Source organism: Lepidochelys olivacea (genome assembly GCF_965140295.1).
Source record: "Lepidochelys olivacea isolate rLepOli2 genome assembly, chromosome: 1".
In the NCBI taxonomy this organism is placed as follows: Eukaryota; Metazoa; Chordata; order Testudines; family Cheloniidae; genus Lepidochelys; species Lepidochelys olivacea.
In genome coordinates, this window is record NC_140411.1 from 251,328,768 (window position 1) to 251,872,807 (window position 544,040).

A 544,040-nucleotide genomic window follows, 5' to 3' on the forward strand; every position below is an offset into this window, starting at 1 on the left:
GGAAAATTCCTACTCTCCCTCCTCCTCCCCCCCAAAAAAATCTTCTATTCCCTCTAGGCATTTCACAATCTGTTTCTCTGACAAAAGTTCCAGGGATTTTTAAGTCCATTCTTCCCATTTAAATCCAGTTTTTGCAGTGTAAATATTTAGAGGGTGCATTTAAAACAAACATACTTTGTTGCTTTCAGAATTATTCTTTTTAAAGAACCACATCAGGTAAGTGTTTACTTATGGAGACTGACAGCTTATGACCCTCCTCCTGTTTTCATTTTAACAGATCCATCTCTTTCCCCCAGTTATTGCTGGGGAAATGCCAGTCCTCAAAATCATTTATTATCAGCACATTGACATATGCTGTAGGTAAAGCCTTTATTTTCTAAGCATCTTTCATCCAGTGGTTCCTCAGTACTTCACAAAGAAAGGCAAATAACCATATGCCTATTATACCAATGGGGAAACTGAGGTACAGAAAGGTTAAGTGACAGCAAATTCTATTGCAAAGGTGGAACCAAAAACTAGGACCCCGGTCGTCCAATAACCTCCACATGGGTCTGCCCACACAGAGCTCTTTGCAAGATCAGGGCCTAGGACCAGATCTTCACAAGCGCTCAACAGTTCCCATTTAGGCACCTAAATGAAGTGGCCAGAATTTTATAAGTGCTAAGAACCCAACGACTTCATTTAGGTGCCTAACTGGGAGTTGAATTCTTTTGACTATCTGGTCCTTAGTCTTCTGACTAGCAGTCTCCTACTCTAGGCCCTGGACACAATTTCCCCTTAATTACAGATTGTCATCATCCTCATTTCCTAAATCATGGTTCCCGTCTTCTTAATCCCATAATTCTCTTGTTATAATTGGAGGTCACTTGTCTGTCTAGCTCACTAATATTTATTACGTAAACTTGTTTCTGCATCCTGCTTCCTGACTAGAACACCAGCTAGTGGGGTGCATTTCAGGGCTGCTGAAGCAAACGTAGCTTCTGGAGAGTAGCAGAGGACAGAGGGAAGGGAAAAGAGTAGGGGTTAAGTGGGGATGGGTTCTTTTTCTGGCTCTGCATCTGCCTTGCTGTGTGACCTCAGGTAAGTCACCTCAGTCTGTGCCTCAGTTTTCACAGCTGTAAAAAGGGGATAATAGTCAGTGCTGTGTGAATGTGGAAATGATGTTTTCCCTTTTTTCATTTTGAGCTATATTGTGGCCCTTGATTTCCGCATGAATTTTAATTTTGCCAAAGCCAAAATGACACATGAACTTGAAAACTCAGGAGAATTTTGCTCAATTTTTTTTCAAAATTATGAAGTGGATTTCATTTTGACTGGATGTAGCAGAGCAGCCATCTTCAGGGCTTTCCCTTTGTGTGTCACTAGCTAGGTATGGAGAGTTTCAGCTATGCAGACGTGGATATTAAATGCATACACAGGCATTTAAAACCTCTTGCTTCAAGGCTTAAATCAATTTCTGACTATTGAGGTATAGGACAAGACCATCCTGGGATACAGATTATCCCACATCTGTAAAAGTCCCCCACCACATGTAGGCCACCCCTGTAGTAACATTGATCTCCTTCCCCACCTCACACAGAACCCCCTCTGGAAGTGTCTCTGTGGTTTCCAGGGGCAAGACGGGCTAGAGCACAACACTCTTTTCTGCATTGTTCCCCTGCTCTCCCCTTAGGAGACAGCAGAGCTCACACCTGTTTTACCTCCCTCTGGGTTCCTTCCAAACTGGGTACACCACAGAGGGACCTAGCCACTGTGGCTTCAGTCGCCCCTGCGGGATGGTTCCAGGCTCTGTATGGAAAAGTTTGCCCTTCCCTGCGGATGCCTGAGATTCATGGGCTTGGGAAGGGGTCCTGCCACTCATATTTGCAGGCCCTGAACCCTACCCACCAGAGAGGACCCTCCTAGTGTATTTCTCCTCTTTAGCCCCTTCCCAGAGGTCTTCCACAGGAGGCAGAAATCTAGTGTGTGTTAGGAAAGCACATCTGAATTTGTTGTATTACGTATTTTCATTTGTTGATTGCTTTGAATTTATCCTAAGCACCCCTGTGCTCTGGATACTTTTACAAATGGATAATACAAATAAAATATAGTATATACATAGACCCTCATGAACTGCCCAGACAATAGCATCATCAGTTTTGTCCAGCATGACTCACAGGCAATAGCAGGAGATACTTAGTCTGGGAGATGGTCTTGTTAGGGCACTGGACTGTGACTCAGAAGATCTGTTTCTGTTTCTGGCTCTACCATGCAAATTCTGGGTGACCTTGGGCAAATCACTCCATCTCTCTCTATGCCTCAAGTTTCCCAATATTGGGGATAATCATATTTATGTGACTTATCTATTTCAACTGTAAGCCCTTAGGAACAGGGACTGTCTCTTCCTCTGCCTTTGCACTGCTTGGAGCCTCTGAGTACTACAATTGTACAAATAATAATAGGTTCCTAGTCTAAAGTATGGATACAATGTGTTTTTCTGCCCAGAAATGGCAAAAAAGCTACTGTAACATGTCTGTTGTTTTGGTGGGATAATCATTTTTAAACATGGTTGTAGGGTTTCATTCACATACATGGGGTCAGAACATGGTACATGGCGTGAGGCAAAGCCTGGTCACGTCAATGGAAAGATTCTCACTGACTTTAATGGCCCTTGGATGAGGCTAATAGCACAAACATAGCAGTAAAATAAGAGCAGGATGCAGCCGTTTGTGTTGTAGCTGGGCGGCAGACAACACCACTTTGCGTTCTGGGCTCACTTCCTGGTGGGGCCAGGTGGTGACCACGAATAGGCCCCTGGTAAGGTGTATGGAGGAGTGGTCAGCAATAATCTGTTCCTACTGGGGTATGATCTCAGCTGTCTGGAGCCATCTGAGAAACACCGCCAAAGCTCATCTCAGGGTGTGCACCGGGTTGAGTGACGCTCCCTGGCAGGAGGACAACTGTGAGTGCCAACCTGTGACAAAGGAGAAGTAGGGCTAGCAACTGTGGAAGCTCACTGCTGGCTGGGATATGTGTTGTTTCAGGTACAACAGAGATCTGTCTGTTACCATCACTGGCTCCTTGGCCATGAAGAGAGGACCATAGTCAAGTGGGAGAGGCTTGTCACAAAGTGCAGAAGGGCCATGTCAGACAAGGAGAGTGTTTATGCCCTCTAAGGGCTGTCCAGAGTGAGGATATGGGACCTGCTAGCTAGAGGAGTTATGGGAGAAGCCTGTGTTTTTGGAGCTGGAGGAACAGGGTGCTAGTCCTGGCTCCACATGTGCGTGTGTAATTTACCTAGTTCAGTAACTGAGTATTGTCTGCAGACATGGATAACTAGAGGGCCTCTGAGCAGCGGCTCAGGGGAGTGTTGCTCAAGTGGACACGGGGCCCTCTTCTACCCCTTTCAAACATTAATGCTGCTGTGGTGTGGGCTGCTCTTCCTTTGCCCCTCATTCAGGCTGTGGCACTGCAACCATGGGGTCTACATTAGCTGTAACCACTCAAGAAAGAGATCTTGGAGTCATTGTGGCTAGTTCTCTGAAAACATCCATTCAGTGTGCAGTGGCAGCCAAAAAAGCAAACAGAATGCTGGGAATCATTAAGAAAGGGATAGATAATAAGACAGAAAATATCATATTGCCTCTATATAAATCCATGGTACACCCACATCTTGAATACTGTGTGCAGATGTGGTCGCCCCATCTCAAAAAAGATATACTGGAATTGGAAAAGGTTCAGAAAAGGGCAACAAAAAATATTAGGGGTAAGGAACGGCTGCCGTACAAGTAGAGATTAATAAGACTGGGACTTTGCAGCTTGGAAAAGAGATGACTAAGGGGGGATATGATAGAGGTCTATAAATTCATGACTGGTGTAGAGAAAGAAAATAAGGAAGTGTTATTTACTTCTTCTCATAACACAAAAACTAAGAGCCACCAAATGAAATGAATAGGCAGCAGGTTTAAAACATACAAAAGGAAGTATTTTTTCACACAACGTAGAGTCAACCTGTGGAACTCCTTGCCAGAGGATGTTGTGAAGGCCAGGACTATAACAGGGTTCAAAAAAGAACTAGATAAATTCATGGAGGATAGGTCCATCAATGGCTATTAGCCAGGATGGGCGGGGATGGTGTCCCTAGCCTCTGTTTACCAGAAACTGGGAATGGGTGAGAGGGAATGGATCACTTGATGATTATATGTTCTGTCCGTTCCCTCTGGGGCACTTGGCACTGGCCACTGTCAGAAGACAGGATACTGGGCTAGGTGGACATTTGGTCTGACCCAGTATGGCCATTCTTACGTTCATTAATGGGTCTGACTTTCTCTGCTCACCACCAGGGCAAAGTTCATTCAGGGCATTTTCTTATTTCCTTTGGAAAGTTGCAGTTTTTAAAAAGCATTCCATTGTTGGAATGGAAACAATGTAAAATAATAATATGAGACAGGTGCTTTAAGCAAAAGGATCTGATTCTCATTTAGGATACGTCTACACTGAAAAAAAGGTGAGTTCTTAACTCACATTTCCTAACTGAAGTTCAAATAGCAGTGAAGTGGCAACTCAGGTTAGTGTAACCCACACACCTCCTGGGTGTGGTGTTCTGTCCCATCTAGTGGCACTGAGACCACTTAGAGAGAGAGAGAAAGAGATCAAATGAGTCTGCTCTACAGCATTAGCTAACAGCCAGTTGGCTTTCAGCTCATGTGGGAGAGGCTCATACACTGAGGTCCTAGATTCAATCCTGCCCCCTGACAACTAGGGAATGTCTGTGTTACATTAGCTACTCCAGCAGCCAAGGGTTGAATTCAACCTGCGAAACCAAGTTAATGGCTGAGTTGCTGTGTCTTCACTGCTGTATGAGCTGACCCTGGTTAAGTACACACCTTCTTTTGCAGTATAGCTATATCCTTGGACTAAGAACCTTTTACACGGCTCTGTCTGTGCAAAGTGAACTGAAAGCAGTGTAAAGGGATCTAAGAGTAAATGGGATTTGGGCCCCAAATATTTAGCATTAAACAAAGCAGAATCATTTTGTAAATGATGAGGCAAGGTTTTCCTGTGAAATACATACAGATGTTTTCTTTCTAACTGAAAACCAGTAAGGGAATGGACAATTTAATTACAAATAATATTAAGTAAGTGCTGAGGGAATCTACTTTACTTGCGATGTACAGTCACATATTTTTTAAAAGTGAATCAAATGCAGTTTTAAATGTTTTCCCTCCCAATGCTATCAGCTTACAGAAGAGCTATGGCCACCTGGAATGTACTGAGGGTAATTTTTCCATGTGTAGAAAGATGTCTACTCTTCAGGTGGATGGTGAGTGCCAACATGCCCAGCTGTTGCACATCAATACCTTGCACTTACGGTCTGCTGAGCATTACCAAACAACTGGCATGCTGAAAAAGTAGAGCACAGGCTTAAGTCCTTGCAGGATTGGGAGCCCATCTTTTAAAAGGGGAACAAAAAGGACCTGGGGAATTATAGACCAGTCAGCCTAACTTCAATACCTGTAAAGATACTGGAACAAATTTGTAAACAATCAATTTGTAAGCACCTAGTGGATAACAGGGTTATAAGGAATAGCCAGCATGGGTTTGTCAAGAACAACTCATGCCAAACCAACCTAATTTCCTTCTTTCAGCCCTGGTCTACACTAGGAGTTGAGGTCGAATTTAGCAGCGTTAAATCGATTTAACCCTGCACCCGTCCACAGGACGAAGCCCTTTTTTTTTACTTAAAGGGCTCTTAAAATTGATTTCCTTACTCCATCCCCGACAAGGGGATTAGTGCTGAAATCGGCCTTGCTGGGTCGAATCTGGGGTACTGTGGATGCAATTAGACGGTATTGGCCTCTGGGAACTATCCCACAATGCTCCATTGTGACCATTCTGGACAGCACTCTCAACTCAGATGCACTGGCCAGGTAGACAGGAAAAGGCCTGCGAACTTTTGAATGTCAATTTCCTGTTTGGCCAGTGTGGCAAGCTGCAGGTGAGTGCAGAGCTCATCAGCAGAGGTGACCATGATGGAGTCCCAGAATCGCAAAAGAGCTCCAGCATGGACCGAACGGGAGGTACGGGATCTGATCGCTGTATGGGGAGAGGAATCCGTGCTATCAGAACTCCGTTCCAGTTTTCGAAATGCCAAAACATTTGTCAAAATCTCCCAGGGCATGAAGGACAGAGGCCATAACAGGGACCCGAAGCAGTGCCACGTGAAACTTAAGGAGCTGAGGCAAGCCTACTAGAAAACCAGAGAGGCAAACGGCCGCTCCAGGTCAGAGCCCCAAACATGCCGCTTCTATGATGAGCTGCATGCCATTTTAGGGGGTTCAGCCACCACTACCCCAGCCGTGTTGTTTGACTCCTTCAATGGAGATGGAGGCAACACAGAAGCAGGTTTTGGGGATGAGGAAGATGATGATGATGAAGTTGTAGATAGCTCACAGCAAACAAGCGGAGAAACCGGTTTTCCCGATGCCAGGAACTGTTTCTCACCCTGGACCTGGAGCCAGTACCCCCCGAACCCACCCAAGGCTGCCTCCCGGACCTGCCAGGTGGAGAAGGGACCTCTGATGAGTGTACCTTTTAAAATACTATACATGGTTTAAAAGCAAGCATGTTTAATGATTAATTTGTCCTGGCATTTGTGGCTCTCTTGGATGTACTCCCAAAGCCTTTGCAAAAGGTTTCTGGGGAGGGCAGCCTTATTCCATCCACCATGGAGGAAGGGGGGAGGGGCTAGCCATGTGGTGGAGGGGAGGCAAAATGCGACCTTGGAACAAAAGCACATGTGCTATGTATGTAATGTTAAGAGCAAGGTTTACTGTGAAAGAGTACCCATTGTTCTATAAAATGTGTCTTTTTAAATACCACTGTCCCTTTTTTTCTCTTCACCAGCTGCATGTATTTCAAGGATCACAGGATCTTCTCCTTCCCAGAGGCTAGTGAAGATTAGAAGGCGAAAAAAAAAAGCACTCATGATGAAATGTTCTCTGAGCTCATGCTGTCCTCTCACACTGACAGAGCACAGATGAATGCATGGAGGCAGACAATGTCAGAGTGCAGGAAAGCACAAAATGACCGGGAGGAGAGGTGGCAGGCTGAGGTAAGTAAGTGGTGGGCTGAAGAGAGGGCTGAAGCTGAAAGGTGGCGGCAGCGTGATGAGAGGAGGCAGGATTCAATGGTGAGGCTGCTGGAGGATCAAACTAATACGCTCCAGCGTATGGTTGAGCTGCAGGAAAGGCAGCTGGAGCACAGACCGCCGTTACAGCTCCTGTGTAACCAACCGCCCTCCTCCCCAAGTTCCATAGCCTCCACACCCAGATGCCCAAGAACGTGGTGGGGGGGCCTCCAGCCACCCAGCCACTCCACCCCAGAGGACTGCCCAAGCAACAGAAGGCTGGCATTCAATAAGTTTTAAAGTTTTAAACTTTTAAAGTGCTGTGTGGCCTTGTCCTTCCCTCCTCCACCACCCCTCCTGGTGCTTCTTTCCTCCACCACCCCTCCCGGGCTACCTTGGCAGTTATCCCCCTATTTGTGTGATGAATTAATAAAGAATGCATGAATGTGAAGCAACAATGACTTTATTGCCTCTGCAAGTGGTGATCGAAGGGAGGAGGGGAGGCTGGTTAGCTTACAGGAAAGTAGAGTGACCCAAGGGGCGGGGGGTTTCATTAAGGAGAAACAAACAGAACTTTCACACTGTAGCCTGGCCAGTCATGAAACTGGTTTTCAAAGCTTCTCTGATGCGCACCGCGCCCTCCTGTGCTCTTCTAACCACCCTGGTGTCTGGCTGCGCGTAACCAGCAGACAGGTGATTTGCCTCAACCTCCCATCCCGCCATAAACGTCTCTCCCTTACTCTCACAGATTTTGTGGCGCGCACAGCAAACAGTAATAACAGTGGGAATATTGGTTTTGCTGAGGTCTAACTGAGTCAGTAAACTGCGCCAGCGTGCTTTTAAATGTCCAAAAGCACATTCTACCACCATTCTGCACCTGCTCAGCCTATAGTTGAACAGCTCCTGACTGCTGTCCAGGCTGCCTGTGTATGGCTTCATGAGCCATGGAATTAAGGGGTAGGCTGGGTCCCCAAGGATAACTACAGGCATTTCAACATCCCCAATGGTTATTTTCTGGTCTGGGAATAAAGTCCCTTCCTGCAGCTTTTGAAACAGACCAGAGTTCCTGAAGATGCAAGCGTCATGTACCTTTCTTGGCCATCCCATGTTGATGTTGGTGAAACTTCCCTTGTGATCCACCAGAGCTTGCAGCACGATTGAAAAGTATCCCTTGCAGTTTATGTACTCGCCGCCTTGGTGCTCCGGTGCCAAGATAGGGATATGGGTTCCGTCTATCGCCCCACCACAGTTAGGGAATCCCATTGCAGCAAAGCCATCCACTATGACCTGCACATTTCCCAGGGTCACTACCCTTGATATCAGCAGATCTTTGATTGCGTTGGCTACTGCATCACAGCAGCCCCCACAGTAGATTTGCCCACTCCAAATTGATTCCTGACTGACCGGTAGCTGTCTGGTGTTGCAAGCTTCCACAGGGCTATTGCCACTCGCTTCTCAACTGTGAGGGTTGCTCTCATCTTGGTATTCATGAGCTTCAGGGCAGGGGAAAGCAAGTCACAAAGTTCCATGAAAGTGCCCTTATGCATGTGAAAGTTTCGCAGCCACTGGGAATCGTCCCAGACCTGGAACACTATGCGGTCCCACCAGTCTGTGCTTGTTTCTCGGGCCCAGAATTGGCATTCCATTGCATGAACCTGCCCCATTAGCACCATGATGCCTGCATTGCCAGGGACCATGCTTTGAGAGAAGTCTGTGTCCATGTCCTCATCACTCTCGTCACCGCGCTGACGTCACCTACTCGCCCGGTTTCGCTTTGCCAGGTTCTGGTGCTGCATATACTGCTGGATAATGCATGTGGTGTTTAATGTGCTCCTAATTGCCAAAGTGATCTGAGCGGGCTCCATGCTTGCCGTGGTATGGCGTCTGCACAGAAAAAAGGTGTGGAACGATTGTCTGCCGTTCCTCTGACGGAGGGAGGGGTGACTGACGACATGGCTTACAGGGTTGGCTTACAGGGAATTAAAATCAACAAAGGGGGTGGCTTTACATCAAAGAGAAACAAAAACAACTGTTACACAGAATGGCCCCCTCAAGGATTGAGCTCAAAACCCTGGGTTTAGCAGGCCAATGCTCAACCCACTAAGCTATCCCTCCCTCTGGTATTTCAGGCAGGACTTCATGGACGGAGGGAGGGAGGGGGGAGCAAATGAATACAAAACAAATCTGGTCTATTTCTTGTTTTGATCCACTCATCTATCTTTTACATCTTTGGCTGGCAGCAGATGGTGCAGAAGGACTGCAAGCCATCCATATCTCCTGGCTGCTCGGCAGAAGATGGTGCAATAGGACTGCCAGCCATCCACATCTCCTGCCTGCTGACCATAAGATGGTACAATAGGACTGCCTGCAGGACTAAAGAGAATGACCTGGTCAGGTCACTCCTAATGTAGTCTCTGCACCCATGTCTGCCCAGGCGCTCCTGACTGACTTTACCGAGGCAGCCAGGAGCACCTCGGACATGATGAGGATGGTTTTCAGGCCTATTGTACTATCTGCTGCCACAAGGCAATAGGTTGCTGCTGCTGTGTAGCAATGCAGTACCGCGTCTGCCAACATCCAGGAGACATACGGTGACAGTGAGCTGAGCGGGCTGCATGCTTGCCATGGTATGGCGTCTACACAGGTAACTCAGGAAAAAAGGTGCGAAACAATTGTCTGCTGTTGCTTTCACAGAGGGAGGGAGGGACTGATGACATGTACCCAGAACCACCCGCGACAATGTTTTTTGCCCCATCAGGCATTGGGATCTCAACCCAGAATTTCAATGGGCAGTGGAGACTGTGGGAACTGTGGTATAGCTACTCACAGTGCAACACTCCGGAAGTCAATGCTTGCCTCGGTACTGTGGAAGCACTCCGTCGAGTTAATGCACTTAATGCACTTAGAGCATTTTGTGTGGGGACACACACACTTGAATATATAAAACCGATTTCTAAAAAAACCGACTTCTATAAATTCGACCTAATTTCGTAGTGAAGACATACCCTTAGAGGATTACTGGCTTAAGGAATAGGGGGGAAACTGTAGACATGATATATCTTGATTTTAGTGAGGCTTTTGACACAGTCCCACATGACATTTTCATAAGCAAACTTGGGAAATGGGGTCTAGATGAAATACTGTAAGGTATGTGCACAGCTGATTGAAAGGTCATGCTCACAGTAGTTACCAGTGGGAGGGCATATCTAGTGAGATCACAGAGGGGTCAGTCCTGGCTCCAGTACCATTCAATATTTTCATTAATGACTCGGATAATGGACTGGAGATTATGCTTACATAACATCAGAACAGCCATACTGGGTCAGACCAATGGTCCATCTAACCCAGTATGCTGTCTTCCAACAATGACCAAAACCAGGTGCTTCAGAGGGAATGAACAGAACAGGCCATCATCGAGTGATCCATCCCCCACCATCCACTCCCAGTTTCTGGTAAACAGAGGCTAGGGATGCTCAGAGCATGGGGTTGCATACCTGACCATCCTGGGTAATAGCCATTGATGGACTTATCCTACAAGAACTTATCTAATTCTTTTTTGAACCCTGTTATAGTTTTAGCCTTCACAACATCCCCTGGCAATGAATTCCACAAGTTGACTGTGCATTGTGTGAAGAAGTACTTCTTTTTGTTTGTTTTAAACATGCTTCTTATTCATTTCATTTGGTGACCCCTAGTTCTTGTGTTACGTGAAGGAATAAATAATTTCCTTATTCACTTTCTCCACACCAGTCAAGATTTTATAACCCTCTATCATATCCCCTCTTAGTTGTCTTTTTTCCAAGCTGAAAAGTCCCAGTCTTTTTAATCTCTCCTCATACGGAAGCTGTTCCATACCCCTAATCATTTTTGTTGCCCTTCTCTGTATCTTTGCCAATTCTAATATATCTTTTTTGAAATGGGGTGACCAGATCTGCACGCAGTATTCAAGTTGTGGGTGTACCACAGATATATAGAGAGGCATTATGATATTTTCTGTCTTATTATCTATCACTCTCCTAATAATTCCCAACATTCTGTTAGTTTTTTTGACAGCCGCTGCACACTGAGTGGATGTTTTCAGAGAACTATCCACAATGACTCCAAGATCTCTTTCTTGAGTGGTAACAGCTAATTTAGATTCCATCATTTTGCATGTATAATTGGCATTATATTTTCCAATGTGCATTACTTTGCATTTATCAACATTGAATTTCATCTGCCATTTTGTTGTCCAGTCAGCCAGTTTTGTGAGATCCCTTTGTAACTCTTCACAGTCTGCTTTGGACTTAACAGTCAAGTAATTTTGTATGATCTGCAAATTTTGCACTCACTGTTTACCCTTTTTTCCAGATCATTGATGAATACATTGAACAGTACCAATCCCACTACAGACCACAGGGGGACATCACTATTTACCTCTCTCCATTCTGAAAACTGACCATTTATTCCGACCCTTTGTTTCCTATCTTTTAACCAGTTACTGATCCATGAGAGGACCTTCCCTCTTATCCCAAGACTGCTTACTTTGTTTAAGAGCCTTTGGTGAGAGACCTTGTCAAAGGCTTTCTGAAAGTCTAAGTACACTATATCCACTGGATCACCCTTGTCCACATGTTTGTTGACCCTCCCTAGAAGTATTTTACTAGATTGTTGAGACATGATTTCCCTTTACAAAAGCCATATGTTGACTCTTCCCCAGTAAATTCATCTATGTGCCTGATAGTTCTGTTCTTTATTATAGTTTCAACCAATTTGCCTGGTACTGAAGTTAGGCTTACTGGCCTGTAATTGGCAGGATTGCTTCTGGAGCCTTTTTTTAAAAAAAATTGGCATCACATTAGCTATCATACAGTCATCTGCTACAGAAGCTGATTTAAATAATAGGTTACATATTACAGTTAGTAGTTCTGCAATTTAATATTGGAGTTCCTTCAGAATTCTTGGAGTGACTTATTATTGTTTAATTTATCAGTTAGTTCCAAAACCTCCTCTACTGACACCTCAATCTTGGACAGTTGCTCAGATTTGTCACCTAAAAAGAATGGTTCAGGTGTGGGAATCTCCCTCACATCCTGAAATGAAGACGGATGCAAAGAATTCATTTAGCTTCTCAGTGATCTTATCTTCCTTGAGCACCTCGATCATCCAGTGGCCCCACTGATTGTTTAGTGGGCTTCCTGCTTCTGATGTACTTAACAAAATTTGCTTTTAGTTTTTGAGTCTTTGGCTAGTTGTTCTTCAAATTCTTTTTTGGCCTGCCTAATTATGCTTTTACACTTGACTTGTAAGAGTTTATGCTCCTTTATATTTTCCTCAGTAGAATTTGATTTCCAACTTTTAAAGGATGCCTTTTTGCCTCTAACCGTTTCATTTACTTTGTTGTTAAACCAGGGAGGCACTTTTTTGGTCCTCTAACTATGTTTTTTAATTTGGGGTATACATTTAATTTGAGCCTCTATTATGGTGTTTTTTAAAAGTTTCCGTGCAGTTTGCCGGCATTTCACTGATTATAAAATCTGCAGATGACATCAAGCTGGAAGGTGTTGCAAACACTTTGAAGGACAGGATTAGAATTCAAAATGATCTTAACAAATTGGAGAATTGGTCTGAAATCAATAAAGATAAGTCCAAAGTACTTCATTTGTGAAAAATTCAAAGGCATGAATACAAAATGGGGAATAACTGGCTAGGTGGTAGTACTGCTGAAAAGGATTTAGGGTCATAGTGGATCATAAATTGAATATGAGTCAACAATGTGATGCAGTTGCGAAAAAGGCGGATATCATTCTGGGAGTGTATTAACTGGAGTGTCATAGGTAAGACACAGGATGTAGTTGTTCTGCTCTACTTGACACTGGTGAGGCCTCATTTGGAGCATCATGTCCAATTCTGGGTGCCACATTCTAGGAAAGATGTGGAAAAAATTGGAGAAAGTCCACAGGAGAGCAACAAAAATGATGAAAAGTTTAGAAACCCTTAAAACCCTCAGCACAATTATCCCAGGAATCAGGTAGTGTAAATAATTATTACTATTATAATTGTCAAAATTATCATCACTCTGAACTTCATTAATATCTCTGCATTGAAGAAAATTTGATGCAAACTGCTCCCTTTACGGATAAGAAGTGGATTTCTAATGTTTTCAAGTTGTGAGGCAGCACATATGTGACTCACAGGTCTAGCAATACAGGATTGATTAGGCTTAATTGACATTAATACGACTGATTCTCCATCACATTACACTCACTACCCCAGCATAAATCTGGAGTAAGGCAGTGAAGAATCAGGCTTATTGTTTGTAAAATGCTTTGAAATCCATGCAAGTGCAAAGTATTATCACCCAAGGGAAGCCAGGGATCAGATCAATTCATACATGTGCACAGCCATATATGATCAGATTTCTCAACCTCACTTTCCTACTAGCAGTATCACTGAAATAAATAGCCTAAAACTGATGTGGTCCCTCTATTTGAGGCTTAAACACAATTTCCTATCTTCTAGTTTATGCAGTCAATTCAAGCATTATTTTCTTTCTTTCTTTCTTTCTTTCTTTCTTTCTTTCTTTCTTTCTTTCTTTCTTTCTTTCTTTCTCAATGAAACTTTGAAATAAGAAAATTGGTTATCAGTTAATGAAATTCTAGCTGTGGTCAAATCTTTCAAACATCCAGGGCCCTGATTTAATTGGAAGTAATTATAGTCTTTTCTGAAGTATAATTATAGGGTATTTTTTTCCCTGACGTTTACAGTGTGGAAATTAAAAACAAAATGAAGTCAGAATCACAAGATTTTAATCTGTCTTCTAACAATAATGTGAGCTAGTGTCAGAGGTTTGTCCTTGGTTGGGGGAGGGGGAATTCAGAAAATTCTCTGGGTAAAGGTGGCTAATAGCACCCAGTTGTGTGGTTTTTGTACCCAAACAGAGAGATTCCTGAGGGATTTCTATTTCTCAAAACTTAATGAAAACCTCCCATCTATGTAACAGGGGGGAAAGGTAAGGCAGTTCTTAGCTCATGAGAACGATGGCTTTATTATGTCAAAATGTAACTCCATAGTTAAGCTTACATTAAGATTTACACTTAAAGCAGGACACACACACACAAAAAATATCCCTGTGTTAAGGATTGAATTCAGTCTCCATACTCAGAAAAACTCTCTGGAGGACAACTGAATGTTCTATGCAATTTTTTGGAGAACAATATTTTACTAACCTTTGCAGAGGAAACATTTCAAAATGCTTCCTTTTGAAATTTCAACCTGTTTTTCCTTTACAATTCTTTGGGTTCCTCTAGCTGAACTGCTACACTGCACACATTCATAAACTCCACACTACACACATTCTGGTAATCGGAATAAGACCAACCAGTACAAATTGCCGCCATCCTTGACTATAAATGAGTTTTGCAATGGTACAGCTACAGTGGTTGTTGGATTCTGACTGCAGAATCCCAGGGGCCAGAACTTCAGCTGGGAAAAATTGTCATAGCTCCATTGAAGGCAATAGCTCTATGACTTCAATGGAGCTGTGACAATTTACATAGAATCATAAAAGATCAGGGTTGGAAGAGACCTCAGGAGGTCATCTAGTCCAACCCCCGGCTCAAAGCAGGACCAACACCAACTAAATCATCCCAGCCAGGGCTTTGTCATGCTGGGCCTTAAAAACCTCTAAGGATGGAGATTCTACCACCTCCCTAGGTAACACATTCCAGTGCTTCACCACCCTCCTAGTGAAATACTGTTTCCTAATACCCAACCTAGACCTCCCCCACTGCAACTTGAGACCATTGCTCCTTGTTCTGTCATCTGCCACCACTGAGAACAGCTGAGCTCCATCCTCTTTGGAACCCCCTTCAGGTAGTTGAAGGCTGCTATCAAATCCTACATCACCCTTCTCTTCTGCAGATTAAATAAGCCCAGTTCCCTCAGCCTCTCCTCATTAGTCATATGCCCCAGCCCCCTAAACATTTTCATTGCCCTCCTCTGGACTCTCTCCAATTTGTCCACATCCTTTCTGTAGTGGTGGGCCCAAAACTGGATGCAATACTCTAGGTGTGGCCTCATCAGTGCCGAATAGAGGGGAATAATCACTTCCCTCAATCTGCTGGCAATGCTCCTACTAATGCAGCCCAATATGCCCGTAGTCTTCTTGGCAACAAGGGGATACTGTTGACTCATATCCAGCTTCTTGTCCACTGTAATCCCCAGGTCCTTTTCTGCAGAACTGCTGCTTAGCCAGTTGGTCCCCAGTAGTTCCCTGGATTGTCCTTCTTCCCTTTTTTAAAGATGGGCACTATATTTGCCTTTTCCAAATCATCCAGGACCTCACCCGATGGCCATGAGTTTTCAAAGATAATGTCCAATGGCTCTGCAATCACATCAGCCAACTCCCTCAGCACTCTCGGATGCATTAGATCTGGACCCAGGGATACATAGCAGAGAGGATCTAGCCCCAGGTACAGACAAGGCTTGGGCTCTTTCATAAGTATATCCACCCAAAAGTACAATTTGACCCAGCATTTTTAATCAATATCTTCTCCAACAATTCCTGCAGCATATAAGGAAGAAAGGGAAGGTGCTCTCTACCCCCTGCTTTTCTGGAACTGAATTTCTGGATTTAACTTCCATTCCTAAATTCTATCCTTGCGAGTCAATCTAAGTGAAGAAAGGAGACAGATTAATATAGTGCCATTCAGATCAAAAGGGCTACATAATTAAAAATGTGACACACAAAGCAGTCTGTAATTAAAAGCACAATAAGGCAAAATGTAACATACATGTGACTAGGGGAGCAATTGTGCGGCTGGATACACCCTCTTTCTGATGTGGTGTTACAGGAGGTCCAGACCACTTGTAATCATTAATGATTCCATAGGGCTTTTCACAAGGAGTGTTAGCCAAATTTCAGCTGGGCAGCTATGCTCTGGCCCATTAGCCTGCCCCGCACATAATTCTGTTAGAGTCTTCACTTTCCATCTTAAGAGCCCCACTATGCGGTTTCATTGGCACAGAATGGCTACTGTGTTTCATTCCAGTCATGGCTTTCCTTCTGTAATAGCTGAAGGGATCTCTCTCAACATGGCAGCCTGTGAAACAGCCTGGTCAAAGAAAGTGACTTAAAAGGTAATGTTCATTATTTTTGTTATAGTGGAAGCCATGATGAAGACAAAGAGCCTGATACAGGTTGAGGCAAAATGCTGGCTAAAGAAAACTGCAATGATTAGTTATCAAACCTTAGGTACTGGACCTGAGCCACCCAGTTCTTTCCAGGAACAGGACCCACTTCTGCATCCAAATGATGAGGTTACATGAACCTTGTGACTCCTAGATGGTATCACCTAGACCAGTGTTTGTCCAGCTTTTCGGGATGACAGCCCCCTTCTTCAGAGTCAAAAATTAGCATGACTTTTTACTGTAAAAGCAAGAGTAAAACATATCATTTATATATGAATTATAAAAACATATAATTTACTTTTCAAGAGGTTGACAGAGAATACTTGATTTTAAAGGGTCTATCTATCATACTTGGATGGTCTCCATCAACATATTATCACAATTACTAATGTATTTATCCTCACAAATGCTCTGTGAAGCAGGGAAGTGGTATTATTCTGTGGTTATAGAAAGGGAACATAGGCACAGAGACCAAATGACTTGCCCGAGGTTACACAGGAAGTCTATTGCAGAGCAGGAATTGAACCCAGGTCTTCCACAGCCCAGGCTAGCACTGTACCCACTGGAGATAGTGCGGCACTAGCAAGCATAGGAAAGGGAGATTTTTTTTTGTGCTTTAGAGTGTAATAACTTTTTACTGCCTTGCAAACTTCTCTCTGCCCTATTGCTTTTCATGACCCCCTCCGTCATGACCCACCAGTTGAGATACATGGATGTAAGCAGTGTCAAGATGAGCTCCACCCTGACATCTGGTGGTGAGGTGTGGCAAGTTGTGGAAAAGAACTTCAGGGGCCGATCTCATTTGCATAGGCACACCCACCCCACCTTGAATGAGGCCATAGCTGCCCAAATGGTCACTTTGGCTCTCTGTTATTGGGGCAGGAAGAATAAATTGTTATTACCCTGATTATGGGAACTGTGCTTGGAACTGTACTTGGCCTTTTGTTATGATGGAGGGACTCACCATCAACTAAGTAGCACTTGCTAGGCAAGGGTCATGGTTCCAAAACTCTGTGAATTGAGAGAGGCTGGGGATAAGTATTAATACTTGGTGGTATAGGCCCCTGGGTGAGGGCCTTACATGCTAATGGCACTTCCTCTTCTCTCCACTGTGGAATATCAGAGCTAATTTTGATTCTATTAGGAGTCTAGTTACAGGCTGCTAAGCTCACTTTGGGCTAATGGTGCACCAGCACTGAGGCTTCCCTACTACAAGCTGAATTCACTAAAGAGCTTAGCTGACTAACAGCTGAAATCACTGAGCGTTGTGTTAAGTAGTGGGGGATCCTGAAGATATATTGTGGAGCAGTTTGTGGGATGGCTGGAGTGTCCTGGGGACAGGCTGGTGGAGCAGTTCATAGGACGGCGGGAACTGCTTGTGGGACGTGGAGTGGAGCAGTTCGTGGACCGGCTGGTGGAGCAGTTTGTGGGATGGTGGGAGCTGCTTGTGGGCCGCGGAGCGGAGCCGAGCGAAGCAGTTCGTGGGGCGGCTGGTGGAGTGAAGGCCTATGGAGCTGTGGGGCGGTCAGCTTCAGATCATGTAAGGTGCCCCTTACCTCTCTCCCCCTCCGCCCCCAATCTCCACCCAGGTTGGGAGGTAAAGCTCTGCAGATAAACTTTTGAACTCTGGGACAGAGACTTTTGGGTCATTGGACTTTTGGGACTTTGGGTGATTTGGGGATGCTGGACTCAAGAACCAAAGGGAAAGGGGCATGCCCCAATTTGCTTGGGGTGGGTTTTTTTGCTCATAGGTTGTGTTACGAATCCTGTTGGTGGTGTTTCCCCAACATAATGCCACATTGTTTCTCTCTGTTATTAAAAGGCTTTTTGCCACACTCAGACTATGTGCTTGTGAGAGGGGATGTATTGCCTCTTGGAGGCGCCCAGCAGGGGTGGTATATATTTGTCCCAGGTCACTGGCTGGGGGCTCGAGCCGGTTTGCATTGTGTTATTGGAATGAATCCCCTAGATATTGAACCCAGCCCTTGTTGCTGCCAACTCTGACGGGCAGAAGGGTTACATGAGCCTTAATTGATCGGGCACAGGACTAGGAGTTATGGGTTCTATTTCAAACTTGACCACTGACCTGCCATGTGACTTTGCGCAAGTTACTTCCCTTCTGTTTCTTCTCTCACCTTTTCCCTCTCATCTTGGGGCAGAGACTGTGTCTTACTGTGATCATGCAGGGCCAAGTACAATGGAGCCTAGATCTCAGTTACGGCTTCTAGGTACTAATGTCATACAAATAATAATAGCTAACCTGCCACAGGAAGCAGTGCTGGTGTTCCCCAGTAATGTTCCCTGTCCTGCACAGCTTGGCTTCCCAACTTAGTCATAGTCTGCGACCACAACTTTGATCATTGTTCTGGTGGGGCCTTGTCTTGAGTCCCATCAACACCACCCCTCTCTAGAGAGCTCCATAAATATTTATTGCTTCTGATAATAACACTTAAGCATTTCCCTCTGCAAAAGGCTTTACCACTGTTTACTAATTCATCTAATTGAAATAAGAATATATGTAAACTGATTGTCAAAGCAGTTTATTAGAAAAACCCATCACTGTCAGGAGCAACCCAGCTGTGAGTGATGCTGTGTTGTCTTTCATTGCTGGCTGACATTTTAATGATATTTCCCAGTGAGGGACTGAGATTGATCATGCAGAGTAGAAGCCAATGTTGCTGGTGCTGGGATATATAAATGACACCTACCTGGGTTATCTTGGACATGTGTGCCCTCTCCTACCCAGGTTGGGCAAACAGTGTTACTGCCATCACCTGCTTAGCAACTTATCTGGTATCCTGACAGTTCTCCTGCCCAGCTCCTCAGCATCCTGCCTGGCAGATTGCTTCAGAGTCAGGGACCCCAGGACTTCCCTGCCACAGAGCCAGCAGCTTGGCAGACTGGGGTGCTACCAGACCTTTGAGCCTTCCTGCCACGGCACAAGGAGCCTGGAAGCTGTGACTGAGTTGGGAGCCTCGGAGCTAGTGCACCCAGGTGGAATTCATTTCAAAATTTTCAAAACAAAGCTTTTCTATTGTTTTGAGACTTTTTCTTTAAAATGATTTCCCTTCAACAGGAAATTTCCAAATTGCTTCTTTTTATTCCAAAACAAAATTTAATTATTTTTCAAACTTGGAATTTCCTTTGTAAGGAAAATTCCAACTTTTGGCCAGCTCTAAAAATAAATAAAATTTGAATTTTCTTTGTAATTTAACAGTGATTAAATTAACTTTTAAATTAGCCAAACCAACCCTGCCTGCACTTATGCCAGTATGTAATTTTACACAAGCGATTAGTATCGTTGATCTTAAAGGGATTACTCCCATTTGTAAAGTTACTCACATGCACAAATGATGGCAAGATCCAGGCCTTATTTTAAACACTACAATTTTCATTACAATGTCTTTGAAGGTCTCTGGTTTCCCATACATTCAAATATTGAGACCGATTCCTGCTCTAACACAGACTGTTATGTTGGCAGTTTCCTGGTTGAGGATTGTTTTAAAAATATATATATATTTAAGGTACTAAACTTCCTTAAATTGGGTTCCTTTTCTTCATACTTAGATGTAATTATCAGAATATCTGTTCTGTTATGCTACAGTTTTCTATTATGCTTTCTATTATTAATTATTATTATATCCATTATTTGAAAGCCGCTCCAAACACTGACAAGGGTTGCATTGGCACAAGCTACTCAGTTCAGAATTTGGAAGTGGAGTCCTTTAGCGCCACTTGTATTACCTTCTATCAGAATCCATCCTGCTTTGTGAAATGGACTTTTCAAATAAGTGCTGCATTGTTCACAGTAATGAGACTATTGGGAGGGTTGGAGGCAGTGAAAGTTTTAGTGGCTGTTTCCATTTGTTTTAGCTGTATCAGCTGGGCAACTTGTTGCATTTTTTTCTACTTCAAACACAGCTTTGTTTTCAAAGGTGCAGATGCAAAATCTGGACACTCCTGTCAGCTGGATAGGGCTTACATATGTTCATGTCACTGCAAAGCAGGTTAGAATGACTCCAGCTCATGCATTCCGCGCTAATTAAGTCAGTGGAGATCCATAAAGCTTTCAGCAGAGCTAGGACTGCATGTACTGAAGTAACCTTGATGATTTTGGACCCAAGAAGCATGCATTAATGCTGAAATCTCCTACTTTGCTAAGCATGTTTTTTGTATTTTTCACAACAGCCAGGTAAATATAGCTGAAGATCGCACATTCTTCCCACCTTTCTCCATTATTACAGAGGAGATTATTTGTGTTGCACTGAAGCAACTTTCCTGTCTAGTAAGTTTACATGACTTGCTTTGCCAAAGAGCTTGCCAGCTGTCTGGATTGCATTCCCAGTTCCCACATTAAGTCTCTGTTGACCAGGACCCTTTATGTGTAATCACCTCACCCTCCAGCAAATTCTTGGTAACAGGTCTGGCTTCATGAAGTTCCAAGTGCTAATAATTTAGGACCAGATGCTCTCATTTAGTGTGTGGCATGGATGGGAGCACAGGAGCAGAATTCGAGGCAGAAAGGACCTGAAGCTTGTGGAAGGGAAGGACGGCCTGCCTGGCAGACAGCTCCCAACCCAAAAAAGATCCTCCTTGTAAACACACTGTAATTGTACACAACTCTACCATTTGAGGGTATGGATGAAGGGAGTGAAGCTAGGAAGCAGATGCTGCATATTGTATGCCTCCCTATGAACCTGGACGAAATACTGCTGTGAAAGCCAATGGAATTAACACTGCAAATAGCAGCAATCATTTCCGCTATGTGTCTTATGACGAGCTGGGTAACTTTTTTGATGTTTTTTTTTTGTCAACAGTGCATTTTTGAAGGTTCAAAAGTAATTGCCAAATTTGGAAAATAGTTTTGGTTGGCAAAAAAAGTCAAAAGAGTTAAAATGTTTTGTTTTCAACCACTTAGAAACATTTTGTTTTGACTTTCCAATTTGAATCAGCATTTCAATTTTAAATCTGGGCAGTTATTTTTTAAACACACACACACACACAAAATGGCCAAGATCAAAATGAACAATTCAAAAAAAATTGCTTTGCATTGATTGAAATAGTTCATCCAACATAAAATGAATAAAAAATAACCTGAAGGAAATATTTTGGCATTTGACTTGAAACATATTGGTCACTTCAGAACAATTTTTCTTTTCTTGAGTTTTCCAATTTAAAAAATTGTTTTGGTTTGTATCAAACTGAATTTTTTTCTGGATTTTTCAGGTTAGCCCCTTAACGAAAAATATCCGTTATTTGTTTAACTCTCCTCTTATATCCCCTTTGGAGGAAGATGTAGGTATCATGGCCCCCACTAGGGGGTTGATCTACAGAGATTTGTGAGTCTGCTACTGCTTCTAACTAGAGAGTTCATAGTACCTTAGCTCAGTTGGTAGAGACTCGTGCTTTTAGTGCTGAAAGTCCTGGGTTTAAACTTGCTGTTGGTCCCAGTGGGATTGGCAACACAGACACAACAGAGGGAAAGTGGCCATGTGATTCCTGAGTGAGCCAGGCTACCAGGGGAAGGGAAACAACTGAGAAGCATAAATAAAAGGAGTACTTGTGGCACTTTAGAGACTAACAAATTTATTTGAGCATAAGCTTTCATGAGCTACAGCTCACTTCATCAGATGCCGATGAAGTGAGCTGTAACTCATGGAAGCTTATGCTCAAATAAATTTGTTAGTCTGCAAGGTGCCACAAGTCCTCCTTTTCTTTTTGTGGATACAGACTAACACGGCGGCTCCTCTGAAAACTGAGAAGCGTGGATGTGCAAGCTCTCCATGCAGCTTCACTGTGATCCAATGGGTTGGGATCACATTGCCCTTGGATCCTTTAGTTCTGTGCAGCCTTCAGAGGAGAATACAGAAATAACCCCACAGGCTGATCCACGCTTTCAGGAGCACTACTACCCCTCCCTTGGGAGGTATGTGGGAGGGATAATTTGCCTCTCAGTGTTCAGGCAGTGCCTTTTGTTGTATGGTAGAAGGACGGGTCACTCATGTCCAGAGTAATTCTACTCTGACTCTTGGATAAATGTATACATTCCCCTGTGCGGTCTCTCATTTGGAGGGAGACATCTCAGCAGAACTATCAAAAACGGGGCAAAAATCTCAACAATAATGTTCATAAAAATCCCACCTCCTTTTTTTTCCGTAAAAATTTCAAATTATGATTTTTTTTGTTCAGTTCTATACCTCTGTTTGGAGTCCAGGACACGCTTGAGGATTTGATAATGGTTGCCTGGTGGACTATGTGAAAGGGTCTTGGTTTGATTCCAAGGAAACTTCATAATTGGCCCCCTTTTTTCAGCCTCAGGCCAGTGGTCAAAGAGTCCCAGGAGAGAACGAAACACCATTGCATTCCTACAAGGCAGGCCTTTACCTGCAATTAGTCAATAAGCTTGCCTTTTATCAGTCCAATATGGACTGGCAGGGGCAGGTATTTAGGCCCCTAAAGCTAATACAGGACTGCTATATTAGGCCTTATTGCCATTATGAGTTTGTGTCAAGTGCAAAGACTCTGTTTTCCAAATCATATGTTTTCTATCTGCTTGTTATTGTCACCTTCAAACTTGCTTGGCCAGTTCATTATGAGAAACATAATGGTTCCTACAGGCAAACTTGCCTGTTTATAGTATTTATGGAGTGCCAATCACTATCTGTCTACGGTATTTATGGGGTGCCAATTACTAGAGTATCCAGGTGCCAGGTACAATATTAAGATAAGCATAAAAGTTATTCAACATGGACTCTGCTCTTCTCATTCTAGGATTTGGCCCCTTATACTTGGATATTTTTTTTCTTCTCTTCCTCTCTCCCCTTCACCTTCATTTGCCACCCTTTGTCACAGTTGCTAGGCTTTGAGGAAAAGGTGCTGTTTGCACTGTGCTCTCAGAACAGTCAGGCTTGTGATCTCTTTCAGCAGGGCATGCCAGTCTAGGCCCCAGTGCAACAGCTTCTGGGCCCAAAAGCTTCACCATAGGCAGAGTCGGCCTCTGATCCTCAATGACCACAGTTGCCTAATTCGGTTACTCACAGAGAAGTGGTCTTTTAAGGACCACATTCCCAGTGGAAAATAGGAAGTAGTCCGCAGGGATTATCCGAAATAGCTACTTTCCTCCATCTGCAATGATTGCGAGAGGAAGGAGAGTAGTTGTGGCAAATGCAAAACGCACTAAGAGCAGTTGGATCTTATTTCCCAAATGAAAGTGTCTCTACTGGGGAGTAGAAGGGGTTGAAGAGAGACATGGGAAAAATTAAAAAAAAGGAGTACTTGTGGCACCTTGGAGACTAACCAATTTATTTGAGCATAAGCTTTCGTGAGCTACAGCTCACTTCATCGGATGCATACTGTGGAAAGTGTAGAAGATCTTTTTATATACACACAAAGCATGAAAAAATACCTTCTCCCACCCCACTCTCCTGCTGGTAATAGCTTATCTAAAGTGATCACTCTCCTTACAATGTGTATGATAATCAAGGTGGGCCATTTCCAGCACAAATCCAGGGTTTAACAAGAATGTCGGGGGGGGGGGGGACAAGGGGAAATAGGTTATCTTGCATAATACAGACTAACACGGCTGTTACTCTGAAACATGGGGAAAATACTCACCTGGCTGGGTGACTCAAAGGCCAGGGGCTTGTGTTCTCATTTTGCCATGGTTATTATTTTCATTAAACACTGGGAATAGAACTTGGGGAAGGCCCTGAGACCTTTAGGGGTTGGTTTGCTGCAAACTAGGGCTGTCAAGCGATTAAAAAAATTAATTGCGATTAATTGCACGATTAAAAAATTAATCACGATTAATCGCACTGTTAATAATATTTATTTAAATATTTTTGGATGTTTTCTACATTTTCAAATATATTGATTTCAATTACAACACAGAATACAAAGTGTACAGTGCTCACTCTATATGTATTTTTTATTACAAGTATTTGCACTGTAAAACAAAAGAAATAATATTTTTCAATTCACCTACTACAAGTACTGTCATGCAATCTCTTTTTCATGAAAGTTGAACTTACAGATGTAGAATTATGTTAAAAAAAATTATGTCAAAAATAAAACAATTTAAATCTTTAGAGCTTGCAAGTCCACTCAGTCCTACTTCTTGTTCAGCCAATCGCTCAGACAAACATTTGCAGGAGATAATGCTGCCCGCTTTTTGTTTACAATGTCACCTGAAAGTGAGAACAGGTGTTCCCATGGCACCGTTGTAGCCAGCATTGCAAGATATTTATGTGCCAGATGCACTAAAGATTCGTATGTCCCTTCATGCTTCAACCACCATTCCAAGGGACATGCATCCATGCTGATGACAGATTCTGCTCGATAACAATCCAAAGCAGTGCAAACCAATTCATGTTCATTTTCATTATCTTAGTCAGATACCACCAGCAGAAGATTGATTTTCGTTTTTCGTGGTTCAGGTTCTGTAGTTTCCACTTCAGAGTGTTGCTCTTTTAAGACTTCTGAAAGCATGCTCCACATGTTGTCCCTCTCAGATTTTGGAAGGCACTTTTTAAGATTCTTAAACTTTGGGTTGAGTGCTGTAGCTATCTTTAGAAATCTCACATTGGTACCTTCTTTGCGTTTTGTCAAATCTGCTGTGAAAGTGTTCTTAAAACGAACATGTGTTGGGTCATCATCTGAGACTGCTATAACATGAAATATATGGCAGAATGTGGGTAAAACAGAGCAGGGGACATAAAAATCTCCCCCAGGGAGTTCACTCAAGTTAATCACATGAGTTAACTGCAATTAATCCACAGCCCTACTGCAAAATAATTCAATTTTAAAAATATGAAGCGGCAGAGATGCTTTTTGAAACCCAAAAGACTAATGACACAGTCAACATTTAATCTGGCACAAATCCCAGGCCTCCTATGACGTCCCAAATGTGTTCTGGTCTCAGACCATTGCAGGGCTTAACAATTAGAACCAGAGCCTTGCACTGGCCCTGTAAGTGAATAAGGAGCCAGTGGAGGGTGCAGATAAGACAAGTGTGATAAGCTTTTGGAGGCTACTCCCATGAAACAGCAATTTGCCACACGTACAAACTAGATCCTCTGACTGACCTTGACCAACAGTCAGGAAAGAGAGAGAGTTAGAGGAGTCTAACCTTGAGGACAAAATGAAGCTCATGGCAGTAGCTAGGTTCTCCTCTGAAAGAAATGTGTGTAACCTTCTGCAAACTGGAGGTAGAAGAAGGCCTGAGCTGCTATGGTCACCACTTGGCTATTGAGAAGTAGGAGGGAATCCAATCAGAGCCTCAACTGAGAGCTGAGGGGAATATATTATTTTTAATTTAATTTTGAAATTAAAAAAAAAACAGGGAAAATTTAAGACAAAAGGCTTGTGAAAGTTTTCTCCTGTTTTTTTGACTCGTTCTATAATTGGTTGAAACTTTTCAAATTTTGAATTTACAAAAACAAAGGGGGTGGAGAAATGGTAGAAAAACGAAAAAAATGTGGCGGAAAGGAGTCACCAACATATGTGACCTAGTGCTGTCTTTGGAGATGTGGAAGCTAATGATCCTGATTGGCCTGGACATCTCCAGTTGTAATTACAGATAGGTATTGCTTATATGACAGCAGCTGTGTTAGCTATGTATTTTCATACTGTGTCTAAGGAGTGTGCTGTGAATGTCGGCTTATCTCCTTGCTTATCTTTAAAGCTATTTTGTTATCCTCAAATTTTCCAGAAAGGAAAAGCATCAAGTACATTTTATCAGCATTTTCACTAATACTTTGCCTTTATGTAACACCACGCAGCCAAGGATTTCAAAGTACTTTACAAATACTAATGATTTGCCTCACAACACCCTTTTGAACTTGATTCTGTAAGTGGCGTTAGCTCCATTTTACAGATAGAGAAACAGAGGCTCAGAGGAATTAAATGACTTGCCCAGAGCCATACATCAAATGAATGGCAAAGCTGGGAATAGAACCCAGGAGTCCTGGGCTCCCTACCCTTGCACTAACTAATAGGCTGTACTCTTTGTGCTTTTGAAACATTTGGCTTTCTACTCTCAGCCTGTATTTGCTAACTATTTTGGAAGGGCCAATCATTCTCATAAGGTCAAAGAGGAGAAGAATTGCCCGTTGCCAAATAAGAACTTCTGTATAATTGCCCGGGGCAGGTGCATCCCCAGGTGGCTTTTAACTGTTGCTACACGGGGCAGACAGCAAGTAGAGTTAGAGAGACAAGGTGGGTGAGGTAACAGCCTTTAGCGGACCAACTTCTGTGGACGTCCAGCTGCCCCGCGCACAGCCGGCGGAGTTAGTCAGCGCTCAGGGCTCAGCTGGCCCGATGATTCTACTAGTTGATTGCTCAGGGCTGCAGCCGCCAAGCTGCGTGACGCCAGTGGGTTTGCACAGGGGCTGGAATCAGATTACACTGACTCCAAAGGAGCAGGCAGCGGCTTCCAAGGGAAAATACTCGTCCACATAAAGAGAGAAATAATTGCAAATAACTCGTTAAGTGAGGAGCAGCAAGAGGGAAGGAGTGAACAGCACTGAAGGAGAGGAGGAAGGGGAAGGTGTCTGAGCCAAAGCTACGGACAAGAGGAGCTGAACCTTGCATCTGAAAACCAGGGCAAACCTAGAGACATTTTTTTAAAGAAAAGAAAAGTCTGTGAGGGAGAAATACAAAAAAATGTCCCAAAGGAAACGGAGACGTGAGGACAAAAATATAAGCATTGCTTTCTTATATGTGTAGGAAAGCTCTCTTCAGCTGCGGAGCGAAAGTAAACTTTGGAAAACACCCAAGGAAAGTGCTGGGAATTGTTTGTCCTTGTTATTTTTTACTCCAGTCAGTGGGGAGCGTTGGTGAAGAAGTTACTACAAACAAGCTTACTGGATTCAGTATATAGGGCATTCCTCTCTTTTCAAGGCTAGCCTATGGCCAAGAGTATTAAGTTAAATGGGATAAAAGCTCCTAGCTAAACTCCAGGCACCCTGCATGACTGTAAACACATTCTAAACTTAGCTGGATCTGATAGCCACAAAGAGGAAAATCCTCCCCACCCACTGCAATTAAGATTCCCCCTCACCCCAGTTCTACCCCATTCAGGAAAGCCTAGGGAAATGGATAGGCCTGAAAGCCAACAAATGCAGGCTGTGTCAGATCAGAGTCCAGTGGAGGTTTCAGAGTCCCTCCCTGAAAAACCCCTGTAACTGTTTCCTTCCCATTTTATCCAGGAGGCTGGAGGCACAAGTACTGCCCCATAGCAGCTCTCACTGTATTAGGTGAGGAGAGAGGTGGCTTTTCACATAGCCAGGATCAAAACCATTTAGGGCTTTTTAAGTCAAAACCCAAACCGTTAAACTTAGGGTGACCATGCATCCCGTTTTGGCCAGGACAGTCCCTTTTTTAAGCCCTGTCCTCCTCGCCATCCCAACTTTTTTTTTCCCCAAAAGGAGGCATTTGTCCCGGTTGCTCTTGCTGACTTGCTCAGCTGGCAAGAGCAACCGGGACAAATGCCAACTTTTGTCAAAAAAGTGGGATGCAATGCGGAGGGGGTGAATGGAGATGCCAACCCCCCACAGGGGAGAGGCAGGACGGGGGGAGGAGAAGCAGCGTTCCAACATGTGCCCCCGCCTGGGTTCCAGCAACCAGGCTGCAGCTTCCTGAGAGCTCCCCTCCCCCGCAGGATTCCAACAAGGAGGGAACAGCCTCATGTGAGGGGGCCCCAGCAGGGGCCCGGCGACAGGGCAACAGCATGCAGGGGAGCCCCTCGGTCGAGCGGCTGGGGGTGTCCAGTTTTCTCTTTGGAAAATACGGTCACCCTACTTAAACTTCTTCCAGAAGTCAACATAGATCACAGGTGTGATGTGTCAGAAGTGCCACTCAGTAAGCAGGCTGTTGCATTCTGTGCTATAAACCTGGGCCATTTCAGATGCTTCCTGATGAAGTAAAATGCAATAGAGGAAAGGTTTCAGAGTAACAGCTGTGTTAGTCTGTATCCGCAAAAAGAAAAGGAGTGCTTGTGGCATCTTAGAGACTAACAAATTTATTTGAGCATAAGCTTTCATGAGCTACATCCAGTGAAGTGAGCTGTAGCTCATGAAAGCTTATGCTCAAATAAATTTGTTAGTCTCTAAGGTGCCACAAGTCCTCCTTTTCTTTCAATAGAGGAAAGTAGAAGAAAACTCATTTATTCAGATGTATGAGAGAGGGCAACAAAAGGGCTACCAGAGCCGATCATATACGGTACTTGGCATCCAATAATCCATGTTTTCTCAACTCAAACCTTAAATAAGAGAAAACTGGCATGTCAAGGGTCACTGCATGTTAAACACAAACAATCCTTGCTTCCCGTGATTTCATTGTTTTTGGTCACGTGCTTGAGGCTCATTGCTCATGGTGACGTCTAAACTCAATTTAAACCCAGAATTCACTCAGGTCTAAGGTGGGCCTGTATTCCTACAGGTGGACAAACCCCTATCTTCTCCCCATTCTTGGATTGCGCTAGGCATTAGGTAGGGGATAAGTGTCCAGGTGCTCAAATAAATTGGTTAGTCTCTAAGGTGCCACAAGTACTCCTTTTCTTTTTGCAGGTGCTGCAACGTTTCTCAAATACAACCACCGTGGCAGCATGTGGCCACCTGGGGCTTTTCTTGCAGCCTGGGCTGTGATGGGGGGGGGGGTGCAGAGAGGGAAGCAGCAGCCACACTCCCTGCCTATTGCTCGTGGATGCACTACCTTGGTGTTGATTGCTGGGGCTGCCAGCAAGGGTTTGGCCCTGCCCCAGTCTGGAGACACCTGGGGCACAATGCTGGAGGAGCAGGCAGCCAGTGAGTTCCCCACCTTCCCAGAGGCAGTGGGGCTCGGGCTTTGGGCTTTAGCTCTGGGGTGGCAGGGCAGCTGGCTCCGGCTGCGGTGCTTTGGACTCCAGCCCCGGGCTCAGGCTCCAGCCGCGCGGCTTTGGGCTTCTTCTCCCAGCAGTGGGGCTTCAGGCTCTGGCCCCTTGCTGCCTCCCCCAGCCATTCCCCCCCCCCCCGTCACCCCTGATCTTCGCTACCTCCCCCTAACTCCCAGCCAGGGCTTAATTTGTCCCTGGACTCGCAGAGGCTGAGTAAGCCTGCTGTGAAAAGTGATCCTTGTATGTTTGTTAATATTATTTTTCGCAACAGACTGACTAGCTAGCACTAAATAAATTACAATGCTTTGGACATGTAGCTGTGCATAGTTATTTGTTTTTCCTAAAGCTAATGAAGTATTTTAGGTAAAAGCGTGAGCGTGGCCACCAGCACAAGTTGGTGGCCGCGCTCTGAGGTCAAATGCTTTGTCTCGAGAACCCCCGAGAGTGAGACAGCACTGTGCAGATGGTACCCAGAGGCAGACACTTAGGCACTGAGGGAACTCCTACAGTGGCAATTTAGGCACAGAGTGAGGTTAGGTGACAGCTGAGTGGGAGTTTTGTGGATCGCAGTAGTGCCTAAACCCTAGATTTAGGCATCAAAATTCCTTTAAGGAGCTGGGCCCTTGCAGAGCCCTGTTTCAGGCTCCCTACACAAAGAGTCTCTCAGTTTCTTGCTAGCTCTCTTTTGGGCTCAGCCTTCCGTTATTGCCCTGGGCTCCCTGGTTTGCTGCTATGCCAGGTGACCCAGCCTCCTGCCACCAGAGGCATACTTCACCACATCTAGCTCCTCTGTGTACTCCGACAGCTTCCTTCTTTTCAGACCAGCCTTTGCAGGCACATCCCTTTTTCAGGTGTACCAAAGCAATCCCAATTAAGACCAGACACGCCTCTTTCCCTTGTGTTGCAAGGCAGTTCTAATTCAGACCCTTTCAATTTTATTAACCCTTTCCTGACTCCTGTTCCTTCTTACCTAAATGACCCTAGAAGAGAAAGGGGGAGATATAGTCCATGAGGCATAGGGCACTGAATCAGCCTTGTGACAGTGCCCTTAAACCTGCTGGCACAAAGGCACAGATTCGCAAAGGTACTTAGGCGCCTAACTCTCCTTGACTATAGTGGGAGTTAGGTGCCTAAGTACCTTTGTGAATCTAGGTCTGCAGTATTTATCCTCCCCAAGCCCTGAGCTTTATTTATATTATATTCTTGTTAACATCTTGTGCAACATTTTATAACATTTAAAAAACTTTCTCTCTGGACATTGGTTTGCGAGGGGATGGAACAGATGACTACTGACACTGATCCTAATCTAATCTTTCCAATAATCTAATCCTGCCAAGCCTATTTATAGCCTTGAAATGACAATAGAGTTTAAAGTGACACAAGTATCTGCATTTGGGCTCTAGAAATATACATGCTGTTCTACATACATTTTAACACTCCAAGAATGCAGTTTCCTCAAACCGATTGCATGATAACTCCCTTTCAATATGACAGGGGGATAGGCTGTGTGGCTCCGGTACATCCTCCTTGACCAACAATACTTTTTATAATACTGGTAACGTACTGAAGACCAAAAATACATTTCATTTCAATAAAACCCATAAATCTGGAATTTTTTTTCTTGGTGGAATTTAATAACCTTCTGCTGTCTGGAAATAATCAAGAAGAAAAGCTCTCATAGCTATGTAAAAAGTATAAACTGATTCGTGTTTGTTATTTCATTCAGCAATTTGAGAACTTTTTCTATTTTCTTGGGATTAAGGCGATCAACCAATGTTTTTTTTCCCCCTCCAATCTTGTTAAGGAGCTTATTAATGGTTTACATTGAAAATAAAGATAAATGAGAACAAACTGATCTGAAAACAAAGTCATACCTAATGCCACATATTTCTGTATGTGACTGCTAGACTATTTCCACTGTTTGTAACCAATTTTACCAGTGCTTCTGCTTCTCACCAGTTCTGCAGAACGTCAGCTCACACATAGCAGAGCAGTAGTTCAACCAGGAGTCACCAGGTTTTTAAAAAATATATATATTTCAACACAGGGATTTGTTTATAGAACTGAATCCTTTTGTTTTTGCAAAAGGGACTTGGCTATTCACTAAACAATGGCACCAGTGGTAGGTAATTGTATGCGTTTTCCAGAGCAAAGTCCTCAGTTTTCAGCAGAATTTACATTCCAGAAATAAATATTTAAAAGAATTGTAATGGAACTAAAATAAAAAATGTCTCTCTCTCACACACACACTGTCAATTAATGTGGGGTCACTTCAATGCGGACAGTGTCTCTGTTCTAGCCCTTTAATATTTTACTTTATCCCTGAGAAAACTTGGCTTCTTTAGATTTTTAATATCCCATAAAAAGCCAGTAAAATGCTATTGCTTACTGCCTACCTAGCAGATGGGTCAGACAAGTCAGTCAAATGCCAATTTTTTGTTGCAGGGCCTCTCTCTCTCCCACAAAACGAAAAGATGCTGTGTAAGTCGTGTGTCAATTTCTTGCTGCTCTTTTTCAGATATGACATTTAAGATTTTCTATATCTCTGATTTTTCAACAACAAAAGAAAGTGACACCAGTGCAGCAGTCTGAGAACATAAAAGAGCTGCTTAACTAGATTTTGATTTTAAATGTGTTGACCATTATTAAGCAAATGAGACAGTGGTGCACTTTTCCATTTAAAAAGCTTGCATTCACCCCTGTGGCCATAACACAGGGTGATGTCTTAAATAATGATGGGTTTCAGAGTAGCAGCCATCTTAGTCTGTATCCGCAAAAAGAAAAGGAGTACTTGTGACACCTTAGAGACTAACCAATTTATTTGAGCATAAGCTTTCGTGAGCTACATCCGATGAAGTGAGCTGTAAATAATGATGGTGACAGTCACATTTCTGACAAACAAAAGAACTGTTTGCAGGGGGGTTGTTTGTTTTTTTAAGGGAAAAGATGAAAATAATCCCACTCTTTTGGGAAAAACTAATGCACTTTTTCCAAAGGGCAGAATAACATAAGCCAACTTGAAAACAATTGGGAAAGAAGAGGGCATAAATACTGAAGTGACCTGCAAACTTCCCACAGCAAAGGAGGCTGCAACAGTATTTGATTCTGTCAGTCTTCACAATTGCTCCAAGCCAGGCACAAATTAGCACTGTATTTGCACCACATTCTGGTTGACTGTAAACCCCAGCACTGGTTTCCTCTGCGAAAAATGCTACTGCATGCGGGGAACAATGCCTACATAGAGGCCCAGACTCTTACTTATGCCGGGTAGTGCCTTAGTCGGCTGACTGAAAACAGCCAAGCTACTCCACAGGAATAAGGGCAGCAGAATCTCACCCAGAGAAAGGTCACGTTGTAGGTGGATCAGATATATCCAACCTCAAACAGACCACAGGATCTGTTCTCTCCCCACCCTCATTCCCTGTCCATCTAGATGTGCCCTTGGCACTCCCATTGTGGGAATTACACAATGGGTTTGGGACATGCTATCCAGGAGAGGATAGACCCTTAACTTGTGAAGCATACATTATTCATGGGGCTGAGATTTGCAAAAGGCATTCATGTGACTTAGGAACACAATCCCTATTGAAAGTCAATGGGAGTTGGGTTCTTATGTCACGTAAACATTTCTGAACATCCCACCTGTAAGGTTAAAGAACCCCTTCCTCCTAGCTATACACTCAAGGACTGCTGAAGTCTGCTGGGTAATATTATACCAGACTAAGGGCTGCGACAGTTAAAAGTCTTCTATAGATAAGGTTGAGTTTCAACCTCAAACTTAAGTAGGGAGGGTCAAGGCATAAGGAGGGAGGTAGTGGGCTCTCATGAGCACATCAGAGCTGTCTACACTGGCCTTCTATAGAATATGGAGTAAAGTTCTAGACTCAGTCCATAACTTTAAGGCACTCCATGGCTTGGGCACAGCACATTTGAAAGATTGCCTAAAGTTCTAGGATGGGGGCTGTGGCTAACAGCTCTGCTCAGCAGACACAATGCAACTCTCTACCCCCAGGGCAAAGTTCCTCTGTGCAGGAGACAGAACTTCCTTGGGAGGGAGTGCAGATGAAGACTGTGGAACAAATACTGCTTGAAATGAAAGACCATCAAAAACCACAACACCATCTGCTCCAAGAGCAAGTTCAGCCTAGCCTACTCTAACATAAACACATTAAGAAAAACCCCAACCCCAAATCAAAACACTAACTTGCACACATAGGCGGCCAGTGACCTGGCTGTTGGGAGAGGCTAGCCCCTAGCCCCTCCCCTTGTGCCCAAGGCTCCACCCCCCCTTCCTCCACAGGAGCCCGAGCACCCCCACCCCAGCCAGCAGCACAGCTGTAGCGTCCCCAGCTCCAGTGCACCGAGCAGCATAGTCCCAGCACTGGTCACCTTAAGTCCCTGCGGCAGGCAAGCCAGCCAGCCAGCCCCAACCACCCTGGGCCAAGGCAGAGCATAGGGAACTGTAGAAAGGAACCTGGGGGGTGGAGCATGGGCGGAGCCACACCAGGCTGTTTGGGGAGGCACACCCACCACCTGTGCTTGCACATGGGATTCTCCCCCAGGGAGAGGCTTAGCGAGGGAACAAACCACAGGTGACAGATATTAGTCACTTAATGGCCACTGAAAGGCTCTCACATGCTATGGTGATGAGGGTGGTTTAAGAACCTATGTGGAACAGACTAGCAGAGAAGCTAATGTATCAAGGCTTGGGATAGTCAGAATCAGTACTGGACGGAGGGAGCCAGGGTAGTAGCTGTGGGGAGGGTTGAAGGTTTGGGGGTTATTTGTTTTGGGGTTTTTTTTCTCCATCAACTGTTACTATGTCCAAGACACTTAATAGAGAAAGATTGCTTCTTCTTACCTTGCTCCCTCCCCACTGTCATGTGGTTGTCCTGGTTTTTCTTTTTGGAAATCTGGTCAGCCAAGGCTCGGCAGCACTAACTTGCCCAACGGATGTGAAAGCACCCATGTCTGTGAGGATGTTGGCTAAGCACCAATGGTTAAAGCAGATCTAACTAAGGTGAGGGTAAGCTCACCAAGTCTGGTGGCAATATGTCATCATGGGTGGGGACATTGCCTCATCTTGTGTGAAGGGACATGTCATGGTGGGAATGGGGTCAAGGGAAATGAACATAACTGTCTGCAAGTAGACCCATACCCTGCCAAATAAAGGGAGAGTGTGTTTGTGTCTCTATGCAGGCACAGAGTATAGAGTTGTGTAGAGAGAGTCAACCCTTGAGCTCGCATGCATCCTCCCCACCCTGTTCCCATCCACACCCACCATTATTGGGAGGGTACATGTGTTTCCCCTGGATTCTGCTAAAGGAAACAAAGCCTGTAGTAGGTTTCCCCTTTTATCCTGAAGAGAGAGAGTGAGATGAAATGGACTCCACTGCACCCCTTTGCCCCTCTGCCTTCCTAGAAGGGAAGGGAACCCTCTGTGTATAGAACAGCAGAAGTAGATGTAGACAGGAGACTCCCCATCAAGCGCCAGTGCTGCTCCACCTACTGCTAGGAAAGGTTTGAAGCCTCCTCTTGCTATTTCCACTTCTGACTCTCCTGCCTACTGGCTGAGCCTTCCTTCTGCCCCTCAGTAAGAGCCAGGAGAAGGAGCTGAGCTTCCCCAAGGTCAGGGGAGGGAATTATCCCTTTAGGCAGAGGAGGAGGAGCTGTCCTCCCACAAGCCCCCCCGAACTTTAGCCTCTGATAAGGTGGCCGGGTGGAAAAGGATCAAATGTTCATGTATCTACCTTCCAAGGTGCTCTGCTAATTATAGATCTGTTTAGGCTCCCCTCATTCCTGGTGAGTAGAACCTTGGATCAGTGATCCCCTTGAAATCCATAAGGCTGGTTGGGAGAGTAGGGTACTATTAAAGGTGAGGAAGGCTAGCAGAATTAGGTGCTACCTCAGTCAGTGGCGTCTTTTGGGGCCACAGCATGTTTAAGAAAGTCTGAGCACTCACACAAATACTCTCCACCAGGAAGTGGAGCAGTTTGTAAGGTCATTGTTTTGCCTTTATCTTCCATGATTTTTTTTCTGCCTGCCAGGATTTTAAAGGAGCCATCTGAGTGAGCCTTCCCCCTTCAGAAATGGGAAACGAAGTACCAGGGCCTGGCTTTCACAATGTACCCGGTTGAATATCACATTTAATCAGCCTGACTCCCTGCTGTAGGGACCCATACTGTATTTGTTAGTCTCTAAGGTGCCACAAGTACTCCTTTTCTTTTTGCAGATACAGACTAACACGGCTGCTACTCTGAAACCTGTCACACTGTATTGTGCGTGAGAGGTGAGAAGGCACCCATGTGAAAGGCATGATGTGGTTTTAGCTCTGGCATACTTAGCACTAAGTTGTTTCACCTCCAAAGCCTCTACTATGGATCTCCCTTCTCCTTTCTGTGTGCAAGGTGGGGGTCAACTGCCTTCTCAGCGCCATTTTCTCCCCCCCTCCAGTCCTCACCGAAGGCATTTGGGTGTTATGGTGTCTGTGCAAGAGGAAATGATGTAAATGAGATGGTCCAAGGTGCCCTGGAGTCAACTACGGTGTCAGGGGGCTGGGAGGAGAGCACCATGGGTGAGAACCAGTGTGTAGTGACAGGGTCTCCGTGTGGATGGCTCTCACCTCCTATAGACCCCCTACAGCAGTGGAACAATAAGGGAAGAGTTCTGCTAAGGGGAGCCATACACAGATTTCCTCCACCAGAGCCTGTTTCTGCAGGTTTGTCCCTGGCTGTGGGGCGATGACCGAGACTATTTTATTTGGGGAAACAGCAAGAGGAAGAAGAGATCATGAGAATAAGGCCCCCATGTTGCACTGTGAGTAGCCCCACTGACTTCAGTAGGACTGCTTAAAGGGCATAAAAGTTAAGCATGTGTGTAAGTCTTTCTAGGACGAGGGCGTAATGTAATACATAAAAGAGTCAGGCCCAGATCCACAAATTTAGTTCAGCTTCTAACTTGAAGTAAGCGAAAGTTAGGACCGTAAATAGCTTTGTGGATCTGAGCCTAAGTGATAATCCACCATGTCCACAAAACCCCTTCTTACATTTTTTATAAAAGACATTGCTTTGTCCGTCATCAAATGCTACTGAACTGTAGCAACAAAAAACAAAATAAAACATTTATATTTAAAAACAACTTCTCCCATGCTTACAGCAAGTCCAATGATCCAGTCCAACGATCCTGGAGCTCCAGGTGCAAGGAGGAAAAACAGTATTTTCAGTTTAAATTATATTTTAGAGAGAAATGTATCTTGTGCTGATTGAAGAAATCTTTGTAAATTATTAAAATTCTAGTAATTTTCCAAAAGAACACACTCCTGAGTTTTATTAGTTGTACACAGATTGTTGATATATTTTAGCAGAAAAGTCCTAGGTCAAAACTGAGACTTTCTAGCAAATGTAGGGAAATTTACCTTGGAAGTGACATACATCATAATCTTCAATGCCTACTGGTGTAGAAGGGAATTTGTCTGACTGGTTGTACGCTTATTTCATTGTTCACATTTTTTGGCAGGTATGCAAGCAGCCAAACCTGGGAAAAACTTTAGAGCTTTCAGTATACTGTGAACAGAAGCTAAATTTTAGATTAGTCACCAGGTTGTATCATTAAAATGACCTGCCTGTAATTACTAATTATTGTGTGGAGAGTTTTAGCCCTCAATTGTGCATAATGCTAGGAAGCAATGCTTGATGTCTGAAGAGAACAGAATGATCTGCTCTGCATAATCTATCCCCATGTGTTTAAAAAAGCAAGAATTTAGTCCCCAACAGTGCAGCCTCTTCCATGCAGCATTACTAGCTCTTGCAATTTTATCATGAGTCTCATGCTATTTGGTATTTTTGTTGATGGCTGAGCTTCTGAGTCACCTGATCACATAAGAATCTCAGCTTTTATTTTTCAAAGAAAGGAAGTTTTTAGACCCATGGTTGCAGACAAGTAGCTTCAACATGTGATCGTTAAAGGCACAAAAGCCAGAAGGCAAATAATAACAGCCCAGAATTTTTTATGATGATTTTAAAGCTAATCTTGTGATTTTTGGAAATCCTCACTCATGATTTTTGGATGCATGGGGCTGCCACTATTGCACATGCTAATTTTAAACAGCTGAGCAGTAGACCCATTGATTTTTGTGGGAGATTAAAGTTGGACCTGTGTTTCCTTGACTGGGGCCTGATAGCATAATTAAGACACCACTTAACTCATTAATGCATGGGAACATTAAAGATGCAGTTGTCTTTTTAAAATTTTTTGCAATACCTGTTTACATTTAAAGGAAAAAAACCACAAAAAGATGTCAACATTTTCCTGCAATGAATTTAAGGGTGAAATTATTTTGTAGTCTTATAGTTTTTATACATTGGGGGGCTTCAGTTCCAATTCAACACGTTGCAACATGTTTCGATTTCTTCCACAAAGCAAACCATGACACCCCGCTCTCCAGGTGCATTAGAATCAATCCTGAGATGTCACGGCCCCTGGCCCTTTTACTGACCCGGACGAGAGCTGCCTGTAGCGTGGGAACTACAATCCCCACAATCCATTTGTGCAAGGAACAGAGAAAAGGGGAGGAATGTGGTCCCCCGCAGGGGTTCTGGGAATGGTAGTTCTATTGCTGCTTCCCTTAGTCCTCAGCTGAGGGCAGATTTACAAGCACCTGTCCCTTTGCAGGGAAGCTGAACTACATTCTCCACCACTCCCTTCGAGATTGTCACAATGCAGTTGCTTGATAACAAGCCAAACAGGAATTGATGAGAGCTACATGGGAGAGATTTAAAGGTAAGGTCATGCTAGGCTTTGCTGGGGTTGTAGCTCTCTTTGGTGGGTTTTGTATTGTGTTTTCTGGCTAAGAGCCTGTGACATTTCATTCAGTTTGGGCAATCATCTTATTTTGCTGGGGTGGGAAAATTCCTGCAGACGTAGCAGCTAGGTCACCTGTGGACCAGGGGAGTCACCTGCCTTGTGGCTCTGGTTAGGTGTGTAGCATGGTACCTCATATGCCTAGAGGTTGACAGTCATAAAATAAGAATTTGAAGGGAAAAGTCTACTCCCTATTGTGATGGCAAAGCTTGCTGTGGTGTGTCAGGGATCGATCCCATGAACTCTTGCTGAATTTAAGCTTTTGTGTTTGTTTTTTAAAAAAGCCTTTATCGCCCCAACCATAAGAACTAGAAACATCCAAATGTGAACTTGGAGTAGAGTGATGCAGCAGCGTCTGCCTATGTCTATTGATGGTTCCAGTGCTGCCGCGGTCTCTGATAAGTTTGAGCAGTAGCCAAGATAAATTGTCAGGGCTTTTCGATACTGCTGCAGTTCAGAATCCTGTGGGCGGCAGCGAAACTCCCCAGAAACACGTCAGTTTTATGCAGATGCTGCTTGGGAAGGCTGAGCGGTAGCAGCAGAGGCAGTCAATGGAGAGAGGACAAAGGATGGTGCTGGGTGCTCAGTGACTGAGGCATGAACAGTTAGTGAATGTTCCTGAAAATGTTGGCCTTAGTCCTCTGACTAGTTGGTGTCTAGGAAATTTTTCACGCTTTGATCATAGTTAACAGTTTATGCTCAAGGATCACAAATTGCTTTACACAAGGCATAAGTGCAGCACCACTGTAGTGCAGCCACCTTTGGGGTGAAGGACAGCAATCAATGGGCACACAGAACTATGCAGAACAGTGTGGTTAAAAGGGAAGATTTGGCTAGGGTTAGTGGGGCAAATCCCTACTTCTGTGAAAAATAGTATGGGATCATTAATGTCCTTGCAGAGAAGACAGGCTCTGATTATTAGTAAAGGTTATTAGTAAAGAATACACAGATATTTTGACCTTGGTAGACCTAAGAACTATCTATCATCCTTTTAAACTGGGTGATAAAGCAGCTTCATTCTTAATCTCCAGAGAGGTGCCAAATACTGGCGGGGCTTTGACAATGAATTACAATCCAAGAATTGGAGCCTCTAGATCATTGAGGCACATGTGGCTGGGACTTGTATACTTGACACAGTTACCAAAGATGTCTTGTGAGAAAGCAGAAGGCACAAGGGTTCAGGACTGTCACCACTCATGAACTTTGAATTACTGCAACATGAATAAAAGAACCAACACCAGCCTCTCCCTCTGACCCAGCAAAACTCTGACAGACCTAAAATGAGGGACAAATGGCAGAGGTGTCAATAGAAAATGATGTGAGATTAAATTAATTCCCTGTGTGTAAAGTAATCCATGACCCGAAAAGAAGCCACACCAATGCTTAGAATTTGTGAGGTACTTCTCATGTTCAGAGTCCTTTGTACACATCATAGTCTTGACATTTCTGATGTCTTAAATTATTTTCTGTATTAAACAGCAAAGTAGCATAAGGTTGGCGTGGGAAGTAGGTAAGATTGAGTTTTAAGTGCCTCATATACATTAAAGAAATATTGCCAAGGTAAGCAACACTAATAATAAAATACATGGGTAATGTTTGTCTACAAAGTCAGTGTTTTGGGTGTTTCACTGCTTGTACATTGTCAAACACTATGTATGCCAATTCCATCCACCCAATCAATGGCAGTTTTAAGGCTAAACCATTTCAATTCCTGAAGCTCTGCTATGCTCAGCAGGCTACACACCAAAATAAGATAGTGAGGCAGCCAGAGCATTCCTTTGATACTTACTTTGCTGAGTCCCTTTACCCTCATTATTGCACCTTTTTAAGGTGCCAGGAAAAAGCTATTCATGCTTGCAAGGTTTTTGCGTGTGTCACAGTGATTTAAAACAAGCTCTTTTCCCGGAAAAACTGGATAGCTTGAACATGAACAAATTTTCATCTGGGAGTACTAAATTTCACTACATGCCCTTCAGACAAACTTGGAGCCTGGTCCTACGGTCCTTACTCAAGTAAAACTGAAGCCAGTGAGAACCTTACTTGGGTAAGGAGAGCAGGATCTAATTCTCAAGCTTTGTCTATACTTTAAAAAAAAATCACCTGTTGCTGAACTGGAGCAAAACATGGCTTAATTGGGGTGTATAGATCAGGACAAACCATGTTAGCTGTACTTGTGGTTGACTCCTATTATCTACAATGGCTAGGTCTCCTACTGCAGCAGAGAAGGCTTAAATCAGCCGCTACCCAGTCTTCTTTAGGTCCTCTCCCCACCACCTCATTATTAAGCAAATCCTGAACTTTTGAAATGACACAGGTTTTCTGTTACCCAGTGTCTCAAAATACTTGTCTGAAAAGGCAGCTGTATGTTTTTGCCAATGCATGTAAAAATCATAAAACATGTGGATAACTTTATTATGTAAACCGGTATTGGGTTGCTCTTACTACCTAGAGAAATGTCCCACTGTCACAGTTCAATTGATAATATATTAGCTTGCTTGTCTTTCACTTGACAAATGGATTGGAGCCTGTTTGTCATTAACATGCTTTTGCAACTACAGTAATTGGTTAACAAAGCTGTGTTCAGAAGCCTGGGTGGGGGTGGTTAGTAGCTAGAGACCAGGTCTGATATGCAAGAGGATCAATATGTTTGCTGTGACTGGTGAGTTGATTTTATTGTGTATATCTGCTTAAATTTATTTTTTTAATGCAACTTGAATTACATTTTTAAGTGAAGGGCTTGAATTGTATCCAAATAGCTAATTCTTATGATAAAAGAAGAGGATAAAGGATAACTTCTTGCCTTCTGTTGATCATGAAAATACCAGTCCTCTTCCTCAACCCTCCCCACACCCTCCTGTGTGTTTAAAATTAAGCACAAACACATACACTAGTAAATTTCAACCACTGTTTATGTCCTGATTGTAATGTAAGAGACAAGACAAAGGGTTACTCGTTTCTCTCTGAACCCTTTCCTTCCCTCATTTGGAATGGTTGGTTTAAAGACTTTGCTCAGTGTAACCCTCACAGGAAAGAGTAATGTATACATCTGTATGTTGGAAGTGTAGAGAGATGTATTATTCATACCTTGTCAATGTATACACTGGAAAACAAGCTGAATTTATAGTTCTTTTCCCTTTCCGCTAGTGCTGCTATAGTTAACTGTCTCAGTATTTCCATTATAAGCCCATGTTTTCTGAGGTGTATAACTGTCTTTAAAACAAAGAGTTCATTAATCTTATATCCTAACAGAGAACATACAGTGTTGCATTTAGAAAACAGTTGTAACTGCATATGAAGGGGAGTAATCTCAGTGTACAAACATGCTCCAATAAAATTAACTAGCATTTTACATATTAAGGGGACAATGGCATTTTACACTTGAAATGATGCTCCTCTGTCAGAGATCTGAAAGAGCATTACAAAGGTGGGTGGTGGTATTTCCCGCCCCCACTCCCCGCCCCATTTACAGTTGACAGAGCTAAGGCACAAATAGGTGACTAAATACCTTTGGAAATCTGGCCCAGAGATATTAAATAATTAGCCTTGGATCAACCAGGAAACTGGTGGCAGTTAGGAATAGAGCTCAGCGCAAATTATACTTGCAGTCGCTTGCTGTAGCCATTAGACGCATTGCCACTCCCAAGAACTATTCACCATTAATTCAGCTACATCTTAACTGGGGCAGAAGAGCCTAGTGTTTTGTTAGCAATAATTGATGCGGCAGAGCTGAAAGAGACAGGCTTTATTAAACATACCATGAGACTGGTGTTCCATACTCCAGCTCTGCTCTTTCTCTCTATGTGGCTGCAGCCCGTCTGGTTACACCCCTGAGCCTCAGGTCTCTCACTAATATATGCCCCTTCTGAAACCTGTCTTTCTCTGGTTCCACTCCTCTTTTTATATCTGGGAGCTCCTTTGCCGCTAATGTTTCTTTTCCACTTTTCTTTACCTTTGATTATATTCATATGTAAATAAAAGAACATGGGTAAATCCCTGACTCAGGCTGGCCAGAAGATGGTCTCCAGGATGGTTCTAAATACAGAAATCTGTGCAAAGGGTCACCACCAATAAACAGTACTCTTTGAAGCAACTAGGGAAGCTGGTAAGGTGGGATCCACCAAAGGATTTAGGTGTTGCAATGCTGAGCATCACAGTGCCTAACTTTCAGGCACCTAGAAAATCATAGGAGTAATGTTGCATTCCAAAAAGCTGAGTGAAAAACCTCGGCTCCCTGTACAATGAATGGGAAGAGATAGCAGTCTACAAATGTGGTTCACAAAAGCCAGCATGTTAAGTGGCTCACTGTCTAAGCTAGCCAGTGGGAGATGCTGACCAGAGGGGTGTGCCCTAAGCCTTTCCCCTCTGTCTGAGATAGGTGCCTAAGTCTGGGCTACAGGAAGGTGCCTATTTCCGCTAGCAATCCATGAATGGGAACCCACTGCCTGGAGTCAAGTGGCTTATGCACCTAAGGAGTGAGTTAAATGCCTGCCTGGCCCCACACAAAACATCAGGAGGAGCAGGTAGTGGTCCATACCTTTATAACTGTTATCCCAGAGGTTAGAGTACTCACCAGGGATGTAGGAGACCCAGGTTAAATTCCCCACCCTAAGGGGCGGGGGAATTGAACCTGTCTCCCACATCCAAGGTGAATGCTCTAACCTCTGGGCTAAAAGTTATAAGGTGGGCAGCAACAGTATTACCACCACCATGTCCTCCTCCTGGATTCTGACTAGGGCCCAATCTGGTAGGAAGCTTCTAAGCATGCCTACCACGTTGGGTCCTGCATGTGACTAAGGTGGCCGAACGTCTGTCTTCCCTGATTCGTGATTTGCTCTGGGGTGTAGGTGGGAGATAGGCATGTGGGTGCCTGGAGGGAGGCAGTGGTGTGCATGCCCAGAGGCAGAAATAAAGGGTCTATTGAACTTTTATTCTGAATTCTTAGGTGCTGAGTGAGTGTAGGCACCTGCAAGGTTTGGCGGGAGTTTTGTGGATTGTAGTGGAGCCAAAACTGAGACTTAGGTGCCTAAATCTGGGGGGTCCAAGTGCCTAAGTACCTTCATGGATCCCATCCCTAATGGCTACTGCACCAGGAGGAAGGATGACTTCTGTTTGCTGGGAAGCAGGGCTGGGTTAGGACTCTCTGGGCATGTCCACAATGGAACTGGTAGGTGTGATTTCCAGCTCAAGTAGACGTACCTGTGCTCGTTCTGATAGCGCTAGTGCACTAAAAGTGAGAGTCTCCCATAATTACATGAGTCAAGGAGCTGGGGCTTCAGGAAGAACCCACCCAGATATCACAAGACTCACCATAAAAGCCCGAGAGTTGGAAATGCTGCATTTACTACTGTGTAATTTACATTTTCTTCTCTTTTTGGCATGTCCCCCACCCCCTCCCGTCCCTTACTCACGCACGTTGCCTCTGAATTGGGTCTACTTAGAATGAGCGCGAGGGAGCTGAAGGGAGTTCTATTTCGGTGTAGCTGGCACGCCAAGGAGCCAGAAAAATGGACTATAGCAAGAAAAGTATGTCAAATAAGCTAAAGTAGGCCACCCCGACTTTATTTGACATCTTCTGCTCCTCACTGTTTAAGCTATCACACCTGAGACTCCATTACATATTGGTAAGCGGGTTTCCATAGGCCTCAGGGAGTCTTAAGTCCCACCCAGCCAATACTTAATGCTTAACTCTATGTTCATGACATGTATGAGGTTCATCGAGTTAAGCACAGGGATAAGTATGGCAGGACCAGGGCCTAAGTAAGGGCATCCCAAGTTACGGTACTTTTATGCGTTACCTCTGTATGAAGGAACTTATTCCCTATCCCCTTCTTATGGCAACTATATCCATTCTAATACAGAACGTGGTGACTATTCTGTATTGTATATGCATGTGTAAAAGCTTGGGATGTCTACACATTGCACTCATTGTTTTTGAAGTATATACTGTGTGGGAGATTTTCAAAGGCACAACTAGCAGTTAGGTGCCTAATTTCCCTTGATTTCTGAGGGGAGTTAGGTCCCTATCTGCTACTTTGCCTTTGAAAATCTCCCCATATTTTTTTTTATTCACCAGTAGAACTTTTTAATGCAATAAGGAGTGACTTTTGTGGCCTCCTATAGACTCTAACTGGCTATTGTTAACAAGGCTTAAAAAAAGAACAGTAATTGACAGCTTCCTGATTACACTTTACAGTTGAATGTAATCTTTTTGCAATAGTATTTCCTTTAAACATATACATGTGGGATAATAGCATAACAGCATGCCACTGTGGTTTACATGCTTCTTGATCTTTAAAAAGTTCCTGCAGCAATAGTATTAGACCAATGACTTTGTTAGATGCTTTCTCTGTTGCTCTTTTCTCTGCCAATCCACTCACCCATTTTAGCGTGTGCTGGTTGGATGGAAGTTCTAGAGTTGTCATTCCCCCTCTTTGGCTGGTGAATAGCAGCATGTTTGCATTATGTAGCCAATCATACATTCTTTCCCCACTTCACTTATGCTTTACCTCCGGTTGTGGCTGTTGGAATCACTGGGGTTAGATTCTTGGGCCAGTTCTGCTGCCCTTATTCACATTGAATAATAATACTCATGTGAGCAGACCCATATATATCAATGGAACTTCTTGTGTGAGTATGTACTACATGATGTAAGGAAGGGTGACAGAACTGGGCCAAAGAATGGTCCTTGTATTCATCAAAGGCCCCAGACTCCCTGCCCTCCTTTTCATTCTGTGTTTTGCAGAGTTATAGGCTACTGAGGTTTTTTGTTGGTGTGTTTGCAGTTTCCAGGTACTTTGTAACTGCACTTTTATTTCCCAATTATTAATAACTTTCTGGTTGCCCTAGGCCTTGGTGATACAGCCCATTTCCAGGATGTCAGTGTCAGGCTGCATGAGGCCAGTACCTGCAATCTCTTCCTCTTTTCAATGGGCTAATAAGCAATTGTGTTCTTCAGTTCAAGGTCTGATCAATTTTTCCCCCCCCCCACAAGTAGAAACTGCTTGCAGATGACTGCACATTGTGATGCTAACATAAATTTCCTCCTATCAGTGCCCTGTGACAATCTGTTCTAATCCGATTTTCCTCATCTATTCCTCTTGCCCCGCCCCTTTTATTCGCTCCTGTGACTCCTTTAGTTGAGGTACATGGAACTGTTTTTGTTGGGGGCACTGAACTGTATAAGAGTTTAGATTTCTATTGCTGGCAAACTCAAAAAACACAGGTACTTCGTCTGTGGAGTAGCGATCATTATTGGTTAATTCTCTCTGAACCCACTGTCCTACTTTTAAGTAGGCTGTCTGCAGTTGCTCTCTAATGGAGTCCCTTCTGTTTGATACAGGGGAAGATGGTCAGTTTTTTAATTGTAATCTAGAGAGTTAAGGGAGGGATCATGTCACTATAAATATGAGATAGGTCTCTAAGTATTGCTAATCATTTGGGGAAAAAAACAACTAGGGCACTATAGCTCCCTGGTCACTGGCTGCAGAACTGTTGGACAACCAGTAGGAGATGTCTTAAACTCAGGGCCAGCCTTACTCATGTACCTTAAGCCTGGATCCACAAAGGTATTTAGGCACCTAAAACTGGGGTTTAAGCACCTAAGTCCCATTTCTAGTCTCCACTGTGATCCACAAAACCCCCACTCAGCTGCTGTTGAACACTGTAGGGGCCTCAGCTCGCTTGGTGCCTAAGTTTTCAGGATGAAAGTTTCCTAAGTGTCTGTTTCTGCCTCTGGGCATGCACACTTCAGCCTCCCTCTAGCTGCCTGGAAACCTAAGTCCTAGAGTGATCCATGAAGTGGGGGGAAATAAGTGGAAGAGTGCCTGTCAAGCCTGATCCAGTAGGCATGCTCGGGGGGGGTCACCAACCAGCTGAGATCCTATTCAAAATCTGGCCTTAGGAGGAGGTAGTGATGGTACTGCCCATCTTCTAACTTTTAGCTCTGGTTAGACCACTTACCTGGTATGTGGGAGACCCAAATTCAATCCCCTGCTCTGCCTGAGAGGGAGAGGATTTGAATGGAGTCTATCACGCCTCTCAGAAGAGTGCTGTAATCGCTGAGCTGGGGAATAGTTTGTATTCATCCAATCTCTCCTGTTGAAGCTGTTCCATGGTGTATAAATAGTCACTGCAGAAAGGGATCTGGATCCTGGGTCTTCTTCCAGGCTATAGAATCTTTCATTCTCTCTTTCTCTGGCCCGGTGAGTCTTTAAGTATTTATCCAAAGTGGAACAGCTTCAACAGGAAAGAGTGAGTTGAGTACAAAAGAATAGCACAAGCATGTAGGGACAAAATCAGAAAAGCTAAAGTACAAAAATGAGTTACACCGAGCAAGGGACGTAAAAAGGCATAAGAAGAGATTCTGTAAATACACTAGGAGCATGAGAAAGACAAAGGGAAAGTTTAGGTCCACTACTTATTAGCTCTCTGTCCCTGCTAACACATGACATCAAGAAGTGAGGTGTTGAATGCTTATTTTGTTTCCGTCTTTACTAAAAAGGTTAATTGTGAACAGATATTGAACACAATTAATATTAACATCAAGGAAGGAAGGAATGTAAGCCAGAACAGGGAAACACCAGGGTAAAGAATATTTAGATGTATTCCATTTGGCAGGGCCTGATGAAATTAATCCTAGGGTACTTGAGGAGTTAGCTGAAGCAATCTCAGAACTGTTAGTGATTATCTTTGAGAGCTCATGGAGGACGGGTGAGGTCCCAGAGGACTGGAGAAGGGCAAACATAGCACCTACATTTAAAAAGGGGAACAAAGAGGACCCAGATCATTATAGATCAGTTAACCTAACTTCGGTACCTAATAACATACTGGAACAGCATGGGGCACGGGTTACTTGCTGGAGGATTCTCTGCTTCTTGAAGTCTTTAAACCATGATTTGAGGACCTCAATAGCTCAGACATAGGTGAGAGGTTTATCGCAGGAGTGGGTGGATGAGATTCTGTGGCCTGCATTGTGCAGGAGGTTGGACTAGATGATCATAATGGTCCCTTCTGACCTTAATATCTATGACTCTATTAAACAATCAGTTTGTAAGTACTTAGAGGATAATAGGGTTATAAGTAAAAGCCAACATGGATTTGTCAAGAACAAATCATGCCAAACCTGCCTAACTTCCTTCTTTGACAGGGTTATTAGCCTAGGGGACAGAGGAGGAGCAGTAGATGTGATGTGATGTATCTTAATTTTAGTAAGGCTTTTGACGCAGTCCCACATGACATTCTTATAAACAAACTAGGGAAGTGTGATCCTGATGAAATTACTATAAGGTGGATGTTCAACTGACTGAAAAACCATAATCAAAGAGTAGTTATGATTGAAGTCAAACTGGGAGGACATAACTAGTGGGGTCCTGCACAGATTTGTCTTGGATACAGTACTAGTCAATATTTTTTATTATGGACTTGGATAATGGAGTAGAGAGTATGATTATAAAATTTGTGTATGACACCAAGCAGGGAGGGGTTGCAAGCACTTTGGAGGAATGGATTATAATTCAAAATTGTTGAATTTCATGTTGTTGATTTCAAACCAAAGACACACAAAAAGTACAACGCTTAATAAGGAAAAATCCAATGCACAAGGCAAAATGGGGAAATAGCTGGCTAGGTGGTAGTACTGCTGAAAAGGATCTGGGGTTATAGTGGATCACAAATTGAATATGAGTCATCAATGTGATATACTTGCAAAAAAGGCTAATAAAATTCTGGAGTATATTAACCGGGGTGCTGTATGTAAGACACAGGAGGTAACTGTCCTGTTCTACTTGGCACTGGTGAGACCTCAGCTGGAGTTCTGTATCCAATTCTTGTCTCCACACTTTAGGAAAGAGATGTACAAATTGGAGAGAGTTCAGAGGATAGCAACAAAAATTATTAGAAAACTGACCTGTGAGGAAAGGTTAAAAATGGGGCATGTTTAGTCATGAGAAAAGAAGACTGAGGGGGACCTGATAGCCCTTTATATATTTGAAAACTGTTATTCTAAAGAAGACAGTGATCAATTGTCTCCAAGTCCACTGAAGACAGGACAAGAATTAATGGGCTTAATTTGCAGAAAGGGAAATCTTAGGTTAATATTAGGAAAACTTTTCAACAAAAAGGGCAGTTAAGATCTGGAATAGGCTTCCAAGAGAGATTGTGGAGTCCTTGTTGTTGGAGGTTTTTAAGAACAGGTTACACAAACACTTGTCAGGGGTGGTCTAGGTTTATACTTGGTCCTGCCTCAGCGCAGGGGCCTGGACTAGATGACCTCTGTGACAGATATCCAGTCACATCCAATGTCTTTGGGGATGAATGGTTTATAAATGATCTATTTCATGGGGAAGGGTATAGGGTTGCCAACTTTCTACTTGCACAAAACTGAACATCCTTGCCCTTCCCCCGTTCCTTCTCTGAGGCCCTGCCCTCACGCACTTCATCTTCTCCCCCCCTCCCCACATCCCTCGCTCTCCCCACTCTCTCTCGGACTCATTTTCAGTGGGCTAGCTCAGGGGGTTGGGGTGTGGGAGGGGGCTCTGGGCTGGGGCAGGGGGTTGGGGTTGGGGGGAGGTGTGAGGGCTCTGGCTGGCATGCAGACTCTGGGGTGGGGATCAGGGGTTTGGGGTGCAGGAGGGTGCTCCAGGCTGGTATTGAGGGGTTCCGAGGGCAGGAGGGGGATCAGTACTGGGGCAGGGGGGCTGGGACGTGGGAGGGAGTCAGGGGTGCAGGCTTCAGGTGGCACTTACCTCGGGCAGTTCCTGGAAGCTGTGGCATGTCCCCGCTCTGGCTCCTATGTGGAAGTACGGTTAGGTGGCTCTGCGCGCTGCCCCATCCACAGGTGCTGCCCCATCCACAGCTCCCATTGGCCATGGTTCCCGGCCAAAGGGAGCTGTGGAACCGGTGCTTGTAGCAGGGGCAGCGTGCACAGCCCCTGGCTGCCCCTACGCCTAGGAGCCAGAGGGGGTGACATGCCACTGCTTCTGTGAGCCGTGTGGAGCCAGGGAAGTCAGGGAGCCTGCCTTAGCCCTGCTGTGCTACCAACCAGACTTTTAACGGCATAGTCAGCAGTGCTGACCGGAGTCACCAGCGTCCCTTTTTGACCGGGTGTTTCAGTAAAAAAACAGACATCTGGCAAACCTAGAGGGTTACCACAGCTTCCACAGGAAGTAAAAACTGTGGGGGGTGATTAAGGTGAGTCACCGAGACTAAACAATAATGGAGAGGTACCACCCTGCCGGAGTGGTTGGCATATACTAGTTCAAGTTGGGTTTTTGAGAAACTAGGAAAGGGCTTTTAGTATAAAGGGATGCATTTGAACTGATGCAAGGCCTTCTTTCTGATCCAACAAATTGACAGGACCTTCTGTACCAGGTGGGGGATGGGGAGTGCAACCCTTGCAGAAGGGTTGGCCATGTAAAGCCCCATAAGACTGATGGGTGACTCCGGGCATGTTGCTGTGTGTTTAAATTTGTTTATTTTTATTATGTTTGCTTCTGTAGTGCTTTTTCCTTAAGAATAAATGTGCTTCCTTAGAAAAAGCTGTGTGGTAACTTGTAGCTGCTGTTCATAGCCCTCTGAGAGAAAACCAAGCAGAGGTATTGGCCTTTAGGTAGACTGTCTTGCTGGGGATATCACATTGTAAGGCAAGGAGCTGTGCAGCCTTAAACCCTCCAGTCAGAAGAGATTGAGTTCTGGGTCCCTGCCCAGAGACAGGTGACAGCTGACTGGGAACTCCTGCGGTAGACCACAGAGGGAGAATGCAGGTGCTGTTACTGTGAAACTGTGACAACCTCTCGAGGTTCCTTCCAGTCCTACATTTCTATGATTGAGGGAAATTGCTTGAGAATATCCCACAGCTCAGTGGTTAGAATGCTTTCCTGGAAGAAGGAAGAACCTTGTTTAAATCCTCTTTTTCTCCCTCAGAAGGAAATTGAACCTGCGTCTCCAACATCACAGGAGAGTGCTCTAACCACTGGACTAAAAGTGGGTACCCCCAGCTCCTCCTTTTTGACCATTTTATGGGGAGTGGAGCAGGCTCTTAACTCATTCTCACAAGAAACAACTTAGGTACCTAAGACACCTGACTCCAAGAAAGGGGTTACTGGTTGTGGATCACAAGCAGGGATGGCCACCTCCCTGCCGCCTTGACTTAAAGGAGCAATGCTTACTTAGTATACACACTTCTCATTGGCATCTCTCATTGGCCAGCTTAGGTGGCTCCCTGCCTAGCACACTGTTTTTTGTGGATCACATTCTAAGGCATCTTTTTTCCCCTGTCATTGTATAGGGAGCCTAGGTGCTTAACTCAGGCTTTGTATGTCACAGTGTTGTTCCTATCATTTTCTGGGTGCCTAAAACTTAGACACTGTGACGCGTAGGTTCCTTTCTGGATCCTGGCCTTACTCCTTTAGTAACTCAATGTACTCCAGTGAGACTTGTCCCATTAAAAGACACTAGTCAACATGAGCAAGGGTGTTGGGATCTGTGTGTGTGTGTGTGCTTTTTTTTTTTTAAACACAGGTTTTACATGGGTTGCCAGTGTGAGAAAGATAGGTTAGTAAACACAAACAGAGGTAAGGATTCATAGGTTTTCTTTCTGTTCTTTAGATCTGTGTTCCTCAGCTGAAGTACAGACAGGAAAATTCTTACAAATTTATAGGTTTTACTATAGACAGCAGAATAAAGATTGTGAATAATATCATCTCTGTCAAAAATTGACCTCAACATGGGATGTTGCCACAAGAGTTATAAATCAGTTCAGTTAATTCAGGGTCTTATCACAATCTTGTTACAAAGGCAAACTTTTTTATCCTAGTTCTATATTAGTCTGGGCAGGTGATTTTTGGTATCAACATGAAACTATAGATCCTTATGTATCTCTAGTCAAGTTTATGGGACACTGCTTTTGTCAGTTCAACAATCCTAAAGTAGGACTTTAGAAATGTAGGCAACTTACTTAATTATTGAAGAATGTCAACTGAGTTCAAATCTACCTTATCAACTCATACATGCTCAAAACTATCACACATTAAACCAAATATAATATACAGGTAATTATTGTGAGGCTATTCTAATTTCTCTGGAATTTCACCAGTACTGTAAGCTCTTAAATTACTTTAACCAAAGGTTCAAATAGTGGTAAGATCTTTAGCTTGCAAACCAATTCAAAGTTTCTTCCTCTTTCTGTGTAAGACACCGTTCGTTCTCTTGGCCACAAAATCTATACGGCTTCTGGTATGAACTCTCTGAAATAATCATGATTTCTCACAGCTAACTTGTTTGTAGGGAAGCAGTTTCCTCTTTCAAATAGTACTAGGCTTAGTTAATACAGTTAGTTTCTCCAGACTCTGTGCCTTCATTGGAGTTAGTGATTGAGTGGTTCCTGAACACCATGATCAGCTTCAATAATTGAATCCTACAGACAACTATTACAAGAAACCAACGGATCACCACACCTACGTCCACAGATCTAGTAACCACCCCAGACACACCAGGAAATCTGTTACCTACAGCCAGGTCCCAACCTTGTTAAGCTCTTGGTCAGAAGCAAGCTCCTCACAGACCAGGACACATCAACTCAAAGCAGCACCAGACTCTGCCAAAGCAAAAACTGCTAGACGTATCTCCACTGTTGTGATGATCAATTGCCCCTCACAACACACCTATCTTAATCCATGGGGCTTGCACATGCCTATCACAACATGTGCTTATCTCATCCAGTGTATCAAATGCCCCAATAACACTATATGGATTGCTCACACAGAAAAATGATAAAGGACAAAACCACACTCTCGCCTATGGGTGAACACTTTTCTCAAAGTGATCGCTCCATATCTAACCTCTCAGTCCTCATCCTCAAAGGAAACCTGCACAGCATCTTCAAAAGACAAGCCTGAGAACTTAAATTCATAACTCCACTGGATACTTTAAAAAGCCATGGACTTTACAGAGACACTAGTTTTATGGCTCATTCCAACAATTTGTAACACACCATGCTGACTACTAACTCTTCTTTGTCCTACTACTGCAGAGGTGTTATGGCCCACTTCATTTTAAGTAGTGTCCTACAACTTGTGGGAACCTCTTGTGCTTAATTATCTTGTCCCACCATAGATATGACACCCTGATTACCTTGTCCAGATCTGAAGAAGAGCTCTATGAACCTCAAAAGCCTGTCTCTTCCACCAGCAGAAGTTGTCCAATAAATTACCTCACCCACCTTGACTCTCTTAGTGATTCAGTGTAAGTTCTAGACAACTAAGACTAAATCTGTTAGTGAAGGATAAGCACACATTATACACTTTAGTCATTCGAAAGGCCTTAACTCTGATATGTACTTTCTGAGGAGCATTTGGTTTAACGTGAGCAGGTCACCACTTGGGTAAACAATTCATGTATAAAAGTGACTTTTGAAAGTGGCGTGAAAGTGGCTTCTCCAGCTCAGCTTCACAATTGCAGTGACTGGTTTCTCAAGATTGAGTGAATCACCTGAATGAACTTTAAGATGGGAGAGAGCTCTCCCACTGGCATAATAAATCCACCTTCATGAGAGGCGGTATCTATGTCAGTGGGAGAAGCTCTCCCACCAACATAGCGCTGTCCACACTAACACTTAGGTTGGTGTAACTTGTGTCGCTCAGGAAGGTGGCTTATTTTCACCCCAGAGTGATGTAAGTTATACTGAAGTAAGTGGTATGACAGATGTATTTCTATTCTTGTTCTGAATTTTTCAGCCCTCTCTCTAGGTAGAGGCCCTTGTTGAACACTTAGTTCCTGGCAAGCTGGAGTGTAAAACTACCCTGCGCTAGCCTGGGGTGCACTAAATGTCCGTGCATACTCTGCTGCTGGGCACTGAAAGTTCCTTAGTGTGCTTTGATCTACTCCTATTTCAAAGTGTTGTGTGTGTCAGGTATGTGGCAGGCTGATGGAGGGTAGATTTACACCCCAGCGTGCTGCAAACCAAGTGTTTATGTAGAAAAGCCCAGAGTTAACAGGGTGCTTGTTAGCTACAAGACTTCAGTTGTTACGGAGCAGAGAGCGCTCTTGCTGCGCCGGCAATGGCAGTCTCACTCACGCTCTCTCTCTCTTCTGTATATTTCAGCTTCAGGAAGCAACATGTTGAACAACAAAGGGCATTTTTTACATTTTCTGCTGGGTGGCATGGCCTTTCGTGGAAAAGCTCACTGGGCATGGGGGCAGGGCCGTCCTTACCCATATGCAAAGTATGCAGCTGCATAGGGCACCTGAAAATTTGGGGCACCAAATTTCCTGGTATCCTACGCAGCTGCGTGCTGCTCCAGCACCTGCTCTGCCTCTTCCCCGTGGCCCCCACCTCAGCGCCGCCCCAACTCCCCACCCTTCTCCACCCCTTCCCCAAAGCTCCTGCCCCTGGTCGGGCCTGCCCCTGCACTCACCGGGTGGCAGGAAATGGAGCGGCCTGGCCCGGCCCCAACACGCTCCGCTCCACCGGCTTGTGCTGGGGGGTGGTTTCCCCCCACCCCCCAAGCCTGCTTCTGCCCCCTGAAGAGGCCTGGGGCCAGCCCCTCTCCTCCCTGTGGGGGGGGCTGTGTAGGGCACCAAAATGGCTAGGGATGGCCCTGCGTAGTGAGGGTTGTTGGGGGGTGGGGGGCGGTCATGGCAATCAGAAAGTGACCTATGTTTCTGGCAAAGATTTTTTTACATGTTCCACCAGAACACAAATTGTGTTCCTTCCCATCATCCAATGAGAAAACAAGGAGTCCCCTTTATGACTTTTATTAAATTGTCTGCAAAATTCCAGGTTCTTTGTGCAAGATATCTTGTGCCATCCCAGTTTGTGTAAGCCATGTTGGGTCATATGGTGAACGCGTGCTGGCTCAGCTTCAGCCAGCGACCTACCTCTGCAAATTACTTTTCTGTGGGACCCTGTACAGTGTGGTCGTCTGGTTGACTTTGCATAACTCTATGACCTTTCCAACAGTGCTTTTAGCAGTTTGCAGAAATGTCCATTTTGAAGTTAAGAAGAGTTTTGATGTTAAGTCTCTTTACAGCCGTGGATGGTCCTGTCTATATTGCTGTATGATGAACAACTAAACAAAAATTCATTTCCTTGGTCAGTCACCAATGGGAGATAACAATTAATGCAATAATATGAAACACACACTTCTCTGCCAGTACTTGAATAATCCCTGCACCTCAGTGATAAAGTTAGTGGGATGGCTTCAAGTGTGAAACTCTCTGTGCAACTTCCAAGCACACTGTTGATCAAGCTTTATGATCTTAGAACATTTTGGTTGGTTCATCTTAAAGATTTGCACTTCACATTAGCATCTCAATATTCCACTTGACTACATCAGCTTTTTTATATATTAGGTACTTGTTTTGTATTCTACACAAACACCTTTTTGTTAGATTAGTTGTATATATCTTATTGATCACATTTCTATTTAAAATAAACTGCATGGGCTGAACTATTTGCACTGGTTTGTGGTCAGGTTGCATATGCTACAAAATTTCCTTGAACTGAAGGGGTCTATTAAAGAATGCTTTAGATATTTAAAAAGCTTCATTATCTGAGATAACTGTTAGTTGACACCTTTTTAGATTTCCTATATCTAGCAACAAAATTATACCTTCTGAATTTATATAAAATAACATAGATAGTTCTACAGTGTCCATTACAAATGTATAGGCATAAAGCATATAAAATAGAAAGAAGGAATTTACTTCATAACTTAGCAAGAGTTTATGGTTAAACCAAGCTAGTTTAGCTTTTACTCAACCTACATACAGTATCCTGCCTATGAAAAAGAGTATGTGCTGTTTGATATGTTTTAAAAGCTTAGGCCTAAATTAGGCCAGGGATTCTCTGGCCTATGTCTTGAGATCTATAATATTGTTGTTAATTATTTATTCCATATTTTCTGTGTCATCACTACACCAATCTATGGCAAGCATTTTGAAGGTTTTCATCATAGTAGAATATTTATGCTGCATTCCAGTTTAGAAACTAGTTCTGTTGCAACTGTGTTCAAAAACTATTCCTGGTCATGTAGACAACGTTTTAAAATCACTAACTCTTCCTGGAAAACTTTAGACTATTTTTTAGCTGAGGAACAGTTCAATTTCTAGTATTTGTCAAGCAATTTCTGTACTTCCTTGTTTTTTCTTTTCTTTTTCATTTTAAACACATATATGTAAACTGACTCTCTTGCTCTGTAAGATTTCAGCTGCTTCTGCAGTTCAGGGCAAATCCTGCCCTTTCCTCTACTTCAGTTCTGCTGCCGCTGGGTTCCTCTAACTATGCGATTCTGCTGCACGTTGAGAGTGAGAAGGGTCTGGATATGAAGCACTCAAGCATAGGTTTGTTTGGAACGGATCTGAGCTCTGTGGGTTCTCCCTGCTGTGGAGGGGAATGTGGGATGGAAGAAGATGCCTTAGTGATGAGCACAGTATAAATGTCAATGGATTGTGATCCTTGTGGGTCTACTTCCCCTGCCTGTCCCTGAATACAGGAACTGCAACCTGAGTGGAGCCCTATAGTGCCCTGACCTTGCAATAAGCAGCCCCTGAGTAGCTCTGCTCCCTCAGTGCAGAGGATTCCTTCCCCCTTCTACTTCCCCTCAGCCTTCTCAGGCATTTGACTGAGAGGAATGGAACTTGCCCCTCTATGAAGTCACATACTCCTGACTGACATCATAGTACTTTTCATACCAACCAGATGTGGTGTGTCTCAGCAGAGGATTGGGAGTAGAGATGGGGGGAAAAAACGTCTCCTATTAACTCTCCAATAAAGATGATGTTTCTCATGCAAGTGACTCTTGTAATGAAGAGTTGAGGGAAGAGAAATACTGAAAACAGGCCCAATAAATAGAATGTTTCTCAAAGTTTTCCACAAGGCATCAGCTGGATCTTTGAGACAAAGTCTCTTTTGGGAAATTAGGCACTTGACTGTGGTATCACTGTAAATACCTCGTAGCGAATGGGCACGTGAGGCATGTTCCAGGTGAGTGTTGGGATTATTGTTGTATGATTTCCCCTCTATCTGGGTGAAGATGCCAAGTTAAAAACTTTAGCAAGAAACGGGTGCAGAGGTGTAAAAATGCGGTGCCCAACAACAGTCAAACTACTCGTTTATTCACTCTGTTCCAAATGGGATGCTGATTTGAAAATCCATTTTCCTTCATTATGTGTGTGTTTAAGACCTGTACATCCTATCCTTCTCCAGCATGATCCTGGAAAGTTCCATTGAGCTTCTAAAAATAATCAAGCAAGATCTGGGTCCAACTCTGTATTGACTGAACTCAACATGAGTTTTGCTGTTGCCTTCAGTGGGAGAAGCATCAGGCCTACTCTGGGCAACTGTATGCTCTCTTTAACAAAGAAGTCAAAGTCAAAATATCTAATGTCTCACTCTCAAGATTTGTGACTAATCGTCCTCCCTTTTCAAGAAGCTTTTAAGAAATATTCCATATAAACTAAGGTCCAGCGAGATCAGTGCTATTTGGGATCAGTATGTGCCCAGTGATTAATCCTTTATGTCGCCAGTCTTGAATTGTGATGCAACTGTTCTTGGACAACTTGGCAACAGCAAACCAGCAGAGCTGCTATTGACCCAGAGTAGCATCTGGAAGCAATGGCATTATTAATACAATAAGCAAAGTTTTCTGTGAATTACTGTGCTACTCTGTGGAGCTGATGAGCTGGTTAACACCTTTTACTTATTTTGTGAGGCTCCAGCACTGGAAAGGAATGAATGTACTTGTGAAGCACCGAGAACTAAAATAGCAGTGATTCAGTTATAGTCGAGCCAAATCTTCTTAAAATTAAACTCTATTGTGTTAGAGATTTTTACTTTTTTGATACCTATATTATTAACCTCTCTGATAAGAGAGGGAAATGTAATACAGTGATATTGGAGAAGCCTCGCACATTACATCTAAGCTGTTATCTCAGGGGGCTGAATAAGAAGAAACTACTTTTCATCTTATATGTTATGGGGATCCGATGAGCAGAATGTCTAATTCTTAAGGTTACTAGATATTTATAAACCTAGTTCTCTTTGGGAATAGTTTAATTTGCATAACTTTCAAATAGGTTGTGTGCAATATCTATTTTTTTCTTTAAATAACAACAAACTATGTTGGATGGCCCTAGCAACCAGGAATTTCATGGGTGGTGGAGGATGTATCTCACTTGAAAGTCACTTTTAACTATGGCTCAAACCATTTGTGATTTGAAATTCACTAGCATTTGATAGCTTTATATATAAGTAGCTGTGTGCCCATCATAGAGAGGCCCCCTTGTTGGATCATATTAAAGAAGTTCTGTATTAAAATCACAAATGAGTTTGATTCCCCATAGTTTAAATTCCAGGGTATTACTAATTTAGAGGTCTCTTGGTTTTTGGTACTGTTTCTCTCCCTCTATGTGTGAAACTTGCAAGCTGCTAATTGCGTTAGTACATTCTAAGACAGAGTCTGTTCTCAAAGCAATTCACACAGAGAGAGACTCAAAGCAATACTCTGTAACAACAGAAACCACACCCAGAGACTCCCCGCCCTTTTGTTGTATTAACAATTGTGATTAAAATAGAGATAGAGGATGTATGTGGATAATAATGGTCAGGGAGGTGCCAGCCTAAGAATACAGTGTCCATTGGCTGAAGAAGGCGTCAAGTGGAAATAACCAGAGGACCCCCGGAGGGCAGACTGGAATCCACCCAATAGCCTCAACAATGGGAGAACCAAAGAACAAGATAGCACATTCCTGACGGCTCCGTGCTGCCAGAAGTTATCTGTTGATTGATTCAGCAACAGCATGATGAAGCAATTCCCATAGACTGGCATAGGAAGAAATTCCTATAAAAATGGACTCTAGAAAGTGAGAACTTTGGGGTCTGATTCTGCAAACCAACTTCCAGGAGCCTCAGATGTGCATCTGACAAGGCCCTGCTCCCTCCTCCTGTCCAGGCCACCTGGCCAGTGGCTTGGCATGAGCAATTCTAAGGCTGGTAACTATGATAACAACCTTGCAGAACCTGTATGTGTGTGTTTGTATGAATGAATGTGTGAATAAATATGAGATTGAATGGAATGTTATAGCTATAACTAACTGCTTACTATGATTCTTTCTGTATTCACAATAAATGTAGTATTTTGCCTTTTCCCCTTTAATAAGATCCTGCTGGTTTTTATTTTATTGGTATAACACCCTAGTTTCAACTCTGCTTGCTGTCTAATCTGAGATACCAAGGACTGAACTGGCAGGGAAGCAGAATTACCCTTTTGCTTCTTGAGATGGTCGTTCGAGTCGGGGGAGAGTCGTGTTAGAGGGACACTAGAGGATGTTTGCGCTGTTGTTGCACCTCTCCTATGGACAGCCTATTTCCAGGGCTGCCTACTGAGCAACTTTCCCGTGCATCAGCAGTATGTTGCCAGATTGTTCACATTTTAAAGAAACTTTTCTATTTTTATTTCTATTTACAGAGCACAGTGGCTACATTGAGGTGGTTTTTTTTTTTTCAAATCTATTCCACATACACGTGATATATTTCCTCTTTTATCTTTTTTCCCCCTCCTCATGCAAACCTGTGGGCCAACTCTGATGTCTCAAGCAGCAGCTATGTAAATATTTATTAATGCGACAGTCATCAAGGGGGGGAAAAAAAGTTGCTTAATTCCATTACACAGGAAACCCTTAACTTCTGCCTCTCTCTGAGGGTGCCGTCAGTGAGAACAGGAAAAGTTCACAATTAGAGCTGGTTTGACAGACTTTGCTCCCTTGGTTCCTGTTTCACTACAGACTGTCATTCATGTAACTGGCAGGTTTTATCTGTTATTGAGGAGACTTCCCCATCAACCTCAAGGCCAGCATTGTGTAGTGAAGGAAAATGGAGCTTGCAGATCTCTTGAAATTTCCCGTCATGGAAATCAATGGAACAACAGTAACAGTGGCTCTGCTGGTGATCCTCCTAATGTTACTCTGTTGGTAAGTGTATTCAGACTAATATGAGATCTATGTAACACTGAAAGCCAGCCAAAAAATTTGCGCCAGGAGTAGATTCTCCCAGCAGGAATTCAGCACCAGTGTATCCCCTCAATCAAAATGTCTTAGTGTTTCATTTTAAGAGACTGGAGTGGAGGCAGATACTGAGATTAAAATAATAAAATAGACACTTATTAGAAAGTCTTGTCAAATTTGTGAGAATTTTGTCTTTTCTATAGGGGTTTTTTTTATTTTTGTTTTTTAAAATTTCCCTATTAAAGTCTTTAGTATTTGGAGTAATTTCTGTGGAACCCTATCAAATTTCATTTAATACCTCCTGGTTTCATCCCCATTAAGTTTCCATGTGAGAGATGTTGAAGGTGGTCAGATTTTAAAAGGAAAGAAGTATAGCAGGGGTTCTCAAACGGGGGGATCACAAGGTTATTACATGGGGGGGTTGCGAGCTGGCAGCCTTCAAACCCCGCTCCAAACCTAAGCCCCGCTTTGCCTCCAGCATTTATAATGGTGTTAAATATATAAAAAAGTGTTTTTAATTTATTAGGCGGGGTTGCACTCAGAGGCTTGCTATGTGAAAGGGGTCACCAGTACAAAAGTTTGAGAATCACTGAAGTATAGTGTCGCTTGCAGAGTCTTGGACCTTTCTCTCTCTTGATCTTACCCACACCCTTTGTTTGGCTTTTAAACTCAACCCTACCAACACCGTAAACGCTTCTTGAGTTCCCTTGCTTATTTTTTTTTTTATTTCTCACATTGGGTACATAGTAGACTGATAGTAGGGGATGGGGAGGGAGGCTTATAAAGTAGGAAAGAACTGGATTACAGTGGACAGAGAACCTTGCCTATGTGTGCTGATTATCTATTAGGCAAATTAGCAATAGTTTACCTGCCATCTCTGTTTTTACTACAGCTGTGCCTCAAATCCTCCCCACTCACCCCATCAACAGCCATTGTTCTTTGTTTCTGTGTGTCCAAGGAAGAGATTACTGGAAAATGTTAGGAAATCTAAACTAAATGCAGTCTTTAGACCACCTGCAAAGATCAAGATAAAACACAGTAATAACACCGTAGGTGTGTCAATGAGAGATGCTCGCCTGCATGTGCCCTGATTCTTCAGTCTCTTAAGGCCTCATCCATTTCCATTTAAGTCAAGGGGCCGGGGGCCGGGGAACTCCTGCTGACTTCAAAGGGAGTGAGGTTGGACCATAGGTGGTTTGGCAGAATGTATTGAATAGATATGTTGGTGATCCAGTTTGGTTTAAAATAATAATTGACCCAAACCACCTCTGAAAAGTTACAGTCCAACCCATCTGTTTTGTGGTCTGTTTTTTGAGATCCGGATAAATCACACTGGGGATTCTTGCTGCAGCACACCCAATGTCCAGTGTGGATTGTGGTTTAAAAGCCATGATCTGGCCCATAATCATTACTAAAGCAAAACTCCCTTTGACGTCAATGGGGATCTTTGCCTGAGTCAGGAGTCCAGGATCGGGCCCACAGATTAGTTCATGCTGTTTAGACCATAGATCGCTTTCAGCTGCAAGGAGGGGAACCCCCACCCCCTACAATTTCAGGAGCTAGAAAAGGGGCTGGAGAGCCCCATTGCGGTGGGAGGTTGCAGGCAAAGCCACAATTACTGCTTCTTAACAAGCTTCCAAAAGTGCACAGTTCTGAGCAGTGCATGCATCTGCCATCAGGTGTGCATTTCTTAATATAATAAATCCACATGCAGACCCAGTCAGGTGTGTGCTTTTCAGGAGTCCATAACTCTCTGTTAAATCAAAAGCAATCATTTTGTTCAGATTAAGTGAAGACACTAAGGGCTTGAATACACTTCTTGGGGGATTGACAAGCGGCGATTGATGCATCAGTGATTGATTTAGTGGTTCTAGTGAAGACCCGCTAAACGGACCGCAGATCGCTCTCCCGTCGACTCCTGTACTCCACTGGATCGAGAAGAGTAGGAGGAGTCGACGGGAGAGCGTCTCCCATTGACATCATGTAGTGTGGACCCTGTGGTAAGTAGGTCTAAGCTATTTCTATTTGAGTTACGCTATTCACGTAACTCAAATTGCGTAGCTTAGATCGAATTTCCCCCGTAGTGTAGACAAGGCCTATGTCCTGGGCAAAATTAATTGTTGGCATCAGTAGCCACAGAACTCTATTGACTTAATGAAGTCAATAGAATTGTTTCCTGTTTTGTCAGTCATGGCTTTGACCCCCAGCCTGTGCTGAACTTCAGCTTTCAAGCTTCATTTCTTTTGGGCATAGATTTGCTCAAAAGAGTGTAGTTAGAATTGTTTGAAGCAGAAAAAGGATTCACTACCAGTTGCAATTATAACTCTTGCTGCTGATCTGTGGAGATATATTAATACAAGTTGAGATAATTAAAGGATACAGATGCCTAGGGACCATTGTTTCAATGAAAAGACAGTGTGTTTCGCAAACTTCCCGTAGAATGTGTTGGGCAACCTATCTGAGCTGTCCTGTGAGAGTTCACCTTGCGGATATAATCTTTTCACCATCCATTTGTTGTTTATTCCAGTAAAATGTCATGATTCAAGCTGTGTCATTAGTGGCTTGAAATCCGTCTGCAGTCGTAAGAAGAGAAGTGGCTTCTGCTGGTGTTAGAAGCCTATCAACCTTTTCCAACCTAGCTGCTATTTATAAGGAGTTGTTAGGTCTGCTGTGTGTTATAAATACTCCTTCAGGGCTGAAACCTTGCAAGCAGGGAATTATTGAAAATAATACGCATATGGTTGCTAATAGAAATGTGTCCATAATTCTAGAGAGCATTTACTTGCTATATTCATGTAGCATATGCCATTGTGCAGCTCCTTTGTAGTGTCCCTGCACATGGCTCTGATGGCACGAGCAATTAAGTAGTTAAGATGCCATGAATGTTTCCATTCTAACCCCCTATTTTCATTTGCTTGTAACTTTCTGAAATTTTCATTTTTCAGGCCTGGCCTCTGCCTGAAGGTTGCTTTTTATTTGTTTGTTTGTTTAATTTTGAGTGAAAATTGTTCAGCCATTTTGCATGTAAGGAGTAGGAAATTATTGCAATGTATCTCAAACACCTCTTCAGCAGAAATGTATGATTTATGTTATAGTAATGCCTAGAGACCAGCCAAGATCAGGGCCCATTGTGCTAGGCACTATACAAAGAGAGGGTTAGAGTATGTCTGTTCTGGCATAGCAGCGTCACTGAAGTTATGCTGGCATAGCCCCATAATGTAGAAAATTCCCTTCCATTGGAGTAGGCTGTGCCATCCCTGTAAGAACACCACCTCCCCGAGTGACAGCAGCTATGTTGATGGAAGCACTCTCCCATCAGTATAGCTGCATTTACCCTGGCGGTTAGGTCAACGTAACTATGTCAGTCGGGGGGTGGTTTGTTTCATACCACTGATCAACATTTTATACCCCTGACCCCTGTCGACCTAACTTTTAAATGTAGACCAGGCCTAAGAGACAATCCTGGCCTCCAAGAGCTTAAATCTAAATAAACAAGATAAAGAGAAGGTGGGGAGGAGAGGCAGGCAAAGCATAGCTGTCAACTCCGAGGGGCTCAAGCATCCACTGAAAAAAAAAAAGGGGGGTGGTGCCGAGCACTCTCTGGGCCTAATTAATCTTTTGCGGGCCCTGGATCCTGGACCGTGTCCCTGCCCCCCAAGGCCCTTGCCCCCGCTTGGCTCTGCCCCCTGCTTGCATCGGGGGTGGGGGTGGGGGCGGGGGCAGAGAGGCGCACCCACCAGCAAAAACAAAAGTCAGCACCGGTGTGGCAAAGGGATATGAGTAGAATGAATAATGTGATGCTGGCAAATGTCATGTTCATTCTACAACTTTTTAAAAATCCTTTTTGGAGGTTTGTTAGGGGACTAAGTAAACAGGCAGCTGGGGAGGGGAGAAGAGACTGGGGAAAAATTATTAGGAAAGGATGGAGGGCAGGCAGAGTCAGGCAGAAGTGGAGTGACTGTGAGGGAGGTAGGGCCAGGAGGGATTGGAGCAAGCAGCCAGTCAGCACATGGGGGTGACTGTCTAGAATAAAGGATTGATGACCTCACCAGTGCCTGGTGGTCCTTGCTGTAACAGCTGCTGCATGGAAGTAACCCTCAATGAAGGGAACTGCCTTGAGTCTTCTGAAGAAAATTGTTTTAGGTTTCACCGAGTTATGACCCTTTGAAAATCACACTCTACCCATACATGGTACATATCTCTCCCCCCCACCCTTTTTAAACAGAAGAGTCCCAAAATGCACAGGTCCAATGTAAAACCTTTATCTCATTATGAAAGTACTTTGCTTTTTTTTTTTTTTTAAATTAAGTGGATAACATTTATAGTGGCTATCATCTGTTACTATTTTTGTCCTTCATTTAGAAACCTGTCTTTTTAAACTGATTAAATCTTTACAGGTTTACAAAATACAAAAAGGACTAGTTTGGCCACATTTTCAGTGTTTATTCAGCAAGTTGGGTGCTGAATTCTGTTGAAAACCTGGCCAAATGTCACAGAATGCTGCTGGGTGTTGAGCACTCTTGAAAAATCTGTCCTCATCTTCCCCCTCCATTTCTCTGATAACCAAAATGAATACTCTGGTGCATTATTGTCTTTTTTTGTTCTGTGTTTGCACAACATCTAGCACAATAGGGTCCTGATCTAAGACAAAGGCTCAAATAATTAATCCTAGTAATTTATCAGAAAAGTTCCTCCTAAGCAGACTTTCCTCTTCCAACTCCCAATGTGGAAACTAGCAGTCTATTCACTTAACCTTCCTGTGGCTGAGTTTCCTCATCTTCAAAATGGGGATAATAATATCTCAAAGGTTTAATTAGTATCTGTAGAGCTCTTTGATATGCTACAGTGAAAGATGCTATATTATAGCTGTGCAAAGTAGTATTATTCATTTTCATTTTAACTAGATGCTGAGTTGGGTCTCCCATGCTTGGCTGTGGGTGCAAACATTATTTTGTGGCTTTCCTTTTGCTGTCTGTGAAACTGTTGATAAAAGGAAAGCAGGAACTCCTTTTTCTTTGAAAGTTTAATGTACCATAAGCTTTACATTATGAAGACACTGTCACAGCTCTCTGACGCATGTGTTCAAACTAGATTTTCAACTGCTTGTCTAAACAAACCTGATTTTTTTAGAAAATTGGAAGGTGAAGGGGAGGTGTGTTTGTGTGTGTGAGAGAGACAGACACACACGCATTTCTCATTGCACGCTTAGCTTTTACCCATTGTGAAACAGGCACTTATGATGTCCTTGCCTGGTGCTGCAAAGCCAAATCATTCAAAAGGCATCAGTTTTACATTTAAAATGGTTTATTGCTTGCATGATACCTAGAGGCGCTCATCAGAGATCTGGTCTTGGTAATGTCCACACATGTAATAAAAAGACAATCCCTTCCCCAAAGAGCTTACAGTTTGTATAAATTAGAGAAGAATTGGAACTAGAACAGTTCTTTTAAACCCTTTCCGCCCCTGAATTTTAGGAGTTTGGATAAAGTTGAGAGATGGATCAGCAACTAAACCTTGGTCTGTATTTGAATCAGAGTTCACAGCTGAAACCCATCTCTAACTGACCGATTTAGAACACTCAGACTTTGGGACAGCTTGGTTTCAGATATTTCAACCACTTAATGTTGGGAATGTTTAGATCTGGGGTTTTGTGAGGTCCCAGAGAATACAGATAAAAAAAAAAAAAAAGGCTCAAATCCAAGCCCTAGTTTTGCAAAACCAAAACCCAGATGACAAAACTTTCCAAAACTTAAACCAAAATTGTCTGTATCTTCTCACCCATCTCCAATCATGTGTAATCTAAAAGCTGGGTAAAAATGAATTGTATCATAACTTTGATTTTAAAACTGTAGTGCCTTGTGAAAGGTACCAGATCAAGAGGACTAGAAACTGGGGTACAGTACTACAGTATACTTACCCACTGGATGCAGATGTTGTGTGGGCAGTGCCAGCTTCTCCTCACTACATCAGTCCTCGTTAGCTGAAAGGCCTATCTCTGAACTGTTTAGCCCTTAAGATCTGAATGGGCATGGAGATTAACTACTCTGCTGAGACTGCCAGGAATGTTGAATGTGATGGTTTTGAGATGTGCACCCATTTCCACAGGAATTGTATTGAGATTCCCTGTTTCATTTTTTTTGTTACAGCAGTGCTGTATCCCAGAAGGGCGAAAAAAGTCCTCTAGTATACCTTCAGTAATATTGCTGGTGTGTGTGCTGTCTCTTTGTGAGCTAAGGTATTCATACAGTGTTTGTGACCTGTAGTATCTGGGTGCATTATGTTCAGTTTAAAAGTCAAAGTATGAGTTGTCCCTGTTAATGACCTAGTGAAATTACTGTCCTTGATAAGGGAGCTGCCTCATGGATAGCTGACTGGGAGAGGGCGTGGAAACTTTGAAGATGATACACTTCCCAGAGAAAGTTGCTGTAGGAATTGGACAAAGTCAAGAAAATATGATCAACCAAAGGAAAAGAAGAGAGAAAAGAGAAATTAAAATCTTACTTTAATTTTCCGCCTAAAAATAAAAATCTTCATTCCTGGGAGAGAGGAAAAAAATGCTAATGGGAGGAAACTGTTTCTTGTCTGATTTTAAAAGGATGTCTCTGTGTGTGTGTGTGTGATTTTGGTTTGCAGATGGTATGAAATTAGGATCTAGTGACTTGTGCGGTCTGTTTGTCTTTGAATACAACAAACCCTATGCATTACTAAAGGTACTAAAAACCCAGATAAAAATAAATTTTGCTTACTTCTAAATAAATTCATCTTCCATAATGGTATAAAAGGGGAAAATAATTACACTGTTTTAGTGGTGGTTTGCTTCCTCCTTAGTTAATCTTCTTTGGAGGCAATGGTGGTGTACAGCTTCTCTTTCAGATGTTGCTAAAGTTTTGTTTTCGAAATGCATGTTTGTTTCAAGGTAAAGTTCTTGAAAGTATGAGCCAAATGTGACTTTATGTCAACTTAAATAAAAAGTACTAAAATTATTTTCTGAAATTTATCAAATCAGATGTTAGGGCAAGGGGTTGGCTCTGAAACCTTCAAAGCAGTAAGAGTTCTACTGGCCATTCATATCAGTAGGGGTGGGAAAACTAGTTTTGATAAAACAAGAATTTGTGTAAATCAGGCTTTTTATCCAAAGATCAAAAGACTTTTGACTTTTCCCCCTTTCAAGTAATTTCCTCCACCACCACCCCCCCGACATAACCCTGCGCTTCTTTGTTCCTGTTTGAACCACATGTGTTGAAAGCAGCTTCTGCAATATTTGCAGGCTAACTGGTAGCCTTATGAGAGCATGCTTTTTCAAGACTTCCAGCCCAGCTTCACAGATTCAAGACATTCAGTTAAGCATCCAAACTTAGGGCTGCTGGGAAGTGGTTTTCACTAGTAATAGGTGATACAACAGGAAACAGAAGTCTATTTAATATGCCAAGAGGCTAATGTAACATGTTGAGGCCCTCGTGTTTGTGAAGTAGCAGCCTGAGCCCAATTTGCATTCTGGTCCCTCACTAAATTATGTCTCTTATGAAATCTGACCCTCTTTCTCCAGTTCCATTCATGAATGACCAGCTTCACAATGAATGACCTCCGCTTCTAGCCCACTACAGAAGATGTTGAGCACCTTGTGGGATTGGGGCCCCAAAACTCTGATCCTTTCTGCAGTTCTCCATTACTTTTACTAATGGGCTGAGTGACCCATGTTTTATAATTTGGCAGCCTCAGAGAGTGTGGTTACCCCCATACTAGTAATCAGGTTGACAGGTGGTGGCTGGGTGGGAAACCCTTCATTGTATCCTCAGCTGGCCCTGTTGGCTGCTTTTCAGAGAATGGCCCTTAAGCTGGAGAAAATGCTTTGCCTAGTTCAAAAGTTCCACCACGTGAGGTTGCAAGGATCTGACTGAACAGGAAATATGGGCAAATTCCCACTGATGACAGAAAATCTTCCAACTCCTCATTCCTTCCGTCATACAGTCTTACATCAAGCAAATCTGGGGTTTCCACTAAAATGTCAAATATAATATGACATTGGAATTGTGCAATGTGTGATTTCCCCCTCTGAGAAAACCAGTTGGCTCTGGGTGGGCCAGACCAAGCTTTGCCTGAAAAGGAGCAGAGTAAGCTAATGAATTCTGATTTGGAAGAGTGCCAGGACACTAATGACTAAATATCTTTCGTTCTGAAAACAAGGAAGATCTGAATATCTGGTATGAAGTTCCATCACAATATTGATTTGTACTGTTTTCTTTCTGAAAACAAAGGTCTCTTTATTTTTGGGTGAGATGGAAAGGAGTTCCTTGAAATCATTTTTGTAGCTTCAGAGCAAAATACTTTTAGTATCTTCATAGGATAAACTATAAAGGCCCTTTTATTTCTGATAAAACTGTGTGCTCCTTGAGCGCGGTATAACATTGATACCCTTATTTCTCTCCTTAAGGGTGACATTCAGAGGAACAGCACAAAGCCTAGGCCCCATTTTAAGCCCTCAAAATAGGGCTTAAGTAGCACATAGGCCTTGAGTTAATTTGCTGCATAGGAATGAATTGCACCATATTAGTGTCAGGTCAAGGGATCCATACTTGGGTTGTTTATTCCTATGTAAATAAAAAGGACTCTTAAATTATTCTGGCATAAAGTTTGATTTAGAGTAGGGAGATTGGTTCTAATGGTGCACTGAGGTCGTCCTGCAGAATATGTTAGATCTTGAGACTCCACTGGAAAACTTTTAGAACCCAGGTGGGAAATAGCCCTCCAATGCTGTAAAGTTAGTTAAATCAAACAAAAAGTTCACAATTGTTAGATCACCCCTGGCACAAGCTGACAGCGGCTAGGCTGCTGGCCTTCATTTCTGGTGAGTAGGGATGTGACTGCAGAAGCTGCCCACAGCCATTGCTCCACTGTGGGCTTGGATTTGGGCTGGTCTAGCTTTGGAAGGGCCAGATTTTGCAAGAGACAAGTTGACTCAATTCCTTTTTCAGGAAGCTTCTGCTAGTGGGGCTCCAGAGAAGCCAGATTGCACTGGGAGTAGGGAGACCTGGATTCTGTTCCTGTCTCTGCCCCTGGCTTGCTGTGTGGCTTTGGGCAAATGACTTGCCTCTCTTTGCCTGTTTGCCCTCTGTCTGTGTTGTGTATTTGGGATTTTGGGGGCAGGGACTGTCTATGTCTGTGTCTGTATAGTGCCTAACATAAAGAGAGTCTGGGTTGGGGCCTTTACACACTACTGCAGTGCAACTAATAAGCCGTTTTAAAGATGCTGCTTTCCGCTGGCTGACCCCCCATGGGGGGAAGGGGCTCTGGTGGTGGGAAGGAGTGCAGAGCACTCCCTAGCTTGAAGTAATAATAGCAACCAAATGCTTTACAGTTTTGTTCAAGGGCTTTCTGCTCCACCACTCTAAAAATTGTTCTGGTGCCCCTGCCAAAGGGATGATATTGGCAACACCACTGCCTCCCCTACCTCCCCTGGGATAAATACCTCCCTTCCCCTGGTTCAGTTGCCCTGATTCAAGGGGTATAGATTTGCAATTTAAATTATTTGAAATGCTCTGGGCCAAGCTCTCCTCTGGCCTAACTCCGCTGATTTTAAATGGATTTAATCCAGCAGGCAATCGGGCCTTGACTGACCAGACTTTCTGAGAAGTTGAACGGTAAACATAAAAATTCTCCCTGTGCCATGTCCTCGCCTCACATATATTCCATAGTGTTTTAACAAGGGCAACTTTTATTTTCCCCTCCGCTCTCTCAAACTTTTTAAAAATCCACCTATGGACCCTCATAAATAATGTTTCATTATCTTTTGTTTTCTCTGCTGGCTCAACTGTAGTTAGCTAATGCTTTCCACAGGCCTGGGTCCCCCTCTCAGAGAGAAGTGGAAGTAGGTAATTGTGCAGTATTTGATAGACCTGCTTGAAAATTACTGGTGAAAACTTCCTTGGAGGTGCAAAAAAATGGCTATTTGGACAAAACTGAAATGTTAGTGAGAATTTTCATTTTTGTCAAAAATCTTGGGGTATGTTTATTGAAAAAAAATTTTTTTTTAACAACAGAAAACAAATGAAAACCTGAAAAACTTTGAAAATGGAAATGTTTTGCTTTCCTCTAGGTTTTTGACAGAAAACAGAATACATGTTTTGAGGATCTCTAGTGTATGATAACCACAGATGAACAGGCAGCAGAAGGAGTGCAAAGTAATTTTATTTTGTAGGTCATATTTAAAAACAAAAATAAAGTGAAATTCTTTTTAACTTTCCTAGGAACAGAGCAGATTTAAAGAATAGATATTTAGAGTCCAGTTCTCCAGGGCCATGCACTTTCTGTCATCATTTACATCAGAACAGTTTCTGTTCTGATCTGGTAGCATTTTACACCCACTTTCTGTGGATGTAAATGACTATACAGGGTGCAGGACAATGGCGAACCAAGGCATTGGTATTTGCGAGTGGACTGTACCCACATTGGTCATAACTATGGTAACTACCTCCCCGTCCCTGATGTCCCCCCTTTCTCTCAGTTCCCTGGAAAATTCAGGAATGTAAGGGATAGGTTTGGAAATGATCAGTAGGCAGGAAGGGTACAAAGAGGGTTATTGGGGCTAAAAATGTTGGCTTGGTAATGATGGGGTGATTGTTCTTGAATGGGGTGAGGAGGTAGATGGCTGGGGAGGAAGAGCAGTGTGGACATTGATCATTTGGGAAAAAGTCAAAAGGCTGTGGGGGGAGGAGAAACCGAGGGAAGATGCTGATTGAGGATGGAGGAGTGAGTCATGTGGCTGGTTGTGGAGGAAGCACTGGGCAGCTGGGAGTGGCTGCAATCCGATAGAGTCCACACATGTGATGCTTCTTATCCCAAAAGAGCTTTTTGTAAATACTCTCTTGATTGATAGAGATGTAAAAAGATATCGATCTTTACCTAGAGATTTACCGTGTGGAATGTGAGAGAGAAATTGCAATGCAGCCACCTCAGGGAGGGATGGAGAAGCAGCAGCCAGTGGGGGCCAATAGCATGCTGCATGACAGTGGTTGACAGGAAGAACTGTGGCCAAGGATGGTGGTGCCTTCCTCCTGTTCTTGGGGGAAGAACTTCATGTGATCTTTAAAGTTTACAGAGAGCAAACGGGACTTCAGTTTGGCATGAAAGGTTTGTGTCAAGCTGTGACAAATGAGTCCACATTGAGTTTTACACAATATATCTGCATTTATGGTTTTTTATTATGTATCCTAGAAGGGTCAGCTGTGCTTGTGACCTCTATACTTTCATGTTAATGGAAGTGCCAGTGAACTAGAATAATTAGCAATGGAAAGCAGAATGAAAATCGCAGTTTTTAACTCTAAGGCATCTGAGTTAGATACCCAACTCCCATTGAATTTCAAAAGAATTTGTGTGCCTAACTTTCTTAGGTTCCTTTGACAAATCTCAGTCCAAATGCATACACCAAGGGTAACTTGCAACCTCATATCTATCTACAGTCAGAGCACTGTAAAGACACTATTTGTTTTGTTTATTCAGCTGGCCAGAGGCATTCAAAGAAAAGGAAAGTGACAAATTGTCAGGAACTTGCTTATGCTCAAATAAATTTTGTTAGTCTCTAAGGTGCCACAAGTACTCCTTTTCTTTTTGCTTAGGTAAAGGAATCTTTGCTAATCGGATCACAGTATACGTTTTGTATTAGGAAAAATTGAAACTTTTTTTTGTGTACTGGTGGATTTTGAAAAGACCAGTGGGATACAGTTTTTTCTGGATTGTTACACCTTTCTGTGAAAGTCTTGGGGTACTATAACTGAACCAAACATTTTCTCAAGAGGCATGTTGGACCCAGAGCTCTGGCTGAGAGACAGAGGCACAGCTGTGGGAGAGTAAACACTTAGTAATTCAGGAAAAAACATACGGCTATTCTGAAACTAAATGGGGAGGGGGCTAGTTTCAAGTGTTGTTCAGATGTCTCCTTTTCCAGGTATTTAATGTAGATGTTTTCATTATTTCTTCTTTCTCTCCTATTTGTTTCTAATACATAATGCTTTTGCTCAATCTAAATAGAACTGGTGTTGACTGGCATCTGGGGAAATGATTGGCTGATGCTCTCAAATAAAACAGAACTCTTCCCCCTGCAGAGAGGGAGAAGGTGAGATCCTGTATGAGAGTCACAAAGGAGGGAGAAGGCTGTGGTCTTCTCCTGGAGCAGTGCCATAGAGGAATCTCAGGGATATATTGTGTGCACAAGATAGTCAAATAATCCAGTGCACCATAGCACCTACAACCAAAAAGCTGTATGGAGATTTGCATATTTACCATGGAAACATTAAGGTCTAAGTTGATCCTGTTGTTGGGATTCAAACCTGAGGGGCTAGGAGTTTGTGATATTTCAAACCCCATGCTTTGTCCACTAAACTATCTCCTCAGTGTTTAGTGATGGGTTTGTAACCAGAACAGGGTCCCTGACTATTAAGGAAATGGAGAACTCCTTAAGGGGCTTGTTAATAAACTGTTTCCTCTGAAGGACCCTTCTCTATTTAATTTTGACATTTTTAGGGATTCTACACAGCCACCTCTTCCCCCCCCCACCCCCTTTTTGTTCACATTCCTAAGTGAGAGCATCACCAAGCAGTGAGCTCTGTGCCATGGCAGCATTTTATATTTTGAGCAGAGATAAAAATCTTTCCTTCTATAAACAAAACAAATCAAGGGATGGTGCCCCAGAGAACCATTTCTCTGTAGCCATTTTCCTCCAGCTGCTTTCTATTCCATGCAGTTTGCAATGCACCATATGAAATACGCATGTGTCTGCCAGCGTGCATGGAACGCAGGTTTCCTCCAGACAGCAGCCGCTGCGGCTCCATCATAAACACTGATTTTTACAGTGCTGTAATAATAAGATTACTAATAGAGCTGAGATGTTTGGTTATTTAATAGCCTATTGTTTAGCAATGAGAGACAACAAGAGCACTGCAATCACAGGCACTCTGTCTTCACTGTGAATAGTTTGGGTTATACATGGGGATGGGTGAGGGTGGCAAATATTGGGGTGCATTTTAACTGAAGTGGGGACCAAGCTCTCTCACTAAAAGCTAGCTACCCTGTGGGTGGTTGCTGGATATGCTTCCCTTACCCACACTTGCAGGTCTGCCAGTTTCTTCAGTAGGGACTTGATGATTCCACTCAGACCTGGGACTCCAGCAATCTAGAATTCTCTTTATTCACCGCACTGTCGGGTTCGCCTCAGAATGAGGCTCCTTAAGACAAAACCAAGATGGTGACCGCAGCAAGCATAAAGTGATAGTTGTGAGACTGGGTTCAAATCTGCTGAGTTCTCTAAATGTCGCTCCCTCTCACTAGATGCTTCCCCTCTATTAATATACCCTGGCCCTCTGCATTAGTATGAAATCTCAGGGATTTAAGGGGTCTCAAACAGTTAATCTGAAGGTCTCTCAAACTTGGCACTGGCTTTATTAATAGAGGGGGAAAAATCTTGCTACATCAGTCAGTGACCCTAAAAAGCTCCTTATACATTTCTATTTATTTCTGCACTACATTGCTATGAATGGCCAGTTTTATAAAGAGGGAAGAACAGAGCTGGTCAGAGCTTTCTGCTCTAATCTAGACTCACTGGATCCTTAAGGCAAACCCACTGCACAAAGGGCTTGCCATATAATTCCTCGTAACTAGCGTCTGGTGAGTGAAACATCTAGAACTCCTTTAATAGGAACCCCAACTGTAGTGTTCTCAAATTATACCTGCATTTGTCACCATCTTGGTTTTGCCGTGTGTAGCTTAATTCTGAGTCTTCTTGTGTGGCACTGTGTATAAAAACTGCTGCAAGGTACATCAGCTTTGTGATATCAACAGAATTCCAGTAAGGATTAGGATGAAACTCACCAGACTCAGCAAACCTTTAAAGGTCTGTCTATGTTATGTAATTGACCTGTTGCCAATGGCCATTGCCAACAATGGGTCCCTCCCAAATTGTGGCTGAAAACTTGTCTCTTACTGTGTTTGCTAACACCTACATTAAGTGTGTCAAGATCTTAGTGTAGACTAGTCCTGTGCCACTCTTGGAATTCAAATTCCGGTCTATGTAGACTAGAGGAGAGAGATTAGAGTGTCAACACACAAACATTAAGGTCAAGATTTTTCAAAAGAGCTCAGCATGCTGGGGACTGAACTGTCTTAAAAGACGTGGCTTCCGTTACGGGTGTTGAACACATGGAAATCTTGGTTAAGTGTTGTTTAGAATGGTTGGTTTTCTTTGAGATTTTTTGTGTCAGTTGTATAGCTGGTTGGGAGGATGAGAAACTTTAGAGGAAGTTTTCCTGGAAAATGTATCCCTATTTTTCATTGAAAAATTTCAGTTTCAACCTGCTCTAGTCAGGTTTATCAAAAAGATAATAACATTGGGGGAACAAATTCACCTCTGTTGTAATGCCATTAAAAATCACGAGGATTAATTTGGCCCAGTATGTTTAGATCAGTGATAAACAAAACACGAGCTGTTTTATGTCTGAGTGCTTTTGAAATCCCCACCCCCACTCACTCCTCCAGTTTGACACAGACCTTTTCCTGTGAAAAAATGTGCTTAAACATAATATTGGTGTGATAAGAGGTAAATCCATAGAGAAGATGCACCATAAATCTCTCTTTCTCTGAGGTGCTTTGCACCAGTTATGTAAATAAGAGGCCCCTGGTATTTTGGCTGTTTGCAGAATTGATGTGCTTACTCAAAAATCACTCTTGTGTGAGGAGTACTGGCTGTATGTGGCCATCTAGCTGTCCACCCTTTCCCCTTTTTGGATAGATCCTTAAATGGTGTAATTTGGTGTAATTTTGATCCATGGACTTCAGTGGGCCTATGACAGTTTACACCAGCTGAAGATCTGCTCCCAAATGCTTTAGGATCACGATAGTGTTTATTTAGTGCATGGATCAGCATTCATGTCTTACTCCCTGTCAGTACCTGGCCCAAGCCAGGGAAGGTAATGATCCAACCGGCGGAACAAATTCAGTGATGAATCCTGGTCACATGTCACCTGTGGCACGTTGCGCACATGCTAAGAAGAAGTGCACCTGCATTTGTCTTTGCCTGGAAATACAAGGGCTTTTGATTGACTGGAAAGTGTGTTGGCCAATTTGGGAGGAATGACTATGTTAAACTATATTGTTGTTTCAGTGGAATGCAGCTATCTTCATGTCCCATTCCAAGCTGTTCTGTGACATTACTGTATGCTGTTTGACAGTTGCCATGTTCCACTTCAGTGATGAGTGAATTGATTCATATATATCTGATATTTGTAAATTACATTGGCCTCCAGCTATATATGAATGCAAAGTCGTCATCATTGCACAAACATTACAGCTTTTTGCAGGGGTTGGGCAGTTCAGTGTTGTCACGAAAGCTTATGCTCCAATAAATTGGTTAGTCTCTAAGGTGTCACAAGTCCTCCTTTTTCTTTTTGCGAATACAGACTAACATGGCTGCTACTCTGAAACCTGTCTTTCAGAAAGTTAGAATCTTCATCTTTGTGGGCTACGAGCAAATTGTGTTATAAAACACAAGAGATTTGGTAGAAGTTTGTGGAATCCTAATGAACTGACAATGATTTTTTTTTAAAGCCACATTTTTTTCAATTTAAAAAAAATCTGTTAAAAACAACTTGGAACAACATTATGACACACTAGTCCCTTGACACACAAACCTAACTTTGGGTTAAAGATATAAATAACACTGAAAAGACTATATTTAGCGCAAGGACAATGAAGAAGTGAAGGCCAAATAATAAAATGAGGCAGGGAAATTATAGCTCTCCTTGTTCTATTTTGCAATGTGCTGTTTGGCAGCTGTGAAGGTACAATACTTTAGAATTTGTCTAACACAACTATTTCTGATTTGTACTTTAAATAAAGCAAGTAAGCATGAAGTGTGTGTATATATACTTTTTGCTAAAAACACAATGCTGAGACCTGTTGCACCAAATTCAAACAGGAGCCTTAAAATGTTACAGAATTCCTATAGGTTAGATATTAATAGATATTTGGAAGTCCTGATCAGTGCAATTTCCCCACTCTATCACTGAGTGTGCCTCAAACTAGCTCTGGAGAGATCACGCCGGGAGGTGAATGGGTAATTCCATGTACATCATCCTTCAATTTTTGGCATTTCTGCCAAGTGAGCCAAACTAAACCACGACTGACCGTTAAACAGTGGACTGAGATCATCCACTCATTTCAAACAGATAATCAAAACAGTTGTAAAATAGTAACAACTTGATGTCACCATTATCTCAGGTAGAACTGGAGCTAGTCACTTGGACAAGATGTCCTTTAAATTTAAACATTACAAGTGCACAGCTCAGTATTGGCTCATTGCGGTAAATGCAAATAAACTTACAACCTGGGAAAGGCACCCTTCAGTTGGGTGATAATACTTTGATCCTTGATAAATGGAGCTAATGTCCTGATATTCTGCCTGAAATGATAACAGGGACGAGGTAAGAATTGTGCTGCATTCTTTTTTTACCTAACCAAAGCACTTCACTTAATGTCTAACTTCGGGTCACATAAGTACAATTAAAGTCACAAGAACAGCTCTCAAGAGCCCTATGTCAATTTACACCAGCTGGTGATGTGGACTGTAGTCAATGTTCTGAGTGCTCTAAGCCAATTGAAAGGCATGACACATAAGGCTGTTTTGTGTTTATTACACTGAAGTACTGGCTACCATTAATGGAACCTGAAGACCAAAGATCACATCCATCATTGTTACTCCACTGACATTGGGTCAGATTCATTTCCCTGTACATGTTTAGCCTCTCTTTCTCTGAGGAATGTGATCGAAGTTGAAAGGGCCACATTCAGGAAGTTACTTGGTGTCTTGGAATGGTAGCCAAGTATTGCACAGTACCCGATTCTCTTTGTTTTTGTTGTGAATCCCAGACTTTCTTGATGTGAAATGGCATGACAAAGATAATTAGAGGGAAGTTGGGAGGTTTCCTGTTAGCAGCAGGATTTTGGTCGTATTTCCTGCGTGCAGACTTCTTATAACCCTTTGTCTAAACAAAAGCTTCAGGGCTCTTCTCTCTACTCCACAGTATGGCAGAGGTCCAGCGAGGGGGGAGGAGCCCTTCAGTAACAAGCCAGTCTGTGACTATGCAAAGTAGGGGAAAATAAATTAGGATAATCCTGAACCAAAGTCCCAGCTCCCACGTCAGCTTATCACCTCATTCCCTGAATTGAAGACACCTCTAACCTTAACTGAGGCTCATGAACTAGTCCAAAATTTAGATGGGACTTACAAGTAGGGTCCAACTCTAATGCTAGTCAAGGCCCACAAACTGGCCCCAACCTGAAGCTTTAGGGTTGGGCCATTGAACTGATCTGAACATTTATCTAAACACAAGCTCCCAACTTGGCACTAACTTTACATCTGGTTTACAGGTAGAACTAGGTGATTAAACAAATGCTGTCGACAATTTCCTCAATCCAGCAGCCATATATCATTAGGCATCTTGTACTTCATTCTATTTGCTCATTGTAGAAATGCAATTTGTTTCCTATATGAAGCTTTCATTTCATAATGAAGATACTTGTTTTGTAATAAAATTTCATTTTACTACTTAGGCACTCCCTCACACTAGGTTGAGGAAACATATGGAGCAGCAGCTTTCTAACAAACTACCCACAGTCACTCGCTTTCTGATGTCTTCAAAGGCTAAGAGTCTGATGGGGAAGGAGAGAGAAAGGAGCCAGCCACTCTTCTGTAGCATGTTTTTAGCTTGGCAGGTATATTCTTGCTTATATGTTGCTTAAAAAATTTTGCAGTAGGGTAACTATGTTGCTGTAGTTCCACCAGTGCAGACCCCTAATGTAGACATGCTACACCGGTCCAGCTCATCTGCTCTGGGGGCTTGTGAAGTTGTATTTACATCAATGAAAAAAGTCCCATGTAGACAGGGCCTTACCCAGAAATTCAGAGTGGCATACTGGCAAATGATCATCTGACTGCTGTAGCTCGGGCTAACCCCATGTGGTGTAGAGGACAGCCTCCACCCTCGCAGGGCCAAGGACACTTGACTGAAAAGAGGATGTTCCTTGCTGGCTCGTGCATTCCTCTGGCCCTGTTTATTCCCCATTCGTAGTTCAACTTCCTTTGACCGCACACTCTTCAGAGACAAATTTATGAGGCCGCAAGCTGAAGAGTATGATTTTTTTGATGGATTTTTTTTCTTGAGTAGGGTGAAGAACCCCTTGTAGAAAATAGTGCTTAGCATGGCAGTAGATGAGAAGCCATGTTTGAGAGCGTAAGAGTAGTTCTACTTCCAGCCGTTGCAAAGACATGACAAAAAAGCAACCGAGGTGGATGAACTCTTAAAACCGCCTGTTTCTGCTCAGATGCCCTTAGTGAGGATAGTAACAAAGGAATTCAAAAATAAACCCATACCATTTATGCTATGTCAGCAGAATTGTTTCTAAACAAAACATTCCAGAGTCTTCTGTGAGGCATCATCAATTTCTTAAAAATACCTTTAACTCTTTGCCAGCTGCTCTGTGAAGAAGAAATAGAAGCTTTAAAGTTAACTTGCCACCCCGCTAGATGGAGACTATTCTGTGGCAGCACCCGAAGGCTTCAGTCAGAGGCGGGGCCTATTCTGCCAGGAACTGGACAACCACATCAGGAGGAATGGTCCCCTACCATGTTTAATTGTTAAATTATATATACGCTGCCTTGAAATAAGGGGAAGAATTCGCCTTTTTAAAATTGGCTTTGCTGAAAACTATTCAGGTACATTAAAAGTGGGATTATTATCTCTTTTACACTGCTATAAATCCAGAGCAACTCTGCTGAGGTCCATGGGATAGGTCTGAATTTCAACATCAGCCCCTATATATACCAAGGCACATTTGCTTTGCATATTCTAGAGAGAGAAGATCTTTGTGGCAGCTCCAATGGGGTGAATAGTGTCAAGCCAGCTTTGCAGTGCACATACCAAGACACACCACCATTTCAGGTCTTAGTTTTATTTAAACTCCCTGGAAGGAATATCTTACTGCAAAATGTCCCTGCTCTTCCAGGGAATACTACTACAACAGCCAAAGCACTAGAACAGTCTAATTTCAGAGTCTTTTGCCCTCTGTACTGTTTAGCACTGACTGCTAGATGCATTTTTTTTTAAATGGGGTAGAAAACCCCCCCCCTGAGATTCTCATGTGATCACCTGACTCCAGGAGCTGGCGCTTTAAGAAAATACCAAATATTATGATAATATTGTGAGAATTGGCAATGCTGAGAGTACACACTTCTTATATACTCTTGTGATGTAGAATAATAAAACTTTAAGGAGCTTTATTCACATTTTAAAGAAAGGGGCACTTTTTTCAATGAAACATGAAAGGTTTGGTTTTAATTAATAACAGAAATAATATAAGCATAGAGATGCAAATCAGTTGCATTTGTTTTAGGCCAATGTGGGGTTTGCAGCTATATTGTCAGTGACCCGGAAGCTGATGAACAGGTGTCAGGTGCGTGGAAAACAAACCATCTCAGTGTCAGTGTACAGGCTACAAAAGAGCCCTGCTTCCTCTGCACCCATACCTCCCTGCAAACACAGAACTGGAAGATTCATGTTGAGAGGAAAGAAGATTACATCTCTTCACTTGTTTGAAGAGAGCGTGTCTAAATTTCGTTAAGGTTGTCAGCTTCTAAATAACCCTTTGTTGATGCAGGGCGTGCTCCGTTTCAGCAACTCACACGCAACCTCTGAGACAAACCAGGTCAAAGAACATCTCCTGAGTAGAACTGGTTGAATTAGTTATGCATAACAATTATGTTAATTGCTTACATCCCTTGCCTCTGTTCTCCAAAAACAAATCAAGATCTTTATAAATATATTCCTTATTGAAGGAAAAGCTTTTGTCAACAGATTTGGGCCCAGGACTTGTTCGTGAATTGTCTGAAGAAAATTCTCCTTTTTAGTACCTTCTATTCAGAACTTGTTGTTAGAATGCAGGGATGGGAAACCTAAATCACATGGTATCGTTTGTGTTCTCTGATCGTATGACCTAACCATTATAGACAGTAGGGGTACCTAAAGAAATCATTGGACCACTGGTGGGCTTTTAAGAAAGAGGAACACCTTGAGGTGGTGGAGATTGAGCAGGAGATGAGCAGGCCTGGGAAATGTTAGGACTTCTAGAATGTCTACCTCTTCTCTTTCGGTGCCTGATCCAAAGCTCATTACCGTTGACTTCAATAGATTTTTGGATCAGGCTGAGAGATTAAGTGACTTACCCAAAGTCACATATGAAATCCACAGCAGAGCTAGAAACAGAACTATGATCTCCAAAGCCCCAATCCAGTGCATTAACCACAAGAATATTCTACAGCACCAGTATGATATGTTTGAGATACTGCCTGTGTGACCCACCACTCGGTCTGTACATGTAAGGAAGAGGTGTAGCTTAGGTTGCTGCTACTTCATAGAATCGTAGAATATCAGGGTTCGAAGGGACCTCAGGAGGTCATCTAGTCCAGCCCCCTGCTCAAAACAGGACCAATTCCCAACTAAATCATCCCAGCCAGGGCTTTGTCAAGCCTGACCTTAAAGACGTCTAAGGAAGGAGATTCCACCACCACCCTAGGTAACGCATTCCAGTGTTTCACCACCCTCCTAGTGAAACTATACTTGATGTGTATAGTTTAATTTATGTCCTCCTTTTTATTTAATCCTTCCATTTAGTACCCAAGCATTATGCCAGTGGTGTGGCTTCTGTGAAACCCTGTATGTGTGATAACTAAGGCCTTGGCTTCACTTGCGAGTTGGAGCGCATTAAATCAGCCCCAGGCACACTATCTCCTGAGGTGTCCACACTGGCAAGGCACATAGAGCGCCCGGACTCCGCAGGTGGAGCGCCCCTGATAATCCACCTCCGCGAGACGCATAAAGCTTGCTGCGCCCTGGCTGGAGTGCCGTGGTGCCAGTGTGAACTCCCTGGTCTGTTATTTCGCTCTGATCGGCCTCCAGAAGTGTCCCACAATGCCTGTTCCAGCCACTCTGGTCATCATTTGGAACTCTACTGCCCTGCCCTCAGGTGACCAACCGGCAGACCTGCCCTTTAAATTCTCTGGGAATTTTGAAATCCCCCTTCCTGTTTGCTCAGCAAAGCATGTAGTGCTCTCAGTGCATCTTTCCAGGTGACCATGCCTCTACGCGCCAGGGAATCCCAGTATGGAGCAATGGTGAGCTGCTGGACCTCATCAGTGTTTGGGGGGAGGAAGCTGTCCTGTCCCAGCTGCGCTCCAGCCATATGAATTATGATACCTATGGGTAGATATCAAGGGCCATGATAGAAAGGGGCCATGACCGGGATACAGTGCAGTGCAGGGTTAAAGTGAAGGAGCTGCAGAATGCCTACCACAAAGTGTGAGAGGCAAACTGTCGCTCTGGTGCTGCACCCACGACCTGCCATTTCTACAAAGAGCTGGACAAGATACTTGGGGGCGACCCCACCTCCACTCCGAAGAGCACCATGGACACTTCAGAGGCCATAGCAGCCCAGAGTTCAACAAGGCAGGAGGAGGAAAGTGGGAGTGAGGGTGCTAAGGAGGAGGGGGGCCCAGAGCCAGAGGACGGCCCGGCATCCCTAGATGCATGCAGCCAGGAGCGGTTTGCAAACCAGGAGGAAGGTAGCCAGTCACAGCGGATGGTGCTTGTGGAAGAACAAACAGCAGTGGAGGTGCCTGGTAAGCACCCATTTTGGGAAGGGAGTTCTTCGGTGTGGGCTCCTGGGGCAAGGAGGGTTGCAGAAAGAAGGGTTAGGGCTGCGTGCATGCCTAGATGCGGAATAGGGCATTGATGTGCTCTCTCACATCGTGGTAATCGCCTCAGTGATCTCATTGAAGGTCTTATGCAGAAGCTGGGCAATCCGCTTGCGCAGGTTCCTTGGCAGAGCTACTGTGCTCCTTGTCCCAGTCAGGCTAACATGTCCATGCCACTGTGCTGTGAGGGGTGCTGGGACCATTGCTGCACACAGCCAAGCAGCATAAGGGCCACAGCAGAAGCCCCATTGTAGTAGAAGATCCTCTCTTGCTTCCCAGGTCACCCTCAGCAGCGAGATATCTTCAAGGATGAACTCATCCTGTGGAAAATGTGGGGACAGTGTTCAGTATAGGGGCCTCCTGCAGCTGTTGGCTCTCCCCAAGGCACAGAACTCCAGAGGACAGAACGGCCGTGAAACAATCAGTCCCCCTTGCCCCGTGCTTACTCACAATTTCAGGGTTCTTGTGAGTTATGTGCACTCGCTTTGGGACGGGCACTTTCCACTATTGTGCGCACTGTGCTTGCTTCAAGTGCGGCCAAATCATTGCTCTGTCTAGTGTGAACAATGCTGCCTGTGTTAAGTGTTGCATTTTGGCTTTACAGATGCAACCTTGAGATCCCGCCATCCTTGTTATCAATGGCTGAAAGGCTGCAAAGAATCAGGAAGCGTCCATGAAGAAGCAAGGAGGACCTTCTGCATGAAGTCATGCAGCAATCCCTTACTGAAAATCAAAAAGTACAGGAGTGGCGGGAGACAAAAAGGAGGCTCCGCCAGCAGAATACGGATTGCCGGCACCAAAGCACGGAGCGGCTTCTAAGCATTAGGAAGCGCCAAGCGGACTCTATGCAGGCGCTCGTAGCACTCCAGACAGAGCAGATCCACGCCCGCCCCTTCCTCTGCAACCCTTGTCCCAAAACTCTTTCCCTTATGCCCCCATGCCACCACCAACCCACTCTCCCCAACATCCAGTTTCTTATTGCCATCAGCTGCCTCCAACACCTGTAGCTTCACCACCCAGCACTGCATACTACGACCCTTACTCACTGCACTCAACCTCCATCACCATGCATTTTAGTCAGCCTGAAGTGCAGTGCTCATTGCACAGCGCTCCAGACATGAAGGCTGAATATGATAACAGGACATATGCAAATCTGTGATTGTCCTGTTCCCCACCCCCTTCCCTCCTCTCACAGGGCACAGCTGTGTCATGCCATGTGTGTTTCCCTAGCAGTTGTGTTTCTTTTCAATAAATGAATTTTTTGGCTTTGCAAACATTCTTTATTTCATTAAGTAAAAGATAGCGTAGCCCAGGAAAGCAACAGGCACTGCAAGTCAGTACATCATATGTAGCAAACACAGATGCCTACTAGCACTGGAACCACTGCATTTCACTCCCAGGGAGGGCACCAAACATTACTGGTGGCTTTCAGCATCGAATTGCTCCCTCAAGGCATCCCTAATCCTTACAGCCCCATGCTGAGCTCCTCTAATAGCCCTGCTCTCTGGCTGTTCAAATTCAGCCTCCAGGTGTTGAACATCTGTGGTCCATGCCTGAGTGAAGCTTTCACCATTCCCTTCACAAATGTTATGGAGGGTACAGCACACAGCTATAACTGTAGGGATGTGGTCATCAGCCAGGTCCAGCTTCCCATACAGACAGCGCCAGCGGCTCTTTAAACAGCCAAAAGCACACTCAACAGTGATTTTGCACCAATTCAGCCTGTTGTTGAACCGCTCCTTGCTGCTGTCAAGGCTCCTTGTGTATGGTTTCATGAGCCATGGCATTAAGGGGTAAGCGGGGTCTCCAAGGATCACAATTGGCATTTCAACTTCCCCTACGGTGATCTTCTGGTCTGGGGAAGAAAGTCCCAGCTTGCAGCTTCCTGAACAGGCCTGTGTTCCAAAAGATGGATGCATCATGCGCCTTTCCGAACCAGCCTGCGTTAATGTCCATGAAACGCCTACGGTGATCCACAAGTGTCCGGAGAACCATTGATAAATACTCCTTCCGATTTATGTACTCGGAGGCTAGGTGGTTTAGTGCCAGAATTGGAATATGCGTCCCATCTGTCGCCCCTCCACAGTTAGTTAGGGAATTCCACTTGTGCAAAGCCAGCAACAATGTCACGCACATTGCCCAGAGTCACGGTTCTTCTGAACAGGATGCGATTAATGGCCCTGCGAACTTGCATCAACACGATTCCAACGCTTGACTTTCCCACTCCGAACTGGTTAGCAACCGATCGGTAGCTGTCTGGAGTTTCCAGCTTCTAGATTGCTATAGCCACACACTTCTCCACCGGCAGGGCGGCTCTCAATCTCGTGTCCTTGCTTCGCAGCGTGGGGGCAAGCTCAGCACACAGTCCCATGAAAGTGACGTTCCTCATCTGAAAGTTCTGCAGCCACTGCTCGTCATCCCAGACTTGCATGACGATGTGATCCCACCACTCAGTGCTTGTTTCCTAAGCCCAAAAGCAGCGTTCCACTGTGGTGAGCGTGTCCATGAATGCCACAAGCAATCTTGTGTCATAAGCATTATGCCAGTTGACATCATTGTCGGACTCCTCACTGTCACTCTGTAGCTTAAGGAGTAACGTGACTGCAATTTGTGACATGCTGGCGAGACCAATCAGCATATTCCTCACAAGTTTGGGATCCATTTCCACAGACCAAAAGGGAAGACAGAGTGCGCAGTATAAAAACCTTTGAAAGATGGTGCCAAATGCGGATGGAAGCACAGGAATTGCTGGGATGCAAAGCGATGCATCATGGGGCGTTGGGACAGGACCCAGGATGCCATGCGCCCCCTTCCCCCACCCCCTTCCCACAAGCCACAGTGCTAGAATGGGAAGAAGTGCTCTGCGAGATAGCTGCCCATAATGCACCGCTCCCAGTGCCGCTGCAAGTGCCACAAATGTGGACATGCCATTGCACTTGCAGCTGACAGCGTGAACACATGGCAGTACTTTCCCTGCTGCGGTCTCCGAGGGCTGGTTTAACTCACAGCGCTCTACATCTGCAAGTGTAGCCATGCCCGAAGAATGATACGGCTGATGCTGCTAGCAGAGAGCTCTAATTTATGGACCTACATTTATGTATAAAGATGATGTGGTGATAACTCCCAAGCAATGCTGTCCGTTCCTGTAATCAAAGTGTAGCTGTCAATCAGCTGTGATTTGCACTACAGTACCATCACACACCCATTCACAGAGGGGAAAGTGAAAAGAAACTTTCGGGACCAGAACTTACTCCCACCCATCTCTCGAAGGATTGTGAAAGAGAAACTGTAAGTTCTCTCGGCAAACTGGCTGGAGAAATGTAATAAAGGCTGCATTAATCGGATTTCTGTAACTCTAAAAATAAGCCCCTGTATATTTGGAGTCTCCAAAATGTTTTGCGAAAAAGACTCCCATGCAACTGAACATTAAACTTGCTCCTGCCTCTCTGGTGGGCTTACAGTAACCTTTTTAGGGCTATTGAGAAGTGCTGCTGGTATAAAGGTCACTTGCCTTTTCCTTTCTTCTGAAGTCTTGCTGTCATTACGTAAACAATTCTGGCAGGTTCCCAGTATACTCTAGGACTTGGATCACTTCTAAAATATTGACTTGGGAAAGTTTGGCTGCAAAGCAGCATCTGGATTTTAGTGTTAGCCTGAACTTAATAAGGAGGTCTCGTGATTGGCCCAGTGCCACACATTGACTCAGTGATTCAGACACTTTGAAAACAATGTTCTTCCTGGTTCAGAGCTCTGCTCTAAACGTTTGACCATACTGCTACTTACTTGATGGTACATGAGTATCCAACTTTAATCATTAGGTTGACTTTTGTGGCATTTAAATGTATTTGAACACGAGAGTAATAAATATAAAAATAAGCACTCACCCACCTGGCCGATCTTCTATGTTACTTGCGGCCTTGTTGTACTCTCCTGACCTATAACCTGAGAGAGGAGAAGAGGACCACATAGGCTCTGCAAGAGGTCCCTTACAGAGTTGCTGACTCACTGCCTCAGAGCAGGAGGTTTGGACAGGGGATGCTGGAAAGGTGGCTGCGAACATGGTCTGCAATCCTCACAAATTGCTAGGGACCTAGTGGGGAAAGAAAGCCCTCTTGTTGTTTGTTCATGTTTATTATGGGAGTATCTACAGGCCAACCAAGAATGAGGCCCCCATTGCGCCAGGCACTGTACAAATGCAGGCTACACTACAAGGTTAGGTCGACGTAAACCACCTTGAGTTGACCTAGTTGTGCATGTGTCTACACTTAAAATTTGTCTCCCATCAATGTAATTTGTCACCCATCTCTCCATTACGGTGACATAGTAATGCCATGTCCCTGAGCGGCATTGAGCCGCGGTCAATGTACTGAGGTCAACACAGCACAAATGTAGACACTGCGTTACCTATGTCAATCCTAACAGTCCTCCAGCTGTCCCGCAATGCCTGGCATTGACCTCTCTGGTCACAATTGTGAACTCCATTGGCTGGCGGTTATGAAGACTAGAAGCACCTCCTTAAAGCCCACATTTTTTTTTTAAACTGTTTGCAACTGCCCAGCTGACCATGTCAACTACACACTCCAGACTCAAAGAGCTGCACACCATGTTTGGTGGAGACCCCACCAACCACCACTCTGGACGCCACTGTGGATATCTCTGAGGAGTCAGACGGGAACAAGGAGGAGGCGGAGGAGGAGGAGGCTGGGGGACGTGCGACTGGGAGGTTCAGCTGTGCCACGAGCCAGGACCTGATTGAGACTCCACTGCCGTCCTGGCAATCAAGCATGGGAGAGCCCGATGCAAGGGAAGGAATGTTGGGTAAGTGTGTAAATGTAATTCCCATTACAGTGATGGTGCCCACCAACTTAGCAGGATGCAGCCGTACAACAATGAGAGCTACAATTATCTGCTTTTCATTCCCCTGTAGAGGTGTGGGGGGTAGCATAGTTTGTTTGTGTACACAGAGATGTCCAGTGAATCCTCCTGCGAGATCTTGGTGGAGCTTTCATGGGTACTCTGCAATCCTCTCCAGAAAGTTTCTAGGGAGGGGGCAGCCTTATTTCTTCTCCTGCAGTAGGACACTTTCCCACACCAGTCAGTGATAACTTCAGCAGGCACCATTGTAGTAAACAGGCTAGTGACATACTGGCCTGGGCAGCTTTGGGACACCACCAGCAGCTGTGCTGTCTTTGCCTTTGTTACCCTCAGGAGTGAGATACCCGCTAAAGTCCCCATAGCCTGGGGAAAATGGTGCCAGTATTCAGTGCCAGTGCCCTATTCTCATAGTTTCATGCACACAAGCAATTCCCTCCTAATTTTCCTCACCCCTGGCGGGCCATACTCACCATGGCTGGTGCTGTGAGTGGTGCCACGAACAAGCACTCCAAAGCAGAAGTGTCAATAAGCGTGTCTTGTTTAAAACTTTAAGGGAGCAAAGGAAGGAAGTTCTGAATCTTAAGTTTCACTTTCAATTGTGACTATCCTGACAATTCTACCTCTGTGTTTAATAGGCAGCTGCTGCCGTTGCAATGTTGAGGGGTTCCCCCTCCATACCTGTGGAATGCCCGAGCCAGATAAGAAGGTGAAAGAAGAGGACTCGAGATGCCATGTTTAACGAGGTCCTGCAAGCCAGGGCTGTATCACACTGGGAGCAGAGGGCCTGGAGGATGAATATTGCAGACAGCCTGGAGAAGGAAGGAGTGGACAGGAGAGAGGCCCAGGAGTCCCAGAAGGAGAGGGAGATGCAGCAGGACATAATGGGGCTTGAGGATCAACAATCATGAGCTCGCTTCCCTTTTCAGTCCATGGAGAAGTGCATTTCCACCCCTTCAGCGTTCCATGTGGTATCAGGGACTGCATCCCTCCACCTCCACACCAGGGGATGTTAAAGACAACCACAGCTTCATATACACTGGCCTGGGAGAGCCATGGCTAATGTACGTGTAGCTAAAATGGATATGAATGTTACTTTCCCCTTCTTTAAGTGCTGTTCCATAGATTTATTAAGGTCTTAATATATTTGTTTTTAACTTGCACAGAATTTGTTTTGAAGTGTTTTTGTTACTCAATAAAACTCTATTGTTTGGAAAATAATTTTGTTTTTATTAGTGTCCAACATATGCTGCAGAATGACTGGCGGTAATGACAGCTCCCACTTACGTGTTGGACACTGTGACACAACTCGTAGGATCAGTGATAAACACAGTGTAATAATCAGAAATGTACAGCAACCACCACAGAATTAACAGATGGATTGCCAGTGTTACATTCATAGATGTGCACCAAGCACCGCACAATTCCTAACAGGTGCCCCAAACTGCAGGACCGGGTAGAGTACAGGATACCATAACACATTACTGTGACTTGCTGTATAAGTGCTCTTTCAAAGCCCCACTCAGCTGCATAGCTCTGTTTTGATGATCCTTGTGTCTGTCTGCCCAAACTCAGCAGAAAGCTGCTCCACCTTCCCCATGGCTGCACCTTTTCCTCCTTTGCTTCACAGATATTCTTCAGGACACAGCAGGCAGCTCTAACCATTGGGATGTTTTTCTCACTGAGATACAATCTTGTGAGTAACAACGCCAGCGCACCTTCAATCTGGCAAAAGCGCATTTGACTGTCATTCTGCACCTGCTAAGCCAGTAGTTGAACCTTTCCTTCGTGCTGTCGAGATGGCCGGTGTACAGCTTCATGAGCCAGGGGAGTGCGAGGCAGGCTGGGTTGTCCACGATCACGATCGGCATTTCAACATTGCCAACGTCTGGTCAAGAAAGGAAGTCCCTGCTTGTGGCTTTCTGAGCAGTCCGGTATTCGTAAAGATGTGAATGTCATGCACCTTCCCTGACCAGCCATCGCTGATGTTGGTGAAGCATCCCTAGTGATCCACCAGTGTTTCCATAACCATAGAAAAATAGCCTTTTCTGTTGATGTAGTTTGTGGCAAGGTGATCTGGTGACAAATAGAGCTATGCATGCAGTCTATCGCTCCACTGCAGTTCAGGAGCCCTATGGCTGCAAATCCATCCATTATGTCCTGCACATTGCCGAGAGTCACAGTTCTGCATAGCAGGAGACGATTAATGGTCCTGCATACTTGCATGACAATGGCCCTCATGGTGGATTTGCCAGCTCCAAAAAATGATTACCCACTGACCAGTAGCAATCCAGCATCACAAGTTCTCATAGTGAAATTGCCACTCACTTCTCCACTGTAAGTGCAGTTCTCATTTTGATGTCCTTGTGCTGGAGGGCTGGGGTAAACTCAGCAGATAGATCCCAGAATGTGGCCTTGTGCCACTGTTCATCATCCCAAGTCTGGATTTCAATGAGATCCCACCAGTCAATGCTTGTTTCTCAGGACCAGAAACAGCACTCCACCATTTTGCAGCTGCTCCACGAATGTCACCAAGAACCTTGACCTGGTTTTTGCTATGTCCCACAGCAGTCTGCTCTCCAGGAAATCATCATATTCCCCGTGGCTCTGTAGCTACTAGAGGATCATGCATCCTATGCGTGCAACGTTCATAATAATAGTGCAGAGCTGTGCAGGCTCCGTGCTTCTGTCAGAGATGGCGGACTGTGGTGAGTCCCATGCAGGTTCATGGGATTTTCAAAATAGGAATGAAAATTATGGCATAGAGATGGCATTATGGGGTGGCGAAAATTGCATGATAGGGACTTGACCCCACTGTCCCAGTCATCCCTACACAACTCCGTTCTGCCCCATCATGCACTGCCAAAACTTCCTAAAAGACAATGCACTGGACGGTGGCAAGTTGCACACTGGGATACCTACCCAAGGTGCACTGCACTGTGCATCAAAGCAAGCAGTCCTGGTGAGTATGTACAGAGCCGACAAAAGCAAACTATGCACGTACTCAAGCAATATACTAACTGCTGCGGCTTTATGTCAACATAACTTGCGTCAGCAGAAGTTTGAAACATAGACATACCCACAGATTATAGACAGTCCCTGCCCTGCTGAGCTTACTCTTAAAATAGCCCTAGCCACAGTGAAGGGTTGACCAGTCTCCACATCCCTATAACATCACGGTTCCCTCCAGAGCTATGCTATCATCAGCTCTCTTCTGCCAGAGCTTCTACAATATTTCCCTGGGCCGACAGGCAGACACAGGCATGGAGCAGACTGCTCAGAGCAGTATTGTCTCCTGCATGGATACCCATGATGCGGACCCCCATGGGATCATGCAGTAGAGAGCAGCTGCTTCGTGCTGCTAGTTTTAACCAAGTAAGCACAATTGTTGTAAGGATATGACCTGAAATAAGTGGGGAGGGTAATAGTGAGCTATCAGAGTTACATTGCAGAATCTAAGGGCTTGGTCACAGAGTTTTGGTCCAGCTTGACGCAGAGTACATAGGGTGTTAGTTATTGTATCTTCTTGGTTTTTCACTTATACTCCGATGCATCAAAATGTTTTTGAAGGTACAGCGCAATGAGTTTGCCTAGCAGTACAACAGCCCTTGGCCTTTCATTTGAGGATCCCTATGTCCTTTGCAAACAGAGCTGTTCTAATGCACAGAATATAAAATATTCATCGGACACCTTGTGGGATTGGATCTGTAATAGAGTTCTAAGTGTCTCCAGAGAGAGAGAGAGACCCTAAGAAACCTGGAATGCCAACCCTCAGGGGTTGCTCAGCACCTTACAAGCTGATAATGGGCCAAATTCATCCTCGGTTGACTGTCCATAGCTTCCGTGGACATTTGTAGTGTGACTTCATCTAGGAGCCCCAGTCACATGTCAGGGCCCCTCATGCTCGGTGCTGTAAAACACAGAATGCCTTGAAGGACTTAGTCTGATACAATATACCAGAGATTAAATTGGTCCATTGTTGTTTTTTCTTGTTCATGACTGCAACATAGTGATAAAGTACCAGTCCCGACTATTTTAAAAACTACCACCTCCCTGTAAAATTAAAAAAAAAAATCTTTCCAAATAGCCTTTTTTTATGTCATCTGGTATTTAATGAAATGCTGTCCTACAGTTTCTATGTCTAGTATTTTGCGTTATGCATGGATCAAAGTAAGGAATAAGCACCATCACTTTGAGTACTGTTGACTTTTTAGAGAGTGCTGCTAAGGTCCTGAAAGAGAAGTGGGTAGATGGTAGGAATTCCTTCACCACCATCAGCACATGTTCCCTAACTGCGAAAAATAAATTGCCCCTTGCAAGGGCATCTTGCCTCTGCTCACAAACTGGGGTTTTTAGTGTATGCATTTTTCAGCTTAAATATTTTCCAACAGAATTAACTCATTGAAATGCTTTGGATTTTTTTTTCTTCTTTGCTTTTTTTCATTTGTGTTTTGCGGTGGCTTCCCATCACATACCAAAGCAAGATTGCCAAACACAATACAAATTTGTCTTGAGGCGACAGTTGCAAACTAGCTGTTGTACTGCTGATATCAGTAAGGAATCAGCTGAGCATTAGCAAAGTAGTTGTACAGCTTGTATTCAGATTGCATGATTCCTAATGTGGAATGTGACTTTGTCAGGGTTTATGTAATTAATGTGCATGGGTTTGTTTTTTTGGGCAGGAGGGGGAGGAGGTTCTTGTTAATTTTGCATTGCTTTCTGCTGGGTTGCACTCTCAATGCACAATCATCTAGGACAGAGAACCTGAATAAACATTTCAAACTATCAAAATAAAGACAAAGGGCAGTGTCTTGAAGGGAGTGCACATAGCCTCTGTTCTAGATAAAAAGCATTATGTAAAGGCCCTTAAATAGCTAGCTTTTCTCTTTCCTGTAACATTGTATAACTTTTACTTAGGATGTCAATTAACTTTCTGGCATTAACTATTACCTTGAGTTTTTTTAACTCTATTTGGATCTTGTGATGGGTCTAAAGACTGCATGCATGCACTGTATATGGCACTACATTCGTACGGGGGCACATGTAGAGATGGCAATGTCTGCTGCAGCATTGGGCGATGAATAACTGTGGAGAACAATAGTAATACCTTTACTAAATACAGTGCGTTACTAAAAATAGTAGCAGAAACTGTTTTTAAATTCAAAGTGCTTTAAAAATAGTTAACTAATTACTACAACTTCACTGTGAGGTAGGTGAGTCTTATTATCTCATTACGTAGCTGGGGAAATTGAAGCAGAGAGGTGGTGACTTGCTTAAGACCATGGAGAACTGGGCTTAGAATCCACTTACACGGTGATCCCTACCTTTGTGCCCTCTAGGTTGGATTGCTTCATTGCCTGATACGTAGGTGTGACCACTCTGAACTAAATGAAACTTTGTAGACAGAATGGTGCAGTCCGCCCCCTTAGCAGTGCCAGCCTCTGAGAGTACCTCTCCCCCCCCCCGCCCGCGCAGTGTGCTGTTTAGTACACTGTCTTCCCATGGAACACCAGGTTAAATCCAATTTCTCAGTTCTAATGTTCAGTGATGCCTATGGAATTGGCCGAAGATACTGCAGAGACCACCTCTTTCGACATGCTGATCCCTTCCCATGACAGCTGTGTTTCTGAGGAACAATAATGCTGTTAACTGGAATGGTGAAACTTATGAGAGCAGGAGACAGGGCTCTGTCTTCATCGCTGCTTTCCAGGCAAAGTGCACAACAGCCGTGCAGTTGAGGAGCTGAGCAGGAGGGGAAGGGCATTGTCATGTGAGACTCATAGCTGTGTGGGGTGAGAGCTCTGCTCTTTACTAGCTTAGGCTGATGTGTGGAGTTGCTGAATTGTGCCAGAGCAGAGCTCCACTCTGACACAATTTAAGAGACTATACAGCATCTGGGAAGAGAGGCTGACTAATTCTGCAGCCATTAGCACGGCTGCTTAAAAGTGTTATAGACAAGTCTTTGGGTACTGGCTATCTTTCTGAATGACCAGGGCTTAGGTTGGGCATAAGTTCAACACTGGTCATGTATGTGAGGTTTACAATGATACTGGGTACCATGACGTTGTCACTCATGCTTGGGGCAGGACTGATAGGGTTGCACAGCAAAATAACAAAGTCATCTGCGTTGTCTGCTTCAGGCCAGTCCACACATAGTCATGATTGGTTTGCACTGCACAGTAAACAGACAGAGTCCCAATGAATTTAGAATTATTTTTACCATTTTAGGCACTGCCTCTGCCTCTGCTTTTCCTCTGCACTGTCAAGCCATTGATTGAGGTACAAGCCCCTCCTGAATCTATCAAGATGCCCCCTCTAGCTAAAATAAAAACCAAGTACAGCAATAAGAAAAGTCTGTTGTTCAGCCATCTTGAGCCCTAACTGCAGGCTTCTCCTCTCCCCTCTGTTCCCATGGATAATGCGTCTTCCAATGTATTTGATGAAATGTTGGACCAATTCCATTTGACTTGGTACCAGAGCCTCGGCCAGAACTTCTTCAGTCATTGATTCCAACGTTGTTCCCTCCTCAGTGGCCACAGACAGAACGAACCCTAATTTTCTCAGATGACAGTTCAGGGGACAGCCTGTGCACCAACAACTCTAGATGCTTTGTTATTAAGGTCTTGACTGTTTTGAACTCATTCCTGCATTCACTTAAATCAATGGGCTTTTTCCCCATTAACTTTAAATCAGACTGAGATCCTGCCCCCACCCCCTTTGGGTAGTTTGCCCACCGCTGAAGGGACAGGGCTTCAACCCCTTTGTATGGAGGGGCAGGCAGGAGACAGATAATGCTGTTCTAGTTCACCCATTTATGAAGCTTGTGTAATGCCAACAGACTCCAGTCATCAGCAGGCAGGATCAAACCTCTGGAGCTTAGTGCATGAGCCTCTACTGCATGAGCTAAAAGCCACATGCTTGTTAGGTGAGGCTGTAGAGCAGATTCAGTTTCTCTCTCTCTCTCTCTCTCTCTCAGTGCTCTCGGTGCCACTGGATGGGACTGAACACCACAACCAGGAGGTGTGTGGGTTACACCTGCTCTCCATAATGTCTTGGTAGAGCAGTTCCCAACCACTCCTTACTGGAGCACTCCTTTTGGTGGGCTGACAGATGAGTGTCACCCCCACGTACCCTCACAATTATGGCCTAGCACAATTGCCACACTCTTTTTTTGATTCCTTTCATTCATCAGTCTCTCCGTTGCTCTCGTGTGTGTGTGTTCTTTTACAGTGAATTTCTGAGTTTTCCTCTTATTTATTTGTTTATTTTGTCCTACCCCTTGCCTTCTCAAAAGAGGGCTATGTGCTGCCTGGAGCGGGATGGACTCATCAGTCCACAGCCCACCAGGAACAGGTCTTGTATGCTTTTTGTGGCTGGGCTGAGTGCCGCAGTAATAGAGAAGGAAAACTTCAGCTAGAGGGCTTCTTCCTGAGCTGCTCCCGCAGCCAGCCACATTAGGGGCCACTGAGGTAACAAAGCAATGGCTTTCAATGACATGTCTGCTCCTATGCGCCTCTCAAGGGAGCTCATTTAAAGGTATATGGGAGAAAGTGGCTTATATAACATCTCATGCAGCTTTCCCTTGCCCCCTTTCCTGTTCTGTGCTTTGTGTTCTCCCTGGGCTGGTTGGGGCTCTCTTCGTTCCTCCAGTTGCCTCAGTGGCTCCTGATACTGGATTTTTTTTGTTTACATTTGTAGAGTTCAACACCATGTGAACAGATTTTGCTGAAACTTTTCAAAATAAATTAACCACTCCCCTGACAACAAACATAGAAAATTCCAGCCCAAATGGGCTATAAAAAGTTGTGAGCAGCTGGAAAAAGCAGGGTTATAATGATAATGAATGTTGCCGTTTCAACCTTAACTATATTGGTTGCCTTGTTCCTGAGCAGCGTATGTCACAGAACTGTGAGGCCCAATCCTCACCTACTGTCATTTGGTGTAGCTGCTTTGACTTCAGGGGGGCTGTGCTGACTTATGCCAGCTGAAAATCTGGCTTGTGATCCTTATTATCCTGTAACGTGACTATACCGCTGTAATGCAATCTGATTCAGCTTGCTGAGCCAGGTGGCAGAATAAGTGTCTAGGATTATCTTTAGAAAAGCACAAGATCTCAGGGTGCTGCATGACACACTTTCTTTATATACATTTATTTTTTTATTGCTTTTGAGCAGCCTGGGTTGCTCTCTTTTTTTTTTTGAGGGGGGGGGGAGGGCTTTTAAAAAAATTAAGATTCTACTTAGGCATATCAGTAGGATGATTTTTCACCTGTTCCTTTCCCCCTTCTGCCCGCGGTAGATGCACAGAAAAGACATGTGTTGCATCTGATGCAGTGCGATCTTTGCCTGTTCCTGCAGTTTGGGTCTGACTGCACTTTTAGGGTTTAGTTTTGTGCTCTTTATTTTGTACTGATATAGGACATATTGTTTTTTGTCAATCACATCCTGTTCATTTCCCCTACCTGAATTCAGAACCCTCTGTGACCTTACAATCATCTTGACTACAGCCAATTGCGATAGCCCCTTCCTCCGTTTACCCTTCCTCCCCTCACCCAAGATCTGTTTGTCAATAGAGAATTAAGGGACACTGAAGTCCTTGGGATCAGGATCTGGCAAGAACTGAAGAGCCCTTTAAAAGTACCATCCTGTTTACATGCCAATATCTCTTCTGTAATACAGAGTTTGGGAAGAGAACAGTGGAGGGTTTGTTGTTTTTCTAAATGGAATGTTTTCCCAACTTCTCAGCAAGGCATTAGCTGCTCTTTAAGAATGTTTGGAAGCATGAACCAACAAGGTATTACCCAAGCATTATCTCCAGCATTCTTTTTCAAACTACTATTTTTATTTGCACATACTTTTATCTCTAGTGTTTCTTCAGTCTGAGAAGGATCAAGCAGACGCCACGCTGTACAGTGTAGCCCAGACAGACAGATGACACACTGCAGTTTTGACTTGAGAAACTCTGACTGCTGCTAAGCATCAAGGGCCAAACCCTTATCTTGGCACGTAGCCCTAACTGTGTTGTATGCTGAGAGAGATGGGAAAAATTCACTCTCCCAGTGTGTGAGGCTGTTCTAAAATTACCACTGCAGCCACACACTTCTGCTCTACTAATGACTGCAAATACCTATATCTTTGAATGTTATGCCCTCCCCAAAATAGTTTTGGATGCCCTTCACAAAGTGATATCTACTAGCCCTGCTCCTCCTCATCCCCCTTTTCTACCCCTGCCCCCAAACTCATCCTCTGCAAAGGGGCACAGGGAGTGCCCATGGAGCTGTGCTTACCGCTCTCACAGGAGTAAACAAAGGATCCGTGCCTCCTCTTTCTTCCCATTCCCACCGCAATGGAGTCATCCCATTGATTCTGCTGTTGTCAGGGCCTTCTGTGCCCCACAAGTAGGAGGTGGGGGGTGTTTGAGATTGGCCCCAAGAAATTTTGTGTTGATCATGGTGATAATTCTTGAATTCAGGGGACATGGAATGAGAATTTGTAATAGGATTCTAGTGCACTGAGTCTCGTAAACAGAGTGAAACAAATTCTGGGTTGCAGCCCATAACTGCGGGCAAAATGTGGTCCCTTGTGCATTGCCTGGCAAGACTGAAAATGTTGTTGTGTTTTAAACATGAACTCATCCTATTCTCTGGAAAGATCACGCATGCTCTTCCTCACGGGGGAAAGGTATGCGTAAATCAAGCTATGTTATGAAAGAGGTGCTCACTTAAACATATTCCTACTAAAAGAATAAACATAGAAGCTAGACATCTGTGCCCATGACATTTTTGAATAATACCTTGTTAAAAACCTGGTTTAGGAGGGAATCAGTTCAGTGAATGGAAATCCTATTTATTAATAGAAGGAGTTTTTAAAAGGGGTGTCAGAGTCACCTCTCTTCCCCTCCCTACCCCAAAGGGTAGATTAAGTTCCCATGGTGTTTTAATCTAGTCTGCCAACCTGTGACTTCATAATCAATCCAGATTTGGCCATACTGCTTTCAAGGAACTGAACTATTTGCTGTGTTGACGTGTGGCATATGCTTTTGATAAATGGACTTGCTTGGTCAAGATGGGGACCCAGTGTGCTTCAGAGTATATTTTAAAATATTAACAAACCTCCATCAGCCCCAAATCCAACCAATCTATTGTATATGGGCAAAAAATTAGACTTGTTTGATAGTAACTGTGCTGTTTAATCACAAGGCTAAATTCAGGAAAGCCTCTGCTGGAAGGAATGTTTGATCAATGGAAACATCTGGTGATGCAACAAGCATTTAAGAGACATGCCCATAGGATATGCGTTTAAGAGGTCTAACCATTTCCATACACTGAGTGGCTTCTGGCTTATTGGTTCTGAAAACCTGATTAGGATTAAAGCCTTATCACTGGTCATAATTTAAAGCCTTATAGAATAGCTCTGATCTATAGAGTATTAATCCAGTGCAATGTTGTTAACAATGGCTTTGTATGTAAACAATAGTAGTACTTTGGTTGTACAGCACTTTCCATCTGAGGATCTCAACCATTCAGTCAACGAATCCTCAACACCCATGTGAGGAAGGTGGTGTTATCCCTGTTTTACAGATGGGGAAACTTGAGGACAGAGAAGAAAAAGAGAGTGGCCAAAATCACACAAGCCTGTGTCAGAACCCGTCTAGATCCCAGATTTTTTGTCTCCATTTCTGTGCTTTAACCACGATACCTGATTCTTTCTCTCCTCCTTGTTTTCAGACCTGCGGAGGTAGTTATCCTCCTAAGTCTCCCAGCATCTCTTCCTTCTTCCTAAATATTTACCTTTCACTAGTCCCACCCACAAAGATCTAGCCATTCACATGCTTGACTAGGATGGGTGTGGCTGCCTTCAAGAGCCCATTAAGGACGCTGAGCTCACTAGAGAGAGATTCTAAAGAGCACTGGCACTTTGTGCTTTCCAGAAACTGGCCTTGGACTGTAGCCATTGTGTGTTTTGTTCTGAGGTACAAAATGCTCAAGCTGTACTGCAGCAGCAGTATTGCAATGTTTGTGTCTTCAAATCAGGCGGTTTGATGTGCAACAGATTAGTATTATTCTGGTTAAACACTATGATGCTGCCTCCTCGCTACAAGTAGGTGCAGAATTATTGTGTCATGATGGTGCATGAAAGAATCTGTAGTAAACTTGAGGGCCCTTTTAATTGTTCAGCAACCGATGATTGCGGGAGTGGGGCAGACTGCTGTTGCCACATCCTGTCAGTGTTGGAGTGCAGACTCATGAGCTCGCAGCCTTGATTGCCCTAGACTGTGAAGGCCTGAGCTGGAGTCCTTCTAACTTTGATCCCTTGTTTGGTCTCCTAAGTGGACTATGTGGCTCAGAGGTTGGCAATGGGAAGCAGAGCTTCTATCTCTTGTTCACTGGCTCAAATCCAGCTTACGCCAGTTGCGTATGACAGCTCATAGCGTCTGATGGCTTTCTAATCCTGTTCAGGCGGGGAGGTTGACTTGATGATGCAACAGACTGAGGAGATCATAATTTAAAGCCTTATAGAATATAGAATGTGATTTTGTGTAGCCCTTGTACTACCACGAGTCCATTGTGCTGGCTGGCCTGCACCAGAATTTGGTTTGGGATTTTGGGGGGTAAACTGGGTACACAACTGCTTACCTAATGAGACCTGGTGGTTTGTCCAGTTGGGTATGAAAGCAGGTGTTTCCTGGTGACATTTTTGTTGGCTCTATAATATATATAGAATGCAAAGAGACAAGATGGCTCAGGGGATGAGCAATAGGAATGGGTGCGGAGCCTTTCCTCTCTAGATCACTGGTTTGGGTCAGGCACAGGTTGATCACAAGTGAGGGTCATTATCCACTTTGTGGCTGTCTTTTAAGTTGTGAACTGATGTCATCAGGCCAGTTGCTAAAGCACTTTCTTGGGGAAAAGCATCCCCATATTTCACAGGTCAGGGTTCTTTTATATTTCACTACTCCTCTGGGTCACAAGAACGGTCTTGTGTGCATGGTGTCTATGATCACAAATTTCAGAGTAGCAGCCGTGTTAGTCTGTATTTGCAAAAAGAAAAGGAGGACTTGTGGCACCTTAGAGACTAACCAATTTATTAGAGCATAAGCTTTCGTGAGCTGTAGCTCACGAAAGCTTATGCTCTAATAAATTGGTTAGTCTCTAAGGTGCCACAAGTCCTCCTTTTCTTTTATGATCACAAACAGGCTCTGAGCCTTATTCATTGTTGCCCTATGGTTACTGTTCCACCGGGAAACTCTCCTGGTGCAGGGGCCCTTTTTCCAGGTGCAGAGCTCTCTCTGCCGGCTCGGTGCTGGCTCACCAGGAATAGCCACAGAAGGTGTTCTGGAGTGTGTTGGGCTGGAGAAGGAAGAGGTGGATCAAGGGTGTAGCCAGGGTGGCCATGCACCTTGGTGATTCTGCAGTAGTCCCTAGGGGACGCCACAGGTGCTGACTTTTTTGCTTTTGCTGGTGGGTGATTTACCCCACTCCAAGGCCATGCTCCCGCTTGGTCTCTTCTCTTGAGGCCCTGCCTCCACCCTGCCTCTTTCCACCCCTGCTCCTCCCCTGCCCTGAGGCTCTCTCCCTGGCCCGCCGCTTGCTCCTCTCTGCCCCCAAGCGCCTCCCCCACCGTTCGCTCCTTTCTGCCCCTTCCTCCCTTAAGGGCAAGTGATGGGGGAAGGGAACAGAGAGGAGGGAGTGGCAGGGGCCTTGGTGGAAGAGGCGGAGCAGGGGCGGGAAGAGACACCGCACGGGTGGAGCCATGGGGGAAAAGGCTGAGTGGGGGCAGGACCTCAGGGTGCAGCGTGGGTGGGTCCACAGTTCATGGGTGCTGAGCACCCCCCCTTTTTTCTCCATGGGTGCTTGAGCTCCAAAGCACCCTTGGAGTCGGTGCCTATGGGGGCTGCTGATGCAGGGCTAAACCTCGGGACTTCCTTAGCCTGTGCTGGGGACCAAATTGAGTCCTGCAGCCACAAAATAGGAGAAGCACAAAGTAGTCCATGCACAGGAACAAATCTGCTCCTCAGTGCTCTGGGTGCAAAGTTGGTGGGTAGTACAACTGGCAGTTGGGCTTTGAACCCAGCTTCACCTCTCACTTTGCTGGGGCTGCTGGGTGTTCCTCCGCTCCCACCCACACAACGAGAGGACATTTAAAAACAACATGTAATTATTTTAAAGGGGGGAAGGGTAAGTGTTTACCTTCCGGGACTGTCCACTTTCACAAGATCACCTTTTTAAAAAAGAACACTGGAGTTTTGTTTAATGGACTTCCCCTCCCCAAAATATAAGACTCCTTTCCTGCAGCATTAATTACCTCAATGGTTTTATCCATTCCCGCAGCATGAACATCCTCAGTGGTTTTAAAACATATTTGAAATGGCTTAGTTCTGTCTTTATCCTCATCCCTGTCATGACTGTTCTGCTTTGCAATATTCTCTTTGTGCAATTGCTCTTGCATTGCAGCTTCTTGCATTCCATCCGTAGCGTCAAAGCTCGTCCAGCACATTATGTGCTGAAAGGATCCAGAAGCCTTCTGTGCGTTCTCTCCCCAGGTGTGGGTGTATGTGTGTCTTCACAAGTGTTTTTACAAAATGAACTTTATTTTCAGTGATGTTTTATGGTAGTGTTACCGTCAATGACGCTGTTAGCCGCTGCAGGATTCCCGCCCTTTCTAACTGCATCGAAGACTTATACGATAAATTGGAACTCCTGGACAACTGCCATATTTATTACACGTAGGGGCACCTGTGCATTTTATAAAAGGCCTTATTCATTTGGAGGGCTTGTGTCGTGGTCCATACGGAGACTAGGAACACACATGAACAGTATAGGGAGGGAAATAGTGGACGATGCTTGAGAATGATGTCAGGGGATAAAGAACTCAGTGAGTTCCCAATGACCTAACATGGAGACAAGTATTTCCTTGACTGACTGAATACAAGTCAGTGGGGGACAAATTTTAAGAGGTCAAGTGGTTAAACGCCGGGGGCCCCAAAACTGGATCTTCTTGGCTGATCTCAGGTTGTTTTCCAATATGATGCCCCTCTGCCAATGGATTGTAGACACCTCATTAAAATAGTGTTGCTTCATAATCAGTTGGCAATTATCCTATCTACTCTCTCTGGTGTGTTTTCACCACACCCATTAGTGTAGTGTCTAAGTGCTCACGTGCATTTTCAAAGTGTTAGCGTTTGTACTGGGTGCAACTCAATCAGAGACGAACTACTCACAAAAGATAAAATTCACCCCCATGCAGAGGGCCAGCACAAGTCCTACTTAGGGTCCAATTAATCCCTGTTTTGATGGGCTTAAGTAGTAGAAAAGTGAATTTCATCTGTTGAACTTAATTTGAAATTGACTTTCATAAGGGGCTGATTTACGAGGAAGAAATAAGTGTGAAAACAAGTGTAGAAATGGAGAGCTTAGCTTTGAAATGAAACTGTAATCTGCATGATGCTCCAAATTTAGCCTTCCGTATTTATTATCTGTGGAACCCAGAAATGTTCGAGCCGCCTTGCAAAACAAGCAAAAGCATGCTTCCTGGGCCAGATTGTTCACAATCTAAATGCAACATGACCCAGTAATAAAGAGTGATAAGCAGGAAAAAGTTGTGGAGGAGAAAGAAGAGGGTAACATTAATAGGATGATGTGGCAACTCAGTAAAGCATGCTCTTCTCTTGCTACCTCTGATGGTGAATTTTTAGGAGTAATTTGAGTGAGGCAAAGGAGGTGGCTTGGTGATCAGGTTTGGGGAGGTCTTTCACACAGTATGGTAGAAGGCTTGAAGAGATAAAATATGTCAAGACTGTTGTCACTGGCAGAGCAGAGGGGAGGAACATGGGGAAAAAAAAAGCCCAGGTCAGAAAGGTAGGCAGGGTTTGCTTGATTTATGGCCTGGAAAGCAAAGACAAGAAATCGGAACTTGATTTCTTCAAAGCAAGCTTCCATTCTGCAACCAGTGTGTGAAGCCCAGCACTTGCAAGCAGCCTGCTGATCCAAGATCAAACCAGTGTGTGTGTGTGTATGTGAAATCAAGTTTTCCATATGTCACTGAATGAAAAAAATTCGTTTTCAAGCCTCCACTGGGTCCTTAAAACAAAATTAAGCAAACAGGGTAATGAAATCAGTTATGTGCATGAAATTGGCAGTGCACTTTATAAGGTCTGGTTAAAACAGTGGGCCCTATTCTCCACTGCCGTGCACCTTGCATAGTCACTTTCATCTGTACAAAGTGGGATAGAACTGATTTATGCCAGTTCCAGATGTGGCCCAGTATGGCTAACATATTGGAATGGTAGCGTTTTCACTTCCTTCATACAGGTATCAATGACTGCGCAAGGTAGGGTGACCAGATGTCCCGATTTTATAGGGGCAGTTCCGATTTTTGAGTCTTTTTCTTATATAGGCTCCTATTACCGCCCCACCCCCATCCCAATTTTTCACATTTGCTATCTGATCACCCTAGCGCAAGGCAGGGAGGAATTGGCCCCAGGGTCACTAATCACATTGTTGCTTTCTATGGGTCAGATCCTGCCAGCCTTACTTATGTTGTGTAATACTTTACTTCTTGAGTGTTCCCCTTAAAATCCATAATGTACATGGGGAACTACTTGCAGAGGGTCAGATCAAGCACCCAGCGACATCAATGGTAAGACTCCCACTGGCTTCAATGGACTTTTGATTAGACTGAGCCAGAGTAAGGAACTACTTGATGTGAATAAGGATGGCAGAATCAGGCTCTGAAGCTTCTCTTCCCCTCCTCTCGCTGCTCCCCCCCCACCGCCTGGTGGATTTTACTGAGTTAAACCAACAATCTTTTTCCAGCGAGAGAAATGTATAAATCCCAGCTACATGTGTATTGAGTGAAGGACAAAGGCACAGAAGGAACCATATTGTCTAATGTAAACCAGGGCTGCGCTGATAAAATTATGACTCTTTGGGTGAAGCAGTTACAGTCAGATGTGGTTAATCTGAAGAATAGATTTTGCAAGATTTATTTTTATTCTGATTTAAAAGAAAAACCCGTAAGGTTAACAAGTCAATAGTACAGCCATTAACACTTAAATCTTTCCAAAACCCAGGTCCATAGTAGGGGATGAATGAGGTCTGGTTATTGTGTGTTTAGTTACCTCTTCCATGCTTGGGTTAAACTAACCCTGCTTTGTGTGCCAAATCTGGGATTTGAGCAGTTCCAGACTTTTGCAGATATGCAGCTCAAGTGTAGTGAAGAACTGTTTAAACAGGTCTCTGTTTGTAGTGATACTTCTCCCCTCTTTCCCATTTGCACACTTATACTCCTGACACACTGTCCATTTTCACGCTAATCCCACTGTACATTTCACTTATCTTAAAAGGTGTGTACTGGAACTGCTGTCTAACGTCCGTGCCGGGTTCTTTTTAAATTGATCACTGCAGTCTGCAATAACAAACGGAAACCTCTCTGTTATTAGTACAGGTTACAGGAGTGCTGCATCCAATGATTTTTAAAAAGAACTTAATTAGTCACTGTGGAAAAGGATTTTCTGATTTAATTTAAGTTCCTGTGGTAAATCACTTTTAAATTGGAACTCTTTTTTTTTTTTTTGTCTCTACATGAAGATAGGATCTGTAAGGCTTCCTGAGTGTGTCACTTGGGCGTTTGAGCATAATTGTCATAGCGTAGGGTGGCAAATGAATGTACGAAATGTGTGCTTTATGGTCACTTGTTTACCACCATTGCATATTCAGACTGAGCAGTTATATGCTGCAATGCATTCTGTTAGAGGTTTGTGTGTGAACAGTCATGGTAAAAGGGCAGACGCAGTTGTGTGCCTAGTCTGTATGGAAGCTGGGTCCTTGCCCTTCAAGTTACAGTTGCTGAAAACTGAACTCTTCTTTTTTTCCACTGAGTAGGAAGGAACAGCAAAACTGACAGCAGAGTCAGTTTGCTCTTTACAGACTGCTGAGTGTCTCAGTGCTGACCGGTAGGAGAGAAAGGGCAGTTTGTTCCCTCTTCTTTCAAATCCTTGTCCTCTCTTTTAAGATATGCACAGAACAAAACTAAATTTCAGTATACCCTTATTGTCCACCTTATCTTACCTGATTGTATACCTCTCTCCTATTGCCCACCCCTCCCACAATGCCTAGCATGAGGTGGCCAATTCTCCCCTCCCACCACCTGCTTGGGCTCCTAAATCTAATATTTAGGGGCTTAAATATAGTAGCCTGATTTTCAAAGGGGTGAGCACGTTCAGCTCCTGTTGCCAATTGCCCACAAATCCCTTTAGAGTCATGTCTGAAGATGAAGCCATTTATATTCAGGTGCCTAAATATGGATTTAGGAGCCTAGCTCTTGTCATCTGGGTTTGAAAACTGTGGCTGCGGTCAGCAAGGCGAATATATGCTGTCCTTCCCTTTTAGGTGCAAATAAGTTTCCTTTATTAAAAACCCAGTCAGCGAATTGTTGTTGTGATGAGGAATATTGTACCTCTTGGTTTCTGGTTTTAATCATGCCCAGGGGTGGGGTTGGTTCAAGCAAAATTGGACTCCTTTTTAAAATTGTTAGGTATGGTCTCCTGGTTATAAAGTACCAGTTTCAATGTAGAATAACCCTTTCGCCTTTCTTTTACAGCGGAGATAGGTAAATAGCAGGGTCCCCCCAACAATCTGTACTGGGACCTGTGCTGTTCAACATATTCATAAATGATCTGGAAAAGGGAATACACAGGAAGGTGGCAAAGTTTGTACAGAATACTAAATGACCCACAATAGTTCAGCCCAAAGCAGACTGCGAAGAGTTACAAAGGGATCTCACAAAACTGGGCGACTGGGCAACAAAATGGCAGATGAAATTCAGTGTTGATAAATGCAAAGTAAAGCACACTGGAAAAAATAATTCCAACTATTCCAACTAGGAAATTATGGGATTTACCACTCAAGAAAGAGATCTTGGAGTCGTCATGATAGTGCTATGAAAACATCCATGCAATGTGCAGTGATAGTCAAAAAAGCTAACAGAATATTAGGGACCATTAGGAAAGGGATAGATAAGACCGAAAACATCAGAATGCCACTATATAAATCCATGGTACATCCACACCTTGAATACGGAGCACAGTTCTGGTCGCCCCATCTAGAAAAAGATGTATTAATATTGGAAAAGGTACAGAGAAAATGATTAGGAGTATTGAACAGCTTCCATATGAAGGGAGATCAAAAAGATGTGGATTGTTCATCTAGAAAAGAGATGACAAAGGGGGGATATGATAGAGGTCTGTAAAATCATGACTGGTCTGAAGAAAGTGAATAGGAAAGTGTTATTTACCCCTTCACATAATACAAGAACTAGGGGTTATCCAATGAAATTAATAGGCAGCAGGTTTAAAACAAACAAAAGGAAGTACTTCTTCACACAATGCACAGTCACCCTGTGGAACTCATTGCCATGGTATATTGTGAAGGCCAAAAGTATAAGTGGGTTCAAAAAAGAATTAGGAAAGTTCATGGAGGATAGGCCCATCAATGGCTATCAACCAAGATGGTCAAGGATGTATGCCCGTGCTCTGGGTGTGCCTAAATATGTGACTGCCATAAACGGGGCCTGGACGACAGGAAGGTGGTGGATCACTAGATAATTGCCCCGCTCTGTTCATTCTGTCTGAAGCCTCTGGCATTGGCCACTGTCGGCCACTGACCCAGTATGGCTGTTCTTATACTTAGAGAAGGTAGAGAGAGGACTGAGGCATGCTGTCTTGGCAGGGTGAGGAAGCTTGAAGTGCTGATGTCTGTGCTGTACCTAGTCAGTGGGAACCTCAGTCTCCCATGCTCACACTCTTAACTGCTTTCATAGCTTAATTGTTGAATAAAACACACATCACTTTTACTGTTTTAAAGGCATATAACCTATCTTTATCACCAGCTGCAATTTGTTAATGGAACAACAGGAACAGCTGCAGGTTCAGATGAGGGAGCCCTGGATGTTTCATAAGGGCCCCTGGCAATCATCTTCATTCTGTTGGTTGCACTGCTGCATTTACCACATGCAGTTAAGCAAGAGATGGCTCAGCTTCACTTTTGCCAGCGTGCCCACAGCTGTAACTGTAAAACCATTTTTGTCTAATCTCAATAGCGAGTTTTTCAGATAGCCTGATCCCTGACTTATTTCTCCCCTCAGAGAAATAAACACTTCTTAAACTTTCCCTCTCCCACAAATTCTACAGTTTGAAGATCACAGTACAATCTTTCACCACTCTTCTCCATAGGGATGAAAGCTACGATAGTCTGTGCATTCAGGCTGAGCCAGTGGTCAAGGAACAGGATCCAAACCTTGCCCACAAAGAAGGTTTCTGCTCTGTTTGGAAATACAACCCCTTTATGTAGGCCTGTTGCAGAGTCATAAGCCAGACTTCAGGGTCGTAGCCGTGTTAGTCCGTATCAGCAGAAAGAAGGAGGAGGACTTGTGGCACCTTAGAGACTAACAAATTTATACATTTGTTTGTCTCTAAGGAGCCACAAGTACTCCTCGTTCTTTCTTATAAGCCAGACTGTTCTTCTGGTCCTGGTGTGTAGAGTGAGGAGGATAGGAGAGTAATAATTCATTTTAATTCTCAAGACTATCATGTCCAGAGCCTCTTTGGCTCTTCATACCATAGCAATAGCATCACTCGAGGCGATCATTCACTTTGCAGATCTGAAAAACAGAACATGGTCACTTATGAAAAGTGATGTGCTTGTTCTGAGGTTAGAATGGACCCTATGAGATCATGCATCTAGGGAGTTGATTGATTAGTGGAGTTACCAGTTTATGTTGAAGGGCAGACAAGAGAATAGAGGTCCCTTTGAAGGGACATCTCATTACAGGGTAACCATACTTAATTGGGTATATGTTTGGTTGTACCTTCTGTGAAGTAGTATATCCCACACTGTTTTTTTGTGTATCTTGACAGTGGCTATAAACTTTTAAGACATTCTTTACCAGCTATTACCACACAGTAATACTCCCCTGACTAAGCATTCGGAGATACCCCACAGTGCTATCAGAAGTACTACTGTAACTGTTGACTCTTGACTGGTGACTATAGTATTGGCTTGGGATTGTTTACTTTCAGAGTTGCATCTCCACTTCCAATAGTACAATGGTGATTTCTTCATTCAAGGAACAGCTACTCTCACAGATACCTTTTGAGTTATGGATAAGGCTTTTTAATTGCAAGTTCTTTTGTGTCACTCAGTGCTATGAAAAGTGTTTATGAAATAGTGAAATAGTGTAAGGTATTCCAATAAAATCCAAGTAGTGGATCCACACACACCTTGGTGTATTGAATAATCTAAATATATTCGGACTCACTTTTCTGTTGTTACAGGCCCACTACCTAAGATCAGATTCCGTTTTGCTGATGTGCAATGGGAAACCTCTAATAAACCCCTCTTTTTTTTTCATTTACCTTTATCTGCATGACCTGTTGGTACTGGAGTAGAAAGGGCCAGTTCCCTGACTCTTTACAGTTTTGTGTCAGTGGTGCATATCCACTCTTGGTGAAGGAGCGAAAAATAGTCCCTCTCCCACTCATTGTTATATTTTTTATATGCTATGATGTTTCATTCGAAAGCATAACTTATTGGAAGTCCCAAAACAGCATTTTGGAAGCTAACAGGTACCTACAGAAACTAAAGTGGAATCAAAGAACCTTCCAGTCCATTTATTAAAGTGCCTACAGGTCCCATTTCAAGGCAGGGAACCATTTAATCACCTGCTCACACAGACACACCCACTACACTGAGGTAGAGAAATTGGCACAGGGGCCAGCTACTCTGCCCATGCCTTTGCACCAAATAAAAATCCCTACACTGGGAATTCTCAGCTGATGGCCAGATTCTGGCTCCTTTGCACTGATCAGGGACAAAAGGATCTGAGGGGGGGTGGGGGAACTGGACCTTAAAGTCAGAGAATGGGAAGGATCAACACTATCTGAAGTCAGTAGGATTAAAGTATAGAAAATCTTCTGCTCTGCTGCATCAAGCATTAACTCTGTGCATCGCTCAGCAGGATAGCTTCAGAGAGGGCAAGAAAATGGCCCTTTTGAAGGGTGGCAGTGTGAATGTTCAGTTGCTCGGTTTGGCACTAACTCACCTCTGCTGCTAATACACCCCCCAAGGGATAGATACGAGTGAAAGATAAGTGCACAAGATGAATAAAAATGTGGTGTACAGAAACCCTTGTGATAACCGTGCTGCTACCAAAATAAATTACATTGTAAAACAAATATTCATTTTGTTTCATGGGGAATACAGCAGGATTTGGTTGTTGTATTCATGGGGAATACAACAAGGTTGGTTGTTTTTTTTTGGAGGGGGGGGGTGTTTTTGTTAAAACATGGTGCCTTTAAGTTTACGTATTTGAAGAATCTGAAAGTGCTTTACAAGGAGCAAGCTATTGTTAGTGCAGTGACTGGATAGGTAAATGGAGCAGCCATTAGGCACTCAAAAATCACTTGAAAAGTGTGCTAGGGCTGCTGAGGGAATTCAGCGTCTTTCCAGACACTTCACATCACTGCCACCGTTTTGCTTACACTTGAGACATTTTAAAATTAAAACCAGTGCTCTTAATGCTTGGAAGGTGACAGTAGGGGACTCTCTCCCTTACTTTGAGTGAGTCCAGTATGGCAGCCATGAATGCATACAAACTTTTCTGAGTGCAGTTATGCTAGGTCATGTGAGATCTGATGCTGATGGATTAGTTATTTATTATTTGAATTGCAGTAGCACCTAGGGGTCCCACTCAAGGATCTGGGCCCCACTGTGCTAGGTGCTGTACATGCAATACAGAAAGATGGTCCCTGTTCCAAAGAGCTTGCAATTTAAGTGGTGAAACTTTTTGTTCATGCACAGCAAAGAATGTTAGACTGTTTCACTGCGAGAGGGAGGCTGGTGTAGGACAAAGGAGCTATCACGAGACACTTTTATAAATACTACCAGTGGGATCTTTCTCTTGTAGCACAAAATAGCACCCTGGACCCCACATATTCACCACTATGATAGCTACTAGGGGAGAGGCTGTTCTAGATTTGATTTTGACGAACAGGGAGGAACTGGTTGAGAATTTAAAAGTGGAAGGCAGCTTTGATGAAAGTGATCATGAAATGGTAGAGTTAATGATTCTAAGGAATGGTAGTAGGGAGAACAGCAAAAGAAAGACAGTGGATTTCAAGAAGGCAGACTTTAGCAAACTCAGGGAGTTGGTAGGTAAGATCCCACAATTGAAGATAGTTGGCAGTGTTTCAGAGACATTAGTAAGGGCACAAGAGCAAACTATCCCACTGCGTAGGAAAGATAGGAATTATGGCAAGAGACCACCCTGACTTAACCAGGAAACTTCAATGATTGAAAAATCAAAAAGTGGAAAGAAGATCAAATTACAAAGGATGAATATAAAGAAATAACACAGGTATGCAGGGACAAAATTAGAAAGGTCAAGGCACAAAATGAGATCAAACTAGCTAGAGACATAAAGGGTAACAAGAAAACATTCTACAAATACATTAGAAGCAAGAGGAAGGTCAAGGACAGGGTAGGCCCATTACTCAATGAGGGGAGAAAAACAGTAACAGAAAATGTGGAAATGGCAGAAGTGCTTAATGACTTCTTTGTTTCGGTTTTCACCAAGAAGGTTGGTAGTGATTGGATGTCTAACATAGTGGATGCCACTGAAAATGAGGTAGGATCAGAGGCTAAAATAGGGAAAGAACAAGTTAAAAATTACTTAGAAAAGTTAGATATCTTCAAGTCACCAGGGCCTGATGAAATGCATCCTAGAATGCTCAAGGAGTTGACATAGGAGATATCTGAGCCATTAGCGATTATCTTTGAAAAGTCATGGAAGACAGGAAAGAGTCCAGAAGACTGGAAAAGGGCAAATATACTGCCAATCTAAAAAAAGGAAATAAGGACAACCCGGGGAATTACAGACCAGTCAGCTTAACTTCTGTACCCGGAAAGATAACGGAGCAAATAATTAAGCAATCAAGTTGCAAACATCTAGAGGATAATAAGGTGATAAGTAACAGTCAGCATGGATTTGTCGAGAACAAATCATGTCAAACCAACCTGATAGCTTTCTTTGACAGGGTAACAAGCCTTATGGATGGGGGGAAGTGATAGACGTGGTTATATCTTGACTTTAGTAAAGCTTTTGATACTGTCTCACGTGACCTTCTCATAAACAAACTAGGTAAATGCAACCTAGATGGAACTACTATAAGGTGGGTACATAACTGGTTGGAAAACCGTTCCCAGAGAGTAGTTATCTGTGGTTCACAGTCATGCTGGAAGGGCATAACGAGTGGAGTCCCGCAGGGATCAGTTCTGCAGTCCGGTTCTGTTCAATATCTTCATCAGTGGTTTAGATAATGGCATAGAGAGTTCACTTATAAAGTTTGTGGATGATACAAAGCTGGGAGGGGTTGCAAGTGCTTTGGAGGATAGTATTAAAATTCAAAATGATCTGGACAAACTGGAGAAATGATCTGAAGTAAATAGGATGAAATTCAATAAAGACAAATGCAAAGTACTCCATTTAGGAAGGAACAATCAGTTGCACACATACAAAATGGGAAATGCCTGCCTAGGAAGGAGTACTGTGGAAAGGGATCTGGGGGTCATAGAGGACCACAAGCTAAGTATGAGTCAACAGTGTAATGCTGTTACAAAAAAAGCGAACATCATTCTGGGATGTATTAGCAGGAGTGTTGCAAGCAAGACACGAGAAGTAATTCTTCTGCTCTACTCCACGCTGATACAGCCTCAACTGGAGTATTGTGTCCAGTTCTGGGTGCCACATTTCAGAAAGATGTGGACAAATTGGAGAAAGTCCAGAGAAGAGCAACAAAAATGATTAAAGGTCTAGAAAACGTGACCCATGAGGGAAGATTGAAAAAATTGGGTTTGTTTAGTCTGGAAAAGAGAAGACTGAGAGGGGATATGATAACAGTTTTCAAGTACATAAAAGGTTGTTACAATGAAGAGGGAGAAAAATTGTTCTTCTTAACCTCTATGGATAGGACAAGAAGCAATGGGATTAAATTGCAGCAAGGGAAGTTTGGGTTGGACATTAGGAAAAACTTCCTAATTGTCAGGGTGGTTAAGCACTAGAATAAATTGCCTAGGGAAGTTGTGGAATCTCCATCACTGGAGATTTTTAAGAGCAGGTTAGACAAACACCTGTCAGGGATGGTCTCGATAATACTTAGTCCTGCCATGAATGCAGAGGAATGGACTAGATAACCTCTCAAGGCCCCTTCCAGTCCTATGATTTTGTGATGATGATATGTTTGGTACAATGCATGCCTTGTGAGGTATCATTTAAAAAGTCTTGATCTGTTGAACCTTACTATCCTGTTGGATTGTATGTGACACTATGGAGTATTGCTATATGTGCTACTGAAATATGCTGTGAAGTTGGGAGATGCCCCTAGCTGGCCTTTTAGTAGGGACAAATGAGCACCCATCACTGGCTAGACAGGTGTTAATGGCTCATCTACAAGAATCCACTATCCCAGAGACTTCTCAGAGAAGGCATGTTCACCATGGGGGCCTAGCTGCCGGAAGAAAGTATAAATGGGTGGCAGTGACATCACCACTGGGCCTCTTTCCCCTTCACATACACCCTGCCCCCCATCTCCACACCTGGAAGATTATCTGGAAACAAAGACTTAACTAGTGAGATTGGTCCCAGGCCAGAAGAGAGTCCAGTCTGTCTATTGAGGAACTGTGCCTGTAACATCTGTTAGGATGAGAGACTGTTTAACAGACCAAGCAAGATTTGAATCAAAGTTAGAATTTAGACTGCATTTCTATTCTTATTTCTTAAGTAACCAATTTTGATCTCTATGTCTGCTATTTATAATCACTTAAAATCTATCTTTCTGTACTTAATAAATCTGTTTTATATTTTACCTAAAACTGTGGTTTTAGTTGAAGTGCTGGGGAAATCTCAGGTCAGATTACAAAGGCTGGTGCATGTCCACTTTCCTATGAAGAAGTGGTGAACTTATTAATGAGCTTGCATTGCCCAAGGGGTCTTGAGCAGTGTAAGATGGTACATTATGGGGATGCAAGTCTGGGGGTTGGGGTGATTGACTGGTGCCTTTCTTGGTATGATTCATGAGTGACTCAGGGAGCATTCACGTAATACAGCTGGGTGTGGGGCCCACCTGTTGATGGCTGAGTGATCACAGCGCCCAGAGGGGTGTTACTGCCTGTCACTGGCACAGCTTTGTGAGAGACAGGCCAGGCTACAGAATTAAAGGAGGCACAGTGGTCCCGCAGTTCCAGGTTGTACCCCGGGGTCCCCGTCACATATGTACAATACATTAAGTGCAGAACTGCACATCTAATGTGGAGAAAAACTGGTGCCAAAGGGACAGACAGCGATGATTGACTTTCTTGTATAATTAGAGAGCAATGCATTATAAACGACATTCAATAGCCTATCAACAGCGCAAGAAGGAACAAGACAGAGGCAAGAGTGGAGCTGCTTCATTAAAATTAGCTTTTCCTGTCATGTGCAAAACCATTTCACAGAAAAAGGGGACGGTTGCTGTGTATAGTATGGAACATCCAGATGAATGATCTGAAGAGGAAACTGTCATGTGATATGACATAGAATAATGCAAAATAGACTCTGTTACAGGAAAGCTGTTTCCATGTCAGCCTGTACATGGTGACTATCTGTCTCGAACAAGAGTTTCTTTAAAAAGATTTTTTTTAAATTAACGGATGGATTTTTTCTGTGCACTGGAGGAAAGACCATAATGGTCTTCAGCGCAGCTGATAAATGAGATATGTTGGTCCAGTGCTGCAGGCATCCTTTTATAACAGTCAGTCAAGAGAGAGGCTATTAAAGGGACACATCAACTTAAAACTTATGCTTCTGTTTGAACACTTTTAACCTTTTGCAAGTGATGCCTAATATTACCGTAATTTATAGCGATTAAAGGGGGAGGAGGGGAGTCTCTACTTTTCAATAGTTTCCTGTGAAGTCTGACACTTTATACATCTATTCAGTTTCATTGATTCCCATTTGTACTTTTGTATAGTCAGTCATTTTCCCTGTTGTTTTGAGTGAATCTTTCACACAGCAGCAGGAAAGCAAAAACTGGTTTTTGTTTTTGTTTTTAGAAATAGGGAAATTGGATCGTAAAATAGTAAGAAATCTGGCACAGGGATTCAGCAGCACTTGAAAGTATTTTTAACTCATTTTGTCTATATTTCAGGTTAATGCCATCTCCTTAAAGTTTAATTTGTTTGCTGTTATTCTTTGGCCCAATCCTTCACAAATTCTAGTTCCCCCCCCCCCACCTCATGTAGCAGCTGTTCAGCTCTGTTCTCTTTGGCAGTGGTTCTCAAACTTCTTGTCACTAGAGGTCCTTTATTAGTGGTCCACAGAGAGCTGGCTGGTCACATGATGATGGCTCCTCCTCTTTGTTTCTGCTGCTAAATCGCATTAAACGATGATAAGAATACTTTCTTGAACTTCCTTTTCCATTTAAGGAATTGCATAGGGAGAGGAGGCGGTCCATGTTACTGCAAATGGGAGAGGAGATGGCCCATGAAGCAATCTCTGTATCTACAGTGATCCACAGCATGACAAAATTTGAGGATCCCTGTCCAACACTACTGCTCCTCCCTACAGACTTAGCCCTTCTTAGCCAGAGGATACCAGATCAAATCATGAATACTGGGCATAGGAAACAAGGGAGCTGGGTTTAATCTGCATCTTCTCACCAGCTTTGTGTCCATTCCCCTCTCCAGCCACCCACTCTCCCTCCATGGGTACCTATCACTATAGAAGTCCTGTAGGTGGCAGTGCTAAACTGCCCTCCCTACCAGTCTCTTCTAATGTTTTCCCTCATTACCCAGCATGCTTTGCTGTATTCACTATTGGAGCTTAGGACCCCCTGGTTGCAGCCTGCTCCCAGTGTATGTTAACCTGCACAGCAAACCACAGCATCCTGGACTGGAACTTTAATTTTATGTTTGGCAGCTTATCCCTGTGGGCCCCCAAGCCGGCCACCAGATGGTGCTATATTTTTTTTTTGCTACTGCAGATTGCTTCAGAGAACGTTGCTGCATCCGAGAAGAGCTCTGTGTAAGCTCGAAAGCTTGTCTCTTTCACCAGCAGAAGTTGCTGCAATAAAAGATATTCCTTCACCCACCTGGTCTGTCTGGTATCCCGGGACCAACACAGCTACAACAACTCTGCATGCTATACACTGGTGGCAGCTCTTACAGATTCTTTCCTTCTTCCCATGCCATTACTGTTGGTTCAACAGCCCACCAGCGTGTGGCATCACTCTTCCAGGAGGATTAGTGCCTCCATTGCAATCTCTGTGACATAAGGCCGAGCCAGGAGAGTGACTGTTTATGGGAAATAGGTCTCTGTATTTTAATAGTTTGAAAAGAGAAAACTTGGAGTGCAAAGTAAGCCATGGAATGAGGAATTGAGGGGTGGGGGTGGAATGAAGAGGAGTCTCTGAAGCCTCACGGCAGCTTTCAAGCTCTGGGAACCGCAGAGCTCTTCAGTGCTGATTTCAGGCTATGATATGCTGTCTGGTATGTATGGTATTATGGTAGCATTCCTATAATTAAGGGTCTCAGTGTTGCCATCGTCACCCCCTATTATAATAGATTATAACTCAGATATAATAATTTAGCTATGGGCTGAAATTAGACATACAAGTTCTCAGCCTAGGAGACAAAAGTGGTGTTTTTTTTACCCAGAAGTATTTTATTGTAGGTGGGGCTGGTAGCACCACCTATGATTAAGGTTGCACAACACTTCCGATTATAAGACCCCGTTTTTACTTGCCAAATTTTAACCAGTTGGGCTGAAATTTTCCATGCCAGATGTCTGTCTCAGGCTGAGTTAAAAAAAATCCATTAAAATAGTTCAGTTCTCACAACAAAGCTAGGGAAAATATGCTATTTTGCCTATATTAACAAATTCTTGAGATCTTTTCTTGGAAATGACTTTGCGCCCCCATGCTCTGGAGCAGGAACTTGAAGTTTGGCAGGGAGTGGCCTTTGTGTCAGGGATGTGCCTTTTGTGGTCCCCATGGCCAAGTTATAAACCTTGGAAAAAATCATTTCTCACATGCTCAGTAGAGACTTTGATTTTAAACTGCTAAAATCTCTGAAAATTCTGTTTCGCTGGGTGTGCGCTATCTACTTACAGCTTAAGCTGAGCTAGTGTGAGTCTATCTGTCAGGGTCACACATGCACACAACTATGTTAAAAGAACATTATATTAAAGTTGTAAAACCAAGCATGCAAAAGTTAGGCAATTGCAGAATTAAGCTTGCCAGTGCGATCTTAATTTGTCATTGTGCATATGCATTATAATACAGTGTCTAGTTCTGTGATCACATGCCATTTTTTTCACAGGACCCCTGCCTCATTGGGTACACAGGATGGACCTTCCCTGGAGCTGAATCAGGGTTGTGTAATAAAGGAGGCTGTAGTCTGTAGGACCCCTCCTTCATTAGTTGCAGAAGTTGGAAGATGCATAATGAAAGAGAGGGAATTGCAGGAAGAGAAAATGTGGTCTCACAGTTCAGGCAGTTGAGTGCTGCCCTGGGGAATTGGATTCTATCCTTGCCTCTGCCACAGAGTTCCTGTGTGATTCTGGACAAGTCAATTTAAGCAGACTTTTCACAGGTGGCCACTAAATTGTGTGCTCCTCATTTTCGAGGTGCCCAACTTGAGACCCTGGGGTCTGAATTGCAGAAATGATTTCACAGGTGCAACTGCAGTCAATGGGAGTGGTGCTTTGAACATATAAAGTGCTATACAGTGATAAGTACTCTGAAAAATCTAGTCATCTCAAATTGGGGACCTAAAAACAGTAAGCACTTTTGATCTTAATCTGTAAAGAAGGGATAATACCTCAGTTCTCCATCTGTATGTAAAAAAAACAAAAACACCATCCCCTCACCTCACAGACATTTTGTCAAAATATATTAATGAGTGTTTGTGAAGCACTCAGATACTATAGCAATGAGCACCAAAAGCTAAACAAGTAGTTACTTGGAGCCCCATGCCCTGTGCGAGATCTGCAACTCATGGGTCAGCCCTGGGTCTCCTGCTGGCGGTGGGATGAAAGGAAGAAACAACCTCCCTTCTGCACCTGTACCTGTGGCAGGAGGATCAGAAGGGGAGGCAGTTTGGAGCCGTGTAAAACTCTGAGACCATCCTTCCTACATGCGTCATTTTTGTCTGTCCAATGATAACTGGGCTCTTGCCCAAATCTGTTAGTACTGGCCCTGGTGCTAAGTGTACAACCAAGGGTGATGCAAGGAGGCTCGCTGCACTACCCCTTATGGCGCCTATGCAGGGGCCAGCCACCATTGCAGTTCCTGTGCTCTCCTATGTACAGAGACCGCTCCTTGCCCATGCTCCCAAAAATTTGGGAGGGGGGAGCTGGGGCCAGTGGCTCCATTCCCTGCCTGTGCTCCAGCCACCAAAACTAGCAGACCGCAGAGAGGGAACCCTTGCTGAACTTTGAAGGTATGTGAGGCACTTGAGGCAATTTTGCTCCTCCTGGAGCTCCCACTGGTGTGATATGAGACCACCCTGCCTCCCAGCATTAGACCATGGCCTTACTGGCATCATCTGTCCTTAAGTGGCTGTATGCATGGTCGGGGTTGTTGAGGAATTTAGTACAAGAACTTTAACCCTGTTCCTCTGCAGCATTGGAAATCCTTGCTGTCCCCAAGGAATAATAGACCACAGGCCTGGGAATCAAACTCACTTGCTTCATGGCCGTGCGTAGATACAATCACTAGGCCCCTGGGCAGGGCCCACTTCTCCATTTAAACTCGTTGCATCTGCAGCCAGTCCAATCTAGGTTTATTCTTATTGGTATTTAGAAAGGGTTGAGATGTACGTGGAAACACATGTCGTGCATTTGCAAATGGAGTTGCATCACTAGGATATGAATTTGCATAACAATTAGAATGTCTAATTAAGCTGAAACTTCATGTCCTTTTAATTATGCCATTAAGATGTCTAATTACAAAATGAAGACATGTAATTATGGGGCGACAAAACTTTATGAAATGTTATCCTGCTCACTGGAAATCATGTTTTTTAAAAGAAGCCTCAGTTTATACAAATATCAACTTTCCTGACTAAAGCTGGGGTGTTCGAGCCCCGACGGTAACGTGCTCTGCCGTAAGCCCTGCAATAGGCGGGCACAAATGAGTATACAAAAAAGAAAGAAAGAAAAGGAGATTAGTGCATGTGAAAGGTGCCATGTTAACCGTCCTAGAGAGTGAGAGGTAGGGTGGTCTTGTGGTTAAGTTGCTACACTGAGCCTCCAGAGAGCCTGGTGCAGTTCATAGCTCTGACACAGACTTGCTGTATGGCCCTGAGCAAGTCACTTGAACTCTTTGTGCCTTGTTTCCATTGCCTCATCTGCTGAGATGGCTATCAGGGGTTCTAAGGGCACCTGTCTCCTAGGAACTGGACTGAGGCCACCAACTCATTTTGCAAAGATACCAAACAGCCACAAGACGGCAATGGCTTTTGGTTGCTTCAGAACTGGATCACATTTGCCCATTGAGATGACGCTGGTGAAAGGCTCGAAAGCCCATTATTAAAACTGTAGAATGATCACAGGCATGAATTTTAGCATTTGTTTTGAAAAAGTCATAGCCCTGTTGGAAGAGGCTGCACTCTGAGTACCCGGCCTCCGAGAGTAGTGATGAAATATTGTATGGGTCTGCCATACAGGCCTGCAGTCTCCCATGGGGCTTCTCTCTGGAGCATAATGCCTGTTGATTGTCTGTGCAAGTGTTATTGGCTTTCTTTTTTTAATTGGATGCGACTCATCAGTGATATTAAAAAAATTACTATAACAAACCTGCGGTTTTATTATTACCTATCTCTTGAGCCACCAGCTCCCTCATGACAACATGCGTTAAAAGAATTGTTCAGTAGACCAGAACAGTGTGGATTAAAAGATGATTGCTGCCAGATATTGGAGGTATAAATGTATATAAATTTGCCCTTGCCTTCCTTGTATATCATTAAAACACTAGGTATTTCATCTGGAATAGGAACACTATGGTCATGTAAACTTTGTAGCTGGAAAATACTTTTGTCCCTAAAACTGGTAGATTGTGTCTGTGTGTGTGTGTGTGTGTATGTCTGTCTGACTGTCTATCCTATTCTGACATGAAACTATGTTAAAATGGAGTTAAGGTTAAGAGTACATATCCTAATTTAGAATTTAGATACATTAAAGGGATGCTGTAATTATCCCCAAATCAAGTGTTTATAACCCCATATGTTCATAGATAAAAACCATTTGAAAGAAATCCATGCTTATTCAGATATGGAAATATAGAGTTAGGGCACCCAAACAGCCTTCTGAGTCTGCCCTTTCACTGACTCTTAAAAAATTTCCTGTATAATAAAAAACTCACTGAAATCTTGTGCAAAAGGTATATTCAAATACATATTTGGAGGGATTACTGATTATTTTTCCTTACTGTGCTTTATAATTGAAAGTACCTCCTTTATCAGAAACATTAATTCTGTCATGCAGGGGCATGATGTGATAACCATACAGGTTAGATAAAGGTATTTTAGTGTTTGTGGACCCAGATGAGATTTGACTGATTCTTAAAGACACAATACATTTTAAAAAATCTTTTCCACCCCTCACTTTGTCACACTATATGGCAGAGTTTTATGGCCAGATTCGCTGGTACACTTTGGCTGCTTTATCCATTTCTGGAACAATTCAAAGTGGCCAGAGCATACAAGCCAGTTAAACTGAGTTTACAGCTGCTCTGGTTTGTCAGTGCAAAGCAGAACAGTCAGTGTATATCACAGTTTCCACCCCCTTCCTGTCCTCCAAATTCCCTAGCTTCTTGCACCTCTCTACATTACCCTGCATGCACACACCCCTACTTCTCCCTCCTTCACCCTCTACATTCCCTTGTGCACACACACGCATACACCCTAGTTTCCTCTTGTTCCTGGCTTAACCCTTGACTAGATCTGGTAGTTTTTTGAAAATAAATTTAGGATTAAAGGTCACTTTTTGCCATTTTTTATTAAAGTTTATTTGTCATGAAGATCTGCCCTCTTTTAAATGGAACTGTTCTCAATGAGTCTAAAACCACAAGGCCCTCTGTGCTGTGAGGAGGCAGAACACAATCTAACTGGGAAAAATGAGAGACCCGTTCTCAAATGGCCACCAACAGAGGGCAAGTGTGCTTCCGTCCCTTTAAATAATGGGAGAGGGCAACCATTTTGGAAGATAGTTCTTTGTGGAATTCTCTTAGGGTGACCAGATGTCCCGATATTTGGGGCTTTTTCTCATATAGAGGTCTATTACCCCCTACCCCCGTCCTGATTTTTCATACTTGCTATTTGGTCACCCTAAATTCTTTGTTTCAGAAGAACATTGTATCCTTCAGTCTTTGCTGTAGTAGATATCTTCAGTTATGAAAAATAACTATGTATGTAAAATAACCATTAATTCTAAAAACTTATTCAAATGTAGCCTATAAATAAGATTTTAGTGAGATTCAACTATATGGGAAGTCTGAGGAGTCTCTTGGTCTTCTACTGAAGTTATTACATGCCAAAGGAAAAAAAAAGTCTGACACGAGGTGCTAAATTTCATAAATGACCCATTTTAATTCATTTTAATTCCTAAACATATTAAGAGATTTACATGTAAATACTCAGACAGTTCATTCTGTACTCAAGAGTAGGTGCTGTAATTTTGGGGAGCACACAATTTGTTTTTCATATATAACAAAGAGTTTGAATCCCTGTTTTATGTGCAAAAACCCTAACTATGGAATTGCTACTGATACCTTTGTTGGGGTGTATGTGTGTGTGTATTGATATCTCTGTGTGTGTAAAATAAACTGGGGGACATATCATAACACTTACCTGTTTACTAGGGATAAGCCCTATTTCAGCAAAGTATTTTCTGTTTTCCCACCCAGCCTTCCAAAAAAGTCTTTTCTAGTTCCAAGTTTCAGTGAAGTTAAAAAGTGTACCACAATTTTTCTCTCTAAACATCTCTATTTATAGCTCTCAGATGTTGTCAAGTATGCATTGCATCTTTGAAGGAGATCAGACACAGAAAGAATGAGAGAGAAATGTGGGATAATTTCAATGGTACATGAGTCCGTGATGATTTCATATTGACTCTTGAACGGTATCTTCTGATGTAAACTGTTTACACTAAATGATAGAAGATGTATTGTAAGTACTCACTTAGTGGGGGGTTGATGGGGCATTGCCACCTCTGTTGTTTATTAATTTATTATCTCTTAAAGGCCAGAAGAATTATCATACTTATTATTAATCATTATTATTTATTTTCCTCTTTGTCTTTGCTGTGTATGCATCTTTTGTTCTCCCTGTTGTTCTTTTGCACTCTGATCTGTGGAGGGAAACTTGACAAAGCCCTGGCTGGCATGATTTAGTTGGGGATTGGTCCTGCTTTGTGCAGGGGGTTGGACTAGATGACCTCCTGAGGTCCCTTCCAACCCTGAGATTCGATTATTCTATGATGATTCTATGCGCTTGGGCTATCCTGTCTGTGACCACTGCTCTAACCACTAACCCACTCTTCCCTCCCAGAGCCAGCAACAGAACCCAGGGATCCTGATTTCCAATATGTCACTCAAAGAGCTGTGTAAATCACTGGCAAAATGTATCACATTCCCATCCAGTAGCTCAGGGGTTCTCAACCTTTTTCTTTCTGAGGCCCTCTCCCTCCCCCCCGCAACATGCTGTAAAAATTCCATGGCCCACCAGTGCCACAACAACTGTTTTTCTGCATATAAAAACGAGGGCCGGCATTAGGGGGTAGAAAGCAGGGCAACTGCCTAGGGCCCCACAAAGTTAAATTGCTCAGGCTTCACTTGAGCCCTGGGTAGCGGGGTTCAGGGCCCTGGGTTTCAGCCCCGCAAGACGTGGCTTTGGCTTTCTGCCCTGGGCGCCAGAGAATCTAACACTGACTCTGCTTGGGGACCCTGGCCATCTTAATGCCGGGATTTCCTAGCTTTCCAGTGCTTGGCTTTGCAACCTTAATGCTATTTTAATACAGCTTTTTTTTGCCATGTAATTTCCCAGGTTGTTTGAAAACAACAATCACATACAGTGGGTTTTTTCCCCACAAAACTGAGGAAAAGCAGCTAAAATAGCAGAAATACCCCACAATTGTAGGGTGTCGGAATGTGTGCTCAAACATGGCACTATTTTTTTCCCCTGCCTTCTGAGTCATTGTGTGCCAGCGCTCAGCATGGCTATGTTAGTGCTCTGCTTACCATCTCGTTGTAAATCATGTTTTTATGCCTTTTGAAAATCTACTTCAAATGTAACTGGAACAAAGAGCATCAGAAGACGGCTGCATCCCTGAAAAAAAGGCCATTATGTGGAGCTGCCAGAACATTCTGAGGCTGACAATGATGAGATGCTAATGAAGGGGTGAATGGTCTCCACACTTGCAGTATATTTTCTTTCCTGTGCTCTCATGAGAATCAGTGCTAAACTTTGAACACCGTTTGTGCTATTTAGCTCTTTTTTTTTATTAAGTATTAGTTGATCACATCATCTCCTTCATGCAGTGTACTCAGTTTTATTTCATTTTGCAATACATGAAGATCTGTGGTTTTGGTACCATTGAGAGAAAATGCATTGTATTGTCGATTGGATAGCTATGAGTACCAAAATCTGATGCATTGTATGTGTTTTAATGATCATTCTATTTATATTTTCAAATTAAAACATCAACAATAAAATACAAGTAAGTACACTAGTCTATAAAAAATGTTTTTGCCCCTTACTTTATACACTGAGGATATCAAAGTCCCCAAAATGAAAACCACAGTTTAGGCAAATCTAAAAATAAAATAAAAATAATCCGTAAATAAATAAAACATAAATAATCATTTAATAATAACTAATCAGTGAATAAATAAATAATAAATACTAAATAAATAATAAATAAATTAGCCCCCCCATACATAAAACATATAGTAAATGTGGACTTTTATGCCTTCCCCCCTTTTCTTTCTCCACAATTCCCTGTCACATTGAAATTGTGCGCTTGCATGAACCAAAGATAGTTTGTTTCTATTCAGAATTTGTGCTCCCACAGGTTTGTCTTGTCATCTAAAAAATGTTGCTATCTAAAAATGATCAGACATGTACTCTGTTATAATAATTTCTTTTTAAATATCGTCACAGAGGAAAATCAGCAGAAGTTGATCTATTATAAGACATCATTTGGGGATAAAAAAAGTACAAAATACCACTAACTAGATACCTTAGTCTCACTTTGTTTTGCTGGTCACAGGAGATCCAACTCTCTATTCACATTTCTAGTTATGGAATATTTCAGCACCCAGAATTCTTTGAGACTGGGAGAAAAAAAATCCAGATGTGACACAAAAGATGATTTCCTTTGACAAGTCATTTCAGAGTCCAACTATTCTCCCTTTTATCTTTTTTTTTTGTGAAGGGGAAGCACGCACCTTCTGTCCTTTAGTTAGGAGCAGAGCAAAGCATCTATATATCACCTAGGGCTTTTCAAGTGGAATGTGTGAAGGTTGTGTGACTATCAGACTCTTCCACAGAGGCTCCTTAAACTGAGAGCTGGGGTCCAGGGGGTCAGAACTCATTGGAATTAGTGGGAGTTGTTCTATTGACTTCAGTGTGCTTTGTCCCTGTAGTGTTACTATTCAGTTAAAACTTTATTGGGTATCTGGCTAACTACAGTTGTTGTTCATGCTTATCCCTGGCAGACTTCAGTACCTAAAAACACCACTCCTATTTAAAATTGATTTTGGCATAAAGGTTTCAATTGTTGTGTCTGATGATGTGCAGCCACGGCATTTGACTGTAGGTGTACCTGGGAGTTTTTCCGTTGGTTTTTGGTTCTTCCTATTTTATCATGTTTTAAGTTGCTGACTAGTAGCTGGCAAATCAGTTAGCCAGTACATCTGGCACAGTAGCTACGTCTCCCTGAGATACTGACAGTATCTTGTCTCTGGTACTGCTAATTCCAGCTTGAGTTCTTGCACCAATGGTCTAAATGGGTAGTGGGGAAGGGAATTGACCACTCCCTTTTGCTCCCTTCCCCTGTGCCACCAGTCAGAAATGAAATGTGTGTTCTAATCTCACTTATGTTATGGCAGTGTACCTTCATTGACTTCAGGGGTTTCTTCTGATTTACCCTGGTGTATCTGAGAGCAGACTCAGGTGCCCCAAAAGTTTCCAGGCCTAGATATGCTGTGTTGAGGTATCTCTTTTCTCTACCACTTGCTCCTGGGGAATCAGTCCACTAGCTTTTGCAAGTGTGCCTAATAAATGGAGCTACAGAGCAATGCCTCTGTGTTGATTGTGCCATTTGACTGATTGCAGAAAGCATCTCCTCCCACTCTTACTCCAGGAATTCTACTTGATCTAATTCCTCTGGAAAGCCACATCGTGACTACATCCAAAATTAACTTCTTGTCTATTTAACCCCTTTCCTAGGTACTCCACCTCTTCGTTTTCCAGGCTGGAGAAGGTGGGTATCAGGCATCCTGCACCTTTGCCTTTCATCGGAAACCTGCTGTTCTTTCGCCAGGTAAGAAGGCTTTGAGTTGGTATCTATCCAAAAATGTTTTAAAAGAGCAGGGGAGATGGGGAGGAGGGGACAGGAGAGAGTGATCTTGTAGCTACTGATCACTGCTCTTTGAGGATCTTCCTGTGGAAATAACAAGCACAACTCACCTTTGTGACCAGAAGAAACATAGCAAGCAGCTACCTACAAGAGGCACTGATTTAAGGACAAAATGAACCAGACGGAAAGAAAGGGTGTTTCTGAAGCAAATTATTTGAGCTTTTCCAGGAAAGTTCATGACCTTGGTGGAGTAAGCTTGGCTATGTGAATAGAACAGATTATATTAACTAGCTCTGACTGGTTTGTTCTGAGCTGCTTCAGTTTATACAGCCCTCTGTTGCTGATTGTACATGTTTATTTCAAAGCATGTAACTTTGTCTACTCCCAATCAAGTAAATGAAGTTAGATATCATTAACTAATACTGCTCCCTGCCCCCAGCTTTAAGGTCTTTTTTGAGGGAGGGGAGTTTTGTTTAGTTTTGGGTTTTTTTGCTCATGTACAACAACAGAACTGTTTCATTGAGAGAAACTTTTGTTTTATGGTCTGATTTCAATAAAGGCCAAGGACCCAGTCTCTCAATCTGAGTTTACAGTGGAGCACCGTCATTTTTCAGGTATGGAGCGTTAGTCTCTCCCATTCACATTGGTGGCTTTCCATGTTGGTTTTCAAGATTCCAAAGCACTTTGTGAAAGGAATCTGGAATAACTCCAGTGTTCAGGCCATATTCCCCCCCAAAAGGCTTAATGTCCAAGATTGTCTGAGAAATGTTAATGAGTATAGTTCTTTTTGCTGTCAAAGTGGTTACACTCCCAGTATATGATTCATTGTTTGGTAAGGCATTTTGAGGTACCTGGAGTATTAATGTAAATCCAGGTTTCAGAGTAACAGCCGTGTTAGTCTGTATTCGCAAAAAGAAAAGGAGTACTTGTGGCACCTTAGAGACTAACCAATTTATTTGAGCATAAGCTTTCGTGAGCTACAGCTCACTTCATCGGATGCATACCGTGGAAACTGCAGCAGACTTTATATATACACAGAGAATATGAAACAATACCTAAATCCAGATTCAATTCTATGGTGAAACTAATTTAAATAGTCGTTTTCACATGTGCACCCAGTTTCAACCAGGAGATAATTTAAAAGGCTGAATCACCTTAACAAGGACTGGAAGGCAGTAATGAGACACGGAGCTGGTCAGCTTTAGCACTGCGACTTGAAACCAGCCTGGAGACTGAAAGTAACTAATCTTGTGTCTCTTTGATGACAAAGCACAATTGATCCCTGTCCTGGCACTTTTTCAGCAACCGGCTGACAGAGAACTGAGTCACCCTCTTACCCCTAGAGGGAGTTGCTCTTGAACAGGGTTGAGGCACTGGTGAGAGTAATGTGGGGAAGTTTTCGCTGCTGTTACCTGTGCTTGTACTTAGACAACTTTAGTGAAACTGGTTTCTTTTATATGCACTAAATTAACATAAACAATATAATGAAGAGAAAACACATGCTATTTTACAGGGTTTTTTAAAAATAAAACAATGTAAAACTGATGTGCAATTACAGCTTTATATTCATGCATGAGTACTTAGAAATAAGAATTCTGGATGGGATTTAAACAGTGCTTAAGTTCTTAACAGCACAAGTCCCATGGATTTGCAGTCCTAAATCATTTAGGTTCTTTTGAAAATGCCTCTGTTCTATTGTGGGTGGGCATTATTAGTTCTATCGCTGTCAGTAGGAGCTAGGCACATGCTGTATTTAGTCCAGGCTCTTTGTAATTTGTTTTTCTCCCCTGATAGGTTCTTCTGTATTTTCCTGTTCTGTTTCTTTGATTGTTTTCTCAGAAATAGTGCCCATAGCAACACACTGGTAACAGGAAGACCATGTTTGTGCTGCAGGCTGTTTTCTAATGGTAACATTTTCACATACACATGTACTGTACTGAACTCAAAAAAGGACATCTCCTCCTCTCCCAGTAAGAGATAAACAGAGGCAATATGTCATCTTACTGGGAACTAGGCTGGATTTTATGGACCTAGTTGTGAGGGCACAGCAGCAGTTTGGTGGCTGGGTTAGTTTTTAAGGACAGCTCAGATGCAAGAAGTAAAATGCTTGTACATCCCGTCATCATGTATAGAACAGTAAGAACTCTTTGCACTTACATATCAGATGCAATAATGTGATTGTATATAAGCGATCTTGTAAACAGCCTTTCTTCCAAGCCTCTTCGAAAGGCCGAATCCTTCTCCTGTACTCAGCATTGCCAACCCCCAGCATTCAAAAATCATGGCAGGCCTCCCAAAATCATAAATGGTTTAAAAATCATTAGATTTTAAAAATATATATTTTAAGGTTTTTCCATTTGCTTTCTGGGTTTTGACTGTACTCAGGTCACATTTTCAAGCTTTTCTCTGCAGCCATGAAGGCTAGAAACTTTTAAAAATGAACACTGAAATTCTCACATAATCTCATAAATCCAGGAACTGGAGTTTTAAGAAAAACACCAAATACCACAAGACTCACAATAAAATTGTAAGAATTGATAACACTTATGCTTACTTATATAGCTGAATAAAATCTATGGACCTGATTCTTTTCTCACATAAATCATGTAAATCATCAGGTGTAGCTCTAGTAAAGTTAATGGGGTTAATGCCAGTTTTATTTCATCATATAAGTGAGAGGAGTATCGGGCCCTATCTCTCTTTCTCAGATTGCCTTGAAATGAGGGGGAAATATTACTAATGTGAGTAGGATTTTGCCCAGAGTGCTTCTTTTTTATTGTAAACCTACAAATCAAATTTCTGTTACAAAACTCAAACATGTTTTTCTATATCTCTTCTGTTTAAACAAAAACGCTTTATTGAAGAGTAAGTATTGTTTAGTTTGAAAAAGTAAATGTAGTGTTTGTGAAATCTCTGGCTGTTGGCTGGAATGAGGGTCACTGCTATGAAGTGTCGTTTGAGAGCTGGAAGATGGTGAGTGGCGATGGTGGGGGGAGAAATTTGTGGGGAGGTGCAGGGAAATGAATAAAAAGGTAAACAGCAAGTTGTTCCATTACTCGTAAGGTCCCACTTCTCTTTTAAGAACAGGAGAGAGCGACAATCACACCCTGAAATTAAAACATACCCAAGTTAATCGGCTAAAGAAAAGAAGATATGGAATTTTTGCAGTCCTGCAGCTGGGAAATTACCTCAGAGTCCAAGATATTAGATTAAAAATACTTCGATTACATTAGAACCATTTGCAGTGGGTAACATCTGCTGCAGGAGTAAAAGTGATTATGCTGTAAAAACATTGTGTTTAATTTTCCCAGTAATTGAGCAGGAGATTTGCAGCAGACAGAAATGCAATTTCACCAGGAACACTTGAGTGTTTCTCATCCTCCCTGCAACAATCTTGCATTTTTCTTACAAATCTGTGGGAAAACCAATGGGGTTTCCTCCCCTCTTGGAAGCATAACCGGATATACAAAGCGTACACAGAGCACGCAAACAAAACAGGGCATTAGAGCCACAGACTATTTAAAAACTGAACAAAAATCACCTCTTAATTCACAAGCTAATGGTTTTATTATGTGACAAATGCGTTCAAAACCTAACATATATAACACGGCCCTTCCCCCAAGAACCAGAGAGAACACTTGACCTGTTGCTCTTACAGTGTTGAATCCCCTCCCCCTGTACCTCGACCTTTCCTAAGAAAGCAGGTATCAGTTCTGCTGTTTTAAAATGTCATTATCTTGATATTTTAATGGTTCGAGTGATCGGGTACTTTACCTGTGGGCACTATGTACTATTCAACTTGCTGTTGATCTTTGCTGAGCTGAAAAATGTCATGGTCTTGGGGTTTTTTGGTGGGAGGGACTTTTATAACCAGTTGCACCTTCTAGACTGTTGGGTGAGCTGCTTTGGGTCCGTATATTGGCATGTTTATATTTTAGTTTCTCCCATTATTCATTCAAAGCTTCAATCATGCTTGTGACTGGTTGTGTGCTGCCTCCCTGCCTTGCATTTTAATGAACGACATCGCTCTTTTAGCCCCTTTCTTGGCATGGACAAGATGCTCTTTGTTTGCTCTGTTTATTCCTGATTGGGCTACTTGTTGTTCCTGGGCTTCCCCTGAGCAGCCCTCTTCTGCTGAATGGAAAATGGGCACTGTATGGATGCTTTGTCTCCTTCAGTGTTGGATTGGGCTGGGCTGAGCAGTTTAATGGAGTGAAGGGTGTGGGGAGAAACAAGAGATCAAATGTGATTCTTTCCCACTACTTATCTGCCAAAAGCATCCTTTGATATGCAAGTCAAACAAAATGCAGGGCCCTTGCCATAATGAAATTAATTCCTGTCTAATTTTTGAACTAGAAAGCAGCACATCAGTGTTTGGATATAGAAGCTGCAGCATTGACTGTTCAGGAATTTAATGACACAGCACGTAAACCAAAGCAAGGTTTTAGAGAGACAAATGGTGAGGAGAATGGGAGGGAAAAAAGAGGGAGCTCACAACTAATCTATTGGCCTGTGTTAATTGCAGGAGTAATATAGCTTGCACTGACAGTAAAAGCTTGCATATGGTTTTGTGTTGTTTGGTAGAGATAAACAAGAAGAGAGGAATGGAATGGGGAGTGTTTGTTTGCCAGTTGATTGATATTTAAGTGGGAACTGGAAAACAGGGCCTTGGCATAATGAACAGATATCTCATTATCTTTCCCATTTGGTCTTGGACATGTATTGCGGGCTGACACTGTATCCTGTAAAAATGTACTGGGTGGTTTTAATCATCTCTAATGCATTGGGAAAATTCTTCTCACATTAGAGGCCTGTTTATATATTTCTACTGAATGAAACACATGCATGCATTACAAATACAACTCTACCCACTGCACAGAGTGCTGTATTGTACTGGGCTTTGATTCGTGGTATGGATGTGCATATATCTGTGTATGCATTCTCTCTCCTTAGCTTCGTCAATCTCCTTTATTTTGATTTGCACTTGATACTGCCTCCCTTGTACAGGACCCAGTCAATTTGGTTCTGCACATGGTCTAATAGGTTTAATTTTTAAATCTGTTTTTATACAACCCTAGCGCTCCTGAAACTAAGGGGCTGTAAGTTCTAATACAAATATAGGCTAATAGGAATGTAAGAGCCAAGAAGGAGCTCTGTGTGTCTTCCTTACGCAGTGCTCCAGTGCTGATCTGTTGAACTGCTATTACAGTTCTGGGCTTCACTTGAACAGAATTGTGCTCAAATGTGTATTAATGTTGTACTGCGCACAAATGGTTTAGGTTTAGACCCACCTAATTTTCACATGTGACTTTAAATATCAATTTGAACTCTGGTCTCCAAGGGAAGAATGGCTAGTATGTTGATAACCCTTTGTGCAACCTATATGTTTCAGCAGTCTTAGTAAGATAGATCTATTTGAGATAGTAGACTTTATAAAAATAGGTTATTTCACAATTCTCAGTGATGTTAGTCTGGCTTTGACTTTCTAAGAATCAGTATGGTATTAGTAAATTTCCATTTAAGGGAAAGGGAATTAGCAAATGCCCTTGTACATCAGAAAGAATTCAAGGTTTTGTTAAGTTTCTTTATTTTTGACTTAATACAGTGCAGAAAGGTGTGAAATGTAACGTAACATCCATCTCTGGTTACTTTAAAAAGTTATCTCACAGGTTTGGTAATATACTGCTTTTCAACTCTAGATTGTGGTCTGGTTTAAATCCAGATCTAGCTGGTAATGAAAGTTGTTACCACAGCTTGCTTGGTGGCCTAAGTGAAATGAGTTTGGTGGTCTCAGTCTAGTTCCTACTGGATAGATACACACATGACCGAAATAAAAAGAAATGCCCCCACAGCTGGCACAAAGTGGTACCCTGGTTGGCAGTGGAGACTGAATCACCCTCTAAATCCTAGAGGTGGCCTATTCAGGTTGGGATTGAAGCATGTTGATGGGGCATTGTGGGAAAGTTTGCATTGCTGCTGCCTGTGATATATTGATGAATCAAGAAATTGTATTGAATGTTAGATTTTTGAATTATGAGTATTAAGTTTTGGGAGGTGCTTCATGATAGGTTGCAGAGAAATGAAATAAAAATAAAATATTTTGTGTAGATAGAGGACTTTATTGTTCTCAGGCTAGCCATCATCAAATTCTCACACTCACATATACTTTGATATACCTTTCTCATACATGAGAACACTTTAGTATGAGTGTGTGTACATCAATGACAAGAGAATGTATATAAAAAGGGAAATCTTTGGGGCCTGCTCCATTGTATTTAGAGATGCTCCTTTTTGAAGAATACATGTGGAAAACTTGAAGGGAACTTTGTTGATGATTTTAGGTCCAGAATTTGGAGTGGTTTTATTCTTTTTCTTGTAGCACAAAACCTTGAGAGTCCCCTGATTTTAGGAGTTGGTGATAGAATTGCGAGAGCATCAATGAGGCCCAAGTAAAGATGCTGAGCATAGTATTTTGTTACTCACAATCCAATAAGGTGAAGAAATCTGAGGGAAGTGAGCTGAAAGCTTAGGGTGAGCAGACGTCCCGATTTTTAGTTCTTTGTCCCGCGTCCTGACCGATGCACGGTCGGGATGCCATTTGTCCCGATATTGAGGTTTGGCTGTTCCGGCAGCTTTTTTTTTTTTCCCCTTGCTTCGGCAACACTGCTTTTTTTTTTTTTTTGCTTCCCCCATGTCTCCCGATATTTTGTCCATTTCATCTGGTCACCCTATGAAAGCTGCTGGGCCAGGAAAAAAACAGTGTCTCCAATATTCATCATAAAGGCATTCAACAGCTGTCAGCGAGAGGTGATGTTTCATGGGCACCTTTGGAAGTATTTCTGTGTCACTGACTAGTCTCTCTTCGCACTTTCTATTAAATGCAGCTCTTTAACACACTCAAGTAAGATACTGTCCCTAACTGGCAACAAGAGTAAGCAGAGACCATAAATATAGCCACAGGGCACATCTAGTGTGACCGCCTTTTCAAAAGGCAAAAGTGAGACACGTGCAGGAGCCTCGCCCCCTCCATGGCCCCACCCCTGCTGCTCCTCCTCTTCCTCCCCCAAGGCCCCACCCCCCGGCTAGGCCGGAAGCCAAGAGCTGGGCTGTGGTAAGAGCCACCAAGTTGCTTGGGGAACCCCAGACCCTCCACCTGCCCTGGGTGGGGGGGCCAGGAAGATCGAGAGCAGCCCCTGGCCCATGTCCCCACCGAAGTTCCCTGTAAGCTGCGCGGGTGCGCAGCAGCCTATTAAGCGCCGCACAGGTGGTCATGAAACCTGCCTGGCACCTGCCACAGCCGGGGAAGTGGCGCCCCTCCCCCGGCCCCAACTCAGCCCCGGACCTGCCGCAGCTGGGGCGTCCCTCTCCTGACACCAATCCAGCCCTGGCCCGGACCTGCTGTGGCTGGGGCGCCCCTCCCCGGCCCCAACCCAGCCCTGGGCCTCTTGCGGCCGGGGGAGAGGTGCCTATCCCGCGGCCCCAGCCCCGGAGCTGGTGCAACAGGGAGAGGCACCTCTCCCTCCCCTCTCCCGCCCAGGTGCTGCTGCGGGGAGAGAGAGCTGGGGGGAGTCCTCTCTCCATGCCATAGCCCAGGGGCAGACTGCACCCCAAACCCCTCATCCCTGGCTCCACCCCCAAGCCCGCACCCACAGCCGAAGCTCTCACCCCCCACCCCAACCTTCTGCCCCAGCCCTGAGCTCCTCATCCTTGGCCACACCCCAGAGCCCACACCCCTAGTCGGAGCCCTCACACCCCTACTCTCTGCCCCAGCCCTGAGCCCCCTCCCACACGACAAACCCCTCAGCTCCACCCCCACCACACATCACCTCCATATTGGTGCACATAACAAAATTCATTCCACACATGGGTGGGAAAAATTAGAGGGAACATTGGTCCCCGCCCTCTGGGGCATGTCGCCCGGGCAGGTGGAGGGTCTGGGGCTCTCCACAGTGGCCTGGGCTCCGTTACTACTGCCCGGCTCCAGCTTCTGGCCTGGCCATGGGGCAGGACCTTGGGGAGGAGAAGAGGGCGGGGCCTCATGGCAAGGGGGGCCTCAGGCCCACTTCAGCTCCCCCCGCCCCACACACACACACCAGGAAGAGGCTGGCGCTGCCCTGGAGCCTTAGACAGGCGCAGAGCAGTGCCGCAGGGAATTGGGACCAATGCTGTCCTGGAGTCGTTCAGCCCAGGACTGGGACTTGACTTCTGCATTTTGGGACTGTCCCGCCCCATTCAGGATGGGTGATCACCCTAGGAACATCATTTGGGTTCACTTGATTGGTTTTAAGCACCAATGCCTTAGCTCCATCCATCTATCCCCTTTGAGCTTATTAACTTGTACTCAGTTCAGAGACATGCTCATACTGCTGAGGCATGCGTATATTTCTCTGCACTCTGTGGAAGCCTTTCTATGGAAATGCTGAGTGCTGAGGCGCCCTGCGTTTCTGTTAGCAGCGCTCGGTGGCATGCTGGATGAAAACCAGAACCCTCTCTTTTTAAAATAACAGTCTTGCAAGAAGCTAGAAACTGTAAATAAAACATACAAAGCAATAAGCAAATGGGACCAGCTCACATGTGACTATATCATGAGAATGGAAGCTGCTAGAGATTCAAGTTTTGAAGCTGGTTGGGCAGTTTTATTATTACATGCTTTCTTGCTTCTCCAAATAACAGGTTTTCCTCTCTAGGGGAGGAGGAGGACATCTCTGCCATCCCTTCCAGCATCTTAGAAAATCCCCATTGTTTGCCATTTTGCTAACAATTGGCCCAGCCTCTGTCACCCTATCAAATGCTCTGTGTATGTTTATGCTGCAAAAAACAAAAAGGGGACTCTTCTTAATTCATATGAAAATATCAGTGAAGGTGAGACAGCTCACTTTGAATTTGCATTAGCAGCTCGAGTTAAAGTCTACAGGAGAGCCTGGGGTTGAATTCAAACTGCTAACCCGAGTTAAAAGCCAAGTTGCCATATCTTCTGGGTTAAAATAGCAGTGAATACATGGAAACTTGGCTTTTAACTCAGGTTAGCAGCTTGAATTCAACTCCAGGCTCTCCTATAAGCTTTAACTTGAGCTACTAACCCAACTTCAAAGCCGAATTGTCTTATCTTCCCTGCTATTTTACCCCATGTTAGCTAACCTGAGCTAAAAACACACTTGTTTTTTCAGCCTAGAAATAACCCCCGGTCAAAAACGACTGGATGGGGACTCCCTTTGGCGCCAGAGAACAGCTATGTAAAAGTGGTCACAGTTTTGCTGGTGAGCTGTGTAATGCTTTCCTTAGCTGCTCTTATTGGCAAGCTGGTTTTGTGTAACTATAGAAGCTTACCTTATTAAATGCTGTGGGGAGTGGTGCTTCAGGCGATTGCTAATAGGATGTGAAGGACTTCACCTCTACAATGGAAGGAAGAAGCTTGTTAAGTGGTAGCACTGGTGAATGAGAATTGGGACTCTTTTCAGAGTAACAGCCTTGTTAGTCTGTATTCACAAAAAGAAAAGGAGTACTTGTGGCACCTTAGAGACTAACCAATTTATTTGAGCATGAGATTTCGTGAGCTACAGCTCACTTCATCGGATGCATACTGTGGAAACTGCAGAAGACATTATATACACAGAGACCATGAAACAATACCTCCTCCCACCCCACTCTCCTGCTGGTAATAGCTTATCTAAAGTGATCATCAAGTTGGGCCATTTCCAGCACTCTGTACTCCCAGCTTTGCCATTAACTCCCTGTGTGGCTTAGGGCAAGTCACCTATGCTGAGATTTTCAGTTTCCAATAAAACTAATGGGAACTGGGTATCCAAGTCTCCTTGGTGTCTTTGAGAATCATGGGTTTACCTGTTCTGTGCCTTGGTTTACCCATCTGTATAACTGATACAATATATTAATACTTACTTAGGGGAGCGTGATGAGAATTCTCTAATAATAATATGACCTAGCTCTTTGTAGAACTCAAAACACTTTTCTAAGGAGGGATCAGTATCATTATCCCCATGTTACAGATGCAGGAAACTGAGGCTTGGTGAGGTGACTTGATCAAGCTCACCCATTAGGCCAATGGCAGAGCAGGAATAGAACCCAGGTCTCCCATCTTGTGTTTGTAAAACAAATTATCCTCTGATAAAAGATGACATACAATTGAAGAGTATTACATTAGTAATAATAGCAATAAACAATATTTTATCAGTTCCAATCCAGTCTAGATCAGAAGTGGCCAAAAAACATTGCTATTCAACAGCTGTTTGGTGGCTTATGTGAAATGATTATCTCCATCCAATTTCCATTGGAAAGAGGTATGCATCACACAAAGTTTCCATCACAACTGGCTCTCTTGTTAGCAGTTTCATCAAAGAGGCTAAAGATTTCATAGATGTGGAGATTAATCTACCCTGTATTGATGGGTACTGTGGTTGAGATACATTACTGGGACAGTGATATATGGGAGGTTGCCATGAGCTATAACTAAGGCTAAGATTTTGTCATGGTTATTTTTAGTAAAAGTCATGGACTGGTCATGGGCAATAAACAAAAATTCACGGAAGCCATGACCTGTCTGTGACTTTTGCTGCTGTGGCTCCATGGTTTCATCATGGGGGCTGGGAGCTGTGGGGTTCTCTCTTTACCCTCAGCAGCTGGAAGCTGCAGGGGGGTACCCTCTGCCTACGGCGGCTGGGGGCTCCAGAGTGACCATATTTCCCGAAGAGAAAATGGGACATCGACAGCGGGTCGCCTGAGGCGTCCGCCCCCACCCCTTCTGCGAGGCTGTTGCCCATCGCTGGAACCCTGAGGAGGGCCCCCTTAGGAGTCTGTCACCTGTTGCTGGAACCTTGCACGGGGCCCCTTGTCACCTGTCACTGGAACCCTGCCAGGGCCCCACGGTCCGTCAGCTCCAGAGTCCTGCAGCCCCTGGGGCTGAAGCAGAGAATGTCAGGGAGGTCTCTGGAAGTCACAGATCTCCATGACATAAATGTAGCCTTAGTTATAACTTTTCTAAGAATACCTCACATTTACATAGCCTCTTTCATCCCCAAGAATCACAAAGGCTATCCTGTACGCAGGAATTACTTCACGTACCACTGAAATGCAACTATCTTTGGGGTGAAATGCAGCAGTTATTTACAGCAACACTAAACAACAGTTTAAGTCAGCAAGTGAAGTATATCCAAGTGTAATTTTAGGGGGCTGTAGGTAGGCAAAATGTAACCACCCAAATTACACTTTAGCCTGAACTCCAGGGTAACAACTCCTCTGTCTGGTGACTGTAAGGAGTCAGCACCTTCGCCGTGTGTCTCATTTGAAGAATGACACAACGTCATGAATAAAGGACTTCAGAATCCATGGCTCTGAATCCAACACCTTGTACACAGACACTTAAGAAGGGAGAAATAATCTGAATAGAATAATGGCAATCTGTTAAATATATGCTGTCGTCATGTTGGTGAGTTATTGGCCTGGGGAGAATGTGTATTGGCCAAGAAAAGTCTCTTGGATTCTTAACTTAATACAGAACATAAAAGAATCACTGCTATATTAAATAGGTGCATCTCCATTGACATCAATTAAGTTGCATTCATTCCCTCCCACTTTAAAGTTAGAACTTAGTGAGTCCAGACTCTGTTTCCCCGCCTTTATTAGAATGCAAAGAACTCCCCATCCAAATGAATACAACTACTTATAATAATGGCCAGGTATCAGTTATAGTGCTGGTATTATAGATAACCCAGAATGGTTGCTGATAACAGGCATTTTCCATGAGCCAGCACATTTAGCTGAATCTTAACTTTATTAGCAGTTTTAGAGTAACAGCCGTGTTAGTCTGTATTCGCAAAAAGAAAAGGAGTACTTGTGGCACCTTAGAGACTAACCAATTTATTTGAGCATAAGCTTTCGTGAGTTATAGCTCACTTCATCGGATCCGATGAAGCTTATGCTCAAATAAATTGGTTAGTCTCTAAGGTGCCACAAGTACTCCTTTTCTTTTATTAGTAGTGTCTAAATGCATTAGCCATGTGCTCTTCAGCATATGGTAAATACATACCGATTTATTTTCATTAGGGTTTTGTTAGAAGTGCTGCATAGCCCTAACTCCATCAAAAATGTTTACAGCATGAGCCGTTTCTTAAAATAAAAGGCTGGGCTACAATCATCAGCTTGGCCTGGAAAGATTGGAGAGTGAGTGATAATGAGAAGCAGGAAAGTGTAGCCGTGTATAGGTTGGAAGTCTCTCAGCTAGCTGGTCCCGGTTTTGCAGGTCCTTATGCTAAATAACAAGTGGAGGGCTCTGTACAGCTCCCTCTCCAACCATGTACCCTCATATCCTTGACATTCCACCCTCATCTGTAACACACCTCAGATCTTGTTAGCCACCATAGGAACATGAGTTTATGAGGCTGCTTGGCCTCCATGACTCACTCTGTATGAGTCAGGAAGTGAAGACAAAGTGCAGTTTTCCACAAGGGGAGCAGCTGGGTAATGCAGGTGGGGAAATGAATCTTTGACATGGCTCACTGAGTCAGATGGGACAACAGAGGAGGTATTAAGGATAGTATTCTGGGCATGTGACGTGGTGTAGGGCCCTGTGTGGCTGCATAAATTGCATAGGAGTAAAGCTGCCATCGCACCGATGTGGGTGGAAATACATATTCTGGGAGGCCAATATTTTTATTTATACTTTTTGTAGCAAAAGTGAAACTTAACTAGACAAACAGAAGAATAAGGAAGGACTGACTTGTCTGACTTGTATTAAAATAATAATAATAATAAAAATACTTCTTTAAATCCTCAGGCAAAAAACTGCAATTCCAAGTGCTGGTGGGCTTTTGTAGGTGAAGACCTCATTTTAATAGAGCTCATTTGAAATTTTTCAACCAAAAACAGGGTTTAATCAAAAGCAATTATTTTTTTGGGAATTGTCAATTTTTCAATGGAAAATTTCTAAACAAAATCAAAACAAAATTTGTTATTGCAACTGGAATTTTCATTTTGGTTTGGTTTCTGAAAACAATTTTTTTTAAACTTCTGATTTGTTTCTTTTCTTTTTTCATCATCGAAGGCAATAGAATTAATAATATCATCTAGGGATTTTCCCCTCACACGTTTTGCTTTTGGTTTTATTCCATTTTTCCTTTTTCCACTCAGCAACTTTTTGAAACTTCCTCAACTTTGGAAAAGTTACAGGATTGCTAAAGAAAAAACAAACCACTGTAACTTTGTCACTGTGCAACTTTCCAAGATGAAATAGTTTTGAAAAGTTAGAGTGGAAAAAGGAGAAAGGAAACAAAATTAACAATCCTCCTCACCACTGGACATTATTCGTTCTGTTGCACTCAGTGACAAAAAGAGGGTGGGGAAGAGAAACAGAAAAGGGAGGTAAGTGAACATTTGAAATTTTGAAAAAAAAATCCACAAAACACAAAGAAAATTGTTCTAGATTGAATCCTGCAAAATGGGAGTAATTAGATTTTTTTCCCATTAAAATCATCTTTCCCATCTTTTGACTAGCTCTGCTTCTTACACACTGTATCTGGTGGTTCTTAGTCAATTTGTGGAATAGCCAAAGGTGAAAACATTTCTTAGGTAAGATGACGGCAGGATCCTTGTGTACCTGATATTTGGGCTTGATGGCATGGAAGCCTGATGGCAGCAATGAATTGTCTAGGAGGGTTTGTGGGCCTGGGGAAGGGAAGATTAAAGACTCCATTGAAAGAAAGGGGAAAAGGTCTTACGAAAAGATGGGGACTGGGAGGAAGAGTCTATGGGGGGGGGGAAGGGGGGAGGAGAGGGAAGGAAGCAGTCAGAATAAAAGATTAGAGGGGAGTCCCAAAGTTTTGATGGATTCAGGGCACATTTACTATTATCCAATATACGTTGCTTGCAAGGAAAGGAGGAGTGTTTCATTGAATTAAGGCCAGGACAGGTTGTGACCTGCCAAAAGGCCCCTTGGTGCTTGACGAGGCACCTGACTGAACAGGACATAATGGGAAATGACCAACAAGCTGGTGATTCATCTATTAGTGTTCACAAGGTTTACCACTTGAAAAAGGATGAACACACCTGATCAGGTCAGAAAATATACCAGAAGGGTCACCAGGCTATCTTTCAGCTGTTTCCCAGATTTGCAGACGTCCTTAGACTTGATGTGCATTATAGAAAAAGTTCATTGGAAAGGACTCTTCATAACTAAAAAGAGGGAAAAGTTGTTCATGATGGAGTTAACTGTAGCCTATTTCCCAGTAAATGACCTTATATCGGAGACCACCATTTTAATAAAGAGCCTTGCAGAGTTCATGTCAGATAGAATTAGGGAGTATGCAGGAAGAAAAAGAGTACTTGTGGCACCTTAGAGACTAACCAATTTATTTGAGCATGAGCTTTCGTGAGCCACAGCTCACTTCATTGGATGCATACTGTGGAAACTGCAGAAGACATTATATACACAGAGACCATGAAACAATACCTCCTCCCACCCCACTCTCCTGCTGGTAATAGCTTAACTAAAGTGATCATCAAGTTGGGCCATTTCCAGCACAAATCCAGGTTTTCTCACCCTCCGCCCCCCCCCCCCCCAACTCACTCTCCTGCTGGCAATAGCCCATCCAAAGTGACCACTCTCTTTAAAATGTGTATGAAAATCAAGGTGGGCCATTTCCAGCACAAATACAGGTTTTCTCACCCCCCCACCCCCTTTTTAAAAAAAAACACACACACAAAAACTCACTCTCCTGCTGGTAATAACTTATCCAAAGCAACCACTCTCCCTACAATGTGCATGATAATCAAGGTAGACCATTTCCAGCACAAATCCAGGTTTTCTCACCCCCCCACCCACACACACAAACTCACTCTCCTGCTGGTAATAGCTCATCCAAACTGACCACTCTCCTTACAATGTGCATGATAATCAAGGTGGGCCATTTCCAGCATAAATCCAAGTTTAACCAGAACGTCGGGGGGTGGGGGGGTAAGAAAAAAACAAGGGGAAATAGGCTACCTTGCATAATGACTTAGCCACTCCCAGTCTCTATTTAGGCCTAAATTAATAGTATCCAATTTGCAAATGAATTCCAATTCAGCAGTTTCTCGCTGGAGTCTGGATTTGAAGTTTTTTTGTTGTAAGATAGCGACCTTCATGTCTGTGATTGCGTGACCAGAGAGATTGAAGTGTTTTCCGACTGGTTTATGAATGTTATAATTCTTGACATCTGATTTGTGTCCATTTATTCTTTTACATAGAGACTGTCCAGTTTGACCAATGTACATGGCAGAGGGGCATTGCTGGCACATGATGGCATATATCACATTGGTGGATGTGCAGGTGAACGAGCCTCTGATAGTGTGGCTGATGTTATTAGGCCCTTTGATGGTGTCCCCTGAATAGATATGTGGGCACAGTTGGCAACGGGCTTTGTTGCAAGGATAGGTTCCTGGGTTAGTGGTTCTGTTGTGTGGTATGTGGTTGTTGGTGAGTATTTGCTTCAGGTTGGGGGGCTGTCTGTAGGCAAGGACTGGCCTGTCTCAAATGGCCCACCTTGATTTTCATACACATTTTAAAGAGAGTGGTCACTTTGGATGGGCTATTACCAGCAGGAGAGTGAGTTGGGGGGGGGCGGGGGCGGAGGGTGAGAAAACCTGGATTTGTGCTGGAAATGGCCCAACTTGATGATCACTTTAGTTAAGCTATTACCAGCAGGAGAGTGGGGTGGGAGGAGGTATTGTTTCATGGTCTGTGTGTATATAATGTCTTCTGCAGTTTCCACAGTATGCATCCGATGAAGTGAGCTGTGGCTCATGAAAGCTCATGCTCAGATAAATTGGTTAGTCTCTAAGGTGCCACAAGTACTCCTTTTCTTTTTGCGAATACAGACTAAAACGGCTGTTACTCTGAAACCTGGAGTATGCAGGATCTCGTATTTATATTTGTGTTTACATTTTTACTTCCATACTTTTAATGCCCCACAGAGCCATATAGGAGGCCTCAAAATACAATATCTCACTGTCTAATGCTATTTCATTTCCTGAATGGAGAACGTACCGTGAGAAGACCAAACCTTGAATTATAATGGCTCCCTAAGGCAAAAGAAGAATACACTGAGATCTTTGGGTTCCTACACAGCCAGAATACATAGCTCTAGTTAGGATATAGTTAGTTTGGTGCAAGGTTCTTATATAAAGTATGCTTTTTAGACTTCCCCTTTAATTTTCTCTTCACCCTATTTATTTAAATTCCTGTAGCATTAAAGTCCCTTTTCATCCTTTATGCTGGATGTTGGCTCTGTTCTCTGCAGTGCTTTCAGCCCGTACTACCCTGTCTCCATAGCACTGTAACTGTGACTGCAAAGATTATGTTGTGGTTACAGCACAGGGGTGCAAGCTTAGGTTCTATTACTGTCTCTGCTCCAGATTTCCTTGTGGCCATGGGCAAATTGCTAAGTGCCCATCCCATGTGGGTGTGCAGTGGAGTGAGTACACAAAAACCTTTGCAACCACTCTTGTGTGACCCACATAAGGACTACAAACAATTGCAGTCTTTTTGCTCAGGGAACTATAGGGGCTACTCCCAAAGGGAGAGGCGAGAAGGCAAGGCCATGGTTCCTCTCCCCCTTCACAGCAGCCTTCAGAGTGGTCTGGGTATAGTGGCAGGTGTAAGCTGCACTGCCCAGAGAGGTGTAGCAGCCAGTACGCTCCCCCTACATGGTGGGGAGTTCAGGGAGGAGTTCTGTTTCATTGGGGTAGAATTTGACTGGGTTCCTCCAGGGGCAGTGTGCCCCTGGGCTGTCCCTCAGTGGCACAAATGAGTCCCTAGTCTCTCAGGGGACGTCTACACAGCAAAGAAACACCCCTGGCTGGCCTATGCAAGACGACTCGGGCTCGCGGGGCTTGGGCTGCTGGGCTGTTTCACTGCTGTGTAGACTTCCAGGTTCAGGCTGGAGCCTGGGCTCTTGGATGCTGTAGGGTGCACAGTAGTGTCAGCAGAACTACTGTGTGCTGGGGTTTCGAGTTTGACTTCTTAACTCCGTCACTCACCCCTTGGGCCAAAAGGGCTGGATCTGTTATGCAGGCAACATTTTTAATCCTTGATGGATCATTCTTGATGGATCTCCTCCAGCCAATCCAAGGCTCCTGCCTGTATCATGGAAAGAGACAGAACTGACCAGTGGGAGGCCTTTAGGCGGGAGAGGGGTGGAACAAATAATAATTTTTATATAAAGTGCTTTACAAACTGTGAACAAAATATTGGTGCCTAATCCTACGCAGGTAAATCCATATTTAGGCACCTAAGCTTGTGGCCGTCTTTTCAGAGGTACTGAGCACCTGCAGATTCCATTGAAGTTAACGGGTGCTCTTGATTTTCAGCCCCCTTGAAAATCAAGCCACTGATTTAGTCATCTAACTTCAGGCACCCACATTTGAAACTTCTGGCTGAAATACAAACAACATCAACCAAATGCCACCACCTCTGGGATTGGGTGGATGGCAGCCAATCACAGCACAATACCCTGAAAGGGAAAATTCTATGAGCAAGGACCCTAAGGCTCCCCCAAGAGACTTTGCACAGTAAACAGCCTGGAGTCTTCCTGAGGAGGATGAAGGACTGAAACAGCGATACCAGAATTTGAACCTGATGTTTGTTAATACAGTAGCACCTAAAAGCTTAACCAAAATTGGAGCTCTATTGTGCTAGGCATTGCACAAACACACAATATCATAGTTTCTGCCCCCAATATCTTACAATTTAAATAGACAAGACAGACACATGGTTGGAGAAAGGAAGCATTATTTCCATTTTACAGATGGGGAAACTGAGGCACAAAAGATTTAAAGTTCTGATCCTGAGCCTATTGAAATCAATGGCAAAGCTCCCCATTCACTTTAGTGGACACAAGATCGGATAGTAAATGGCATGCTAAAGCTGACAGAAAATCTGTGGCAAAACTGAAAACTGAACCCATAGAGCAGATATTCCAGTTCACTGCTTTAATCACAAGACTTGCTTGCCTTTCACTCTCTCCTGTTGTTGCAGGGAGTGTGCGTATATAGGAAATATGAATAGCCATAGCATCTCCACTGGAATAAACAAACAAAAAAAAATGCAAAGTTCAAATACAAAGCTACTAACCCACCACCTCTCCCTCAATCAGTTTGGTTATTATGTTGCTGTTTGTCTTAAAAGTATCAGAAAAATATGACTAAACAGAGTCAAATCCTTCTCCAAAGAATGATTACAATTTCTCTTGACTTTCAACAAGGAAAATGTACTTTTGCAGCAAATATTTTGACATTTAGTGTCTCGATACAATAATAAACATGAGATGGATTGCAATCTATTGCCTCAAGACTTTGCTGATCATGGACTAAAATTGGTTAATGCATTTGTCTAAATCTTGTTACATTGTGAAATGTGCTAGTAATATTTTTTTGTAAAAAAGTCAATCCAGGAAATATATTGATCATGTTATCTCCATTGCAACAATATTGGGATAATGTTAGCTTAATAATTGTGCTTTGTGGAAATCTCAAAGAATAATTACAACTTTGTGGTCTTTTCACAATGTGTAATGTAATGACATTGCTTCCTTGATTGCAGTCACCAACAGCACCGCATCAGTAGATGCTGTTTTTGTGTGCATGCGTATGCATCTATGAGTAATTTTGCTCAGGGTGAAACAATTTAGCAGACTATTTTGGGATTATTTTTAAATGGTCAAGAGCACAGATTAGCAATTGTTTGTTTTTTCCCCCTTGACTATGCTACTGTAAAAAGAGCAAGCTAAAAATTATTTCTCCTGCTCCTTTCTTTAGAAGGCATGAAGAGATTTTAGCATCTAGCACAAAATAAATGTCCAATTGGTCTGTTATGGAAGTTGAAAACCAAAAAGATAGGAATTTGGGGGGTGAAGATGCTTCAAAACAAATGTTTCAAGGCAGTCTCTTTTTCTGGATCCAACCTATTGTCCTGTAGAACTAACTTCTCTTATTTCAGAGGAGACCTGAGAAATCTGGCTGCATTCTGGATGATCTGATCAACTATGGGATGTTAAGCGATTAATTTACAAATGTATATATATATTTTCTAATTTTAACAACGGTTAGAAAGTTGTTTGTCTGCCCCTCTTCATCTTGTACTTGCTTTTGATGTTACTATAGGCAATAACATAAGGATCAGTCTTCTTTTTTTGATCTTGAACTAAAAGAGGAAATATTAGCCCAATCCTCTGGGCTGTGACTAGTAATGAGGATCATGGGTAAAACGTGGCTGTCCTGCCACCTTTGTGCTCCTCTGGTTTCTAGGATTGCCAGGGACCAATTCATTCCACCAAGGAGAAGTTAAAGGAGCCTCACGGATGCCCTAAATCAGTGGTTCTCAACCATGAGTACTTGTACCCCTAGGGGTACACAGAGGTCTTCCAGGGGGTACATCAACTCATCTAGATATTTGCCTAGTTTTACAACAGGCTACATAAAAAGCACTAGAGAAGTCAGTACAAGACAATGACTTGTTTATGCTACTCTGTGTACTGTGCACTGAAATGTAAGTACAATAATAATATTCCAGTTGATTTATTTTTATAATTATATGGTAAAAATTAGAAAATAAGACATTTGTCAGTAGTAGTGTTCTGTGACACACTTGTATTTTTATGTCTGATTTTGTAAGCGAGTAGTTTTTAAGTAAGGTGAAACGTGGGGGTACACAAGACAAATCAGACTCCTACATGGGGTACAATAGTCTGGAAAGGTTGAGAACCACTGACCTAAATTATATCTCCTAGTAATGGATCACAAGTGCAACAGCCCTCCAGCCATGTCCCCTTCCTCTCCCCCTGACGTAGCCCAAATACAGGGTTGGGGCTTAGAGAGTGGGTGGGGCAGAGCTAGATCTACAGCAACTGGAGAGTCCCTTATGTTGGCAGAATCCGCAACTTCCCAGGTAGGCCAGCTTTATGATTTCTTTGTTCTGCCAGAGCTGGGGTCAGGATCTGAGCCTTTCTCAGCTCAGCTTTGTTGTTCCCCCTTCTCTCTGCTCAACAATGCAAGCTAGGAATGGAAATTTACACCATTAGAGTGGTTTAGGCCCTGTTGTTGTTGGTTATCCAACATTTCTTGGCATGGGATCATATTATTTTGTCTTACTCCCAGATACAGAGTTCCTAATTTGAACTTCCCATGCCTACCACTCTGTAAGAAATGCATACTAAGGGTTTTATACTGCTAATGTTAAAAAAAAATCACAAAGAAAGTGCAGTGCTGCCAACTGGTGCAATTTTATTGAGAGTAATATGATTTTTGGGCCCTGCGGCAGGCAGTCATTTCTTATTCAATTTGTCACATGATCTTGGGGAAGTAAAATCAGAGAGACAGACAGAGTGACCTCCTCCATACAGTGCTCTGTAGTCTAGCGGAAGGTTAGCTAAACTACAAGCCAGAGAGCACGAGTTCCATGCCCAGCTCTTCTACTGACTGCTGTTAATCTTTCTGGTCACAGCCCTTGTGCCAGGGTCTTGTACTGCAGCCTTTGAGGGATGGCTATATCATTCATCTGTTTCACAGATGAGATAACTGAAAACCTGCAAAAGGTCTCTTCTGCCAAAGCTGAGAATAGAACCCATCTCTAAAATAACAGAGCCCAGTCTCATGCCCTCTGCCACGCAGCCTACACACTCACTCTGTCTAGACACTGAGTGTGATAAAGGTTTGAAAGAATAGAATCACATTGTTTTCAGATCAAATTTCCTATTTTTATTCATTTGTTCACCACTCAAGAGTCTCAACTAAGCTTTGCATATTTAGTGTATAAGGGGATATATTATTATAATAATATATATTATTATAAGGGGATAGCACCACCTATTATTGAGGTTGCTCAGGACTTCCCATAATAAGATCCCTTTTTCAGTTGTTTATTATTTTGCCAAACTTAAACTGTTTGGGTAGAAATTGCCCACAGTAGGTGTCTGCCTCAGGCTGACTTTTTTTGGAAACTATGAGCCAAAATGGTCAGCTGTTTCTGAGTATGAGACCAGAGAAAATATGTTGTTTTGCCCATGTTAAAAACTTCTGGTGACCTTTTCTTTGAAATACTCTCGAGCTCTTTCATGCTTTGGAGAAGGGGGGTGGGTCGTGTCAGGGATGTGCCTTTTGCTGTTCCCAGGAAAATCTGTTCAAATTTGTTCAAGTTATAAAAATCATGGTTTGCACATGCTCAGTAAAAACGTCTTCAATTTTAGCAGCTAAAATCTCCAGATTCTCTGGCACACTGAGCATGCTCACGTAGGTCCCTCACAGCTCCTAGTGGTGACCAAAGAGCTCAAGTGCCATCCTCACAGAGCGATTGAGTGTGTTGCATTCCCTCACAGCTTATAGGTATGACTGGACTGTGCATGCACTATTCCTACAGAGTGACTGGACATGCTCCCACCAGCCCATGGCTACAGGATCAGAGCCAGCTTTTCCCTGTAATGGCTGCTGTGGGTTGGGATACGGCCAGACACCAGAATTCAGAGCAGAAAGTCTGTGTCTCCTGTGCTCTCAATGACCGCCCTCCGCCTCCTCTCCCCCCACGCCGGGCACCCAGATAGCGTGGAGGAGGAATTTGTCTCGTTCAAATGTAGAGGAATGTAACACTGCCTGCAGTGACTGAAGAGCATGAGTCTGTACCGCAGGCTAGAATGTCAGTAAGCAGGGCACAAACCCCCAATTAGTTGTGAGTGCTGTACCTAGATTTCACCAACCAATTATCAAGTATAAACTTAATAAGAATTTTCCTTCCCCCACAGGTTAGACAAACACCTGTCCGGGACGGTCTAGATAATACTTAGTCCTGCCTTGAGAGCAGGAGACTGGACTTGATGACCTCTTGAGGTCCGTTCCAGTCCTATGATTCTGTGAAATGGACTGCAGTGCTGCTAGCCGCCATTAAGGGCAACTGGACTCGGCAGAGCCAGCTTGCACTTAGAAGACACTGCTGGGGGGAGGGAGAGGGAGCTAGAGGGTTCCTGGCAGCTGCAGTTCCCAGCGTGCCATGAAGGAAGGAGGTGGTGTGCAGGAAACTCCGTGCAAGCCTGGGACTGAGCATCAGGCTGTTTCTCCCTCCGGATCCCTGGGCTTGGGATGCGGGGGAAGGGGGATGGGTGTCTGGGGAAGGGAGGGCCCCGCAGCTGGGCTCTGGGTATCGGGGTGCGGGTAGCTGGTGCCAGGGAGGCCTGCAGGTATCTGGACCGGGGGTACCTGCGGCTGGGCTCTTGGGGGGGGGAGTGTATTGGTTGGGGGGGACCCTGCAGGTGGGCTCGGGGCGGGGTGTGGGAGGTTGTGAGTGTCTGGCCCCCTGGCTGGGCTCTGGGGCAGGGGAAAGGGAGCAGAGAAACAGGAACTGGGTTGTCATAGGGGTTTATTTAACTCTCTACTCCTGTGGGAATTTTTGTGTGTGTCTGTATTGTTACAGACATACTTGCTGACAGGTATTTTGAAATAAATTACGAAAATAATTGAAACTGGCGTGATTATGTAGTGTTATTTTGACAATTAAATTTGCATAATTTTGAACTTTTTGGTGCAGAAGTTTTAATTTTTTTGGTGCAGAATGCCCCCCGGGGTAATCTTTTGCTTGTGCCTAGAAATCCTTGCCCCCTGGAGTCCAAGCAGCTTAGAGATAATCACTTCCTTCTTGTTAAGGGTTTTATCTTCCTCCTGCCATGTTCTCTGAGCTGCAAACTCAGCTGATGGGAAGAATCCACTTGTATGATTATCTTCATGGGGAAGAGGGCAGAACCGCAAAAATTGTTTGTCCTTTTGTTGGTATGTGGGGAAATTCCAGTTGCAACATCCCACAATAGTTCGTCCGGTATCAAGAGCTGTGCAACTTTTATTTGTCCTCCTTGTGTATGTGCATTATGACGTAGTCTTTAATGACACAATAACATTCCATTTTTTCCACATGACCCCTGCCGCATTCAGTACACAGAATGGACCCTGCTCTGGGATTGAATCAGGGTCACATTAAAAGAACTGTTGTCTGTAGGACCTCACTTCATTTGTTGCAAAAGTTGGAAGGTGTTTAGTGAATGAAGCAGGGGCTTGCTGGAAGAGAGAGGACAGTCTCAATGGAGGTGTGCTTTGAACATATACATTGCTATATAATGCTAAGTAGTCTGAAAAAATTGGTCTTAGGTGTCCAGATTGGGCATCCCAAATTAGTGGAAACTTTTGAGGTTAAATATCTGTGTCTCAGCTCCTCTTTTGTAAAATGGAGATGATACTACCCTGTTATCTCACAGGTGTGTTGTGAAAATAAATTGCTTGTGAAACACTCTGATACAGTGATGAGCACCAAAGAAAAATTCATGAGGAAATTAATAATTCAGATGTCAGAGCAGGGTTTGAATAGCTGCAGTAAATAAAGCCTGGGGCCACACATTGAACAACAAGGGCAAAACACAATATTGAATATCTGCTCATTAAGTGAGCTCCGTCCATCCTGTTCACTGAATGAGGTAGGAGTCCTGTGGAAAAATAGCATGTGATCATGTAATTAAAGACTGTCCCATAATGCATATAGAATCATAGAATCATAGAATATCAGGGTTGGAAGGGACCTCAGGAGGTCATCTAGTCCAACCCCCTGCTCAAAGCAGGACCAATCCCCAATTAAATCATCCCAGCCAGGGCTTTGTCAAGCCTGACCTTAAAAACTTCTAAGGAAGGAGATTCTACCACCTCCCTAGGTAACGCATTCCAGTGTTTCACCACCCTCCTAGTGAAAAAGTTTTTCCTAATATCCAACCTAAACCGCCCCCACTGCAACTTGAGACCATTACTCCTTGTCTTGTCCAAGGTTCCAAAGGCTATCGTTTGAATTCTGGCGTTTCCTAACATAGATGTGTTTGACTTGGCAACTTGGAGAATATTCATTAAATGTAGTTTTTATGTGTAATAATTATATAGCAATAATAACTGGGGATTTTAATGAGCTGTGCTTACCTGCTGCTGTTCCCCCTCTTATAGCCCCATAGGTTATGTGTTTGGAAAGATCAGTGGGTTCAGCGTTTTGTCCTAGGCAGTGGTTGCTTTCTGTAATACATCTGATTTCCTAGTAATCTCATTAATTCGAGGGAGCAGCAGTTCCTCTTGACTACATGCATTGTGCCCAGGCATCATATTCTGTGCAGCATTTGTACTGAACATAGTCTCCAAGCCACCCTCTCATGGGGCAGATGAACTCAGCTGAAAGTGTGCCTCATCCATCAGCCCCTGACAAATGTTGCAGGTACATAGTAGGGTTGCCAATTTTGGTTGAGTATATTCCCAGAGGTTTCATCCCATGGCATAATCTTTAATTAAAAATTAATCTTTCATTCCTGGAGACTCCAAGACAATCCTGGAGGGTTGGCAACCCTAGTACTTTCATCAAAGGTCATGAAGCGCTAAAACTGATTTACAAGGTAGTCCCCTATAGTCTTCTAGAAGTTGGCCCTAACTGGTGATCTAGAAACAAACAAAAATGAGTGATTGATGTATGAGCCAGTTCAATTCTAGACCCAGCTCCTTGCCCCTTAGAAGCTTGTCCCATACCCCTCTCACTAATCATTGTTGCCACTATGTTGTTTCTTGGTGCTTTCCAAACTTCAGTTTGGCTGGTGGCCTGTAATTTCTCCAGTCCTCAGTGTTGTCTTGTACCTCAGTGGCCTTCTTCCCAGTCTCCCTATGCTTTTCCAACTCTTTCTGGCAATTCTTATCAACTCTCTCTTGATCCTGCTCAAATATCAGTGTGGTAATTGGGATACTGTAGCTGTTCCATTAGACCTTTCAGAGTATAATTCAGCATTTTCTTTCTCTAGTCCATAGTTAGTGAGTTAAAATTTTGGCATGAATGTCTTAGTTTATGCATGACTGTGTGTTTTTTATATATATGGATCATATGAACCACCTACGGAGTGGAAAATAGCAGCCTTATTACACTGCCTTGCAGTTCAGAACAGAACATAAAGAGTAACTTATCCCACTGAAACTACAGGGTTGTTTTTTTTTTCATAGCTGAAAAAGTGTACTTAACCAGTCGAAGTTTGACCAGGATGGTGGACCAACACTCTTGTTGCAAAAAGTAATATATCTGTTCTATTCTACACAGGTTCTTATACCTCACTCACGTCACTGTAGTATATGATCAGCTTCCAGTAACTTGTCTCTCAGCCTCTTGCCAGTGGAAGAATTGTGGGTGCAGGGTAGTACTTTGTTTTTTTGGGGGGAGAGTTATTTACTAAGGTCATGTCTACACTACAGAGTTAAGCTGACTTAAGTTTTGTTGATGATCATAAGTCAATTTAATAACATTGGTGGAGCCCTTCCACACAAGGTTCCTTGTTTCAGTTGAGTGCGCCCACAGTTGTTGCTCTTACATTGACAGAGAGAGTGTTTCATTGTGGGTAGCTATCCCACTGTACAACTCACCACCCTCTGCTGCTGAGAGCTCTGGGAACAGATTGCAGTGCGTCATGGGGACGTGCTTGCCATCCCATGATGCAGTTCTTTCCGTCCCATCATTCCATGGGCTTTCTACTTCGTTTCACGCTGTTTTTCAACAGCCCTTATAAACTGTGCACCTGCCATCTCTACCTAGCAGTGTGGATCCTGAACTGCTGACCAGAGTGGCTATGAGCATTGTGAACACAACACAGCTGGTCCTGCAGTATTTCATGAGCTGAGAAACAGAAAGTGAATCAGTGATGCCTGCCCTGCTGTCTGCCATGGAAACAAATAGTTCAAGATTTCTGTTGGCATTCACGGGACACCTTACCACAGTGGAATAACAGTACTCAGCTTGGAAAACAAGCGCTGAGTGGTGGAATTGTATTGTGATGCACGTATGGAATGACAAGCAGTGACTGCAGAATTTACGGACGCGCAAAGCCATCTTTCTGGAACTGTGTGTGGAGCTGCGGTGCAAGGATACCAGAATGAGAGCTGCCCTCACTGTGAAAAAGTGACTGGCGATTGCTGTGTGGAAGCTGGCAACTCTCGACAGCTATTGGTCAGTCACAAATCAGTTTGGAGTTGGAAAGTCCACCTTGGGAGCTGTGGTGTTGCAAGTGTGCAGGGCCATTGATCGCCTCCTGCAACAAAGGACTGTGACTCTTGGTAGTGTATAGGAAAAAATTGATGGCTTTGAGGTGATGGGATTCCCTAACTGCGGTGGGGTGGTAGATGGAACGTATATCGCAATTTTGGTCCCCAACCATCTTTGGTTGGAGTACGTCAACTGAAAGGGCTACTTCTTCATGGTCTTGCAGGTGCTGGTAGATCAACTTGGCCGTTTCACTGACGTCAGTGCAGGTAGTCAGGGAAGGTGTATGATGCACACATCTTTTGGAACACTGGACTCAATGGAAAGCTGCACACTGGGACTTTCTTTCTAGACCAGAAGATTCCAATGGGGGATGTGCAAATGCCCATAGTGATCCTTGGAGACCCCAGATACCCCTTGCTTCTGTGGCTTATGAAACTTTACACCAGGAACCTAGACAGCAGCAGAGAACGCTTCAACAACAGGCTCAGCAGGTGCCGAATGAGCATTGAATGTGCCTTTGGCCAATTAAAAGGTCGCTGGTGCTATCTTTTTGGCCGTTTAGCCTTCAGAGAGGAAAATATTCTGATAGTTATTGCAGCCTGCTGTACTCTGCATAATATTTATGAATCAAATGGGGAAAGGTTTTCCCAGGGGTGAGCCACTGAGATTGATCGGCTGGCTGTTGATTTTGAGCAGCCAGATACAAGGGCAATTAGAGGGGCGCAGCAGGAGGCTATTCAAATCAAAGAGGCTTTGAAGGAACATTTTGACAATGATTCCCAGTAATGTGTCAGTATGTGATGCATTCGGCAAAGCAATGTTTACTTGCTGCCATGAATTACCCCTATAGTGCTTGCTTCTCGAACATTAATTGCAAGGAGCAAATATTCCTATGTACAGCCAATGTGTTTCAATGTTAGCTCTGAGCGATGTATGTATATATGTCACAAATAAAGATTCATTTTATTTCAAAGACTCATGTTTAATAACAGGATAAAACACAAAATTTTGGACAAACAGGGGACATGAAAATAAGGAACAGCCTCGAGGTAAGGGCTCTCACAGCTGGGTGTAATTCCAGTTTTCATTGGAAAACCAGTCCCCAGGCATGGAGTGCATGGGGCACTGTGAGGGACCAGGAACACATGATGAGTACGGTGGGGGATTTTGGGGAGGGCGTGGATCGAAGTTCTGTAGTGGCTGGAAGGGGAGTTGGGTGTGGATTTGCTCTGCTTGCAGGCTAATGAGGACTTCAACATATCTGGAGCTTTTTCATCCGCTCCTGCTCCTATGTCCTCTCCTGGCTATCCAGCTTCAGTCTTTCATTTATTGTCTCCCTCCATGCTCTTGTTTCATTCTGTGCTGCATCTGTTGACTGCAGCATTTTGTGAAACATATCCTCCTTACTCCTCCTGGGTCTGATAGAGGCGCTCCACTGGTGTGGAGGAGTGTGTTCTCAAGGCCACATCTGCAGAAGGCAAAGAAACAATGAACAGAGACAGTATTGTGAGTGTGCTCGCAGCCATGAATCACAAAAGTTACACACACCTCTTTCTCACTGTCCCTTGGCTAGCACACAGGTCACCGCGAGCCCCAATTATGGGGAGTTCACTGCGGAGAGAGGATGGGCAAGGGGGAAAGGGCAAGAAGGGACAAAGGGTGATTTGCAAAGGGGGTTACTATAAGCGGCTAGGGAGCCTATTCTGAATATTGGTATCCTTTTCCACAGGCTAGGGTAACTGAGCCAAATATCTTATTCCTAATGGTAACCCAGAATGCAGGGATACATCTTCTGCATGTGTGGTGGTTTCAGACTGGCTCCATATGCTGCTCACCTGTGTGCCGTTCTGGTCTCTGCAGGGATAATTGCCGTGTGTCACGGCAAAGTTTCCTACAGCGGGGGGAGAAACAAAGCAGCTCTGATAAGGAACCTTCGGCAGAGGTTTGCAGAATACCTACAGGAAAGCTTCCTGGAGATCTCTATGGAGGATTCCAGAGACATCCCCATGGACCTTAACAAACTTTTCCACTGTGGCCCCACTGCATAGATGGACAGATTCTGTTGTTAGTTTCTGTCCCTTATCCCTCCTCTGCCATATAAGGAAATGCATGAGAGCTCAATCTCCTGTCACTGTGCAGTATCAAAGCAAAATGATCACTTACTGGAGCTCCCCTCTCCTGCATCCTGAACGGCAGAGCCGGAGTGCTGGGACTGGCTAGACCTTTCCAGAGTGGAAAAGAAGTTCTGATTCAGCAAGAGGAGCATTTCAGTGTGTACACCTCCACACTTTTGTCACCAAATTTTGTAGTGTAGACCAGGCTTAAGTGTACGCACTATGTGTGTGCAAGAGAAGATGAGGTCAAAGAAGTGCCCTTGCACTTGGAGCGGAAGGTAGTGAGGTTTGTAATGATGTTTAGTTTCTGGGGGAATTTGTTCCACAGTCTTGGACATGGGCTTTTCAGTGACCACAGGTAATAGAGTGGCTTTGATTTTAAGTCTCCCATTTCACCAACACAGCGTTTCCTAGCAAAATGCTGGGGAATTGCTTCAAAAAAGTCCCAGAGACTACCCCCTACTAAATAAATAACACCACTTCCTGCAGTGCTTGAGTTTTCTTTTGAGGCCTCCCATCCAAGCAATGACCAGGCCTGGTACTGGTTCACGTATAGGGTTAGATGAGCCTGTACCCTACCCCAAGTTTTGCATGATAAGAAAAAATGTGAATAGCACCAGGGTCCTAGTTCTCTAACACCACATTCTACAGGCCATTACCCTCTGATCCCACTGAGGGTTACCAAAAGAAACTACACCATTTGCTCAAGAAACTCCCTGAAAAAGCACAGGCACCAATCTGCACAGACACACCCCAAGAATCCCGACCAGGCGTGTTCTATCTGCCACCCAAGATCCATAAACCTGGAAATCCTGCATTTTATCTGTGGGTCTTTGTCTTGTGCTGCTGGCACTTTCTTTGTCCTCCACTCCAGCAGGTGGCTTTCAGCTGAGAGATTTCCTAGGGGAAGGGGGCTGAAGGAGAAAAAGTTGCGTCTGTATAATGGAACAGTTTTTACCAAGTGCTCAGCCTGCAGGTAGCAAACGTGCGGCTGAAGAAGATGATACCGATTGGATTAAAAATCTGCTTTTCGTAATACTTGTCTCCGTTCCAACCTTATCTTGGCTCAAGAAAATATCTTAGAATTGTCAGGTGATCACATACTGAAGACCAAATTTTCAAATCTCACAAATTCTGGATTTCTGTTGAAGGAGAGTATGAGCAACTCCATGATGAAGCTGTGGAAGTGTTGCTTCCATTTGCGTCCCGTGATCTCTGTAAATCTGAGTTTTCAACAAGGATTTCTGTGAAAACTAAACATAGAAATTTAAACTTGGAGAAAGTGCCAGACATAAATCAGTCAGAGATTCAACCAAACACTGTGCAGTTTGAAGTAGGCCCATTATTCTCACTCAAATCATACTTCAGCTATGTCTGAACATGCCAATAAATCCATATTTTCAAATTATAGTTTTAAAAACCCAGATTTGATCAGATAATATCATTAAACAAACTATACAGTTGAATAAAACTGTAAAGCTGTCCTAACTCTAGTGCTCTTGAGTCTAGGGTGCTGAGTTGTTAAAACAAAACAAAACCCCTCCCCAGAAACCCAGTATTTGGTTGTGGGGAGCCACCATGTTTTAAAATATTTGTCAGGGAGTTGCAGTATGAACAAATTTGGGAACCACAGATATAAATAATAAACAGGGAAATTGCAGTTACAACCACACATCAGATAAGAACAAGATCTAAGTTAATGGCAGTTAACTTCCAAACAAATAAAAGTTCACACAGTATAGTCTGCCTGGAGAATTCACCACTGCAGGAAATCAGTGAGCTGGATTTTTTTAAAAGGTCTGGATAATTTTATGACTAATTACATTTGTGGTCATGTATATTAAGATAAGGGTAGTTGAATCTGGTGCTGAACACAGGGGTCAGAAAGAAATCTCCCTCTATGTAAAATAATGCACAGTTGGTTGGATATATGGGTTTTGACTCTGACTTCCTTTTAAGTTTCAGACATAGGACATAGCCATAGGCAGAAAACATCAAACCTGAAGGGCTGTTGATGGTTCAGTCTGGTATAGTGTCCTGTGTTCCTATGAAAGATGGAGGAGAAAGAATGGTCTTGTAAGACACAGAGCTTGGAAACAGAAATTTGTGTCCTGTTCCCAGCTCCGCCATTGACTTTCTGTGTGACATTTGGCAAATTACTTAATCTTGAACCTCAGTTTCCCCATCTGTGAAATAGGATTTACACTTACCTATCTCTGGGGTGTTGTGAGGCTAACCTAATGTTTGTAAAGTGCAACAAGACCTTGAGACAGAAGATAATGTGCATGTCTGAAAGTGGAGGTAGGAGAAAGTGAGGTTATAATTACTAATGCTCTGAATGAATGTCTTAACCTGGTTAATGGGGAGATTCAACTAATACTAGTAAGTGTGATGGGATTTTGTTAATTCCCTCTTGTAGCTCTTGATATTACAGTCTCTGGCTCTTTGGAGCAAAGGCTGATAGTTGTTGCTAACTGTCTTTGTTTTGTAACAGACACATAGAGAGACTAGAATAAGACAGGATTCATTTCTCCTTGTGACTTGAATGAGAATTTGACCCCATGTCTCCTGGGGTGAAAGGCTAGTGCAGTGATAATCTGTTATCTAGCCTTGTGTATGCTGTATTGCAGAGGTGATGGGTTTGAGCTTTTGGGGCAAGGTATTAGCTATTGACTGAATCATCTCATGCCATCTAGTACTTTGGGTGGCATTGGCTTGGACCCTAGAGAAAGATACAAACACAGCTTCTGCACCGGGAAAGGAGTCATGTCTATAAAGCGTTGGTTAAGAGAGAGAGCATCAAAGGGGGAAAATAGTCATTTCAAAATGAAAGGCTTGTAGAAGCAACTCAGGGTTGTGTCTAGCCAGTTCTTTGCAAAGCAAAGGCCATTGTTAATAGATAGTATTATAGCGAATAAAGGTAAAAAATAATTTACAGTTTTCTTGGTATTTAGTTCAGGTAATTTTTTATAATTGTACAATGAGAACACATTGTCCTAATTTTCATATGCAGATTCAATTAGCATTCAGTTAATTAGCCTTTACAAATGAGGATTAACATAATTGCATAACACTAACCTCTCTTAATAACTATAAAGGGTAGGAAGGCTGTTTTTAATAAATTTGGAAGGCTTATATATGTTTTTTAAAATCTGAAATGGCACACACATAAATTAAACCAAATTACACACAAAGGACAGCTATTAGGAATGATGATCAAAGGAAACAAACTATGTACATGGTTTAGAATAGTGCTGGATAGAAATTCACTCTGGTTCTCTTCCTTGCTGTCTGCTGGCCTCCTAGTGTTTCCTCTATGATTATTACTGAGGAGATTGAACCATCCAGGGAGTCATTCCTTAAAAGTGAGCTCTGGCCTTATTATAATTCAAGTGTTGCTAGCTCATGTTTTGAAATATATATGATCATTTGGGTGGTAGGCACACAAAACCCATTGGATTTCAATGGGAATTGGTACCTAGTTGCCTTGGGCTCCTTTTAAAAGTCCCAGCCCTAAATGCTATTAGTTTCTGTTACCTGATGTAAGTGGATAGCTATATGGATTTTTTCTCTTTATTTGATATGGATATTTAAATAGTGATGCTCCAGTTAAGAATATCTTCATGACACAAAATACAACATATGACTGAGGGACCGAACAGCACATGGGTTTAGTAATGGGATATGGAGCCTTTGGTTTCTAGGTTACAGGTTTGAATCCCGACTATCTTGGTAGTGACCTTTGAGTGGCCTAGGTGAAGAGACTTGGTGTCTGTCCAGTCCCTCATGAACAGGTGTTGGCATCAGATAACACCACAACTGATATTCTCAAGCCAACATTTGAATGGGCATGAAACCGCAGAGATGTTCATTTCAGGCCAGAGTTGAGGCATTTTTTTACTGGGCAATGCAAGGAAGCTTGCACTGCTGTTGCTCATGCTTCATGTGTTCTGTGGTGAGGGAAATGCTGTTGCTCATGCTTCATTTGTTCTGTGGTGAGAGGAATGCTGTCTCCAGGTCTGTCAAGGTGATACTTGTCATAAACACGTAATAAAATAAATCTGTTCTCTGTTATTCTTAAATTAGAATGCTGCTCATTCAGTGGTGCTTGAGTGACATATCTCCATTACCATGTGGTCCAATACCACTTGTGTTCCCATTTAAGTACCTTGGGCTACCCTATGTTCTAGAAGAAGTTTTTCCTGTAGAAATTATTTTGTTGACTAAATTCTTGAGCTGTGGGCAACGACAGACCTGTATTGCATCCCAGCGCATGTGCTCTCATTAAAACCATTGTACCCTGCCTCTTGTGATCCCAGCAAGGACCCTAGTTAATTTCACAAGTCATATGATCTGTTGTCAAATTGCAGAGCCCCAACATTTTCCAAAGTGGCCGCAGAATTTTGATGCTTCCATTTTTCTGGTAATCAGCTTGAATCACCTTGAGCCCTATCTTTTAGAAGTGCCGAGTCCTCAGGACTCCACTTGAAGTCTGTGAGAACTGAAGGTGCTCAGCACCTCAGAAGAACAGGTCCATGATGTCCCATGCTTAGCATCCAAAAATTGAGAGATACAAAACTAGTGGCCATTTCTGAAAACATTGGATACAGTGACTCCGGACAGAGATGCCTCTGTCCATTCTCAACTGGAGGGGAAGGTCTCTGCAACACAGGTCTTTTGAGAGTCTGGAGAAGTAACCTGGTGAATGCAGTAGTGTGTGTGTTGGGGGGGGGGGGGAGAGGGAATCCTTCTCTGGGAGAATCCACTTTTAAAAATGGAGACTTGAGTCCACATTGTCTTTTCTGATTTCCCTGATTTATGTGCTGCACAGCCTGAAATCTTAACATGAAATTGCTTAAGGTAGTTTCTAGTGGCCAAATTCTACTCTCCCTGACAGCTGTAATTCTCATTTCCTTCAGCAGGAGTTCTACCTGGGCTGTGTGTGTCTGAGAGCAGAATTTGGCCCTATGCGTTGTTCTGTACACAGATACATTTGATAACTTACAATCAATCAAAGAGAGGAGAGAATGCAAACATCCTGTGAGGAAGCTGGCACAAACTATGTAAAGAAAAAGCTTTCTGGGTTTCAGGCAGTTAAACCACTTCAGCTGCTGTTTCCATGGTGTACCAGTTGCTGCTAAATATGCCTTCCTCAGGAAAGGAATCCTTCAGCTTGCATGCATGTGTTATCTCTTTGATAATGGCCCATCAGCAGGATGGCAGCTAATTGTGAGGGCCAAGTGCAATTTAAAAACCTTTTCCTGAGGTGGTGTTTGTGATCAGTCACATTCTGTAGCCTTTCAGAAAACGAGAAAGGAGAAGTGATTTTTCTAACTTGGAACAGCATAACTGCCCACTTTTTTACAATTAGAGATTGTGACACATTAGTTAAAGTGGTAAATTCAAGGTCAACACTCATGCACTTAGGTATCATTACAAATGGCATAGTCTATGCTACATTTTCCTCCTGATTCCTGAAAAACTATAGGTTTCAGAGTAGCAGCCGTGTTAGTCTGTATTCGCAGAAAGAAAAGGCTTACTTGTGGTACCTTAGAGACTAACAAATTATTTCACTTCCTCCACTCCATCACCACCACCACCCCTGTTGTTCTTAAGCTGTAGCAGTAGATAATGCACTGAGTACGTGACTAGGAGGTAGAGCTCCTAAATTCTAATTTTAGCTCTGCCACTGATACAGTGTGTGGCATTTAGCAAGTCAATTAAAGCTCTCTGCCTCAGTTTCTTTGTAAAACAGCTGCTCAATGGTTTGTAGATCCTCAATCACGGTATATGTGCAGACTATTATTGCAGTTACAATCCGGGGCTACCCTACAATAATACCTCATAGGGCCAAATGCACCTCAACCGGTGCAAAGAAGTTGCAAATGCACCTCCTTTAACCTGCAAGGCTTGCTGCGCTTCAGGCAGGATTCACTTAAGGGGAAGGACAAGGTGGTGTTTCCACCACACCCCTTTGTTGGGAGTTATGCCAGGGGACATAAGCTTTAGTGTTTATTGGAGCCCTGCCAGTGAAGACTGAATCACTACAAGCTGACAGGGTAATAGAACTCTAGACCTTCCTATATCTTCCATTGTTCTATGTAGTATAGTTGTGGCAGTGTTGGTCCCAGGATATTAGACAGACAAGGTGGGTGAGGTAATAGCTTTTATTGGACCAACTTCTGCTGGCTATGAGAGAGACAAACATTCAAGCAACTCTATCCTGAATGGTCTCTTACAATATGTGCTAAGTACTTATGCTAAACAATCTGTTTCACTTTGCATTTTGCTGTAAGGCTGGAAATTCTTTCCCCAGTCCTGTAGAAGAAGTGAGTTGTAGCTCAGGAAAGCTTATGCTCAAATAAATTGGTTAGTCTCTAAGGTGCCACAAGTACTCCTTTTCTTTCTGTGTGGTTTGAAAGCTTGTCTTTCTCACCAACAGAAGTTGGTTCAATAAAAAAGATTACCTCACTCATCTTGTGTCTCAGAAAGATTTTCCTGACATTCAGCCTAAATTGTTCCTTTTAAAATTTCATCTCCTCTCATCATTATGTTTTCTAAAATCTAAAGTCATTATGCTCGCTGATATTTTTACTCTATCTTTCTGTTATATAATTAGAACACAAATAAACACACGATTACGAAACTGGTGGTAACTCAGTTCCATGGAACAAATCACATGTTAAAAACCCTGCGATTAAAAAAATTAAAAGTTCAACGTGGATTTACTTTAAGAATTCAAAAAACCCTATACAACTGCCTATTAAAAAAGAATTGTATTTAATTTTATCTAAAGTAGAAAAAATATTTTTAATTTGCTCTGTTAAATGGGGGAGCCCTTGTCAACTGCCAGATTTTTTGAATTATTTCAGTGCAAAAAGCAACAACAACAAAAGCACAGATACTGCATTACAATGTGTTTCATACATTTATATGGACTATGATTTAATTATTTATATTTCATACTGCTTTAGCCAATATTCCATAGTATGTTGTAAAAGGAGTAAAGTCTTCATCTGCGACCTCAATGCACCATTTTGCTAGTGACTCTTTGCTGAGAATGGAGATAGCCCATGGATTATAGAAATGCAGATTAGCAAGGTCATACTGCAGTTACTTTCCCTATCTAAGTGATAAATACAATACCATATGATTTTCTGAATACTATAGTTTTGTCTTAATCATGTTTATTCACTTTTGGGGAAGCACTTTATACCTCCCCTCCTGCTACTCAAATTGTATTTATGTGGTAGGTAACAATTTAGTATAGTAATAAATTTCCTTATCTAAATGGATACCAGTTTTCTTCAAGTACGAGAGTGAAACACAAAAAGTAAAAATTCAAAATAAGTCTGTTAAAATAAAGCTGTTTATTTTTTCTGTTTATCCCCAGTGACTACTTAGCATTAAACTCGAACCAAGCAGGGTTTTTTTATTTGTGAGATAATGTTTTATTGGTGCGGTTTTTTTTACTTTTTTTCCCTTTATTTCTCTTGTGTGCAATGAGTAAGTCATATTCCTACTCTCTATTAGTTTCTCCATTTTGTGCATTTCGAAGCACAAACATACAAAGATTATGAGTCAGGCCCCAAAATCATAAGATTGGCTTAAAATTTTTTTAAAAAATTTTCTTTGGCCTTGTATTTGCATTTTGAGCCTTTAGAGCTCACATTTTCAAGTGTCTTTCTGCAACCTGGAGAACCAGAAAGTTGTGGTGATGTTGTTTTTTCTTAAATGAAAGCTGAGGTTCTCATATAGTAACATTACTCCAGGAGCTGGGATTTAAGAAAAACACCAGATATCACGAGTGTTGGTAACCCTGCATTCTAGGATCTCAAATGTTCTGGTAATGCCATATATAGTCAATGATAATACTGTGGTAACTCTCTTTCTCTTTACTCAGGGATTTTGGGAAAACCATACAAAACTGATCAAGGAGTATGGACCTGTTTGTGGGTAAGCTAGCAATACTCTTTCTTTACTTTGTTCATTGTTGCTGCTGTTTTCTTGTTGGTTTGCAACTTAGTGACAGTGAACTAATGCCACTTTACTCCTGAATAAAAGCATCCAGATGGAAGTTAACACACTGATGTGCATAGACTTCACGCCTTTAATTGATTTGCCTTCCCTTTCTTGCGTGTCTCCATATAAAAAAGTCCTAACATTGAACATACAGACAATTCTGCTTAGACTTAAGGGCATGGCTACACTTGCAAATGTAGAGCGCTTTGAGTTAAACCAGCCTTCGTAGAGCGCAGCAGGGAAAGCGCTGCAGTCTGTCAACACCGACAGCTGCAAGCGCACTGACGTGTCCACATTTGCAGCACTTGCAGCGGCATTGGGAGCAGTGCATTGTGGGCAGCTATCCCACAGAGCACCTCTTCCCATTCTGGTGCTGATGAGGTCCAGCACCTCACCATTGCTCCATACTGGGGATAGCCTGGCGCGGGGAGGCGTGGTCACTTGGAAAGATTCACTGAGAGCACTCCACGCCTGGCTAAGCAAACAGGAGGGGGATTTTCAAAATTCCCAGAGAATTTAAAGATAGGTCTGATGGTTGGTCACCTGAGGGCAGGGCAGTAGAGTTCAAAGTGATGACCAGAGTGGCTAGAACGGGCATTGTGGGACACTTCTGGAGGCCGATCAGAGTGCATTAACAGACCAGGGGGTCCACACTGCTGCTGCGGTGCTCCAGCGGGGGCGCATCAAACGTTATTCCACTCGCCGAAGTGGATTACCAGGAGCGCTCTAGCTGCGGAGTCAGAGCGCTCTACGTGCCTTGCCAGTGTGGACGCATCGTGAGTTAGAGCGCACTGGGCTGCTTTAATGCGCTCTAACTCACAAGTGTAGCCAAGCCCTCAGTCTTTCTCAGGCCTTTACAGAGCTACCACCTTGGTAAAATAAGGGTGTTGGTAGCCGTTGCACAAAGGAAAATATATCTCTTCTCTCATGTGAACATTGAATTGATGAGGGGAGGAAGTGCCTTTAAAGTTGCTTTGGTTTACATGCCTGTCACCTATGTGATTCTGAGTTTTCACTATGAGACAATGAAACATTCACCAAAATTTAATTTAATTTAAGAAAAAATCACTTTTGCAAAATACTGTGGATTTGAGTTCAAATCTCTCACTCCATATCTGTACAAAAATATCCATTTTAAAAATATCATGAAGTAAAAAGTAAAAATTGCACACCTCTTTCCCCTGTCCTCCAGCTGTAGTTAACCACTTACTAGTGCTGAGGAGGGACTACACCTCAGGAAGAATACACAGGGACTCCCCTAAAGTCAAATATTTCCCGTTTCTTTGAATCCCTCATTGGTAGTACAAGTTTTGCATTGTTATAATAGTGCTGGAACTGCACTTTTACTTCCATTCTTTTCTATCCTAAGTGGAAATAATGACTTCCAGATTCTCTCTATCCTTGGTATTTCCAATGTGCTTATTACTTTGATATATAAATACAGACCAATAATTACAAAGAAAGCATAGACTCAATGGAGACACTGTTTTTATGTCTCCTTACAACAATCTGTAACCCACTAATTCCCTTTTGTCCTCTGACTGCTGAAGTCTCAGTTGCCTACTTCATTTTGAATGGTTTCTTGCAACATGTTTTAACTTCTTATGCTTAACAATCTGTTTCACCTTGTATGTAGCTGTGATGCTCTGATTACCTTTCTGAGACCTGATGAAGAGCTCTGTGGAGATTGAAAACTTGTCTCTCTCACCAGCAGATATTGGTCCAATAAAAGATATTACCTCACCCACCTTATCTCCCTCATATCCTGGAATTAATGTGGCTATAACAACAGTGCAAACAAAGAAAGCATAAATAGTCCTGAAAGGTTTTTTTTCTTCCCTGTTCCACAGAAGTTCAGAGATGCGTGTGAGTGTGTGTAGATTATAAATATGTTTTGGATGTTGTTCCTGCAGCAAAGCTTTATCAAAGAGCAGTGTTTTATAATTAATCTGAAGACAGGCAAGTTGAGGTTCAGACCTAATGGAGTTCTCACTGCTAAAAAAATACTCCACTCCCTATTTCTGACAATCTAAACCAGGGTCTCTGCAGCTGTGTCATCCCACAACTATGTGTGCAGATAGCAGAGGATGAGGTGGTTTGCAAAATCATAGAATCATAAAGTCATAGAAAATTAGGATTGGAAGAGACCTCAGGAGGTCATCTAATCCAACCCCCTGCTCAAGGCAGGACCAACACCAACTAAATCATCCCAGCCAGGGCTTTGTCATGCCGGGCCTTAAAAACTTCTAAGGATGGAGATTCTACCACCTCCTTAGGTAACCCATTCCAGTGCTTCACCACCCTCCTAGTGAAATAGTGTTTCCTAATATCCAACCTAGACCTCCCGCACTGCAACTTGAGACCATTGCTCCTTGTTCTGTCATCTGCCACCGCTGAGAATAGCTGAGCTCCATCCTCTTTGGAACCCCCCTTCAGGTAGTTGACAGCTGCTGTCAAATCCCCCCCACTCTTCTCTTCTGCAGACTAAATAAGCCCAGTTCCCTCAGCCTCTCCTCATAAGCCATGTGCCCCAGCCCTCTGATCATTTCTGTTGCCCTCCGCTGGACTCTGTCCAATTTGTCCACATCCTTTCTGTAGTGAGGGGCCCAAAACTGGAAGCAATACTCCAGATGTGGCCTCACCAGTGCCAAATAGAGGGGAATAATCACTTCCCTCAACCTGCTGGCAATGCTCCTGCTAATGCAGCCCAATATGCTGTTAGCCTTCTTGTAATCCCCAGGTCCTTTTCTGCAGAACTGCTGCTTAGCCAGTCGGTCCCCAGCCTGTAGCAGTGCATGGGATTCTTCCGTCTTAAGTGCAGGACTCTGCATTTATCCTTGTTGAACCTCATCAGATTTCTTTTGGCCCAATCCTCCAATTTGTCTAGGTCACTTTGGACCCTATCCCTACCCTCCAGCATATCTGCCTCTCCCCCCAGCTTAGTGTCATCTGCGAACTTGCTGAGGGTGCAATCCATCCCATCGTCCAGATCATTAATAAAGATGTTGAACAAAACCAACCCCTGGGGAGCTCCGCTTGAGACCGGCTGCCAACTAGACATCGAGCCGTTGATCACTACCCATTGAGCCCGACAGTCTATTCAGCTTTCTATCCACCTTATAGTCCATTCATCCAATCTATACTTTTTTAACTTGCTGGCAAGAATACTGTGGGAGACTGTATCAAAATCTTTGCTAAAGTAAAGATTTATCACATCCACTGCTTTCCCCATATCCACAGGGCCAGTTATCTCATCATAGAAGGCAATCAGGTTGGTCAGGCGTGACTTGCCCTTGATGAATCCGTGTTGACTCTTCCTGATCACCTTCCTCTCCTTCAAGGGCTTCAAAATGGTTTTCTTGAGGACCTACTCCGTGATTTTTCCAGGACTGAGGTGAGGCTGACCGGTTTGTAGTTCCCCAGGTTCTCCTTCTTCCCACTGTATTTGCCTTTTTCCAATTGTCTGGGACCTCCCCCAGTTGCCACGAGTTTTCAAAGATAATGGCCAATGGCTCTGCAATCACATCAGCTAATTCCCTCAGCACCCTCGGATGCATTAGATCTGGACCCATGGACTTGTGCATGTCCAGCTTTTCTAAATAATCCTTAACTTGTTCTTTCACTACTGAGGGCTGCTCACCTCCTCCCCATACTGTGTTGCCCAGGACAGGAGTGCGGGAGCTGACCTTGTCTGTGAAGACTGAGGCCAAAAAAGCATTGAGTACTTCAGCTTTTTCCACATCATCTGTCGCTAGGTTACCTCCCCCATTCATTAAAGGTCCCACACTTTCCCTGACCTTTTTCTTGTTGCTAACATACCTGTAGAAACCCTTCTTGTTACCCTTCACATCCCTTGCTTGCTGCAACTCCACTTGTGTTTTGGCCTTCCTGCTTACACCTCTGCATGCTCGAGCAATATTTTTATACTCCTCCCTAGTCATCTGTCCAAGTTTCTACTTCTTGTGGAAGCTTCCTTTTTGTGTTTAAGCCCACCGAATATTTCACTGTTAAGCCAAGCTGGTCACCTGCCTTATTTGCTATTCTTTCTGCACATCAGGATGGCTTGTTCCTGTGCCTTCAGTAAGGCTTCTTTAAAATACAGCCAGCTCTCTTGGACTCCTTTCCCCCTCATATTAGCCTCCCAGGGGTTCCTACCCATCATTTCCCTAAGGGAGTCAAAGTCCGCTTTTCTGAATTCCATGGTCCGTATTTTGCTACTCTCCTTTCTTCCTTTTGTGAGGATCCTGAACTCAACCATCTCATGGTCACTGCTGCCCAGGTTGCCACCCACTTCTACTTCCCCTACCAATATAAGATAGTCCATAGGGCTTTGTAGACTAGGCCAGGACTTAAAACTCACGCTCTGAATTGAATGGGAGGAGAATGCAATTCGCAGAGCAGTGGTGTAATATTGTGTCAGCCTTGTTGTCTGAGGTATTTGCTGTACCAATTGCATCCTTCTTGTGGCAGTCACATTCAACTCTAGGGAAAGTGTCTTGCAGAGATAAAACCAAGAGGTAACGATATCATGGCTGTCAGTGGCTAGATCCTCGACTGAGAGGAAATGATATAGTGTCCTGGCCGGTGAGAAATAGAAAAAGATGTTCATCACCACTGTGGCACTTTGGATTTGTCTGGGGTAGTAATGGACTGAGCATGACTCTGAGGCTTCATATTATTCCAAAGATCTGTAGTCTTGTGCCCTTAAACAATGGTGATGATAGAGCACTGGCATTAGTTCCTCAGTATGTTTTCCGCATTCTAATTAGTATCACATCTGTTTTTTCTAAGTTGATCTAGAGCTCTCTGGTTTTCACTCCTCTGCTTACCCATTCCTTCAGGCATTGGTGATGGCAGGGCAGTGTCAGTAGAACAATGAACTGGTAGCATATGAGTCACACTGTCTCCGAGTGGTCTCTTGTAGATGTTGGAGGATGAGAGAAAGCACTAAGCCTTGTTAGATTGCACATAAGATGATACATAGGTATATATCCTGTCTCTCTGGGGTCTGGCCGATAGGAATGAGTGGATCCAGCACACTGCTGCGCTGTTTACTCCTGCAAGGTCTTGTAAAGGTATCTTCAGCTCTGTCTCACTAATGGTGCTGAAGGCTGCAGAGACATCTAGCACTAGCAGCACAGAGGTTTCTTTCCTGGATGTGATGGTTCGCGGGATATCCAGGACTGTGAGTCACCTTGTTACCAACTCCTCTTCCCCGCCCCCCCCCCCCCGCAATCTCCAGCATGAAGGAATCTTGCTTGCGCTTAACTGGTGCCAGCTCCCTGACACCACCAACCTATTAGCCACCTAAGCACTCTTCTCTGGGCTATGCCAGCCCTTACTTTGCCTTGCAGGTTAACAATAAGTGTGCCCCAGTCCTGGAGTCCCTTTGAAGCATTCCCCTGTAGTGTTCAGCCCCTTATCCACTGAATACTCACAGAAATACCAGGTCTGCTGTCTCCAAAGGAAGAATGTACACACCTGCTTGAATGACTGAACTCAGGATCAGCACCTTGCCTAGTATCACAGCACTGAGATACATTTACAGTGCAAACCAGAATAAGTTTATTAACAGAGATTCAAGAGTCAAGTGATGATGAGTGAGAATATTGGAAACAAATGGTTACATATCAAACAAAATGATAAAACGCTTTCTAGGTGCTACATTTAACTAATAGGTTAATCTCCTGTCTAAAGAAGTTTATCTTACCTCCATAGTCCTCTGCAGCATTTCAACCAAGGTTGGCTGAGATCCTGTTTTCATGAATGTAAATGCACTGTCCATTTACTTCGTGGATGTAGTATAAGGCAGTGTTTTCTTTGCCTTCTGCTTATAGCCTCAAAATTCATTATCTGTACCCAGAGTCAGTATAACCATCTTTGGTTTGTTTTTCCTGTGTGCAGCTGCCTTGTTGACTTCACATCTCTTCAATAACTTCAAATGTAAATGATATCCATTAGGTTAGCTTACAATGTTTACTTAACATCCCAACAGAGAGACAGGTGAACAAACACTTCTTGTGTGACAGAAGACCTGTTTCTCCATCTAAGAACATATTTTCAGTGTATATATATATAATTTTTTACATAGGATCTGTACATACATTTGACAACAATATTAAGGACCAGTGTGGCCCGGCTTTCACTTAAGATCTCACATGACATTCAATTAAATTCAGCAAAGACAAATGTAAGGTGCAACACTTAGGGAAAAAAACCGAAATACATAAATATAGAATGTGGAAGAACTTCCTAACTGTAAGAACAGTAGGACAGTGGAACAGACCTCCTAGGAAGATTGTGGAAGCTTCTTTGCTGGAGGTTTTTAGCCATCTGTCTTGGATGGTTTAGACACAACAAATCCTGCATCATGGCGGGGGCTTGACTAGATGACCCTTGTGGTCCCTTCTAAACCTATGATTCTATGATTCTTTGGTGAATCAGAATGCACATTCCAGAATCAGGACATTCCTGAGACTCCCTTGCCAGTTGTCATTAAGAGGTTCTTGGGTCACACTGTACAAGGCCAAGAGAAGGTTGTTCAATACCAGGACAGTTTCTGGGTAGTGTCCTAGAGAGAAACCTGATTTGTCAGGGATCCAGGAGATTGGCAGGGAATAAATGCTACTCTTGAAATCTTCCAGGAAAAGGAATCTTTGGGACACTTTTCAGAGTAGCAGCCCTGTTGGTCTGTATCTGCAAAAAGAAAAGGAGGACTTGTGGCACCTTAGAGACTAACAAATTTATTTGAGCATAAGCTTTCGTGAGCTACAGCTCACTTCATCCGATGCAACTGTTACCATGCTTGATGTAAGTGGTCAATTAGTGGTTCTCGGAAAATGTTTGGGCCTCTAGTGGCTGCCTGTGTGTGTGTGTATGTGCACACACGTGTATTATTATGATCTACCCAATGCATGAAACTCCTTCCTCATTCCCACAGCTTCTTCTGTTTGAGTCTTACAGTTCTTGTGAATAAAGGTAACAAACGTTATGTGGCAGGTGTGCATGTATGACCAGAATCAAGGCATTTGACCTGATGGCCTTGGAGGAGATCTGACATTTTGCTCTTTTCAGATTGAAAACAGCTTCCCAATAAGCATGAAGAGCAATGATATGTATTTTCACAGTGGTGAAGTGTGTTTAATACAGATCTTTGGAATGGAAGCCGTTATTCTCCCCTGCCCCCCTCCTAAGGTCACTTGAATTGTCTGAATGATACCATCACAACTGTTTTCTTTCGTATGTGAATTGGTTTCCTTGACAACAGGACGTCAAATCAACTTTTCAGCTTTAATCAAGTCAAAACAATATATCCCTTCCATTCCAAACGACCTCAAGTCGTAGGGAATTGTTTCAAGCAAGGTTTTCTAGGTCACAATACCTTTTTTTTTTTTTTTTTTGCTCCTGTGTGTAGAACCAAAGGAGAGGTGATGTCATTGTTCCTTTACAGAGAGAGACAATGCAAATAACCTCCAGCAGTGAATGTGTGATGTGAAACTCCTGTCTATTTTCATATAGGGAGGGTCCAGAATGGGCACCAAAGGGAAAACAAACTACTCTTGGGTTCAATACACAAGGAGAGATGCAATGTTCTAATTCCATTGAAATGAATGGATTCATGCTGCCCACTTCAGTTTTCAAGAGCTAAGATCACCAAATAAAGTGGCTGTTCATGTGTATATAACTCAGTTTTATCCTGAAATACCACCTACAAAGATGCTTATAATAAATGTGCTGATTTTTCATGCAAAAACGACGACAAACATTCTATTTAGAAATAACATTATTTATGTTGTTGTTCCCCTTCTTCTTACTAGCGAAATAGGATCTTGGTTTCTGTGGGATTTATTGTGTTCTGTAGCTTATTCCTCAGATGAGCCCCCAATTTCTAAGTCTTCTACTTATTTTCCTTGCATCCGATTGTCCCATTTCAATTCAAGGATATGACTTCTGGTGGGAAAGAGGTGGCACGAAACTTCAGCCTTAGTGGATGAAGAGAAGTATGGGGAAAATATTACACAGAATCAGAAATGTGTCTAGAACAGTGGTTTTTCAAACGTATTTTAGCTGAGCCCCCCCCTTTGATTTTACAATTTTTGGTTGTGCCTCACCTCCCCCGCCCCCAACCCAGACAAAAAGAGGTGAGTTGGGATGGAGGTGGTGCTCCTTTTCAGAGTTCCACCCTGGGGGGCTGAGGTCTGAGCTACCTGGCATCGCCCCTTGCCCCCCCTGAATGGTCCTCCTCGCCCACTCCCCTGGGGGGTGCACCCCACAGTTTGAAAACCTCCGGTCTAGTAGAATGTTACCAGGTTTTTAGAGGCTATGACTTAATCCTATTTTACATATACGCTCCATGTGCATTTGATTGGACATTGTGATTGCATTATCATTATTTATATGGCACCATAGGTGCACATTGATGGTGCACAGTAGAAGAGCTGTGTCAAAATAAGTAATAGATTTCCTGTCCTGAAGAACATAGCGTGGAGAATTACAGAAAAATACAGTACAATATTAGAATGACAGGTGGTAGATACAACTGGCATGAGTCACCTACTAGGGCTTGAACCTACAGTAAACTCCATGTGGGCACAAGGGTCCAGTCAGAATGAAGGACTTACCATGAAGGTTCTAAAGCATTTTTGCAGCAGACTGCACTGTAATTCGTGGTTGCAGTGTTCTTTCTTGATATGCCTAGAGCATGGAACTGCTCCCAGTTAGTGTAGGCCCCCAATTCCTTCTCCGTCAATAAAATTCTGAACACCTGCCTGCTCTGTGAAGCCTAGCAACTATATATCCTTCTTTGCTCACACCCTTGTGTGCTATGACATTGTGAGCTCTTTGGGGCAGGGCTTTTGTTCTTTGTTTAGCACATTTTAGTTCGTTTTTAGGCTCCTGCTGAACACTTCTGGCTCTGTATAAAGAATCAAGAGCTTTAGCACCAATGATGTGATGTGCAACACAGTGTTGTTCATAATCCCGTTTTGTTGTTTGTTATAAACTTCTTATGAGCAAGTTATCCATCTTCAGCAAAGCAGCTGCAGCAAACTCTGCTGAGCCTAGGACATAAGCCTTTTGGTGTCAGCACAGTACTACAAAATGAGTTCCCAGGGTATGGAAGAAAGCTAGGGGTATCTGCATGGATACTAGAAGCAACTGGGTCGTATCTTTGATGTGAACGGAGCTACATTTTCTTATAAAACATAATTAGTTTATAATTAGTAACTTATACAAATTTTAATGAAATGTCTGGGAAGTAAAACAACAGGCTGGATGTTCTTAATACATGACATCTGATCTGTCTAAAAAAAGACATCATTCATATCTTGTCATTTAGGGGGCTGGATGGCTCAAAGAATTAGCAGTAGAATATGGAGTCAGTCAGTAAGCTGAAATGTGGCTAACGCTGCATATGATTGTACTTTATACAGCCAGCTAAGAGCTTTTCAGCAGTCTAAGCAGAATGAATTAATGCTTTCTTAGTGGCTGTCCACACCAAACATGCCATTGCAAATGGCACTAGTTGACTTTGTTAGCCATTTTTGTAGATAGACCAAGGATCAAATTGTTGTAGACACTGAACTCTCATTCCAGCTTGTGGTCCCTCTGCATCAGGGATGAGGTATGCTGGTGACTCATTGTGATGAAGGCTTGTGTGGCTACTGCTTATGCTATACCTATTCTGTGGATAAACAGGGGATATACGTTTTCAGGGCTGTCGATCTGGAACTGTGCACAGAAATTATCCTTCCCTACCCCTTCCCCAGAATACCACAATAAAATTTTGGTCCCAGTCAAGTCAATAAGGCCAAGATTTCAACCCAGTGAACAGTTTTAGGCCTCATCATGTAGTTAGTTTACCCGCAGAAATAGTGTATTTATTGTCATTTAATTTTACAAGATTATTTTTATACCTGTTTCTCTGACAATGCCTTATTCTTCCTCACCTGGAAAGGGTAATCCCAAAGTAGGTGTTTCATCATTATTTCTGAAAATCAATGCAAAAAAATCACAATTTTCTGAAATAACCTTATCTTGTGTAATTTTTTTCTCCTTTTCTGCTGGTGGTTTTAATGGACTCCATGTAGGCCTCCTATTATTTTTTAAACAAGTCATTTTCCATATTTCATCTAGAGAAAGACATGCCTGGGCAGGAATGGAGAGGGGGGGAAAATCAGCCTTTCTGTTTTTGATATACAGCCTTCTTAATCTCTGGTTCACATTTTCCCTATTAAGGTTTGTTTTGCTAGTTTCCCTTGGGCTGGATTTCCATGTTTTAAAAAGGATTATATGCTTTTTGGCCTGAATAAAATCTTTTACCATTCTGCCTCTTTTTTGCTTTGTTTTGTTGCTTCCGTCTCGCATTGTGATAAGATCCTTTGACTCTACAAGTATGTACACTGCATGCTCTATGGCAGCACTGCAGTGTAGACACTACAGCGGCAGAAGGGGCTCTTTCATCTCTAGAGTAAATACACCCACCCAAGAGGTAGTAAATCAGGTTGATTGAAGAATTCTTCTGTTGACCTAGCTGCACCTACAGTGTGGGTTGGGTCAACCTAACTACATCGCACAGGGTGTGAAATTTGTCATAACCCTGAGCAATGTAGCTAGGTCGACCTGAGTTGTAGGTGTAGACCAAGCCTATAGTGTTCTTAATCAGTCCTAGACCTACTTCTGTGGATTGCAAAGATCTAACTTTTCCCTTTAAACAGTTGCTAACTTTGGGCCCTATTCAGCAAAGTACTTGAAGACGTGTCTAACCTGAAGCACCTGAGTAATCCCACTAAAGTCAATGGGGCAACTCACATGCTTTGAGTTAGGCATATGCTTTAAGTATCTGGCTGAATCAGGGCCATCAAAGGGACAACTTAACAATTGCTTTTCTGTCTGAAAAATGTGTAACTCCTACAGCTACAAGTAAACACCTAGTGCAACTGAAAGAAATTGATAGGATGAAAAATATATTTCTCTTTTTCCCCCAGTTGACAATACTTTGTGCATAGACAGCTTGACTGTTGCCCTTTGTAGTCTATTAGCCAATTTCTTCTATGGTTAAAAAAATCCTTACAAATATCATCCAAGCAACAGAAAAACATCAATAATTTATCTTTTCTATGTTGAAAACAATATAAACTTTCAGGACATGACTATGTAAAGAAGCTTTATCAGAAACTGGAATTTGTTAAAATCAGTCAGTTAAAAAAATCAATATAACATTATGTCTTTCCATTTTTAAATAACAGTATTCCAGCCTAAAAAGTTTGATGTCACAGAACAATGCTACCTTGTGGTATGATTCCCTACACAGAGCCAGGATATCAAAGTTAATTAGATTCAATCATTGTTACTTTTAATGGCTTAATCAAACTATTCCTGAAACAACTTTTATGAATTGTTCATAGCTGTCAGGTGCAAATGCAAAACTCATCTCCACACAAAAGCAACCTATCCCTCTGCAAAAACCCAGATAGCCTTCTCCTCCATTGCAAAACGTTGTGCTAATTTTCTTGTAAAGGGCTCAAATACCAAAGTGTTTAGAGTGGTATATGAAACCTGGGTTGAAGATATGCTGATCCTTTAAATTTATCAACTGCCTTTTTTGGTCATGACGTGACATGAGTGGCTCCTTTCCTTTCTTTGTGGGAGGTTTTCAGAGGGCAACTTTGTGCAATTGCTCGTATTCCATGAACACTCTCTATGGTGGGGTAGTGGTGATTCTTGGGTTATCCACCAATGTGAGTCACCTTGTTTCCTCCTGCCTCTAGTGAGAGGAAGCCTTGCCCGTGGTGGCTGGATGTTAGCCCCCTAAAGCCTGTTAGCCAAGCTCTCTCCTCCGGGCTAGGCCAGTCCTGTCTTTGCCTTGCAGGTTAGCAATAGGTAAGCTCTAGTTGCAAGTCCCTTTGCAGTGTGCTCTGTGATACCCAGCCCCTGATGCTGGCTACTCACAGATAGGGTGACCAGATAGTAACTGTGGAAAAACAGGACAGGGTGGGGGATAATAGGCGCCTATATAAGAAAAAGTCCCCAAAAATGGGACATCTGGTCACCCTACTCACAGAAATCCCAGCTCTTGTGCCTCTAAAGAAGCAGTGTACCGCAGTTTACTAGTTCTACCTTAAACCACCACTCCCGTACAACAAACAGCACTTGTAATAAAACAAAAGAAGGTTTATTTAAGGAAGACTAGAGATTCAATTAGAAACAAGATAGAGTGATGGAAACAAATGGTTACAGTACAATACAAAATCATAAAATGCAAACTAGGGCCTACACATATTAGTTACCTTTCCTATTTAATAAAGTAGGTTTTCCCCCCAAAGTTCAGTCTGTTCAGTCTGGCTGGTTTGCAGAAACCTTGATCCAAATGTTCATGAAAACACTCCTTCCCCCACTCCACAATATATCGCCTCAGCAAATGATCCAGAGTGCCTTTCCCTCCTCCATGTTATACTGAAACAGTCTTGTTTTTGTTCAAAGACAGGGTGATTCCCCATCTGTTGTAATGTTCCTTTTTACTTCCAAGTGGCTTCAATTGTTTGCAGTTGTCTCCGATGGTTTTTCATTGATAGTATTGGGATGGAGCAAGGCTAGACAACTGAGCCTTGCATCGCATAAGCAGCAAGGGTGACAAGTCCCTCCTGCTTCAATGGGCCATCTCCGAGACATTAGCCCCTGGAGACTAACTTTTACTCTAAGACCTGTGACAGGGTCGGGCCAGATGGCTACAGGAGAGTGATAGAAGGCAGATATATTAGCCCCAGGTTAAGCTGGTCCCTTTTCCCTGGGTAAGGTAACAGGGGCAGTTCCAGAACAATCAGGAATTTGCTGGAACCAATTAAGGCAGACAGGCTAATTAGGACACCTGGAGCCAATTAAGAAGCTTCTAGAATCAATTAAGGCAGGCTAATCAGGGCATCTGGTTTAAAAAGGACCTCACTTCAGTCAGTGAGGGGCGCACAAGGAGCTGAGAGTGAGAGGGCGTGGTGCTGGAGGACTGAATAGTACAAACGCTATCTGCCATCAGGAGGAAGGTCCTGTGGTGAGGATACAGAAGGTATTGGGAGCAGGGCCGGCTCCAGGCACCAGCTTTCCAAGCAGGTGCTTGGGGTGGCAATTAGAATGGGGCAGCAGTCCGCGTCCCATGGCAGCAATTCAGCAGCAGCTCCGCTGCTGTTGTGGTGGCGGCAATTCGGCGGCGACTGCTTGGGATGGCAAAATTGGTAGAGCCGCCCCTGGTTGGGAGGAGGCCGTGGGGAAGTAGCCCAGGGAGTTGTAGCTGTCACACAGGTGTTACACAAAACACTATAGACATCTGTGATCCACAGGGCCCTGGGCTGGAACCCAGAGTAGAGGGTGGGCCCGGGTTCCCCCATCCCCCGAACTCCCAATTGGATACAGGAGGAGTTGACCTGGACTGTGGGTCCCACCAGAGGGGAAGGTCCCTGGCCTGTCCCCCACCCACTAGGTGGATCAGCAGAGACTGAGGGGATTGTTCTCCTTCCTTTTCCCCATGCTGGCCAGTGATGAGGTTAGCTGAGTGAATGGCAGGTTTGAGCCACTAGCAAAAGTGGCCAAACTGAGGGCTGCTGTGAATCTCTGAGGCAAGCAAATCCGCCAATAAGTGCAGGAACCCACCAAGGCAGAGGAGGAACTTTGTCACAGACCTTAAAGCATACTTTCAATATAGCTATGCTTTTCCTTAAATATTACCTGTAGATGAATCTCACAATGATTGAGTCTTGATAAGAGATGAGCTTTCTGTAGATACTTTACAATACATGTTATCCCTTCTGGATAAATATCCTTCCAGACATGTGTTTGGTATAATGAGTTTGTCAGGCCTGACATGAGAGTTGTTTGCAAAGGACAGGGAACCCTTTGCCAAGGGGCCTCTGTGTCAGAGGAGTACAATGGGTTTTTTGTCCTGTCTTCCCTCTTATTCAATATGTATTTCAGAGCTCTGGGAGAGCTACTAAACTGATGACACAAGGCCCAATATTCCACTGCCTTGGATCTGATGCAGTCTTTTGCACCTGTGCAAAGTGAGTATAAAATGCTACCAAATCCAAATGATGGCATTGTGCACTCGCTTTGCAAAGGTGTGAATGGATATGCAAGGTGCAAGATCATGGAGAACAGGGCCTGGGGTCTGTGGTGTCTGCAGAATGCTCTTGATGCCCATCTCTACGTTTCTGTCTTCTGTGGCCTGACTCTTGCTGCAGCATCAGTGACTTAGTATTTGCAGAAGATCGGGGGCTGGCTGACTAGGTCATGGCTGAGGTGTCTGTAATACTGTTAGTTTGAGGGAAGCACCCAGGAGAGTTGGTGAGAATTGTACCAGTGCCCTTGACTGAGGGAGTGAGGCTGCAATTTGCAACATTGGTTAGCAGTTTAGGAACCTAGCTAGATCTGGGATGCTCAGGTAGCAGCTGTGGCCAGGAACACTTTTCTTACCATCTGTACATTGTGAGAGATTCGCTTGGCTATGTGGTTCCATGTCTTTATTGCCACAAGGCTAAACTGCTGAGACTGCTTGTTCAGTGGAGTGTCATGCCTAGAGCACCTATAATGCCAATCAGTGCTCCATGGTCTGCGCTGGCTGCCTGTGCATTATTTCAGATGATGCTTTTGACTTATAAGACCCTCAGTGATTTGGATTCTGGTTACGTGAGAAAATTGCCTCTTCTCATTGGGTCGTACCACTGCAGTTGCAAGCAGCGGGTCCGTTCAAGCTGGAGACTTCAGAGTTTAAATGACAGAGATTCCCAGGAGGGCATTTTCTAAAAGGGGCCCTCAAATCTGCAGTTTGATCCACCAAAGACTGAATCTGTTAATTTTCTTAACAAGCTGTAAGTCCATCTTTTCTCTTTGAGCCTTTGGGGAGGAAGTGCACTGAGGGTTTTTAGATGGTTACAGTGTATGGTGGTGATGATGATTTTAGCAGGCAAGTGCTATATGAGTTGTAAGGCATTTCATTATGTAGATTTGTGTTACTGACATGGTATGTTTTAATTGCTCTTATACTCTAGCACCCAGAGACATTGATGGAAACTTTATTATAAATCCAGGTAAGGCACATACAGTGTGTAATGAATTATATAAATGTACATAGAGTGAATATCATTGATCTCGAACCTTCCCAAATGTGTTTTTTGTTATGAATGGAAAATGTGTTTCCCTTAGCTGTGCACAGCAGCAGTTTTCAAATGAAGTGCTTGAATCATCCCCTTCACTATAGGGATGAGGTAGAGGCACTGCGTCCCCTACCACTTCCCCCTTTTTCCTCTGCGGCTGCAAGATCAGCTCTGCTAGGAGCTGGCTGTGGTTTGAGCTGCTGTTGTCCCATCCCTGCTCCAGCTGCTCACCAGCTCCCCCACTGGCTGCCTGCTGCATCACAGATAGGGAGGTTGCACTATGAGCCTAGGGAAACACCCAGCAAAGGATGCCCCCACAAACAGCCAACCAGGAGAGGGGGGCAGGGGAAGAGGAGAGAATCTGATGGGTCAGATGATCACAATGGTCCCTTCTGGCCTTGGATTCTATAAACCTATGAGAACCCACAACCAGTTACTGCTCCCCCTGATTCTCTACCCCAGCCCCAGTACAGTTTAGCGCATGCTCCAGCCATTCCTCATCTCTGACACATACCTTGTGTCAGTGGCTTTGGCGGGAAAGTACAGGAATTAGCTATGCCAACTTCAAGCATGCGGGGGGTGGGGAGTGCTTGCCTGTGGGTGGTTCTGCTCCCTTAGTGCCACCTGGGTGCCATGAAGGGAACAGAACAGTGCTGAGAATCCACCCCTAATGATTGACTGTGGTCTCTTAACCTTTGGGAGATAACATGTTCCACTCTGAGGGTGAAAAAGCTGGATGCCATTGCTGGATGCATAGTATTTAGGAGAGGAGCTTTCCTTTTGTGCATGTAACACTTTCCCGTTTGTGCCATCGGTCTCAAAAGGTTACACGCTCTTGCGTCGACAATCTTGCGATGGTGCGGGCTGTTCTTCATGTTTCTGTTTCTTACAGTGAAAAAAATTGCTTCCCTAGCATCTGCTCTCACTTTGTGTTTTATCCTCTTCAATTTTTATTCCTGCGCTCAGTTTTTATCCATGTTTTTTAATGCCATCCCAAGGTTTTTATACACTTCAACAAATCGCTTCATTGCTTTTGTATTGTTTTGTCATATATAAGTTAATTTTTTCCTCTACCTTATTAGTCCTGGGATCAATTTTATTCTACTACATTTTATTTAGTAGGAAGGGGGAAAGAACGACTCCTTTTTCTTTGTGGGTTTGAGACCATCTTCAAGATTACCCCATTTCTGCAGCTCACTACCTCTCTTCTCACCCCTCCAAATCAACGGTTCTACATTATGGCAAACCTCCCTCTAAGGGCTGGGTGCAGTTTGGCCTGGGACAAGACAAAAACATTCCAGGCATTGGATCAGATGGTTGGTGCCTGCATGGCTATGTGCACTGCTATTGTAATTCTCTGAGCTTGGCTGGTTTGAGAAGTGAGGAATGAACTGTGAGCTGCCATCACTGAGGCAGGTTGGCCTTTGAATAGGCCACAAGGCATTTAACTATAGTGCTTTAAATTCACATACTACTTTATACCAGTATAACTTCCCTATCTAAACCAGCCCGGAAGATAATGGACCAGATCCTCAGCTGGTGCAAATTGGCGTAGCTCTGTTGAAGTCAAAATATTGGGCCAGATGTTCAGAGTGGGTAATCTAATCTGTGAGCCTCATGGTCTCTCTCATACTCAATCATTACTCCCCAGGAAAAACATTGGTATATGTATATCCATGTAAGCCTTTTGGTAGCCTTCGTGACTCCTCACCCCACCATCATGCCATGTGTGCAGAGCTGTTGAATGTATTTCACAACCTCTTAGCTTCTCCTTTTGATTGAACCACTGTGCACATGATCTGCCTGTGGATTTTTAAGGAGGGTCATTCAGATGATTCATTCCAATCCCCGGACCCAATATCTTCATGCTGCTCCTACCTACTTCCAGTTGTAGAAGATGTGGAACCCAGCTGATTGTGCTGATGTCTCGTGCTACAAACTGTACTGTCAGGTTCAAGCTGTCTGTGTAATTGCAAAGTCCCTATCAGCTGAGGAGATCCCAAGTGAGATCAGCGTGACGGATAATTGCCTGTGTCTGAAAAATGACACCTCCTCCTGCTTTGTTTCCCTGTGCCATTGTAACCCATGCCCAGGCCAGAAAATGAGGTAGCACAGGGAGCAGCGGCACAGGCAAACCCTCCCAAACCCCGTGGGTACAAACTTGGTACAGCTAGCCCATGTTGCTGCTTGTCGCTGTCCTGGTGACACTGCTATTTTTAGCGCACTAGTGTATGTCTGAGGGAGCTGGGGAATATCACTCCTAGCACCTTGCGTAGACATACCCCCAGATATGATTTTTCCCCCATTCAGTTTTTCATCTCCCCTGTTTATGGTAGCATTGCTCCATTCTCCTGGCTAGTGCCTAGCGGTTATCAAAGGGAGACAGGCACTGTGGCTGTGTTTTATCATGCCATTGTCTTTTTTCCCCTGTGAATTTGGAGTGGGTTTTCTTGGTATTACTTTTGCTTTCTGCCTCTTCTAAGCATTTATAACCCTTTTATTTTCTGTCTTTGATCCTTCTTGATAGATCAGTATATTTACTTCAGCGACTCCTTGTTCATCCTCCGGTTGTTGAGTTTTTTGTATAGACACAGTGGGCCAAATGAAATTCTGGTGTCATTCCATTGACTTCAGTGGAGTTCTGTCAGGGAAGAACTTGTCCCAGTACTTTTTTCTCATATATTTAAAAGGAATCTGGAACATTTTCCATAGGTTTTTAAAATCAGTCTTTTTCTCACTGTTTAGAGCAGGGGTGGGCAAACTTGTTGGCCTGAGGGCCACATTGGGGTTCCGAAACCGTATGGAGGGCCAGGTAGGGAAGGCTCTACCTCCACAAACAGCCTGGCCCCTGCCCCCTATCCGCCCCCTCCCACTTCCTGCCCCCTGACTGACTCCCTCAGAACCCCCCCTGGTCCTTGTCCCCTGACTGCCCCCTCCTGGGACCCCTCATCCCTAACCGCCCCCGACCCCACCCCCTACCTAACCCTCCCTGCTCCCTGTACCCTGACTTCTCTGACCCCCTATCCACCCCCCCCCACCCCCTGACAGGCCCCCCGGGACTCCCACACCTATCCAACCCCCCCGTTCCCTGTCCCCTGACCGCCCCACCCTCAGTACCTCTGCCCCATCCAACCGCTCCCTGTTCCCTGACTGCCCCCCGGACCCTCCTGCCCTCTATCCAACCCCCCTGTTCCCCGCCCCCTTAACAGGACTGGCAGCTGCGCCGCCCGGCCAAAGCCAGCCGCACCGCCACACTGCCCGGCAGGAGTTCACAGCCACACCATCCAGAGCGGGGGCGGCACGGTGAGCTGAGGCTGCGGGGGTGGGGGGACAGCAGGGGAGGGGCCAGGGGCTAGCCTCCCTGACCGGGAGCTCAAGGGCCGGGCAGGACGGGCCCGCAGGCCGTAGTTTGCCCACCTCTGGTTTAGAGGAACATCTTGGAAGCTCCAAAAGGCAACTGTTGCCTGATAGAAATGTTCTCCCTGTGACATCCAACGTGTGTGTGTGTGTGTGTGTGTACGTGCGCGCAGGGGAGGGGAGTTCCCTGAGTTCTGGGCTGCTGGAATTTTAGGTGTGTAGTCCTGAGCCATGTTCAAGCTATAGCTCACATAGGAGCTAGATAAGCAGCGACTGGGAAAATTAATGAAGTACGTTTGTCTGGCAACACGGAGCAGGGAGTCTGTCAGCAGGCTTCAGAAAGGAGACTGACCTCCAGAACTCCATTATTCTGACTAACTCAGGTGCCTTAGACATGGACCCCACCGGATGGGCCTGGGCCAAGGAAAAGGGGAAGTAATTTCTCGGCCAAGAGACTCTCAATCATGCTTGAGTGACAAAAATGCAGGCCCAGGATAGCTTTAACATGGCTGGGTCTGCCCAGACACATGCGCTGAGCCAGGATAGGCAGTATTCTAGGGAAGAGAGTTAGCTGCAGGGAGTCAGCTCCAGCAGCTGTAGGAGATGCAGCATCTCTGTTGCCGTCCAAGGGAAGGAAAGAAGGTATATAAAGAACCCAGAGCTCATTGGTCCGGGGGAAGGTGGGTGTCACAGAGCCACTGATGGAGGAGAATGAGTGGACTTCACCACCCTCTGGGACCCAGGGATGCCCAAGGATGAGGGTATATATGTAATATTTATTATAAAATTAGTGATGACCCATGGCTTTGCTGCTCAAGTTATCGTTTTATGGTAAGTATGAGGGAGGGCAGGCAAGTGTGTGTGTGTGTTGTGCTGGGAGATGTTTGTGTTGATTTGTGTGGGTGGCAAATGAAGGGGGTGAGCTAAGGTGAGGGACTTTGTATGTTTGGGGTTATTGCATGTTCTGGTTGTTTTGTGGGTGCTTTTGAAGAACTTGGGCAGTTAGGCCAAGTAATCCACGTGTGCAGTCTCTCTCCTACAACCAATGAAATTGTTGCATGTAGATTAGCTGTAGAGTAAGGGTGGTGATTGGTTGAATTACCTCTGAGATCTAGAACTTTTGGCATAGCATAGCTACATATCTTGCTACTGTATGAGTGTAATTCATAAAGTCAAAATGGCTGAGAACTTAAAAATTAGACAATAACAGGCTGCAATTCCAGTGATGTTTGAACGTAGTGATATTTTAAACAAAAAAAAAGCCCACAAACATGTTTGTAGCTGTTTCCATTGCTTCACACTGACTCAACACATATAATAGGCTTCCAGTGACACACAGACAGGTAACAATCCTGGAATCTTATTCTATAGATTGTAAAGAAAATAGAGCAATGAAGCATTCTCTTACAAATGGTATACAGTGTGATGGGGTGTACCAACCCCACACTGAGCTAACAAGGGTTAATGAGCTGCTGTGGGCCCACTCAATCCCACCCTGCTGTGCCTTCACTGGCTGTCTGGTAATGAAGAGATAGTTAAAAAGGGAGGTAAGGACAGCCCAGTTCCTGGCTGACCAGGGTAGAGAGCAGATCTTCTATCCTTTGCTCCTTGAGGGAAAGGACTAGCCCAGGATCTCTTCAGAGACTGCAGAGTACCAGAGCCCCATCAGAGAAAGGTAGGCCTGTCTCAGGACTGCTGAGTTTGTTTTGGGACCATTTTTCTTTGCTTGTTTATAAAAGGAGTATTGGCCCAGGTTGGGCTGCCTGGGAGGGACCTGAAGGGGGCCTACAAAGATAGTTTCAGGGAACCTCTGCCTTAAATGCGTGTGGAAAGCTGCCTCAAACTCTGTGAACTTCTTGCACCATACTCCAACCTTCCCTGTGGTCTGTCTGAGACCCTAAAGAGCGTGCGGTCACACAAAGAATTACACTGAAGCAGTACATTCTATGAAAAAATAGGTCACTCTCAACAGTGCTCCTTCAAACATTACTTTTCCAAACCTACCTTATGTTTTCTTTTGACAGTACATAAAATTACTAGGGCAACCCCTCAAGTGATCTAAACTGGTGTATGTCTACTGATTTCAGGGAAGCTATTGGTTGAGAATTTGCCCCCCTGTAGTTAGCAACTCCCATATCTACCCAAATCCTTGCAGATTTGGAAGTTTTGGTTTTCAGCACTATTCAGTTCTCTTTTCTAGATTAACACATAGTCTCTCTTATTAAGAAACTAGTGACTCAACTATTTTGTGTTATGCATTGGTAAAACCAGATATTCCTGACAGTCATTGTTTCGTTGTGCCATTGTTAGCTTATCGTTTCTGTTTCTGTCATGCTTTTTGTCAAAGATTTTACCCATTGTTATTAGTGAGGATGTGACCGCTCATATGTAATCTTGCAATCTTTTCATTCTCTTCTATCAGACACACACAGCTGAATTTCAGTTTCCTTTGTCTTCTGTCTGATGCATTGGAGAGACTCTTTCATAGTTGTGTGTTTTTGTTTGTTTTCTTTTATATAGGGCTTTAAAGTGCAGCACAGCACAGATTGGATTGATTCAATACAATTTCCTGGAACCATATACTGCAGCTTTTTATTATTAAAAATATTATTTTTAGCTTTTACAATTTCTCTGAGATAGAAATGTTCTTAATGGTTTTTCTTCTGAGTCTGTGTTGTAGCCCTGCTTTCTTAATGTACCCACATGGTCGAACATTAGCCACTTCTCTAGATAATTTAATCATGTATGCATCTAACATTTTCATTATAAAGAGTTCTGCTGGTGGTTTCATGATGAATGATTATCTAAACTATTAGGATATGACTCTCTTATTTGGCTTGGTGCATGTTTAATAATGCATTAACAAAACTAAATGATTGTTTATGCATATGTGTGTATGTATAATATAAATACATAGGGAAAATATACATTATCATAGCCATTAAGGATTTTTGGAAACTGCATTTTTCCTGTGATTCATTTTGTATCCTGTGGGATCCAGATTGTTCCCAGGAACATGGTACGTGCTTGGTATACTTTTTCTACCTTGAGAGATATATATATTAGAGTTGAGAAAAAAAAAGTGAGCCCTGAGAGTGTTGTGGCATTGAGGACATAGGGGGTGGGAATTGCAGGAATCTAATTAGAAGAACACATCTAAAGGGAATGGATAATCTAAGGCAAAAAAGAAAAAAAGCATCTTTGTTGTTCCTCTTACATCTTGAGAGATCTACATAGGGGACGAAATCCTGATTCCATTGAAGTTAATGGCAAAACTCCCATTCATTTTAGTGTGACCAAGAGTCCACCTCGAAGATATACACTGGGGAATTACTCATGTGAATAGGATAACTCACCTGAGTGATGCTTTACAAACTCAGGCCCTAGATCTGTCTATTATAGGTGGAGCTAGAAGTGTGGCCTATAGTTAAGGTTGTCTGTTATAAGACCCTGCGTTCAGCTGCTTATATCTAAATGTCTTCAGAATAGTAGCCATGATAGAGTCATATTTTTTATTTAACAAAACAGGATATGTGTATTTTCTTTGGTATTGACTTCAGCCCTACATGCTTACTCCACTGAAATAACAAATAACGTGGTTACATCCCATGCATTGTTATGTTTCTAATGATTAAAATAGGCTAATGATGAAAAATAGAAAGAAGTGGTCCAGAAGTGCACAGTGCTACACCAACATAGCATAAGCAAAGGCAAACAAAACTTCTGTGTATAAAATTGATGATGGTGTGAGCTGTACTGTAAATGGTCTCATTGTTTTGAGTTAATATCAATGCATAACAAGAAAGTGGTAGAGTGAAAGGAAGATATGTATGTGTTACTCCCAGATACAGTAAAAGTAAAATGTTGCACTGCCCACCTTTGCTGATAATTTACATGTTTCAGATGAGCTGTCTCCAAAGCAATGGAAGATCTACGCCAAGATTTAAAAAAAACTAGTGATTTTTGAGTACCTCATTTTTGGATGCTTATTTTAAAACGCTTTAAAGGGGGCCCACTTTTCAGAGGGTGGGTGCTCAGAATATTCTGAAAACCATGCCACTTTATGGTATCTCAAGTTAGGCACCCCAAAATTGAGGCGCTCAAAATCACTAGTCACTTTTGGAAGGGTTGGCCATGATTAAGGCTACATTTTAGTAACAAGTATTTTTAGTAAAAGTCATGGGCAGGTCACAGACAGTAAACAAAAATTCATGGCCCATGACCTGTCCATGACTTTTACTATATACCACTAACTAAAACTTGGGCCGGGGATGCTCGAGGGGAGTCGGGGGTGGGCCGGTGGTGCTGGGGGTGTGTGTGGTCCAGGACCCCTGCTGGTGCTGGGGTGCAGCGATGTGCGACCCGGGATCTGTACTGGGGCGGGACGTCAGGAGGCGGGGTGCGACTCAGGACCTGTGCTGGGCAGAGGGGTGGCAGTACGTGGTCCGGGACCCCTGCTGGTGCTGGGGAGGGGGGCGAGTGCACAGCAGCGTGCGACCCTGGGACCCATACTGGGGAGGGGGACGGCGGTGCACAGCCCAGGACCCCTGCTGGTGCTGGCCGGGGGGGGGGGGGGGGGGCACGGGCCAGAGCGTGTGGCTCAGGACCGCTGCTGGTGCTCTGGGGGGGGGGAGGAGCGTTGGTGGGGCTGACAGGTTCCTTACCTGGCTCCAGCTGGCATGTTCCTGAAGCTCCTAGGAGGAGGGGCAGCCAGAGAGGCTCTGTGTGCTTCTCCCGCCACAAGCGCCTGCTTCGCAGCTTCCATTGGCTAGGAACCACAGCCGATGGGAACTGCCGGGCGGGGGGAGTGCCTTCCTCTGGCCCCTCCATCTAGGAGCTGCAAGGGACATGCTGGTGGGAGCCACGGAGCCCCCCGTCCCACCTCCAGGTAAGCGCCGCCTCACACCCCAACCTCTGCCCCAGCCCTGAGCCCCCTCCCACACACCCAAACTACTACTGCTGCTGCTGGCCCAGGGGCTGCCCAACTCGGGCAGCCCCTGAGTCAGTACCAGCCTCAGCAGAAGTCTCGGAGGTCATGGAAAGTCACAGAAGCCATGACCTCCATGACAGGCATGCAGCCTAAGCCATGATATATACAGTGGCACATGTGATTGTGTATAATAGTTCTAGAAATCACATGAGTTACTGATAGCTTTTATTATCCCTTGGTATTTTGTCTTGGTAAAACAATAACAAATGACCAGATGTGCAGTTCTGCACTGTGAGGCAGACGGCCAAAGCTACATGAGCATTTCCTATATAATCTGACATCATGAAGTGTTATTTTATTTTAATGATGGGGATGTAACTATTTATTACGCTCATAGTTTTATTATATTCCACCTGTTTGCATATGTTTGGTATATATTTCCATGACAGAGCATTACCTACTGCTATTTGAATCTTCTGAACTTTGCCCAATAACATTTTCCCTACTTGTTTACAAACATTAGATTTTCCTTTCTGGCAGTTCTAGTAATCCTGTTCTGGCATTTGCAGTCTTCACTTTTGCCCCAGAATAACTTCACACTACTAGACTATCTGCTTTTACGCTCCGACCTTCCCCTCTAGCCTGAATGCATGCCCACACACTGTCACTCTCATGCATTCTGGACCACAGAGAAACGTTCCTAACTCTACTGCTTTTCGTTCTGGCCTATTTGAAGAGAATGCTCTAGAACAGAAAACATGCAGAGCATCTCAGCTTTGTGCACAGCCACCCTTTCTCGCTTTGGCATCCCATTAACAACAATTTTCTTTTTGTTGATGTTACATTGCTTGCTTCCATTTATCCCGTATTAAATGGCTATAGCCCTGTCACTGAAATCTGTCTTGCTTTTTACTTTTTCACTGAAATTGCCTACTTGTCTTTCAAGTCCAGCTGTTCATAGCTTCAGACTAGTAATAATGATACACCTAAGCAGATCCTTTCCCCCCCCACTTCAACAAGGAAGAAAAAGCTGCCTATGTTTATCCTGGATAACATTATTGTGTTATCTCCCCAAGCCATCTTGCACCTTTCTTAACTTCACTGATAACAATAGATAACATTGTCAAATATCAAAAACACTTCTACAGATCCAGACAAATGAACAAAGTCTGAATGGCAGTCAAACAAATTTGAAGAAACCTTGAAATCTACCAGTTGTGGCTTTCTTCCAGTATGTCTTGAGAATAGTTACCTAACATTTTGTTTTTCCACCAGCACATGGAAATGGAATATTTTGGGTTTAGACTATGTGCAAGGAGGTCAGATTTGAATAAGGCCATTCGCACTCTGTCCGTCACAATGTCACAGGAAAGCTGGTTCCTGAGTTGTGTGCTGAAACACACGGGGAAACATCTGCCACGTCATCACATGGAGGTCAGTCAAACATACTGTTTAACAAGTGCAGACAAAACAAACTTCATCCCAACTCAGTGAAAATGTTGCAGTCCACATGTGAATAATAAGACACAGACAAATACAACCAAGCTTGGTGGGAAACATGACGGGAAAATATTTTAGAAATTTTCTTCTGCCAATCTTGCCAGGTTAAAGTACTACAAGCATTTTCGGTTTTACCCAGCAGAAGCAGTGTATTCTGAAGCAAGGGAGGTGAGCTCGTATCTTGTTAGTCATATTGCCATTCATTTTCAGTAATATAATGTAAAGCACAATCCTATGAACAGCTTTCGTTTTGCATTAACGAAATAGAATACTGATACAGCTAATAAACAGTAGTGGTACACGCACACGCGCACACACAGAGATGTAGTAGTGATAATCATTTTAGCCCATTAGACAGTATAAAAATAAACTAAAACACCTTTGGGAAACTGAAGTCCTCCAACTGCAGAACAAGTTCAGTATCAGAACTGCATACTTCCGTATATGATGCTGACCCACCTCTGCAACTGGGAAAGAAATAGTCCAGTCTCCATGCCCATTCACTTCTGAGCCTCTCTCTTGAGACTGACAACTATGGTGTCAGTTTTGTTGGTATTTATAGAACTTCTCTCCACTTGGACTGACACTGCAACTAATTTTGCATAGGCCACCAAATACCCATCATATAATGCAGTCATATGCAGTCATAATACATAACCATACTTTTCTTCTCCATTGCACTTTTCATCCATTAAATAAATTAATCCTCTCAGCTCCCCTGTATGTAGGTAAATGTTGTTAATCTCATTTTACAGATGAGTTAACATAGTCATGGAAGGTCCAGTTCTCCAGTTTGTCCGAGCACATGCTTGAATACAGTGGACATGTGGGGAGCAGCACTAGGAAGCAGGTGTGGCCTTTATTCTGAGCTGCTAAGACCCAGCCCGCTGTAGAGGTGCATCGGAGTATCTCTAATTTAAACCTCTGGCATAAGATCTCTGAAGGGTACCACCATGCCCTCCCCCACAGAATGCTCCCAACAAGCCTCTTTCTCTCCCTACTATTACCCATGGAAATCTTACTGTTAAAGCACAAGAACCCTATACTGGGACCTGACAAGACTGGTGCTACTTTAAGAGGAGTACAAAGAATCATAGAAGATTAGGCTTGGAAGAGACCTCAGGAGGTCATCTAGTCCAACCCCCTGCTCAAAGCAGGACCAAATCATCCCAGCCAGGGCTTTGTCAAGCCGGGCCTTAAAAACCTCTAAGGATGGGGATTCCACAACCTCCCTAGGTAACCCATTCCAGTGCTTCACCACCCTCCTAGTGAAATCGTTTTCCCTATATCCAACCTAGACCTCTTCCACTGCAACTTGAGACCACTGCTCCTTGTTCTGTCATCTGCCACCACTGAGAATAGCTGAGCTCCATCCTCTTTGGAATCCCCCTTCAGGTAGTTGAAGGCTGTTATCAACTCCCCCCTCAGTGCAAGATAACCTCATCCAGTGCAATAAATGCCCCACTAACAATTATGTGGTGAAACCAAACAATCACTATGCTCTCGAATGAACTCACATAGGAAAAATCATAAAAGACAAAAACACCCTATCACCTGTGGTTGCTCAATTTTTTTCCACAAAGTGCTCACTCTATAGCTGATCTCTCAGTCCTCATCCTCAAAGGGAACCTTTCAAAAGACTTTGCTAGACACTAAAAATCATATACTGAACAGAGATACTGGATTTATGGCTTATTAGAACAATGTGTAAGCCACTAACCCCCCATAACCCACTCTATGACTGCAGGGGTTTTAAGGGGCCACTTCACCTTGAATGGTCCCATGTTTTAGCATCAGTAGTTAACACATATTCTATCTGTTCGATCTTGGTATTTAGCTGTAACACTCTTAGTACCTTTCCCAGATCCGAAGAAGACTTGTTATAGCTCAAAAGCTTGTCTCTTTCACCAACAGAAGTTGGTCCAATAAAAGATATTACCTCACTCAGCTTGTCTCGCTAATATCCTGGAACCAAAATGTCTACAACAACAGTGCATACCTCTCACTACGTGAAATTTAACTAGTGAGAAGTGAAATTTGCAGGGTTTTTTTTCGGGGGTGGGAGGAGAACTTAAAACCTCTTTCTGAAAAGAAATGTAGCTCCTCATAAAAAGGAGTTTATGAACAATTTAATCTTATATAGAAGTCATGGTGACCGTGTCTCCTCTTACAACTTCATAGTAGCTTGGATTTCTTCTTGGGGTTGGGAGACCTTTGTGTAACTGGATGACTGGGGAGGGAATACATGGAGGAAAGGGGAAAGAGACAGTCGAAGCTAGTGTGTAGGCCAAGACGTGGGTGCATTGGCAGAGCTGTGTTGGAAGCTTCCTTTCCCTGTGCCTGATGCTAACCAGTGCTCTTGATGCCTCATTCAGTAAGTTCACCTGTTTTTAGTAAGTCTATTTTTTAAGGCTACATCTACACTGCTTACCACTGGCGATGCCATGCAGGGTAGGTGTAGCTACATGCCACAGTGAAAAGTAGGCTGTGTCCAAACTTTGATGTGTAGCTCTACATAGCAGTGAAAGGCTCTGACTCCCCACTGCTGGAGCCTTTCCCTGCTGTGTCCCCCTGCCAGAGCCTTTCCCTGCTGCTGGCACTACACTGCTAAAAATAGCAGTGTAGACAGGGGAGGCTTTGCGTGGGCATGTAGAGACCCATGTAGGGTACATACTCACCGGGTTTAGGTGTGACTTTACTCACCTGAGCAGTGCCTCACCATCTACACAGCTATTGTACATATGCTAGGGGGGAGAACAGTATATGTACTCTACATGCCACTGTAAGGAGTGTGCAGTGTAGAGTACTACTTAGTACTACTATCCTAAGAAGTAATATGCATTTGTGAACTCTCTAATCTAAGGAATCTTGGCTTCTGAGCTGTTTGCCTCGAGTTCAGAACTTTGTTAACAGAAGAGAACAAAGGTTAAAGCCCTAGGCTGGGACTCGGGAGACTTGGGTTCAATTCCTGACTCTACCACAGACTTCCTTTGTGATCTTGGGCAAGTCACTTAGGTGGAGATTTTCAAAGACAAAAATGGTCATTAGGTACCTAAATCCCATTGAAAGTCAATAGAATTGAGGTGCTTTGCTATTTATACTTCTGAAAGTCTCCCCCTTTGTGTGTGCCTGGATTCCCCATGTGCACAATAGATAATACTAACCCTTCCCCCACCCTTTTGTCTGTCTTGTCTATTTAGATTGTAAATTCTTCTGCACAGGGATAGTCTCTTACTATGCTTATGTACTATGCTTACTAGCACATTGGTAAGACCCCACTCTCTTTTGAGGCCTCTTGGTGCTAGTATGCTACAAATGATGAGACAAATCAGCAGGGTCTCTCGCTCTTCCCCTCCTTTCTTTTCCTCTCAGTCCAGAGTAGCAGCCATCTTTGTGAAGATTGCATCTGGGTTGTGCGGCCGTTAGGCACATCACATTCAGTTCCATAGACTGTGGGCTTCTCACAGGAGTTGGATGAGGGCAGGACTCATGGCAAATCAATTTGCTGACCTCTGAAATAATTAAGCCAGCAGTATCGACCTTATTTTTAAATGAACGCACATATTTTTCTTTCCCATATTTCTCAGCTTGTTGTGAATGAGCCTCTCTAAAAATAATAGAGGAGGAATGATCTAGGAATGATCTAAGAAAATACACTTTCCTTCTGTATGCTTGCTACTTCTCCTCCTCTTTCTATTTGTTCTCCTTAGCGTGTTCTTTGTTCTCCCCAAGGGAAGGAGAGACATAGTATTTTCTTGTTTAGTTTGGCTCTCCAGATGATCTTCACCTGGTTTACGAGACCACAGCCTAGAAAACAGAGCCTTGTTGTTTATTGCCCAGCAGCATTATTTTTCTTAATGAGAAATGTAATGCGTCTGAAGTGCATGGGCCTGATAACAGATAGAGAGATCAAAGGCTTCTGAGAGTTGATGGCCCAGCTATAATCAGGGTGATTGGAGTGCAGGTGTTTCCCACACAGATGTGCAGAAAGTGCCTTTTTAGCCATGATACACCATGCACACGTTCCACTCGTCCTGTGAAGTAAGGCAACTTTGAATGGTGGCCATCTTGCTAAAAGAGTGTGTGTTTTCTAATGGCATAGGACCTATTAGTTAATATGAGGCTATAAGGGACACTAGGAGATGGTCCAATAGAACTAGAATGATCACTGTCTGTGTCACTTTGAATGCAGTACTGATGGCACTAGGTGTGATCAGTATTTGTCCTCCAATGTGCCCTAAGACTGAGGTTTTAAGGTCAGTTGGGTGTGCCATGATGTAGTGTGAAAATCCAAATTTGGCTTCTAAAATCAGTACCTGGCAGATGCGGGATCATTGTGAAGTCAGCAGAGAAGAGGTGATGGCATGGCAAGGTGATTCAGAAGGGACCTCCATCTGGTTGATGATCATAATAGTGCTCCAGAAGGATCCATGATCAGCCCTTTCCTGCTGTGGAAAGGTACTGGATTGACAGCCTGGGTAATTGAAATCCTTTATTTATAGAGCAAGTGTAGCACAGAGAAGAGTAGTTAAAAATTTACCCAACCCCATTCCCTTCATCAGCTGTGATCCGTAGGACCCTTCTCTGGTGAGAAGGTCGCTGAGGCTCCATTCCATGCTCATTCAGTCCTTGCTCTCTATTCTGAGACTGCTCTCAAAGGGAAGGCAAATGGGATGGTGGTTTTAATGGTGTGTAGATATCTGTTCGCTAGGAGTTGGACTGATATCACCAACTTGTTACATATAGGCTACTGAACAGGGATTGCCAGTAACTGGCAACTTTTTTGACAGTGCGGGAGAGATGGAGGTGGAGGGTAGGCGCAGCTAGGGTTCTGGAAACCTATGGAGGAGGAGCTCCTCGTTGGCATGGTGCTGTAGTTGGAAGGATTTTGGTCTTGTGCGATTAAAAGGTGAGAGGGAGGGCCAAATTGTTCCCCCAATAAGTAGCATTGATCTAATAGCTAGAATGGGGGACTGGCAATCAGGACACCTGGGCCCTATTCTCCACTCTGATGCTGATTCGCTGAGTGACCTGGAGTATGTACTTTAATCCTTGTGCCTCAGTTTCCCCATCTAAAAACTAGGAATCATTATTCAGCTCTTTGTAAATACTTTGAACCAATAAGGTGCCTCTTATGATAGATGTTATATATTAATGATAGTACTTAGCATTTACATAAAAGTGTATCTTGTGTAAGGGTGGGATAGGGCAGGGATAGCTATTCACTCCTCCACCTTTCCTCCCTTCCCTACTCCCCCCACCGCATTAATACGCCCTCGATGTTGCTTTCCATCTTCTATTCACACCCTTCAACTCACCATCCCTACCTGGGTTGAAAACTGGACCCAACTGCTTCTATGCTTGCTGGGCTTGACTCCACTCTGCTGCCACATCTGCGGCCCTCTCACTGAAGCCTACTTCATTATCACACTAGGGAGACTAGAGGGCAGTCTGTGAGACAGCTTAGGCCCTAGCACTGGAGTAAACAGGGAGGAGTTGCAAGCAAAACTGTAAAAATTCCAAACTGTTTGTGTGCAGATAATTCCTGAGGAGAAAAGAAGAGCTCAGTTTGCTGAATAAATTATTGGTTGTAAACTGGCTAGACTCGACCATCTAGAGTTGAATTTGAACGACAGGCAAAATAATCCGTGTACTACATTAACTGCAATGTGTTTGTTCATTCATTCTTACAGACCAAACTGCAGCAAGAAATGAGAGTCATAAATGAGTTTTTATGCTTGCATGTGTCTGTGGGAGCCTCTTTAGTTATTAAAATGCTCTGGATACAGATTAACTTCTTTTTCTTAATATATCATCGTTTCACTCCCCTTGAGCTGCACACTGTTTGGGGGAGACAGTGAAAGGTTGCCTGGCTTTTCTGTAATTCTTGTAAGTAAGTCTGTGTTCTCTGTTGAACAGCTGTTGGATAACTTCTTACAGTAGTACTCCTCAGAGGGCAGTATAACTCACATCCCTGCGCTTCCTATAGAAACGGTACCATTTCTCCCATGGGAGAAGCACAGTCCTGTCACAAGCTATGGTAAATTAGGATACTTGACCTCCCTACCATGACAAGTAATAGATCTTTGTCTTTAAATTGCTGGCCTAAAAATGTGCGGGTTTTACTTATGTTGGGAGGCTCCCATTTAAACAGAAGAGATTATGAAAAGCTGAATGTGGCAAATAAATAGAAATACCACACAAGAGTAAGGTTAACCTGGAGAAACTTAATAAAAGGGAGTATCCTCAATTAACCGTGAATCCATGAGTTTCTTTTCTCTCAAAGTGTTTTGTAAAATATGACAAGAATATGCATTTTTTACCAATAATAATCCTAAACTAACTATTGCTGTATAATAATATTAGATGAATATAAAGCTATATGGCAGAGGTTAAACGGTTATTTATTTGGAAATAATGGATTATTGTTCAGAAGTTTTTTTAACTTAATAGGGTATTTAAGAACAAATACAGGTAGGGAAATATCCTCTTGGTTTTGAGAACAAAGCCCTGATCCTATAGAGACTTATGCTCATTCTTGATTTTAACTCTCATCCTTAACGTTAAGCATGTGCCTGTGTTTTTGCAGGATCAGGATCCACGTGTGTAAAGCAGGAAAGCTCATGCGATCTTCCTTGACCTTCAGGTCCCCTCATCCCTTTTCTTTTCTTTTCTTTTCTTTTGAAACATAGAGGATGAGAGTTAGCAGATTATTACTGTGACTCTTGGACCTGAGTTTTCCCAAAGTGCTTTCCCATATTCCCACTTTTTTAGTTCCCAGAAAAAGTTAGGAATAACCTTCTAATAAACATACAGATTGGGGAAACAGAAAGGAGACATCAGGGGAACAGTTATGTTTTGGGGTGAAAGAAAGCAATGATACACTGATCCTCCCTTACAACCATTGTTCTTGAAAACCGGTTGAGAGCACAAAGGCAGCTCTGAACTTTGCATAAAAGCAATTTTAGCCTTTTAGTATTTTTAATCCCTGGGTACATCAATGGATTTTTTCCATCCATTCCCTCCTATGCCCCTCCCTTCTTTGTAACTGGATTAATCGTTACAAACAATAAGAGAGAATGTCTGGAAACTTCATTGCCAGATGCTAATGACAGCTGTGATTTCAAATAATGAGTCAGTTGAAGAGTACTGCCCCAGAAACAGGGACTCTATTACAAGCATTTATATCCAGTGCAGATACATTAGGTTCAAATAAACATATTATGATTCAAGTTTGTTATGTGTTAAAGTAAATTTGAGCTTTGTGAAAAATACTAGAATTGCATCTCAGGGGACCTCTCTACTAAACAGTACAGGCAACAGAATCGCCAGCTACCCCTACTACCTTGCCAATGTGCCTAACCTTTTATCTGGAGAAAATCATGTCTAGGAAGGAATGAAAGTTTTCATGGCCATTTGTTCTTTGGTGTGTCTCCAGAGACTTCAGACTAGTGGTGGGCAGAAGTGGAGAAATTCATAGTTTTGTCATGGATAAGAATTCAGACAATTGTTTGTACCTCTGAGGGTTTTATCATCGTGAGATCAGTCTTTCATCATGAGATTTTCAGTACTTCCTAGCTGAAGCGTGGTCTGAAACGCTGTACCAAGTGAGGCCACAAGCATTCTTTGTAAATGCAAATGCCAGGGCTCAGAAGAAAAGTGTGAGTGTTAACAAACATACTTATTCTGTGGTATCTGGTTAGACTGATGCAGATGATGTAGAAACAGGCCTATATTTTTTCTACATCTGAAGCAGATAAAGAATCTCACTTCATTGCCTGAGAAGCCAGAAGGAGCCATTGCATCAGATTCAGGAAACGATAGCTCCCTCCCCAAAGCTATCCAGAGTAAAGAGAAGACAGTGTGGTCTTATTCTTACTTAGAGGCAATACTGTCCTTTTCCCACCCCACCCCACCCTTCCTCTGTCATTTGTTTGTGGTAATGATAAAAACACCTCTGAGGTGGTCTACATCAGCAGTGCCATTGTTATTAGCAGCAGTGGAACTGCACTGTTGCCCAGTCAACAGTGACTGAACATGTTTCTGAACATGTTTAGGGTAGAAATGTTCAATGCAGATACAGCCTAGTGGTGGAAAGGCATTAGATTTAGACTGGACAGAGTTTCTCGTAATTCTTTCTTGTTTGGTTGGGTGCATTTTTTTCTTTTTTTTAATCAGTGTTTTCTTCCCATTCTTTTACAGTCTGTCTTTAGGGATAACATATTGTGTTATGTTATGTTATGCATTGAGTACAGTATATAACAAGCAGCTGTGCGTAAGTAGATGATGGACTGGTTCTTTAATTAGTTCTTAGCAAGTGTTTTAATTGGTGATGACAATGGATAAAATGTTTTTAATTGGTTCCTTTAAATACCAAAGAACTTGACAGCTTAATCTTTTTAAATATTTCAGAGGGGTGGAGAGATACTGAACTGCCAAACAGAATGGAAACCTGATATGAGTTATTTACAAAAAATGTATTTTAGCTAACAGAGGCATCTTAGGGAAGGTGGCTGTTCTCCGGCTGGCTATGGCTGCTAAAATGGTTTTCCACCTCCTTTGTAGATACTACATCGGTCGGCGAATGTACGTGTTGGTGTCCAAACCAGAGATGATAAAACATATCTTAGTGAAGGACTTCAGCAACTTCACCAACAGAATGGTAAGTTTGGTAGAAAGACTCTACCTCATACTGTAAATTCAACACATGGGAGGCCACATCCTGCAGTCCTCAGGCAGGCCAAAGCTCACATAGATTTTGATGGGGTTTTCCTGAAAAAGAAGCTTCAGATCTGGCACTGAGTGTTTCAGGAAAACCAGCTTTAGAGAGAAGGATGGATGAACTGCTGAATAAAACTAAAGGAATGCAAATTTGACCACACATGTTAAAGAGAGAAATAATTGTTTTTTGGGAAAAGCACTGGACTGAGACTCAGGAGAGCTGGTTAAATTCCCACTCTGCCACTGACTTCTTGTGTCCAGTCACTTAATCTCTCTGTGTCTTATAAATGGGAATAATACTATTGTGGCATTCCCCAGGGTGCAACCTGAACTGCTGGACTGCTGTGTCCCTTAGCTCTCCAACCTGGGATGCTTTTTACACTGCTTTGCTTGTGAACAGCAAACCCCTCTAAGCTCTGCTCATTCACAACCACTAGCATGTAAAGTCACTCCCAGATGAATACACGCATGTTATGCCCAGCCATCCATACAGGGTGACACCCGCATATCCCTCAGCCTTGGTTCCAGCCTTGGTTCCCAGAAATGTGGGTCTTATACTGTTCAGGACCCTCCTGGACAGTATAAACTCATAGATAGTCCATCATTCCAACAATGGGCAATGAATCTGCACCAGGCTTGTTGACTTAAGTAGAGATTCCCAAGAGCTTCAACCAAAACACACTGGTTTAGATCAAACAAGTTTATTAACTAGAGAAAGATAGATTTTAAGTGATAGATGCAAATAAGTCAGGACTGGTTACAAAAGAAATTAAAGCATAAACATACAAGCTAACTCCGAAACCCTACCAAGGCTAATCGGCTTAAAAGCAAAAGGTTTGTCTCACCATGAGCTGCAATACATTTCACAGGCTGCGTCCCTTTCCAGCCTCCGACCACTTCACCTCTTTATTCAGTTCTTTGAGAGTCATTGCTCTCATGAGCAGAGAGATGGAAGGAGCAGAAAGGTGGCTACGAACATTTTCCCCCACTTCTTATACCCCAGTTCTTTGTGCCATGAAAATCCTTGCTGGGTCATGGGGCAGGAAGTTTCATTGCATACATGAGCTCCAAACTGTCCTTCAGATGAACTGTAAATTTCTTGTTTCCAACTCTCCCCCACTGGAGAATGTCCAATTAAGCCAGTAATGGCTCTTTAGCACTTTGCTGGCATGCTAGGGTATCTTTGTCTCTGAGATATTGGTTTTTGGGCATTGCCCAGAACTACAATGTGTTTCAGTAACAATCATATAGCAAAATCTCATAATTTTACATGCAGTGTTGTCACACACATTTCAACTGGGTAATAATAATCTGCAGATTACGAGTTTTCAAATGATATCTCACAAGGCATACTTCATACAAAATATATCATATTGTTACAAAAGTGGTGAATGTGGGGTACAGGGTATCATATGAGGTACATGGTGTCACAACCTCCTTTACCACACCCTTTGTCTGTCTGCCTTGTCTATTTAAATTTGAATTCTTTGGGACAAGGGCTGTCACTTAAGATGTGTCTGTTCAGGTCTTAGCACAGTGGGGCTCTGATCGCAGTTGGGCACTACCATAATATCAAACAACAAAGAATAAGGATATGTTTAACAAAGACATCTTTGTATGGAATGTTTAATTATTTGTTTCAGATCCAGTTCTAAATATTTTTTTAAAATATTTTAAAATGCTCTTCTTAAGGATTGTTTAGAACAAATAATAAAAAGGAAGCTACAAAGGGATAGCAAACATTTCTGGTATCCAGTAGACATTTTACAGGAAAATATGGCCACACTTGTTTTTTGGCTTAACCTGTTCCCTTCTTCTTCCTACACATTCACAAGTACTATAAGCCTGAACCAAGTCTGCTCAAGCCTGTTGAAATATGTTACATGATGGGTGGTCATAATTAATGACCCTTCGAACAGCATAAGATAATCTTCAGAAGTTAGAGAGCCGCAAGACATGCACAACCTGCTCTGCAGGGCAGCACCTGCTGGGGTACAGTCTTGTGCCCCAATACCCTCCTGCCGGGCTAAGGCCAGGAGACACCCCTCCGCCCTCCACAGGGCAGAAGCCCCAAGCTTCTCCCCCGCAGTCTGGTAGGTGGAAAATAGGGGGCATGGAGGGCTCCAGAAGCCGCACTTTAACCGTTAAAGAGCCACATGTGGCTCACAAGCCACGGTTTGGCCATGCCTGTGTTAGATATTCAGGAGGACTGTATGTTCTCAAGGGTGAAATTCCATCTCTGATCTACTATCCATCTCAACTCCCCACTGCTCACTCTTCTTCTCTAATCTGCATGTTTTAATCATTGCCCATGTATACTGCTAGGTTCACCTGTGGACACCCTAATATTTTACTCTTCTATATCTCCTGTAACTTATTTTCTGATTTTCCTATCTACTCCGTGTCTGCCTGTAACTCTTGGCTACACTAGAAGCTCCTGCTGCTGAATGTTTCAAAGGCTGAAGTTCTCCTTGTGGGTAAAAAGTTCTCCCCACACTGTATTTTTATCTGAGAAACCCGCTGCTATTTCTCCCACAACAAGTGACCTGTCTCTTCCTGCCTACAACTTCCCTTCCCCATATTAGTTCCAGACAACTGACAATAATTAGATTCTACCCCATTTTCAGTATGCAGCCAGTTCCCCGTTGATGATTACCTGGAAATCAGGAAGGTTTCATACAGATATTAATTGTGTTTCTAATTAATTGTGTTTCGAATGCATCTGATGAAGTGAGCTGTAGCTCATGAAAGCTTATGCTCAAATAAATTTGTTAGTCTCTAAGGTGCCACAAGTACTCCTTCGCTTTTTGCAAATATAGACTAACACGGCTGCTACTCTGAAACCTTTCTAATTAGTCATCCTTGATATTTGAATCGTAAACTTCCCTCCCCTCTCTCAGCTTACTTGTCTGTCTTTCTATCGCCACTTCTCCAACATTGGCAGAATTTGTCTTTAAACTCATCTCTGTAGAAATTCTTATTAATTCTTTAGTTCTCTCCAGTTTGCATTTCCCCTTTTCATGGTCTCTGTAAACATCTGTGGAACTCTCTAAACTTATGGAGGTTCAGAACACTGTAAATTTACTCTCTTAGGAACAGGCGCTGACTTTCCAAAGTGCCGGGGGGGCGCTCAACCCCCAGCTGTGCCCCAGGCCCTGCACCCACTCCACCCCTTCCTCCAAGACGCCACCCTGCCCTGCCTCTTCCTGCCTCCGCTCCACCCCACCCCATCTCTTCCTGCTCCTGTTCCACCCCCTCTCCAAAGTGCGGCACTTCCTCACTCCTCCCCCCACCCTCCCCCAGCTTCCTGCACGTTGCAAAACAGCTATTAGAGGCTGGCAGGAGGTGTGGGGAGGGAGGAATAGGCACTGATAGATGGGGCGCACTGGCGGGCAGGAGGCGCTGAGGGGCCTGTGCGGGAGCTGATATGGGGACTGGTGGTGGTGGTTCAGCACCCACCATTTTTTCCCTGTGGGTGCTCCACCCCCAGAGCAGCCACAGAGTGGGCGCCTATGCTCTTAGGACCATGCTGTTCCCTGTCTGGCTAGGTACACATATAGCTCCCATTGCTATAGTGTCTGAGCAATCTCCTAAGTATTTATGGATTTAGTCTCACAATACCCCAACGTATCACTATTTCCATTCTGCAGATGGGGAATTGAGGCACAGATGAAGTGATTTACTCAAGCTCACACAGGAAGCATATGGCAGAGGAGGGAAAGAACGCAGGTCTCCTAAATTCCAGTATCTTGCCCAAAAGACCATGCTTCCTCTACCCTTTGTCATTATCGCTGGTTTGTTGGATGACTGAATCGAATTGGAAATACTCTTCCTTGGGCTTGCTTCATTTACTTCTGAGCTTTTTATCTACCTGTTCTCCTGCTTGCTCATGCATTTCTAATCTTGGAGGTTTCTATCTCCCACCCTTCACTTTGTCTGCTGTCCACCTTCTTCCATCTATCATTCCTCACAATGTAGGATGGTCAGCCTTCTACTGAGGACATGGCTACACAGGGACATCCAGGAAAATTAATCCAAATTAACTAAAGGAGTGAATTTGAAGCAGATATTTAAACCACATTAAACCTCTGTGTGAATACCCTCATTCACAATGAAAGTGATCTTAATTTTGTTTGGCTTAATTCACTTCCAAAGCATCCATACAGGAATTTAATGCAGTTTAGCTAATCTGTTTCAAATTCAGACCTTTAGTTAATTGGGATTAATTTTCCTGCATGTCCCCATGTAAACAAACACTTTACTCATCCACATCTATCTGAAACTGGTTGTTTCTGTCTTACCTATTTCTTTTCGTGGAATTTCACCCAGAAAGCTTCCTTTCCTCTTTAGCTCACACTTGATTCTCTCAGTGAAGTGTTTTGTGATGCTGTGTATTAAGGATTCTATATAAAAAATAAATAGTATTGAATTGTATGTAAGACAGGTCATTTGAGTTTATTCAAATGTGATTTTGTATGTGTGAATAATGGTTGCAGAGGGACAAAAGCACTTTCCAAGTAATAAAAGCCTTTTTCTCGTTGCCTGCACAGAGGTTATTTTAAAGCTTTTAAGGGAGTGCTTCTGTTTATACTTTAGAAAATTACTGAAAGCAAGGTCCTTCTCTACTTTATTAACAATTTCTACTTGCTAGTGTAGAATTTAAAATGCAAAAATAATATTACTCTGGGTTATTTTCCCCCTAAATGTTATGCTGATGAAATTTAGAGACTAAAGCATTGGCTTTTGAGTAAGCACTATGCACAAAGCTTTGCTAATGCCAGCTCAGTCCTGACATAGAACATTCCTGCTGTTCCAGTCTCTTGAGCTGAGGCTGTGAGTCTTGTAGTGGTTTTCTGATGCACTTGAACGGAAAGTAGGACAAAATCACCAAGCATTTTTTTCACACGTCACCAAAACCAGGAGGCAAGTCCAACACAGGCAAAATCTTAGTACATTAACCCAGCATACCACAGAGGCAGTGGTGGCTATGACATGTTAACAAAACCTCTCTGTAAGACCTTGTCTATAATTGCAGCGGCATGTAGGATAAGTCTAGCAAAACACTGCAGTGAAAGGTAGGCTACGCTCACGCTCACTGCAGCATGTAGCTTTACCCATGCCAGTGAACAGCTCCAGCAGCAGCCGGGTAGCAGCAGTGAAAGGCTCTGGCAGTGGGGAGCTGACAGAGCCTTCCCCTGCTGCCTTCCTCCACCTGAGCCTTTCCCTGCTGCCAGTCTTTCACTGCAGAGGGAAAGGCTCTGGGAGCAGGACATATACGCTGCTTAAAAATAGCAGTGTAGATGCGGCAGCTCCCCACTGCCAGAGCCTTTCCCCACTGCAGGGAGCTTTCAGAACCTTTCCCTGCCTCAGGGAGCTGCCAGAACTAGTGAAAGACTCCAACAGCTCCTTGCTGCCAGAACCTTTCCCTACTGCCTTCCCCCGCCAGAGCCTTTCACTGCCATGTGTAGCTACATGCTGCAGTGAGTGTGGATGCAGCCTGCCTTTCACTGCAGCATATAGTAGCATGTAGCCACATATAACACTGATGCCACTATAAAAAAGGCCAAAGTGTTGTTTAAGATTATGCACATGAAGTCAGTATTTGCTAGGTTGTATTTCCCTCAGTACAGAAGGGCCTCTTGGTGTGGTTCTCCCCTTGGTTTGACACAGCCTGGCTTTGTTATCCTTCCTGGTACAATGCAAAGCTTATTCTTCTTTTCTTTGGTGTTGGCTGGGCTGGAGTTATTCATTGGAATGACAAGGGTGTTTTGAGGACAGATCTCATCATTTTTTAGGGGCACTGGCAATGGATTTAAGTAGTTTAATGTGATATATTTTATTATTATTATTGGTATTATTGAAGCAGTTGGTGCCCCTGTTGTATTAATTTAGATGGACTATATGGGTCAAAGGTGTTAATATAACCCAGTCACTGACCAACATTAAACGGCATTAAACAAGGTCCAGAATGTGGTATACAAGGCCTTAGCCTGTTTAGTACCACAGCAAACACACCATTACATTTTTAACGTTTTATTAAAGATACTGAAAATAAGGAAAAACAATTAAAATGTGAAGTATTAAGTAAGGAGTTCTTTTTAACAACATCCCTTGTTCCCTTTCCCTTTACCTGGAGAGAGTTTTAGAAGGGAAAAAAACCCCTTTGTTTGACAGTTTCTTAGGTGGTATCAAAGATGGCAATAACTGTCCTTTGAGGAAAAGAGAAGTTATTTGAAATGGACTGGAGCTGTTGTTGTTACAGCTGTTTTGTTAAAGTAAGATCCTGTTTCATCTCAGGTGGCATTTGGGATTCAGTTGAAGCTGGTAGATCGAGGTGGTGATGTCATCTCTGGCTATCTCTGGCCTGATTTGGTCAGAACATCTCTCAGGGTTAGGATGACAAAGGCCCAAAGTCTTTGGGCATAGGCTTAGTTCTTGAGCCAAGGCTAGGGTAGAGCCCCTGGAGCTGCATTTCCACCACCCCATCACCCTCGTACTCCACATGAGCTAAAGGCTGGACTAATAGCTGTAGACAAGGCTGCAGTACAGACCCATGCCCTGTGCCCAGGTCAATGGGTAGATTTTATCTTCTGAGTTCACCTACACTTCTGTCACATCAATCCTGATTACTTAGTGTGTATGCAAGCAAAGTGGGTTTCACCCTACATGAACTGAAGGCGAGCAATATTTATTTTGAGTGCTTGAGTTTCCCTTTGATGATATATGCATCTTCAAGGAAATCTCTTTTGAATGTTGTTGAAAGGAGCATTTTAGGTGTCCCCCCTCCCGCCCCCTGCCTTTCCTCTTGCCCTCTTCATGGGTGTTTTTGAATTGCTGATTGGTAATTTTATGCTATATTTGTTGAAGAAGCCTAGAGTGACTGTGGCTTCAAACTGCATTGAAGCTCACTGTCAGCATCCACTTTATAACAGGCAACAGCGTAAACAAACTACACATTATTTTCCTGCAGGGCTGGGGTACTTTTTATTCTTATCCATGTAATCACCAGGCAGGCGGTAATGACCTCATATTTTTCCACATAGACTTGATTACTATGAGTGCTTTGACCTTTTTTTTTTTCTTAATTTTGTACTGTTAATGAATACAGTCTTCCTCCTTGAAATACACAGTCTTTTCCCTACATTTATAGCTACAGCAGGAGAGGAAAAAGTGAGAATTAGTGCATAGAACTTGTGCTAAAAAAGTAAGAAATTGATTTTAATTTAGTTTTTTTTCATGAAACCTCAGTAAGAATTGTAGCTGGGGACTCTGCTGTTGTAAATGACACCTTCTTCTCACAACCATTACAAGTAATCGCTTGGATTGAGTTTTCCTTATAAGAGCACTAACATGGTACTTGAACCTTTATAGCTGCACAGCATTACTGTGTTCTCTGGGAAATGGGGTTATAATGTCTGTTGAATCATTTTAGGCAGGATAATGATGCATAATGCGTTTGGAAATTGTTTTCGGTTTCCACATTGAAACTTTTCTTAGGAATTAATATTTGCAAATCATTAAAGTGTAAGTTTTATAAAGGACGATCAGGTTGTTCGTAGTTAGCTGTTAAAAGAGAGATCCAGAGGTTACCTGGTCTATAATTTGAATGACAAATTGTATCCAAGGTACTGCAGACCAGATCAGTTAGAGAGAATGCAGATTGGTATGCCCTACAGCAAGGGTAAATACTGGATAATCTATGTTTATCTGACTGTTGGAGCAAACATTCTGAAAGGATTAATGCTGTTACCAAATGGTAAAACTAATGATAGGTCCAATCCAGAACCTCAAATCTGAATCCCTACAAATTTGGGGAAGGTTACAATTGAAGTCCATGAATCCAAATCTACTCTTATAGCTTTGGTTCTGAGTTTGAGCTATAACATTTCCATTCAGATGCCTTTCCCTTTCCATTATGGTTGCTGACAATGAAAAAGCAAGAACAATGATCCTCTTCCCTCCAAGAAGTTCATATAACATGGCAATACAAGCAACTTACAGCCTCATCCCACCCACCCAATAGTTTCCCCAATTGCTTCATTTTGTATTTGTTTATTCCCCCCACTCTTCCATGTGTTGAGGGATTTGATTTACTCATTTTGTCTATATAAATTAGATTGTAATATCTTTGTATTGGTCTCATCTTTATTCTTTACTCTGTAAAGCTGCAAGCCCACCCATGGCACTATGTAAATAATATATAATCAATAAACCACAAGGGCCCAATTTTCTGCATCATGTTCAGCTGTGGGCCAAGACTGTAGAAGTCTTACAGGATCAGCTGATCTAGTGGCTTTTTGGCCGTATGGGGACAAAACATCACAGGAGCAGCTTTTGCAAGTTCAGTACTTTCAAACTAGCTCAGGTTGAGTCTCAAGTACCAATTTTGTGCAAGAACCTTGCCTGGTGTAAATCAATATAGTTCCCTTAACTTCCCTAGAGCTACACTGGTTTATGCCAGGTATAATATACCTGTAGCCTTAACCCAAATCCAGGTTTAAGTTCTGCTTCCCTAGCCCATCTCTATCAAGCACAGTTGTTTATGCTTTGAAAAACAAAATAATTAAAATATCTTTGTGGAGGCTTGTGATTTTAAAAATTAAGAAATTAAATGTTGTTGTCTGTAGTTGTGGGGTGGGACTCATTAAGTGCCAGACAAAAAAGAAAGTGTTTCACCACAACAATGAGAGGAATAATTAAATGGATTTGTACCACTCGGTAATATTAACTGGAAAATGAATTTAACTGGCTTCTGACAGTGCTAAATTTCCGGGACATACAGCATATTGAAAGTCTTGGCTGGATTCGATTCAGTTTCATCAACAAACAGGGAGCTCCATAGTACAACATGTAGGACCTGATTCAACACTGTCTGTGTGAGGAAGAGTCATTCTTTACTAAATTAGACTGTTAATCAAGTTGCCAGAAAAAACTATGTAGCACACGCTGCCTAATCTCTAACCCCTTCCCTTTCTGTTTACAAATTTTTCCTTCATTGTGGTTGTACATAATGATTAGGACTTGCACTTCCTGTTGGGTCAGCTTCATCATCCATCACATTCCGAGTTTGTTCTGAGTTTGTTCCCAGGTTGTTATTTTTGCAAAATATAATAACCCTAGTTTATAAATGGATGACTTGTGTACTGTGTGAAAGACTGATGCACACACGCACTAGGGCTTGGAAACACTAGTCACAAATATTTTGAAGATGGCTAATACAGTATTTGGAAAATGATTCAAAGGATTAAATCATTGCAGAACAAAACACTTTTTGTTCAACCAGTGAGAACACCATTTCTGTCACCTACCACCCTTCAGCAGGGTGGATGTTTACATAAACTGTAACAGCCACATTCCTGAGTGTATTCATATAATTAATTTACAGTCCTACACACAGGTTTAGAGGATATTTTTAGACTTATTTATCATAATGTTTTTTGTTAGTTCGGTTCTTGCTTTTCTTTTTCTTTATCCAATTTTCCTTTGTGTTAATTCAGACACAAGGAGCTTGAGTGACTCTCATGAAGTTATGGGTTGCTTTGTGTCTCAAAATTAGCTGGGCAGCCGTGATTTTTAATAGATCTGTGCTACCTATTTTGTAGAAAAACTGAAGATCCAGATTGTTCCCCCAGATTTTTCCCTAGACCATGGCTACCTCACAGCACCATGCCAATTTCACAAAATATGCACATTCTCATCATGATGTCAGTATGTGGTGATGCTGCATCTCAACCTGAGACAACTTCATCACTATTGACAGCACGTGATGGCTTGAAACTGCAGCCATTTGTGATGCAGAGTAACTGTGGGATTATTGTGCTTTGTTGGGGGCAAATTTAAATAAGTAGGAACTCTACTGCATGTAAAGTAGTGATCAGTCTTGCAAAGTGCTGAGTTGTGAGTTGAGATGGGGTGCTCAGTGCCTCCAGAAATTGCTTACCACTTTGCAGGATTGAGTGAAAAAAGCATTTTAGCTTTGAATTTATCAAGATTTACCTTGCGCCCAACTATTTGCTACCCCCACTAGATCATATGTCATCCTAAAATGTTGGGTTTCAAATCTCTTGCTGACCTAACTCCATTGAAATCAGTGGAGTTATGCCAGCAGAGAATTTGGGTCAATTGTGTAATAGCATTCAGAAACCCCCGTCAAATAATCTGGTATTTGAGGAGTTTTGCCTATATCCCTTCAAGGCAGGTGAACTAGGTTTGTCCTGGCTTTGCGTCTCAAGCCTGTAACCAGATGGGGCTGGGGACAGGACCTTTTTTTTTCAGGAACCTCATTGTTGAAACTACTTTCTCTTAGAGTCTGTAACCTGAATCACTTTGTGGCTATTTTCTAGGCAAATTACAAGGCCTTTCTAGTTGGGTCAGTTAATTCTTGACTATTTTTCCACCTCCCTTTTTCAAATAACTTAATTTTTTGGTTACTTTTTTCTTTGCCGATTTTGCTTTGATAAGTTTTTGACAGAGTTTTTTGGGCTGTTAAATTCAGTTTGGTTTAACTGCTTTGAAATTGTACTTCATGCCAAATGTTTGCAATGGGCACTTTAGAAAATAATAAAATAAATATTAAATGTGATATTAATTTAATAATAAAATAACTATTAATTTTTCTCTCAGATTGGATGTCACTTCATGCACTCACAGTAAATAGTTACCTGCTTTTCCCCTCTACTTCAGTTTAGGGTATTTAACTAAAGCTGTCAAATGATTGCTGCTCTTGGCTGTAAAATAGATTGGCCTTTGGCTTGGGATAGCCCTTATAGAAATTCTTGACATATCAGCTGCATCACAACACACCGGATGGTGTCATGGGGGTCAACTGGAGTTCTGTACCCCAGTGAAATGAATGGTTGACTTGCGATTAAGGCACTAGATTGGGACTTAGGATATCTGGGTTCAGTTTTTGGCTCTGCCACCAACTTTCTGTGTACCCTTGGGGAAGTTATTTAGGAAACACTTAGTCGCATTAAAGCATTTAAGCGTGTGCTTAAGTCCATTGCTATTCATGAAAGCACTTAAGTGCACACTTAACATTAAGCATGCCCTTAAATTCTATTGACTTTGATGGAACTTTAACACATGCCTAGTTAAGCATGTGCTTAAGCATCCTCCTTGAATAGGGATGCTTTCCTGAATTGGAGCCTCAGACTTTCTGTGCCTCACCCTCACACATGGAACCTACTACTTTCAACAGTCTGCCACAGGCACAGCTATGGTTTGGCATGATATAAGGCACACCTCTTTGAAGAGGCTTTTAATTGGGTGCTCTTTTATTGTCAAGGCAGATCCTGTGGATATGTTTGCTTAAGATTTTTTAATTTCTTATGAAGGAGGAGGCCAATATTTGTTACAGCACTGGGTGCCATTTACAAATGGCTAAACAAGAACAACTCATTCATCTTCTGTGAAGCAGAACTAATGGGATAGCATCAGTTTCCAGAGCATGAGGAAACTGGTGGATGTGGGATATGATGGAATGCAAGAAGGAGCCCATTTCATTTTTCTAGGTTGTGTGCCTTCTACAGAATGAAAATGGGCAGTGCTCAGAGATCCAGAAGCTGACAAGTTTTAGATTACATGTGTGGTAGCGTCACCAATATGGGACCCTTTTTTCTTTTTTTATGGTTGACTGTAAGGGGACTGGATGATTTATAGGCCTTTATTTTTGAGTCCCCATATCAAAGACAATAGGGTAGACTCTATGGGCCAGACTTTGATGCCTTGACTCATGTTGAGTAGCACCATAAAATGTGAGAGATCTCTTTGAGTTCAGTAGGGCCAGTCATGGAGTAAGTTACTTTTCAACATGAGTAAGGGTATTAGAATCTGGCCCTAAATCTTTTTCTGCTTTATTCAAGTTCTTATACTACTCTCATCAGCTTGGTATCTGGACATCTCTTCCTCTGTAAAGATTATAAAGCTGAAGTAGAAATTAGATAAAGTATAAATTCTTTGCCCTTCACGTACGTGTGTGTGTGTGTGTGTGTGTAAAACCTATATGAAAAAACTAAAGGAAACAAGAATATAAATACAATGAGGTACCAAGAAATCATTAGGGTTTGTTTTTTATTTTAAAAGATAAAGCGCTTTCTTTTAGGCTATTATAACTCAGCTGTCGCTGGGTCAATACCTGATCCTAAGTAAATATGGGAACACCAACTGGATTACATACTGTCCAGCACTAACGATAGTGGCTGACAATTAGTGTAAATCTCCCTCTCAGAGGTTGTACAAGGCAATTTAGGAAAGCTGAATGCAGCTGTACGCAATTACACTACTTTTGAAACTAAACCAACCTGTGAAACTTCTGTTCCTGGAAAATGGTCTAAATTAGTCAATTTAAAAAAATGACAACAATGACAACAGCAAACCCACACCTTCATATTTACCTAATTAATAGTGTATTGTGACACAATGCTGCTTAGATGAGAGGGGAAAAAAGAGAGAGCATAGCACAATAAAGTTCAGAAAGGTGGTTTTACTGCACTGCAGGTGTAGGAAGACACTAATTTGGGCACGCACTCACAAAATGTGAAGGGGAAAGGGAATGGAAGGGAGCGACTCTCTCCTTTCACTGTCTCCCTATTTCTTTCTTCCCTTCATTTATCTTTCAATCTGGGATTAATTTTTGGGCTATTCTTTATCTACAGATTTTTTCCTGGCGTTTCTTTTGATCCTATGGTATTTTATTTTTAAATGGGTAAGAAAAGCAAGATCAGATTTTTATTAGGCCTCCTCCTCCTTTTCCCAGTTTTGCCTCCTGTTGAAAACTTGCCAATCACTTTTCAAGCCCATATTTAGCTTTTCTGCAACACAAGAGATATCATTAAGGCTTTAAACTAGCTAATGATAGAAATGTGCACTGCTTGGAGGCTTCTGCAATATTAACTACATCCAATTATGTTAGGTAAATGTATGAGTATAGTCAAAACAGGATGAAAGCATATCTTTCTATTCAGGCCAAAAGCAGTCTTCTGAGCCAATCTTTCATCAAATTCACATCGGCTGTTTATTTATTATTTCTGTGGCAATTGATTTTTTTTATTCTTATGTTTATAATTCTCTTTCAGCTCTAAAGACAAATCAGGGTTCCAAACAGGAAGGAGCTGTCTCTTCCCAGGTCTCTGTTCCTTATTTCAAGAGAACATTTTATTGCTGAGTAAACATGTGAAATCTTAAGCTGCGATAAGATCATATTTTTTTCTGTTTTAAATTCGGAACTGCTTCCTTATCTGATATATAATCTTATTTTGTCTAGCTGTGTTAGAAGTGGCAGTGCTGTGTGGTGGTAGTGCGATATGTAGCAGTTATGGGTTTTCTGTCATTAGCCTTTGATTTCTATTGCTTTTTGGAAAGAGGTCCACCTTGCCCTGCTTATTTGGGGCCAGGCTTCTCTTTTGTGAATATTGCTTTTAGGGGTTTTGTTTTTATTTATTTTTCTGCTGAGTGATAAAAAATTAAAATGCAAGAGGAGGGAGCTGGATTTTCTCCAACACAGTACCATATACATTTGGAGATTCTTCCACTGCCTCATTTCTTCTCAGGGAAGATTTATAACTCCTCCTTCCCACTAGACTAAATAACTTGCAGTAAAATGCAAAACTTTGTTTCCACACATGACTCCACACAGTTACTGACTTCTGAAAATATTCTTTGTGAATAGCAGTTTGGTTAATTTGTTTATGATTTTTTTCACCCTCTTTTCCACTCATGCCACACCATACACTATGTCATGTCCTTTTACTCTTGCCTTTCTTGGTGCATTCCTCCTAGAAGAGAGGTCTTCTTGACTTGAGCTTGAATTTGCAATAGTTCTTGGTGTGGCAGGTGATACTTTAATTAAGATGGATTCAAAAATCTGACCTGCATTGTGAATATCCTAAGACAGGAAGTGTTTGGATGCAGAGTTTTGTGCAGGCACATTTCTACATTTGAAGTTCTTTCTTAATGATCGAACAGCTACACAGAACCCTGTGAAACCCCCGCCAGAGATGAACGCACTGAACTTCTTTCAGTGATATTTCAAAGTACGGAGAGCTGATCTCTGTGTGCATAGAGTGCAGCCTAGAACCTCACACCCCACAGTTTGTGTAGTTTGGACTGGAAGAATGTTCTAAGTTTTAGGTATGCAGATGAGCACATGGTTTTTGCTGAAGAACTGGTGTGTATGATGCAGCCACAAGAAACTTTTCAAACTGGTGCTTGTGTGACAGTGTGTCAAGTTTATTTCTTTGCCTCTTTCTCCACTGAGAATTGTGTGAAGGTCAACCACACATTCTGAGTGTAGGTTTGATCTACAGTATAGCCTGTAAATAGGAGTCTTGGTTGCCTTATTTTTTAAATTTGCAGAGGTGATGACAGCAAGCTCTTAAGATGCAATTTTTTGAGCAGTTAGTTGCAGTGTATTCAATCAGTGCTTCCCAACCAATGGATATCAGTACTACTCATGCTATCTGTGGATTTCAGACTTTCATGACTGGTACTCCAGACACCTTCTTCACATGTTAATCATAAGTCTCTGTGCCGATCCTCAGGGCACTGCTGCTGGCTAAATTTTCATTTAATTGTTTGTGCTCTAGCCCCAGGAGGTTGGTGCTGCAGTATGGAAAAGAGCAAGAACACATAGTTGAATGAGAGATATCAGACTGGGTCTGTAAACTGGTACAGTTGCCTGAAAACATTTGGAACCACTATATTAGATTCTGCTTAGGACCTATAAGTACAATTACCTGGGGTAGATTGTTCAATGTGTGTTACACGTTCTGTCCATACTGAGATTTACATTCCTATCAAAATCTTTTCTAAAGCTACCCATACCTCTGTGGTCTGCACAGCTTGGCTGGCAACTCTGTAACAACAGGCCAGTAGTCTTTCTTTCAGGAGATTTTACCACTTCTGCTTCCACTTCATGGTTCAGCCAGAACTGGGAACTGAAACAGTACAAGAACGTCAGAAAAAAATAAGTTAAATGAACATTTTTGGAATCTGAAAAGTGGTTCTGTACAACTTTGGACAAAAATTCTAGACACTTTCTGTTCACCTGAACCAGTTAACCCATCCTCACTTAGCAGCACGGATGCTGTACAGTATGGTATAAATGAAATCCTGAAACTGGCACTGCTGCTTCTTGTCTCCACATAAGAATGAGTAATTAGATAATCATGTGACTAACGATTGGCTCAGAGAATGGCTTCTGGCCCAGGTGAAAAATTGTGCCATTGCCATATATTTGTCTGTGTTCATACATTAATTTCATAGAAGTATAGGCTCGATGGAGAGGCGGGCTTAGAGCATTATTCTAGTTCCTGATGGAAATTTGTTACAAAGCAACCATATACGGTGTGACGCCATTTGACATGCAAGTCATTTTGGATCAAGGGACACTAGAGCTGGAACAATAGAGCTGTGCATGAGGATCCAGGACTTGGAATAGGGTTAGGTAGAGCTGCTCGTCAGAACTGAGAAAGGTTGCAGAGAACTTGCTGGTGCTGTGGAATACCCCGAGGTATCAGTCCTGCCCTTTGATGAGCACTAAATTCCTGACACTTTGAAAGAGACTTATTCCATAATCCCCTCAGACATCCTGTGCTGTGCCAGAACTCCTTCTACTCTCTTTAACCTGCCACTTTATATTCCATCATTTGTTCCCTCCTCTGCGGTGTTAAACGAGTGCCCCTTACTTCTGTTTCTGTTGGTCTTTGAGCACTGCTGATCGCTGCTCATTTCCACTTTGATGCATCTGTTTCTGAAAGCTCATTGACAGCTCTGCATTGCTACCGTTCGGGTTTTCAAACATGCGCACACACACACGCAGAAACAGATACACACAGATTGGAAACAGCTGATCCTGGACACAAAAAAAAGGATGTTGATCGATATTAATTATTTACTCCTGCCAATCTATGGCAACAGAAATGACTGCAGCAAGTATTATCCATTCTAAAATAAATATGCTTTCTATAGAACCAGGGTCTGTTTCTCTCCCTCTTCCCCTCATTTGAAAAAGGACTTGGGGCCATAAGCAGTCAAGACAAGAAGTGTCTCACACTGTTGTGGTCTGGTAGATTAATCGTAGATTTAAGATACAGGAGACTATTTTTCTTTCTTTCCCAGGCAATTGCAAAGGCCAGTTTCACCACTTCCTTTTTCCATTTTCAGTATGCGCATTTAGATGAAGCTAAAACTGCACTCTGGCACTTTAGTGCAGCTTTCCTAAAATAATTCTGAATAATTTGACAGTGGCTCAGAAAAATCCCAGTTTAACCAGTAGAAGCTCTTCCTTTACGTTACTCTAGATCTGTCCCCAGAATTGTTTCATCAGAACTCCCCTTCATTGAAAGTAGAGCTGGTAGCAATGCCTATAGTTAAGATTGCTAACACTTTTCATTATAAGACCAGGTTTTCAGTTGCTGGTGTCTTTGCCAAACTTTAAATGTTCAGGCTGAAATTTTGCATGCCAGGTGTCTGTCTCAGGCTGAATTTGTGTGGGAAGTTTCAGCTAAAACAGTTCACCCATTTCCAAGAGAAAGGCTTGGTAAAAATACATTGTTTTGCCCAGGTGAAACAAATTCTAGGGACCTTTCTTTGAATAGCTTCTGGTGCCCCTATACTTTGGAGCAGAGGCTTGAACTTTGATGGCGGGGTCGGGGGGAGGTGTCACTGTGCTATTGGGGATGTGCCTTTTGCCATCGCAATGAAAATTTGCCCAAATTCTAAACCTTTGAAAAATCTTAGTTCATAAATGCCGAGGAGGGAAGAACATGTATAGAGAGAAGGGATGATGGAGGCTGGAGCACTGGAGAACACAGTATTGGCAACCCCAGATGTTCAAAAATCATGAGTCAGTAGGATTATGTAAAAAATGATAGATTTGGTGTTCCTTCTATTTGCCCTCTGCTTTTCGAGCCTTTAGGGTGCTCTGGGGTCACATTTTGAAGCTTTCTCCACAGCCACAAGGGCTAGAAACTTACTTTTTCTTTAAGAATGAAGCCTGAAATCATCACATATCCACTTGACTCCAGGAGCTGGGGCTTTAAAGAAAATAATAATTATCATGAGACTCATGAAAAAATCATGAGAGTTGGCAGCACTGGGAACAGAAAATGGAGGTAACAGGGGCAGGAGCTTGGGATGGGAGAGAATAGGAGCCAAAGAAGAGAAGGCAGGAGCTGGGGACAGGGCAGAGGGCAGGGGCCAGGCAGCGGGGAGTAGGAGCTGGGGAGGTTAAGGTCAGAGGAGGGGAAAGAGCCTGGAGTTGAGAAGGGAGGGAAGGAGCAGAAGGGGACAGGGAGAGGCTGGTGTTGGGGATGAGGCAGAAGCGTCTATGATCATTAGAGCACACTCCTCTCTGGAATGTGGAATTGAATGCACTATTCCTGATTCTCACCATTCTTCTGCTATCTAGCAAATAGCTGTGAAACCCACTGGTGAAGTGTGTATCTCCGTCTCCCTCTAGTCAGAGGTCCACATAGAAGATAACAGCCTCTTACTGCTACCATTTATTCCATTAGCTCAAGTGATAGAGCAGTGTTTCACAAATGGAACATCCCGACCCACCAGTGGGTCGCAGGAAGGTTCTACATGAGTTGCCATGTCCAGGGCCAGATTAACCCATCTGTGGGCCTTAGCCTCAGCAAACATATGTTCCTACCAGCTCTCCATGGCAGGGCCAGACCTGAGTGGTGCTGTGCACCAGACTGCAACACATGGAGCTGGGAGCTGGGAGCTGGGCCCAGCCTCATGAGACAGTCACAGGAGCCACTACTGCGTGGTGAGTGCCGGCTCGCTCTCCAAAACTGCCCTCCCTCTCCCCCAGGCCTCCCCTCTGCATGGGGCTGGAATTAGGATGTTGTGCTGGCGCAGAGGGTACATATTTGTAAATGGTGGATCGTAAAAGAAGACAAAATGCAGGTGGTGGCTCACCTTAGTAAGAAGTTTGGGAATCACTGTAATAGAGGACTGTACGCTGGATCTAAAGGTCCTGACTCTGCTGATGACCCATGTAGGAGATCAGTGTGGTTTCATATGGTGACTATTTTGAAAAGTTATTTTAAAAATCTAAGAAATTACATTTAAAAACGATGTGAAAGGAACGTTAAAGTTGCAAAGTCAAGAAGAAGTCCTATGGGAAAAGTAGCATGTGATCATGTGTTTCAGAGATCTCAAACTCAACTCACCATGCGGGCCATATGAGGACTAGTACATTGGCCTGAGGGCCGCATCACTGAAACCTTTTCATACAAAGATACAAAAGCCCCCACACTGCTCCCGGCCCCACCCCCACTCCAACACTTCCATGAGGTCCCGCCCCTGCTCCGCCTCTTCCCATCCATTGCCCGCCCCCATTCCAACCCCTTCCCCAAAATCCCCACCCCAACTCTGCCCCCTTCCTGCCCCTATTCCAACCCCTACCAAATCCCTGCCCCGGCCCCGCCTCTTTTCCGTCTCCTCCCCTGAGCATGCCGCATCCCCATTCCTCCCCCTCCCTCCTGGAAAGTCCTAAGCACTGCCAAACAGTTGTTTGGTGGCGGGAAGCAATGGGAGGTAGGCGGAGGAGCCAGGACGTGGTGCGCTCGGGGGGGCACATGGGAGAGCAGGGTGGGGTAGCTTGGCTGCCAGTGGAGTCGGTGCCAGTGGCAGGCTGCAGGAAATAACTCCCTGGGCCACGTGTTTGAGACCCCTGATGTATATGCACAAGAGGTCCAAAGGCATTGCCTTAATACAGGCATTTCCTGACTTTTGAGTCATTGACTTTGCAACTTTAATATTCTTTTAACGTAGCATTTATGGGGTCCTGCTTCTTTTATTTTATTTTATTTAGCTGTAATGGGAAGAAATATAGGTGTATGGTGTATTGCTGATACCAAGGATTCAAAAGTCATGAATAAGACCTTCAGACATAGATTTGGTTTTAAAATTGTAAGATTAACAGTAACAATAATAAATCAAAACTGGCCTTTATGTTGCCTCAGTTATGAGCAGGGTGAAACCTTGTTAAGGGTTGAGTTAAAACCCCACTGAGGTGCGAACTCACCCTTCAGTTAACATAACTAAGCATAACTCCGTCTAAAACTAAACATGTGTTTGAACCAGCCCGGGAGCTTTTAGCTGAGTATTGCATTGGGGGAGAGGAGAAGAGCGATTGCACAGAAACTGAGGTGAGACAAGAATAGGCAGAGTGAGAGAGAGAGAGAGCCTGAAGGAATAGCTGAGGAGAGGTTTTGGGTCAAACTGGCAGGCTGAAAAGGGTGCTTTTGGTAGTGTGAGCAGAATAAGCTGCTACCTGCTATTTGATTCCTTCTGGGTTCAGAGACACAGGACTTTGTACATTCTTTGTAAGTAAACAAAGTTGCACCAGTGAAATACCTGACTGCCACCAATTTCAGCTCACAGGGCCTCCAACTTTGACTAGTTGCTCTGGCTGAAAGCACCCTCCCCCAGTGTGCATGTAATCATTTCAGGTTAAAAATTCAACCTTCCATGCACACAAAATGAAAGCCTTTCTGCTGGCTGCTAAGTGACACAGCCACCCATTTCCTTTCTCCACTAGTGGAGTGGGGCAGCCATCATTCTTTCCCTCCCCTATGAGTCTCTTGCCTTCTGCTGCCATCCATGCCCTCCTTACTGTCCGATGCCCCTCTCCCACTTTCCCTTCTGTGCACGCTTACAGTCTCCTGTTCCATATTTTCCCTCCCTTTCCTCCCACAGGCTCCTATACCCTCAAATTCTCTCTTTCTGCCCAAGTCATCCCTCCTGTTTTCTCAACATTACCTTGTTCACTCACATGGTATGTATAAACTATGGTAAAAAACCCATGGCACCAATTCCCAGAGCTTGGCTCAGTTGACTCAGACTTGTGGGACTCAGGCTGCGGGTCTAAAAATTGCAGTGTAGCTGTTGGGGCTGAAGGAGCCCGGGCTTTGGGACCTCCCCTCCTTACCTCCCATGGGGTTTCAGAGCTTAGACTGCAGCCCAAGCCTGAACATCTACACTGCAATTTTATAGCCCCGTAGCTCGAGCCTGTTGATGCAGGCCAGCCACAACCATATGGCAGGTCTTCTATCACAGTGTAGAAGTTCCTGTAGTTTCCTCAGACAATGCTTAACTGGTGCTTGGGGAAGGGCAGAATGGCTCCTTTCCACTCAGGTTAGCTCCTGCAGGGCTTCACCTGTGCCAGAGTCCACTTGGGCTGCATAGCTCCATGTTCCAGGGTTCATAAGTCATCCCTGAGGTAACAGAATAGCGTCATCAGACCTCTAGACAGGATGCTGAGAGTTGTGTTTATAATTTTACCATCCTTTTCTTTTCTTTAACAGAAGGTGTAATTCAATATATGCTAGATGCTGATAAAAAGCAGGAGTTACAAACACATACAGTAAATGCAGTGTGTATATTTATTATGTGGAAGGCCCAGCAGTCTCACAAAGATTTACAGTAGCAGTCTAGACAAATTCATTCCTTTTTTCTGATTCATGCAGGAAGTGATCCATTATCCTGGGAAAGCCCTTTGTTGTGAGAACAGCAAGGACAACCTCCTCTCAAGTTACCCATTGTATTATTTATATATCAGACTGTTCAGGGATTAATACTCAAATAAAAGACTGCAGGTGTTTCATTTTAATGGCTGGCGAACATTCCTTATCTGGGATCTCAGTAGATGGGAACCAAAATTCCAAATATCTCTCAGTCTTACTGTATTTTTGTTGGGCTCAAAACTTGGTGTCAGTTTGTCCATAACTTTTATGCCGTATATTTATTATTGTGACAGCCTGCTACACTAGATGTAGCATTATTTTTGCAGGAATTAGCAATTAGGCAAGCATTAGACAATGTGGATTCAGGGCCTGACTTACCACCATGTTACTCCTGTTTCACGTCATTTAAATCAATGCCATAAAACTGAAGTAAAGCCGTGGTAAAATGAGCCCTCAGAATGCTATATAATCTAAAGGAATCCTGTTTTGTAAGAATAGAACCAATGAGTTGTTGTGTGGGATCCCATCTGTGATCCACCTAATTTGTGTTTATATCTTTTCAAGAATGCTTAAAATAATAAAATATACGACTGTGTTTTGGCCCTTGTATTCCACAATACTTGCTATTAAAGGGCGACTATGTTCAAGAAACTAACAGTGGATGATATGGTTAATTTATTTAAACAAGGTATTTCCTGGTACTTCTGAGGAGCATCCTGAAGGAGTCCAGTAAAACTGATGTCACCAGTAGCTTGGTTACTGGTTGTTTGTGCACTGAGACTGTTGAGGTAAAGGAGGGGCCAAAGGGAACATGCCGTCTGTATGCAACGGGGTGCTAGTACTGTGGAAACCATAATTTTTAATTTCTTGTTTTTTTAGCTTGTTTATAGCTTCAGCCATAATCACTTTTAACAATGAATTTCCTTGCTTAAAACAAACAAACAAACAAACAAAAATCCTTTGATTGTTCGAGCATTCAGATCAGTGCGTGTAAGATTCAAATGAATGAACTGTAGGCTGGTATGCCCATTTCCAAGATGTCCAGTGAAGATAACTGCCTTTAGGACTAAGTTCATGACATGTGTGAAGTGTTAAAGACAAGCCAGGCCTGAGTTAAGCACAAAAAAAACCTAAATTCCAAATATTGTTTTTACTCACCATTTCTCATATACATAAAGGGTCACTGCCATCTTGAAAAGCACATTCGTCGGAACATTTTTTATCTGTTGTTATTACAAGGAACTTGCTATAACGAAGAAATGAGAAGGGGGAAATCTTTTTATTTTATCCACACACACAGTTATAGGTACTCGTATAGGCAGAAATGTTTAATTTCTTCCATTTATGTATTTGACAGTCCCTTTGTAGTTACTGCCACTATTTCCCCTGTGTAGTCAGGGCCTGATCCAGAATCACAGACCTTTAAGGCCAGAAGGGACAACATGGATCACCTTGCCTGACCTCCTGTATATCAGAGGCCACCACTGCCACCCAGGACCTACACACTAAACTCAACAACCATAATTAGACCAAAGTATCACAGTCCACAGGAGACTAGATTAATATGTGCCACAGGCAGAGAATTGGAGGGTTCCAGGTGCACCAGTGCCTGAGGCCCCCACAATGGCAGGGAAATGATTAAGTGAGGTGTACACAGATGATCCAAGCAAGTGATGCACCCCACATGCTGCAGAGGAAGGCAGAAACCCCCAAGATCACTGCCAGTCTGACCTGGGGAAAATTCCTTCCTGACCCCACATATTGCAATCAATTAAACCCTGAGCATGTGAGCAAGAACCAGCCAGCCAGCACCTGAGAGAAAGAGAGAATGCTCGGTGCCACCTCAGAGCCCTGACCCACCTAACCCAGTGTTCCGTCTCCAGCTGTGGCCATCCCTGCAGCTTCAGAGGAAGATCATTCCCCGAATGTATTTGGGGAAGAGGGGTTGATAAATCCCTTCCTGACTGCTGCAGGTGGCTGGCTGAAACCCTAAAGCATGAACTTTTGAGAACATAAGACATAAAGCAGAAGAGAGCCCCAGGGCTGCTGAGCTCTGTCCCCTACCATCCAAGCAACCCCATCATAAAATCACACTCATAAATTTGTCCATTGAAGTCAGTGGACATTTAAAGTGGACATTTAAAGTTTCTGCATTTAAAGTTAAGAATAGTTTTTAATGCTTTATTGTATTGGGATCCTTAGTCAGTTTCCTTAGCAGTTGGTAATAGCGACCATAATGTAATTATATTTAACATCCCTGTGTGTTGGGGGGAGGGAAATACCAAAGAAACCCACCACAGTAGCATTTAATTTCAAAAAGGGGAACTACACAAAAATGAGGAGGCTAGTTAAATGGAAATTAAAAGGAACAGTCACAAGTGAAATGCCAGCAAGATTCATGGAAACTTTTTAAAACCACCATAATGGAGGCTCAAATTATATGTATGTCCCAAATAATTTAAAAAAAACAGCAAGAAGACCGCTCCCCCCCCCACACACAAAAAAACGCCCCCATGGCTAAACAACAGAGAAGAAGAGGTGGTTAGAGACAAAAAGACATCCTTTAAAAATTGGAAGTCAAATCCTAATGAGGAAGATAGAAAGGAGCATAAACTCTGGAAAGTCAGGTGTAAAAGTATAATTAGGCAGGCCAAAAAATCTATAGTAAAGAACAGAATTATCAGACACATAGATGAACACAGTATGTTGGGGAAGAGTCACCACAGCTGTTGTAAAGGGAAATCATGCCTAACCAATCTATCAGAATTCTTTGAGGGGGTCAACAAACGTGGACAAGGGTGATCCAGTAAATACAGTGTACTAGAACTATCAGCCTATCAGAAGGTCCCTCACTAAAGGCTTGGAAGCAAAGTAAGGAGTCATGGGATAAGAGGGAAGGTCCTCTGAGACTGTTCAGCTTGGAGAAGAGACAACTGAGGAGGGATATGACAGAGATCTATAAAATCATGAATGTTGTGTAGAAAGTGAATAAGGAAGTATTATTTACCCTTTCCCATAACATATGAAGCAGGGGTCACCCAATGATATTAATAGGCGGCAGGTTTAAAATGAACAAAAGAAAGTACTTCTTCACACAATGCACAGTCAGCCTGTGGAACTCATTGCCAGGAGATGTTGTGAATGCCAAAAATGTAACTTGGTTCAAAAAAGAATTAGATGAGTTCATGGAGGATATGTCCATCAATAGCTATTAGCCAAGATGGTCACAGACGCAACAACATGCTCTAAGTGTCCCTAAACCTCTGACTCTAGAAGCTGGGGCTGGACAACAAGGGATGGATCACTTGATAAATTGCACTGTTGTGTTCACTCCCTCTGAAGCATCTGGACTGGCCGCTGTTGGAAGACAGGATACTGGGCTAGATGGATCATGGGTCTGACCCAGTCTGGCCATTCTTATGTTCTTAAGCATATGCTTACATGTTTTGATAAATCAGAGCCCATATTTTCAACTTGATTGAAAGCAAAAGGTACCCGAAAACAAAAATCAAATTGTTTTCACAGGATTTACAGCCCAATTTTACTATCCATTGTGAATTGGATACTTTGTATGAGGTGAAAATAAATAGGGAAATAAAAACTACTGCTATCAGGCAAATGGTGTAGGTTTTCAATGGATAGAATAGACTATATTCTTAAAACAAGACCTTTGAGTTTTCTTTAATGTGTAAGAGTATATATGTGATCACAAAATTTTGCGGAATAGCAGTCTGGGAACTTGAAATCTTCAGTTAGTCTGATACTATGAATTTAACATTGCTATTGGGTCATGTTGCCATAAGCGCTTATTGGGAATTTTCTCTTGGAATGATTTTCTGACAGAAAATACAGTTTCTGCAAAATCAATTTGTCCTTGGGAAAATCTAGATTTTGTTAAAAAAATCAATTTTTCTGTTATGAGAAGCAAAATTAAATATTTTGTTTCAGGTCAGTTTGTCTTGAATGAGAGTACTTAGTTTTGTTGAACTGACTCAAAACATTTAATTTCAAATCAGTTCAATAAAACATTAAAATGGGCTTCTTTATCAGCACTTTGCCTTTCGAGAGTTGTAGTTTGAGCCCTCTCCTGTTGACTGAGCTCTTTAGAGCTCCCACAATGAAGTAAGGATTTCCTTCGACCAAGCACTTCATGGTGGATCATGGAAGTGATACATAAAACTGGGTGCATCATGGGAATTGTACTCAAGGTAGGGAACCTGACCCACTGGGGAGACTGGGGATATCAGGATCCCAAACAACAACTCCCATAAAGCAATAGACCACAAGGGGAAAATACATTTGAATGTTGAAATAACTTTCCTATATTTGTAAGTCCATTACAATTGGCAACAAATCTTGGCAATCTCAGCAGAGAAGTGAACGATTGACTTGGCATGGAGACTTTCAACCTTACTAGGACAGTAGAGGGGGGGAGCATGAACTTTCCACTGTTGTACTGTACCTCTTCTTTGGATAAACAGAGGACTTCATCTCCAGAACTTAATGTTCATCACTTTCCAAGGGCACTAAAGGCTCAGTCCTGTAAGGTACTGAGTGCTCTGGCTCCCACTGAATTTGTTGTGAGCTACTAGGCGCTGAACACTTTGGGAAAGCAGATAACGTTTTTAAGTGCCCAGATATGAACTTAGGAGGCTAAGACAGTTGTTTTTTAAAATCTTGGTCCTCATTTCTAATTCAACATTTAACCAGCTTGTTTACTTTTTGCATTTCAACAAAGTTTAGACATTTTAAGCTAGACTGGCCTGTTTATCATTTTATTTTTATGGCACTTATTTCCATAGCAGAGTATCTGAGCAAAAGAGATTAAATCTAAAATTCAATTGGAAATTTTGAAAAATTACAAATCTTGAATTATCTCTATCTATTATGTTATAAAAAAATTCCTTGATATAAAACCTATATTTTCACCTAAACAACGTGTCAATCTCCCTTTAAACTAGTTAAATCCAGGGATCTCAATAACAGGAAATAATCACAATATCTCTGATGTGTAGCAAACATTTGTTAAACTTTCCTTGAACAAGCAGACTATATCCCTTCTGCTCTATGTTGCTTGCCATGTTATAAAATGTGAAGAACAGTGTTTTGTGCATCAAATTCATATTATGCACAGATTACCATTTCCACACGTTCTTACAAACAATTTAAACCACATGAATAAATCTAAATTGTCAAAAAAGATCAAGAACTATTTTCCTTTCCTTCCCCCCTCCCCCCCCACACACAAAGGGAATCTTCCTCTCCTAAACCATTCCATAGGAAAAGCATGCATAAATAGATGTGCTTTTAACAACATTATGGCCTTAACCAACACTGGGCAATACAACTGTGTCAGCTGAAAACCAGTTTTAAACACTGGCAGAAATAGTGTGTGGTGGGATCCAGTTTCTGTAGCACAAACTGACAGTGCGAAAGTGTTGTTTCTGAAACCAAATTATCAGCAAATAATTATCTCTGTTGCCTGATTGTTTTATACCCCTGTGTGTAAAATGGAAAGTGGATTCTAAACAGTGTGTTCATAAAAGGTATGGGCTTGTGATCTCACTTACACCAGTCTAACTATGTGGAGTCATTGCTGATGTGCACCATTCTAAGTCAGAGCTGCAGGAGGCCCTGTATGTTTATTTTAGCATTTAAGAATGGTTGTATTTATCTCATAGCTGTGTCTTGATTTGGTTTCTATTGACAAAATCATGACTTAAGAAAATGTTTGTGATGACAAGAACAGATGTTTCCAGGCAGCTTGCCATAGCAAAAAAAACCCCAACTAAATAAATAATCTAGTGTTTACTTGTAAGCTGGTGTTGGCTGTTCCATTTTGCCAATGAATAATGATGACTAGTAGCTATTAGTGAGTAGTTTAAAATCCTGACTTGACAAGAAGGGAATAAGCTTATAACTGCCTCTTTGTGTAGTACAATCTATACCGTAGACTGGAATACAATTGCTGTAATCACCATAACAAATCTTACTTGGTAGCATTTTTCCAAGTCACTTAAGGTATGTCTACACAGCAATTTAACACCTGTGGCTGGCCCATGTCAGCTGACTTGAACCTCGGCTGCAGGGCTGTAAAATTGCGGTGTAGATATTTGGGCTTGGCCTGGAGCCCAGGCTCTGGGACCCTCCCCTCCCACTGGGTCCCAGAGCTTGGGCTCCAGCCCGAGTCCAAACATCTATACCACAATGTTACAGCCCCGTAGCCTGAGTCCCGTGAGTCCAAGTCAGCAGACATGGCTGTGGGTGTTTAATTTCAGTGTAGACATACCCTCTGTGACTGGGATGGAAACCTGAAAGGTAATAGAAGAGATGACCGTTAATTGAACAACTGGATTGTATTTGTGAATGTTGGTGGTTTTAATGTAAGCTAGAAACCTTTAGTAGCAAGGTGTGAAATAGTCAAGTGCAAAAGCTTGTTGGAGTTGGCAGCTGGGTGGAAACTAGTTGGCAGCTGGGTGGAAACTACAGCCATAAGGAAACCTCTAATTCAGAGATCATCTTCTGTCAGAGAAATTCTTCAACTTCATTTAAACAAACTTGCTTAGGAAAAAGTATTCCTGGTTGTTTCCGCTCAGGCTCATCAGCAATTCAAAAGATTTTTTTGTATGTTTGAAGAAATCAGCAACCCATGTTATGTTTTAATGAGCAATAGGGATTGGCATAGTCATTCCCATATCAAGCAAGGGGAAGGAAATCCCTTGCTTGAATGGCCTGGCAGAACTTGGGCAGCTGGAGAGGAGTTGTTGTTTTTGGAAAGCAAATAGGCAAGAGAGGGATTTATTTTGGGAACAAACTTGAAAGAAATAACTGGAAATGCGGAAGTTTGTAATTAGGTTGTTCTATGGACAAGGTGCTTCTCCCTACCACAGCAGAATACAGGAGCAGAGTTGAAAGATTGGAAATGCTGATGGGTGTTAGGACTTTGCACTAATACCAGGGCTGTGATTCTTAGATAAGGAGCGTGGCTCCCAAGTCTTGTTTCAAATCTCAAAAATCCTGATTCCCCATGAAAAAATGGTACAGAGAGTTTGCAGAGATGTACCGATAGTGTCCTGCTGCCTAAGCGAGAGCCTGTCAGTGACTTTGGTGTGAAGGCAGAAGTACTATACTGTAGAGTGTATCTAAAAGACCGCGTATTTTGAAAACAGTTTGTAACATTGAGGTGGTACTCTGCTCAGTCAGAAGCCACTACATAAGCTCTCTGTGAACGTAAGGCACTCAGGTTGGGGAGAATTGTGAATGATGTTTCACTTATCACAAGATGCTGGGGAAGTAGGGGGATAATATGCTTTATTAACAATTAAGGGTACAGGTTTCTAATACATTTAAATATCACTTGTAATACTTCATTGATATCCCATTTAGTCAAGAGTCAGAGAGGAAGAACAATACGCATATGTGATCTGTCAGCTTTTTTTTTTAATGTGGAAATGGTGCACTAATTTGTGGATGTCGTACCACTGCCCTCTACTGGGTGAAATATTGTCAAATTGGTTTATGTACATATTGGTTCCCTGTTGGCTGAGCTAATGGAACTGCCCTTTGGTCTAACTGGGACAAGCTGGACTTAACCTGTAACTTCTCACAGGCCTTTAGCATAGTTCATGCTTCAGAGAGGAGTGTAGAGAACTACCCTCTGTCAGGATATGTACCTTCAGCCTATCCTCCTTTAAGTTCCTCCTTGTGATGCACTTCTTCAAACAATGCTACGAAACTTAGTCATACACCTGCCATCACATCAAGGGGAATGCAGGCCCCTTTTAAAAATAATAAGTCCACCAAATAGTACTCCTTGTTCTTTTTGCAAATACATACTGATACACTACAAGGTGTGTGCCAGATTCTGCCTCTTGCTCATCCTATTTTATGTGGCCTCCTGTTCTCTTCGCTATGCTTGTATGTTGTCTGCCTAGATTGTAATTTCATTAGATTCGTGTTTTTTACATGTCTATAAAACCCCTAGAATATTATGGCCCCTACACAACTAATACCATGCCTTTTTGACCTGTGTACAGAGCTCCCCCTTCTGGTATGGAAGGGAAGGTCAGCTACCTCCACAGCAGAATCCCCCTCGCTTGACACACACATTTCCTCAGCTCCGTATAGGGTTCACCACAGGCCTAGGGATCTGCATGTATGGAAAGGATGGGTAGTGGAAGGGTCAAAGAGGGAGTGGGGGTAGGGTTTGGGGGGACATGTAGCATCTCCTGTATCCCAGCAGAGATCTCTCTGAGGTCCACACCAGAGATTGTTTCTGTGTATGTGGCCCCCAAGTGCTTTCCAGTTTCACAAGAACCCTGCAGATGTGAGGGGGTATGGGTCAGACTCTCTTTTTTCTGCTGGGTGTAAAAATCCAATCCCCTTCTTGCTCTCTCTAGCACCCCCCCCCCCCCCGAATGAGGAACATAGAGGATGCTCTGAGAGGAGACCTTCCTAGAATTTTCCTCCCCCTGTTCTGTGTTGATGTTACCGCCCGGTAGGGGTACAGCCTGGCCCACTAATAATTGATTGAAAGCAGGAGCAAAAGACTTGGTGAACATTGACACAGAGATGAAGGAGCCAGCGGTTTTTTCTTTAAGGGCAGCATGAGTTGCAGAGTATTAGGTAGGAAGTTTCTGCACACATTCCAAAAGATATTGCATGCCCATATGCTAAAGCACATTTTTTAAGCCCTGGGGCTAAGGCAGAGATCTCTTTATTTGGAAGAAAAGATCACTCACATTCTCTCTGGCCGTGCCCAATGTCACAAGCGTGATTGAAGATAGTGGCATTTTGTGTATATGCTGCCACAGCAGATTACCATAGCTTCCCCTTTGCCCCGTCCCACACAAAACCCATTTCTGAATTTCAGTTACAGTCTTCCTTCCACTCTAGAGTATTACTGTATCACAGTCAGAAGAGATTGACTACTTAGGAAAAGAAAGTAGAGAACAGTTGCTGAATCTTTAGGTTGTAACAGATGCAATATTAGTCTGATTGCATTTGACTGGAAAGCAAAAACCAGAGAATGTTACAGCAGCTTTGTCTAATAATTTGTAGTGATTTGCATATGATAAAAAATTCTCAGTTGCAGCTTCTACTATTTCCATTTTGAGAGAGAAGACACTTCATCCTTCACCAAGATGCTTCAGGCTCATTGTCATACCAAACTCATTTTCATTCCTGCTATGTGAAGCTGTAAAACAGGTTATGCAATTAGCAGGAAAGTGTTTGCAGGAATGATAAGGAAAACTTGACAAATGAAGTACTCTCTAGGGTATCAGTTCTGCTGCTGCTTTGCTAAACAGAGCATGCTATAGTACCCAATTTAAAGACAATGTCAAATAATTTGAGCCCCAAATTTGACCTTCCTTATTCAAAGCGCCTCAGTGTATATGTGATTTATATATATATATATATATATATGCACACACATGACTATATTAAAGGAACATTACTAAGGTGGCAAAGTCAAGTGCTCAAAAGTTGGAAATGTCAGAATTAAGCTTGCCTGTGCAACCTAAATTCAGTCCCCTTGTGCATTATGATACAGTCTTTAATTACATGATCATATGCCATTTTTCCCACAAGGGCCCTACCTCATTCAGTGCATAGAATGGATGGAGCTCACTCAGTAAGCAGCAATTCAATATTTTGTCTTATCCTCATTGTTCAATGTGTGGCCCCAGGCCTTATTTACTGCACACCATGCAAGCCATACTCTGAAGACAGAATTCTTACTTTTCTCATGGGGTTTCTGTGGTGCTTGTCACTATTGTATCTGAGTGCTTTACAAATATTAATTCATTTTTCTTCACAAAACCCTGTGAGGTGAGGGGGTGGTATTATTATACCATTGTACAGATGGGGAGCTGAGGCACAGAGAGATTAAGCTGAAAAATGTCCACTAATTTTAGGTACCCAGTTTGAGACAACTAGGACCTGACTTTTTCAGAGTAGTTAGCATTATAGAGTGCTCTATATGTTCAGAGCACAGTTCCCATTGACTTCAGTTGCCTCTGTGAGTGTTCAGCACTTCTGCAAATCAGGCACAAGGGTCTCAAGTCAGGCACCCAGGAAATGAGAAACACACGATTAGTGACAAGGCATGAAAAGTTTGATTTAAGGGACTCGCTTAACATTAGAAAGTGACTCTGTGGCACTGGTGGGGCATAGAATCCAGTTCTCCACAGGAGCAGTCAACTGCCTTAACCACGAGATCAGCCTTTCTCTTCCTGCAGTCCCCCGCCTCATTCACTACTCATCGTTTAACGTCTGCAACATACAAACCAGGCATTCTACAGCCAAGTTTATTTCACTACACAGCCTTGTTTCATCCCCAGAGTGGGTCCATCCTGTGTGCTGAATGAGGCAGGGGTCTTGTGGAAAAAATAGCATGTGTTCATGTTGTTAAGACTGTATCATAATGCATGCACACAAGGGGGCTGAATTAAGGTTGCAAGCCAGCCTGAATTTTGGCATTTCCTAACTTCTGAGTGCTTGACTTTGCAACCTTAATAATGTTCTCTTAAAGAATTACTTTAAAGATGATTTGAAGGGAACTGCCAAATCTTCCTCAGTATTTACTATGTACTGAATGCCCCCTATTGCCACATGAAAAGAATGGTCCACATGTCCATTCTGTTTTGTCTTATGACATTCATTCCTACGTGGATTGCAGCCTCCCCTTTTGATACAGTGTCCCACTATGCACTCTTTTTCTGGCAGTCAACCCACTATTGCTCAGAGCTGTCTGTGCAGTATCAGATTAGTGCCATTAGTTTACTATGCTGTGTGGTGTTACCAAATATTTTTAAAGTAGAACTTTAGACATTTTGCAAGATAAAATGCACTGCGTAGTTTTGTAAAATATGTTAAGTGTAAGAAGCCTCCTTCCAAACATCCCCTCCATTACCTAAACAACACTTTGGCTGGCACTACTTTCTTTAGAGGGATTCCATAGCTGGTGTGGTATTACAAGTTTAGTGGATGCTGGATGTCTTCGTGGTGCAAAAGCCCATAATCGGAGTGGGGCTGGACACTGTGGGACTTAACAAAGGGAAAAGGACCATTTAAAACTAATATTATGTTTGATCAGTAGTGGTCCCAATCTTCAGCTTCTTACTCAGATAGAACTATCAGTGAGAGATACCCAACGAGTAGTTTTTTGTGTTGAATTGGGCCTTGTGTTGAACAGACTGGGATTGGGCCTTGTCCTGTCTTTCAGTGTAATATGTTTAGGGCTGCATTCTAATACTCCTCCCTCGTTTTGATATGGACTTGAGTGGGATGATTTGTAGAGTAAGATACTGTTCAATATGTATCAGAATCTGTCCCTTGTAATTTTTTGGGATACTAAAATGGTTCTAGTGTCATGTGTTTTAACCCCTGTTTGCGTTTATTTTGATTCAGACACCAGGCTTGGTTACCAAGCCAGTAATTGACAGCATTCTCTGTCTGCGGGATCAGAGGTGGAAAGAAGTTCGGAGCATACTGACCCCGGCCTTCAGCGCTGCAAAAATGAAAGAGGTAAGATACAGTAAGTGCCACCGCTTTATCCAAAGAAGCTGATGTTTTGACTTCTGTAAGCACTTTCCTTGTATGCTGCACTTCAGGGATATTTAAAGGACTGTCAACATGTCATTGTCAAACTGTTCAGGCCCCATTGTTGTGTGTATATCGACACAATGTGGGTCAGAGCCTCAGCTAGTGTAAATCAACGTAACTCTATTGACTTCAGTACAGCTGTGCTGTTCTGTATCAGATGAGCATCTGGCCTCATAACTTTCTCCAATAAGAAATCAGCTTGCTCATAAAAATGTAGTAGATGTAATAAATAAACAAACTTTTAAAAATAAGCTGCTCTGATGGACTAAAGTACAAAAAAGGTTAATGCTGTCTACCCATCAGAACACAGCTTTTCAGTATTTGCAGAATTAGCAGCTCTCACTTTAATGCACGAACCTCTGTCAGTCTCTCTTCATCCCCCTTTCCCCTTTATTCTTTAATTCTGGGATATAATAGAAATGGCTCACTGGAATAGAATGTAGTTGCAAGATAAATACTACTGATTGAAAATAAATATTTTTCTGCTAATTTTCTGTAAATTTCTCAGCATTTATCTACAGTGGGAGACCATTATCCTACGACAAAGTTATATTCCATTGACACTATATCTCTTAATTAAATGCAGAGTAATAATTGACTGGTTAAACTCTGCTTTAAAACAAATCTTCCTTTTTTGCATTTATGCTGAAAAGGAAACACATTCCTCACTCTGGTGCCCAGTTCTTGTTTGTAAAATTTTCCACTGGGCAGAAGCGTGTGTTATTTTGACATGTTGCTGTCGAAATCCACAGTAACATCTAAATGTGTCTGGCTTCTTTAGCTCTATAGACAGCAGTTGCTTAGCAACATCAGCTGTCACCTCCTTATTATGGTAAATTCTAATTGGCCATAAGCCTGGTAAGGACCGTTGATTAATCAGAACTGACAATATCATTGGTTATGCATCTAGACACTGACTCTGCCACTGGCTTGATAGCAAATTTCATAGACGGGATTTTTAAATACTCAAATGATTATTCAGTAATGGTGTGGCTGAAGAGGAGAGTTTTTTGCATTTCCTGAGCTAAAATTAATCTCTCTTACTGCACATCTTCAGCACAGAGCAGTTTAGGGCTTCAGCTTTTTGCTGTTTAAACTAACAAAAGATGAAACCGATCACCACCTGGTTTGTACAGGGCAACCCCTGCTGGCATCAGTCAGGTATACTTTAGGGGAAAAAAGGTTCTTTGGACATTGTGCTTTGTGGTGATGATGCATGTTTGCAGAGTTAATTTTTTAATGTGGGAGAAGAAGAATCCACACTTACATCTCATTCTGCTTGGTTGCGAAGGAACAACACCAAGGGAGATTAAAGCTAGAGGGTTAAGCCCTGTACTGACTTAATGTCTAACAGCAAGCTCATATGTGCATACTGCAACATTTATATTTCCGCCTTCTTCCACCTTTTGCTCCCTGTTCCAAATGGTGTATGCTGAGACTGTTAACACGCTGTTAGTTATTAGAAAAAGGAGACTTTTCCTACTCTGTTGTACAAGGTGACGAGGGGAGTATTCAAGTCTAAACAGTCAGGGAAGAGCTTCCTTCAAACAATGCTATCTCTGTTCCTCTGTGTGTCTGGAATGCCCCACTCCCCTTCGTTGAGAAATGTTATCTCCAGTTTAGGGGATCCCCACAAGTAACATAAATCATTTTTTTTTCAGTTGCTTCAGCAGCATTGTTCCAGACCTATTCTGTTTCTGTCTGCCACTGTGCTTGTTTTTTTCCATCAGAAAATGATACATCTGGGTACAGTTCTTTCATGGTAGGGGTGTTCTTGGTTATTTTAGATGATTCTATGTGCAATTAAGTAACCTCTTTTGAATGTATATGCGCCTCATCCTTGTATATCATTTTAAATCAAAAGTGGTATTCTGTCCTAGGATTTCAGTTTAACATGATTTAACTCCTCACTCACACACGTTCCTCTCCGCAGCTTAATTTAGAAGTCATACTAGAATTTCTCAGAGGAAATCAGTACTCATTCATTGGTATCCATCTCTCCTTTTCTGAAGCCTCCCACCTTTAGTAGTTCCTACAGAGCCTCAGAAGTACTGCAATGACAGAAATACTAGTTTTTAGTCTTGGCCATGTTACAGCAAGGCCTGGTGCTCAGACCGTTTCTATAATATTAATCCTATTAGTGTTTCCATTATAAAACCTGTTTTCCAAGAAATTACAAATCAGTTGCTTGGTGTAAAATTTGGCATCTAAGAGTCTTGGTTAATTGCTTGTATTTTTTTCCCTCCTGCACCTTTTTTCATTTCTACCATGCTCAATCCAGACATCGTAGATTGGAGTTCATTAGTCTCTAACACTTCAGTGTGGTATCGCATTTTAATGGTGTTTGCACCATGTCGTTGTCAAGTTACGATGCTTTACCAGCAGGGTCTGTCATCTGCAATCCTATCCCAAGAGTGGGAGTGGCAGGAAATGGCCAGCTGCTTAATTAATAGTTCTTCTTTCCAGGAATCTGCCCATCTCCTCTCTCAGATCATTAGGGCCTTAGCACAGGCCTACCTGGCAGTAAGAAAATGCACCCCTTTCACAGTTTTTTCTGGAGCACTTGCCTCGGCATGTCCCCTGGTGTTCTGCTATGCCCTGATTCCCTGGGGCACTAACAGGCTCTTCCACAGCATTTACAGAGGCTGCAAAAATCCTCAGCGAGTGCTGGGAGTTGCGCATGAGCAATGTAGGTTACCGCTCCATTCTGAGCAAACCATTGTCTACCTGAATGCTATAGGATAACAGGGAGATTGAGGCCTGCAATAGGGCAATATTCTAGTGAACCTGTGTGCTGAAGACAACCAACATAGCTGCCAGATAAATTACATACACACCTGGAGAACTGGGTCTAGGAACCCTAGTCCTTCAGTTTTAAAAACACTGGCCTCTACTACTTGAGCTACATCTTCAGAGCTGGTAGTAACAGTAGGCTCCTTATTCACCCGGTGGGCTAGTCACTAGGGGGCAGCATCACATACAGAAAGCTAGTACGTTATGATAGGGGCAGTTTTTCTGTGTCTGGATGGGAGACCTGGGCTGACAGACCTACAAGGCCCTCACCTCACCTTGTTTTTCCACAAAGCTGGGGAGTGGTGTGATTGAGAAATTCATTAAACAAACCTGAGGATTTTCACCTGACTCTGTGGTATTCTGAAAAAAGTCAACCAGAGGCAGACACCAAATATGGAAAATTTCAACAAAGCTGAGCATTGTTAATTGTTAGGTGACCATACCAGTGCTGCCTATATTAGGAGAATTGTTTTTCTAATGTGTTTCAAAATTTTCTATGTGGCTTCCACAACTCATTCACCCTGAATCTCCTAACTTGTTTGCATTAAAAGTTGAATGCTATTCAAACATTGTTTTGATGGAGTTCCATAGGCTGTCTTTTCTCCCTTTTCTTTTTCTTTTTCTAATGAACACAAAAAGGCTAGTAAAACTAGTAAAACAGCTCAATCTCATTGGAGGAGGTTTTAATGCTTGTTAGTGTGAAGCATTCAGGAATCTTAATGACGAGTGCAGTATAAGAACATTGATTCTCAGGCCTCGATCCTGCAATCAGATTTGTTGCATGGACCTCTGCACTCATGTGGAGCTCCATTGGAGTCACTAGCAAATCTGATTGCAGGATAGGCCTTAGATTATAAATGCTTTGGGGCGAGGCACATATCTTCCTTTATGATTGTCCAGTGGATAGCCAATGTAGCCTGTCATTGAGACCTCTGGGCGCTATTACAATAGGAGCAATAAATAATCAGACTAGGAGAGACAGCACAAGACTGGGAGTCAAGAGATCTGGGTTCTCTTCCCAGCTCTGCCAGTGACTTCCTGCATGACCTTGAGAGAGGCACTTGAGCGCTCTGTGCCTCAGTCTCCTGTTCTGTAAAATGGGGATGATAATACCTGCTTCACGAGGTTGTTGTAAGACTTACTTCATTAATGATGTCAGTCACATGCTTTGAGGTCCTTGGATAAAAGATGTGTTAGAAGTATCATAGCTACACCAAGATTCTTTTAAAGTTCCCTCCAGGTATGATATAATAAAGCAAGAAAAGATGTTAGGATGTTTGTCCAAGCTGTAATGATGTTGGTGCCCTATTTAGCATTTCTTGATAAAAGTAAAGAATGCACTTCTGATGATCCTGCTGTTCTGAACCCCTTGTCAGACTTGATAAATAATTCTTCTCTCTGTTACTGCCCACACCAGCAGAATTCTATTGATTTTTATTTATTCTGATTGTGCTGCAGTGCTCTTGCCGTATCCTATCAGTATACCTGCAATCCTCTAGGCCACTGCCACCCGTTCAAACAAAAAGTGCAAGTGTGCAACGCAGTGTAGCATTGTCCTAAACAATCTGTGAAATGGAGCTTGTGTTAATGCCATTTTTCTACCTGAAGAGGGTTGCAAAGCAGAACTTGTGGTGATGTTGTACAATTCTCTGGGTCATTCACTGTTGTGTGAATGACCCAGAGAATTGCGATAAAGGCAGGTTAAAAGAAAGGAGAGAAATTTTGGGTGACTGCATATATGAGTCAAAGAAGATCATTTGTGGGGTGGGACCCTCAATGTCCCTTGTGCCCCCAATGTTAGACCCTTCACTGGGATCTGATCAGTTAACTGCAAATGAAGAGATGCAGTTTCTTTTTGTCTTCCCTAGTGCTTGAGTATGGAGGTAATGAACACTGGCAAGAGCCCCCACCCCACAAATGATCTTTCTTGACTCTTATATGCTGTCACCCACAATTTCTCTTCCTTCTTTTTTCCCTTGCCTCTGATAAACTCCTGTTTTTTCAGTCATCTGGACTGGCGGGGGTTCTTCCTATCCTGTCTACTTGCCACCAGGATTGGGAGATGGAGTCCCCAGAGTGGGTTCTCTATTACTGGTGCAACAGCTGCCTTATCTACCTGCTGCTTATGTTCCAGCACCAGTTCTTCATGAGCTTGTAGTTCTCTTCTCCCCCTCCTCACACAGGGCTTCTCACTGTGGGTCTGATCCAATGCCCTTCAAAGTTAATAGAAAGTGTCCCATTTACTTCAGTGGATTTTGGATTAAGCCCTTAGTCCCTAGGTGGTGCCAAATGTTCTCCTGTTCCGTGAGACCACCAGTACCAGGGCAGGGACCCTGCCTAGCAAGTTAGACAAACTGGATGTCAGGCCAACAAAAAAGTGTCAGCAGGGCATAATCGCTGGGTTTAGTCCTGCACTTCCCCCTCCATTGAATATATAAAGTGTGTTTGTATGAGAGAGAGAGAGAGAGAGATTAAGGCATGGGGTCACGCATTGTGGCCCCAATCCAACGAAGTACTTAAACACCTGCTTATGTGCTTTGCTATATCAGCACATGAATAATGAGGATAAAAAGAAATATTAACAGCTGTCTGATTGACTGCGCACGGTTCACCCTGTGCATTGAATGAGGCAGGAAATCTGTAGAACAAATGGTATGTGATAATTTAATTAAACACTGTGTCATAATTCATATGCACAGTGAGGTAGAATTAAAGTTGCACAGGCCTTAATTCTGGCATTTCCTACTTTTGAATGCTTGGCTTTGCAACCTTAGTAACATTCTTTCAACACAGTATTTTTGGTGTAGTATTTGTGTGTGTATGTATTGGGCACATTGTGCCATCTAGCAAATGGCCATTACTTACAGGCGAGCTGGTAGCACCATTTATTATTAAGGATGCCCCAAACTTCCCATTTAAAGGCCCTGATTTCAGTTGCTTATAACTTTCCCAAATTTTAACCATTCAGGATGAAATTTTATATGCTTGGTGTTTGCCTCAGTTCAGTTATTTATTTCTTTTTAAGAAAACTTCAGCACAGATGTCTGTGTTCTTGAAGGTGGTTTTTCCCATGTTAAAAATTCTGGCAACATTTTTTGAGATTCTATGGTGCCTCCATGCTTTGAAGCAGGGCTTGACATTTAAAAAGGGGTGGCCTTTGTTTCAGAGATGTGCCTTTTTCTGTCCCTGTGAAAATCCACTCAAATTTGGCTGAGTTACAAGCCTTTGAAAAAAACCACAGTTTGCATGTGCTCAGTAGAGACTTTCTAGGGCTTTGCACCTAAAATCTCCTGTGAAAAAAACAGCATATGATCATACAATTAAAGACTGTATCATAATGCATAAGCAGAAGGGGGCTAAATTAAGGTTACCCAGGATCTAGATATGGTCTAGTTCAAACAGGAATTTATTCAGGGAAGTCCTATGACCTGTTTTGCAGGAAGTCGGACTAGATAATTGCAGTGGTCATTTCTGGTTTTATAATCCACAAATTACTTTTCTCCAGCCCATATCATACTGTCACAGTGCCATATGATAGTGATCCCTGCTCTTGTGCAATACAGTATGAAAATCTAAATGATTATTACTGATGATTGTACACAATCTTATTGATATTTTAATTACTATTTTTAATATATAAAGGCAAGGTTTTCATGCTATAGCACCGGATAATTGGTTAACCAGTTTTGCTGAACGGTGAGATAGTTATTATGGAAAATTGTTAATATGTCATGATATAGTTAGAAAATAATAATCGCTTAGGGTGGAAAGGATGTTCAGTGAGTCCTGTAGATCATCCCCATGCATCAAGACAGGAGTTTAGTACTCCCTAACCCTGTTTAAGACTGTGTTTGCCTATCCTCTTGAGGAAGGAACCGCCAGCCTCCATCAACCAACCTCTGTGGTAGCGAGCAAGAGTAAGCAGCAGGAGCTGCCAATGATTGCAAAAGGGAAGCATACCATGCAAACCCTTCGCTCTGCCCCTAGAGAACACCAGCATATGATCTCCAGACACTCCCATTAAAATGGGCACCATTAGACTGGGTGATTGGTTTTGTTCCACCCGCCAGATTCTCATTCTGAGCCTGACTCTATGCCGTAGAATGAGCAGTTTGAAAGGAGAGAACAGTGGGGCAGCACCAGCGGAGCAGGTTGGGAAAGAGAGAGGGGAGAGATGGTTGGTAAAGGGGGGTTGGGGAAAATCAAACACTGTTTAAAAAAATAATCTGATACGGAAACAATATTACCTTGAACATTTTGCTCATATGTTGTTCATCTCTCATGACTCTTTTGAGTGTAAGTTCTGTGTGTCAGGGAACATGTCTTTCTATGGCATATTGTGGGGGCTAATATTAAGGCAGATAAAATTAAATACTCAGAAATGTGGTTAATCAGAGGAGTGTGACTATGATGCCACTGAGCAAAGTAAACACCCCTGTGTACAGTGTATACATAGTGCCAGAAACTAATTGTTCTGTGCCAAGCCATATATTGGCAAGATTACGCAAGGAAGCCCCTGGCAACAAGAAAAACCCAACCCCAAGCACTCTTCTTTGGCAGATAAAAATAAATCTGGACACTGAAATACTGGCAGATCAAATATTTACAAGGAACATATTGTTTCAATTTTACTCCATTATGTTACTACCAGCCAATCGGAATGTACAGCAGCTGGAGTTTATTTACTTAACAGAAAATTGTGGAGCTCTTGTATTCTGATTGGCAAATGACAATGTATAGTAAGGTAGTGGTCTCCAGAGCTGTACTGTATTTTTTAAAGTTTTCTGTCATTTCTTTTCCCCCACCACCACTATTTTATTTTTCTCAATGATTAAACAAAGGGCTTAAATTGCTCATGAATCAATAAATGTGTCAGCCTGTGGTCTTTTTATTTATTTATCATTAAGTTATTTATGCCCCTCCCCCCGCAAGAAAAAAAGCTTAAATATATATCCTGCACAGTCTTCTTATGCAAATAATTGTCTTGTCAGTGTCCTTACCCTTTAACAATGCCTGCACACCTTCACAACAAATCAAATCCTTGTTCACTTCCATTTCCCTGGGTAGATTTGCCAACAAAAAAATCATAGGGGTAGAAATAAAGTGCAACAATATTCAGAGATTTCAAGGGCTGGCAGAGTATAGAAATTCTGAGCAATAGAGTGAGCTGCCCTGTCCACCACAAGAGTAACCCGCTCTACCCCTCACCCCACCCCATCAGCTGTTGGAAAGCTATAACAACTGGCTGCGTGGCTGCATGTCTGGTGATGAAGAATGAGGGAGAAAATAAGGCAATAAAAAGAAAATATATAATGATCACCATATGTTTAATAATCATACCTGTTTAAAATACTGATTTTTGTTTTGTTCTCCTTAAATGATTCTGTTACGTGGAAGGGTTTAACCCAGCAGTTACAAAACAACATTTCACACCATTTCAACCCGTTTAACAGATTTCTGTTAATTTCATCGAACCATTTGAGAAGAACCTCTTTGCAGGGGACTTTCAGGGGGAAGCCAAAGCGGAAAGGAGATTGCATTATAACTCCCCTACTCTCTCAGCTACTTTTGCAGAATATCAATCTGGCTTCATCAGAATTCACATTCTGAGATTTCTAGTATGAGGCCCAAAACAATCCAATTTTGAGCTGAAATAGTAATGTCCTGTTCCTTTGACTATAAGCATGGAAGCTCATGTGACTAACAATATTCCTAACTCGGAATGTTGCCTTCAGTAAACATACTGGTTGCTCATCCACAGATCTCTTGGCAGTTTGTACTACAGACCATGTGTTCAGATGGCTCTGTGCCTGTGTACAAAGTGTTATGCCAATTTCACGAAGGCAGAGGTGCCAAGCAACCATGGACTTGGATGGGCAGCCTACATTGCTCTGTTGATGTAGCAAGAGGATGCAGTAAGTCATTTTTTGGTAAGAGTGTCACAGGAGTAGCACAAGCCTGTTTGCTCTTATCATGCTGGTTCACATCCGTGCAGAATACCTGGATAAGAAGGCAAGGAGGGTATGAAGCTTGCGGGTGTATGTGGCTGCCAATGTAGGCAGCTTGTCTTCCAATGGGTGTGTATAATAGTCACTGGGGATACGAGGTATCAAATCATGGATTATAGAGAAGTACAATTCACAGTCCCTGTGAAGAAAAGGACATAGCAGACAGTGCTGCCACGGGATACACTCAGATCACAGGCTGTGCGCTAACCCAAAGTAGTCAACTCACTCGTGGAACATAATTGTGTTTGGTGTCTAATTATCAGGGATCAGGGCTCTCAGCAGAGTTAGTCTCCTGGCAGCCCAACAAGTGCAGCTGGTCTGCAGCAGGCTACCTGATTGACTGCACCACCCGATCAGTCAGGAAGGGCAGCTGGATGACTCTCAGCCGAGCAGCAGTGGCAGCTCTCTGGCTGCTCAGTGCATTCACTCCTGTAGCTGCAATCCTCCATGTGCCTGCTGCTCCTCGCTTTTTTACCCTGTCCTGCTCCAGCACTGCTCCTAGTCCTGTTCCTGCCTTGTTTCTCAGCCGCGCTCCTACTCAGTCCTTGCTACCTCAGTTTGCTCCTAGTTCTGACTTCCTTACCCTGACCCTGGTTCTTGACTCCAGCTCTGACTCCTGTTGTGGCTAGTGATTCCTGTCTGCAGCCTTGACCCTTGGATTGGAGACACTTCCCAGTGCCTGCTTTGACCACTAGACCTGACTCCTGCTCTGACCAAGAGGCATGACTGCCCACTGATGCCCTTTTTATGTGTGGCGGTACATAGACCAATACCAAATGGGGTTTTGATCATTGCTCTGCTTTTGCCCTGACTTGTAGGAGTCAACAAAGATGGATTACTCCTCTGTTAACCACACCCCTGTCATGGTTAGATCCTCTCTTGACCATCATGTGTCGGCACCTGCGAAGGACTCTTAGCAGAGTATTTGATGGGCATTAACTATGTGTATATCCAGGCAGTGGCAACTGCTGTTCCAGCAGCCAGTTGGTGGAGCTGGCACACTGTTTGTGGTCAGAACGGAGAGCTTGTACGCACTACCACTTATGACAGTATAACTTAGGTCACTCCAGGGTGTGAATAAGCCACCCCCAGAGTGACGTCAGTTACACTGTGTCAAGGTTCCTTCCCCACCCTGAGCTCTAGGGTACAGATGTGGGGACCTGCATGAAAGACCCCCTAAGCTTATTCTTACCAGCTTAGGTTAAAAACTTCCCCAAGGTACAAACTTTGCCTTGTCCTTGAACCGTATGCTGCCGCCACCAAGCATGTTAAACAAAGAACAGGGAAAGAGCCCACTTGGAGACGTCTTCCCCCAAAATATCGCCCCAAGCCCTACAACCCCTTTCCTGGGGAAGGCTTGATAAAAAATCCTCATCAATTTGTACAGGTGAATACAGACCCAAACCCTTGGCTCTTAAGAACAATGAAAAATCAATCAGGTTCTTAAAAGAAGAATTTTAATTAAAGAAAAGGTAAAATAATCACCTCTGTAAAATCAGGATGGTAAATACTTTACAGGGTAATCAGAGTCAAAACATAGAGAATCCATCTAGGCAAAACCTTAAGTTACAAAAAGACACAAAAACAGGAATATACATTCCATTCAGCACAGCGTATTTTACCAGCCATTAAACAAAAGGAAATCTAATGCATTTCTAGCTAGATTACTTACTAACTGAACAGAGTTTCTGAGACTGCATTCCTGATCTGTTCCCGGCAAAAGCATCACACAGACAGACAGACCCTTTGTTTCCCCCCCTCCAGCTTTGAAAGTATCTTGTCTCCTCATTGGTCATTTTGGTCAGGTGCCAGTGAGGTTATCTTCGCTTCTTAACCCTTTACAGGTGAAAGGGTTTTGCCTCTGGCCAGGAGGGATTTTATAGCACTGTATACAGAAAGGTGGTTGCCCTTCCCTTTATTTTTATGACACACCGATCTTAGCACTGGTGTGGACAGCGATGTTGGCGGGAGAGTTTCTCCCACTGACATATCTACCGCCTCTTGTGGAGGTGGTTTTATTATACTCATGGGAGAGCTCTCTCTTGTCGACATAGAACATCTTCACTAGACGCGCGGCATTGGTGCAGCGGTAGCACTTCTAGTGTGTAGACTAGCCCTGAGAAACAAGAGGTGTCTGTCTGCCCCTTCCTCCAAGCTTCCTTCTGCCTCAGAAAAAATTACTCATCCACTGATACAGAAGATCTTGTGAGCACTGTACCATCTACTGTATGTAACTAATATAGAGGAAATTATTGGTTTTTTTATTATGCCATGTGTGTTCCTTTTCAGATGACTCCACTAATAAACCAAGCATGTGATGTCCTGCTGAGTAACTTGAAGGTGTATGCAGATTCTGGCAAGGCTTTTGATATCCAAAGGTACATTCACCACACTACAAATGAGAATCACCTTTTCAAAATCCTTGAATAGTCACGCTTCCCCTAAATACACACTTACTTTACAAAAGGAGTTCTCGGTCTTTTTCCGAGGGTGGATCACAGCTTAATGCTGGGTGTGTCTGATGAGACACCTCTCCTTTGCAGTCATTCTCACTCTAAAGGTATGTCTATGCTGCAAATCAAACACCACTGTGCTGAGTCTCAGAACCAGGGTCAATCAGGCTTGGGCTCACAGGTCTCCAGCTGCAGGGCTAATAATAGCAGCAGAGATGTTCCCGCTTGGGCTGGCGCCCTGGTTCTGAAACCTGGTGAGGGCTGATGGTCTTGGAGCCCGGTCTCCAACCCAAGCAGGAACAAATACACTGCTATTTTTAGCCCTGCAACCGAACCTCAGAAGCCCAAGTCAATTGACCTGGTCTCCGAGACGCAGAGCCAGGGGTTTTTCTTTGCAGTGTAGACATACCCTAACATCCCTGTGGCAGCAATTGCTTATTTGGAAAAGTAATTTTAGGAAAGTATCTAAGGTATTTGTAGCTATCTTTTAATGAAGTATAACAGCTGGAAACAAAAAGGAGAGATACATCAGCCTGTGTCCAGTCAACTCCCTGTAGTCCACTAGAAACATGTGAACGCAGGAACTGCAATACTGGATCAGACCCATCTAGTCCAGTATCCTGTCTCCAACAGTGCCAGCACCAAAAGCTGGCAACAAACCCCAAGATAGGCAGTTGTAGGATAATTTGTCTCAAATTTTAGTTCTCATCCTCATCGCTAAATAGTCAGAGATTGGCATAAACCCTGAAGTATGAGGTTGAATATCCCTTTCAAAATTTTTGTTGGCATTAACTATTATAACTCTGGTTATTCTTGTTATCCATATTAATGTCCAATTCCTTTTTGCATCTTGCAAAATTATTGGCCTCAATAACTTCCTGTAGCAATGAGTTCCACAGTCTAATTAAGTGAAAAAATATTTCCTTTTATCAGTTTTGAATTTGCCAGCTTTTAATTAAATTGAATGTCCCATTGTTCTTATGAGAGAGGGAGAAGAGAAGCTCCCAATCTGCCTTCTCTAGACTATTTCATATACAAGTATATAGTTATTTTGTATACTTGTATCATATCCTCTCTTATCTCCTCTCTAAGGTAAATTATCCCAGTCTCTGCAGACTCTCTTCATATGATAGTTTTTCCATGCCCATAATTATTCTCATCCCTCTCCTCTGAACCCCCTTTAATTCTGCACTGTCATTTTTTAGATGAACTTCAGAATCCTTGGAGGTATACCATCTGTTGCTTTTTAAATTATCATTTTGTTCCAGTACCTCTTCTTCTGACACCTTAATCTCTGATATTACCTCATCTTTATTAGCAGGGAAGAGCAGGTCCAGGGTAGGTATCTTCGGAATATTCTCTGCAGTGAAGACTGATGCAAAGAAATAATTTAGTTTCTCAGCAATGTCCTTGTGTTCCTTTGTGGCTCCCTTCAGTCCCTCTTGATGTGCAAACCACCAGTGGTCCATTGACCACAGTTTGAGAAATGCTGCTGTACAATATATGGATAGAAATTATTGGCAGGGTTATAAGAAACATTCTCACAGATAGGGATCTCTTTTTGAGCTAAAGAGGCAGCTTTTTCATGGTCAAAGCACCAGAGAATCTGATATCCAGAATCAAACTAGTCTTTCATAAGATGACATGGGGGCTGTGACCGTGGATAATTTGATAGTTGTTTGCGAACCCCTGACATATTGCATTTGATTTATAACCATTTATAAAGAGACTTTTTTTTCTTTTTATAATTTAGAAGTACAGTTCCTGGCCAAAAGGGTTATATAAACAATATTAAAATTTCTCACATGAACTTTAGAGGAGGCTGGAGGCTGCTATTATTAATAGCAGTTAGCCTTTGTTGTTTGTTGTTAGAAGAATAAGGAAAAACTTTGCTGGAGGTGAAACTCAAAGCTAATGAAAATTGATCCAAATCTAAAAAACAAAGGGAAAAAGGTATAATGTAATATTTGTGAAGCAGATATTGAGAGAACAAGTTAAGAATTACTTAGACAAGTTAGATGTCTTCAGGTTGGCAGGGCTTGATGAAGTAAATCCTAGAATACTTAAGGAACTGTCTGAAGGGATCTCTGAGCCATTAATGATTATCTTTGAGAACTCCTGGAGGACGGGAGAGATTCCAGAAAACTGGACAAGGGCAAATATAGTACCTATCTATACGAAGGGGAATACGGGCAACCCACAGAATTATAGACCAGCTGACTTGACTTCAGTACCCAGAAAGATAATGGTGCAAATATTCAAACAATAAATTTTGTAAGCCCCTAGACTATAATAAGGTGATAAGTAATAGTTGGCATGGATTTATCAAGAACAAATCACGTCAAATCAACGTAATATTCTTCTTTGACATGGGGTAACAAGCCTTGTGGGTAGGAAGGAAACAGTAGATATGATATATCTTGACTTTAGTAAGGCTTTTGATGCTAACATGACCTTCTCATAAACAAACTAGCGAAATGTAGCCCAGACAAACCTGCTGTAAACTGGGTGCAGAAATGGTAGGAAAACCATACTCAGAGAATAGTTACGGTTCACAGTCAAGATGGAAGGTCATATTGAGCGGGGTCCTGCAGGGAACTGCCCTGGGTCAGGTCCTAGTCAATATCTTCACAAATAATTTGGATAATGGCACAGAGAGTAGACTTATAAAGTCCGTAGACAATACCAAATTGGGAGGGGTTGCAAGTGCTATGGAGGACAAGGTTATAATTAAAAATAATCTTGACAAACTGGAGAAATGGTCTGAAATAAATAGGATAAAATTCAATAAGGACAAATGGAAAGTATAATACTTAGAAAGGAGTAATCAGCTGCACAAATGTAACATGGGAAATGACTGCCTAGGAAGGAGTACTGCAGAAAAGGATCTGGGGGTCATAGTGCACCTTAAACTAAATATGAATCAACAGTATAATACTGTTGGGGAAAAAAAGCGAACATCGTTATGGGCTGTAGTAGCAGGAGGGTTGTAACCAAGACTCAAGAAGGAATTCTTCCACTCTACTCAGCACTGATAAGGCCTCAGCAGGAGCTCTGTGTCTAGTTCTGCTCACCATACTCTGGGAAAGATGTGGATAAACTGGAGAAAGTCCAGAGGAGAGCAATAAAAATGATTAAAGGTTTAGAAAATCTGACCTGCAAGGAAAGATTTAAAAAATTGATTTTGTTTAGTCTGGAGAAGAGAAGACTGAGGGGGGAACATGATAACAGTGTTCAAATACCAAAAAGATTGTTATAAAGAAAAGGATGATAAATTGTTCTCCTTATCTACTGAGATAGGACAAGAAGAAATGGGCTTAAATTGTAGTATGGGAGATTTAGGTTAGACATTAGGAAAACTTTCTAACTTTAAGGGTAGTTAAACACTGAATCAAATTGCCCAGGGAAGCTGTGGAATCTCTGTCATTGGAGGTTTTTAAGAACAGATTAGACAAACACCTGTGAGAGATGGTCTAGATCAAGGATCAGCAGCCTTTGGCATGCGGCCTGTCAGGGTAAGCCCCTGGCAGGCTGGGCCAGTTTGTTTACCTGCTGCATCCTCAGGTTTGGCTGATCGCAGCTCCCACTGGCCGTGGTTCGCTGCTCCACGCCAATGGGGGCTGCGGGAAGCAGTGCGGGCCGAGGGATGTGCTGGCCACTCTTCCCGCAGCCCCCATTGGCCTGGGACGGCGAACCGCCGCCAGTGGGAGCTGTGATCAGCTGAACCTACGGACACGGCAGGTAAACAAACCGGCCCAGCCCGCCAGGGACTTTCCCTGATGGGGCACGTGCCAAAGGTTGCCAATCCCTGGTCTAGATAGTACTTAGTTCTTCCTCAGTGCAGGGGACTTGACTAGATGACCTACGGAGGTCCATTCCAGTCTTACATTTCTATGATTCTATGGAGATGCAAACAAGCAGCTAATGAGGTCATGTTCTTAAATTCAATGCAGGAGTTACGGCTGCTTCACCTTGGATGTCGTTGCTAGTGTGGCTTTCGGTACCCACGTGGATTCTCAGAAGAATCCTGATGATACCTTTGTTAAGAACTGCAAAAAGTTCTTTGAATTTTCAGTGCTTAGGCCCATCCTAATTCTAATAAGTAAGTATAGCCCATCTTTGTCTATTTATTTATATATATGTTTTTTAAAATTATTCTTGAGTCACAAAACCTTGTGAAGAGGAAGGCAGGAAGGCTTTGTTTTAGAGGTATTCACACTGCAGCCCACACACCAAATATACCCAGTAGATTTCTACAATGTGGCCCACATCCACCCCCATCTTCATTATGAACATATTTCCTGACTAACTACATATCCCATAAGGCAATGCTTCACCTTGATGTGAATGGAAGTCTTCTAGGACCTGTAGTCTCTGTGGGTTTCACTTTCATAGTAAAACTGAGTCACTGCAATGTAATCCATGTTATGTGAATTAAGTGTGGCCCATAGACTGCTGACAGATTCTTAATAAGCCCCATGCTTGAGCAGTTTGGATGCCCTGTGCTTACTTGGTAGGAGTAAAGAGCCCACCCCTAAACAAAATCGTACAGAAAGGGGATGAGGTGAGGGGATAAGTGTGTCCTGATATCGTAAGTCCTTAAAATTATCATTTAAACAGGAGCTGTCTGGTTGGTGTCTGTAAAGGATGAAGATGATAAATGCTGGTATAGGAGGCCAATAAAAGAATGTATTTATTTTGAGGTGAAAAAATAGGGACTGCGTTATGGGACTGGTAATGGAATATAAAGCCTTATGTCATAAATTCTAGTCCAGCTGAGGCTGAATGTGACTAAGGCCTTGTCTATACTTAGATAATTAGGAAATTGATGGAAGTTTTTACATAGACTTCGGTGGGCCAGGTATCAATAAGGCCTTAGTGAGCCAAGACCTCCATTAAAGAAAGTAAGTTTCTGCATCGTGTGGGGTGTCTGCATGGAGAAGGCTGGTCTTCAGCATTATCCTTGCCACTAGTGCATCACACAATTTGATTCACAACAGCTTATTGGCTTACATGCTGATCTCACAGGAGTGTTATGACAGTTAATTAGTTAGTGTTGGTAAAGCTGCTTGAAGATGCTCATGGTGCACTGTTTTGATAGCTAAACAGGGAGCTGTTTGATAGCCTAGTGGGTTCACCTGCCAGCTTAGTTGTACTGAAGTGCAATACTTCAGATTTCTTGTCACTGATTATAAACACTAAGGGGAAGGAGTGCACACTTGGGCCCTGGTTACATTTTAGTGACATCCTGCTTCCAGGTTCCCTCTGCCTTGGTCTCTTCTGTAAAAGGTTGTGTAGTAGAAAGAGTAAAGTAGGCAACCAGTTTCCTATACATGGACAGGAAGCAAGAAATGAGAGAGAGGTTACCATCCATCTAGAGTTTCATGGGTCCACTCCATACCCTGCCAGGCTAGTTTGTAGGATTAAAAATCTCAGATTTAATTATCGAGGAGGGGGAGGGGGAAAGGGGAGAAAAGAAATCTCTTTCTTTCACCATGATGCTCCAGCATTATGAAGTTGCACTGAATTTTTGTACTGTGGGACAAAACTGCAAATTGGGGCAAACTTTAGAGGGCATGTGACTAACAAGAGATTCCTAGTCATGTCAAAATAGGTTGGAGGCTAAGCAATATCAGTCTGTAATAGAGGGATAAAATCAGAGAAATAAGTGGTATAAAATTAAAACAGCCTACTAAATGGGGGCCCAAATAAAGTTGGGGTGGGGGAGATAAGTGTTCCTACACCCAACTTCGATGTTCTCTTTAATAATCTTTTACAGTTGCATTTCCATTCATAATGATCCCACTGTCCCGGATTTTGCCAAACAAGAGTCGTGATGAGATGAATGGATTTTTTATCAAAGCCATTAAAAGTATGATTGCCTTGAGAGATCACCAAGATGCAAATGAGGTAAGGCATCTCTGTAATAAATGTAAGGATGGGCAAGTGTATTTGGATAAAATCAGAACTCACACACCCCTTGGTCTAAAATACAAACTCAACCTGATTTTAATGTTCAAAATAATATTGGTGATGTTTTTTGTCTAACTTTTACATGCTTCTGCCCCTCTTTGTATGTGTGTATGGCAGAGGGGGTGGTGGGGAGAAGAGAAGAACTACTAAAATACTACAGGAAAAGCAGATTTGTATTTCTGCCCTCTTTAAAACAATGAAGTACAAAATTACTCATAAGGAGCCTGATCTCAGGAGATTTCCAGTCCAGCTTCTAGACCCAAGAGGTATTTATTATTTCACACAAATCAGCTATCACCCATCACTTTGCAGACTGTTCCTTTTTCACCTAGACAAGGGACTATTCTAATTATCTAATACTATGGCATTGTAGAGTATCTGTAGACACTGGGCATTATAATAAAGGAACAGCTCAGTTCTCAATCTGCAAAACATTTGGAACATAGACATGCACTTAAAGTCCCTGATGTAACAGCCCTTCAGGCTTTCTTCCTTTTGGACTGTTCTTTAACATGGGCTCTCCATTTTAGGCTCACAAATACATTGACCCCTTAATTCTAGATTTATAGACAGAAATGAGGAATGTAAACAAAATTTCTATTTTAGAGGAAACAGACTTCTTATTCCCGTATAGCTTGATTTGGCTGTAAGGTTTGATAGAGCATGCATGCCAGCCAGCTGTTAATGGTGAAGTATAGGAGGTGCCCTATCCAGTATCCAGGTTTGACATCAATTGAATAGGAGGAAAACAAATCACACTGAGACCCATTACCCCACTCTTGGGATTATGACATATGCAAGAACAACAGGCCCTCCCAATCATCCCTCTCAGACAGCCTAACCCCACATCTGCAATGCCACCTTTGAGAAAATAATGGATTTCAGCCTACTCAGCAGTATATCAGAGATGCATTTAAAACACGGATCAGTGTTCAGAGATATTGCTATTTTCTATTTTGGTTTGTGCTCTGTTCCTTTTGACTCTATCGCTCCCACTCTGTCTTATATTCTTATATTTGGTATGCTTTTGTCTTATTTTCCTTTTCCTTATTTTCTCCTCTGGCCATTCTTCCTCTTTCTCCCTCTTCTCTCCCTAGCTATCAGCCTCCTGTCCATCTCTGTCTCTGCATGCCTCTCTCTCTCCCGCCCCACCCCACATCCTTTGTTTTCACTCTGCTCTATCCTCAGGTGTGCCCTACCACAATCAAGTGTCCATGTCTGGTTCATGCTGATGAGGCACATGGCTGCTGGCTCAGGCTGTCACATAGGTGCTTTTGCTTACAGGCGGTGTGGCTGATCTGCCTATAGAGTCACCACTTCCAGCACAGACCACAGCCTGAGTGACTCTCTGACTCTGTATTGATCTAACTGTAGATATGATGAGGGTTGGCTCAAAGATTTATGCACAGCGGCAAGCTTATAGGGATAGCAGGACAGGGTATATTTGCAAATTCTGGAAGGTTTAGTAGCAAGGTGAAAGGTGGTTATTTATTTATTTGTATTGTGTTAGTGGCTCGGAGTCTCATTCGTGGAGCAGGGCGGGAGGTTGGGGAGCAGGGCAGGGCTGGAGCAGAGTTGGGAGCTTATAGGGATAGCAGGACAGGGTATATTTGCAAATTCTGGAAGGTCTAGAAGGAAGTGAAAAACTGAATGCATCCAATGAAGTGAGCTGTAGCTCACAAAACTTATGCTCAAATAAATGGGTTAGTCTCTAAGGTGCCACAAGTCCTCCTTTTCTTTTTGCGAATACAGACTAACACGACTGCTACTCTGAAACCTAGAAGGAAGTGGTTATTTATTTATTTATTTGTACACACAACCTGCAGCTGGCTGTAGTTCTACCGCCATCCAGGCTCTTGCCAACTTTGAAAAATTGTCCTATGGTAACTTTTACAAATGTTGGTAACCGTGTTCTTATTGTTCAAGAACTTGGCCAAGACTTTGAAAAGTGACTCTGGAGTTTGGTGCCTCAATGTCTTTTAAGTGTCTCAGAGTGGTCATCCAAAAAACAGACATACCCAAAATCATTAGGCACTTCTGAAAATGTTGGCACTTGTGAATAGATTGCCACGAAATTTTGCCAGATACAGGCAACATTCATAACTTTCCAGGAACCAAAAAGCCTCATGCTAATTTGTATAGAAAATGGAGAAGAATGTAGCTGCCCTTCATGTCAATATGGAAATATGACCTACAAAGACTACAGCTGGAACACTGAATATTAAGACTTGTCATGAAATCCTGGCCCCATTGAATTCAATGGGAGTTTTGCCATTGACGTCAGTGAGGCCAGGTTTTTACCTGTAGTCTCTGGTTTGCATCTCTGTATTAAGGATGATAGCCATGAACCATGTTATAGAACTCACGGTGCTGCATTTGTCCAGTGAGTAACCTTTAGATCGCCCCATTCTTAGATGTTGCATTGTCTTTATCCTCTTCATCTCCATTTTAAAATTTTGTTTATTTAATTTTTGCTGAAAAACATCATTTGGAACAAACTGTAAAACAACTAAGTGCCCCCAAAAAGTGATTCAGCTGGAACACGTCTTCCTCCCACCTGCAACTAACATGCAGGAAGAATAAATGGGAAAGGAAAGGAAGACTTAAAAAATAACGTGATGAGCAAAGTCAGCCTGTTCTCACTAGTGCTATATCAGTAAATGAAACAATGTTTGAAGATAATCGCACTGGGTAGATAGTAATTTTACAGCCAGGTTTAGATCTAATAATATGTTTGCCATTTATATGAGATCTGGGATGTCACTTTTTCTTATCCCATAAGGTAGTACTGCAGATGTCATTTTAATTACATACTATTTTTCCATGGTTAGTAAAATAATTTCAGTCCTGGATGGTCATACTCATTGGCTTGTGTATAGAAACATTTTAGGGTCACATGTTGGGAATTTTAATTACAATACATTAAATCATGCAAGGATGCAAATTATTATAAGAAACTTGCTTCCTTATATTTACGTCAGAAGAAATTCATCCTTGTGTAGAAGGACCAGCACAAGACCTATGGACCCTTATGACCTGTTTTGAGAACTTAAGAGGGATTCTAGTGGTATATCTGCCTTGCACTGGCCCTTTGCACAGGGGTGAATATCATCCTTATAACAAGATATATATATATATATATCCAGAGACTTGGTAGGTGGGGTGTCTCAATACATGATGGTTTTTCATTTAGTGTTTTGATATTGCTTATCCATATCCACATTACAATTTGCCTTCCAAGAAATGTATCCCAGTCCTTTACTTCTGCAGTGTAATTGTAAAACTCTAGATGGATATTGGTGGAAAGGTCTAAAAGATGAACTAATAGAAATTCATACAGAGAGAGAGGGGGGAAACTGTTATTTTAAGAGGATATCAAGCTGAGAGGTCTAAAATATGCCTTTCCCTGTCCTCAAAAATGAGACTCCCTTTTAAAATACAATCTAGGTGAAATCTAAGTCTTAGTCAAGTCAAGGGCAAAGCTCCCATTGACTTCAGTGAGGCAAGCATTTCACTCATAATCCCTAGTAATAACAACAACTCTGAAACTTAGCTCATATGTAACAATGTTAAGTTTCTGAAGGATTTATGAACATTAACTAGTTAATCCTCACAACAGAGAAATTTAAAAGATTATCAGCCTTTGAAACAAGGACTGCCTTAAACTGAAAATGAGTGTTTCTTAGAAGCTACAACCAAAAGTAAACCTGTCAGAAGAAATGAATTTCTAAAATCATAGAATCATAGAATATCAGAGTTGGAAGGGACCTCTGGAGGTCATCTAGTCCAACCCCCTGCCCAGAGCAGGACCAATCCCAACTAAATCATCCCAGCCAGGGCTTTGTCAAGCCTGACCTTAAAAACTTCTAAGGAAAGGGATTCCACCACCTCTCTAGGTAACGCATTCCAGTGTTTCACCACCCTCCTAGTGAAAAAGTTTTTCCTAATATCCAACCTAAATCTCCCCCACTGCAACTTGAGACCATTACTCCTTGTCCTGTCATCTGCTATCACTGAGAATAGTCTGGATCCATCCTCTTTGGATCCACCTTTCAGGTAGTTAAAAGCAGCTATCAAATCCCCCGTCATTCTTCTTTTCCGTAGACTAAACAATCCCAGTTCCCTCAGCCTCTCCTCATAAATCATGTGTTCCAGACCCCTAATCATTTTTGTTGACCTTCGCTGGACTCTCTCCAATTTCTCCACATCCTTCTTGTAGCGTGGAGCCCAAAACTGGACACAGTACTCCAGATGAGGCCTCACCAATGTCGAATAAAGGGGAACGATCACGTCCCTCGATCTGCTGGCAATGCCCCTACTTATGCACCCCAAAATGCCATTGGCCTTCTTGGCAACAAGGGCACACTGTTGACTGATATCCAGCTTCTCGTCCACTGTCACCGCTAGGTCCTTCTCTGCAGAACTGCTGCCTAGCCATTCGGTCCCTAGTCTGTAGCGGTGCATGGGATTCTTCCTTCCTAAGTGCAGGACTCTGCACTTGTCCTTGTTGAACTTCATAAGATTTCTTTTGGCCCAATCCTCCAATTTGTCTAGGTCCCTCTGTATCCTATCCCTACCCTCCAGCGTATCTACCACTCCTCCCAGTTTAGTGTCATCCGCAAACTTGCTGAGGGTGCAATCCACACCATCCTCCAGATCATTAATGAAGATATTGAACAAAACCGGCCCCAGGACCGACCCTTGGGGCACTCCGCTAGATACCGGCTGCCAGCTAAACATGGATCCATTGATCACTACCCGTTGAGCCCGACAATCTAGCCAACTTTCTACCCACATTGTAGTGCATCCATCCAGCCCATACTTCTTTAACTTGCTGACAAGAATGCTGTGGGAGACCGTGTCAAAAGCTTTGCTAAAGTCGAGGAATAACACGTCCACTGCTTTCCCTTCATCCACAGAACTAGTTATCTCATCATAGAAGGCAATTAGGTTAGTAAGGCATGACTTTCCGTTGGTGAATCCATGCTGACTGTTCCTGATCACTTTCCTCTCCTCTGAGTGCTTCAGAATTGATTCCTTGAGGACATGCTCCATGATTTTTCCGGGGACTGAGGTGAGGCTGACTGGCCTGTAGTTCCCAGGATCCTTCTTCTTCCCTTTTTTAAAGATTGGCACTACATTAGCCTTTTTCCAGTCATCCGGGACTTCCCCAGATCACTATGAGTTTTCAAAGATAATGACCAATGGCTCTGCAATCACATCCACCAATTCCTTTAGCACTCTCGGATGCAACGCATCCGGCCCCATGGACTTGTGCACATCCAGTTTTTCTAAATAGTCCCGAACCACTTCTTCCTTCACAGAGGGCTGGCCACCTCCTCCCCATGCTGTGCTGCCCAGTGCAGTAGTCTGGGAGCTGACCTTGTTCGTGAAGACAGAGGCAAAAAAAGCATTGATTACGTTAGCTTTTTCCACAACCTCTGTCAATAGGTTGCCTCCATCATCCAGTAAGGGGCCCACACTTTCCTTGGCTTTCTTCTTGTTGCCAACATACCTGAAGAAACCCTTCTTGTTACTCTTAACATCCCTCGCTAGCTGCAACTCCATGTGTGATTTAGCCTTCCTGATTTCATTCCTACATGCCCGAGCAATATTTATATACTCATCCCTGGGCACTTGTCCAATCTTCCACTTCTTGTAAGCCTCTTTTTTGTGTTTAAGATCAGCAAGGATTTCACTGTTGAGCCAAGCTGGTCGCCTGCCATATTTGCTGTTCTTTCTATGCATCGGGATGGTTTGTCCCTGTAACCACAATAAGGATTCTTTAAAATACAGCCAGCTCTCCTGGACTCCTTTCCCCCTCATGTTATTCTCCCTGGGGATCCTGCCCATCAGTTCCCTGAGGGAGTCAAAGTCTGCTTTTCTGAAGTCCAGGGTCAGTATTCTGCTGCTTTCCTTTCTTCCTTGTGTCAGGATCCTGAACTCGACCATCTCATGGTCACTGCCTCCCAGGTTCCCATCCACTTTTGCTTCCCCTACTAATTCTTCCCAGTTTGTGAGCAGCAGGTCAAGAAGAGCTCCGCCCCTAGTTGGTTCCTCCAGCACTTGCACCAGGAAATTGTCCCCTACAGTTTCCAAAAACTTCCTGGATTGTCTGTGCACCGCTGTATTGCTCTCCCAGCAGATATCAGGATGATTGAAGCCGCCCATGAGAGCCATGCACATCTCTTACCATTTCTCCAAATGTCTCCTACTTTTCTAGCAGCATAGTGTAATGTAAAATTAATAATTCATGGTTGTCAAATCCATGCCTGGTAGATAGTGACCAAACGTCATTACTGTCTGATGGGTCTTGTGGTCTTCTCAATCCAGGTCCTAATGAACAGGTAACAAAATCATCACCGGAATTTGTTTCTTAGCACCCTTGTTGGGTGGTTGAGTCTCAATCTGGCTGAGGGCCGAGGACTTACTAGGTATGCTGAATGCATTGTCCATAACTGAAGGCCAGGGTGGAGATGTATCGAAGTATAGTGGAAGCTTATACAACTTCTACTTATGTTGTACATGTTCTGGGTATAAAAGGAGGATGGCAATCTCCAGGATGAGGTGCCACAGAGAAGCCATTTTCAGCTGTCAGTAATAGGGATGGTGTGGCCCTTACTATAAGTTAGAGCAGCCCTATGGCTGAGCACTGTGCTAGCTCTATCCCACAAGGGGCTAGTCATCATCCGGGAATTGCCAGGGTACAATGATGCTGCAACCAAGTCCATTCCCCGTCCCCCCGCAACCAAATGCAACACACCTTACGCTAGGTGCTGCGTAGGAGACAGCCCCGCAGTTGGCTATGCTGTGTCTCTGCCACCCAAGGATTCCTTCAAGCAGGGGGAATTCCCAAGTGTGGAGATCCACCAGCTTTTCACCCCCAACCACAGAACAGCAGAGAGAGACCAGGTGAAACCTGTGGCATTGAGAACTGAATTTTGAGGAAAATTGGCACTAAATGTTTAAAAGCTTGCAGAGGAGTATATTGCTCTCTATGTCAGTTTTCAGTGCCTTAAAAGTATAATAATGCACTGTAAGAAAACAGGCATCATTTAATATATTTCTGTGGAAATCATGACCTGATTACATCTTTAATCTCTGGAACACTGATTCTTAGAGAACAATACTCAGAGCTCCACTGAATGGTTTACTAAGGATAAGATGTGTGGGTGTATGTGTGTGTTTGTGGGGGGGGGGGTTGCGCATGTGCACTGGGGGAGAGGGACCATCTGAAAATCTAATTACTGTGCACACATTCATTTCTTCTTGCCCTCCTGCACCAATTCCCATGAGCTTTTCTTTTTTATGACCTAATGAACTATTTGCTTCAAGAGCTGCTTGAAATTAGTTGAGCAGAGGAAATCCTACTGAAAAAGTCTGATCCCATCCTTGTCAGGGGAAAACTATATGGTTACTAAGAAAACTTAGTTAAAAATTTGCTAAATTCTGTGTACATTCCAGGAGCCATATCTGTGTGAACTGTGGAAAATGCAGTGCAGATGTTAAAAAGTAAATATTGTTCTTAGGAGATAGCAGATGGAAGGATTAGACACCTATGAACTTGTTTATATTAGATGGGGGGATGGTGTACACTAGGCAAACTTGTTACAAGGAAATAATAGATAATCCACATTTATTGATGAATTATTGGCTGACTTTTTTGCTTTTTAAACATATAGGATCATAACAGTTCTATCTACTTACATGGTCCCCATACCATAGTATCTGAGCACGTCATCATCATTCATGAATTATCCTTGCAACATGCCTATGGTGTAGGGAAATATAATTATCCCTATTTTTCAGCTGAAGAGCTGGGACATAGAAAAGTTAAGTGACTTGCTCAAAGTTACACAGGAAGTGTGTGCCAGGTCTGGGAATTGAACCTGTATATTCATCGACTGCCTGAACAACAAGACCATCTTTCCTCTTGAAGATGATAAAGACGTTTTAGATTATCAGATTGATCCTCATGCATGAGCAATATATAATGCCCCTACAGAGGATGCATCCGATGGCACAAAAGATCACATTCAATATTACTGGCAGTTATAGGTGCTCAGTATCTCTCAGAATCAAGCCAGTAGTGCTTACTTTAGCATATGCAACGTTCTTTTTTAACTTTTAGTGAAGTCCTCGTGGTTTTTGGAAGACTTCGTCAATTTCCATAATTGCTGGAGATTTCAGAGAGGACAGCTTTGAATCCACCCTTAGGTCAGTAGTGACCAAAATTGTAACCAGATGAGGGTTGATTGTTGGTGTGTGAGAAATGAGTTTGGTGGTGTCAGGCCAGATCCAAGTACTGAGATACAATGAAAAATACTTCCATGATTGATACTAGATGGTGGTCTCATAAGAAATCCAGGATAAAATAGGTGTGGAGAATGAACTACTTTCTCACCCACCCACTGTGCCCTAGAGGCACATTGGTGGAGCAGTCAGGAGAAGTTTGCATTGCCACCAAATCTGTCCTGAGGTCAGAAGGCTTCTATCTCCACTGCTGCCAGTCCATCATTTTTCATGAGGACTGTGCTCACAGAAAAATGATCTCTGCTCAGCTACCCACTGGCCGCAAACAGTTATTCGGGTTGTTTGCTATTAGATATGTATACTCTCACCATTGCACTCTGTAGGATTGCTCACATACTTAGTTAGCATGTGTGTATTTGCATGGGCAGGCGGAAGGACTGAAACAACACTAAGATGCCAGATTTTCCATAGTTTTTTGAGAAGCCTCAGTTTTTGAGTGTCCCCCTCCCAACCTGAGCAGACCTCTATCTTATGGAAAGTGCCATGACATTGTAAATGTCCATGCAGAGTGGACTGAAGCTCATCCAAAAGTCCAAGTTACAATGGAATTGAATGTGGCTACATCAGAGGACATCTTGTCTTCAGCCTTGGTGAAAACAGAAGTCTATATTGTAGCTTTACCAGTTTGTGGTACATTAGGGCTTGGTTTGGAAAGATGCCTCACCAGCAACAGTGGCAGGAGGCATTACAATAACAGAAATGTAGGGCTAGAAGGGACTTCCAGAGGTCATCTAGTACAGTGTTTCTCAATCATTTTGAAACCAGGTACCGGCTTGCTGCCTTCCTAAACTGTGTCAGAGAGTTCTCAGGGACCGGCGCCAGTCCACGGACTGGTCGTTGAGAAACACTGATCTAATTCATCACCCTAGGCTGAGGCAGGACCAAGTAAACCCAAATCATCCCAGACAGGTATTTGTCTAACCTGTTCTTAAAAACCACCAATAACAGAGATTCCACAACCTCCCTTGGAATTCTATTCCAGAACTTAACTACCTTTATAATTTGAAGGTTTTTGCTAATATCTAACCTAAATCTCTTTGGCTGTGGATTAAGCTCCCATGTCTTACAGATGGCACTCCTGTTAATACACACCAGAATAATAGCCCTTTTCACAACTGCATCACGTTGACGACTCATATTCAGTTTGTGATCCATGATAACCCCCTAGATCCCTTTCAGCAGTAGTACTGCCTAACCATTTATTCCCCATTTTGTAGTTGTGCATTTGATTTTTCCTTCCTAAGTGTCATGCTTTCCACTTGTCTTTATTTAATTTCATCTTGTTGATTTCAGACCAGTTCTCCAATTTGTCAAGGTAGTTTTGAATTCTAATCTTGTCCTCCGAAGTGTTTGCGCTTCCCGGCTTAGTGTCATTTGTAAATGTTATAAGTTTACTCTCCTCTCCATTATTCAAGTCATTAATGCAAGTATGGAATAGTGATGGACCCCTATTAGACCCCACTAGATATATCCGCCCAGTTTGACAGCGAACCATTGATAAGTACTCTTTTAGTGTGCTCTTTCAACCAGTTGTGCACCCACCTCCTAGCAATTTCATCTAGACCACATTTCCCTAGTTTGCTTATGAGAATGTCATGTGTGATTGTGTCAAAAGCCTTACTACAATCAAGATATATCATGAATACTGCTTCCCTCCAACCACTAGGCCAGTAAATCTGACAAAGAAGGAAATTAGATTGGTTTGGTGTGATTTGTTCTTGACAAATTCATGTTGGCTATTACTTATTACCTTGTTATCTTCTAGGTGCTTACTTGTTCCAGTATCTTTCTAGGCATTGAAGTTAGGGTGACTGGATTATAATTCCCCGTGTCTTCTTTGTTCCCATTTTTAAAGATAGGTACTATGTTTGCCCTTCTCCAGTCCTGTGGGATCTCCTCCATTCTCCATGAATTCTTGAAGATAATTAACAAAGATTCCGAGATTGCTTCAATTAGTTCCTTAAGTACCCCAGGATGAATTTCATCAGGCCCTACCAATTTGAATACATCTAATTAATCTAAATATTCTTTAATCTGATTTTCCCCTATTTTGGCTTCTATTCCTTCCCCCGCATTGTTAATATTAATCATGTTAAGTACCTGGTCACAACTAACTTTTTTAGAGACGATTGAAGCAAACTAGCTATTAAACACCTCAGCCTTCTTGATATCATCCATTATTAGCTCTCATTTCCCACTAAATAGCAGACGTACATTTTCCTATGTCTTTCACTTGCTCCACATATATTTATAGAACTTCTTATTATTACCTTTATGTCCCTTGCTATGTGTAACTCATTTTGTGCCTTATCCTCCCTGATTTTGTCTCTACCTGCTTATGCTATTTTTTTGTACTCACCCTTAGCAAATTGTCAATGAAGGCTTCTGACTGCCTCTATATTAAAGGGTTCAGAGTAACAGCCATGTTAGTCTGTATTCACAAAAAGAAAAGGAGTACTTGTGGCACCTTAGAGACTAACCAATTTATTTGAGCATAAGCTTTCGTGAGCTACAGCTCACTTCTACACTTTCCACAGTATGCATCCGATGAAGATCTTTTTATATACACACAAAGCATGAAAAAATACCTCCTCCCACCCCACTCTCCTGCTGCTAATAGCTTATCTAAAGTGATCACTCTCCTTATAATGTGTATGATAATCAAGTTGGGCCATTTCCAGCACAAATCCAGGTTTTCTCACCCCCCCACCCCACACACTGTGCTGGAAATGGCCCAACTTGATTATCATACACATTATAAGGAGAGTGATCACTTTAGATAAGCTATTAGCAGCAGGAGAGTGGGGTGGGAGGAGGTATTTTTTCATGCTTTGTGTGTATATAAAAAGATCTTCTACACTTTCCACAGTATGCATCCAATGAAGTGAGCTGTAGCTCATGAAAGCTTATGCTCAAATAAATTGGTTAGTCTCTAAGGTGCCACAAGTACTCCTTTGCTTTTTGTATTAAAGGGGAAAGCAGATACCTTCAGCAATGCTGGGAGGAGAGGAGCTCCCTGGAAAAGAGCTTACACATCTCCACTTGTAGGTTTTGTGCGTTTTGCGACCTCAGTGCTGGCTCCACTTTCCCAATCAGTACCAAAGGATGTGGGTTATTTTAAATCCAGAGCCACTGGAAATTTTTCAAACAAAAACTTTTTTTGTTCCTTGATCAAAAAATTGCCTTTTTTTCACCCGCAGTTGTTGACAATGTCAAAAAGTTTAGCTGCTTTTTTATAAATTTTATTTCAACTTACAGAAATGGTTATCAAAATTTTATGGTTACCAAAAACCTAGGCAAAAAGATTTTTTGATAGCATGGGGAGATGGAGTAATGGGGAGTCCCCAGGAAAGAGAAAATGCAGTTGCTTTAGTAAAAAAAAAAATGGGGACCCATTGGACTGGATAATCATAATGGTCCCTTCTGGCCTTAAAATCTGTGAGTGAAATCCTGGCTCCACTGAAGTCAGTGGCAAAACTATCAACTTTTATGTGGACTCTGACTATGAACCTGGTGACACCAGATTCTGTGAAATCTTGTTTGTAGCTACTTTCTTCATAGTACGCCTTCTTCAGCAATCCTTTTAACAATAATAACGCAGCTATGTTTAAAAGCATTAAAAAGCAAAACCTTCCATTGAATAATAAAGGGACAAGGAGGATTGCTGAGTGTCCCGTTTTTTATTTTAACTGAAATATACACCTTTTAGTCATGTAATGGCAATTAAAAATCTATCAACTACAACCCACTCTTTGCTGGTCTCCAGGGAGAGAGAGTCAGAATTCATATCAAAATGTAAAATTTCAGAAGCACAAAGGGCTAGGTCTGTGTTTTGTGATTGCCCAAATATTCAGTGATTTTAATTACAATGGAACCTTGATAAATTGGTTTGTGCCACAATCCATTATTAACAACTTAATGAATACTACAATGGCCTATTAAAACTGTTCTATAGCAAAAGCTGTTGTCAGTGTTTCAGTTACAATCCCCCTTTGGTGACTGGGGGTTGTGGAATGGTTTATAACTCGGCTGTTTAAAAAAAAACTTAGAGTGAAACTCTGCATACAAGGGGCGCTGATCCTCGAGTCTGGCCAAGCTGTGCTTGGTGCAGGTCCTGAAGAGGGAGGGAAACAACAGTGGTTTTAATACTGCCTTTGTGCTCCTCTGATCTTAGGATCAGTTAGGGGGTCAATACTGCTCCCAGCACAATTTAGAGAAATCATACTGCTTTACAGTATGACAGGTGGTTTTGGTCCCCAAAAGGGCCAGGTGAGGGCTCACCAGAGCACAGTAGCACTCTGTTACTTTTCTCTTGGCCACATCCTCAGTACATTCCGTATGCCGGAGGAATCCTCTGTGAACCAGTCGTGCCAGCTTCATGGCTCTTTTGTGCCACCAGGGTGCTGCAAAAGGGCTGTAGAACTTGCCAGGATCTGACCTAAGCATGATTTTAGTATGGATTAAACAAAGTATTGATTGGTTTAAAATGCTATTTTTCAAATGAATTTTTAAAAAGCTTTTATTTGCAGTATTAAACTTTGAAATGTGATGAAAATATCAGTGAGAATTATCTGATTGTGAGCACAGTCAGTATTATGGATCCAAATTTATTAACATTAGGGGTCTGAAAGATTTAACTGTCGTAAAACTCAGGCCATTTTTCTTTTCAAAACAAACAATATCTAAAAGTTTTATATTGCAGTAGGAACTTTGAGAACTTTAGATGTTACAGAAGGGTATACGGGGTTGACAGATCTGCTTGATTTGATAGGGTCCTGTCAGAGTTTAAGCAGCTGGAATTTAAACAGTTATGGTCCAGTTTCTTAGAGAAACATTTAATACATTTGCTGCACATGCTGTTTTCTTCCATTTTCACCATGGTTGTTGCAATCTCAAGGGGGATTACAAACAGATGTCAGGGGGTCACGACCACACTGTCCTTTAAATACTGCTGAATGGGGAGAAGGTCCTGGCTTGATCCTAGCTAGATGAGAGGGAGGATCCCAGTACAAAAAGGCTGAGAACCACTGCTCTAGTTAGGAGGAATTACATATATTAGACATATATTATTTACATTTACACAGTTGACAGAATAATAATTAACAAAGTTGAAACATGTCATTACATTTTGTTCTGGAAAATAAAAGTTGTTGAATAGCAAAAGAATGCCCAGATCTGCTCACCACATGAATTATAGTATTACTCATTAGAATGCTTAATTTGCACATTGTATAAACGTGTATATGGAATGCGTAGAGTCCTCCTGGGCTGGCAAGTCAATAGTTACCATACAATATGATTTTTCAGAAAAATATTTTTAATTGGTATGTTAAACAATGCTGGCTATAACTCGTGAGTATTGATCAGTCAGGGTCTCTGCAAGAAGTAGGACATATTAAGGTATTGTTGAGGAGGCAGGCAATTTGTATTCTGTATACTTTCAACTCAAGTGTTGGTGTATTTCTGCTGTTGAGTTGAAGACTTGAGTTTTGAGAACATTCCAGATAATAGAGATGTCAGACTACCATTCTTCATGCATTCTTGTGTTTTGTGGAAAGGGCATAGCAAGATACACAAAGTCCTCTTATTTTTCTTTCTTTCTGTGTGTGTGTGTCTCTCTCTCTCAACTCACACATGCATAATTTTTGTATGTGTTTATCAGTGTGTGCAAAATGCCTGTGTTTGCAATATAATGGATGTGTAAATACTAGTAAGTCAGATTGAAACTCTCTAATGGAAAAGGGAGAATGCTTATTGCTACTAAGGAGTCCTCTACTGGATAAAAACCATAACTGAACTGAACATTCAGGAAACCTCAGATAACAACACAATTCATCATTGGTTATCCTCTGCATGTTCAATGTATCTTTCCCTCCCAATACCAGTTTTACCCACCATCCCAACCCTGGCAACAGCTACCTCCCTTGTGCATATATACCTCCCCTCACCCCCCCCCCCCCCGCAAGCTACTAATGTGTTTTAGTTAGAGGTTAGTTTAATGTGACCTAAAAATGTGGAATAAGTCCTAACTTAGAGCTAGGGCCTGTTTGGTGACTAGCCCAGTAGCATGACAGAGCCTCAGCTGAAGAGACATGGTTGTTCAAAGAAGAAATAGTAATACCAGTTGTTATTATTTATTAACATATAGCAATAATTATAATAATAAATGGTATAACTATGCTTTTTATTATTAATATAAATAATGACAATAGCTGTAATACTTGACAGTTATTAATTTTGAGCACCCCCAAAATGAGTTAGGCATCTCACATACCCAAGTAATGCCATCTTCCCTGCCCCAAAGTGTGCATGATCTCAATGTGACACAAGAGGGTCTTAGACCAAGGAGAAAGGGTGCCAGTAGTACAATCACATGGTAACCCAGTAAGGCATGTATGTAGGTGGCTCCACTAGGCAATGGAGGTGGATTGGCAGACAGGTTTGGGGAGGGTGTGCTAAGCATGTGGAGGAGAGTAAAAGGAGACTGAGGCACTTGTAAGGCATTTTTTAAAAGGGTGAATAAAAGCAATGTTGGGGTGGCTCTCACAATCCTCAAGGCAGTAAGTACTTACAGTACATTCATGTACATTGGTGTTGAATGTCAGGCCAACACTGTAAATAGAACTATTCAGTCTAAGCTAATACCATTATAATCTCTCAAGGAGAAAAAATGGGGCATTGAGCTCTTGCAACAGCAACCCAAATCATTAGTCTTGTGTTCGGTAACTGGCGCGTCAGTCAGTGATTCTGCTTCGGATACCAACGTCCTTCCTGCACACACATACAACGCTGTGAGAAAAGGAGGGGAAGAATGTCAGATAATGATTTGGGAGGCAAAATAAGCTTCAGAATTCTGTGTGTATGTATGGGGGAGGGGGGCGGGAGGGGAGACATCTTATACCTACTAATACAGTATGTGTTTGGTACTGTATGTTGATTTGGGTGGGGGTTTCTGAAAGCTGACTGAAGTCAACGGAAACCAGATAAGGCCCTTTATACACAGACGGGGTATGGGCAACAACAGCTCAAGCTTTCCCCAAAATTATTCTTACTGTTATTTATTATTTTTATTATGGTAGTGCCCAGGGGATTTAGTCAGGGATCAGAGCATTGTACAAACACAGAACAGAGAGGTGGTCCCTGCCCTGACACATCAGTTACAGCCAATGTGCCTCATTCCTGACTTGGAGAGAATAACGGTTGATGTGGGAGAGTAGCATAGTCTCTCTCCTCATTACATTCTTGGCCTATCTTCTGACGCTGCCAATAATGGTCTTAATTGTGTGTGTTGGGAAAGGAATTGTGATGTTTACATCATTTCATTATGCTTTGGATTGGGACCACCAGCTCAGCACTGATAAATCACCAACCAGCTGTCAGAAAGTAGAAGACTTTTGGTTACCAGGCTGAGTTTCATCTGATGACCTGGAGATGGGAGGTTTCATGTTCTGTTACCAGTCCTCCTAGCCATCCAGTACATCCTTCCTGTTCAGTTCAGTATTCAAAGAGAAAATGTGTGACTGAATTCCTTTTTGGGGATTTGCTACTGTTCATAAACTGCTCAAACTGCTGTCACTTTCTTGGTTTTATGATAACAAAAAAGCCTCAAGAGTGAATTACAGCTTTGGATACACATTAGAGCCATCTCTATTGGCGCATATATAGCTAATGATGCAAAAAAGAGGTGTTATCTATTCCACAGTACCCATGTACTTATCAACATATATTCAAAGTGGCACTGTTACAAAAGATAAGACACCATCTCTTCTTTAAAAATTATTTCTTCCCCTTCCCTGTGTATTTAGCTGGCAGTTAGTGTATCCAAAGAAGTAAAAATATCCTTCTCGTAAGTGAATACTTTGTGTAACTGCAGAAGGGATTAGCACAGTGGCTTTAGCCAACTGTAGGCTACTTCAGTTTTGTCTACACTGTGCTGGCAAAGTGCATTAGAGGGGTGTGATTTGTAGAACACTAGCTCTAAAAGTTGTCTAGTTAGCGTTAATGTAGACGACACAGTGTAGACAAGCTCCAAGTAGACTGTTTACACCAAGTAAGGACCTTTTAGAGTGTGCCAGCAGAGTTTACATGGTGCAGTTAGAGTCCAACATGTTAGAGTGCTTTACAAATCACACCCCTCTGGCGTGCTTTGCCGTAGTGTGTAGATGAGCCCTGGGTGTAGCTAATTTATTCACAGGGAGTTCTATTGTGATATTTTGTTACTCCCCATTATACTGTTTTTATATGGATTCCCCTGCTTGTCCCTTTCTGGAATTATAAAGTGCTCTTTTGGGATGTCCACCTGATGCCATAGATCATAAACTGTAGCATGAGCTGTTCTTGGAATTGCCCAGACAGCAAGTATGAGCATTTTATGACTTCCAGAAAAAATAACCTTGCTTAAGTGCATTATGGTTGTAAATATGTATCAAGAACTTAAGTGGTGATGGTGGTGCAGAGAAATAAAGAATGTTGCAGTTTTAAAAAAAAAAGTCTCAAAGTCAAGAAATTTAAACCTAAGGTTACACTTTAGAAAACTGTGGAGTAGCTTCATTGAGAAATAAAAAAACATGGTATTGAGCAGAATTCAGTAGCGAGAATTGTCCTGTTTCTTTATTCTACGTGTTGCCTCAAACAAGCCTGTAACTAGGAGCTTTGTGGTTCATACGCAACAGCTCATCCTGGAAGAACTAGAAGGACCTGTTTTAAACTTGTCTCAGCTTGAAATAGCTCTCTAAATTGTCTTCATTCATTAGCAACTGAATCTAAAATTCAAATTTATTTTCATCTCTGAACTGTGTGGAAGATCTTGGGAATGACAGGATTTTCTCTGTAGACTCTTAATACCTCTAATACAGGCTGGCACTTGCCTGTATACTGTACTGATGTTTCTATATTTTATTTTGCTTCACTGCTGTGCTCGATAAGTGAGCAGCTAAATAATCTCTGGATCGTTAACCAAGTGAGGAACTTTCTGGGATTGGACATGGTGAGTGAGTGTTGGGAGTATAGTAGCACCATTTCCCTTCCCTGTCCCCTCCCCTCCTTCCCCAACTTCAAACATTGGACTTTTACAATGTGGACCACAAGGTGTATTTTAATTTCTCTGTATGGAAAGAGAGATCCCCATCCATCCAGAGTTCTTCAGAAGGTGAAGAGGGGAAACCTGAGCACTCTTCTCTGTCGCCTTCCCTCTGAACCGTTCTTTTGTCTTTAAGTGGAACCCAGCAGAGGGAAATTGCTTCGTATTTTTCAACAGCCTGATTTTCCTGTTATTGGGTGACTCCATGGCCAGATGCACAGAAATAGTATATTCTCTCTCTCTGTGTCTATATAGGATGTTAAAAACCCAAGTTATGCTGTAGTCAAACACAAGTTGTTGGGCTCAGTACAGGGATAACTGTGTGAAATTCCATGGTCTGTGATATGCAGGAGGTCAGACTAGATGATCTAATGATCCATTATGGCCTTAAACTCCATCTAATATATCTCTCTCTCTCCCCCTTCATGTGAGGTTTTTAAAGTGTTTTTATAAATCTCAGTTAACTTAAGCGTCACAATACCCTGTAAATATATATTGTATATTATTATATCCCTTTTACAGTGGGGGAACGGAAGCTAATTGTAGTTCAAAGACAGAGATTGGAATAGAACCCAAGTGTCCTTGCTCACAATGGGGTAAATGCTATCTACTATAACATAGCTCCTCTCTCTAGTTGTTTGTGGGTGGTTAATCCAGCCAATGAAATAGCATCTTAGTAGGCATTAGCTTAATACTTGATTTATTTATTTGTAAAAAGGCAAGAGTCATCATCCTTGCAAAGGAGATTCCATCTCTGACTCTAAGTCTGCAGGTGACTCCAAGAATTTGACAGTCTTGTCTGTTCACTAACTGTTTCTTCCAGTGTGTTCTGTAGCTGTGACTTCAGGGTAATGTAACATCCTGATCAAGTTATCATAATGATGCATCTGTTTTCTGTAGAGAAAAGGGAATCAGTCTGGATTCTCCCTCCACAAACAAGGACATTCATAGTTAGTTTGACCACTCTCTAAGTACAATGAGCATAATCAGTATGACATTTCTGGAGCCAGGGAAATTGACTAAACTCTTTTTATTTTGAGCTGTATGAAATTATCTGAACCAAGTGCAAAATAACACAAAACTTCACTGCTCTGGAGTTTCATGACAAACACTATGCTCAGACCAGGTTTGACAAAATGTTCTTGAATCTTTCAAATAAACCTGGGCCGATATTTATCCTTTTGCATTAAAAACCTCATAAAAGTAGGAGCTTTATTCCTTTATAAGATGTGCCTATCATCAATCTCTCAACTTGTTTACAATAAAAACACCACAATAAGCCATCCAGCCAGTGTTAGTGAATGCAAACAAACTAGTTTCCCTACCACCCTCAAACAATACCTTTAAGGATGGCCTGTGTTAAAAGATAAACTTTGCAATTGACTTGAAGTTCAACAAACTCTGGTTCTTTTGGACTGAGAGGGGGACTAAATTCCAGAGTTGGGAGCCCTCCGCTGAGAGTGCCCTGCCCTCAACCCCCAGATGGGCAAATCTAGGACCTGTCAACTCAAGCATCCCAATTAATTCCAATCTCTGGTTTAAAACATATAGAAAGAAGAGAATCTCTGATTTATTGGGGTGATGGATTTTTTTTCCCAGAGGGCTGGAGTTTGCATGTTTTTGATGTGAAACTTAGTGTTTTTAATCAGAAGTTGGATTTGACCATCCTGTTTTAATTTGACAGATACTCTTCCTTGAGGGCTTCATTTTGTGCTCCATAGTAAAGCTTTCAATTAAAAAAAAAAAATCAAGAGTTTTATTCTCCGCTTCTTTACTGATACCAGTGAAGCTATTCCAGACAAAGGTCTGGCCCCAAGATGCTGGCCCTCAAGGTCCCAAATTTAGCTTTCAAAATGTGAACTGGATGCAGACTAATATAGTTATGTGTGTCTGAGTCTGCAGAAAGCCTGAAACAATCCCTGAAAGAGGTGTAAACTGCTTCATTTTATGAGTGGGTTAATTTTGAATCCTAATGAGATTTTACTGTCAACCTATTTTGTTATTTCACTGCCAATCAAAGCATGCAGGAAAGAGGAGGTATGATCATACTGTGAAGGTCTGGTGCAGTCTATTGTTAGTGGCATTTCATTTTGGCATCATGAGTGTGTGGAGCTTGGGTTGGCAAGAGCTTTGATGAGAGGAGCTTGGGAGAGTTTCACCAATTATATTTTCCAGTCTGGCTGCCTGTTTCATGTGTAATTTGCTTTGGTATTATTTAGTTCATTCAAACCTGAAACCCAAATTGAATTACAGGTGTGAGAAAAAATTGTAGAAATCCTTGCAGTTGAAAGCATCCTTCTGAATGAAGATTCCACGGGAAATGTTTCTGATAGCGCTGTCTGTGAGCTTTCCCTTTCACCTTCTAAAACTGTAACCCAAGAGGTCCATTTGGGTCCCAAAAGCCAGGGTTCAGTAGTTAAAAGGTCGTTCTATAGGCTTAACTTAAAAGTTATGCAAAAGTGCAGTTTCCCAGTTCAAGGCTGAGTGAGCTTGAGACCCTGCCCAAGACCCTTGATTCTTGTGAGGAGAAGAATTATGATGCATTGCATGCACAAGGGACAGACTTCTATGTTCTTTTGACAGCTGTGAAGCTTAAAAGTGAGTACTGAAGAAAGAATGATAAATACTGCTGGATGTGCCTTCCCCAGAACAGGACCCATCTGTTCTTCTGCTACACATCTGTAGCACAAAGCTGGTTAGTTCCATGCAGAGTGATTTTTCTGCATGGCCAGGTGATGTTTAAGGAGACTAATGAGAGGGATGATATGGCCCAGATCAGTGGTGTTAGGAAGCATATAATAAAGTATCTTTCTCTGAGAGACTGAAAGCAGGACTTGTCCTAGTATATATTTCAAAGGGGGTAACTATATCATCCACAAAGTTGAACATTTACTCTCCTGCAAACCACATCCAAATTATAGTCTTTGAAGCAGTAACTAAATCTGAAGCTTTCATTGGTTTAATGATAGATGCTTCCTTGTGTGGAAAAAAATAAAAAATGGAAGTCCATCTCATTGACGTGACTTTGTTTTGCTGCTGGCAATTGCAGCTCCCTCTTACTCAGGAATAACGTAACTAAGAAAGATTGAATATAATATAGAAGGTTCTGTTGGCTTCTGCTGTCTGTCAGGAAAATCAAAGAAACTTCCCATTGGGAAGAGTAAGCCAGCAGCTAAATATGATGCCCAGAGAATGTTTTCATGTGGTGATGCTACCAATATCAGATCTGTTGTCAAACTGAAAAATGTGCATTTTCTTTCCTGTGAATGTACCTGAGAGACTCCCTCTTCTCACCTCCAGCAACTGACAAATAATCCAACTTTTTTTGTTTCTATGCCAATGTTTTTTCCCAGTCACCATACTGTGCTTTTTGGGGAAGGATGATTTTACTACCTTTGTGATCCCAGAAAAAAAAGCATGTCTCACTGTGATAGGTAATAACCAGCCTGCCAAATTGAAATCTCTTTTCTTTGCTGGGCTGATGATTGTTAATGTTGCATTCTGTATTGATGTGTAAAGTAGAGCTGGATGAACTGTGTACTGCGGAGGATTTGTTAAAATGTACCGCTTTATTCTCTTTGTGAATTATCGATGAACAAGTTGTGATTTTTCAGTGTTATTCATTCTTCACATTTATTCAAATAGTGTGTGCAAATAAACTTAAGTTTTTTATGGATTGTTCACTAACCGGTGGCTTTTAATAGTCCCTGTGCGTTACGGGGCCAATCACATGGTATAAATAAGTTAGAAGTTATTTGCTTCTCCTCTCTGATTGGATGACCTACAGTTCATAAACAGGAAGATGTGTCTCTTTTCCATATTATATGCAAAAAGGTCAAAATTGTGATGGCAGTGTTTTAGTACAATACACTAGTGAATATTTAACTTGTGCTAGAATTCATTTTGTTTTGCACGAATGTTCTTGTGAACTAAACTTTGCTCACCCTGTTCTATTATTTATTATGATTATTATTACTTCAACTATTCTGGCAGTGCCTAGAGGCCTCAAACAAGATCAGGGCCTCATATGGCTAAATGGTGGGCAAGCATATTGTAAGGGACAATTTCTGCCCCAAAGAACTTACAATCTAAATTTGAGGTCCAGACTTCACAAGTAAGTACAATTCCTAGGCAACAGGAGCCAGTGGGTTGCTTTGCAAAACTACACACAAATATATCTTTGACCATATTTGCCTATCTCTGGTTCAAACTAAGGGCTTGTCTACACTAGAAAAATTGTACCACTTTAAATTTACTGGTAGAGTCACAGCAGTACAACCCCTCTAATGTTGACATATTGGTATAAAGGTGATTTATACCATATAACTAGCTATTCCTGTGCAAGAAAGGGATTTAACTATACTGGTGTAAATCACCTTTATACAGCTACAACTGCATACACGGTAGGGCATTTACCAGTATCACACACCTAATTGAAATAGGTATACAGGAAAAAATTTCAAGTGTAGACCAGGACCAAGAGCTGGACTGTTTATTGCACAATGCATTGACTACCAGAACAAATGTTGAATGAGCACGTGAATGAACGGTTTCAGAGTAGCAGCCGCGAAGTGAGCTGTAGCTCGCGAAAGCTTATGCTCAAATAAATTGGTTAGTCTCTAAGGTGCCACAAGTACTCCTTTTCTTTTCACGTGAATGAAGTCTTCCTAGGGCAGTTAAATGCAGTCTTTAGCCATAAAGAGTTAAAGTATGCAGAAATATTGATTCTTTGGTTCACAGGGACGGCTGGGAAAGAAGGTATATTACCCAGTAACAGTTACAATACAGTCACAGCTCTTTTATTTCTTCATGTGTTAGACATGAGAGGCTTTTTGCTAGCAGTACATTCATTTTGACTGCAGAACACATTTCTAAATTTAGGCATAGGATGGTGTTGTAAATGATGGGACACATTTCTGAGTGCAATATACAGTAATATGGCTTTGCATGCTTCATCACCCTGGGAAATCCATGCATGCAGGGCACTGGGTGTAATGCAGATCAGCTCGGCCAGTACGCACAGCTCTTGTGTATACCATAACTGGCACTGGCCTTTATAATCCAGCCTCTTGCTTTCAGGGGCACCAAATTCACATGTGTAATTACAAGCTTTCATTTGATGGACTGAGATTCACAGGAGAACTTAGAGCGGTTCCGTGCTACCCCCTTGCCTTACCCAAACGCTCTGAATTTCAGTTTCTCTCTGCAGTTTGCTGGCAGCAGAGCTAGAGCACAGGATATAAAATATTTCTCCTCTTGGCTCTCGCTGCTTCTTGTTCCCATGTCATGTAAAAATATTATCTGATTAAGTCTGTTGATATATATAATTAATTGCTCCTTCCTTACCCTTATCTCACTAGCCTGTCCTTTCTCTGGTTTCTTCTTTATCTGTATCATCTGATGCAAGAAAATAATTCAAAATATTTTTGTTTATTCTTTAATTAATAAATAAATGCCGATTTAATCCTTTTGAAGAAACACTTGATCCCTGCTTTTCCTTTTCAAGCTGCAGCATGTCAGATCCTGGCACTGCAGTCACCCCTGGGTTCTTTCTGTGCTATGATACATTATGTTGGTATTTGAGGAATTGACAAATGAATCTCCTGGCCTCATGGCTTAGATTCAGCACAGCAGTATTATATCCTGCTCTCAAAAGTCAATCCAAACTGGCTTGGAGTCAACCTGCTCTTGTGCATAGTTCTGTTCCTGTGGCATTTTTCTGGCTCAAACTGACATAAGCAAGTAGCTTTAGTAAAAGGAGGATGGTTCAACAAGCATTTTGCATGAACAAGACATACATACATGTTTTGTTCTGATGTAACTATATCGTAGAGAGATGCTTATAGTGGTGCAACTTATTACCAAAGTTATACTAATATAAGCACTTTTATACCAATAAAATGGAGTCCACCCTAGAGGGCTGCACAACCAGCATAGTTAAATTGATACAAAAACTGTGGATAGATCTGCCCTGAGACCTAGATTGTGGCTTCGTGTGCTCTTGAGTGGCTGCATAAGCTAACTCCCCTGTACATGCCTAGCGTGGCTATCTGGACCTTAGGTTTGGGCATATGTGAATAAGTGGAACAACATGCCTGCTTACTCCCTTCTCAGAGTAGGTAGGTGGGGAATGGGCAGAGAGTATGCCTCCATCCCCCCGTCCCTACCCCCCACATGCACACGCACTGGCAATACAGCTGTGCCGGTGTGCGTCGGCTGGGACATGCCATTATAGGTACGACCAGAAAGTGCTAAATACCCACCCTCTGGAAATTAGGTCCTTGTAATGTGTCTGACGTGGTCACGCACAATCATTTTGAACACATGTGCATAGTTTATTATTTTGATTCATTCTGAGCGTATGTTTTTATCTTGCATTTCACAGAGGCGCAGAGACTTCCTCCAGTTGATACTCGATGCTCGCAGCTCTACTAACTGCATTGGTGTGGAGCACTTTGACATAGTCAACCAAGCTGATGTTTCCATTCAGGACCATAAGCCTCCTGCTGACAAGGCCCTGCCTAAAAAGGTTCAGAAGACATTGTCTGAGGATGAGATTGTAGGCCAAGCCTTCATCTTCCTCATTGGTGGGTATGAGACCACCACCAATGCCCTCTCCTTCGCCACCTACTTATTAGCCACCAACCCAGAGTGCCAGGAGAAACTGCTGCAGGAGATAGATGAGTTCTCTGGAAAACATGTGAGTAGATTCATTGACTTCTTTGCATAACATAAGTAGTGTGAGCAGAGTGCCTGCCTTGAAATATGGACCTGGACACATGAGGCAGATATTAAAAATGTAAATTACATGCACAAAGCTACATTAATGCAACATGAATATTGCACCATTAAAATAAAAAAGTCAGGGAGTGCAAAAATTAAGATCCCAAGAGTAACATTTAAATGAACCATGTTCTCTTTATTAATCCACTGTGAATGTATCCTCCCACTGTAGCCTCTAATGCAGGTGGTAGTTTTGTCGGCCCCAGTCCTGTATGCATTTCCTGGGTTTTAGTTATATTCAGTTACTTATTTAACAAGAAAAATAAAAACAAAATGTTAAATGTCACCACCTGGCCTGAAACACATGACATGGATGCCAGACTGTTGCGACTGAACCCAACCACTGGGTCCTACATGCTTCTAAACCCACTGGGACTAGGTAGCGTCCACTCACTGTTTCTAGCTCTGAATCCCTATGGTACACTATCAGGCTGAGACCTCAGGCAAGCAAGGAGCACAGGCTTAGCCTAGGAATTTCTTAACCACAGTCATTTTACTCTAGAAAACATTAGTGAATTATAGATCTTTGAAAACAAGAAACAGGCTTGAGGCATACCCTCCACCCAGTCTCATGTTACCCCATTTGTGAATCAAAGTTTGTCAGCATTCATGCTGGGCATATTCCCTCCTGCTTTCTCTCTCTCCTTCACATCTGGCTTACATGTAGCAGTGGTGCACCTCTGTACTTCAAAGCAGCAGCTCTTCGTAAATATAGACTCTTTCCTTTTGCCATGTGCCCTGGCTGAGGAACTGCAGACCTACCGGCTGTGCTGGTGCCCCTATGTAGAAAATCCATTGTTCCATGAGTTTGGACCAGTAGTTGAGAGACAATCAAAGTGGATGGCTCCCGATCGCTCTGTGACTGCTTCTCAGTGATGATCCTTCAGCAGTGTCAAATACTTTTCCTGGACGGGGCAGCTATCTGGAATGCATTTCAATAACCTTGCCTTGGGTGAGATTGGACATGTGTTCAGCACATAACAAAATGGATGTAGGTCCTGACACAAAATGAGATTACAATATAAAATGTTCAGAATGTGACACAGACATATCCCATTCTATCACACCAAATATATCCAGTGTGGATGAGTTAAAGTTGCTACTGGGCCAGAATCAGAAGTTCCTGATTCTTTTTTTTGTGTGTGTGTGTGTGTGTGGTTTTAACTGTGAAACCTTATGTAGCAAGGTGGGACGCACCAGCACAGCCCCTCCCGCTAGTCGTCCTGGGAATTAGCTCTCCGGCCTCCGGAGTGCCCTTTGCAGGCCAGTGTCCCACTTGCCTCAGGCCCCCGTTTCCCTCACAGACCCCAGTGCCCCTTTATCTTGGGTGCTGCCCCCTGGCAGTACACCCTCTCTCTGGGTCTCCCCACCCAGGGGAACCCCCAACCCTCTATCCCCACCTCACCTCAGTCTATGGCTACTGCCAGTCACCATCTAGCCCCCACTCACTGGGGCAGACTGCAGTGTACAAGCCATTCATCATTGGCAAAGGGGGGGTTGGACCTGATGCCTCTGCCTACCCTGGGCTGCACCTCTGCAACCCCAGTACCATTCCCAGCCTTTAACAAGGCCTGCAGCCTGCGGGGTTTCCAGGCTGGAGCTCCTCCAGCTCCTCTAGCCTTCCCCTAGCCCTGCTCCACTCTAGGTTCCTTACTCAGCTCCCAAGCAGCCAGGCCCGTCTCACTCCACAGCTAGAGAGAGACTGCCTGAGCCCCTGGCTCATAGTCTTTTATAGGGCCAGCTGTGGCCTGACTGGGGCATGGCCCCAGCTGAGGCTGCCTTCCCCATCAGCCTAGCCTTTGGCTCACCACCCCTGCCCTCTCCCAGGGCTGGCCGTAACCATTTCAGGCCTGGAGCGGGTGACCACCCCGCTACACCTTAATATAGTTGTTTGCATGCCATAACCTTGGTTTTCTTTTCTTTTCTTTTTTTTTAAGAAGATGAGAGAGAAACTGCCTGTGTGCTTAATAATTTTAGCAGTGATATGGGCCCAGTAACTTTTTGAAGGGAGTAATGTCCCACCTTTGCTGATTTTGTTGTTTGTCCAGAGACATTTGTCTGACAAATGAGTTTACAGGGCAGCAGCAGCTGTTTACAGCATAAATTTTTGCAGCCAAAAAAGATAGCTAGAAAGAGGCAGATTCTCAGCTGATGTAAATTGATGTGGTTCCATTGGAACTGCTCCAGTTTACACCAGCTGAGGATCTGGCCCCAAACTCTTTTTTCTTAATGAACACTTAAAATTTGCAGAATATTGTACAATGTCCCCCAGCCCCCAAATGTGGCCAGACACTAAAATTATACAGTTTAAGTTTTCTTCCCTCCCCACACCTACAGTTTTGTTTTGTCAGTGTTATGGCAGATTTTTATTTTCTGAATTTTCATAAGCAAAATTTTTGTCCTCAATAATGATCTTCAAAGCTTTTGTTAAAATATTAATAAGTTGAATTCATCCCAAATTGGTAAGAGAATCTATGTATAGACTTAAAAATTACAAATACCTGTTTATTTTAAAACCAAACATTTTATATCGATACCTTCTTCACTTCCAGTACCTGCAAAGCCAAGTCCAAAGTCCACTTTTCCTTGGCTACAGTCAATGGAAACACAGTGCGCCAGAAATTTTGATCTCTTGAATTCTCTGCTCTAGTTGTTAATAAGATAGTGTGCAGTATCTAGTGTCTGTATTTGTCTTCGTCATTGTTTTTCATGAGCTTTTTAATGAGTCAGGAATTTGGTGGGACAAAAATAACACTAGATACAGCCTTCTTCATTTCAGCTGATGAATTTGCATGCTCAAATCTTTGGTCATGCAATTTTGGGTTGCTTACTTCTTATGCACCCCAAAACTCACCTTTGCACCATTTGTGCATGCAAATTGAGTAATTAGATGTCTGAGCAGCTTATTTACATGCAAATCCAAGTTTTAGAATATGCAAAAATGTACATGATTAAAATTTACCAATTTTACCCAGCTCTGGTTGTGCAAAAGTAAAGGCCAGTCTCAGAATACTTTGAAAATTTGCCTCCATCTTTCCTGTATGCAAAACATTCTTTGAGTGGCAATTCTACCTCTAAGCAGTACCTTCCCAAGTTTTTGAAAGATTCCTTTTGCTGTAAGGCTGTATATATAAGTGATAGCAGTGAAATACAAACATTCATCAACCTGATCCATAAGGCTTTCTCCTCAGCAAAATCAAGCATTTCATGCATATAAGCTGAGCTACTCCAGTGAGAGGCCACTGGCATCTTATGTTCTAATTATAAGACTCGGTTTATAATTCTAGATTATTATTACTACTGTTGCACTCCAAGTGGAGCATCTTACTCCTTTCACTCAGGTACAAGGGGAAAATTCTGCCCTCAGAACCATTTTACTTCATTGATGACACTAGGGAGTTGCAAAGTTGTGACTGAGGGCACCCTTTGGCCTACAGTGGGTATGATTTATTGGTTTATGTTGCAGTCAGAGCACTTCAGGATTACAATCTATTTGTGCTAGATATTATATTAACACATAAGAAAATATAGTCTGTGCCCTCCCAAGGAACTAACAGTCTAAGAAAATAAGTGACATCCAAAAGGATCCAATGAAATATATACAAGTAAGAGTGTGTGTGTATACATATACTCTCTCTCTCTCTCCTCACACATACACATCTACATACACAAATGCATTATATTTTTCTACATAATTGTAAGTAGATGTAGGCATTGTGACACAGTGTGTGATTCACTTCTGTCTTTCTGTGTTCTCTGAGCTTCTATTATTGTTAGGTTCAAAGGAGTAATGCTTGACTTTTGTTCCTATTACAAATTTATTTTCATGATAGCTCTATCTTTTGTGGTATTTGGAGAAAGCTCTGTCACTAGGGCTTTAATGGCAGAGTAGAATATAAAGAAGGAGATGGGAATGGTCGGCACACAGATTAACTGCGTGGTTTAACAGCATAATAAATGGTTGGTTCAATATGCAGTCATACGCGTAATAGGATTGATGGCCTTATCTTTATTTCATAGTGGACATCAGTCTGGATACCAAGGCAATACATGCACAGTTGTCAGTACCCCCTTGCAGAGCATTTCCCCTGTTACCTCACTGATGTTCAGTTTTAGCTACCGATAACATATATATGGCTGTATGACAATGGAGAAGAGGAACAGAACTGTAGTCATTCAGCTGTCCTCTTCAATAACAAGAAGTTCATGCTTCCAGTCTGCATGGCCCCCTGTCATAAGGTTTCCTATTACTACCAACATTAACTACAATTTATCTTTTTAATGTGTTAGAGGATCCCTGATCCAGGAATTCACTTCAGGGTCAGGAAGAGGGTATAGCAGTTCAATCCTATTAGCACTGTAATTAACCACATTTAGCCTAAAAAATAAAATCCTCACAGATGATTTGAAAAGTTATGGGGGAAGAAACTGTTTTAGAACTGGGAATGTATTAATGTATCGTGTTGGGGGGGGGGGGGAAGGGGGAAGGAGTATGTGACCCAAAGGCTCGCTGATCTCAAAGTCACTAAGAAACCTGAAGAGGTTATAGCAGTTGAATGATGCTCAACATTTCAGCTTAGCTCTTACCTTTAATCCAAGTGTTTTGCAATTTAAAGATCATGATAGAAGAACATCAGTGGGACAGAACAGGCAAGATGGGTGCAGCTGGCCAGGTTGTATCTGACCAGTACATAAATAGAAGACTGTACTTATTCATAGATGCACACATGTTAAACAGTTACGCTGTGTCCTGTCCAGCCAAATTTATAGTCAGGTAATTGCAGTATGCCTACTCAATTCCCCCAGCAATTTCAGTTGCATTGTACAGTTATATTTTTATTGCCCTAAACTGTGGTGTAGAGTTGCAGTATGATCTTAAAACACCTGCTGCATTACATCCCAGAGATGGCTGCACTTCAGTGGTGAACAACGTGATTTATGCATAGATAGGAGTAGTTAATACAGTCATTTACTAGTGTTTCTAGAGCATTGTGGGATCCAGCTGAGTGGGCCTGTCCTATATAGCCCTTTCAATCCTGTTCCTTCTGACCCGGGAGTAAGAGGCACCCACATCCCTTACCCCCACACTCAGGGGCTTTATGCCAGCCTGACCTAGGCTAATGAGAATGAGACTGGTACAAATTGGGGAACAGAGCAGTTCCTTGTTGGCTCCTGGGTTCAGACCTGAAGAGTGCCATGAGCTCCCTATCCCCTGTGTAGGCCCTTTGTCTATCCCCCTTGCACAGTGAATGCAGACGCTACCACTAACCTGGGCTGTAGTAAGCCTTGCGGAGCAGCTTGCCAGGGAAGACAGCCTTAGGATGGGGCTGCTCTGTCAGTTTCCCTCAGAAAACAGTGCATGTAGTGGGTCGGAGTAACAATTCCTCCTTCACCTCCACTCCTCTCCGCTGCATACTCTATTCTTTCTCTTTTGCTACACTCGGGCCCCTTCTGGGTTTGTACATGTGCTCTGTAACCATTCCTGTCAGCCATTCAGAATCCTTTGCCAGTTCTGTCTTGAAGACCTTACAGTCTAGGAAGACATGAGGGAAAGAGCTGAGGGAGAGGGGTACAGGTGCAGTTTTGCTACTGCCTTTCATTTCACTTCCCATTTGTCCCTCTCCAGATAAAGTCATCTGTAGAAAAGACAAAAGACATTTCTTAAATGAGCAATGTCAGTTCACCCTTTAGTCTTTAAATCCAACCCAGATCATCAGGTGATTAATCTAACTTGGGGGCGGGGGGAAGGGTAGGAGCTGGAGTCTGGACAGTTCACCCTTCAGAGGGTGAAGAGAGCCAGAAGAGGTGCTAGGAATGTATTTTTGTGCCCATACCTTAATCTTAGGGAGAAAGCATAATCTAGTGGATTGGGGCTGGAACTGGGAGCAAGAAGCCTTCTGAGTTCTGATCCTGGTTGAAAAAATGTCTCACTGTGCAGCCTCAGCCAAAACACTTCACCTTTCTGATTCTCAGTTTAACATGTAAAATATGGACAAGAATTATGTACCAACCTGCCTCACAGAGCTCTTATGGAGATCAACTGACGCATGTTGGTATGCATTTTTGATGACATAAAGCACTGTGTATGGCTAGTGTAAGTAAGGACCTGATGCTGATCCTGGAACCATGCTGAAATAATTTGAAAAAAATCGAATACTGTATTAATGATTAAGTCCTCAGTGGGCTGATACTAGCTAGGAGAGCTATGGTGAAGCTCCACCTGAATAACAGCTCATTCATTCTTGTCGCTGGTTGCCTGTGAAGATTGTTAGGGCCAGGCAAACGCAAGGGAGAACAGGAGGTTGGGAGGAACAAGGAAGCAAATGTAAATGTGTTTTAAAAATGAAGAGCAAATATTAATGGAAAATATTAAATATGGAAACAGAGCCCTTGGGGGTCTTCCATTCTAGTTTTTAAATAATATACAGTATATTACTATTATGTATTTACATACCTAGAAACCCCAACCAAAACTAGGGCCCCATTGCACTAAGCATGTACTTACACATAATAAGAGACAGTCCTTGCCCCCAAAATGCTTATAGTTTGAATGTAATAGGTAAGACAGACAAAGGGAGGAAGAAAGGAAATATGCCCATTTTAAGGATGAGAAGTAGAGAGACTGTGGGTATGTCTAAACTGCAGTTACACACCTGCGGTTGGCCTGTGCCAGCTGTCTCGGGCTGCAAGGCTGTTTTATTGCTGTGTAGGAGTTTGGGCTCAGGCTGCAGCTCAAGCTCTGGGACCTTCCCACATCGCAGGGCCCTAGACCCCAGGCTCCAGCCTGGGCCCAGAGTCTATCACTATTAAACAGCCCCTTAGCCCAAGCCCTGCTGTCAGCCCGAGTCAACTGGATCAAGCCAGCCACGGGTTTTTCACTGCAGTGTAGACATACCTTCAGTGACTTGCCCGGAGTCCCACAAGAAGAGCCAGGAACTGAATCTACATCTCCTGACTCACAGTCCAATGTCTTAACTACAAAACAGTCATTTATTTCTGTTGTAACCCCATAAATCTTAAAGAAACTCAAGGTCTTGGGATTTTAGCTTGCTGCTTAAAGGCAGTTTGGAGGAATGTTTTTAAAGGAAAAAACTCTGTCCCATAAACATTTGCTATTCTGTTGCTCTGGCACATCAAACAAAGAAATGTTGGCCTTTCCTATGTTTAAATTGCATTTATTGCTTTTCATTGGCATTGATTTGTGCCTACTCTACATTATTACACATCATCATTTCATTTATAAAATGGTACTGCTTAATTGTTGTTATAAATCTGCTTTGAATGGTGAGTTGCAAATTAGCCAGGAGCTGGACTGGATTGATACATAGCCACTCCTTTGCAGGTCATGAACTTGCTATAGTAATTCATGAAATAATTTGGACACAAGCTAGGCTTTCTTTTATTGCTTAACTTGCAAACTTTGGGGCCAGATCCTTATCTCGTGTAAATCAGCATAGCTCCATTGACTTAACTGGAGCTAAGCTGATAGGCACCAGCTGATTGTGCCCTTTGCCTTGAACTCCCTTCCTACTATTGTAGTAATGTAACTAAATACTGCTTGATATTATATTTTTGTCTTGTTATAAAGGCGTCTTTACCAACTTAAAATTCTTCCCTTCCATAAAGTTTCCAGGGAGCAGTGAGAGGAAAAAGTATTTATTATGGTGTCATTTTGCTAATGAAATACTTTATATTTTAAGCTGTTTATTCAGTGAATCTCTTTAGTAGACAGGCTGCTTTCTCCGAGTATTAGCAAAAACAAGAGGTGAAAGTCACAGAAATGCCACTGTCAGGGAATTACCCACAACAATTTGCATGTATCTGGTGCCTTTCATACTGTATCTCAAGGCACTTTACACTCCGAAACTTGCAACTACAGAGACTAAGCTTTGCTGAGCAAATATGCTGAGGGTGAAGACTTGCGTTTGTCAAGAGAGCCTGTATCGTAAATAGGCTTTGGAAGAAGAATTCCACAGATGAGGGACACTATTTTATACACAAACGCACACAAAATAAGCACAACCAGCAAGAATCATTTTGCTGTCAACTTTGTCAAAGAAAAGGCCCACTTTGATTTTGTTATTTGTGCAAGGAGAGGATGTTTCAGAGCAGCACCTCGTTCACGTGAGCATCAGGTGCCAGTAAGCAGCTTTGTTACTTAAAAACAAAAACCCAGTAAAATCCTTAGACCACAATAAACAAGAGCCAATTTCTGCATTCCTGGTAAGGTCACTGGATAATTAAATGTTAATCTGTGTCTCTAGATACTTTTATATTTGCTGTATGATGATTGCCAGAGCAGGGGAAGAAAATACATCTTTCCTTGCTGTTTCTACACTCCGTCAGTGTGATATACCCAGGGCAATCCAGGCTAATGAGTAGCTGTGTCACCCCTGCCCTCTAAACCTGGGGTTCCCTTTACGCTGCGTTGCTGCTGTAGTCTCCAGTTTCGACTGCTTACAGACAGCCTCCAGCATGCAAGCACTCCTACCTACTTTACCTACAGTGTGTGTCCTGCAGCCAGCCAGTCATATCTTGGCTCTCAGCAGCTTGGTTATATTGCAGGGTGACCTCAACACCCCCCCCACAATCCAAGATCTTTCACAAAAATGTATTTCCTATACTGGCCAGTCCCCTCCTGGACAATGCAAGCTTATATAAAGATTGTTTTATTAACAGAAATAATATGCACACATCTTGGTACCCCAAATGGAGTTTCGCAGACACTTCAATTTAAACACACTGGATTAGATAAAAACAAGTTTATTAACGACAACGAGAGAGATTTTAAGTGTGTACAAGTTATGAGGCATAAAAGTTAGAAATGGTTACAAGAAAATAAAGTTAAAATGGTACTGGTGCCTAACTTAACAAACTATTTCAAATTCAAGCAATTTCTCTCACTGTATGCTATTAGCAATCTTACTGATCAAACTTCTTAGGCCAGGACCCCTTCTCCAGCTCAGTGGCTGCTACCTTCGTCCCTTCTGGTGCAATGAATTGATGGACAGAGAGGGTGAGGGAAGAGGGATGCCTTGGGGTGTTTGTCCCTCTTTTTATAGTATCAGCCCCCCTCTTGGAAAAAATTTCCAGCTGAGATTCTGGAGACAAAAAATCTAAGGAGAAGGATGTACCCTGGTGCTTTTTCCTCACCTGTCTGAGATTTCTTTGTCAATCCTTCCTGCTTGAGGACTCTGTTTACTGCTTAAATGCAAATTAAGCAGAGCACACATTCCTTTGTTTGAGACAGATCTGTTTGCCAACGTCTGCTGTGGTTTGGAACATGTGTTAATAACATACAAGGAAATCTTCTAACTTCACATACAACATTGCCACACACATTTTACCAGGACTATATTGACCAATATATTATGAGTTTTCAGATGAAATCTCACAAGGCGTACTGTGTACAAAGATTATTGCAACAGTGTGTAGAGTGTGGACTTGCTGTCACAGTCAGCTTCTAGAGAGGAAGGATTTTGGGGAAATCCAGGTTCACTTACCAGTGTGACCTTGGGCAAATCACTTAGTCTTTCTGTGCCTTAGTTCCCCATCTGTAAAATGAGGATGATGATAATAATACTTTCCTACATCACAAGGCTGTTGTGAGGATAAATACAATTTAAAAAACCTTCCGAGGTGCTCAGATACTACAGTAATGAGGGCCTGATAAGTACCCTAGATAGATACGATGTATTCTGTTAGGAGTTACATGTATGAAATGATTTTTGACAGGCAGGTGTCAGTAGTTACCACCTTCCTCCAAACCTGCACTCCAGATAAGTACTCCTGGACCATAAATCCTTGCTGTTTCCGGGACTCTCCAATCTATTTAATATTTCAGACTAGACTTGCAAAGACATACATTGGTTGATTGCTAAATCAGGTGAAATTTTAGAAGTGTTTTTTAAGAGTATATTATTAGTTTATATAAACATAGTCAGTACCTTAAATCCCCAGCAGGAGCCATGCATTCTTTTGTCTCTTTGACTGTTCTAGGAACCTTACAGGAAAGACAGCCTGCATATGAGAAATTCACTTGACCACTGGGGCAGCACCATGAATAGGCAGGGTGGTCTGGAGTGAAACTATTGACATGACCATTGCCCTCATTTTTCAAGGTTATATTATTGGCCAGAGGCTTTTGAGACTATAATTTTTTTCTAATAAATGTGTATATTCTTTGCCAAGCTAATTAACACAGACTCATCTGTCTCTTTCCTATGAAATCTAATCTTATCTGTTGCTTGCAATTCTACATGTGACTTGGTATACTAAAGAGGGCCTTGGATAATATATGCTGTTGAGAGATTAATTTTTGACCCCTTGATTTTCCTGGCATTTTGACATCAGAATAGTTAACCAGCATCACTACAACGTTGATGTTAAATAATAAATTATTCCAGTGACATGGAATTTAGACAGAATGGGCTCAGTTGCAATCATGCAACCTCTAGGATGATGGACACCCTAGGAATTCATAAGTTTGATTACCTAGATTAGCTGAAAAGGGAAGGAACTGAAGGAATCCTCCCCCACTTCAGACTTTTTCTTGGAGGAGTGAAAATTGACGTATTTTTCTCTCAGGCTAAAAGAAAATTAGTTTCATCAAGCGAGAGTTGGACTCTCGATCCCCATTTCTTTTGTCCACCATTTTGGTAATATATGGTAATCAATATACTTCCATCATAGGCTGAGTAAGCCAAACCTACAACAATATCAGTGTTTTGTTTCTCTTTTGTATCTGCTGATAGACCAGATTATTTGCAGAGCAGACATCACAGCAGGTGGAGTAAGGGGAGAGCCTGATTGGAGTGAAACCCTTGTCCACACTGATGCCCAGGGGAGATTGAGAACAGATAAACTAGGATTTGGAAAGGAGCAGGGCAGGTGGATGCTCAGAGTTTCACTTGACAGGTGGGCCATAGAGAGATGAGGAGACAAGCTGGAGCCACAATAAATTTCCTTGGCTGGCTGACTGTGCCGCCTACATCTTTCATAGGCCTTGGAATGGTTGTAAGGTACTAGCCCTGCCAGGGAAGCCATATGTGATGAGATGTAGTTTTGTCCATATTGTATGATGCCTATAGAATGGGATTATCTTATCCGGGTGCAGAGTGTCTCCCAACAGCAGTCTTTCCAGAAGCATGAGGTCCTATGCGTAGTAACTAGGTTCAACGCTGCAATGCAGGTCATGTGAGTTGTGATGCAAAGTAAGTAAATTGGGGTGAAAGGGTAGGGCCCTGACCCAAAAGAACAGTGGCTCAGCCATACTTATTACCTACAGAAACTAGAATATAGGAAGTCAAAGAAATCTGGAACATCTGGCCTCGCGGTATTCAAAAACAACAAGAGAGGAAGAGCTTTGTATGATACCTCTCTTTGTATGGAACCCAGACTGTATCCCAAAAGCTCAACATTAACTGGAAATAGAATTCATCAGGATAGCACATATCTCCTGGGGAGCAGTAACCAAACTAAACAATAGCAGCAAAAATGTAACTTCTCAATTTAGATGTTAATTTGCTTCCACTTGGAACAACAGCATCCTTTCCTCTTCCCCAAATTAGCCACAAGATTTCTCAGGGGATCAATAGTGCTTCAGGTGTAGCATTGTAGTCTGCTTTATGCATTACCATCAATCCTTCTTATCCTGAGATGTCTTCAAGCCTCAGCAATTAAAATTAAGAGGAGATCTTGATACAAGTCGCTCCTTTCCTGACCAAGACAACCTTGGGTTTTTGAGACTCCAGAGAAACAGGTACCTCTTCTCTCAGTAAGGGCTCTCCTAGTGGAAGGGGAGAATTCAAGTAACACATTTAACCAGTAAATAATCAATATGTGTCTGTATGTGAATGAGCTATAGGGAAGAAAAGGAGAACTCTGTAATCTAAAAGTCCAGCACAGAATCCTAAATTACCTATTTTATACTTCCAGAGTCTAAAAGCTGGGCTGATGATGATATTTTGTTAAGAAATATTAAATCCCCAGAAGCATACCATGATGGAATTAAACTCCTAATGTGTTAGCAACTTAAAAAATGATCCTAGCTGGTTTGAGTGTTAGGTCAAAGTGGAATTTTTCCTCCAGGTATGTACATAAATTAGGTAGTATTAACAGAAAACAACCAGACCATTTATTTGTCAATACGTGTACAAAGTGAAGGCCTACTGACCGGCTGCCAGAAGGAATGGAAACTAGTTTGCATTTCATGATTATGTAAAGCAGTACCTTAATGGGGTGAACTTCCTGTGACCTTCCCATGTTGCCCTCCCTGCCCCCACCCTAATTTTCAATTTCTAACAGTTTACTCATGCAATAATGCTACACAGCAGGAAGCTTTGTTATTGCGTGTTCCATCCTAAGATGCCTTTTTAATGTTGGATTAGAGAAACAATTGTGATTCAGTGTTTAGGATTTTCTTTTCTTCTGTTTAGGGTTCTTCCTGTGATATGGCTAAACATATCTCCATTAAAATGGGACAAAAGGGAATGGTGTTGGGAGGAAGTCAGGGAAATGAAAAAAAGCCCTCAGCGTGCATGCTGTTTAATACTATTTTGTTTCACGCTGATTAATAGTTTATGAGAACAAAGAATTGAAGAACATTGGATTTTCACTAGGGTTACTAACAAAAAAAATTAATGGCATAAATTGCCAAAAAGTGACTGGTTTCAGAGTAACAGCCGTGTTAGTCTGTATTCGCAAAAAGAAAAGGAGTACTTGTGGCACCTTAGAGACTAACCAATTTATTTGAGCATAAGCTTTCATCCGATGAAGTGAGCTGTAGCTCACGAAAGCTTATGCTCAAATAAATTGGTTAGTCTCTAAGGTGCCACAAGTACTCCTTTTCTTTTTGCAAAAAGGGACTAGTGATATTGGATGCCTTGATTTAATGGGGGCCAAATTTGAGAAACCTAACAGAGGCCTAATTTTTGGAGGGCAGAAAATTAGGCCCTTTTATGGTGTCTCAGATTGGGCAACCAAAAATTGAGACTCTGAGATTAGTTATTTTTTGAAAATTCAGACCACTTTCCGAAAATGTGTCTGTGTGATTTGGATGATTGTTAATAGGATATGAAGACTATCACCTCTATATCAGCAGCTGAGAGAGGGCCTAAGGGCCTAGGTCAATAGAGATTGAGGGTAGTTACTATTCAACGTCTCTGGTGCAATGCTATGTGTCAAGCTGTTTGTCTCTCTTCATGTATGGACAAGTGTCTGAATCCATTTTAAAACTGGTACCAGGACTGGCAACGTTGTTAGGGGAGCCACAGATTGAATGCACTTGGAGTTAGGTTTCTATTTCGCTCCTATAGGTTATCCCTCCTGGCTACCATGGAGGTATATGACAAGGACAGGGAAGGGAAGCTTATGCTGTCTCTGCACATGTGGAATGCGTTCCGTGAACAGAATAATTAATTCTTCAGGGCTGTCGAACCAGCACTTTTCACCAGCACCAAATTCACATTTTAATATCCTAGAAAACAATGAGATTGTGTTCTAGGTAAAACTTTCTGGGTTTACATGAAAATGAGAGAGAAATTGAATTTCAAGGGTACTTTTGTTAATGAATAGAAAAAAAGGTACAAAGGTAATATTTTCCAGTAATGTGTAACATTCCCTTAGGTCAAAAAAGGAAGAAGTTAAAATGATATTGACACACATATCACTTTGGGAACAGGAATTGAATGAGCTTAACACCTTTCTTTGTGTTAGACATGTTTGCAGTCCAAAAAAGACAAATTGTGTATCATCAAAAAAGTTCAGAGCTGTAGGTCCATTATCTCTCGCCCCTCATTGCTCTTGATTTCAATAAACCACAGGGGGAGGGGTGTGGAAGGGATATTAAAAAGAAACCTCTCAGTAGCTCCATTTTTTTATGCATCAATTTTGTATGCATTGAAGGTACAATATGATGAAGGTTTTATGCAGTCAGGAGCCAAGATTTAATAGCCTGAGAAATAGAGAACCTTACAGCTAATGTCAAGGTGTTAATCTAACCTTGTGTTTTAATCCGTTAGTTGCCCAGGGAATGGAAAAACAAAAGGTAAATATTTTGATGTTATGGAGTGTTCAGGGAGAAAATTTGCTTCCAGCAGAGCGGCTTTTAAATAAATGATTAAGATTTTTTTTTCCTTGATGGGAAAAGAATAACTATAAGATACATTTAGTAAATTCACTTTCCTTTAAATGTCTTGCATCTTTCCGTCTCACTAATTAGTAAAAGTCAAATGTTCTTGCTCTGCAGACGGTGACTATGAAGAAAGGGATAAAGTATGTGGAAAAGACTGCAGAGCTGAAATAATTAGGCAATTTATCATTGAGGGTAATTGGACTTATGCAAAGCAGCATTGTTTAGTACAGGTTTCCATTTCTTCTAACTGGGTGTGAAAATGCAGTTGCATTGATTGGGCAATACTTTTGTGCTTTTTCCAGTATGCATTATACCAGGGTCTCTCAGTTTAAAGAGCAAGCTTTTTACCAGTCATTTTTTTCACTTCACTGATCTTCAGAGTCATCATTGAGCTTCTTAGACCCCAAGCCAAGATTAAAGCACCCAATGTAGAGTCAAGATGGGAGGGGTGGGTTGCTGGATTTTAATTTTTTCCTCCACCAGGTGATTTTCACTTAACAAATTAAAGTTTTCACTTTGTTTCAGAGGAAAGATTGCCAAATGGAAGCACATCTTAGTCGCACTGGTAGCTAATTGAGACATTATGTCAGTTTCCCGGGCATGTTGACATAGGGAACAGGAGGTCCAAAACTGTGCCTCTGAGCATATATCTACACTGCAATTAAAAACCCATGGCTGGCCAAAGCCAGCTGACTTGGGGTTGTGGGGCTCAGGCTGTGGGGCTGTTTCATTCCTGTGTAGACTTCCGGCCTTAGGCTGTAGCCTGGGCTCTAGGATCCTGCGAGGTGGAACATTCCCAGAGCTCGGACTGCAGCCTGAGCCCCTAACTGCAGTGAAACAGCTCCTGTGAGCCCCAGCCAGATGACTCAGGCCAGCCGCGGGTTATTAATTGCAGTGTAAGTGTAGAGTGACCAGATGTCCCGTTTTTAAAAGGACAGTCCCATATTTAAGCCCTGCTGCAGGTGTCCTGACTTTTTCTTAAAAACCAGCAAATTGTCCCATATTTCCTGTCTTCCCTGGGCCCTGGTGCACAATGCATCCTTAGGGCTTAACCCCTTCCTGCCTGTGCTGTAGCCAGACAGCTGGGTTATGTTGGTTATGCAACAGCCTGGAGGTGTTAGCTGCCTGTCAACACTAGGAAAGGACAGGCGGCTTCCAGCCACACGGGGGTGGGGAGGAGAAGCGGGGAGGCAGAAGAGATGAACTCTGCAAAGACATGGGCCAGGTCATCCCTTCCCGCTCGCGTGGCTGGAAGCAGCTCCCGTCCCTTCCCTCCCACACAGTGCCGAAAGACTGCTGTTGGCCACATTCTGGTGTGAACCCTGGCAGAAATCTGGGGAGGGGGGACATATGACCCTGCGTTCCCCCCCCCTGACCCCCATATGTTGCCTTGGGAAGATGCAGCACCAGGTACCAGGGGAGGCAGGTCTGTGCTGGAGGCCCAGCCAGGCATGGAGGGTGGAGAGCCCCGGGCCGGGGATGAGGGGTGTCAAGTTGGTCGGTCACCCCCCTGTGTGAAAGAGGTGTATGGGAGTTTGTGTGTCAACTCTCCCTGTGTGGGGGGGGAAGGGAGGGAAGGGGTGTGTGTGTCACCCCTCCCCGTGTGAACCCTAAAGCCTTAAAGATAAGAAAGTAAATAAAAAGAATTCAGCTACACAGTATTTCTTAACAGGGCTCAGTTAATTTGAATGTTTGTATTGCATAGTTCTGATTGATTGCTGTTGAACTTACTTGAATACCAGTAATTTTACCAGGTGTCCCATATTCAGCATAGGAAAATATGGTCACCCTATGTAAGCTCACCTTGAGAATGAAAAACATAAGCATGAAGGCACCACCAGCAGGTAGATATTGTTTAGATATTAAGGGGACAGAGGTGAGCAGTTATTATTTTATAAGATACAAACAAGTTCATTATTCATTGGCAGACATGGCTGCCCCTTCACTCTGGTAATCCTTGTAGCCCTATGCATTTCAAGTGCCCCTAAATTCAATCCTTCAAAGGGAAATATTCTCTTTGTTTTCCAAGGCAGAGATCAGGGCAGATATCCCTCTGCATCCCTGTCAAAATTTCATCATGTTTCCTGCTTTACACCCTCACCCTTGACACTTACCTCATCATGCAATTCCCAACCTTTTGACCAAAGCAGACTAGATGTAGCCTCCATTTGAGCTAGTCGATGCCACACCATGATTGGCTGGCTATTGAGTAATGCAAGGTATTTCCTTCCCTTTGTGTTAAGTGCTCTGCCATTTCATCCCTCCTAACACCTGCCCAAGGAAGTGAAAGGCTGTGAATGGCGAAGGCTAATATCTTTTTTAAAATACTTTTTTCTTTCTATGAGTGTGCTTCATCCCGTAACCTCAAAGTGCTTATAAATATTAAGCCTTATAACATCTCTATGAGGCTTGTAAGTAAAATTATCCCCATTTTAAAGGTGTGGACAGATTAAATATTTTGGCCAATGTTACAGAGTGAAGTCCTGATCCTGCAAAGACTTACACACATACTTAACTTTAATCATGTGAGATCTTTGGTTGGTGTAAATTGGCATAGGTCCATAGACTTTAATGGAGCTATGCTGACTTATGCCTGCCAAAGATCTGACCTGTTGAGTTCAGTAGAACTATTCAGGTGCATGAATTAAGCACACACATAAGTGTTTGAAGGATTGCAGCATAAATCTGTGACAGAGCTGGGACTATACCCTAGGAGTCCTCTTTTCCAGTCTCCTGGCCTACTCTCTCAAAAGCATTCTTCCTTCCCTATGTCCCTTGCTGCACCGAAAAAGGTTTAAAAAAATTTAAAAATCTTTTCTAAGAAAAATTGAATGGCGTAAGATGGCTTTCCCAACCTTGTGGGTTATGCTGAGTGGAATTTTGAAAATTAATTAATGATTGAAGATAAAATATTCTAAGGAAAACAAAAAAATCTGCTTTGCTAACTTTCTAAATACTTATTAAGTTTTTGCCAGTTTTCTATTACTCCAGAAATCCTTAATGTTGGCCAAACAGCCTTTAATATATTGCTTTTTAAATTGATAAGATTGTTGAACTGTCTGTAGATTTTTGCATTCATTATTTTAAAATTCAATTTTGTAAATTATATATACTGTGCACAGGGTACCTGCAATTCAAGCACCCGATTCTCATTTTCACTAATGCCTCTTTACATTGCTCTGGTAGTGGGAATGGGCCTACAGTGGGTGCAAATTTATGTCTGACATATTCGGCGGTGGCAGTGGTTATCCCTAAATTCGAGGATGATGTCTGCCAGGGGAAAAAAGTCATTGGTGAGACTTAAGATGGCTGAGGAGTCCAATTCATGCTCTACAGGTTTTTCCACATACATGACAGGTGGTTGCTTGGAGAAAGCAAAACTGTTGGCCAGGATGCTGTACACTTTCTTTCCTCCTCCAAGCTGAGGCTTGGTATATGATGCAATGCCATTGCAGTTTATTGCCAGCTAGCTCTTCCCAATTCGTGGGGTCAATGCCTCCCTTCTTAAGATTTACTTTCAGGATGTCCTTGTAGCATTTCCTCTGTCCCCCGTGGGTCCTCTTACCATGACTAAGTTGAGAAAAGAGGACTTGCTTCAGAAGACAAGTATCAGCCATCAGCACACAATAGCCAGCCCAGTGAAGTTAATGTTTCATAATCTTCACCTCAACACTGGTGTTGTTAGCTGCAGAGAGAACGCTGGCACTGGTGTGGTGATCTTCTCAGGTGATATGAAGAATCTTCCTAAGGCAGCACAGTTGGTATCACTCCAAATGCTTAGGATGGCTTCAGTACGTCACCCATGTCTCGCACCCATAAAGAAGAGTGGGGATAACTACTGCATTATAGACCAGGGTCTTAGTTTCCATCTGCAGATCTCTATCAATAATGACACGATGAAGCAACATGCCAAAGGATGTGCTGGCACAATGGATCCTATGTTCAATCTCTACATGAAGATTAGCTGTCTGGGAAAGGTGGCTACCCTGGTAAAAGAAATGCTCAATGTTTTCCAGGAATTTTCTATGACAATTTCTGGGAGAAGGGGGGGCAACTTGTGCTGGGGCAGGCTGGTGGAGCACCTTAGTCTTCCCAATGTTGAGGGAAAGTCCCAGGCTACGATATGCACCTGAGAAAAGATCTAGGGGGGACTGCAAGTCAGCCTCCGTGTGTGCAAGGGTAGCACAGTCGTCAGCAGACTGAAGGTCAATAATAACAGTCCTGGTGACCTTAGTTTTAGAATGAAGAGTCTGCAGGTTGAAGATCTAGCCATCCATGCAATGCTCAGTCCCAATTCCAGAAGAAAGGCAGTCATGAAAAAGAATCAAGATCATGGCAAGATAGATGGAAAAAAGGGTTGGGGCAATAACACAGCCCTGCTTAACACCAGTATGGATGGTGAACAGGTCCCTTTCCAATCCATTACAGAGAATGGTGGCGGTCATCCCATCATGAAGTAGCCTGAGAAAGTGAATGAACTTCAATGGACAGCCAAACCTAGACAGCACCTTCCATAATGCTTCATGACTGATGGAATCAAAGGCCTTAATTAGGTCAGTAAATGTCATAAATAATGACACTTCTCTTAGATCTGTCGTGCAACAAAAATCATGTTGGTGGTGCTCTGAAATGGTCTGAAACCAGATGGGATTCTGGAAGGACATCTTTGGCAAGAGGGAGAAGATGGCTCGAAAGGATGAGAGCAAGGATCTTCTGGACAATGGAGAGGAGGGCAATGATTTAGTAATTCCTGCACATGACTTGTCCTCTTTCTTAAAAATGGTCACAATATTGGCATTCTTTAGGTTGGGTGGAATTTACCATACCATACCATACCATACCAAAATGCCATATACAGAGGTAATATCACCACCCTACTCTTGCTTGATATTCTTTACATTTACATACACTTCAAGGGTCTCTACACAGCCGTAAAAGTGTAAAGGGACCTTAGTGTAAATAAGATCCAGGTCTAAAGGATATATGTCTAGTGCTTTACAATACAACTATTTTAAGGAGAGCAATATTCATAGAAAAATCTGGCATGCAACTCCAGGCAAACAAATAATTCAGAAAACACATACGGAAAAGAGAAGCCACGTTAAAGACAAAGCGTTACATATTCTAGTAGATCTTCCTGCTTTATATGTGGGACAAATGCACAGATATTTTTTGTAACAACATGCACCGTTTCTGATGTAAGGAGTACAGCCTACACAGAACAAGACACCTTGTATATGGGTTAAAATGGCATTTAAAAAGTCCCATATTCTTCCCTGATTCCATTTCCCCCTTTTATATTCTTACACAGACAGAAGCTAGAGCCCTGACATGCATAAACAAATTGCTTGTTAAAAACTTGAAGCCTACAGGAAGAAAGTTTGTGTTGGACCACTTGTAGGGCAGTGATGAAGATATGTGCTGCCAGTGAGGGGATCTCTAGTGATCAGTTGCAAAGCCCACTGATATGGAGATGTGATATGGCCAGATACGGTGGTGTTCAGGTTCACAGGCTGCTTATTTAAATAAACCTTTTATTCCTCCTTTGGCATTCATCACCAAGAGTCCTAGTACTGTGTTTGGAATGGAGAATAAGTCAAGGCTGCAAAGAGATCAATATGGAATGAACATCCTGAATTCTTCCAATCTCTCCTTATGAGAGAACTATAGATGGGTCTGAACCATGAAGGTGTGAAATTGTCCCAAGTTTAGCAGCATTCAAATCTGGGTTCTGGTTTGGTCCCCATCTCTAGGGACAAGGAAACAATTTCTTCACCATCTTGTTTTTATATATTAGCTGGTGCTGCCAAGTTTCATAGATTTTAAAGCCAGCAGGGACCATTTTTGTGATTATCTAGTCTGACCACCTGCATAATACAGGGCAGAGAATTCCATCCAATGATGTCTACTGCATCAAGCCAAACAACTTGTGGTTGAATTAGGGCATATCTTTAGAAACGCATCCAGTCTTGATTTAAAACTCCCAAGTGATGGAGAATTTACCACATTCTTTGATAATCTGGTCCAAAGGTTAATTAGCTTCATTGTAAAAAAAAAAAAAATAATAATTGCATTTTGTTTCCACTTAGAACTGTGCTGGTTTCAACTTCCAGTTAGTGGATCTTGTAATTCCTGTGATTGCTAGGTTAAAGAGCCCTTTAGCATTAGGTATCTTCTCCCTATGGAGGTAATTATAGCCTGCAATCTAGTTATTCCATACCCTTCTCTTTGGTAAGATAAATAGACTGAGCTCTTTAAGTCTCTCACTGTCAGGCATCTTTTCTTGAACTTGAATCATTTGTGTGCCTCTTCTCTGAAGAGTCACCAATTTTCAACATCTGTTTTGGAGTGTGGACACTATAACTGGACACACTATTCCAGTAGTGGTCTCACCAATGATAAATACAGAGTGTGACAGGGTCGGGCCAGATGGCTACAGGAGAGTTATAGAAGGCAGATATGTTAGCCCCAGGCTAAGTAGGTCCATTTTCCCTGAGTAATGTAACAGGGAAGATTCCAGAACAATCAGGAACCTTCTGGAGACAATTAAGACAGGCTGATTAGAACACCTGCAGCCAATCAAGAAGCTGCTAGAATCAATTAAGGTAGGCTAATCAGGACACCTGGGTTTTAAAAAGGAGCTCACTTCAGTTTGTGGTGTGCATATGAGGAGCTGGGAGCAAGAGGCACTAGGAGCTTAGAGTGAGAATGCAGACTGTTGGATGACTGAGGTGTACAAGCATTATCAGACACCAGGAGGAAGGTCCTATGGTGAGGATAAAGAAGGTGTTGAGAGGAGGCCATGGGGAAGAAGCCCAGGGAGTTGTAGCTGTCGCACGGCTGTTTGAGTATGCACTCTAGACAGCTGCTTTCCACAGGGCCCTGGGCTGGAACCCCCAAATCCTCCCAACTCCTGGTTCCCCCCAAATCCTCCCAACTCCTGGTCAGACACAGGAGGAGTCGACCTGGACTGTGAATTCAGAAAAACAGCCAAGCTGAGGGCTGCCGTGAAGCTCCAAGGCAAGCAAATTTGCCAATAAGTGCCAGACCCACCAAGGTAGAGCAGGAACTTCGTCACAAGACGTAATACCATCGCCCTACTCCCGCTCAAAGTTCCCCTGTTAATACAACCAAACCTTGTTAGCCCTTTTTGCCACAGTATTCTTTTCTTGTCTTTGCCAGCACAGCTCTGTAAGTGGAGCAGCTGCAGTGAGGTAGGGAGTACTGACAAATAACACATTTCTTTGCCCCACTGGCAGGAGCATGATGTTTTCAGTCTCTTAAATCTCACCAAGCCAAAATTTAATAGCTGAAACTAACCACCTAATTAGAAATGGGTTTTGTATATTGCCTTTTGTGCTTGTGCTGTTTCAGATTGAAGCAGTAATGAGTTAGATTTGAGTAACACAGTGACTATGTAGGCTAGTGCAGCAGCTGTTATGCACTCAGGGCCAGATTTTTAAAAGTATTTAGGTGCCTAAAGATGTAGATAGGTGCTTTGGAAAATCTCACTAGTTGCTTATCTGTAGGCACCTAAATACCTTTAAAAATCCGGCCCTCAGTTATCAAACATCTTTGAATATTGGAACCTGCTGAGAGAATAAGTATGGGCCAGGACACTCAGGTAATGGATACTTTTCTAAAAGAGTGTTGGGGAACTTTAATTTCCATCTTGGTGGTGGATGAGGGGTCTAATTTTAATGCATCATCCAAAGGATGGTACCTCTAAAAGGGCAGTACATCCCACCTACTTATCCATTTCTATACTAGTGTCAGTAATGCATATAAGCCAAGTCCTGGTGTGAAACTTAACCTCTTCTATGGGGATATCATAATCGAGCCAATGTTGTCAGAATGTCAAATGAAATTAGATGGTTGCTCTTAAAAGTAGAGAAATCTTACTGACTTAACAGCTAGTCCATCAAGAGCTGTGTGTAAGCTTGAAAGCTTATCTCTCTCACCAACAGAAGTTGGTCCAGTAGAAGATACTATCCCACTCCCCTTGTCTCTCAGTCCATCTGATGAACACGCCAGATGTTAAATGGAGATGGCTGTTTAATACAGAATGTCAAATGCACCAGGGTGGGAATGAGCTTGCACTGTTCTCCATTATGATTTAGGCTTTGTGTAGCCTGAAGCCAAAGAGAATCCAGTGGGGTTTGTTGAAGTAACAAATCCAGGGTTAGGGTCACCAGAGAAGAGAAAACTGCACAGGATATACTCGGTCCAATAATCTACAGTTAAATGTGCTGCATAGGCAGAATTAGAGTATCGCTAGTTAAAACTAGTTAATTATTTAAAAAAATCTAATGAAATATAAAATATTCAAACTGTCTGTGCCTAGCATATGCTATTGCTGCAAAAAGGAACACACCTACATTTAGAACATTGCCTGTTAAGTGATTTTAAGAAGTAAAATATTTTAAAAACAAAAAATGGAATCATATTATTTGAAAAACAGTGGAAAGTAAACAAAAAGGGCTCCCCAATCTTTCATTTCTTCCAGGGGAAAAGATGCCTCATTCTCTCAAAATGAAAGTCATTTACAACATCTCTCTGCTCCCTCCGAAATGAATAGCTTACTAAATGTTGTGATAATTGTACTGAGAACCTGTTACAGTAACATAGTGTAGCTACAAACTGACTGGGAAATTGGTGCCTTGAGTCTGAAATTACATGTTGCACTTACCAGGCATCATTTCAGATTAGCAGTACCTGTCTCGTGGGCAGCTCATAAAGAGCCACATTGGTGACTCAGAGAGGCCTGCAGTTTTCCTTGCTTAGAAGCTGGCATGGAGAATTCAGTTCAGGAATAAAATAAAAATCAAGCAGTGCTTAAACAGTGAGCCCAGAGGTGTGATCTGAGACAGGTGCAAATAGTTGGAACCTTAGTCTGCCTGCTATAGAAACTTGCAGATGAAGCTGGGTAGGTAAATATTCAATCACCTTGAACAGCTTTCAGCTGTTGGGGAAACCCTACCATATTCTGTGCCAAAAAATTAAAAATTCTGCACACAATATTTTAAAATTCTGCAAAATTCTGCATATTTTATTTTTCAAAATAAGACATGATCATCAAACCAGTTTCAATTGTTTTGGTAATTTATTTCAAAATACCTGTCAGCAAGTATGTCTGTAACAATACAGACAACAACAAAAATTCAGGAAATGTTTTTTGACAAATAGATTCCTTACTAGGCATATTAATACAGATCTGAGTAATAATTCATTTAACCTCAATACAGAACTGTATTTCCAACACCTCTCAGATGCAGTGCAAAGTTGGGGGGGGAGTCAAGGGAAATGGAGGAACTGAGGGAGAGGGAAGTAATTGCTGAGAAGGAGCCTGGGTGTGAAATTGGAAGGTTGTTGGGCATGGGTAAGAAAAGTATGAAATAGGTTTTTGGGGGGCGGGGTGGGGGAGGATTTTTAGGGAGATTCCCCCATGCAGACCCTGGCTGACCCCTAGCCTCTCACATTCAGTTCAGTCTGCCCTGTCCCCATGTGTCCCTGCACCCCCATTTGTCCTTGCACCCCCTGTCCCCATGTGTCCCTCCACCCCCACTCAGACACCCATTCCCCCCTGTTCCCATGTGTCCTTGCACCCCTCCCCCCGTCCCCATGTGTCTCTGTGTCCCCACTCAGCTACCCCCCTTTCCCGATGTGGCCCTGCACCCCCTCCCCTTGTGGTACTGCGCCTCCACTCCCATTCAGCCCCTGTCCTCCCCCACTAGCCCTTATGAACCCTGTGACCCCCCAGCAGTCCCATGTGCCCCACTCTGTCTCCCCACATCCCCTGTCTTCTGTCCTGGCCAGACAGGCGGTGTGAAGAAGGCAGGATCTTTCTCTTCCATATGGTAGCTGTGGCTGCCAGAAGTGGCTGCTCTGTTCTAGCACCACAGTGCCGTCTGGTGGGCAAAAGGCGGAACTGCAGCAACTTTCTGGCAGAAAATATTTTCTGCAGAAAAAAATAAAAATATGCAAGGCAGATGAATTATGCGCATGTGTAGTGATGCAGAATTCCCCCAGGAGTTCCTTCCTTTAAGACACTTGTTTCTAGCAGGCAGAAAGGCAACATTTCTCCTGTAGCAGCTAAACATGGCACTTTTCACAAAAATAAGGTGTTAGCGGTGGTGTCTTGACCAAATTGCAGCTACATGCTGGCAGCTTATAATTCCATCTGTAGTATCAGTTGCAGGAAATGAAGAATATCTTATGCCCTAAACTGTTGTTACTGTACGCTGGAGGATTGGCTGCATTTCAAATGTGGATGACATTATCTCCATGCATGTTTTGTCTATCAGCTTGAGAGCCCGATGCTTCATACCCTTACTCATGTGAGTAGTCCCTTTGAAATCTATGTGATTAATCATCTGAGTAAGATTTACTCATATGTGTAAAAGTTTGCTGGGTTGGGCCTTAAGGGTTTGATCCTGCAACTCTTATCCATAAGAGTAGTTCCAGTTATTCAGCTGTGCAAAGTTCCTCACATGCATAAGTATTTGCAGGGTCAGCACCTATATTTCTAAAGTGCTTAGAGATCCTTTGGGATAAAAGTTGCATAAGTGGCCAATATTGTTATTATTTATTATGTATTATAAAACCTGAATGTCTGATGGCAGGTGTTGGAGTGGAACATTTTGTCATCAGAACTTATTATTCCAAGATATTTAATTAGTTGTGTTGATAATTTTGTCACACTTGAATATTTCAAGTTATTAAATATATCAGTGTTCATTTAGTAGGAAGGCTATCTCTGTGGTATACAGCAGGTAATTATGCAGGATATAATGCCATCTACCAATCAAGATTGAACCAGTTGGCAGAGTGCTCACGTGCACAACTTCTTTTTCATTCTCTGGCTAGTTAACTTGTAGCTATTAATGACTGTTGATGCAGCATCTTGGCGTGCAAAGGTGGAGATCTGAAGATGGAGCACCTGAAGGGGAGGTGGAGAAAAGGCGTCTTTTTCATCTCAGCTTTCAAAACATTAGTGATTTCCCCCTCCAATGTCACATCCAACTTTAAGATGCCTGTTTCAAATGCATGGGAGTCACATTATTTGGGGCCCTCTCATCCCTATGGGGAACCATTGGGGAAAAGGTGTACTGTATCAAATGGATAGCTTTTTCAGATTTAAATAATTATTTCCGAAGAGGAATGTTTCTGGGATTCTTTCTACACAGATAGGTTTCAGAGTAACAGCCGTGTTAGTCTGTACTTGTGGCACCTTAGAGACTAATCAATTTATTTGAGCATGAGCTTTTGTGAGCTACAGCTCACTTCATCATATGCATACCGTGGAAACTGCAGAAGACAATATATACACACAGAGACCATGAAACAATACCTCCTCCCACACCACTGTCCTGCTGGTAATAGCTTATCTAAAGTGATCATTTCCAGCACAAATCCAGGTTTTCTCACCCTCCGCACCCCCCCCCACACACACAAACTCACTCTCCTGCTGGTAATGGCCCATCCAAAGTGACCACTCTCTTAACAATGTGTATGATAATCAAGGTGGGCCATTTCCTGCATAAATCCAGGTTCTCTCACTCCCTCACCCCCCTCCAAAAACCACACACACAAACTCACTCTCCTGCTGGTAATAGCTTATCCAAAGTGACCACTCTCCCTACAATGTGCATGATAATCTAGGTGGGCCATTTCCAGCACAAATCCAGGTTTTCTCACCCCCCCCACGCCCATACACACACAAACTCACTCTCCTGCTGGTAATAGCTTATCTAAAGTGATCATCAAGTTGGGCCATTTCCAGCACAAATCCAGGTTTTCTCACCCTTCGCACCCCCACAAACAAACTTACTCTCCTGCTGGTAATAGCCCATCCAAAGTGACCACTCTCTTCACAATGTGTATGATAATCAAGGTGGGCCATTTCCTGCACAAATCCAGGTTCTCTCACCCCTTCACTCCCCTCCAAAAACCACACACACAAACTCACTCTCCTGCTGGTAATAGCTCATCCAAAGTGACCACTCTCCCTACAATGTGCATGGTAATCAAGGTGGGCCATTTCCAGCACAAATCCAGGCTTTCTCCCCCCCCCACCCCCGGGGAACACACACACACTCAAACTCACTCTCCTGCTGGCAATAGCTCATCCAAACTGACCACTCTCCAAGTTTAAATCCAAGTTTAACCAGAACGTCTGGGGGGGGGTAGGAAAAAACAAGGGGAAATAGGCTACCTTGCATAATGACTTAGCCACTCCCAGTCTCTATTTAAGCCTAAATTAATAGTATCCAATTTGCAAATGAATTCCAATTCAGCAGTTTCTCGCTGGAGTCTGGATTTGAAGTTTTTTTGTTGTAAGATAGAGACCTTCATGTCTGTGATTGCGTGACCAGAGAGATTGAAGTGTTCTCCGACTGGTTTATGAATGTTATAATTCTTGATATCTGATTTGTGTCCATTTATTCTTTTACGTAGAGCCTGTCCAGTTTGACCAATGTAAATGGCAGAGGGGCATTGCTGGCACATGATGGCATATATCACATTGGTGGATGTGCAGGTGAAAGAGTCTCTGATAGTGAGGCTGATGTTATTAGGCCCTGTGATGGTGTCCCCTGAATAGATATGTGGGCACAGTTGGCAACGGGCTTTGTTGCAAGGATAGGTTCCTGGGTTAGTGGTTCTGTTGTGTGGTATGTGGTTGTTGCTGGTGAGTATTTGCTTCAGGTTGCGGGGCTGTCTGTAGGCAAGGACTGGCCTGTCTCCCAAGATTTGTGAGAGTGTTGGGTCATCCTTCAGGATAGGTTGTAGATCCTTAATAATGCGTTGGAGGGGTTTTAGTTGGGGGCTGAAGGTGACGGCTAGTGGCGCTCTGCCATTTACATTGGTCAAACTGGACAGTCTCTACGTAAAAGAATAAATGGACACAAATCAGATGTCAAGAATTATAACATTCATAAACCAGTCGGAGAACACTTCAATCTCTCTGGTCACGCAATCACAGACATGAAGGTCGCTATCTTACAACAAAAAAACTTCAAATCCAGACTCCAGCGAGAAACTGCTGAATTGGAATTCATTTGCAAATTGGATACTATTAATTTAGGCTTAAATAGAGACTGGAGTGGCTAAGTCATTATGCAAGGTAGCCTATTTCCCCTTGTTTTTTCCTACCCCCGGCCCCCAGACGTTCTGGTTAAACTTGGATTTAAACTTGGAGAGTGGTCAGTTTGGATGAGCTATTGCCAGCAGGAGAGTGAATTTGTGTGTGTGTGTGTGTGTGTTCCCGGAGGGCGGGGGGGTGAGAGAGCCTGGATTTGTGCTGGAAATGGCCCACCTTGATTACCATGCACATTGTAGGGAGAGTGGTCACTTCGGATGAGCTATTACCAGCAGGAGAGTGAGTTTGTGTGTGTGGTTTTTGGAGGGGGGTGAGGGAGTGAGAGAACCTGGATTTGTGCAGGAAATGGCCCACCTTGATTATCATACACATTGTGAAGAGAGTGGTCACTTTGGATGGGCTATTACCAGCAGGAGAGTGAGTTTGTGTGGGGGGGGTGGGGGGGCGGAGGGTGAGAAAACCTGGATTTGTGCTGGAAATGGCCCAACTTGATGATCACTTTAGATAAGCTATTACCAGCAGGACAGTGGTGTGGGAGGAGGTATTGTTTCATGGTCTCTGTGTGTATATTATGTCTTCTGCAGTTTCCACGGTATGCATCCGATGAAGTGAGCTGTAGCTCACGAAAGCTCATGCTCAAATAAATTGGTTAGTCTCTAAGGTGCCTCAAGTACTCCTTTTCTTTCTACACAGATAGTCTTTCTTCTCCTCCGCCTAGCTGATGATGTTGGCAGTGTATTCCTCTGCTGTAACTGTAGTTCTGAGGATCTCCCTTCTCATTCTTGCATTTAACATGGACCACCTTAACCCCCTTGCACACCCTCCTCTGATCGACTCAGTCATGCGCCTGACATAAATAATCTACAGAGGCATAGGCTGCTGTTCATGTGGAATTTACAAATACCTGGGAACACCACCGGAACACAAACCCCATATTAACCCTGCTTTTGCAGCATTAACATGGGCCCATGCCCATGTTGAAACTGCATAAGTCCTATTTCCAGCATGCACTGTGGTGTATCCAATTTGTAGAAACCAACATTTTAAAATATCCACCACTTATATTTACCTATTTTGATTGTAGGCAAGAATTTGTGTTGGTGTACATTGGTGCAGCTTCACTGAAGTCCCAATGGAGTGGGGCCAGTTTACACCAGCGGAGATTTAGCCCTGAGTCTTGAAGAGACCTGTAAGAAAGGAACATTTTAAACTACTGCTTAGGAAAATGTAGCACATGCATATAATTTGTTTTAATCAGATTATATAGTTTTTTCGCAGCCCTGTTGCTTGAATGTTCCCTATAGGTGGAAAGTAATTAAACTCCACTGGCATCTCTCCCTGCTGGGACTTAGGCTAGGGACAGCTCTTTAGGAAGCATAAAACAAATACTGTGAAAAAGAAACCTTGTTAGAAGAGTTGCCAGAAAATCAGATCTGCTCCATTTACAGGCTGGTAGCTTTGAAAATGTACCCTCTCTTCCTTTAGAGAATTGGTTTCCAGAAACTGTTAATTAGCCATTTAAACACTTGGGGGAGGAAGGGGGAGGAGAAAAGCAATTTGCACCCGTTCTTGCTCCGCTCAGAGTCTCTGAGCGTTCACATGTTAGGAAGCACCTTCACCGTATATAAGCTGTCAGGTATATTTGAAATGAAAATCGACTTTTGTTTTTTCAAAAGAGAATTTAGTGCTGGGGGACCGTGATAGGTGGATAGCCACGAAGGCTGGCATGTCTTACACACAGAACAGGTACAGAATGGGCAATGGCATTTCAAGCTTCTGCCGTGCTGTGTGGCCATGTCCCTCAACTGTGTGACCTGGCAGGTCAACCCATAGGGATATGATACTGTAATTTGTTCTCCGTGCTCAGTCAGTCCCTGTCCTCATGGCTGAGACTGCCAATAGGGATGCAGGTTGTGCAAATTTTTCATGTTGTGCTGTAAACACCATCCCTCTTAGAGCTAACCCAGGACTACTCCCACATTCCACATAGCCTACCAGCAGCCATTAGATAGTAAAATTATGTGGGCCTGTTCTCAGTTCCAATGGAGTAAGTATAGACTACCTTTGTAAATTCTGGAGGCACATTGCTGTAACTGAGAACAGAATCTGGCCAAGATATTGTTACCAATAACTGCTGGAGACTTTGGATAAGGCCCCTATATCCCTTAGGCACTCCTGAAAACTTCCGTTTCGACCATATTTTAGCAAAATGAAATGAAGTTGCTGCATAGTTAGTTTCTTTGTTCTCTGGGACACCAAGGTCTGGAATATTATGGAGGTAGCATGCTCAGTCCCATGGGGAAGAAGTGTCTGTTGTTGCTTTCAAGTATCCCCACCCTCTCTGGGCTGTTGACTGGACTTGCTAAGCTCCAAAGTGTATCCAACCCAACTTCACATGAAAGGAAGGTGCCTTGATATGGGTCTTTTCAAGAGTGGTGGTGCTAGGGGAAATGTAGGGGGATCCAATTAGGAAAAAAAGTCAAAGTAGAATTCAAAGCTCTGATCATTCATATCTCCTTTTTGTTAATTGTGATTTTCAGGATTGAAACTGAACTTGCTACTATCATGTGCATTAACCTTGTTAGTTTGTTCGCACTGTTGAAGCTGTTTATCTGTGGTGTTTTTACTGTGCGAGTCACTGTGGGATCTAAGTGCCAAATATACAAATTATAGGCAACGCTAAAAATTGTCCAAAGAGACTGTCACTCAGTGCCTCTCCATGCTGTTTGCTTGTTTCCCCCCCATCTCTCCCATACCCCATCACTCCTACTTCCTCTTATTCTCTTTCTTCTTCATCCTCTTCATTATACATTCTGGACCATTCCCTGCTTTTTAGGGGAGCTTACTTTGCATTAGTTGGCCTCGTATTTGGAGTCAAAACAAATAGGTGAAAATGAGTTCTCATAACAGTTGTGTCCTGCTTAAACAAGATGCCAAATAATTACAAGGATGAGCCCAGCTGACCCCAGGTTCACTATAGAAAAGCCACCCCAGTCCTACGTGTGTATTTTCCTTTAGGATATTCTGTTTTCAAAAGCAAGCCTTATATTGTTCTATTCCAAGAGGGCATCCTAGTGAGATTATTTCTGCAAGTGTGGAAGGGAAGTATATGCAGGCATTAAAGTGCATTTTAGTTTACAGAGATTTTCTGTATACAGTATAGAAATATTTATTCTGAATTTTCTATCATTGCAAATATGTATGTAACGCAAACAAATTCTGCTGTTCTAAACATGGAACTTCAGCAGCAAAGATTGGGGGGGCGGGATTAGTTGAGGCCCAGACATATCATAGAGAAGGCATTGGTGGTAACTGCAGTGTTTCACAGGACATGATGCTTCACTACTTCAGCGCAGGCTGCTGAACGGCAGACAGAGAAGGGGCTGCAGTGAGCTTTGGAGCAAGCTGCTCGCCTCTCCATCTAGCCAAAGATTAATTGCTGCAGTGATATTCTAAGTAGCTTCTTGAAAAGAGAATGGAGAAACTGATCTGCAAAAGCATTTGGGACAGGGATAGAAGTGGGGAGCAGGCTTTTGTTGCCTGGAGCTGAGTGGATTCAGTGTGTACCGGTATGTCCCAGTCCACAATAAAAAGAGTGGAGGTAGAGTAAGAATTGGGGAGGTGAAGGGAGGGGAGGGGAATGCTCACCCTAAGCCAGATAGTTGACATTTCTGTCAAATAATTTTGTATGTGGTGGGGGGAGGGGTCACTGACGCCTGCATTTCACTACCCAGTTTTTAGGTCTGCTATAATGACCTCTGTAAATCTCTCTTTTTGTCCTGTTGAACTATGCTACCAGCACAGTAACAAATGGTCTTGGGGAAAGAATATTGCACAGAGGGAGTGATGGGATGTGTTTAATAAAAGAAGATACTCTGCGCTATTGCAGGTGCAGTTGGATGCTATTTAGGACAGTCACTCATCTCTCTCCAAATAAATAGTAATGACTGTTTCCTGTGACTGTGCTGTGAATCATATTCAGTGCATGCAGGGGAGCAGAAAATAAAGCTGCATGCAAGCCACACGAGATAATGGCTCTTGTAATATTCAGCAGTCGGGTCTGGTTAGAAGCATTTCATTATCTCAGAATTAAGAGGGAGCTTCCTGCTGTTGCAAAACCTTGTTTATTCCTCTGCTCTTTTATTTATATATATATGTATAATCTCCCCCTTTCCTTTCTCTGAAATGTTAGCTTAATGATTCCAAGCATAACTGCAAGGTCAAATTTAGGGACACTCAGCCCTGAGTATTATTACTGCTATTATAATTTTTATGAGTTTATTGTCTGTTTTTTAGATTAATGCAAACACATCTGCATTTTCTTTGTATCTGTTTGTCCTTCGTCCCTCCCCCATCTCTTTATAGTCATTTATCAGGAAAGATCTAGACAAATAGGGCTTCCTTCCCATTTCTTGGTGAGCCATAAAGCTTTGCTTCTCCTCTCCAGAGGCTTAATCCAAAGCCCATTGTAGTCAACAGGAGTCTTTCCATTGACTTTTCAGTGGACTTTAGGTCAGCGCCCAGATATCCTTGATTTTTAGAGACTGCAGCCATGAGATCAATGCCACCCTCTCTCTCATGCTGTGTCAAACCCAGGTAGCCTGGCTCATCTCAAGGGGGATCCTGCCTGAGAAGGATAGCGTTGTCCCTTTGACACACTGCACAGTGGCAGAGCAGCCACTCTGCAAATGCTACTACACTTGGGGGCTTTTTGAAAATCTCATTCTAAGGGAGCCAGTGCCCCATCTCCTATTAACTACCAGTGCGAGCTGGGTCCCTAACTCTCTTAGGCACTTTTGAAATTCTCAGCTTTAGGTGCTCCTGTGCTACAGAAAACCCTAATATACCCTGAGGCTTCAACAGCCCCTGAAGTTGCTGTGCTCCCAGCTTCCAGGGGAGCAGCAGCTGGTGAATCCAGGTAGAGGATGGATCCATCACCACTGTCCCCATTTCTTCCTCATCCTGCAAGCACAGTGCCCACTGTACAGATGGAGTCTCCACAGGATGCGGGCTTTTGTACCCCCTTATTTAGGCTCCTCACAGCCCTGCTCCCTCTGCACAGAAGAACCATTCCCACCATTTCCATTCCTTCTGTGGCCATGAAAGAGGGGACAAGGTTTTGTCTCCACGTTGCTAGAAAACCTTAGTCCAGGTCTACACTGGGTGTCTTACAAATTTCCCCTTTTGCGCTACTACTGGTATAGCAGCCATGAGAGACTCTCATAGACAAAGTACCAGCATCTTAACCACCATGTCAGTAATCCTGTTCAGAACAAATGCAAATGGTGTGGTGGTAAAAAGATGGTGGCTGCTGGTGCCCTGCCTACTCTAGAGATCCCATGGAGCTGCTTTCTTATCATTATCGCTCACAGGGCTACGTCAGTGGAGGCACAGGGCTGGAAATTTTAAGGAAACGCTCATTGTAGATGATGTCTTAGAGCCTCGGATTTCTCGCCAAATGTGGTGTGTGCATATGGTTTGGCCTAGTCTATACTCAAGATGAGCCCTGATTCAGCAATCAATAGCCGACAACTGGGGTAGCTGCCCTTGTCCCCTAAATGCAGTCAAGGGCGAGCTGGGGTTTGCACTGATTGAGCCACCCTTGTATGTCCTTGTCTGCATTTAGCCGTCAGCACTGATGAAGCTGCAGCAATTGCTGAATCAGGGCTGTTCCGGTGTATAGGCAAGGCCTTCACATTTTTATGGAATTTCAACCCTTATCTGGAGTGAAAGAGCAGCCTGTCTAGCCCTTACACTAGTACAGTCCTTTGCTGCTCTCCAACAGGTACTGAAATTAGAAGACACTGCTCTAAGGACACTAGCTTAGATGGACTATGAGCTCCTGGAGAAGGAATCCATGGATAGTAATGAATTAATTAAACCTCCAGAAGTGCCTCTGGTTAAGTACAGTGTTTGCCTCAGCAGCCGTCAAGATGGTTAAAAGGCACTTGCAGCCATTGAAATACATAGCAAAACTATTATCAGAAGATGTCACTTTTCGTAAATGTCATATGTAGATTTTTTATGGGGATATGGTGACAGATAGTGAATAATTTAACATAAATTTACATAATATAGTGCAGTTGTTAATTTATGGCCATATTAGACTGCAAGGTTATGTATCTAATGGGTTTTGGTCTCTTTTTCTGAAAGTTAAAACTTTCCCTAAATTGTCCCACTTGACTCATAATTCACAAGACACCTGTCTTCCCTCACTTACCTCTTAAAGGGGGGTATGTGTGTGTCATACCACCTTTTGTTAGCCATGTGATTCACATTGTGTTCCCCCCGCCTTAACTATTTCAGCCCATTTCATCCCAGTTTTTTAAAGTAGCTACTGTGGTTGTTCCGGGACAGGGCGTGGCAGATGTGCAATGATGTTATTGAAGTGCAGAGGGATTGGCTTATTTTCTACCACTCCTAACTCAGAGGTCTATGTATCACTATAGCAACACATCTCCTCTTCCCCACTTGGGAGACTGTGGCCATGAGGTTGAAATTTAACCAGTAATTTAAGGCCTCATCCTATGCCACTGAGGTCAGTGGGAACAGCAGTGGGCACTCAGCTCAAGGCCAGATATTCAAATGCTCAGCATAACTTGGGCCAGATTTTCAAGAAAGTTTAGGGGAGATTTTCAGAGGTGCAAATGGCAGTTAGGCCCCTTAATTCCTAGAGAATTTCTGAGGTGCAGGAGCTGTGGAACACAGCCACAAGTTGTCCTCCAATGACTCTCTCACAAGCCCTGTTGAAGGGGCTGAGCAAGAGGGACTTTTTGGTGGCTGGGTTTGAAGTGAGGCCACAGATTGCAGTGAAGAGGGGATTCTGGCTGGTGCTGCTGCCTCCAGGGCAGCCTGGGGAAAGCTGCTGTAACCTAGAACATAAGAACAGCCATACTGGGTCAGACCAAAGGTCCATCTAGCCCAATATCCTGTCTTCCGACAGTGGCCAATGTCAGATGCCCCAGAGGGAATGAACAGAACAGGTAATCATCCAATGATCCATCCCCTATCACCCATTCCCAGCTTCTGGCAAACAGAGGCTAGGGACACCATCCCTGGCCATCCTGGCTAATAGCCATTGATGGACCTATCCTCCATGAACTTATCTAGTTCTTTTTTTAACTTAGACAGGCTCCAGGGATGTCTATTTTATGCCACGGACTTCTCTAGCTCCTAGTGCAGTCCAGTCTAAGTTAGGCACCTAATTGCCATTTGTACCTTTGAAAATCTTCCCCTCTGATTCCCATTTAGGCAGCTGAATAAGGGACAGATTTTCAAAAGTCCTTTGCAAACAGAAGCTCTCATTATGGTATGGAGCATACTGAGCTCTGTTGAAGATCTGGCCACTCTTCTGTGCTGCCTGTATAGGAGGCACCTTTGTAAGCCCTGGAAATTCTAGCCCACTGTGGGTGTGGGGGCCCTTCTGAAAATTGACTTCCAAGTACGGCTTGTGTTCAATATTAAAACAAGCTGTAATAATAATGTTTAACCTCCTTAAGTAGACTGGATGTATTTATTTTGAGGCATGTAGGATTCTGCTTGATTCAATGTACTGGCAGTGTTAATGAGAGGTTTTTATTTTAAATATTTGGGGGGAGGGGATTAAAAATGTGTGTTTGCATGCGTGCGTGCACTTGGGAAAGCTCAGTTTGTGTCCAGCAGCTGTTTTCTGAGGGAGGCGTCTTGTTTTCCATGTTGATTTATTTAATTAGGGCTAGGTCTGTACAAATTGCACATAGACTGTGGTAAGGGTGGTGTGTAGCTGCACTACCCCAGTGGGAGCATAGGCGTACCCTGATGCACAGGGGAAATGTGTGCATAACCCACGGGTGAGCATGTGTTACAGGCACTCCTGTTGCTGATCTGCAGACGATATGAGACTGTTACAGCCCCAGCTAGCTAGGGAGTTTTAGCTCAAGCTGTAGCAAATCATGCTTTTCACTCTGGAGGTCCCACCCAGTTCCGTCCCCAGTGTGTCGGCCAAGATTGTGTCCATCACATCTGCACACTGCTACAGCCCCTTTATAGTAGCACACTCCCCTTCCCTTCTGCCTCCACTCTGCCTACCAGCTCTGCTGGACAAGCCATGGCAGGGCACAGAGCTGTAGCTCCACCTCCCCTCTGCCTCTCTCTTGAACCACTGTGGGTATGTCTACACTGCAGTTAAACACCTGCACCTGGCCCAGATGTGATGGGATCCCTGACGTAAAACCTGGAACTGTGGGACCACTGTACCCTCTTAACTCTCCAGTCTGGACTGTCTCTCACAAAGCTATGTCAGTGACAAGCAGCAAACCCCTCCAGGTGCTGTGATCACTCAGCCTCACTGGGTTTTCAGCTCTAGGGCCCACTGATGTGCTGTCTCCTCTCTGGCAGCCTCTTTCTCTTTCTCCTGCATCTCCAGGCCTTTCATTCTCAACTGACGCTCATAGTCTCTCTCTTTTTCTGCTACTTGCAGTCTGTACAGCTCTAACTTTGCAACGGCATCACTCTCACTCATTTTTATACCTTTCTGCTCCTATTTCCCTTTCCTGAAATAAGCAAACAGAAAATAACAAACTTGCAACCTTCTCTTTGACTGTTCTCAGCCAGCAGACTTAAAATCTCTACATCTGTGTATGAAGTGAAAATCTCACTCAGAACAACAAGTTGTGCATTTCACCCTGCTCGCTGCGCCACTGTGATGGGATCCCCTGTGTGCAACCTGGAACTGTGGGACCACTGTGCCCCCTTACCTCTCCAATCTGTGCATTCTCTCACAAAGCTATGCCAGTGACAAACAGCCAGCCCATCCAGGCACTCCGATCACTCAGCCATTAGCATGTGGAGATCCACATCCTGCTAAATTGCATGAATGCTCCCTGAGCCTCTCATGACTCATACTGTGAGAGGCACCAGCCTTGCACCCCAGAAATATACCATCTTACGCTGCTCAAGACGGCCTTGGACAGTGCAAGCTCATTAATTAGTTTGCCACTCCGATAAAAGAGTAGTGGATGTGCAACTGCCTTTGTTAGCCTGAGCGGAGATTCCCCAAGCACTTCAACCAAAACCACACTGTTTTAGGTAAAATATAAAACAGATGTATTAACTACAGCAAGACAGATTTTAAGTGATTTATAAGTAGCAGGCATAGAGATCAAAATTGGTTACCTAAGAAATAAAACTAGACACGCAGTCTCAATTTTAACTTTAACAGACTAAGCCAGATTTCAATCAAGCAGTCTCTTACCCTAATAGATGTTACAGCAGCTCACCAGTTCCTAATTCACAGGCTGGATTCCCTTCCAGCCTGGGACCAATCTCCCCAGTTCACAGTCTGTGTCTTCCAGATGATCTTCTTGGTATTGAGATGGGGAAGAGAGAGGCCAAGTGATGATGTCACTGTCCCTCTTTTATACTTTCTTCCAGCTGCTAGAAAGATCCTTGCTGTGACATGGGGGTTAGGCCGCCCTCATTGCGTATGTGTTCTCTCTGAGGATTCTCTGGCATAGTGGATTCTTCTTGATGGGCCATCAACGCCTGTCTGGCCAGTGATAGCTGCTCCTTTGTTGTAAGGAACGGCCAGCTGTGGGCATCTCCTAACCCCATAACATATTTCAGTAGCACATATAGCAATACTTCAGAGCTTCACATACAATGATAGTACATACAATCCAACAGGATATTAATGTTCTACAGATCAAAATTTTTAAATGATACTTCCCAAGGTATACTTTGTACAAAACATATCGTCATCATATCACAGTGGTGAATATGGGGGTTCCAGGGTGTTATTTTGCAGTACAGAGTGTCACACCATGTCAGCTGACTTGAGCTTACAGGGCCTGGGCTATGGGACTGTAAAATTGTGGTGTATATGTTTGGGCTGGGGTTAGAGCCCAAGCTCCAGGACCCCACAAGGGGGGAGGGTCCCAGAGCCTGGGCTTCAGCCTGAGCCCAAGCATCTACAGTGCAATTTTACAGCCTTATAGCCTGAGCCTTGCAAGTCGAGTCAGCTGTCACAGGCCAGCCATGGGTGTTTAATTGCAGTGTAGATGTACCCTGAGTGTCCCCAGGGGTATTGGGAGGAAGTAGCTCCTGTGTGTGTTTGAGCTCAGAGACTGGATTTCTGTCCTGCCCTTTCTGAGGGCCATGCAAGAAGGGGGCTCCTTATCTTCTCCCCTCCTGCTGCACAGGCATATAGCGAGCCCAAGTGGATTGGTTGTTTTTATATGGCACTCAGAAATGTGCTAGATGCTCTACAGAGCAAGTAAGTCATGTTTGTATCATAAGGAGCTCATTGTCTAATACTGGAGTTGGGTGAAGAAGCATGTGGTTACTCAGGGTATTCACACAGCTTCATTTCCCTTAAAGTAAAAAGTGGTTTCTATTTAAAAGTGGCTTCAAGCTGGTTTTCAAGGTGATACAAAAAAAGGTAATGAAGCGAACTGACCAGGAGATAAGACAGCAACTCATTGTGCAGCAGAACTGTAGTCTCCTTTGCACTAAACACTAGCCACGCTGTCTCATTTTCCTAAGGTGCTTCTCTATCTGCTTGATTTACCCATGAAACACAGATCACAGTGTGTGTGCCGCTGCATGTCCCAAGTCTTGATGTTGTGCAGATAACAGTGCTCAGGCTTCAGAAAAGAAGAGTTAAATCAGATTACTTGAGCCCTGTGGATCATCTCTAGAAATTCATGTTGGTGTATCAATGCTAACTTAATCTTTGTTTCCTCCTGTGGAGAAGATGTCCTCCATATCCCTGTTAGAACTCAGAATGTTTCCCAATTTCTCCATTTTGGTACCTCACCCTCACCTTAAGGTTCTGCATCACAGCTACTAACCACCCAGCTAAGAACAAATGGACAGAGACTCCTTTGCTGAGCCTGGAAATACTGTCCCTTAATCATCTGGTAGGTAGGGTTACAGTTAAACAAAAAGGCTACTCCCTCCCCCACGCAAGTTCTCCCAGAACCCCTAATTTAGTAATGTACTAGGGTGATTAGACCAAAATGGTGTGATGATCCACCCACCTCGTTTTGTCATTGCCGAGCTTCCAGGGAGGCCAAATCAGAAAGGAGAAGAATTAGAACAGAGAAATGCCTATGTCTCTAGAATATCAAACAGCTGTATACAGCGTGGCCTGAAGCCCCGTCTGGAATTCCACTGAGCATGATACAAATGCTTAACAAATAGTAATAATTTAAAAGTCTTGAGATGTGGGGAGTGACTTAACTTGACTGAATCCAGGCAACCTTTAATAGCCACTAGTGGAGAGTGATGAGGGAGTGAAGTCCATTGAACATTTGTAATAGTTTTTCATGTTTATTGTAAAGAATAATAGAAAAAAGATGAATTTTTTGGCATTGGTGCACAACATTCCAAGAGTGCTAATTGAAATATTAAGTGTAAGACAACAGTGATTCTTTCTGGCTGCTACTGAAGTTGAAAGCATAAATAGCACTTTTCAGATATCTACACCATGTCAGTCAAAGATACTGTGTTTCCTTTCCCATCTGCCTCTAATAAACTTCCGCAGACCTTAAGCTGCTACATACAGGAAACAGCCTGATGGTTATTGTGTTAAACTGATAAGGTCCCCTGGGATGCTTTGACTCTCTGTTTGTATGTGCAAAATTAGCTTCAATCACTGTCTTATTTGCCTTTCTTTTTAACGGCTAATAAGCAAATATGATCGTGGAAAATGGGACAAAAGTATTTGATTTACCATGATATGAGCTAAACTCAGAAATTTGAGACTACATTGAAATACCTTCCCAGCAGTTCTCATGCCTGCATCTCTCTTACAAATAATAGGTTTCTTCTGTGCACTTTTTTGAAATATATACCTGTTGTTTGTTAGCATATCACACCCACACCCCTATTTTACACAATTGTAAACTGCAACAGACAAGTGTGGCTGTCATTGTAATTTTGCACTCTATGAGCTGTAATGGTATTTACAGTAATATTATATCCCTGTCTGTGTTTATGGCAGGTTTATGCAGTTTACTGTTCCGTACAGTGCTGTGAGATGGCAGCCAGAATTATCTTTATCATGACTCTTTAAAAAACATTTAAAGGGGTGATTTCCCACAACTTCATACTCTCTGACAATCGGCTGTGATGTTTCTGGAGTTTTTCACAGATTTCCTGGTTGTTTATGTCAATTTTTGAAATATGGACCAGTAGTGGGAGAATTTTTACTACCTTTTGTCAATAAGTAGTACAACACTCCTCTTGTTTGTTAGATGGATATTGGCCGGCTTCACTGAAGAAGTAAGCTTTAAAGCGGAAAGAGGGTGTTTTAAAAGGGTGGAAACCTCACACTCCAAGGGCTTGAGCTAGCTCACTGAATTCTGGCCCCATTCAGAGCTATGACAGTTAATCCCAGCTGAGGATTTGGCCCCTGGTTTCTCCATGTAGCTATTCAAGTGCATAGTGTTGCAGCCACTAGCAGATTTTTTCTTCCACACACAATCCCTTCTGTCTTATATTATTTTCAAGGCTGCAGTGTAGCCTTTCAAGCTTTGTTCTGTCTCCTCAGATTAAACATAATTCTCCCACAGCATTTACTTCCACTTCTTGGTTTGCTTTTATTTGACTCGCTCACCATGTCACACAGCATTAGCCTTGTAAGGCAAGCCCACGCAGTCCTGAACCTCATTGAATGTGTATGCATGTTTGAATGTAATTCCTTGTTTTTCTCTGGTGTGTCAGTATGACCAGAGAAATGTATATCTGAAAAATTTTGTGTTTTTTTTGTTTCTTTCAACTAAAATGAACTGCTTAAGTCAAAAGAGTTTTCAGTTAGTAAATGATCAAAGGGGTTGTAAATTACTGCAATAGCTAACCATTGTCCTACAACTTGAACATCACAGTCACCTGGCTAGACCACATATGTTTCTAATGTCACCTAAAAATATAAAAAACTGACTTTCAGAGTAATTATACTGTGTGCAAATTCCACTTGCATTGTTAGCTGCTTCATGGATAAATTAAAGGGGCCCTTCTTGGTAGTGTTGGCCCCGAAAGTTAGTTTTCATTAAACAAAAAACAAACTAATATGGTTAAATATATTTTCACTGTGTTATTTTTTCCACATGAAGGGAGTCATAACTTAATCATTCCTTTGTAGTGTTGGAACACAGTAGTATTGTGCTCGTACATGGGAACAGAAAGTAAATCAGGTTTTTCTGGGAAAATGGCACTGCAGTCCTTACTCATGTTGATGATGGAATTATTATTGTCACATAGGGTTGCCAACTGTCTCATCACACAAACCCAAACACCCTTGCCCCGCCCCCTGCCTGCCCCTTCCTGAGGCTCTACGCCTGCCCCACCCCTTCTCTGAGGCCCCGTCCCACTCACTTCATTCCCCCTCCCTCTGTCGCTGGCTTTCCCCCACCCTCCGTCACTTTCACCAGGCTGGAGCAGGGGTTTGGGGTGTAGGAGGGGGTGTGGGGTGCAAGCTCTGGGAGGGATTTTGGGTACTGGAGGAGGCCCAGGTCTGGGACAGGGGGTTAGGATGCAGTAGGGGGTGAGAGGTGTAGGCTCCGGGAGGGAGTTTGGGGTGTGGGAGGGGGCTCAGGCCTGGGGCAGAGGGTTGGGGTGCAGGAGGGGGTTTGGGGTGCTGGCTCCAGGAGGGGGCTCCGGGCTGGGGTGGGGGTGCAGGGTGCAGGCTCCGACCGAGCAACACTTTCCTAAGGCGGCTCCTGGTTGGCAGTGCAGCAGGGCCTTGCGCTGCTTCCAGAAGCAGCTGGCATGTCCCTGTGTTTGGGTTGCCCATGCCCCCAGCACTGCCAGGAGGGTTGGCAACCCTATAATGTCACAACAGTGTGAGTCCCCAACCAAGATCAGGGCTCTGTTGAAGAAGGGACTGTACAAAAATACAGTAAGAGGAAGCACCTGCCCTGAAAAGCTGACAGTAATCTAAATAGACAAGACAGATAAAGAGTGGGGGAAAGGAAATATTATTGTCCCCATTTTACAAATGGGATAGTGAAGTGTAAAAAGGCTGAGGTCCCAATCCTCCACTAATAGCCATGTGGGTAGATCACTGCACCCATGTGGAACCCCACTGAATTCAATGGGGCTCCATGTAGGTGCAGGGGTCCACTCACACTATTCTTCAAGCAGGGTCAGGGCCTAAGTGTTTTCCCAAGATCACAGCCTGGGGCTTTCCTATGCCAGAGCTCCCCAGCTCCCTTGGCCTTTCCCCAGCCCTTCTCCAAACTAAATTCACAGATATTAAGGTCAGAAGGGACCATTATGATCATCTAGTCTGACCTCCTGCACAATGCAGGCCACAGAATCTTACCCACCCACTCCTGCAATAAACTTCTCACCTATGTCTAAGCTTAATGAAGTCCTTAAATCATGGTTTAAAGACTTCAAGGTGCAGAGAATCCTCCAGCAAGCGACCCATGCCCCAGGCTACAGAGGAAGGCGAAACCCCCCCAGGGCCTCTTCCAGTCTGCCCTGGAGGAAAATTCCTTCCCAACCCCAAATATGGCGAGCAGCTGAACCCTGAGCATATGGGCAAGATTCACCAGCCAGATACCCAGGAAAGAAGTCTCTGTAGTAACTCAGATCCCACCCCATCTAACATCCCATCACAGGCCACTGGGCCTATTTACCATGAATAGTTAAAGATCAATTAATTGCAAACTCATGTTATCCCATCATACCATCTCTTCCATAAACTTATCGAGTTTAATCTTGAAGCCAGATAGGTCTTTTGCCTCCACTGCTTCCCTTGGAAGGCTATTCCAGAACTTCACTCCTCTGATGATTAGAAACCTTCGTCTAATTTCAAGTCTAAACTTCCCGATGGCCAGTTTATATCCATTTGTTCTTGTGTCCACATTGGTACTGATCTTAAATAATTCCTCTCCCTCTCTGGTATTTATCCCTCTGATATATTTATAGAGAACAATCATATCTCCCCTCAACCTTCTTTTAGTTAGGCTAAACAAGCCAAGCTCCTTGAGTCTCCTTTCATAAGACAGGTTTTCCATTCCTCAGATCATCATAGTGGCCCTTCTCTGTACCTGTTCTTTTGAATTCATGGGAGAATTCTTAAACTCCCTTCTTAAACATGGGAGACCAGAACTGCACACAGTATTCCAGGTGAGGTCTCACCAGTGCCTTGTATAATGGTACTAACACCACCTTATCTCTACTGGAAATACCTCGCCTGATGCATCCCAAGACCTCATTAGCTTTTTTCACGGCCATATCACATTGGAGGCTCATAGTCATCTTGTGGTCAACCAATACTCCAAGGTCCTTCTCCTTCTCTGTTACATATAATTGATGCGTCCCTAGCTTATAACTAAAATTCTTGTTATTAATCCCTAAATATATGACCTTACACTTCTCACTATTAAATTTCATCCTAAATTACTCCAGTTTACAAGGTCATCCAGATTCTCCTTTATGATATTCCGGTCCTTCTCTAAATTGGCAATACCTCCCAGGTTAGTATCATCCACAAACTTTATTATCACACTTCCACTTTTTGTGCCGAGGTCAGTAATAAAAAGATTAAATAAGATTGGTCCCAAAACTGATCCCTGAGGAACTCCACTGGTAACCTCCCTCCAGCCTCCAGGTAAATTGGATCACTGCGTTTCCTTTGTCTAAAAAATCTGTTACTTTCTCAAAGAAGGAGATCAGGTTGGTTTGGCACGATCTACCTTTTGTAAAACCATGTTGTATTTTGTCCCATTTACCATTGACTTCAATGTCCTTAACTACTTTCTCCTTCAAAATTTTTTCCAAGACCTTGCATACTACAGATGTCAAACTAACAGGCCTGTAGTTACCTGGACCACTTTTTTTTTTTCCTTTCTTAAAAATAGGAACTATGTTAACAATTCTCCAATCATACGGTAAACCCCTGAGTTTACAGATTCATTAAAATTCTTGCTAATGGGCTTGCAATTTCATGTGCCAATTCCTTTAATGTTCTTGGATGAAGATTATCTGGGCCCCCCCCCCAAGTTTAGTCCCATTAAGCTGTTAGAGTTTTGCTTCTACCTCATATATGGTAATATCTACCTCCATATCCTCATTCCCATTTGTCATCCTACCATTTTCCCTAAGATCCTCATTAGCCTTATTAAAGACTGAGGCAAAGTATTTGTTTAGATATTGGGCTATGCCTAGATTATTCTTAACCTCCACTCCATCCTCAGTGTTTTGCAGTCCCACTTCTTCTTTCTTTGTTTTCTTCTTATGTATATGGCTATAGAACCTTTTACTATTGGTTTTAATTCCCTTTACAAGGTCCAACTCTGCTTGACTTTTAGCCTGTCTCACTTTATCCCTACATGTTCTGTCCTCAATAAGGTAGCTTTCCTTGATCCCTCCCATCTCCCACTCCCTGTATGCTTTCTGCTTTTTCTTAATCACCTCTCTGAGATGCTTGCTCATCCAACTTGGTCTACAACTCCTGCCTATGAATTTTTCCCCCTTTCTTGGGATGCAGGCTTCCAATAGCTTCTGCAGCTTTGACTTGAAGTAATCCTAGGCAGAAGATAGATCCTCTATTCAGGTCTCTGCAGCCAGGTCCCTCTCTCTCAGAGTAAGAGAGCTAGCTCTCTGCTCCTGGCTTCCCTGGCTTTTATAAGGCCTACTGGGTCTGTTTGGGGCTTGGCCCCCAGCTGCGGCTGCTCTGCGCCAGCCCTCTCCCAGGGCTGTCTTAAACCCCTCTCGGCCTGAGTGGGTGTCCATTCTGCTACACAGTGCCAATTTCTTTGAGAAATGAATTTTTCATTGTGCTCCTACAAGGCAAATGTGAAACTTGCCTATAGATAAGCATGGGGTATTTTCCCAAAGCAATCAATTTTTGTATGGTTTGTTTTTGGATTCCTGTTGATGGCTGCTGCAAAAAACTCGTGTTTAACTTCTCAAGGCTGCCATGCTATATTAGCAATGTTGTTGGTTTTTCAATGCAGCCTTGACCTCCAAGGTTTTCAGATGGGAATAAAGCACATCACAGCTAGACTATGCTTTCCTTATTATTATTTATTATTATTATTATTATGGCTCTTTCAGATGAGTGGATTGAAATTGATTTGGGGTGGGGGGGAGGAGAAATAGAATGAAAGGGATGTTTTGGGAAAATGGATTGCGCTATATAATCTTAACTGGTTTTAACTCTTGCTACCATTGCCTGCTTTCTCTAGAGAAGGCCCTTTATGTGCTTGTGGGTGACTGCAGGGTGGTTTATAGCTTCCCATGCCTCAGCTTTATGGAGTAACAGAAGTGATACAGGCAGTGCTGCAGGCAAAGCCTTTTATGTTTTAACTGAGAGTGTTATCTGCTTTAAAAATGTCAAGATTAACACAGTGATCCAAAAAAGCAGGGCTTCCATTAACCCTCCCCAGCCAGGAATGGTCCCAAGACTCCAGTGGCTCTTTATTAGAGCAAAGGGGTTTCCCATAAGGCATCATCTGTTATATTACTTCCACCTTGTAAATTACATTTTTTTTATTAGGCTCCCCTGGCTAAAAAAAGAAAGAAAAAAAAGCAAGATGGGTCTTTGAATTGGGACTGCTGGAAAAAATACAAAAGGAATGCCATAGAAGCCTTTCCAATTAGCTTAGGGAAGCAATGCAGACCTTTTGAGGGGAAAGTGTTCAGCAAAAGGATGCAAAACAAAAGACTTTTATGAGGGACCTTGGATCAGCTGCTTCGGGATTATTTCTGTCTGGCAAGTTAAGTGCTCCTGGAAAACCTCAGGATTTGTCCCTGTATTTTCTGTCTAGTTGCGCTTTCTTACATTTTGGGAAGGATTATTTTATTGACTGTTTTTTTATAGTGCCACGTAAACTGTTGGTGCTTGTAGAAAAATTATTAGTTCCACCTCCCTCCTTTCCCCAAATCAGAAGTGCTCTTCTGTAAATGGTAGAAATTGTGTGGTGATGAATGTTTCCCCTAATCTGGAAATATACACCCTGATCTATGAGCTTATCAAAGGTAAGTGAGCTGTAGCTCACGAAAGCTTATGCTCAAATAAATTGGTTAGTCTCTGAGGTGCCACAAGTACTCCTTTTCTTTTTGATTTTCACACAGAGCTGAGGGAACAAATCCACAAAGGAAAGAAAAGTGCAGCCAACATCTGAAAGCCTGAAAAATATTTCTTAATAACTTCTTTAGCAGGCATCAGTCTCTCTTCACTCTCCTTTTTTGAGCAGTTTTAATGAAATCAGCAGGACTGAAGCCTGATCAGTGTTTAGCGACATCTACCTTCTTTAGGGTGTAAACAAATAAGCCCATTCATTTCCTTATATACCTCATGATTGCCATTAACATAGTCAAGACAAAAGCCCTGCCCATGTGATGTCAAATGACTCATGCCTCTGCAAACTATAATTGATTATTCATTTATCTTTAAATATCTTTCTAGGTTTTTATACCAACCCCACCACTGTGGTCCTAAGCCCCTTACAAAATTAAATATCTGGGTGATCTACAGAGATCCTTCACTATTCCTTACGATTTGTATCATGGTAGCACCCTGTTATGCTAGGCACCAATCACACATAGTGGGCCAGAACCTCAGCTGTCTTCAAAGGAGTTATGCTGATTTATGCCAACTGAAGATGCCCCAGAGAGCTCACAGTCTAAGAAGAAAACTAGACAACAGACAAAGGGCCAGCTTCTCCGCTGGTATAAATTAGCACATTGGCTTTAATGCTATTGATCATTCTTTGTCAGTTACCTGTTATTGATAATCTTATAGCTGGAGTTGTAAGATTAAACAATTACACATTTCCTCTTATTTATCTCTTCACTATTAATCAAATAATTAATAGTTAATTGATGAACCCACCTCAGCCAGGTGATCTAGGATTAATAATCACAACTTTTTCCTCAATAACCAATTGTTAATTTATATTAAAGATCATGTTGTTTTCAACAAATATCAATTAATCATTAAACTAATTATTGTTTTTCCATCATCGACAAGAACATGTTATTGCAAGAGTCATTAAATGGTCAGGGCATAATAAAAATGCATACTCAATAACCCTTAAATTAAATCAAAATATATTGACAGATACTGAAGTACAGCAAATAGGTCACTCTCTTAGTGTCCACCTTCTTTCCAATTAAAATGGCTAAAATTACATCGGGGGGAGGGGAATCTATGTCAGGGTTAGGCCTGTTTGTGGAGGTTTGGAACAGGTCCTTTGAAGGGACAGCTGGTATGTAGTCAGCACGTTGGTAATTACAGACATCTGAAAAACAAAATGTGTGGTTGTAGATGTTATCTTGGATAGTAATACCTTTATTAACAGCTCAACCCTTGAAAAGCTCAATTGAGAACCAAGCCCTTTATGACGCTTCCCTTATTAATGTATGAGTGAGTAAAAGCACACATTCTCACCAGACTATTAATACTTGATGGTTTGTGGGGAGGAGTTCAAGTGACCCAGGCATTAGGATCAAGTGATCATAGTCCCAAATTGAGGTCCTAAAAAGGAATCTTTAGAAACACAGTGGTGGGAGCAGGAGGTGAAAGGAAAAGCAGCTGGCACCACAAAGTACCAGTCTCAGCAGTGTAGACAAGAAGTCAGTTGCCTGTTCAAAGGCTGGTGCCAATGATCTTTTAATTCCTTTGTGAAATGAAAGAAGACATTCCACTGAACACTGCACTTTGCTGCTTCAGCAAGGCAAGCTATTTGTTTTATTAAAACAAATTCCAAGAGGTTCTCTGTTTGATTCAGGCTTTTCGCTGCAGCATATTGTCACTGAGCAGTGTGTGTGAGACTTTAATACACAGTTTTGGAGATGGCAGGGGGGAGATGCTTCAGTTTAGACTAATCCTTTTGTCGCCACAATCCCTTGTCACCCAGAACTGCCACATTTTAAATGCATCCAGCAGGCTGATGTGCAGTAGCTCTGTAGTCCTGAAGAACCATGCAGTGCCTCTTTGCCTCATGTTCTCTGTCCTGCTCAGGGTACATGCAGGGATTATAGAATTCAAAATCCTCCATTTTATACAAAGGAGAAGCAGGGCCATTGTGTGACAGGGTAAATACTGAGGAAGAGTTGGAGGAAAGGCAGAGTGGTCTTTTGTCTCTTTCTTTCACAACATCAGTATTTTAAACAGCCAGCATTCGTTCTGCTGTGAATGGAGTTAACCATTTCTGTGACATGTATTTACTGTTTTACTGGCATGTGTTCATCCCAGCTGCTATTGACTTAATCGAGGTGACACATTATTTAGGTACCTATTTAGGATTCTGGCATCCTCTGTGTGTTGTTTGAGATCCTTCCTTCAGCTTCAGTCAGTCATCAGGCTGCTAACAGTTTGTATCTCTGTCTGAATTTGATTCAGACTCCAGTTCCATTATACAGGGTTAGGATGGAATGCACCTGGCCTAATACTGAATTTTTGGCTGATTAATCCAGGTCGCCCTGTACGCTACCACATAGGTAAGACTCTTTGTTTTCAGTTTGACCAACTTTCACCAAAAATTTCCCAGTTTTACAAAAGCTATTTGATTTGTGCCAATTTTTTGCCTGATTTTTGGATGCTGCTCGGAACCTGGACAGACCCCAAGGGAACCTAGCAGGAGGACACCCCACTCCCCCCCGGACCTGTCTGCCTGCTCCAGAAGGAGAGATGGTGTCTTGGGAACTGGAGTGGCCGAGGTAACCGAGCCACCATCTCTCCTTCCGGAGAGGGCTAAGAAGCAGAAGAAGTGGAAGAGGCAGCATGAAGAGATAGTCTCGATAATACTTAGTCCTGCCTTGAGTGCAGGGGACTGGACTAGATGACCTCTCAAGATCCCTTCCAGTTCTTTGATTCTATGATTCACAGTGTTAAACTGCTTTTCCATTCAGTGCTCTTTTCTCTATTTTTCTTTTCTTTTTTTTTTGTCCTCTCATCACTCAGTATTAACCCCGATATTTACCTCAAAACTGTGAAGTTAAATTTTTGCATTGATTTTTTGCCTATTTTTATAATAAATACAAAGTCCCAGGAAATTTTAAACAAAATAAAAACCAAAAACAAAGCCCTTAGCCCCTCTGGATTTAATCCATGGGCCCAGCCTGTCAATCCCTGCACTAGCAGGGGCTATGTTGCTGTGGAGGCAGTACAAATGCTTTGCTATGGGGGAGGGGCTCCTCATGTAGCTCCTCAGTGACCCTTCTGACTGACCTGTGAGCAGCCTGGATGACCCCTGAAAGGAGTCCCCCATCACATGTAGCCCTCTTTGGAATGTGCCTGTGACCTCATAAACTCCATCTCAAACAGCTACAGTGCACGGGGTCCTTACGCCAGGCGCAGAGCCAGCTCTGCCAGCTTGGTGCCGGCTCAGCAGGAAATAGCCACAGGAGGTGTTCCGGAGTGTGTTGGGCTGGGGGAGGAAGAGGTGGAGCAAGGGTGGCCATGCACCTTGACACTCCTGCAATGGTCCCTAGGGGCCGCTGACACAGGGCTGAACCTTGGGGCTTCCTTAGCTTGTGTAGGGGGCCAAACTGACTCCCGCAGCCCCAGAAAAGGACCTGGATCTCAAATTTCTGAAGCAAGGAGGAGATCTTGTAAATGGAGATGTAAAGTTACTAATTCGTGAGGCATTCAATAGCTCTGTTCCCTAACAGCACATGAGAACACATATTTCTCCAATACTGGTGGTATCTCAAGGAACAACAAGGTTTTGTTTATTCGGCTCACATAAGTACAGTTTAATTATTTTTGAAAATTTGAAACAAATTAATCCCGATAACCATACACTGTGAGATACTGAACAGTTAATCCCGTAGAGTGGCATGACTGCATTGCGGAGTGGGAAGTCAAAGACTGGACCTAGGATCCCAAGTCTTAGTCATAGGACAGGGGAGTTTGAGTGGGTGACAGAGATAACGACATTTTCAGACTCAGGGAAAGAAGAGGGCCAACCTCTTCATGCATCATTGCCCCTCCATACCCAGTGCCAGCTGGCTCAGAACTAGGGTTGGCATCCACATCCTCTGCAGAGGTATGTGTCTGACCATCCTTCTAGGCAAAATAAAGTGCTGGATGCTATGGCTGTTTTAAGAAGGACAAAATCAGTGACAAAATTATGCCATTTACATTTTTAGGAGCAACAGTTTGCTCTCGTCTGTAAATCTCATTCGTTTTTTATTAAACTTTGACTACTATGTATGTATGCATCATAATTTAAAAATAGTTGATATATGACAGCTTTCATCCTGTTGGTCTTCTCAAAAGGTTAACTGTGCATTGGCAAGTGGGAACCCATGCTTCAGACAAAGTAGTATCACCCTCCTCACCATGCGTTCTCCTCTGAATAAAGACAGAGAGGCAGGTGTTTATTATTTACAGAGGGAATGCTGTCTAGTGATAAAAGAAGCGGGCCTGAAGTCAGGACTTCTTGTTTCTGTTCCTGGCTCTGCTGCTGACTGCTGTCTCTCTGTGCCTCAGTTTACCCACATGGCAGATAAGCAAACTAATTTCCACCTAGCTCACGGAGGTGCATTGAGGCTTCATTAATTGATTGTAGAGAAATTGGAGATTCTCAGTTGAAGGCCACTGAGTAGAACGTAGCTGGATTATAATTTTATTCAATGTCTCATTTTCTTTTCTTTGCATTTTGGAAAGTTGAAAACAATACTCCAGCATCAGGATACAGCAATAGTATAAAAGAATGATTTTTTTTACATTTTCAGATTCAGGTACCCCAAGTTAGGCACCTACATCCATATTTAAGCACCAAAAAGCAGCCTAATTTCCAATGGTTATGAGCACACGCAATTCCCATTTAAGCAAATAGGAGCCCAATATCAGGCCACTTACTTATCGCAGGTGCCTCAGTTTGGTACCTGACTTTAAGCATCAACATCTGAAAATGTATGTCATTATTTCTGCCATGATTTTGTAAAACAGTCTTTCCCTAGTCATTGTGCGAGGCACTTTACAAACACAGAAGAAAAAGATGGTCCCTGCACCCAAGTGCTTACAATCTAAGCCTGTTATTTTTATACTGAAATGTTAGAGGCATTCAACACTTTATTTGCAATGCATTTTTTTCTCTTAAATATAAAATATCTTGTAATATTTATTTTGTTTACTTGGCCCTGTTTATAGTGGTTTGACCAAATATAACCACAGACTTTAGGAGCTTGAAGCCTGTGGTAACTTGAAACACACCACTTCAGTCTGAACTGTATATATTTTTGCCATAGCAGTCCACACAATAGTGATCTCCAGGCTTGATTGGAGTACTGCACCATATCTAGGAATAAAACCATGAGGCTTAAAGCCCATCCAGTTCAAAACACAGCAGTCACTTATTCAGCAACACAGACATCCAAGACATATTAGCTCATTGCTCCTCACTGATTCTTATATAATACTGGGCCAGATTCAAGGGTTTGGTCCTCCTCTTCAAAGCCATCCCTGAGACTGGTCCAAGTTACCTGAGAGACCACCTCATAATGTGACCATGTGACAGCTACCATGGGATTATTAACATCCAGAGTTGAGGCTTGTGTGTGCAGGAGTTGAGACGTTCTCAGTAACTGACCTACAATTGTGGATCTCATTTCCAGAAGACATCAGAGTAATTATGAATCTTCAGAATGAAATAAATAACCCATTCCTTCAACCTAGCTTTCCTACGATTACCACTTCTACACATACTTAAAAAACAGCTCACTCCCTGCACAGTGGTGTAAGGAGAGTGCGAGACAGAGATCTTCTTGTGTCCACTTTAACAAACATTAAATGCTGAGGTACCACAGTAATGGAGCAGTATAAGAACTAGGTAGCTCATGATATTTGGTGACAGGGATGAACTGAATTAGTAGTCTCAGACCTGTTCTTTATGGACAAGTGTCCACATCAAACAAATCACCAGTGTTGGCAACGTCAGTAGAGAGGTCTTTCAAATTAAGCTGCACAAAACACTGGAAAATGTCCTTTAAGGGATAATTTGGCACTGGGAACATGATAGACTAGAGAAACTAGTATGGGGCTTTCTTTCAATATCTCAGTATATAGTTCAGTCTTCATATCCACCAGACACTGAAGTTCCTATCTAATTTATCTTCTCCTCATTGCCAGACGATCCTGTCAGGTCATGAAGCACGTGTATTGGCAGGACGTTGTGGGGAAGCTTGCATGGCTGGAGCCCATTCTGTACTTATTCAGTGGACAGAGGACTTCAGCTTCTTGGGCAAAGATTTAAGGGGTTCAAAAATCATGTCTGAAGATATATATGTTGGACAGAGGGGTGAGAGAGAGAAATATCAGCTTTTTCTCCAAAGACCAGCTCTGTCTCTAGATTGTGACAAATTTAAATGGCCTGCTAGCAAATCGACATGGCTGTTGCTGCAGCATATTGTGGGTGTTATGTCCACCATTCCCTTCAGCACTACCCCAGTGGTATCCAGCTGAACCATTCCTCCAAATGTAGATGGCTTGTTGGCATCAGAAAGTGGACCTCCTGTAGCTCATAATGTGATGTTGAATGGATAAAGTGAAGCAGAAAAAACTTTTTTTCTCCTTTCTTGCTTTCCTATGGGCCACATCTTCATCACAATACGCAATGCATTTACATACCATGAAGGATGTATGGTTATTAATTTTCACTGCAGCAGTTTCCCCACAGACACTTATTTACGCTTTAAGCAAATTTGCCTTGAAAGCCAGGCCTCCTTTCTAATGCTGCTGAGCTTTTTTTCTTATAGGTACAGTACCAGTATCATTGGGGAGTGCTGTGTATCCCTGTGGGAGATGTAAATGCCTGATCCCACTTAAACTGTATGGCATGTAACCCCAAGCAAATGTCAATGATTCTCTTTCAGTGTTGCCATACCAAATGGTTTATTCCCAAGCATCATTCATGTCCATTGTATCACAGGTCCAGCAACAATGCCATAATTACCAGACCTGATTACTTCCCTGCTGAACAAGAAACACAGCCTGTCCACGTGAAAGATAGTGATCTTTTTTACTCTGAGATATTCGCAAAGCCAGTGTAAGAACCACTCTTCCGTACAGTCACCTGCAAAAGTTCTTCCCCACATGTTCTCTCTGGCATCAAACACAAATGGGGGAATCTATTCAGGTTTTTTTTTTGGGGAGGGGGTTGTCTGGTTATGGGTTGTTTTTGTAATTTATTAATCCATGTTTGCTCAGCTCAAATGCAACATCTGGGTTTTTCAGTGAGTTTTTATTCAGTTTTCTAGCTACATTGACTGAGGTCACAATAAGACCCAATGATCTGTGATGGGAGAAACCTCAAGAGATTTAATGGATTGAGATATTCTGTGAAACTCCAGAGTCTGGAAAAATTAGGTTTTGACATCTGACAATACCAGGTTTTCTTATGAGATTTCCAGCACTCCCAATTCTGATCCCAGCCAGAATCTGGAAATAAAAAAGTATGCAAACCTTTGCAGAACTTCAAAATGTGGGGTGGTTCTTGTTTAGTTCTACAATAAATGGGTGGTGGCTTTGGAGGGATTCTAATCTTTCCCAAGCCAGTTTAATTTTTGTCCCAAAGATGCATGGGAAATCAATGCCTTAACCTGCCCTAGAAGCGAGAGCAAAAAGAATAAAACCTAAATTGTCTGGAGCAGAGAGTGAAAATATAACTTTAGAGACAAGAAGTTACATGATGTTAGTAATTCATCATGTTTACCATTTCTAAATAATGCAGTTTACTAAGCCAGCCAAGAGTCAGCTATGATCTCAGCTGATTAGGGCTGTGTTTCTGACACAGGAATTATAGATTCCATGGCTTGGGGAATTTTTCCGTGTGTGTTTGTGTGAAAGAGAGAGAGAGAGAGTCAGAGAAAGAGAGTCTAACTGGTCATCTTCAGTGTTGATAGAGGCAGTGATAAGATTTTAGAAGCCCCCCTTTCAAGGAAGGAGATTGAGGTCTCACCCCAGAAGAACACCTCCTTCCACTTCATGTAGTCAGGGGGCTGACTTCTATGCCCCAGCTAGCTTTGTGCAATCCCCAAAAACTATGCTAGTCATAGGTGCCAACTCTGTGGGTGCACTGTGGCTGGCACAACCACAGGGAAAATATAGTGGGTGTTGAGCAGCCCCCTTATCAGCTCCCCCCACCCCTCCCAGCACCTCTTGCCCACCCCCGCTCACCCTGAACAGCTGGGTTCTGTTTTCAGAACCTATGAACCTTCAGGAATCTTTCAAAGGCATGGGGCCCTATACTGCTTCTGAGGCACCTTGAGCACATGTGCATTTTTAAAAATTCCTTTGCAGGTTATCTTTAAAGAGCTGCGTAGAAATCATGGGCCAAACCCCCAGCTGATGTCAGTCAGCCTGGCTTCATTTACTTCCTTGGAGCTACACCCATGGACAACAGCTAATGATCTGACCCTACGTGTTTGTCTATACTATAGCCATCCAGAGCTGGGAATCAGCTGCCATATCTAGGAGCCACACTTTCACTTAAGCCAGGTCCACACTAGAAACTTTTTCCAATGTAGCAGTAGCAGTCAGGAGGTTGATTTTTTTTTCCGTTTAATGATATTTCTACATAGGCAAAGCCTGTGGTGTAGACACAGTTATATTGACAAAAATGTGCTTTTGCCAGGATAGCTTATTTTGTTTGGTAACTGGTATAAGCTATACCAGCACTCTTTTGCTGGTATAAGCTGCATCTCCACTAGGTGGGTTTGCCAATAGAGTTATACTAGTGTAGTTATATTGGCAAACCTTTCCTCATGTGGATTAGGCCTTAATCTCTCCTTCCGTTATACAACAAAAGCTCAGCCCTAGCATCATTCCAGCACCAAACCAATCAAACATCAGATAGGTACTTGTGCTCAAAAATCCTTTGTTTAATATTAACAGATGAAGTGACAAGTGGGAGACAATGGTTGATCCCTCCAAAGCATTCCCGGGGGGAGGGAAGGGGGAGCCATTAACAGAAACACTTCTCTCATATATTGTTACAGATCATATAGTACAGACCCACCTCTGCTAACACAGGTGTGGTATGTGTTCACTTTAATACCATTTAATACCACTTTAATACAATACTCTTGCCCCCCACAAAAAATCCAGTTCTAACTTGCTTCTGGCATAACCACTCTACAATGTGGGAATGTGCAATTCTAATATTTATATTAGTCATGTCTACACTGAACTCAACCTATGAATAAGAATGGCTGGCATCCCAACAAAGTATGTATTGACCTTCGTAAGAGATTCCATCACTGCTCTTGGTGTCAGTGGGTGCCCCTGGGAAAACTTGATTTATTTTTGACAGGCAGCAGGATCTGTGTTGTCAGATTCTCTGGCAAGAAACCTGCCAAAGAAAGGCTGTAAAAACACTTAAAAGAGTGGGCATCAAATAGTCGCCTGATCCAACCTATGTAATAACTGGCAACCAGGGAGAAGGGGAGGAGGAGATGTGACATCCATGTGTAAAGGAAGTAAGCATATGCATGTCCTACAAGTATTTCAGGGCCCTGGAAGCCAATGGGCGTTCTTATTTGCTCAGAAAAATAAACAGAAAGTAGTCTAATTGGAACTGTAATCCAGGCTTCCGGGGGCAAGATCAGGTCACAGAAACGATTTCAAATGACCTGTTTACAATCTGTTAAGAATGCTGTGTGAAACCATAGTAACCTCCCAAGTTACTGCTCTCTTTAAAAAAACAAATGCATCATTAGCTTCACAACACAGCCCAAGGTCATGGGAAATCTGGACCTGGCAACTCTTTTGAGCTGAGCTGCCACCATCAAGTGTACTTTAAAAATTGCAACATTGCAGGGGCCTCTGGCATTGATGCACCTCAGTCCCTCCTGTTCTCTGTATGTGGCACACAACAGTTTAGTCTCTGGAGGTATCTGTAATACTATGATCTAATTCTGGATGTTGGGTTTGGTATGGAGTGGCTGGTGGTGTTTAGTGGGCTGTTATATACAGGGGTCAGACTAGATGATATGGTAGTACCTTCTGGCCTTAAACTCTGACTTTTTAAACCTAGTCATAGCCTGCAAAGCCCTCCCCCAGAGAAGACTCCCCCACCTTCTCTATGGTGAAACAAGCTGCTGGTGATCGTCTGCTGACACGAGGAGGGAAAGTAGAGTGGATCAAGAAATGCCTTTGATCTGCCACCTGTCCTGACATTGTGTTCATATGGAAGTTAGTGTTTCTAGACTGGTAGTTCTTACAGATAAATCTGAGGTGAATTGGAGTCCACAAAATAATGGCTTGTAAATCAGTGCTGCAAAGAGATCCCGGACAGCATCTGAGAGAAAGGAAATATTATCATGCTCATTTTCCAGATGAGGAACTGGGGCACAGAGGATATGAATGGTTTGCCCAAGTCTGTAGCAGAATCAGGAGTTGAACTCAGATGTCCTGAGTCACAGTCAAATGCCTTAAGTCCTGATTCAGCAAAGCACTTAAGCATGGGGTTAACTGAGTAGTGCCATTGAAGCCACAAGACCCTTGTTCCTCTGTGTTAGAGCTACAAGTGAGCAATGCATTCCTGGCAGTGGGCTTTTATATTGGAGAGGGGGAAAAAAACTTACTAATTGTGGCCTTCGACTGGCCCCTCTTTTAATAAAAACCTCGGATGATAAGCAGATATTTTTCACTTCTGTTACACTCTGTCAGATGTAGTGTTGTTGTAACCTTGTTGGTCCCAGAATACAAGAGTGAAACAGTAGGTGAGGTAATATCTTTTATTGGGTAACTTCTGGTGGTGAAAGCTCCTGAAAAAGAGCTCTATAAAGCTCTAAGTTGGTCCAATAAAAGATATTACCTCACCTACTGTGTCTTATTCTGTAATAGACATCTTGTGAGAAGAAAGGAAGACATTGTTTTCTGTTGGTGTTTTGGCTAAATATTTTTATAGTAATGGTCGCCCATTGAAGACGCCTGTTTAAAGTTCCTAACCCAGAACAGAGCTGGACTAGTGTTAGAGATTCGATATTTTATCGGGATGTCTTAGAGTATATGCATGCTGTTCTGTGAGCAAGTAACAAATGCACGGACCATGTCTACCTGGGGCTTTTAGCTAAAATGCATGTTTCATGTTCTGTGACTAGGAATAGGAAGAAGGTTGTATTCCGAAGGAAGTGTTTTGGGTAGATTTTAGTAAGCAATACAGCACTCCACAATTGTATTTATTCTGCGAGACGTATAGAGGGTTAAAAAATATTCCATTACTTAAAACTCTTATCTTTGTTTACCATATCACCAAGGACACTGACCTGTATTCATACCCTCATATTGAATTGTCAGAGAGAGACAGACAGGAAATGCTGCCTTCTGTGTAAGTTCAGCTTATGGATTTAGTGAAAAGAATAATACCTTAGTGGTGGTGGTTGTTTTTACTCTAGTTCTTTTATTTTCTTCTGTTGTCTCACTTCAGTAAACCCAGATAATTTAGGACAAAGGCCTTTGTGCTAGATTCCTGTGCTTTCTAATTTAGTAACCCTCTGATATTTAAATGTTAAGACCAAGTAGATCAGACAAAGAAGTCTCTATTCCTTTCATTTCCCATTAAGCTGAGCATGCTGTGTACTCTCTGGAGCCTGGTCTCACATAGCAGTCTGTGAATACAAGCCATCTTTCAGTTTGAGCAAGTAGCAAGTATGTCACCACTGATAAAGAACACTGGGCTTCCATCCGTTACTGTGGTAACACGGGGCTCATTGCAAGCCTGTTCAGTGCTTGTATCAGCTGATTAATAACTCCCCTTTAATGAAATAAGAAACACGTGGTAGGAAAAAAAGCATTGTCCAGACTGGTGCAGATATTTGCTAGTAACACTGTGAGTTGCAGTGAAGCAGACCTCCATTCTAGGCAGCATCCTCCTATCTCGCGCTTATAGGGAGTGATGGAGTGATGTGCCTGGACTATGAAGAGGAAAGGACAGCAGACCTATACTTGCCCCCAGTAGTGTTTCCTGTCACCTGACCTGAGAGCAGTGTTGGCTAAAAGGGAAAAAGAACTGAGTTTGCCTTGTCAGCTGGAGGAAGAATATGACCGTCCTAGCACAATCTGAAGAGGGGATTGTGGTGTTTTAGGGGGGAAGGAACAGCTTCAGAGATCTAAAGCACCCTGTTTGTGTCCACCCTGAAAGATAGCACAGCAACAGCCGCAGCAAAAATGCCCCCTCATGTACTCAATCTTTGTAATTTAGAGGTGTAGGGCTGGAGTCAGTCCCTATCCACCTTCCTCCCCACAATCCCTAATCCTATTTTGGAACTATGGAGTCCAAAATAAATAATAAGTGATCAAAGCAGATCCCTTAAACTTCCAATTACAACTATTCTCTTCATGCAGATGCAGGAAATAGCTTGAGTTTGTGTCTCCATGTTACTTGTTTTCTTTCCAGCGACTGAGCCTCATGAAGTAAAGCTCTGGGAAGGGGGTAAATTTACTCATTTTTAAAAAATAAATATGGAAAACCTGTACCAGTTCTTCATCAACAACCTGCTGACAATCTTGGAGCCCTTTCAAGATTTAGCTTTCCTCTCAATCTTCCTTCAGTTCAATATTAATACTGGCTGTTAATAGATATTTTACTGGCGATTTAAAAAAGGAAGTCAGTGGAATTAACAGTAATCCTTTATAATAATACTCTGAATTTTTATAGTGCCTCCCAGCTGAGTTCCTCGAAGCATTTTGGGACCACTAAGAAATTAACTAAATTTCAGAATTAAGAAGGAAAAAGTATTATTATCCCCATTTTACAGGTGGGGAAAATGAAGCACAAAGAAATTAAAGTCACTCAGGCTGTGCCAAGAATTGAACCCAGATCAAATGCCTTTTAGCTCCATGCCATAGCTGCAAGGCCATCATACATGTATGAACTTATACATACACATGAACAGAATCTGACCTCACATTTCTGATGTCACGTTAGTAACTGCTGGTGATAAATTAAGTTCTTTAAGAATATAAGAGCTGCCACACTGGATCAGACCCTTTCTCTGACAGTGGCCCGTACCAGAGCTTCAAGGGAAATGTACAGAACAGGGCAATTTTGGAGTGATCCACTCTTGTCTTCCACTCCTGGCTTCTGGCAGTCAAAGTGTAGGGTTGCGCCCAGCATGGGGTTGCATTTCTGACCATCTTGGCTAATAGCCATTAATGGACCTATTCTCCAGGAACTCAGTTATTCTTTTGGCCATCACAACATCCCATGGTAATGAGTTCCACAGATAAGTAGTAGTTGTGTGAAAAAAGTACTTCCTCTTGTTGCATTAAACCTGCTGCCTCTTAATTTCATCAGGGGACACTGGGCTTTTGTACTGTGTGAAAGGTAAATAACACTTTTTTTCCATACCACTCATGATTTTATAGACCTGTCATCTTCCCCCTTTGTCATCTCTTTTCTAAGCTGAACAGCCCTAAGTCTTTTTAGTTTTTCCTTGTATGGAAACCATTCCATACCTTTGATCATAGAATCATAGAATATCAGGGTTGGAAGGGACCTCAGGAGGTCATCTAGTCCAACCCCCTGCTCAAAGCAGGACCAATCCCCAATTAAATTATCCCAGCCAGGGCTTTGTCAAGCCTGACCTTGAAAACCTCTAAGGAAGCAGATTCCGCCACCTCCCTAGGTAACGCATTCCAGTGCTTCACCACCCTCCTAGTAAAAATTTTTTTCCTAATATCCAACCTAAACCTCCCCCACTGCAACTTGAGACCATTACTGCTTGTTCTGTCATCTGCTACCACTGAGAACAGTCTAGATCCATCCTCTTTGGAACCCCCTTTCAGGTAGTTGAAAGCAGCTATCAAATCCCCCTTCATTCTTCTCTTCTGCAGACTAAACAATCCCAGTTCCATCAGCCTCTCATCATAAGTTATGTGCTCCAGCCCCCTAATCATTTTTGTTGCCCTCCGCTGGACTCTTTCCAATTTTTCCACATCCTTCTTGTAGTTTGGGGCCCAAAACTGGACACAGTACTCCAGATGAGGCCTCACCAATGTCGAACAGAGGGGAACGATCACGTCCCTTGATCTACTGGCAGTGCCCCTACTTATACAGCCCAAAATGCTGTTAGCCTTCTTGGCAACAAGGGCACACTGTGGACTCATATCCAGCTTCTCATCCACTGTCACCCCTAGGTCCTTTTCTGCAGAACTGCTGCCTAGCCATTCAGTCCCTAGTCTGTAGCAGTGCATGGGATTCTTCCATCCTAAGTGCAGGACTCTGCACTTGTCCTTGTTGAACCTCATCAGATTTCTTTTGGCCCAATCCTCTAATTTGTCTAGGTCCCTCTGTATCCTATCCCTACCCTCCAGCATATCTACCACTCCTCCCAGTTTAGTGTCATCTGCAAACTTGTTGAGGGTGCAGTCCACGCCATCCTCCAGATCATTAATGAAGATATTGAACAAAACCGACCCAGGACCAACCCTTGGGGCACTCCTCTTGATACCGGCTGCCAACTAGACATGGAGCCATTGATCACTACCTGTTGAGCCCGGCGATCTAGCCAGCTTCCTGTCCGCCTTATAGTCCATCATTGATAGTTGATCATCTTTGTTGCCCTTCTCAGAATCTTTTCCAGTTCCACCATACCTTTTTTTGAGTTGGGGTGATCAGAACTGGTCACAGTATTCAAAGTGTGGGAGCAGCAGGGATTTATATAGTGCCAACATGATATTTTCTGTTTTATTTTCTATCCCTTTGCTAATAGTTCCTAATATTCTGTTAGCCTTTTTGACAACTACTGCGCATTGACCTGATGTTTTTCAGAGAACTATCCATGATGATTCCAAGATCTCTTTCTTGGTTGATAACAGCCACTTTAGAATTCATCACTGTATATGTATAGTTGGTATTATTTTTTCCAATGTGCATTACTTTGCACTTATCAGCATTGAATTTCATCTGCCATTTTGTTGCCCAATCACCCAGTTTTGTAAGATCCCTCTGTAACGCCTCACAGCCTGCTTTGGACTTCTGAAAACTTTTCCACTTCACTGTTCACAATGTTTTCTAGATCATTAATGAATACATTGAAAAGCACAGGTCCTAGAACAGGTCCTTGGAGGACCCCTCTGTTCACCTCTCTTCATTGTGAAAAAGTGACCATTTATTCCTACCCCTTGTTTCCTATCTTTCAGCCAGTCACTGATCCATGAGAGGGCCTTCCCTCTTTATCCCATGGGTATTTAGTTTCCTTAAGAGCCTGTGGTGTGGAACCTAGGCTTTTCGAAAATCCAAATACACTATATTAACTGGATCACCCTTGTCCATATGCCTGTTCACTACCTCAGAGAATTCTGATAGAAGGATTACTTCCCTTTACAAATGCTGTGTTGACTCTTCCGCAACATATCACATTCATCAATGTGACTGATCATTCTGTTCTTTACTGTAATTTCTACTAGTGTGCTCTGTTAATTTGCCTAGTGTTTTTAAGACTCCTTTTTCTTGTAGCTTAAAGGAGACACAGCAGTGATATGGCACAGAGGCCGAGAAGCACCTTGCGCACACGCACGCTTTGTGACGGTGTGTTTTTTGTAATATAGTTGCTTTAGAGTCTATTGTGGTAGAGAAAAGACAGGTCTCAGCTATAATGGGCGCAAAGGGAATTTTTTTTATTGAGGCCACTGGACACAGGCGGGAAGCTGTAGCCCTCCCTGGCTCTTTAGCACCCAGAGTCACTGACACAGCCTGTGTTTTTTGTTCTGTGCTTGTATAGCACCTGGTGCAATGGGAGGGCCTGATTCAGACTAGGGCTTGTCGATGCTACAGTAAATACAAATATTAAATAATAATATCCTCATCCACCATTCCTCTTTGATCCCTTTACACTGTATAAGCCTGGTAATTTCCCCTGGGGAATTCTGCTGCATAAGACTGTAGAGATGCCAGAATGGCTGAATGCCAGCCTCCATCGCTGCCCCCTTAGGATAGAGGGTATGCCAGGATGTGTCCAGGGAGCAGTGGGTGCGACTGGCGCATGCTGTGCTCAGGCTAGTCTAAGTTGTGGAACAGCCTTTAGTGGGCCTAAATCAGAGAAGACCTGAGGCTCCTGTAATGCTGGAGTGGGCAGGGCCAGGAATACAGGTGGTGAAAAAGTTACTTAAATCCACTTTTGCTACTCTACTGACTTTCTTCCTGTATCAGGGAGAGCTCAGGAAAAACAGAGAATATGGTCCCAAGTTTCTTCTTTTCCTTGATACTTTACCACCCCAAACTCAATAGACCGTACTTGTTGCAAATTATGACAGTATTCTATAGACTGGATCAACCCCCTACGGCAGCAGTCCCCAAACTTTTGAGGATCGCACCCTCCCAAACCCATTCCCGCCCCCCAGAGCCACAGCTCCTGTGGAAGGGCATGGACAGGGATAAGGGGGCCGAGGCTGGGACCACAGCTGGGTGTGGGTCTGGGAGCGGGGCCATGGCCAGTGGCCAAAGCTGGGGTTGAGGCCCGGAGCAGAGCCACGGCCGGGCTGCAGTGGGGGCCAGCAGCCAGACTCGCACAGCCAGGTGTGGCTCTGATCCCAGCCCCATCCCCTGCCTTGGCCGCGGGCTGGGAATGGAGCCACAGCCAGTGGCCGAGGCTGGGGGCTGGCACAGGGCAGGGAATGCAGCTGGAGGTGGAACTGGAGCAGAGGGAAGGGGCTGGGTGGCGCTACCTCCCCACCCCCATGGGGGCTAGCCAGGCCCCACAGCTTGAGGGCCTTTACCCTACTGTAAGTTGCAATGTTTTGGAGCATTGCTATAGAATATTGTGTGATTTATCTCAATATTTAAATAAGGGCAGTAGCTGTCTCATGATGTCACTGTGCCACTGGCCTCATTTTGAAAACAAGCCCAAACCGAAAAATACTATGCAGCTCTCTGCAATAGTCCTGCACGGGGCAAATGATTATCCTGCTTGCTTATGGAAGAGAAACCTACCTTTATCCAGACACGTGAAAGTAAAGGAAATAATAAGCACCCTTCATCGGTCAGATAAGCTCTATTTATACATCATCGGGTGGGGTTTTTTCCTTTGTTGGTTTACATTTTTGACTCTTTAATTTAATTTCCTCACTTACAGGCACACAGCTGTCTGGGCTTCAGCCGTAGATAAGTGGCTCTGTGTATAATAGCAGCAGCCAGGATTCACTTTTCTTTTTTCATATCCAGAAGAAGCAATATGCTTTTTAGACTCAGCAGAATCCCCCACCTCCTTCCCCCAGCTCAATTACTTTGTCTAGGTGCTCAGCTGGCATCTAACTCCCATGGGCTCCTTTGAAAATCCCAGCCCAAATGTGTTGTACAAAACATTCTCTATTTTGAGGGATGGGGTAGGATGAGGGATCAACTTTTGTAGTTGTTGTCATTCATTTTAAGTTCCAGGTCCCTCACACATTGTAAAAGGCCCATGTGATGCTATCTGACTGTTTCAGAACCAGATGGCCAAAGGGAAGACCAAATGTGACCCTAGTGTTGCCATCTCTTGCAATTTTATCATAAGTCTTGTGATATTTGGTGTTTTTTCTTAAACCCATAAGCTCTGGTTAATACACCAGAATCCCCCCCTTTCATTAAAAAAAAAAAAATTCTAGCCGTCATGATCGCAGAGATAAACTTGAAAACATGAACGCTGGCTCAAAAGCCAGGAGGGAACTAGAAAGCACTCAGAATTATTGTTTTAAAATCTTGTGACTTTAAAGGCAGTCTCATTAAATTTGGGACCTGACTCATGATGTTTGAACAACTGGGGTTGGTAGAACTGTAAATATTGGTAGCTGCCTTTGTCTTTACTGCACAGACTTTGTACAGAGAAACTACACCGTCTCAATATGCGGTGCTCCATCTTGTTCCTCACCGAAAACCCCTCAGATCATGATAGAGCATTCATTATTAGAGCTGTACGCTCTGCACATCACGTCCACTATTACAGCGGACACTGAGTGCAATGGGTTTGGAAAATAATGGGTTTGGAGCAAGTTGCCAGTGGGCATAGTTTGGGCACCTGTTTATAGCCAAAAGTGAAGTTTTACTCTGAAGAATCACTTGGTAAAAATCGCATTGGGTGGTGCCATGTTTGGGTCCCAGTGGCTTGCAGATCAAATGTGCTCCATTTCAGGGCTGGTTCAAATACATCTGGGCAACACTACAGAGTCACTCAAGGCCTCTCCATTATTGTGTGTCCCATTCTGTCCCAGAGCTTACTGTTAAAGCTATGTGCTGGATAGAACTTTAAAAAAGAAGGAAAAAGAACAAAATGTTGGGTGCAGGGACAATCTGGTGGGGAGGGTAATAGGACAGTAGCAGACATAGGCTACAGAGAGTGGTGGAAGCAGGTAGCACTGGAAAGGTAGAGGAGAGATACAGAGACAGACTGTGGGAGGAAAAGGGAAAGGTCAGGGACAGGAAGCAGCAAGTAACATTAAGTGGCAAGACAGGGCCAGAGACTAGCGAAAGAGGCCTCCTTGTAAAGCAGGAGGAGCTGCAAACCGTTGTCCAAGCCTGGATGATTTGGGATCCATGCGGTAAAGGTTCAAAATTTTCTCTCTGCCTTCCTATGCGGTCTCCTCCCACCCTGTGTCCCTAATTCCAAAGGCTGTTAGAAATGACCCTGCTCAGCGTGCAAGTAAATTACATATTTTCTAACTGCTAGCCATATAAACCCACCCTAAGATCTGAGAGTTAAGATGAATTCTTTCCTGCTTCTGCACAGTTACCGGTAATAAAAAAAAAAAAAAAAAAAGATTCCCTGTGCCAAATTCTGTCCTCTGTTACACCTGTGCCGTCCCATTGTCTTCGGTGGGCTTGCATAGGTGTAACTTGGGCCAAAATGCAGCTCTGCAATTGGAACCTAGTTAGCATGATGCATGAGCCAGAATATAATCTAGCTCACTCTCCTGCAATTTTGTTAGCTCTGCTGGACTTATATGGATAAAAAACAAAAAAAAGAAAGCAACCTCATTCTTAGTAACTCGTCGGCAGCCGTGACTGAATTGAACAACTGCTGAGTAAAAAGGTTCCATTTCCATACTCACTTTCTCAATTAGAACTGCACTTTGTACTCCAAAAAGAAAAGGAGTACTTGTGGCACCTTAGAGACTAACCAATTTATTTGAGCATAAGCTTTCGTGAGCTACAGCTCACTTCATCGGACGCATACTGTGGAAAGTGTAGAAGAACTTTTTATACACACAAAGCATGAAAAAATACCTCCTCCCACCCCACTCTCCTGCTGGTAATAGCTTATCTAAAATGATCACTCTCCTTACAATGTGTATGATAATCAAGTTGGGCCATTTCCAGCACAAATCCAGGTTTTCTCTCCCCCCCCACACCCCACATACACAAACCCACTCTCCTGTTGGTAATAGCTTATCTAAAGTGACCACTCTCCTTACAATGTGTATGATAATCAAGGTGGGCCATTTCCAGCACAAATCCAGGGTTTAACAAGAACATCGGGGGGGGGGAGTAGGAAAAAACAAGGGGAAATAGGTTACCTTGCATAATGACTTAGCCACTCCCAGTCTCTATTCAAGCCTAAGTTAATTGGATCCAATTTGCAAATGAATCCAATTCAGCAGTCTCTCCCTGGAGTCTGGATTTGAAGTTTTCAGACAAACATCATCTTCCTTTCCAAATGCAAACAGATGGACATCGTACCAAAAGGACTGAAGGTAAAAAATCCATTACAATCTACATATCACACAGACTATGCTGACAGCTTGTGCCACACAATCTCAAAGAAACTGCGGAACCACCTGATCAACATCCTCTACAGCAAACAGGGAAAGATAAAGAATGAGCTCTCAAAAATGGATACTCTCATAAAAAACCAACCTTACACACAAACTTTCTCGTGGCTGGACTTTACTAAAACTAGACAAGCCATTTACAACACACACTTTGCTTCTCTACAAAAGAAAAAGGACATTAAACTTTCTAAACTACTACATGCCACAAGGGGCCACAGCAATGGTTCCCTCAACCGACCCAGCAATATTGTTAACCTATCCAACTATACTCTTAGCCCAGCAGAAGCAGCTGTCCTATCTTGGGGCCTCTCCTTCTGCCCTTCCACCCCCACGAACATGATACAGTTCTGTGGTGACCTAGAATCCTATTTTTGACGTCTCTGACTCAAGGAATATTTCCAACATACCTCTGGACAACATACTAATCCACAGAGACCTCCCTACCAACACTACAAAAAGAAGGATTCTAGGTGGACTCCTCCTGAAGGTCGAGACAGCAGACTGGACTTCTACATAGAGTGCTTCCGCCGACGTGCACGGGCTGAAATTGTGGAAAGGCAGCATCACTTGCCCCATAACCTCAGCCGTGCAGAACACAATGCCATCCACAGCCTCAGAAACAACTCTGACATCATAATCAAAAAGGCTGACAAAGGAGGTGCTGTTGTCATCATGAATAGGTCGGAATATGAACAAGAGGCTGCTCGGCAGCTCTCCAACACCACTTTCTACAAGCCATTACCCTATGATCCCACTGAGAGTCACCAAAAGAAACTACAGCATTTGCTCAAGAAACTCCCTGAAAAAGCACAAGATCAAATCCGCACAGACACACCCCTGGAACCCCGACCTGGGATATTCTATCTACTACCCAAGATCCATAAACCTGGAAATCCTGGGCGCCCTATCATCTCAGGCATTGGCACCCTGACAGCAGGATTGTCTGGCTATGTAGACTCCCTCCTCAGGCCCAGCACTCCCAGCTACCTTCGGGACACCACTGACATCCTGAGGAAACTACAGTCCATCGGTGATCTTCCTGATAACACCATCCTGGCCACTATGGATGTAGAAGCCCTCTACACCAACATTCCACACAAAGATGGACTACAAGCCGTCAAGAACACTATCCCCGATAATGTCACGGCTAACCTGGTGGCTGAACTTTGTGACTTTGTCCTTAGCCATAACTATTTTACATTTGGGGACAATGTATACCTTCAAATCAGTGGCACTGCTATGGGTACCCGCATGGCCCCACAGTATGCCAACATTTTTATGGCTGACTTAGAACAACGCTTCCTCAGCTCTTGTCCCCTAACGCCCCTACTCGCGCTATATTGATGACATCTTCATCATCTGGACCCATGGAAAAGAAGCCCTTGAGGAATTCCACCATGATTTCAACAATTTCCATCCCACCATCAACCTCAGCCTGGTCCAGTCCACACAAGAGATCCACTTCCTGGACACTACAGTGCTAATAAATGATGGTCACATAAACACCACCCTATACCGGAAACCTACCTACTGCTATTCCTACCTACATGCCTCCAGCTTTCACTCTGACCACACCACACGATCCATTGTCTACAGCCAAGCTCTGCGATACAACCGCATTTGCTCCAACCCCTCAGACAGAGACAAACACCTACAAGATCTCTATCAAGCATTCTTACAACTACAATACCCACCTGCGGAAGTGAAGAAACAGATTGATAGAGCCAGAAGAGTTCCCAGAAGTCACCTCTACAGGACAGGCCTAACAAAGAAAATAACAGAACGCCACTAGCCGTCACCTTCAGGCCCCAACTAAAACCCCTCCAACGCATTATTAAGGATCTACAACCTATCCTGAAGGATGACCCAACACTCTCACAAATCTTGGGAGACAGGCCAGTCCTTGCCTACAGACAGCCCCCCAGTCTGAAGCAAATACTCACCAGCAACCACATACCACACAACAGAACCACTAACCCAGGAACCTATCCTTGCAACAAAGCCCGTTGCCAACTGTGCCCACATATCTATTCAGGGGACACCATCACAGGGCCTAATAACATCAGCCACATTATCAGAGGCTCGTTCACCTGCACATCCACCAAAGTGATATATGCCGTCATGTGCCAGCAATGCCCCTCTGCCATGTACATTGGTCAAACTGGACAGTCTCCACGTAAAAGAATAAATGGACACAAATCAGATGTCAAGAATTATAACATTCATAAACCAGTCGGAGAACACTTCAATCTCTCTGGTCACATGATTACAGACATGAAAGTTGCAATATTACAACAAAAAAACTTCAAATCCAGCAAGAGACTGCTGAATTGGAATTCATTTGCAAATTGGATACAATTAACTTAGGCTTGAATAGAGACTGGGAGTGGCTAAGTCATTATGCAAGGTAACCTATTTCCCCTTGTTTTTTCCTACTCCCCCCCCCCCCCGATGTTCTTGTTAAACCCTGGATTTGTGCTGAAAATGGCCCACCTTGATTATCATACACATTGTAAGGAGAGTGGTCACTTTAGATAAGCTATTACCAGCAGGAGAGTGGGGTGGGGGGAGGTATTTTTTCATGCTTTGTGTGTATAAAAAGATCTTCTACACTTTCCACAGTATGCGTCCGATGAAGTGAGCTGTAGCTCATGAAAGCTTATGCTCAAATAAATTGGTTAGTCTCTAAGGTGCCACAAGTACTCTTTTTCTTTTTGCGAATATAGACTAACACGGCTGTTACTCTGGAACTTAGTACCCCAGATACTCAGCTGGCATAAGTCGGATGTTGCTCCATTGACTTCAGTGACACTGTGCCAATTTACATCATCTGAGAATCTGGCTCCATTAGTTGAATCTTTTAAAATCTCTTTTTCTACACTTTTATGTATGTATGTACGTTCCAGAAAGACACAATTCTCAACTTTTCTCCCCTCTTATGGATCGGTAAGATGTGCAGTTGGGACAGACAGGCATATTGGGCAGGTTAAATCATAAACAGAGGGACAGCCATTTGATGTTTCTACAGAAAGAGAAAACAAGGAGCAGGTCTGAGGAAAGCGCAGACACAAGAAGCGCTGAATGTGGCACCATTAGGGCCTCACTAAATCCAAGTGTGAAGAGGATTAGGGAAATCATAGTGCTTTCTCCATACCCATATGCGTCTGAGACAGTGCAGGGGGAAAAGAGAAGAACTCCTCAAGCAGATCTCTGCTGGGCTGCACTGTAGCCATGTTTATACAAGTATCTAGCAGGGCTTGTCACACCAAACCGTGTGACTGAATTCTGAGTGGGACTTGGGGGTGGTTTTTGGACTGGTTAACCATTAGTGTAAAGGATCCTCTCTGGGATGGAGGAAGAGGATGCAAAAGTTCTTTAAGTACAGTCAAATTGTAGTCAATATTGATAAATCCTAAATTGTTTTATTATTGATATGACATACAGCAGGTGCTTTCTAGAGCAAATGAAAGATCTGACTAGAGCTGATTAGGAAATGAATTTTATTTACTACATTCAAACTTAAAAAAAAAAATTGGATTTTTCAGATTTTCAATGAAACCCTGAAAAATTTCAGCAGAAATGGACATTTTCTCACATTTTGTCAAAAATTTGTTTTCGTCTAAAAGTTTTTGATGAGCTCTAGGTCTGACATGTTCCATTCCCTGAAAATCTAAATAGTCCCATTTAAGAAATGATGCAACAAATGAGAGTAATTAAAAATTACCCTTATTCGGGAAAGTACAAACGAGTGCTTACTTGAATAGGAACCCTTTCTTGCATTAAGGCCAGTGCGAGGGGAAAGAGGAAGGACAAGGGTTATACACTACTCAGTTCTGGTATGTGCACATCTCAATAGTAATTGAATTTATTATGTGTTTTAAAACAATATATTTGAAAATCATTTCCTCTTTGGGGCCCTGACACTGCACTGTAGAAGTTACTGGGAATTTTTCCATTGACTTCAATGGGAGCAGGATCAAGTCCTAACATTCCTGCTAGGCACAGGGTTCAGGGTCTGTACCAAGAGATGCCTGAAATGCTGAAAAGCATGCAGCTCCCTGCGTTGCCCTAGGTATTTGTGGCATCAAGACCTCTGGAAAGACAAACACAAAGCCCTGACTTAGCATCTTTGCAGCTAAAAAACAAACAAAGACCTTTTCTGTTTGCATTTCAGATGTATGTAAGTGCTGAGCACTATTATTATTTTATATCATTTAAAGGCTACACATTCATGGCCAAGTTCTGCCTGCTTTAGTCACACAAAGTAGGTCTTTGAAGTCAATGGGAGCTCTGGCTGCTTAATGCCTTTGAAAGTCAGGCCACTTATTTAGGTGTCTAGATATGGACTTAGACAGTCAAGTTGGAAAATATTAGCCTCAAATTTATTGCATCCCACTTTTTTCCCATCTGTACATGGGGATTTTAGCTGCAGAACCTCAAACAAATGAGGGAGGATTATTAACTAATTAATGTTTGTTAAACACTGTGTAATATCTGTAATATCTTCCACCTGTGGTTTTCAAATGTTACTATTTGACATTTGTTATTGTACCTCACTTAATGGTTGTAAGGGGCTTTGGAGGCATCGGGCACTACATACCTGTGACATAGCATGAAAACTGCCCTAGCTTTGTTAGCGTGAGTCATAATTACACTGAGTGATGGGGAACCTTACAATAGTTTTTTACTGTGTTTTCCTACCTACTAATTCACAAAAGTCTGATGCAGCAATGGAAAGACTCCCATGGAAGTCACTGGGTCAGGCCCATAATTTGGAATCTACAGTAGGGTGATTTACCAGTGTTTTTTTATTTAAAAAAAAAAAAAGCATTTCAGTTCTCCTTAAAAGTTGGACTGTTCACTCTATGGCACGTTTCATCATGCTGCATTCATGGGCCAATGTTATCTTTCAGTCCTTAGGGCTGCATAGCATGCAAAGCCACAAATATGAGGAAAAATTGGGGAGGACCAACCCACGTGATGATCTCTATTTGTAGCATGGAAAGTCACACTGATCCCTTTTAACATAAACATAAATGTGAGGAAATGAACATTTGATTAAACTAAACATACAGGCCTTTTACATCCAGGACCCCAATTTAAAGCACAGTCACCTCCATACAGAAAATAGCAGCTGAAGGAGGAATTATTTAATTTAATCATCTGGCTCTTATGTGACGCCGTGAATGTCTGCTGAGAGAAGGGAAGAAAAACCCTCCTCTTTATTCTAGTAACCACCGAGGAACACTTCCATGGCAGGAAAGATTAAGTCCTGCATGTACTTAATGTGCTTTGGACTAGTGACATGCCCTTTGGACAGACTACTCCAGTTTTATAATTCTCTCACTGAGACTTTTGGACCTCTGGCAGTCCTTTCTCCTGTTTTATTTCCTCCCTGCCTCCCTCCTGCTGGGATACTGCACCATTCAGAATTTCTGCCACCCAAGTAGAAATTTTGATAGTGTCAGACAAGCTTAGCGAGAGACTCTTAATCTCTGCAGACTGAGGCAAGCCTAGGGAGAAAATTGAAGTGACTTCCCAGGTTATGGGAGAATGTTTTAAGGATGCCAGAAATAGGCTATCCCTGTACTCTGTCACTCTGACCCACTACAAACGTAATTGCCAATGATTGTCTCAAATGTTCAGCTAGCTGGAATTCTAGGAGTAAAGGAAACAGTTTATGGAAAAGAACTATTCTCCCTCCCCAAGCCCTAAATTAAAAAAATGCCAGTGGACAGAGGACAAATTCTAAAACCCACCTGATTGGGCACTCTCCATTTATAAGAAGGTCCTTATACAACAAGGGCCAAATCCTGCCACCTCCTCCATGGCTGTGGAAGAATCCAGAAACAGCAGAACTTTCCTTTATCTCTCCCTCTCAACGTTTGGTTATTCTGGCTTAGTATATGGGGAGTACTTAAGCTCAAGAAAATCTGTCCTTCAAACCAGAGTTTGTGTGTGGTTGAAGCCAGAACTGGTTTATAGAATTTCTTTCTCCTCTTTTGGTTTGTAACCTGCCCCTGACCTGCAGTAGAATAAACCAGCCTAAGGACTCTCTCTTCTGCTTACTTTAGATCTGCCTTTAGATCTTCTCTCTCCTGCTTACTTTAGATTGTACTTTATTCTCCGTTCATTCACCCATAGGTATTGATGGTAAACTAGGTGTTTATGAATTTCTGCCTGTTTTGGTTAAGGATGCATGCATATGTGTTTGTTTTTCTGTGACAGAAAAATCTCTGTATCTCATTGAATATTTCTTTTTGAACTATCAGGCTGTGATGACCTTTTCTTACAGTACAAAGGCAGCCTGCTGTAGGTAACACTTGTCCATCCTCCATCAAGAACTGGAGTTTTTGAGTCTGAGGAAGGCCTAATTGACTTCAGATGGAGTCAAAGCTGCTGTAAATTTACACCTTCGTCTGGCTTCTTTTTCAGGATTGTCACACCAACTGAGACTCCCACTGTACCGTCATATGAACACTTACTTAGGGCCAGTTTTTCCTTACACTTATACCAATGCAACTGCAGGGCTTCAGTGGATTTATACCTGTGTAGCTGAGAGAATTTGGCTCTTAGACACCTACTCACTTGTCAGTGTGTAACTTATATGTCAACCATACACATCACTTCTGAATTTGGTCCACTGAATCTGCACCTGAGTAGGCCTATGTCAATGTAACTTGTGTGACAATGAACAAGAAGAGAGGGCCATAGCAAGGAAAGCAACTAAAACAAGAGTGTAAGAAGGTGTGAGTTACAGTAGGCTACAGCTTACTTTCATCTACACCTTTTTAAACCTTCTTCTAGGCTCCTTGGAATGTAAATTACACCAGCTCACACTTACCCCCTTACTGAGGTATAATTGACTATAGGACGGTCTAAGTATGTATAAAGGTAAAAGCTAGAAGCTGGGACTGGATGACAGGGGATGGATCACTTGATAACTGCCTGTTCACTCCCTCTGAAGCATCTGGCACTGGCCAGTGTTGGAAGACAGGATACTGGTCTGTATGGACCATTGCTCTGATCAAGTATAGCCATTCTTATGTCCTCATTCATTTTTTTAATGCTTTGTATTTTGTTGTGACTGATTTTGACTTTAACACCTCTGTGTCTAAATCATAGCATAAATCAGAAGTCCAGCCTGAAATTATATGTCCTCTGACAGATTAAATGTATTGGATGGAGGCAAGAATACTGGCGGCAATCATTACACTCTGAATCACTTTGGCTACTGCATAGAGATTTTTAATCCTATGCTGTAACTGTAATGAAGGCAAATGATTTGTTTTTTCTCCTCCCACAATAGTATCCATGTAGAGCTGCTGAGTTTTTCCGGATAGGTGACAGCATGTTGAATCCAGACTGTATCTGCTGGGAAACAAAATCAAACATCTCTTGCTATGAGGAAGTTTCTGTTGCCTGTAGCCAACACTATTGATTGAATTCTTTCTGTACGGGCCAACTCCAAGATGGCAGATCTGAGTTTGCAGTCTTCCCTGGTCAAGTCATCCCCAGTTTCACTCCCTGAGACACTGAATGTTGTAGAAGGGCTTTGGTGTAGACAGGGCCGTTGCAAGGATGTTCTGCACTCTAGGCGAAACTTCCACCTTGCACCCCCCCTCCGCCCTGAGGTGCCCCCCCGGGGCAGCCCCCCGCTACCCCCCCTGCGGCAGCCCCCTGCCCTGAGGCTCCCCGCCGCCCCCTTGGGGAGCCGTGTGGCAACTCCCCTCTCCCCTTGGCCTGGGGAGCCATGCGGCAACTCCCCGCCCCAGCTCACCTCTGCTCCGCTTCCTCCCCGAGCATGCTGCCGCTGCCACTTCTCCACCTCCCAGGCTTGCAGCACCAATCAGCTGTTTGGCACGCAAGCCTGGGAGGGAGAGAAGCAGAGCGGGGCAGCGCGCTCAGAGGAGAAGGCAGAGCAGAGGTGAGCTGGGGCAGGGAACGGTTCCCCTGTGCGCCACCCCTCCCCCCCCGTTACTTGCTGCAGGTGGCCCTCCCTGCGCCCCTCTGCCCCAGCTCACCTCCGCTCCACTGCCTCCCCGGAGCACGCTTTTGGCCGCCCCCAACCACTTGGCGCCCTAGGCGACCGCCTAGTTCGCCTAGTGGTTGCACCGGCCTTGGGTGTAGAACTTAAAGGACATTCAAGTATTTCAGTGTGGCTAGTAAAATCTAGCAAAGGGAAAGCTGCTTCCTTCAAGCAAGCAGTTGTTAGGCTTAGGCTCAAGAAGCTATCTTTGTTCATTGATATGCACACTAAGTGCCATCTCATCTCTAGTCATGCCTGTCTTGATAAGGTTATTAAAAAGGTTGTAGAGGGGCAGCTCTAACATTATCTGGTGTTCTCAGGTTTCTTTGGCTCCTGTCAGTCTGGGTATGGCAGACAGATGATTCTGATGGTGTTGCGGGATTATTTGCTCACTGCTAGGAGCAGATAATCCCACAGCACCACCAGAATCATCTGTCTGCCAGATCAAGTGCCCAGGCTGATTCTTTGATCAATTAACAGTCTTTGAGCCATACGATCAAAAAATGTTCCTCATTATTTGTGGACCTTGGCTGCGGTGGGTAGGGTAGCTCTTCAGCAATTTTGCTCTTTCTTTTCTGAGAGGTCCTTGAGGTTAATGCGGGTGTATTGCTTACGTACCCAAATTTCTGTCACCCTCCTGACCACCATTTTTTGGGGGGATGGTAAAGCGATTTGGTGTGCGTGTGCACACAAATGTAGTAAGTCATGGAGCTACAGTGATTACATGAGCTACAGATCTAGCCAGCAGTTCCTAATGGATATATCTCATCAAAACCCAGTAGGCACGGACTGGCCCCTTATTAGCCATCTCAACAAAGAGGACAAATACTGAATGAATCCTGGTGGCTGAATTACCCTCTTACTGCTAGAGAGGTCCTTCCAAGTCATGATGGACACACATTGGTAGGGCAGTATGACAAAAATTTGTACTGCATCTGCTGTGCTCCTGTAGACAAAGAGAAGACTTAAGTTTCCACTGCTGTTAATCCAGTTTCTTAAACCAGTGCTAAATTCCCTTTCATTTTGTTTTTTTCCAAATCCTATTGGTTGCATTGTATCCATTTGTCCATGGACTAGAACTGCTGATTTATGTGTAAGGAGTCTATTTGTTTTCACTAGTATTTAGGAATCCTACCGCTATGCTTACTGCATGTTTGCATTGCCATTAGGAAGAATTTACTTTTTTCAAGTAGCACTCAGTATGCTTTCCAAAAAGAAATAAGATTCAAGCCCTACCCTGAGGATCTTACTATCTAAAGTCAGACTGAGGTTATGGGGATAAGTCCTTGGCTGGTAAAGACCCTCGATCCACAAGCTGATCTGCACATGCAGACTCCTGTGCCCATATGGAGCTCCACTGAAGGTGCAGAGAGTGGAGCTCCATGCAGGAGTCTGCGTGAGTGGAACAGCTTTCAGCATCTGGAGCTTAGATTGCATTAGTGCCCAAAATGTGTTATCTATTTACATGGCCCTCAGCACTGTATTGTCTGAGCACTTTGCAGTCATTCATGAACTTTATCCTCACAATAGCGCTGTAAGGTAGGGAAGAACCATCCCCACTTTACTCATGGGGAACTGAAGAACAGTGTCAATGAAATGACTTGCCTGAGGTCCTGAGGTCATACAGGAAGCTTGTGGCCAAGACTGAAGCTGCACTAAGATCTCTTGAGCCTAATCTGCTACCCTATCCAGAAGACCATCTTGCTTACTTCTTCAGTATCTGGCGAGTTAGGCACTTTCTGGTCACAGAAAAAGGGTTGAAAAAACAAAGGGAGAGATAGATGATGGAGGAATGTGTTGCCCATAAACCTGAAAAATAAGCCAGTGAAATATGCCCCAAAATACCTCAATGGATTATATTCCTAAATTAGTAAGGAAAAGAGATAAAACCACTGTGAAAACTATTGACTTATAAGGTAAGGTAAATCTTTGTGTAAGGCAATGGTCACAACGTTAAAATGTCTGGTGTTTTATTACATGCAGAGTGGTGCCTCCTTTATTCCTGCTTTCTCCAAAAAGGAATCTATTTCTGCACTAAAACATACCCAGCACTGAGTGACATTCAATGTATAGATGGGCTACACAGGGTCTTCAAGTGGCATCTTAGCATGATAACCTGCAGACCTCTCAGGCATACCTGCCAATATTTGAAAGCTGCAATTAAGGATATTTGGAGAGAAAAGCAAATTTCAACGCCTTTGAAATACAGTGGGCTAAAAGAGTTTTTTGAGAAAGGGAGTCGAAAAACAAATGGAAATTATTTTGTTAAAAATATATCAGGAATGTCCCTCCTAAATAGGGATGTTTGGCTTTGGGGACGACACCCAGTCCAGGATCAGACCGTGTGCACAGCTGCTGAAGTAAGTTCAGCTACTTTAAAGTTAGAAGCATGGAAATGCCAACAATTATGTAGCATCTGACATATGAATTCACTGAGGTGCAAGTGAAAGTTGAGCTCACACTCTACTGCTATTGGCCTGGCTCTTTTTTCTGACGTAAACAAAACCAATTTTCTTCCATGGAAAATCATCTGTTTGTGTATCTTTATTTTGCTTTCTAAACTGCTAATTCCCTAAAGGAACTGAGGCTATTTGAAATAGCAAAAAAAAGTTTTCCATCATTTAATACTATTTCTTTATGTAAAGTTTGGATTAAAACTTACTTATTATATCAGATTACCTTATAATTATGTTAATTAGCGACTACAGAAGTAAGCAAGGCACTCACAGGAGGGACACCATGGACTGAGCGTGGCTCTACAAGTCAGAACCAACTGAATTCTGTTCTCAGCTCTGCCACTTATTCACTTTGGGCCTGATCCTAAATTCCTTGCTCACCCAAAACATCTATTGAAATCAATGGGAAATTTAAGTGCACAAGCAACACAGGAAAAGGGCCAGTGTGCTTACCTACAATTAAAAAAAAAAAAGAGAATTATGTGGAAAATACAGGGGAAAGGTTAGTTTTAAGGGGCAGAGACACAAAATCGTACACATTACGTAATATATTCAATACCCTTTGTTTTTGGTTTTTATTTTGTTTAAAAATTCCCTGGAATTTATCAGAGTTTATTACAAAAATTAAAAAACAGCTGAAATTAACTTTACAGTTTTTGGGTCAATAGCAGGGTCAATATCAGGGAACAGGAGGACAGTGGGAAAAAAACAACAAATAGAGAAAAGAGTATTGAAAGTAAAAGCAGTTTAATGCTGTGGTTTAATGCTATGAAGACACCATCTACTCATGCTGCCTCCTCCACCGCTTATCCTTCTGGGCCCACTCCAGAAGGAGAGACGACAGCTTGGTTACCTGGGTCGCTCAGGTTATCAAGCCACCATCTCTCCTTCTGCAGTGGGGAGCCCAGGGTCTGTCCAGGTTACTGAGCCACATCCAAAATTCGGGAAATAATCTGTAAAAACCAAATATTAGCTTTTGTAAAACCTGGGAATTTCTCAGTAAAAATTGGTTAAAAAAAATAAAAACAAAGGGCCTTAAATATATGTGTATCAAAGTGTAGAATTATTTGAATAGTCACAGAGAGGAAGGATGCTATTACAGGGAAGGCACTGAATTTGGACTCAGGAGATCTGAGTTCATTTCCAGGCTCTGCCACAGACTTCCTGTGTGACCTTGGGCAAATCACTTAATCTCTTTGTGCCTCAATTATTTGTCTGCAAAATGGGGCTAATAATATTCCTTCCTGCCCATCCTTTGTTTCTCTTGTCCATTTAAACTGTCAGCACTTAGGCCTGGTCTACACTACGAGTTTATGTCGGATTTAGCAGCGTTAAATCCGAATTAACCCTGTACCCGTCCACACAACGAAGCCATTTTTTTGACATAAAGAGCTCTTAAAACTGATTTCTGTACTCCTCCCCAATGAGGGGATTAGCGCTGAAATCGACATCGCCGTTTCGAATTACGGTTAGTGTGGACACAATTCGAAGGTATTGGCCTCCGGGAGCTATCCCACAGTGCACCATTGTGACCGCTCTGGACAGCACTCTGAACTCGGATGCACTGGCCAGGTGTACAGGAAAAGCCCTGGGAACTTTTGAATCTCATTTCCTGTTTGGCCAGGTGAGCTCATCAGCACAGGTGACCATGCAGTCCCAGAATCGAAAAAGAGCTCCAGCATGGACCAAACGGGAGGTATTGGATCTGATCGCTGTATGGGAAGAGGAATCTGTGCTATCAGAACTATGTTCCAAAAGATGAAATCCAAAGCGTTTCAAAAAATCTCAGAGGCCATGAGGGACAGAGGCTACATCAGGGACGCAACACAGTGCCGCATGAAACTTAAGGAGCTCAGACAAGCGTACCAGAAAACCAAAGAATCAAACGGACGCTCCGGGACAGAGCCCCAGACATGCCGCTTCTACGCTGAGCTACATGCAATTCTAGGGGGGGCCGCCACCAGTACCGCACCCCTATCCGTGGACTCCGCTGATGGGGTTCTCTCCACCATGCCTGAGGATTTTGCAGATGGGGAAGATGAGGAGGAGGAGAATGAGCTTAGGGAGAGCACACAGCAAACTGTTCTCCCCGACAGCGAGGATCTTTTTATCACCCTGACTGAAATACCCTCCTAACCCAACGAAGCTGGAGAAGGGGCCTCTGGTGAGTGTACCTTTTAAAATATAATACATGTTATAAAAGCAAGTGTTTTTTAATGATTAAGTAGCCCTGAGGACTTGGGATGCATTCGTGGCCAGTACTGCTACTGGAAAAGTCTGTTAACGTATCTGGGGATGGAGCGGAAATCTTCCAGGGACATCTCCATGAAGCTCTCCTGGAGGTACTCTAAAAGCCTTTGCAGAAGGTTTCTGGGGAGAGCAGCCTTATTCCATCCTCCATGGTAGGACACTTTACCACGCCATGCTAGTAGCAAGTAATCTGGTATCATTGCACGACAAAGCCTGGCAGCGTATGGTTCTGGTGTTTGCTGGCATTCAAGCAACATCCGTTCTTTATCTCTCTGTGTTATCCTCAGGAGAGTGATATCGTTCATGGTAACCTGGGTGAAATAGGGGAATTTAATTAAGGGGACATTCAGAGGTGGCCGTGCCTACTTGGCTGTTTGCCTGCACCTGAAAAGAAATCCTCCCTGCAGTTAGCCACGTGGTGGGGGGTGGAGGGCATTGGCGCTGAGCTGTTTTGGCTAGCAGGGATCTTCCCTGTTATCAGCCAGGCGGTGCGGGGAGGGGAAAAGCGATCATCCCAGAGAATTGGATTGGGGGAGGGGGTTAGTATGGTTTCTGCTGCTGCACATTAACAAGAAAACTGCAGCACTAAATGGCCAACTCAACGGGCTTTGCTTGGTATGAGAAAGGAGGGGGCTGCTGTTATGAAGTTTGCAGAAGCCGAAAGACTATGGCTTACCATGGCCGCCTGCAAACTGAATTCTGTTGCCCGGCCCTGCTTGTGTGATCTCTAACACCAAAGCCACAGGCACTCAATATAAGATGCAAAATGCGACCTTGTACCAAAATCACATGTGCTATGTAATGTGAATAGCGTTGTTCACCGTGAAAGAGTATAGCCATTGTTCTGTAAAATGTATCTTTTTAAATACTTCACTCCCTTTTTTTCCTCCAGCAGCTGCAAATGTTTCAAGCCTCCCTCCTCCATCCCAAAGGCTATATCAGATAAGACGGCGAAAAAAACGCACGCGTGATGACATGTTCTCTGAGCTCATGCAGTCGTCCGGCACTGACAGAGCTGTGTGGAGGGACACAATAGCAGAGTACAGGACGGTGGCTGATGAACGTGAGGAGAGGTGGCGGCAGGAAGATCAGAGGAGGCATGAGGAAACGCTGGGGCTACTGCAGGATCAAATGGACATGCTCCGGCATCTGGTGGAGGTTCATGAATGGCAGCAGGATTACAGACTGCCGCTGCAGCCCATGTTTAACCGCCTTCCCTCCTCCCCAAGTTCCATAGACTCCTCACCCAGATGCCCAAGAACGCGGAAGGGGAGGCTACGAGCACCCAATCACTCCACCCCAGTGGACAGCCCAAGCAACAGAAGGCTGGCATTCAAGAAGTTTTAAAGTGGCCTTTTCCTTCCCTCCTACCCTCCTCCCACACCCCACCCGGACTATCTTGTGACTTATCTCACTATTTTTATAATCACTTAATAAAGAATACATGTTTTTTAAATGACAGTGACTTTATTTCCTTTGCAAGCAAGCTGTGATCGAAGGTGGGAGGGCAGGTGGCATACAGGGAATTTAGAGGCAACCAAGAGGGAGGGTTTTCATCAAGGAGAAACAAACAGAAGTGTCACACAGTACCCTGGCCAGTCATGAAACTGGTTTTCAAAGCTTCTCTGATGCTCAGTGCTTCCTGCTGTGCTCTTCTAACCACCCTGGTGTCTGGCTGCGCGTATTCAGCAGCCAGGCAATTTGTATCAACCTCCCACCCCACCATAAACATCTCTCCCTTACTCTCACAGAGATTGTGGAGCACACAGCAAGCAGCAATAACCATGGGAATATTGGTTTCGCTGAGGTCTGAGCGAGTCAGCAAACTGCACCAGCAACCCTTTAAACATCCAAATGCACATTCTACCACCATTCTGCACTTGCTCAGCCGATAGTTGAACAGCTCCTGACTACTGTCCAGGGTGCCTGTGTACGGCTTCATGAGCCAGGGCATTAAGGGGTAGGCTGGGTCCCCAAGGATAACTATAGGCATTTCAACATCCCCAACAGTTATTTTCTGGTCTGGGAAGTAGATCCCTTCCTGCAGCCATTTAAACAGACTAGAGTTCCTGAAGATGTGAGTGTCATGAACCTTTCCCGGCCATCCCATGTTGATGTTCCTGAAACTTCCCTTGTGATCCACCAGTGCTTGCAGCACCATTGAAAAGTACCCCTTGCGGTTTATGTACTGGCTGCCCTGGTGGTCCGGTCCCAAGTTAGGGATATGCATTCCGTCTATAGCCCCACAGTTAGGGAATCCAATTGCAACAAAGCCATCTAGTATGACCTGCACATTTCCCAGAGTCACTACCTTTGATAGCAGCAGCTCAATGATTGCGTTGGCTATTTGCATCACAGCAACCCCCACAGTAGATTTGCCCACTCCAAATTGATTACTGACTGACCAGTAGCTGTCTGGCGTTGCAAGCTTCCACAGGGCTATTGCCACTCACTTGTGAACTGTGAGGGCTGCTCTCATCTTGGTATTCTTGCGCTTCAGGGCAGGGGAAAGCAAGTCACAAAGTTCCATGAAAGTGCCCTTACGCATGCGAAAGTTTCGCAGCCACTGGGAATCATCCCAGACCTGCAACACTATGCGGTCCCACCACTCTGTGCTTGTTTCCTGGGCCCAGAATCGGCATTCCACTGCATGAGTCTGCCCCATTAACATTGTGATATCCAAATTGGGGGGGAATGCGGTTTTAGAGAAAAGTGTGTTCATGTCCTCATCATCGTGATTCCGTCGCCTCCTTGCCTGGTTTTTCAGGTGCTGGTTCTCCATAAACTGCACGATAATGCGTGAGGTGTTTACAATGGTCATAACTGCTGTGGTGAGCTGAACGGACTCCATGCTTGCTGTGCTATGGCGTCTGCTCCTGGTCGGGCAATCCAGGGAAAAGAGCGCGAAACGATGGTTTGCCGTTGCTCTGACTGGGTTTAGCAGGCCGTTGATTTCACAGAGGGAGGGAGTAGAAAATGAATACAAAACAAATCTGGTCTATTTCTTGTTTTGATCCACTTCATCTATCTTTATACATGTTGCTGGCAGCAGACTGTGCAGTACAACTGCTAGCCATCGTCATCTCCTGGGTGCTCGGCAGAAGACGGCGCAGTAGGACTGCTGGCCATCGTCTTCTCCTGGCTGCTGATTAAAAGACAGTGCACTGCCGGTAGGACTGAATCGCCATGAGACGAAACTTAAAAGGGAAATGACCTGGCTGAGTCACTCCCATGTTTGCCCAGGTGCCCCTGACCTCATCGAGTTTAGTTAAAAAAGCACCCAGGACTATGTCGATGACAGATACCAGTCATACTGCCTGGTCTGCTGCCAAAAGGCAATAAACTGTTGCTGTGCAGCAATGCAGTACCACGTCTGCCAGCACCCAGGAGACATAGGGTGACGGTTAGCTGAGCGGGCTCCATGCTTGCCGTGGTATGGCATCTGCACAGGTAACTCGAGAAAAAAGGCGCAAAACGATTGTCTGCCCTTGCTTTCACGGATGGAGGGAGGGAAGGGGGACCTGACGATATGTACCCAGAACCACCCTTGACAATGTTTTAGCCCCATCAGGCACTGAGATTTCTACCCAGAATTCAAATGGGCAGCGGAGACTGCAGAAACTGTGGGATAGCTACCCACAGTGCAATGCTCCGGAAGTCGACGGTTGCCTCGGTACTGTGGACACACTCCGCCGACTACATGCACTTAGAGCATTTGCATGGGGACACACACAATCGACTGTATAAAAATGCTTTCTACAAAACTGACTTCTATAAATTCGACCTCATTTCGTAGTGTAGACAAGGCCTTACTGTCTGTTCGCACAGCACCTAGCACAATGGGGCCCCAGTCTTGTTTCGAGGCTGTAGGCACTATAGTAATAGAAATAACAACAATAAATGATTATTGCTGAAGTCAGGGACAAAATGCATATTGTGTTGACTAGAGATGAGACATCCTTTAACATAAGAGAAGCGTGGTAGCCCTATTTGGGCCCGGTGTGGATTTGAATAACTGACGTAGCCTCTCTGCCTATATTTTCCTTCTTGAAAATGAGTGTAATAGAACTTATCTACCTTATAGAAGGGTCTGTCAGAGTTCGTACAGCCCTTGGAAAATCTGAAGTGGCACGTGCTGTCTTAGCTCTGAATAAAGGGGATGGTCTAACCTGGCCAGGCATTCTCATTTTATTGTACGTATTGTCTGCGTACCATCTGGAATTGTTCTCTGCTTAGTATTTTTAGTATGGAACATACATTTTCACATGAAAATTCAATAAAATATGCATTATGTATGAAAGCTGATGTAGTAAATGAAGAATGGACAGAATCCAGTCCCTGTTGTGTGAACCTCAGAGGCCCCAAATCTTCACAGTTTTAGTCTAGCCTGGCGTAAGTGTCTCTTCCTAATATGCTCCATGTCAGATTTTAGAAGAGACAAGATCCTTTAATTTAAACCGTACTCAGCTTTACTGGGGATCTTTTCAGATGTACTTTCTCTGCCCTCTGCTGACAGAACTGAATAATGACATGTACGATCTCTGTGAGTTTTCCAAGACAAGAAACGGTGAGAGAAATGTTCTCTCTCTCTCTGTTGTAGGGCTGGAGCTTTGTTATTTGTTTGTTCTGTTATTGTCCCTGTTGGCTCCTTTTTAGAATGTAAATTCATTGGAGCCAGAGTTGTGTTTGTTTATATGATGCTTTCTATCAATTGCATGTATACTTTCAGGGTTATGTAAATTAGGCCCAAATCAAGATCTGCTACACAAAGAGCAAATAAACTGGGTTTGGACAAGAGATCACCATGGGAGGAAACAGAATTATCCCCTCCCCTATCCACTACTGTGGTCCATTGGAATAGCACAAGTTGTTGCCACTGTGAGGAATTTTGTAGTAAAGGTCCCACTGGGCACACTGTGGGCCCACCCTCAAATGCCATGACCTTGCCATGGAGAAACTCACCACAGCACACCATTCCAGGGTGCATTGGTCAGTAGTCTCCAAGGTAGCTCCTCCACAGCCTGCAGCTCCAGCAGTTTCCTGCACTTAATTATCTCTTTCTTCCTTTCTCCCAGGATGTTCCTGACTACCAAAATGTTCAAGAGCTCCCTTACCTGGATATGGTGATTGCAGAGACATTGCGCATGTACCCACCTGCATTCAGGTATACCTTTTCCCTCTAGCGCCTAGAGAGTACATCATTAGATAAATACAGTGGCAATCTGTTTGGAAGCCCCATGCTCTTGGCCTCCATGTAGCTATCAGTACTGCTCGTGCACTTGAGAGATACAGTGGGGCCAAATGAATGAAGAAGACTGGCTAAGGCAGCTCTGCTTAATGCACCCTTTTCAAAGCCAGCTGGTCAGGAGTCTCTTTTCACTGTTCTTCGGGTCCCCCAAGCCCAGGGGAAGCAGTATCTTTTTTAGCAGACTAGCCTTAGGAAGTCAGATGGTTCTTCTTTGCTCCACTTCAGAGATCAGAGTATAGAATTTACGCAGCCTACTGGCTGAGTAGGCCAGTCACCCCATTAAACCCCTGATCTTCTGAAGTTTGTGCATGTCCCTTGCTGTATTCAAAACCATGAATTGTACTATGTGCTAGATATAGCTCATTCTGTAGTATAACATTCTGCCCTAATACTGTACTATACCATTATAGCTAACTCTAGTGCCTCCATCCAGTGGTTATTCGAAATTTTCCTTAACTGATATTAAAATAATTTCCCAGGGAGCTTAGAAGTGTTTATTTCAAAAAAGTGGAGGGGAAATTAGCAAACCGTGTAAGATCACAAAACTGTAACAGAACACAAATCTCAGGTCTCGGGGTGGGATTTCCAAAAGCAAACCAGCATTAACCTAACTCTGTTTCTATTAAAGTCAATGGTAGAGCTCCCCTTGATTTCAGTAGGAGTAGAGTTAGGCCAATGCTGAGCACTTTGGAAAATCCCACTCTATGGTAACAAGTACCTTAAAATAAAATAGCTGAAAATTAACCCCTCTTTTACTTACCCCCAAGACCTGAGGGCAGGATCTTCCAAGATTTTCTGTGGAGTTGCACAGGGTTATAAGGGTTAATTATGCTTGCTCATAAACGACAACATTTTACTCTGAAATCCATGGTATATAAATGGAAGTTCCTGTGCCTGTTAAGCATCAGGGACATTTGAATTTCAACTCTGTCTGAAACACTGGGAAACAATCAATGTTTGTCAGATGGGAAACAGAATTAGAAGAGAAGGAAGTTATTTTGAAGCTTCCATTGATGTCATTTGTGGTTGTTCCTGATCTCTATCTAAGGCCCAGTGCATTGCAAAGATGCCAGATACATAAGACAAGAATAGTGCTGTATTCCAGAATACAAAGAAATAGTGACAGGTTTCAGAGTAGCAGCCATGTTAGTCTGTATCCGCAAAAAGAAAAGGAGTACTTGTGGCACCTTAGCGACTAACAAATGTATTTGAACATAAGCTTTCGTGAGCTACAGCTCACTTCTGAATCCATCCGATGAAGTGAGCTGCAGCTCACGAAAGCTTATGCTCAAATAAATTTGTTAGTCTCTAAGGTGCCACAAGTCCTCCTTTCCTTTTTAAAGAAATAGTGAAAATTCAATAGCAAACAAAATAATTTTACTACCATGAGTGAGAGATATTTAAAAACAATCTGAATAAATAGAGAACTTCACTCTGCAGAGCTGGTGGTCCAGTACCTTTCACCAACATCCTATTCACTTTTCAGCAAAAGGGAGGACTTGTCAATATTTTTCTCCAGGCTTTGGTTCATAGTTATCTATTTTTATTTAATTTTGTGTGAGTGAGAACATTATGCTGTGAATAGTGCCAAAGTGGCAGTCCTAGAGACTGAAATCTTCTATTTATTCACTAAATAGGTACAGGGCAGGCACCAGTAATCATACATAGTACCCCAGTCATGAGGTCACTGCAGATCTGGAGGAAGCACTTTTTAGGGATGAGATAACAGTTTGGCCTCCAGGGTCCATGCAGTCTTTGGTTTCTGCTGAGACTGTTCATATATTATTATTTGTATTACTGTACCACTTACAGGCCCCAATCAAGATCAGGGCCCTATTTTGCTTGAAACCATTCACACATATAGTAAGAAAGAGTCTTTAATTTGAAAAGCCTACACACTAAGTGGACAAAACAGACGAAGGATGAGAGAAAAGAAGTATTATCCCCATTTTACAGTTGGGAAATTGAGGCACTGAAAGATGAAGGATAAATTTTTCAAAAGCACCTAAGTCTCATTTTCACACGTGATTTAGGCACCTAGGTGCTTTTGAATTTTTTACCCTTCATCTTTTATTGCTTGAAATTCAATTGGATTTAGGCATCTAAGTCACTTAGGGTAAAAATTTCTAAAGCACCTAAGTGTCTTGTGCAAGGTCATGCAAGAAGTTTGTAACAAAACCGGGAATTAAACCCAGATCTCTAGTGCTAGGCTAGCGCTTTAACTAAAAGACCATCCTTTCTCTCTAAGAAGGGAGCCAGTTCTGGTAGCAGTTTCTGTGATTTTCAGTGGCTAATGAGAGGAGACCATCAAACTAATTTAACATGTAGGATACCAAACAGCCATCAGGAGATAACAATGCACAATAGGAGCTGGGGCCTCTAGTTGCTATGGTAATAGAAACATGAAATTACTCATAAAAACCTCCCTTAAAAGAACATTATGAAGGGTTGCAAAGTCAAGCTCTCAGAAGTTAGGAAATGACAGAATAAAGCTAACCTTTAATCTGGCCCCCTTACGTGTATGCATTATGATAGTCTCTACTGACATGACCACATGGCTATTTTTTCCACAGGACCCTGCCTCATTTGGTGCACAGGATGGACAGTGCTCACTTAGTGAGCAGCTATTCAATCTTTTCTTTCATCTGCATTGTTCAGTGTGTGGCCCCAGGTCTCATTTACTGCACACTATTCAAACTGTGCTCTGAAAACAGAATTATTAATTCCCTCGTGGGTTTTTCTGTGAGCTCATCACTACAGAGCTGAGAGAGTCACAGACATTAATTAATTTATGTTCGCACACCCCTGTGAGGTGAGGGAGTGGTACTGTCTCCATTTTCCAGATGGGGAGCTGAAACATAAATAGATTAAGCTCAAAAGTGTCCATTAATTTGGGATGCCTGAGTGAAAGGGCCTAGCACGTGATTTTTCAGCATGCTTAGAATTACACAGCACTTTGTGTCCAAGCCCAGCTCCTATTGACTGCCATCACAGCTGAGCGCTCAGCACTTCTGGACATCAGACCCCAGGGTATCAGGTTGGGGACCCAGAAAATAAGGAACACAGCAATTAGTGACCAACTCTGAAAAGTTTGGTATACGGGACTTGTCCGGAATCAGGAAGGAACTCTGTGGCAGAGGCAGGGAGAGAAGCCAGTTCTCCAGAGCATCATTCAACTGCCTTACCCATAAGATCATCCTTTCTCTTCCTGCAATCCTTTGTCTCATTCACTACACATCTTCTAGCTACTGCAACAAATGAAGGAGGCATCCTACAGAGAACAGCCTCCTTCACACAACCCCAATTCATTTCCAGAGAAGGTCCATCCTGTGCAGTGAATGAGGGCGAGGGACCTGTGACAAAAGTACTATGGCGTCATTAATGTAAGGCTGTATCATGGGCGTTGGAACAATTTGTATAGTGGGGGTGCTAAGAGCCATTGAACCAAACTGTAAACCCTGAATATGATGGAAACCACTTGAAGTCAGGGGGTGCAGCAGCACCCTCCACACCCCTAGTCCCAGCCCCTATAGGCTATATCATAATTCATATGCATAAGGAGGCAGAATTAAGGTTGCACAGGCACCTTAATGCTGGATTTCCTGACTTCTGATTTTGCACCATTAATTTTTTCTGTGAGTAATTTCCTATGTTTATAAAAAAGCAAACTGAAAAAGAAAACCTAGACATTCCATAATGTAGCATCATACTGATACCCACATGGGCCATCAGCATTGCTGGAACCTTTGGATCCCCTGCTAGGGTTGCCAACTGTCTAATCACACAAACCCAAACACCCTTACCCCCCTGCCCCACCCCTTCTCTGAGGCCCCACCCCACTCATTCTATCCCCCCTCCCTCTGTTGCTCACCTTCCCCCACCCCCTCACTTTCACCGGGCTAGGGCAGGGGGTTGGGGTGCGGGAGGGGGTGCAGGCTCTGGGATGGGGCCCAAGGGGTTCGGAGTGTGGGAGGGGGCTCTGGCCTAAGCCTGGGGCAGGGGGTTGGGGTGCAGGAGAGGGTGCGGGGTGCAGGCTCCAGCTGGGAGGCGCTTACCTGGGATGGCTCGTGGTCAGCGGTGCAGCAGGGCTAAGGGTGGCTGCCTGCCCTGGCCCTGCACTGCTCCCAGAAGTGGCTAACAAGTCCCTGGGGCCCCTGGGAGCTGTGAAGTCGGTGCTCGGGGTGCACAGAGGCCCCTGCCCCCACTGGGAGCAGTGTGGGGCTAGGGTAGGCAGGGAACCTGCCTTAGCCCTGCTGCGCCACTGGACTTTTAGCACCTAAAATCTCCTGGTTTGGCTTCAGTAGCCTCTGGGAGATAGGGCCTGATTCCAGGAGACTCCTGGCAAAACCGGGAGGGTTGGCAACCCTATCCGCTGCTCAGACCTCTGCCTCCTGAGCTGAGTAAATGGTTGATAGCAGTAGTAGGTTGCCATTCTGTCTGTGGATCAGAGTGAGACACTTTGCCGGTTGGTTTCATAGATTTTTGCTGACAACAGAGAAATGGTGAGGCTCAGAATGGGAATCTTCGGCTCCATCCCAAGCTCTGGAGGGCAGTGTGTTCTCGTGGGGACAGACTATTCTGCCCATTTCCCCCAAAACTTGATCCCTTCTGCCCTGTTCCCTCCCCAGTCCTCTCTCTTCCCCATTCCTGACTCCTCATCCCAATTCCATTCTCCTTACCTAGCCAGTTCAGGTTTCTTATCCAAATCCCACTCTCCTTGCCCGACCAATCATAGTTTTCCCCTGGAGAGTCCCGATCCCACTCGCCCACCACCCCACCCTTCCAGTCTCCTTGCCCAGTCATTCCCACTTCCCCCCATGCTTCCCATCTCCTAGTCCCCAGTCTTCTTGCCCAGCCAGTACCAGTTCACTACCTCCTCATCTGCTCGGTCTCTGACCCCCCCCCCCGGCCTCCAATTCCTACCCTCTCCCTTCAACCACATTTGCCATCCCCACTGGTTCTCAGTCTGTGTTCTCAGGATCCTTGTCCAGTCCCATTGTCCCATCACCAGCTCCTTATCCCAGTCTCTTTCCCCCACATCTTGGCTCCTCATCAGATCTGTCCCCTTCAACCCACTGATTCCCAGGCTCCTTGCACAGCCAGTCCCAAGCTCTGTCCCTAAATCTTCATTTGATCTGTCTTCCCCATTTTGCTGCCAGTACCAGTCTGCTTTCCCAGCCAGTTCCCAGTCCCTATCTCTCTACCCCTAGTTCAAGTTTCCATCGCCCTCTTTCCTGTCCACCAACCTCCAGTACCAGTCATCCCCACCCCTCCAGGCTCCTTGTCTCAATTTGCTCCCCTCACCTTTGCATCCCTTCCCCTGGTCTAGTTTTTATCCCCTCTGCTTTCAAATCAGGATGCTTCCTCCCCCTCATTGCCTGAGTACAACAGGGGGGCATTGAAAGCACCAGAGAGACGTGCTCCCTGTTCTCAATTACAGTGTCTGGAGCTAGCCTGCAGCAGCGCAGAGCTACAATTGCAGAAAAAGTCCTGCTCAGGCCTGGGCTGTAGCATGCCCAGTGCAGACAATCTTTGGAGATCTTTAGCTATTAAACTCTAGCAAGTCTCTACTGAGCATATGCAAACTGCAATTTTTCAGAGGCTTATAACTTGGCCAAATTTTCACAAAGACAGCAACAGTACATCCCTGATACAAAGGACAACCTCTCCCAAATGTCAGTCCCTGCTCAAGAGCATGGAGATGCTAGCACTTCCCAAAGAAAATGTCTCCAGAATTTTTTAATACGGGCAAAACGATACATTTTCCCCTTAGCCTCGTTCTCAGAAACAACGGAACTATTTTGGCTGAAATTTTCAAACATTTCAGCTTGAGGCAGACGCCTGGCATGGGAAATCAGAGTCCAAATGGAAGGTTTGACAAAGTTATAAGCAAAGGAAAACGGTCTAATAATGGGACATGTCAGGCAACCTTAATAATAGCGCTACCAGAGCCTCATCTAGCAGCAACAGTTACCAATTTGGGATGAATTCTAACTCCTATTCTCGTGCTGCAAGGATCCATATTTCATTTGCGGTTCCCTGAAAAGTCCATGCTCTCTATTTTTATGGTGAAGATGCCCTTTGTGCGGCAAGCAACTGCTGTTCTGCTTATCTACCAGTGATCACCATCTTGCTTCCCCAATCATTGTAAAAACAAACACAGATGACTTATTCAATGGCTGCTTTCAACACCCTGCCTTTGTACTTTTCTACTTACTCATCTGGGGTCGGTGACATTTAACTATTGCAGGTTCACTCGGGAGACATCAAAGGACTGCGTAGTGATGGGACAGCGTATTCCAGCTGGCGCCATAATAGAAATTGCAGTTGGACCTCTACATTATAACCCTGAGCTCTGGCCAGAACCTGAGAAATTCGTCCCTGAGAGGTATGTGGGATACTGCTCAACATCTCTTGTACCATTGTCCTTATTTAGACCATTTAGAACAAAGTCCTGCCTTAACTGCTGTTTCCTGTGTGGCTAATAAAAAAAGAGTGCTCTGTGTGTAAGCAGTTTGTTCCCAGGATGCCAATCCCATGCACTAGAAATGCATTCAGTATATGGATATTCAAATGAATACACCAGGCAACCCCCTTTGCTGCATAATTCCTGAACCCAACACAGCCCCAGCAATCAGCTGTTAACGTGGAGCAGGTAGACACCGTATCCAGCATCACCTCCACCAAAGTAGTTGGCTACTGGTAGATGAGTCTTAAATAGGAACCAATGCCATGTCTGTGGTTGCTCACCTGGCATGGGTATAACCTGTCCCTGGTCAAATGCTGCTACTTTGGCCACTCCTGGATATAGAAATTCGGAATAAAAATAGGCTACCCATTGTATTCATTTGCATGTAATTACCCAGAATTCTCCTCCAGTGCATGGCTGTTTCAGAGCAGCCTTTCTGTCTGAGATCCTGGAACAGTCTGGGTGTGCTGCTAGGGGCTTACTCCTGTACCTGAAGCCAGTGGGAGTTTTGTCTTCAGTGGGAGCAGGATAGGGTCCAAGTTCTTCATTCTGCTTGCAGGACAGACTTTCATGTAAAGCTTTTCTCACTTTCAAACTGGGTCTTAACGGAGTTCTGTTTGTATAACAACTGCATGGAGAAGAGACTATCCTGCAGCTGCAGAGGTTAGCAGACAAAAAGTGTTCTTGGAATTATTGCAGATCCAATACTATGTAGAAGCACAGGTTTGCTTAGTGGACACTGCTGATAAGACCTGCATCTCAAGTTGCCATCTTGTGAAAGTTCTAGTACAAAATGCTAGCCTCTCAAACACACTGGGTGTGATGCAGACTTTCTAAGAATAGCTCTGAAGGACTAATGTAACTACACATGTAAGTGGGTTTGTAAAGAGGAATCCTCTTGGAACAGTCCATCCTGTATACTAGTTGTCTGTTTTCTCTGTCTTAGCCCATAAAGAGGGGCAGCACCAGGGTCAGAACATAAGAATGGCCATACTGGGTCACACCAAAGGTCCATCCAGCCCAGTATCCTGTCTTCCGACACTGGCCAATGCCAGGTGTTCCAGATGGAATGAACAGAACAGGTGATCATCAAGTGATCCATCCCTTGTCACCCATTCCCAGCTTCTGGCAAAAAGAGGCTAGGGACACCATCCCATGCCTTTGCTGACTAATAGCCATTGATGGACCTATCTTCCATGAATTTATTTAGTTCTTTTTTGAACCCTGTTATAGTTTTGGCCTTCACAGCATCCTCTGGCAAAGAGTTCCACAGGTTGACTGTGGATTGTGTGAAGAAATACTTTCTTTTGTTTTAAACCTGCTGCCCATTAAACCTCTTTTTAGGAGAAAGGAGCATTTGTATTGTATTCTCAGGTTCAGATGAGAGGTCTGGCAATGATCTTTCTAGTGACAGATGTCATGTCTGGGTCTTCTGTTGACCACTGGACCTCATCATCTACTCCAGCTTCTGGAAGTGTTCAGTAAGCAGTGCTTTAAAGGAAAGTGTTTGGGGGATGGGAACTATAATGCACTTGACCAGATGTGCAGTGCTGTGCGTGGTGAAGCCGAGGCAAATGTCTTTCTTCACCTCTTCCTGAAGCAGGAGGTACAATTACCCATAGACTCACCTTAGCTTGCATAGTTTGCCAGTATTGTTAGCGGTCATAAGATTAGGCATCTTTCTCTTTAAAAAAAAAAAAAAAAAAAATCATCCCCGGTATTTTTCTCTCTGGCCTTCTGTTGGTGAACCATCCTCAGATTGATTATGTTGCATGAAGAAGAATTGGTTATCTGTAAGTTTACTGACCTTTAGTCCCATTGTTCTTGTATTTTGGGACATACCAAAATGGGGAGACACATTTTTTCACTACGCATGCCATAATGCTGAATACCTCGACCAAGTCCTGAGGCAGGAGGTGTCTCTCACTATATGTTTGTACAGTTCTTAAGACACTCTCTGGGGTCCCACTCTCTCTTTGAGGCCTTTAGGTGCTACCATTAATACAACCCGCACATGATGATTTTTTCCTTTCCAGGCGAGGTAATCTCAGTCTTGAAATAGCCTTCAAAAGCTCTCATCGTATTTAAGTCCTGCTGTGTTCATTGCCTCTCTCTGGGGCCTTTCCAGACCCCAGGGCAGGAGCTGCAACTCTGGCTGGTCCTTGCACTCGCGAGGTGCACGTGGAGGGGAGGCTCATTGCCCCCCTCCCAGCACAAGTGCCCTTAAAGGTATGTGGATGGCTCAGCTGGCATTAGGGCAGTTCTGTACTGGCGCATCAGCCCTTGGCTCCCTACGGTAAGGGAGGGCCTAGCCCAGTAAGAGCAGATATCTAGTACAATGGCACCTCTTGACATGTTGTTGCTTTTCTAGAGTGTTCATAGCTTTGAAGGGCAGAAGGCCCTAGATTTCAGATGGATTGCTGGGTGCACTGAGCCCAATCCCTGGTCTGGCTAAAACTCCAAATCCAGACTGGCTGCTTTTCTGGAAGGTAAGGCTGCAAGGGATAGAGTTTCCACCACATCCCTTGGTAGTTTGTTCCAAAGGTTACTCTGCCTTGCTGTTAAAAAATTGTGCCTTTTTTCTAATGTGTATTTCTAATGTTTTTATTAGGTATTTTGAAAGAATTAGCTACCCTGGCCTCTTCTGGATGACTGCCACCTTAGTCCTCACTAGTAATTGAGCTGGGCACCTCCAGAATTAAGAGCATGCATGCCTTCAGTTTGAGCTAAAAACCTAAATCCCCTACTTCCTCTATGGATGGAGCACACATAAAACAGTGGGATACATCTGTGCAATAAGAGCCTTCTTCCCCAGCCAATCAGATCCCTGCTTTCATATTCCTGTTTTTCTCATCGTCCATCCTGAAGAGAATCCCAGGCAGGCTCTACCAATTTACATTGCTTTTGCAATGCAGGGGCAGCATTCTTGCTCATTCTAGATCAGAGTTCATTAGTTTGCTCTTGGCATATGCAGGCAGTAATTTCGCCGTTAGTTTATGCATAGGGTCTGGGTTGCTATAACGCCCGAATTAGTGTTCCGTAGTTTCCTCAGATAATGAGTGTTTAGTGAGGGCAGTTCATTAAAGACATCCTTTTTAAAATGACAAAGAAAGTCTGTTTGTCCTGCCGGGAGAACTACTCATTGACAAAGGACGTTTTAGTTTAGAGCAGAATTTGCTAACGGTCCCCTTGAGAATGGTTTACTGAGACCAATTTAAATCCAGCTTTCTCAAGATGTGAGCAGAAAAATCACATCAGTATGAAAACCGTTTCTTGAGCTGGTTTCCAATTTGCCCACCTTGCAGGTTCACAGCAGAGGCCAAACTACAGCAGCATCCCTTCACATACCTCCCATTTGGAGCAGGACCTCGCAGCTGCATTGGCATGAGGATGGCTTTGCTGGAGATAAAGATGACCCTGCTGCGGATCTTGCAGAAGTTCAAATTTGAAACCAGTCCCGAGACCCAGGTTTGTATATGTGGAAACTTATGGACGACACCTGTCAACTCTCTTGGGAACTGACAGACTGTTCTATAGGTGGCCGGTGATGTGTCATAGTACAGTCATGCAAAAAAACTAACAGGCATATGCGTATAATAAAAGTGGCAGCAGTGCTGAATCACATTACTTTAATCAAAATATAACTGGATTTGTCATTTAGTAAATAAAACAAACTTCTATAAGCCATAGAGCCTACAGCCCAGATCCTCTGCTGGCGTAAATAGTCTATGTCAATTTACACCAGTGTGTTTATCAGAGTACGTTGGTACTTCTGTGTTTGTACCTACTGTATATTTAGCAGCTCCAGAGCTTATGGCAGTTTATTTTATTTAGATTTGTAAGATACCTGAGCATCCACTGCCTAACCTAAAAAAAAAAATTATTATTACCATTATACTGCCAACAACTGGCTATAAAATGGACACTTTACAACTTCCATGACGTCTGTATGAGTTAATCTCATAAAGGAAACTGAAAACATCAGTTTGTACTTGTGAAGCTTTTACACGTATGCACCGCGCCATACACTGTGTGAAAGAGAGTAAGCGTATAAAATATGTAATTTATTTTCTCTTTTTCAGATTCCTTTGCAGTTGACATCTGTATCGTCATTAGCACCAAAAAACGGAGTCTATGTTAAGATAGTACCTCGATAGAGCAAAAACCCCATTCTGAAAGCCTCCAAGGAGGTGATCCATTGTTCAGTGGCTCGCTGATAGATTGGGGGGTACCATTTTCAAAAGTACTTAAGTGACTTGGGAGCCTAAATCTCATTGAAAGTCAATTGGACTTTAAATGGGTGGGCCAAAATCCTGCTGATTTTCAATGAGACTCAGGCTCTTAAGTCACTTTTGAAAATGGGACTTAAGTACTTTGGAAGGTTTTACCCAAGCCCATGACTATGAATAGTCTCTGAAAAAGCCTACCACTTTTCATCAGCCTTAGTGGTCGTAACAGGGCCCACTTCATTTTACTTATCTACATGGGAGTTTGTCCAGGCTCCAATCTTAGCAGTCTGCACTCCTCACCTTCGGTAGATTTTTATAAGATGTTGAACAATCACTTGTTAGCTAACACGTTTTAACAGACCTTTAAATCTGAGTCTCAAACTCTGAAAGCCAACATGTGTGGTGGTAACAGCAAGGACTAGGAATCAGGACACCTGGATCCTACTCCAAACCCTGCAGTTGACTGATCTTGAGCAGACAGCCTAACCTCATGTCAAATGAAGATAATGCTTACTCACCTTTTGTAAAGCACTCTGAGACATTTGGATGAAATGTGCTCTTATTATCCTCTAACTTTTGTTACAATGGATTTTAAAATAATGGTAAATGTCTGTACAGCACTTAAGATCCTATAAACAGGACCAGACCAAAAAATGTTGTAGACTGCTATTAAGTTTTGTCTGTTACCGAATAGTATTTAGAGAACCTTGGAATATACAAGTTTGAAGTGTTTAGGAGAACTCGGGGAATTTTAGGGTTGACCTGAAGATGGTGGCACAGCAGGAGTTTTCCCAGCATGGCATGACACTTTTCCTTTCTATGCATTTCAGTTGGCACTATACTTGAGCAGAGGAAATGAAGGAGGCTGCATGCACTAGTGCTTAAAGTCAAGGATTGGGAGCCAGGAAAATCAGTTCCAATAGCTACACTAACTCATTAGGCGACCGAGCAGCAAGTCACTTCACCAACTTGTGCCTCACTCAACCCACATAGGGAAAGAATGTGGGTGAATGCTAGGCCCAGCGGCTGCCTGCATGTCTTCACAGTCACAACAGCACTTATTTGATTCTTCAGGACCGTTTGCCCACAGCATCTGCGGTAGCTAAAAGCAAATTTTTCCATGTTTGGAATTTTTCCATATTTGCACACATGGAGCAAACGGTCTCTTCTGCTGCATCCTGGCCCACCCCAGCAGTGGCTCAAAGTACAGTTTTGGGGGCTGCATGATACCTAGATAGAAGCAGAGAGTTTACTCCATACCCAACCCTAGGTGGAAAATTAAGAAAAAGGAAGAAAGTTGTCATAGGCCCAAGTTTTTGTGTGTGTCCCTGTTGCAGGCCCCTGGGTCCTATGTGGGCTAGTGGAGTGTCACTGAGCATCCTTCACACTAAGACACTGACCATTACAGCTGCAGCATGTTTAGAATTCCCAGCAGCCTCTACTGCTTCTTAAGCCTCAAGGAACTGTGGCCCAGATCCTCAGAGATATGCCACTGATTTCAATGGAAGTCAACGAGCCTAAACACCTTTGAGGATGTGGGCACTGGTCCCTTCCCAGGCAGAGTAGCAGCACCGAGGACATTACGGATCACTAGAGGAAGTTCTATCCACTGAAGAAGGTAGGTCTCAGTTGGAGAGTGGGGTGGTAAGAGGCAGCCTTCCAAGTGTTCAGGGGAGATGTATATTATTTTCTTTAAACATAGGGCCCTACTTTAGTTTCCACTGCAGGCTGAGATCATGAACAAGAAGAAAGGAGGAGGTTGGTGAAGTTTATTCATTTTGCCAAAAATAGGTTATTTCCTCCACTGTGAAATTAAATTTTCCTGACGTTCCAGCCAGCTGAGCACTCATGAGTACTTTAAAAAAGCCCAGTGAGCTTTTGATAAAACGTAACTTCAGACTACCCTTTAAAAAAAGAACATCGGTTGCTAGTTGGGAGGGAGGGCGGGAGAGCCAGCCTGGTGCTCTGTGGGCCTCAGCCCAACCAGTCACACTTCTTTCCTAAAGCTATGCTACAGGAAACACCAGCACTTGTGCATGGCACACACAAAACCAGCTGCAATATATTTCTTTGCAGCTGCGGTACAAATCATATCGAGTAAAGGCGCTCGATTAGAAGACTGCTGCTGCTCCATGATTCCCATCTACAGTTTCTTGCTTGCATGTGGCACGTTGAGAGTGGTGGGATTGGCGCATGCTGCTTTCACCTCTTGCTGGTCATTGTGACCACACTTTTAAAAGTCATGCTCTCATCTTCCTTACCAAGGCTTGTGTTTAGTTCTGTGATGAGATTTTCTTCTCGCTTGAGTTCTAGCATAGTAACTGTGGATTATAGGCCTGAGAGTTAATGCTCCATCCATACTCCGGCCTTGCCATGCTGGAGTTTAAATGACTCAATGTGCCTATGAAATGAGCTGTTGAATTAATGGTCTAATCTAAAAAGGTGCAGCATGCACCGCTATACACAATTTTGCCTCAATTTTTTCAATAGTATATTATTTGTGGTTGTGATTCTAAATTATACCTGTAAACTGGAATAGTATAGGGTAGTCTCATTAAAGGTTTTTCCCATCCATTTGTCTTAAAGAAAAAAAGTGTTTGTCCTTTACTGTGTTCTGGCGATCTCCATCAGAAAGTCAGCCTCCCAGTTCTCTTCCAACAGTGTTCTCCTGCTTCCCCTCCTCCCCCCAACCTGCAGGTCCTCCCTTTCTTCATTTTAAAACACACACTTTAGAGCCTAAACCCTCAAAGTCTATTTATTGCCCTATTTATCCAAGGAATTGGAGCTACCACAACATGTCCACTGGAATTTAAAAATTATTGTAAGAAAACAGATCAGCATAACTGATATGGTGCATGGGGTTCTAAGGCATGGAAACAGGCATCACTGAAGGGACTTGAGTAGTCAGAAACTTATAACTGACATGTATATTGCCACTCCAATGCAGGTTCGTGGCTTAACTAACAATACAGTGACTGTCTTGCAAGACTTTTCAGCTACTATGTTAATACCAGCTTGCCCATCCCTGAATACAGGGCTGATTGCAAAGGAAGTAAGTGCCAACTGTAGTGACTTGTCCATTTTGAGGTAGCCAGTTTTCCCCACAGGTGCAGGTTAAGCCAGAATTCTGAATCTGAAAGTTAGCCACCGTTTTGTTAATTCTGCTTGGAGGCAGTCAGTGGCTTTGGACTAGTATGGCAACCAGAAGGTTAAGAGGAAGAGAGGATGCCTCAGGACAAATGAAGAGTCCTGCACCCCACTGCTTCCTTTTAAATGGTAGTTGCTGGCCTGCCAACCCCTAACTTCGTTATACAACAGCACTTAATGAGCCTCACTCCACCGCTGTCCTTGTAGAGTTCTGCATCATAACTGATGAAACAGGGTGGGGAGATGAACTCATCTTTGCCATCAAACTATGCCCTGAGGGTCTGAAAAGGGATAATAAACGACACTGCAAGCTGCCCTTCTGATGTTGCTCCCTCTCCTCACAGAGATGAGATACAGGAAGCTGTCATTCCCTCAAGGCAGCTTTTCCAATCCCGTCTGCCACTTTTCTGGAAAAGGGGATGAGGGGAAAACAGCAGCCTGCCCCTAAAGCTGAGCTTCCTATCAAGACACACGATAAGAGGAGGAGAAGCAGAGAAACAGCTTCTTGGCTGCCAAAGCCTGCAGGTGCACCCGTTGCTGGGACATAACTGGAATTGGACATGTTGTTGAGCTGATTTGTTAGAAATTTGAAGTAGTTTGGAACTTTTCCTCACGGTGCCACAACAGAGAAGCCCCCCAGCTGCTGCTGTGGAAGCAGATAGAACTTCAGGAGGCAGGGGCTTCCCATGCTGCTAGAGCAGGGGTAGGCAAACGTTTTGGACGGTGGCCCATGAATGCTCATGAAGTTGGGGTGCGGGTTCTGGCTGGGGATGAGGGGCTTGGAGGGTGGGAGGGGGAATCAGGGCTGGAGTGCAGGAGGTGGTCAGGGAGCAGGCTCCGAGCAGCGCTTACCTCAAGCAGCTTCAGGAAGCAGCGGCATGTCCACCGCTCTGGCTCCAACAGGGAGGCGCAGCCAGGCGGCTCTGCGTGCTGCCCAGTCCGCAGGCACCACACCCACAGCTTCCCTTGGCAGTGGTTCCTGGCCAATAGGAGCTGTGGGGGCAGCACTTGGGACAGGAGCAGCGTGTGGAGCCCCCTGGCTGCCCCTACAGGTAGGAGCCAGAGTGGGGACATACCACTGCTTCCAGGAGCCGCGTGGAGCCACATCATGCATGGAGCGGGGCAAGACCTCGACCCCGGTCTCCGGTTGAAGCTCGAGGACTAGATTAACACATCTGATAGGCTGCAGGTTTGTTTTAAAATTACATGAGACTACTTTAGAACAGGTCCTAGTCACTTGCAGACAGATGACAGAAAGCAAAGACTAACAATGAAACATCTTCAGGGAATTCACATTTTGCAATCAATGCTAAAAGCTGTCACTTTAAAAGTGTATTTTTATATAACTGTATTGGGATAGAGAACCTTGCCAACGTAGTAGTTCACAAAGCACTTTTTAGGAGGGGGAATTACTCTTACTCTGGATTACATGTGAAATTTTAAGGAAAATTCTGCAGCATAGTAGAAAGTCACTTCACAAAATAAATATTTTATATACATTTTCTGCTTTCTATTCTATGAGTAAAATGGAATTTCCACCTGAACTTTACCATAGATGCTGATTTGTTTAGCATATATTTATTGTTCCCTGGGCCTTAATAATAGCACCTGTATTGGAAGGGTTAGAGGTCAACTCATAAAGCTGAATCTCTCATCCCTTGTTATTGAGGAAAGTTATGCAGCAGGCAGCAGGAAACAAGCTAATTTTTTTTAGACAGACATCAAGTTGGATCTCAGAGATGCTTGCTCTCTGCCTAGCTGCAGTTTGCCACCTCTATTCAAGCAGTTTGCAGGATTTCCTCAATTGTTAGTTATCTTTAAAACTGAGCTGACTCCCACAGCAATACTCACTTAAAAGTGGAGAAGGCATCTGGAAATCATTCAAGGCACTTTTGAACAAGAGGCCTGACCTATTTACTGTTCATTTTCTATGACATGCACTGATCCAATGGTTAATTAACTACCCCCTAACAGCTGACTAACCTCCAAATTTCCCTGACCTTCCTCCCAAAATAAAGTACTTTAACTTGAGCCACAGAGGTCTCCCGTTACCTCCACTTTCACGATTGCTGATGTCCTCTCCTTAAGGTGGCCATGTGTCCATGCTTCTAGGTCCTGCCTTGCGTGAGAGTTTGACCGCCTCCTCTGGAAATCTTTTCTTAAAAGTCCCCCCTTCTAATCCAAATATTCACAAAACTCTACACCACACAGACAGAGCTGCCTCCCTCTCATGTATAAACAGACCTGGCCTCCACTCAGCCCTCAGATCAGGCCCTGGCTGCAGGTATCAGACTTGGCAATAACATAAGATAAAATGCTCACGCCTCTCCTGTCACTCCCCACATGATTCTTCGCTTACTGCTAAGATATGGCTGTTATCAAAGCCCTATAAATCAAGGCAGAAGCTGAATATCACTGCAAGCCTGAAATACTAAGTCAACTGGTAGACTCAGTTTCCATAGTATAGACAACAGGTTGGTCATAAAATGCTGAGGTACCCTACTGTGCTGCAGACTGCATTACTGTCAAGCCAGTTTTCCTTTCAGCCCACCCTCCATATGCCTTCACAGGACAGGGCTGGTGGCAGAAATCCATGTAACCCAACCTCTCTATTATCCCACTCTAGAACACCACTCACGCATGTTCCAGACACTCAAGAGCTATGGCTATCGCTTGAGACAGTCAACATAAGTTTGCATATAATTTAGGTTTCATACGAGGTACCTTTTTTTAAAAGCCAATAATTTCCAACTGCACTGTAAACAGAGAACACTACAGACTCCCTTAGTTTGTAAGAACTTGAACATGAAAGTTCACTAGAACCCAAAAGTGCAATTCATGCTGCTATTTGCAGTACCCAAGATGAAAAAAGCAACAAAGCCTGTTTTTCCCCAGGGTGGAGGGAGAAGCTTCCTCAGCCTTTGAAAACTTACAATAAAAACTGCTCTGCTTTGCATGAAAGACATTCAGTGTGAATCTTTTGTTGCTACTTACCACAGTAAGAAACAAGGATCCACCTAGGTAGAAACATTAAAGAGGGTTAGAGGATACAAAGAGGCCACTATTTGACTCAAACCTTAATCAGTTTTCGGTTCAAAATATTTTAATTTGTATTAAAAAAGAGGAGCCATGCATATTGCCACAGAAGGTAGCATACATACGGCTGGGAAGAAGAAGATTCAATTTCAAACATTAAAAACATCGAGAAATAGGGCTACCGATTGCTTCCAGTTATACATTTGTTCCTCATAGGCACTTAGAATATATGACTAGCCAATACGTTCACTGTAACTGAAAGACAGCTGCTGTAAGCCCACCATTCCCAGCCATTACAAAGGAGAGCGAGGATCCTGAGTAGTAGTCTCCTCTCTCCAAGCAACGCAAATGTTAAGCTTCAGTCACCAATATCATGATTGTAAATGAGAAATATACAGCTGCTTACGTTTCAAGGTACCAATAAAAGTCATATTATACCCTCCCCTACCAGGACAAACATGTACGGACAGTGAAAGCTTTAGTGGTTCATCCAGAATTGTCACAGCTCTCTAGTTAAAGCATTCATGTGTTAGTTGCAGCAGCGTCATTACATAACTAAGTAGCTCAGCTGTTCACAGCAGGGCATTAGGCACTATAGTTTATTTTGTGTACATATGGACAGTCTTATTGACGTTCAAGGATGGGCAACCTTTAAATCAGTCCTTGCTATGCTTCCAGCTTTAGCACTTGCTTCCAATCTTTACCAGAAGATAGGTAGAGAAGTCAGAAGAGATCCAGGCAGTGTAAGTAACTAGTGATAATCAGAGGCATTATTAGGATTTTGAAGTTTCTTCTGCTCTCCCATATTGCAGCAGGCTTTTGGACAGAGCTTTACCCTGCCCAGAAATACACCCTGGAAGGGAACGTATTAAAAATCTAGGCTTAACTTTTCATTCACACATTAGTTAACAGGTGGAAGGGGAAAGCTTCCCAGAAGCGAGGAAAGCTCAGAAGTGCAGTTCTATTCTGAAATGCAACTACTGTACGTGAAATGGCACATTTACTCAGTCTATCTGTTCCTTGCATCTATAAGAACTAGAAAGCTGATTTCAGTGTCAGAGTTTTGATTGCTTTTGACTCTTGTTAACATACAGGAATGAACAGAGCCAAGATAAATAGCGAACTAGATTCTATCCTTTCGGATACATCAACAGAATTGTTTTCTATATTCCAATTACAGGACCAATCACTTAAACCTGTATAGCCCCCACAGAATATAGTGGGTTTGCACAGATGTCACTGAAGGCAAACGACATGACCTATGGAACCTTCATTACTGGCATTGATGGAGGAGGAGGAGGAAAGAACCTCACTCAATGCTTAGATCCCCAAGCTGAGTTTGCAGGGCTGACAACAAGGAAAAACAGCCTTGTAAAAACTCTTTTAACCTGGAGCTACAGAGACAATAAACATGATCCCCACACTGATTCTTAAAGAAGAATCATGCTTTTAAAAAAAATGCAAATGTGTATCTATATACCACCTCTGACAACTAGGAACAGATAAGAACAGAAAGCTGTAGCTGCCACATCTCTCACACCATGTCAGAAAAACATCAATCCTACAGGCAAGTCTAAAAGAGAAAAGCGTAAGAAAAAGAGAAGTTCTTAGATCTTTTGCCTGAAGCAGTTCTGCTGGAGAGGAGAAAGAACACACAGCAACTGCTCCGGTGTCCCATCTTACACACCTAAGCTTGCCGCTGTTCCAACCAAATCACCACAAAGCCTGAGTCAAACTCATGTAACTTCACAGATTTAAAGCTTCCTGCGTTATTTTTTTTGTAACCCACATTTGGGGCTTAGCAGGCCTGAGGTATGAGGAGGAGAAACCCTTGGCAAGCAGAGGGATGTAGGTCACCCTGATGTGGTAGCAGTGATCCACAGGAGGGCCATGTGTGCAACAGTCCCCAGGGAACTATTACAAAAATTGCTTGCCCACAAGAAGCCTTGTGCAGATTCTGTCCTGGCAAACTAGTTTCACAGCTAACTTCACTAGGGGAGAACTAATGAAGACATAATTCCTTTTTTAAGCATTTCATATGACATCGCAACCACCTGCTTTTCTATTACTTCATCTCACAGTGCAAGAATGATATGAACATCTACTGGATTTATTAAATCCCCCAGAACAGACTAACAATGGGAAAAACAAGTTAGCCGTACTAGAGAAACTTAGGAATAAAGACTGGATTTTAGAAACTCATAAAAATACTATGTCTTTTCTAAAATTTCTTAAGATACTCAGCCCTGCTTACTGTTACAAGGAGAGGGTAGAGAGTCTACATGTGTAGAAAATGTACACAAAAAACTCTCCTCAGTTAAGTCAATTCCGAAAATAAGCAGCATGTGAAGCCCTTGACAGAGCAGCTGCCACCGCCTGGTCCATGTATTCGATCAGATACTCAGGATAAATCTGATGTTTCTCAAAGATGACGAAGATAGACGGATTCGAAAGGCTATTCACGCAGCTGTCATAGAAATTGTTTCTGCTGTCCTTGGCGGGAGGACGAAGATAGGAAGAGCTACCAAGGGTAAAGTCCCCCACCAAGACCCGAGCCAGAAACATGGTCTTGATGTTTGAGGCCGTCTTGCTATAGTTATCAGAGTACGAGGCATCCCTTGCAAAGTAGCTTCCTGCAGTAGACAAAGATAAAGTTGGTAAGATTGCTGGCTTCCTGGAATACATCGAGAAAACAACCCTAATCTTTACTGAGAGAATCAATCAGAAGCTGGTGAGAGATTTGTAAATAATTTCATGCGTGTTAGGCATCCTTTCCAGCATAATTTATCGTTAGGTATTACCACAATTTGATTTTTCACAAAACATGTTAGATATTACTAGTGTTTTTTTATTTTCTAATTTCTCTTTCTGAGAGTATGCTATTTGCCCCCAAACCCATCCCACCATACATACACACAAAGCTTATAGTAAGTTTTTGGAAGCTTGAAATTGAAGTATCTTTCCTTCCAAAATGTTCTAATCATCATAAGCAACCACTGGGTGAATAAACTCTGGAACGATAGATTAAATGTTTAAAAAATTAAAGCCCATTCTGTTTCACTTGATATGTGGATCCTTTGCTGTAAGCAGGGCAGTGGCAGGGACTGCATCATTTTCCAGGGATGGAAGGAATACTGAAGCAGAGTGTAGTTTACTTGCATGGCATCAGAGACCAACTAAATACCACTTCCTCTTGGGGTTCAGAGAAGACAAGCCGCAGCTCCAGGGGGGAGGAACACAGACAGGCGTAAGGGGGCCAAGAGTGGCACCCCAGCTGGGGCTGGCTGCCAGAGCCAGGAATAGAGCTGGCTGGCACCCCCTTCCCCCTGTGGGGGCTGGCCCACACCCAGACGCACCCCCCCAAACATTACTCTGCACCCGCCCTTGTGGGGCGCCCCTCCCCCCCACCACAGTTTGCAGACCTCTGGTCTAGTCTGACCTCACGTATGACATAGGGCATAGAACTTCCCCACAATAATTCCTAAAGCAGATCTTTTAGAAAAAACACATCCAATCTTGATTTAAACATTGCCAGTGATGGAGACTCCATCAAACCCCTAGGGAAGTTGTTCCAATAATTAATGACGCTCACTGTTAAAAATTCATACCTTAAATTTGGGTGGGTGACGTGTTGACTGGAAGCATTCCTGTCCCCTCTTCTTTCCACACAAACAAGTGGGTTTACACGGCTGTGTGGAGCACATAGGCCAAGGTCTGCAGAAGTGCCTGAGCTCCAGCTGAGTGTGTTTGTTACATTGCCACATGAAGTGGTTAACATTAACACTACCCACTTAAGCATACAGGTAATACCTAGCTCAGGTGAATGCCTCTTCCCTCTGCCATTCTCCAGTTCCAACTACTGCTGGGCTAGAGAAAGTTCTCTCTAAATCAAGGTTAGCAGAGCACAAGCTCGAGAACTACCTTTGCCATAAGCTGTCCCATGAAGACCACAGATTCTCCAGTCAAAGTTCTGCTGGCAGATGGCATCGATATGCTTTTTACTGGTCCCATGAAATAAGAGTCTTTCACACACATCTTTTCCTCCATTAGTCTTCAGCATTTGCTCTTTCTGCCTGTAATAAAAAGCATCGTCAAAATTCCACAGTGCAGAGCCAGATTATTTTAGCCAAACAGGTTCCAATGAGGTAGGCACTCAGATTATTTGTGATGAGTGTTACAGAGTGCTCAGATTTTGCAAAATATTTTAATACTTTTTTAAATTTGAGTAATTGCACAAAAGTATGCTTTTAAAAAGGCCTGCTTTAAACAGAAACAGAAGCGAGATGCACCATGTACTCAAATATACCTGTGTAAGAATTTATAAGGCTCTAACTGTAGCCAAGAATAGAAACATTAGTCTTCCTTCCCAGCTAGTTGGATAAATATCTTGTGGGGGGGGTTGGAGGTGGAATATCCCATGTACACCTTACTGACGGAAAGCCTAGTCAGAGGGGAGTTTGAAGTCATTCTGAACACTTGCAGAAATTCCCTAAACTAGAACTGTGGAAGTTCTGTATGACGGGGTGTACCAACCCTGCACTGGGCCAACTGGGACGGACCAATCACTGTGGGCCCAGGAGGCCACGCCCTCTTTCCCCTGCTGCACATGCTGCAAGTGGAAGAGCCAGATAACAGGAGGCAGCCCAGCTCAGTCAGCGCTGGCTGTGGAGGAAGAGGGATGTGTACTGCAGGCTCCTCCAGAGGGGCCAGTGACGGTCCAAGCTGCAGAGCCCATGGACCCAGATTATGCTGCGGGCAACTTGCCAACTGTGGAGGTTGATGGGGATGCCAAGCCGCCACCAGCTGAGGAGATGCCTGGGATGCAATTTGTGGTAGGAAGTGACCCAGGGGATGTAGTAGAAGCTGATGCCAAAACCCTTAGCGGGGAAGTCCCCAGCTTCATAGGGCCCTGGGTCAGAACCTGGTGGAGTGGGAGGGACTGAGGTCCCCTACCACACCCCACAGACCAGTAGGCGTGGCTGCTGTTTGCTCTCGGTCCCAGTCCAGAGGCTCAGGGACTACGACTCTGTCCTGTCCCGCCCAGGGGCTGCAGGCTGATTGCTGTTCTGCCCTGCCCAGAGGGTCAGAATCCCACCTGCAACTGCCTACCCCAGCCAGGAGTCTCACGGGCTACTGACTGTTTGCTCGCTCAGCCCTGCCCAGGGTCCAGAGCCCACCACACTGCAATTACCTTATCTAACAGGGAAACTCGACAACTGGGTGATGGGGTGTACCAGCCCTGCCCTGGGCCAAAGGGGTGGCCCAGCTCGACAAATAGTGCCTCCCGTCACACTCTTGTCATTTGCACTTGCAGATCTCCTTCACTGGCTGCCAAACCTCAGTTCTTGTGAAATGCTACTCATGGGAGATAATGCCTCTCCCCATCTGCAAGCAGTATCTCAGGGAGATGGGCTACTCCCACAGAGGGCTCTGAATAGCCGAGTAACCGCCATCTTGCCTGAGTTCTGCCTCAGCCAGCTGCAGATCTCAGCTAAGCAGTGGTCAAGCAAGTTCTAAAAAGCAGCTGTGCAGCAGTTTACATGGCTGCATACTGGCTTCTCACACAGGATTCTGAACATAATCAATAGCAGCACGTACTAACACCATGAAAATATACCAGAGCAACATTTTACACGTACCACTGATACACTTTCCAAAGAGTCGGGTTCTGAATTCTCTGAATCTCTTGAATGACTGTTTTGGGCATTGTGCGCTGAAAGTCAGCCTGGACCTTCTTGTATTCGTCAGACGAGCTGAGAAGTTTGATCAGCTGTAAAAGAAAATATATATAAACCAATCTCCTATCTTTTACAGAGCCATCATAAACCACCACATTATTACTGCTCAAGTCCTGAATGTGGGTCAGGGGGAGAGTGGTTCCTGCTTGTATTTTACCTTAGAAACACCATGAAATCAGCTTGAGCCTTCCTACTTTTATTGGAAGATTTGTTGAGGGTTTGTTGAGTGGGGGAATATTGTGAGTTGAAGATTCAACAAAAAACTTTCTTTCTCCAATATGTCAATCACAGTAGCCAAATAGAGCTGGGGGAGGAGGAAGTCACAAAACATTTGTCAACATTTTTCCTTTTTTATTTCAAATTTTTGAAATGTGAAAAATTTCCCTCTACTAAATAGATGTTTAAAAAGCAAGACAAAAACCCCTACACAATTTAAGAAACTACCTCCTCCTCTCCATTGCTTGGCTTCATAATCAGGAACAAAAAGCCCAACCTTCCCCCCCTCTTTAGATCATCTTTAATGTCCTGCCTTAGGAACAACGTGCCTATCACCGCCTGCCAGTACACCCTACGGTGAAAACAAAATGCTGCACTCTCACCTGCTCCACCCGAGAACAGAAGTAAAATAAGTTTGCCTCACCACCCAAAGCTATCTTGTATTGCTGAATTTAGTGCTAGTGCCCAAGAATGCATGAGCCCTTGGACCACAACCAAACGGAAAAAGAAGACAGCAGAACCAAAATAAAATAAAGGCACTGAAAAGCCTTGTGGGTCTGCCTCCCCTCTTTGATTGCGGGACGTTAACCAGCTGTTGTCTCTAGGTTAATATAGTCACTGCTTCTTGATTAGGCCAAAGCCCTGAGCAATAAGGGACGTACAAGTGAGCCCTTGCACGCCTATCAAGCCCCGCTGTCTTCAGCAAAGCTCTTGCAGGTACAAAGATCCACTTTCCCCATGTCAGTGTGATAGCAGGCACAAGATTGCAATTACTAATATAGTAAGTACATCATGTAAGGGATGGTCATCTACAAGGGAACATGCAACACTGAAATGAAGGTTGGTTACCTGTAACAGGAGCTCAAGATGGCTCTGCATATTCACACACATGAAATAATGCACCACCACATGGTGCCTTGCAGTAGAACCTTCTTCTAGCAGCGTCAGCTAGAGCACTTTTACAGCACCCCCCTATCAGTATCACGGACACAGAACCTTTGACTGATCCATCAGATTCAGACAGCTCTGATGCATAGAAATCAGCACTGCTAACAGTGGCTGCTTTGCTCTTGTGCCTCATTTCCTTTGGTGTCACAACGGCTGTAATTGAAGGCACTGACGACTCCAGTTATGACACACTGATGAAATTCATCTTCCTGGAACCGGTAGTGGACATTGAAGCCAACTCCATTCCTGCAGTTGCAGAGTTCTGAAACAGCTGGAAAGCAGTATGGCACAAGGTACGGAACTGGGAAGAGTAACCGAACTGTCGCTCATTCTTTCCATGAGAACTGGGGCAGTGGTATCCGACCATGCGACCCTCGGTCCAGCCCTATACAGCCTTACAGGAGCTGCAGGGACCAGATACGGCCCCGACAGAGGATGCGGCTTCTTGGAACCCTTCAGTCTTTTGCTGCTGGGAACCACGGGTGCCAAGACTAGCCTTATGGATCTCAGATTGGAGGGATTGGATCCAGAGGGTCTGGCCTTGAGGGCTTCTTTCAGGACAAGGAGATGCAGGTGAATCGCCCTATCCTCACATGCTCTGGGAGTTAAGATCCACCCAAAAGGTGAATGTTCTTCTTCTAGGCACCACACGCAGTCATCAGATGCCATGAAGACAGCCAAGCAGGAAGCGCACCTCTTAAATCACAGCTTCTTTTGTTTCCTCAATTCCACCATAACACAGAATCAAATAAGATCACGCACTAAACTGGCCACTAACACTAACACAACAGAAGCTTCGGTTCTAAAGAGGTTCACATTGTCCAGGCCCGCAGTTGGAAGGAAATGAGGTGGTGAGGGCACTCTGCCCCTTATAAAGCCTCACCCTCAGAATGTGACAACGCCGAGGGGAGGGGCATGAGAACACTCTAGCTGATACCGGTAGAAGAAGTTCTATCAGAAATCACCATACAGTGATGCGATATCCCATAAGCGGGAATATGCCGAGTCTCTCGAAGAAGAGCCTACCTTTTAAGAAAGCTGTATGTGGTCAGACAGAAAAACTTAAGAGCTCCGTACCTGGTATCCCAATTCTGGTAAAGCTGATTTGTCCCAGTGAGCTGGAATGGATTCTTCCTGCGAATGCTCAGCATCACTGTATATTACAAGAGAGGAGGAGTTGTTGTTTTTTAAAATCATATTTAAGGGTATTACATTAGAAAGAGTTTTGCCTAATTTAGAATAAATAAAAGGTAACGCAATATATCTAAACATTTCAAAACTATCTTCAGTTCAGCATGCGTAACATATCCTGTCAAAAAAGTGTTCCAAACCTCATGTCAGTTAATTAGGAATGGAGGCCCCAAGTCATCAAAGCACTTTGGTACATATCTGACTTTAAGCATGAGAGGAGCCCTATTGATTTCAATGGGAACTATTTCCATGCTTAGAGTTGGGTATGCGCCTAAGTGCTTTGCTGAACTGGGACCTGAGCACATAAAATGACAGAAAAGCACTCAGTGTCAATTGTTGGTATGAGTTGCATCTCCAAACTGAGCTCAAACTACCAATAGTTCTGGTGTAGGTCATCAGTTCTCACACAAAGCCAATATTTAGGGGTTAAGTCTCTTTTGTTACCATTAAGCTCACTTTGCTTGGGCCTTCTGCAGTTTTGAGTCCCAGTCTCCACTAGGTGAGCTTTTATGGTTTCCCTCCTACTGAGTATAAACAATCTGCCATTACACATCCAATTCCACCTGCCTAATCAGGACTCAACCATTTGGGGGAGGGATAGCTCAGTGGTTTGAGCATTGGCCTGCTAAACCCAGGGTTGTGAGTTCCATCCTTGAGGGGGCCACTTGGGATCTGGGGCAAAAATTGGGGATTGGTCCTGCTTTGAGCAGGGGGTTGGACTAGATGACCTCCTGAGGTCCCTTCCAACTCTGGCATTCTATATATGATATTTCCAAACATAACAGGTTAGAGATAGGGGTTTCATACTGATATCAGAGCATTATGTGAAAAGACTGAAATAATGAGCATATAAGCTTCCCCCGACATGAACTCCTGTACTGCTTCAGAATACCAAAACGTTATTTTCTAGTCCCTAACAGCCACAATATCAAGTTTGTCTTCAAATCCTGCTTGAAGCCGATAGCAACAAAAGCATGATTGGGGCACCTATTATGTATGCATCACAGTGGTTAGGAAACATTTCAGCATCACAAATGCATTGTGCTTTAGTTCTCATTTACAAAAAACTAAACCATATATCACCATCATAAACTCATTTACCCAAAAGAACATGTTTAGCTAAGTTACTACACTATTTTACCTTAGGAGGTACAAATGCCCATCATCATTTTTGCACCATTTCCTAATCCTCCCAAATACTATACTCCATTATTACTTCCCATCAAGTCACTGACCTGAATCCTGCTGATGGGCTCTGCCCCTTCCTACCAGCTCCTTGTGGCCTATGCTTGCCAGATTATCAATTGACTCCAGCAATGAATGACTCCATTTAGAGTCTAACTAGAAGGTGTGAACAAAAAACCACCCACTCAACTGGATAATTATTTCCCCCCCATAGCTGTAGCTTTAAAACACTGCCATACTAGTTTTAGTTGGGACTGGACACAGATACTTAAGTAACAGTGAGAAAGGCTGTTTCTGTTACCAACGACTCAAAGGTTTATTTTGTGTGTTTTATAGGCACCAAGTACTATATATATATAGAGAGAGAGATCTAAAGAAATCATAGAATATCAGGGTTGGAAGGGACCTCAGGAGGTCATCTAATCCAACCCCCTGCTCAAAGCAGGACCAATCCCCAATTAAATCATTCCAGCCAGGGCTTTGTCAAGCCTGACCTTAAAAACTTCTAAGGAAAGAGATTCTACCACCTCCCTAGGTAACGCATTCCAGTGTTTCACCACCCTCCTAGTGAAAAAGTTTTTCCTAATATCCAACCTAAACCTCCCCCACTGCAACTTGAGACCATTACTCCTTGTCCTGTCCTCTTCTATCACTGAGAATAGTCTAGAACCATCCTCTCTGGAACCACCTCTCAGGTAGCTGAAAGCAGCTATCAAATCCCCCCTCATTCTTCTCTTCTGCAGACTAAACAATCCCAGTTCCCTCAGCCTCTCCTCATAAGTCATGTGTTCCAGACCCCTAATCATTTTTGTTGCCCTTTGCTGGACTCTCTCCAATTTATCCACATCCTTCTTGTGGTGTGGGGCCCAAAACTGGACACAGTACTCCAGATGAGGCCTCACCAATGTCGAATAGAGGGGAACGATCATGTCCCTCGATCTGCTCGCTATGCCCCTACTTATACATCCCAAAATGCCATTGGCCTTCTTGGCAACAAGGGCACACTGCTGACTCATATCCAGCTTCTCGTCCACTGTCACCCCTAGGTCCTTTTCCGCAGAACTGCTGCCTAGCCATTCGGTCCCTAGTCTGTAGCTGTGCATTGGGTTCTTCCGTCCTAAGTGCAGGACCCTGCACTTATCCTTATTGAACCTCATCAGATTTCTTTTGGCCCAAACCTCCAATTTGTCTAGGTCCCTCTGTATCCTATCCCTGTCCTCCAGCGTATCTACCACTCCTCCCAGTTTAGTATCATCCGCAAATTTGCTGAGAGTGCAATCCACACCATCCTCCAGATCATTTATGAAGATATTGAACAAAACCGGCCCCAGGACCGACCCCTGGGACACTCCACTTGACACCGGCTGCCATCTAGACATGGAGCCATTGATCACTACCCGTTGAGCCCGACAATCTAGCCAACTTTCTACCCACCTTATAGTGCATTCATCCAGCCCATACTTCTTTAACTTGCTGACAAGAATACTGTGGGAGACAGTGTCAAAAGCTTTGCTAAAGTCAAGAAACAATACATCCACTGCTTTCCCTTCATCCACAGAACCAGTAATCTCATCATAGAAGGCGATTAGATTAGTCAGGCATGACCTTCCCTTGGTGAATCCATGCTGACTGTTCCTGATCACTTTCCTCTCGTGTAAGTGCTTCAGGATTGATTCTTTGAGGACCTGCTCCATGATTTTTCCGGGGACTGAGGTGAGGCTGACTGGCCTGTAGTTCCCAGGATCCTCCTTCTTCCCCTTTTTAAAGATTGGCACTACATTAGCCTTTTTCCAGTCATCCGGGACTTCCCCCGTTCGCCACGAGTTTTCAAAGATAATGGCCAATGGCTCTGCAATCACAGCCGCCAATTCCTTCAGCACTCTCGGATGCAACTCGTCCGGCCCCATGGACTTGTGCACGTCCAGCTTTTCTAAATAGTCCCTAACCACCTCTTTCTCCACAGAGGGCTGGCCATCTACTCCCCATGTTGTGATGCCCAGCGCAGCAGTCTGGGAGCTGTCCTTGTTAGTGAAGACAGAGGCAAAAAAAGCATTGAGCACATTAGCTTTTTCCACATCCTCTGTCACTAGGTTGCCTCCCTCATTCAGTAAGGGGCCCATACTTTCCTTGGCTTTCTTCTTGTTGCCAACATACCTGAAGAAACCCTTCTTGTTACTCTTGACATCTCTTGCTAGCTGCAGCTCCAGGTGCAATTTGGCCCTCCTGATTTCATTCCTACATGCCCAAGCAATATTTTTATACTCTTCCCTGGTCATATGTCCAACCTTCCACTTCTTGTAAGTTTTTTTTTATGTTTAAGATCCGCTAGGATTTCACCGTTAAGCCAAGCTGGTCGCCTGCCATATTTACTATTCTTTCAACTCATCGGGATGGTTTGTCCCTGTAACCTCAACAGGGATTCCTTGAAATACAGCCAGCTCTCCTGGACTCCTTTCCCCTTCATGTTAGTCCCCCAGGGGATCCTACCCATCCATTCCCTGAGGGAGTCGAAGTCTGCTTTCCTGAAGTCCAGGGTCCATATCCTGCTGCTTACCTTTCTTCCCTGTGTCAGTATCCTGAACTCAACCAACTCATGTGGGCTATTACATACAGAAATTAATCCTTGCTTACCTTCACATTTGTTGAATTCTATCTGAAATTGCTCTCAGTTTTCAGACACATTCCATCCTACCTCACTATTATTATAATTAACATTTATAGTGCAGTAGTGCCTAGATGTCTCAGACATTTCACGGCCCCATTGTGCCAGCTCCTTTACAGCCATATTCAACAAAAGACCCTGCCCCCAAAGAACTGACCTCTCTCCCATCTGCTTATGCAACCTTTTTCATCTTGATCCAGCCTCTTCTCAGTCAGGTAGGGTGTTCGGGACCCATAGGTACAGCCATATCTAAAACTCTTTCCACTTCACATACACTCCTCGCTTTCCCTCCAAGAGTATCAATTCCTCTTACAAATTGTCTTAAAAACACTCTTTTTACTTTTGCTTAGTACTCACACTCTCTCTGCAAGACACTGCATAGTACTGCATGAATACAAATGTAGCCACCACCTCAGAGTAGAGTAGCTGTAGTTTACCTGGTTCTCCGTTTTTCCACATCTTGCGGGGAGATGAATTTGGGTCTCCTGCAAACCTCTCTCTGTGTCTTATAGCGAAGGTTTCTCTGATTCATGGCTGAAAACACAGCACAGACAGCAAATTTCTCTTTCAACAATCTTCACGTTTGGGGCAAAATTCTCCATTAAGACACTCTGCCAAGACTGCCACCTAACGATGCCAATGTCCCACTCTTACTACATGCAGCAAACTCCCATTTGCGTCACAGACTACAGGAGCCAAGGTCTACTATGTAGATCAAATAGGAGAATTCTGACTCAAATTTTTTTTTTTTAAAATAGGTTTGCTCTGAAATCTAGAGGAAATGACAGATACTTCACTTCACTTTCTAGGGCTATGGAGAGAATGGATGTATCATAGGTAGCAGTTGTGGAAGTGTCCCCACACTGTTCTGATCGTGTGCTTCAACCTTCACCTGGAAGAACCACCTCTATAGAATGGGTAGCTGCATTCTTCATACTCAGGTTTCAGCCTCTCCCTAAACGCTGTCAACAAAGGCCACAATGTGTGTGGACACCTCTCTCCCCTTACAGCTATACTTGGACCATTAACTCTTCAAATAGGGTACCAAACAGCCGTCACAGGCCACCAACTTTCATTGACTGGCAACACATGGTAGCCTGGATTTGAACCAATGACCCAGGAATGAAAGACTTCACTACAGGGACTCTAACAGCACAGTTATGCTGGCATAACCCCACAGCTCAGATGGAAGGGGCTTTTCCCCCATTGCTGCAGGAACTTAACCTCCTTGAGTGACAGTAACATTCTTCTGTCAATCTAGCTGCATCTACACTTGGGGTTAAGTCAGCACAGTTATGACTCTCAGGTATGTGGATTTTTCAGACCCTGAGCAATGCAGCTGCATTGACCTAAACTGTGTGTGTGTCTACAAGGCCTTTGTATCGCATTTACTGTCCCTAAACAAAACCCAAAAAAATCCAGGCTCCTAGATTTTTAAATATAAATAAAAACAGAAACCTTATTTTTGGAAAACAAGCCAGAATGTTATACCATTTGGGCTGTCCAGGCAAAGATGTCTGTATTTGTTCACAAAAATAAAGAGCTGGATTGAAGGAACAATCCCCACTGGTTACTCGAGTATTTCTAAGGAACTGACCTACAATAGCTTAATTTCTTGCAGAGGTAACTGGCTTTCATCTGATGCTCTTAGCACACTAAAAATACACAGATATGGCCTCTACAAGCTAAGTAACTTGCTCATGATACTTGGAAGAATGAGGATGCTTTCTAATAAATGGTCTTAAAGGAAAACTGCACCCATTCTGCATCATGCTTACGAACAATAAAGTGACTTTTTAAAAGGGTGGTCATAGTTCCCAATTTTTTATTCTATTTCTTTCTTTCTCTCTCTATTTCTTTCTTTAAAGTAGAAAGTTTCAGTTGCGTTTCCCATCCTGATCAAACTTTTATTTTTTGGCTTTCAGTTCTCAGCCTCCACTTCCTGAATGAAGAAGTGTCTAATGATGCAAGACCCAGAACTACCAAAGCTTTATGACAACACCGCAAATTCCCTCCCCACACCTTTGGAGTGCAGGAGACAATCCAGGAAGAGAAAGGAGGTACGTCAGGGAAGAGGTAATGCGGCTGTGGAATTTTTAATCCAGCAATTCTGCTCACCACATTAGCAGAGGGACACAAATTAGAACAGGCCAGAGGTCTACCCTAGACCATGCCTGGGGCCAAACCAAGCCCTGGCTGTCCCTAATACAGGGAGCTGTAAGTCACCTCCCCTTTGTCCACATGCTGGTCCAGGGCCAGCACAGTGATAAACTTTCCTTCTGGTGCCTGCATAAGGATACATGGTTTTTCAGAGTCATCCTCTTATCCAGGGCTTGTACGCTACCTGACCATGTACTGCAACTGTTGTCAAGTCATACCACCAAATGGATACTATCATCCCCAACCAGATTTTAAAAAAGGATGGGGTCTCTCTTTCAGGGAAAGAGAGAGAGAGAGAGAGAGAAAAAGAGGCTCCGCAGGGAAAACCCCTAGAATTGCTAAGCTTGGGGAGTAAGCTCAGAGTGAAGTTTACATTGTATTAAGTTACCAGAAAGTAGTTTAGGTAGGAGTTTTATACTCTCTTCAGAGCAGGATGGGAACTCCATGCTACTTACAGGTGTATAGACTGAGTTCCAGCATAACTTCCAGTAGGAAGTTCATGTTTCCCTTTTGCCTCTTTTTCTGGGTAGAAGGCAACAGTAGCAGAGAGTCAAGCATACACTAGTACTAGCGAGTCTGAGTGGAGCCAGATGACCAGTCCAGGTGGTTTGTGCTTCTCCAAGGGTATGGATAGCAGGTCTGGGGAAGAGGTGAGAAGGGGAGTAAATTCTCATAAGAGGGGATAATTAGTGGTCTTAGCTTCAAGTTTGAGTATCTGGTCACCTTTGAAGCACTGCTTTAAGTTCTGACATGGTTAACCCGCTACTTCATCTTTCCCAGGCAGACAGAGCCATAGTCTGGCCACTCTGCTTGCTAGCAACCTACACTCCAGCTCTTCGGGATTACAGAGCAGCCCGTTGGTGGCTGTGGGAAAGCTACTTTAAGTTAGGGTAGGCCTTAAGACTGCTCTAATTTATACTGGATGTCATGCTAGCCTCTGGAACAGGCCAGAATCAGCATGAAGCCAGGGCTTCTGTCCTTTGCCCTGCAAGAGAGAGATTCAGGTGTATAAAACTTCACACCTGAAACTAGATTCCTGGAGAAAGCAGCAGAGGGGGAAGTTTATTATTTGTGGCAATGGTTCCACAATAACCTCCTGGTAAAACACTAAGTAACGACTGTCTGGACTCTATGCCAAACCTATCTTCAACTAGGAAATGGATGCATGATTTAAAACAAAGACAAAAAAACATTCATCTTATTTTAAGCCCAGTTCTGGGGGGTGGCTGGCTGGCTCTAAAAGGACATTTGTGGCATTAACAGAGAAAGAGCCACATGGAAGAGATTAAGAAGTGCCCAGCCTGCCTAATAGTGATTTAACAGCGGTGGGAGCAATATGTAAATAACGTTTAAGATTTATAAACTAAAAAAAGCAAAGGCTTTCTTCTCCTTAAACCAGTAGTGAGAGAACCTGGAAACTGGTTTGCAGTCTATTCCTTAGGGCTCATTACTTTCCATAACCAGAATGAGAAATCCATGAGAAAAGACTAAGCTAGTTTTCAGGCTTCTTTACTCGTGGCTAAAGAAAAGTAAGCTTTGCTTAAGTATTCCTCTTCTAGCTGTTAACCTGTTTTTAAAAGGAAGTTGGAAGCTGGTTTACAGATTCTTCTATGATTCTTTCACACTCTTAGTGTCAAAAAACAATGCAACTTTTCACAAATCAGCTGAATCTTGCAGTGGAGGCTTTTTAATTTAAAAAAAAAATTCAGTCCAAATAGGCACATCAGTTTATTCAGGGTGTCTAGCTCTTGAATGCATTCGATTAAATGAGCTGTAGCTCACGAAAGCTTATGCTCAAATAAATGTGTTAGTCTCTAAGGTGCCACAAGTACACCTTTTCTTTTTGCGAATACAGACTAACACGGCTGCTACTCTGAAACCTAGCTCTTGTATTGAGAGCTTTAATGGATTCCCTTTTCCTTTGACCACCACAAAGTAAGATTAATATCTTAACTTCTCCTCTATTAACATAGTTTACACAACATATCTGAAAGGAAGAAAAAGAAAAAAAACCACAACGTACCTTTAAAGTTGAGTTCATATTCATGTCTCCCAGCTTTGAACTGCAATGTTGGAAGTTCTTTTGCTAGATAAGCGTGCTCCAGGTCACTGCTGTATACTGTGCAAGCATCATGATCATCATCCTGTCAGGTCAGAACCAAAAGAAGAAAGATTTTTCTTAATCTTCTCAAAATGAGAAAGTATAAGTATCTGTTCTGTGGCGGCTGTGGTCTTACAGGCCTGTGTGCTACTGCCCTTTAAAATAAGGGCCATCCACCAACAGGTAGACAGAGAAACCTTCCCCAACTCCCAAGATGGAGATGGGAATGGGGAGCGGGAGAGTGTGCTGCTTAATCTGGAATGTCAAGAAACACTGAAGGAAAGAGAAGGTTACATTTCAAGCAATGAAAACAGGTGGAAATACCTGGCACCTATTTCAGACAACGCACTGAACAGACGTCAGTCAGTCATGACTTCGTCGCTTCTGACTGCTCTGTATCTGGGCCATTGAACCTAAAAGTTAAAGTCTCCATATCCCATTATTAATCCTCTGAGCCCAAATTTGATCAAAAGACTATTAAAATAAAAAAGACAGCCCATAGAGCTTCCGATAGTTTCCACAGATTTAATGCAATCAGGTTGGGGAGCTGCCTTTCATCTACACACTTACTTCTGTTCCATATTCACGCCACACACCATATTCATCCTTCCAGTACCAGAGCCAATCTGTTGTAAGAATGAAGTGAGGGGGTTTGGTCACGGATGATGCTGTGGAGAGGCGCCTAACTTTGGCAGAGCCACAGGTCATATTCTGAAAATATATATACTGCAAGCCACTGTATGAAAACCTGTGTGAGAGGGCCAAAGGGTTTAAAAAGAAAGAAAAAGTTAGCATCAGTCAGTTGAGCCTACTTGTAACTTCTGAGTCATAGATCCATAAAAATAATGCAAAATATTATGCCCAGTGTCAAAGTAATGTAAGTGCCCCCCAGGGTGAAGTGTAAAGTTATGATTCCTACAACAATCACTATTCACCCCTTACACCGCCCATACATGCGTATTATTTTGTATTGTATATGGTGCCAAAGTTTAAGACACAATATTGTAAATCTATATGAAATCATATCTTATAGAGATCAGAGTCATGATATAGTGGTTCTTGAGTCAGACATAAAATGTGCATGTGTAAACGTCACACACACTTCTGCTAATTCCTTATATTCTGACCTGGAACACCTCTTGTCTTTTGATCCCCCTAAAGCAGGAACAGAAGACTGCGGATATTGCAGTGATTTTGTGATATGAATTAATGGATAAGACCCTCAAAACTCAATTTCACTTATAGCTTAAGTCAGGCTTTGAATAGGCTTTGATCCAACATAAGCATGGGCTAATCAACAGATATGTTCATCAGCTGCTCCAATCCTCTCGTTATTATTTCCAGTGCATAGTGGCCACTAGCCACAGACATGCAACTTGGGAAACAGAACTTCAACAGTTTCTTCCAAAAGCTCATCATCACTACAGACGCCAGAGACTCTCTTGGCTGTTAGTAGCAGCAGTAGTGCTGTTCTTTTTTCAGGCCATGAGACATTAGAAGCCGAGACCAGGTAGAATGTGAGACCTTTTTAAGTAAGTGGCCCATATACATATTCCAGTACATTATACCATATATTGGCATGAGTTGGGGATGTAAAAGGTTAACCGGTTAGCATTAGGCTTACTGTTAACTGACCGCAACCATTAACTCCCAGCCCTGGCCGCCCCATGCCAGCCGGAGCGACCTCAGCCCCGGCCGCCCTGCGCCAACTGGAGGGACCCCAGCCCCGGCCGCCCCGCGCCGGCCGGAGGGACCTTGGTTAACCATTTAGCTTTTTAAATGATATTTACATCCCTAGTATGAGTCTCCTCCAATATCTTCTTTGCACTACCATAGCAATTCTAAAGCTTTCTGAAGTTATTCCCACCTTTGCAATTGCTACTTATGCCCCTCAGCTGTCTCTCTCTCTCAGCTCTAATCCTCCCACATCTCCTACCTGCAAGGACTCCTTGCTGGAATGAGAGAAGAGTCATGCACTACCTCAATATGATACTACAATGGTAAAGGAGAAGCACTCTGTCATAAAGGCAGGGATGAATCAGGACAACAGCTAGTCAAAACAGGACAAATTTTCAAGAATATTTTAGTCTAAATTATTTTCTTCAAAAGTTTTCCCATAATCTCCATTGTAAATAATCCCTTTTTGCAATAGTGCAGAACAACAAACAAGTGAGCTAGCCACTCAGATCTATAGCATAACCCATAAACGCCCAAGATGGATCCCAGGCTACAACAAACAACCAGGGAGTTAGATCTGTCAGCTGGTGTAAATCAGCTAAATCCCATTGATTCACTAAATAAAATGAAGCAGTTTAGGTATCAGCTTTAATGGAGCTGTGTCAATTTATGCCAGCTAAGGATCTAGATCAGTATTTCACTTTTAGAAGGAAAACCATAAACATTAGTAAATTACTAACAGTTTATACCTGTTATTACTGGGGTCACAATATGCCTTTTCAATTTTCTCCATATCCTTCAAGTCCTTCCACAGGGCACCTTCCAAGATCTGCCATCTATATGGCAAATGAAAATGAACTCTGATACACTTATCTAAAAAAAGGTAAAAATGAAATGAAGCTGTATTAGTTCTATGGCCTAACACAAGATGATTTTTCTGGGTCTGTGTATTGGAATCTAATGCTTGTGAAGGTTCCAGGTACACAGCACTAGAAAGCGTCCACCTACTGAATAGGTACAGCACAGACATCTCAATGCAAGCTTCCATACACTGGCCAACAAAAGTGATTCAGTTGTGACCAGGAGGGACCCCCTGCTGTAGTCCCACCGCATTCTTTGCTTGTGTTGAAAAAATACTATTAAGGATGGAATTGCGGTGGCGGTGATGGGTGTGTGTTTGCTTTAAATCTATAAGGTCATATGTTACTATGAACTAAAATCCCCTCAATGGATCAAATAAATATTTTTTCCAACCAAATAGATTACACTGGTGACCTTGTTGACAATGAGAGTGGGAGACCCAGTTAGATTCCCGGAGTTAATATCTGTCGCTCCCCAAGCTGATGCTGTTCGAACAGTCCAGTCCTCTTTCCACTGTGATGCTGGCAGACCAGGTGCCAGCTCCTGCCAAAACCACTAACTCTCAACTGAACACCAACAAATACCATGCTGGAACCTGTGTGTTAATATTCTTAAAATAGGTATTAGATTTATAAAAATGTGTTTAGTGTTTAGACTTTATGAAATGCTTGTATGTATTAATGTCGCTGACAACATCTGCACCCCATGTTATAAGGTGATATTACAGAGGATTGCGATGCAAATACTTAATTGTGTAAGTCAGTCAGTTATCAAACAGAAAAGAAACATTAATTAATGTAAAATTCTGGCTTTCTACAGAAGGTATTAGAACCTGCTGTCAAGAAGGCCCACTGAAACCAAATGAGCCATTGTGAAACATCAAAGACTCTGTTAATTGCATTCCTCCCCCCACCAAATGAAGAGGAGATCCAAGTGTGTACTCATCCCATCAGTTTGAACTCTGGGGGGGAGGAAGTCCCTAACAAGAAGAAACAGTAACTATGTTATTTGGATTTTAGGAGGGCAAGATTTCTAAGCATAAGCAAGGGATCCCCAGCTGCTTAGCTTGGGGAAGCACTAAATGACATACAGAGCTTGAATATTAGAAACAGCTTCTATCATCTTTTGGAACCTAAGATTGTAATCCATTTGTGTACTTACATTTACCTGCTTTAACCTTGTAAATTACTCTCTTATTTCCTCTTCCTAGTTAATAAGTCTTTAGATAAATTATTATAGATTAGCTACAAGCGTCACTGGTTTGAGTTCTCTAATGAAACTGACCCTGGAGTAAGTGACTAGTCCTTTTGGACTGGGAGTAACCTGAATATTGTTTCAGAGTAGCAGCCGTGTTAGTCTGTATCCTCAAAGGGACGAGCTATCACAAAGATAAACTCACCTGGGTGGCAAGACAGATTGGAGTACCCAAGGAGACAGTCTGCGACTCTATGTTAACGCTGTTTTAGTGCCTGAGGAGTTCACACTTGATAATTGGTTGGTGAAATCTAAGTATAGAACTCACAACTAGTTTGTGGTTTGTGCCCTGCTTCTGCACAGTCTGCCCCAGACTGCACTCACATTCAAGCCACTGCAGGACAGCTACCACTGTCCCTCTTGACAATATAGGCATTTTGTGACTGAGACAGGGCTCATACTAAGAAGTGTAGATATGCACAGCTACTGAGTTAACATAAAACTCCTCACCAGGAAGAGTAAAGACCAAAAAAAAGTTTGTATGCACGAAGTTCAAGCTGTTTTTCATTCTAGAGCAACAGGCAGAGGACCTTGAACAGCAGCTGAAGTCAAAGAAACCACACTGCACAAAATTATGAAAAAAGAGGCACCATCAGCAGAGAGGCAGCAGGCTGAGACCATGAGCAGGGAAAAGGATGAAAGGTGAACATGGCAACGAGGAATAGAAACAGAGAAGGAGACATGCAACCACACACAGACAGCAGCAACAGCTACTTCACCCTGACAAGTTGGAGGATGCTCGGAATGAGAGGAGGCTGAGGTCAGATAACAGTTCAAACAGCCTTAAAGAGACAAGGGGCATGTCTTCACTGGCAGCACTTTAACGTGGCTGTGTAGTTGCAGCACCAGCCCTGGGAGAGAGCTCTCCCTGCACTATTAAAAAAACAACAAACACCTCCATGAGAGGCGTAGCTCCCAATGCTGGTGCACTGTCTACACTGGCACTTTACAGCACTGTGGGGGGGGGGGGGAATTCACACCCCTGAGCAAGAAAGTTGCAGCGCTGTAAAGTGCCAGTGTGTAGACAAGCTCAAGTACTGAAAGGGAGCAAGACTATCCTGTGTCCCTAAGACACTAGATCTGATCAGTACAGCAATTCCTACATTCCATCTAATCTAGTATCCAGCCTCTGACAGTGCCACTGCTTCAGAGGAAGGTGTAAGAACCCTGCTGTAGGCAGATATGGGATAATATGCTTCATCCCCACGTCACCACATTAGATATAGGAATGAGATATAATTAGAGACTGCATAAGCCCTGAAACTTGAGGTTTAATATCCCTTCCAAAATGTATTAGCAATAATCATGACAACTCTTGATACTCTTGTTATCCGTATAAATGTCCAATCCCTTTTTGAATCTTGCTAAGCTCCTAGTCTCAATGACTTTCTGTAGCAACAGGTTTCACAGTGTAAATTACACACTGTGGAAAAATATTTCTTTTATCAGTTTTGCCACTTTTTAATTTAATTAAAAATCTCTTTGTTCTTGTGTTATGCAACAGGAGAACACAAGCTCCCAATCTACCTTCTCTAGACCATACTAACCCTAGTCTATACTGTTTGCTAATTTTATCATGTCACCTCTTTAAGAAAAGGCAATTCAATCTTTTCAGTTACTCTTCATGAAAGTTTTCCCATGCCCTTGATCATTCTTGTTGCCTTTTTCAGAACTCCCTTTGACTTTCCCGTATCTTTTTTTAAGATGGGATGGCCAGTACCATACCCAGTATTCCAGATGAGGCCACACAATTGATATGAGGCATTATAATGTTCCCGTGTTATTCTCCATTCCATCCTAACAGTGTTTGTTTTCTGATGGCAGCTGTGCATCAATCAGAGATCTACAGTGAGCTGTCTACAGTGAGACCCAGGTTCCTACCCGGAGCTAATACAGTTAATTCAGAACCTTGAAAAGTATGCTAGTAGTTTAAAAGTTTTCCCTCCAATGTGCGTTAACTTTCATTTATTGACACTCAACTTTAATTGCCACCTCATCGTCCATTGACCTAGCTTAGTTAGGTCTTTCCGAAGTTCCTCAATCCCTCCTGGTCTTGACTAATCTAAGGCCATGTCTAACACTACACAATTATTTCGACCTAACTTATGCCAGCATACAGCCACCAGTTATTATATTGCTTGTGTTCACGTGCACGTGGCTCCTTGTATTGGTGGTACGTGTCCACACTAGGAGCGCTTGTATTGATTGTACTGTCAGTGTGGGGCATTGTGGGACGGCTTCTGAAAGCCAACAACAGTCAACATAAGCAACAGTGTCTAAACTGACACTGCGTCGACCTAATTACACTAACCGTGGTTCTACGCCATTGTGGAGGTGTTACTAAATCGGCGTAGAGAGGCACTTATATCAGCGGGAGCCAAATTTAAGTGTAGACACTTCCACCCTTAGGTTGACGCATGGCAGCTTACATTGACCTAACCATGTAGTGTAGACCAGGCCTAAACAACTTGTGTCATATGCAAATTCTGCTACTTTGCTCCCTTTTCCAGAGCATTCATAAATATATTAAATTCTGTACCCGGTACATAGCCTTGAGGTATCTCAGTGTTAACCTTTTGCCAGGATGAAAGCTGACTATTTAATCATACTCGGTTTTCTAACTCCTAGCTAGTTTTTGATCCATGGCAATACTTTGCCTCTCACCCCATGACGATTTTGCTTCTTTAGTAGTGTTTTGTGAGGGACCTTGTCAAAGGCCTTTTGAACAGCTAAAAAAATTGCCAGCTACTGGATATAGGTGTAGTTTGACACATTCAAAGAATTCTATTAGATTAGTGAGATACCATTTTCCTTTGCAGAAAACAGATCATCATGTAATGATCCTCCAGGTGTTTGAGTCACCTGTTTTAAAATTATCATTTCAACCAGTTAGCTGGGTACAGATGTAAGATTTATTGGCCTGGAATTCCACATATCACCCCTAGCATCTTCTCTGAAATACAGATACAACATTTGCTACCTTTCAGTCCTCTGGAACAGTAGCTTTTTAGAAAATGAGACTATACTTCATACTTAAGGGCCTTCAGAACTCTTGGGTACATACTAGACAGGTCTGATTACTACTAAATCTAAAATCTACTATGTTAAGCCTGTTGCCAACACCATCTGTGATAAGAAGTACTGTCTGGTGTTTTCTGGTTACCAGAACACGCAATACGACAAGAGAAAGGATACATGGCAGCAGGTGGTGGAACTGTCACAGAGACTCCACATTGTTGTAACAGTGACGTAAATGAAGGGAGAGTCAACAGAATCAAGGGCAACCTTAGGGATCTGGAAAGAGAATCCGCGTGGGTTTGCCCCAAACTGATGTTCTCAAGAGATTCTTTCTGTGTCAAGCAGAAGTAAAGGGGGAAAAAAAGACCAATACTAGAAACAAAATGAGGGCTGCATAGATGGTAAAGGAAGAAGGGTCACGACTTCATGGAGCAGTGCTGTTTCAGCCTTCGTAGATGGAGGAAGAGACTAGCAACAATGGCCTTGTGGCAAAGTGTACAGCCTAGGGACGGTGGGGAGAAAGGAAAAAGGTCTTATTTGGAAGTGAAGACCAGCTTCCAGTCATTTTTACTGAGTAAAATCATTATACAGGCTATACCATAGGACTATTTGGTAACTAATTAAAAACAAAACAAAAAACCGACCCACACACATTCTAAGATAAAGGAAAAATTAATGCGACTTGCTAGTATCATGACGACTTACCTTGAAAGCTACAACTTTTCCTTATGTAGTACAAGCAGATCTCGTCTAATTCTTCATTACTCTTTGTATTCAGGGATACCTGACTAAGACTGTCTCTTCTTGCTACAAAGGAAGAAACAAGAGGTGTCATTTATAAATAGCTCTTGTATGCTTAGTTTCAAGAAGTTCTCCCAAAAAAATGCACTTATGTTTAGAGAAGACACACATGAAGAGACTTTGTAACTACACGACTCTGATCCAATTCCAAGAAGACTGAAGGTGAAGCCTCCCCACAACAAAAATAGATTCAGGCACATAGTTACTACATATAACAAAAAGTCATAACATACTTACATTTTACAGCATAGATGGGGTTTAACTATGTTCCATAACAAAACTAAAGCCTTTGTCATTTTGTCCAAGCCATTAGTCCAATTACATAAGCCTGTTCTTTGTTTTGTAATATAGACAGTCCCTAATTTGGTCCAACTTACATTTTTAGATCCTGAGCATGTAAATGATACCTAACTTAGATTCCCTTACAGATGTAACTTAGATACCTTTACTCATCACTAAGGCTGCAATTCTTTCATGGAGGTCACGGATTCCGTGACTTTCCACGACCCCCGGGACTTCTGCAACAGCTGGTGCAGCTGACTTCAGGGCCACCCAAGCAGCTGGCCCTGGGGCCACCTGTTCCGGTGGTCCCCAGGGCCAGCCGCACCAGCTGCTGCTGGAGTGACCCAGGGCCACCTGCTCCAACAGTCCCTGGGGCCAGCCACTGCTCGGGAGGCCCCAGGGACTGCCGGTGCAGCTGGTCCCACAGACTGCCGAAGCAGTAGTCCAGGGGAGAGCCCGGAGCAGCAGGGCCTCAGAAGTAGAGATTTAGTCAGGGGTATTTTTGGTAAAAGTCATGAACAGGTCACGGACTATGAATTTTTATTTATTGCCTATAACTTAGCCTTCCCATCACCTCTGAATTTGACTTCTGGGTCTCTATTTAGTTTCTTGAATTCAGTTTTTAGGTGTATTGTAACAATACAATACAAGAACAGAATCAAACAGACAGTGAAATGAAGGCAGAGAGATGTTAAATGACTTGACCAAGGTTACACAGACAGTCAATGGCACATCTGGAAACAGAACCCAGAAAGCTTGCCTCCTAGTCCCCTTCTCCAGACTTAGTCAGATCAGTTACAGAATATCATGAATCAGACTTGCTTGGCTTACTAAGAAAGATATCTACATCACCCCAACCAGTGGAGTAACAGCCTTATTGTTTCAAAACACACAAGTTATGTAGGTATCCCAGACACCTATTCACCTTGCCACCTTTTAACACAGAGTCTACAATTTAGAACTGCCGTGGTTCCAAAGGTACACAAGAGAGCTGAGTGATCAGATGGCAGTTACACATTCTGTTTTTCTACTGTGCAGTCCTTTAATTAATTTAGCATAGTTTAAAAATGTAAGCGGAAAAGGAATAGAAAACATTAAAGCTATTAGAAGCAATTAGGACACTGCTTTCCATGGCTTCTCATGCTAGACAACCTAGATAAGAGAAAGGTGGAGAAGTATATAAAATCTCACACACACACACACAAAAAGCCTGCCCTTCCTTTAATGCGTTCTCTCTCTGCTTAACCCACTTCCACCAGAACTATAATAAAGAATCCCTTTCTTCCCATTTCCAGTCCTACTCTTCTGTTCTATAGAAGTTTTTAATACCACACTCATCACCACAGTATCTGAACGCTGACCATAAAGCAATGTGACTACACTTCTGTCACATGTTTGTCCTCTCATCCTCTCCCCAAAGAGAGAAGCACATGCAATGGAGTTTCTTGTTTTGGCACCGTGTGACGTTTTCTTTTTTGTTTAATATATACATATACCTGTTACTCTGTGTTTATGTTAGAGAAGGAAAGGTCAAAGAACTTCACCTTGTACTTGGAGTGGAAAGTGGTGAGGTTTGTGATGGTCCTTACTTCCTAGAGAAGAATTTGACAAGGGGGATGTTTATAAAGAGAGAGAAGGTCCCTCACCTGGTAGCAGGGTTGCCAACCCTCCAGGATTGTCCTGGAGTCTCCAGGAATTCAAGGTTATGTCATGTGATGAAACCTCCAGGAATACGTCCAACCAAATTGGCAACCCCTAATAAGAACTAGAGCTAAGTCTCAATTTCAGTTTCCCCTATCTAGCAGAGATCTGTGCTAATGCTAGGCTCACTGTCATCTCCTTCCCTTATGTTTTAAAAAGAATTAAGTGTTTTACCTTTGCATGGTGAAGAAGCGCCATTTTTGATGTCATACATGTTCCTGAAGATAGAAGGCAGTTTGGCAATCAGGTTCGGGCTCATTCCCCGCCTCTCCAGTTTTTCATAACACTCCAGATTTAAAATGTCATGTGATCGCTTGCAACTACTGCCAAATCTGCACTCTCCTTGCAAGTAGTACTGGCATATATGGAGTTTGGTGCAGATCTTCTTGAAGGTACAAGACCCATAGAGTCCATCACCTTTGTTATAATGCATGCATACCTGGGAAAGAGAAAAAACAACAACTCGAGGGCAAGTAGTAGATTTTGGCCACTTTCTTGCTCATACACACTCAAAACAAAAACAAAAAGCCATGAAGAAATGTATAAGGGTTTTTCTGCACCACGGCTACTGTTTAGAACAGTGGGGCCCAACTTATTACACAGGAGGGCCACGTAAACTAAGTATAACCTTGTGTGGGCCAAACAGATTCTACATATTTTAATAAGATTTAAAGTCGCCTGTATTGATTTATATTTTAAATTCAGCTTGTTTTGTATGTATTTAGATAAATAGACAATACTGTACATAGATACATTCTACACCCTTGTGTAAACTAAAATGATGTAAACATGATGACAAAATACTAATGAATTGGCTATTAGTATATTGTGTTGAAGCAGGCCACAGGCCTTATGAAATGCTCTGGTTGGGTACCCCTGGTTTAGAATGGGCTTTTGGGCAGACTCAAACATCTGCAACAAACTCATTTAGGCCCACTTCGATGATGGCAAATTGAATTTTACTCTAACTCGTACACATTTGGCATGGTTGAGTTGCTCTTTCTGTAAGAACGTCAACTCTTTAGGTTGCTAATTTTGCTGTGCTTGATTTCTCATCTTTAGTGTTTTAAGAAGATAGGTTTTGAATTTAAATTTCCTTGTAAATTCTAGTCATGCAAGTTGAGACCATTTGAGTTTCTCTTTTGTTAATCCTTTCTGAACAGGTAACACCCAGTACTACAGATTTATATTATGGATGATTAAATACTAAAGAACAAAGATTTATAGAAAGTCAATACAAAAAATCATTGTATAAATTACATTAGAACATTTTTAAAAGATAAAAGAGCTATTAAATTAGCATGTCTAGTTTCTTGAAAGCCATTAGTCCTGTGTGTTTGGGATTTATTTTTTATTCTGAATGAACCTGGGTCTCATGAAAAGCTAGTTTCTACCATCTAGCTCTGCTAATGCACTTCAGTCTTAAATCATAACACTTCTGATATTCCAGACTCAATTTCTGATAAAGCTCGGTCAATACACTTCAATCTGATCTGCAATATCCATTAAAAAAAAAAATTAGAACAGCAGGGGTGTTGCAGGTCAGTAATGAGGTACCGCGCCTGAGCCATGAAGGAAATATGTAAAAAACAAGACACTGATCCTGCAAATGCTTCCGCACATGGTTGATTTTACTTCAGTAAAATTACTCTCAGTAATAAAGTTAACTACAATTACAAATGTTGCAGGATCAGGGCCTACACACCTCACCATCACAGTGTGTGCCAGTGCCATTATTCTTTCTTTTCATGATACTAGTTGCAAAGGGCATAATATATTGCACTCACCTCAGGCAAGAGCGAAGAATCATTTTGAAGCAAGAGCTGGCGCAACTCATCATCATTTAAGTTTTGAAGCCCATGTATTTTTAGGACACGGAGGTTATGCTCTGACTGAAAGTTATGAACAAACTTGCACTCTTTCCTACAGGTTAAGAAAACCAGACATAAAGGAGGATACGTAACCAGATTACATGGTAGTTACACTCCAGGATGAAAAAGCAGGAATAAGGGTTTATATTTCTAGCTCTCCTATCACAAGTACACTACTAAACTTGAGCAGCATAAAATATTCACAATCAGTATATAAGTGATTATTTGTATGATGCATTAGTCTTTGTGGATCTCCATGATTCTAAGTAGTCTGCCTATAAGGGATCTTGTGAACTATGTAATCACATAATTGAAGATTACTTTTAAATTCCTGCATGTTTGTGCTTGTGTCCCCCACTTTTCCCCCATTTAAATCAACCCTCTAATCCTCGTGGTCGCAAAGAAAGTCTTCAAATTTGAACAGAGGTCTTGTCTGTAGTAGACAATTTTACTGTGTTAGTAACATTTGTTCTTCCTTAATAGACTGAAATGCATTCTGCATACACACACATATGCTGCAACCATCAGGGTCTTTAGGTAAGGTTGCAGACAGATCTCGAATTCTCAGGGTTAAACAAAAAGTCAGCCTGAATCACTCTGGGGTAAATTATTTGTGAGCTAGTATATAGGAGCTGTAAGCACAAGCCTTTAAAAGTGACCTCCTACCAGAAGGGTGTGTGGAAAAAATGGAACTGCTCTGTAATACTGTATGTTGACCTGGGTTATTGGGATGTTTACTGTATGAACATAGAGCCTCCCTTTTATACTAAGCAATATGGAAAAACAAGCAGGAAGGACACAATGGCTCATGATAAAAAAAAGAAAGACGACGCACAGGGGCCAGGGCCGTCCTCACCCATACGCAGCTGCGTAGAGCACCAGGAAATTTGGGGCACCAAATTTCCTGGTGCCCTGGGCAGCTGCGTGCTGCTCCCGCCCCTGCTCTAGCTCTTCCTGCCCCCGCCCTGCCCCCACTCCCCTGAGGAGTTCAGCAGGGCTAGGCCTGCACTCACTGGCGGCGGGAAGTGCAGTGACCCCGCCCCCAGCCGCGCCGCTGGTGGGTGGTTCCTCTCTGCCCCCCTAGCCAGCCCCCCCACCCCTGCGGAGGCCTGGGGCCAGCCCCCTCTGCTCATGCATAGGGCCCCAGAATTGCTAGGGACGGCCCTGACAGGGGCTAAACCCAGCACCACTGATACACAGGATACTGTAGCCAGGGACCAGACTAGGAGTGAGAGAACTGCAAAATTCCACCCCACGAGCGGTAAAGGCATGAGGCTGGACACCTGAGGTAGATGCACTCACAGACACAGAGGGGCCAGAAGTACAACTAGCACTGCAATTGCCATAGGGGAAGTATAATGAGCAGAGTTTCCAGCTCCACAGCTTCCTTAGCCATAAGCCATTTGCAAATGGGGGTGCCATTCTGACCACAGTCTAACTCATCAGAGACAAATTTAAGGATGGGTGTATATGACTGAGAGGAGGTCTTCTCCCCCCAAACTTAATCAACGCTCATGCCCTTCCCACACATCTTGTCCCCTTATAACCTTACTCTCTCTAGGGCCCTACCTAGAGTCCTACATCACTTCTTCGCTCTCTTCAACATGTAGGAAAATGGGCAACAATTTAGGCTGAACACAACTGAGAAGAATAGACGGAAAGGGGCGAGAGAGGCACACCTCTTCAAAGGGGTATAAGACATCAGGTCTCTGCAAGAACACACATGTAGAGGAGGAAACATGCTTATTTTAAAAACTGGAGCAGGTGAGAGGAGCTTTCCCCTGGCCAGGAGGGATTTCAAAGGGGTTTACCCTTCCCTTTATATTTATGACAGATGCGCTGAGACCACTACATGCATCACCGAGCAAACAGGAAGGAATGTACAGGGTGGGGCTCACGGTTGGTCACCTGAGGGCAGGGCAGTAGAGTTCAAACTGATGACCCGAGAGAGAGGTGGGAACAGGCATTGTGGGACACCTCCTGGAGGCCAATTGCAGCGCTGTAATCGCCACCGTGTCTACACTGGCACCACAACACACAAAGCTGTACATCTCTGGTTTTTTTAGAGCAATACAACTGCACAGTTTCTGTGCACTAGGTGGCTTGGCAGCGTGTACACCTCGGGAGTTACAGCACAGAAAGCTGCTTTACTGCACAGAAACTTGCTGGTGTACACAGGGCTTAAGTCTGAGAATCTCCTCAGAGCATCACAGCTAAATACAACGTGGAAGAGATTGTTTTTAGCATAAGTAGTTAACAGATATTTCAAGGCACCATTCAAGGTGAAGTGGCCCATTAACATCCCTCCAGTTATAGGAAGGACAAGGACAGAAGGAGGGAAAATGGCAGCTGGGGATGAGGGGGTTAGCGGGTTACAGATTGTTGTAATAAGCCATAAATCCACTTTCTCTATTCAGAACAACAGATGCAAACCCTGCAGACAGACACACTACTATGATGATCAGTGCCCCCCACGACACACCTTTCAAGATGCATGGGTTCTACACATGCCTATCACAATATATGGTGTACCTCATCCAGTGCACTAAATGCTCTAACAACTAATGGCATGTCTTTCACATGGAAGAAAAAAACATATATCCCAGAAGAAAAATAGCAAAGATTTCCTCATACCATGGAACAATCTATCCCCCGGTGAGTAACAATGATCAATTCCTGGTTTTCTAAACTTTTGAAAGTCAAGGCCCATAATCAGAAAAACAAAACCAGTTGCACACCCCCTTGCACTCTTCCCTTTGAGGTGTAAACCCCCCTCCCCCCCCCGTCCACATCTTGCACTGAAATATATCAAGTGGGAAGGGGAGAGGAAATGAACACCAACTCCTGAGCAGACACTGGGTGTGGGGTCCTGACCCAGCAGCCCTGAGGGTCTGTCCCACAAAAGAGGGGGCGCCCCCTTGAACAGTTTGGGTGGCACTCACTGACTATGGAAGTGGATGTAGTGGGCCCAGCCTAGGCAGGGGGCCCATCCCCCACGGGAGGGGTGTGGGGGAAATGGCCAGAGGGGGTGGATCCAGGCTCCCCCAGGGGAGGGGAATGGCCGGGGGGGGGTCCCCAGAACCCCGGGGGTGACCCCGGCTCACCTGGTGCGCTGGTAGCGGCAGTTGCCGTACAGGAAGTACCGGCAGATGTGAAGCTGGCCGCACTGGCCCCCGCAGCCGGGTCCCGGCCCGCCGTGCTCCGGGCACAGCCGCACCGCGCTCGTGGCCACCACCACCTGCTGCTCCTGGGGCGGGCCGCCGGGCGAGCCGGGCCCCGGCCGGGTCACCAGCGTGAACCGCTCCGGCTCCGCCAGCAACAGGTTGTCCAGGCTGGGACTCAGGGCCGGGAGCCGCCGCGACAGCTCGCCCTGCTCCAGGGAGCCGCCGGCGGAGCAGAGCGCCCGCAGCGCCTGGCTGGGCAGCGCGGGCCGGGCCATCCCGGGCAGCTCCGAACCCCCCGCCGCCGCCGCCGGGTGCCCTCTCCCCGACCACTTAGTGCAGCTCCGCCCCGGCGCTCCCTGCAGCCTCTTTATTGTTGTGAGCCTCCCGCAGAGAAACGAAACTGAAAGCGGATCTTCGCGCAGCTACCCTACCCTACCCTACCCGCCCCCCCGCGGGAGCCCGAGCCGCCCCCGGCCTGAGGGCGTCCCCATGTAGCACCCGTGACCCGGCACCGCTGTATTAGCTGCCGCCGCGGGTCGGGGAGGCGGAGTCGCCCCTCCAGGAAGTTCCGCTGCAGATCAGCCCGGTGGCCAATGCACGGACCTGCCTGCCCTCCCGGGCCGCTGCAGCCGGGGGGTGGCGAGCACGCTGCGCCGTAAACAGCATCTTGACGCCTTGGCCTCAGGCTCCCTCAGCGGCCCGCGCTAAGTCCGCGGCTGCCACTGACTTTGCCCTCCACACGGGTATCACACCAGCTCTCCTGATGCTGCTTCTCCAGCCTCACCCATCCCTCGCGGCCTGGCTCCCTTTCCCCCCCCCCCAAGCTGGGGCGTGCCTACAAACCCAGCAGAGATGCTGACTGCAGCCATGTCGTGCACACAGCCCTCGATGTTTAGCTCTTCTTCAAGACGTTTACAGCAGCTCTCAAAGATTAGCCACCTCTAAATGGAATAAGTCGTGTCATTAGCATGTACCCAGGTGCAAAGAGTTTGTCCGGTTTTTCCTGGTGGTGAGGTTGAAACCCAGGTCACCTAAATTACATGATTGCCCCACCCACAGGACGGGCTTCCGTGTGTGATATCAAGTTTTTTACATCACAGCCCCTCTCTGTCCCTCAGTTTCCCCTATCTGTAAAGGGGGACACTTCCCTCCTTTATACAGCTCCTTATGATCTACTGATGAAAACTGCTATATAAGAGCTAAGATTTAGTACTTGTTAGTCCAGGGGTGGGCAAACTTTTTGGCTGGAGGGCCACATCTGGATGGGGAAATTGCATGCAGGGCCAGGGCAGGGGGTTGGGGTGCAGGAGGGAGTGTGGTGTGCAGGAAGGGGCTCAGGGCAAGGGGTTGGGGCAGAGGAGGGGTGTGGTGTACAGGAGGGGGCTCAGGGTAGGGGTTCAGGGAGGGGTGTGGAATGCGGGAGGGGGCTCAGGGCAGGGGGTTGGTGTGCAGGAGGGGTGCAAGGTGCAGCAGGGAGCTCAGGGCAGGGGGTTGGGGTGCAGGAGGGCTGCGGGGTGTGGCAGGGGCTCAGGGCAGGGGGTTGGGGTGCAGGGGGGTTGCGACTGGGGCTCAGGGCAAGGAGTTGGGGTGCAGGAGGGGTGCGGCAAGGAGCTCAGAGGGTTCTGAGCAGAGAGTTGGGGTGCGGGGTGCAGGAGGGGTTCGGGCTCCAGCCCAGTGCCACTTACCTGGAGCAGCTCTGGGGTGGCAGCGGCGCGCACCAAGCCCAGGGCAAGCAGGCAGGGAACCTGCCCTGTCCCCACGCTGCTCCCGGAAGTGGCTGGCACCATGTTCCTGCGGTCGCTGGGAGAGAGGGGGCAGAGGGTTCTGCTCGCTGCCCTTGCTGCGCCTCCAGGTATTCCCCAAAGCTCCCATTGGCCGCAGTTTCCCATTCCTGGCCAATGGGAGGGCTGGATCCAAAGTTCTGAGGGACTGGATACGGCCCATGGGCCATAGTTTGCTCACCCCTGTGTTGGTCAATGCCATTTCATTGCACTGCAATGAAAGCATGGCACAACATTGTGACACACATGGCTTGTAAACTCTTATTGGGGCAGAGATCACCTTTTTATTATGTGCGTACACAGTGTGTAGTACAATGGGTCTCTGGTCTTTAATGGGGGCTTCTAGGCCAGGAGTTCTCAAACTGGGGGTCGGGACCCCTCAGGCAGTTGCGAGGTTATTACATGAGGGGTCACGAGCTGTCAGCCTCCATCCCAAACCCTGCTCTGCCTCCAGCATTTATAATAGTGTTAAATATATTAAAAAGTTGTTTTAATTTATAAGCAGGGTTGCCATGTGAAAGGGGTCACCAGTGTAAAAGTTTGAGAAACACTGTTCTAGCACTACTGCAATACAAATAATATAAATGCATGGCAAAAAAAAATCTTTGTTTATGAAAAATTAGGGTTTCCCAGTGACTGCTCATGTCCTTCCAGAATGTAGAGTTCAACAAAATTTCAGAAAACCAGGAAATGCGGAGTTAGGGTCAAGGTGGATATGATTTAAATCAAATCATGATTTAAATCACTAGCCAGGAAGACTCAGTTTAATCATGGATTTCTACATAAAAGTGCATTCTTGTCGGTTGTTATAAACCTTAATACATATTCTTCACAACTCAGAGATAGATGTAGGTTTCATTTTTAGAAGGTACACACTATACATTTTTAAGTGATTTATTTTGAAAACTTTTCAGATTAGTTTTACAGCTATATCAGAAAATTAATGATTGTTTGGTTATTTCATTTACCACAGGTAATTGAAGCAGATATTTATGAAGTCATTGGGAGGTGAACTATCTCCAATTCAACAGGTTAACCATTAATATTTGGAGGATTTTCTTGTCATGCTGTATTAGGAGGAGAACATCACCAAACAGACATTTAAATTGTTTTATTCAACTAAAACAACGTTATGTATTCTGAATTTTTTTTCTTCAACAGCAAACGTATAATATTTTAACAAAACAAGCATATGAATTTTTGAATTTAGTTAAACATTCAAGATTTTTAAAATCAAGTTTGTTTTTATTAAAAATGTTTTAACTAAAATAGTTAATGAAATATTTAAAAAAAAAAATTAAATTGACTGTGTCAGCCAGGTCAACATGAGAAACTTAAAATATTGGCTTCAGCAGCTAACTCGGTCGTCTTCACCTTCAATTTCCTGTTTGTTCATAATCTGGAAAAGAAAAATAAGCTTTCCTGCTTTTTCAGGTCCCAAACGATTTCTCAATTTGGAATGAATTAGTTCAAAGGCAGAAAATATTCTTTCTACACCGGCGGAAGAAGCTACTGCTGTTAAAAGTGAGATTATCCAAGTGCTTAAGTGACTTCCACCAGTTCACTGGTGTGACTTTCTTTAAAGCAGGGATCTCGAAGTCCCGGCCCGCAGGCCATCTGCGGCCCAAGAACCTCCCCACTGCGGCCCGCAGAGGAGAGATGCAGGTAGACACGCTGCCGGCAATGTCTGCTGGAGGCGCCGCCCCCCCACAGCTCCCATTGGCTGGGGGAGGGGGACAGAGATACCATCACTGGTCACCAGGCAGAGTCAGCCATGGAGGCAACATCACTTTTTTCCACAGTGAATATAAACAAGTCAAAATACCGAACACAACTATCTGATGCCCACCTTGCTGCAATCCTGAAGGTTTCAACTGCTCAGTCACTGAGGCCAAACATCAACAAGCTGACAGAACTGAAGTGTTGCCAGGTAACTGGCAAACATTAAAAACTCTCTGGCAGGTGAAGAATTGTACAAAGTTTTATGACAGTTTTATTATTTCTAAGAAATTCCAAATAAAAAATACGATATAAACATTTTTTTTTCTGAACGCCATCGTCAGTGACATTATTGGCCCGCTGGGAGGATTTGAGGCACTGGACCTAAGGTAAATTGAGTTTGAGACCCCTGCTTTAAAGCATCATCAGCAAACATATATTTCTTGAATGGTTCACCCTTAGCTCTGAAGTTTATTATAGCTGGCATTATGGAGGGATGATTGCTGGATGTCATAGCCATGTCATAGCCAACTCCTTTTCTTCAGCAATTAAGGTTTGACCCTGGTACCAAATATTGAGAATATTTGCAAGAAAATGAGCTGGAGTCAGTGCTTGTCCCACTCATTTTTTAATGTTTCTAATTTAATTCTGTCATTGCATATTTCTCTTTTTAAGATCTCACTCAGTTTTAACTTCCAAATTTCAACAGCATCAGCAATAAAACAGCTATTTCCCTGCATTTTGTTCAAGGCTACAGAAATAGGCTTCAGGGTACTCAGCATGTGTTCAACATTTCTCTTAAGCCCAGTGTTGAGAACTTTGGCTGTGACAATGCCATCTATTTTTTCACAAGTTTGTTCACAAACTTTCACCAGATTAGGCCAGTTCTTGATATAGTGCTCAAAACAGTCCACTACTGAGTTCCATCGCATGTCGTGTGGGAGAGTTAGCTTGGTTCCTCCCACTTTTTTCAGAGCAGCTGCTGCAAAGTTGTTGTTACAGAAGTATTTTGCAATTTCAACAACATTAGCCTTTATTTCTGGACACTGAAGTCTTTGGCTAGGAGGTGCGTCAAATGAGCACCGCAACCATATGTTGTTAGCTTGGGACTCTCTTCTAAATAATTTCTTCTCATCTTGGATACATTTGCAACATTGTCTGTGACCAAGCTGCATACTAGACATTTGAATTTTTTTTCACAGTTTGTTATAGCTTTTACTGCTACTTCTTGTAAGTATTCTGCGGTGTGTGCATTTCCTGATTTATCTATTGTTTCTGTAAGAAAAGCAATCCCTTCTTCTGTTGTCGCACAAGCACATACAACAGGATCATTGTGGACATTGTTCCACACATCAAAACTCAGGTTAACAATTTTACCCTCTAGACCTTTTGCACACTGCTCAATTTCTCTTTCATACGCTTTATCCAGCAATTTGCCTGCGACATCTGCTCTGTTGGGTGGACTGTATCCTGGTCTTAAGACTGAACCATGTTAATGAAGTGTGGGTTCTCAATTATACGGAAAGCAGAGTTTGCTGCATAAACAAACTGGGCAATTTTTTCATCAATTACCTCTTTTTGTAATCTGCTGGTTCTTATCACAAACTTATCTATGGTTGTTTCTGGATGATGGAGATTTTTTTTTCTTTTTGCTACAGGTGATATACTGTGGCTATGTGACATATATGATGTGACTGAAATACTATCATTGGCAGATAACTCTGAAACTATAGAAAATGATGGTGTTCTTGAGGGTGGATAGTCTTCAGAATCCTGTATATTGAGGATGGATTCTCCTAAACAAAATAAATCAATGCAGTTATTTAATTATTATTACCATACTGCTTATTTAGTATTACTCATTGCATTCACTGACAATCAGTACTACTTTAAAGGTGAAATTGTAAAAGGAAGATCTGCCTATTTCAGCTATTTATTTTTTATCACAATTGCATCTAAAATGATAGTACCATAGAGTAACAACTATATATTTTGCTCAAACATGAGAATTCAGGAATAGTCTAGAAGGAAGACAGGCAGTTCTTAAGGAAGAAGTATGAAATAAAAAAGTTTACCAACCTGAAGATCCTGCATGTTCAGACATGTTTCTTTCATCATCTTCAATGCAGCTTCCTCCTGAGAAGGAACACTTCTCATGATGTTGTTTCATTCAGGCAACCATGCCTTGCATTTCTTTGTTGCACTGTTTGCATTTTGCACACATGCCTGTCTTACCCACAGGTAGGGGAACTTCATTAAAATATTCCCAAACTGGGTTCCATTTACGGCCTGCTGCCATTATAGGTTTTCCCTTCTAGTGAGAGAATGGTATGGTAGATGTCAAATCAATGAAGGCTACACTCAGAAAGACCTCAAGACTTCTGGAATTTGTTGCTCAAACAGTTTCACTTTGGTTTCCACTGCCGTCCCTCCCTTCTCACATTTATGTCCAGACTTCTTCTCCTTGTCCAGATCTATTCCACTCCCAATAATCTTCTATTAATCGAACTTTTTGAAACTTTGCACTTTTAGAGAGAGGAAAGGGATTGACTGTGTACACAAATTTGCAGAGGGACAATAGCAGGGATGGCCAATCTGTGGCTTCGGAGCCACATGCAGCTCTTCAGAGGTAAATATGCGGCTCCTTGCATAGGTGCCAACTCTGGGGCTGGAGCTATGAGCGCCAACTTTCCAATGTGCTAAAGGGTGCTCACTGCTCAACCTCTGGTTCTGCCCCAGGCCCCAGTCCCACTCCACTCCTTCCCCCAAGGCCCCTGCCCCTTCCCCTGAGTCTGCTGCACCCTTGCTCCTCCTGGTTTTCTGAAGTCTGAGGTTTGCTGAACTCACCATTGTGGACAGACAAGAGCAGTCACTAAGGAACCTTAATTCTGTGTTAACTTTGGGGGGGGGGGGAATCCATCTAATTTTCTAGTTATTTTTAACAGAAAGAAGGCTTGGTAAGAATTAGTGGTCATTGGTGCAGTTGTGAGCCAAGTGAACTAGTCATCCTGGCCCTATATTAGGTCCTTCTTTGAGCAGGGGGTTGGACTAGATGACCTCCTGAGGTCCCTTCCAACCCTGATATTCTATTATTCTATTCTATGTTTCTATAGCTTTCTCCCTTCCTCCACTCAGCCCCACCAACCAGTCCTGTTCATTCCAGGCCAGCCGGCCAACCCCTACCATGCTATTTTGTCCAGGCTTCCCTCCACCCCAAGCCCCCAGATCCTGGCTCATCTAAGAAGGCACATGGAGAGGGATCAGACTCCCCTCAAGGGGCGGAGGGCCCCAGATCCTGGCATATATACACAGTAAGCCCAGGAGCAGGGCTCAGGCACACTCAGGGACCCCCACATTCCAACTCAAAAGTAGGGAGGTAAGGAGTGGGGCTCAGACCACCCCAGCTCTTGGCACACTCAGAAGGGGAGAACGTGAAGCTGAAAGGTGCTCCTGCCCCTACTCTCCCCGAGCACCTCTGCTGCCACTCACCCCCATGCGTCCCTCACCTGAGCCCCACAACCCATCTTACCTCCTCTACCACCCATCCCTATTTATCCTTCTTCCCCTCAATACAGCCCCAAACCCCTCTTATCCCTATCCTCCCCTCCTCCACTCCCAAAAATGCCTCTCCCCTGCCAGCAAGTATTCACATATTTTTTTTAACAAAAATACTTTGATTACATTCACCCAAAAATTTTAAAAAAGCAAAGCCATGACAAAGACAGATTTTTAAGCAACATGCCATCCAACCTTCCCCAGATCTCTGCCCATGATAAGACTCAGACTGAGGTTGGCTGGCTGGGTCAGGTTCAAAGGCTATTATTTAATCCCCTGGAGCTACAGCTGCTGTAAAACTTTGAAGGCTAACAATCATGTTAACTCTTCTGTTTACATATGCTCAGTATAATCCATTAGATGCACAAATAAGCACGAGGCACGTAAGGAACCTAACTGGAGAAGCAATTTTTTAAAAAAAGTTTTAATTTGATTTCCCCCAAAGGGCTGATTGATGGGTGACATGCACTCTGTGAGGATAACCCTCAAGTATTGGAGACCCTGGTGCGATGGTCTGAGCCCTGAGTTGACCTCTATCTGTGAGCAAAGAAAGGGTGCCAAAATCTCTCAACTTCTAGAAAAGCTGGATTTATTTTGAGGGCTGTATCTTGGGAACCCTCTGGTCTAATAGCCCCCAAATTGGCTCTCCAACAGAAACCTATGCCCCAGTGAGACACACCAAATTTCAAGGCAATCCAAGAAACCATGTAGATTTTAGAACACACAGAATATTAGAGCTTTAAACAGAAAGCTGGTCTTAACCTTAACTGTAGCAGAGTTCTTGCTCTGCTATAATACTTACACACACAAAAATGATGTTAAAAGAACACTATTAAGGTTACAAAGGAAGCACTCAGTATGCATCTTCCCCCCACAAAACACACATTTTGCACACATATGCTTTTTTCATCCCCAGGTTTTCCAGATGTAGCTACACCAGTGCAAATGTCAGGTGCAGATGCACGGTCCAGGCATCAGATGAGATTTGTACCGTTGCGACTTACTTTAGTAAATTGCCAACGTTCATTGTACCAGTGTAATGTGTCTAGTTTAGGGCATTTCACTGGTGTAATTAAATCAATGTAGTTAAATCAGTGCAAATTTCCCTAATCTGGACAAGCACCTTGTCTCGTTGTGCTGTGAGAAAGTGCTGGTGGACAGATCTCCACAACACCAAAACACTGCCATTTTTGATTAAAACTGGCACCCTTGTCAGAAAACTCAGCATAAAAATCAGGATTTGAATGAATACTGAAACTGAATTGTCATCTTACCACAACAGGTGGTCCCAGGAGCATGTTTGTACTGCAGCTGAGGAAAGTTTGTACTGCAGCTGTGGGTGCTGACCCAGCTCTCGGGCATCTCTAGGAGCAGCGCTGTCAATCTGGCACTCTTCACAGGCACTAAAATTAAATCACAAAATAAACCAACATTGATACAGCTTTGCATAGAGAAGATTTCTAGTTTTCAGAGTTGCACTTAAATGGAAGCAGCCTTTTTTTTCTCCCCGTATACTCATACGAAAAGTAAACCGGAGTATGTTCCTGTTATAATAAAATTGGTCACGTGAAGTTTTATTTGTTTGTTTAGCATCACGTTCCTCAGGAAGACAGATTTGATACAACTTCCCCAGCTATGAATTATCTATAAACAAAATTATATTTTTCTCTTCTTTAGGAGTATTTTGTATGAAAGGGAAAGTAAATTTCTTTTTGTTTACAAAATCAAATCTCTTCAGCATATATGCCAGTTGAAGGAGGAAAAAAAGCAGCTAACTCCTTCTCCCCAATTAAATCTCCCAATTAAAAATAAGGATACATACATGTTTCATTAAAGTTAATTGTGACATAATTACATTTTATTTATTACACCCATGATAAATTACCACTTTGTGAGCTGACCCTGCAGTGAGGTCCATTCAAGTAGCCCCCATGGATTTCTGTATAGATGGCAGTGGTCAATCCACGTGGAATTTATAACAGGATCAGGGCCTTAGTTACAGCAGTTTCAATCAGCAACTCTTTGCTAACATCTTATTCCAGAACTGAAATGTGGCACCATAAAAATGATCTTTAACATATTTTTGGGTCTGAATCACTATATTCATATTTATGCATTACAAATAATAAACTTATGAATAGTGACATTAATTTTAATTGCAGAAACTTTATTACTTAATCTATTTAATCTTCACTTGAGTTTATCCACCTTAAAAGTGTGACAACTAAATGGTTTTTCAGCTAAAGTATTTATATGCATCTTTAAAGCATCCATCATTGTAGTATAATAAAGGTGCCAACATCCCCTCCCCCACATTTTTAGCCCTACTTCTAGATGGAAGTTTGAAGTTCCCCTAAACAGAATATCTATAATTAGTAACAGATATAGAATGGATTCTTATGAGTATCGATGTTGAAGATTTTTGCAAAGGATATGAGAGAAACAAGATGGGTGAGGTAATAATATCTTTTACTGGACCAACTTCTATTGGTAAAAGAGACAAGCTTTTGAGCTACACAGAGCTCTGTGTACTCTAGTAGATGCACCTCCATATATAAAAAGGCCACCTACCATTTTAAAAGAATTTCACAGTGGTACACCTTTATTGTTTTTAAAGCACACAGTCTGAAAGAAGAAGTTAAGAGCATCAGCCTGAGATTAGATGCAGTACTTGAGAGGAGCCAGACTGTGGGGCTGTTGGCTTTTCCAGTGGTCTTGCAGCCTCTTATACCTTGATAATAGTATGTTCGCTACATTAGCTAAGGCTGCATCCGTATTTAACTCATTTTCAGAAATTCAGAGCATAAACTGTGTCAGAACATAGGCCAGAACGTTCTTTCAAAAATTATTTATTTTGCAATAATGATTCTGTATGAACTCAACATATATGCAAAAAAATCAATACCTGCAGTTTGCACTGATCACTGGCATAAATCACAACTGGGTTTGCTACTAAAAAAAATTTCAGAAGTAAGTGGCTCATAATGTAGTTACTAATGTAATTTAAACTGTCATCAATATAGTTCCATTCTGATTTTGGAGAATTGTTACAGTCATTTTGCACAGATGTAAATAACCACACAAGGTGCATGGGAGGAGACAATCAGGCCTTCTCTCTTCCCCCTACTCATCCTCATATCCACATAGAGGTCTTCTTCCTATACAGACCCATGACACTTGTCCCCCGGACTCTCCCATCCTCAAAAACAAGCACCATTCCGGGCCTACAATCCCCTCAAGAGTAGATTCTTTCCATCCCAACTTGCTTCACTTACTTTGGATGTCTTTCATAGGGACAGCTCCCTTCACTTCTCTCCTGTGGCATGATCCAAAATCCATTAGCATCAATGGGAGTCTTTCCATTGACTTCCATGGGCTTTGGATCAGGCTCCCACTCTTAATGTTTTCTAGGAGCATCTTGCATGGCTGCTCCCTCAAGCCTATGCCTGAGGAGTCACACCTTATACATTAAATGAGCAACACAGAGCTATCTCCGCCAGTTCTGTTATTGTGATGACAAGAAGACATTCCCCAGAAACCCTTATGTGCATTTGCTGAACATAAGGACTCTAGGGTAAAGCTGGGCAAAATCTGTCCGACAAAACTTTTTTTGCATTGAAAAATGCATATTCAGGTTGAATTGAACATTTTGCAAATTTATGTTGAATTTGCTGAATTGTTTTGCTGAAAGAAAAAAGAAAAAAATTCCCAAAAAGTCAAAATGCTTCATTTTGTCATTTTCAAACCGTCATTTCCTTTTGAATTTTACATCCATTTTATTTTATTTTTAAAAAGGTTAAAAAAAAATCTCAAAACCAAAATGAAACATTTTGAGTCAAAACATTTTGTTCACCCAGACACAAAACATTTCTGACTTTTTCATTTTGCTGAGCAATTCAAAAAAATGTTGTTTCAGGTTGACCTGAAACAATTTTTTTAAAAATGTTTTTGGTTTGGCCACCAAACCAAAAAAATCAGTTATTCACGAAGCTCTATTTTGAGGCATATCTCTGGCCATGTCTCTGTCCCAGAGGCTCATGGAACTAATGACTACAGGATGATGGATACACTGACCCTCAGGGTATGTCTAGTTTACAGTTGCTACAATAACACAGCTAGGGCTCTGCAGCCGTGCAACTGTAGGGCAGTAGTCTACGCTGACAAAAGGGTTTTTTCCACTGATGTACTTAAACCACCTCTCTGAGATGCAGTAGGTAGGTCAACAGAAGAATTCTTCCTTCAACCTAGCTGCGTCTACATAGGGGGTTAGGCCGACCTAACTACATCACACAGGGCATGAACTTTTTCACAGCTAGGTCAATCTAATTTTTAAGTGTGGACGTGTCCACAGAGAAGCAGGAATTGGTCCCAAAAGGGTTTTGAGTCAACTCATGAAAAGCTTACCTGGCTGGTAGCATGTGTTGCTACAACAACACAAAATTTTCCCAGCAAACAATTTCATTACAGCTCAGTCCAAGTTTACTGAGGTTCACAAACTTTTTGAGCAGACCTGGACTGAGCCAGTCCTCCTTCCCCATCGGAGGAATTCATGATTGTGGTGAAAAACCAAACAAAATACAGCAGTCTCAGCTGAGCTTCTCTACCACTTCGGTATCTCTTCATTTGAAGTCAAAATTCACGGTGACATTTGGGAGGACGGGATGCAAAACAATAGGAAGCAAATTGGAATAACAAGTTTGTTGAAACAACTGCAAATCAAGATCCCAAGTTTTGAACAGCTCTGCCGGCTCAAGACAGTTCTATTCAACCCTGTTTTCATTTATCACCAAATCACTCAACTGCTCGCATGTATGTTGACCCAGAATATACATTTTCATGAATTGGCTAAGCCTCCATCTTCTGATGGCATCTGCCTCCCTGCTGATAATTTGTCAATGACAGTTCTGTTTTCTTTAACACACAAATTACCAGAGAACCATCTTTCATATAGCACCATTTGCCTTACACACCCTTAAATGGTCAATTAACACAATTCAAGTAGTAAGGAGCTTATATAGCAGCTTTAACTTTTGTATTATTTTTGCAAAGTTTATCAACTTGCAGAACTACTTAAGACCAAAAGATGAGTTTTGTCAAATATATAAATACAGTAATTGAATTCTAAAAGTTCATTTTAATTTTGTTCCACTGTCTACAATAATCAAGAAGTTGGTCTGATCACATTATGTTTTATCCTGTGTCAAACAAAATACAAATTTCCATCTAAATAGTATTTCCTTCCAACTTCCCCGATGACAGTGTGAACGGGTATATTTATGAGAAGGGGAAGAAAGATCCTGCTATCCTCATTAATAACCAATTGTGTTTAGACACGTCAGTTCCAGAAAACTGTGCCTTTTTATTTGTATGTTATGTAAACTCTACATCACGAACAATAGCTGTGCTAATCAGGGATCAGCGAACTGACTTAGATACTGTAAAAAATCCACTGCCACCCATACTCACGGCTTCAACTCTTGTTAGTGCCAAATTCAACCCAAACCTTTTCTGAGGTTTTGTAATTTTCATATACCTTTTATTTCACTTCTGGTTCCCAGTCAGGACTGAATCCAAAAGAGTGTGAATAACATGAGAAAAACTGTTATACCTCTGACAAAGAATCAAAATGGTAAGTGCCACAATACAGGAAGGAAATCCATTTCATGCTATATTCTCTTGTCTTCAGATGAATTGACTCATAGATTCCAAGGCCAGACGGGACCATTGTGATCATCTAGTCCAGCGATTCTCAAACTGTGGGTCGGGACCCCAAAGTAGGTTGCAACCCCATTTTAATGGTGTCACCAGGGCTGGTTTAGACTAAGCCTGGGGCAGAAGCTCTTGAGCTTGGGCTTTGCCCCACTCCACCTGGGGTGATGGGGCTCGGGCTTTGCCCCCCCTCCCACAAGGCAGTGGGGCTTGGGCAGGCTCAGGCTTCAGTCCCCACTCCTGGGGTCATATAGTAATTTTTATTGTCGCAGTGCAATGAAGTTTGAGAACCACTGGTCTAGTCTGACCTCCATATAACTCAGGCCGTAGAGCTTCCCAAAAATAATTCCTAGAGAAGATTTTCTAAAAAACATCCAATCTTGTTTTTAAAATTGTCAATGATGGACACCTGTTGGTAAATTCTTCCAATCGTTAATCACCCTTACTGCCAAATATTTACACCTTATTTTCAGTCTGAATTTGTCTAGCTTCAATTTCCAGCCACTGTATCATGTTAGACCTTTTTCTGCTAGATAGAAGAGCCCATTATTAAATGTTTGTTCCCCATGTACATACTTATAGACTATAATCAAGTTACCCCTTAACATTCTCTTTATTAAGCTAAATAAATTGAGCTCTTGGAGTCTATCACTCAGTGGGGGAGAAATGGATATCTTAAAGGACACAAGGAGAGCAGGAGATATTTTTTATCTCATTATGGCGGGGAGAGGGGCTGCCTGCAGCTCCTGAAGTAACAAAGAAAGCAGGCAACATTAATCACATTCTGAATGATGGGAAGGTAGGAATGGGCCTTTGGGGAACTGGCCTACCATGCTGGCTACTGAAGATACCAAAGGACAGAGTTGGATTTTCTACAATCATCCTGATTTTAACAGGACAGTCTCATATCTGACAAGCAGTGCTTGCGAGACATTTGAATCACTTTTGTTTCATGGCGTGGTGACATTTTGCACAGTATAGAAGTTGCCACCAGACACTAATACCTTGCCTCCTGACCCACCACCAAGACATAACATCATCATAACGGATAAGGGAATCTCATCAAACATGTTTGTTGTGGGGAGGGAATAGCAAAAGCCTCTGATTTCATATGAAATTGGTAGATTTTGCAGTGTTTTTATCCAAATGCACTTGGAGATATCAGCTAATTGTACATTTGAAATGCCAGACAAACCTGAAGAGCTTCATCAGCATGAAAACAGAAGTTTGGGGCCTTATTCTCCAGCCACAGGATTCAAGTAACTCCCACTGGTGTCAGTAACTGTATTTCAGTGCAGGACATAGGCCCTTGGTTTCCAAGAATTAATTTACTCCTGCTGTTTGTTCCTCACTTGAAGTCATAATTCTCCATTTGGAGTATCAAAAGTGGTTGCTGTGGAAATGATTTTGAGATCATAAACAACAGCTTATGGCTTCAGGCAAATAAGCAGCAGGGGCAAATGAACTCTTCAGAAACAAAAGACCTTGGTTTGCTTTCAAATAGCTCTTCTAATAAAATGTTAAAAAAAGAAAAAACACCCTGATGATGTGCCACTTGGATACTGCCATCCTCGTCGTCAACAAATCTTACAGTAAATGACATCTTTTCACTGTGACTAATGTCGAGAGTGCAGTCCATTATTACCATGTAGTACTTGCTTTGCCGAGCTGCATCAATATGTTATCAAGCACCTTCCTTGTCGTAAGGTCAATCAATTCATTTTGAATTGTTTTGCTGCAGTAATGGTCCATAGCTTTTTTACGAACTACTCAAGGTAGGTGCTCACACATGACATTGTCGTATTTCCCAAGGAGTTCTACCAAACTGAGGAAATTACCATTATATTCAGTGAAAAACTTATCCAACAAGCTCTGGAAAGCCAAATTATTCTTTGCAAGGAAGAGGGAGATTGAGATCAAAAGCTCAGGCATGTCCCTCCAATGCTTGGTTTCTACATTAGTAATGCACTGGCTTTCTGCATCTATGCATTTATTCAACTTGAGCCTGGACTCAAGCGCCATCCATTTGAAGTAGGCCGTAAAATGGCCAGGTGATTTTTCATGTTGCTTCAGAGCATCAGCTAAATTATGCCAGTAATTGTACCTGGAAAGCACAAGCAACGACTTTGCATTCTTTTCAAATATTTTGCAACAAAAACAGATCACTTTGTCAGTTAATTTTGAGTAAACTAGCTAATGCCGATTCAGTTTCTCACCGTTCTCGAGCACCCTTTCATGGTGTGACTTTGAGAAGTGTCGTTTCTGCTCATTTACTGGAAATGTCAGATCCTCAGTTTTGCCTGGCCTGTTCAAAATTGTATGATAAATATTGTCAGAGTTTAGGACCACCGGCCATAAGGCAGGATCTGACGTAGCAATTTGTGGTGTGCAGTTTTTCTCAGTGCTGTTTCTGTCCTCATGAGAGGTTAATTCTTCTTTTCATTTCTCTCCTTTTAACATAAACCAGATTTTTTTGTCTTTATTCTCCTTTTCATGTGAGCTACATTCTTCTTTATCATCACTCTCCTTTACACCACCAGGAAAACTAGATAATTCTCCATCACTTTCCTCACATTTCCCATTCCTTATCTTGAGGTAAATCTGCTAATTCCTTAGTAATTGAACTTCCATCATTTATGCCTTGTTCCTCAATTTCTTCTGCACTGGGACGCTTGCTACTGCCTAAGGCCAGGTCTATGTTGTTCTGTTTCAGATATTTTCCCATCAGATTTGCCCCTTGCTGCAAACTAGATTGGAAATGAGCTTTTCACTTCCTATAATAAGCTTCTGAAGGCTTCTTCAGGGGTATCTTTTATTTTCTATGGGGGAAAACAGAAAGTATTAGGCAGAGCAAAAGTCTTGTGTTCCGCAGTCTTAGAAAGTCATCAAACATTTAAGTGCTAAGCACGGCAAAAAAGTAATGGTATTTCTTTTATATTGTTGCGTAGATAGGGGTTTGATAAATATCTCTGGCATCTCATTAAAAATGTCCTTTATTGTTGCTACTTGCACTCTTCAAATCTTAAAACAGAAGTACACTTTCACAATTACACAATAAAACATGATGCACAATATTGCAGCTGGGCTCTCACTTCACTTCATTCCTATATCTCACCGACTGACTGGTGATGCCCCGCCTCTTATATGCCCACGAGTGCATGGTTGACAACATTTTAGGAGGTTCAAGGAAAATTTAATTCTCACAAAGTCTGGAAGATTCCATGAGATTCTACAAAGGTCCAGAACATTCTAGGAGGTTAGTGAAAAATGAATCCACATATGGAATACCTGAAATATTTTACTTCAAACATTCTATTTTCCTTTTTGTCACTAACAAAAATAGCACCCTGAGCCCAGCGCCCCACAAGCCCAGTACCCAAGGATGTCACATGGATCTCCTGCCCCTAAAGCCGCCCCTGCACACATGGTATCTCAAACAGCTACCTATGGGACCAAGCAAAAATAGTTGCCTAGAAAAGGAGGCCTTAACTAAAGGTCAAACAGTATAGATATTATAATAAATAGGAATAATAATATTTGAATGTGTAGTTTAATTCATCTATGACTGGAGTAGTAGCAGCCAAGCGGAGATACGCTTACAGACAATCTTCGTGTAGTGGGAGTAGTACTAAGGCAGAATGTTGTATGTGGATCAGAGGGAGCACACTGTATAATGCACCCTGCTATCAGTGCAAAAGGGAACAGCATGTTGTTTCATACAACCTGTTGCTAAAGATGAGTTCTCAGGCAAGGGGAGGGAAGTGGCCTTGTCCCCAGTACAACTAGGTAGGTGTGCTTGCTAGTCCCATATATGATTGTTTATTTGGAACAAATCACTGGACAATCTAGGCTCAGAATTCTTTCCAGGAGCTAATCTTTAGTCCAGGATTCATTATATATTTTTGTACAATTGGTTTTATTTATTTTTGCTCTAAAACAATCTTTAAATAAAAATAAAAAGAGGACCAGCCTTGTAAAATGTGGGGCGTGACAATGGTGCTTTTGGCATGTGAAAATAGTAGTACTACATGTTAGCAAGTTTCAAGTCCTATTGAAAAAGAAGAACTTGCTTTATTAATAAACACTTTGCTGAGTCAAATAGGTCGTCCAAAAGTATATTTACAATGGTTTTCTAGCATTCTCATGGGAAATGCATGTTGCAATAAGGGTGATTTTCACTCAAAGTTGATGACATTTGTTTTAATTTATTTTTTCTTTATGCTTTTATGTGTGAAACTAGAGCATGAGTAAAACTAGAGAATGAGTGAAATTTATTTTTAATTTATTTTCCCTTTTAATCTATTTAATTTCCCTTTTAATTTATTTTCCCTTTATGTGTGAAATTAGAGAATGTGTGAAATTATGAAATTAAGAGAGACAAGAGTTGGGAAACTGAGAAATTGAGAGGTGAAGGAATTTTTAATTAAACTATTGACATTTTTGTTAATGTTTGTTTTGATTAATACACGTATTATTCTTAACAAACATGAGAGAGAAAAGTTCTTTTTGTTACGTCTCTAAAGTGCCACAAGTACTCCTTTTCTTTAATCACAATGTATTTCTAAGGTCAAAAACAAGTGGAAAGGAACCTTTAAAACAAAACAACTCCATCTTCCCTCTATCAACTCTCCCCCCAAAACATCAACCTTTCATGCCTTCTTTACACATAATTTAAACATGAAAAATGAGGCTAAAAGAACATTAAGTTTGCAAAGTGAATCAATCAAAAGATAGGACATGCCAAAAGTAAGGTTGCCTACGCAATCTTAACTTGGCTCCTTGTGCTTATGTATTATGATACTATCTTTAATTACATCACATACTATTTGTTCCACAGGACTCCACCTCATTCAGTGCACAGGATGGACAGTGCTCATTTTACTGAGCAGCTCTTCGATGTTTTATTTTATCCCCAGTTTAATGTGTGGCCCAAGCCTTATTTACCGCATGTTACTCAAACCCTGCTTTGAATGCAGAATTATTAATCTCCTCCTGGGCTTTCCTATGTGTTTTGCTACAATATCTCAGTGCTTCACAAACATTTAATTTATTTAGTTAATTTCACAATTGATTTTTCTTTGCAACATCCTTATGAGATGAGGGCTGGTATTATCCCCATTTTACAGATGGAGAATTGAGATACAGAGAGATTAAGGTAAAGAGTATCCACTAATTTTGAGTGCCTAATTTGACCTGATTTTTCAGACTATGCAACATTGTATACGCTTTACATGTTCAAAGCACAGCTCCATTGATTTCAGTTGCAGCTGTGAGTGCTATGCACTTCTGCAAATCAGATTCCACGGTTGCAAGTTGAGCAGAAAAATGAGGAACATACAGTCAGTGGCCACCTGTGAAAAATTTGGTTACAGGGACTTGCCCAGGATCACACAGAAACTCTATGGCAGAGGCAGGGATAGAATCCATTTCTCCATTCAACTGCCTTACCCATGAGACCATCCTTTCTCAATCTGCAGTCACCTGCCTCATTCACTACACACCTTCCAATGAGTTAGAAGGTCCTATGGACAACAGGCTTCATCCTGATTCATCCTCAGAGCAGGTACATCAAATAAAGCAGGGGTCCTGCAGAAAATATAGTATGTAGTCATATAATTAAAGATTGTGTCATAATACCTACACACAAGGGACAAATCAAAGAAATGGTCCTACCGTTTTGTTTTGTTTTAACATGGGCAAAAAAACATATTTTTCCCTAATCTCATTCTTACAAATGTTTGAACCATTTTGGCTGAAGCTTTCTAAAATTATTCAGCCTGAAACAATCATTTAGTGTGGAAAATTTCTGCCCAAACAATTATTTCAGAGTCTTTTGGCATTTCCACTGGAAAGCCTTTTTAACATCCGTATAATGCAGCTATTAAAACTGACTTTTGAGATGGAACAAGAAATACAGGTCATCAGCCTGTTAATTAATTATTTTATAATCCACTGACAAAGCATGGGGCGGCGGTGTAAAAGGAGACTGATATCTAATGCCATATCAGAGGCACTGGGAAAAAAACTAGTGGTTCTGTTCTGCTTCACTTAACTTGGTGGGCCCTGCATTCCTCCTGCACACACAACACAAGAGATTCAGGATCAGCCCCAGAACAGACCTTGCACAAAATTATGTGAATTGTCTGGTTTAAACTGAGAAAAGTAAGGAAACATACAGTCTGGTTTGGAGACTGCCAGGCCTGTTATTCATGACTCTCCTTGTTGTGTCACGTAAAATTTACATTGCAAGCTCTCTGGCACAAGGACCTCATTTATATTTGTTTCTGTGAGATGCCTGGCACCCTTTTGGGTGTTTGAATATTGAAAAAAATAATTCTAATTAGCCACCACAGTACGTGATTAAATACATAATGCTGTACAAGGGGATGATTCATTACAGAATGGCAATATTAGGTCCTGATTCAGAAAAGCACTTAAGCATAAGCTTAACTTTCAGCACATATTTAAAGTTAAGAGTGCTTTCCTGGATAGGAAGGGGCTTATGAACATGCTTAATGGCTTTACATCACTGGGGCATTCCATGTTTTGTCACTTTAGACTTCATGATTTTACTGTAGATTTTTGTATTTCATAAAGTGAAATAGTTGAATTGGTTAATGATTAATAGCACAGTTGGTAAGATCTTGTAGGGCAGCCACGGACAATGACTAAATGCCTATTTTAAACAATTTTTCCTTCTCTCCCTGTTTTCTTACAAAAACTAAAATATTCAATAATGTACACTTTTAAAGTGGTCACATCAAAAATATTATTCACTAATGAGTTGTTATTTTGTTTTTGTCTGATTCATCATTACTGTCAAAAATTTATTTCCTAGCATTAAATCCTAGCATTATCAAATCCACCTTGGGAATGTGAAAGGAGAAATTATGAGATCGGTTTTTAGATGGGGGTTGGGGAATTCCATAATGTTTGCATTGTATAAACCCTAAGGTGTGGCATAACTGCCAGTTTTCTTGCATTACAGCTTAATTCAGTGAAAAAAAAACACAATTTTATGTCCCTCTCTTTAAGGAAATATTAGACTTTTTAAAAGTATATTTGACTATGTCATCTTGTGTGGATGGTGAGTGAAGAGATGGGGGCAATTCATCCACCCCAAACTTCCTAGTTTTTTGTCCTGATTCCTTTTTTCTCAGTCAACCATTACATGAGGGAACTTCTGATTATGGCGTTTTTTGCACCTTAAAATGAAGTTGAGGTGAGTGAGGCCAGGCAAAAGCCAAACCAGGAAAATAATTTCACATAAAATTAAAAAAAAAACATAAATCAAAGTTGTCCATCAAATAACTATAAATATATAGTTGAATAACATGAAATCAGTATAGAGATTACTGACACATCTCCTACTTCACTATTGAGATATGGAATTGAACATTCTTTAACACCAGTTTATAAAAATTCCCCAACTCTAAATGCTTCCTCAGCACTTCCCTGATGATAAGGGAAACATTTGCAAAACATAAGCAGTTTATGTCCATTGTGGCAAACAGCTGATGCTACTGTGGTGGGTCCCATGCTTTTCCTTGGTGGGGTAGGTTGGGGCACCACCCAATGCCCCTGTTCTTGGGTGCCAAGAGCTCCGCTAGTGCCCCGGGAAGGCAGGAGAGGAGGGTAGCGGGTAAGGGTCCACTCCCTACTCAGTCCCAGTCTCTTCAGGTCCGCAGGCTTCTTACCCTCTTCCCCCTTGGGTAGGGTTACCCTTTGTCCTCAATGCTAGGGGGAGTCTCCCTGCTCTGCTTGGGCAAGGTCTCCCTTTCTCTAGTCCTCTGGTCTTTCAGTTCACAGCAATACTCCTCCAAACTCTAGTCATCTCTCTTTTTTCCCTTGTCTGACTGGGCCTTAATTGGCTACAGGTGCTCCAATTGACCTGTAGTAACCTTTCCCTAGTTTAGAGGGAACCAAGCCTTGATCAACCTAGAGCTTATATACCTCCCCTGGAGAAACTTCAGCAGCATCTGCTTATGATAATGACATCGTCAAGCGACCATCGGATGGTGGATGACAAACTGGCTTCCAATGTTTCTGGAGACCTTGAAAGCAACCCTAGAGAATCTGATACGACTTGCCTTATGTTAAACTGATCAGGGATTGGCACCTGCTTTGGCAAAATACGGGACCACTCTCCCACTCCACTCTGGCCCTGCTGTATCACACCACACAAATGTTTGTATCATCAAAGCATAAAACCCCATTATTTGTGCCAGATTTTTTTAAATCCCAGTATTTCCTGTGATAGGTAAAATAGACCTACTCCATATTTTTTATTACCTTTGCTCCTCCTGCACTTTTCAGTGCCTCCTCAAAATTCAGAACTCTTGGCTACAGTTCTGTCACTAACCTCCACTCATACACTTCTCATTGCTGTGGCCACCCTATTCCCAGTAATGACAGGCATCTCTTTTTTAAGTAAAGAAGACAACTAACGGTCCAATATGATCTAATGATATTTGTATTTAGGTAGTTTCAGTTCTTTTAATTATCTTAACACAGAGCATTTGATTGTCATATTTTACTGCGTCTATTTATTTTCCCCCCTCACAGCTCCATTTTGATGTGCAGACACTACTATAACACTAAAATGATTCCCAACTCAAAATGAAGATACATCTTTTCTTTAAAAAGAACTAGGCCTGGGAAACTCCTAATCGTTTTTAACCTAGAAGATTCCAATTTTTACAATACTAAATAGCCTCTCTCTCTATGGTCCAAATTATGACACCCTTATTCACATTTAGTAGCAACTTACTCTATGCATGGTCTCCTTGACTTCAATGAGTCCACTCATGGACTAAGGCAGTGGTTTTCAAACTTTTTTTTCTGGTGACGCAGTTGAAGAAAATTGTTGATGCCTGTGATCCAACAGAGCTGGGGATGAGGGGTTTGGGATGTGGGAGGGGCTCAGCGCTGGGGCAGAGGTTTGGGCTCCAGGGGTGAGGGCTGTGGGGTGGGGCCAGGAATGAGGGATTCAGCTTGTGGGAAGGGGCTCTGGGCTGCGGCAGAGGGTTGGGGTGCGGGAGGGGATCAGAGCTCTGGGCTGGGGGTGCAGGCTCTGGGCTGGGGCCAGGGATGAGGGGTTTGGGGTGCAGGAAGGGGCTCCAGGTTTGAGGGGATCAGGGCTGGGGCGTGGGGTTGAGGCACAGGCTTACCTTGGGCAGCTCCTGGTCAGTGGCGCAGCGGGGGTGCTAAGGCAGGCTTCCTGCCTGTCCTGGCACCACGGACCAAGCTGCGCCCTGGAAGTGGCCAGCAGCAGATCTGGCTCCTACACGGAGGTGCACAAGCGGCTCTGCCAGTTCGTGACCAATGGGAGTGCGGAGCTGGTGCTCGGGGCGGGGGCAGCATGCAGAGCCCCATGGCCCCCCCGCCTAGGAGCCGGACCTGCCTGCTGGCTGCTTCTGGGACACAGCACGATGTCCGAACAGGTAAGGACTAGTCTGCCTTAACCAGGCAGCACTACCAATGGGGCTTTTAATGGCCTGGTCAGCGGTGCTGACCAAAGCCGCTGCGACCCAGTGCCTTACATTCTGAGACACAGTACTGGGTCGCGACCTGCAGTTTGAAAACCACTGGACTAAGGAATTAAGCAACTTGAGCAAGGATATCAGAATCTGTCCCTGTGTTGAAAACTCATTCAGAAAAGCTAGGAAGTCTTCATTTCAACTGGACTTCACTGGGAACAGCAGTCTGCCTGAATACTGTAAATTGCAGGATTAGAGCCATAGCGTTTATGGTGGTACTTTTTTACTTACTTAAGACTTAAATCTCTTTAACAGAGCCAGCTGGAAATTTCAGTTCACAGCAATACTTCTCCAAATTCTAGTCATCTCTCCTTTTTCCCTTGTCTGACTGGGCCTTAATTGACTGCAGGTGCTCCAATTGACCTGTAGTAACCTTTCCCTAGTCTACAGGGAACCAAGCCTTGATCAACATCGGGCTTATACTAAGCCATTTGGAAAATTTCTCCCTGTGGAACATTTCAGCTCTGTTTTGAAAGCTTAAAAACTAAAATTATTTTGATTTTTAGCCACCAAAAATTGGAAAGAAAATTGGCCAAAACCTAAATATTTTGGGGCGTTGGCTAAACATTTTTGATTTTCTGGTTTTGTGATGACAAATTTTCAAGTACACTTTTCATGTAAATTTTAAGTTAGTGAACAACCCAATTTTCCATTACATTTTTTTTCAATGGAAAATTTTTAACTAGCAGTAGCCCATAAGTACAGAATTCACTTTGTTCTATTTCCCTTTTGTTCTTCATATGGGTGAAATTCACCCATGTGCAGAGGGCCAGCCGCAACTCTCTGCACCACTTCAACCCTCTTCTGAGAGTTCAAGTCAAACATAAATTGTGCCTAGGCCTTATGCTAGTCTTCTGCACAAAGGTAAATTTCACCTCGTGTAGAGGTCAATCATGATCCCTTTAGGAATTGAGAAAATTTGTGTAGGGAGGTGTATTTTTAATTGAGATATTAATTAATTGATTTACTAATCCCATGTTGATTTGAAGAACTGGCACTTATTAAATCTATTTATTAATCCATGTAGTCAGCATTTTTTAAGAAAAAGAAAATGTGTAACTCAATTTTTTTTCTATACACTTGCCTTGATTAAAGCTGTTCCTTGTGCTGTTGCTGTGGTTTCTGTTTTTCCGGTTTGTGGGGACTTCCCAGTAGAAGACACTCCCTTGGGTTATATGGGGCCAAGGGAGAAGCCTCCCAAGAAGGCCCACTAGCACGGGCAACTAGACCAGTTTGTTCGACCTCAATGAGGGGAATTGGAGAGAAAGTCAATGTAGGTTCCCCCTCTAAGATCTTATCCTCTTCCTCACCTGCTAGATGTAGTTTAATGAGTTCTGTAGGAGAAGTAATTACAGATTAAGGGCTATATCTTGCAAGGATTTAGGCACATGCTTAACTTTATGCATGTGATTAGTTCTATTGATTTCAATAGGACTATTCATACGTGTAAAATTAAGCAAGTGGTTAAATCTTTGCAGGATTGGGCTCTAAAACCACAAACCATGAAAGCACTAAAGCATATGCATAACTTCAAACACATGAGTCAATTAAAGTTACGTACATCTTGGCAGGATACAAATAAACTGCATAACTTGATCAAAACAATGGATCAAAAAGTCGATGACATTTTACCTTAGATTTAGAAATTACAAGAATTTGTAAAGCAAACAGAGAAGGATTGCTAACTGTCTTTAAAGAGCAATATAAAAATGAAAACTAATGTGCAGATTTATAGGACCCTCTCCAGAACTATAATCCAAAATAACATTGCTATATATTGGAAGGTCTGGTCTAGAAAATAAATCTGGGGCCTCCATCTTTCATATACAAGGTTTAAATGAGGAGTCTGATGGAGCTAATCCTCTATGTACCTTATTAGAAGAGATTTCGATGTGAAATTTGAACCTTCTTTAACAATGGAAAATACTTTTCACTTTCCCTTATTTAAACAAAATGGTTTGTCTGACCTTTTAAAACAAATATTTGACCTATAAGTAATTGGGATAGAGTTCTGAGAAGGATTAAAACCAAAAATACCTTTTACCATGATCACAAAATTTTAATATTTTCTAGTATAGCCAAAGAAACACAAGCCAGGAAGTCAAGAAAGAATCTGCAAAAATGTATGCCAGTACAGCAATTTTTTCCCTTGCCCCATTGTAAGTAATGTTAGATCATAAATTATATGGGCCAGAACTTCAACTGGTGTAAAACAGCAGAGCTTCACTGGCTTCAATGAAGCTATTTACACCAGCTCAGAATCTGGTCCTATTTTTTTTTATTGATTACAATGAGGCTGGACATTTTTTAGGCTCCGTCTACACTCGAGACTTTACAGTGGAACAGCTGTTCTGGTGCAGCTGTGTCCCTGTAAGGTCTCCTGTGTAGCCGCACTATGACAACAGGAGAGAGCTCCTGGGTTTGCTAATTTAAAGTTCGAATAACAAACTGATTTGGTATTAAGTAATCATGCCCAGATCATTCCCTATTCTTCATATAGAGGAGGGTATGTGTATATCCCTCCTCTTGCATAGAGAGAAGGGATTTGACACCTTGTTCCAAAGTCCTCAGCCCCTTCTGGACCTGGAAAAGGGTGCAACAGGATCTATTCTACACAGTGGAAGCAGGTGGAGACTGGAAAGCTGGGAACAGGCCAGGAAGATTAAATGCATATCATCCCTCACCCGCCTAGAGGCAGGCATTGTATTGCCTTTACTGTGGAGCCCTGAGGGCAGCTACAACCAATGGGATTTCTGGTAGCAAAGCTTCAGTGGAGCTACATGGCCAGGAAACTGGCATAGTGGAGCCTGCTGAGGGCCAGAGCAGGGATAGAGACACAGGGCCTCTGTGTGAGTGGCCTCAGCCACTCAAAGGTCCCTGAAGAGCCACTAGGTTTGTGGGCATTCCACAGGGGGCAAACCACCACCCCATGACAGAACAATTTCCACAGTCAGGCCCCCTTTCCACTGGAGCTTCTAAGAGCTATCGTCATACAAAAAAAAATTAATAATATATTTAACGTATGTTAGAGGCAGCATTTGGAAAGATTGCGGGGAAGAACACTTTTTATACACTACCTGTATGAATTAAGTTTTACAGCCAAGCAAAGGCTACAGTGGCTTCAGAAACCTAAACAATGAATCTATTGTTGGAAGTATGTTTTTAAAATAAAGAGGAAATAGAAGACTAGAGGTTTATGGTGTCTCTATTTCTAATTGACATTCAAATTTTGAAGCAATATATCAGGCTCATAAGTCATTTGAGACACTAAGATTTGAATAGCATGTTCTCATTTTCAGACTCATTAGTGGAATCCACTCTTCCCATCTGATGCAAAAACCGTAACTGACACATTCAGTTCCTTTGTACACAAAATACACGAGGTGGTTGACATGTACTGCCAGGTTCAGCCATAGCAGAGATTTGTTGGGGAGGCTGATGGTAGCCAGATCTCCTCAGCCAGAGGTGGGGACAACAAGATCCCAACTCTAAAAAGAACAATACTTGTTTCTCCACAAAGACAGCTAGTTCTGCACATATCCCCTCAATTCACTCTGAGGAGAACTCCATCAACATTAGGAGACAAAGGGTACGTCTACAAAGAAACTCTGTGGTATCGAGTCTCAAAGCCAGGATCAACTGACTCAGGCTTGCAGGGCTCATGCTACAGGGTTAAACATAACAGTGTAGATGTTCCTGCTCAGGCTGGAGCCCAGGTTCTGAAACCCTGCGAGGGGGGTAGGTCTCAGAGCCCAACCAGAGTGGAAACATCTTCACTGCTATTTTTAACCATGTAGCGCAAGCCCCCCAAGCCTGAGTCAGTTGATCCAGGCTCTGAGACTTGCTGACATGGATTTTTTTGCAGTGTATAACCAGTGTGATAGTTTTACCATCAGAAACCAAGGGGAGAGAGAATTTGGCACAGAGTGAGGCACTGTGATCCAGTAGACAGGATCTAGAACTGGAAGTCAGGATAATTGAATGCTGTGCCCAGCTCTTCCTTGGGCAGTTAATTTTCTCTCTATATAACTCATTTACCTCATCTGTAAAATGGGAATAATGTTATTTACCCACCTTTGTAAACCATATTGAGATATAGTAATAAAAAGCACTAGGCAAGTGCTAAGCATTATTATTAATTGTTATTAGCAAACCTGAGGAGAGCTTTAAGGGCCTAATTTTCAAAAAATAGGCATCTAAGTTGTTTATACAATGGGTACGTGCCTGGGTGCAAACAGATAATTTCACACGCAAAATATGCCGCTTCAATTGCCACTCAGGACATTGTGCAGGCAATTCCCATCTTGTGCATGCAAGTACCTGTTTTCCATGTGCAACTATATATTTTGCACACCTAGTCACCTCTCAGTATTCACACAAGCATATTTTTCAAGTGCAACTTGAGCACTTATATTTGAAATAATGGCCTTAAATATTTACCTCCATAGAACAAGAGACTTTAGAAAACCTAAGGCTGTTCTAGTATCATTTTCTCAGTGATGCAAAAGAAAGAAGTCATCCTTCGAATTTACAATTTTCCCACCAGTCCTGTATTTTAGAAGTTTTTGTTTTCAAAGGGTCTTATCTTAGACTTGCAAAGATTGAAAGCACATTCAGTTATCTGATGTGCACTCCAGGCAAGTTCTATGTGAAGGCACATGTAAAATGGAGATATAGATATATTATAGGATAACAACAATTACCATATTCACATGAGCATTTATACCTAATACAATGACAGTTATAGAAGCACAGAAATGCTGGCTCTTTGTCAATAATCTGTTCATCCCAAAGCATCTTTACAGATATAGAGAGCACTACAGCATCGCCTTTCATTCCTGTCCATAGCTTGTTCCTCTATTAAGCCCAGCTTGGTCATGTCCTTGTGTGCAATGTCCTGCCACCTAGCCGGTGGCAACCTGAATGCAGACTTAGACACAAGTGCAGGCCATGATATTTCGGGCAATAATGCATCACCTATCTGTCAACAAGCACTTCTAGCTGATAAGAACACAGCAAGAACTTGGGGCATCAGTGCTGGAACTAGAGGTGCTGGGGGTTCTGCCGCACCCCCCCCCCCATTTGAAGTGGTTTCCATCATATCCAGGGTTTACAGTTTGATTCAATGGCTCTCAGCACCCCCACTATACAAATTGTTCCAGCACCCACGGGGCCAGATTCTGACGTCAGTTACACCAGTCTAATCTCATTAACTTAAACATTTTTTCTGAGTTTACTCTGCTATAACTGAGGTCAGAATCTGCTTGTAGTATTTTGGATTAATGCTATATAAACACGTACAAACATGGCAAATTTCTTCTCCATATTTTGGAGCCCATTCTTATTTTAAAAATCTGATACAATTGAAAAGATTTGTCACTATGTCTCTGTTGCAAGAAAGGGGTAAACTATAGAACTTTTTTAGTCTCACATTACAGAGCAAAACTGTAAGTGTAACTACTTCGTAAAGTTGAGCAGATGAACAGGAAACTAGTTGCTTAATCAGCTTTAGTCCCGCATCACACCCTGAGTTATGATTCACAATTTTACAAACATTTCTTGCAGTTCATTTTCCTTTGAAAATACATGTCAGATCAGAATCATTTGTAAAATGAAACTCTAGGTTTAAAACACCAACACTGAACTTTTACTGTACTGTATTTTTCTAGGAAAAAATGTCAGATATCCTGAAGGTTTAGGGCCTAGTTTTGCAAAATTGCCCTTGTATTTGGCAGCCACAGGTACTTTTGTCCGCAAATCAGTTATACTCACAGTTCAGAGTCATGTGTAGTATTACTAATTGACAGTCATTCTATTTATGTGAGCTTTATATTGAACTTGTTAAAGATGGTGCTTGGCTCATCTGTGTGAATACTATTTTACAGCACTGCATGGCATGCAATTGAGGTCATTTTGGAAAACATGCCAAAATAGATGGGGCTGCTTTTGAAAAGTTAGTTACCTAGATCCTGGTGAGAAGAGGAACTTTCCCCAAAATAAGGAGCTCTGGACTGTACAGAGCAAGAATTTTGATTTAGCTCTTTCTATATCTTAGAAGCTTCTTCCTAATTTATACATTGGGCCAGATCATCAGCTGGTGTAAATTGGCATAACTGCATTGAAAGCAATGTAACTATGATGATGTATACCAGCTGAGGATCTGGCCCATTGTTGGGGAAAGGTAGTTGGGCACAATTGTTAGATATGAATGTACTCTGAAATAAGAAAAATCAAGAATATATTAGAAGCCTGTATTAACTGTGGTTTATTGATTCTATAACAGCCTTCCAAAATTCTACTAGCAAAATCCTAGAAGGTCACCCTCTCAGGGAAGATTGATGGATGAGTAAAATGTGTTACCATGACTGCAGACACCAGGGCCTAGATCCACAAATGTATTTAGGCTCCTAACTTCCATTGAAATCCGTGGAAGTTAGGAGCCTAAATACCTTTGTGGATCTGGGCCCAGGCATGATTATATTTCACCTCACAAATGATTTAGGAGCATGTCAGCAGGTTGATTTGATAATCAAAGTTAAGAGGGATTCAGGGCAGATCCAGGATTTTTTTCTGGGTTATTATGACAGTTATTTGGTCTGAAATGTGGCAGAGGAGGGTATGGCATGGAGCCACAAAGCCTTCATGATAAGGCCAGGAGGCACATAAATTGGGAGATGTATAAATTCATGTGTGATCCAAAGGAACTCGTAATTACTCATTTGCACATATCTTTTTGGGCACCAGTTATTCAGGATGGATGGGGATAAACCCATCTGACTGGGGAGCAGATGTATTTTTGTCTGATAGTAGGGAAGGAATCTATAAATATTGGTGAATCTGGTGGACAGTGGGGGAGACAGCCAAGCTAATTGTTGGCATATTGCTGTGACAGGTGTCGAGTACAGGTACAAGTTACGGAAGGTTATCAGACAAAATAGATTGGATGAGGATTTAGAGAAAAGCCTCCCTTAAGGAAGCTGGGGAAAGGGGGTTCAGTTCTCTTAACATCTGGTACAACAGGGAGCCAACCCCCCCTCCTTTTCCAGACCCCTCAAACCTCATACAAGGGGATGGCAGCAAGGTCCCAGCAACGGGCTGGCTGGGACCAGGTTGGGAAGGGGGAGGTCTGAGAGCAGCCATCCCAAATTGGGGGAACCAATTAAGGAAATTATGACCAGTGCTGTATAATTTATTATCAGGTATTTTAAGTGAATAAGGTTGTGGGCTAATTAAACCACATCCATTGCCTCCTGTCTTTCTTCCAGTATGGCTGGGACACTATTCACTTCTCTCTCCACTCCAACACCCCACCCCAATCATCATGGCAAAAGGAAGGTAAGCAAATTTTGTATTTGGGCTGTAACATTTTCATGACAAGAAAAGGAGTACTTGTGGCACCTTAGAGACTAACCAATTTATTAGAGCATAAGCTTTTGTGAGCTACAGCCCACTTCATCAGATGCATATCGTGGAAACTGCAGCAGACTTTATATATACATACATATATAAAGCCTGCTGCAGTTTCCACGATATGCATCTGATGAAGTGGGCTGTAGCTCACGAAAGCTTATGCTCTAATAAATTGGTTAGTCTCTAAGGTGCCACAAGTACTCCTTTTCTTTTTGCGAATACAGACTAACACGACTGTTACTCTGAAATTTTCATGATAATTTTACAGGCTGTTCCACAGTCACACAGAATCAATTTTATTTGCTTATAATTTTGCATATTTTAAGCAATAGTTTAAACACTTTATTCCAGAATAAATTGCTACTATTTTGGAAAAAACATTATGCAGCACATAGTCATTCTATCTACTGACCTACACAAAATTATAAACTATGATGGCACTGTGCTGCACCTTTGCTCAAAAACAAAACAAAAACCCCTAGTTGAAGCACTTCCCCAAATTCAGCTATTTAATGGAACCTTTCTGCCAGCCTATTGCTGTAATAATTCAGTCCTTCATTATTTATAAACTGGTTCTTTGTGTTGTACGTGAAGTTTCTATCCTAGGTAAGTGTTCAGATTATTTTTCTCTCTTTCTCTGTTTTCAGCTCTGCAAATGGTACAGTCTTTCAGTGGTTACCAATATTTTACCTTGTTAGGCTATGTAAGCCATCAATTACTGTAGCTGTGTAATCAACTTTACCACTTACTAGTCTGGAGTTTTGGTGGGATAAAACAGCTCCATTTTAAGAAATGTATGTTAATTGAAATGCCAGGAATGCTGGTTTTAAATATGAACTCCGATGGATTTCAGCAATGCAGAATCAAGCCTTTAAATGAAATTCTAAAGCTCAGAATGCAACAAATACCTGGGCCAAAATCTGTCTTCAGTTACCTCTGAAATCAAAATCAATAGCTTTATACCAAAGAGCAACTTGGTCAGTCCTGTGTCTGTTACATTGAGGAGAAATCCTGATCTCACTGAAGTCAATGGCAAAACAACCATTGACGTTGTTGGGCTGGGATTTCACTCTTTTTGTTTAGACTTTCAGAACCACATGTATGGTAACAAACAATTTAGTCAGGAAGGGTTTAAAAGACATTTATAAAATTAGATAGTACCTTGATATATATTTTAAAATATACTGCTACTTGTTTACAGGAGTGTATTTAACATGTCAAATCTTTATGGTCAGTTAGGAACAAAGTATTTGTTTCTTGTTTATATTTAAATACCTCATCCAGATTCTCTTATCGAGCTTAATTCTACTTCCATTGAAGTCAGTGCCAAAACTTCCACTGTTTTCAATGGTGCAGGATCAAACCTTTAATGAGGTAAAATATAGCTTGATTAAATTTTTAAGATAATTTTAATATTACACTTAAAACTGAAAAAAATTACAGGGCATATTTCAGAGAGGTAGCAAAAACTAATTATATAAAACTGCATATATGTGCCAAAAGAAATGCTAAGGAACCATCTGTACATAATACTGCACATCACATATATTCTGTGTTCAGCTGATTAAAAATTAATCTATCACCACTGTTTATAAAACAACCTAATTTGCTTGAGGGACTGACAATTACTCTGGAGGGCTATGTATATGCATACATATTTATATGATAAATTATGGAGGGGGGGGAACTATTCTTGTTTTCAGTGACGTCTGAAAACCAGAAAGACTTAAATACCTGCAGTTGAGTCAGGGCAATAATCTTTGGGAAATTAAGCGGTTAAGGTAATCAAGATTTAATGCCAATAGCAATATATATTCACTTTAAAATTTCTCTAAAATGTTCATATATAGAGGTTCGATATGTGAGGTAATAATGTCAGAACTAATAGTTTTAATGAAAGTAACGTGGTGCTTCCATGAAATCTTAATATTGAGAAATTGTGTGGAATTTTTAATACAAAATCCAAGACAAATCTCTAAAATCAATGTTGTAACTAATTTAATATTAATTATATTAAAAATTTCAATCAAAGTGCACTTTCTAAATATAGATAGGTTTTTATCAATAATGATGTAAATTACATAAATATTTAACCACATTCTGTTCTGAGTTGCACTGTTAATAATCTGGAGTAATTCTACTGAAGTAATTTTAGTGATGTTGAAATACCTGAAAATAATATTGTTTCCTTTTAAACAGGATTGCAACTTTGGTATCGAAATAATGGTAAGTCAGCAGTCCCTTTATTCTTATTTTTCATTTAAGAACAGCTTCCAATTTACAAATAGAAAACACTTAGGAGTTTGCATAGTTTGCAAAATTATTGTTATCCCTACTTTGAATAAAATACCGAACTGCCATACAATGGCAAAAAGTGGTTTTGTAAAATTCCACAGTGTGGTTTCCTATATGCTTCTTTACAATATTGTAGACTGCAGTTCCTAACTTGTGTGTCACATGTTAAGCCACATCTATGTTATTGTTTCATAACTTTAGTTTTAATAAGTCATATTATATTACATATATAAATCTTCCTATTAAAGACTATAAAACAATCCAACAATTTTGTAAACTTTTGCTGCAAATTAAAGACACTGGAAACATTTGCACTCATGAGTAATTTTATACTCACATTAATAGTCCTATTGATCTCAAAGAAACTTCTCAAAGGACCAGAAACTAGTCATATGTATAAGGGTTACAGGATCAGGCTGTCAGTATCTGCAAAATGTATATTCTTCCAGGATGGTTTATTCTATGCAAAATCTATTCTGTTGTTCTATTTATTTGGGATTTTCCAAGTAACTGGAATTTGAAGGATCAAAGCTGTTCTTTGTTGATTTCAAGCAGAAAATACCTATTGTTCTTACAGAATTATTCTGACCAAGACATATTGGGTCAAGCCTTTGAAGATGCCTTGGAGGTGTTACAGCAACATTCTGATGGTGAGATTCAGTATTCACCAGGTAAAAAGAATTATTTTCCATTATACTTAATCATTTTTAATTTTTTACACACAAAAAATCTGAAACTGCTTTGTTTGGACAATAGTTTCTAGCTACGGGCTCCAACTTTCCAATTGGCCAGGGGGTGCTCACTGCTCAACCCCTGGCTCTGCCACAGGCCCGCCCCCACTCCACTCCACCCCTTCCCGCCCCCTCCTCTGAGCCTGCCAAGCCCTCGCTCCTCCCCCCTCCATCCCAGAGCCTCCTGCACACCATGAAACAGCTGATAGGGAGGTGCGGGGAAGGAGGGGGAGGCGCTAATCGACAGGGCTGCCGGTGGGCAGGAGGCCGGTGGGCAGGGGGAGCTAATGCGGGGCTGCTGACATATTACAGTGGCTATCTGGCAATGACATTGGTAAATTCTGGCTCCTTCTCAGGCTCAGGTTGGCCACCCCGCCTTATGCTATCTTTAAACATCCTGAGAAATTGAGTTATTTCAGTGTAAATTCTTTTTGGCATTGCAGGTGCTCACACCACAGGAATATTTTCCCTGTATTTCATTTAGATTCGTAACATTCTGTAGGTCCCTCATTATGAAGATTTTCAGATCACAGGATGGAACTGCCTAAAATCATGCTTACAGAATTCTATTTATTATTTCATTCCACTTGCTTGTACTGATGGACATCTGCATAGAAAGTGTACAAAGTATTCTTTTCCTTTCTAACAATTCTAATATTTGTTTTAGTTTTCTATGATGTTCCCTGCTTTCATCATTATATTTGGTGAGCATGGGCCTTTTCTTTATTATCCAAACTATTTTATATTGATCAATGAGCCTCTTTTCATGAATTCTGTTTTCCATCAAACTAAATAACCCGACAACCTAGTGACATTATTATTATTAATTATTATTATTATTATTATTAATGTTAGTATATGAGTACTATATGCTTGGTGCTGGATAAGCCACCCATATGAAGAGAGTCCCTGCTCTGGAGAATTTATAACCTAGAAGGCAGACAAAGAAGGACAAGGTAAAATGGTAGACCCGGAAGGAAGATTTAGGTGATTTAAAAAAAATTATTTCCTTTTCTTCCCTTTTATCACTCATTCTTTTTTCCAAATTTTCAAGTAGATTATAAAAATTGCCTGGCGCTAATCAACCACCATCCTCATCTCCGAGCAAGTCCAAACTACTCTGCAGCACCACCTACAGAGGAACCAGTATACAATTGGAGAAATGTAATAGTAAGTAAATCACATAGTGTAGCAAGCAGCCATAAGAATGAAAGCTGGCTGTTCATATTTCACATTCTGCCAAAAATCCAGCCTCAGAGGCGCCGATTCCATGGGTGCTCCAGCCCTGGAGCACCCACAGGAAAAAAATGGTGGGTGCTTAGCACCCATCGGCATCCCTCCTATTAATGCCTCTCCCTCCCCCCAGCTCCTCCAGTCTGTCGGAGGGCCCCACCAATCAGCACCTCCCCCTCCCTTCCAGCACCTACTGCCTGCCACGGATCAGATGTTTCGCGGTGTCAGGAGGCTCTGGGAGGGCGGGGGAGGAGTGAGGGCGCAGCACGCTTGGGGGAGGGGATGGAACTGGGCGGGAAGAGGCAAGGCAGGGGCGTGAAGAGGCAGGGAAGAGGCGAGGAGGGGGCGGAGTAGGGGTGGGAAGAAGCAGGGTGAGGATGGGGCATTGGGGGAAGGGGTGGAGTGAGGATGGGCCCTGGGCAGAGCTGGGGGAAACCCCCCTGGCAGATTAGAAACTCTGCGCCTGCCTGGTCAGGAGTAATTCAGATTAAGCTGCATGGGAAAATCTTTGCACGGTGTGTTTCACTTTAGCACCAAGATTAACTATTTGACACCATTGGCTAGAGGAGATCAAAGGGTACTGATGGAGATGTAATTCTTAGTCTTTTGCACAGTGGTTCATCGATTAATGTGAATCACTGGAGCTCTGCAAACTAACAGACAAAACTACCAGTAAGGTGGAGACAGGTCACCTTTATAGTATTTGGACAGCAGGCTGAGAAGAACAAACTCCAGTGTCCAGTCTCTCCCCATTTTAGGATGTTTTTAAATGATTCTTGTGACTGACTTATACTCTTGACTTGACTTGTAAGAAGGAAAGCAAGATTGCCAAGTACTGTGCATGTGGTTGCCTCACCACCAGCCTAATTTTAGAGTGGGGAAGGTGGCAGAGGGCAGGGTGGGGGCTCTTGGTACAACTCTACCCATTCTCCATTTTTTTAATGAGTGGTCTTCCAAGTACTGAGAGAAAACATCTCCCTTACTCCATGGTCTGCTTCTTAGCATGCTGCTAGGCCCTAGGCTGCATTGCCTTCCCCACAAAGTCCTCTCCACAGTGGGAAGCCCTGGTGAGAGTCACGTGTAGCTCATCCTCAAAGGGAACCTGTCCAACACTTTCAAACGATGAGCCTGGGAGCTTAAATTCATAACTTTGCTAGACACTAAGGGCATGGCTACACAAGAGAGTTTACAGCAGCGCAGCTGCATCAGTGCAGTAAGAGGTAATTAAATCTCTCTAATGTAGCCACTCTAAGCTCTCCTGTTGGCTTAACTACTCCAGCCCGCGGGACTTAGCGCTGCCCACACCAATTCCTATGTTGGTGTAATTTATGAGGTGCAGTGGGGGGTGGGAGTGATTTATTCATCCCCCTGAGTGACGTAAGTTACACCGATATAACCTGTAGTGTAGACATAGCCTAAAAATCATGGACTGAACAGAGACACTGGATTTATGGCTTATTACAACAATCTGTAACCCACTAACTACCCTTTTTGTCCTATGACTGCAGAGGGTGTTAACAGATCACTCTAGCTTCAATGTCCCTTAGAATATGTGCTAACTACTTTTGCTATAAAAATATGTTATTTAGACATGATGCTAGGAATATCTTTCCTGGACTTGAAAAAGAGCTCTGTGTGGTTTGAAAGCTTGTCTCTCTCACCAACAGAAGTTGGTCCAATAAAATATATTACCTCACTTACCTTGTTTCCCCATGGGATGGTAATCAACCCCTAGTTTGACAGTTCTCTTTATTAACACTATGTACTACACACAGTAGTGGTGGGCGGAAATCTCCTGTGTGTCATGTGATGAATGGTAGGATTCCTTAGGCTATCCAGTGAGCCAGTTCTTTTCAAGTTTTCTTTTTCTCACATGGTGTTTTCTGGTAGTAACGCTTTGTTGTCTTAATTTCTTGAAGAATAGTGCAACAGATTTATATTCTGAAGGAACTGTTTACCACAGTCTGTCGAATATTCCAGAAAACCAAGTGATGCATACTACTGCTAGCCAGCAAAAAGGAGGGAAAGGTGTGTAGAAAGAACTCTGCTATCTGTGAACATTGTGTTATATCCAAATCCTTCTTTTAGAAGTGGTGAATCATGCTTCTTTTATTATTTCCTCAGTTCTTTCCTATACGATTATCAGGAGAAATGTAATTAATCTTTTGATGTAATATTTACTGGAATACAACTCCCAGAGGGCTTAATTCTGATCTGAGGTCTGCAGACAGATAGCAAAAAGACTGGAATAATCTAGCCATCTGAGTGATTTATAGAATGCTCTACATCAAAATGTTACTCCACCAGAATATTGTCATTTTCCAAGAATAGATACATCTTTTGATGTCTCAGTCTCTGATAATATCCCCTCCTTACCTGAAAAAAGGTAAATCATCTGTGGTGAAGACCAGTGCAAAGAAATCATTTAGCTCTCTGCAAATGTCCACTTATCTGCTTTCTTTGCTTCTTTTATTCCCTGTGGTCCAGCAGACTCATCAATTCCCTGGTAAGCTTTTGATATACCTAAATAAAATTTTAATTTATTTTGTGTCTTTGTCTCTTTGCTCTTCAAATTCCCTTTTAGCTTTCCTAAATTCCATTGTGAATTTTACCTACCATAGTTTATGCTTCTATTCTATTCTATTGACTTTACTAGAGTTGGATTTCCATTTTCTGAAGGACATCTGGTTTGGCTCGAATTACCTCATGCATCTTGCAATTTAACCACTCTGTTTTACTTGCCTTTCTGCTTGTTTTTGTTTCGGGGTAAGCATGCCTTCTGTGACTCTGTTATGGTAGACTTAAGCAGCCTTCATGCTGAGATGAAATGCTCATTTTTTGACTTGAGGGTCTTCTTGAGTAGTTTCCCTTTTCTGTTGTGTTTGAAATCTCCCTTTCTAATATTTAGTCTCAGAGTGCTAGCTTTTGTTATACTCCCTTGCTGACTGATGTTAAACTTGATTATACGTTGGTCACTATGACTAGGGGTTCAACTATAGTTACTTCTTGAATAAACTCTTTGGGACTAAGTCAATAATAGCCTCTCCCCTCCTGCGTGCACTAGAGCTCACTATTCCAAGAAGCAAACATTAAAAATATGAAAATATTGCCTCTCTAAAACTTATCCTAATGCAATACTTGACCATTTTACATGTTGTTAGTTGAAGATACATTTAGTTATTATTCTTTTATTAGACTTAGTTGCCTGTTTGATCTCTTTCAACCCTGTGAACTCAATGGCCTTCTGCTGTTCAAGAGTCCAGAACTATACACCCTACTAGTATATTTGTATTCTTCTGACTTGGGATTTGTAGCCATACAGATTTTCCACTCCGAACTTTTAACTTTATTATATGGAATCTGTTAATTATAGTGCTACTGCTACAACTTCCTGTATAATTTCTAGCCGGGGCCCCTTGACTTTTGTCATTCTACCAAGTTTCAGAAATGCCTATTATGTCCCGGGCCCTCTTCCATTGCCAGGCATTCTAGTTCACTTATTTTTGCTTTTAAACTTTTCATCATAGTAGCAGAGTATTTATTTCTCACTGTGGCCTGATTTTAGGGAGGTTAATAATATTGTTTAGATAATATGGGTCCTATAGGCTACATAGCTGTATGCCTATTTTTATTTAACTCCTTAGTCTGACATCCTGTTACTTTTCTGGAAAGTACCTCTGAGCTCAAGTGGTTCCTCCTCCAGTTCAGCTGTCCTATTCTTTTTTACCAGATGCAGGGTTACTGTCATCCCTAGCAGATGTCTTGGTCTGGAATAAGTGCTTCTGGGCAATTGTCAGCTTCCCCCCTCCTAGTTTAAAACAATCCCCCTAAATCATATTAGCTTTAGGTGCCAGCAGTCTGCTTCCACTTTGGTTAAAGTGGAACTTCTGCAAGGACTCTCCCTTCCCCAGATTGTTCCCCTGCGTTCAATAAAATTAAGGCCAGATCTACATTACCACTTTAGTCGATATGTCGCTCAGGGGTGTGAAAAAGACACCACCACCCCCGAGCGACTCAAGTGACAGCAACCTAAGTGCTGTCCACGCTGGTGCTATGTTGGCTGTAGACACTCTCCCAACAACATAGCTCCTGCCTCTGAAGGAGAGCACTCCCCCGTCAGCAGAGAGCATCTTCACCAGACGCGCTACAGCTGAATCAACGTAGCGCTTTTATTGTAGACCTGCCCTAAGTCCCACTTCTTTACACTGGCTTCTCATCCCCTGTCTAGCTGACTCTGAGCATGGAACTAGAAACACTTCAGAGAAAAGCAACTTTAAAGCCCTGGATTTATGCCTGTTTCCTAGTAATCTACCGTAAGTCTCCAGAACTAGAGGTGGCTGGAGGATGACAATTCTGTTTCATGACAACTTTTGAGGCATTAAAATTTGTTTTAGTTCCACCTTGGAATGAAAACAAAAGCTTTCAAACATTTTTGTGAAATGGAATTGTGTCAAATGCCCGTTTTGTGATCAAAAAGGTCAGGGTTTTGAATCAGATCTTTCTCTCGAATTGACCAGCAAGTCCACCCTGGACCTCAGAAACTTTCCCAGTTGGTCAGAATCGATTTGTTGAATCCAAATTGTTTTGGCTTTGACAAAACACCATATTTCAACAACAACAACAACCCCTTTTGCCTAATATTCTGACCGGTTCCATTCAGAACCTCTTTCCTGCATTGCTCCATGGCATTGGTTCCAATATTACCTTGACTATGGGCTCCCCCAAGCATTCATTAGAAGACTGTCTAAATATCTTGTTAGATTTGCCACTTTTGAGGCCAGCTACCAAAGTGCCAAATGTTTCTTATAGTCACCATATACCCCACTATCAATCTAGTAATGATCAAATCCCTATTGCCACAGTCTGTCTATATCTCACAACCATAGCCCCATTAAATCTGTTGCTGGTCTTCTACTGCTCCAGTTATACTGGCCTTTTAATATGTGACTGGGTACTACCTTGACCTAGACTTTACCTTTAAGTCTCCTTCCAGGGAAAGGGCAGCTGCCCACCTTTCAAAATGGATCTGAGTTATGCTCTGACCATTTGCATTTTATTTTTTGATAGGGAGAAAAAAGCTTCGCCTGTTTGAATATCTTCATGAGTCTCTGTGTGACCCAGATATGGCAAACTGCATCCAGTGGGTGGATAAACCCCATGGTGTCTTCCAGTTTGTTTCCAAAAATAAGGAGAAACTTGCAGAGCTGTGGGGGGAAAGAAAGGGAAACCGCAAGGTCATGACATACCAGAAAATGGCCAGAGCATTGAGGAACTATGGAAGAACAGGGGAAATCATTAAAATCCGAAGGAAGCTGACATATCAGTTCAGTGCAGCTGTTTTACAAAGACTCTCCCCATGTTACTTCCTGGGAAAAGAAACAGTTTATTGTCAGTATCTTCAGTACAATCAAGAATACCAGTGTTCCGATGACTGGATCACTTATAATAATTACATGTATAACAATGACCCTGAGCTGCAGCATGCTAACAGCTAGACATGTATCACATTAATTTGTCTTTTTAATAGTTAGAAATATCTTAAAGCTCACAACTCTTCTCTCAATATATATTTTTCTTTTCAAATGTAATACACACACACATACACACACACACACCCCAAGGGTGTGATTATCAGAAAAGAGAGGTTCAGTGCTGGCCTAATTTTGTGCCCATTGTGGTGAATGAGAAACTTTCATTGACCGTACAAGCAGCAATTGTTAGGTCAGATTCTGATCTCCATTATATCAATTACAGGAGTTACTTCAGATTCACACCTCTGTAACCAAGATCAGAATCTGGCCTGTTGCTTGTTTGACATCACAGGCCATATCCTGGCATTGATCCTCGTGTGACTCTCATTGACTTCACTGGTATGTCTGTGCATGGAAAAATGGAAGGGTTTGTCTCTGAGTTTTCAAATCACAGAGCTCATATGTACCTATACTCCACTACTCAGACTTGCTTTCAGATGGATGTACATGAAATACAAGTTGGAGGGTGTTCAACCGCCTGCCGCTAGAGCTAGTTTTATTAACCAATACTTCTCATTAGTGATATTTTATAAGTAAATATCATACTGGATTTGTACGCCCACATGACATGGAAGCTGGGACCTGTGAATGCTAGTGAAGGTACTAATCCTTAAGCATTTAAATTAACTCCTTGATATACAGAGTCAGGATTTTCAGGTACCCATTTCATTGCTGGCAGTGACACTCACTGGGAGAGCTACCATCCCAGGAAGGGGTTCATCAGGGATTAAACTTTTTAAAATTTATTTACAGTTCTTTTCCTCATAAGTCTAGAAGCTGCATTTTTAAAGGGGCAGCAATTTCATATTCAGTTGTAAATAACAAATGTATTTTTTACGTTCTCTTAAGTAGTTATAATTTACATGTTTAAAATACTACTCTCTGTCTCCACTCAGCAGCCTCACGCTTTATTAGTGTAGAGGAAATTAAATTTAGATACAGAATACGTGCACTCAGTACAAAGTTAATGCAAGTCGCATTGCTTTATCATTTACACCTGTTCACTGACCAACTTACACCATCATTTATGTCACTGCAGGTTTTGTCCCAGACAGATCCATGGGATCTGTACCCAGTCCCACAAGGCCTTGATTTGCCCCTGGTAACTATAAACACAAATATGTATGGAGAAAAAACTGGTTTGTAAAGGGCATTAACAATGTTGACCTGACCTGTCTGACATTAACATGAAATCATGAGGAAGTAGCTCCAGGCTAGAATAATCTAGATGGCCATGAAAAGAACAGGCTTGATTCTGATCTCACACTGATTTTTACCCCAGAGTAAATCAATTGACTTTGATAGTTAATCCTGATTTACACCAATGTAGGTAAGATCAAAATCAGGCCCTATATATTGTTTAGTAATATTGGGGGTGGTAAGGCTATCACTTTTGATAGTGGCTCCAATACTACATTCCCTAGCAAGCAAAACTCTAACTGAAGTTAATTTTTAATGATAGAAAGGTTGTATTACAAGAAACTTGAGTGAAGCCATAACATTATACCAATAATGGGTCCAATTATTGAAGTCAGTGGGAGTTTGCCTGGCTAAGGGGTGCAGGATTCAGTTTATCAGTGTTTTGTTTTTGTTGACATTTCTTGTAACATACAGACTTTAATATAATAGAAAAGACAGCAGACTGTCTCTGGTACTACACATTTGGGTCCAATCCTACCATACCAGGAACATTACCCGAGGTTAGAGTGTGAGATGAAGCTCTTTAATTTGTCATTCCTTCTCTGTGTAAATAAACATGCAAGTACAAAATGTAACTAACTTGAACTTTCTGAATGTGTGCAAACTATTTAGGAAGCTGAGTGAGTTTAGTTATTATGTCTATGTCTCCCCTTCCACGCTTTTTTTTTTATATTCGCTTGAATCTTACAACAGCATGTATCATATTAAATGTCTACTTTGTCTAACATGATTAGTTCAGTCATTGTATGTTCAGATTTGCCTCTTTTGACCTCAGCTGTTTGCCAAGAAAATAAATACTTATTGAGATTGATACAATTATTTTTTTAAAATTTTGATATAAACATTAGGCTTTGGCATGTTGGTTTGATAATCTTCTGAACAAAGCATGGAGAGTTAACAGCAGTGGTGAACATAAGAACAGCCATACTGGGCCAGACCCATGGGCCATCTAGCCCAGTATCCTGTCTTCCAACAGTGACCAGTGCCCCCATGCTTCAAAGGGAAAGAACAGAACAGGGTAATTGATGAGTAACCAATCCCCTGTCATTCAGTCCCAGCTTCTGGCAAACAGAGATTTGGGGACACCCAGAGCATGGGGTTGTGTCCCTGACCATGTGGGCTAATAGCCATTGATGGACCTATCGTCAATGAACTTATGAAATTCTTCTGTGAACCCACTTATACTTTTGACCTTCACAACATCCTGTGGCAATGAGTTGACTGTGCATTGTATGTAGGAGTACTTCCTTATGTTTGTTATAAACCTGCTGCCTATTAATTTCATTGGGTGACCTCTGGTTCTTGTGTTATGTGAAGGGAGTAAATAACACTTCCTTATGCCCTTTTTCCACGCCATTCATGATTTTATAGACCTCAGTCATATTCCACCCTTCCCTCCCTAATCACCTCTTTTCTAAAATGAACAGTCCCCATCTTTTTAATCTTGTCTCATATGGAAACTGTTCCATATCCCTAATCATTTTTGTTGCCCTTCTCTGTATCTTTTCCAATTCTAATATATCTTTTTTGAGATGGGGCACCCAGAACTGCACACACTATTCAAAGCGTGGGCATCCAATAGATTTGTAGAGAGGTACTATGGTATTTTCTATCCCTTTCCTAATGGTTCCTAACATTCTGTTGGCTTTTTTGACTGCTGCTGCACACTGAGCAGATGTTATCAGAGAACTATCCATGATGATTCCAGGATCTCTTTCTTGAATGGTAACAGCTAAATTAGACCCCATCATTTTGTATGCATAGTTGGGATTATGTTTTCTAACGTGCATTACTTTGCATTTATCAACCTCTGAATTTCATCTGCCATTTTCTTGCCCAGTAACCCAGTTTAGTGAGATCCCTTTGTAACTCTTTGCAGCCAGCTTTGGACTTAACTATCTTGTGTCATTTTGTACCATCTGAAAACTTTGCCACTTCACTGTTTACCCCTTTTTCGAGAACATTTATGAATATGTTGAAAGCACTGATCCCAGTACAGATCCTTGAGGGACCTTTCTCCACTGTGAAAACTGACTATTTATTCATACCCTTTGTTTCCTAGCTTTTAATCAGTTACTGATCCATGAGAGGACCTTCCCTCTTACCCCATGACTGCTTACTTTGCTTAAGACCCTTTGGTGATGGACCTTGTCATAGGCTTTCTGAAAGTCCAAGTACACTATAGCCATTGGATTTCCCTTGCCCACAAGCTTGTTGACACCCTCAAAGAATTATAATAGATTGGTGAGGCATGATTTCCCTTTACAAAAGCCATGTTGGCTCTTCTCCAACATATCATATTCACCCATGTGTCTGATAATTCTATTCTTTACTATAGTTTCAACCAATTTGCCTGTTATAATCATATCCTCATTTAATACCAAGCGCTCAAGTTCCCCCACCTTATTATTTAGACTTCTAGCATTTGTATATAAACACCTATAAAATCTGTCAATATTTAGTTGTCTGCCTTCATGTGATGTAATTGACAGGGACTCTTTTTCATTTGATTGTTTCTCTTCAGTTCCTACCTGTACTTTATCAACTTGTATTCTCCTCTTTACTAAGATATAGAGTATCCTCTTTAATAAATCCTTCCCAAAGGGGTGTCTCTGTCCAAACCATGTGCTCCTCTGCACCTGTCAGCTTTCCCACAGCCCTTAGTTTAAAAACTCCTCCTTTCTAATTTAATATGCCAGCAGCCTGGTTCTGTTTTGGTTTAGGTGGAGCCTATCCTTCCTGTATAGGCTCCTACTTTTCCAAAAGGTTCCCCAGTTCCTAATAAACCTAAATCCTTCCTCCAAATACCATCATCTCATCCATGCATTGTGACCCTGCAGTTCTGCCTGTCTAACTGGCCCTAGTCTAATTGGTGAGAGTATATATCTGTAGATGGAGAGAAATGGGGATGAAGGAGAATTGTAGGGAACTGCTAGAAAAGCACTTTATGAGGGGTAGAAGAATTGGAGGGAATTCAGACCGAGAAGAAATGAGGGTGTAAAGAGAATTTGTAGAGGCAAAGGGGGAAGAGCACATGCTCTTAAGAAGAATTAGTGGGGACTGGGGAGGGAGGTCAGGAGAACTAGAAAGAAGGGCAAACAATTAGAAAGTTAAGATCTCATTTTTTTCAGTGGGAGAATATGGGTGGGTGGGGAACGGGGGATATTCATGACTGGATCAGGCAATGGAGTGAGGCCAGGGTATATTGTGTGTGAATTTAAAAGGATGACTGGATTACAACTACAAATGTACTTACATGGATCAATTAACATTGATAAAGAGGAATAAGAGGTCACTTTAAAAGCTGTTAACACTTCCAAAACAACTAGAGGGAGCTGGATAGATTTTAGGAACAGATACTTTTACTATATTTATGTAGCTACATATTTAGTGTCCCTAAATATGTATGATGACCCTAGGTTGTACATGTATGCTGAAAAGGTTTCTGACTATAGATGTCTTTTACTTTAGCAGAAAAGAAGCATAAAAAGATCCAATGGCTGGAAGATGAAGCTAGACAAATTCAAACTAGAAATAAGGTGCAAATTTTTAAGAATGAGGATCAATTTACCAAAGGATGGTAGATTCTCGAACACTTGAAGTCTTTAAGTTAAAACTGAATAACTCCCTATAATATATGTTGTAGCTCAACCAAAAGTTGTGGCTTGATGCAGAAATTGCTGTGTGTAATTCTACAGCTTGTGTTATACAGAACAAATTAGACTATTGTAATAGTCCCTTCTGGTCTTAACATTTATTAATCTATATGATTGTATCATGGAAGTACATGAGAAGAGCTGCAGGGCTGCGACAAAAGATTTGCACAGAATTAAGTAGTCATATGTAACCAATACAATGCTATGTGTAGCTTCAGTTACTCTCTGATTATATAATATGACCCTCACAACCAGTAGAATCATAGAATCATAGAATATCAGGGTTGGAAGGGACCTCAGGAAGTCATCTAGTCTAATCCCCTGCTCAAAGCAGGACCAATCCCCAATTAAATCATTCCAGCCAGGGCTTTGTCAAGCTTGACCTTAAAAACTTCTAAGGAAGGAGCTTCTACCACCTCCCTAGGTAACACATTCCAGTGTTTCACCACCCTCCTAGTGAAAAAGTTTTTCCTAATATCCAACCTAAACCTCCCCCACTGCAACTTGAGACCATTACTCCTTGTCCTGTCCTCTTCTATCACTGAGAATAGTCTAGAACCATCCTCTCTGGAACCACCTCTCAGGTAGCTGAAAGCAGCTATCAAATCCCCCCTCATTCTTCTCTTCTGCAGACTAAACAATCCCAGTTCCCTCAGCCTCTCCTCATAAATCCTGTGTTCCAGACCCCTAATCATTTTTGTTGCCCTTCACTGGACTCTCTCCAATTTATCCACACCCTTCTTGTAGTGTGGGGCCCAAAACTGGACACAGTACTCCAGATGAGGCCTCACCAACGTCGAATAGAGGGGGACGATCACGTCCCTTGATCTGCTTCCTATGCCCCTACTTATACATCCCAAAATGCCATTGGCCTTCTTGGCAACAAGGGCACACTGCTGACTCATATCCAGCTTCTCGTCCACTGTCACCCCTAGGTCCTTTTCCGCAGAACTGCTGCCTAGCCATTCGGTCCCTAGTCTGTAGCTGTGCATTGGGTTCTTCCGTCCTAAGTGCAGGACCCTGCACTTATCCTTATTGAACCTCATCAGATTTCTTTTGGCCCAATCCTCCAATTTGTCTAGGTCCCTCTGTATCCTATCCCTGCCCTCCAGCGTATCTACCACTCCTCCCAGTTTAGTATCATCCGCAAATTTGCTGAGAGTGCAAACCACACCATCCTCCAGATCATTTATGAAGATATTGAACAAAACCGGCCCCAGGACCGACCCCTGGGACACTCCGCTTGACACCGGCTGCCAACTAAACATGGAGCCATTGATCACTACCCGTTGAGCCCAACAATCTAGCCAACTTTCTACCCACCTTATAGTGCATCCATCCAGCCCATACTTCTTTAACTTGCTGACAAGAATACTGTGGGAGACCGTGTCAAAAGCTTTGCTAAAGTCAAGAAACAATACATCCACTGCTTTCCCTTCATCCACAGAACCAGTAATCTCATCATAGAAGGCGATTAGATTAGTCAGGCATGACCTTCCCTTGGTGAATCCATGCTGACTGTTCCTGATCACTTTCCTCTCGTGTAAGTGCTTCAGGATTGATTCTTTGAGGACCTGCTCCATGATTTTTCCATGGACTGAGGTGAGGCTGACTGGCCTGTAATTCCCAGGATCCTCCTTCTTCCCTTTTTTAAAGATTGGCACTACATTAGCCTTTTTCCAGTCATCCGGGACTTCCCCCGTTCGCCACGAGTTTTCAAAGATAATGGCCAATGGCTCTGCAATCACAGCCGCCAATTCCTTTAACACTCTCGGATGCAACTCGTCCAGCCCCATGGATTTCTGCACGTCCAGCTTTTCTAAATAGTGCCTAACCTCCTCTTTCTCCACAGAGGGCTGGCCATCTATTCCCCATGTTGTGATGCCCAGCGCAGCAGTCTGGGAGCTGACCTTGTTCGTGAAGACAAAGGCAAAAAAAGTATTGAGTACATTAGCTTTTTCCACATCCTCTGTCACTAGGTTGCCTCCCTCATTCAGTAAGGGGCCCACACTTTCCTTGGCTTTCTTCTTGTTGCCAACATACCTGAAGAAGCCCTTCTTGTTTTTCTTGACATCTCTCGCTAGCTGCAGCTCCAGGTGTGATTTGGCCCTCCTGATTTCATTCCTACATGCCCGAGCAATATTTTTATACTCTTCCCTGGTCATATGTCCAACCTTCTACTTCTTGTAAGTTTCTTTTTTATGTTTAAGATCTGCTAGGATTTCACCGTTAAGCCAAGCTGGTCGCCTGCCATATTTACTATTCTTTCGACACATCGGGATGGTTTGTCCCTGTAACCTCAACAGGGATTCCTTGAAATACAGCCAGCTCTCCTGGACTCCTTTCCCCTTCATGTTAGTCCCCCAGGGGATCCTACCCATCCGTTCCCTGAGGGAGTCGAAGTCTGCTTTCCTGAAGTCCAGGGTCCGTATCCTGCTGCTTACCTTTCTTCCCTGTGTCAGGATCCTGAACTCAACCAACTCATGGTCACTGCCTCCCAGATTCCCATCCACTTTTGCTTCCCGTACTAATTCTTCCCGGTTTGTGAGCAGCAGGTCAAGAAAAGCTCCCCCCCCCTAGTTGGCTCCTCTAGCACTTGCACCAGGAAATTGTCCCCTACATTATCCAAAAACTTCCTGGATTGTCTATGCACCGCTGTATTGCTCTCCCAGCAGATATCAGGAAAATTAAAGTATTAGCAATCTAGTAGGAACTACAGAAACCCTGCTGGGTAAGTGTAACAGAGAATGGTCGCAATGTTACTGTCTATACCTCACATTCTCTTTAAAACATATTTTTTATTCAGATCACTGGAGACAAATCTAAGTGTCCCTAGGTGTGTTTTAAATATTTGCTTTTGTCCCAGCTCCCTTCTCTCCTTGGCCCCCCACACCCAATTTATGTGCTCTACAGTATGTTGAAGGGCCTAAAAGCATCAGAAGAGTAAGGAAATGTACCCCAAATAGTATAAGTGTGGAATAAGTTTAAATATCTGAAAAAAGAGGGTAAAATATTCTGATTAATAATGCTGCTGCATGAGAGTTCTTGGGTAGTGAGGCTTGCTTATCGTATGTTACAAGGTCATGTCACTGTGCCCTAGCCAGTGTCTCCACTAGTTAATAAACTGAGCAGTAGCAAGAGGACGATAGCAATAGTGAAAAACATTCTCATCTGAGCCTGTTTCAGCCAAAAATATTATGTCTGTAAATTTAAGGGTGTAATATATTACAGAGAGAATAAACTGGTAGCGATCTGCAAGGTTATGCTGCGGTTCTGAGAACCGTAACTCTTTTGAGTTGTTTCAGAGTAGCAGATGTGTTAGTCTGTACTCGCAAAAAGAACAGGCGTACTTGTGGCACCTTAGCGACTAACCAATTTATTTAAGCATAAGCTTTCGTGGGCTACAGCTCACTTCATCAGATGCATTCAGTGGTATTTTCCACTGAATGCATCCGATGAAGTGAGCTGTAGCCCACGAAAGCTTATGCTCAAATAAATTGGTTAGTCTCTGAGGTGCCACAAGTCCTCCTTCTTCTTTGAGTTGTGCTATCTCCAGGAACCACTAGATGGCAATCTAACCGTGTATTTCAGTTTGATTGAGCATGGATCTGAATTGTTTTGGAGCGTTGCTTTTTGCACCTCTTCGTTTTTCACTTAACTTCTCCTTCACTCTTAAGACTGCAGCCGCGACTGAACCCACAGCATCTTCTCTTGAAGTTGCTATCAGAGCAGCTTCAACTATGGAACATCCTAAAACTGTTGTAACTCCTGGCTTTGGCATCACTGCTGTGAATTAGAGCAGCTGAGGAATGTCTCCACCCCAGTATAATTATACACAAAAAAACCCTACATTTAGCTGCATAGTGTAAGTTTCACACACTCTCCCTTGCCACCCATAAAATTTGGATCATTTCCTATATATGTCCTGGGTATCAACTGATTGGGGGTTAATCAGCACTTCATCTGCAGTCTTGGCAACATCTGGACAACCACAGCTAAATAACCAATTGTCACAGGAGTGACCAATTGTCAGTTCAGCACTCTGCCTCAGTGGTACATTCAGTCCTGTATTTATTGGGATCTTCACAGAACTGAAGGCAGCTTGTTTCAAGACAAGGTTTGGTCAGTGCTTGGAAGTTCCTGGTATACAAACTTGCTTTTGAAGGGGACAAAAAAGTTCTTGACCCCAATCCTGCAACAGGATTTGCAAGACCCTTCCATCCATACAGAGCCCCACTGAAGGCTCTTGCAGAGTGCAGTGGTCTGCATGCATGGATCCAGTTGCAGGATTGAGGCTTGAGTGAGTAAGTGATACAATGAGTTAATATATTAGCCTTTCATCACTGGAGACTGGAGTTCAAATCTGCCTTAAATTTAGAGTGACCAGATTCTCCGTTTTGAAAGGGACAGTCCCATATTTAAGCCCTCCTGCAGGTTTCCCAACTTTTTCTTAAAAATGGGCAAATTGTCCCATATTTTCTGTCTCCTCCCCATCGGTACTGGCGAGTCCTGTTGCTGGCTGGATCCCTGCTTGCCAGGTGGTGAGTGGTGGGGTCCAGTGGCTGACGATGCAGGTGGGTGTGAAAGGCTGGTGGCGGGGCAAAGCTGCAGCACACAGGGACGGCCGCTCCTCCTGCTGGCCCGTCAGCGCAGCCCACCCTGCATCCTGGCTCTTGGCCAGCAGGGCCCCGCCCCCTGTCCGGTTTCCGGGTGGCACTGGCTGTGAGTTGTGGCAGACAGTGAGTGCGGGCAGGTGCCAGGCAGCAGCCAGTTACATGTCACCTCTGCTACCCACCCATCGGCCCTTTACGTGTACCCCCTCTCGCTGTTCTCTCCCTGCTTTGCCCCTTCAGCCCCCGAGCCCCACTGCTCCTCCATATCCCCACGGTGGGGTGCATCCCTCTCCCAGTGCTGTGCGGAGAACCAGCCCCTGGTCGAAGCACTCCGCTCACCTACAGCCTGGCTGTCAGGCTCCTTCCTTTCCCCACTGCCCCTGGCTGGGCCGGCACCCCGGGAAAACCCAAGACCCTCCAGCCCCGGGCATTGGCAGGAGGAGCTGAGTCCCGCATGTGCCAAAGCCCCACACACCATGGGCACAGAGAAGCCTCTTGCCCCTCAGCTAAGCTCTTGGGGCGGCAGAGGGAGGGAATTCCAGCCTGGAGTGATTTCCAGCCTGTTCACACCCCAAACCTGGAGGCTCCACAGCAGCCCCTGGGGCAGGAGCTTAGAACCATCTTCATCCCCACACCCTTCCCCGCCCTGCAAGGCTGCTCCATCCCCTAGGCATCCTCCCCTGCTGAGCTACCTCTCTGGTTGGGTTCGCTGAAGCCCCTGCAGTCAGGTTCCCTGGGCCTTGGTGCACAATGCATCCTTTGGGCTTAACTCCTTCCTGCCTGTGCTGTAGCCAGGGGGTGGAGGACGGGACAGGAGGTGGCTGGGTTATGGCCAGCAGCAGCCTGGAGGTGTTAGCTGCCTTTCGACACTATGTGGGCAGGAAGGAACAAGCTGCTTCCATCCATGGTGGGGGCGCAGGGGGGGGGCGGGGAAGAAGACGAGATGAGCTCTGCAAATGCATGGACCAGGTCATCCCTTCCCCCTCTCCTCCTCCCCTGCGGCTGGAAGCAGCTCCTGTCCCTTTCCTTCTGCACAGTGCCAAAAGGCTGCTGCTGGCCACATTCTGGTGTGAACCCTGGCAGAAATCTGGGATGGAGGGAACGTGACCCTGAGTGTTCCCCGCACACATGTTGCCTCAGGAAGACATGGTGCCGGGTACCAGGAGAGGCAGGTCCGTCCCGGGGGCCCAGCCAGGCATGGAGGGTGGCGAGCACTGGTCAGGGAGAGTCAGGTCGGTCAGTCACCCCTACTGTGTGAGAGGTGTGTACGGGAGTGTGTGTATGTCTCACCTCTCCCTGTGGGTGGGTGGGTGGGGGTAGGGGTGTGTGTGTCACCCCTCCCTGTGTGAACCCTGAAGCCTTAAAGATAAGAAGGTAAATAAAAAGAATCCAACTACACGGTATTTCTTTTTAACAGGAGCTCAGTCAACTTGATGTTAATTTGAACGTTTGTACTGCATAGTTCTGACTGATTGCCATTGAACTCACTTGAGTACGAGTAATTTTACCAGGTGTCCCATATTCAGCATAGGGAAATATGGTGACCCTACTTAAATTAAATGTACAGGAGCTCAGTCTTATCCACAGTTGGACAGTTGTCCATATAGTAAAGACAGCCATATGATTTAGGCCTATTCAACATAGCTCAAATCAAGAAATCCTTATTGAGGAGTTCTCTATCAAACAGAATTGTCTGTATATATGTAAATAACTGGGTAATGCATAAATTACCAGTAGATGGTGCTCAAGAATATGCAGCATTATTCCTGAGTTTTGTAGGACCAATAAAACTTGTGCACTACAAATAGCTTCTTGTGTCAAACTCTTTACATGCAGCTCATAACAATCTTTCTTCTGGCAAAATTCCCCATTGGCATGTAGCTGAATAAGGACTGGTGAAGATACAGTCACTCCCCAGGGCAGAAGGCCTGTGCACCTACAGCCTTAGAGCTGCTTAGGCTTGTGCTGGCTCTCTGTGCAGGGGTGAATTTCATGCTACATGATTCAAGCCCAGGATTGGTAGGTTTATTCAGGACAGGTCGATACCTGTAATAATGGAGTATAGGAGGTCACTCATGAGATGATTTGGCAGAGGTATATAATAATCTTATAATATAAGTCTTATCACTTTTCAGTCGGTAGAGCTTGGAGTGCTTTATAAAGGAGATGTCATTCTCCCCACTATATACCAGGGGAAAACTAGGGCAAAGGGAAGTAAGGTGAGTTGCCCAACATTACCCAGCAAGCCAGTGGTCAAGCTGGGAATAGTATAGAGGCTTCCTGAGTTCCAGTCCAGTGCTCTATCTGCCAGGCCATACTGCCTTGCATAAGAAACATGCTTGGTCTCTGTAGCGAAGCGACGACTCACCGGTGCGGTGTCTCCTGCTGGTTGTCTTGGGAATTAGCTCTTCCCTCCTGGACCCCCGGTAGCTCTCTACATGAGGGTTCTGCCCCCAGCAGTAGCCCACAATCTGCATCTCCCCACCCAGGGGAACCCCCAACCCTCTATCCCCAGTGGCTTTTGCCTCAGTAGCTACTGCCAGGCAGCATCTAGCCCCCGCTCACTGGGGCAGACTGCAGTCTGTAAACCATTCATCATCAGCAAGAGGGTTGGACCAGCTGCCTCTGCCTATTCCCAGGCTACACCTCTGTAGCCCCAGTACCTTTCCTGGCCTTTAGCAAGGCCTGCAGCCTGGGGATTTTCCAGGGTGGAGCTCCCGAGCTCCTCTAGCCCTTCCCCAGCCCTGTTCCACTCCAGGTACCCTTCTCTCTCAGGCAGCCAGGTCCTTCTCTCTCCACTGCCAGAGAGAGACTCCTCCAGCTTCTGGCCCTCAGCCCTCTTATAGGGCCAGCTGTGGCCTGATTGGGGCGTGGCCCCAGCTGTGGCTGCATCCCCCAATCAGCCTAGCTTTTTTTCCCAGCTGCAGCCCTCTCCAGGACTGCTTTAACCCCTTCAGGGCCGGAGCAGGGTAACCACTCCGCTACAGTCTCCCTTCCATGTGCATCACCTTCACAAAATAAATAAACATTCTAGTGCGTTTGTTGAAGGTGCTCAGGAGAATGCAATCCTCCTGTACAAGCAGAGACAATACAAACTTTTTCACTCTGCCCGGCAACATGCCTCAGTGCTGCATTTCGGGAACATATGGGCAGGCTAGAGGGCAGTAGGCACTGTTTCTGAATATTTTTTCCCTCTCTCAAGGTCGAGAAGATATTGCAAAATACCTTGTTGAAATTGTAAGGAGCTCTGAGTCCAGAGAGCTTGGCCCCTAGGGCGGCATTTTAGAAGAGTGTGCTTTCAGGACAGTACACTACATAAAGTATCAGCCATCTTACTACGAGCTTGGACATTGGACAGTCTATGTTGATAAAATGGATTATAAGGTGAATTACTGTGCAACCAGGCTATATGAGCAGAATGCCATCCAAGTGCACACAGAGTATAAGCTGACGGATGGAAAAATAAATCCTTTACTTGACATTCCAGAGTCACATAACCTGAGCCACGGGCTCAAGAATAATGATGGAATAAGAGAAAAGACAACTGGCAGCTAGTCATAATGCCTTTTTCCAGTATTACAGGAACCAATTTAATTACAGTAATATTAATGAGCGCTTAACAGCTGAATATAACTAATAAATACTTGTACTGTAATATCTCCAGTCGGAAATCTAACCATGCCAACATTTTTCCCTGCATGTGAAATGAAAACACAACAAACCCTATTGGAATACTAGTAATCTGTACTATACCAGTTTACACCCAATAAGGATTTGGCCAGCAATTCTCCCCTGCGGGATCAGGATTTAATCCCAATTAGCTGATATGAATGTGGCCTAGCAGTACTGCCAGCCCCAAGGATTCAAACATCATGGTGTGACTTGCAGTAAAATCGGGCATATTGGCAACACTAACCATAGTCAACAATGAGTTGCAGTCAGCATCTTGTCAGCTAAATCTGATTCTTCACAGTCATGTTCAAATGGCAACATTTTGTCACTTAGACAAACTTATAAGGGGTACCTGCAAGATGCTAGGTATCCTCAGCCTGACCAGTGAAGCCATCATCTGAAGAAACAAAAGTCCTGACCCTCGGCTAGTGGACTAAATGGAGTTTGTTATTTACACCAGCTGAGGATCAGGCTCAAGAGTCTTAAAAATAATAGCAAGACCTGTTTTAAAAACCCGGCAGAAAGACTGGAGTGCTGACCAGTCAGCTGCCTGATGCCATCCAATCTTAGGTAAAGAGCTTGCTAGGAACAGAAAATGTGCTGGTTAAAAAGAGTTCAGAGGCAGAATTTATGACTTGCAGTTCTAAAGAATAAATGAAACAATCATTCAGGGCAAGCTGTAGAAAAAAAAAGTTGTCTGACCTTATACTGTATTACTTGAGAAAAAGCATTCAGAGACAGCGGGAAAAACTGGCATGGCCCTTGCATGGCTCCAGGGTGATGGGGCTATCCAAGAAGCCTCCCTAACTTGAATGGCAAAACAAAGACCTCCTACAGTACTAGTAGTAGAGTGCAGAGACCACTTGCTCTCTCCCCCCTCAGACAGTAATTTCCCCAAACATGGAGAGGGAAGATGTTGGACCATAGTGCAAACTCCACTCCCGCACCACAATGGTAGAAGGATCAAAGCAGGACACTGTATGGGAGCAACCTGCACCAGCCAAATGGTGGTGTAAGGGACCAGGGCACAGCAGTCTTCCCTAGCAGTCATGGCTGGGGCTTGTGCCCATAAGTCAAGGAGAGCCAGGAAGTAGTACTCAGTGAGCAGGGACTGGAGTAATCACTAGAACCAGAATTGATAAGCAAGAGTCAGGGTCCAATTTAGGCCAGGGTCAGAGATCAGAGAGGCTGGGGTCGGAGACTGAAGATCAGAAATCAAGATGTGTTCGAGTGTCACAGGAGGCCGGAAGTCTATGTGGTTGCCCAGACAACTTCCTGGGGCAACCTTCCAGGGTTAAATAGTGTGCATGGCCAATCAGAGGGCTGCAGATTTTGTCACTCTGGACATTTTGGCCAGTACTTCCTGTGGCCTGTACTCTCCACAATCAGAGGTGGATTACAGTTTTGTGGGCCCCTGGGCCACAGCATGTGGGGCCCCTTCCTACCCCTTCCGCCTGCAGTCCCCTCCTCCATGGCCCACCCAGCACTTCTGCCGGGGGGGAGTGGGGTCCAGGTGCAGGAGCGGCTGGCAGAGTGGGACAAGCCCCCATGCCCCAACTCCACTCCCTGGCAGGAGCGCCGGGTGGGTGGAGCGAAACAAGCCCCAGCACCCCAACCCTGCTCCCCAGCAGCAGCGCTGGGCAGGCAAAGCGGGGCAAGCCCCAGCGCCCCGACTCCACTCTCCCAGCAGGAGCGCCGGGCGGGCTGAGTGGGTCGAGGCGCGGGGGCACCCATTTTTCTGGGGCCACCGGGCATGGGCCCCATTGGCCCAAAGCCTAATCCTCCACTGTCCACAGTATTAATAGGCTATAGCTTAGCCTGCCCTCCTGGTGGCAATGTGGGATGTCAGCTGTCTAAGGCTCTGCAGGCTTGGGTTCTGGTCCCCTACAGCCTTATAGATTATCACAAAGCGTAGCTCCCCACCCCTGTGCACACTGACTAAGTCTGCTAGAGACTGTTCCTCCTGCCAGAGGAACAATCTGTCTGGTGTTCTTCTTATGATGAACTCCACACCACTCCTTGCATAAATGTCACAATATAGCCCTGAATCATAATGCATACACATGAGACAGAAGAGTTAAGGTGGCATGTTCAACTATAACTTGGACACGTCTCATCTTACCGCTGTTGCTTTGCATTTAATAGGCATATAACTCCCACTGTGGTTCATGGGCAAATACTGCAGCTCTTACTGAAGCTTTGTCTGCCTGGGAAAGTTTATTTCACTATAACATGAGGTGTGAGTTTAAGCCAATATAGTTACGCCAGTATAACTCCCCATGTGGACACACACTTATTCCAGAATAGAAACACCTTTTTTCAGTTTACCTTATGGCACTTGGGAAGGGGTTTAAACTAAACTTACAGGAATACGAATGGCCGTACATGGGGTTATAACAGTATAAGGATAACCTGTACAATTGGTAAAACTTTCCCATTTAGACAAGCTCGAAGGCATATGAGAGTTTTGTATGTGTAAGTGCTTCAGGATGTGCACTTCTGCGGAAGCAAACATGCACTGAACTACTACAAGTTGTGCAAAACATAGAAACATCAATGGCAGACTTCCTCCTGTTAATCCTGGTCATTGAAGGCCTGATCCAGTTTCCATTGAAGTCAATAGCAGAGTTCATATTGACTTCTGCGGGAGCGGGATAGGACACCAAACCATTAATAGCTTTAGCAGATGTTTCTGATTCATAGGAAACCACATCAATCTCCCATTTAGCTGAGATTAAGATTTTGCCACCTAGGGCAGTGCTAGAAATCAAACACCAATGTAACCTGACTCAGAGCATTAAATCTCCAGGTGAAGAAAGAACAATTCAGAGAGTTCACTCTGACTACAAACAACCTCACACATTGCTGGATCCTTTCCAGTTGAGAGAGACAGAGACAATCTGTTTTAAGTATATATGTCTTTGAAAAATAAGGAATGGAGGTATTTCTTGTCACTTTACTAACCAGATCATTCCAATTTGTACATTGATATGTAGCACCTTAGAGTATGCTGGCAGATTGCTCATTCCTGTCTTCTGGCTAGTCCCTATAAATAACGTTGAGCATGTGGGATAAATTTTCAGCACAAAGTATGCAGGATTAATTACTATAATTCACAAGGCAACCTGACTAAAACTCAAGAGACAGTATTACATTATACAATTGCTCAGATTTCTACCTGGTGGAAGTTACTCTGTTTCAGGCACTTGACTGTGAAGTATCCTATTCTGCAAGGCAAAATTCACCTCATAAAGAAGCTTACAGAAAGCCAATGCACCGCTTCAACCCTCAAAACAGGGATTAAGGCTATGTCTACACTACGCAGCTTTCAGCAACATGACTGTTCCGCTATCACCGTGGTGCTAAAAGGCGTGCAGTGTAGCCACTGTCTGTCAGCAGGAGAGAGCTCTCCTGCCAACGACAAAATCTTCCACCCCTCCAGGAGTGGCGGTAGTTTTGTTGGCAGCACTGTTCACACCAGTGCTTTTCCTCAACAAAACTTTTATCTTTCGAGGGGTGGGGGTGTGTGTGCTTTTTTAACACCTCTGAATGACAAAAGTTTTGTCGTTCACTTGCCAGTGTAGACAAAGCCTAAGTGGGCCTTAAGTGAAACATAGGTGCACAAGGATCAATTTCACCCTCACTGAGAACTACAGTAGCATGGTGTTCCAAATGATGTTCACTTGGAGCTTTGGCTGCAATATTTATATTCAAATACACATCTCTACAATATTGAACCTCCATCCCTGATTCTGCAGATATTCTTAATGGAATATCCATGAATATCAATGGCTCATTGGGATAATAAATAAATAATAATAATGTGTATTGTAGATACAGTCATGGATCAGGACCTCATTGTGCTAGGTGCCATATGAACCCAGGATAAAAAGACAGTCTCTGCCCCAAGATATATGTTGTATATTCATCAGCAGTAATGAATATGCAACATACTAGTTATATCTGTTTAACCCCTTATGTACATGTTCAGTTGTAGGGGTGGATTTTTTTTCTGTTTAGCTTAACCATCTTCCCAAGAAGAGTAAGGTAAACTGAAGAGAAAAAAAAGGCACTCATACGAGAATAAGAGTGTTCACATGGGGAATTATATCAGTATAACTATATCTGATTTAATTCACACTTTAGCTTACACCAATATAACTTTCCTGTGTAGACAAGCCCTTAGTCTACAATTTATTGAGTGGGTAGACAATAATGATGGTTTTGTATTCAATATTGTATTTATTTTGGGAGTGGAGGAGCAACCCTTCTATTAAAACAAAGTTTGGGTGGAGTGGGGTCTGGTTGCATAGCTTGCACTATGTCCTGTGGCATAGCCCTAGTACAGGCTAAAGGGCAGCACTGGCATTGCAGCTGGTTCAGAATGAGATTAGAGGGACTATAGCTAGAAATCTGCATTTGTCCCCAAGATGGCTGATACGTTACTCTCCACCCACCAAAGCTTCTTATTGCCATTGCAGGTTCAAATATTTTATCATTTTCTTAAACAAAAGGACTCTGAAAATGAAAATTTGTGGAAGTGAAGAGACATCCTTGAAAAAGAATTGTGGAAATGCTTCTGCAGGTAGCCGTGTCCTGCCATCAACAGGGAAAAATATACAGGATGATACATCAATGGTCAACACCTGCATACCTTAGGAAGCCCTGTATGCCCTGATATCAGGAGCAAAAGGTTGTAGCAAGCAGAGTTTGTTACCTGTTCACACTGGGACTAACGATAGCACCTTCCCAGTTGTAGATGTTTCATTGTGCAATCTAAACAGAATTAATATCCTTTTACTAATGGTCAATGTTACAACTACAGTTGGTTTTCAATGTACCCGTTCACTGAATACTCAGCTGTAATGGATTCTGGTTTTTTGTTTTCCATGCTGTCACTTAGCTACTCAAAGCACAGTTAAACCAGGAAAATAGTTTGGCAACAGACCATTCACTGAGTGTGGCTTTAAGAAATGGAAAGGTTTTCAGTGTGTGTTAAAACAGCATGCAGTCAGTTCCAGGCATCAGTGGCAAGAGCATGAGAAAATTGAAACTAATAATTCAGTATGTGTTGCAGACATGTTCATGGCCAGTTGTCATGTTACCAAAACTGAAAATTTACAGAATGTTGAAATGCTGTATAGTTGTAGCCAGGATATTAGATAGACAAGGTGGGTGAGGTAATATTTAAAGATATCCATCCTCTGTACAAGACAGGCTACTGCTTTTTGGGGACAGGAAACACATAGAAATTACTTTCTTCTGTAAGGATCTAAATGAACTGAATGAATTCTCCCCTGACATCTAGCTAGGAGAGGGAGAGACTTCCGGAGCAAACTGATTTACATGAACACACCAACTCTTCTTAGATATCCAGCAGATAGAGCAGGACTGCTCAAAATAATCAACTTTGGCTGGTGTTGGATTACAAGTCACTTTGGTGCTGAGTGCAGGGGTGGTGGGGTGCTGTTGCCGATGTTGTGGGCTTTGTTGTGTGGGTGCAGGGAGGCAGGGCTGTGCTTCACCTGTCCCAAATGGGGGGATCACCCTCAGCTGAAAGGACCTTGTTAAGCCAGGGGCTCGAATGCCAGAAGCCTGTAAAAGTAACAGGGGTGGGGACAGGTATCCTAGCCAGTAGGTGTGGCCTCTCCACCAAGGGTCCTGGACTGGTTTAACCTGTTCCCCTCTCCCCGGTTCAAAGAAAGAGCTAGATAGGCTTCATCAGGAGTCTCTTTGTTATTTTAAATGCTCAATCAGAGCTGAAATCAGTTACGGTAGGACTGTATTTCTGCCCTGCCTGCTAAGAGCTAAAAATCGGTAAAAGCTGAAATCACTTGAGATGGGGCAGTGTTTCTGCCCAGCCTGCAAAGAGCTGAAAATTAGTCTACACTGGCAATGTTAAAGTGCTGCCATGGCAGTGCTTTAACATGGCTTATGTAGTCACGGCAGAGTGCTGGGAGACAGCTCTCCCAGCGCTCTAAAAAAGCAACTCCACAAGGGGTGCAGCTCCCAGTGCTGGTGACTGTCTACACTGGCACTTTACAGCGCTGAAACTTGCTGTGCTCAGGGGAGTGTTTTTTCACACCCCTGAGAGAGAAAGTTGCAGCGCTGTAAAATGCCAGTGTATACAAGCCCTATGAGACTGATATGAAGAGATCAGAGCAGAGAGGTAGGTGGCAGCAGAAGGTGACGGACAGTCAGCTGGCAAATGAGTGGTTGGAGAGGCGCAGTGAGTGGCCAGCAGGGTAGCTGGTGGAGAGGTGCGGCAAGCAGCCAGAAAGGCTGGCGGAAAGGGCCAGAGCAGAGACCTGCAGAGAGTGGTTGCAAGCAAGTGCCAGAGCAGCAGAGCGAGTAAAGTGCCTCTTTACCCCCGCTCCACCCAGGGTGGGAGGTGAACTCTGCAGATGCACCGCTGAACTCTGGGTTCAACCCTCCCTTTACAATTGACTAGCAAGCTTGTGTGGATGTTATACATCTCACCAGTACCAGAATGAATAAATATATATAATATATATAATATATTATATATATGTAATATAGTATATATTTTGCTGCATAACTCCTAGGAGAAAGCACTGTTGAAGAGTTGAAGAAGACAAGCCAAGTATTTTTCTGTCGTTGATGAAACTAAAGATGTATCAAAAAAAGAACAGTTGTGTCTCCTAGTGAACTATCATTGAAAAGTAATCATTCAGGAAAGAGCTCTAGGGTAATTCCACATGGAAAACCTAAATGCTGAATTGTTTTCTAACCTGATCTATTCAAGAGCTATAGCTTTGAAGCTTGATATCAATTACTGTCATTCTCACAGGGTTAATCTCGTTATTGCAGACATGTTTTAGCATCATCCAGTGCCAGGAAGCTCTACATGTTCCTCAACAGTAGTTACAATCACCATAAGCTGTTTCTTAAAATTCAACAAGTGCTAGGCCTGAAAGTCCTTGAGCTTGGTGAGTAATGTGAAACTCGGCCTTGGCAATATGATTCTATCTAAGAACTTCATGCAAGATATGGCACTGTAGTGGAAACACTGGAAGCTATTTCAGTTCAGCCAGCTGATGGAATATTAGCTAGCACTGAAACGGGCCTGTTGGAGAGACCTTCTTTATGCTGAGGATCTTAGTTTTGGAAAAAAATATTCAAGAATTTGAACAATTCTTCAGAAGAACTGCAAAATGAAAACCTAAATTTATGTAGTGCCCTAGAATTAGCAGCAAGCAATATTGCTGCTCTTCAGCAAATGAGATCATCTGAAAGCAAATGGAAGGAGCTCTGTGATGAAGCTGAAAACATGACCAAGGAACTTGAGATTGCCATTCCCAGTCAGCCAGTAGTTGACCTCAATAATGCAAAAACAACAAGATCACGAACAGCAAACAAAATTTCCTCCAAGCTGCCACAGTTCTTTGTTTCTGGCACTCTGGGTCAGCCATCCACACATGATGTTCCCAAGACAGGTCAAGAATATATAAAAACTGATTTCTACCATCCTGTGCTGTATAGAATTATTGCTGAGCTTGACAGATGAATCACCTCTAACTCACTTTCTGCACTAAATGCTTATAATCCAAAGAGTGACAATTTTCTTAATTATGTACCACTGACCGACCCCAGGCAGTGGCCAGGACCAAACTTGGGACCTCTGGAACTAAATACATGAACTGCAAGATACATGTTTTTTTACCCAAGGCTTGTGGCAGGCTCAGCTAGCTGGTCTAGCTGCCCCTACAGAGGGACAGAGTGCCACACTAAACAGGCATGGGTTACCATTATAACAAGCTAAAGATAATAGCAGCTCATTAGGTATCAAAAGGCACCCATTTTCACAGTCTTGTAAAGAAATTGAAGCTGCCAAGGTGCACATTGCATCACAAAAATTGCTGCTTTAGCCTCTGAGTGCAAAGCTGCAAAACACCTGCATGCCAACAAGGCCATTGATTATTTTGCTAAGATGAAAGACCAAGATGTTATCCACTCTAATAGCTGATATCTAATGATAGCTGATATCTAATAGCTTTTGCTTCCATGAGCTCCCTCACTTCAAAAAATGTTTCAACTTAGTTGTTTCCTGTGTCAAAATGTTCCAGCCCCAACATCTAAAATAAATACCTCAGCTTCTCAGCTTGTCCATCTTAATCTTATGCCTGTGATAAATGAATTGTTTCAGTCTCCCCCTCCTCAATTTGCAACATGAGTAACTAGCTGCTAAAACTTCCATTTATAAACAATTTAGTGGGACCATATCAGTAGTTCATGTTTTACATTAGAATGAGGAAAACCAGAAAACCAGCTGGAATTATTTTTTGTATTTGAAACAATAGGGACCACAACAGATGCAGTAAATGTCCTTCAGGCATGATAACGGGGGGCTACATATATGGGTATCAATAGATTTTTTTAAAAGTAAATTATTTGATTTTTCTCTACTAAAAATAGTAGCAATGTATCATACTGTATGACTGCACTGCTACCCTATGTAAAGGATAAAAGACTGATACATCAAAGCTGGGAGATCAATAATATTTTACTGTATTTGTCTCCCATGGGTTCTGAGCTCTGTTTTTTATAAGCTTGAAAATTAGGTGTTATTTGATTCTGGCTCTGCATGTCACAGGTGCAGGTTGCTTAACTTTAGAAGTTGCCTATTTGTCTTGTGTTGGTAATTTTGTTGTAGTAAATGTATATGAATTAATATTAAAAATATAGAAAATAATCACAACAAATGCTCCTGGAATAGATTGACTTTTGGAGTTTTTGAAGGATAAGATGTAAGAGAGTCCAGGGGCCACTTAGGACCCTGGGCCCACACTATAAATTACACACACACACCCCCTTCCCACAATCTGAAACAGCACTCCTGAGATGCAATTTGGTATCACATTTGGGCTGGGAGTCAGCAGTGGCAGTAGCTCCATTGTCCCCTGGGGACCTCTGCAGAGTCTGGCTGCAAGAAACCAGATGGTATGTCTGTGCATACTCCCTCTCTGCCCCCCTGCTGGCTGAAGGCCAGCGTAGGCCCAGCAAGGAAGGGAAGGAGGCAGCAGCAGCAGCTGGTAGGAAGGTAAAAAGATCAGTGGCATGGGAGGATGGGTCAGAAGAAGGGATGCAAGAGGAAGAGTGCTCCCCAAGACTACAGGTCCCAGACTCCTGGAAACCCCCTACCCAAGTTCTTCCCACTGCCTCACACCAACAATCCCTCTTCTAGACACTCCCACACCAACACCTCCCCAACAACCATAGGGGATCGTGGGGGGGCCATGCGGGGTCAAGTGCCCCCCAGATTTCTTCTTGGCCTGCTGGGGGAAGAGGGAGAGGGGCTTTGTCCTTCTCCCGCTGCACTTACCTGCAGCACGCTTGTCCCCTGTTCCTGGCAGGCAGGCCCGGGTGGGAAGCGGAGAGGGTGGGCCACTGCCACCACCTCCCCAGCCAGGTTCTCTCAGGAAGTTACCCTGCTGCACAGAGCAGCAACCCTGAGCAGCCACCTTCAGTCACGTGAGAAGTGGGTCTGTCCCACTCCACACCTGGGCCCAGCTGCCAGGGATGGGGCTGAACGTGCTGGGGGGAGGTGGAGCAGAAGGACAGAGGCTCCCCCCACAGGTAAAACTCTGGTGGGGTGGGGAGAACGCAGCAGTCCCAGGCTGGGTGCAGGGTGGGGGTTGCTGTGGAATGCGCCAGGAGCCTGGGCCCAGAGGCATCTGCTCCCCACTCCTGTGGCCCCAGCCCCCGCAGGAGCCAGCAGGACTGGCTGCCCTGGCCCAGGGAGGTGGGGCTGGAAGTGTCTCCCAGTGGAGACATGTGGGGCAATCACGGGTTCTCCATTTTACATTGTGCCCCTCTCCCCACAGTATCAGGAGGCATGAGTCATCTATGCTAACAACCACTGATTTCCCAGCTGCCCCTGGTTCCCTCCTAGTCCTCTCAGATCAGGGAATAGGTCCCCACCTTCCCTACACCAGCTCCTGCAGATTGGGGGATCCTGAGGGGAAATCAGTGACTTTTTCCCTCCATTGACAAATATTGCACATGGAGCTACATAAAGATGATCCGCTCCAGGCGTCACTATGAGGACAGAAGTTGGCTGAGGAATCTCCAGGGGTCACAATGGGGACAGAAGTTGGCTGAGGCAGCTCCAGAGGTCGGCATGGGGTCAGAAGTTGGCTGAGGAGGTATGCTGTGACAAACACAAGTGCAGCTTGGCACTTAGTTGGTAGATTTGAGAAGGGTGTGACATTACCTAGGGCACAATCTGGACTGCTAAATAGTTCTCCAACCTGTGATGCTTCTTACACTGCTTTGCTGTAAGAACATCCACTCCTGACCTGTTCTTTTACAGAGGAACTAGACACTGTGGTGTCTATATATTAAGCTAGATGACTGAAGACAAGGGATCCACTTTACCACTAAGCTTTGACCCTTGGAACAAGTATGCTAGTACTAGGATGACCAGATTTCCTGATAAAATCGGGGTTGTCCTGATATTTAACACTTTGTCCCATATCCTGACCGATGTACAATCGGGACGCCATTTGTGCTGATATTGTAGGGTTGTCAGGCATCTGGTTGGTGCAGGGCTGGCAGGCTCCCTGCCTCGCTCAGCGCAACTCCCTGGAAGCAGCGACATCTCCCTCTGGCTCCTAGGCACAGGGACGGCCAGGGGTACTCTGTATGCTGCCTCTGCCACGAGCGCCGGCTCTGCAGCTCCCATTGGCTGGGAACTACTACCGTTTACTAGTATACATGTACTGTCAACTGTCTTGCATGATGTCAGGAATCATAAAAAACATAATTAGTTATGTTTGTAGCTTCCTTTTATAAGTGCTATATGTATACATGCTGAAACATGAAAACTAGAATACTCGGGAGTTGTGCCATAAATAGGGGAACTCAGTGGCATTACAGTATGTTTTAGTGTACATTATTTATTAATGCCACATAGCCCAGAGTTATTAATACTGGTATGCATTCATTTTTTCCTATGCAGCCTTGCAACAAGCACTTATGATGGAGGTCATAGAAACATAGGAATTGCAACACTGGATTAGACCAGTGGTCCATCTAATCCAGTCTCTTGATTCCAACAGTGACCAAAACCAGCTGTTTCAGAGAAAGGTGTAAGAAATCCTGCAATGGTCAATTATGGGGATAACCCGCCTATAGTGAGAGTTTCTTCCTGGCCCTCATTAGTGAGAGCCTGGGGCCATTCAGTGGATACATTCAGGCCCTTTATGCAGTGCTTTGATCATGTCAAATGCCATATATTTAAGAGCAAAATATCCTTAATTAGTCCCATTGCTATTACCAGTTTAAGGCATGGGACACAAAATCCAGATCCCCATTTCAAATGTTGAAAGCTCAAGGTTGCTCAAATCTGGTAGTAGAGAAAGGAGCACGCTGTGTAATTTGAATCAAACACCACGCTTGAATTCCCAGCTCCCTCCTCCCCAAAGTTTTGGGAGTATTCAGATCTGGAATTTTGTTTTGGGCCTATTTCTGAAAATTCATTTTTCCTGACTTTTGTTGCTGTTTGGTCTTTTTCTCCCTTGCCCTGTACTGCCACGTGCTGTAATGATACCAGTACCTCACAAATATATCCACTAGGTAAGAGAGAAACAATGCAGACTCTTGCCAATGTCAGTCATGAGATCAAAGAGCACAGCACTGTATGTATCAGTTCTCAGTGTTGAATGTATACACATTCGTCTCTAGCAATTGCTTATTATGGGTATATAAGAGAATTTCCACATGCCAAAAGTATAAAGTCTGAGTCACAGGGTCTTCGTCAGAAACGTATAAAGCTAAATTCTTCAGCCTGATTGTGGAGACTTTTACTTTTTCCTGAGCCAGGTATTAGCACTAATGTCACCTTCACCACTCTACATACAGATGACTTTAGTTGTTCTTGACCCACAGCCAACACTGATGTGTTACTTTTATGATCCAAACTTCTGCATGCTGAGGATGGGAACAAAAAATGTATGACCTCAGATTACATTTTGGCGAGTTCGCTACGATTAGGTCTCCACACTAAACCCCTTTCAATCCTTTTTGCTGAAGCTTCATTTTTGAAAGGTTAACAAACATCTGAGGATTGGAGCAAGTTGAAATCAATAGCTTTTCTCTGATATATTTTATGTGCAACCTTTAGCAACCATTTTAAAGGATTGTCTTACTAAACCAGATACCAGATTTGTTCTGCTTTTCTGTTTAGGAAAAGAGTTGTAGACACCCCTCCCCCCCCATCTACACTACAATTACAACTGATTCAGAGGACTCAATTACAATACAGTTTCCCTGTGACCTGATGAAAAACATGCTTCCAGTTTTTAGGCAGAAAGGACACTAACAGTGCTCTCAAGCCTGGTGAAAGCCTTAGTTTAGAGATTCTAAACCATGCATATGGTAAAGGTCTTGTCATCACTGTAAATTGGTGCTGTGTTGTAACCGGGTCAGAGGACAACTGTGTTATAACTGGGTCTCCTGACTCAGTTATACTTGTACTGTAGATGGAACCACAGACTTCCCGCCCCGCCCCTGTCTTCAGTGTATCAGTAATGTTACACTTGACAGCTCTCCCTCTCTCTGAAACACTCTGATCATCTCCAGTGGTCTGCCCTTTTCCAGTGCTTTCATAGCTCCTTTTCTCCAATGCTTGCCCAACCCCTCTCTAGTATTTCTCCCAGATGGTCTCAGTCTGACTGACTCCCAGTCTTCCATGGTCATAGATTATGCTAGACACTGGACTAGACAAAGATGAGTCATACCACTTGCCCAGGACAAATAAATGGTCAGTATAGTAACATTGTCCAGCATAGCAGTGCAGTTCTGTGTTTTGTAGTATAGCATTTTGCTCCTTTTTCCAGTAATTTTACCACATGTTTACATCATCTGTTTCCTTTTGCTAAAGATGAATTTTTTACAGCTTTGTGTTGCAATTTTTAGTAATAAAAATAGAAGCACTGAAGTCAGTGCCTGATAAGTAACTCATATCAAATCACATCCCAATGGTGACTTGCCACAGTTCTTCCATTCTAAAGTATTATGTGAAATGGATGCCCAAAATAACGTTTGCTGTTATTAGGCATGCCAAGGTCTCCCTTGTAATAACAATCCCTGCTGAAAATTCCATATGAATAAAACAAATCATGGCTCATACTTAAGAACTATGGAGGTTCTTTTTGCTTTCCTTATGTGTCATGTCTCATTAAGGTTTTTCCAAACTCATCATTACCTATCTGCAATGCCATTATTAACTTTAAAGAAACTAAACCTCTATGAAACCTTTGAGCTAGTTTCTCCCATGAACAAAAACAAAAAAACTGCTTGTGTAAAAAAAGGCATCCCATAAAAAGATTGAGAAAAAGTAAAATCACGTTGAATGTTATTTTTCCTCATATTTCCCCGCATGTTTTCCTTGGCGTTATCATGTTTGCTATTGAAAAGTCAGTAACTACCACCACTGAGATCCTCTAGTGTTTCCTATTCTGAGTACTGTATCAAGAATCAAAAGGGTACCCCAGCTGCCAACAGGGTGGTAGCTGTAGGTAAATGCTGGCTTTTGTAGGGAGGGGAGCAATAGTGGCAAAACAGCCCAAGGGAAGTGAAATGAAAGATCTGAGGATAACATTAGGGGCCAAGTTCTGCTCTCACTGACCTCTGAACAATCTCATTGATATATATAGGTTTCAGAGTAGCAGCCGTGTTAGTCTGTATTCGCAAAAAGAAAAGGAGGACTTGTGGCACCTTAGAGACTAAAAATTGGTTAGTCTCTAAGGTGCCACAAGTCCTCCTTTTCTTATTGATATATATAGTTATTTGGGTTGGATATAAGGTCTGGTATATTGTGTGAATATATAAATAGGACTTTAGGGAGGTTGAATGGGTACAACTGAAGGAACAATTTGGCCCTTGGATCATAGGTTTGTGTGACGAATGTACAGATATTATTGGTGCTGCCTTTAGAGGACACCAAAACCCTGCTTCCCTCACCTGGGTGGGGCCTCTAAGATGAGGCTCTGCTAAATCAGACAAGGGCCTGGTTTTGAGGGGAGGGATTGATTCCCCAGCTGGGATTCAGTGGCATTTTAAGGAGGCACTGTCAGCTGGGAGCTAATTCAGTACTTGTGTGGAGTATTGCTGACCAGAAACCATGACAGAGATCTCAGCAGGGGGAACGACACATACCTGTGTGGTTTGCATTTTTTTAGTCTACTGCTTATAAGAGTGCCTGGAAGGAAAGAAGCCAGAGTCTTTTGCCAGATTGGTGTCAATTTGAATTTACTGCAAACCCCCTGCAATAAAGCCCCTGCCTGGAGAGGATGATTGTGTGTTAACACCAGAGCCTCTAGCGAGAACTTTCCCCCTCATATCATTTCACCCTAGCCCTGTGACAGCCTGTCACACCTGTTGTTCTGCATTAAAGAGCATCATCCCACAAACAATTACGTCAATTACTCCGGCCATCATGCTTATTCCACGCAGAGTCAACTGATGTTAATGAGATTCTGCACAAGGAATAAGTATCCATGCAGAAGGAACTGGAACACAGGGCGCTAAATGTAAAACATTCCCAGATAATTCATTCTGAAACTCAGCCTAAAACTTAATGCAGAAGTGTCAGAAGATATTGGACTTAATCTTGCCGTCCTTAAGGTGCCAAAACTCACACTGCCATCACTGGGAGTTTTGTCCAAGGGCAGCAGGTTTGGACCCATATCTTTTTCCTTTGAAAAATGTATTCTTAATATTTTTTTAACAAAGAGGATTATAATATTGGGCAGTGGAAGAGACTGAAAGGGTTGGCCAATATTTATAAAATTACCTAATTATAAACAAACAAAATCATCAGCAGCAGTTGGATTTTCTTCTAGGATTTTCTAACAGTTCCAGTAACCTTTCCATAGCAGTTATAAGGAAACACAGTTAATGCTGAATATAAGGAATATCTCTTTTATATGCTAGATTTTAGGTGGAGTTCCTGGAACCTTAATAATTCTTCTTAACCTTCAACACCCTACACCACTCCACCCATCTACTTCTCTGACCTAACTTCAACCTACCCTCTAGAACTGGTTGGATGTTTTCCAACAGAAGGTTTTTCAATCGAAAATGTTGATTCCACAAAATCAAAATGTTCCATGGGAATGTGTCAATTTTGATTAAATTGGTTTCCAGTTGACCACTAGCAGGCAAGGGTTGGAGCAGCTGGAAACCTGACTGGTTTTCTGCCTGCTCACCTGCCTGATTCTTTGGCATCTTGGGCTTCCAGGCTCCCAAGTGCTTGGTAGCACAGACTCCCAGGTTCCAGGGCAGTCCTGCCAGGCAGATTTCCCTGGAGCTGGGGCTCCCAGGACTTTCAGGCTCCCATCTCCTCAGCTGCTTGGAAGCCCTGGGAGCCCCAGACCCCAAGCAATCCGAGCTGCTTAGGTCTCCTCTTGGCAGGCTCTGGGCAGCCTGGAGAGCCTTCGAAATGTTTCATAAACATTTAAATTAAAATGCTGTTTCAACTTTTTCCCCCAAAAAAGTTAAAGTTTCCATTTTGTGGGAAATTTCAAATTTTCCATTTCTTTTCAGAATGAGATTTTTTTTTAATTTTGGAATTTCCCACAGAATGGTCATTTCAATTTCCTGCTCTGCGACCTTCCCTGCACCTGGCTCCAAACCCTCACCCCAGCCTGGGCCCATAAGTTGCATCCAACTATCACTCTATCCTTCTATCTACCCTAACATTGCCTGAATTCACCGGACAGTCTAATGAACGAATGCTTCTTACCTCACCACTCCTATTATCCTTCCCTCACTTGTCTGTGCTTTCTCCTGCCTGGAATTACCTCCTATACTTTATACAAATCAAATCCTACCTTAAAAACAGCTTGCTTTCATTTCCTCTGCCAGTGAGAACTCATCTAGAATTAGAAGTATTTTTAAAAACGTCATAGCTATATAAACTTCTGCTGATCTCTCTGCATCTGCATTGTTTTGTGCACCAGTTGTTAAGTCATTCCTTAGCAAATAATAATTAAGGCTACACTTGATGAGCGGGAAAGGAATTTTCAGTCCAATGGATGAACTATGATGGCAGCTGGCGATAGAGCCTTCCTGTTTAGATTTAGTTTTCCTGGCATAGTGCACCTTATAACAGTCTCCTCAGAGAATCTGAAGAAAAATCAAAATGGTTTAATATCTTCCAAGGAAAAAGAAGATGGAGAGCTACCATGCCATTCTACTGGATTATAAAGCTTACAGAATCAAACACACGTATCCTCTGATCTAACACAAGAAGGATCATGTCTGGTTCTCATCTTGAATTATAAGCCTATACATAAGGAAAAGGAAACCAAGAACTGTGTCCATGTAAACACTCCCTTCCCACTCACAAAAAAGTTCTAATGCTCAGTTCTGACAAAGAGTCATGTCAAATTTCCCAGCAAATTCCATCCTGTACAGAGTGTAATGACTATGGTCTTATTCTGTCTTGGCTTTGGGTCATTTCTATGAATCTAATTACCTTTTTGGCTTTGCCTCATCAGAAATTTTGATCAATTTATAATTTACATTCTCCCCCAGGTGGTTATCATGCTCCACTGAAGCCAAGGGGAGCCTTACTATTGACTTCAATGGGAGTAGGCTCAAGCCTATAATGAATAATATTTTACTCTAACTCTATCCCTCTGGGAGACCACTTAACATATGCACACACCATTCTTAACTATGGTACAACCTCAACAGTCCAAAATGATTTCACATCCTCTGTTAATCAAAAGTTTGTATGCAGAGAGTTGGCTGGCCACTTTAGCTTCAGGAATGTCTGGGTAAAAATTCAATAATTCCATGTGGCAAAGATCTTATTTAAAATCTAGATGATTTATATCTATTGCACTTCCCTTATCTACCCCTCAGATACAATATTAAAAAAAGTTCTCAGATTACTTTGGCACTGTCTCGGTTTCACAAATCTCTCTTGGCTTTAAGTCAATAGGTTCCTCTGCTCTATATGTCTAAAAATAGATTCTCTTATTAGGTTTTCTAATATTTTACTTGGAATTGAAGTTAGGCTCCCAGGGCTAGAATTTTCCAGGTTATGCCTTCTGGTTCTTTGTAAAGATCACAACTTCATTATTCTTTCCTTCAGTTCTGGGGTGCCTCATCTATTTTCCGAGAATTAATGTTCACAGAACTCCAAGGTGCATTGGGTCTAGGCCTGTAGATTTAGATGTGTCAAGTGTGCTTAAATAATTATTTATTACAACCTGTTTAATTGGTAGTAGTTTTTTATTTCCCTAATTGTTTATTGACTTAGGTACCATTTTTGCCTTTATTATCCTTATTGTATACCTAGGAGGATTAGTTGTTAAGAAATTCCTAACTCTCTATTATTGTTTCCTTTTTAGCAGCTGTCCTATCTTGTTTTTGCTGTATTGCCCTGGATATAGGCATAAAACTTTTCCTATTTCCCAGCCCTACTTTAAGTTAACATGATTTAATCACTTCTCCTCCCATTTTTCTACTCCAACTGAGATAGACTGTGATTTTGGGGTAGAGCCCTGAGGAAGGAATGGTGCATAAACTGTATTAATTCTGGAGTAATCTTGGAGGGCATTGTGACTCAGAGTCAGAGAGACACCTCTGAGCCACAGTTCCTACTTGCATCAGTCTTGCTCCCAGAGGATAGTAATTTGTTGTTGGCCCATACCCACAGTAAGTTACTATTTTCCTCCCTCATGCTAGCTCAGCTACTCTGGCCAGCAAATAGTGGCTGGGGAAGGAGGGAGAGCCTCCTTTCCACTCCCTGCCACCTTGCTCTGAGACGGCCCCACTTACTCCTATCTGTCTGGATCCACAGTTCAGACAGCCCACATAGGGATGTAAGGGGTTTCGTACTCTCCCTTGCATGGACATTAGTCTGAGTCAGTCTAGCCAGTGCAAGTAATGATGAATGAATCTCAAAGTGTCCAGTTCAAATAAGTACCCAATGTTTTAAAACTTATTCAAATCTTATCAGAGCCTCTTGAGGCTGCAAACCTGGACTGGAAATCTTGTGAGATCTCTCACAAGATTGCTGATCTATCTTGCTGCTAGTTGGACTGAAAAATAGCAAAGGCCACCCCTTCCCACAATATTCCAACAGTGGTCACAACTGGGGAGCACAGAGATGTGTGAACAAGAAATACAGTTAAAAAACCCCAAACATTTACATGAACTTACTAAAACCCTAGAGATATTGTTTGTTTTAGGCAACAGTACAAGTCATTTTATCTGAACTGGCCCATCCACCCTTTACCCTTAAGCATGAACACGATGGTTACTATTTTCGGTGCTGTCCTTACGCAGGATTGTTAGACAGTGAATAGTCTCCTGTCTTGTGATCCTGGAGCTGGTCTGAGGAATTTCATCATGCAATCACCTTTAGATCAGCAGGAAGAACAAATGCTCATTTTTCTTCATGATGTACTACTTTGACACAACGTAAATGTCAGCTGGCTGGCTGCACATATCCCACAGAAATAAAACAATATTGGTGGAAGGAAACACTTTCAGGTTAAAATTCATATATTAAAAAAATTAAATTTATTTACTGGTGTCACTAATACCACCTTTGGGTATTAGAACTGAAAGAACTGTTAAAATCTAATTTACTTTTAATTATTTATGCTATTTGTTTACCATTGGCATTTCACTGCTAGGACAATGAAAGTAGTCTAGTCAGTCTCCTTTTCTGTTTCCAGTCAGTTTCACTTCCAGGTCTTCATGCATAACACAGTGTTGTAAAATTTGGGTTGTAAACACTGTATGGAACATTTAAGTCTTTGAAAAATAAAAAACCTGTTTCCATTTACAAAATACAAAAAGATAAAAATGATAATTAAATAATTGTAAAATCAATACAAATTCTTGAATTCTGAGACTACATCTAATGAAATTTCAGATAAAAAGTCAAAGCTATAATATAATGTTTACTTAGTAGCAGATATTATACAGGCACAATCCTGCTGTCTTTGGAAAGAATGCCAAAATTCAAATGGCAAGAATTCTAGCTGATTTCAGTTTTAGGTAAGTCATTAAGGTAGGAATAAGGTCATAAGATAGGGTAGGATAAGTTTGTAAGTGGAGCTTGTCAAATATTTTCCATCCAAAATATTTTGACAGAAAATGGAGTTTTTGAAAAAACTGAAATTTTCACTGAAGTGTCTGCTTTCCTTGAAATTTTCAACCAATGCATTTCTTACCTGAAAACTTTTGGTTCTGGTATTTTGACAAAGTCAAAATTTTCCTTTAAAAATTTCAATAAATCACTTTTTTATTTTTGTCAACATTTTATAGGGAGTGAATTTTCCAACCAGTTCTGTTGTAAGCCATTTTCTATTTTAACCCCCATCTTCACATGCCAATAAATTTCTTAAAACTTCACTTTGGGAATGAAAATTTCCATGCTAGTTCTCTTTCCAGAGGTGGATTTGGGAGGTTGTGGGGGTGGAGTTTGACGAAAATAAATCCAGATTTGAGTTATGAAAGAATGATGAAAAAATTCCTATTTTCAAAAAACCAGACCACGATTTTGACTGGGTTATGTAAAAGTGCCTGAAATTAAATTTGAAACTTTGTATATGCTGGTTACTATTCCTCAATGAGGAATAGTGAATTTGATTGTTTTGATTGTTTTGGGAAAAATCTGAGTTGGCTTTGGGAAAAAGCGGGCATGATCCAGGAATTTATTTTAGTTTGAAAACTGCATGAGCAAGCATAGCAGATAATCTTATTAGTCTGAAGGAGTGCACTTTGGAAGAGACACAGTGCATGTGTGTGCAGGTCTGGGAGTGTCCACTTTTCCAAATGGATTTTCAAGCAGACAAAGCCTTTCTCTGAATGAAGACCCTTCCCTTTGTTTTTTATTCCTGGGTGTGGAGTCAGAAACAAATCCTAGCACCCTTTTTCCAAGTCTTTTCAGAGGCAGTTGTTTAAACCTTGGCCCAGCAAACACATATGTAAGTTGTTCCATTTAAGGCAATGGAACTGTTCATATGAGCAGAATTACTCACATGTGTATGTGTTTGCAGAATGGGACACTTTGTTTTCGTTTCAGAGTAACAGCCGTGTTAGTCTGTATTCGCAAAAAGAAAAGGAGTACTTGTGGCACCTTAGAGACTAACCAGTTTATTTGAGCATGAGCTTTCGTGAGCTACAGCTCACTTCATCACAGTGATCCATGGGTGCTGGAGCTAGAGATGCTGGGGGTATTGCCACACCCCCTGGCTTGAAGCAGTAATAACAACCCAAATACAGGGTTTCTGCCCTCAGCACTCCCACTATAAAAATTGTTCCAGCACCACAGCAGTGATCCCACTATTAAGTGAATGCTAATTAATGGTGCAGTGAATGGATTATGCACTTCTTCGAGGCACAGGTATGGGGCAAAAGTGACTTAGGAGCCTAATTTTCATTGAAAGACAATTGAACATCGGCACATTTGAACATGTTGCCCATGGTACTTACAAGAAACATACAAGTGCCTCCTAGTGTGCACAGGGGATGATTTTTTTTGTTTGCGTATTCTCTTTAAAAGAAAGAAATAAGTAAAGGCAAAAATACTATACTCATACAACATTCAGGTCACATAGTTAAAATAATATTAAATCAGGAAATAGCGAAAGCTAAGGTTGTAAACTGGGCTACATTGCACATTTGTACAGTAGTAATTTCTATATCTGTCTTCCTTGTTTAGGCCCTGATCCTGCTAACACACATGTATTTAACCTTTACCACTGTGAGTAATGCATTGACTACTATGGGACTACTCAGAATAGTAAAGGTTAAGTATGTGCATACCCTTTGCAGGATCAAGGCCTTAATATATCATTAGATAAATTAATTTTGTAGGTATTTTGGTAGGATATAGGATGCACTTTAATTAAAGTAATAGGAATATCTTTATCATAACATTTCAGAGTAGCTCACAAATATACAACAGCTGCAGCTGTTGCAGGCCTTGTAATGAAACGAGGCAATGACTCTGACTCATTTTGTGCCAGAGGATGCTGATAGTACATTATAACCTCTGTGATACCTCCACTGAGGAAGTCAAATGTGAGTGAAGAGGAAGTACCCATAAAGGTTGAGCCCAAATCTGCCCCAGAGCCAGCTTGCAAGAAGGGAGCTAGAGCTCTAGAGAGAAGTTACTAGAGTTAAACCTTTTTATCTGTGGCTATAACCAGCAGGATCTCAGTAGTCTTTCACTGAACAACTCCTGTTAATAGGCACAGTGCATATGTTAGGCCCTAACACTATCACCTGTTTCTCGTCAATGATTATTATGGAAACATATATGTTAAGAAAGGTACCTGAATCCCATCCTGGAAAAGTGCCCTGACTCTACACCTTTGTTGTCAGTATCAGCCAAGATTTACATGTGCAGGGAGCCTGGAGCACTTTCTCAACCTCTAGAGGTGTCTTCCAGCATTTTCATCCCAGTATCTATTACCTTTTTTAAAAAACAATTGTGAATGAACTAAAAAGAGAAACAAATGAAGGTTGTTGAAGTAGTAGGTCAAATACAAGGCTGCATTATGATTAAAATGTGAAGAAATGTTTTAAATGAAGAAAAAAGAGAGGGAAGGAGATGAAGAAAGGAGAAATTATGGGTTCAAACTATAATAAAACTGCATGTAAGGAGCAAAAACTAGAAGTTAAAACATTAGCTAGCTAGAGCTTATTAGAAAATGGTTAGCTTCTGAAAAGTCATTGGCTAGCTATCAACAGTGTAAGCTTTTAGTAACTCATAAATAGCTCTTAACAGCCTACTACATAGATGTGGTAATCTGAGATTATTTATATAACTGTTCCAGAAGCACACACTGTAATATTACCAGAGAGAGAGCCATGAAAATTTGGAAACTAAACTCAAAGAGTAGCACTTCCACCATGCACAATCTGGGTATGGCTACACTGCAGTTAAAACCCTGTGGCTGGCCTGTGCCAGCAGACTCGGGCTCGCGGGGCTCATGCTAAAGGGCTGTTTAACTGCAGTGTAGATGACTGAGCTCAGCCTGCAGCCCAGCCTCTAGGACCCTGAGAGTGGGAAGGTCCCAGACCTCAGACTGCAGCCGGAGCCTGAACATCTCTGCACCACAATTAAACAGCCCCAGAGCCCAAGCCCTTGAGCCTGAGTCAGTTGGCACGGGCCAGCAGTGGGTATCAAAATGTAGTGGACTGTAGACAAACTCTCTGCTTCCCCTCAATTGCTGAGCTACAAGAATTGCATAACACCGTTAGAGGGCTGACTTTTAGTAGCACTGTTTAATAAAGAGCAACAAAATCACCGAGTATTATTTACAACTGACATTTATAGGTCAGCAAACATACTAGGTGATCCACCAGTCAGCTTTTCCATGCAAAACATAAGCATGAAGAGGAGATACATCTGGGGAAGGAATAGAAACACTTTTTAAAGGAACATAGAAACTGCCATAGCAGATCAGCCCAATGGTCTATTTAGTTTGGTACCCTGCTAGTCTGAGATGCTTCAGATGAAGGTGTATAACCCTCATAATGGACAGTTGGAGACAATTTCTTCCTGACCCTAGGAAATAAAAAAAATGTGTACAAACTGCTAAACTGTCTGCATGTTATCTTGCAACAATAAATTCTGTGTTGTATAATTTTTTTAATCAAATGTCAAATTTGTTGCCATTTGATTTCCTGGCCCCTTTCTTTTTGTATTGCAAGGAAGTGCATAGACTTGGCTAACTGATCTACTCTAGCTCATTCATTTTTATAGACATCTATTTTCTCAACTTTTAGATCTTGTCAACACAATAGGCATTTCTCATGCTAGCCCCTTTTTCGTTCCCCTAGCGTACCTGTAGCACAGGTCCACACAAAAAAGGCTCCTAGTGGTGCAGCACGGCACCATTTGGATTCGACTTGCTTCAAGAAAAGCTAATAACCACCACACCAGTCTCACTACTATCGTGTCAATGTGGCTTGAGACTGCTACTGTTATTGCCCCAGTGTTACTAATAGTTTTCTCACTGCTATCCCACAATACACTGATAACTACTTAAGTGATCCTTCCCCTCTGTTTTCTGTCCTCCACTATGCAGATTTTAAGTTTGCCTGAAGCCACTGCACATGCTGTGGAGCGGAGTTCCATGCTATTTGACCCAGGGATCAACTTCCTTATTGACGTCGTTCTATTTCAGCGGCTAGGGTGCCACAGGAAGCAGCTTTCTTTAGGCATAAGGAGACTGCTCAGGCACTAGTGTACATCTCGTAAAGTGGGGAGATCTAGGGCCAGCTGAATTTGTTCCAACACAAACCTTTCTTACTGAGCAAGATTAAGAGCTGGGCATTCATCCTAGTCGCCATTTTGAGAGAATTAGGAAATGGCAATGGTATCTGGGGGCTTAAAGGAGTTTCCCCAGGGAATTATGGGATTTTGTCTTTTCCTCTCACAGTTCCCAATCTCCCACAAGTCCCTTCAAAATTTTCCACAAGCCATTACTTCGGGGAGCTGTGCTGAGAACTATGGGATAGATACCCAAAGGGCAGAGCTACTGTGCAAATAGAGTTGTGAAATCTATGAAAACTACATGAAACAGCATAGCTAATGCAAAGACATTGCATTGCATCAGTGTTACTCAGACCAGAGTTATTCCATGGGTCAGTTATTTATCTCCTCTCCAAACTAAGTATTTTGGTTGCCTGATCCCCACCTCAGTCTGATAGAGCCACCCAAATTCAGTGGCTAACATTATCTTTGACGGTCACTCCTCTCTTTGACCATGTCAATTCATTTCTAATTCCTCCACTGGTTTCTCCTAGCCTACTATATATCAAAGTATACTTCTTATTCATGCCTTCACAGCCATACACAGCTCTGCCCTAATCTACTTATCATATCTTGCTTCTCATGTGTTTTCCATCACTCTGCCAATGATACCACCCACCATTTACTTTTCTGACTCCCAGTTTTGTATCTTCTCCCATTAACTCCCTTCGCCCCCATGCTTAAAATTACCTCCTAATCCCACTGCATCAGACTTTCACCTTCTCATTGAAATTCTTCCTCTAGGTTTCTTGGCCACATGAACTGTGGTAAAAAATGGTAATATTCTACCTCCATATCACACCCCATTGCATGTGGTCTTATACATGTCTCTCTTCAGAGTGCAAGGCCACAAGGACAGAGACTGTCTCTATCTGTGATTTATACAGCTTCAAACACACACAATCTGCACTGAAACAATATTGTTAATCTCTCCACAAATCCCTCTAATCAGCTTTGTTGCCCTTTTAACTGAATAAAGCCATATTGCTCTTCCTGTGTTAATACTTAGTACCTATGCACACTACTTTACAACTTCAAAGTGTTCCTCAAATATTTCAGATAAAACACTCCTCACCTCCTACACAGTCTCTTAATTGGGTGGCGTGTAGGACGTGCTGTAGATGATTGTGGTGGGGTGAAATCCACCCAGCTTCAAGCAGGCTGTGTTTCTGCCATTAAGTGAGCTGTAGCTCACGAAAGCTTATGCTCAAATAAATTGGTTAGTCTCTAAGGTGCCACAAGTACTCCCTCTCTTTTTAAGAACAAAAGAATGGCCATACTGGGTCAGACCAATGGTCCATCTAGCCCAATATTCTGTCTCTTCCAGTGGGCAGTGCCAGAGGGCTTCAGAGGGAATGAACAGACGAGGTCAGGTTTGAGTGATCCATTGCCTGTGATCCAGTCCCAGCTTCTGGCAGTTGGAGATTTAGGAACAACAGGAGCAAAGGGTTGTGTCTCTGATTATCTTAGATAATAGCCAATGATGGACCTATCCTCGATGAATTTATCTAATATTTTTTTGAACGCAGTTATACTTTTGCCCTTCACAACATCCTATGGCAACAAGTTCCACATATTGACTTTGTGTTTTGTGCAGAACTACTTCCCTATGTTTGTTTTAAACATGCTGCCTATTAATTTAATGGGGTGACTCCTAGTTCTTTTGTTATGTGAAGGGGTAAATTACACTTCAGTATTCCACATATGGGCTGCCATGGAGACCACAGCTACCCACACCCTTCATTCCTTTTGTAAGGAGCAGGATGTGGGTGGTCAGGCCTAAGGGTTGGAGTCAGGAGCCTGGAACTGGAGCTGGGGTCAGAGTCAGGTGCCAAGCCAATGTTTAGAGCTGAAGACAGAGCCAGGTGCCATGCCATGTGTCAGGGCTGAAGCCAGAGTCAGGAGACAAAGCTGGAATCAGGGGCATGGGCAGGGCAGAGGAGCAGGGACTCAGAGCAAGGCAGAAAAGCAGGAACCAGGAGCAGACAGGAAGGCATGGCTCAGGAGCTAAGTTTCCTATAGGCTGAGTGGCCGCACAGCTGCCTATTAAGCTCCGTGCAGGGGCTGAGGGCTGCAGCAGGGAGAGGTGCCTCTCCCCGCCGGCCCCAACCCAGCTCCTGCATGGACCTGCCGTGGCCCAGGGAGAGATGCCTCTCCCCCCCTCAGCCCAGGTACTGCTGCAGGGAGAGAGAGCTGGGGGGAGTCCTCTCTCCCTGCCATAGCCCCCAGGCAGCCTGCACCCCAAACCCCTCATTCCCGGCCCCACCCCAGAGCCCGCTCCCCCAGCTGGAGCCCTCACCCTCCCACACCTCAACCCTCTGCCCCAGCCCTGAGTCCCTCAGCCCCAGTACCCCCCACCCCAGAACCCTCCCCCATTGCATGTGGTCTTATACATGTCTCTCTTCAGAGTGCAAGGCCACAAGGACAGAGACTGTCTCTATCTGTGATTTATAAAGCACCCCAATCCTCTGCCCCAGCCCTGAGCCCCGCTCCCACACTCTGAACCCCTCAGTCCCACCCCCACCACATGAATTTTGTTATGGGCACCTGTCACACATCATCTCCATATTGGTGCCCATAACAAAATTCATTCTGCACATGCGTGGGAAAAATTAGAGGGAACATTGCTCAGGAGTCAGGCAAGTAGGCAGAGTCCATAGTAAAGACAGCCAGAAATTCTCCTATTTCAGAGGTTTTCAAACCTTTTAGGCTGCATACCAGCATCTGAGATAGGCAGAGGCAACACATGGGATGGGGTGGGGGGCACATGGGGTCATGTGCCGCCCCCGGAATTCTGCCTTCCATTTAGCAACAGTTTTCAAACTCTGGGGTGCACCCCGCCTAGGGGGACACAGAGCAACATTTGGGGGGGCAAGCGGTGGTGCCAGGCAGCTCAAGCCAGTTCCGCACAGCGGGTCTTGGGGAGGGAGCACTATCTCCACCTCCTGACTCACCTAGGGGATCTGATGAAGTAAATCAAGCGTCACCACTCAGCTCCGCAAATATTCCTGGGGGGCGCACCCCACAGTTTGAAAACCTCTGATCTAGTTGCTCAGACAACTTCCTTTGTCTTTGTTTTTGGTGCAGCAGCCTCATCATACAAGGCTATGACCTTGTTGTTTATTCAATTTCCCTGATAGTCTCACTAGTCTCTTTAGGCAAAACCTTTAATTCCAAGATAACTCAATTTTTCATAAAGAAACCTTCATTCCATAGAATATTGCCCACAATTCCACAGAACATGATTAACAATTTCTTTGGTTTTGCACACGTCTTTATTTCTTTTTAATAAGTTTAACATCAGTTAAGGCACAATGACCTGTTAACACTCTAAAAATGACTACTTCACATTTTCCATCATGACTGCAGATTATAGTATTATCTTATATTTTTGAGCATACGTCATAAAACCTTCATCGTTTTGTTTCCTTAGTCCATATTTCTTGCTATTCCTTCGCGAGTTCCTATGTGACCACACTTTTGAATTCTTGTCTACTTAAGGGTCTCTTAATATCCACCTCATTTCTTTGAGCATGTTTTGCTGCATTTTCAGCCATCTCACTTCCAGGTATACTGATATGCACCAGAATCTATGCTATTGTTATACAAATACATGCTATTGTCATACAGATACATGCTTGCATTATTTCTGAATATTATTTCACTCATGTCATTTTTGCTTTCCAAAGTCCCTGTTCTGATTGTCATTATTCCTGACAAGGAGTCAGATAAAATTACAGCTGCAGCCAGTCGCACACCTCCTATCCAGGTTAGTGCCGACATTATTCCCATTAGTCCAGCCATCACAACAGTCATATAATTCAATAGCCTTTTAGTTATCTGGATTCCAAGAGTACGAACACAGAAGGCTGTTCCCACTCTACCTGTGCTGTCACCGTTTGAGCTATCTGTATAGCATTGGCAAAGCTGGCCCTGTTTTTCATAAATAAATTCAGAAATTTCATTGGTTACAAATTTTTTTTTCTTTCCTTCTTTTTTTTCATGCAATTCCAAAATCCACAAATGGGGGAAAAACTGTCGAGCTGTGATTTGACTTCCCATGACTAAAAATTGTTAGTTCTCTATATTTTTCTTTTTTACATTTCTTCTTTTACCCATTTTTTAACCCTGATAGTATGTGGAAGTCTGAGGCAATCCATATCATTTTGGTTACTAAGCTCCCAGCAATGCTCATAAATCTGTTGTGTATTTCTATTTTCATGATTCCCTTTTACCTTTACTCAAAAGGTTAGATCTAATAGTTTCATCCTTAGATTTATAGATGCTTCTCAAGTGGCTATTTGCAGCATGCACACTGGTGTTGTTATCATTGTACCACATGCCAATCACACAGCTTGGGAGACAACTTGGTGTTTTTCTTTCTGGCTTAAGTAGTGTGTCCCAGCCAATCGGTGGGGCTGGATGTCTCCCACAGTCAGGAGCTTTGTGGATCGGAGCTTCACTAGCCCTCTTCTCCACAGGTTCCAGTGAAGTGCCAGATGGTGGCTGCAGTCTTCAGAGCAACACCTAGGAACCTGCATAATATAATATTCCCATTTGATAGGTAGGAAGGCTGAAACACAGTGGCTTGCTTAAGCCCCATGTGCTAGTGGAAGCAGTGGGATTGGAATTTGTGACTCTCAGTCTCCTGCTCCCACTGCCTGCCTAAATGTTGGCGCTGAAGTTGTCGTATTTTAAATAAAAGAGCTAAAGTTCTACATTTAGGCAACAATTATGCCTGTTTTCAAAAGTTCTATGCAATCAAGTGTCAGTGGGAGCTATTAGGTGCACTTTTGAAAATGAGGCAGGTGCCTAACTATGGTTTTAGGAGCCTTATTTTAGGTTCCTATTTTTAAAATCTTGGCCAATCTTGTGACATTTGCAAAAATTATTCTTCATACTTTGTAATATTTAAATGTCAAGTTAGTAACGAGGAAAAGTGATAGTGACACACAGAACTTACTGAGTGTTCCTTTGGATATTTTGTGTGTGTGTGTCATTCTATTTCTGTAGTTCTTTGAACTAGTCTTGGCAAAAGCACACACCACACAATAACCTTAGCCTAGGACATTGTCATGGAATGGCTGCTTACTGAGCACCCCTTTGTGGCCAGGGGTTGCTTTGCAGGCACCCTCCCCTCATTAACCCCCTCTTGCGAGCCCCTCAAGAATGCCACACACTCAGTCTTGTGGCTAACAGCACCGGCATCCAGGGCTGGTTTGAAAACAGAAAAGATTCAAACAATTCGCAGAGTCCTTCATAACAAAAAAGGTTCAAACATCCTCAGAGAATCCCCACAATAAAACCTATTCCCCACCCCAGGCTTCAGAATCTGAGCTCCAGCCTGAACCACAACTGCAAAGCGTTGTCTACACAGCTATTTTTAGAGTGCTAGCAAGAGCCCGGCTAGCCAAGTCTGTCAACTGGGAGGCTCGCTGCCCTGGGCTGTGTAGACATACCTGAAGACACTGAAAATTAAGCATGTTTTTTTAAAAATGTAAACTGAAGTAGGCCCTAAATGGTAACCACAGAAATGAGCCTGTTTAGCAATGAAGGGCTATGTCTTGGCTGTTAAGTCAGAGCACATATGGATGTGTGTGGAGGGGGCTGGTAGCAGGGAGAATCCCTGAAGGCATGGAGGGCTCAATAGTGGCGGGTGTTGCTGGCTGCGGTCTGACTGACTCAGCCAAAATGCTTCCAGGAGTGCTTCACTGACTGGTGTGAAAGGAGGAAACTTTATGACTGGGATTGTGGCTGGTCCCTGCAGGGGAGTGCAAGATGGGAGAAGGCCCCTTGTCTCTTCTCCCCACCTTGTCTACCCACACAGGGCCAGCCACAGTCTGCCCTAACTGTTTTCTGTGAAAGGGTATTTTAGATCACATGAATGATTCTTTCAATCCCAGGAATGCTTGTTTTGTGGGAACAAGCCAGGAAATATTTTTAAAGAACGTTTAGTGGATAAATTTCAAAAAAGTCCTACATACTTGTTTAGTTGCCAGCAGATGGCACACAGTCTCTCTGGCCAGCTAATACTCAAAATAATCCTACAGACACAATCCCAAGTGGGCTGTTAAACTTTGTAATAACAAAGCAGTGACCACATCATGCACAAATGCTGCTCAGCCTCATTTGGGCTTATCATATATTTGTATTGTTATGGTTCCAGACTGCTAATACCTTAAGCCCCAGGCTCTAACTTGAGCAGGAAGGGTTTATTTTTGGAAGAAGAATCTTTCCCATAGTGCTCGTGATTCCAACAAAAGCCTATTTTTTTCTTATTTAAAAACAGATATACTGTTCACTAAAGCTCAGACAAAACTAACAAGACTCAGCATAGCACAGCGCTGTCCTGTTGAGAAAGAAAGCTTTCTGGAATCAAGCCCTTGAAGCCCATGTATTAAGACCTATAGACTGGAAATGGTATATCTGGGAGGTGTGGTGATACAAGATTGAAAGACTTCCAGTCAAATATGTTTACAAGCGTATAAAGATAAATCTCTCCGACAAACATAATAGCTCAGAATACATGGATAGGATGGTCTATTTTGTGTTTTGCATCTGAAAGCCAAGAGAAAAAAATCATACTCGGGTGGGATTTCTCATCCAGAGTTCATGGAGTCACAGAGAAGTTGAAGTATGGTCTGGTAGTCAAAGAGCAGCACTAGGAGCCAGGTCGCCTGAGTTCTCTTCTTATAGTTGATCTATTATGTGGAACCGGGCAAATCATTTGACCTATCTGTAAAATGATCATAATTGTCTACCTTCACAGAGTTGTTTGTGTGGCTTAGTTAATATCAGCAGGTCATTTTGTATTATAGATTCATAGATTTTAAGATCAGAAAGGACCATAGTGATCGTTTAGTCCAGGGGTCACAAACTCAATTTACCTTAGGGCCAGGGCCAGTCCTCAAATCCTCCCAGCGGGCCAATAATGTCACTGAAGATGGCGTTCAGAAAAGAAAATGTTTATATTGTATTTTTTATTTGGAATTTCTTAGAAATAATAAAACTGTCATAAAACTTTGTACAATTCTTCACCTGCCAGAGAGTTTTTAATGTTTGCCAGTTACCTGGCAACACTTCAGTTCTGTCAGCTTGTTGATGTTTGGCCTCAGTGACTGAGCAGTTGAAACCTTCAGGATTGCAGCAAGGTGGGCATCAGATAGTTGTGTTTGGTATTTTGACTTGTTTATATTCACTGTGGAAAAAAGTGATGTTGCCTCCATGGCTGACTCTGCCTGGTGACCAGTGATGGTATCTCTGTCCCCCTCCCCCAGCCAATGGGAGCTGTGGGGGGCGGCGCCTCCAGCAGACATTGCCGGCAGCGTGTCTACCTGCATCTCTCCTCTGCGGGCCGCAGTGGGGAGGTTCTTGGGCCGCAGATGGCCCGCGGGCCGGGACTTCGAGATCCCTGGTTTAGTCTGACCTCCTGCATCACACAAGCCATAACTTTTGGTTGAGCTAGAGTATATCTTTTAGAAAGCCATCCAATCTTGATTTAAAGGAGTGGTCCCCAAACTTTTCAGGGTTGTGCTCCCCTTACTCCTGTCCACACCTCCCCGCTTCCCTGGAGCTGGGGCCAGGAGCAGGACCGTGGCTTGGGGTGGGGGAGAATGCGGACAGGAATAAGGGGGTCAAAGCTGGGACCACAGCTGGGGGCGGGTCTGGGGGCGGGAGCGGGGCTGGGAGCAGGGCCGTGGCCAGGGGCCAAGGCTGGGGCTGGGGTTGGGGCCAGATGCAGAGCCTCAGCTGGGTCACGGTCAGGGGCTGGAAGCTGGGGGAGAGGTGGCAGGAGCTGGGAGCGGAGTGGGGCTGGATGGTGCTCCCTCCCCACTCTCCCCTGGTGCAGGCTGGCCCAGGCCCCACCATGCCCCCCTGTAATCATAAGTAACAACATATTAAATATGTACTTTCCCACATATTTAATATGTTGGTGTGATATTCCCCTGGTGTTATCCGGACTGGTGATCTTTTAGGTCACTCCAATCCTTGAGTCTGGGAGCCAGCCTTACCCTGCTCTGCTGTGAGAACCCCCACTCCTGGGCTGTTCACGCACAGTCTCTAGCATGTAAGCTTCTCCTTGGATTGTGCAACCGAATGACACTAGCCAATATCTCCGGTCCCAGACACAACACTAGGAACCTCCATCTTGCAGTGTCCAGTTATGCCCGCTGGACTCTGCAAGCTTATATGAGTTCATCAGTTTAACAAGGAACTTGATATGTACCAGGCTTGTTATCCCAAGGGGAGTCTCTGACACACTTCAAACCAAACACACTGCTTCAGGTAGAATAAACAAACAGATTTATTAACTACAAAGATATAAGATTATAAGTGAAAGCACAACAGGAGTTAGTTACCAAAAGAAATAAAATATAAGTACGCAGTCTAAACTCTCAACCCTATTAAACTAGGCAGCAACTAGATTAAGCAGTTTTTCTCACCCCACTAGATACTGCAGTCCTTAATATACAGGCTTGTTCCTTAAACCTGGGCCAATCTCCTCTGTTGTCTTCTTGTCAGTGTCTTAGTTGCTCGCAGCGAAGATGGGGACAGGAGAAGGGCCCAGTATGTGTCCATTCTGTCTGTTTTATACCCTCAGTACATGTACTTGGGGAGCACAAGTCCAGGCATGTCTGGAGGGCATTGCTGAGTCTAGCCAAGCAAGGTTGAGCAATTCCCCTGGTGTGGCCTCATGCAGGTGAGTCATTGCATTATAGTTCCCTTGCTGGACAAGGGCTGTTGATGGTTGTTTGACACCCCGCCCAGACGTTGGTTACTTTCCTTGCTGTTGCCTCTGGGCAGTTAATATCTGGCTGAATCCCCAACTTATAGCATGTTTTAGTGACCACAATACAACACAATTCTCATAACTTCATATGCATTAATGATACACATATGTGGATAGAGAAATGACTTTCAACAGATCATAATCTTTCCCCTGATACCTTACAAGGCATGCTTTATATGTTAGATCACGATTATATGAAAATGAGGAATATGGGGATTACTGTACGTTCCCCCAAGGTATAGAATGTCACAGTTGGTACTTATGATTACATAACAAAGTAATATAAATATTTTTTAAAAATTTGGAGGGTGTTTGTTTTTAAGTCCATTTGGCCAGTTTTGAATTCACAGTTTACTATAAAAATCAGAAATTTATCTTATTTTTCACAAAGACAATGAAATTTGGAAAGTGACTAATGCAGAAAATTGACTAAAGTGAATGTTTTTAATGTATTCGAGTGATACTAGGAGACATGATTGTTTATGAGAAAACTATGTTGTGATGACAAGATAAAACAGTTGTCTGCAACTTTTCCCATTCAGACAGAGGGCTGATCTTTTAATTCCACCTTATATTATCACAGCCTCTGAAACTCACTCACCGTTTAAGTGTATTGAGTGGGAAGAGTAGCAATTTTACTTAAAGTTCCTTTTTCTCTTAATGCAATGAGATGGTCACATGATGTTTATCTAAAGGATAATGGGAGCGGAGATACTCCATTTAAAAAGCAATAATCTAATGACCATGTGATAAATCTCATGCTCATGTAAAGTGATCGCCTATTAGGATAAGAAAGGAATTTCTTCTGATGTATCATAGTGTTGCACATTTGGCTTAGTGCGTTAAGGGTGGTAGGAGTGTTTTCCTCATCTAAAGCATCTTTGGCCATGCTGGAGTCAGTATACCAGGCTACATGGACCCATAGCATGATCTGATGCAGCAAAGCTGTAAAACTAAATAGCAAATGCTTTATGAGCAAATCAAATTATGGCCAAAGAAACACTTCTTATTTATTGTTATATTTATGTTGCACATTTGAAATTCAACCTTTTATAATGTAATGAAACATGAACTCAATTCTGATTTCTTTTACACTGGTATAACTCAGTTGATTCCAATGGAGTTGCTCCTAATGGACACCGGTGTACCTGACAGCAAAAATCAAACCTTTTATTTTTCTTTCTTCCTCTCCCAGTTGACTATTCCCCTTTCTCTTTTCAACTTTCATTGAGCTAACTTACATAATAAAAATAAAGAGTGAAATACTGGCTCCACTGAAGTCAATGGCAAAACTTCCATTGACTTCAGTGGGGCCAGGATTTCACTCCAACTCTTCCCTCGGCCTTTCCCTTCTCAGGATCTCTGTTCTCATCTTTTATGGCTAATTTAACAAAACAGTCAAAAAGAAGAGAACTGCACTGTTTATTTCTCCTATTATTTTTTGCCTGGTGCTCTTTGTAGCACGCCTGTCTGTTAACCGCTGCTGAACGCTTCACAGCGCAGGAATTTACTGTTGGAAATGCAACACTGTGACTGCTATAACACTCCAGGACATGTGTTGCTTATACAGTAACGTCATTCTTTGTGTCACTGTCAGGCAGAAGGTGAAGCTGCTGAGTGGTGTTTATCTATCAGCCAGATGCCTTGAAGTGCCTCCAAGCTTATTTATCTTGGGGGAATAAACAAAACAAAAATCAACCTGGCTTCCGAAGTTTAACCTGGCCTCATCTTGAAGAAAACCCTCTTATCCAATGTCACATCTCATGTACATTACAAACTTCCCCACGTACCCAAATCCAGAATTTCTTTCACACCCTCATACCACTCACATAACCAATGTTACACTGCGTTCTATCCAAATTGGTTGTGATAAAATAAGAATGGACCTGAACCTTTGCCTGGCTTTCAAACCAAGGATCATATCTCCAGCTGGTACAAATGTGACTTAAATGAGGTATGGTGAGTTACGCAAGTTGCTAATCTGGTCCCAGTACTTTTTTGAGGCTTGGAAAAATTCAAGTAACTGTTTTTTCTCATCCGTTATTTTTCATTTTCTTGCACTTCGGTCCTTGCTGGTCTGGCCGGGGCTGGAAGCAAAATGTATGAGAAATACAGTGAGAGATCCTGATTCAGTGGTATTGCAGCACAGTTTTAGACACCGAAAGGACCCAGTTTGGGCTGTTCCTCACAACCGAAACTACACATCTTGGAAAATTTATGCATCACTAATCATTAACATATTTGTGCTTAATACAAACTGCTGAATATATTTCAAATGAAAATGTCCTGGACGCTGCACCATAAATACTGTTATTACCTATTATTCATTAAGGCCCTGATCCAGCAAAGCACCTAAGTGCGTTGCTGCATCAGGGCCTGTGTTCAATAATGTGCTCAGTATCGTACAAGACAGATGTAACATGTAAAGACAACCTTTGCTCTGAGGAGTTTACAGTTTAAGGTTCTGATCCTGCAATCTGATCTGTGCAGGTGGACTCATGCACCCCACTGACTTCAGTAAAACTCAGCACAGGTGTAAGGCATAAAGGTCTGTCTGTATCACTGGTGCCCAAACTTTTCCTGCTGCCCCCCCCTTGCCAGTGATGGAATCTGTCTAGGCCTCCCCTCCATTACTGCACAGTTGGCTCAGCAGGGGAGCTTGGGCTGAAGGTGGAGCTGAGGGCGGAAGTGAGAATGGGGGAGAACCTGGGGTTAGAGGCGGAGCTGGGCTTGGTGCCAGAGAGGGAATAAGGGTAGAGCTGGGCTGGGGCCAGAGCTGGGCTAGGTGGCACTACCTTCCCGCCCCCCATGGGGGCTGGACTGGGCCCTGGCGCATGCCCCCCCCAAACATTCCTCTGTGCCCCCCTAGGGGGGGCATGCCCCACAGTTTAGGGACCACTGGTCTATACAGATCAGATTGCAGGATCAAGACCTAAAGATAGACAAGATCTTGTGATATAGCATTTCCCCATGGTCAGGTGTCGTGATTGCTTTCTTGCAAAAAATAAGAAATATGTGGATTTTCAGTAATGCACTTTAGTCTGCCATTGGCCAATGAGGAGAACTGGGAAATACTTGTATTATTTTTTATAAATAACATATGTTCCTCAGTGCATCTGCATGTTCCTCACCTGAATGCACGGTTAGATCAAAAGGGGTTGTTCAAGGAACCAAGCAGAAAAGGAAAAACTATGGCCTAGTCAGATAAGGCCATCTCCTCAAACAATAGCCACATTTATAGCCATGAAGAGGGATTCCTCAGCCCCAACTCTGGCAACAGAGCTGTTAGCCAAGGCTGAAAATCTGGAGGTCAAAAAACACAGATCTGTTAAAGGTGCCCCTGGCAGAAAGGGACGAGGGAAGTGTCAGCATAGCATGAGACTGACCCAGAGAGACAAAGAGAAAGCATGCTGCAGGCTTACTCAGACACTGAGAACCAGGATCTGCAGCAAGCAGGCAGCAACTTGGTCCCCAAGAGAATGCGTGACACCAAGACAAAGTCACATCTACCTGGGGGCTTCAGGGAATACCAAGTGTAGGTAAAACAATGTGCTTGTGCTCTTTGTTACTTTAAATCAGCTTCTCTAAATGCTCTGTACCTTTGGGACACAATATATCACACTGTGTTGTGGAAAAGCTGTTTTTGTGTCACTGCGTACTAGCACTGTCCACAAGCTCTCAAAGGAGAACTCTTGCAGGTGCCAAGTCTATAGGGCACGTTAGGCATCACCTACCAGGAAGGTAAAATCTGGAGACCCAGGCAGGGGGTGGTTGGGCCTCAGGGCCCCATCCCAAAGAGAAGGAAAGGCATAAGTCTGTCACTTGAAAGGGGTACAGTCAGGGAATTCGAAAAGGGGAATCGGAAGGGGCAGCCTATTCAGGGACTACGACAACCAGTATCCTAGACAAGAGATTTATTCTTGTTATTGGTAAGTCTGAAAAAATGCTCATTTCAGAAATTCAACCTTTAGAAGTGTTGATGGTCTTTTTTTTTTTTTTGACACAGGGACATTAAGGTGTGTCCACACTTTGAGCTGGGAGTGTAATTTCCTGCTCAAGGAGACATCTCTGTGCTAGCTCTGATTGAGCTAAGGCACTAAAATTAGTAGTTGTGAGTGGTGGGAGGAGCTAGCCACCCCAAGTACAATCCTGTCTGAGACATGAGACACATAGTCAGGGCAGCTAGCCCCTCCCTCTGCTCGAGTCACTGTGGCTACATTCTATTTTTAGCATGCTAGATCGATCATGGCTCATGAGGAAATGTCTCCTCAAACTGGAAATTATACCTCCAGCTCGAAGTGTAGATGTACCCCAAATGGCAAAGGCAGTACTCTCACATGAAGACAGTGATGCTACTGTGGGTCTGCTGCACGGTAGGAGAGGACAGGATTTCATGTCTCTGTGCAGGGGAGTAAGAGAAATGTGCCTTGTTGTGGGTGCGGGGTGGAGACTAGTGCACCAGAGAGTCTAGCTCCGCAGTCTCCCTACCCAGGCATGTTCATTGGTTCTTTCTGGCAGGAGAAGGTGGAAGCAGTGGATCCACCACGTTTTATACTCACCGTCTTTTGACTTCCCAAGGGTAGATGTGTGTGAAGGCTACTCAAGGGATGAGGATTCCTTTGTAGGCAACCCCAGAGCTGAGTCCAGTCTCTCTGGCTGGATGATAAGATAAGGATTTCTCTCCAGTAACAAATTTAGACACCAGCTTAATAGAATGGAGCATGAGGTAAACCAGTGAGTGCTGTCCTAGGAACAGCAGTGAATATGATGGACGTGGATTCAGGCATAGCAGCTGCAAGAGCAAATATATATGCATGGGAATTAATTAAAAAGCAAATGAAATCATTATTTAACTATCTAAAGCCCTGGTTAGTCCCCATCTGGAAACATTGTGCTTTATTGCCAAAGGCACCATATACAGTTATAAAAGGATACCCCATGTTTTGGAAAGAGGCCAGAAGAGGGCAATGAGATTAATTGGTTTGGGGATAGATGAGGAAAGACTTAGGGATCTTAACATGTTTAGTCAATGAGGTGGCTAGGAATGGATTTTATGATGGTATAGAGGAACCTAAAGGGGATAGGGGAGAATGTGGGTATGAACCTGTTATAGAAAGGTAAAATACAAGGTCACAAGCTAAATTAGGGAAGGAGGATCAATTTAGATATCAGAAGGGATGGGATGCCGCCAGGCAGGGGTGCACGGTCCTGGCTGTAGCCCCCGGAGGAAGCCGCAGGTTTGGGGCTGCAGGGTCCCAGTTCCAGCGAGTCCCAGTTGCAGGGCAGGGGCACACAGTCCTCCTCCTCTCCTGAAGTCCTAGAAGTCATGGAGATCCAGTAAAGTCACAGAATCCATGACTGCCTTGACCTCTGTGACTAAATCATAGCCTTAATTATCCTCATTCCACCAAGTTTCTGTGACGGCTGTTATATCAATATCCTCATTTAATGCAAGGCACTCTAGTTCATCAATCTTATTATTTAGACTTTTAGCATTTGTATATAAGCACTTAAAAATTGTCACTTTTTACCTGTCTGCCATTACATGATGTAATTGAATGGGCTTTTTTATTTGACTGTTTCTCATCAGATCCTACTTGTATTTTATCGTCTTCCATCCTCACCTCCTTACTAGGACATAGAGAATCTCCATTAATAGATCCTCCCCTAAGGGTTGTCTCTGTCCAACCCATGTGCTCCTCCACACGTGTCGGCTTCCCCCAGCCCTTAGTTTAAAAACTGCTCTCTGACCTTTTTAATTTTAAGTGCCAGCAATCTAATTCCATTTTGGTTTAAGTGGAGCCCATCCTTCCTGTATAGGCTCCCTCTTTCCAAAAAGTTTCCCCAGTTCCTCATAAATTTAAACCCCTCCTCCCTACACCATCATCTCATCCACGGATTGATACCCTGCAGTTCTGCCTGTCTAACTGACCCTGTGCATGGAACTGGAAGAATTTCAGAGAATGCTACCATAGAGGTCCTGGACTTCAATCTCTTACCTAGCAGCCTAAATTTGGTCTCCAGGACCTCTCTCCTATCCTTGCCTATGCCATTGGTACCTACATGTACCACGACCACCAGTTCTTCCCCAGCATTACACATAAGTCTATCTAGTTGTCTCAAGAAATCTGCAACCTTCGCACCAGGCAGGCAAGTCACCATGTAGTTCTCCTGGTCATTGCAAACCCAGCTATCTATGTTTCTAATGATTGAATCCCCCATAACTGGTATGATTGGGGCACACCAGGCTGTTAGCTCAGAAATTTCTCAATTATATCAGTCTGCTCCTTTCTCTTTAACTCAGTTTTTACTTTATGAAGTAATTGGATAGGAATCCAGTGAGGTGTATGTACACTATATGGTTCTGCATTGTCTCTTAAGGTTATTTGTATGGAATCTACTTTCAAGAGTCCAATATCACCAAATATTCCATTGAGTTCAAATACTGCTTCCAGTCTGTCCATTGTGAAGTTTTGTCAATGCTGAAGTTCTCTGGGGCACTGAAGAGTGGCATGTTGATGAGTTCCTGCAACCTCTGTTACTGTTTCTTCTATTTGCAATCTTTGTTGCTTTATTCCTTCTGTTTCTGTTCTTTGTTTAATCCTGATACCATGTCATGTTCTTCTGTGTCAGATATGGACTGGTCACAGAGCTTGCTTATACACACCAGCTGTGTTCATCATAAAATTCTTTAATGCTCTGCTAGGTATGGTTGAGGTTCATTTAAATAAGGTATTTTACACACAGTGCCACCTCATGGCTGAACAGTAGAATACAGTTTAGCTTTCCATCACACGTTCCACTTTCACAACTCCCCACTGAGCGCTGCCAAGACCACAGCTCCATCACACTTCCCACCTCTCTACCAGCGTTGCTGGTATCACCTCCCTGCAGGTCCCAGTGTTGGTTCTGCACCAGTTTTTCCTTGTATCTGGACCGTCTGATGGATATGATCCACCTTCCCTTCCAGTGCCTAGACCAAGAAAATTATCAGGACCTGGTAGCAAGGGGAAAGATGTTATATTGTGAGGATAGAAAGAATGCATGGTTATGGCAAAGCCAGTTGAGAATAACTCCAGGCAAGAGTTCCTACCTGGCTCCACTTCCCAGCGGCCAGAAATCCTCCCTCCTACTTGGCACAGCATCGCCAGGTGGAAGTCCACGTCATTAGGAAATTTGCAAGTTCCCAGCTGGCAGCCATTGATTAGCTAGATTCATAGATTCATAGATATTTAGGTCAGAAGGGACCGTTATGATCATCTAGTCTGACCTCCTGCACAATGCAGGCCACAGAATTTCACCCACCACTCCTAAAAAAGACCTCACACCTATATCTGTGCTATTGAAGTCCCCAAATTGTAGTTTGAAGACCTCAAGGAGCAGAGAATCCTCCAGCAAGTGAACCGTGCCCCATGCTACAGAGGAAGGCGAAAAACCTCCAGGGCCTTCCAATCTGCCCTGGAGGAAAATTCCTTCCCGACCCCAAATATGGCGATCAGCTAAACCCTGAGCATATGGGCAAGATTCATCAGCCAGATACTACAGAAAATTCTTTCCCGGGTAACTTGGATCTTACCCCATCTAAAAACCCATCACAGGCCATTGGGCCTATTTACCATGAATATTTAATTACCAAAACCATGTTATCCCATCATACCATCTCCTCCATAAACTTATCGAGTTTAATCTTAAAGCAAGATAGATCTTTTGCCCCCACTACTTCCCTCGGAAGGCTATTCCAAAACTTCACTCCTCTGATGGTTAGAAACCTTCGTCTAATTTCTAATCTAAATTTCCTAGTGGCCAGTTTATATCCATTTGTTCTTGTGTCCACATTGGTATTGAGTTTAAATAATTCCTCTCCCTCTCTGGTATTTATCCCTCTGATATATTTATAGAGAGCAATCATATCTCCCCTCAACCTTCTTTTAGTTAGGCTAAACAAGCCAAGCTCCCTGAGTCTCCTTTCATAAGACAAGTTTTCCATTCCTCGGATCATCCTAGTAGCCCTTCTCTGTACCTGTTCCAGTTTGAATTCATCCTTCTTAAACATGGGAGACCAGAACTGCACACAGTATTCCAGGTGAGGTCTCACCAGTGCCTTATATAACGGTACTAAAACCTCCTTATCCCTACTGGAAATACCTCTCCTAATGCATCCCAAGACGACATTAGCTTTTTTCACAGCCATATCACATTGGCAGCTCATAGTCAACCTATGATCAACCAATACTCCAAGGTCCTTTTCCTCCTCCGTTACTTCTAGTTGATGCGTCCCTAGCTTATAACTAAAATTCTTGTTATTAATCCCTAAATGCATGACCTTACACTTCTCACTATTAAATTTCATCCTATTCCTATTACTCCAGTTTACAAGGTCATCCAGATCCTCCTGTAGGGTATCCCTATCCTTCTCTAAATTAGCAATACCTCCCAGCTTTGTATCATCTGCAAACTTTATTAGCACACTCCCACTTTTTGTGCCCAGGTCAGTAATAAAAAGATTAAATAAGATTGGTCCCAAAACTGATCCTTGAGGAACTCCACTGGTAACCTCCCTCCAACTTGACAGTTCACCTTTCAGTAGGACCCGTTGTAGTCTCCCCTTTAACCAATTCCCTATCCACCTTTCAATTTTCCTATTGATGCCCATCTTATCCAATTTAACTAATAATTCCCCATGTGGCACAGTATCAAACGCCTTACTAAAATCAAAATAAATTAGATCCACTGCGTTTCCTTTATCTAAAAAATCTGTTACTCTCTCAAAGAAGGAAATCAAGTTGGTTTGGCACGATCTACCTTTTGTAAAACCATGTTGTATTTTGTCCCATTTACCATTGACTTCAATGTCCTTAACTACCTTCTCCTTCAAAATTTTTTCCAAGACCTTGCATACTACAGATGTCAAACTAACAGGCCTATAATTACTTGGATCACTTTTTTTCCCTTTCTTAAAAATAGGAACTATGTTAGCAATTCTCCAATCATATGGTACAACCCCTGAATTTACAGATTCATTAAAAATTCTTGCTAATGGGCTTGCAATTTCTTGTGCCAATTCTTTTAATATTCTTGGATGAAGATTATCTGGGCCCCCCGATTTAGCCCCATTAAGCTGTTTGAGTTTCGCTTCTACCTCAGATATGGTGATGTCTACCTCCATATCCTCATTCCCATTTATCATGCTACCATTATCCCTAAGATCCTCTTTAGTCTTATTAAAGACTGAGGCAAAGTATTTGTTTAGATATTGGGCCATGCCTAGATTATCCTTGACCTCCACTCCATCCTCAGTTTTTAGCGGTCCCACTTCTTCTTTCTTTGTTTTCTTCCTATTTATATGACTATAGAACCTTTTACTATTGGTTTTAATTCCCTTTGCAAGGTCCAACTCTACTTGACTTTTAGCCTGTCTCACTTTATCCCTACATATTCTGACCTCAATAAGGTAGCTTTCCTTACTGATCCCTCCCTTCTTCCACTCCCTATATGCTTTCTGCTTTTTCTTAATTACCTCTCTAAGATGCTTGCTCATCCAGCTTGGTCTACAACTCCTGCCTATGAATTTTTTCCCCTTTCTTGGGATGCAGGCTTCCGATAGTTTCTGCAGCTTAAATTTAAAATAATCCCAGGCCTCCTCTACCTTTAAACCCATAAATTCTTCAGTCCAATCCACTTCCCTAACTAATTTCCTTAATTTTTGAAAGTCAGCCCTTTTGAAATCAAAAACCCTAGTTGCAGATTTATTTTTGTTAATCCTTCCATTCAGTTTAAACTGAATTAGCTCATGATCACTTGAGCCAAGATTATCCCCTACAACCATTTCCTCTATGAGATCCTCATTACTCGCCAAGACCAAATCTAAAATGGCATCCCCTCTAGTCGGTTCAGCAACTACTTGTTGAAGGAATCCATCAGCTATCGCATCTAGGAAAATCTGAGCCCTATTATTATTACTAGCACTCATCCTCCAGTCTATATCTGGGAAGTTAAAGTCTCCCATGATCACACAGTTTCCATTAGTATTTACTTTATTAAAAACATTAAAAAGGGCTCTATCCATATCCAAATTAGATCCCGGCGGTCTATAGCACACCCCAAGCACTATCCCAGGGGAGGCTCTAATAGTTTTCTTCCCCAATTTAATTATTGCCCAGACAGACTCAGTCATATCCATTTCATCGCTTCTTATTTCTTTACATTCTATCTCATCATTGATATACAGTGCTACTCCACCACCTTTACCTTTTTTTCGGTCTTTCCTAAACAGCACATACCCTTCAATACCTGTAGCCCAGTCATGACTACTATTCCACCAGGTCTCTGTTATACCTATAATATCTGGTTTCACTTCCTGCACCAGTAACTCTAGTTCCTCCATTTTGTTACCTAGGCTCCTTGCATTAGTGTACAAACATCTTAATTTTTGCTGTTTGGCCTCACTCACATTCTGTACCCTATTAGGCACGGTTCTTTTACTACCAGTATAACCTATTAGACTTGTATCTACACTGCCCTTCCTCCTACCTACAGCTGTATCCACTCTTACTTCATTTTCTTTCCACTCTATGCTAAATTCTGGCGTGGAGATTACCTGGACATCTCCCAACCATCTCCCCCAAATTCCTAGTTTAAAGCTCTCTTAATCAGTTGTGCCAGCCTCCATCCTAGAAGTCTATTTCCTTCCCTACTCAGATGAAGTCCATCCCGAGAGAACTGTCCTCTATCCATGAATGCCTCCCAATGGCCATACATCCCAAAGCCCTCCTTATAGCACCACTGCCTAAGGGTTAATTATATAAAACCCTTACAGGCCTATAGTTATTCTGCTAATTACTGCAAATTTGTCTTTAAATCTCAGAAAGCCAAGTAGCAAATAAAACAGTGAAGCTAATATAACAGGAGGAACATTTTTGTTATGTTATACTGTATAAGAAAATGGTCCTATTTTATGTAGAAGTTATACAAAAGGGGCAGCCCAGTGGCTTAGTTTAGTGGTAGAACTAAGAATTGTCATTACAAATGATATGCATTGGCTTTCCATTCTTGCTGTCTTGCTTCCTGGGCTGGAAGAAGCTAGGAGTGCTGCAGAAGCCGCACATTCACCTCTGGGAGCAAGGGAAAGCACCACATCTCTCAGCAATGACCTCTCTGATTGACAAAGGAGCAGTGCTGAAAGGAACCCTAAACTGTACACCTATGCTAAAATGATTGTGGCTGCAATGAAAAGATCCACACAGGTGTAGCAGATACCAAAAAAGGGAGAGGGGGAATGAAGTTTCATAGCTCCAACAGGAACACAGAAGAATCCTCTTCCCTTAGATAATAGGAACACAAAGTATTCAACTCACAGTTCTTTTGTCTTGACTTTGAGCAAATTTCCTTACAAAGGAGGAGTTAAAAAAAGTTAAAGTTAAAGATTACCGTGTGCATATAGTCATGTATCTATTTGTGATCCTCTTATGCCATGGAAAAAAGGTAATTGTATACAAACAGTTCATATCAGTTCTGCATGCTGGAGAGCCCTTTGATAGCCTGGCAATGCCTTTTTATTCCTCTGTGTGTGGGACTGTGTGTGTGAGAGAGAGTGTGTGTGTGTGTGGTGGTGCTGAATATAGAAAGTTATAGATGTTCTCATCAGCCACATGAAATGCAACAGAGATTCCTTCCAAAAGCCAAGAGAGCAGAGGCTGCAGACAACAGATGTAAGAGGGGCTCCCATAACAGCCAATTTTCAAAGTGTTTGCATTGAAAAGAGAGGAGGTGCTATTTTGATTGATATTTCAATGCACTATATAAAGCAGAGGAATTCTTCTCCCCCTCTGCTTGTCATACTGATCTGCATATTCTCAACTGGACTTGGGGCTACTAGTTGTTGAATCTGAAGGACTGAAACTCATTGGGAATAAACAGTGTAACAATGCCGGAACCCACCCAGAAAGCTGGTAAGCATAACCCCAGAGCCTTTTTAAAAAAAATAATGTATCTTAACAAATCACAAAAAGATACCCTTTAAACCATCTTGCATTGGAATAATTAATGACATCTGAGAGCAGCCCTAACCAATATACCAGCATTACATTATTGCATAGTTATATCAACTTAAGCAATAGGATTACATTAAAGTAGGACTCCAGTACAAAATTGAATTGACCTACAACTATTTTAAAAAAACAGTTTATCAGAGAGCATTAAGGAGCTACTCAGTGGAGCAAGTATTGCATTCTCCTTTAAAAGTATGTAAGATTTTTGAAGTGTAATTTCTGATTTATTTATTTCTGGCAATAAAATTATCTTGAACCTGAAAAACAGGACATGAGGATTTATTTGTGTTTTCAAAATTCAGTATATAGCTATGATTTTTAAGAGTTCATTTCTTGAAAATAAAGCTCAGGTCTATATTAGACTGTTAAAGGATATGATCATAAATCAGTTTAAATAATTTGATACACATGTATTCTGAATGTGTGATGCTTAAGAAAATACATTCTATAAAAATTGAACTAGGATATTATATTTTCCGGGACTGGAGACATTATTATGGTTGGTTTCAGGAGGACAGTTTAGGACAGAAAAACGATGCCATTTTTCCTGCAGTCCCTTCAGAGGCAAAACTCACATTGAAGTCCCTAGTTACATAGCTTGTTAACCAGATACATATTTGTATGTGAGAGAGGTTTTGGAATGGATTAAGAAGTTTAATAACTATTGTCTTATGATTTTGTTAAAAATGCATCTATTACTGTTTTGGAACTCTTTCAATGAGTAAAACCAAAACTTATTCTTATTATTTGCTTAGCATTGACAGTGTACTTAGTGTTGTATGAGATAAAAATAAAGATAGATTGTAAACTCTTTGGGCAGTGATTAAGAAAGATTCTGAAGACAAATTACTAACAATATGTAAGCCACAGAAAGTTTTCAGATTAACTGAATGAAACACAAAACTTTTCTTGCGAAGTTTAGGGGCTTACCCTACAAGCCTTACTCATATGAGTCCTTACTCACATGAGTAAGGGTTTGCAGGATCAGACCCTGAGTTTATCTCACCCAATGTGGGGTGAATAGTTTTTCAATCACTAATAATTTCAGAAGCTGTAATATTCATAATGGAGCCTACCTAATCAAGGGAAGTCTTTATACATGTAGAGTTAGATTCTGATTTCAGTTATATCAGTGTAAACCAAGAGTACCCAGATGAAGTCCTTATCTTACAATGGTTTAACTGAGATCAGAATTTTGTCCCCAATGTACTTCCTTTTCCTAAGGGCCAGAGCCTTCAATTCTCAATGACTTCCAATGAGTTATGGGCACTCAGTGCTTTGTAGGAAGTGCTCAGCACCTTACAGGACTGGAACTTCATTTTATTTTTCACTTGCTTATAACACCCATCCATATGAACAAAACTGAATTTAGCATCAATCTTTAATAATCTCAGAAAAACCCCATTTATACGTTTGTTTTAACACTGACATATCAGTACAAATTACATTATTTTGATAGCCTTTCTGAATTTTTTTTCTGGTGTCATTAAGAGCAAGGAGCTGAACAACTTTCTGTGAGATTTAAGGGTTTCAGCACCTCACAGGTGAAGCTATGCACTCTGCAGGATTGACCTCTAAACAAGTAGTGTTGACAGGCTGTGATGATCAGTTTACTTGCTGGCTTTCCTTAGAGCCCATGGACAATAATGGCTGAAGTATCCCACTGAAAATAGCTACACCAAATGCATGCACTGATACGAGAGCCTAATCCTTTATAAGAGCCAAGCCCCTTCTAAAGTATCTTACATGTAATGTGAATGATTTATGTGTGTATTAAGTGTCCTTTTTGACTAGATATAACACAGCTTAATCAAAATGCATTCTGAGACTACTGACAGAAACAGAACTGGAAACATTTATGTAATGTTTAGGCAAAAACATTTGAGTGGAGTATGGTGTTTTGTTTTGTTTTTTGTGGAGAGGGTGTTCTTTTTTTAAGACTAAATCAGGTTAAATGAAAAAGCTAGAGCACAGACAATTTAACAGAATTCTGTGGTTATACTGCAAAATAATTTCAGTAGACTTTGAACAAAAAATGTAATGGAGATGGAACAAACAAGGCATTTTGGATGAGCCTATGTTCCGGGACATAAGACAGCAATAATATAGAACTTTTGGATCTTGAAAGAAAGTGGAACTCTAGTTCAGAGTTTATTTAATTCTGGAAAAAAATATGCATACATCGTGTACATCATCAGCTCACCCAACTCATCTACCTCAAGGAGCTCATAGTCCTTAAGAGACTTTGGTTGATTCTTCAAGCTTCTTGGTAGGTCAAGAGCTTCAGCTGTACTTCTAGATCTCCATGTGTTCAGCAAATGTCTGTTCTCAAAGGAATTTTCAGAGTGTGAACGACTGAAATTAATTCATTAATTATGATTGCCCTTGTTCTAGCAAGACTCACTACACACTGTCAGGCACCTCTGAAAGGACACATTCAGGAAAGGAAACACTCTGCTTTCGGGAACTAATGGGCTGAATACAGTGAAAAAGGAAGAACAAAGAGAGGCTTCAGGCACAGGACTTTGCATTGCGTTTGGCCAATAGGAGAGCAATCACAGTAGCATCTCAACAATAGGTTTCCCCTGATATTTCCAAAAGAATCAGTCTAGGATGATGCTGATCGTGCACCTCCTTATTCACATGAGTAGTCCCAGTGAAGCCAATGAGAGTACTCACATGTATAAGGATTTGTGGAATCAGAAACTAATTTAACATTTTAATCTATATCTTATTACAAAGATCTGAGCAGTGAATTTTTGATACCATTGATATAAACAGCTCAAAGGCATCATTTGTAAGTATAGTTAGGTTGTTTTTTTTTAAGGCAGTTCTGCAGTGGTTCCCAGATCGTATGTAGAGAAAACTCCCACTAAAATACACCATATTGAGGTCACTAGTTCCCTAAAGTGGGAAGTTTCCTGACTAGATCTTTCTTAGGGCCCAATCCTGCAGTACATACTTCTATAAATAGTCCCACTGATTTATATGACTACTTGATAGAATAAAGGTTGTAGGAGCATACCCATTTAGTGGAATCTGTCACAGTACAGACAGGCTTCTGGCACAGAGAAGTCATAGTTAACTAATTAATTAAGGCCTTTATCCAGCTCTGATGAAATCAAGAAAAAGAATCTCATAGACTTCAGTGGGAGTTGGATCAGACCCTACAACAACTATAGTTTCACCTGAGTAAGGTCTGCAGGATCAGACCTATTGCTGTTATTTTAATTTAGTTGTTTTGGCCTGTTTAAAATTTCACACCCATTAGATTAACAAGAGAAGAACATCAGTGGGTATCCTGCCAATTTATGTCAAGAGGTGATCTTATTAGGATTGGCAATCCCAAAGAACTTTTTAGTGATACAGTTGATTTTAGGGTCCTTTACACTTTTCCTGGTGACTAACGGCAAGTCTACACTACAGTGCTGCATCTTCACCAGACGCACTACAGTGGTGCAGCTGCATTGGTGCAGCAACGCCACTGTACCTCATCGGGTGAAGAGGCGCTGTGCTGATGCGAGAGCACTCTCCCACCGGCATAATTACGTCAGCGAGACGTGTGAGCTATGTCGGTGGAAAAGCTTCTTACCCCTGAGCGACATAAGTTAGGTCGACTTAACAGGTAGTGTAGACCTGCCCTAACAAAAATAAGTCTAACTCATGTAATAAATCTGAAGAAAATATAACAAACATTCACTCTGCCCCACCTTTGCCTTTCCATCATGACTTCCTTTTACCAATGTTAGACACGTCTGGTCATTAATTAGCTACCCTCTTAAAAACTGTCATGGACAAATACTTGGCCATGCTTTTGTAAAACTGCCAACTCTCAGACTATTTCAAACTATCTATGGACACCATTCTATGGGACAGGTGCAACAAGTATGTGGCAAAGAGCTCCATAAACTTGTGTTTGTTTATTCTTCCTAATCTAAGAAATAAGCCATGGTCACGGCATAGATCAGTGTTTCTCAATGACCGGTCCATGGACCAGCATTTGTCCCTGGGATCACCCTGGCACAGGTTAGGAAAGCAGCAAGCGGGTCCCTGGTATCAAAAAGGTTGGGAAACGTTGGTGTAGATGATCATTCGCAGTCCCAATCAAAAGCATTTGTCAGTTGTCTGCCAGCTTTATTTTCTAAGATTCTCCAAAGACCATCAGAGGTCTGGCCATGTAGAATATTTCCATTTTTCCTCCATATTGGCAAGGAATGGAAATACTCTACAGAAGCAGAATGTTTTGCCTTATGTGGCTTTTTACTGACCCCATTTAGCTACTGTAAGCAGCACAGGAATGTACATGTTTGGAGAAAGCAGTATGCAAACCACGGCTGCCGGAAGAGAGAAGGGAAAAAGGAGCTGCACAGCAGGCTTCTTTGGAGAAGTGAAGATCTGGTTCTCAGCCCAGTCCGAACGGAGTGTTCCTCTGTTGTTGGTGTTTCCCCACCTGTGATTTTACTTCTTCACTTGATCGTTTTATAGTTAAAAGTAAAATCAAATGAGCTATTTCAAAAGTCTTGACACTAGTTAGAATGGTCAAATTATTTAGTAACACAGATTTAGTTACATCCAGACTGAGAATTGTTCTGATAACAGATACAGTCAAATAAACCATTTAAAAACTCTTTGCAACATTTTAGCCAGATTTAAGAATCCCTTTTGTAAGATTTCTTATTGCACTTCTCAGTAGTATCTTGAACCTTAGTTTCGATATTGGAGATGATTGAAAGAACACTAAAAATTATGAATATTCTTCAATTCCTAATTTTTCAAACATCAAAACAAAAATAAATGAACATTTTACTCAAATGTTCAGGGTTGCTTGGTTGAAATTCAAGTTTTTGACAAGAAAATTTATTAGAAAAATCGTAATTTGAAAAATGTTGACCATCTCTACCCAATATAGAGTCCAAGTATCATTTACTACCACTGCTACTTTTCATTTCACTCAGATCTAGTCCTTCGGGAAACTACTGCAGAGTCTTGCCTCTGAAGAATGATGCTTCGCTGTTTCGTCAGTTATACTTTTACTAATAAGCAGACCTCAGTTTCAGTCCCTCTTCAAACCCTAAGGCTGAGCCTGGGCACTCATCCTAATATAGCTCCCAAATGGGAGGTGCAGCTGCTGCTGTTCTTTCTGTGTAGACACATGCTCCAGTAAAGCATGGGGCAAACATGCAAATATTTTGCTGCTGCCATCACCATTTTGCTTCTGCAGTACTTGGCATTAACACTTGTCTCTCCCTCTGCCCCGCACACCTTTTAGTTCTATTTATTTGAGTACCAGTCCCGATGGCAAGATTCATGTAAAATCTAGTCGCATACAGGTCATTCACAAATACTCAAATAACACTGTAGATACATGAACTTTGCTAGCACATTTTCACTGGCATTAGCATTTTCTGCATCTTTACAGTATGGATGTGGGGAATGAAGGGGGGAACCCTATTTTACTTTCCCTGTCAATTCTTCATAAGTTCTTTTTTCATCACTTCTAAGTACAATTTTGTAAAGGGAAGGCTTCCAAGCAAGGCCTCGAACGTGTAACTGGAGCCTCATGGGTGGGCCCCTGTGCCCTTGCTGAGCTCTGTTGAGCAGGGGTCCGCCCGCATAGATTCAGTTGCAGGCTGGGGCGTGAATTACTCTTGAGCTGTCTTTGCCACCTCATAATTTATTTCCAAGTGTTGCTCCCACACTTCCTCGCAAGATATCCGTCTGTCTCTTGAATTTATATTTTGACCTTCAGCCTCCATCTCTCTGATGTTTGCTTTTATAATCTTAATCTCCTTAACCTGTTTGAAAAGCAGTTTTCATTGGCAAGAAAACAAAAACACATCAAACTTGATTATGGTGAAAACTGGAGAAGTTGCACAAGCTGTTGCCTCTCCACTGAAAAGCTGAAATTTGTCAATTTTTAATTTTCAGTCAATACTTTTTTTTAAACTCGATTGATACAACAATAAATTGACACAGCAAAATCAGCCTTGGCTGACACTGTTCTTATTTCAGTCCAAAAGTCAACCTGCCTTACTCATAAAACAATGTACAGGACACGTTTACCAGGTGTACACTAAATAAACAAACAAACAAACCCTAAAACTGAAAGGAACATATGAAAGGGAATTCTCTTTTTGGTGCACTAGAGGGTGCTTTGTACTTGGCAGAATTGTCATTTGCAAAATGCTGCCTTTATGCCTCTCCATGCTGCACCTGTTGTGAAGATAAATAAAGGACAGTCCAATTCCTTCCCCTCATAAGTCCTAAATATATCACATAAAGAAAGCTTTTTAAAAACATGCTACACTATCCTTCTCCCTTTCCCTAGCAAACTGGATGAAGTAACTGCCTTTATTTTCAAGCCTCCAGCCTAACAAGAAGGGCAGGGGCTTAGGTCAAACAGCAACAAGATGGCACAGCTATCTGGTAAGGCACTGGTAGCAGTCACCCTGCATAAACTAGTGGTCCACAGAGAACTGTGTATGGTACAATGCAAAGGATTCCGTTGTATGAGAGGCATCCAGAGTACTGTTTGAACTGAAAGAACAAAATATAGCTTGGAACAGAGAGCTATTCTGAGCATGGAGAAAGTACCCTCAGAATAGGCCAAATCTTGAGGTCCTCACTCAGGAAAAACTTCCACAGATTTCACCAGCCTAGTAGTGATCCCAATGTAAAATGAATGAACAATTTAGTGATGGCAGAAGAGTGTTTCTCAACCATGCTGCGAACAGTAATAGACCTGCCTCTTCACCTGTCGTCAGCGATGCTATGACATTTATGTAGCATTCTTAAGAGGCATTATTTATTATACACCACTAAGCATTTACATTGCACGTATGAACGTTCGATGGAGCGGAGGAGCAAGAGGGAAAGATTATCCATTTTTGCTGTGATCTGAAAGTTTTCCCAGTTTCGGCAGCACCAACTCCTATTATATGACTTCTCCACTTCCTCAGTCTCTTGAAGGTATTGAGTTGAGCTCCTGAGAAACGTGCAGCATTTTCATTGTTCTCCTCCCACCCCAACCCTTACTCCAAGGCACCACTGAAGTATCAACATCTAGAGGTCCGGAAAAGGGGCTTTCTTGGGCAGAGGGGTGGTTACTGCTGTTAGGCAACCACAGATGGTAACAGTCAAGGCTAATTTTCTGTTATTAATAATTATTTCTGCATCATAATAGGAACATGTTGCACTTTAATGTTAAATCCAAGAAGTTCTTATTGGTTTTGCAAAAGCTCTCATTTTTTAAGCAACTCTTTCAATTGAAGCGTAGGGGAAGAAAGGATGGGAATTCCCATGTTTGTTCACTATTAATTCTGTCAGGTTAGCAACCACAGGAATATTACAGTGACTGCACTATTAGTTTCTGAGCAAACTGTGGCGGTGTAGTAACTCTGCGAAAGAAGATCATTCATCTTGCAGTCCATGTACCATAACCCTGTCCATCCTGTATAGCAGCATTATTCTCGGTTTTACTTCCCTACTAGGCACCTCCAGTTTTTTTTAATATTGCATAGTTTCAGCTCCATAGTGTGACTGCCTCCTCCCTTCCTCCTCAGCATCTTTTCTGCTGGTTCCTTTCTTTGCTTGAATTTGTGCTCTCTTATTTTTGACCTTCTTAACCAAGCTTTGGGATATACCTACTTTCCTTCCCATGCCCTTCCATTATGTCCCATCTTACTCACTTCTTTTCTAATCAATATAAAATCCATTTTCCCCACCCAACTTTTCCATATCAACATTGTTACCCACTTTCTGTACCAGTTCTTTAACAATTAGTCTCCAGTAATGTGGTCTCCAAAATGATGAGTGGTCTTATCAGGCTCAATTTATGCCTGGAGTAATTCTAACTGAGCTGACCAAATAACGTGATTTTCAATGTGGGGGGGCCACACCATTAAACAAAAATCTTCAAACTAAAATGAAATATTTTAAAAGATTTTTAATTTTTCATCAAATAAAAAAATTGCCATTTTAAATCAACTGAAACATTTCAAATTGATGCAAAACATGGGGGGGGGGGTTTCCCCCAGATTTTCAATTTGTTTTGTGTCAAACCAAAACATTTTTAATTGCCTGGAAAATAATTTTTTTTTTTACATTTTTCATTTCTATTTGGTCATTTTGGGTATTTTCACTTTTTTTGTGTTTTGTTTCGTTTTTAATTGACCAAAGTTGAAATTGAAAGGCCCTTTTGAATTGAAAAGTTGAAATAAAGCATTTCTAAACAAAAAAGTTGAAACAAAATGTTTTTACGCTTTTGGAAAAAAATTCAAAGCAAAACTATTCATCATATTCAACCTGAATTCAGTGAATAGTTTGGGGCCTTTAAAATGCATTTTTCAATTAAAAACCAATTAATCAAAAAATTTTGCTCAGTTCTAAATTTCTGTAAAGTCAGTGGAATTCCACCAGTGATGAATTTGGCCCATTTAACTTTTGGAAGAGTACCATTATGATGCTGTTTGATTAGTTCTATAATGATGTATTCCATTTGCTTACCAGACACTGAGCTGGTGGTTTTAGTTTTCATTCAGTGTCAATCTGCAACTGATCACCCTCTTGCAGCCTGTGAACATTTAACACATAGTGGTCCAAATTCATCCCTAGTGTAGCTTCACTTCCTTTTGCCATTTTAAAATCCTTTCCTCATCTCTGGGCACCTGACTGAATAAACTACATCTCTGCCCAGGCCTCCACTGTACCCCAGATTTCTTTTGATCCGTGCTCTCTTCTCTGAGGTTTTCTCTAGCAGAAACCCACATTTAGCAGCATAGCGCCCAAGGAAGCCATTCGAGCAAGCAGTTCTCTCAGGGGCTGCAATGAAACAGACCCCCCACACACACCTGTCCACTCCCCATGTTGCGGACATGGAAGAGGTGTTACTGTTAATTCCAGTTATAGTAACTTCCAGATGGATTTCTGCTCAGAGGCCTGCCTGGACCCGAGGAGCCCAGCATGCTGCATAGAGTGGCTGCTTCCTGGCTCCTCTCCCTGTCTGCCTCAACTCTGCCTTCTCAGAATTATGGAGCACCTGCAACACCGAGGATCTCCTGCAGTGTCTCGGGGAGTCTGTAAAAGAACCACTGCTCTATCCTCACTGTGGGTTTGGAGATGTGTCCTGTGCAGTTTGCTACCTTCTGTCTGCACTGTGTAGTAGAGGATAGTCTGTGGTCAATTGAAGCTGCTGTCCCCCTCATGTGTGACACATAATTGTAAAAGTTATGATCACGTGATTGCTACAAAAAGCTGTATTTGTTCTAATGTAATTCATGGAGGTGGAAAGTATCCCTTTAGGAGGTCTGGCCATTCAATAATGTTATGATGCATTCGGAAGAGGTGCTGTTGTAAAAAACACAACCCCTTCAGGACACTGGCAGAATCCAGAAAATGTTCCCCATTTAAACCAGGAGTGACGAGGATTAGATTGTAGCTCAAGCTGTGCTCTCTTGCAGGGGCGTAAGGGGAAGAAAGATTCTCCTCTCTCTTCCTCCACACTTATGCCCTTCTGTCAGCTACCTGGAACATGGGTCTGTGGTCACAGACATAAAGGATATTGCACAGGCGCTTACTTACTCTACCCCCTGCTCCTTGACCAGATAGGTGGGGCACAGACAAAGCCTTAGTTTGTGCTGTTGGAAGGGAGTGTTAGTCATTTACTGTTGGCCTACGCCAAAAGAAAGTTCTAAATTATTATGCCCTTGGGCAAGGGCAGGCTGGGAGAGGCTACAATTCCTTCCCTGGAATACTCTCAGGGCAGCCCCACAGAGCCCCACATTATGAGCTCTGACCTTACAGTCATCTACACCTGTATCAGTATTTAACATTTCCAGGTTAGTTCTCATCATCTCCTTTTCCCAGGAGATTTTTCTATCCCAGAAAGAATGACTATATTACAGCTCCCACTAACAATTCCAACTGTTCCGCACAAGTTTTATCAGTGCTCCCATACCAACATTAGTCATTACAAGCAATTTCTGAGGTGGCTGTGCCAAAGTGGTGAAACTTTTAACCTTTTTCCTCACATGGAACGAATCAGTCCAGATCTTCGCATTTACTGAATAGATACAGCACCATACTTCTGTTTTTCGTTCAAGAGTTCCAGTAATGTTTCCACTAGAACTGAAGATTCACTGTTTCTAGTGGAAACTCCAGAATCCAGTTTTGCTCTGCAGATGTGGGAAATGCCTAGAACCAGGAAGATCTAGGGATAGTCACATAAGGAGTGGTATGTAAATAGAAGGTGTCTGTTGATTGATGGCTTCTGTGTAATTTATATATACACACATACTCACTGTAGCACACCTGGCTTACGGCGTCTTTCCCCTATTTTTCTAAGAACCTAGCATGCAGGGGAAAAAAAATGTACAAGACTAGACCCAAACAAGAATCTGAACACTAATAGGGGCTGTGGCTGCTATTCCTGCACAGGTGCAGACTCCAGGGATGCCTGATGACATTTTTTCCATGGCATTCCCTCCAGTCTTACTAAGCTTCTGTCTAAGCTTTCCTTTGCCCTATTTTTAAAGAGGAAATCTGACCTCTGTCCTTTCTCCTTTGCCCTTGTTTTCCATTTCCATATCTTGCAAAGAGAATTTCACTCATCTGACAAATTATTTTCAGCTGAACAGCAGGTAAATTTAGCTAATATTGTGATTTGCAAAAGCTTTTCAAATACCTTTCCCTGGCAAGCCTATGAGTATCCAGAATATACATTTCTAATGCACATATCACTTTACTCACTCAGTTTTGCCTGCTCTTACAATTTTATCGCAAGTCTCATGATGGGCTTTAAAGAAAATCACAAGTGATTCTTTTAAATTAACTTTACATTTTTTAAAAGGCTGAGATTCTCATAATTAGCAAGTTTCTAACCCTCCTGACTGCAGAGAAAAAGCTTGAATATGTGACACAAGGAACCCAGAGGACGGAGAACCCAAAATGTATTTTTTTTAAAAAAAAGTCTCATGATATAAGGCAGTCTCCTGATTTTTGAATATTTGGGGCTGAAGCAAGAATGTCAGTGAGCTGTGCATCAGTTACAACAGTTAGTAGAAGCAACATGGCTGTCCATCTAGGACAATAATCTCTGCAGTTTTCCCAGTGGTAAGTCATGTCTCTGAAATGAATTATAGAACAATTCCTTCTCCTCCAAATTACCTTTGTTCTGAATTTGTTGGAGTGCTGCTACTCGCAAGAGGCCAGATTTTAAGTTTCACAGCTCACCGACATTCTTGCTTCAATCTATAAAGGAGTCGTCTATTGCTGACTGAAACCTGCCTTTTGGTCTTGGGAAGAGACAGAAAAATGAGCTACATTTGAATAGTGGAGAGCATTTGCCCAAATGAACTTTATAAACTTGATGAAAATCCACAATTAGGACTGGCTGCAATCATCTGGCCACTTTCAGCCATAACAATGAGTAATAGTCACCAACTTTGCAGGGGTATCAGTTTTATTTAATGGTGCATAGCGTACTATGGCGGAGCAGATGGGTGCTGTCCTCATCTGGCGCATAGCTGGCTGGCTTTCTACTAGGCCCAGCTTTCAGCTTGTGCTGAGCTGCAGAGCTCAGGCTACTGGAGTGAATTTGTGACGTTCCATATCACACTGCCAGAGCTCCTCTTGTCTGAAAAGACATATGCATACAGTGCAGGTTCAGGGTAGCTGCAAAATCTGCAGCTGCAGGAGGCCCCAAAATCAAAGGGCCCCATGCCACAGGAAGCTGCTGCAGAGCAGGTGCTCTCTCTGCACTCCTTTCCCTGCAGAGGGTGTAGCCTGGTCACTGCAGAGGCAGGAGGCCTGGGGAACTCCCTCTGGTCTCCTCAGAGAAGTTGCCAAGTGTGGGTGGTAGTCAGGTTCAGTGGACAAAACTTAGCTTTTGGCACAGGCGGGTGGTGCAAATACTTCTTTTGGGGAGCAAGGGAGCCTGACCCCCCTGCACCAGTGGCTCCTGCGCTGGCTCCCTGCTCCAGCTGGTTCGCTCTCCCTGCTCCCAGATTCAGATGAGCCAACTTGAGGCACATGTCCACATGCAGGTGAGGCTCTCCCCTGCAACACCCCACCTTGTCTTCTTCCAGGCCCTGGTACCACGAGACATAGGGCCTCAGGATTCCCCCCTCCCCTTTCCCTGGACAATCCTTCCCCCCCAATCCTTTCTGGAGTCCCCTGGTCCTCTCACCCTGTCCCAGCGAGCCTCATTCAGATCCCCAGTGCAGGGTCTCTACTCTCTATTCCATGCCATCCGCATCTCCTCCTCCTCCTCCTCTTGGGAGCCCCCAAGATCCACACTTGGATACACCTCTGCCGCTCACCTGCTGGGTGCCACAGCTCCTCTTCCCCAGTTGTGGTTCTCAAGCCTTCCTGCCTGGCAGAGCCTCTTACAACCAGCCTTTTTCTAACTTCAGCCTTCACAGAAGGTGCTGCTCAGAGCCAAGTGCCAGCACCCTATGCTGAAACTGAGGAATCTAGCTCCCTCTGCCAGGAAACCCACACACAAGCTTGGCCCTCCCCACATGATGCCCCACTCCCTTCCTGGCATGGCTGCTCAGCTATACTATTTGAAGTACTGGTACAGACAGGTCTAGGCCTGCCCAAAACTAAAGGCCCTTCCCCTCAGCTAAGGGGGAGAGCCTGCAGGGACCCTGTGACATTCTCCCTCTTGAGCCTGCACCCTGTGTTTAGGCTAGTATAATAAAGACTCTCCCACACCTTCTTTTGCTGGATCACCCAAGTGTCTTTATTTACAGTGTTCATGTAGTTCCCAGATCCCCCAACAGCTAGTACCCCACAGACTCTCCCCAGAGTCTCCTAGCTCTTGAGGCTTCCTTCTTTGGTAAGGAGACAGCAATACCACCTTCCTATCTCCTCCCAGGCTAGCCTCCCAACTGAGGTTTGCCCAGGGCTTTTATCGCCCTCTCATGCCTCTGCCCAGCTGTCAGCACTTAGCTCAGCATGTTCCTCTGAGCCAACCCTCATTAGGACTTGCAGCTGGGCTCCCTGCTGAATACCTGTGTCTCTATCCTTTGCCAGAGAACAGGCTGCAGCCAGCATTTTGGCAGGGCCTTAAAGGGGTTTACCCCTGCCCTGCCACAGGGAGGAACCACTAAGTCCAGGCTTCAGTTGATTTCTTGAGGCAACAAATGAAAAAAACAGAAGCGGGGATGAGGTCAGAGGTGAAGAATCAGGGATCCATTGGGGGACACCAAGCAGAGAACCCCTAGCAGTGGCAAAAAGCAGACTGAGCACAGCTGAACTGCATTCAGATTTGACTTTAACTTGTCTTTTAAGTTGGAAGTTCCTGCTAGTTCATATCCAGATCATTGTTGAGCTTCCAACTTAAAAGACAAGTTAAAGTCAAATCTGAATGCAGTTCAGCTGTGCTCTATCTGCTTCTTGCCATTATAGTAACACAAAAGATAGCATAATAATGGCTGCTTCACAGTGTTCTTCTTTGATGCATTGTCTAAAAATCAGATATTTTAATAGGATGCTATAAGTGAACATTTTAGGCATTTATTTTACTATAGAGTCCAGAAATACTTACGTTAAGCGTAAAATAAATGTGCAGGAAAAGGAGACATTTGCATGTAGCACTTCAAACATCAGTTTTTAAAGAAGGTGATGCATGGATCAGTAAAGTCTGGGAACCACTACACTAGGGCATACCCATGTAGCATTGATATACCAGTGTGATAGTTTGGATAAGTCCATTCACTGGTTAGAGTTTTCTAAAATAAATAACTGTTCAACTTTTATTGCAGTTCTTTTATCTTATAATCAGTACTAAAGATGTTTTAAGGGAAAATATATGGTTAAATATGAGAAAGGGGAAGAAATTTCTGTAGCTCCCGAACATCAGTACTTTACTTGCTAATGATTTCTTTCCAACAGCTTTTGGACAAGTTTACTTTATTTTGTATTTCATAAGTTAGATAGCAATATACATGACAAGTACAACATGCTGTCTTCTGCTATCACTCAGCTCCAATGAATTTCTCAATAAATAGCCATTAATTTTGAAAAGAAAATATTTACTTGGAGAGAAATTATTTCTCTAACAGACTAGCTAATAGTATGGAAAGGTAGTAAACTGAGATCAAAATACATTACATGCCGACCATTTGACAGTGGGTCACATTTTTGTCATGGGTACCTCCATTAATATTAGTAGATGAACACCAGAGACGAATTAGGTCCATTTTATTTTAAAATAGTATTTGATTGGGCTAGACTAGAAACCAGCTAACAGTGGTCCTGGCATCCTGCTTCCTTGGCTAGAATAGCTGAAGAAAAAACACATTTATCCAGAACTTAAAAAACTTGACTTCCTTTTGGTATCTGCAGATTGAGGGTGAAAGTTACTGTTTGAGCAGGATTTTACCTGAAATTATTTGTAGGTGCAATTCATGTTACAATAAGATTCTTATGCATCCAAGTTATATTAAGTTTGTACCTGCTCAGAAAAGGGAATCAGGTTGAGGTAGGTTTAATTTGTGTGAAGGAGCAGGGTAGGACCAATGCTGTGTGAATTTCAGCAGTTTTGCTTCCTGGGGTTCATGCAAACCTTTACATGTGGTTCACAATCCCTTTGGATTGCAGGTTTGAACTCAAACTCAAAAGTGTAAGTCGGCCAAACCATTGATATTTTATATAGTTCTCCTTGAAAACATAAATTGAACCAGGTTCACTCAAAACATGCTCTGGATCTCATCCTTTTAGCAAAAAAAAATTCTATCCGAAGTTTGTACCTAAACATGTTGAACAGATTGTAAATTTCATTAAGAAAGTATAGCAGAGCTTTAAGTGGGAATTCTCCCTGTCGCTGGTTAAAAGCAATTGACTAGCTCTGAAGAAAGTAGTCATCATAAAGCATAGACATGATTGACTTCATTAATTTCACTACTTTAGTGCACTGGAGAAAAAAAAGACTAGAATGGAGTAGGGAAAAGAATTGATACAGTCCTGTGATAATCCTTAAAAAATAAACCTGCATATGGGTAACTCCCTACAGAAAGTTTGTGGATTTTGTTTTGATAGCTTTGCCCCGTGAAAACAGCAAGAGAGATCCATGTGTATCTGACACAGAACCACAGAACCTAAGTGAAGGTTCTGTCTTTAGACTTTTGCACTTGGAAGATCATGTACAGTATCATCTATTTTACAGCTCCAGGGAGTGCATCAGCTAGAATTCCATCCATTTCACTTACATGCCATGCAGCTGTGTCACTGATCGCATACCTGTGCTGTTATATAGCAGGTGATTTTTATGGAGCAACCACCACAAATAGATTAGGCATCTTGAGGATTCTTTTTTCATAGTGTCAGACAAAGTCTATATTAGGAATCATGTCCTTTAAGAAGGAAAATAAAGTGTGGTTTGTGGTGGGTTGGTAAGGGTTTAGAAATTCAGATTAAAATTAAGGGACACCTTCTATTTTTACAATATAGAAACAGAGCACCTAGTTGAACATAGACACTCTTATGGCCTGGAAGATGAGCAAAAGGCTAGATCATTGGATTTACCTAACCATGACCCATCTCTTCTCCCAATCACATGTTTTGTTTTAACAGTAGCCGAAAGCTCTTAGCGTTTCGTTAGAACCACTCAGAGCACAGGGAGATGGGAATGGGTAGGTGGGGAACACAAGAATTTACACTGTAGTTTATAGTTACAATTAAATGCGAGAACAGGTCATAAGTATATGGCCAGTGAAGAGGGACTCATAATAGAGAAATGTTTGAAAGCCTCAGTCTTAGAGCAATATTCCCTGTACTACTGTTCCCAGTCAGCTGAAGCTAGAGCAGGTGGAAAACCCATATTTTTCCCTACAGAACATTTTGTAGGAAAAATACCCTTTTGAACTTTTTCCATTGAAATCTCAAATTTTGCACAGGAAATTTTAAACAGTTGTTTTGTAATGATGTTTGAAAACGGAAGTTTTTTGTTTCAAAATCTCAAAACAATTTTTTAATTTTTACTTTGTGTTTGGTTTTGGAAACCAAAAATATTCATTTTCCCACTTCGGGGTTTTCCACCCCTCTCTCTCCTATTTTTGTCCCAGCTGGAGCCAGTTTGGAAGGAGAAAGTATAAAAGACCCCCCAGTGGGAAGATTTCAGTGGAAAAATTTCAACCAGCTATAGACTTCAAATAGAACTCTACTTCCACTCTAATCTGCTAGGTTCAAAAGTGAACATAACTTTTTCTCCTGGTAGTACTGATGCCCACAAGCTGATCTCTCTTTATGGACTAATTTTAAAAAAAAAAAAAAGTGGGTGGGGGAAGGGAAGGAAAGAGGAATTTAGTTAACTCATTCTGGTACTTTGTGGGCTGAGTAGGTTATCTTTGATGATCAAAGTAAATATGTTGATTATTAACTCCCAGAAGGAAGCCCAATACTTATGAGAAAAGAGGAAACTGCTGGGGACCCCATGGAAACCTGCAGTTAATTGATACATTGCTCACAGCTGAGACAACAGGTTGCTGGAAGTAAGACTAATGAACAGGAGGCACTGTGGGAATCCTCTATGGAATAGAGTAAGTGAGACTGGAGAAGAAAACAAGCGAGTGTCCCAGGATAATGAAGTAAACTTAGTGGAAATGGAAATGTATGTCCGGTTTCTTTGGTCCATACTGCACAGAAGTCACTAATTGTGGAGTTTTGGCCAAGATCATTTGCAGTATTGGTTTAATATCTGATGCTTCTGAAGTCAGGGGACCATATATATGTGGTATACCTGGTGATTTGATCTCATATTTTTTAATCTCTAATTCCTATGCACCTACATAAAAAAATTAATTGGGGTAATTATGTGGCTGGTTGTTGGAGCAAGAGTGTATTGCTGACATTACATACAAGAGCTGTACTTTCATTTAAAAAAAAAAAAAACAACTTCTCTCCACAGCTGTGAGATGAGAATCATCAGGAAGGAAACCCTGAATGCTTTGGCAGTTTACTCAAGTTAAATCTGAGACATGGAAGCAGAATTCCGCAAAACACTTAAACACGTTTAACTTGTATATTAAGTCCCATTGAAGGTAATGATTGTGTTTCTATTGACTGCAAAGGACTCTGGATCAAGCCCTGTCTCTGAGTTCATTTAATTTAAAACCAGTTGTGACTTCTGTCCAGTATACTCCGGTAACCTTTATGGTTCTGTTAAGCAAACTATGGTTGATGGCTTGCGAAGGGCTGGACTGCATTGTCTGTTATGGCCCTGCACTGTCCCAAGGGAAACACTGGAGGCATTTAGAATGCTTCCTGGGTGCTTGGGAGCAAGGGGAAGTATGCAACACCTCTTTAAAGAGGTCACGCAGCATACTCCTTTCCTCTGAAGCTGGCCAGTGGAAGGGGCTTGTGGAGCCCTGGCTCCTCCTTTTTTCCTTCTCCGTTGAGCTACTCCCAAGAGTAGACCTTGCACATCCTTGAGGGAAGAGGCTGCAATTCTGACCTCTTGTATGAGCAATGTATTCTTTCTGGGGGTGGGTGGAGGATTCTTACACAGCACAGCCACATAAGGTTTGAGGAGCCACAGTCTCTCCCTGAATGAATTATTTATTTTCATCTCACTAATGAAGTTAACATTTTAGGAATGCCTATGTGATAGTTATATTTGTCTGACCTATAGAGGCTATAAACACAAGCTTAATTCATTCTTTCAAGGTTGAGGCAGCTTGGCAGGACTGAATAATGGAAGCGTATAGGGTCATTATCCTCTCCCTTCTTCTTTAACATGTGTAATTAATTCACTTTAATATGTTGCTACATCCCAAACATCTCTTACCTGATTCCGTGCTGATGCAGCCACTGCCTTGGTTTCCCTTTTGGATAAAGGTGGCTTAATGCTCTCAACAAATTGAGTTCATCTCCTTTTGGAGTAACAAGTCCAAAACATGGCTCAATTCTTGACCAGCTGGTCCAGCAAACTCCCACCTAATGGCAGTGAGAAATGAGTGTAAGGGATTTTCCTCCTCCTCCTTCTACTCAATATTGCAACTCTAGATCCCTGAAAGCATGAAAATGCCTTTGTGCAAGTTCTGTTTCAATGTACAAGGTCACTTCCTTCATCAATGGGGGGGGGGACACTTTGTAAACAAAACCATACTTTTAAAGACACCTGTAGTCTCCTTTTAGGGGGTTTTGGCCAGGAGAGACCTACCCTGAAGTACTAATCTCTCTATGGAATCAGCAAGAGAAAAATTAATCATGGCAAGTCCTCTTTCCCCTCATGCCTTGTGGTGGCCAACAACTCCCAAGCATCCATTTAAACTGCAAGTCTCAGGATGCTTTGCTGCCAAGATCAGGGTAGTTCAGGACCAGAGGCCTGTTTTAAAGGGGCTAGTACATCTCATTACATTTACTGTACACTCCTGTGGAGTCTGGTAAGGGATATGAAATATAAATTATAGGATAAAGTATATGAGACTGTTGTGGGGGCCTTCTATACCTGCCTCTGGTGTTGATATCAGTGGAAGCTGTATGTATGTATGTAAGACCTTTTGAAAATAAGGCCACTTATGTAGTACTTTTGTATGTACTTAGGAGCCAAATTGTAGGCATCCGTTGTTTAAAATCCTGGTCACCATATTTAAGCCTCTGGCCACAACAGTGCTTAAAGTGGTTGTAAATAATGCACTTCTGATCCCAGTGCAGACAGGGCCTAAGGTGAAATTGAAATTTTAAATTATGAAGGCCTGGATTTAGCAAGGTTATTAAGCACATCCCTAACTTTAGCATGAGCAGTATCATAGGATTTATTTCAACTTATCACATGCAGAGCAAGGGATTTAAAATCCCATTTTAACTGAAAAATTATGGCTAGCTGATTGAAAAATCATTGGTGATGAATCAAATGGCAATGCCTGCTGTTTTTACAAGGCTGGGTGTGTGTGTATAATTATAAATCAGAAAATCAAAATGTCTTGGCTCTCAGTACTTAGCCTTTGTACCAAACTGGATCCGTAATCCTCCTCATGACATGACTGAGACATGAAAAGCATTTGCGGAGATGATATCTAAGGGTACGTCTACAGTACGAAATTATTTCAAAATTATTCTATTCGAATTTTCGGAAGCGATTTTTTACATTCGGTCTTCTGTGTCCCCACTAATGCGCGTGAATTCAGCAGAGTGCGTCCACAGTACCGAGGTTAGCATTGAATATAGAGTGGTGCACTGTGGGTAGCTATCCCACAGTTCCTGCAGTCCCCGCCACCCACTGGAATTCTGGGTTAAGCTCCCAGTGCATGATGGGGCAAAAACATTCTCACAGGTGTTTCTGGGCGTGTGTCGTCAGTTGCTCCTCCCTTCGTGAAAGCTACGGCAGACAATACTGCTTTCAGCAGACGGTGCACCGCTGCTCTCCTGCTACTATGAATCCACCTCGCATTTCCTCTCGTCTTCCTATGTAATCTCTAGTATCTATTGTTTCTCGTCCTCATCGAACGCTTCCACTGCCAACTCTGCTCGGTCATCGTGAACCGAGCAGCACAGCTTCCACAGCCAACTCTGCTCTCCCGCTCTTGCCACGCTACCGAGCTTCTCCATGTTGTCTGTCCTGGGCTCCCACCTCTGTGAAAGCTACAGAAGACAACCATTTCCCACCTTTTTTCAGCTATCGTGAACCAAAGAGCACCTCTTCTGCTGCCACTCTGCTCTCCTACGTTTCGCGCCCTTTTTCCAGGATTACCCGTGCAGGCGCCATAGCCATGGAGCCCGCTCAGATCTCCGCTGCAGTTTTGACCATTGTAAATACCTCGCGCATTATCCAGCAGTATGTGCAGTACCTGCAAAACCAGCCGAGGAAGTGATGACAGCACGATTAGTATACTGATGAGGACATGGACACAGATGTTCCTAGAAGCACGGCATGTGGCGATTGGGAGATCATGGTGGTGTTGGGCCAGGTTCATGCTGTGGAACGCCGATTCTGGGCCCGGGAAACAAGCACAGACTGGTGGGACCGCATAGTGTTGCAGGTCTGGGATGATTCCCAGTGGCTGCGAAACTTTCGTATGCGTAGGTCCACTTTAATGGAACTTTGTGACTTGCTTTCCCCTGCCCTGAAGCGCAAAGACACCAAAATGAGAGCAGCCCTCACAGTTGAGAAGCGAGCAGCCATAGCCCTGTGGAAGCTTGCAACGCCAGACAGCTACCGGTCAGTCGGGAATCAATTTGGAGTGGGCACATCTACTGTGGGGGCTGCTGTGCTGCAAGTAGCCAACGCAATCATTGACCAGCTGCTCTCAAGGGTAGTGACTTTGGGAAATGTGCAGACCATTGTGGATGGCTTTAATGCACTGGGGTTCCCTAACTGCGGCGGGATGATAGACAGAACGCATATCCCTATCTTGGCCCTGGAACACCGGGGCGGCCAGTACATAAACCGCAAGAGATACTTTTCCATGGTGCTGCAAGCACTGGTGGATCACAAGGAACATTTCATTGACATCACGTGGGATGGCCAGGAAAGGTGCATGATACTTGCACCTTCAGGAACTCTGATCTGTTTGAATAGCTGCAGGAAGGGACTTATTTCCCAGACCAGAAAATTACTGTTGGGGATGTTGAAATGCATATAGTTATCCTCGGGGACCCAGCCTACCCCTTAATGGCATGGCTCATGAAGCTGTACACAGGCACCCTGGACAGAAGTAAGGAGCAGTTCAACTATAGGCTGAGCAAATGCAGAATGGTGGTAGAATGTACTTTTGGACATTTGAAAGCATGCTGGTGCAGTTTACTGACTTGATTAGATCTCAGAACAAGCAATATTCCAATTGTAATTGCTGCTTGTTGTGTGCTCCACAATATCTGTGAGAGTAAGTGTGAAGACGTTTATGGCAGGGTGGGAGGTTGAGGCAACTCGCCTTGCAGCCAGTTTCATACAGCCAGACAACAGGGCGATTAGAAGAGCGCAGCAGGGGGCGCTACACATCAGAGAATCTTTGAAAGCCAGTTTCATGACTGGCCAGGGTATGGTGTGATTGTTGTGTTTGTTTCTCTTAAAGTTACCCACCCCCTAGAGATATATATAGATATAGATATAGATTAGATATATATATGAAAGGAAATAAAGTCACAATTGTTTAAAAACTGTTCTTTATTATTTGTTGCACAAAACAATGAGAGAAATCAGAAGCTAGATGGGGGGGAGGGGGTGGGTATTGGGTTAGAGGGGTGGAGGAGGAGGGAAGGACAAGTCCAGAAACCAAATCAAAATTTCAGATATGCCAGCTTTCTGCAGCTTGTACAATCCTCTGGGGTTGACTGTGTGGGTCCCCATAGCCTCTCCCCCCATGTTCTTGGGCGTCTGGGTGAGGAGGCTATGGAACTTGGGGAGGAGGGAGGGCGGTTATACAGGGACTGCAGTGGCAGTCTGTGGTCTTGCTGCCTTTCCTGCATTAGATCCACCATACAGTGGAGAATGTCAGTTTGCTCCCCCATGAGCTTGACCATAGCATCCTGCCTGCTCTCATCGCGTGCGTCCCTCCTCTCTTCGTATTCATGTAACGCTTTATGCGACTCCGCAATTGTTTGCCTCCACGCATTCAGCTGGGCCATATCAGTGCGGGAGGAGGTCGGCAAACATGTCGTCCCGAGTTTGTTTTTTCCACCTTCTAATCTGGACCAGCCTCTGGGAGAGAGTAGATAGGGGCCACATTGAAACATTTGCACCTGCGGGAGGAGAAAAAGGGAGGGTAGTATTTTAAAAGATACATTTTAGAGAACAAAGAGGACACTCTTTCTCAGTGAAACAGGCAATTCATAGTACACAGCACATGTTCTTTCTGTACAAGGTCGCATTTTGCCTCTTATAGATACTAAGGTCAGAAGGGACCATTATGATCATCTAGTCTGACCTCCTGCACAATGCAGGCCACTGAATCTCACCCACCCACTCCTGCGAGAAACCTCTCACCTATGTCTGAGCTATTGAAGTCCTCAAATCGTGGTTTAAAGACTTCAAGGAACAGAGAATCCTCCAGCAAGTGACCTGTGCCCCATGTTACAGAGGAAGGCGAAAAACCTCCAGGGTCTCTTCCAATCTGCCCTGGAGGAAAATTCCTTCCTGACCCCAAATATGGCGATCAGCTAAATCCTGAGCTTATGGGCAAGATTCACCAGCCAGATACCCAGGAAAGAATTCTCTGTACTAACTCAGATCCCACCCCATCTAACATTCCATCACGGCCATTGGGCCTATTTACCATGAATACTTAAAGATCAATTAATTACCAAAATCATGTTATTCCATCATACTATCTCCTCCATAAACTTATCGAGTTTAATCTTAAAGCCAGATAGGTCTTTTGCCCCCACTGCTTCCCTTGGAAGGCTATTCCAGAACTTCACTCCTCTGATGGTTAGAAATCTTCATCTAATTTCAAGTCTAAACTTCCCAATGACCAGTTTATATTCATTTGTTCTTGTGTCCACATTGGTACTGAGCTTTAAATAATTCCTCTCCCTCTCCGGTATTTATCCCTCTGATATATTTTTATAGAGAGCAATCATATCTCCCCTCAACCTTCTTTTAGTTAGGCTAAACAACTTGAGTCTCCTTTCATAAGACAGGTTTTCCATTTCTCAGATCATCCTAGTAGCCCTTCTCTATACCTGTTCCAGTTTGAATTCATCCTTCTTAAACATGGGAGACCATAACTGCACACAGTATTCCAGGTGAGGTCTCACCAGTGCCTTGTATAACGGTACTAACACCTCCTTATCTCTACAGGAAATACCTCGCCTGATGCATCCCAAGACCGCATTAGCTTTTTTCACAGCCATATCACATTGGCGGCTCATAGTCATCCTATGATCAACCAATACTCCAAGGTCCTTCTCCTCCTCCGTTACTTCTAATTGATGCATCCCCAGCTTATAACTAAAATTCTTGTTATTAATCCCTAAATGCATAACCTTACACTTCCTACTATTAAATTTCATCCTATTACTATTACTCCAGTTTACAAGGTCATCCAAATCTTCCTGTATGATTTCCCGGTCCTTCTCTAAATTGGCAATACCTCCCAGCTTTTTATCATCCGCACACTCCCACATTTTGTGCCGAGGTCAGTAATAAAAAGATTAAATAAGATTGGTCCTAAAACTGATCCCTGAGGAACTCCACTGGTAACCTCCCTCCAGCCTGACAATTCACCTTTCAGTAGGACCCACTGTAGTCTCTCTGTTAACCAATTCTTTATCCACCTTTCAATTTTCATACTGATTCCCATCTTTTCCAATTTAACTAATAATTCCCTATGTGGCACAGTATCAAACGCCTTACTGAAATCTAGGTAAATTAGATCCACTGCATTTCCTTTGTCTAAAAAAATCTGTTACTTTCTCAAAGAAGGAGATCAGGTTGGTTTGGCACGATCTACCTTTTGTAAAACCATGTTGTATTTTGTCCCATTTACCACTGACCTCAATGTCCTTAACTACTTTCTCCTTCAAAATTTTTTCCAAGTCCTTGCATACTACAGATGTCAAACTAACAGGCCTATAGTTACCTGGATCACTTTTTTTCCCTTTCTTAAAAATAGGAACTATGTTAGCAATTCTCCAATCATACGGTACAACCCCTGAGTTTACAGATTCACTAAAAATTCTTGCTAATGGGCTTGCAATTTCATGTGCCAATTTCTTTAATATTCTTGGATGAAGATTATTTGGGCCCCCCGATTTAGTCCCATTAAGCTGTTCGAGTTTCGCTTCTACCTCAGATATGGTAATATCTACTTCCGTATCCTCATTCCCGTTGGTCATGCTACCATTATCCCTAAGATCCTCTTTAGCATTATTAAAGACTGAGGTAAAGTATTTGTTTAGATATTGGGCCATGCCTAGATTATCCTTGACCTCCACTCCATTCTCAGTGTTTAGTGGTCCCACTTCTTCTTTCTTTGTTTTCTTCTTATTTATATGGCTATCGAACCTTTTTGCTATTGGTTTTAATTCCCTTTGCAAGGTCCAACTCTACTTGACTTTTAGCCTGTCTCACTTTGTCCCTACATGTTCTGACCTCAATAAGGTAGCTTTCCTTGCTGATCCCTCCCATCTTCCACTCCCTGTATGCTTTCTGCTTTTTCTTAATCACCTCTCTGAGATGCTTGCTCATCCAGCTTGGTCTACAACTCCTGCCTATGAATTTTTCCCCCTTTCTTGGGATGCAGGTTTCCAATAGCTTCTGCAGCTTTGATTTAAAGTAATCCCAGGCCTCCTCTGCCTTTAGATCCATAAATTCTTCAGTCCAATCCACTTCCCTAACTAATTTCCTTAATTTTTGAAAGTCAGCTCTTTTGAAATCAAAAACCCTAGTCGCAGATTTATTTTTGTTTATCCTTCCGTTCAGTTTGAACTGAATTAGCTCATGATCACTTGAACCAAGATTGTCCCCTACAACCATTTATTCTATGAGATCCTCACTACTCACCAAAACCAAATCTAAAATGGCATCCCCTCTAGTTGGTTCAGCAACTACTTGATGAAGGAATCCATCAGCTATCGCATCTAGGAAAATCTGAGCCCTATTATTATTACTAGCACTCGTCCTCCAGTGTATATCTGGGAAGTTAAAGTCTCCCATGATCACGCAATTTCCATTAGTATTTACTTCATTAAAAACATTAAAGAGGGCTCTATCCATATCCAAATTGGATCCCGGCGGTCTATAGCACACCCCAAGCACTATCCCAGGGGAGGCTCTAGTAGTTTTCTTCCCCAATGTAATTTTTACCCAGACAGACTCTGTCTTCTCCATTCCATCGCTTCTTATTTCTTTACATTCTACCTTGTCATTGATATACAGTGCTACTCCACCACCTTTACCTTTATTTCTGTCTTTCCTAAACAGCACATACCCTTCAATACCTGTAGTCCAGTCATGACGACTATTCCACCATGTTTCTGTTATCCCTATAATATCTGGTTTCACTTCCTGCACCAGTAGCTCTAGTTCCTCCATTTTGTTACCTAGGCTCCTTGCATTGGTGTACAAACATCTTAATTTTTGCTGTTTGGCCTCGCTCACATTCTGTACCCTATTAGGCGCGGTCATTCTACAGCCAGTATGACCTATTAGACTGGTATCCACACTGCCCTTCCTCCTTATGTCCATTCTCCTACTCACGGCTGTATCCTTTCTTACTTCATTTTCTTCCCTCTCAGTGCTAAAATCCGGCATGGAGATTACCTGGACATCTCCCAACCATCTCCCCCAAATTCCTAGTTTAAAGCTCTCTTAATCAGTTGTGTCAGCCTCTATCCTAGAAGTCTATTTCCTTCCCTACTCAGATGAAGTCCATCCCGAGAGAACTGTCCTCTGTCCATGAATGCCTCCCAGTGGCCATACATCCCAAAGCCCTCCTTATAGCACCACTGCCTAAGCCATCTGTTGACAGTCATAATCTTATCACAAATACCTTATACTGAAGTGCCTGCCGTTTTGGTGTGAGTAAGCCATCACGTGCGGCCGGGCAACAGCATTCAGCTTGCAGGCAGCCATGGTAAGCCCCAGGGGCACGCGGGGTTCTGCTTCTTCTGCATTCATTTCAATGCTTTCAAACTGCCGGGCCCCCTTTTCTATAGCAAGCAATGCCTGGTGGGTTTGCCATATAAAAGGAGGGCCTGCGGGCTCTCTGGGATGATCACTTCACACAACACCCTCCCCCCCCCCCAACACGTGGCTCTGATGAGGCTCTGAGCAGGGATGAGCCCTTTAAACTAAACATGAACAGCCCAGCGCAGCTGGGTTTTCCTCCCACACCCCACCGCATAACTCTGATCAAGCTCTCACTCACCAGAAGTGCCTTCTCCAGGGTCATGGTCCGGGAGCATGCCTTGGGAGTGTGGGGAGGCTATTGGCTCTAGCGTTAAGAATAGTTCCTGGCTAGGGGGAAAACGGATTCCTCACTTTCCGCCTTTGCACAGTCCTCCTCCTCCTTCTCCTCTTCGTCCTCCAAAAACTCATCCTCCTCGCTCCGTGCTTGTCGAGGTTCCTTCCCCACTCTGAACTCTAGGGTACAGAGGTGGGGACCTGCATGAAAGACCCCCTAAGCTTATTCTTACCAGCTTAGGTTAAAACTTCCCCAAGGTACAAACTTTTACCTTTTGTCCTTGAACCTTTATGCTGCCACCACCAAAGTGTCTAACAAAAATAACAGAGGAAGTGCCCACTTGGAAACGTCTTCCCCCCCCCCAAATATCCCCCCAAGCACTACACCCCCTTTCCTGGGGAAGGCTTGATAAAAATCCTCACCAATTTGCATAGCTGAACACAGACCCAAACCCTTGGATCTTAAGAACAATGAAAAAGCAATTAGGTTCTTAAAAGAAGAATTTTAATTAAAGAAAAAGTAAAAGAATCACCTCTGTAAAATCAGGATGGTAAATACCTTACAGGGTATTCAGATTCAAAACATAGAGAATCCCTCTAGGCAAAACCTTAAGTTACAAAAAGACACAAAAACAGGAATATACATTCCATTCAGCACAGCTTATTTTGTCAGCCATTTAAACAAAACCGAATCTAACGCATATCTAACTCAATTGCTTATTAACCCTTTACAGGAGTTCTGACCTGCATTCCTGCTCTGGTTCTGGCAAAAGCATCACACAGACAGAGAGGATCCTTTGTTTCTCCCCTCCCCCCTCCAGCTTTGAAAGTATCTTGTCTCCTCATTGGTCATTTGGGTCAGGTGCCAGCGAGGTTATCTTAGCTTCTTAACCCTTTACAGGTGAAAGGGTTTTTCCTCTGGCCAGGAGGGATTTAAAGGTGTTTACCCTTCCCTTTATATTTATGACAGTGCTACTACCCCCTTGCAGGTGTCCACGGACAGTGGTGGGGTAGTCGTGGCATCACCCCCCATAATTTCATGCAGCTCACGGTAGAAGCGGCATGTGTGGGGCTGTGACCCAGAGTGCCCGTTTGCCTCCCTGGCTTTTTGGTATGCTTGCCTGAGCTCCTTGATTTTTGTACAACACTGCTCTGTGTCCCTAGAATAGCCTCTTTCCATCATGGCCCTGGAGACTTTAGCGTATGTATTTGCATTTCTTTTTTTGGAACGTAGTTCTGCCATAACAGATTTGTCTCCTCAACATGCAATGAGATCCAGTACTTTCCATTCAGACCAGGCTGGAGCTCATCTGCGAATCCGGGACTGCATGGTCTCTTGTGATGGTGGACTCTGCATGGTCGCCTGTGATGGTGGACTGTGCTGATGGTCACCTGTGCTGATGGTGACCAAACAGGAAATTCAAAAGTTCCCGGGGCTTTTACTGCCTACCTGGCTAGTGCATCGGAGTTGAGAGTGTTGTCCAGAGCGGTCACAAGGGAGCATTCTGGGATAGCTCCCGGAGGCCAAAAATGTTGAATTGCATCCACAGGACCTGTAACCCGGAACTGCAATCTCAATTTTAGCGCTATTCCACTTGCCGAGGTGGAGTACAGAAATCTGATTAAAGAGCCCTTTAAATTGAAAAAACTGGTTTGGTCGTGTGGACGGAATCAGTTTTAGAAGTAACTTGGCTAATTCCAAAATAACCGCGTACTGTAGACCAGGCCTAAGTGACAGTTGTGCTTTCACTGTATTTGCTAATTATACTTCTTGACATACTATCCTTTCCTTGTAGCCTTATGTAAGCCAATGCTAGGTTAATTCCATTTCTTCCTGTATAGTTATTTACAATCAGCTGTCTTAGAAGTTTCACTAGAGAGACAAGTTTGGTGAGGTAATATCTTTTATTGGACCAACTTCTCTTGGTGTTTCACATCTGATAAAGTAGGCTCTTTATGGAGCACAAAATTAACAAATGAAACGCATCAACCATGTACTGTGCTGCTACAGATGCGTAAGAATTGCTTTGCTGAAATAGCTTCAGAAAAGGGGATTCAATTCTCAGTTTCAGTGCATTAGTTTTGCCCCATATACTCCAGCAAGGCAAAACTCACTTTAGCTGCCCTAGCAGGAGACAGATTGTCAAATCTATTGTAGCCATCGTACAACTCCATTGCAATTTATTGGCATTATATTAAGTACAGGACAGACCTTTCTATTATTTTATTTACTATTAAGTATTTTTCTACTAAAATCTTAGCATAGCCATCCAGCTGGAATTAGCTTTCTTCACTCCTGCTCAGCTGAAGCTTCACCAGTCTTCTGTGCTCTGCAGCCCAGGAGGTTCATGATGATTCAATGGAAAATTTCTTCTCTCCAGTAGCTGTAGAATGCCTCATTGGGCATTTTGGTACCAACACTTTCTCCATAGTAAAGTCTCTGACAACACCTGCCTAGAGGGATGTATAAGTCAATTGGGCTCTTAAGAATGGCATTTGGGGATTCCAGTGAACATGAAGAAAAGAACACAATGGTAGCTGTTGGCTGAATTTGCTGGGTTCTTTCCTAGCTAACAAGTCCGTTTCTGAGATCAGCCGGGAAAGAGAAGTGGAAGCTACTGAGTCCTCCTGTTAATGGTTTTTTTCCTGGCTGGCCTCAGGAATGAAGCTGTCAGTCAAGTATGATCATTAAAGGGGCCACACATGGAGTCGCAGATCCAGGTAGATGCCCATTTCAGGCCACCCACCAGACTGCTGTGAGGGGAATCCAAGCCTTTAGGTCCCTGGACCCACAGAGGGTTTTAAGCTTCTATAGCCTGAACAGAGTTCATCACTGCCCCAGTCTTGGGGTCCCTAGGCCCATGCAGGAGACACAGACACTTTGAGCATCCCATCCTGACAATTGGAACCATCAGTCCAGTTGCCTAGCTCTCCTGAGAACAGTGCTGACCCTTCAGACTCCTCTGTACTTAAACACGCCCTATCCCAAAATCCCACCGAAAGACACTGAGCCTTCTCGTTAATGGTTGAACGCTCCCAGGAGGCATGTGGTAATTGTGAAGCAGATACTACACAGAGACACTTTGCATAGAAGTCTAACACATTTGCTCATTTACTTAATCCTATAAAGCACAAGAGAGTACAGAAGATATAAAACATAACAAATATCCTAACCGCAATTGCCTTTATGAGCTCACCCTTCCCGTGGGAGTCCTTGGAGGGCCATCTGGGTTTAGGGAGGGAGGCAGGGCAGGGCCCCTCCCTGCTGGGATGCTTCTTTCTCCTTCTGAGTTGGAGGCAAAATGGGCAAAGACCCCAGATAGATCAGCTCCTCCCTTTTTGTAACTTTTCACCCCCTTCGTCAGGTGACATCCCACTTGGCCTCCCCTAGGTGACCAGAAACCTCTGCCACGTGACTTCGTTGCCAAGGCGACCTCTCCCCTGCTAAATCAGTTCTCCTGCATGGGAGCCAATCTGTTGTTTAGAGCTCCTACCTTTTCATGGAAGAGCACTTATCATCAACAACTCATTTTTGTTACTCTTTTTTCACCAGTCTTTGGAATTTTAGCCCAATATGGAAGCAAAACCATAATAGAGACTGTATGGCCATACATTCAAAATGGAGCTTGCAGCTTTATAAAAATATATACAGAGAGGCATTCATGATACAGCAGTTTTCGTAGTAACATTTCATAACAACTTCATAATATCACCAGAATTAATACAGATAGGTTCCCAAGTTGTCACACATAGCCAAAATATTTTCTTAAAATCGCATCTTCTTTGCCACCACTTATGCCTGGAGCTTCCTTTCTCCCTATTCCTTCCTCTCTATATATTTAATCCCTCCTATATTTAATTTAATCAAGCTCACTTCTTCTGTGAACAGTTCTGTGAACTTCTCTCAGCAACAACCTTTGGAGCTTTGAACAAGTATTTAAGAAAAAAAAAACCAAAACTGACTGAATAGAGATTCAGGCGTCAACCAGCATCTCTTGTATATTTGAATGTAGGAGATTTTGTTTGGACTGACAATGTCTTATTTATAATATAAGCTTCTTGAGGCAGGGACTATGTCTGCTTCTGAGATCTACACAGCATCAGGCAGACTGCTGGCATTTAAGAAACCATTAATACTAATCAAAACTGTTTCCCATATGAATATAGGCCATTGGCCCATTACCCTTGAGTGACAGTTATATAGGAGACAAGAGCTGTACTTCAGACAAGAGCCTTCTTTAAGGGGTGGGGGGAAATTTTTGCCAGAAGCTGGGAATGGGTGACGGGATGGATCACTTGATGATTTCCTGTTCTGTTCATTCCCTCTGGGGCACCTGGCATTAGCCACTGTCAGAAGACAGGATTCTGGGCTAGATGGATCTTTGGTCTGAACCAGTCTGGCCGTTCTTATGTAAAATTCAACCATAGTGAGATAATGCATATAAACTTTCTCTGGTGGATTTGCAACTTATTTTTCAGTGTAATGGCCTTCTACATCAGGCCTTTTCTGATGACACAGTACCATTTCTGCACTAACAAGGACCTGAGATATTCCAGGGTTTGTACTGAAAGAGGCCATGGTTAAAAAAGTTATTTGCTAATAATTAGTAATAGCACAAATATGAAGTATTTTACATTAACATTCAAGAAGTGAAACAATGGGAGTAAAAATCAGTTAACCAATACAGTCCAATATGAGGTGCACCTAATCGGTAGAGCCATTCAGAACTTTCCAAACAAAATCCAAAACGCAAACCCCAGAGCTCATTGAAAGGTGAGCCTTTCAGCTGAGCCTGGACTGAGTTTAGAAAGATTAGCCTAGACATACAAATTGTGGTCCATAGCTTATCAGTGTTTGGTTCTTGGTAAAGACCCATGGAGAGCTGACTGGTCACATAGAGCTGGCACTCTTCCTTGTTTCCAGTTGCTAAATCATATTTTAAACTGTTAAACATACATTTAATAATTTCCTAATGCTACTTTTCTGGGTAAGGAATTGCTGTGGTTGTAATTGTCACCGAGATGTTATTTGATTGTCAGTGATAGGGGAGAGAATCTGCATGAATGGGAAGGGAGATGTTCCAGGAGATAATTTCTCTATTAAGATGTGATCCACATTATGAAAATATTTGAGAAACCCTGACCCAGGCAAGTTTACAGCTTTAGGTAAAAACCATCCGACACTGTGTGGTTTTGAACCCAAATGCAGGAAAATTTGGAAGCTTTGCTTTCAGCTGAGGGATATTTTTAAAGCCAAAACTCAAAGCAAAGCCAAGTAGTGAGACCCAAGTCCAGATAAAAAGGTTGATATGAACCCATGCATCATGGTAATCATACTGCATATGTACTGACATGTTAGATGGTAGAGGTCTGTGACTTGGGAGCTTATGATCCTGGACTCTGTCCCTATAACTAGTGGCCATAATATCTGTATGTATTCATTACACTGATTCACTGTAGTGTGTAGCTTAATATCTGACTTCAAACCACTTCTGTGATTGAAAATTCCTGAATCATCCCAAATCTTCTGTGTACTAAAAGTATTTTTCTCTTTTAAACATTAAATGAATTTATTAAGAATGGTAAGTATGAATCTAGTTATATTTATATCTAAGGGCAGGGGAGTAGTCTTACTAGCATTCCTATATGTCAGAAACTGAAACTTTATTCCCTGGATACCACCAGGGTCATGGTTCCAAAGGTTAATAGGTTAATATCCTGTCACATGACAGGGGTCAATATCCATTGACTTCAGTGTCTACTATTACAGTTAGAAGAGTTCAGCCTTTTAAATTTACTCTTGTTAAAAAGATTCAAACTAGAATTTGATACAATAGGTACAATAAGTATTTTTGCTTTTTGATCCAGTATACAATCCTAATATCATTATAGCCTGGAAACAAGTTATCTTATTCTGCTTTAATAATAAGCTCTTTAAAGGTTTTCTAATGACAAGGGAACAAATAAAAAGTACCCCAAACCTGAAGTTCTTTCATCATAATACGTTCAGGTTGGACAATATATGATCCCCGAAATAGGTCTTAATTGAGTTAGAAAATTTGATGCTATCTCATAAATATGGTAAGGGCAAAATTTATTCTGTAGATTTAACATTAAATAACATGGAGAAAATGTAGAAATGATCTCTCAGTTTTTAACCCGAAAGAGTTGTAGTGGGAGAGACACTATGGAAAAGAACCAGGATAGCATCACCTGTGTGCTCAACATGAGCTATTTTATAGGTAGGCGTAGAAGGATTAGATTTGTGTTTTTACACACAAACGAACAAAAAATATTTCCATTGACAATAGAAATGTACAGACAAGCAAAGTTAAAAAGAGAAAAAGAAAAGATGCCTGGAAGCTTATTAGCCTTTTATTTAAGGATATTCCCCTTTGTATATTTTGTATGTGAAGTTTGTATAATTTGTCTTTTAATAGTTATAAAGCTTTAACTTTTTGAATCTCAACATCTACTGTCATTAAATAATTATTGTCTGACCTCTGCTGTTGTCTGACCCCCTCCCTTAATTTCCCACAATGGTGAAAGTTTAAATCGATAAATTTAAAAAATGCTTTAAAATGAACATCTATATTATCTGTCAAAATTATTTTTTTTAAATGTCAAATTCTGTCAAGCCTAGTTAGCAGTCTTACATTACATCCAACAGTGTAACAAAGTGGGCACATGGCACAGAAAGGTGTTGGGAAATAGGTGTGTTTTCAGCATATGTGACAGGGATACTTTAAGATAAAATTATTTTAGGCAATGCAGGAAAGGAATAAGGGCAAATTTCTCCCCTAAGATCCAGATGGTGGATCTTTATTCTGATATTTTGTGCGTTCTACTTGCACAGAACTTCCACAAGCACTAATGGAAAATCTGATCGTGTTGGGAGAACGGCATAACAGAATCAAGATCCACTACATGGCTCTGAGAGAAGAATTTCACCCTAAAACAATAACACTAACTGTGGCACTAGTGCTGCCAGGAGTGTTCCTCCACTAAGTCAGTTTAAAGTGCTTCTGGTATTTCAGCTAGCATACTGATCGCAGCTCACTATCAAAGCTCATACTCCGTATTCCTCCAGTTGAAGGAAATTTTGCTGGAACATGAGATATCTTTGCTATATTAAAAAAGGGGGGAAGCACCTGACAAAAGCATCATGATGAAGGTGGTGGTTTAGGCCCTGATTCAGGAAAGCATCCATATTCAGGACTGTGTGTGCTTAAGTCCCATTGACTTGAAGAACTCACACCAAACCTCAGAATGCATTTTTACTTCAGTGGGACATCTAGGGGGCATGCTTAATTGCTGTTCTGAAATGGCTTGCTTTCCTGAATAAGGCCCTTCTATTGCAGTACTGCCCAAATTCCTCAGTCAGGGTCCCACTGGACAAGGTGTTATACAAACACACAAGTAGATATGATCCCTGTCCCAAAGCAGTTAAAATCTAGTTTGAAAAAAAAATGGGTTATAAATATTAGTATAGCACGTGGTAACCATTTATTTACCATGCTGAGTTATGCAGATAGGAAGTCGAACCACAAAAACTAGTGTACTTTGATCCAGAATTTAAAAAAGCGGTAGGTCAAATCTATTTATTTAAGGCTAGTAAAGGACAGAATTATCAGACACATAGATTGACATGATTTGTGGAGGAAGAGTCAATATGGTTTTTGTAAAGGGAAATCATGCCTCACCAATCTACTAGAATTCTTTGAGAAGGTCAACAAACATGTGGACAAGGGTGATCCAGTGGATATAGTGTGTCTGGACTTTCAGAAAGCCTTTGAAGAGGTCCCTCACTAAAGGTTCTTAAGCAAAGTAAGCTGTCATGGGATAAGAGGGAAAGTCCTCTCATGGATCAGTAGCTGGTTAAAAGACAGGAAACAAAGAATAAATGGTCAGTTTTCAGAATGAAGAGAAGTAAATAGTGGTATCCCCCAGGGATCTGTAGTGGGACCAATGCCATTCGACATATTCATAAATGATCTGGAAAAAGGGGTAAACAGTGAGGTGGCAGACGATACAAAATTACTCAAGATTGTTAAGTCCAAAGCAGACTGTGAAGAGTTACAAAGGGATCTCACTAAACTAGATGACTGAGCAAAAAAATGGCAGATGAAATTCAATGCTGATAAATGCAAAGTAATGCACATTGGAAAACATAATCCCAGCTATATATACAAAATTATGGGATCTAAATTAGCTGTTACCACTCAAGAAAGAGATCTTGGAGTCATTGTGGCTTGTTCTTTGAAAATATCCACTCTATGTGCAGAGGCAGTCAAAAAAGCTAACAGAATGTTAGGTACCATTAGGAAAGGGATAGTTAATCAGTAAGGCTATGATTTAGTCATGAGTATTTTTGGTAAAAGTCACAGACAGGTCATGGGCAATAACCAAAAAATCATGGCCAGTGACTTGTCTGTGACTTTACTAAAAATAAATACCCTTAACTAAATCTTAGGTGCTGGGGAGGGGGAAGCCCGGGGCCCCGCCGCCTCCACTCCAGGCAGGGGCAGCCTGGGGTGCCGCTGCTGCTCCTGGACCACTGCTGACCCCAAGGCCATCCCAGCTTCTTGGGCAGCCCTGGGGTCAGCCGCACCAGTTGCTGCAGCTGCAGAAGTCACGGAGGTCCCAGAAAGTCACAGAATCCGTGACTTCCATGACCTCCATGAAAGACTCGCAGCCTTAATAATAAGACAGAAAGTTTCATAATGCCACTATGGTATGCCCACACCTTGATTACTGGGTGCAGTTCTGGTCACCACATCTCAAAAAAGATATATTGGAATTGGAAAGGTACAGAGAAGGGCAACAAAAATGATTAGGGGTATGGAACAGCTTCTGTATAAGGAGAGATTAAAAAGACAAGGAGTTTCCAGCTTGGAAAAGAGGCAACTATGGGAGGATATGATAGAGGTCTATTAAAATTATGAATGGTGTAGAGAAAGTGAATAAAGAAATGTTATTTACTCCTTCACATAGCACAAGAGCCAGGGGTCACCCAATGAAATTAATAGGCAGCAGGTGTAAAACAAAGGGAAGTATTTCATACAACTCACAGTCAATCTGTGGAACTCTTTGCCAGGCAATGTTCTGAAGGCCAAAACTATCAGAATTAGGTAAGTTCATGAAAGATAGGTCCATCAATGGCTTTTAGCTAAAATGGTCAGGGATGTAACCCCATGCTCTGAGTGTTCCTAGCCTCTGACTGCCAGAAGCTGGAAGTGGATGACAGGCAATGGATCACTCCGTGATTGCCTGTTCTGTTCATTTGGTCTGAAGCACCTGACGTTGGCCATTGTCACAAGACAGGATACAGCGCTAGATGGACCATTGGTTTGACCCAGCATGATCATTCTTATGTTCTTAAGGCTGCTGGTGGTATTAGTTGTAGAAAAAGTGTATAGAACTGCTAATGAGATTCTGTGTAGTAGCAAATGGGCCCTGTTATAATTTCTGTCCTTTTTGGAAAAAATAAAACCCATTTAAATATAAGTCTCTCTAGAATAACTGGTGTCATTATGAAGACACAGTATAGAGAAATTATGAATGACATAGGGAATAGGAAAGATGTTTTGCTCTATGTATCAAAATATAAGCTGATTTTTGAGGTTTGGTTTGAAGCCTTAAACTAACCCTGAATGTTTCTGGTTTCAACAATTGTACAATTAAATGTATGAAAAATAAGGTTTTTTTTTACTTCAAATTCATCTTTTTTCTTTCTTTATTTTCAGAGAATGAAACTGAAGCAGAAATTTTGCCACCTGCAGGAACCACGCCCCCTGCAGGTTAGTAAAGGAATTGCCTTCATTTCCTGATTTGGTCTGTAGCATGAACAGAATTGCGTGAGTCTGGACTGTGCTACAATACTGTGGTGTCTATTTTTATTGTCTGACTGTAAATAAACAGCTGCTGAACAACAGGAAGTGAGCTTGATTTAGTAAGGTGCTGTCTTCACTTACCATTCATATAGGTTTGCCTAAGAATTGCTAATTTCTCAAGCTTGGTGTTGTTTAGAAGAGAGCTGGTAAATATGACACTGAAAATATCTTTCTGGACACAGTCATAGTAAAATTGGAGACTTGATTATGTTGCCCACATTCACATTGTTTCTAAACAAACCGTCCCATTCATTTCCATTGAAGGTACTACTCAGTGTGGATAAAGTTGTCAGAATCAAACCCTTAGTGAATAAGGCTTCAGGTAAATATGAAGCTTTGAACATAGCTGGCCCCTTTTCTCTTGTGAGAAAGTGAAACGTAGAAGCCCAAGCCCTTATAGTTTGATCTGCATGCTCACCTGATCTACATTAACACTCATACAGTGGTATAACTATATACCCCATATATTTGTTTGGTTTATTATTGGATCAATTCTAGTTTCTAGTCCCATCTTGGACTGCACTTCAGCTAGTTAACTCTCATCCAACCACCATACCCTGTTGGGCACTACGTAAATCATTCAACCACAGTGAGGAGGTCAGATTTGATGGGAAATAGAGTTGTGTCCTCTGTCTATTGAAGACACTACAATCCATACATCCTTGCAACACCTCCAAATGGCTCTATAAACAAATTGAGCAAGATAGTTAACAAAATAGAATCCAGTAAAACCCTGGAATAGAGAACCCTTTTGGCAATTAAGAATTTACAAAAACTAACCTCTGGGTTGTCTCAGACAGAAAAGATGAGTCACTCAGGAGTGACCCTATCTATGCCTGCTATGATCTACAATAGAACCTCATTGCCAACAGTAATGAAAGCAGATAGCCATACTGATTCTTTTAGGCTATTGGATCTTAAACCCTCCCCAGGAAGAGATGTCAGACCATATCTCCAGCACAATCTGTCTGTACTGTACACAGACCTAAAAACAAATTGACTGGAGCCCAGGAGATCTGAGGCATTTAAGTACTATCAGAATATGACAGGATCAAATGTCTGATCCAAAGCCCATTGACATCAATTGGAGTCTTTCAATTGGCTACAATGGGCTTCAGAACAGTTCCCAAGAGAACAAGGGTCTAACAATTGTTGCTTTCAAAGAAGGTGTCACTTTGCTTCCTGTGAGGGAAGCCGCAACAATCCTCTTCAATAGTACATAATCCGGTAACATATCAAACACAAAATGCATGTATATTATTCTAATATGTAACATTTGGTGTGGTGAATTATAGCTACACATTATACAATTACCAATAAGAAATAGCCTTTTTGCGGGGGTGGAGTGGGGTTTACATATTTACATGACCTAAAGCTTTGTTATATTCTTTATAATGCTGTGTAAGTTTTTCTTTTTACTTTAAGATTCTCTCAAAAATGCACTTTTACTTCCTACACAGAACAAAAGAAACCAAAAGAGGATGGAACCGAACAAGCTAAAGGTGAGTGGACAGTCATATCCCAGAAGCTGGAAGCAGGCAGAGCATCCATAAATGTTGTACTGATGCTAGATTGTTTGAGCTTTTTTCAGAATTTTGGTGCATTATATTACAGTAATGTAGTTTGAAGCTTCCTGGATTTTTTTTTTTTTGCATGACTCATTGAGCAGAAGGAAATTATGCTGTTTGTGTTTCCTTCAAAAGTTCCATAAAACAAGTATGAAGCTCACTAGCCTTTGTTGAGCTATACTGTGTAGTAACCATGATTAGTTAGATAAAATGGTCCATCTTCCTGGATCAGATTTCAAATTATTTGCATGAGCAAACAGCCTTCTTCAAATGAGCATGAATGGTAACATTGAGAGAATTCAACGAAACTCAGATCAGTGCACGCCACTTACATGACCAAATATCCCAATTTTATAGGGACAGTCCAGATATTTGGGGCTTTGTCTTATATAGCCTCCTATTACCCCCCCCTCCCTGTCCCAATTTTTCACAGTTGCTGTCTGGTCACCCTAATACCAGTAGCTCTTGCATGAGGTGGGCAATCTCATTTTATCATCCAAGGCTGTTTCTATTCTACCTCAGAAGCTTGGTATTTCACATTTTACATTTTCAGCAGACATCTGATCAACCAAGACATCTAACTTCCACATGTTCTTCTGTAAAGGAATCTTCTCACTTCATTAATTTTTCTTCATTTTGGGCCCAATGGTAAACCTCAATACATGTTCTGTGTTACTGCCTTACTGGAAAAATCATCTGCTGTGAACACACACAAACATACACATATTATATATGCATCCAACAAACAGCTACATTTTCAAGATACATAGCTATTCCTGCTACTTAGCTGAAATTAGAATCTGGCCCTCAACTGGCAATTCTTCCATTTAGGAACACACATTTGGTGGGATTGGGTCAAATTCTACCCTTTTGTATGAAAAGAAAGATCAAATATGGCACATACTGCGCATTATTCTGTACTCTCTACCTGAGTAGAATTAGAACAGCTCATGAGTTCACTTTGAATAGTTTATTGATTCAAGTATGAGGTTTCTGATTCTGATAAAAAAAGAATCACAATCAGACTAAGACCTGTTTATAGTTAATCCAACATTTTTTCATTATTTGGAATAGGCCTTGAATATCTACTCTGACTTTGATCTCACCTAGCTGGGAGTTTATAGATTTGCCTTTTTTAAAGAATAGATATGATGTGGCATCTAAGACTTGTTTACAGTTTAATTTGAAAAAGATATGGAGCAGTGGGTGGCCATTTGTGTCAAGAAAATCAGAATGCCAATATTGAGAATGAATGAACCAAACTTCACTGGCAGAATAAACATGCTGAACTTAGTGTCAGTGCATGATGCTAACTGTCTTCCAATAGTGCTTCTCTTTTGTCACAAAAATATTTTGGGAAGGACTTAAATCTGTCATTCTTGGCAACAGTTCTATTCAGGAGCATTTTGCACTCCAAATCGGTAGAAACAGAAGTGAAGATTTTTGCCTCATAATAGTCTAGCAGTTGTTTGTTATGACTGCTTGAATTTTGATCTGGGAAAAACATTTTGCTCCTGAATTGAACATCTATAATATCTTTCCCTCTAACTCTACAAGCTGACATTTTGCTGAATTAAAAAGACACCTTGGTAAGTATCTCATCAAACACTACTGTTCTTTTTTTTATATACAATCTGTCTTGTGGTTTTTGAAGCTTCACACTAGCAAAGAATAAAGAGATTTGCGGATAAAGAATAAAGAGCCATTTACTTCTAGTGCTTGGAATGGTTTTTAAATTTTAAAAAACTGTTTGAGATCCTACTACACAAAGTAAAAGTTGAATTGTTTCCATTTTTAATCATATTTCAACTGGCAATGACTGCTGAAGTAAGAATTCCAATAAGAAACTGAATAGTGAAATGTCAGAAGGATTGTGGTACTGATAAGTAGAAAAGATTCTCTTTTCATTCTTCATGGTCTAGTGGATCTGTTCCTTTACATAGCAGCACAGACATCATTGTCAGTAAGACTCTGAGCATGCGGAATGAGTTAGCTGATATTATTAATTAAATTTATTATTATTTACATTGCAGTCTGAACCCCAGCTCCTGTGAACCCCAGTCCAGGGCTAGGAGTCCATTGTGCATAAGGGAAGAGAGTCTTTAAGACTCTTATGCTCATCTGTTACGAAGAATTTTGTATATGGTATTCTTTATAATAACGAGCATAGTTTCTGAATATCAGAAGAAAAGGCCTCTCTCTTCCCCATTTGCTGAAAGTCATGTTATATTAGAAAAAATATATTTTAAAGGGTTGTTTACCAACAAGGACGGATCCAGCCAACAACTGGCTTTTGTACTACTTAGTTCAGTATGGAGCTAAAAACTGCATCCATAACTTTGCAGGTGCCAGTTTTTGGGTCTTCTCTGAATTATGTGGGATGATGAAGGGTTTCACATCTAGATAGCATAATGAATGGGTGCTTGACAGATCAAACAAATTCTAAGATATCCATGATAATTCATATGAGCCACCCACCTGGGTACATAGGAAGTTGTCTGTCTGCTGAGAGGTCAGGTTATGCATGAATCCTACAGCCGTGCAAGAAAACCTAGGCCATGTTCTTCACAAATTCCAGATGATTTTTGTGGCACAGAGCCAGCAGTTAGGCAGAAGACGTATACCCAGCTGTGTGTCTGCTCTACTATTCTGTTACTTGTTAGTAGTTACTGTCTGTCCATGGTAAAACATTTGTCTACCTATTATGTTATTAGTAGGCCTAGTAGAGTTGAGAAAATGGGTCACAGTATGTGAAAAATTCTTTGTTCTCTTTCTAGGTTTTTCACTGGAAATGATTAGTTCAGGGCAGTGAAAAGAAAATTTGCCTGCTTCTGTGTAATTTTGCCACTTTCATAGACATCTGAGTTGTGTAACTGGAAAATTCAGAACTCAGATATAGCTACTAAGTATTCATTTTATTTGCAGAACAAGAAGTGAATCAGCAGAAGTTCCACCAATTTTATAGCCATGTCATCTTATACTGATCCCATTTTCCATTTTTTTTCTTTTTAAATTTAGCATCATCTTGTATACAAAGTATTGTTATCACGGTTTTCTCAATCTAAAAACAGTTTGCTTATTCCTTTCTTTAGGTACCACCTTTCTTTAGGTACCATCCAGCCATTCAGGTGTCTACTAATAAACTTCTGCGTATTTCACTGATGTGCTTTCTCTAGGCTCTATCCAGCCATCTACTAAAATGTCTGCATGTTTCATCTCTGTATTTTCTTTAGGTTTCACTAAGCCTTTCATCTGTCTACTAAAACTTCAGTTCTTTCACTTAGGTACTCACGGTGCTGAGCAGCCAACAGTTCCTGTACAGTTTAATGGGAGCTGCTGAGTTCTCAGCACTTTGAAAAGCTAAACAATCTATTTAATAAGCTTAATTTTAGGTACAGAATTTTGAAAACCTTGGTCATTGTTAGGACTAAATTGTGCTTTCAGTTATAGCAGTGTAAATCTAGATTGATTCAGTGAGTTTAATTGGAGTTACTCTAGGTTTATCCTGGTCAAAGTGAGAAGAGAATTTAGCCCAGTTTCATTGTGACTTTATAGTAAATTTATGTTAATTTATGTACATTAATTTGGATACCTAAAATTGTAAGGATAGCCTCAACTCCCTCATAATCTCTAATTTATGAATAGATCTATAATTTATTTTATCCCCACTAAATGTTACAGATAATCAGTACATACAATATATATATATATATATATATATATATATAATTGACCAAATGCTTTATGATTTTCATGTATTGTGTTAGTATAAGAATGCACATTCTCATCTATTTCATCTTGCTTTACTCCCTCCCTTTTTGTAAAAGCTAGCATCTTTAAATATAGTTCTGTTCATATTATTATTCTTAAATCATGGTAAGGTCAAAAAGTTTCTTCCATATCACAGACTGGGTAAAATATAGCTCTCCATTAACCTAAGCAAAAGTACCTGAGGTTGCATGGGTATGACTGAGAGGAAAATTAGGCCTGCTGTGTGTATGGGTCTTTAGCTTTCTCAAATTCCAATTCCTATTCTTCGCTTGCTTAATCTGTAGCAGCAAATATCCAAATCATTTGCTTACATTACCAAACTTCCTGCACAACTCAGAAGTCAAATGTTTCCATGCCCACAATTAACAAAAGTATCATGTATTTTAACTGTGCTGTTTTGTATCTGCTCTCTATTCAATTAACCTTTTCTGCTGTTTTACAAAAGTGACAATAGTGACTCCAGATTTAAAATAGCGTTCAGTTTTCAGTTAAAGTAGAGCGTACATTTGTTTGTTAGACATGAGACTATATTGAACAGAACTAAAATCACTATATGTGTAGGTTGAATTTTGGAGGAAGTCTGATATGAATTCCTTCAGTAGTTAGGAGACTGAATGACTTTTAAAAAATCAGTTTAGAGTTGTTTTTGTGAAGCATTCTTGTTTAGAAATTATTAAATTGTAACAGTTCAAACTTTCTAGAGATGTAGATCGAAACAAAATCTCAAATCGGCTAATAGCTATCTTTATCTCTAAATAATATAGGTGTAACCCTTCTGCCCGTCAGAGTTGGCAGCAACAAGGGCCGGGTTCAATATCTAGGGGTTCCATTCCAATAACACAATGCAAACCGGCTCGAGCCCCCACCCAGTGACCTGGGAAAAATATATACCACCCCCGCTGGGCGCCTCCAAGAGGCAATACTTCCCCTCTCGCAAGCACATAGTCTGAGTGTAGCAAAAGTCTTTTAATAACAGAGAGAAACAATGTGGCATTATGTTGGGGAAACACCACCAACAGGATTCATAACACAACCCATGAGCAAAAACAACCCCACCCCAGGCAAATTGGGGCATGCCCTTTTCCCTTTGGTTCTTGAGTCCAGCAACCCCAAATCACCCAAAGTCCCAAAAGTCCAATGCCCCAAAAGTCTCTGTCCCTGGTCAGGGCAGCCCCAGAGTTCGAAAGTTTATCGGCGGAGCTTTACCTCCCAACCTGGGTGGAAATGGGACGGGGGTAAGAGGCACCTTACGTGATCTGAAGCTGACCGCCCCATAGCTCCATAGCGGCGCTCCGCCAGCCGCCCCACGAACTCCTTCGCTCAGCTGCGCTCCGCTCCGCCAGCCGCCCCACGAACTCCTTCGCTCAGCTGCGCTCCGCTCCGCCAGCCGCCCCACAAACTCCTTTGCTCAGCTGCGCTCCGCTCCGCCACCCGCCCCACGAACTCAGCTCCACGGCCCACAAGCAGCTCCTGCCATCCACACACTGCTCCGCGTCGAACTGCTTCACCAGCCGTCCCGCAAACTGCTCCACAATATATCTTCAGGCTCCCCCACTACTTAACACAACACTCAGTGATTTCAGCTCTTAGGTGAATTCAGCTTATAGTAGGGGAGCCCCAGTGCTGGTGCACTGTCAGCCCAAAGTGAGCTCAGCAGCCTATAACTAGACTTCTAATGAAATCAAAATTAGCTCTGATATTCCACAGTGGAGAGAGGAGGAAGTGCAATCAGCATGTAAGGCCCTCACCAAGGGGCCCATGCCACCAAGTACTACTACTTGTCCCCAGCCTCTCTCCATTCACACAGTTTTGGAACCCATGACCCTTGCCTAGCGAGTGCTACTTAGTTGATGGTGAATCCCTCCATCATAACAAAAGGCCACGTACAGTTCCAAGCACAGTTCCCATAATCAGGGTAATAACAATTTATTCTTCCTGCCCCAATAACAGAGACACTGGGGATCCCACAGCAGCCAAAGTGACCATTTGGGCAGCTATGGTCTCATTCTAGGCGTGGTGGGTGTGCCTATGCAAATGAGATCGGCCCCTGAAGTTCTTTTCCACAACTTGCCACACCTCACCACCAGATGTCAGGGTGGAGCTCATCCTGACACTGCTTACATCCTCCCCCCAGCCGAGACTTTGTCGTCCCGACAAATCACACTCCCTTTATACCAACTCATTGGTTTCCTCCAAAGGGCCTCAGGAAGCCCACTTTAGCTTCCACAAGCCTGTGTGCTAAATGTATTGGCTCCTCACTAGTCACCCCAGGTGCATCATAAGTTAACCGTTTCACTGGTCTTATCACCCTGTCTCGTCTATTGAGAATCTCTGTTGCCGAGGTAGGGGGAACATCCTCTTGAGTGACGGATGGAGAGGCTTCCCTGGAGGGTCCCTCGGCTACTGGCGTAGGCCCCTGCACTCCTAGTTCTAACGCTGGAGGGTCCAAGGTGCCCAGGACATCCTCTACCTGTCTGTCCCCATTGTCCAATAACCTGTGTTTGTCATCACAGGGGGGTCTCATCAGCAGCACCGGGGTATCAGAAATGGGCCTAAATAGTTCCGCCATTGGGTTTAGGGCGGAAGAGGGAAAACTCTCGTTTGGTTCAGCTGATCGAGACTGAAATCTTGTCTCCATCCCAGGATACACCAGGGTTGTGTCTTCCTCCTCAGACTCACTCTCAGATGTGCAGAATAGGGGTAAGTTAGCTGCAGGGGGCCCACTGTCTGTGTTGGATGGCGGCTTTGGTCTAGCACCTCTGTTCTGCCCGGCGGCCCTGCCGTGGCCCATCTCACAAGGGGTGCTTACCAATTCCCCCACAGGGAGCAAAAGGTTTCTATGCACCGTCTTTATTTGCCCTGGACCGTCTTCAGGTTTGATCTTGTAGACTGGCAGATCTCCCAGCTTTTCCATCACCAGGTAAGGTATTGCCTTCCATCTGTCAGCTATCTTGTGTTTGCCAGCAATACCCAAATTTCGCAGCAGGACTCTGTCCCCCGGCTGGAGCTCCTGCGAACGCACTCTAGCATCATATCGATGTTTGTTGCGGTCTGCGTTCTTCCGAGCCGCAGCGGTAGCTAAGCGATAAGCATCCCGCAGCTTTTCTCTTAGTCGGGATACATACTGCTGATGAGTTTCATAGCTATCTCCATCCTCTGATACACCAAAGCACAAGTCTATGGGTAATCTTGGTTCTCGCCCAAACATCAAGAGATATGGGGTGACTCCCGTAGCATCGTTCTTTGTGGCATTGTAGGCATGCACCAGAAATGCGACATGCTGGCTCCAGGTTGCCTTCTGCTCTGGTCGCAAAGTTCCCAACATATCTAATAGGGTTCGATTGAACCTCTCGGGCTGAGGATCACCTTGGGGGTGATAAGGCGTTGTCCTAGACTTTTTAATTCCTGCTATCTTCAGCACCTCCTTCAGAAGGTGACTCTCAAAATCCCGCCCCTGATCAGAGTGTATCCGAGCCGGGAATCCATAGGCTGAGAAATATTTGTCCCACAATACTCGAGCAACGGTGGTGGCCCTCTGATCACGTGTGGGATATGCTTGTGCATACCGTGTAAAATAGTCAGTCACTACTAGAATGTTTCCAACATTCCTCTTGTCTACCTCCACAGACAAGAAATCAATGCATACCAACTCCAAAGGTTTGTTGCTGGTGATGTTCTTGAGATATGCAGCCCTCGTGGGCAGAGTTTTCCTTTGAACACATCGAGCGCAAGTCTCACATTTCCTGCGAACATCTTCAGCCATTCGGGGCCAATAGAACCTACTACGAATAAGTTCCAGGGTCCTCTCCATCCCTAAATGCCCAAAGTCATCATGCAGGGCCCTCATGGCCAGGGCTCTGTACTTTTTTGGCAGTACTAGTTGTGCTCGTTGTTTTTGTAAAGGGTCAGTGGTCATTCGGTGTAGCACTCCCTGAATCAGTTTTAGTTTGGTCCATTCTCTCAATAGTAGTTTACCCTCCGGGTTAGGTGGGACAACCGCAGCTGGGCTTCGCCCCTCCCTTTTGGCAAGTAGTGTATCACAAATGTCAATATCTTGCCACTGGGCTTCTTGCCAGTCAGCCGCATTGAGCATGGGCAAAGGAGATTGGTCTAATGCAATATAGTTCACCGAAGCAGAAGGCATGCATTCAGGGGGCAGGCCCAAAGCTTCTGCAACACATCCCTGAAAGTCTTCACGGGCCTCTGGCTCTCGGCGACTCACACTGCAAATAGCTCTCACTCCATCTGTGGGTATCACAGCAACTTCTGGAGCCTGCGGACGCCTGGACAATGCATCTGCATCTACATTGCTTCTCCCTGATCGGTACTGAATGCTGAACTCATAGCTAGCCAAGGCGGCCACCCATCTCTGCCCTGTAGCATCCAGCTTAGCACTTGTTAACACATAAGTCAGTGGATTGTTGTCTGTCCACACCTGGAACTGAGCACCATACAAGTAGTCTCGAAATTTCTCAGTGATGGCCCATTTCAAGGCCAAAAACTCCAGCTTGTGGGTGGGATAGCGAGTTTCACTATCAGACAATCCTCGGCTGGCAAAGGCTACCGGTTTACATTTGCCTTCCACTTCCTGGTACAGGACTGCTCCCAGACCCTCCAAACTGGCATCAGTATGCAGGATAAATGGTTTGCTTGGGTCAGCAAAAACTAGGACTGGAGCATGAGTTAGGCAAGTAATGATTTCTCGAAAAGCCCTTTCACATCTCTCATCCCACCGTGGCCCAAATGGTGCAAAGGGGCCATTGTGTCTCTGCACAGGAGGCTTTGGGGACCTCCCCTTATTCTTGGACTTAGATTTGTTCTTGCTGGACTGATGTCCCCTGGTAAGATCATTCAGAGGCTTTACAATCGTAGCATAGTTTTTCACAAATCTGCGGTAGTAGCCACTAAATCCAAGGAAGGTCTTGAGTTCTCTGTAGTTACTTGGACGTGGCCATGTAGTGAGTGCTTCTATTTTATCAGGATCGGTACTCACACCTTCTTGGGACACAATGTGACCCACATACTTCACTGAGGTTCTGCAGAACTGGCATTTGTCAATTGAAAGCTTCAGACCATAATCCTCCAACCTATCAAGCACTTTAAGAAGTCTTTCTTCATGCTCCTCTAAGGTTCTTCCAAACACAATCAGGTCATCCAAATAAACTAACACTTGCAGTAAATTCATGTCTCCCACAACTTTCTCCATGAGACGTTGAAAGGTGGCAGGTGCTCCAGAAATCCCTTGGGGCATGCGTTCGAACTGATAAAACCCTAATGGGCAGATGAAGGCTGTCTTCTCCTTATCTTCTTCTCCCAGAGGGATCTGGTAGTATCCACTTCGAAGATCCAACACAGAGAACCACTGGCTTCCCAGCAAACAGTCTAAGGCGTCTTGCACTCGAGGCATAGTGTACTGGTCGACCACAGTACGGCTGTTTAGGGTGCGGTAGTCAATACACATCCGGATTTTCCCATTCTTTTTGCGGACTACCACAATGGGTGAGGCGTATGGGCTGCGGGACTCTGTAATGATGCCATTCGCAGCCAGCTCCTGAAGATGATGTCGCACATCTTCCATCTCAGAGAGAGCAATCTTCCTAGATCTCTCCCTGAAAGGTCGAGAGTCATGTAGTCTGATATTGTGCTCTACTCCTTTTGCACATCCCACATCCCACTCATGCAGTGAGAACACCTTGGATCTTTCACAAAGTTTCTTCCTCAGGCGATCTTTCCAGTCCTCGGACACTGGTGAATCTCCAAAGTCAAACTTTGCTGGGTCTATTGCCGAAACTGGAGTTTCATACTGGGGTTTTACAATCGACTCAGGCTCAAAGAGGTCTGCTATCTTTTGTCCTTGCTTCACAAAAATATCACGACTCGTTTCATTAGCAATCAGTATAGTCACCCTTTCCTGGGCTTCAGCAGGTAGGGTTATGACTCCACTGGGGACCAGCACTCCTTCAGGGAGCTCTCCTCCCATCGGCTGCTCTATCATTGCTAACGTCCCTTTACTGCCTTTCAGACAGGTACTCATGACAAGCACTTCTTGCTCCGTCCTTGCAGGCACTACTAAGGGGGTTGTGCCCGCGTACTTCAGTGCCCCAAGCGGTAGCTCAGATGTGTCCCTTTTAGCGCTCTCAATTTTCCTATAGGCTTCAGCACAAAGCGTATGGATCATCAGGGTATTCAGGTACTGGTCCCCAGCCCGCCTTCTGCAGTAATCCGCGAGTACCTTGAAGAGACTGGAGTTGGTCCCTATCAGCACAGACACATCGGAAGTCCCTTTAGGGTCAGGGCATATTAAGGCAGCTGTGTCTACCTCTTCTCTTACCCCAGCAACCTCCTCTGGGAATTCCAGGTGCACTATGACATACCCTTGATAGGGGTATTCATCCATGCTGAGGCCACATAGGCCAAGGCCAGTCAGTGGCTGTATAGGCAGGTGCCTAAGCATCTGTTGGTAGAATGACTGAAATATAATAGTCACTTGAGATCCAGTGTCAAGCACTGCTTTACACTCCACCCCTTCGATCCTCACCATGACCTCTGCTCGAGGCCCTATCAGTCCTGCAGGGATCCCAGCTGGACAGTCTTTTCTGGGGGAATCTTCAAATCCTGCAGACCTGGGGGGTCCCCGTCCCCAGACCCTCTGGCAGCTACCGGATCTCTCCCAACTGATCCTCAGCTTTCCATACACTAAGGAGGGGTTTTCTTCATTACGGCACTTGGCAGCACTGTGTCCATCCTGACCACATCGGTAGCAGAAGAATTGACCTTTCCCCCTTCGCCTGGGGGGGATGGTGGCTCTAAGTGCGGGCTTCTCAATCGCCACAGTTTGAGGCTTCTTATTCCTAGAAGTCTTAACTCGGTCAACGGTACTTTGCAGCTCAGCTATCCGTTCCGTCAGGACCTGCATTTGTTGGGCAAGTTCCTCTCTGGTGCTCACCATCAGTACACTGGCCATTTGCAGTGGTGTTGTGCTGGCTGGCTCCGATGTTTGGGCTTCCCAAAACTCACTGGCAGCCTGCCTTTCTTCCTCCTCTCTGACCTCTTTTATCAGCTGGGAGTAACTTGGGGGATGTTCCCGTCGTTCTCTTAGCCGGAGATGAAGTAGAATCGGGTTCTGATACTGAGTTCCTCTTACAATTTGAGCCAGTCTGGTCTGATCCATCTGCTCAGCAGTCACTGCTCCCCTCATGACAGCTCTCTGAAGCAGTCTCTCCAGTCTCTGTATGTAGGCTGAAGCCTTCTCGCCCTTTTGTTGTCGGGAATTAAGGAACTTACAGTAGCTGTCTTCAGGGCCCTCTACGCTCCCAAAGTTGTGTTCAAGGGCCTCTAGGCAGTCCTTCACACTGACCCCAGGGTCAATGAGCTTCAGGGTGCGAATCACATCTAATGCTGGGCCGCCAAGGCTCTCTATAAGGCATCTTCGCTTTTCTGCATCTGGTACGGCCCACTCTTGCAGCATTTCAGTGGTATGCTCTAACCAGGGTTCAAACTCCTCCTCCCCAGCAAATAATCTTAACTTACGACAAGAGTCTGACTCAGCATGGGGCAGCACAACCTTTTCCAATATTTGCCCCAGAGCTTTTGTCCAATCATCAGCCGAGGCTGCAGCCTCCGAGCTAGAAGCTGCTGAGCCAGGGCCCAACAAACCTGACATATTAGCCATTATACAAACAGTAATTTCCTCAAAATATAAGCACAAACAAAAAAAAATATAAATTGTTTCCCAATGTAGTGGATCACTCAACAGGTGCTTGCGAGGGGTACTGACCCAGGCGATCCCGGACGAGCCCCCAAAAATGTAACCCTTCTGCCCGTCAGAGTTGGCAGCAACAAGGGCCGGGTTCAATATCTAGGGGTTCCATTCCAATAACACAATGCAAACCGGCTCGAGCCCCCACCCAGTGACCTGGGAAAAATATATACCACCCCCGCTGGGCGCCTCCAAGAGGCAATACTTCCCCTCTCGCAAGCACATAGTCTGAGTGTAGCAAAAGTCTTTTAATAACAGAGAGAAACAATGTGGCATTATGTTGGGGAAACACCACCAACAGGATTCATAACACAACCCATGAGCAAAAACAACCCCACCCCAGGCAAATTGGGGCATGCCCTTTTCCCTTTGGTTCTTGAGTCCAGCAACCCCAAATCACCCAAAGTCCCAAAAGTCCAATGCCCCAAAAGTCTCTGTCCCTGGTCAGGGCAGCCCCAGAGTTCGAAAGTTTATCGGCGGAGCTTTACCTCCCAACCTGGGTGGAAATGGGACGGGGGTAAGAGGCACCTTACGTGATCTGAAGCTGACCGCCCCATAGCTCCATAGCGGCGCTCCGCCAGCCGCCCCACGAACTCCTTCGCTCAGCTGCGCTCCGCTCCGCCAGCCGCCCCACGAACTCCTTCGCTCAGCTGCGCTCCGCTCCGCCAGCCGCCCCACAAACTCCTTTGCTCAGCTGCGCTCTGCTCCGCCACCCGCCCCACGAACTCAGCTCCACGGCCCACAAGCAGCTCCTGCCATCCACACACTGCTCCGCGTCGAACTGCTTCACCAGCCGTCCCGCAAACTGCTCCACAATATATCTTCAGGCTCCCCCACTACTTAACACAACACTCAGTGATTTCAGCTCTTAGGTGAATTCAGTTTATAGTAGGGGAGCCCCAGTGCTGGTGCACTGTCAGCCCAAAGTGAGCTCAGCAGCCTATAACTAGACTTCTAATGAAATCAAAATTAGCTCTGATATTCCACAGTGGAGAGAGGAGGAAGTGCAATCAGCATGTAAGGCCCTCACCAAGGGGCCCATGCCACCAAGTACTACTACTTGTCCCCAGCCTCTCTCCATTCACACAGTTTTGGAACCCATGACCCTTGCCTAGCGAGTGCTACTTAGTTGATGGTGAATCCCTCCATCATAACAAAAGGCCACGTACAGTTCCAAGCACAGTTCCCATAATCAGGGTAATAACAATTTATTCTTCCTGCCCCAATAACAGAGACACTGGGGATCCCACAGCAGCCAAAGTGACCATTTGGGCAGCTATGGTCTCATTCTAGGCGTGGTGGGTGTGCCTATGCAAATGAGATCGGCCCCTGAAGTTCTTTTCCACAACTTGCCACACCTCACCACCAGATGTCAGGGTGGAGCTCATCCTGACACTGCTTACATAGGTCTACTTTATGAGATATATATTTATTTGTCATGAAAATTAATATAGAAAAGATTAGATGTCAAGAGCTAATGTACAAATTTTACACAAGAAAACACTCCTAGTTTCAGATAGGCACAGGTGAAAATAGGTTGTTAGAGAGGATGTGGCTCCCTAGTAGAGGTCCAGGTGCCGCAGAAGCAGGGTAGGTGCTCCAATATAGCTCAGTGGATACACCTTCTCCAGAAGCACACCTCCTAAGGTGTACAGAATGGGGGTTCTGAGATCTGTAATGAGACTCCCCTCCTGTACATCTTGGGAGCTGCACAGCTTTTCTGCTATCCCATCGGCATACTGTGGAAGCCATGTGGAACCCAGCATCATAGAAAATGTAATACATATGGCACATAAAATTATCCGTGCCTATCCAATTCTAAAACTTTCAGAGCTCCCTATGTGGTATTTCTTCTTTTAAAAAAGAAGAAAATACCAACACAGAAACCTTTATTAACTTAACATTAAGGTTGCTAAAGTAATAATTATAATTTTTCAGTAAAATACAGAACTGCAATGTTACCATTTTAAAAAAAACCTTAAGAATTAAGGGGCAGATTGTGGAAGACCCTCTCTTGTGTGCACAGGATGTAAGGAGGAAAGAGTAAGACCACACCCACCCACCTCTGAGCAACCTCCATGCATCTTGTAACAAATTATTTACCCCAGAACCAATT

General features: G+C 43.0%; 3 protein-coding genes and 1 long non-coding RNA gene across 7 annotated transcripts; 2 read left to right on the top strand and 2 right to left on the bottom strand.

The window, feature by feature from the left end:
- Positions 1–37,797: 37,797 nt before the first annotated feature.
- Positions 37,798–361,835, top strand: TBXAS1 (thromboxane A synthase 1). 4 transcript variants are annotated; one of them, XM_084632610.1, is made up of 14 exons: positions 37,798–37,928; positions 58,811–58,973; positions 122,207–122,300; positions 158,413–158,465; positions 192,021–192,117; positions 224,069–224,185; positions 235,354–235,442; positions 239,471–239,619; positions 241,297–241,427; positions 265,268–265,582; positions 348,402–348,490; positions 354,825–354,962; positions 358,349–358,511; positions 359,126–361,835. In XM_084632610.1, exons 2-14 carry the CDS (start codon positions 58,876–58,878, stop codon positions 359,198–359,200), a joined length of 1,608 nt encoding a protein of 535 aa, XP_084488736.1. In that variant the 5' UTR covers positions 37,798–37,928; positions 58,811–58,875; the 3' UTR covers positions 359,201–361,835. The 4 variants fall into 4 exon arrangements, with proteins under 4 accessions (XP_084488736.1, XP_084488737.1, XP_084488735.1 ...); XM_084632609.1 differs by lacking the exon at positions 37,798–37,928 and adding an exon at positions 40,604–40,668; XM_084632611.1 differs by lacking the exons at positions 37,798–37,928; positions 58,811–58,973 and adding an exon at positions 40,602–40,668.
- Positions 206,347–236,963, bottom strand: LOC311522992. Its single transcript, XR_014712232.1, has 4 exons — positions 236,822–236,963; positions 213,815–213,902; positions 207,000–207,112; positions 206,347–206,777 (listed from the first exon to the last, which is right to left on the bottom strand). It is a non-coding gene; the product is annotated as an uncharacterized lncRNA (long non-coding RNA).
- Positions 361,836–365,500: 3,665 nt separating the features above from the next.
- LOC311514817 (protein mono-ADP-ribosyltransferase PARP12-like) lies at positions 365,501–396,800 on the bottom strand. Its single transcript, XM_084617513.1, has 12 exons — positions 396,226–396,800; positions 393,038–393,173; positions 391,425–391,689; positions 389,172–389,273; positions 384,083–384,206; positions 382,227–382,404; positions 381,579–381,699; positions 377,833–377,929; positions 373,435–373,510; positions 371,095–371,225; positions 369,377–369,528; positions 365,501–368,088 (listed from the first exon to the last, which is right to left on the bottom strand). The coding sequence occupies exons 1-12, from the start codon at positions 396,558–396,560 to the stop codon at positions 367,778–367,780; spliced, it is 2,028 nt and encodes a 675-aa protein (XP_084473639.1). The 5' UTR covers positions 396,561–396,800; the 3' UTR covers positions 365,501–367,777.
- Positions 396,801–418,480: 21,680 nt separating this feature from the next.
- On the top strand, positions 418,481–435,752 carry SPIC (Spi-C transcription factor; the record flags this gene model as incomplete). The annotated part of the gene is made up of 6 exons (XM_084631133.1): positions 418,481–418,492; positions 428,198–428,224; positions 428,871–428,964; positions 430,082–430,194; positions 432,177–432,285; positions 435,325–435,752. The coding sequence occupies 6 exons, from the start codon at positions 418,481–418,483 to the stop codon at positions 435,750–435,752; spliced, it is 783 nt and encodes a 260-aa protein (XP_084487259.1).
- Between the last annotated feature and the right edge of the window lie 108,288 nt (positions 435,753–544,040).

Bases quoted from the DNA above. Each gene is read 5' to 3' on its own strand.
- LOC311514817 (XM_084617513.1), bottom strand. From the start codon at position 396,560: ATGGCCCGGCCCGCGCTGCCCAGCCAGGCGCTGCGGGCGCTCTGCTCC. The intron at 389,274-391,424 runs GTAAAACACTTA...CTTCCTTTGTAG, and splicing joins CGCTTCTTCACCATGCAAAG to CAAGAAGAGACAGTCTTAGT. The intron at 368,089-369,376 runs GTAGTTCTCGAG...TGTCTACTGCAG, and splicing joins TGGGACAGCTTATGGCAAAG to GAAGCTACTTTGCAAGGGAT.
- TBXAS1 (XM_084632610.1), top strand. From the start codon at position 58,876: ATGGAGCTTGCAGATCTCTTGAAATTTCCCGTCATGGAAATCAATGGA. The intron at 224,186-235,353 runs GTAAGATACAGT...GTTCCTTTTCAG, and splicing joins GCGCTGCAAAAATGAAAGAG to ATGACTCCACTAATAAACCA. The intron at 239,620-241,296 runs GTAAGTATAGCC...AATCTTTTACAG, and splicing joins GCCCATCCTAATTCTAATAA to TTGCATTTCCATTCATAATG.